The sequence below is a fragment of the Stigmatopora argus genome, chromosome 1 (assembly GCF_051989625.1).
Source record: "Stigmatopora argus isolate UIUO_Sarg chromosome 1, RoL_Sarg_1.0, whole genome shotgun sequence".
NCBI classification, from domain to species: Eukaryota; Metazoa; Chordata; class Actinopteri; order Syngnathiformes; family Syngnathidae; genus Stigmatopora; species Stigmatopora argus.
In genome coordinates, this window is record NC_135387.1 from 5,472,664 (window position 1) to 5,994,684 (window position 522,021).

General features: G+C 40.2%; 18 protein-coding genes and 2 long non-coding RNA genes across 42 annotated transcripts; 11 read left to right on the forward strand and 9 right to left on the reverse strand.

Moving 5' to 3' along the window:
* Window positions 1-17,072: 17,072 nt before the first annotated feature.
* LOC144073123 (protein Wnt-7a) lies at window positions 17,073-35,614 on the reverse strand. The gene is made up of 4 exons (XM_077598710.1): window positions 35,042-35,614; window positions 34,130-34,356; window positions 27,897-28,168; window positions 17,073-18,376 (listed from the first exon to the last, which is right to left on the reverse strand). Exons 1-4 carry the CDS (start codon window positions 35,110-35,112, stop codon window positions 17,897-17,899), a joined length of 1,050 nt encoding a protein of 349 aa, XP_077454836.1. The 5' UTR covers window positions 35,113-35,614; the 3' UTR covers window positions 17,073-17,896.
* Window positions 35,615-42,530: 6,916 nt separating this feature from the next.
* On the forward strand, window positions 42,531-47,962 carry fbxw12 (F-box and WD repeat domain containing 12). Of its 2 annotated transcripts, none has more exons than XM_077603677.1 (10): window positions 42,531-42,636; window positions 42,707-42,744; window positions 43,550-43,700; window positions 44,326-44,450; window positions 44,636-44,842; window positions 44,931-45,095; window positions 45,182-45,392; window positions 45,567-45,745; window positions 47,051-47,181; window positions 47,284-47,962. In XM_077603677.1, exons 3-10 carry the CDS (start codon window positions 43,646-43,648, stop codon window positions 47,381-47,383), a joined length of 1,173 nt encoding a protein of 390 aa, XP_077459803.1. In that variant the 5' UTR covers window positions 42,531-42,636; window positions 42,707-42,744; window positions 43,550-43,645; the 3' UTR covers window positions 47,384-47,962. The 2 variants fall into 2 exon arrangements, with proteins under 2 accessions (XP_077459803.1, XP_077459812.1); XM_077603686.1 differs by having other exon boundaries at window positions 42,532-42,636; window positions 43,534-43,700; window positions 47,284-47,961.
* On the reverse strand, window positions 47,441-52,723 carry ptpdc1b (protein tyrosine phosphatase domain containing 1b). The gene is made up of 10 exons (XM_077603666.1): window positions 51,582-52,723; window positions 51,226-51,313; window positions 50,813-50,978; window positions 50,636-50,716; window positions 50,430-50,548; window positions 50,227-50,364; window positions 49,135-50,147; window positions 48,125-48,307; window positions 47,943-48,053; window positions 47,441-47,880 (listed from the first exon to the last, which is right to left on the reverse strand). Exons 2-10 carry the CDS (start codon window positions 51,269-51,271, stop codon window positions 47,752-47,754), a joined length of 1,986 nt encoding a protein of 661 aa, XP_077459792.1. The 5' UTR covers window positions 51,272-51,313; window positions 51,582-52,723; the 3' UTR covers window positions 47,441-47,751.
* A 1,183-nt stretch (window positions 52,724-53,906) lies between these two features.
* LOC144086449 (protein bicaudal D homolog 2-like) lies at window positions 53,907-89,403 on the forward strand. Of its 2 annotated transcripts, none has more exons than XM_077616376.1 (10): window positions 53,907-54,419; window positions 67,825-68,037; window positions 75,538-75,690; window positions 76,049-76,263; window positions 76,336-76,570; window positions 77,104-77,361; window positions 77,436-77,639; window positions 77,718-78,260; window positions 79,400-79,551; window positions 85,066-89,403. In XM_077616376.1, the coding sequence occupies exons 1-10, from the start codon at window positions 54,180-54,182 to the stop codon at window positions 85,412-85,414; spliced, it is 2,562 nt and encodes an 853-aa protein (XP_077472502.1). In that variant the 5' UTR covers window positions 53,907-54,179; the 3' UTR covers window positions 85,415-89,403. The 2 variants fall into 2 exon arrangements, with proteins under 2 accessions (XP_077472502.1, XP_077472570.1); XM_077616444.1 differs by having other exon boundaries at window positions 76,339-76,570.
* A 7,849-nt stretch (window positions 89,404-97,252) lies between these two features.
* On the forward strand, window positions 97,253-152,706 carry fgd (faciogenital dysplasia). Its single transcript, XM_077603799.1, has 19 exons — window positions 97,253-97,611; window positions 133,191-133,349; window positions 135,734-135,929; window positions 136,032-136,641; window positions 141,895-141,984; window positions 143,440-143,576; window positions 143,658-143,814; window positions 144,642-144,780; window positions 145,103-145,161; window positions 145,713-145,859; window positions 145,939-146,031; window positions 146,114-146,193; window positions 146,717-146,747; window positions 147,352-147,456; window positions 147,833-147,886; window positions 147,981-148,082; window positions 148,172-148,303; window positions 148,989-149,129; window positions 151,122-152,706. The coding sequence occupies exons 1-19, from the start codon at window positions 97,590-97,592 to the stop codon at window positions 151,353-151,355; spliced, it is 2,688 nt and encodes an 895-aa protein (XP_077459925.1). The 5' UTR covers window positions 97,253-97,589; the 3' UTR covers window positions 151,356-152,706.
* On the reverse strand, window positions 105,360-110,240 carry LOC144076163 (uncharacterized). The gene is made up of 3 exons (XR_013300756.1): window positions 110,142-110,240; window positions 109,906-110,037; window positions 105,360-105,547 (listed from the first exon to the last, which is right to left on the reverse strand). It is a non-coding gene; the product is annotated as an uncharacterized LOC144076163 (long non-coding RNA).
* A 2,833-nt stretch (window positions 152,707-155,539) lies between the features above and the next one.
* On the forward strand, window positions 155,540-161,190 carry susd3 (sushi domain containing 3). The gene is made up of 5 exons (XM_077601293.1): window positions 155,540-155,646; window positions 158,368-158,562; window positions 158,671-158,818; window positions 159,395-159,499; window positions 160,968-161,190. The coding sequence occupies exons 1-5, from the start codon at window positions 155,610-155,612 to the stop codon at window positions 160,975-160,977; spliced, it is 495 nt and encodes a 164-aa protein (XP_077457419.1). The 5' UTR covers window positions 155,540-155,609; the 3' UTR covers window positions 160,978-161,190.
* Window positions 161,191-163,411: 2,221 nt separating this feature from the next.
* mul1 (mitochondrial E3 ubiquitin protein ligase 1) lies at window positions 163,412-252,768 on the reverse strand. Of its 5 annotated transcripts, XM_077608683.1 has the most exons (6): window positions 252,765-252,768; window positions 167,120-167,151; window positions 166,133-166,250; window positions 165,972-166,059; window positions 164,731-164,851; window positions 163,412-164,657 (listed from the first exon to the last, which is right to left on the reverse strand). In XM_077608683.1, the coding sequence occupies exons 3-6, from the start codon at window positions 166,244-166,246 to the stop codon at window positions 163,931-163,933; spliced, it is 1,050 nt and encodes a 349-aa protein (XP_077464809.1). In that variant the 5' UTR covers window positions 166,247-166,250; window positions 167,120-167,151; window positions 252,765-252,768; the 3' UTR covers window positions 163,412-163,930. The 5 variants fall into 5 exon arrangements, with proteins under 5 accessions (XP_077464809.1, XP_077464639.1, XP_077464899.1 ...); XM_077608513.1 differs by lacking the exons at window positions 167,120-167,151; window positions 252,765-252,768 and adding an exon at window positions 195,149-195,357; XM_077608773.1 differs by lacking the exons at window positions 167,120-167,151; window positions 252,765-252,768 and adding an exon at window positions 167,183-167,415.
* fam43b (family with sequence similarity 43 member B) lies at window positions 175,339-177,350 on the forward strand. Its single transcript, XM_077596360.1, has one exon. It carries the CDS (start codon window positions 175,667-175,669, stop codon window positions 176,642-176,644), a length of 978 nt encoding a protein of 325 aa, XP_077452486.1. The 5' UTR covers window positions 175,339-175,666; the 3' UTR covers window positions 176,645-177,350.
* On the reverse strand, window positions 216,770-222,387 carry LOC144073217 (trypsin). The gene is made up of 5 exons (XM_077598886.1): window positions 222,333-222,387; window positions 220,257-220,416; window positions 220,005-220,146; window positions 219,674-219,940; window positions 216,770-216,940 (listed from the first exon to the last, which is right to left on the reverse strand). Exons 1-5 carry the CDS (start codon window positions 222,385-222,387, stop codon window positions 216,770-216,772), a joined length of 795 nt encoding a protein of 264 aa, XP_077455012.1.
* On the forward strand, window positions 224,722-226,813 carry LOC144081750 (trypsin-3). Its single transcript, XM_077608470.1, has 5 exons — window positions 224,722-224,848; window positions 225,443-225,608; window positions 225,759-225,891; window positions 225,968-226,228; window positions 226,661-226,813. Exons 1-5 carry the CDS (start codon window positions 224,761-224,763, stop codon window positions 226,811-226,813), a joined length of 801 nt encoding a protein of 266 aa, XP_077464596.1. The 5' UTR covers window positions 224,722-224,760.
* LOC144081331 (tubulin alpha chain-like) lies at window positions 226,886-230,949 on the reverse strand. Of its 2 annotated transcripts, none has more exons than XM_077608444.1 (4): window positions 230,725-230,949; window positions 228,685-228,907; window positions 228,462-228,610; window positions 226,886-227,988 (listed from the first exon to the last, which is right to left on the reverse strand). In XM_077608444.1, the coding sequence occupies exons 2-4, from the start codon at window positions 228,803-228,805 to the stop codon at window positions 227,008-227,010; spliced, it is 1,251 nt and encodes a 416-aa protein (XP_077464570.1). In that variant the 5' UTR covers window positions 228,806-228,907; window positions 230,725-230,949; the 3' UTR covers window positions 226,886-227,007. The 2 variants fall into 2 exon arrangements, with proteins under 2 accessions (XP_077464570.1, XP_077464563.1); XM_077608437.1 differs by lacking the exon at window positions 230,725-230,949 and adding an exon at window positions 229,946-230,242 and having other exon boundaries at window positions 226,889-227,988.
* agmat (agmatinase (putative)) lies at window positions 230,101-238,425 on the forward strand. The gene is made up of 7 exons (XM_077608458.1): window positions 230,101-230,804; window positions 232,372-232,574; window positions 233,011-233,059; window positions 234,405-234,600; window positions 237,654-237,833; window positions 237,910-237,994; window positions 238,061-238,425. Exons 1-7 carry the CDS (start codon window positions 230,506-230,508, stop codon window positions 238,132-238,134), a joined length of 1,086 nt encoding a protein of 361 aa, XP_077464584.1. The 5' UTR covers window positions 230,101-230,505; the 3' UTR covers window positions 238,135-238,425.
* On the forward strand, window positions 241,639-330,901 carry hspg2 (heparan sulfate proteoglycan 2). The gene is made up of 87 exons (XM_077608986.1): window positions 241,639-242,037; window positions 266,285-266,414; window positions 266,730-266,783; window positions 277,011-277,120; window positions 277,216-277,274; window positions 277,520-277,692; window positions 278,771-278,896; window positions 279,014-279,208; window positions 279,286-279,405; window positions 280,543-280,674; window positions 280,994-281,138; window positions 282,056-282,213; window positions 282,305-282,445; window positions 282,583-282,746; window positions 283,138-283,317; window positions 283,418-283,614; window positions 283,948-284,095; window positions 284,226-284,353; window positions 284,485-284,571; window positions 285,180-285,244; window positions 285,412-285,470; window positions 285,620-285,760; window positions 285,917-286,090; window positions 286,394-286,573; window positions 286,663-286,781; window positions 286,854-286,965; window positions 287,096-287,209; window positions 287,374-287,501; window positions 288,992-289,075; window positions 294,037-294,107; window positions 294,222-294,286; window positions 294,397-294,537; window positions 295,832-296,023; window positions 296,152-296,190; window positions 296,935-297,165; window positions 297,262-297,315; window positions 297,739-297,822; window positions 298,083-298,175; window positions 298,256-298,348; window positions 300,088-300,318; window positions 300,411-300,524; window positions 300,598-300,725; window positions 301,327-301,413; window positions 301,711-301,769; window positions 302,204-302,368; window positions 302,452-302,562; window positions 302,866-302,966; window positions 303,366-303,546; window positions 305,702-305,761; window positions 308,950-309,072; window positions 309,146-309,298; window positions 309,902-310,062; window positions 310,284-310,361; window positions 311,477-311,612; window positions 311,699-311,847; window positions 312,921-313,056; window positions 313,280-313,423; window positions 313,710-313,844; window positions 314,441-314,622; window positions 314,725-314,920; window positions 315,056-315,235; window positions 315,656-315,916; window positions 316,009-316,171; window positions 316,500-316,597; window positions 316,700-316,966; window positions 319,815-319,927; window positions 320,091-320,238; window positions 320,306-320,422; window positions 320,563-320,580; window positions 321,911-321,995; window positions 322,076-322,220; window positions 322,292-322,394; window positions 322,475-322,584; window positions 322,656-322,764; window positions 322,842-322,940; window positions 323,166-323,387; window positions 324,004-324,248; window positions 324,346-324,517; window positions 325,458-325,580; window positions 325,785-325,841; window positions 326,597-326,672; window positions 326,754-326,832; window positions 327,099-327,146; window positions 327,391-327,461; window positions 327,543-327,626; window positions 328,273-328,376; window positions 328,453-330,901. Exons 1-87 carry the CDS (start codon window positions 241,963-241,965, stop codon window positions 328,623-328,625), a joined length of 11,061 nt encoding a protein of 3,686 aa, XP_077465112.1. The 5' UTR covers window positions 241,639-241,962; the 3' UTR covers window positions 328,626-330,901.
* Window positions 330,902-343,672: 12,771 nt separating this feature from the next.
* On the forward strand, window positions 343,673-351,679 carry tmem269 (transmembrane protein 269). Of its 2 annotated transcripts, XM_077597751.1 has the most exons (7): window positions 343,673-343,814; window positions 344,065-344,111; window positions 345,760-345,907; window positions 346,799-346,896; window positions 348,750-348,893; window positions 349,303-349,503; window positions 349,994-351,679. In XM_077597751.1, exons 2-7 carry the CDS (start codon window positions 344,087-344,089, stop codon window positions 350,098-350,100), a joined length of 723 nt encoding a protein of 240 aa, XP_077453877.1. In that variant the 5' UTR covers window positions 343,673-343,814; window positions 344,065-344,086; the 3' UTR covers window positions 350,101-351,679. The 2 variants fall into 2 exon arrangements, with proteins under 2 accessions (XP_077453877.1, XP_077453868.1); XM_077597742.1 differs by lacking the exons at window positions 343,673-343,814; window positions 344,065-344,111 and having other exon boundaries at window positions 345,435-345,907.
* Window positions 351,680-353,580: 1,901 nt separating this feature from the next.
* magi3a (membrane associated guanylate kinase, WW and PDZ domain containing 3a) lies at window positions 353,581-458,781 on the forward strand. Of its 5 annotated transcripts, none has more exons than XM_077609272.1 (22): window positions 353,581-354,692; window positions 418,933-419,049; window positions 421,643-421,762; window positions 430,315-430,521; window positions 431,668-431,839; window positions 432,239-432,318; window positions 433,305-433,362; window positions 435,534-435,640; window positions 438,794-438,991; window positions 442,572-443,183; window positions 444,139-444,170; window positions 444,552-444,810; window positions 444,902-444,996; window positions 447,290-447,482; window positions 448,088-448,297; window positions 449,879-450,064; window positions 450,138-450,231; window positions 453,069-453,111; window positions 453,257-453,394; window positions 453,475-453,613; window positions 453,835-453,907; window positions 455,418-455,564. In XM_077609272.1, exons 1-21 carry the CDS (start codon window positions 354,386-354,388, stop codon window positions 453,885-453,887), a joined length of 3,420 nt encoding a protein of 1,139 aa, XP_077465398.1. In that variant the 5' UTR covers window positions 353,581-354,385; the 3' UTR covers window positions 453,888-453,907; window positions 455,418-455,564. The 5 variants fall into 5 exon arrangements, with proteins under 5 accessions (XP_077465398.1, XP_077465480.1, XP_077465232.1 ...); XM_077609354.1 differs by having other exon boundaries at window positions 453,835-453,928; window positions 455,418-455,563; XM_077609106.1 differs by lacking the exon at window positions 453,835-453,907 and having other exon boundaries at window positions 455,418-458,781.
* Window positions 458,782-459,766: 985 nt separating this feature from the next.
* On the reverse strand, window positions 459,767-470,729 carry ptpn22 (protein tyrosine phosphatase non-receptor type 22). Of its 2 annotated transcripts, XM_077615806.1 has the most exons (22): window positions 470,505-470,729; window positions 469,153-469,261; window positions 468,838-468,914; window positions 468,649-468,744; window positions 468,276-468,314; window positions 468,134-468,205; window positions 467,960-468,019; window positions 466,984-467,126; window positions 466,135-466,201; window positions 465,946-466,023; window positions 465,772-465,858; window positions 465,216-465,693; window positions 464,307-464,384; window positions 464,054-464,137; window positions 463,911-463,982; window positions 462,723-462,868; window positions 462,615-462,642; window positions 461,797-461,853; window positions 461,577-461,683; window positions 460,362-460,386; window positions 460,220-460,288; window positions 459,767-460,128 (listed from the first exon to the last, which is right to left on the reverse strand). In XM_077615806.1, the coding sequence occupies exons 1-22, from the start codon at window positions 470,604-470,606 to the stop codon at window positions 460,067-460,069; spliced, it is 2,136 nt and encodes a 711-aa protein (XP_077471932.1). In that variant the 5' UTR covers window positions 470,607-470,729; the 3' UTR covers window positions 459,767-460,066. The 2 variants fall into 2 exon arrangements, with proteins under 2 accessions (XP_077471932.1, XP_077471923.1); XM_077615797.1 differs by having other exon boundaries at window positions 459,767-460,288.
* Window positions 470,730-472,353: 1,624 nt separating this feature from the next.
* On the forward strand, window positions 472,354-484,440 carry LOC144083990 (membrane cofactor protein-like). Of its 5 annotated transcripts, none has more exons than XM_077612418.1 (11): window positions 472,354-472,471; window positions 474,669-474,759; window positions 474,831-475,013; window positions 475,115-475,214; window positions 476,557-476,636; window positions 476,709-476,888; window positions 476,961-477,140; window positions 479,987-480,043; window positions 480,149-480,196; window positions 481,966-482,047; window positions 483,772-484,440. In XM_077612418.1, exons 2-11 carry the CDS (start codon window positions 474,699-474,701, stop codon window positions 483,824-483,826), a joined length of 1,026 nt encoding a protein of 341 aa, XP_077468544.1. In that variant the 5' UTR covers window positions 472,354-472,471; window positions 474,669-474,698; the 3' UTR covers window positions 483,827-484,440. The 5 variants fall into 5 exon arrangements, with proteins under 5 accessions (XP_077468544.1, XP_077468622.1, XP_077468473.1 ...); XM_077612347.1 differs by lacking the exon at window positions 472,354-472,471 and adding an exon at window positions 472,500-472,759 and having other exon boundaries at window positions 476,961-477,134; XM_077612262.1 differs by lacking the exon at window positions 472,354-472,471 and adding an exon at window positions 472,504-472,759.
* Window positions 484,441-484,685: 245 nt separating this feature from the next.
* LOC144084297 (uncharacterized) lies at window positions 484,686-493,433 on the reverse strand. 6 transcript variants are annotated; one of them, XR_013303793.1, is made up of 4 exons: window positions 493,293-493,433; window positions 491,826-491,944; window positions 491,650-491,737; window positions 484,686-487,150 (listed from the first exon to the last, which is right to left on the reverse strand). It is a non-coding gene; the product is annotated as an uncharacterized LOC144084297 (long non-coding RNA). The 6 variants fall into 6 exon arrangements; XR_013303784.1 differs by having other exon boundaries at window positions 484,686-486,777; window positions 486,960-487,074; window positions 491,826-493,417; XR_013303788.1 differs by having other exon boundaries at window positions 484,686-486,777; window positions 486,960-487,150; window positions 491,826-493,417.
* A 6,745-nt stretch (window positions 493,434-500,178) lies between these two features.
* LOC144071752 (uncharacterized) lies at window positions 500,179-515,389 on the reverse strand. The gene is made up of 8 exons (XM_077597137.1): window positions 515,273-515,389; window positions 507,928-507,993; window positions 505,993-506,216; window positions 505,829-505,906; window positions 503,635-503,743; window positions 503,484-503,533; window positions 502,988-503,140; window positions 500,179-501,334 (listed from the first exon to the last, which is right to left on the reverse strand). Exons 1-8 carry the CDS (start codon window positions 515,328-515,330, stop codon window positions 501,146-501,148), a joined length of 927 nt encoding a protein of 308 aa, XP_077453263.1. The 5' UTR covers window positions 515,331-515,389; the 3' UTR covers window positions 500,179-501,145.
* Between the last annotated feature and the right edge of the window lie 6,632 nt (window positions 515,390-522,021).

The window sequence follows — 522,021 nt, forward strand, 5'->3', positions numbered from 1 at the left end:
AAACATGTCAGGTAACAAAACGACTGAAAAAAAACACCATTGCCTGTTATAAATGAATCTGTTAAAACATGGGCTCTGTTCTTGTTTTTTAAAGAATGAGGATGGTCGAACTTGTTGATAAAGGTTGGCTTTTCCATGAAGCCAGCCAGCAGCATCCCTACACATGCGATCCGTGTGAAGCCTGGCATTTTCAGTTCGTTTTTGAATAAAAATGTCTGAAATCCTTCCCAAAAACTTGTCACTGCCTTTTCCAGGGCAGACCTCGCTCGCCGTCGGATCATCGGCCGACACCACGGGCACGGGCCGACGAAGGTCCGGCCGACATTGCGGGTAGAGGCCACTATTTTCCTAGTGGCAAGCGGAAGACAGGGGAGGGGCTACAGTTTGCAAGTTTCAGCGTGGATTTTCACATTTTTACGAACTTTTTTTTCAGAAAAAAATCTGCGATGTAAAGAAGTTGCAAAAGTTTAATCCGCAAAGTCAAAAGGATCACCGGAATATCTGTTTAATAAAATAACACACAGGCCCGGGGAAAAATGCAAACTCCACACAGGTGGGCCGACCTGGATTTGAACCCAGGATCCCAGAACTGTCAGGCCGATGCGCTAACCACTCAGTCGCCAGGCCGCCCCTCCGCTAAGAGTTAAAAAATAATAATAAATGTGTGGAACACAGCCTGAATTTTCTGCATCACTTTAATTATTCGTTCAAGCATTGGTTACTGCATAGAATATCAATTCTTCCGAGCCAGTCATTCACTATGAAATAGCTTAACAAGACAAACTTCCCCAATCTACTCCAATTCGACATGGTAGTGCATGTATAAAAGTGAGAACATCATATGAATTATTATTGGCTGTAATGTGTATTTAATACTTTGCTTTCTTTTTGGGGTAGGGAACTGTTTTAAAAGAGAAGTAAAAATTGAGTTTGTTTTCTTCAAGTACATTAAAATGTTCATCCAATCATAGTGCAGTAATTCGAGTTTGTTTAAAAATAAAACATAAAAAAAAGTTGTATAACCCTAGTGTCCAGAAGCTACTGGGCTCATTAGTGTAGCTCTAACAAAACACATAGTACACTAATCCCTCGAATATCGTGGATAATGTAGACCGATTTCCGGCACAGGGTGTCCAACACCCTGAATTGGTGGCCAACCAATCGCAGGGCACGAGGAGACAGACAACCAACCATTCATGCTCACACTCATACCTAGGGCAAATTTAGAGTGGCCAACCAGCCTAGTATGCATGTTTTTGGAATATGGGAGGAAACCGGAGTACCCGGAGAAAAAGCATGCAAACTGCACACAGGTGGACTGAGCAGGATTTCAATCCTGGACCCCAGAACTGTGAGGCCGATGCGCTAACCACTCATACACCTGTCCTGTTGCCTACATCATGGAAATATTTGCGTTTATTGGCATTTTTCTCCACCATTCATCATAAAAATGAAATTCAGATTGTTGTTTTTAAATTGCTAAATAAGATTATTTCTGCTGGAATGCAATAAATCAAAACAGATAAAAAAGTGGTAAGATTTTTCATCTGTTTCCCTAGTTTCATTATTCATTTAATCATTGTCTATACTGCTTATCCTCATGAGGGTCACAGGGGTCTGACTCATGTACTGTTAAGCATCCCAGCTAATTATGGGCAACTGGTCACTAGCCAGTTGTTTCGCTGGTAGTATAAAACATTAGATACAATATAAGGTAGAGTGGTAATATTCACAAATTGTGGTCAATGTAAACACAGTTTATTTTCACAACAGAAATGTTTTGTCACCATCGATGACACTAAATGCGCTAAAATGAGAAATCCATTTTGTCTTTAGTTTTTCGTTTGTTTGTTTAAATTTGGTCCAAGTGCTCACACTCCTTGTGTGTAACTCTCATGGTTTGAAGTCATACAACTGTTTTAAATTTTTAATCAATAGATTCATTAAATCTTGGACAAAAGAATCCCAATTTTATGTATTATTTTATCGTTTTCGTAGATGATGATTGTGGCTGGATTTTCACTCATGTTTGTGAACGTGTGCAGACACACTCATGCCTCCACGTGCAAGCATGTATTCTCATAAACTCAACAAGGGAGACAGAAGTTTCTTTTCAAAATGGAGATGGTGCTTCTATTATGAGATTTTGGAATGAAAATGTGGAATAAGATGATCTTCATCCTGCAAAGATCAAACGGGACAAAAAAAGCTTAATTCGCAACAAGAAGTAGTGGTTTCATTTTCAATATATAAGTAGGTGCAAAAATATTCGAGACATTTATTATATGCGAGAAACCAAATTAATTCATCCATTAATAATTTGTCTCTGTCATTGTAAAAATAAAAACACCCTCTTAAAGAATTGGAATTATGCCATAATAGTGTTCATAGTGAACCATCTGAACCTCACGGAGGGTTGCGTTTCTGTTCACCATTCTAAAAAACATGTTTGGTGCAGGCCAAAGCCCCACGGCGAGCTGATCGTCAATGTGCATTCCTTTCTGCCTGATTTAAAAGAGTCTAATCAAAAGGTCTCATCTTTTTTCTTCATGCATTTGGTTGATCAGAGATGAGCAGGAGGCATTTGCTGATCTATATTGTACGGCAAAATGTGCATGTGACATTTATATGTCAGATTTATTAGTATGTGGAAGTCAGGAGGCAATTCCATTTAGTTTTCAAGAATTAATTATTTTTAATTAGGACGAAAAATGTTCAACAACACAAAATAAACCCAGCTGTCTCCGGGCCAGAGGCGGGGGACATCCTGTATCGGTGACCAGCCGATCGCAGGGCACGAGGAGACGGACAACCATGCACACTCACACCCATACCTAGGGGCATTTTAGAGTGTCCAATCAGCCTACCATGCATGTTTTTGGAATGTGGGAGGAAACCAGAGTACCTGGAGAAAACCCACACAGGCCCGAGGAGAACATGCACACTCTACACAGGTGTAACAACCTGGATTTGAACCCAGCACCCCAGAGCTGTGAGGCCGACGCGCTGACCACTCATTCACTGGGACTTTATTTAAAAACATTGTATTCCAGGTTCAAAATGGTTATTTTAATATTAAACAACGATAACTCAAGTTTGATAATGAGTAGGGAAACTAAGCATACAACATTTTCAGCGCAGTATATTTTGCATGATTAATACACCACCTCGACAATCAAATGTAGTAATAAGTATCTCTTTTAAATATTGTATATTGTAGTATTCTTTCTTGAAGTGTCCTTCTTCTCTTGTTGATGACTCATTGATAGGTAGAAGGAAACAGCTCCTCCTGGTGTAAATTCCATGTTATCAGGGTTTTGTTTGTATCTAATGGTCCTTTGTTTACTCACTGCTTATCCTTGGTTGCGTGTGATTCACGTTATGTGAAAATAGGTGACCTCTCCCATCTCATTTTCTGAACCGCTTTATCCTCACAAGGGTCATGTGGGGTGCTGGAGCCTATCCCAGCTGATTTCGGGCCAGAGGTTGGGGAACACCCTGAATTGTTGGCATGCCAATCGTAGGGCACAAGCAGAAAAACAACCATTCACGCTTACACTCTCACCTAGGGGCAATTTAGAGTGTCCAATCAGCCTACCATGCATGTCTTTGGAATGTGGGAGGAAACCGGAGTACCCGGAGAAAACCAAACTCACGCAGGCCCGGGGAGAACATGCAAACTGCACACAGGTGGACCGACCTAGATTTGAACCCAGGTCCCCTACTGTGAGTCCGACGCGCTAACCTCCACCGGGCCGCCTAAAATAGGTAATGTACCGATTTTATTCTCGTAATTTTATGACTTTTTTCTCCCAACATTACTTACACGAAATGCAGTTTTGTGGGTACACAGAATTTACGTTGCCAAAAGTTGATGCCCGCGAAACCAAACAACTTAAGATTTATGTTACATTATAAATAGGCAACAAAACTACATTAATCTTGTAATATTATGATAGAAATTTTGTAATGTAATAATATGGAGTTACTTTTAGTCATATATCAATGTTAATCTCGTATTATTACAATTTTACTCAATATTACAATGTATGACTTCTAGGCAGGTCATTTTTCACGGCACAACTGACCATCATTCATGGCACACGTGCCACGGCACAGTGGTTGGGAAAAACAGATGTAAACACAGCTCTTTGGCTATTGTGATCGTGGTAATGTACTACAATGCAATTGTATTGAGTTTCTTAGGAGTATTTCTCTAAATGTTATCTCCTCAGACCATGCATTGCACATAAACTGCTTATCTCAAACTACTAACCAGGGATGTAATGCTTACTGTCTACATGAAGAAGATATTTGTAAGTTAGGTTGATAAATCTTCTGTGGGTGAGCAATGAGTTGCAGGATGAGGAGTTGGGGCTTGCTGTGGAAGAAACAATGTCATCCTAGTAATGAGTTGGCTTCAAGTGTTTGTTATTTCAAAACACATTTTTCCTCTTCACGGTGTGATCATGAAATGGTTTCGGACTCTGCTGTGGCATGTTTGGGATTTGTCTAGGGATTCCCAAAAGGCTGCCAGTCTTCCAGAAGCACAAAAATCCTAAAATACACCTGGACGTGAATCTAGCTTTATGATCAATCTATATCTGCATACAGGAGATTAATGATAAAGTGTTGCACAAGGAAATCTTGGGTTAAAGTTTCCAATGTGTCAATAAATCTCTGGGTGTGTTATTTTCGAGTTGCCAATCCAAACTGTACTTTTTAGATATATGATATATTAGATTGGATTATTGCAAAGGCGTTTTGACAAGTCATAACAAAAACATTCGGCTAATAAAGAATAATGCTGCCAGAGGCCTTACATATACTATCCAAGAAAACTGGACAATATAATATACAGGCCAGGAATTCATTACACTGACCTCCTGTGAGTCCAAGGACAGACTATCACATCTCTGTGCTGGTCTACATAACACTCAATTGCCTTGGACCAAAATACATGTTTGATTTGCTTGACACCTACAAAGCGTCTAGACCACCTAGGTCATCTGAAACCAGTTTGTCGTGTATTCGGAAAAATAAGGACCAAGCAGGGTGAGGCAGCATTCAACTATTATGCTGCTCACCTCTAGAAGAATTTACCTGAAGACATGAGGTGCGCTCAAATGCTAACTGGCATTAAATCGCAGCTAAAAGTGCTATTGGTAAAAACTGCCCTTATTTTTCACATACCCATTTGTATGACTTTTGCCTTAACTCTCTCATTTGTGTTTTTTTTTCAAATTCTTGTTTTCATAGTTTTAGTTTTTAACTGTCTCATTGATTTTAATGTGACTTTTGTGCGTCCTATTTGTGCTTTTATTTCCATTACATGCCTAGAATATACGTATAAAATTTCATTCTGATTGGTCTGCGAATAATGAAGGCATATCATTTTTCATTCATTTCTCACACCACTTAAACTCACACGTGTCGCGAGGGTTGCTGGAGCTTATCCCAGTCAACTATGGGCACCAAGCAGGGGACACCCTGAAATGATACCAGCCAATCCCAAGTTACAGAAGGAGAGGGACCAACATTCATGCTTACACTCATGCCTATGGGCAGTTTAGAGTGTCCAACCAGCTTATCATGCATGTTTTGGGGATGTCGGAGGAAACCGAAGCACCCAGAGAAAAACCACCTAAGCTCAGAGAGAACATGCAAACTCCACAAAAGAAGATTGGAACCCACCTGGGATCAAACCCTTGATCTTAGAACTCTAAGGCTGACTTGCTAACCACTTTTCCACTGGGCAGTTACAAGAAGAAGAAAGTAAGGAAAAACTGGTGACACATCAGTCCAGAAATTTGAGTTATCACTTGAAGCATAATATATACTGTAATACACATGTGTCAAAGTGGCGGCCCGTGGGCCAAATCTGGCCCGCCGCATCATTTTGTGTGGCCCGGGAAAGTAAATCATGGGTGCCGACTTTCTGTTTTAGGATCAAATTAAAATGAAGAGTATAAATGTATATTAAATTTCCTGATTTACACCCTTTTAAATAAAAAAATATTTTTTTTTTAATCAATATTTTTGTTCTTTTAATCCATTTATTAAAAAAAATCTAAATATTATATCTAAAATGGTCCGGCCCACGTGAAATCAAGTTGACGTTAAAGCGGCCCGCGAACCAACCCGAGTCTGACACCCTTGCTATGAATCCAAATTAAAAGAAGCTGTTTTAGATGACTATTTGGTTTTGTCTACTTGAAGCAATCAACACCTGTTAATCAGGTGCTTCTTTTTCATCACAATTATTATGTATTTTATACATGAATGTACAGTTGTGGTCAAAAGTTTACATACACTTGTGAAGAACATAATGTCATGGCTCTCTTGAGTTTTCCAGTTATTTCTACAACTTTGGATTGGATTGGATTGGATAACTTTATTCATCCCGTATTCGGGAAATTTTGTTGTCACTTTGATTTTTCTCTGATAGAGTGATTGGAACAGATACTTCTTTGCCACAAAAAACATTCATGAAGTTTGGTTATTTTATGACTTTATTATGGGTGAACAGAAATAAGTGATCAAATCTGCTGGGTCAGAAATATAACACCGTGCTTGACGATAGGCATGGTGTATTTGGGGTTAAAGGCCTCACCTTTTCTCCTCCAAACATATTGCTGGGCATTGTGGCCAAACAGCTCGATTTTTGTTTCGTCTGATAACAGAACTTTCCTCCAGAAGGTCTTAACTTTGTCCATGTTATCATCAGCAAACTTCAGTCGAGCCTTAAGGTGCCGCTTTTGGAGCAAGGGCTTCCTTCTTGCACGGCAGCCTCTCAGTCCATGGAGATGCAAAACACGCTTGACTGTGGACACTGACACCTGTGTTCCAGCAGCTTCTAATTCTTGGCAGATCTACTTTTTGATGATTCTTGGTTGAATCTTCACCCTCCTGACCAATTTTCTCTCCGCAGCAGGTGATAGCTTGCGTTTTCTTCCTGATCGTGGCAGTGACAAAACAGTGCTATGCACTTTATACTTACAAACAATTGTTTGCACTGTTGCTCTTGGGACCTGCAGCTGCTTTGAAATGGCTCCAAGTGACTTTCCTGACTTGTTCAAGTCAAGGATTCACTTTTTCAGATCCATGCTGAGCTCCTTTGACTTTCCCATTGTAGCGTTTGTGGGCGTTTGCATCTAATGAGCCCTATTTAAATGGCCTCAGAGAAGTCACCAGCTGTAGTCACTCATAATCACTCACAAGAAGTTAAGAGGCCATGCTATGAAGCTCATTTCACTGACACAACATTGCTAATTCGTATTGCTGTATGTATATTTTTGACCCAGCAGATTTGATCACTTTTTCTGTTCACCCATAATAAAGTCATAAAAGAACCAAACTTCATGAATGATTTTTGTGACAAAGAAGTATCTGTTCCAATCACTCTATCCGATAAAAATCAGAGTCGTAGAAATAACTGGAAACTCAAGAGAGCCATGACATTATGTTCTTCACAAGTGTATGTAAACTTTTGACCACAACTGTATCTATATGCAGCAATATAAACCCAAGGAACACGCTAAGAAATTCTGGCTGTTGTTTTTTCTTATAAGTATACATCACACAACTTGATATCTGGAATGATGACCATGTGGAATAAACTTTATTTGCACACATCACACATTAAATTGTCATAGAAAATGCAAGTGGTGGTGCTTGGATTGAGCATGATAGCAGGTACCCCTATAAAATCAATAAGGAATAGATAAACCTAGATATATAATTTGCAGGATTGGCTATTATAAAAATGTTTTGTTTAGCAAAATATGAGCGCTTGTACCCAATACAAAAGTTAACAGTCACCGTAAGACTATTTAATTAAAGAAGCTGTATTTAGGCATGAATGTCAGGCATTGTGACTGTTCACACTTGATTAGATGATTACATCATTAAATTCCCCTGACTGTTCTTGACATGTTTAATCAGAGTGAACTATTGTTTACCCAAGCCAGCCAGAGAATGCACATCTGCAGTTCTGACGAAAAATCATCACCTGCCTGGGCGTTAGCAGGTAGCGTCATGGACTGCGGCAGTCTATTTAATGCTATTTACCTTCCTCGCAAATCTTTTGTGTGCAAATACAATTACGTAGGTTGCACACACTGATAAAAGAATGTCCTGCTTGCCTTTCAATTGAGGAGACCTTGAAAAAATGTGTTCCAAAACTGCACGATTGTGAGAGTTTATAGTGGATTCCCTCACACTCATCCATGCTGGGATGATACCTCTAAATCAATGTGGCCTTCTTAGATTGAATTACTGTCACATCTTCCTTGATGACTCTTTTCAGGTGATAAAAGAGGTGTTGATATAGCCGCATTTGGCACGCTTCTGGGATCTCGACAGATTGCGCACTCACCTGAGGTTATCAAAGGCCCGACAGCATCAGCCAAGGCCTTGCTGTGCCGTTTTTGTGCATATTGCGGTATCCAATTAGTTTGTTGGATGTGCCGGGCAACCCATTGATGTTGTTGACTAAACTTGGATCTCGGGAAAAGGGATTGGTGACTATAGAACATCTGCTCTTTAGTGTGAAAATAGCAGGGTTTTTACTAAGCGTGTCGCCTTGGGCTTATTTTTGAAAGCCTTTGATTGATCAAAAGGATTTAGGGTGGAATCTCGTAAAATGTAAGACATCATAAGGTCTGTAACGTGCCGCCGCGCTGCTCAATGGTGATGGAAAAGATGCCATAGAAATAGCTGGATACTAGCTCTAATTCAGTATGTTGACACTCAAAAAATAGTTAATTATCTGGTAATTGTTAGCAGTTTCCCAATAGCACAGGAAGAATACTCATTCTCCCTTTCCTTCATTGCACACTCATAAACACAAATGTGGCTTAAACCCCTTAGCGACTGAAGCCATTTTTCAGGTAACTGTAAAAAAAAAAAAAAACCTGCCTGACTGGGTCTAAACACCATATGGAAGGAGGGGCAGGTTTTCCTATAATGTACCGTACAATTGTGACCAAGTGTGTCACTTTCAGTCACTTTTTTTCCTAGTGTGTGTCTCCATAATCTTGTGCAAAATTATTTCCATTATTAGAGCACACAAATACAAATAATGAAGGAATGACCCAACACTGACAACTAGAGCCTGTTAAGAGAGGGACATTAGTAGAAAGGAATTTCCCCGAGGACAGATCAGTACAGACTTGGTGAACCGACACTGTCTCTGGGGTGTACAGAAAGTCTGCAGCAGCTCTGAGGTAATGTTTGTCTCTTTCGCCCTTCAAGATAAACCTGTCATTAGGCTACCGACAATCCTGTCACATTCTCACACAGTTTTTCCATTTTATTTATCATTGAGCAACTCACGTAACCCATGTTAACTTTGCAGTGCAAGGGGGGATAATGAATGTCCAAAATGTGGCCTTACTTGTGGCACAAGATCCAGGAGATGTAGTAGTTTTTTTCATGCTTCTGCTCTGAATTTAAAATGTAAAATTTAATAATATGAGGTGTTTTAGAGCAGATCAAACTTTCTCTATATATATTGTGTGACATCCGTTGCAGTTTTTTATGAGTATAGAATTTTTGTAAACGGGCACCAGAGGAAGGAGTTACTTGCAAATGCTTAAAATGTAATGCACTTTTGTCGTCACATGTGTATCATTCTTTTATTAAACCTTCCTAGAGCAAGTGACTCTAATCTCATCTCATTTTCTCAACCGCTTTATCCTTATTAGGGTCGCGGGGAGAGCTGGAGCCTATCCCAGCTGACTCCGGGCCAGACAGACAACCATGCACACTCACACCCATACCTATGGACAATTTAGAATGTCCAATCAACCTACCATGCATGTTTTTGGAATGTGGGAGGAAACCGGAGTACCCAGAGGAAACCCATGCAGTCCCGGGGAAAATATGCAAACTCCACACAGGTGGACCGACCTGGACTTGAACCCAGGACCCCAGAGCTGTGAGGCCGACGTGCTAACTACTCGCTGGCCAGTTTCCATTGATTTCTACATAATACTCCGGAACTAGGTTTCTTGAGAAGTAAAGTCAGGAGAGCTTCTCAGCAAGTGCAAGACAAAATTATATGTATACAAATAGTGAAGCAAAACCTCTGAGGTTAAACATAATATGACGCACTCACTCACTCGCTCAATATATATATATATATTGGATTGGATTGGATAACTTTATTCATCCCGTATTCGGGAAATTTCGTTGTCACAGCAGCAAGAGGGTGAGGATGCAGAAATAGGAAAGGCATTTTAGACATAAATAGATAGGTAATAAGTAAGTTAATAAATAAATACTTGAATAAATATATAAATAAATAAGTGTGTTGCTGAAATATATATATATATATATATATATATATATATATATATATATATATATATATATATATACATATACACATACGTGTGTATATATATATATATATGGAGCGAGTGCATAGTATACTATTCATCATTTTGTATTATTTAAATATAATTTCATATTAGTTTGTATCTCAGTGCTATAAACGTCCAGGGTTGGCGGCACTCATCTCCCGGGCTAAATGGATTGGCATCTAGTGTCATCAATGACAGCTAATGAGTTAAATGAGCGCCCTATAGGGGGTTAACCCAGTGCTATGTTTAAAACATAAATAAAACACTCTCAGTCTTCGGTCTACACACATTACATTGACGCTATGGTATTGTGGAAGGACTGGGAGACAGCAATATAACAATAAGAAACAATAACCATAAATCAACATACTGTAGGTATAGAGGCTATGTCAAATCATGAAAGGATGAGTGAAAGTGAGCGTCTCTGGACTGTGTTGCTTTCTTTATGCCATTTCCCTTTTGTGCTATTGTTTATCTCATTACCATCACTGAGGCTGACCTCAGAGCAGAGAATCCAGCTGTGCGCCCCTGCCCTACAGACAAACCTTTGCCCTGGTGCTGAACCTCAGAATCATCTAGCACTGTCACTGCTTCATCTGCAACTGTCACCAGATGACCTGTGACTTGAGGCCATTCAGGGCACTTTACATGGCCACTTAATTCAATTCCTATGAGAAACGAATCATGACCCTAGATATTACCTGTCGGGCGTCTTCCTTTACAGACAATACTGACTGCGATTTACCAGGAGCGCAAAATTTCAGTTAGTGTAAATTTGCATCATCCACCTTCAGAACAAGCATTTGATGTCCACAAGTTCCTAGACAGAGCAATTGTTGCGCCTCAATACAGGGTCAGGAAATGAAAGGGTGATAACACGCTTGAAAAGGTTTGTAGTGGTGACTTCAAAACACTTTGGTCGCCAGCATTGAGGGATACATATCAAAAGAAGCACTTTCAGGTATCTTTTTACATATTCAGGTTGAAAGTGAGGGTGTTCCCACATCTTGGCAAGGCATGAGTGGGGAAAAGACAGAAGATTAATGATGTAATAGCTCTGACCACATGGTTTAGTCATTTAAACTGGGAGCACCAGCTCAAATTGTTTCATGGGTTTCTGCAATGATACATTTGGAGCATGTCCGAACAGGTTATAAGATACTAGAAGAGAACATTCAATGCAACTCCCTCTGAACTGCAGCCTGAAAGCTATGTGCCATCAGGAAAGTAGTACGTATACATATTCTATGTGTTTACATCCAAGCAACTTGTTTGTTTTGCTTTCCGTTATTGACTGTGGCTTCCTGGGAGTAAAAAAATGTTTGATAATTTGATAATTGTTATCCAACATCCCCTTGTGTCGTATTATGTTTAACCCCAGAAGTTCTGCTTCACTATTTGTACACATATAATTTTGATTTGCACTTACTGAGAAGCTCTTCTGACCTTACTTCTCAAAAAACCTAGTTTCATAGTAATTATGTAGAAATCAATGGAAACTGGCCAGTAAGCATAGAAATGCAGGTGGCTTAATGTTACAATGCCCGATGACGGTCAGTCATGTTGCCTAAGCATATGCAGAGGTTGACGTGAGTTTGTTGTTTTTATCCCAAACATACTGCGCCGTGACGCCGGAGACATGGGAAGATTACAGTAAGCTTAGCTCAGGTAACGTCCTGTGAAGAGGGAGGACAGGTTGGGCCGTTCTTATTCAACCTGTTCTTCTTCACCAATTGAGGGAACTGTAACCAAACCTTTGTCATTTCAGGAAAGATCATTAAATCCGGCGTTCAACACTTCAAGTTTACATCTAATTTATTCCCACTTGTTTTCAGATCCTTCAAAGGCTGCACAAGAGAAATGGTATGTTGCTTCAAATCATTATGAAAAGCTCCTGCACAATCCCCCACAGAGCTCTTTGTAGTTGCCTTAATGCCACTGACAATACCTTGAAGCTATTTGACCACTGTGTTTACATGTGAAAATCAGATAGAGCATGGGAAGTCAGATAGACCTTGCAAGGCCTTGTACATCTCTCTTGTTGGGAGTGCAGATTGTGGACTATCTCTGGTTACCATCTCCGAGCCTCAAACACCGTGCTGTTAAGAGAGTGCATGAATGAGCTCCTGCAGCTCCTCACAGTATCTTTGGAATCACATAAAGACAACGTTGTGCTCTGCAATTTTCTGCACCGTGCTCAGGTGCTTGTGCATGTCTCAACCAGAGGCAAGACAAAAGTATGACTGACATAATCATGTGTTACTGGATTTATAGCCAGAGAGAGCGAAGTGGAGAGAGGAATGGGAGCACACAGTTTCTCGCCCTGCCTTCACCTCCTTCAAATGGTTGTTTTTAATGTCCTCCGCTTGTTTAATTTGAGCACTGATGGATTGTCATTGACAGAGAGATTAATACTAAGATTTGGCCTGAAAATGAACCATTTTTACATTAACTACATAGTCAGTTTGGGATCTTACTAACAAAACCAAAACTAAAGAAACTTATCAATAACTTTCTGTCTCTTTCAACTGGTATAATGTTATGTAATGAATTAGCTCCATGGTTGGCATTTACAGTAATAGGTATCCAATCCATTTTGCCTTGGTATGAATGGATGAATATAAAACATTAATCTTCCAACACAGTTTAACCCTTTCGATAGTAGTATTCATCATTGACCATCATTAGACAATTAATATTTTTAAAACATGATCATTTTCCACAATGAAGGTCAGAATCATGTGCCCAGTTCAACACCATCTTCCAAAAGTGAATTTTATTAATCTAATTTTTAGGGTTCAGATTAAGCGTTCCTATTTTAGGCATACTACATTAATAGGAACACCCTAACTCTAATAATGTCTAATTACTACTCAATCATACCGCCACTGAGCGGAAATCGATGCCATGATTGCCCGCACCCAGGTCAGGCGAGGGAAAAACGAGACACCCAGGTCACGTCCACCTGCGTGGGTTTCCTCCGGGCACTCCAGTTTCCTCCCACATTCCAAAAACATGAATGGATAGGCTAATTGGACACTCTAAATTGCCCCAAGATATGGGTGTGAGTGTGCATGGTTGTCCGTCTCCTTGATTCAGGGTGTTCCCCAACTCTGGCCCGGAGTCAGCTGGTATAGGCTCCAGCACTCCCCGCGACCCTAATGAGGATAGAGCGGTTCAGAAAATGAGATGAGATGAATTGAATGCTTTTATTTTTATTATACAATTATAGGGAGATTTAAAGCTTTCACCACTTAGTGCACAAATATTAACAACAAACAAACAGACAAATAAATAATAAATAAATAAAGTAGTCCAAGTGAGATCAGCTGACCGGAGCGGGCTTGTTCCGTCTGAAGTGGTTCCAAGGTTTTGGGGACGTTCAAAGCCAAGTTCTTGAGAGCGCACCACTCGTTGTATCTATGGACTCAACAAACAAACAAACAAACATAGATAATCAATGTATAGTAATGATAAATAAATAATCAATAAATAGTAATAGATAAATAAGTGGTCAACATAATAAATAAGTAGTATAAGTAGTAGTCAAAATTGGTGTGTGGGACAAAGTGACAAAAGTGGTTAGCAATGGCACCCAAAAATGATTATTCAATGCCTACCTTCCTACATCTTCAGGGTGTGTTTTTAATATTGAGCAATAATGAAATAAACGCCCAGCAGGAACTTATGGCTTAATCTAGTATAACTTTCCCGACCACTTCCAAAAGCGAGCATGTTTTGACAATCATAACTCCAACGGAGAACATAACCAAATCTCACAGAGGCTTACTATTACTCCCCTGAGCAACTTGGCATGGTCCCGATCCTGTTTTGGGAAAAACAGTGTTCACAGTATAATCTGCATGTCAGTGATTGCACAGGGCATGTAATATCAAAGGAGGTGGCTTTTTTTTTTGGGGGGGGATCAAGCCACGCCGACCTTTATGTGGTTTCTTTTTGTGCTGCTGGAACACACTGCAGGAGCTAACCACAGTGGTTTCATTTTTGGACATCTATTGTAAGAGGGCTGGTCCTATTAAAGGTTTGATGTATAAAACCATTATGAAAATTAAGGATTTAAAGTATCTTTAAAAAGAGAACTCCATATAAGCACATTTAAAAATAACACTAAAAAAAACACAACAACAAGTGGTCCACTCAATGGTGCAGTGGTTCTCCTGCCTGACTTCGGTGCTGGCAGTCTGGTTTTGACTCCCACTAAGTAGCGGTGTGATTGTGAGCATGACTGGTTGTTTGTTTCACTGTGTGCCCTGTGATTGGCTGGCAACCAAAGTGTGTCCCCCGCCTGGTGTCCATAGGGTAGGCTACAGCACCCCTGCCTTTCGAGGTTAAGTGGTATGGAAGATGTGCTATAACTCGTTGATGGTGCTAGATAAACCATTTTTGCTCAACCAATGAACTGTTTTTATGTTGACCTCGTATTGTATTGTAACTATGCCAATTCGACCACAGAAACTAAGAGGTCAACAAAATGACCATTGTTCTAGCTGTTTTAATATTATTCCATAAATTAACAGCACTGCAAGTGCTAGAACAATTTGAGGGTGCCTAAGCAAGACCATTTTTTTGTATAATTAAAAAAATGTTTCTTTAGACGAGCTTCATTAGACAATGTACTAAACTTTTGGCAAATAACTACTGCACACACAACTAAAATCATGAACATTGATGTGTAATGTATTACCAAACTAAAGACCAAGTCGTATCATTTCCAAAGTAGGTATTATTACCATAATCACAATAACATTCCTCAAAGCCACTTAATCTTTGAAGTAAAAGTGATGAGAAAGTAGGAATCTGGAGAAAAATCATTCTAAATACAATATGAGGTATTGTAATGAAAACATCTCCCAAAACACACATGCTCTCATTGCACACTGCAAGTAAAAATAAGGACCCAACTACATCGTTTCATGCGATATATGCAAAACCTCAGTTTGGGTCTAACCTGACGATTTTGAGCAGCTTCCTGATATTACAATAGCCTTTTCTTTCTGAACATTATGAAAAGCTTGTTGACAAAAACTGACAATCCGCCGCTATTGTTTCAATCTTTCTTTCTCCAGGGTAGATTGGCACTGGCAACGACACGTGACATGGCTGAAAGACTGTAAATTATTCTCAGGAAATTGCTTAGAAATGCCGCCAAGGTAAGACCTTTACATGCTTCATTTATTTGTCCTAGAAGATGACCGGGAGCAGGTTTTCCATCAGGACTTCTAAGTTCGTCTATGTTCCACTCCCATGCCGATGAGAGTGGAATCTGTAACGGCCGTGGACTCCGGCATCGTTAACATTTCCCTGAAGCGTCAGCCGGCCTCTCTTGGAGACTGCCCCGCATTTTCTGAGCTCTGTTGAGGTTGTTGTAGCAACGTATTGCCCAGAAGTGAATGAAGCAGATGTGCAAGTCATCTATCACCTGACAGCTCCCACTCCCCCGACTGAGCAAGCCATCACCGTGACAGCCGGCTCAACTGGTCTCATCAATTATACTGGTACCCTGCTATTAGAGCACAAACACTTCTTCTCCTCAAACACGTTCAACCACTTCCCAGTCTGCAAGACAGGCCTTCAATTAAGACTGAATAACTTTCCCCTTTCTCAGGATGTCTCTTTCTTTGGTCACCATTGTACACATAGACCTAACGGGATACGATGATTTACCTTTATGGGGATATTTGAGTGACCGAGGAGATTAATAATTAACTTCTGCATTAAATTAATGATTATAGCACTACTGATCACTATTCAAATTAGTAATTGGTATTTTTTATGTCATGAAAGTTAAACTAGTAGACATTTAAAGACAATTGCGATTGGTGACTGTTGCCCAATTGCCAAGTATGATGCAGGATGTTTGTTTTTTAATCTTGATAAAGACGTGTGTGTGTGTGTGTGTGTGTGTGTTAATATTGTGAAGCACAATTTATACATGCACTGCTCTTAACTCAGAGAATAAAATAAGTACTTAGCTATAACATAACAAAACTGTCCTGGCTTGTCCACCAATATTAAAAACCATAAAATTCTGGGATGCCATGTAATGATAGGTGCATAACCGTATTCTTATCACCAGCAAACAGTAGGCCAAAGTAATGTTTTTTGGCAATATTATTAACATTGGTTTAAATCAGTGGATTACAAAGTGTAACTCATGTATAACCACTGGTACACACACTCTTTCCAGTGGCACTACCATAAACTAAAGTAAATGTTTCAAACACTCTTTTTTAATCTACTGCAGTTCATTTGTATTCAACTTTCTACTATAAAAACTATAAAATATTCTGAATATTTAAGGGCAACTTCTGTGGGTAATACAATCCCTAATCATTGGCTGCCACTAATGACATTAAGCATTCAATCTGTTTGAAATGGGAATGAATTCTCCACTAGCCCTTCCGGTTCAAATGGATAGGACGTCTACTAATTTTAGTTAAAGGGAGAAGTATGAAAAAAAAGTCAAATGAATGGACGTCTTGCAATGGCAGTGAAATAGTCAAGCACATTACCATTCCCTTGTGGCTAACAACTTTGTCATTTTTTTCTTATTTAACATTTGGGGTAACTGCACTACTGTACACTACTTTTGAGTTTTAAAATGTTCAAAACCACTGCTGTAAAGTAAATAATGTCAACAATCAATGTGAAACTGTATTTCAGAAGAATCAAAAATGACGTCTTGCATTGTTGGTGTTATTCTGTTCCTGTATTCCATCAGTAGTAGTCATGAAATGCAGTAAACAACAGACAAACAGAAAAAGATTCTATATCTCACATTACACAATCGTGGCAGACAACAGGGGCAAACTTAAGTAGTTTTTTTACAGACTGGTGTCTGAGCTTAATGTGGAATATGATGCAACAGATATAAATAAGACATCCATACAAAAATAGGCTCTTACAAAATATACTCTATGAAGAAATAAAAAGTGGAAAATGTGCCTGTATTTTTGAAGCTCCGACCTAGACAAATGGCATTTTCGGGACTAGCAGCAAACAGAGGGAAGATACGAGTGGGCACGAGTTAAAAAGATTGCCTGAGTGGAGGCAGATTCAAATCCAGTGTGTTAACAGTTTCCGATCCCTTTAATAAACTAAGCCTTCCCGACATTAAGTTATATTTGTGACCCACAACGGACAAAATCAGTAGTTCATACCCAATAAATTAATATTAATTATCTCCATTCTATAAAACACAGTATGTTAAATATTCCACATGGCTGAGTCATTCCATGAGTGAAGACAGCAGTGTGTACGGCACAGCCATCACGCGCACAGTTTTCCGTTTCTTGTCGGCAGTCCGTGTCCCTGTCGCTTGAAGACTAGTGTGTCCATCGCACATGATCTGTGCAATTTTTCCCTTGACAGTTTTTCATCGCATTTCATCCCAACACACCGAAAGTCCCCAGTCCGCTAGCAGCTTCTCATGCAGCAACAAGAACCAATATGTTCGTCAAAAGAAGAAGACACATTCAGGACCACATAGCACCGGCCAATAAATATTCTCATTTGCATGTGTACACCTCTGTCCTCTCACTGCATGTGTTGCACTTCACGTAGCAGCACCATAAGAACTTGCAATTGCACTGCCACACTCTGGAGTACTGGTGCGTGTTGTAACCACGGCCGCAGCACATCAGGTCACAGCTGCTTATGTGCGACATAGTCTTGTTGCATACCCGCCCTTGTGTTCCCAAGCTGCCCGTCACCTTGTCTGCCTCGCAATAGTTTGGTGACTTGTCTATGTACACCAAGTCTGTATCCATGGGCTTCCGGTAAGAATACGGCTTCTTGATCTTGAGGAATTTTGGCCGCTTGTTGCGGCTGGCTTTGACCGGTTCCACTTGAACTGCATTGCCATATTTCTCCTTGAGAATGTAGCCAAGCTCACGGAACTTGGGAAGTGTAGTCCAGCAGGTTTTGGTAGTGCAGGAGCCTGAGACTCCGTGACACTTGCATTCCAGACGCATGTTCTTTTCCAGGACCTAAAGACAAGGAAACAGTTTGAGAGTATTCACAGGAAAAGCCTTTGTAGCGATACCAATATTACTATCGTAAGGGCCCTGAATATAAACAAAAAATGGGCCTTTCCTACTCTTTGATTTTTCATTTGTAGCCGTCACAAAAATAAAAATATGAAGAAAGAGAAAACTTTTCTGACATAACTGATAGAAATCCAGACCAAATATAATAGCAAAGATTCCAGTGTATTTTTACAACTGCTTTTTTTGTTGTAAACATACATGATGTCATTAGCTGTGTTTTGGTCACACATTTTAATTTGCAAAACCGAATTTTGCAATTAAGTAAGAGTCAAAATGAAAAAACACTGAAATATCCTAACCATGTTTTTACACTTATATGAGGAAATTTTTCAGATGCTTCAATATCAAATGTATCACAAGAACTCAATGGAAACGCATCTTTTCAGTTAATGCACAACAGGATGTGACACCCAGTCACATTTTCACTTCTACCCAATTCTCTCACTCACACAGCAGCTTTGGGCTTCCATCTTTCTTCGGTAAAAAAAGAATTACGAGGGTTTTTCGAAAGACAGCCTTTAATGGAATGTCACAATTTGGCAAAATTTGGAAAATGTGGCTTTTAAAACTGTAATGAAAAGTCAGTCAGTGAGAAAGAAAAGAAGGAAGAAAGAAAGGAGGATGGATATTGTGTACAGTTAAAAATTAGTTTTGGTGAGTAAAATAATAATAATAATAATAATCGGACATAGGCTTTGCAAAACATGGCTATATTCCTAAATAATATTTAAATTGTATGAAATTCCCAGGGAAAGTCATCTTCCGGGCCCGGTTCTGATATCTAAAAAGCTACAGTGTTTGTATTTAATCAATAAATGCTGCTAGGAAGTGGATTTTACTCCATTTTAGTGCAATTTTTGCTTGTTCGCCATGGACGTCCATCGCTGTCTTTTCCCGGGAAAATCACCCTCATATATATATATATACAAGATCAAGTGCCCTATGACTGACTGGCAACCAATCTAGGGTGTAGTCTGCCTTTATATATATATATATATATATATATATATATATATATATATATATATATATATATATATATATATATATATATATATACAGACGCTCCCCTACTTACGAACGCAATTGGTTCCGAGCGATTGTTCATAAGTTGAATTTGTTTGTAAGTTGATTCAGTGCTATATTTTGTATTATAATTTATGTTTAAGGCCTATATAAGTATATTGAAGGTTTATATAAGTGCATTTGTATGTTTAAGGCTTGTATAAGTAACACACATTGGTTTGTACTGAAAAAAACTTTTAATAAAATGGAGAGAATACATACAGTACTGTATACATACATTAGAGAGAGATATTTACTAGAAACTGGCCGAAAGAAGCGATCTAACGACGATTGCAGTTTTCTTCTTTTTTTCATCATAAATGATGCAGTAGCACTGTATGGCATCATTCAATTGATTTGCAAACTTTGTGCAACGTTCAATATTTGGGTCCTGCTGCTCGATCTTTCTGTTGTATGCCCAGCGAGAATCGAGCCCGCGCCTGCCTGCACCGAAGTCAGGCAAACCTCAACACCACAAGGGAGCTTTTTATATATACATATATGGAGAGACAGAGAGAGAGATTTTGTATATTTTTACAAAAGACAACTTAAGCATCGGCCGATAAAGCAATGCTAAGGATTGCAATTGGTTTCAAGTGCCCAAAATGGTATCAGATATAGTACGCGACTACAGTCTACAAGTCTGTTGGGGATGCGGGAGCACGGAGAGGGACAGGAACAGGCTGAATAAGCTGGTCAGAAGGGCCAGCTCTGTTCTGGGCTGTCCTTTGGACTCTGTGGAGGAAGTGGGAGAGCGGAGGATGCTGACCAGGATGATGTCCATCATGGACAGCACCTCCCACCCCCTGCATGAGTCTGTGGAGTCCCTCCGAAGCTCTTTTAGCAATAGACTGCGGCACCCTCATTGCAGGAAGGAGCGCTTCCGCAGATCCTTCCTCCCATCAGCTGTAAGGCTCTTTAACAAAAAAATGGCTGAGTGTTAAGACCTACCGTATGCATGCATATACATTGTGTATGTATGTATGTATATACAGACGCTCCCCTACTTACGAACGAGTTAGGTTCCGAGCGATTGTTCATAAGTTGAATTTGTTTGTAAGTTGATTCAGTGCTATATTTTGTATTATACTTTATGTTTAAGGCCTATATAAGTATATTGAAGGTTTATATAAGTGCATTTGTATGTTTAAGGCTTGTATAAGTAACACGCATTGGTTTGTACTGAAAAAAACATTTAATAAAATGGAGAGAATATGTACAGTACTGTATAGAGAGAGAGAAAGAGATTTATGTATTTATGTATTAGAAACTGGCCGAAAGAAGCGATCTAACGACGATTGCACAGTTTTCTTCTTTTTTTCATCATAAATGATGCAGTAGCACTGTATGGCAGGCGGCAGGGAGTGGGCCAATGAACTGAATCAGTTCTTTAACAGATGCAGTCATGCCCCCACTCCCCTGACCCCCCAGACCAGAAGCAACGCTCCCCCCTCGTTCTCCTCCTCCTCCTCTTCCTCCCCCTCTTCCACTGGCCTCTGCATTACTGTCGATCAGGTGATAAAACAGCTAAAGAAGATCGAGGCAAAGAAGGCTACCGGTCCAGACGGCCTCAGCTCCAGACTACTGAGAGAGTGTGCGGATCAGCTTGGTAAAGTGATTCTGTATATTTTCAACCTCAGCCTCAGTCTACAGAAGGTCCCCACCTTGTGGAAAACTTCCTGTGTGGTCCCAGTTCCTAAGACTGCGTACCCCAGGGAGCCAAACCACTTCAGGCCGGTAGCATTAACCTCTCACCTGATCAAGACATTGGAGAGAATCATCCTCAATCACCTCAGCCCCCTGATGAATGCAGAGCTGGACCCTCTGCAGTTCGCCTATCGTCCAGGCATTGGTGTGGAAGATGCTACCACCTACCTGATGTACAGGTCTCTTTCACACCTGGAGAACACGGGAAGCACGCTGAGAATGGTGTTTTTTGACCTCTCCAGTGCGTTCAACACCATTCAGCCGGTCCTACTGAGAGGGAAACTGGAAGAGGCTGGAGTAAGGAACCACCTAGCCGCATGGATCATCGACTTCCTCACTGACAGACCACAATATGTGAGACTCCAGGACTGTATGTCTGATGTGGTAGCTTGCAGCACGGGGGCCCCACAAGGCACAGTGCTATCTCCACTCCTCTTCTCCCTCTACACATCGGACTTCAAACATAATACAGACACCTGCCACCTCCAGAAGTTCTCTGACGACACCGCTATTGTTGGACAAGTGACGGACGGGAACGACCTGGAGTACAGGGGAGTCATCACAGCCTTTGTTGACTGGTGTAGGCAAAACCACCTCTACATCAACACCAGTAAGACAAAGGAAATGGTCATCGATTTTCGGAGGAATCCTCAACAGACCACTCAGGTGAACATCCAGGGTACAGACATTGAAATCGTGGAGAATTTTAAGTACCTGGGTGTTCACCTCAACAACAAACTAGATTGGTCCACAAACATAGATGCCCTGTACAAAAGGGGCCAGAGCCGCCTCTACCTACTGAGGAGTCTACGGTCTTTTGGAGTGTGCAGAACACTGCTGAGGACTTTCTACGACACTGTGGTGGCATCTACAGTGTTTTATGCAGTGCTCTGTTGGGGATGTGGGAGCACGGAGAGGGACAGGAACAGGCTGAATAAGCTGGTCAGGAGGGCCAGCTCTGTTCTGGGCTGTCCTTTGGACTCTGTGGAGGAAGTGGGAGAGCGGAGGATGCTGACCAGGATGATGTCCATCATGGACAGCACCTCCCACCCCCTGCACGAGTCTGTGGAGTCCCTCCGAAGCTCCTTTAGCAATAGACTGTGGCACCCTCATTGCAGGAAGGAGCGCTTCCGCAGATCATTCCTCCCATCAGCTGTCAGGCTCTTTAACAAAAAAAATGGCTGAGTGTTAAGACCTACCGTATGCATGCATGTACATTTATGTGTATGTATGTATATATGTGCTAAGCAACACGCTTATTTATTTATATATTTATTCATGTATTTATTTCTTGACCTACTTATTACCTATCTATTTATGTCTAAAATGCCTTTCCTATTCCTGCATCCTCACCCTCTTGCTACTGTGACAACGAAATTTCCCGAATACGGGATGAATAAAGTTATCCAATCCAATACAATACATATACACATATATATATAAATATATATATATATATATATATATATATATATATTATATATATATATATATATATATATATATATATATATACAGACGCTTCCCTACTTACGAACGAGTTAGGTTCTGAGCGATTGTTCATAAGTTGAATTTGTTTGTAAGTTGATTCAGTGCTATATTTTGTATTATAATTTATGTTTAAGGCCTATATAAGTATATTGAAGGTTTAAATAAGTGCATTTGTATGTTTAAGGCTTGTATAAGTAACATGCATTGGTTTGTACTGAAAAAAACATTTAATAAAATGGAGAGAATATGTACAGTACTGTATAGAGAGAGAGAGAGAGAGATTTATGTATTAGAAACTGGCCGAAAGAAGCGATCTAACGACGATTGCACAGTTTTCTTCTTTTTTTCATCATAAATGATGCAGCAGCACTGTATGGCATCATTCAATTGATTTGCAAACTTTGTGCAACGTTCAATATTTGGGTCCTGCTGCTCGATCTTTCTGTTTATAAATGGTACTGACGGTCGAACGATTCAAGTTGTATGCCCGTGCAACGCTCACCACTCTCACGCGCATCAAGCTGCGTTATTATTGCCACTCGTTTCAAATGAAATGGCTTGCCTCTTCCTTGCAACTCCCTCAACAGAAGCCTTTCGCTTTTTACCAACCATATTCAATAATGGATGCACGAGATATTTAATGATACAAATGAAAAAGGTTCTTTGCGCACTGGAGATACGTTCACGCACTTCCGCATTGCAACGAAGAAGGTAGATGCTGGGTGAGCTGAGCCCTCACAGCGCCAGGCGTATTAGCGGCGGAAAGAAGCACTACTCGGAAAAAAATACAAAATCGAACTTACGAACATTTTTCGACATAAACGCAATTTGCAGACATGTTCGTACGTACCGTTGTTCGTAAAACGTATGTTCGTAAGTAGGGGAGCGTCTGTATGTGCTTATATATGTGTATTTACACGTATGTGTATATGTATTTATATATATATATATATATATATATATATATATGTATATGTGTATATATATACTTCAGCAACACACTTATTCATTTATATATTTATTCATGCATTTATTTATTAACTTACTTATTACCAATCTATTTATGTCTAAAATGCCTTTCCTATTTCTGCATCCTCACCCACTTGCTACTGTGACAACGAAATTTCCCGAATACGGGATGAATAAAGTTATCCAATCCAATCCAATCCAAATAGAGTTGATAATCATTTTTTTTAAATAATGTTTCCCTGTAATGGGAATATAATGTGATATTCAATGACAACATGACAAGCAAGCACCCCGCTGTTGGGGATTAAACGGAAGGCCATCACATTGCTGCATTATAGCGTACACACAGAAGCCAAAATAAAGTATCAAATATCAGCCCCTCTGTGTGTAGTCACCACACAACACACAAATGTCAAGAGTGAGCATTCGAGGCATAGAGTGACTGGGATTACTGCTAAAGCCCGGCCTGATGACAATGAGGCGCGTTATAGGCCGGAAAAGGAATTTTCTTGACAAGATGAAACATACAGCCCTTTGGTTGGTTGAGACCGGCCCGCCTGAGGTTAATTGGAAATTATAAAATAAACATAATTTCTAATTTTACCTCAGGCATGGACTAAACTGGCATTGCTTTTATTTTGAAGTCATTGTTATATCCACGTGCATAATGATGCAATACAAAAACTTAAGCCCTCCAAAATGCCGGGTGATGCTAAAAAAAGAAAGATAGATGCTGAATGCAGGGTTTTTAACACAAGTATTTATTTAAATCTGTGGTAAAGCCGTGTGTTTAAGGATCATAATTTGAATCTGCATTACCAGAGTTAACATGCAGAGAAATTCAAAAAATTTAGCGATGCTGAAAGAGCTCAAAAATCGGATGCTTTCAAATTGAATTCTAAAATATTGCACAGATTCTAAAATATTGCAGATTCTAAAATATTGCACAGATTCTAAAATATTGCACAGATTCTAAAATATTGCACAGGTATCTAAGATATTGCACACCCCGAAGTTATTGAGCAGAAGGGATTGTGTGTCGTGCTAGCTCAAGTTTAGAGTCCTGATGACTGTGGGAAAAAACTGTCTTTAAGTTGATTTGTCCGTGCTTTGTGAGACCTGTAGTGTCTGCCAGAGGGCAGCAGCTGGAACAGGTTGTGACCAGGGTGGTATTGGTCCCTGACAATGTTCCTGGCTCTGCTGAGGTAGTGAGGGCTGGCAATGTAATCGAGTGAGGGCAGAGAGCAGCCGATGATCTTCTGGGCAATGTTGATCACTTTCTGCATGGCCTTTTTGTCTGCTGCCGTTCTTCCAGCGTACCACACTGTAATGCAGTATGCCAGGATGCTCTCCACAGTGGCTCTATAGAAGGTTACCAGAAGCTTAGTGTCCAAGTTGTTCCTCCTGTGTACCCTGAGCAAATGGAGTCGTTTCTGGGCCTTCTTCACTACTGCCGTGGTGTTTCTAGACCAGGAGAGCTTATCCGTGACGTGGACCCCCAGGAATTTAAAGGACTGGACCCTGTCTACACATACTCCATTTATGAGGAGTGGGGCCAGATCTGTGCTGTGTTTGCGAAAGTCCAGGATTATTTCTTTAGTTTTCGTGGTGTACAGTGTGAGATTGTTCACCGCGCACCACGAAGGCAGTTTGTTGACCTCATCTCTATAGGCCGACTCATCCCCTCCTGAGATGAGTCCGACCACAGTGGTGTCATCGGCAATTTGATGATAAATTTTGATGGTGCTCGATGTGGTTGCTGCCTTAGTTTAGCAGCTAGACCCGCCCGGCATCCGCACTTTTGCTTTCTTTCCCTTCGCCGCCTCCGTCGTACTCTGAGTGGGCTGACTATCCACAGAGATCCCGGTGGTCTTGAGATGTCCTCGGGGATATCGTAGGTCCGTTGGTAATCTGTTGTGATGGATATATAGCATCTCTTCCCGAGAGTAATTAAATTCTGGCGACTGTAGAAAAAGTTTGCCTCGCAGATATTAGTAAATAACGATACGTTTGAGAAAACAAAAAACAAAACTGGAGAACATTGAGCCGCTGCACCCGTGCGCGCTGCCATCTTGGATCCCAGCCCTTTGCTAGCTCAGCTACAAAAGCGGCAAGGAATGTTTAACAAGCATTACGGATCTAGGGGTGCAGCAACCAAGACAAGGTTTGTGATAGCTCACAACATCGCTAAAAACAGTAACCCATTCTTCGAAGGGGAATTTGTTAAAGAGTGCTTAGTGGACTCTGCAGCACTAATATGCCCTGAAAAAAGAAGCATTTGAACAAGTCCCGATGTCCAGGCGAACCGTGACAAAAAGGTTTGAGGACATTGCGGGAAACCTGGAAATTCAGCTGCAATATAAAGTGGCAGGTTTTGACTTTTTCTCCTTGGGTTTGGACGAGAGCCGTGATGTCAGAGACACAGCCGAGTTACTCGTATTTGTCCGAGGGATAACGGACTTCCAGGATTACGGAGGAGCTGGCAGCAATGTGGTCAAAGCACAGGACGTTTTGACGTGTTTTGGTCCGGCCCTCCACAATATTTTCAGTTTCTCATGTTGCCCCGTAAAAAACTAATTGCCAGACCCCTTAAGTAACCGGTAATTAATCAATCATAAAAGTAGCTCATTTAAAGAAAATACTGTTATTTTCAATAGATAATAAGGGGGATAGAGCTAATCAATGTTTTAAAATCAAAAATGAAAAAACTTAAAATATTCTTTTATTGGGCGACCCGGCAGATGAGTGGGTAGCGCGTAGGCCAGTTCTGGGGTTCTTGGTTCGAGTCCAAGTCGGTCCTTCTGTGTGGAGTTTGCATGTTCAGCCCGGGCCTGTGTGGGTTTTCTCCGGATACTCCGGTTTCCTCCCACATTCTAAAGACATGCATGGTAAGCTGGTTGAACACTTTAAATTCCTACTAGATGAGTGTGAGCGTGAATGCTTGTCTGTCTCCTCATGCCTTGGCTTGCCACCGATTTAGGGTGTCTCCTGCCTCGTGCCCGAAGTCAGCTGGGAAAGGCTCCACCACCACCAACGACCCATATGAGGATAAGCGGTTCAGAAAATGAATGAATGAATGGTTCAAGCATTGGAATCGCCGAAAGTACTTCAGTGGTGATTAGTCGAAATAATAATTTGTTTCAGCCCTGATCTCAAAGTTGTTTGTGTAAAACATCACTGCCATTAAAAACTCAAGTTACTTCATAAAGTTGCTGGGTTCAACGGCCCTAATCCATCAGTTGTTGTGTGACCAACACTTGTGACAGCCTTTGTCTGGATGATTGGACCAGGGGAGCTTCTGCCCAGCATCAATGCATTTGATTAGCATAAATAGAGGCGGGGGGTTGCTATCAAAACAGAGAGCCCCTTTATTAGTGAAAAGCACAAAACCCACTGCTCGACGTTTCCTGGAAGACACATTTGCCGTCCAGAAAAGCCAATTTGGATTCAAGGCCCTGACGTGCACACAGAAAATGATCCGCTCAGGGCGATTGTGTGCAAGGTCTTTCAAGCAGCGGGGTGATGAACGTGCCGGTTGTGTGAATCAGGCTTTTCTGGCACAGGGAAAGGAAGAGTGGATATGAGTTAACTTGGACCAAGCTACTTTTTATTCTTCCCCAGGTCCTCTCCGTTTGGCACGTCACTCCACTTGGTCTTTAACCTCTTAGACCAAATGGAGTCTCATTGTCACCCTGCGGCGGCCTGCTGAAAGGAGCAGGAGAACGCTATGTTTGTCCTCTTTGTATCCTGCCGTACAATTGTTGTCTGTCTTGGGGCTTCGGTTTATTTCTTGCAGAAAATGTAAGTGTATCATTATTTTAGTCATGTCTCCGAATAAGAATGAACCAATGGCAATGAATCGAATTACACCCACGAAGCAAACGTGAATTGAAAGAGCCCATTGACTACCACTCATCACCGCAATCCTTTCATGCACAAAACAAGCACAAAGCTACCAATTTATCTTAATAGAGGGGCATTTGAAATAAAGGTAATTGTATAGTAATTCCCTACTCCTCAAGAAACAGGGATGCCTTTTTGTAATGTGCCAATGTGTTTTCTGTGCACTCATCTGGGCTGTAATCAATCCTTCTCACTTTGAAAGTTGTTTTCCTTAAAAGCAGCCATCTTTGGCCTGCTTGTTCAAACTCAGCAGATCTTTGGCAAAGTTCATCTCCACTATTACTTTGTAGAATTTGAGCCATGAACTGAGATGGGTGCATCTTACCTTGCGTCCCACCTCATTATTATGGAGGTTCATGAGCGTCCTTGCATTTTGTTTGACCTCCCGGGCATCAATAAAGACTTTGGAGAAGCCTAGGCCGTAGCTGATGTCTGCCGAGCAGCCTCCCCACTTCCAGCCTTGGTCCCGACTGTAGAAACCCTGCTTCTCTTTGTCGCAGCTGCAGTCACTCAGGTTACCCTGCGTGCAAGCGGCGGTGATGGCGTGGGCCACTCCGGCTGCAATGATTGCATACGTAAAGGCAGCTTCCTTACTCCCTAAAAACACATACAGAAAACGTATCAAAGAAAGGAATGTGTTTGTTTGTTTTGCTACAGGTGATTTGCTTCAGTAAATACTACACAGTAGGGATGAGTGATCTGGCAAAAAAGAAGTTTATTTTAGCTAGCATACAATTTTATTTTCATGATTTTTTTTCAAGCTGTTTTTTTAAACAGGTAATTTTAAAGGATATCCCAATATTATAAAGGTCAAATAAATAATCTCACCTCATCTCATCTAATTTTCTGAACCGCTTTATCCTGACTAGGGTCGCCGGGGGGTACTGGAGCCAATCCCAACTGTCTCTGGGCCAGAGGCTAGGGACACCCTGAATCGGTCACCAGCCAATTGCAGGGCACAAGGAGACGGACAACCATGCACACTAACACCCATACCTAGGGGCAATTTAGAGTGTCCAATCAGCTTACCAAGCATGTTTTTGGGAATGTGGGAGAAAACCGGAGTACCCGGGGAAATCCCACACAGGCCCAGAGAGAACATACAAACTCCACCCAGGTGGACTGACCTGGACTTGAACCCAGGACCCCAGAGCTGTGAGGCTGATGCGCTAACCACTCGTACACCGGGCCACCGCCAAACAAATCAGATAAAGCTAATTACAATGAGTGCTTAATTAGCATCTTCGATCATCTAGCACAGTGTTTCCCTACTTTTTTTAGCTGCGGTACACTTTTTGCATTGAGAAAATCTCAAGGGACACCGCCATCTGAAAATCTTTTAATTTCAATCTATGTCGCCTATATTAACAATAGTCATTCTCATCCAAGTTTAATCAGCAGGAATCACATAACCCTCCAAAATATATATAATTAAATGTTTTTAATCGCATAATTTTATGATTTTTCTCCAAATTTTACTTAAATCTTCTAATATTACGCAAAAAACTGTTGTGGTCACACAGGCTTTTCTTTGCCAAAAGTGGATGCCCTCGAAACCAAACAACTTCTGCCCGGTTCATGTTAGAGAAAAATAAGCAACAAAATGACTGTTCCACAATTTACATCTTATATAATGTATAATTTAACGTTCATCATATTTTAACCTTATAATAGTTCAATTTTAATGTTGTTATATTCATTTTATTCTCTCTGAATATTACATTGTATGACTTCTTGCCTTTTCCCGCGGCACACCTGACCATTGCTCACGGCACACCGGTGTGCTGCGGCACAGTGGTTGGGAACTGCTGTCAACACTTTAGCAGGTGTTCGAAAACAAAACATATTTTGTACTTTAATCGCAGTATTGTCATTTTCTCTTGTGTTTAATGTTACAGTTTACTACAACTGCATTTTAATAAACTGCTTAAAAACTATCAAAATAGTATTTTTTTTTTTCTTAGGTAACGGGCAACATAACTTACGACATATATTTTTTAAAATAATAATGACACCAACTGCAAAGGACATGAGTAGTATTTCTAATGCATATTAGTTTTTTCATTCATTACTAAATTCTGACTTAGACATGTTTTAAATGGAACAGCTTTATGCTAAAAGAAATGGAATTGACAAATATGACCTCATCAAAAATTGAGTATACAAGCTATAGTAAATATACATATCATTAGTATGAGCAAAATTATAAAGTTGAATGTTCATATTTGATTTGAACTGAATGCCTTTATTGTCAATATAAGAGTACAAAACAAGTACAACGAGATTCAAAGCTTCACCATGAAGTGGACACAAAATAAGTAGTCACATTAATAAGTAGTAGTTAACATAAGTAAGGAGTAGTACCAGTGTTGTGCCGTCAGGGCCTCTGGCCTAAGAAATATCTGAATCACAGACTGATGTTAATTATATTTTGTCCATGAATACTTATTAAATAATTCCAAATTGTCTGTTAGCTTCCTTTCATTGCTTTTCCCCTGGTTGCACTGCTTCCAGATGTGTGTTTTCATATTGAAGCATTTAACCATTCACATTTCAGCCATTATTTGTTGCCAGGGTTAGAAATCTGCCTCAAGGCCTTCATAATCAGTTCTGCAGGCTCTGCTGCATTAAACAAGCGTCGATAAGACTGTTGCTTTAATCAATCAGATTTCGAGTTGGCAACACCACAATGCCTTCTCGCAGGCGTAGAGATACGTCATTGCCTTCTCGCAAGCGTAGGGATACGTTATCGCTTTCACCAACTATGATTAGCTAGTGATAGAGTGGACTAGCCAGAGCTACCAAACTGTATCTGGAGCAAGCTGCACAAGCAAATATATCGTTGTGTTGACTTAAAGCCATTTTCAAGACGGACTTTCCAAGAAAAAAAAGCTGGACATCATTAAGAAAGGTCGGACAACTCCAAAGCAAGCAAGCCTGTCCCAACCGGGAACGAACATTTTCAGCACTAAATCAAATAAAAACGTAAGCCAGAAATACGACAGGACAGGCTCGACTTTCAGCATCAGCTTCGATGGCGATAGAAAAGAAGGAAGAAAGAAAGGAGGATGGATATTGTGTACAGTTAAAAAGGATTTTTGGTGAGTAAAATATGGCTATGCTCCTAAATAATATTTCAATTGTATGGGGTTATTGTTGATTTTTTTTATCTGTCGCAGCTGTAGCTGTAGTAGAGGTTTTATAGCCATAAAATAGTTTTTGCTGAAGGCGTCACTAGGAAATGCACGGACCCCCACTGAGAAGTACTGATGGTATGGAACCCCCTGCGACCCATGTGAGGATAAGCCGTTCATGAATGAAAGAATGATGGCGTTTGTAGTTATTTAATTGTGTGGTCTATATAGAATAACCAGTTTTTTATGTGGAAAAATATTCATTCAGTCATTTTTTTGTACCGCTTATCCTCACAAGGTTCGCAGGGGGTGCTGGAGTCTATCCCAGCCAACAATGGGAACCAGAACACTCTGAATTGGTGGCCAGCCAATCACAGGGCACAAAGAGACAGACAACCATTTCACGCTGACACTCATACCTCGTGGCAATTTTAGTGTTCAACCAGCTAACGCTGCATGGTTTTGGGATGTGGGAGGAAACCGGAGTAGCCGGAGCAAAGCCACACAAGCCCATGTAGAATATGCAATCTCCCCACAGAAAGGTCCAGACCTCGGATCGAACCCTCGAACGCAGAACTGTGTGGCCGGCACACTATCCACTCGACCTTCATTCATTGATTTATTTTCCGACCCGCTTATCCTCACAAGGGTCATGGGGTGTGCTGGAGCCTATCCCAGACAATTATGGGCACCAGGCGGGGGGCACACTGAATCGGTGGCCATCCAATCGCAGGGCACAAGGAGAGAGAAAACCACTCGCGCTCACACTCATAACAAGGGGCAATTTAGAATGTTCAACCAGCCTACTTTATGTTTTTGGGATGTGGGAGGAAACTGGAGGGACCTGGAGAAAATCCATGCAAGCCCGGGGAGAACATGCAAACGCACAGTAGGGGCCCACTGGGCTCGAACCTTCGATCCCAGAACTGTGAGGCCGACGTGCTAACCACTCATCGACCGGGAAACCCAAGTTTGACAACACTTTAATTTAATTCCGATTAATATAAATCAACCAATCCTTAAAGCATTATTTCTTCAAATTGCATTGTAGTGTGCATAACTAATTAACTGACCACCAAATACATGGAATTTCCAGGAAGATGACATTGAAACAGCTCACAATCTATTTATGAACCTTTTAAAAAGATGTATTTGATGACAAATTGCTACATTTTAATACTTTTAATATGACAACTAGGGATTATGAATTAACATGATGTGGATTGATCATGGTCTCAGTAACACATTACTGAAGGGTTATGGTGTTTTGAAACCTGACCTGGAAACTGTCCTGCCCGTGAACCAAAATGGCTGCTGGCAGTTTAGTCAACAAAGCTGCATGAATAAGAGAGCTGTCAGGGAGGGAACAGCTATCGATCCATTCAGAAATGACACATTCTGTGCAAACTTATAAGACATGTGCATCTCCATCCTGCCGTTATCTTCACCAAGTTTAGTGCACAAATCATTTACACAAGCGGAAGTATTGACAATTAACTAAAGGTTAAACTCTCAGACTGTGACAAATAGTTATTGAGTGAGATATAAAATGCTGTACAGCGATTGATATAGGATTCATTTTAACTAGGACGCCTAGCATTGAAGGATCATGATCGTTCGATCGCTGCCAGCTGCTCCCAATCCAAATGGATTGGACGTCTACTCCCGTCAAGGGAAGTTAATGAGTTATTTAATGATAAACATTTAAGACATGAGATTAATAAAAAGGTTGTTGACCGGTTTCCTCAGTTTCAGTGTTGTAAGTAGTAATTAAACACATTTACTGAATGGTCAATGTAAAAACTGTTCATTTTAAACCAACTCTGGATTGTCTGTCCCAGTCAATGGCAGGCAAAGACTTAAAAATATGAGATTGTATGTCTGAAATGCTTCATAGGAAGCAGCTGATTATATCCATCCTCATCTAAGAAAAAATGAGTCGTTTGTTAACATCAGTAATTTCTTTGAATCTTCCTGCCACTGAGTTTACCACTAGATACATCTGGCTGGTCTAAGAAGTATACCACCTTTCTACCTTTGAAGGAAAGACAGAGAGAGAAAAAAACTCATATCGAGGCATAAATTATGTTGACATTTTTACAGACTAAATGGGCTCCGGGCCAAAAAACAAGGTGTGCCGGTGTACTCGGTCACATCTGAGCTCAGTGCAGTTCGTTTTTTCTGGATTTTTCTTCTGCTCTGATCCTCCTACAAAGACCATAGGAGGACTTCAAAAGCATGTACTTATTGATGGAAGAGATGGGTAAAGGAAATATAGTCGTGAAAATCTCCCTTTTCTTTCATGCTCTCCCTGCACCTTACACTGCCCACACTTACAAGAACAAGTCCAAGCCACACAACTCTGCTCAGCTCTGCACCAACAATGGCATCCGTTTGCAACCACTTGGCTTCTAGGCTAATCTGATAGGTGAAACGAATCTATTCGCTACGGCTGTCCAAATCTGGGACATGGCGTGGGCTTTCAAGCACCCATGGACACTCTTGATGGGCCAAAACAACTCATTGATAAAGGACAGCTTGTCAAACGGCACCGACAGCGTGACCGGGATTAGCTTTTCTTTTCAGTGGCAGCAGCCAAGATGGTATCTCACAGCTGCTGTGTGATTCTAAACATTGCGTTAAAAATGGTTATACGTTTTAGTTTGATTTCTATAGCACTGAGTAGGGTATATATATGAAGTTTTTGCGGGGTACGAAAACTGCAAGAATCCCCAACTAGTACTTTCTCAAAGACTACCAACTGCTCAATGATGCTAACACCAAATGTCCAATCTGTGTCGGAAACGTCCATCTCCATTTGAGCTGACTAGTTTCTCCAACATGGTACTTTCCTCACTTGAAATTTATACCCGTGGTAAGCTCTGCGTCCCTTACAGTGGGAGCTGCAGCACCCATCAACGGACTGGATAAAGACCAGTGAAACTGTGTCTCATGGGACTCAGCCTGGGATGAAAAGAAAGGCTGCAACTATTCACAAGAGCTTTGTTACAGTGTTGGCTCCAGATACCTTTTATCCGTGCTTGGTAACAAGTCTGGAGTGCAGCTGACACTTCTAACAAGATATGTGGGGGAAACAGTCCAAATAGTATTAACTTTCCATTTTAAAAAAATTTAATAGGCACAAATAATTCAACAGCAATAATAACTGGATTTACAATTCACAATATGTATGGATTCGTATGATGTTTTCAAAAATTTTGTGACGTTAAATTGCATTTTCGGGGCATTTGCTTTAACTGGTTATGTTCATTCCTTTGAATGATACATTTATAATCACATACATTAAGTACAGATAAATGGGGTCTTAAAATATGCACAGAGAAAACAATTTTATGCCGAGTGTAAAAAGGAAATTGACCTTTAGTTTCTAGTTATTAACAAACATAAACAGATAGCAACATACCCACTTTCAACTCTTTTCCAAAGACAGTCCTCTCCCCCAGGGCCGAGCAGTTCCAGCGCCCGTTTTTGAACTGGAACTGACACTCGTTGATGCCCATTTGCGCTCCCTCGCCGATGACAATAATAGCATCGGGGCGACTCTGGCAAATAATCCGCTGTCTGGGTGCCAAACCGGGAATTTTATTACAGATTATGCTCGCACCCAGGGCCACCACAGATGAGAAGCCCCTACGGAAGACAAATTGTGAATTGAACTGAGTTGTGTTGTCATGAATAATTCAGTAGCAGGTGCATTTCCAAAATGTGCACAAATTCACAACATCATACATCAGAACAAACATTGGAACACACTTTAGTTGCAAATACTACAGTTTGACTAATTTATAAAGGTGAAGTGAATCTAGTGACTTTAGCAGTTTAAATACTTTATAGGGCAAGTGGTTTTTAATTTTACAAAATAAAATAAAAAAAAACATGATCGACATCATCAAAAATGTGGTGTCTACTTATGGACATAACAGTCTCAATTTTTTCTTAATTTTTATTTTCGAAGTCCAATTTTCTATTGATTTTTCACATTATTTCAAAAATATTTGTTATGAAATTAAAATTACAAGTGAATAAAATGTTTATGTGTATTTATAAAATAAATAAACCCGAAATACTTTGTCTATGGAAAAACGTTCTATTTTTTACTTTAATTTAACTCATTGCCGGCAATTGATAATAGACGTCCAAAGCTGTGAAAGCGACTCTGACAATGCCAGTGACAGCGCTAGACGTCTAATCCATTTTGACTGGGAGGTAAATGTGGGCTGTCTATTAGTTAAAACGAATGGCCTATAAAGAGGTAAAGACGGAGGTTTTTTAAATCGAAAACAGCGTGGCGCATATCAAAACAAGCGCAGCTCACCCAATTTTTAGGTAAACAATCCCCAGGCAAAGTAAAACTCTTAAAATCCAGCGTCGAGATCTCCGACTCATCGCGGCCTCTCACTGTCATGCAATGACTGCTGGAGGTGAGGAGGAACTTCGAGTCGCTTGGTCTCCGCTCAATCACAGTACAGGTAACTCCACGGGGAGGTCCACGGGCAGGAAAACCATCAAAACACACTTTTTCAGGTAAATCACGCCCAAATCCCTTTAGGTGGCCCCTTTCTCGGCGGCCCCTCTTGTCATTGCGATGATGATGTCATTGCAGGTAAGCCTCAGAGGGGTAACAAGTGCCGTGGTCTATTTCTCATAGTTCTTGTGGTACCAGCAGGTCTCTCTCCTATATATCGCGCTCATCTCCGTGGGCGTGGCCGCCGAAGACTTGGGGCCCCACGGAAGAATTATCTCACTCTCTTCCTCTCTCTCTCTCTCTTTCTCTCTCTCTCCCCCTCTCTCTTTCTCTCTCTGTCTCTCTGTCTCTCTCTCTCTCTCTCTCTCTCTTTCACTCTCTCTGTCTCTCTCTATCTTTCTCTCTCACTCTGTTTATCTCTCCCTCTCTCTCTCTCTCGCTCTCTCTCTCTCACTCTCTCTCTCTCACTCTCTCACTCTCTCTCTCTTAATATCTTTCTCTCTCTCTTACTCTCTTTCTTACTCTCTCTCACTCTCGCTCTCTCTCCCCTCTCTCTACCTCTCTCTCTCTCTCTCGCTCTCTCTCCCTCTCTCCCTCTCTCTCTCTTTCTCTTTCTCTCCCTCACTCCCTTGCTCTCCCCTCCCTCTACCTCTCCCTCTGTCACCCTCTGTCTCCCTCTCTCCCTCTCTCGCTTTCTCTCTCTTGCTCTAACGCACAAAAGAAAACTGGATACAGTCTTCCCTAGATTATCGCAACTTCACTCAGTGCAAATTATTCAAATTTCAGTTCATAAAAATGTGAAAATCCACACTGAAACTCGTAAGCGGAAGCCACTCCCCTGTCTTCCGCTTGCTACTAGGACTCAGCACTGAAGGAAAAAAAAGGTAGTTATAATAGGGGTGACCCTACTTTGCGATTTTTCGATTATCACGGCCATGTCTGGTCTACATGAACATTATATTCGAGGGATTAATGTATTCAGCTGCTTGATTAAAGTGGAAATGTACAAAATTTCAAGCACCATGGACTTCGGGCAAAGGGAGACTACATCCTAGACTGGTCACCAGTCAGTCATTGGGCACACATAGAGACAGACAACCTTTCACACACAATCACACAGCCACTGTACCATCGGGTGGCCTTCATAAAATTAATTAATACAAATTTTAATGAGTTCTAAAAAAGATTTTGTATTTTATCCTGGGTATATTTCATCTGTTTTTTTTCTTTATTCATTCATCTTCCATTACGCGTATTGTTTTGTTTTATAAATCTGGTGTGACTGCTGCCTGACCCCGTGGGAAAGAATTCATCACTTTGGGCCCCACCACTTCAAGGATGCAAATTGGAAATGCTATTTTCTAGGGCCCCTGTCGGTCAAGAGCCCTGAGAATCGCTGTCACTTTCCTCCCTCTTAAGACACCCCTCATTAAAGGGGAACTGAATGCCATAGGCACGAAAGACCACGGAAGCTCTCTTAAAACAGAATCCAGCACCAAAGGAAGGCACAGACATATCTCATTAAATTACTGAAATGTAAAATGTATATGAAAATCATTATTTTCTTCAGTGGGCTTGTGTGCTTTGTCTTTGACATGAACCAATCAGCTCTCTCTTGGGAGGATTCCCACCACTCATTGTAGTGTCAAGCCACTGTATTGTCATTGATCTGGGTGAATGTCAGTCATCTTTCAGGGCTCTGGGAAATTTGCCCGAGTTGCCCGAGAAAAGGTTCTTTCCCAATGACAATGGACTAAACCGAATTACAGTCATACCTCTACTAACGTAATTAATTGGTTCCAGAACTTTTTTCATAACTTGAAAATTTCGTAAGTAGAGCAGTACTGCATATGTAAATTCTCTAATTCGTTCCACTGTCCTCACACAACTGCCAACTAAACCCGTTAAAATTGGTCAAGGTGTCCCAATTTTGCATGAGAGCTGTGAGAAGCACAGAAAATGATTTATTAATGTCTTAAAATGAATATAATGGCAAAACAATCCCTGTGAAAATGTGCCCTGTGCTGATTAAATAGTTCCCTCCACAGCCGTTATATCGGTAGACGTAATACTCGTGTTTGTCCGCCAGGTGGCGGCAAGAGCCCATTCTACCAGGGCCGAAAGCCGTCCACTTTGTAGTACTACATACATCTTAGATGTTTACGGGTGCTCTACGTGTGTTTGTGTGAAAATATGTGCCGCATTTCATTTTTACAGTTTTTAATTGCTTAATAAGGGGAAATGCAATCATTAATTAGAGGAGCATTTAGCCGAGGTGGACAGGTATGTAAGAGAAAGTCTTGAAACATAGATAGTGGTTGTTGCTAGACAGCTAATTGAATTGAATTGAATGCTTTTATTGTCATTATATATGAGATTGAATGAGAGCGATGAAATGAGACACCAGTAGAGGGTAGCGAGGTCTCTAAAGTGAGAATCAAGGAATCCGCAACAATATTTTCAAAATAAAATAAAAGATAAGGAAATGCATTTAGTTTTTGCGCGATTTCGTAACTTGGATCTTTTTTGTATCTCGAGTCACTCATTTGCAAACCCAAAATTTCGTAACCTTAAAATTCCGTACCTAGAGGGATTCGTAAGTAGAGGTATGACTGTATCAAGACAGTATCACTGGTCAAAACACAGACAGTAAAAACTAGTTGCACTCACTGTACAGAGCAAAGAACTAAAAAAAGTAAGATTTGTCTGAAGAAAAGTCAAATAAAGCCAAACGCAAACAAATATTTGATAAGTCAGGGTAATTCACACAAATCATTGCTGTAATTGGATTTCTGCAGAAAAAAAGTTGTACACGTTTTTACACTAAAACACCATGGACACCTTCTCGAATCAGAATATAATTTAAGAGTCTCTTTATTTTGAGCGTGTATGCTTGTCCGTCTCCTTGTGCCCTGTGATTGGCTGGCCACAATTCAGGGTGTCCGCCCACCTATTGCCCACAGTTGGCTGGGATAGGCTCTCGGCACCTCCGTGACCCTCAAGCAGTTCATGAATGAATGAATCAAACGTCATATTTCAGATTTCCTTTTATACCTCTAGCAATAAGGGGTTCAGGTCAGACCTTTACTAAAACAAAAATCCATTTCAACGTAAAGAAGCAAAATGTATGATTTTCACTTGAATTATTCATGAAATGGCCCTTAATATTTCAGTAGACATTTTAAAAAAAACGTGTGTTTGGGAAATACATCTAACATCGTTCTTAATGGTATATCCGATACTTTCATATGTTAAAAGTCTGTTGTCAGCTCGTAAAAGTTACTGTTTTCATTCTGTGTTTACAAGAAATATCTCGCCCTAACCTCCACCAATCAGCCAATTACATGATATTTTTTGTCTTCAATCAGGTTGTCAGAGCACTATAAACTTTGTAAAATAAGGTTGCTAAAATAAAACAAGGATATGCATGTTTATTGATACAAGGAGAACATGTACTTAATTTTACTAATCAATGGTTACTTGTACAAAAGGTATGTGTTCTTACATTTACACATACTACATGTTTTTGCATGTACTTAAACCACGTGTGTCTACTTGAATGCACTTGACTTTAGGTGTGTGTACTTGCGTGTACATGTATTACAAGTACATGTACTTGTCCTCCAACTAAGTGTACTTGCATGTACTTGTACTAAAAATACATGTACTTACATGTACTTATGCAGATTCTGACCAGTTCTGCAATGATACTCATGCAATTTCTCCAGAAATGCCATTTTCCAGATTCTGATTGAAATGTAAAATTTGCATAATAACGCAGCTTAATAATAATTGGACATGGGCTGTGTCATCATCATTGACTCGACAAAAAGCCTAATTGTCATCATACCCAGCTGCGTATGACAAAATGGTTAGTGCTTCTCCACAAGGTGCGCTTTCCCGGCAAAAGGCCCAAATAAAGGATAATTTCAGACTCGTTGGCATTCTGCCGTGATGGATACATCGCATCACCCCTCGAGCGCAACCAAATCCTGGCGACTGCAGAAAAAGTTTGCCTCGCAGATGCCAAAAAAGAAAAAAACGGATCACTTACCTCCCAGTGTCTCCTCACTTACCTTCAGTCAGCCAGTAGGAGGCAGATCACCGCCCAACATCTTTCATGTTACCTCACCCCGAAGTTATTACACAGAAGGGATTGTGAGTCGTGCTACCTACCGCAAGTTCAGAGTCCTGATGGCTGTCGGAAAAAAAACTGTCCTAAAGCCTATTTGTCCGTACTTTGTGAGACCTGTAGCGTCTGCCAGAGGGCAGCAGCTGGAACAGGTTGTGACCAGGGTGGTATGGGTCCCCGAAAATGTTCCCGGCTCTGCTGAGGTAACAAGGGCTGGGAATGTCATCGAGTGAGGGCAGAGAGCAGCCGATTATCTTCTGGGCAGTGTTGATCACTCTTTGCATGGCCTTTTTGTCTGCTGCCGTTCTTCCAGCGTACAACACTGTAATGCAATATGCCAGGATGCTCTCCACAGTGGTTCTATAGAAGGTTACCAGAAGCTTAGTGTCCAAGTTGTTCCTCCTGAGTACCCTGAGGAAATTGAGTCGTTTCTGGGCAATGTTCCCTCTAATTTTTCGTTGGTCTGAGCAGAAAGTCAACCTCCCTGAGCGCACTGAGTACCAGTGTGAGCGACATCATCGGTACTCGGATGATTCGCCTAAAGACGTTTCGCCGACGGACGTTTGACAGACGGGCAGGTCGCCGAATGGACGTTCCGCCGAACGTTCATTCGGCCGAACGGAGGTTTCGCCGAAACGGGATTCGCGCGCTCGCCCCGCCCCCGGATCGTGTGTGTACAAGTTTTTCAACCTCGGCCCGCGGGCCATATACGGCCCGTTAGGATTTTTAATCCGGCCCGCCGCCGGTGTTGTCCAAATTATAGTAAAAATCAATGTTAGTCTACCATCAATGGCAGCCCGGGAATAAGCACTCTTGGGCGGGCAGATGTAGCAGAACCGAGCCGTAAAATGACAGCAATCGGGTCAAATCCATCCTAAAACAGCATTTAATGATTAAATACAAATACTGGAGCTCTTTGGACATTAGAACCGAGCCCAGGGAAGTGAATTCCTTGGTAAAATGTCGTGATGATATCGCGATGGAGGCAAAAAAACGTCTATATACGTCCATTCGCCAAACGGCTCAAAATGCTCTCAAATTCGGTCAAATCCAGCCAAAAACAGCGTTTAATGATTAAATACAAATACTGGAGCTCTTTGGACATTAGAACCGAGCCCAGGGAAGTGAATTCCTCGGTAAAATGTCGTGATGATATCGCGATGGAGGCAAAAAAATGTCCATATACGTCCATTCGCCAAACGGCTCAAAATGCTCTCAAATTCGGTCAAATCCAGCTGAAAACAGCGTTTAATGATTAAATACAAATACTAGTATTTGTATTTAATCATTAAACGCTGTTTGAATGAACGTTCATTCGGAGACCTGCCCGTCTGTCAAACGTCCGTCGGCGAAACGTCTTTAGGCGAATCATCCGGTCACGACATCATCATTGCTCGCTATGGGCACACCAGTATCACACCTGCCACAAGCAGGTGCATGTCAATGTTCCCTCTAATTTTTCATGTAAAACATGCTGTAAAACACGAAAAACATAAGTGGACAGAGCTACTGCCACTGGCTGCCGCTTAAACGGCTCCATCATGAAGAAAGGGGTAAAAAAAAAAAAAAAAAAAAAAAAAAAAAAAATCCGTTTTTTTTCTTCTGCGCGCCATCGGATTGCTGCTGCGCAGAGAAGACGAGAGTAGTGCGCAATTGCGCACGCGCGCAGCTTAGAGGGAACAGTGTTTCTGGGCCTTCTTCACTACTGCCGTGGCGTTTGTAGACGAGGAGAGCTTATCCGTGACGTGGACCCCCAGGAATTTAAAGGACTGGCTCCTGTCTACACTTACTCCATTTATGAGGAGTGGGGGCAGATCTGTGCTGTGTTTGCGAAAGTCCAGGATTATTTCTTTAGTTTTCGTGGTGTTCAGTGTGAGATTGTTCACCGAGCACCACAAAGACAGTTTGTTGACCTCATCTCTGTAGGCCGACTCATCCCCTCCTGAGATGAATACAACCACAGTGGTGTCATCGGCAAATTTGATGATGGAGTTAGACTGGTGCATTGGTGTACAGTCGTATGTGTACAGGGAGTACAGAAGAGGACTTGGTACACAGCCTTGAGGGGAGCCAGTGCTCAGTGTAATGGAGGAAGAGAGGTGGGGACCAAGTCTAACAGTTTGTGGTCGGTTGGTTAAGAAGTTCTTTATCCAGCAGCAGATGGAAGAGGATAGTTCAAGGTGGGAGAGTTTGTCAGCCAGAATGTCCGGTATTATAGTGTTGAAGGCTGAGCTATAGTCAATGAAAAGCATCCTCACTTAGTTTCCATGGTGCTCCAGGTGGCTCAGTGCTGTGTGTAGAGCTATGGCGATAGCGTCCTCAGTGGACCTGTTTGCTCTATAAGCAAACTGGTGAGGGTCAACTGAGGGATGGATTGTATCCCTGATATGGCGGGCGACCAACTTTTCAAAGCACTTCATGATCACAGGCGTAAGGGCAACAGGCCTATAATCATTCAGGCTGTCAATGGTTGGCTTTTTAGGGACAGGGATAATGGTGGCAGATTTCAGGCAGGATGGGATGATGGATTGTTGCAGGGAACAATTGAAAGGTTTTGTGAAAACACCAGCCAGCTGGTCAGCACAGGCTTTGAGCACCTTCCCAGGTACTCCGTCGGGGCCAGCAGCCTTCCTGGTGTTCACAGACCGCATTACCAGTCTCACTTCATGTTCCTGAAGCTTCAGTGTACTGCTACAGGGTGGTGGTGGGGGTGTTGAGACTGGGTCTGATTTGTCAGTCTCAAAGCGGGCAAAGAAACGGTTCAGTTCCTCAGCTAGTGAGGCATCTGCGTTAACAGACATAGTATTGTCATTGTAATTGGTAATATGCCCCTAGGTATGAGCGTGAGCGTGAATGGTTGTTTGTCTCCTCGTGCCCAGCGATTGGCTGGCCACTAATTCAGGGTGTCCCTCGCTTCGTGCCCGAAGGCAGCTGGGATAGGCTCCAGCATCCCCCGCGACCCTAGTGAGGACAAATCGGTTCAGAAAATGATGAAAACAATGTAATTTGCTTCATCAGTTATTTTTAATTGTAGTAATTATCATTTTGTCCACAGTATGTCCCCTCAGTTGTCCAGGACGCTAAGGCCTTCTTATGGGCTCATTGCCTTTGACAACTCTGCCATCTACTGGTCACAAAAACACAATGCAGGCTGTGCACGACTTGAGTGAATTCTTCCTGTTTTTATCATACACACGGGAAGTGAGCGTGGAACGTCAGTATGGACCCTCAGATCTTGACACATGATTGTATTATCCATATTTTTTCATTTCTGACCGAAGAAGATCTAATCAGGGCATCGAGCGTGAGTAAGGTAAGGCCCGTCAAACATGCGGAAGTATCTGTCACAAACTCAACACTCGAACTTTCTTGACTTTTTCCAGGACTGGCATGATGTTGCTGAGACTCAGTGGTTGTGGAGGTGAGTTGAACTACTCGATGCTGGAATTTACTTAGCTCATTCTCTGCCAATGACAGTGGTAGTCGTCCAAAATCTATTTTGATCTTGGGGTTGGCAGTGAGGCTCCTGTCAAAATTGGCTTGGATGTCTCTCACTGTCAATGGCGATGAATGATTCATTCATTCATTTTCTGAACATCTTATCCTCACAAGGGTCGCGGGTGATGCTGGAGCGTATCCCAGCTAACTATGGGCACCAGGCAGGGGACACCCTGAATTGGTGGCCAGCCAATCGCAGGGCACGAGTAGACGGACAACCTTTCTCACCTAAAGCCAATTTAGAGTGTTCAACCAGCCTACCATGCATGATTTGGTGATGTGGGAAGAAACCGGAGTACCAGGAGAAAACCCACGCAAGCACGGGGAGAACATGCAAACTTCACACAGTGACGTCCGACTTGGGATCGAACCGTCGGCCCCAGAACTGTGAGACCAACGTGCTAATCACTCTCATCGGGCTGCCAAATTAATTTTCAATTTTAAAAAACTATCATGGTTCACTCACTGCTGCGGCGGCCCGGCAACCGAGTGGTTAGCATGTTGGCCTCACAGTAGGCACTGAGTAAGAACTGATCCCACGCTGCCTGCATCGAAGTTAGGCGAATGAACCACTACATCATCAGTGACTCCACATATAAAATCCTCCAATGCTTTATGTACATTTATTGAATGTCAATTCAGGCGTCAAGGGGATGCATTGATGAATTCCAATAACAACAGAACAAGTGTTAAATCAATGTTTCCTAATCAGGAGGATGTGCTTGCAGCGGTGGGGCTTTTGTAGTCAGGCTGTGTTGGGCAGCCCTGTCGTCAATCACTCGTGGAAGACATACTTTCTGCGACGATCCCATTTGGAGACCAAGATGAAAGAAGGGCGAACTGGGGACTACACCTGCAGAAGTCTCCGAGGCCACACAGGTCAGATATATGTAGAACATTTCATTTGTTTTTTTAATTAGTTCTTGTTTTTATCCTTTCTCTCTCTCCCCCTCTGGCCCTCCCCCTCCCCCTGGTGCATATTTTCACACACACACACACACACACACACACACACACACACACACACACACACACACACACACATAGGGCACACGTAAAAGTCTAAAATGTACTACAAAGTGGACAGCTTTCGGCCCTAGTAGAACGGGCTATTGCCGCCATCTGGCGGATAAACATGGGTAATACATCTATAACGGCCGCGGAGGGGGAGATTTCAGCAGCGCAGGGCACATTTTCATATGCTTTATTTATTTTAAGAAATTAATAAATCATTTCCTTATAACTTTCTCTCATTTTTGTGTGTTCCTCACATCTTTCATACAAAATTGGGACACTTTGACCAATTGTAAAGGGTTTAGTTGTGTGAGGATCGCGGAACGAATTAGAGAATTTACATATAAAGTACACCCCTACTTACGAAATTTTCAAGTCACGAAAAAAGTCTTGGAACCAATTAATTTCATAAGTAGAGGTACGACTGTATAACTTAAAAAGTAAATGTATAAAGTCATCACAAAAAGAAACACTGTACTTCCTATTTTAGGGAAAATTGTGGGCTTGGTTTACCTCCAGGAGAACTCACCACTAAATCCTGATCTGTGGAACACACCAGCCACAGTTTGCAGTGCTTCTACTGATGGTACAGTCCGGGCATGGAACACTCAGAATGTTAGTGGGCTCTCCAGCAGTTTTACTCATTAATAAAATAATGATGCAAACTTGGCAGATTTTAATAGTATATGATTTTACTGCATTTTCTGACTACATCTTGAGATGTAAATTCTCAAATGTACAACAGCAGACTTTCTCAGCCTCAAAGGCCGACCTAATTTGTTTTTTTTTTTTCATCTCAGGGTCAACTCATGTGGTGCAGTGCTAAGCAGAGCCCTTTATCAAGCATCATAAGCGATGAGCAACGTGACTTTGTCATCACAGCAGACTCCACCGGCTTGATCAAGGTCTTGCAAGGTCAGACTGGTAAGGAGGTGGCATCCAATTCTGCTGCATCCACGCACTGTACGTTGCTGCAGTATAACAAGGACAATGAATGGTTTCTCTCTGTGGGTATCCTTACTTTCCTCTGCACGTTTGAAACAAAAAATCATTTTTTCAGCAGTTATTTATATTGGTGTTCATATTTTTGTCTAGGTTGGAAAGAGTCAGGGGTCATTGTGCACTCTATCTGGAACAGCTTTGACTGAAAGATCCAGTATAATGGTATGTGACAGCTTTAAAGTCAATATACTACTGGTTTCCCCTGACAGGAAATGGATCATAGCTGGCTCCAATGAGAACGTTGATTTAAGTCCAAAGGTATGTCTTTTTTTTGACAGTGACATATTTGTGTGAGAATTAGTAGTGACGAAATAAAACTTTTTTTTACATACATTTATTGGTAGGTGATTTACACGGATAGTTTGACCTGCCCGTGTGAGGACGAAGACCCACTGTGCCAGTTTGTGCCGGTCGCTGGGTGCCAGGCGGCCGTCTTTGTCCCCACGCAGTCTGCCAGACTGGCCATGGTCCACTGCAAAGAGCGCAGCAACAACAAAGCACTCACTGTCTTTGATGTCATCATTAAAAAGTCAAAGTACACGTCCCAGATCCAAGGTGAGAAAGGACACTGTTTCAAGGAAAGAATAAACAGACACCTACCTTTCAAGTCACCTTTTGTGTATCATACTTATGGTCTCAGGGGGATCTTTACAACAGTTATTATGTACAATTTGTGTTTCATCTTACAGTACAGCAACAAGTATTAAAATTTAAAACATTCCCTCAAAGTTCAACAGGTAGAGTCCTTCTCCTTGCCCATGGGGATATCTTCAAACATTCTTCTTGAGGCTAAAGACAGCAACTCCATTGTGATGGCAGTAGATCATCATCTCTGGATGTATTCTATGAAAGGTTCATTGCTCGCGAGCTTTACCGAGCATACGATGCCTATCACTTCTATGTGTGTGGTAAGATTTTTTTCTTAATTGCTTCTCAATTGACGGCCCGGTGGACGAGTGGTTAGCACGTTGGCTGGAGTCCTGGGGTTGTGGGTTTGATCCCATGCCTGTCCTCTCTTTGTGGAGTTTGCATGTTCTCCCAAGGGCTTTGTGGGTTTTTGGCATACTGGTTTCCTCACACATCCCAAAAACATGCAGGCTGAGCTGATTGTAAATGCTAAATTGCCCCTACGTATGAGTGTGCCCGTGAATAGGTGTCCATCTGCTATTGGCTGGCTACTGTTTCAGGGTGTCCCCTGCCTGGTACCCGTAGTTAGCTGAGAGAGGCTCCGGAACCCCACCCTCGACCCTTGTTAGGATAAGCAGTTCAGAAAATGAATGAATGTTTCACACTTATGACTAGTTGCACTAAAGCATGATTTTTGTATCTAGGTTGTTGTTTCCCTAATATCAGTGTTGTAAGCTGTTATGCGGTCAAGTTACTGTGATCAGTGTGAAAAGTGAAAACTACTCATTTTTTAATTTGTTTGGTTTGTCTATCACAGGGGTGGGGAACCTATTGTTCAGGAGCCATATGTGGCTCTTTTGGTGGGTGTATATGGCTCTCCACTAACCTGTTAGTTAAATATGGTTACCGCTGGTGAGAGAGCTGAGTCTCAAACGCACCAATAGGAGCATTACGCCGGCACTCTGGTGTTGAGACAACCTCTGCGCCACTTTAATCCTTATTATTTTTTTCATTAGACTCTTCTGCATGCATACCCTCATTGATACTCATTGATTATCAATAGCGTAACAATGTTGTCAAAAGAATTCAGAGACTTTTTGTACTTTAAAAGTGGTGAAATGACTAAAAATTGCATTTGTATGTATTTTTACTTTTAAACTTTAAGTATGGCTTTCAAGAAATAACATTTGAAAATTTGAATTGTTTATGGCTCTCTCTCTGTCAAAAAGGTCCCCAACCCCTGGTCTATCACCTTCAATGGCAAACACTGAGTGAATAAATTTCAAATATCAACCAGGCAGGAGGACATGGTACTCTGTATGAAAATGTGTCTTCATATCATGGAAGTAGTTAACAGAAAAAAAGAGCGCTATACCAAGGCAAAATCCTTTGGTTTTATAGTATAGTACTGAAGGGCCCACTGCAAGTAGAATATAACAGTGGCATCAAAATGCTGTGGTCTTTGTCGAGACAACATTTCTAACTAATCTCTTTCATTTTATTAGACAGGTTATGGCTGGTAACTGGATACCAGTAGTTCGCAAAGAGCAGAGTATTTAATCAATAATGAGGGTGTCATTTCACAGGATAGTTTTCGTGTGGTAACAGCATCTCAGGATCTTTCCTTGCACGTGCTTGCATGGAAGCATGACAGCGATCGTGGGCTGGTCTTGGAAAGTCGATACTACTTACTGGGAGGTTCTCACACTATGTCCAGGTGTGTTCACACATTTAGATACATATCTGGATGTTCACCATTAATTAGTTTAGATTAATTGCATCTAACTGTGTTGCCCTGACTTATCTTCTATGTTTTTAGAGGATTCAGCATCGTCGCCTGTGACTTCTCCAGCATTGTTGGTTCAGTCCAAGGGAAGGATGGCAAAGACATTTTAAAAGCATATACATTCACCTCCTGAGCCTGCAAAATGGACTTTATGTACTTTTTTCACTGCCTCCAAAAAGATAGTTCCCCCTAAATGTTGCATGTTTTTATTTTGAACTTCTTTGGTTATTCACACAAAGGCATTGATAAAGTGAAAGGGGATCTACAACAAACTTGTAAAATTAATTGACACTTGACTAGTTCTGGAACTTAAGTCAACCATTCATAAGGCAGTACATTGCATATAAATTGTTCTTCATTGAGTTACCTCTGTGTGGAATACAGAAATGCTAAGACAATATGTATCACTATTTTTAGTCATGTCACAACATTAATAATAGAATAAATATTCTCATCATAAGGCACAAAGTATCCACTCCATGCTTCTACGTGTAGAAGTATCTACGCAAAAGAAAAAGACAAAGGGTCTTCAGCTTTGGTGGCAACACATCTCATGTCCTCAAGGACACACCGTAGGACTCTTGTCATGGACTCGTACACTTGGCTTCCATTGTTCGAATTGCTTTCCATCTATTAAGTGTGAACATTATTTATTATTGTTTACAAAGAAATGAACTGACATGCACACTTACCCATGTGAAAGCCTTGATTGCACGATTCAGGAATGCATTTTCAACCTCCTCCGGTACTGTCAGTAAATGAGCCATACAGTCCAGTATGCATATCAGGGTTTCTTTGGGTGCCTGTGACATGAAGCAAATGAAATTGGCTTAAAAAAGTAGGCAGAATAGCATTTGTGTGCATAAAGTTTTACCTGGTCAAATGTGTTGAGGATAGTCTGAGCATCGTTGTTTACAGGCTTTAGGGAGATAACATCTTGGAGGCAGATGACTGGCTCCTTAAGCTGCTCTAACCATGCCCACATCAGACCTGTAAGGATGAAGGGGTCCCGCTCCATGCATAGCCTTTCCCATGCACCACCTTGATTTAGTTCAGCCTACAAGCACAAGTTAATGCATGCTTATTATATTCCGCACTCACATTTGTGAATTGATCACATGACTGTCAACTATTTAGTGGGAAATTTCTGAAAGAATACATCTGAGCTGATCTGAGGTAATAATATCTAATAAGCAGCGTGATTACTTTGAGAGTTAAACATTGTGCATAATCTGATTCACACTCAGAGTTGGTTGTAAAGTAAATTTGTTTTATTTATTCTTAGTCATCAAAAACAATTTTGATATCATGTGAGCCTTTCCATACAATTTTAAGGGATTACTGCTCAATGTTAAGACAATAATATTTTGTTAAATTGTTAAATGACTTGCCACATGGAAAAATGTCACGTGACCAAACCTGGAAAGCATGTTACGCAGACTTTTAATGCTCAGATAATACAGGGTGACCCACAGAAACAGGATTTTTTTTAAGTGCGCAGTGGCGGGAGCAAGTGAGAGCAAGACAGCGACATTCAGCAAGTAAACACTGTGGCAATTTAATAACCATTGTAAATTCAGGATGAAATTCACAGTATTTCAGCTGAGATGTTGCAGCAGTCAATCAGGAATTTCAACATCAGATTTTCGGAATGCATTGGTACCGGAAGACGCCGTCTGAATGACATTATTTTAAATGAAAAATTCCATCTTTGTTTCTTAAATGGTATATTTTAAAGGTTTTATTTTCTGGCAACAAAATATGTTACTTCCATCACTCTTGGTTTTACTGGATTGTTAAAAAAGTTTCAGTTCTTTTGCGTCACCCTGTACATGCTATTGTTGTGTGTAAATATTAGTATTTAGACTGGAGTGGGTCAATTACCTGCCATGTTAACACTTTGTTCCTATGTTCCTGCTCCCCATCTAGGAAAAGGTCTACTGCCATGGCTTGTGCCACTAGAAGCCTCCTGGCTTCCAATGACAACTCAGACTGGAGGGTAATGTACGGAACCTCCGACTGCTCTTCATCCCTACATTGAGATTTCCTCTCATTTCCTTCCAACTCTTCCCGTTGTGCTGCTTTCAATCTGGAGAGCATGCTGCCTTTTTGGAGTGGCCCATTGCTTCCTACAGACCCGCTGCGTTGGATAGGCGTCTGCTTAACTTTCTTTAACAAAATGGAGCCATCCTTCTCATCATTCTTGAATTCCCAGAGTGATCCTCTGGAGCTTTGGGAGAGGTCGGATGTGTTACTATTCCAACTCTTCCATTGGTGTGCGGGTGCTCTAGAGATCGATGGGGAATGGGGCCTGGCAATATTATCCTGTGAGAGAGAGCCCAAGGGCTGTGTGAGGAGGTTGAGTTGTGAGCCCAGACGTCTTAAATCAGACTCACTATAACTCAGACTCTTGCGATGGTAGAAGATCGGCGGTTCATGAAAATGCCTCGGTAAGGTGGGTGAACCTGGTAAGCGAGGCTCTTTCGTACAAAACTGAGGTCCGAGCTTTTCAATGATGCTGAGGGTCATCTCAATATCTTGGATGTCCGGCGCCTCCAAAATGTCCTCCTCGATCACTTGTCGATTCTGTACGATATCCAAGAGAAGCCTGGAGACAAGTTGGACAATCTTTGGCAGGTGCTTCAATTCTTTACGCTCAAGGCCATGCAGGATGTGTCTCTGGCGATTGAGGTATTGGGTCAAGGTGACAGGCTGCGATCGAGGCTCAGTACAAGAAAACACACTCCTTAAAGGGCCGAGAAACTGGACAAACTCACGGACACAGCTCAGCTGACTGCGCGTCTGAACAGAACCAGGGCGTTTGGCCCTAATGTATAGAATCGCTTGATTTGCAGTCATCCTAGTGGCATAGGCCAAAAAACATGCCAGTAACACACCTAAGAAAAGCAACAAAAGCTTAGTCGTGACGCTGTGTGCCATGATGATTATAGAAGAATTCTGGTGCAGCTTTACTACCTGTTCTTCCAAGACCTGCATGACAGTGAACAGCTATTTTTCCCTCCTGCACAGCAAAGGCCATAACCTTCACTATATCCAGAACAGTAGTAAGGTTGGCTACTCCATAGTCACTCCAGCCAAAGTTGTAGAAATAAACTGAAATTGTATGCAGCAAGAGTTGAGTAGCAAAATACACTCACTCAAATCTATAACACACTTACTGTTATTTTCCATAAAGACCTCTGGTTTGTAGGAGAAACCACTCTGTGGCTCCAAAGGGCTTCCACAGCTGGCATGCTCACCAGGTATCTGGAGATTTATCACGGTTTTAATGCCATTCCTTCGGAGATAAAAAAACAACAATCTTGAATTACCAAGTGGTGTACTCATACTGTTTACTGATACATCTTGAAATACTCACGAATACCTTCTGAATTGCTCAATAATGTTATATTTTTCAATGATTTCAGTGGAGGGTCGGGACATTGCAAGAAGGTGATCAGTCACCCTAAAAGAATATGAGAATATACAGACATTTAACAGCAATGGATGAGAAAAGCCACTTTGCAGTACATTCACAAAACTGAAAAAAAGGGTTGTGTACCATGATGAGTAGAGGCCTTTAATTGCCTGCTGGTCATCACGCCAGTAATTTGGGTTGTCGTACTTGCAGCTTTGACCTCCACAGCCAATAGAACATTGCATATGTGCTGGGATGACATAGCGAATCGCCTCTCCAATTATAGTGTACTTTGCTCTGGGAGCTCTGACTGGAAAGAAGTAAAATCAAACAAATGCTGTTTCGGTGATTGCATCAAATGATTCCCAACAGTAGCAGTAAAGTAGGAAGTTTGAAGTACGGTAAGTAGTAGTTGAATCTGAAACACTACTAAAAAAGAATTAAGTACTACATTATTATTTAATAGTGTATAATCTGTCAGGATTTAACACTAGGGAAAAACAATTCATGTCTTTCAGTAACAAGCAATCTCCCCCTGAGGAATAAGAATTACTTACTGAATTCCATCAAAGCACCCCCATGGGGCCTTTCATGGAGTGCCATATGAAACCCCCGTTAGAGTGATGTCCGCAATCATAGCAGAACCTAGACAAAAAAATCCAGTTTTCGGATCATAAGCATTTTCGGTCCTGAACACTGAAGGAGTATGAGGCTATCAAATACACAGAAATATTAACACATTGAGCACTAATTGAAATTACGGGGACACATGTTAAGGTTTTCATTTTTCAAATTCATGCAAAGTTTGTGTTGTTTTACCATTTCTTTGGTGTATGAAATCAATATACAAGAGAATTGAGTTAAACATGAAAATAATCAACAAATAAAATTCATAATACGATGTATATATTACCTGCAAGTGACTCTCAGGTGAGCACCATTTCAGGACTCAAATACCTCGTAGATGCCAAAAATCGTGACATCAATCTTCCCTACTCTGACGTTATCACTAACTCTGTGGAAAATCAATCCTTTGGCCTCGCTTGATTTGATTTGCCTTAGATTATCCCTCTGTCAAGGTGGGTCCGTCGATTCGGATAGTGTGGTCTCTCAAATCCCCTACTTCATCCGGATGACAAATCAAGGGCAGGAATAATGGAAATTAAAAAAAAAAGGTTGGGAAAAAAGACTATGATAGTCCGTCCTCTTATTCCTGAGTCTTGAGTGGCATAGTTTTGGGCTATTCCTGTCTACTGTGGGATTAGACTACTAATCGCATTACTGTACTAGTATACCCGCACCGCACCTCAGCAAAAATCAAACTATCGTCCTGTCAACTTTGTTTTTTGATGCAACGTGTGTTTTGCTGATAAATTTATATCTGAAGTTACATTATTAAATTAAATTATTCGGACATATTATGTACATAAAACTAGGTTTCTGTAATGTAAATGGTATAATCTGCAAAGAGTGGCAAATAGGTGACATAGCCATAAAGTTAAAATGGTTTACACCACGTTTTTAGTTAAAATATAAAGCGATCTCTCCACAATATCCATTGTTTGGAGAATCTTTAAAACCTAAATGCAATGCAATAAATAAATAAAAACAATGTCCATCATCTTTTAAAGACAAATTATAACTTTGAAAACGTTACAGTTCTAATAAATAATAATAACATTTAGATAATTAATATATTTTTGACAGAACTTTGAAGTCTATCATGATGAAATACATAAATCTATCTATCTAATCTAATTTTATCTAATCTATTTCACAGTCTTCGATGAATCGTGCGGCAACATCACCGCCACATTGTATGTGGCAAATTAACGGTTAAATCCCATTTCTTAGTTTTGCAATCTTCTCAGTCCTCGATCTTTGCTCCTTTATACATGTTAGCTCCTCCCGGTGGAAAGTGTCCAAGCGATCGATGAAAACAACGAAGAAACCTGCAGTGAGGACGGACAACTGTTTGGGGAAATCAGGCGTTCGCTTCTCGATACCGTCATTCCATAGAGACGTCGATTAAAGATGACGTCGTTGTTGCCGTGTGACACAGTCGTTTCCATAGTAGAGTTGTAACCCGACACCACACAAAACAAAACAGCTCTAATTAATTGCAAGTCAAAACAAGGCATCAAATGCATTCTTTAAAAAAATTATGAAGGATTCAAATGTAGAAGGACAGTTAAAGCTACTCTGCCGGAGCATCCTCATTGGTTTCAGGGGGGGGGAAAGAAAAAAAATGCAAAAAGTGAATTCCGAAATGCCCTTTCAGAATTCAGAACTCCTGTAATTTTGCTCATTAATTGTATTTTAATTTTAATGCTTAAAATTGGGGGTATCTGTCATCTGCGTATTAATTGAATGCATAATTTTCATTCGTTTAGAGCAGCTCTGCCACATCTAATATGGCGTGGGTACAGACTTATGCTCAAAAATTTTCTATCTGCATTAGAAGAAATTTCGCCTTGTAGTGAGGAGCATAGCTGACAAGAAATAAGCATATATCAACATCACATTAAATTGCTCCATTAAATTATTTTGACCTTTGCATCTAACTTGAATGAGTAATTGGATTGGATTGGATAACTTTATTCATCCCGTATTCGGGAAATTTCGTGAATTATTTGGGTCGTGGTAACGTTTAAACAGCACCTGCCCAACCCGCACAAAAGGCGTTTCCACATTGTGTCTTCAATATTTGCATATTTTTCTCCAACAGATGGCGGCAAGCAACCTTATGGCGTTTCTCGGCTGTTTAATCGCATGTTGCATGTCAATAAACGGCGCCATCAACATTTCCGGGTTCCACATAAGCAAACGCGAAAAGAGTCATGGGAAATGATGTCTATTTATTGCAATGGCAGCTTTAATTTGCCCACAAATGTACTATATTTCCCAGAATGCAACACTGCCTGCGCCACTTGACTGCATGAGGCTCTCAAATAGCGCGCTCAGCTGTTCCATTGAAGTAGCTACGCGTTGCATGACAGCACCGGAAGTTGATTGACTTTGCCTCTCAAGTATAATAAAGGTTTGTATGTGTGTTGGTTCTTTCCTGGTACAATTTTGCATATTATGTATTTAGAAAGTCTTTAAATAATTTTAATTTCATAATGACCAACATATGCTCTAAAATACAACGAATTATGACATAGTATGCGTTTGCGACTTTTCTTCTGAAAGCAACAGACAGAACTATTCTTTCCGCTAACCATCGTCATAATTAGTACACGCCCACTTCTGCGCTATAGCAGGGACAAGCCGGCGAAGGGGCGAGGAAAACCCCAGACGATGAGGCATTCCTGAGTGGTGTTTGAACGGAGTCATCTTCATGACCAAAGACGTTACAGCAGCAACGAAAAAAGCTAACATAGCCATCATGCAATTCAAATACAGACGAATTTAAGCACCCTCGCGTTCTTCAAGGACACAACCCCTGAACAGACAGCGCATCCTTCTTATCTGAGACCAGCTGGTTGAAGCATCGTCATCCGTCACGAAAATGTCCGTGGAAGATCATGGCTACACCGACGCCTTGGTGTTGCTCCAGGCCGGTCCGGACTGGATGCGGGCCGAGATTCAGCGTCTGGCTCGGGAACTGGGCGAAACCACCAACGAGAAGATCCAAGCCGCAGAGTATGGGTTGGCGGTATTGGAGGAGAAACAGCAGCTGAAACAGCAGTACGACGAGCTGGAGATTGAATTTGAAGGTGTAAGGCAAGAGCTCGACCTGCTCAAAGAGGTAACCTCATCTCATCTTATTTTCTGAACGGCTTTATCCTCACTAGGGTCGCGGGGGGTGCTGGAGCCTATCCCAGCTGACTTCAGGCCAGAGGCAGGGGACACCCTGAACTGGTGGGCAGCCAATCGCAGGGCACAAGGAGACAAACAACCATTCACGCTTACACACATACCTACGGGCAATTTAGAGTGTCCAATCAGCCTACCATGCAAGTCTTTGGAATGTGGGAGGAAACCGGAGTACCCGGAGAAAACCCACGCAGGCACATGCAAACTCCACACAGGTGGACCGACCTGGATTTGAACCCAGATCCCCCACTGTGAGGCCGACGCGCTCACCGCCGTGCCACCCAAAGAGGTAACATGCACATTAAATAATATGTAGTGTACACTTATGTTAGTGTTCTTCAAAGACAAAGATTCAATCTTGGCAGGCCAAGCTTCTGGGTTGGATTTGATTGGATTGGATAACTTTATTCATCCCGTATTTGGGAAATTTCATTGTCACAGTAGCAAGAGGGTGAGAATAGAGATACAGGAAAGGCATTTTAGACATAAATAGATAGAAAGAAACCAAGCCACGCGATGGGTGGGGCCGAGTCGCAATATCTTTTGTCAGATTAGTATTTGTTTTTAACATATAGCCAGTGTATCTGAAACCTCTTCCACTATCAAATAATTCTCACTCACGTATGCTTCAAGGTCAAGATGAGGATGGGCTGCTCTACACTAACCCCCTCTGTGCTCATGCCCCTGTTATTCTCCAGCCTTCATTAATTTATGGCTCCTCTTTTTGACGTCGCTATCCGGGTTGTACAAAAACTGTTTCCGTCTTTCTACTCTTAAATGGAAGCAGGTTAAGATGTATTTTTTTTAATACCAAACTAGTTTAAAAATCATAAAATCATTACATTTTTTAAAATGTAATAATTGTCCTAGTCGAATTCTATTCACAATGATCAAAGTTTGCATTGCCATAATGGTCTAAAAAGTTACACTGACAAGAATGGTACGTTTCTCTCATAAGGGGGCGGAGTGAATTTGAATTTTGAAAACTTCCCGCTCAGAAGAGGGGAAAGCAGATATGTTCCAATCCAAGGGGAATGGAAAGAATGTGACAGTTGAAGTTTAGTTCGAGAGGCATAAAGGAATTGCCTGTTCCCTACATTGGCTACAGTAACTCCCACCCTTCTTCACTGTGACCAATTGTTTCGTCGATTGTCGTTAGACTGTGGACAGGGAGAATTTCTACTTTACGGATATGCTAGTCATGGAGTGGGGTTGTGGAGTGATCTTTAGCCCAGACTCGATAGTTTTTTGGTTACTCATATCCTGCATATGCATACTGTGGGATCTGCAGTCACTGCACAGCAGACCAGGCCGTAAAAGAGGCAACTATTATATTGTATAGATTCAGCCTGTCACCCCCCAGTTTTTATTGTTCCTTGTTGTGAGAATCATTCGGTTAGCTTTTGAATTCTTTAGTTTTCATTTTTCTAGCAACCAAGCCTAGGTTTTTTTTAAAGAGATTTGAGCTCTACTGCCTGTTTTTTGGGGAATATTTGTGATGGTGAAATAACTGAATAACTTGACTGGTAATGGTCTTGGCAATCATATAGTTTTCCCCTTTCAATGTCCTATTGAAGCCTGTTTTGATTTGATACAGGTACAGTACAGGGGTGGGCAAATCGGTCCTTGAGGGACGCTGTGGGTGTAGGTTTTTGTTGCAAACAATCCAACAAAGACACTAACCAATGAGATTTCTGCAGAAAAAAAGAAGCACCTCACTGCAAACCATTGATTGCACTTGTAGGACACCAGATTGGTGAAAAGGTGTCCTCTTTATGGGTTGGAATGAAAACCTGCACCCACTGTGTCTCTTTGTGGAATAGTTTACCCACCGCTGATTTAGTAATTTACGTCTACAAAATCTCAGCGTCCGCTCGACTAACTACTCTCATAGCAACAGAAGGAAGTCACAACAAGCCCAAGTCTTTTAATTTTGTAAAAGCAAAAGGCCTGTGTTTCATCATCCAACCCAGGAAACTCTAAACTATTCCATATAGGGATAGGGCTACAGTAGGTGCAGGATTTCATTCCAACCATACGAGTCGACACATTTTCACCAATCTGCTGTCTTAGAAGTATAATCATTTAATTGCAATCAGGTGCTGCTTGTTTTAGTAGAAACCTAAATGGTTAAACTGTCTGTGGTGAATTGGTTGACACAAAAACCTGCACCCACAAGAGCCATTAAGAACCAGTTTGGAGACACCCAATCTAACAAAACACCTCTTGAAAGCTGCCAGAAGATAATCAAATTAGTTTACTAAAACAAACAGTGCATTATGATCACTGGTTTTATAATTTGGTCTACACGTTAACGGACAGAGTTGCTCAGAAACAGTGAGCGATCAAGAGCATCTACAGATGTATACTCAAGTTATAGTTATTATTCAAATTGATGAATAATGTGTAAAACAATGCTAGAAGTGGCTAAAGTTCAAAGGACTCCTATGGAAAAAGCTAATTTTGTGTAGGGTTAATCTATATCTAAATAGAAATTCAGCCAAAATGCAGTGTTCTCCTCATGTAATAGTATTCTTTCTCTCAAAAGTGGCCATTTTATGTGAGACTAATATAACCCATGGACAAATGGAGCCATGTTCCTTCACTGCAGTTCCACCCAACAGTGGTCTGAATAAAGAACAACGATACTGTTATCCTAAATGAAATACAAACGTGCTCCTCTTTTGTCCCTCTGGATTTACCCTATACTGGTTATTGAAGGACCAGTGACATTGATAAGGCTAAATTCAATGTTGATTTCTTTATAACTCAAGATAAATTTATAATTGTTCTTATTACTGGTAGCAGTATAATTTTCTTTGGAGTAATTTCTAAGTTTCCCCTAACAAAACAAATGAGATGCTCAGGTCTTTGGTCATATATGAAACCCGTGTTATCTGAATGTTAGAATTTCCCATTACATTGATGGTGATGGAGGTTTGATTAACTCTTGTGTATAATTCTCAATCGGACTGGAATGGATTGTTTACACATGTCTCGCTTGATGGATAGGTACAACAAAAAGGTGTTGTTCATATTGTGTACATATATTTAATGTGCAACAACTAGTTACATTTACCTCTTTTGGTCACTCTTAGACAAACCAGAAGCAATGAAAAAAATTAATTTTCCCCTTGTCAATTCTTGCATTCTTATTTACTGTTGGATGGATTGCTGATATTTCCACCCACATGTTCTCACCTCTCTCCAGGCAGTGTGATAGAGGAATTTTGTGGTCTGGCGTTGCTTAGTAACAACACAATTCTATATCTGATCGTAAGTGGCCACAGTGCTTCCACAGAAGGTGCTGTTGTGTAAATGTTTCGGTATGTTAGATGGACATAATAGTTTTCATCTATTTGTATTATTGTTAAAAAGATACAATGTTAAAAAGATAAGATGTTTTTATATTGTCAATCAATGGCATTGTGTGCCATCTGGCATCCAGTCACTCAGCTGGGTTTCCCAATCTCTCATTTGCTTTCTACCATGTCATTGCCTCTCCTATTATTTGAATCTCTCCAGGGACCGGGTGCAATCCATTATGTTTGTTTCCTGTTATGTGGACATCCTTTCAGGCTAAGGAATAAAGAAAATCTAAACAGAACCTTAACATGTGGACTGCTATTTGCACATAATTCACTGGGAGCACGACGGTGTTAGCACAATTTGGCCAAAGGACCATCTGCTCCTACTTTCTGGTGCTACCACAAACTGGCCAGTGTGGTGGAAAAACAAGGCCAGAGATACTCACTATGCTCATAGTGTTGTGAAAAACTGCATTCTGGTCAAATAACAAAGTCGAGATTGGTTTACGGTTGCAGTCAGGTGACGGAACTAATGACCTTATTCTCGTCTACGCTATATAGTTAGGTAGAAGGCTTATGTTCCCTCAGCTGTCGTTGATATTCTTATCCTTAAGCTAGTCACTGATGACATCATGTGCCACACCTTCAACTGCTAAAGCATGAGTGAGGAAAGCTGTAGCTCCTGTAACAGTTTTTAGTCAAATGGGTTGTTTCCCTGGCTTCGCTTTGGAGGCTGCCAGTTTTTCAGGTCTTTGCATACCTATTTAGTGTAGTTACAAAGGCTGTTTCAGGCCATGTGTGCCCCAAGTCAACATGGCAACAGCTCCGCACTGTGGAATATAACTAGACCTTCATACCCTAAATATTGTTCACCACTTACAGCATTAGAGCTCAACACTTTGATATCGATCTACCAGTCGATTGTCAAGATTGGTAGATCGCATGACTAAGTTTTGACCCAATCATAACCCTTTCCTCTAAAACAATCAGCGTGCCGTTTCCGTGCTTTGTTAGTTCATTCTACGTCCTTTAAGCCAAGAAAACGTGGAAACTTCTCTGGGATCAAGCTTAAACCGAATGCTCCTCGCTCTTGCGTGCAGTTTGCCTGAGCCACTACTGCAGCCAGCTAAGCTGGGGGGATTTGTCTAAAAAATATTCACCCAAATTCACAAGAGATTCACATGTTTTTAAGATCCACAAATATATGCTCGTCACGTCGGATGCGAGTCGCCGCGGCTGAAGCTGAGCGTGTACACCTGAGGTCAAATGTTTAGAGATGCTTTCTCATCCTATTGAATGATTGAACTGCACATAACGTCGTTACCATGACGTCTTTGTACTGACAGCTGTGTGAGTGGACTGGACAACAGTCTTATTTGAAATGTTGGGCTTGGTGTTGAGCTGGCTTCTTCTCCACACTTGTGGTAAAAAGTTTGCAATGGTTAATCAATACAGCAGGTTGCAAAACACACATTTTTGCACTTCAAGATGAAACAACGCATATTTTGTTTTAGTTAAAAAAAACTTTTTAAAATCCTGCAATGTATTGAATCCGCAAAATGTGGACCACAAAATAGCGAAAGGATCACAAGATTGTGAATGTCAAATAATGTTTTATTCTTCATATGGCTTAGTCTTTCAGTGCTTATGATGAGTCTGCTTACTAAAGAACACTCAAACACAACGTATCGTTTTAATTCCCAAATATCTAAATAATTGACAGCAAATCTTTAAATTTTGAGCCTTTACTGGTTCATGAGAACAAAAAAGATGTGAAAATTTCAAATATAAGTTGTCAAAAAGTTCCATCATTTTGATGTAATTGATGATACATCAGTATTCATGGTGGAAAAAAATCACGCTGTTCAAAATTCATGTATTAAATCTTAAAGTGGAAATGTATGAGGCCTTTCATGTTAAAGGGGTGCTTATGATCGATCATATTGACGTTTCTTTTACCTTGTGGCAAAAAATAAATAAAAATGAATAAAAAATTCCTTTCTGGTTTTTCAAAGCTTTCAATCCATAGACCTGGGAAGTACTAAAACTTTGAGCATTGTATAAGTTTTATGACCATCCGTTTTATCCATTTTCGACTGCAAGTCTGCAGTTGAGGCCTAATCTGTTCTAAATGGCCCTAAATAATGGCTCAAATCCTCTCCCGCCCGGAAATAAGAGGATGAATCCCCACCACTATGCAGGGTTTAGAGGAAACTGGGCATCTGCCAGGCCCACCCGTTCTGGGCAGACTCTGTCCAGTCAGGAGCAAGGAGGTACCTTGTCAAGCTTTGACTGGTACTCTATTGAAAGAGGGACTACTGGTCCCCTCCACAGCCCTACTACTTCACAAGATGTCTGACAGAATTGGAAAAATACCTTTCAAATTGCTGTTTCAGTTAAGCTTCGGACAAATGCTATCCTTGCTACATATATTGTGTGACATGAGCTTTTTTTTTTTATCTCTCACCTCATCTCATCTCATTTCTGGTGTCCCCCCGCCTCTGGCCTGAAGTCAGCTAGGATAGGCTCCAGCACCCCCTGTGACCCTAGTGAGGATAAAGCGGTTCAGAAAATGAATGAATGAATTAATATTACAATAGTTTAATTTTCTTCAGCTTAGGTCATATAATAAACAAGTTTTAACATTCAAGCTTTTGTCGAGTCAATGATGATGACAAAGCCTATGTCCGATTATTATTATTAGTATTTGTACTGGTGCAATGCCTTAACAGATAAATATGTGTGGTATGTGGGAAAACCTATTTCAAACTTTATTTTTTATGGCACTAAATCCCAATTATACGTAAAGGAAATGTTAGACATCTAAAAAAACATCCTTTTCCGTTTTATTATTCGCAGCAATAATTCTTAGAAGTTACTATACCACCACCTTTATTACATTCAGTATTGCAATATATAATTTAAAAAAAGAAATGTAAATAGGTTGGCAATCTGTTTTTTCCTGTCAAATCCTCCTTTTCAAATTATAGTCAACCTTATCTCATCCTGTTTTTAGTGAAGGGAACCTAGCTGAATTGGGAAGCAAAGGAAACTTGGCTCACAATAGTGCGGATATCTTCAAAAGGATCAGAGGAAATTACCACATGCAGTTCTGCTGTGAAGTCATCTTTGTTTATAGCCCCAGTCTGAAGCCGCTTAGATTTTTAAAAAATCATTTTTTAAATTATGAAATTAAAACTTGTTGCCACTTTACTTTGGGTGTTCTTTTTCCTCAATTTTACTGTAAAATGAGAGACCAGCAATCATTTTCCACCACTTCCACTCTAGTGCTTTCCTACTTTCTTTTCAGAGACATGGGTCTGATTCTGTGTTCTGTTTCTACGAAGTACAAAGCAGCACATTTGTAGTTCTTTCTTTTTAAGGCCCCTGGCATGGAAAACATTGAAAAAAATGTAAAATTAGTGGTTATAAATGGTGTGGTCTGTATTTTAATGGTAAAACTACTTAATTGGATTGGAGTCTATCTCTCAAGGGTTCTAACGAAATGCATGAGGTTACAGAAAAATGGAATGCGTAATTTTTCTCAATTTTTGGGGGGTTTTGAATACACCAGTGATTTGATAGGAACTTTTAATATAGCACAAACACAACAGGCTCTTTATTGTTGATGGAGTCAGTCGAAAAGCTAATCATGTGACTTTTGGTGAGAGATTCAAGATTGCTAGTCATCCTTCAACTATTCAAACTCAATTTCACATCTGAAGAAAATTGAGCCTCCAAATTACATGTTTTGAAGCATTAAAATAACCCAAGTAAACACACACCAACTGTGCAAAGAAGTTAGATTTTTCAATGGAAAAACATCCTGTAAATATTTTTTCTATTTTTAAGAATTTGCTTAAATGGTCGTTTGTAAAAAAAAAAAAAAAAAAAAACTATTTAACAAAATTTGTGTTTTATCAAGCGGCCCGGTGGATGAGTGGTTAGCGGATTGGCCTTGAGCTCTAGGGTCCTGGGTTGAAATCCAGGTCGGTCCACCTGTGTGGAGTTTTCATGTTCTCCGTGGGCCTGTGTGGGTTTCCTCCGAGTACTCCAGTTTCCTCCCACATTCCAAAGACATGCATGGTAGGCTGATTGGACACTCTAAATTGCCCCTAGGTATGAACGTGAGTGTGAATGGTTGTTTGTCTCCTTGTGCCCTTTGATCGGCTGGCCACCAATTCAAGGTGTCCCCCGCCTCTGGCCCCAAGTCAGCTGGGATAGGGTCCAGCACCCCCTGCGGCCCTAGTGAGGATAAAGCGGTTCAAAAAATGGGATGAGATAAGGTGATTCATTAAAAATTATCCTAATGTGATCCTGACTGAAATGTCACTTATTTGAAAGAATGTCCACAAACAGTCATAAACAGGATGTTAATCGCAGTAAAGGAGGTAATCACTCCACTTATCCCTTGGAGCAAGAGCAGGACATACCCAAAAGAATGCAAGCAGATAATTTAACTCAGCAACTTAGATGAAGTATGGCTTGGCCAGGTTAAATAAAACGAAGTAATTTTTTAGCAAATCTTAATTTGGAGAAGTACCAGAAATTAGCTTTGCTGGTTGACAAAGCATTATCGACAAGCACAGGCTTTGTGAGCTGAGACCTAAAGCAACCATCTGTTCTGTCACTGTAATTAGCATAGCAGCCAGGGCGACCACCATTTTGCCCGGGGTGTCGATGTGTGGACCTGGGCCTTCTAATCCAACAGTATGAACTCTGGAAGATAAGGCAGTTTTGCATTGCAAATTTGTACACCCCAAATTTGAATGGAACACTAACGCAAAGAGGACAATAGACAATAGGAGACTTCCTTCTGTCTGGAGTCTCTTGTTTTAGTTAAAATGGTGATTTATTAGAAGAAATATTGACTAGAGCACCTTCTTCATTGTGAACCCACAAGCATTAAGATTAAAAAGCTTCTATACTAAAGCTAAGTTTCATTTTGAGCTTGGACCACTTATATTGCTCTCAAAATGTACCTTCTCTTATAATGTTATATTCCAACTATTGCATTACAACCTAAATATTGTTCATAATGGCTGTACTGTGGTGTAAAACCTCTTAGTACTCATAAATTCTCTGCAGCTTCACTTTGAATTTCAGTGTAGTGTGCCATTGATGAGAACAGTTAGTCCCTAACAAAGGTGTGGCATTTCCACATTTCCAATCCTTGCCATAATTCACAGTGGCTCAGTGCCACACCGCGGCTAATACTTCAACCTTCATCCCCATTACTTCCCTCGATATTGTTTCACGAGCTTTGTATGTGAATTTTCTACTAGAGTCACCATAGACTGTGAGCAAAACCTTGAATTTCCAAACTTAAACTCGACACTGTGACCGGGGTGCGTGCATCAAGAGAGTGGGAATTTCAAACCAGTGGCTGGTTAATCTCTGCAGATGGCCCCTGAAGAGTAAACTCTAGAGCAATCATTAGCTTCTCAATTACTCATTAGAGCTGGGTCATTTGTGTTGGTATTGCATGAATAATCAATAACTGGCTGTAAATTGACATGACGTGATTGTCCATTCTTCACTGCTGTCCCCAAAATAATAGTCTGCTCCTGTGCATATTACTGGCTAGTTCTGCAGCATTAGATCATGGATGCGTTTCAGTAATAAAGCCATTCTTTTGACCAAATGTCCACAAAAGAACTGTTTTGTGAAAAGGTGATGGTCTGTAGCTTAGTCAAGAAATGCAAGACATCTTGGAGCAATGTTAATGAGTGATTAGTGACCCGTAAGGGAATATGTAGACACATGAAGCAGGAGTGAAGACGACATTCCTGTTTCTCATGGCAAACTCTAACTCCACGTGAGCTGTGATTCACGAGGCATGATGAGATTCCATTACGTCTTTTTTTCCCCCTCACTTCCTGTTCCACTGTTTTTTTCTCCACACTGCAGCCACATTCGGTGTCTTGTCAATTTCTGAAAAATCGCTATAGTACCCAGTGGCCTCTGCAGCTAAATGCGTCAATGGATTTTGCAAAATATTATATTGTTCTTCACTACCCACATGCCTTCACGTCATAGTTTAGGAATGTTTCAAGAAAGACTAAATAGCAGCGGCTCAAGTCCGATAGTCATGTCTGGTCATGTGTATCGTGATATCACAGTTCTACATCTTCAGGGCTTATTTCATTTTGCCCTTATGGCATCATCACAGCATTATCTTGCTTCAATAAGTCTGTAAGTGGTGAAATGATAAATGAAAATGAACTTTTTTTTCCAAATTCAGCCATTTTTATTACACGTTCACTCATTTCTCTGGGAAAGGGCGAGTATAAATGTAGAGTTGTTTGCAGTGGTTGCTCTCGTAAGATAACCAAAGACCACCTCCCCAATGCTCTCTACTGGCAGATTTGAAAATACAGCACGGCCATATTGACAGGAATCAGTGATTCTGAGTTCTCACTATATTACCTTGTTGCGTCCTACATTGTAATACTACATAGAAAAAAAGTCACAAAATAACAAATTAAGACTTTTACAAGAAATTAAAATGACAAGAAATAAGTGTTTATATCACAACGTTAAAGTTTTAGTATTACGATTTATTTTCCATTATGTGAACCAAATGTTTGGTTTCATGGGCTTCGACTCTTTTTTTCTCAGTATTGCCTTCCAGCCTCAACATCAGGAGCATTTTGCCTTTTAAATTATTGTATGCAGGTCGTCATGGTGTTATATATTGCAGTTTAAAACACTGGAAGGCCATCTGAAATAACAGGCACGTGCTGACCTTGTGCCAACATGTTTTCAACAATAGGCATTCTTTTTTTATTAAAAGATTCAACCATCAATGTTGTAGCAACCTTAATTGTTGCTGAGCTATCAAGTGACATGTGGCAGCTGTAGAATTTAACAAACCAAGCAAATGTATGACAGCAACCTGCCCTTTCACATTACACTTTGCTGAGCACTTATTTTCACTAAAGAATACAGTCTGGTTCTGTGATTAATATTATGTGTGGATTTTTTAGTTAAACATATCATTGTTATCCATATTAGTACAGTAGTACCTCTACTTGGAAAATTAATTGGTTCCAGAACTTGGAGTTTTTGTAAGTGGAGCAACAGCTTACATGTCATTTCTACCATTCGTTCCACTCTCTTCAACAAACAAAAAACTACCAACGAAATCCTTGAAATGAGTGCTGTTGTCCACCGCCCGAAGCTCGCATCTTTCCAAGGTGTGAAACTGCAAATTCTCGTGTGGACAAACACTCCCGCACTCCAAGGAATAAAAAAAAATGAACCAGCATTATGATGGATTTACGCCGTAGATACAGCCGTGAAGCTGGCATGGCGATAGGATGTCAACAAACTGCATGCAACCACTCGGAACCAGACTCATGATGTCGCTGCCATTGAATTTGGCAATTGTCTTGACAATGTCAAGACAACAACCACAGCAATATTTGTACAGGAAAAATGCCCCTCGAAACTGACAAATAGGACAAAAGCTCAAATAATCTGTTTTTTTATTATTTAAATCAAACAGAGAGAAACTATTTACACTGGTAGTACAGTACTTAACCTCCTAGGACCTGGTGTCCACATGTGTGGACATCACATTTTCGGTTGTCATTTTTCTCAGAAACTACATCATGTAAAAAGATCATTCTTTGTTTTTACACTCATCAGGTCCCAATTAGCCTAAATATACAAGAGAAAATAAAAAATGCATGCCTTGCAAGTCTGGGTCTTAGGAGGTTAAAGTATTAGTTTTTTAAATTACAGATTATATTTATATATTAATACATTATAGTCTTTTATATGCCTGTAACTATGATATTTAATAAATACACTTCTTGATTATTGAACTTGTATTTTTGTATAGGTGCGAAAACATGTAATATGGTATGTAGTAATAATAGGGGTGATCCTACTTCACGGTTTTTCGATTATCGCGGCCATTTCTGGTCTACATCATCCGATAAAAATAAGGATCTTTATATCAAAGACATTTAATAAAATGTCCTTCAATCCTGTTATGGGTGTTCAGAGACTAGCCTGGCAGGGTGTCTAGCCTCACCCCATGATGTATGCACTCAGCTGGAATCATACATTAGAGATTTTGCAGAGGGATCTGCCCGTATGCTCAGTTGTGCCATATTAAGTGATATTTTCTGCAGTTAAAAAAATCTGTCATGCAATCTGTACTACAGGCTGCAATAATGACTAAATACCAGCCTTTAATTAGCATCACAAGAGATTAATAATCCATGCTCTCATGTCCTTTGTAAAACTACAACATATGGCAAACTAAAGATGAATATTAAATTGGGTAGACAGTGAACTAGGAGATTAGAGGCTTGGTGGCGCGCGTCCCAAAGTTACACTCCTCTAAATCCATGCTTGGGTTTTTAGATTTAAAGGCATTCAATCAGTAGGCTCATCTGAGGGTGCAAATACCTTAGATTGGTCCTTAATTTTCTAACCCAAACAAGCGGCAAAATAAAATATTGGCATTCCCTCAGTTTGTGATTACATTAATCCTGTCAAATGGATTTTGTAATATTACAATGAAGGATATACTTGTGCCATGATTGACCCTAAAGTGTAATGATTTCAGAACTGTTCTTTGGCTGCAGGAATGGCTGATAGTTTGCTATTTTAACAAACATTTGCATAGGCCAGGTAGACCAGCATTACTTATGGAGAAAATCTCTTCCTCTCAACATCTTTCCCAGACTAATCCATTGTTTTCATTGGTGGAAGGAGGTTGTATTTGCCAACATTGGCTTGTCTATCTGTTGGAAGAATTATAGGAAAAACACAGGGTTGGAGGCGTCTCGACTTGAATGTGTATTGTGCACTTTTCATTGTCAGTCATTACATTGGGAACTAAAATGATTCTCACTTAAAATGTTCGTATTTTGCAAAAATACCTATAATGTGGTATAACGTTCTTTAGTAAAAGTATGTTCTTGATGGTTCATGGGGGAATCGAAACCGTAGTCTCACAAATGTACAAATTTACCTACAGTAAACATACTGGAGTAAACAGACTGGATATGTGGTGTCTTAATCGACCCTAACAATGGTTTATTATCACAAATATTTCTCAAAACCTGGTAAACCAGTAGCACACATTCTCACTCTTCTACTAGCTTCCCAAAAGTAGGTCAATTTAACCTGAGGCCAAAGTAAACCGTTTGAGTGGGAGAATTCTAGAGCTTAATCTAATTGTGGCAAATCTGGCAGTAACTATTCACGTGCAGGGCTGCAGTAATGGCTGCAAACAAGGTCAGACTAAGGCCGCAGGTGATTTTAGTGGAGGTTTTATTGGGACTCTGGTGGTGACAGTGTAGCGAATTAAATCTGAAAGGTGATTATGACTTGAGTGAAATGCCTAACCTACATTCCACTGTGAGCAATACATTCCCTATTCCCTCTTACCGGCTTGGCCTATCCGCTGCCTGCACTGTCCTCCACATACTCGACAATCTGGGTATCAATGACACCTTCAGATGTCAGATGGTGGCTTTTCATATAAATCTCATTTGTCACACTATCACAGACATGCTGTTTCAATGCACATCAGTTGAAAATGTGTCACAAAAATGTATACCTGCTCACAATAGCGGATTTAATCCTAACAGAAGGTACAATGTTTCTCATATGTGCCCTCTTTTCTTAATCTGTATAAAATTCAAATAATCACTGACCTTCCCTTAACTCTGTTATGATCTCCTTCTTACAGCTTTAAGAGCATTAGAATACAGGCCTCTCATGATTGCCCAGTCTTTAGACCCATTGCTCTACTTTTACTGTGTGCTTTCCCATCATGTTACTCACTCACTGCAGTGCACGTGTGGGGATGAGGATTGGGGGATGGGGAGGAATGCACGAAGCGGCCCAGATGGAGCTAAACTGATTATTTTTCCAGGGTGATGTGAGCCCCAAGCCACATCTAAGCCAAAGCAATAGATCACTCAACATATTCCTGCTTAGTTAAAATAGTTAACTTTTGGGGTTTGTCTTTGTAATAACTTTGAGGATCATTTTTTGTTCTAGGCATTTGGACAAGCCTACTCCAACCACCGTAAAGTGGCAGCGGATGGGGAGAGCCGGGAGGAATCTCTTATCCAGGAGTCGGCCTGTAAGGAGGCTTACTATGAACAGAGAGTCCTTGAACTGCAGAATGAGCTACGCCAAACCCGCAACATTCTCACAAACACCCAGTCTGAGAATGAACGTCTGAGCGCAATCTCTCAAGAGATAAGAGAGGTAACAAAATATGTCAACTTTATTTTCTTTAGCCACAAATGAAGCTTATGTACAGTAATTTCCTGTTTGCCTGCAGTTTTTATTGAAGAAAAAAAGTTGAGGCTTTTTTGATTCATGCATACACTACACACCCTGTGCAGTGCAGTTGTGCAGCATATTTCTCTGTACTGTAATGGCAGTGTTTTGTTAGAAGGTAGCTATTCAAAACTAGACGACCCTGCCTGATTCATTGTGCAGTATCATCTTGACAATCTCAAGTCGTCCGACTTGGTTTTGGCATTAGAGGGTCGAGTCAATCAGGGATAAGAGGTGGTTTGGTTGAACGCAATGGACGAGTGGAAAGGCGGTTCTTGGAAATTTTGTCAAGAATACACACAAATTTTAAAATGAGAAAACAATGTCACTAAATGCTTTTATTTTTATTTTATTTTTTTGCTGCTCTTCTCTTGACTGCCACAAATTTAATACGGCATTCTGAGGCTTAACCCTTTGGCCGCCTGATGCTCGGGAGAATTTATGCTTTCGAAAAATTGCATTTTACTTATTGTAATATTTGAAGTGTCTATTTCCTTCTTTTGAATATTTTTTGAAATTCTGGAGACCATTTCCCATCCAAGTATACCGATATTAGCTCTTTCAGATAATTCATATATTTATGAATATTTTTCTTGATGAATGAAAACTTTTTGGAATTTATTCTCGAGAACGTAGCCGAGGCTATCTCTTACGATACTGGACTTTTCGATCAATAAAACATACATTTCTGAGGCCTGGCCTAAAGAAGCTGAAGAAAACTCCTTAAGTTCTTTGGGTTCTTTGCGATATTGCCCAAAGTAAAGAAAACAACTAAGTAATACTAATAAAATAGGGATGTCTCTTCACTTGTTTTTGGACCACAATTTGAGTCACATGATTTTGACGATCTGCCGATACTGAGTCTGACTCCGATACCTCAGAAAATTGAATTACATACATTTTAAAAACTCTATTTTTTCCGTCAGATTCTGTCAGTCGAAAAATGATGTAATCGCGCCGGATTTCTGCTCGTGATTGACACCTAAAATAATTAAGTCAAATATTCATTTTCCAACACATAACTTTGTATTCATTGATATTGAGTTTCCTTTGGAAGCGCATGACTTTGGCATTCTGTCATCCCTGGTTCTTTCAATGTTGCCCAACCCTCAATCAGTTGGTGTTAGATCTCACTTTGCGTAATCTCATCTATTTTGATCTGGCAACATTATTTAAGGAGATTGATATCTTGAAGGAACATTTGCCTTTAGGTTTTTTGTGATCTATTATAAATCCAGGGTGGAGATACCATTGCATATGTAGTGAAAAACTCGAGTTTAGGAGAAATAATGTGAATACCCATGAAGCTGTAATGTAGTTCACATTCTTAGAAAAATGCAACTTTAAGAATCAATGCGTTTTTTGCTTTATCTATGGGCTTCTTGTACAAGACTACTACAGGGCCCACCAGAAATGGAAAAGAGGAAACATGATGATCATTGGCCCAGAAAATAAACTTTTAAAAGGAGATGTTGTATGGATGTCTCTTACGGCTACTTGGTACAATAGAACAATAAAATGCTAATCCTTTCCAAGAGTTTTTTGTTTTACACATTCTATCTAATACATTCTACCCCTGTCACTTCCCAAACCTTAATAATGCATACACTTGTCTGTGCCCCACTTTGGACAATGTCTGACCCCATCGCTGCATCCATTACTTGCACTCACAGCTGACCTGATTGGGGCAGATGAGAGTAAAGTGTGCCTTGCGTGTCTTTGATTTTTGCGTGTTGTGTCATGTGTGATGAGATCAGCGTTCCAGCTTAAAGAGCTGCTGTTCCACCGAAAGACCTAAAACTGTGAACAAGGGTTAACTTTAAATCTGTGATACTTAAAAATAACATGATTGTATGAGTAAATATGATTAAAAAAAGAGTAGCTACGGGGGATCTCTGCTGTTTCCTCTGAGTTATTGATTGGGACAGATGTCAGCCGTGGTTCTTAGTGCGATTAGTGAAAGCCTTAAAAATGGCATGTTGACTTAAACTCTGAAAATCTTAAGAGTCCCCCTTTTTTAATTGGGTCAACTGCCGCTGAACAATGTGTCAAAGTTGGTGCTTGTTGGGTGTCACAGAAACAGGATATCTTACAAGATTTGTTTAAATAAAGCATTGGTTCCCAAATTTGTTCGAAAATCATTTTCCCCAATTAACTTATTCACGACTGTCAACTATGTACCACTTACTATCTCAGTTATCTGATGTTATGTTATAAAATTTAAGCAATTTGAACTCAGGGAATATGTGATAAATCATTTGCCTTTGAAACAAATTACTTATTTTCTTGTACACGTGCACTTGCAAAACAGTTATAGTTCTAGAGCACAAGTTGTCCCCTGGTCTCCTACATTGCCGTATTGCCTCGACTCCACACCTAGTTGTCACCATGGACTTCAGCCAAATAAATTGGTTTTTGTAACTGTCTGATTGGTAAATAGCCTCTTCTATGACAGATAATGACCCCTGGAATGCTGATTCTATTGGTGCTTGGCATATTTTGTGTGGCTGGCAAAGGGAGGCACCGTAAGCATCAGTGTTGGCATTGTGGCCGGAACTGAAAGACTGAAAGAAGCTTTTGTCTCATCCATTTTAAATTGGCCCAGAAGCTGAAGCCGGTAGGTTAGAGGAAGAGATAAAAGTGGCATGGTGAAAAGGAAAGAAGCCTCAAGTCTTTTAGCAAAATAGACAGTCTTGTTGAGATTGAACTTGGTTTTATGGTGAAAGGTGGTCCTCTCCTGAAACAGAATATGTATGACTAATTCAAATCATGGTAGAATTAATGTGACTATTGGGCTTTGATTTTACTGAAAGGGGAAGTGTGTTCTTGGCATCAGTTGAGCTTGAATAGATTCACACTTCACGCATATCGCAGACCAATCTCGCTGGCTGTCTCTGATGCCAAAATGTTCCAATGTATTCCCGAAAAAACACACATTTCACACAAGGCACATTTCATCGCTGTCATGCAGTCTACAGGATTAAGCCTTCACAAAGCGCGTTGAAGACTGTAGGGAGGTGCATCCTAATAGGCATGACATCATAAAATGATTTTGTACTTGTCATAAGAATATGCCTTTGACACTTTCATAATTTCCACAGAATGGATTTTCTCATTGCCAACATCAAGTAATGCATCAAAGACAACTGCTTTTTTTTTATCAGGGTCACCTCAAAAGCCTGTTATAATGACAGAAAACCAGATGTTGCTTGATTAATAATATAGATGAGATGGATGAAATTTTATACAGCAAAGTGAGCTTGAGGTTGATGATTCAAAGTTCAAAGTCAAATGATAAAATGACCTATCTATTTTCATCTTATTATTCTCTAATGTATGGCAAATGTAACAGTACTCCAAGGGCTTTTGGGTTATGAAGTCATCTGCCTTATTTCTTGTAACACTGAAATCCAGACTGCTTGACTCGCCGCTGCTTTTGAGAGAATGATATCCATCATCAAAATAAGATGGCAAAGCATTTGCTTGAAAGTTACTGTAGTTTTAGGTGTGATTTAAAAGATTGCATTATAGCTAGGTTTGCCATTTTTTAATGCACCATACAGTAGAGCTACTATACTGATTTAATGTGGACCATTCTGCATTACGTACATTCAGAGCAGGACACCAGAAGGAACTGAGCGAATTGCAGAGATCTCATTGTTGACAGGTGTGTTAGCAAGAAACTACCCATTTATTGATCAAAAAGATCTATTAGTAGCAATTAAACCATTCATGACATTTGTAGAGACGTCAGGCTTGACTATTTAAGCCATCCAGATGTTATCTGGGTCAGATGGTCACAGCAACCATCATAATTTAATCCAGCGCCGCTAAATCTGTCCGCTTTGCAAGTAATGTGTCTCCTTGTAGCCTATGGAATTACGAGACCATGTGTCAGACTTGCCTTGCAATTAACCCCAAAGATGTCTGCCCTTTTGTCTGTCTGCTTTCAAGAATGCAACCAGAGTGTCATTCTTGATTTAAGACCAAGGCACAAATAACTAGGGACATTTCAGTGCTGGATCATTTGTTTTGAATACATCAACAGCACATCTACAGCACCTTCACTTACAAAAATGAGGACTTGTTTTTCCACTTAGGTCCAAATGGCCGGAGAAAAAATGCAGACTTTTAGCCTTGTCATTCACCAGGTGCACAATGGGAGGCTTCAATCAATCAAGCATATGTAATCTAACTTTCCATACCAACTCAAAATTTGGAAGTAGGTGAAATCTGAGTTGTTTGACATTGCCTGGTGTTTGTGAGACATGAACAAGGATGTCCTTTCACCCTCTCAGACAGTCGCAAAGGTTGACTGTACACCGTTATTCCCCTGTTCCTGTCATATGAAACCACTGAAGGTACGCTGATTTATGACTAAACACGATAATGTGCTCTTTCGGGCTTCCTTTGAGGTATACCAGATGATATACATACAAGACCGATCTGCAAATGTTGTAGCTGTGCCAAATGTTTGGACAGTACAAGCTTGGAAGATTCGGATAAAATATCGACTGTAGAATGGCAAGCAGGCGTTAAGAAAACCCCTTAACAAACCGCTAAAATCCTAATCTACATTTGGCATAATCCTAATACTCAAACACACTGAGCTATTTCCCATTGAAGTTTTGACTGTAGCAGCTTAAACTCATTGGGAAATAACTACAAGCTTTGTAGTAATTTAAGCAGGCTCAGCATTATCACTGCTGGAATTTGATTGGTGCACTTGACAGCCCCGTAGGACCATTGGCTGTTTTGAGCTATGAATTCAAAGACATTTTGACAGTTGTTGATGTTTTGCAGCACCATGCAGTCTAGAACAGAATAGAAGCGTCCAATCTGCTTCTTCGTGCATACATAGTCTCAGTACTCTAGATTGTTCCAATAAGAACAGTTTTTTTCTGACCACCCACTTTGAGGTGATATGGCCCATTTGTCTGTCCAGGTGTAATCCAAGAACAGCTGACAAGACATCACCTGCTATTGTGGGGGTAGGAGTGGGTGCTTTTTTATGGACCCTCTGGCAACCAAAGATCACACCTCACTATCTAATCAGCCGCACACATTTCCACACCATCCCAGGAGACATTAGTATCCCTTGCCTTATTCTCAGTGTCCCCAGTGAGTTTGCTTGCTCAAATTACAGTTTGTCAGGCATGTGACTCAGCCTCTAGTGTAGAAAGAGCACGGAATGTGTAGGTGAAAGGTCGAATTTGTGGCATGTCATATAATCAAGTTTATAGGTGGCCTGCATTCATCGCAGCAGGGGTCCTGCAGCTGAGAAAATGACATTTGACCCAGAAGATCTATAATCAAACAGCTGAGACAAACCTTCAGAATTTCTGATTCTATGATGGTGTTAGAAGGCAGACCTTGTGTTGCGCTTGCGCCACTTTCGGTTTTTAGATGGGTAATTGACTTAATCTTCAGTTAAACTGAAAATTACCAATCAGCACCTGTTTTCTTAAAATATATATATTTTTAATTTTTATGAAAGGAATCATCTCCAAATGTTTCGGAATTGTGCTGAACATTTCCATATCCACTTTTGAACCTCTGTTATAGCTGAACCTCCAATAGCCGATGTCAATTTTATTTTTAACTAAAGGTATAATTGAAGATCCCTTTTTTCACAGTTTTTACACAGTTGACAGAATTATAATTAATCAGACAATAAGATGTCTGAATAAATTTTATGTAAATGCTGAAGATCTGACCTTAGGTTTTAAGTTTAAATGGTTTGGTTCTAATAAATGTAGGAGTTTAACTCTTGTAAAAAAAAAAATATATATATATATATATATATTTGGCAATCTTATTTTATGAGATTTTAATGCGCACAATTGTTGCAAAGACATTGTTAGAGGGCTTTATATTTAAAGTGGCAAGGTAGATAATGTAAAAATCGTTTCATTTGCCAATCTTATTTTGAAAATACTGGGCCTTTTGTGAACATAATAGTTTCCAAGATATCATTGGAGGCCTATATATTTTAAAGTGGCAAAGACGGGAATATAGCGAAACCTCTTGTAATTCAGTAATTTTAGGTGTGTAGAGAAGCTTGGATTTGTGGGTTCCAATTAAAAATCAGTAATGTATACAGTTGATGAATTTTTTTTCTCGGATTTTCCTGAGCCACATTTCGAATACCCTGTGCTTACTAGCAGACATTAACATATAAAAAAACATTGATATTGTGAATGTTGATTCAATATTAACATGATGTTAATTCTGTATGTACACATTTCAATGACAATTAAAATTTGGTTAAACATTTTCTAACACAATATCCCACGTTACACAAAGATTAACTTATTAAAACAAATATGTTAATTGTGGAATGTTTTTAGCATTTACAAAATTAATCAGTTACCAGCTAGCTGTGTAGTGTATGATGTTGTACATTTTGTTAAAAGTAGCAGCACCCCCAAACAGCAAACACCCCCACTCATTATACATACGCAGCCCCTACTGAATATAAATTAGACTTTAAAGACTTGCTTCAGTTCAGCTGCACACATGGGGATGAATCATTTCATGCAGCAAACATGAAGGGCGTTGCCTTCAGAGAAAAACAATTCGAAAACGCTAGAGAGGTGGTGTCGCATAGATTGAATGTCTGTTTAGACACATAAATCATGTTATTGTCTAATAAATAAGAAGCTTCATTGGAAAGGAACTTCAGTTCTGTTTGAGTGGATTAAGTGATTGCATGGCATCAGTGGCAGTAGCCACCTGGCAAAGGGATTGTTAGGGTAATTATGCCTCTGCTATTAGGCTATCCGTGCCAACTCTGATGAGCGAATGACAGGCACACATCCTCATGCAAAGTCTCACGTGCGCCACACAGGCGATGACACCATCTTTGCTCTTGGAGTGCATGTGCTCGACTTCCTTGTTCTAATGTCATCTGATCACGTTGGTTTTTGCAACTTGGCTGTTGAGTGTTTTACTGTATTTAGTATGTACTTTGAGATGCAAGCATCAACACCGTGGTCTAGTAAAATGGATGGCATCCTCGAGGATTCAGATTTGTGGGTACATTTGGGGGAATGGTCTTTCCTGTGTGCCTTACTTTTTATAATTAACAAATGCTTTACACGCATTGCCCAAGAGCACTGCACATTTGCCGAGATGTAATCTTCCAAATGTACATTTATTCTCTGACTTTAAAATGATTTTCATTAAATGGGCTTATGTTTATTTGGATACCTGGCATCTCATGTCTTCATCAGACCAATAATCACACGTTGATTACCACCAGATGGAGATTTAGTTAGTTAATGGGTTAGCCTGCATATACAGTTAAACTGAAGTAACATCTTGTCAATTGCCATGTTATCTTTTGCCGAGTTAAAAACTTTAATTAGATGTTCACTGATAGCTCTTTGTGTTCTCTGGCGGCTTTTCTCTTGGATGCAACAGAACAGCCAGATGGTGGAGCTCCAGAGGAATCAGTTGCGTGATGACATCAAGGAGTACAAGTTCCGGGAGGCTCGTCTACTGCAGGATTACACCGAGCTAGAGGAAGAAAACATCTCTCTGCAGAAGCAGGTCTCAGGGCTCAAGCAAAGCCAGGTAAGGTACTAGTTGTTGTTCATGTCTGGAAATAGGGCATTGTTTAAGGAGGGGTTCTCCCAACTCTCCTGCTTCATCCATATTAGATTATTCTCCTGCATTATGTTTCTATTATCTAGCATTAAGAGAGCTAAACACCTACAGCACTGTTTTACCCTATTACTCTACTGTGCTGATTAGTTGGTACACTTATCAAAAATAACTATATAGAGGAGCCTTCTGAGAGTGCAAACTTCACCAAAGCTGCCAAATTCAACAAGTGAATACATAACTTCCTGTTCCAAAGGTTTGGCCTACTGATGATTTTATTGAAGTGTACGTCCAAACTTTGCGCTCTCTGCTTTTCTTCCCAACACAGGTTGAGTTTGAGGGTCTGAAGCATGAAATCCGTCGACTAGAGGAGGATATGCAGTTCCTGAACAGCCAACTGGAAGATGCCATCCGTCTAAAAGAGATTGCAGAGCGACAGCTGGGTGAAGCACTTGAGACCATCAAGACTGAGCATGAGCTGAAAGCCTCTCTGAGAAAGGAGCTGTCCCACTACATGAACATTGGGGACACAATCTACAACAGGTATGTGATGAACAGCACCAAAATTGCTGATCAGACTTTGAAGACCATCAGATGTTCTCATTTTGTCCCAAGCAGTCCTCTTAGTATCTCTCTGGACGGTCTGAAATTCTGCGATGACGGCACCACCGAGCCCAACAATGACGATGCTCTTCACAATTCTGATAATGGCTTAAGCAAGCTGCTCAACGATGCCAACCGTATATCTAAAGATGAGGAGCTGTTCCAGCCTGCTCCAAGTCTTGTGGATGATCTACTGAGTGAGCTTAACATTTCTGAGATCCAGAAGCTTAAGCAGCAACTGATACAGGTTTGTGTTTTGGTGACAACGAAGTATATTATATGCATCTACATCTACTTTTACATTTATTTTGTGTTAAATTTATATTAACACAATCTAAGACACAGATGTCAAACCCAAGGCCTAGGGGCCAGATAAAGGCCAGTACATAATTTTGTGTGGCCTCATGAATTAAATCATGTGCATTGGTTTCATCTTTTGTGCTCAACTTCCAAAATAAGATTTTATCAGATGAAATAAAAGTTTTTTAAAACCATTTGGATGACTTGGCATCCTGCTGATTGTGTGGCAATTTACTCAGACAACCTAAAATCAGTAATTGTAGAATATTGGAACATTTTTCAGATGTAGTTGAAAGAATTTAAGATGTACTAGAAATTCAATGCCTTTTAAACAGATAAGTATCTTAATGAATTTCAAAACTGAAGACTGCAGATTATGAAAATTACACATTTTAAAATGTATTATTTATCAGGCTTTTGATTTCAAAAGCAGGAAACTGTGCATATGTAATAATAAGAGGTATAAATTTCTCCCCCCAGATGGAGCGCGAGAAGGTGAACCTGCTTTCCACTCTGCAGGACTCCCAGAAACAACTCGAACAGGCAAATGGTGCCCTGTCCGAGCATCAGGAGAAGGTGAATCGTCTGACAGAGAACCTCAATGCCATCCGCAAGCTCCAGGCCAGCAAGGAGCGCCAGTCTGCCCTGGACAATGAGAAAGAACGAGATAGCAATGAAGATGGTGACTACTACGAGGTTGACATCAATGGGCCAGAGATCCTGGAGTGCAAGTACAAGGTTGGTGTCTTGGAGTTGAAGATAATAGAATGCATTGCGGGAGGGATTAGTTACCATTTCCTTTTCTTTCCCAGGTTGCCGTGTCAGAAGCTGGAGAACTAAAGGAGGAACTCAAAACTTTAAAGGCAGAGTATCAGGCGTGTCAGTCCCGCTATGAAGAGGAGCGTACCAGGCTGGAGAATGATGTCACTACACTCAGCGAGAAGCTGACCACGCTTGAAAAGACGAGAGGTTTGGAAAAATATGAGAAGGACAAGATGGAAAAGGAGCTACAAAAGGTATGTTCAATCTTACTCCTCCTTCAAAGTAAGTGATAAATTAGTTCACGGTCTTTATTTTTGTCGCTTTACCACCAGTTGAGTGATGTGGCTGGTGAATCTCAGGGCAGCTTGAATGTGGCTCAGGATGAGCTAGTTACATTCAGCGAAGAACTGGCAACGCTTTACAACCACGTGTGCATGTGCAACAATGAGACCCCCAACCGTGTCATGCTTGACTTCTACAAAGAGGGCAAGGGTGGGCGCAACAGCCCCGAAGGCCGGGGCCGCCGTTCCCCCATCCTTCTCACCAAGGGCCTCTTCCCAGAGCCTGTTAAGACCGAGGCTAACGATGGTGTATCAGTCGTAACCCTGCCTTCTCCTGTCTCTGACCAACGTCGCGAGCCCATGAACATCTACAATTTGGTGGCCATCATCAGGGACCAGATAAAGCACTTGCAGTTGGCTGTTGACCGCACCACAGAGCTGTCGCGCCAGAGGGTGGCCTCTCTGGAGCTCGGTACTGTAGCCGATAAGGATAAGGAAGCCTGCATGGAGGAGATCCTCAAACTGAAATCCCTCCTCAGCACAAAGAGAGAACAGATTGCTACTCTGAGGACTGTTCTGAAGGCTAACAAACAGGTCAGTTTGTCCTTTTCTACCGTGGATGTGTGTTACAGACAAATCAATATCACAAACATGTGCCCATTTGCCATGAAGGAGAGAAAAACGATGTCGGGGTGGTGGCTAGTTCAAGGCTTTTCAGCTGTTGTACAAATGTTCAGTAGATGTGGTTTATAAATAACACGGGTGGTGGCAGCAGTCCTTTCATGTCTTCTTAAGGAAAAGCAGTGTGTTAGGTTCATCCAATTGTAGGTTTATCCTTAGGTTTTTCCAATTCAGCTTTCAATAAAAAAGGCATCTGTAGTCACATCACATTTAATTCTTGCAAGAAGAGAATACATCCGGCAGCTCGCCCCACCCAAGATTATTCTAAAGAGCGGCATTATGTCCTGCCCATTTAAGGCTTCAAATCAAAACAATTACAAGGTTATCGATTCCATTTGCGTAAGCAAGAAACAAAACAATTCCATAATCAAGCAAACCCAAGCGTCAACCTAGCGTCACAAATTAAACAATATGCGAGTAATCGATCCAATTGCGTAAGCAAGAAACAAAACAATTCCATAATCAAGCAAACCTAGCGTCAAACTAGCGTCACAAATTAAAACAATATGCTTGATAGCCATCCGCTGACCCAACAACAATTTAAGCGTCCTTCACCGATCTTCATTGCGAACTCGCATCTTCCAGTAATCAGTCCTCGGAGCAAGAACTCAGTGGATTGTTTTATGTCCTTTCGAACTTGTATCTCTCGCTGGACCCAGCTGTCCTGGAGAGCGACCTTGGCGTAAGCGTTTGTCTTCGTTTGAAAGCGATCAACACATATAACTATATTGTTTAATATAGTTACACATTTAGGATGAGCATTACTATTCCTAATAAGCAAATATATTGATTAATATAGTAAGCATGTATATTATAAGGCTTTATATTCATTGCAAACACATTTATAATAATGATTACCCCAACACAGTGGCTCGATTGTATATTCAGTTGTTGTTGATTCTGTCTATAGCTAACATGGTTGGGGCAGCAGTCCTTTGGTTCCATTTTAAGAAAAGCACCTGGAATGTAAATTCAGTTGTCCCTTTTAAAGTTATTTCAGTTGGAAGAGACATGCCCTCACTAACAATGTTCTATCGTGTTACTGTCTACAGACAGCTGAAGTTGCTCTTGCCAACCTAAAGAGCAAGTATGAAAACGAGAAGGCAATGGTGACCGAGACCATGATGAAATTGAGGAATGAGCTCAAAACCCTAAAGGAGGATGCAGCCACCTTTTCCTCCCTCCGCGCTATGTTTGCCACACGGTAAGCCATTTCCCATAATTTTCTTGTAAATTCCCAACTGTTTAAGTGAAGTATGTTTTAGTAAATTAGGACAAATAGAAATCATGCAGAACCAAGATCCCCACACAGTACATACCGTATTTTCTCGCATATACGCCATATTTTTCGCAAAAAAATGATGATTGAATCAAGGGTACGGCTTACATGTGCACAAATTAGACTTGACATGCACGAAACTCCAAGGTGATAAGGACCAAACGCCATAACACAAGACAAATTAATTTTGACATCTATGAATGAAATTCAAGAAAAAAACCGTAAAAATCTCGCTTACTTGGTTGTGCCTGCAATTGCTTGCTCAGGGCGCTGCCATATTACCTAGGGATGACAAACCAGACCGCTACGCACACAGTTCCTGGTTGTACTGCTCACGTGACTTCCTTTTTGAATTTGTGCACCTGCAAGCAACACCCATTAGGAATGTGCAATCCAGCAATCGATTTACTGTACAGTATCTCAGAAATACCACGTGCGATGATTTTCCCTTCAAAGTAACACATTTGTACTCTTAAAACCATGAATATGGGGTTGAAAATTAGTAATCGGGGTGTCTTCTACGAGACAAATTATAAAATTCAACGATTTTAAGGCAAATTTAAGGGTATGGCTTATACGCGGAGGTGGCTAATATGCGAGAAAATACGGTAATTTGATACAAGTAAAATCAGAGATACTCTACATGTCGTAATCTAATGATCAATATTTATATTTATATACAATGACCCAATGTACGTGTTTGTGTTGTGCAAATATGTGAGAGAGTTGAGCTGCTGTTTTTGTTTGTGTGTTAAAAGAGGGGTTCAGATGGTCTTCTCGCTAATCTGTTTGTATTTCAATAAAAGAAGGCGGTCAAAGGTTCTGTGTTTAATCCCACCTCAGTTTGGTCTGGATTACACATGGACAGTGGACTTAAATCTGAGTACCCTTTCAACCATTTTTTTGCAAGGATGCATGTTTCAGCATGTTTAGTTTTGAGCCTGCTGAAAATGTTTTAGCTGTTTTCAGATGACTAGTATACATCATCTCTGTCCCAACGGCCGCGATGAGACAGCTTTCTGCTATGCATTGACTCAGGCAGAGGTCCAAAGGGAGACGGGGTGGTAATTACTGAGTGTTGGTTTCCTCACAATAAACAGAGATTCAACATTGACAATTCCCTTGTCGGCAAATTTAAGAGGTTGTCTCTAGTATGGTAAAACAAGATCTTCAGCCAGAACTTTGTAGCTCTTCAGAATGTGTTTTGCCCTCAAACAACAAACAATTCCCATAATGCCAGTATCAGCCAGGCTGGTTTAGTCAGTCTTCTTTTTCTTATGGATGAATTACACTCTGTTTATGGGATCTTGATATTGGTATGTAAATTCGGTCCTACAGCGATGGCTGGGGGAATGTCTGACAAACTGGAGTTTTCCCACACTCCTTTCCCTTTGTGTACTTGCCCCTCCATCCTTCCTCAACGCTAAGCACCCACTCCTCTCATTTCTGGAGAAGAAAGGGAGGACGTGCTGTTTTTTGTTTTTTGTTTTGTTTTGTCTTTCCAGTGGCCACCAGCGTGCTAATGTTTTTGATGGTGGAGTTCTGGAGGGGAATTTCACATAAAATTATTGATGCAGAAGCAAAAAAGATGCATTAACTTTAGGTTAAGACTTCTTTTACATTCAACGGGTTCTATGTTCCTTTATCTCAGCTGCTGTAGTTATCTTTTCAATTGTTTCTTACCATGAAGCTGTTAGCTCTTAACATTCCTAAGGCATGTTCTCAGTGAGTCTCTTTTTCCCCACACAGCCATTTGCCTCACATTTGTTCCTTAGTCATCGAACTTGCTGCTCCTTTATTTATTGTCTCAATCTTTCAATTAAACGTCTTCTCCCTCCCTTACTTCTGTCCGACGGATAGCTAATCCACTATGACCAATCAAGGTCCACACAACAGCTATGTGTTTGTTAATGCTTGTGCCTCTTAGTGATTCAAAACAATGGCATGAAAGATACTATAGTTGAAGGATTGTGTGAGAAGCAGAGTGTTGCCACATGATACTGAAAAACTATATTAAGTTTGTCAGCCTGGTCACTATTCAGCTGCCTTGCTTTTGCCATGATGCAAGCTTATCACAAGCACAGGAACACTCCTATTGTATCCAAGCAGTCCCGAGAAAAGATTCCTCAGTTTTTCCCGGGAAAACCCTCTCAGCCCCCACCCACACCCTTAAGTCGACCCAAAATCGTGGTGGGTGTAATGAAGCACGACTGATCCCTTTTGTCTGTGTCTGTGTGTTCCACTGGGAATCAAACTGCCCTCATAAAGGAGGGGCTAAAGTTATGTTTGTCCGGTGGTCAGTCGGGTTCACAATTTACAAGCATGTGTAACATGCAGGCATAAAAACATTTGCACATTTTTGAGGTTGTGACTTGAAAATGTTGTTAAAACAGTATACTTTGCACATTACAGTTTTTTTCATATCAGGATGTGACGATCCTGAACTACACGTGGAAAACATTTGGCCTTTGAATTCGTAAAAAAGAGTTCAAAAAAATAATAATACTGAACAGGGCGGCCCGGCGACTGAGGGGTTTGCACGCGTGACCGGACTTTTGGTCGCCGGACTTTTGGTCGCCGGACTTTTGGTTGCCGGACTTTTGGTCGCCGGACTTTTGGTTGCCTGACTTTTGGACGCCTGACTTTTGGTTGCCTGACTTTTGGTCGCCGGACTTTTGGTCCCCGGACTTTTGGTCCCCGGACTTTTGGTCGCCGGACGTTTGGTCGCCGGACGTTTGGTCGCCCGGACCCAAACAACACGGTCTACGCATCAATCAAAGCCAACAATGGCCCTGAGCAGTTTCACTGAGCGGACGTGTGAGTGTATGAGTGTGTATGTACATGGGTTGTCCCCTTAGGAAGGGACTCTAAATTGAGTGTGAACGTGAATGGTTGTTTGGCTCCTTGTGCCCTGCGATTGGCTGGCCACAAATTCAGGGTGTCCCCTGCCTGCAGCTGGGATAGGCTCCAGCACCCCCTGTGACCCTAGTGAGGATAAAGCAGTTCAGAAAATGAAAAAGGAATAGTAATAATAATACAGAAAAAATATTACCCAAAGCTATCTAGCCTCAGATTTCAAATGTGTTGGGAGAAAGCAACCTTAACAGTGAATACATTGCAGTGTGAGAAATAATATAAGGCTGAGGTAACTATTAGCGGATAATAATCTTCTCTCTCAATAGAGGGGAGTTGTCCTCTAAGGAATGTCACTTTGACTTCTTTGTCAGCACTGTTGCCATTTTTCCTGTTCAGCTGACATGCATCAAATTTCTCCAGGTGACCAGGGATGACATTGCCACACTGCACCATGCATTCAATCATGTGGCAGAGTTGTCGTATGGCAGTGCTTCTCAATTATTTTCTATTGCGCCGCCTGGAACACTTAAATAGTAATGCCCCTCCCAACCCCAAAATAACATTTTTCTATAAAATTCTAAGTACACCTGCATAACTCGTCGAGTGAACTCTGACAGTGAGCGTGTTGATGCTATCCACCGAGTGAATGTGCAATGACACTTTATTATAGTCTGGCAAAAAGTATGTTTCTTAAGTTACAAACACCCAGGTATCGCTTCACGGCACCTCAGGGGGGCCCGCCACAATTATTGGAGAAGCACTGTCCTATGGTATTCTGCACATGAATGATATTAAGGAGAAGCAGAGGGTTCTCCCTTCCCTTTGAAAATTTAGGGTCGAGTGTGAGGTGCTAAACTACAGAGCAGGGGTCAACAACTCTAGTCCTCGAAGGCCAGTCTTTTTTCTCCCTCCTCAAGGTCACCTAAATAAATTGATAAACCCCTCCCCAATCTCTCTGGAAGCCTGATAACGAGCCTGATTATTTAATTTAGGTGTGTTGGAAAGGGAGATAAGGAAGACAAACTGGATAGGTAGCCTCGAGGACCATACCTGTAAACCTCGGACAATTGCTCCCCTTATTAAGCAATATAAACCGTAAAAAAGCAATAGGGGACATATTTACTCACATAGGTCGCACTTAAAAGTAAAACATTTTCGCCAAAGTGGACATGGTGCCCAATCAGTCAGTGCACCTTTTGTTTGCACTAAATTCAAGATTCTGTAGATGTCACTGTATGATGCTGACAGCTTGGCTGTCTGGGTACATTGCTTGCTGATGCGCTATATTTATATATCGTGAAAAGGCGGACGTGTGAAAAGCTTAAAAGCATGACAATATTAGCAGTCGACGATGACATTTTCGTCTGCTCCCAGTGACTGAGTCGATTCGCATTTGAGCCGAAATGGGTAAAACTAAGTCGGTTTTACCCAAAAATGTACTTTTTAAGAAAAATTTGAAAAGATGGAAATAATTAAAAAAAATTATAAAATGCGGGAGAAACGTAAGTTGACAGGTTTGGTGATGTAAATAGTAGTGTAAATACCTTATTTAATGTATAGAAATTTGTGCTGATCTTGTAATATTTGTACAAACTTCTGATGTGAAAAGGAATCAATTTCTTTTTAATACAGCCCGCAGATCCCGATACAGATGTATATATTTGTATTTTTTTCATGTAAATAGACTTTAATTTTTTTCCCCCTTTGCTTTTTTAATTCTTTGTATGGGGTTGTACAAGAGCGCTTAGTTCACCATCAGAATTTTTGTTTTTTTCAGAGCCATTTTAGAGAATTACATTCTTGGAACTAGGTGGCCCGGTGGTGTGAGTGGTTAGCGCGTCGGCCTCACAGCTCTGGGGTCCTGGGTTCAAATCCAGGTAATGTCCATCTGTGTGGAGTTTACATGTTCTCTCCGGGCCGGCATGGGTTTCCTCCGGGTACTCCGGTTTCCTCCCACGTTCCAAAAACATGCATGGTAGGCTGATTGGACACTCTAAATAACCCCTAGATATGGGTGAGTGTGCATGGTTGTCCGTCTCCTTGTGCCCTGCGATCGGCTGGCCACCGATTCCGGGTGTCCCCCGCCTCTGGCCCGGAGACAGCTGGGATTGGCTCCAGCACCCCCCGCGATCCTAATGAGGATAAAGCGGCTCAGAAAATGACGTGAGATGAGGTTCTTGCAACTGTTATTGAATTAAACTGAATTGAATTTCAAATCCTTAACTTGGTATAATGGCTTCTTTGGTGTGATTCTTGATTTTTTAAGTAGGGAGTTATAAGAATGTGTGTAATATATGATAATTCATACCATTGAACTACTTAACTAACAATGCAGAAATATAACTGCGTGCTGGAAAGCTGCAATTGACTTGGTGACTAAATAGCACCACCTAGTGCAGAAGGGTTCCACAAGAAGTACAGTAGCATGAAAGAAAAATGTTTTCATGCCAGTCATAAACTAATGATTTTTTAAATGTAACTGATATTATCCAGGAATGACACATAAGCAGCTTTAATGGTAAAACGTGCATGTAAAAAACATGATAATTAATCTACATGTCCCATGTTTTTTTTCGGCTTCAGCTGTGACGAATACGTCACTCAGTTGGAGGCCATGCAGAGACAGCTGTCTGCAGCAGAGGATGAAAAGAAGACCCTCAATTCTCTGCTGAGGATGGCTATCCAGCAGAAGCTGGCTCTGACGCAACGCCTGGAGGACCTGGAGTTCCACCACGAGCAGACACGCCGGACCGGCGTGCGATCCAAGACCCGTGGCAAAGCCTCCACCAGCGCTGCCCGTATCCCCAACATAGGTCAGCCTGCCACCTGCATCAGCTCTGCCCAGATCGAGCACAGCAACGCCATGCCCAGCGGCCTTCTAGGTGCCCCCGCCGTCTTCTGCAGTGAGAAATACAAGATCTACTGCGACTGAAGCAGCATCCGAGTCTAAGGACTGCTGTGTACAGAGGGGAGGGGGGCCTAAGTTGCCAGAACCACCCCAACCCGCCATAGTGTTAAAGAGCCCCACTCGCTTGCTTAGCTCCCTAGTCGGCATGTGCTTCTCTAGGGACTGCTGTGTGACTAACCATCTGCTTGTGTGTGCTAGTCCAAAGGCAATGGTTATGCACAAGTGTACCGTGTGCACTTGATTTGGACTGTGGTAGACAAATGCAGCATGTGGATTGTTTAGTCCCGATTATGTTCAGGGGACTTTGGGTATACTGAAGCGTCTATTCTTTCCATAGTCTTTGTGCTGTACATATTAAGTATGAGGTGGTATTTGTGCTTTTGCTTGATTCTTCTGCCTCCTGAGTGTGTTGTCCTACAAGAGAAATGCCTCATGGAGACGCAATGAAGACACACTGATGTACAAAGGTGACATCTGGTGGCACGGGTGCTCCTTCTAAAACAAAAGTTCAGTGACCACTGTTAAAAGTTTACAAGATTGAACAATAATATGCAATCTCAACCGGCGCTCACAAAGGTCGATTTTTGTTCGAATCGACACGAGAAAATCCAAATCTTGTGATGATGGGCGATAAAGGAGCACCTGTGACCACGGCTGCTTGATATTTCTGGATTGATTTCGAGTTAAAGCTGTGATGCTAGCGCAGCAATAGAGGCTCGGTAGAAACGCATGACTTTGCAGTTGAATTACCTTTTTAAGTGCTTTTCTGTTGTTGACGTGCACGATCGAATCGTGTACTACTTAGTGAAGAGTTAATTGTGCGCTGAAATGTAGAAAGGTCGTTTGCCAGAGCCATATGAAGAGGGAGACAGGATATTTGACAAATTGATCTCCATACTTTAAATAAGTGCGCTTCAACATACTGTAGGTGCCTCTGGCAAAAAAAAAAAATTTTTTTGATTACTGTGAACAGAGCTATGGTATAGTTTTGAACAAGATGGTCATTTTGAATTATAAAATAGCACAATTGGACGATAATTCTCCAAACAAACAAACTACATGGCAAAAGTGCCTGACAAAGCGAACGCTTGATATCTTGGTATCTGGTGACGTTAAGCCCTGACTGTGTCCTACTCTCCGTTACTCGGTCAATGTGCTTCTCCTGTCTCCAATTCACAATGAGTATTAGATTGCCAGCATCCCCCCTGATGTCAACCTTAAAATACACATGCAGATTTATTTGAAGGTGGCATCTTTCCTCTTGTGTTTTAACCCCTTTTGAACTCACATGTATGTTACCAATGTGTGGTCAAATGGAATCTCCTGCTCCTTTTTCACTTTGTTTGGTGTACAGAGAAGCAAAGTACTGTCTTAGTAGCCACAATAGCTTTAACCCCTTCCTGAATTTATGTTACGCAAATAGTAGTTTAAAGAAAAAATAAGAGTGGGGCTTGTGTTTTTAATACGCTTCAGGATCATAGAAATATTACTCTAATGGTTCTAAAAGCAAGGTTGATGCGAGGGGTTCCTGCAAGATTGAACAAATTTTGCAATTTTTTTTATATGAAATTCTATATTCTTAACAGAATCATGTTCAGGTTCATGATCTTGCAGGTTCCTGCTGTTGTATTTTTCCCTCCTCTGTAAAGTGAAGAGTGTGAGACAATAGCATCGCGTCAACCTTGCTTGTGTGAGCGTGGGTAAAGTGACTGCTCACAACTTGGAGACCGCGGCAGCCTCCTTGGATGTCAACTCACGCTTGTGTTGATTAATAACGTAATTCACGTACGTGTAAGACAGTGACTGAGCAAAGTGGAGGACCGTTGTTATCATGATTATGAGGGGTAATGAGGCCATGGACTTTTCCTCTAGGGAGAAACTGGGTGAAAACACTAAGCATTGGTTGTTTAACCAAAAGAATTAGATTAGCTGAGTCACACGTTGATCATTTAAAAGCTCACTATTTGCTGAGCATCAACTGGACCCCATGACGTGGTCTTCACTTTAATTCATACCTGCCTAAATCTGCGTCCATTTTACACGATGTCATATGCTAATGTCACCCAGTCAGCTCCTCCTACTTCATATTTATGTTTTCTACACATGACACTACATATTTAACATCCTGCATGTCGTAAGCATTACTCATGAAATTATGTAAAAGAATGCATCATCTCCTCTGGTTTGGGCTGCTGGTTGTGTGCAGAGAGGAGATGTTTTTTGTTTTGTTTTTCTTTTGGCCATTTTTGATTTATTTGTTTTAGTTTTTAATCTGTGCACTTTCTTAATATAGGATTGACTATGATTAACCTTTAGGAAAGCGTGGTAGTACTATGGTTTGTGAGATATTCAGTATAGAATATTCTAAATAACAAGTTTTTAATGTTATGTGTGTCCAAAAACTACAAGTTTACTCCACAAACCACAGAGCTACAATTTTTGCCTAATCCTAAAGGAATGATCCATTAATTATACTCATTCTTTAAGTCGTAACGTTTCATCAAATCTTGTGATGTTTATTTATCTGTTATGTTCGTTCTACTGCCATATTCGCTACAAAAATCCAGGGTGATCCAATTCTGGGGTTTTTCGTGTATTTATTATTCCTAGGAATAGTTCAAAATAACTCAAAGAAACTTGACAACGCTCTCGCTTGAATCGGTAAGTTGTGATTTTGGGAAAATTTGACCGATAGGACTTTTCCAAGCTTCTTACTGAGGGCGTTCCACTGAAACGGATCACTGGCCTTCAGAATTCTCTACAATTGCGACCATTAAATTCCAAATTGGAATTGCTTCATTCTCTCTTCGTTTATCGTGCCAAATGTTGGTACACCATTTAAGGTCTGACAGACAAGCACCAACTGCAAAAAGGTGTCATTGGGCTTGGGATCTTTTTGCTTTGTTAGTTCTTTGTTACTGACCAGTAGTGCCTTTCATTATTTCAAGGGAGAATTATAGATTAGGTTTTTACGTTTCTTGTTACTCTCTGGGTGAGGGTTTGGGACTCAAAACAACAACGAGCAGCAATAAGCGCGAAGGGAATTGTGCCCTTTTTTGCGTGACTGAAAATATAGTTTTAGAATTAGCTCAATAGATCCAAGATTGTATTGAATTCTGCGAGTCAGTGATCCTATAATTAAATTCAGGGGTATTAACACAATGTTTTATTTTTAAATCCAACTTTGACAACCAAAAGTCCCTTTGGCCTCCTGTTGTTGTACAAATGGCTCCAAGCATCTTTATTGTGTTTGTGTAGCTAGGTGTATTGGAAACTACAAGCTTTGTGAGGTGAGGGTATCATTAGTATTATTGGGGGTGGGGGGGAAATGTGCAGAGGGCGCATTTTATCTTAAGTTTTTTTTTTCCATTTGTGTGTCTTTTTATACATTGTCTTCAAGCAATTTGTTTTCAGGAAACAGAAAACAAAAACTGCATCAACAAAGACCAAGAGCGGCATAATAGCCAATGCTTGTTTGTTGATGCCTCAAAATGAAAAATATTGAAGTGATGCTAACAAGAAAAAAAATGTGCAATTCTGATACTATTTAAAAGGAAAAAGTAAGGTTTTCTGTTTGCTGGAAGCTGCAGCATTGTAAGAATTACTCTAGCTGTGCAAACCTTATATCGTTACATTGTGTTTTTCAGTATTGATCCATAATAAGTTTGATATCTTTATATGAAATAATGACCACCTGTACGTTAATATTTATTTGACTTGTCATGCAGTACTGTATTCTTCTCAATAATGTGCATTATGATTCGGGGTCTTGATTACAAGTAAATGTCATATGCATGTTTATCAGCAAAGGGACCTTTACACAGCAATGAAAACTAACCTAGGAACTTTTTAAAGTGTTGGAAAATACGACAAAAATTAAGTGAGATGAATCTGATGTATTACTGCTGAACTAACTCGAAAGTGTTTGGTTTGTTTTCCAGCTTGAATATGGTTGAAACTGTGTAAAGGTAGTCATGCTGGCTAAATTCAATAAAAGTGACTTAAATCAGAAATTGTGTCTGTTTTTTTAAATGTATTTTCATGTGCATACAGTAGCTCCTCGACAACAGCAAATGAAGAGTTAAGAAGGGAAGTGTGTGGCGAAATGAAGCAGCTTGAGCACTCCCAGAGGAACACCACAGACTGGAGAGCTTCCCAGCTGTGGATGGCTACAAGATCACGTTTCATGCATTGCACAACAAGACTCCCACTGCCCAACTCAATCACCATCTCCCTCATATTCCTCCCGCTTCCGTCCTTCCTAGCGTCCCTCCGGGGATACACCCACACAGCTCTTTGCAGTGACCTTTTATGCCCCTTGCACTTCCTGTTCAGCTCATTTTAAGCAGCAGTTGTCGGGGTCTTAAACACAGTGCGTCCTCTGATTTTAAGTGCAAACTACACACGGATAGGTCGGTTGAGATTCTATATTGACACTTTGAAAGGAATTTAAAGCTGTAAGAATGGATCAACTAGATTTCCGTATCCTGAGAATGAGAAAAAGTATTAAAAACATGCAAAATCTATTTTTTAAAACTATAGTAGGGCCAATGACTATTTTTGGTGAACATGATAGTTTTTCAAAATTATTAATCATTATTTTATTTTTCTATTTTATGCATGAATAAATATATTTATCAGCAAAGGGACCTTTGCACAGCAACGACTACACTCTAGAGGAGACTGGTCGCCAGTCAGCTGTAGGGCACACAGAGAGACAAACAGCCATTTACACTCACAATCATACCACCACTATCGGGAATCAAACCCACGCATGCCCGCATCAAAGTCCAAGCAAGTGAACCACTACACCACAGGTGTCAAAGTGTCGGCCCAGTGGCCAAATCTAGCCCGTCGCATCATTTCGTACAGCCCGAGAAAGGATCATGAGTGCCAACTTTCTGTTTTATGATCAAATTCAAATGAAGATTTTAGATGTACCTGATTTACCCCATTTTACATCAATAGTTGCACGTTTTTTTCATCCATTTTTTTCTTTGTGTTTTTAGTTCAAAAAGCATTTTGTAAAATCTATAAATAAATAAATACACATTTTTCGGTGTTCCACTTTAATATTGAACATAAAAAATATTTTGTTTCCTTTTGAAATGAAAAACAAATGATTAAAAGACATTTAACGTGAAAAAAGCTCAAATTAACATTGTTATAGATCTATAAAAACTGAAAATTTAGGGCTTCTGATCCATTTGTTTTAATGCGATGTAAAAGAAAAAATCTAATTATATCTAAAATAGTCCGGCCCAGATGAAATCGAGTTGATGTTAATGCAGCCTGCGAACCAACCAGAGTTTGACACCCTTGCACTACACCATCAGGTGGCGTAATAAAAAATATATAAATAAAATTTAAAAGTATTATTTCACTATAATTGTCACCCATTCACACTGACAAACCTCAAATTCATTTAACCTCTTATGACCTGGCGTTCACGTGTGGACATAACATTTTTGGTTGTCAAAAACTACAATGTTAAATTTTGGACTACAAGGGCCTGGCGTCTACTTATAATGTTGACATCATTTTTCTCAGAAACTGCATCAAGTAAAATGATTATTCTTTGTTTTTACACCAATCGGGTCCCAATTAGCCTAAATATCAACGAGAAAATAAAAATGCATGCCTTTCAAGAGTCTGGGTCTTAAGAGGTTAAACTGTGAGGACTGGCTGTGAATGCCAAAATGGATTGGACGTCCAGCTCCATCAATGGCAACCAAATGGTTCTATGTAGCCTATTAAATGTCAAAGGTGATTATTTAGGACTTAAAGAAAATGCTCACTGTCCAATCAGCCTACCATGCACGTTTTTGGAATGTGGGAGGAAACTGGAGTACCCACAAAAACCCATACAGGGGGAGAACATGCAAACTCCAAACAGGTGGATGTGACCTGGATTTGGACCAAGGACCCCAAGGGTGTGAGGCCGACACACTAACCACTTGCTGTACCGGGCCACCCTGCCTTTAACAAGTCACACTAAAGATGTCAAGTCATTCCTTGGACTATGCATTAGGTCAAAATACATGACATCATATTTGTAGCTGGGGAGTCCCTGTTGGGGCCCCTGCATTATCTCTTCTCTAGGCCGCACTAGAAGACAAATGTGGGTCAGTGGGACTGCTCCCATGGCTCCATACAGTAATGTTAAGGGCGGGGCCAAGCAACAAAACAGCTGTCACTTTAAAATGGTCTAAGCATTATTAAAAGTAACCACGTGATGTCGCCATCACACAGTTTTGTGTTTTCAGTGCGCACTGACGTAGAGTTGAGATTTTGGGTTATGTGCCTACAAAGAGTCCTCTTATATGAGCATCAGCCATGTGATAAATCCATGTGGAGCCCGAAGGGGAAGAGTCACGATCAGCTGGTCTTGAGAGGACGCACTCACGTGGCTCTACTTAGTACAAATACACATTTTCAGACGCGAGCCACTGGAGCAGGAATAAGACCATTGATGGTGGCAACAAAAGCGTGACCATGCAACGAAGATGTGATCTCGGCCTCATGATGTGATTCAGGCAAACTCACTTGAGTTTTATCTCCTTTGAAACTATTCTACTGCAGAACCAAATGGCACACCTCTGGGCGTTTTTTGTTGTTGTGTTTTTTTTTTGTTTTTTGACTGGCTTTTGTAATTGTTAGTGCAAACACACGTCGCGACTTCACCTATCGCGAATTCACTTATCGCAAATTCACTTTGCGATTTTTTACTGCTATTAATTATTATTATTCTTTTTTTAAGTTCATAAAAATGTGAAAATTCACGCTGAAACTCGTGAGCGGAAGCCCCTCTTGCTACTAGGACCCAGCACTGTAGAAAACTATATATATATATATATATATATATATATATATATATATATATATATATATATATATATATATATATATATATTTATTTATTTATTTATTTATTTATTTATGTATTTATTTATTTATTTATTTATTTATTTATTTATTTATATGCGGCCCGAGTGGTTAGCGCATCGGCCTCACAGCTCTGGGGTCCCGGGTTCAAATCCAGGTCACGTCCATCTGTTTGGAGTTTGCATGTTCTCCCCGGGCCTGCGTGGGTTTCCTCTGGGTACTTCAGTGTCCGCCCACATTCCAAAGACATGCATGGTCGGCTGATTGGTCACTCTAAATTGCCCCGAGGTACGAGTGTGAGCATGCATGGTTGCCCATCTCCTTGTGCCCTGCGATCGGCTGGCCACCGATTCAGGGTGTCCCCCTAATGAAGATAAAGCGGTTCAGAAATTATATATATATATATATATATATATATATATATATATATATATATATATATATATATATATATATATATATATATATATATATATATATATATATATATACCGGTGGTGTGCCGTCGGGGCCTTCAAGGCCTTCTCTGCTGGCCTAAGAAATATCTGAATCATATATTATATTTTGTCCATCACTTTAGCTTTGGTCTGCCTACTCTATCACTAGCCAATCATAGTTGATGAAAGCAATGACGTTTCCCTACTACTGCGAGAAGGCAAAGACGTATCCCTACGCCTATATATATAATACACATATATATAATATTATATATATACACACACACACACATATATATATATATATATATATATATATATATATATATATATATATATATAATATTTTAAAGTTCATAAAATGTGAAAATTCCTGCTGAAACTCGTAAGCGGGAGCCACTTTTGCTACCTTAATCGTTGAGTCCTAACTCAGCACTGAAGAGAGAAAAAAAGGTAGTATAGTTAAAATAGTTATAATACTTGGCGATTTTTCAAATATCGCGGCCATTCTGGTCTACATTAACCGCGATACAGCTGATGGCAGGACTGTGGTTAAAACACGAATATGGCCATTGAATTACACCAGTTTCTTGCTATGATTTAGTGTTTTCAAGCATCTCATAAGGTGCTCAGCATTGTTATCAAAACAGGATGTTTCATTTGTGTAATGTAGTTCCACTGTGCCACTGTATTTATCATTCCTACCTCATGGCTTCATTCCAGACCCTCCACAGCTGACCCCCATAGTATACTGTATACTGTTGATTCAAAACAGCCAGGTGATTTGCATAACAGCAACTGTATGAACTCAGGGGTGTGTATGGTAATTAGCATCACAAATAAATTCAAATGTGCAACACAACCAGATTCCTCATAGGCACACTTTTACAGTGATGGTTTTCACACATTTAATTACGCGTCTCTCACTTTCTTGATGTGGTTCTGAGTGGAGTGGAGAATATTTTTCGCAAGAGGCTATTTTAAAGGGATTGTGAGCCTGTTGTAAAACAACAACAGCCCTGGATGGCTTGATGGGCATTCCTTTTTTTTACAACTCAGTCTTTCAGGCACAGCAGAGATCCCATTGCCATTTATTTGCAACTGTACTAATTACAGAAAAAATGACAAAAATGGGAGTCATGGCTTTCCAATTAGTAGTAGTGAAAGGCTGTTACTCTGTCTTCATGCTGTACACAGGCGAGTCAGGGAGATGCTGTCACATGATGTTCTTGCTTCGCTTTTGAAAAATGCCATTCATTCATTTGTAGATCTACTTATCCTTAAGAGAGGGTTACATCTTAAACTGGTTGCAAACCATTTCTAAGACACCAAGAGACGACCGTTCACATTCGCAATCACAAATATGGACAGTGTGAATGTGTCAATCATTCATGTTTTTTTTTATCTGGATAAACCTCAGAAAGGCACGAGAAGATGGAAAGTCCACACGGGAATCAAACCTTGAGCTCAGAAATATATGGCGAAGATGAAGACTAGTTAGAAGTATTTGATCCCTGATACTTCTACAAATTCCTGACCCGCATTTACAGATCACTGACTAGTTATCAATTGTATTTTAGAGGCGCAGTGTCATCCGGGTAGTCTGAGAGCAGGGGTAGGGAACCTTTGGCTCGCGACCCATATGTGGCTCTTTCCCTGGGTGCATATGGCTCTCCACTAACGTGTGAGGTAAAATATGGAAATCACTGGTGAGAGAGCTGAGTCCCGAACGCACTAATAAGAGCGTCACTTTGGCGTTGACACTACCTCTACCACCACTTTAATCATAATTGTGTTTTTTATTACTCTTCTACATGCATGATATATTTCATACTGATTTAGTAGCAACAGCATAACAATGTTGTAAAAAGAAGTCGGAGACTTTTTATACGTTAAAAGTTGTGAAATGACCAAAAAATCACACATTTTCATGTATTTTTACCTTTCAATTCTGAGAATGGCTCTCAAGATATAACATTAGAAAATATGAATTGTTTATGGCTAACTCTGTCAAAAAGGTTCCTGACCCCTAGAGAATGGGAACAATGAAGAATATACATAATAAAAACATACATGCATATCACATTAATGATGTAAATATCATTCATTAAGGTCACGGGTGGAGCTGGAACCCATCCTGGCCGACTTCGGGCCAGGGGCAGGGGACACCCTGAATCAGTACCCAAAGAAAACCTACGCAGGCCCGGGGAGAACATGCAAACTCCACACAGGTGGACCGACCTGGATTTGAACCCAGGACCCCAGAGATGAGAGGCCGACGTGCTAATCACTCGAGTCGCTGGGCCGCCTCATGACGTAATTATTTTAAAAAAAATTAGAGGCACCTTTAACAACACTCTAGGTCACAAAAGTAGTTGTGAAAATGTTCATCCCATGGTAAGTCTGTCTGTGAATACACTTGTCTGAAGAGGTGAGTTTAAAGGCGTAATTTCATGAAACTGAGTGCTGTTGCTACATTCCATTCATTCTATGATATGCCACTATTGCTTGTTTATGACTCATAAAAGCTTTGATTCTCATCTTATGAGAAAGCAGCACAAACGAGCAGACATGGAGCCATTTCAGTTTTTTTTCTCTAAAGTGTGCAGTCATCAAGGTGCATCACTGTGTATCAATATTTATGAGTACCTCCCAGCTGATGTGTCCTTTAATTTCTTTGTGCATGAAAAAATATTTTTCCATTTTTTAAATTCAAATTTCAGATTTCATGGCTTGTACTGTTTTTTTAATTTATTTTGGATTGGATTGGATAACTTTATTCATCCCGTATTCGGGAAATTTCGTTGTCACAGTAGCAAGAGGGTGAGGATGCAGGAATAGGAAAGGCATTTTAGACATAAATAGATAGATAATGAGTAAGTTAATAAATAAATACATGAATAAATATATAAATGAATAAGCGTGTTGCTTAGCACATATATACATACATACACATAAATGTACATGCATGCATACGGTAGGTCTTAACACTCAGCCATTTTTTTGTTAAAGAGCCTGACAGCTGATGGGAGGAAGGATCTGCGGAAGCGCTCCTTCCTGCAATGAGGGTGTCGCAGTCTATTGCTAAAGGAGCTTCGGAGGGACTCCACAGACTCATGCAGGGGGTGGGAGGTGCTGTCCATGATGGACATCATCCTGGTCAGCATCCTCCGCTCTCCCACTTCCTCCACAGAGTCCAAAGGACAGCCCAGAACAGAGCTGGCCCTCCTGACCAGCTTATTCAGCCTGTTCCTGTCCCTCTCCGTGCTCCCGCATCCCCAACAGAGCACTGCATAAAACACTGTAGATGCCACCACAGTGTCGTAGAAAGTCCTCAGCAGTGTCCTGCACACTCCAAAGGACCGTAGACTCCTCAGTAGGTAGAGGTGGCTCTGGCCCCTTTTGTACAGGGCATCTATGTTTGTAGACCAATCTAGTTTGTTGTTGAAGTGAACACCCAGGTACATAAAATTCTCCACGATTTCAATGTCTGTACCCTGGATGTTCACCTGAGTGGTCTGTTGAGGATTCCTCCGAAAGTCGATGACCATTTTTTTAGTAACACTAAAATACTTGCTTAAAGGAAAATACTACTATCTATTGAATGCATTTGTTTTAATGACAAAACTCACTGAAGAGAGTTTGTAAAAGCAAACTTGATTGTCTTGGTTTTAAGTTAGTTAGCATGACAAAAAAGAATGGAATGGACAAATAATTTGGAAGGATAAAAGGAAATTAATACGTTATATGCGATAAGTTGGTACATTATTTTTTTTAAATACTTACAATACTGTGAGGAGGCCGGCCCGGCGGCTGAGTGGTTAGCGCGTTGGCCTCACAGTGGGGGACCTGGGTTCCATTCCAGGTTGGTCCACCTGTGTGGAGTTTGCATGTTCTCCCTGGGCCTGTGTGGGTTTTCTCTGGGTACTCCTTTTTCCTCCCACATTCCAAAGACATGCCTGGTAGGCTGATTGGACACTCTAAATTGGCCCTAGGTATGAGTGTAAGCGTGAATGGTTGTTTGTCTCCTTGTGCCCTGTGATTGGCTGGCCACCAATTTAGGGTGTCCTGCGCCTCTGGCTCAAAGTCAACTCCAGCACCCCCCATGACCCTAGTGACATGCTAACCACTCGCGCCACCGAGCCGCCCCCTTATAATTATAATATATTTAAATGTAGGACATTGCATAAATACTTTGCTTACAGGGTTTGCTTGGATATCATGGTTTAGCACTGAACTAAAATATGTCTAAGAATGTCGATAATACGGTTTTCTCTTTATGCAAAAGTAATTAACGTCCTTTTCTGTGAGCAATATCCACGGACCTAGTGGAAATAATACCCAAAGTACAATGGTTTATCATTTATGAGGGTTTTATTATGATGACAACACGGACGGGACACTTGATAACAGTGAAATTTTACTTTAAAAGACAATTAGAGTTGAAGTGCGTGTGTAGTAGTATACATACTACTAAATGACACGAGACTTCAAGGCAAGGCAAAGTCAATGAATGGGGTTGGCGTGCGCGTGCTTGGCACCGGATGCGCGCATTTTCATTTTTCCAGCAGCGGGGAGGACAGGACAGAGTTCTTTATGTGGAGAGGGGGGAGAAGCAGCAACAGAGGGGCAAGGCAAGGCGCTTTTACAGAAAAAAAGGCATAATGGCCTGGTTAAAATTGATTTGTATCCACAAAGGAACAATTAAGTACTCATAGCGCGGGGAGCTTTTCTTTTTCCTTTTTAGAATTTTACATTCATTTTCAAGTGCCGTCCTGTAATCCGAGTGTGTCCGCAAAGGAGAGGAGACGCTTGCCCGAGTTGGAAGCACCATTTCTCTTCGGAAAGGTTCCGACCTGCGAGCAACTTAGTGCAAGATGCAGGGACTTTCAGCGACTGGTAAGCCCGTGAAAACTTGCGTTTTCAAAGTTTAGACTGTGACTCGTCTCGCGGCTGCTTTTCACGTCCTGGGACGTTTTTTGAGGGGGAAGGGGGAGCTTATGTTGTTGTTGTGGCCAGCTGTCAGCGGGACAGCTGCGAGCTTTTATCGACTCCACATCTCGATCCCGAGTTGTCTTTCGAGTTGACATGACAAAATTTAGGAGCGAAACGCTTGACGTCCGAGTTCTGAATTCACCGTTAACACATTAAGGCTCTATATCCGTTCTAGAACTTATGGTAACAGTGATCAAGACCATAGTCATTCACGCATCCCATTTAGTGAATATGGTGAGCTATCAGGATGCCCAAGAGGAAGAGTGTGTCACAAAGCAAAGGTCACGACTTCCGTTCCAAATGGCCTTACTTGGCATCACTTATAAATGTGAATGACTATTTGGATATGAATGGTTGCTGTATTCAGCGCGACAGTAGGTATTTCGTCTTCCTGACAATTCTCCATTTCGTTTTTTTCATGCTAACCCACAAATTCCAACGTACTTAATGTGAATAACAATGCTTGGCTTAGATCAAAGACAACAAAGAAAAAGAACAGCCAAAAGACAAGTTCTCCAAGGACCCCTTAGCTGCCAAACAAAGTGCCTGACATAAATATGTTGGGATGAGAAGGGATCAGGAAATCAATATTCTACTATACAATTATTAAAAAGAAAAACAAGCTATTTCTAAATGGGAAAATAAACAATGTTTATTTTTTTGCACTGTCAAAAAGTTCTTTATCGCAGACTAAAACAATATTTCAGTGCATCATTTCTGAAAATGAATACAGCAACATTACATTATTGTAACAGTCTTGTGAAACTAATTGTCTTTCTTAACGCAGCTTCTGCCATTAACCACAGTAGACTTCCAAATCATTTAAATTGTCAGGACAGGCTTTTAATGCTCTTGTTTGAGTGCTCCTAGATCTGGTAAAAAATAATTGGCAGCAACCTGTTGTCGCCTTCACTAAACAGTGACCTCCCTTTAAAAATATACATTGACTTTTGGCAAGAGCATAATGATAACCTATTGGGATACAATACACGCAAAAATGCCCGCTTAAAATGCAATGATTTCTGAAAATGTACAAAATTGCACGAATTGTGTGAATGTCAGGGTCAAAACAAGTTTACAAATGTTTGTCTATATATGCCCTGGCTGGCAACCAGTCCAGGATGGAGTGCACATTTTTTTTCAAATGTCAGCTGGGGTTTTCACCGTACCGCGACTAAAGAAAGCCTTCAAAAATAGATGATGTTCGCTGCGGACACTTGATGCAATCATTTCTACTTTTATGCTGTGTGATCAGGTAATTCATTGTCCTCAATCTCTACTCCATTTAGAACTGACCTTATGTTGGTCAAAAGAAACTTGCTGAGGACTAAGTACTGTTGCCCTAATTCAGTCATTTAATTGTACTTCTTGATAGAATTTTTTTTTTTTAAATCAAACTGAAACGAATTGAACAAAGTAGAGCTGGTAATAGAGGAGTAGCACCACCAATTTCATTATACGCACCTGTGTATGATGACAATAAAGGCTTTTGATTTTGATTTGATTTGCCATCAATGTTCAACAGCCTGCTCGGACCTATAACTATGTGCTGCTGCATCTTAGCTCTGCAGTATATACAAATAAATATTGTATGTAAAATATTAAGACAGCACCATCTAGTGCAAGGGTGTCAAACTCGGGTTGGTTCGCGGGCTGCATTACCCTCAACTCGATTTCATGTGGGCCGGGCCATTTTAGATATAATATTTAGCTATTTAAAAAGAAAAATGGATTAAATGAACTGGATCTAAATATTCAGTGTTTTTAGATCTAAAACAATGTTTATTTGATCTTCTTGGTAAGGGAAACGTCTTTTAATCATTTGTTTTTGTTTCAAAAGGAAACAAGATATTTTTATTATGTTCAATACTAAAGTGGAAAACAGAAAATATTTTATATATTTATTTTGGATTTTACAAAATGCTTTAAAAAAAAACTAAAAACACAAAAGAAAATATATCTATAATCTTCATTTGAATTTGATCCTAAAACAGAAAGTCAGCACTCATGATTTACTTTCTTGGGCCGCACAAAATGATGCGGCGGGCCAGATTTGGCCCCCTGGTCGCCACTTTGATACCTGTGATCTAGTGGATTAAACAGGTGCTGCCTCTTCCTGAAGACCTCCTCATTGGTCTAATTGTCTGCGCTGTTTCAGTCGGGAGGAAAACCTGCACCCACTTGGCCCTTTCTGGAATCAGTTTGACACCTGTGCTCTAGTGCTAGCTCATAGCTACATTCCAACATTAATTCATTCATCTTCCATACCGCGCATCCTCGAAAAGGTTGCGGGGGTTACTGGAACCTAACCCAGCTGACTTCGGGTGAAAGGCAGACTACACCCTAGACTGGTCGCCAGTCAGCCATAGGGCACACAAAGAGACAAACGACCATAAGCACTCACAATCATACCGGCACCAGCGGGAATCGAGCCCGCCCCTGCCCGCACCGATGTCAGTCGAGTGAACCTCTACAACACGAGGCAGCCTCACTGCAATATATATATATATATATATATATATATATATATACATCTTTAATAGAGAGAAACATACACTTCTTTGCCTCTGTTTCCTTTCTGTTTGTTGTGCACTCTGTGACATATTATCATTTTAGTTTCTGGGGGTTAAAAATGGAGTTGAAGATTTAGGTTACTGTCTGTGTATCAGTTTTACCAAATTAGAAATAATTGATTTTAGACTCAGGACTCAGGACTGTATCACCTCCTCACCCTGCTCCTACAACTCAGCGGTGTTTCTCACAAGCAGCGAGATGCTCTAGCTTTGGACGTCGTGGCTCTCTGTTTAAGTTATTTATTATTAACAAAAGCTATGCGAGCCTGTCTGTGTTTAACCAAGCCAATGTAAACATCTCCTCTCTTTGTGAGATAAACACAGAGTACGAGGAAAATGAGCAGGACGGTGAGAATATTATCTACCCTAAGCCCCTATTACTATTATAGTTTCCTTTCTTTTCTTTTTTTTACTTTGACTTGCCTCTTCCACTACCCAGCCATGCTGACTAAGTGTAAAATTTTGTGCGCTAACATTTGGATGCCGTACTACGTATTTATTCTGAATTCAGAATCATCATTACAATTCTCCCCTTAACAGTGCCTCCATTCTATGTCTTCCAAGAAAAACGGAGGCAGATAATCCAATATGTTTGCGTCCAAAGCAAGTTTTGGCTTTCATGCTGACACTAAACTACGTCTCATTAACTGACTTTTTTAGAGATGTGCTGGTTGTACTGCCTAAAATAAACATGTGTAAAAATCCTAGCTCTACAGTTGCATAAAGACATGAGCATTTTACTGAGGCGCAAATGTCAAAGAGGAAATATCTGAGAAGAGAGACATGACACGAAGCCCTGCAGATGCTGGATACTAATCTTGTGGGACAACTGGTCACACGTTCATCATTGCTCAGCAGCAAACAGATTGGTCTGTGGTTAAAAATCCACAGATAACTTTTTTTGGTTTTACTGTTGCTCCCAGCAAAGTCAGCATCTTAGGGTTGCCCTGCTGGCAACTGGTGACACCAGCAAGACCAGCACGAAAATGCATCAAAACCAGGACAGGGTAGTGAGCCTGTTTGTTAGTCTATGGTGTTTAGTTTTTATTTTTCCACTTTTCAACAGAATCTCTGCCAACAGCTAGTTGGCATTTTTACTCTTGCACACACAAACATACACACTCAATGAGCTAGAGACTTGAAGTGCTATTGCCCTTATATCTGTTGATCTGATGGACCTATAATGGAAGTAACGGACAAACTGCTATAACCTTGAAGGCTGATCTAAATTATTGAGGTAATACAATATCTCGGGAACATTGAACTCAAACTGCAGCATTGCAATTTGATTTCAAACATTATTTCACTGACGCTTGGCAGGTTAATGGAGCCTGAAATGAGTGTGGAAATAATGGCAAGCTGATCTACTTTCCTAGCTTGGCTTTGCTTTATTCTTAGCTTGACATGCATTTTCTCCTATATCATCAGTGTTGGCTATTTTCTAACGCATCTCCCAATTTCTGTATTTTCACAAGTTTGGCCCTGTAAACCGGTTAAACAGAAAAGACTGGCACTTTGTTGAGAGCATCAAGTTGTAATTTGGCCCTGTTGTCAAGTTTGTCTTTGACGTGTTATTAAATTGACCTCAAAACATAAAAAGAAGTATGAACACTGAAAAAGAAATGGAATGGAAAATGTGCAAATGGTTGGTGCCCATCTCTTTATTGTATTCCCACATCTTCATTGTTTTGCTGGTCCTGAAGTAATTTTTAATATTTAAAAAAAATCAGCTGTTTTGTCCATTTTATTAAAATTATAACATAATAATATGGGTCACATTCAATAATAGGAAAAAATGACCGATGACACCCGGACACAGCAGTAACTTCGAACAACTCATTAATATTTTCTTTGCAGGACGAGGTCATCAGTTAAGGCACATCTTGGATCCCAATATGAAGCGCGCCTTGCCAAAATAATGATAATATGGAAAACTAGCATAGGGAGAGTGGATATCTACTCACAACTTTTTTACAGCCATGTTTCCTTTTAAAAATTATTATTATTTTTTTGCTCCTGTATCAGATTTCTCTCCTGACAAAGACCGTGAAGATTTATTTCTTGCTGTCGTCGTCTTAATCGGTCAGGTACCAAACGGTTGCCTGCACTGTTCTTTTAGCGTAATTGCATTTAAATTTGTTATTTATAGTAATCTATTCAGATGTGATGTATCTGTCGCTCCATGTTACAAGAACCACAAATCATTCACTTTGGCTTTTTAACCAAGACTTGGTAAATTTGATAGCAGCAGTCACTCAGGAACACTGTTTATTCCCGCAAGTAGCAATTTTTAACATTACATCAGCCCTTAAAACACACCCACATTTATCTACGCTATCTTGCTGTCACTCACGTTACACCAGTGAGACAGAATGAGTCACTTCACGAGCCATCCAGAAGCTCAAATCTCTTTCCACGCTTGGCCGAGTGTCACATTGATTTTCCTAATGGCGGTCATGTGTGGATACTGCTACCACACAGTCAAGGCATCATCTAACTATTGCAAGTGTGTATGTGGAAAAAGTGCCCTACATCATGACGGATAACTTCTCTTGACTTTTTCTTTTCTTTTTTATCTCCCCAAATGTTCTTCTATTTGAGGCTCTTTACCCAGTTGTAAGAACCATAAAAGTTGTTGAAGTGTAATATTAGTCTACCTTTGCTCAAGGTACAAAAAGTGTGACTCCGATTTACTTGTCATAAGTCTTGTGTCCAAATATACTACAGTAGTACTGAAAGTGCTGGTTGTGAAACGGGTTGGTTTGGACATAATTTCTGCTACTTTCCATTTGAAATTTGTGCCTGTGCAATAGCTTTGAAACGCATCCCGACTTACTCAAGCAAAAAACTTTGGAGCTGTGAATGCTGTTCTGAGGAACTACACTGTGCTTGAACATTACTGCAATACAGTGGTGCCTCTACATACGAACTTAATTCATTCCGGGACTGTGCTCGTATGTCGTTCTTCTCGTAACTCGAACGAACGTTTCCCATTGAAATTAACTAAAAACAAATTATTTGTTCCAACCCTCTGAAATAACACCCAGAGTGAGAGAGGGACAGAGAAGGGGGGGGGGGACTTTTTGCACACATTCTCTAGAATGGACATCTTTCTAGGTGGACATGCTTCTCGCTAACACCGTGAAGAAGATCTTCCCCTCTACGTTCAGCCGGGCGATGCTTCTGAATTGGCCTATTTATTTGGAATTCGCTTCCTTTGGGATGAGGACCGCTACAGCCCTTTGCCACTCTGATGGAATGAACTGCTTCTTCCAGGCAGTTCTCATTAGGTACCAGAGTCGCTCTAATACCTGGGGGCAGTTTTTATATAACTTGTAGGGGACTCCATTAGGGCCAGGTGCTGATGAGGGCCTTGCCTTCTTCACTCTTTGCCTAACTTTACCTAGCTTGGGGGGCATGACGTTAAACTCAGCCGTCGGTGGTGAGGGCCAGGGTATGTACCCTGGTGTTCCTAGTGGGACGTCTCTTAGTTCATCGCTGTACTGCCTTCTGACATGGTGATTCATTATCTCCCTGGTGTTCTCGATCTTTCCGGACTTCTCCTCCAGCAGTTGTCTGGCGTGCTTGAAGGGGTCCTTGTAGAAGCTTGCTCGCTCGCTCTTTCTGCTTCAGTTTGATACGCTTGCTGATGCGTTCAGCTTTGCGAAGCCTGGATAGTCTTTGCCTAACCTCTTCCCACAGAACTTTCAGGCCCTCTCTCTCTGACTCGGTTGCCTTCCTCCAGTTGTCGGCGTCTTTGCACGAGCTGTGCGATCTCCTTTCCCCTCCTCCCCCTGGTCTTCTGCTTGAAGGTAATTTCACCGAACCTGTTTCTGCAGGTCTGGTATATTACATCCCCAAACAGGTTAAGCTTGGCTTTGACACCTCCCTGCAACCTTTCCTCCAGGGTCTTGATCAGGTCTGTGTCCAAAGAGCGCCATGTCTCTGCTTCGTTTGATTTTGGCCATTTAATCTTATTCCTTCTTGCTGGTTTCTTGGTCTCTGCTTATGGCTCTGTTCTGTGTGAGATGGCTGGGTCTCTGTGTTCGCGTGGGGGCTCAGCCTCTGCCGAGGGGTTTTCTTCCTCTGCGCCTTCCCAGCTTTCAGCAACATTGTGTCCTTTGGCACTGTGGTTTTCTACCTGGCTCCTGGTCCCTCTTGTCTGACCCGCTGCCACAGTGCAAGGTCGCTGTTGGCCTCTCTGATCGCACTTAATCTTCCCCTAATTTACCGGGCCAGCCTAATTATGAAAATTTTGCAATAAGATTAATTTATGTAACATTATGCATGGTTGAAACCAGTGACATAAAGAAAGCGAAGGGTCCATACACCAGAGGGCGTATAACAGTAATCTAGACTCTTCTTTATTGTGACCTTTATTGTTCATCTGTCATTTTTTTCAGTTTTCATAATTGCAACAGATGTTGTAATTTATGATAATGAACAAAAGCTAATAATGCACCAACAGGATTTGAAAATGGAAAGAAACATGTAGTTAGGTCCTTAAAATTTCTACTTCTCCGGGAGACATTCTTCCTTATCTTACCAAATTTTTGTCCAACTAAGAGGCATTTCTTGTCAAGCATTTACAGCAACATGATACTCCATGTATATTTTTCCTCCTATTTCACTGGGACTCAAGTGACTCTACAATGAACATAGCCGTGATGCAACTATGACATTTGAGCAGCTTTTGCTCTTTCCGCACGACTGACAACGTTTCCACAGTTTGTGTTGCTGAAGCTGCAGTATTTAAAAAGCAATCACGTGCGACAAGTGATATTCCAGCTTCGGCAGCACCCGCAGAGCTTTGACTCATGAGAAGGCTGCATAGTTTGAACACTTGAGGGAAAGAGACATGTTTGGTTTAAGGATGTTTCTGCTCAGAGTAGCACAATGTGTTTATACTAGCGGTCTTTTGGATTATTGTAGGGTCTAGCAGAAGCACATGCACTCTTATACACGCTAAAGGAGGAAGTGACCTACTTTTCCTAAATGGTACCAACTGTTCAAGACAAATGGACTGTGTCACCAACTAAAGAAATCACGTGCCATTCTTTATTTGCTCGTGTCTGAATCAGTTTCAGAAATGTTTAGTGTGATAATTGGGATGACAAAATAAAAAAGTAACTGCTTATAACAAGAGGTGGCCTGGTGGACAAGTGGTTAGCGCGTCCACCTCACAGTTCTGGGTTCTTGGTACTCACTGTGTGGAGATTGCATGTTCTGCCTGGGCTTGCATGGGTTTTCTCCGGGTATTTCGATTTCTGCCCACATCCCAAAAACACACAGGGTAGGCTGGTTGAATACTCTAAATTAGAGCTGAGCGATAAAACGATAACACTATCACAGAATAATTTTTGTCAATGATAATATTAAAAACTTTCGACAAAGATTCGGTAATTTTAAACTGCAATTACACCACCCGATCACCACAGAGAACGGGGGCGCTGGTGATGAACACTAGTTCCAGACTAACCCCAGAGGAGAAGAGAATTATGGGGAAATGTTTTAGAATGTCAGCAATATAGGCTAACACAGAGCATGAACGCAAAAGGACAATAACACGGCCAAAATAAACGATTATGAAATGCAGGACAACACCGAGCCGAACCACTAAAATAGGGGTCGGGAACCCTTTCGACGGAGAGAGAGCCATAAACAATTCATATTTTTAAAATGTTATTCCTTGAGAGCCATACTCTGAATGTAAAAGTCAACATACATGAAAATGTGTGCCTTTTTTAGTCACTTCACCAATTTGAAAGTCTCTGAATTCTCTGTTACGCTGTTGCTAATCAATGAGAGTATCCATGCAGAAGCGTGTAATGGAAAAAAAATTATAAGGCGCTAGAGGTCGTGTCAATGCCACAATGCTGACGTAACGCCCCTATTCGTGCACTCTTACCAGCAGTTTTCATAGTTCACCTCACAGGTTAGCAGAGAGCCATATGCACCCATCAAAAGAGCCACATGTGGGTCCTGAGCCATAGGTTCCCTACCGCTGCACTAAAAGATCCAAGTGAATTCTCCCTGGTGTTTTCCTTCTTTTTTATTTATTTTTTAATGCCTCGTAAATACCTGTGCGCAAAGAGCAGCCTTATTGAAAATGTCCTTAACCCACTGTCCTCGTTTGAGGACAGCCTGTAAAATTGTTCCTACTTGATATCAAGGTGTTTCCTCATTTTATAAAAATGTTTTGAAAACGTTGCAAAAATCTAAAACTTGTTATCTTAGGTTAAAATGGGTTAAGTTCATTCATTCATTCATTTTCTGAACCGCTTTCTTTTTGTGAGGCTGAAAATAGTCTGCTTTCCAATGGTAATGATGTCTTCATTTGATTATTTTATCTATTTCATATTGCACAGCAACTTTTGGTTTGAAGGTAAATTTATAAAAATAAAGAATTGCTGAAGGTTTTATTCTTTACTTTTCATAGTGTAAGGAGGGAGTTGTCATGTCTTTACTGCACAACAGAAAAACAAAAATACCTTTTAAAATCATCATATTTCATATTCTTTTTTCTCATAAACTAAGGTAACATAGTTACTATCATGTTTGAATAAGCCACCATTTTCGGGTGTTCCTCGCCTCGTGCAGAGAGTTAGCTGGGATAGGCTCCAGCACCCCCTGGACCCATGTGAGGATAAGCGGTTCAGAAAATGAATGAATGAATGCTTGCAACAATTTGTCCATATTTCACATAGTCAGAATCTGTCTTAAGTCGTATGTCTTTCAGTTTTGTCTATCTAGATCAGGGGTCTCAAACTCAATTTACCTGGGGGCCGCTAGAGGCAGAGTCTGGGTGAGACTGGGCCGCATCAGGATTTCCACAAGAAAAGCGCTGATAAAACATTCCGTTATCAAATATCTTTATTTTTTTTACAAAAAATAATGAATTAGATAAATTAACTTAAAGATGAATAAAAAATCAATCAATCAGTAATACAAAAATAAAATAATAATAATAATGAGAGATATACACTGGCTGCCTAAGTAGAGAAAATGAATTATTTTTATTCCGTTTCAAATGTCTGTATTAACAGCTCTTTAACCTTTAACTTTCTGAACTTGAATGGAACATTGAATATGAAATATTCTGAACACGGCTTCTCTTGCCTACTCCTTGCTGCTAGAGACCTGGCAGCGCTTCTTCTCACATAGCTGAGTCACATTTGGCTTGAGGGAGGAAGCAGTGGAGACCCTCAGTAAAGCTTGAAGATGCTCATCAGTAAGTCTGGACCTGTACTTGGACTTATTGAAGTTCAAGGTGGAGAAGAGCTTCTCACACAAGTATGTGCTCCCAAAAAGGCACATGGTCTGCTTGAACATTCGTGAAAGTTCAGGGAAGCTGGGGGTCAACTCTCTCAAAAATTGCCCAAGCTTGTCTGCTTCTCCACTCACCTCCTTGAACTTGGCTTTGAGTGCAGAGTTGCACTGCAGGTCAATGAGCTCCATTTGAAGCTCAGGAGGGGCATCTTGCACATCAAAGGAGAAGGGGTCCGCAAAAATTTGAAATGTGGCTTTGTGTGTCTTGAAGTCTGCAAATCTGTGATCAAATTCCTCCTGTAGCTTCGAAATGGCCTCAACATACTTCTCACCACTGAATGGTGTGCCTGCATCCACGAGAGCCTTGCATGCTGGGAAATGGCAAAGGTTTGTCTGAGAGAGCTGGGCTTTCCATAACACAAGTTTAGTGCAGAATACTCTCACGTTGTCATAGGCAGCACTGACAAGTTGCCCCTGGCCTTGTAGCTTCTTGTTCAGTACATTAAGCTCATGTGTGATATCAACAAGAAAAGCCAAGTCCATGAGCCATTTGGGATCACTTAGCACAGGAACAGCAACCCCATCTATCTCCATGAAGTCTTTTACTTCTGCTCTCAACTCAAAAAATCTCTTCAACACGTTTCCCCTGCTGAGCCAACGTACCTCAGTGAAGTAGCGCACATCCCCATATTCTGACTCCATTTCCTCTAAAAAAGCACGGAACCTTCTGTGCTTTAAGCCCCTGGATCTGATTTGGTTGACGCATTTCACAACGACAGACATCACATTGTCAAACTTCAGGCATCTGCTGCAAAGGGCCTGCTGATGTATAATGCAGTGCAGAGCTATGGCCTCCTCCACACCCTCCTCTTCCAGTTTTTTTTGAACAAGTGCTACCAGTCCATTCTTCCTCCCTGTCATTGATGGGGCTCCATCGGTTGTTATTCCAAAGCTCTTCCATGGCAAACCGGCATTCTTAATGGCATCACACAGCTGGTGAAATATTTCCTTCGCGGTGGTCTGGCCATGCATTGGAATTACTGTGAGCAACTCCTCCATTACTTTAAAATTGTCATCAACACCACGGATATATATTGCGAGCTGGGCAGTGTCTGTGATATCTGTGGTCTCATCAAGAGCCACTGAATATACACTGAAACATTGTGCTTTCTCACACAGTTGATCATAAATGTCACTTGACAGGTGAGAAATGCGCTCTGCCACAGTGTTGGCAGAAAGGCTGATGTGGTTGAACAGACTTTTCTTTTCTGGACAGACAATATGTGCAGCCTGTAATATGCACTTTTTGATAAATTCACCTTCTGTGAATGGCTTTCCTGCTTTAGCAATCAACTCACAAACGGCGTAGCTAGCTTCGACTGCTGCATTACTGTCTTTGGTAGCCTTCTTGAAGAAATCCTGTTGCCACAGAAGACATGTTTTAAGACTGGCAACCTGGTTGGCTCTCTCATCTCCCTGGTATTTTTCGTACTCCTCAGCATGTCTCGTAGTATAATGACGTTTCAAATTGTATTCCTTGTGCACCGCAACTTTTTCAGTGCAAATGAGACACGTCGGAGTTCCCCTGTGTTCAACAAAGAAATATTGCACGCCCCACTTTTCTTGAAACTGTCTGTGCTCATCAACGACCTTTCTCTTCACGCCAGGCTTTGAAAGAGACATCTCTGGGGCTCTGTAATATGTTTTTCCACTTGGAATGAGTCTAGGGTTGATCTTTCACGTTCAGTCGCGCGGGTTTGTGGAGCATGCGCACTTTCGCTCTCCGTTTCTCCGTTTCGCTCGCGAAGATGGCTACACTGACACAGGCTGGATCACGGATCATAGCGCCTCATTCAGTTGTATGCTGAGAGCAGCGGAGGAGTGTGCAAGCCGAGCGGAGTGATCGGCTTCACGGCTTCTCCTCCGCCCAGCTGATTGGAGGAATGAATGAGTGAGTGAGCGAGGCACTGGACAGCCCGGCCGATGTCCCGCCCTCCAGAGCCGTATACCTCACCGTGATTGGTTCATTCAGCTCCGAACACAACAAGTGTCATTCATATCAATCTTACGGGCCGCACGAACATTAATCTTTCATATTAAGACGGGGGCCGCAAATTATCGTCCCGAGGGCCGCAGTTGGCCCGCGGGCCGCGAGTTTGAGACCCCTGATCTAGATAGAACTTTTCCCATATGAGGGGGATTTTCCTGGGAAAGTCATATGGGGAAAAAAACTGCCCTAATAGTAAAAGCATGTTCCGTTCCTATTTCTCTAGTTTTCTGTGTGCACATTTTATGAGTGCAGATCCTTTAAACAGTGCAGGCATTGTGTTTTTCCTCTGATGATTAGAAGACCTACCTCTGTGGAAGCAGGCTTCCTGTACGCAGAAGGGACGGTCATGAGGAATTGGGAGCGTGGGGGCCGGATGTGTCCAGTTCGAGGTCACTTCTAGTGTCACATTTGAGCAGGTCCGTGAATGCGTAGTAGGACCTTAAATGTGGAGAAGCAAGCAAGGACAGTGAGTGGAGTGCGCTAACAAAAAATGACTATGGCAGGAATATCAGAAATTAACAAAGACTTGAGAAAAATCAAACCTGACGGGGAGGAGGTGGGGAAACAAGGATCACGGAACATAGGCATAACAACGCAGACGATTCGACAAGGACTAACAAACACACAGGGTTGAAATAGACAGACCTGGGTAGACGAGACAATCAGAAGCATCTGGGTCACTTAAGAAAGCCAGCAGGCAGGAGATACACCAGGGGCAGGGAGATGACAGGTGAACTCAATGGGCAATCACATGGACAGGTAACAAAGGGGAAAAAACCATCTCATCTCATTTTCTGAACTGCTTTATCCTCACTAAGGTCGTGGGGGGTGCTTGAGCCTATCCCAGCTGACTTCGGGCCAGAGGCGGGGGAAACCCTGTATTGGTGGCCAGCCAATCGCAGGGCACAAGGAGACAAACAACCATTCATGCTCACACTCATACCTAGGGCCAATTTAGAATGTCCAATCAGCCTACCATGCATGTCTTTGGAATGTGGGAGGAAACCGGAGTACCCGGAGGAAACCCACACAGGAGAACATGCAAACTCCACACAGGTGGACCGACCGAATTGGTGGCCAGCCAATCAGTACAAATCATTGGCTGCCGTTGATGGCAGGGCTAGTCCTGTTATCACGATATGGCCTTTTTTTTATTAGTCGATATCAATAATTCATTCATTCATTCATCTTCCATACCGCCCGTCCTCAAAAGGATTGTGGGGATTGCTGGAGCCTAACCAAACTGTCTTCGAGCGAAAGGCAGTCTACACTCTAGACTGGTCTCCAATCAGTCGTAGGGCAAACAGAGAGACAGACAACCACTCACACTACCACCGAGTGGGAATCGAACCCAGACCATCCGCACCAAAGTCAGGCGGAAGAACCACTGTACCATTGGGTGGCATTTTTTTAAAAGTGATGTACCAGTCTTTATTATTGGACACACAAGTGGGTGGACAAATAGATTCAGGTTGCAGAGGATGGCTTCGACCCATCAACCTCTGGGTTATGGGCCCAGGTCGCTTGTGCTGCTATATCGATAATTATCACGATAACTATCACATCTTTTGTCCTACAAATTTGAAACTTCAAACTTCTGAGAATAACTAAATATATTACTTTACTTGCTATTCAATTATGAAATTAAATAGGTTTCCTGATTACATATAAAATGAGAATGTAAAATATGATTTAAAAAAGCGTTTTCCTGGTTTTGCTGGGCGATAAGAGAAGACAACTCCCTTAACACTATGAAAAGTAATGAATAATTAAGCCTGCAGAAATTTTGACAGGCATCTTTATTTGTAAAAATGTACCTTCAAAACTGCTGTGCAATATACACACATTCATCTTCCGTACCGTGCATCATTGTAAATGTTGTGGGGGTTGCCGGAGCCTATCCCAGCTGACTTTGGCCAGTCAGCCGTAGGGCACACAGAGAGACAGAGGACCATTCGCACTCACAATCACCTGCGGTAATCAAGCCCGCACCTGCCCACACCGAAGTGAGGCGAGTGAACCTCTATACCAGGGGCCCTCAAACCGCTCCTCGAGGGCCGGTGTGGGTGCAGGTTTTTGTTCCAACCGTTCTAGCATAAACAGTTTGACCAATGAGATTTCAGCAGAAAACAAGAAGCACCTGACTGCAATCCACTGATTGCACTTGTAGGACACCAGATTGGTGAAAAGGTGTCCTCTTTATGGGTTGGAATGAAAACCCGCACCCACTGCGGCCCTTTGTAGAATAGTTTGGAGACCACTGCTCTATTTTGGCCATTAAAAAAAAAGTTGGATGAACTTAACCCATTTTAACCCAAGTTCCCTTCCGTGTCTTTGTTTAGAAGAGGATATGATGTGGAACGCTGCAGAGTTTCAGTAAATCGTGTTTGCTATCAGTGTGCCTCGCCTACGTTCATAAGTACAGATAAAGTACACGGCAGGGAGACTTCACTTGGATCGTTTAATGTGTTGGCTTGATGTTGTCCTGCATCTCGTAAGTGCTCATTTTGGCTGTGTTTTAGTCCTTACACTTTCATGCTCTGTATGTGCCGCACTATTTCTATCCCTGATAAATGATGAGCTGTTCCTCACCATCTTCTTCGTCTCCTGAATGTTGGTCATCAGTGCCCCCATTCTTTTTGGTGTTTAGGTGGTTTAATTACCGTCTTCTATATATACTTCTCTCTACATACCCTCCTTACAAGCTGGTCTGTCTGATAGTGGGATTTTTTTACAGGTCATCTTTTTGACGGAGAAAAAAAATCATTCTGCAAGAATGCTAATAGACCAGTAGAGGGCAGAAACGTTTCATTGTTACAGATTTTCCCTCCACTCTTGAATTGCTACTGGTTTAGCTTGTCAAAAGTGTCCAGATTTGTCACAGTAAAGGGTTGTGTACTTTGCACTGCCCCTCCAACCTCAGGCATGTATCATTTTGTATTAAAGAAGATGGTGCTGATATTTATTCGCATGATATCTGGACACATAGATCCTTATCCTATCGTACCGTGGACTAACTGTATTTTTAGCCGCTGGACATTATTTGACAACATATCATCCACAAAAACAATTGATAAAAAAAGACACATTTAAGGCAGGTCACACTTTGTAAGCGAATTGGTGTTTTTCCACTGCATAGTATCGCCTCTACTGACATCATATTTTATTTATTTTTTCACTATGAACTAATACCATTTTTTTAGAACAAGCACCATAGAATACATCTGTTTTCACACATAACAACAAAAGTCAGAAAATGAGTTTCTCCTGCAATAATTAGAAGGAAGGGGGCTATTGGTCACATTAAGAAAAAAACAGAATTAAAATGGGCTGCCTGCGCAAAGTGGACAACATTGAACTACTATGATCCGCAAAATTGCTACTTGCTACTCTTGCTACTGTCACAATGAAATTTCCTGAATACAGGATGAATAAAGTTATCCAATCCAATCCAATTCAATCCAAAATAAATGTGGTTCAGATGCCTTTGCTGTGTGAAGAGAAACTATTCTAGTGGACGATTTTTATCTCCATCAAATCGTTGCTCTATTCTGTGTGTATTAATTTTGGCAGCCTCCTCTACCCCCTCCACACCTTAGTGCACACGCCATAACTCTCATCACTTTACAGTCATAAGACCCTGAACCTAATGAGGAGATGAGAGCTACATCCACACAGATGGATCCTGTTCCTTTGGCTCACTGTGGATTATCTTCCGCAGTTTTTTCAAGTTTTTAGCTTTTTCCTCCCCACTCTTACTGAAGCCCTGATTCCCAAGCACTTTAAATTGTTACATGATGGTGAAAAGAGTCTGTATGCACTCATCTGCTTTAACATTTGTCACTTTTCTTTTTCCTAAATTAAAATTGTAATTTATTATTTTCTCTTTAATCACCTTGTAAAACAAAGTATAATTGTTTTTTTTCTCCACGTTCAAAATATACACAAACAATTAGACCTACTGGCTCTGATTTGCATGATGGCTAGAAGTGTTTCCAAGCTATTCTCTTAAAGGCAAAGCACTCATCACCACCAAACCTTTAAAATTGCTTGCTAGCTCACATTATGAATCACTTTGTGCATCTCTTAATCAAGTTCATTGAAGTCTCAGGTAAGAGTTCTCTGACTTCGGTGCAACTCTTTACTTTTTTAGTTTCGCTGTTGGGTTACTTACAACTTTTGTTTATTTTAGCCTCGTACAGATGGAAAGTGTTTTCCCTTTTCAATTAATAAAACGACAGTGAACTTTACTAGGTTAGCTGAGGTTACATTAGCTTGCGTTCTGTGTTCTAGCAGTTATATTTTCCAATCTATCCTTCACGTTTCAGCTATTATAACACAATTGAGGAACTTTGTCTTAGAATGGTACTCACATCCCGTTGTTTCGTTCTTTTTGCTCTTTACTTGCATAATGTAATCCTGCGTGTCTCATTTGCTAATGATGACACATTTTCTTGCCTTTCTTGCGAAAAACACTCACAAACTAGACAGTATATGGACGTTTCACAATCATGTTAGTCCTGTAACGCCCTACTAGATTTTGCCTACTAGTTTGGATGGGTGTTGCAGAATGAGGCTCAATTCATACTGAATCACCCTCCAAAAGGATTTGTCAAAATGTTTAGGTAGTTTATGGCCGCGTTTTGGACATAGGGAACATTGAACACCAGTGTTCCCATTTTAATGCCATCCCTACTTTCACCCCATCGGAACTATTTATTTCCACTCGCCACGTTTCTATTTCACTCTGCTGCACTGTAATCTCCGCTGATCCGTGCGTAATCACAAGCCATCTGGGCACTGCAGGCGGAGATGAGCCTGCAGCTCATCAGATGACCAAACCCACGGTTAGTGGACGCTTGCTCATGTGCATGCACGTGCTCTCGCTCTTTCACATACAACCATGGTCACACCTTCATTATAGGTTAGTCGTCGTAGACATGACTTTTTGTTGAGATTTTAGCTTTGATTTTAGTTGTGTTGACCGTGAGATAAAAACAAAAACATGTTAATGTGATGATCCACAGAATAGGTGTGATTTAAAACGGTGAAATATGATGATTTATGTAATGTTTGGATAAACCGGTTTTCAAATTTTCTCACTTTGCGCTACAAACTTGTGGTGTCCCGATCACGTTTGCATACCTGTCAACTTATAAGTTTTTCACGTATTTTATACATTTTTGATCATTTCAAATTGTGTATGCCGTATAACCTCTTTTGTACAGGAAAAAAAATGTTAAAAAAAAAAGTACGTTGTTTGTGAAACCGATCTCGTCTTCCCCATTTCGGCTCTAATCCGGATCGTCTCGGTCACTGGTAGCAGACGAAAACGTCATCGTCGATTGCTAATGTTTGAGCATGATATGCGAACGCGCGTCAGTCACTTCCACCTTTTCTATATATAAATATAGCAAGCAATGTGCCAAACAGTCAAGCTGTCAGCGACATACAGCAACATCTACAGAATCTTGAATTTGCTGCATACAAAATGCCACTAACTAATTGGGCACTCCGTCCACTTTAGGGAAAATTTTAGACTTTCAAGTGCGCCCTATGTGAGTAAATATGTGCCGCATTGTGTTTGTATGGTTTATTATCGCTTAATAAGGGGAATTGCAATCATTAATAAGGGCAGCGGCAATTGGCTGAGGTTGACAGGTGTGCGTTGACATACCAGGGTATTATGACCCACCTTATTTTGAGGATCTACCGATAGGGAGTCCAAGTTCCGATACATTAGCAATATTGTATTAAGGAGAAGAAAATAGACACACCCATTTTTTATAGGTGAACAAAACTATGAAGTGCAGCAGTAGTTTATACCAAGTAACAAAAACTAAATAGTGGTACTTCTACTTACGATTTTTTTGACTTATGAAAAGCCTTAATGGAAGAAAAAAAATCCAAGTTACAAAGCAGAAAACATTATCAAACATCCCCCGAAATGTAATTACCCTTCCTTTACTAAGTATTCATTCATCCATTCATTTTCTGAACCGTTTTAACCTCACTTGGGTCGCGTGTGGTGCTGGAGCCTATTCCCGCTGACTTCGGGCCAGAGGCGGGGGACACCCTGAATCGGTGGCCAGCCGATCGCGCAGGGCACGAGGAGACGGACAACCCTTCACGCGTAGACTCATACCTAGAGGAAATTTAGAGTGTCTAATCAGCCTACCACGCAAGTGGACCGACCTGGATTTGAACCCAGGACCCCAGAGCTGTGAGGCCGTCTTGCTAACCGCTTGCGTCGCCGGGCCAAATCCCAGTATTTTATTTTGGAATTTTTGTGATAGAGTTGCTTTCCCGCCGCTGACTTCGGGCCAGAGGCGGGGGACACCCTGAATCGGTGGCCAGCCGATCGCGCAGGGCACGAGGAGACGGACAACCCTTCACGCGTAGACTCATACCTAGAGGAAATTTAGAGTGTCTAATCAGCCTACCACGCAAGTGGACCGACCTGGATTTGAACCCAGGACCCCAGAGCTGTGAGGCTGTCTTGCTAACCGCTTGCGTCGCCGGGCCAAATCCCAGTATTTTATTTTGGAATTTTTGTGATAGAGTTGCTTTCCCGCCTTCCAACACTCCACTGGCCTCCCATTGGCTAGGGCAAGCTGCATCTCCGTGATGCCACAACTGAATTTAGCGTGCTTAAGGTGGGCATTAGAGCCAACCCGTGAAGGAGTAGTAAGGGATTCGACAGGAGAGAATAGCACGCTGCTTTTTCATCTTTTTCAGGGACTATGGTGGTTCACATGCGACCAGCATTGAGTTCCTGTTTTGTGTGCCCTCGACCCTCGTTCGTCACGGATTTCTTGAAGTGTAACATAATTTTAAGTTGTTAAGTTGTGTATTTAGCTGCATTGTTCGTTTGCTTACTCGGCACTTGCAATTCCACCCCATGGGAAAATATCTTTTCATTTCTTATTCATTCTAATGTCTTACTAATTTTCTCTTTTTGTTGTTATTGCATACATACAGACACACATTTGCAAACAAATTTCATACGAAATTGTCGTAATTTTATAATTGTTAAATTTTTTAGTGGGTAGTATTATAGATCCTGGGAGGTATTATTCTAATTTAATGTAAAATTTGTCCCTACTTACGGAAGATCCAAGTTAGAAAACCACTTCTGGAACTAATTACATTCGTAAGTAGAGGTACCACCGTATCCTATGTTTTTCTCTTTTCAGTTGTTCAGCAGAAAATGGTCTAATTTGCAATCATTTGATCGAATCCACTACAAAATTGACAGAAATACTATGATGTTGTATACGATGTTATTTAACTTGTGTATGTATAAGTAAAACAATGTATTAATGGAAAAATAGATGCACAAAAACGTCATATACCGGTCGGTCAGCAATACTCGTACAATAAAAAGCACACCGCAAATTATGCAATTTTTTTTTAGATAATTCCAATAACGTCAATAATCCACTGTTAGCTGTAGCTTGTCATCTTTCTCCTTTTTACCTTTATGTACGCCCACATTCAACACCTTGCCTCAGGCTTCAACATTCTTTCAACATGGGGCTACTTTGGGAATATTGTAAGCTAATTTACAAACATAGCCAGCACCATTCTTAAGTGTACAGTTCTATTTTTTTGTTCCTTTTTTTAATTACAGTAACATTTTACGGATTGATCATGCAAGGCTCCAACCTTTTTGTAATGCAGATAAGGCCCTGCTCCTTCCTGCAACACCTATTAATAATGAATTGAAGGATTCTCTTGTGGGTGAAATATTAATGGCTTCATCTATAAAGTAGAGCTTTGACTCCCCTGGGAGGCAGGGAAAGATAGTGTGCTTGTTTGTATAATCTAGACGTCCCTGTGATTTTTGGGTGCTCAATGTTTGAGGAGCTTATGTCAAGTTGGTTTTTGGCACAATGGCTAAATATGCTTCAAATTCAGGGGCAATTAGAATTGACATTTACAATCACTAATAACCCTATTCCATCCAAAAGGGAATCACATGCATTACATTTTTAAAAATCTTTAATGTGATAATAATCACCTCCTTAGGTTCTTATCAAACTGTTTACTTGAAAAGAATGTGTGTCAGTGACCATAGTAACAGCAGTTTTCTTGACCTCTTGCCTGCTCAGATGGGCTGTTTTGTCTTGCTACCGGTACGACCTTCAGAAAGATAAGAATGAAAACTAGCCCAAACACTTCTTTGCACATTAATCCATAAACCTCTGCGTACTTTTCTGTAGTAACTCTACCATCAAGTGAAATAGGCAGTGTCCTCGAAGTCCTTCAAGCATAGCAAATTGCACTTTGGCTGGGCTGATTCCCCCAAAAAACTGCCGCCACGATTTGAATACAGATAATGAGCACTTTCACGGTGGTGACAGCATTGTATTATAATAATTATAGCTTAAGGTCGGGTTTTATATAAAAAGTCTTGACGCATATCAGATACAAAAAGAAAGTAGGACTGTGATCGGAGGAACATTGTATTGGTAAATAAGAAGTGTTCAAGTGTGCACAACATGACATAATACTTGCTTGTCTAGGAGATTCTTTATTTTCACAAGAATAACAAAAAGATCCTTTGCATCAAAGAAAGTCTTTAATGTTGTTTTTTGGTTAGTCGAGTTGAAATACAGCTGTGCCCATACTTATGAAATTAATCAATTCCCTAAGTGGTTTAGTAACTTGGATTTTTGTACATAGTGTATGAAGTATGTATGTATGCAAAAAAAGAGGAAAAAACACAATTATTTACTAAGCCATTAAAATTTGTAATAAAAATGCAAAGACATTTTCCAGTGTAGTGGAATTGCGATTGTGAACTGAGCTACTTAAAATTATATAACGCACACTCAGGAAAAACTCAAGAAACAACTCCGTAACCAACAAAGCCACAAAAATTAGGAACTCACAGTTGGCGAAAGGTGCTCCACCATTTTGGCCTTTGATTGGGCGGTAGCGCTCATCCGCCGGTGGCTGCTACCCTTGTTTGGAACGGCTAAGGCACAGGTGTCAGAGTGGCGGCCCGTGAGCCAGATCTGGCCCGCCGCATCATTTTGTGCTGCCCGATAAAGTAAATGATGAGTGTCGACTTTCTGTCTTATGATCAAATTCAAATGAAAATTATAGATGTATAGGGAATATTTCCTGTTTCCTAATTATACTAATTTCAATGTCCAAAAATGATCTATCGATCAGCCCGATCGGGAAAAACTGTCAATTCATTAATCGATCAATTTTGGCAGCCTAGATGGAAGACATAACGGCCCTCTGGATGAAATCGAAACTTAGACGTGGCCCGCAACAAAAAATGAGGCATCTGCCTGGAGTGCACCATCTTTTAGTCATGCCGCTATTCCCTCCTGTCAGAAGTCATGGCCGCTAACGCTGTGTCTAACCCTCGGCACCACCGTGCTAACCTTGGTTCCAGCATCATGAGGGTGCAGCTTCCCTTAGCCAACGAAAGGCCAGTATTGGGAGTTAGGAAGGCGACTCTCAAAATTAAAATCCTGGATAAAGGAAGTTTTTTTTTTACATTTCAGAGAATATTTAATTTCGTTAAACGTTTGTTAACATGGATTTTTTTCCATATATAGGAACAAAGGGTTTCCCATCGAGGGTTTTTATAACGTGAATCTTTTGTTTGTAGAAGCATAAGTAAGTAGATGTACCATTTTATTTAATTGTTGGCACACCAAAAATGAGTTTCCTCTTGTAAATGCTAAGTGCAAAGGATTGACCTTCATGCTGGACTGATATTCTGCTTCAAATTCCTCTGTAAAGCACGGCTCACATTCCTTTCTTCAGTGTCAAGAAGGGGCATGAGCACCATGCCTCATTAGATAACCATACAGACCAGTGTTCTCGTATTTGCGCAAGCAGAAAACTAGGAAGGCTGTGGCATGGATTTACTATGACTTTCATGTGAGACTATTTCACCTCAGCAGGTGCATAAGCTTGGGAACTGATGCTGTGTCCATGGTGAGGAGCATCTATTACCCTTTCTAAAGTGATGCATAATTCACTTTGTTCACGATTGTTTAAATTAGTAATGTGTGTGAGTATCTGTCATTGCAAAAAAAACTGAGAATCAATCCAGGTCTTTGCCAAGCTCTTCTGCAGCTTTTGTTGAGTGTAACACGTGGCGCTACCTTAGTATACCATCCGTAATTTGACCTCACATCTTTTCTCACAGCCTACCAAAGACATGTTTTCATTTTGGATTGTTCAGCACAGTTACTATGGTTATAAAGCGGAATTCGCCTGCAGTTCAATATGGGTTTCAGGCAATGTCTCCCACTCTTTTCGCCTGACATTACTACCCCATTAAGTTAGAAGGGGTGGGGGTTTGAGGGGATGTGACAGGCTACTTGTCATTATATGCATAAAAAGTGGGTTGGGGCAGCTTTGGTGACGTCTGTATTTGTGGGGGGAAGCTGCACCGACACGGATATCCCCCCTAGAGATTTCTACAACGTTCAGAATCCTTTATTATTTAGCCCACTTTTAGAAATGAGAAACAAATAAACACATAAAATATGAAATTCATTAGTAATTTATTAGTAATTCATTAATGCAGCCCCATTTCAGTTTAGATGAATAGGCAAATACTGGAAAAAAAGCATAGTAGTTATGATGCGGTGCACCTTTGTGTCTTTTAATCATTGATTTGAGCATTAATTAATTTTCTGAACTGGTTTATCCTCAGTAGTGTCACGGGGGGTGCTGGAGCCTATCACAGCTGACTTTGGGCCAGAGGTGGACACCATGTATCGGTGGGCAGCCGATCGCAGGGCACAAGCAGACGGACAACCATTCACACTCACACCCATACCTGGGGGGAATTTAGAGTGTCCAATCAGCCAACCATGCATGTTTTTGCAATGTGTGAGTAAACCGGAGTACCCGGAGAAAACCCATGCAGGATAACATGCAAACTCCACACAGGTGGACCATCCTGGATTTGAACACAGGAAAAAACAACAAAACCAATTCCCAACATCTATAGGTAGTATAGGTATAGGTGACTTAATTATTTTGAAAAGGTGTCTATGGGTATTTCTGTGCATGTAAAGTAAATTGCAACACGTACATTGGAAAACTGTATAGATAAAAACTTGACCTGATAGAGTGTAAGGAAATTATTTTTTGTTTCTGCACCGAAAAATAACGTAAAAACAACTGATTTTGTTGTCTATATTGTACACCTAAATTTTTTGTTATGTTGAGTTTCTTTTTTCTACACTATTTTGTGTATAAGTCACATAACTTTTTGCTGAAATTGTGCAATGTTACTGGAATGTGTTTCTAATAAATCGTTAAAGGCTGTGCTCCCATCCTGACACCTTCCTGCAACAAATGTGCGGGCACACTCACTGATGCAGACACACACTTCCCCCATCTTTCATTCAGCCACTTCTCTCCCCTCACACGCCCCTCATCCCTCCTCCCGCCAGGCTGGGTTCGTCATTAGTTTCCATGGTGACAGTTGGGAGGCATTATTGCTGGCTGAGGACTGCTCCTGGGCTCCTTTCAGGGTGGTGGCGGCACAGGCATTGTTTAGCCCTTTGCTATGAATGCTGCTGGGGTCAGGAAGGGTAGAGAGAACAGGATTGCAATGTTTTTCCTGGGCTGACTCAGTCCGTTTGGGTGCTGTAGGAGGAGGGGAAAGAGGCGGAGGAAGAGTTGTAGGAGGAGGGAAGAGCGAGAGAGAGACAGGAAGTGTTGTGCATAGAGTGAGTCAATGAGGGCACAGGAGAAGTGGCAGTAGCGCACTGATGTTCCCTCAGTGAGAAGGCTATGCAAACATCCAGGTTCGTTTTAGCACCGCACTGGACCGGTCCGGAGTTTTTGCTTTCATCCCAGGACCAGCTCACTTCTGGAACCAAAGAATTCAGCGTCTAAGAGCAATCATCAGTCGGATTTTAAATGAAGTTTATCTGGTGAGCTTTATCTCCACTCTCGATTTTGTCTGTCATTTGCACCTGAGCCTCAAGATGTTGAGAAAATTTGTTTAAGCACAGACACTATTTCTCTTTCTCCCTGCACGAGTGTATGTGACTGGTAGGTTTACACTATGGATGTCTCTGAAGCAAACCATTATCTGTGTTTGGGTGTGCGGGTGACACTAGGTCTGCTGAATGCAGAATAATAGCCCCTGCCTTCTGAAATATACATGCTAGCGTACATGTTTTATTGACGATGTACGTTGTGGGCTATTTTCTCATTCTTCTCCACTGTTTCAGGAATTTTCATTTTGCAGGATATTCTCTTTTATCTGTACCGCACTGAGTAATTGGTTAGTTAGAGCTGAGCTCTGTAGATTCTTGGCCAAGCGAAATGGACTGAAAATTGTCAAGAAATCGGTGCGAAGCTTTTCTCTGTGTCACATTGTGTCATATCGCGACAGAACAATTTGCCTCTGACAATTAGCTAGACAACTAATGTTAAACACCTAAACAGACTTGTAAATATTATCTACTTCTGGCTCTAAAATGTTCTTTATTTTTAACTGAATCTTGTGTGTGTATGAGTGAATGTTTCCATGACGACCGGCAGCAGCTGGGCGAGCGCTTCTGAGCGCAGTGTTTGCCAAGAGATGCTATGACTCGGTCTAATCGCTGACCTTTTGACCCAAATCAATGGGCTGATGCCGAGCATCCACGGGGCCCTCTTGACATATTCTGTGCTCAGCAGCTGTGGTCTCTTACATCAGGGGTGGGCAAACTGGTCCTCAAGGGCCGCTGTGGGTGCAGGTTTTTGTTGCAACTGATCCAGCAAAGACACTTCAACCAATGAGATTTCTGCAGAAAACAAGAGGCACCTGACTGCAATCTACTGATTGCACTTGTAGGACACCAGATTGGTGAAAAGGTATCTTCTTTATGGGTTGGAATGAAAACCTTGACCCACTGCACCCCTTTATGGAATAGTTTGCTCACCCCTGTGTTACATGAACGCAAGCTACTCTGGCAAGAGAGGGATGATCCACGAGATTGGTGCTCTCATCAAAGGAACAGCAGGCCTCTACTGTATCAACATAATCATTCTCCATTAGATGAAATTATTTGTGTAATTGAAATGTGACCTCGGAATATCCAAGTTCTAGTTGGCGTCCGACTGAAGCGGGATAATTTTACATGCACTGTAAAAAGGGGGAAATCCAACAGCTTCACACGATGACGAGCATGTCATTCGAAAATTGTGTCCTCAAAGGATATTGTGCATCCAATTGGAAGGCCTTAAGCTGGAGCATCTGACCTACTAATTCAAGCGTGAGTGCATCCTTTAATCAACATAAACATGTTAAACATCATTCAAATTGTAGAAGTCAAGTGTGCCTGCAGTTCTTCACCTGAAATAAATGTTGATCTTCAGCTAATCAAGTCACTCTCTCGGGAAACACTGTAAGCATGTATTTATGCGCTTGCTGTCCTGTGGATGACGCTTGTTGTCAAGGCGATGGGCAAAGACTCATGCAGGGGCAGTGTGTGAAAAGCAAAGTCTGAGAACTGCTGGGAAGTGCAAAAAAGTATTGCGTCATGTATCACAAGCCGCTTTTCGGAGACTGGACAGGTTGACTTTTAGAGCAAGGGATGTGAGCAACCCACAACGACTTAAGTACGTTGTATGAAACAATGAAGGATGCCTCCTGTGGAAGTGTAACCACTATTTGAAATAGTTTGCCACTTCCTTAAATTTTGTTTTTTACCATTTGTAATGATCTTTATTTTTATTATGTTATCCTCTCCCTGTAATGTCAAGCTCAGGAACATCAATCCAGTGGTTCCTTTTTGCCCTCTTCATTTCTTGGCTGTACTAGGAAAAACAAGCCAATTTGGTTTGAGTTTCTAATGGTAATTTGGACAGCACACAGTGACGAATGCACTATAATACACACTTTAAGGCAACCAATAATCAAATGTGTTGCAGGTTGTACTGTTTTTATGTGAGAGGGCTGACACAGAGGCTTGTAAAGCCTGGAATTTAAATTTTGTTAATGTGGCCCCAGGAGTTGTTCCAATACCATTTTTCTTTTTTTGCATCCACCCACCAAATGAAAGCAAAAGTCCATGTGGACTTGGCGCGATATTTGCCAGTATTCGCCGATACCATACCAGCACTTCGGGCTGTTGGGTCACTTCCAATACTAACATCGGTATCGGTACAAAATTCAACTTAATGATGTGTTGAGACTAGTGGCATTGCTGTTGTTGCCGCCAACTCACTGTTCACAATTGTAAGAAAATGACGTGACTTGCCTATTTAGTTTATGAGAACATCTTTGAGCATTGATTTCCTGTGAAATAATAAATGAAATTGATTGCCTGGCTAGATTTCCATAGAAGCCAATTAGTTAATTTATAAAATAAAATTAGAGGGGTTAAGACAGTAAAATTGGAGTTTATCTACTTCCTTAGTTAAAGTCTAATAGTGGCAATATTCCAAAGTTCCTGTTTGCTCAATGTCAAAAGGATCAGTGTTAAGAGCAGATCTAGTTTGTGTAATATTTTTAAATGGCAGTCAATGAGTAATGCTTTTCTTTTACTATCTCACTCGAACAGTAGACAGACACAACTGCTGTGTTTCCCAGCATTGTGTCCTTTGCGTGCATGTGCCCACATGCATGTGCCCACATGCATGTGCCCTTTACTTTCTCATTTGTTATGGGCAGTCAGTCAGAAAGTGTTAGGAGCCCTCTTGTCTCCATTGAAGCATGTATTGTCTTTGAATGGGACTTTGCCATCTGACAGGAGTAGTTGAGAATCACACGCAAACATACGTTCTAAAAAGATGACATGTCTCCTGTCAAACTAAGTCATATTTAGCTTCTGATGAACTCTACTTCTTCACAGAGGCTTCTAATTGTGTCCTAATTCTAAAGCAGCTGCTCCCATGTCAATCTTTGTTGTGGTGTACGTACTGCTCATAAAGAAGGACAAATACTAGCTTCCAAAGGGCAGTAACTACTAGATAGTTAGAGTTTTTCGAGCAGGAAAAAGTGTGATTGCACCTCTGTTTTTACGGTCCACTACAGTATGTGTGCACGTTCTTGATCCAGATTGCTTCAAAACCTATATCCTGATTTCGGGATGTTTGACCGGAAGAGTCCGTTCCTGCTGTGTTTTCATTGGGTGGGGGGAAGTTATTACATCCTTGTAAAAAGGAATCTTACCTGTGCACACATGGAGCTGCGTGAACAAATTACCATACATGGTCGGTTACAAGATCGAAAACTGGTCCTGGTGATGTCAGTTTTGTTTTTTTATACTTTAGTAAGTTGGTGCTTTTATTCTTAACTTGCGATGTGCTTAAACTGTGCCTGACTAAAGATTTTGACTGTTGAGTTTGGGAGCCCCAGGCTAATCTTTTGTCCTCTCATTTGACAATTCATGGTTGAACATAGTCCTAATGCTATAGTTTAGCCCCAGTTAGTTATCTTTAACAAATATTATCCTTGTTTATTAGCCGTCTGAATTCATTTGTATCTGTGTCAAAGAGGGTTGCCAATAGGAAAATGTTAATCCCCCTCTCAACATTATGTAAAGTGTGCAAACTTAAACTCGATGTATTCGCACAAAGCTTTTCCAAACAAGCTTCCATGTGGGAGCACTCTTCCGCGTGTCCGAAGTCTATAGTGTGGTGATGCTGAAAGGAGAAATAATGAAGCCATTAGGGAGAAAATTGAAGCCTTTATTAGTTTGTCTCATGTACAGCTGGATTCTATAACAGGCTTCTCCTTGTCCACTAATTGCAGCACACCCTTGATCGTGTATGGTTTAGCAATTTTAGGGTGTTTTTCCAAGATTATTTTGTTGTGCTTGAATTACTTATTTAAGAAGTCTCAGCAAAGTGCTGATTCAGCCTTTAGCACCCAAGTATCATTTTTGAAAATGACTGACGGCAAAAGACCTAATTGGTACATAGTGATCTTTGGTCCTATCAGCACAGATGAACAGTACCAAGGGACCTACTCTCAGCACTCTCCGATACCTCAGCCTTACCTCCTTTTCCGTAGCTGCCCTATTGCGGTCACAATAACGCCCTTTTTCAGTCAAAAGGGCGCAACTCTTTGACCTGGGCTGGGCTTGTGCGCACTGGGACTATTTGGCTGTCAGCGGACACATAGACGCTCCCCTCTACACGCTGAAATCCATCCTGTCCTAGAACAAACGATTGATTGATATTTTAGATTTGGTTATCATTTGGTAGACCAATGTCTAGCAAATTTGCCTTAAAGATAAGCCAATGTTTTTCGTTTTGGAGAAAATGTTTTTGTGGTTACAGTGGCAGCATAATCCCAAAGGGTTTAGTACTTTTCTCTTTACTCACTCCCGAATTGTCTGTCTGTTTGTTGATCAGATTGTCACCTAAGGGACAAAAGTCACAAAACTCTGCTAAGTTTTTTTCTTGAAAGTTCATCCTCTTGTCCAAACATTTGTTTTTTGACTGACTGATTTATGAAAACCCCACCATTTGTACGGCTGGGAACCCCTGCTAGCAATACAAGGTTTATTTAGCTCACAATACAGCAATGCAAAGATTGTCGATACATGGTTCAGAAAATCTAAAATATTATACAATAAAAATATTAATGGGAAAAAAATGTCTAAATAATGAGACTATTTCAATGTAACATTTTTTTGTAAACAAGTAGTGCTTTCTTGAGAGCACTATATTATTGCAACATTCCTGTGAAAAAAAATGGGTGTTTTTCTTAACAAAGACACTTTTTGGTGGAAAGGTTGACTTTCGTAGAAGAAATGTAGCAACATATATTATCGATATCTTGATTCATCGGTGCCTTAGCAAAAATTGATCTCGAAAGAAGCAAAGTATCACAGTATATTACAACATCGAGATATTGTGACAGTCCTACCAGTTAGTGAAAGCCCCACAGTACATTGTTTATAGGCACTGGACACTCTGGACCCTTTAGTTCGAATTTAAAAAAAATCTATAACAGCACTTTTCACATTCTGCTGATTTAGTGTTGACTTTGTAGACAGATTTTACCAAAGGTGTGATTTGGTGCCAGTGAGAGGTGTTTTGGTTGTCTGGGAAGTGTTCCGACTGTGTTTTGGTTGGCTGTGCTTACGGCAGCCGCTGTGGTCATAGTGGCGCTTACAGATCACATTGAGTCGTGTAAAAGTAATTACACGCTATGCTCTGCAGCTGCTTTTTGGCCACAAAGCTTCATGATAGATACAAACATAGGCAAATTTCTGTGTGAATGCTTGCATAATGTGCAATTATGTATGTGTAAATTGCTGCCTTGTTTGAATTTATTGATTGTGCTGTCAAATGCGTGTTAAGCCGTTTGACGGGATTTGACAAATGCTGTGATAGTTAAATTCTTTCAGTCAAATACAGTCAAATATTAAATATGATGTATTGTGGCTTCAGTGACCTTAGGTAGATTACGATGCATAAGCTGCATTATAATAAAGTCTTTTTGAGACCGTGGGTGATTGTAATTGATTTTGAAAATACTATTTTAAGGTTTGTGTGCTAATGACTCATGAAGCAGACCTGTGTTTGTTAACCCTACTGGTGATGGAAATAGAGGGAGTATTTTTTTCCAGATGGGTGTGACTTGAAAGTAGGTGTTTTGTCAGACAAAATGGTCTGACAGGCAGCACAGGCTCCTGACTGCACAGCTTCAGGCCTCAATTCTGTGTTAAATGACCAGTTGGGTTTGGACATTGCAAAGTGAAAGCCTCTATTCACAGTCACTTACATTCGGCTTCAGTAGTTTCTGGGACAGTTCAGCAGTCGCCACCACAGGCAGGTCTACAAACCCCCTTGTTCTCTCTTGTCTCTGCCCTACTTGCTAATGTGTGGCTGCCTCCTAAACAGTAGTGCTCTGGGCTACTATAGTACACTAATAATTTCTTCTCCATTTTTTAATGTTCTGCTCCTGGAGGAAACTTGGAATTCAAGATGAAAGTTGCAAAATGTTGTGCAGTTGTTGATCATGTGTTGTCTACCATTGTCATTGTTACTGTAAGTCTGACTGTTCCTCGTGGCATCTGCTACGTGTGGCTGTTGAGTTGTAGGGGCCTTGAGTCATGCTGCTAGAAAAAGGTCTCAGGTCAGTGAATGTGTCACAACCGTTCGCCGTCCCTCTTCTGTGCAGGCACCGAGGACATGAGTTAAATAAAGACTACTTCTTGACCTGATTCTTAGTGGCTCTTACCACTCACTATGCTCAGAGGGTTCAAGATTGATATCTCTACTGAGAGGTTTTTCTTTCTTTCACCATGACCTACCTACAAAGGATAATTTATGTGAGAATAGCATATTCTGTTCTTAATTCAGTTCATTTTTCATTCAGTTGAAGGCTTTGTATCTATGTATGATTTTGATAATACTGTATAATGTTTTTAAAAGAAAATTAATGGAACGGTTTGTCCAAACTAAACAGCATTTCTGAGTGTAAACAATAATTCTATCATTTTAGGTTTGACAGCCTCCTTTTAACTGATTTGGGGGTACAGAATCTTAAACTGATCTCAGGTCCATTTTTTTTCTTCACAGTTGATCTGTTCGCCAGCTTATTACGTCATGCATCCAACTAACCCTATCTTTTGTAAAATATCATATCTACTTTTACACTGCATCATCCTATAGCTCAAACACTTCAAAAACTGAGGCAAGTTTAGGATTCCACACCCAATTTTTTTTAAAGAATATCCGTAAAATTTTAATGAACAAAAAATGTGTCGCCCATTGTAACATTGTACAAAACGTATTTTCCAGACTATAAGTCATACTTTTTTCATAGTTTGGCTGAGACTTTATTTCAAATGTGCCAAATTGTTTGTAGAACTGTAGTCCCTTAAGATCTTAATATATATTAACAACATTCTATGGCCAAACTTTGCATTTTACACCACCTTTATTGGAAGTGAAAGCAGACCGAACTATTGCTTCATTTACTCAAAGTTGATTTGCTGCTTCAGCACCACTTTACAATATGGTGTGATATTTCTCACAGCATCTCCGATCAACATGTACTTTATTACCCTGTATTTGTTCTGCTCCATTGTCAGCCATCTGGTGCATCTGCATCCTCTTGCAACCTCAAACATTTAGCTTATTATAGGCTGCTCAAGTTGCATGCTTGAAACCGCCCACGTACCCGCTGTGCTGACTGGCCTCAAGCCTATCAAGGTGACATTGGTTCAGATGGAAATTATACCACCCTACTGTATATTCTCATTTTCCTTGCTATTTTTAGCTAAGATTGATTTAATATTAGTTCCTGTTATTTTTGTTTCCTGTATATATCTCCTTTCTTCTACATGATTGATGTGATTCTTCTGCCTTGTCTGTGGCCCTGGCTCATTATAGGAGTCATTCGGGGTAACCAAGTAGAGCTAAAAAATCAATATGAGCATGGAAAGGCTGTAGGTCACTAGCAGAATAAACCGACAGAGCAGTTGAAATCAATGTTCCCCCTAATTTTTCATATGTCTGGGCATGCAGACAACCTCCCTGAGCACACTGAGGACCACTGTGAGCAATATCAGAAGTGTTCAGTTTGGGCACACACCAGTATCACACCTGCCGTCAGCAGGTGCAAGTCTACTACACATAAATGATCTAGTCATAATAAAATGCAATGATTAATATCCATTAATGAAAAATTGTAATAAATGTCACTAGAATATGCACAAATCTGATTTTTACCTTATTTTTCACATCTGTCCTTCTCACTTCGCATTCTCATTCAAATGACTCAAACTCGCTTTCAACTTTAGCTTTGCTGCATGTTTTGCAGAGAAGACCTTTCTCAACCAATCTCACCGCTTGTTCTTCTATTTGCACATACTCCGACAGCCATTCCATCTTAAAAGAAGTGCATTTGTTTTTTACCTTGGCTTGTTGAGCCACAGCCTGCTCGTTTCGCCATGATAATGGCTTGGCAGCAGCTCCACCAAACCGTTAGCTATATGCTAACCTGCAAATCACAGGCACGTACGCATAAAGCGCTGTTAATGACATTGATTGGCTGCGTAACTAACACACCCAATAAATGTCATTAACATTTACTCATGCAGCGTAAGTAAACACGTGACGTGAACCGCATCATATCATTGGCTGGACACAGTCTTAGACAGAGTTTTATCCATAGTTACCATTTGTTGTCGCTTGTCAGTGACAGGCTGCCACTCTGAGTTGCATAGCAAAATGGCACAGAAAAAAATTGGAATGTTATTTTTTATTTTTATTATTTTACAATTCAGGTTGGATTTTATTTTGTTCGCTGCATATGTTTGTTGTGCGCGGAGAACACGAGAGTAGTGCGCATGCGCGCAGGTTAGAGGGAACATTGACTGTAATGCATAGCACCACTGGGAAATGCGATAGTCATATGTGAATAATGCAACGTCACAAAGAAAACTATTGGTTCATTGTCATGGCCTGGTAAACCAATGGGCAGATGGTTAGGTTGTTCCGTAGGGGTTCTGTTTCGAGGTGATTGACTGTCTGTCTTTCAGTCTGCCAAAACACTGCTGAATGTCACTGATCTGTCTACCAGGCAGTGCTGTACCGATACAATGATGGGTGATGAATGACTCCAAGGGAGTCACCTCAGGGTTGACAGTGACTGACAAGCAGTGAGGTTTGTGCAATACGTTGAGCTACATGTCTCAGGGGTTTGTTCAGGAAATAAAAGCCTTTTTGATAAAAGTGAATGATGGGGCAAAAGTGAGCATTTGTAATGCTTTATGTATTTGCAAAGATATGTTTTTGGAAAGTATTATGCATACCTTGATTGTGAATAGAGGACGCCAGCAGGAAATTGCAAGTATTCTCATGCAATTATAGTATAATCAAGAAATGCACTGGGCACACAGGGGATGTGACCTGAAAATTTATGCAACAAGTTTGGTGCTGTGTGAAAAGAACTGATTGACGCATGCAGTTCAGCAGTTTCACCCCCATCTATGATGTAAGGTGTGTGTTATTGTCTGAGTTAAAGCCAAAATTGCAATTTCAGTTTATTTTTGTCCAATTATCTGCATTCATTGAATATACCCGTTAGAACAATAACATATTTCCACTCTATAACATTCTTTTAAAAAACTTAAAAGTATCTGAATGTTTGTATTGTTAAACTGCTGTCATTTACATCATACAATGTAATCTGGTCTATCAAGTCCCTGTTATAGTCGCAGAAGCATGTAATTAAAAGCCATGAGACGAAACTAGTGACATGACAGTTTCTTTGTTACCTGTTATTGTTTCACCAAATTAATATGCAGTGAGGGAATGTGGCCCAGATATTTGGAGCAGCGAATGGTTGTCATGGCGATGTGCAGTCATTACAGTTTAGACCCAATAATGGTTCCCAGAGATGTGTAATTCCTGCCTAATCATCCCATTCATCCTGCTCTAATTAATGAGCTCAGCTAAGTAAATTAATTACCTCTTATCCCTGTTTCCCCTTTTGTGTTCGATTAGAAACTCCCTCTTAAATCACACACAATACAAAACTACTTGTTCCAAGGGTTCTGACTTCACCATGACCTGACTGGTCCAAAAGGTGTCTTTGTTTTGTATGTACACTCTCAAGTGTCACTTCTTCCCTGGGAGGGGGAACATGGATCAGGTTTGGCCAGAGAATGCACAATCCAACATACACGTGCCTGAAAAAGAGCAACTACATATTTTTGTCGTTGATTTGTTTTAATGCTTTGAAGGCTACGCCCGTATGTAAAGCCATTTGTGAATGTAGTTCTGTATTTGGCTCCAGTTGAAACATTAGAAATCTTTTGGTAATGAACACTTAGAGTCTAGTGTTTGTTAAGTGTCCTGTCTCAAAACTGCTGCTTTTGGGAAAAAAAAACAATCTGCTACTTTACTACACCATGTGGTGAAATTTCCATTTATTTATTCGATATTTGAGCCTGAATTTTTTCCCTCGTCTTCCATTGGCTACACAGAGTTGCCATAGGCACCAGCCTCTATGCTGCCCCCATCGTCTTTTGCTTGTTTGTTTTTCCCAGCTATAACCCTAGAACATTCTAGGTCACAAGTTAATGGCTAGACAGTTTGGTTGTTGACTGGAGAAAGATACATATGTTGATTTAGTTAAAGGTCTTCTAATCTAACTCAATCTACTAATGCCATTTGATGGAAAGTATGCTATTAATCTTTTAGAAATATTTTTGAGGATGACATGTAGAATAATACTGTTTGAGGGTTTTTCAATCATCTTCATATTGGGAAAATGTGAAATTACACCACAGAATAAAAAGGGTAGAAAAGCCTGCAGGGTGTCACATGGGGATAAAGGCGTAATGGGACTAATTACAGAAAGAATTTTCTTAGCCTGGAGCATCTTGGAAAATAGACTAAATCAGATCTGGGAGTTTTGTGCAATTTTAGATATTTTTCCAGTTGAGAAAACTTTTGGTTAATTACTTGTTGTTACCTCATCTTTCTTCTGTATTCAGTGGTAACGTTTGCAGATATGTAGCCTACAACATCAGTACATACTCTATTTAGTAGTAGAGTTAGCCATTGTCCTACTTATAATAGCCTGTAATCAGCATTGCACATTTTTACCATCATTTATTTGCATCTCACTATTGTATTATGGGCATTTTCCACAAATTCTGTGTTTCTGGTGAGTTCTCTTTGAACGAGCAGTTGCTGATTAATTACAGGGCGCAATTCACATGTAGGATACAATGACAATTAAACATAACATGCAACGTTTTTAGAATGTTAAAGGAAGCCTAAATAGCTCACGAAATCCTAGAGAAGCTTGGGGAGAACACGCAATAGCCGAGTTGACATTCAATTGGAGAACCTCTTAAAATAACCACATGACCTACATGCTGTCAGAATAAATACTAGTAAATTACTGTTAATAGTCTAATCATGCAACTAGCCTTAGGAAAATGCTTTACACTTGATTTAATTATAGTTCTTTGGTGACACGTAGGCAAGAGCGCTCTTTTTTTAATTCTCAAGTGTAAAACTTACGATGAGCATACATCCAAGTCAACATAAATTATTAGTGCGAAAAACTCATCTAACTAATATTTTCAATGCATTCAAGCAGAGCCTGCTATTTTTATTTCTGTCTTTCTGCATTTTATCCCAACTATAATTTGACCTACATTTTTTTGCACCTCTGACAAATTCATTTTGGCAAACCCAGATGTATTACATAATGCGGGACTAAAAACATTTGTCGTTGGGTTGTCTAACCACTTTCACTACATTTAACGCCAATGTCAGTCATTGCCTGTGGTGGAAGTAGAAAATAATCTTTGAATACCTCGCCTCGTTTTAAAAAATTATGCAGTGTATCAGCTAGTCATACTAACGCGCACTCAGTTTTCTGAAAAGATTAAATATAGTCAAACAGATAACAATCTGCAGCTCAGTCCACTGCCCCAGGCCGGTAGCACCAATCAATGCAGTGACTCTGCCTCCTCGCTCAACATAATCCCGAAAACACACTGAGCTCAAGGTCACGGGCCCGACTACAGCCCCCACAAAGCCACGTTTATTCCTAGAAACTGCGTACACCTGCTAATAATCTCATAATAGCTGTCTTTCCTCATATTTCTTCTTTGTAGATCTTCCTGCCACCTCTCTTCCGTATCATTATGGATCTGCGGATTACCTGTGCTCGACCCGGCTGCTAAAACAAGGATCATGTCACGAGAAGCCCGCCATCAAGCCGCGGCCACAGCCCTCCACGATTCCCAGACCGCCACTTGCACAGAAACCTCAAGGTAAGGTACTGTCACAAGTGCAGCAACCACTTCTATTACCATCTCAATGTCATTTACACAGGACACTCATGAGAGAAGTACAATCCGTTCCATCACCATACTCGTAACGGGAATGTGCTTGTATTATGACTCTACCATCATTAATGTATTTTTTTCCCATAAGAAATAACTGAATTCCAGTTAATGCTCATCTCCCACGACACCCCAATGTTACACTACAATTATAATTCAAGGTATCATTTTCAAGGCTAAATAATCTGAAAAATAAATTTAATATAGTATTTATCTATACATTTCTATTTCTGAGAATGTGTGTGTGCGTTAGTGTTTGTCCGTTAACATCAGACAACACCGTACATCCGTTTGAATGCGGTTTTGAACAAAAAATTGCAAATTTACGGCTCTAGGATGTTACCGTGCTCGATTTTTGTATTTTGGCCCCCCAAAAAATAAATTTTTTTATAACTGGGAGTCGCATTTTTAATGTCAAAAAGTGCAACTTTAGGCTCATATTTTCGGTACATGTGAAACTTTTAGACAAAATTACTTTGTTTATTTAAAGCACCATGAAGACGCAAACATTTCAAGCCTATCTTTTTCCAGGTCAATGGCTGCATGTAGCTAAGAATCGATAAAAACCCTCGATTTTGAACACTCGAGTGGATTCTCAAAAACAACCTGTTACTAAGTTTTGCACGTTTTACGGCTGCATTTTACATCTAACAAGCAGAGGGGCCCGGCTTCCCACCTGCTTGGGCGACAAAGCCTCTCCACCTTCGATCCAAAATCGAGTGTTTTTATCGATTTTTAGCTCTGCAGTACAGATGACTTGGAATAAGACATGCATGCAATGTTTGTCTCTGAATTATTGGTCTGGCTAGTTTGCGTGTACCGGAAAAATTGACCCAAAGTTGCTACCCTCAAACTTGCCGACCATACCTGGATGAATCGTTTTTTGGAAGGAGCTGAAACGGAAACCAACACTTGATCTTCACCTGGACATATATATATATATATATAACAACATTATTTATATCCAAGCACTTGCCATGTGGGCTAAAGTCTAGCGATGTATGATCCAGCTCAGTGAGAAAGCGAGAGAGAACGAGAATTAAAAGAAACGATAGCAAAACATTAACAAAAACAATATTTTGCTGTAAGTCGGCTGGGGGACATTGTTAATGGTCACATGTAGTAAGCGCAAATGATTTGGCTGCACTTCAATACAAAATTAGACAACAAAGGATGAGCATAAAGTCGGAAGTTGGGGGATTCTGTCAATGAGAGATGCTCGCATTCCAACTAGCGGGACGCCGAGACACTTTGGAAGTAAAATTGAACGAGAGAGCTCGCATGCCACCTGGCGAGATTCTGAGGCACTCGGGCACATATAGCGTGACGTGGACGTTTGTAGATTTTGCTTGTTGCTGGTATGGCGAAAATATGCGAAGCGTCTGCTCGTTGGCATCATGCCGTGTCTCGCTGACTTTACTAGGTCACCTCTGCTCAAGCTACAGCTACAAAGCAGACCAGAGGCTCCCGTGAGATCGTGTTGTGACATGTTTGATGAATTCTAATTAGCACGTGCTATTTTGGTAGAATTTTGGGAAATCAAAGTTGAATGGTGCACTTGGCCCAATTTTAAGTGGCCAATATTACTGAAGCTTCAAAAGACAGCTTTTATGTGACGATTTATCTTAGTAACGCACCAAAGCTGCGACACATCTAAATCATTTCATTCAAAGCAAACACTTATAGATAGAAACTGTGGCAAGCTGCAGAAATATGTAAATAAAGATTGCATTTGAGCAGTTGAATTGTCACAAATTGCAAGTTAAAAAAAATTACTTTTGAATATACATGAAGAGCTTTGGATTTCTCTGCCAAGATACTATTTTTGGCATACAATATATTTTTAGGTTCTTCACTTATGTTGTTTTGACAGATGGCATTTATCTATGTAGAAATGCGTGCCGATAAATAAGAGAGACTCACATAGGAAAGCTCACTATCAACAATAATATGCCAGACATTCAAGAAAATATCTGCTCTACGCAGATGACAATAAGCTGGGATGTGTGAGCGTTGTGTGCATACTTAAGAATCCACAGTCTTTGCGCATCTTTTCTAAAGTAACAGGAACTGTGGTGGTTCATGCACACACACGTCGGTATCCTGTTTCAAATAAGGAAGTCGTCTGAAAACTGAAGTAGCAATTCAGCATTGCTATTGTTATTATTTGGAGCTGGTGCTTTTCACTGCACATAATTTATAAAAGATTGTATAGGAAAACCATGTATATTTTATCCCTTGGATTCTTACATGATACACCATTGATGCCTGCAGTTTTTCTTTTTTTTTAACCTGGACATGTTTTCCTCTAGTGCCCCCTAAACCTGCGCACCTGCTCGCTCTGGGGCAAGACAAGAAACCCAAGCGGATCCCACCGGCACCCTGCAGGCCTCTCCCTGCACCCCCGCCGAAACCCAAGCCCAGTTTTGTGTCTCCCGCCGTGGGAGGGCAGCCACATAAGGAAATCCAGAAAGTGGGGCTGCTCATCGAAAGGTTTGAAAATTCAAGGTAATTCAAACCTGCCTCTCGGAGTCATGTGGTTTAAATAAGCTTCTTTAAAACTTTGGTTCATCATTTATGTTCTTTACTTATCAAGGCTTTTATACGCAGGGTCCCCATTTTGGGGGCACTCCCCCTCTCCCAGCTACACCTGTGTCTTAGAATGGACACTGCATGTAGCAATAGTTCCTCCTGTGACCAGGACACCACGGCAAAGACTGCCGTAGACTCCTCCCCCTGTAGTAAACTCGCTCCCTGCCCGTCAGGATGTGATGTGGTCGAACTGTCCTGTCTGGCGTCCATCCACGCAGATGGTTCCGATGACACACCGCTGGACGTAGAGGTGGACATCACACACGGTGATGGTTGCCTCGAGGACGGGGAACGGGATGAAGGCTCTTCTCATGAGTTTCTAGACAATCTAAAACATCAGGACTCCTCAGAGCACATAAAGATTCCAAACAGGGACAGCGGCATCGACAGTCCATCGTGCGCAGCGGAAGGGGAAGTGTTCCCCAATGAGGATGCCATTGACGAGGAAGATCATTATGACAGTATCACGGAAACGGAGAGCGTGTCTTGTTGTGTTACCCTCAACAACAAACGAGATTCAACTCAGGACGAGGACAGTGACTTGGATGAGGGGAGCGGCGGCGAGATCAACTCTCTGTTAGACACACAAAATGGTGATCTGACAGATTCACATACTGAGGCACAAAAAGTGAGTACCACCAATCTCATTAGCACATAACACAACCAGCACCAATTGATCACTTCCAGCCCTCCCAGTCAAATTGGTTTGGATGTCTATCACTGTCAATCGCAGCAAAATAGTTACGATATGTAAAAAAGGAAATCAAAATCTCACTTCTTTATTCTCTCAACCAGTGAATAAAGCAAGGTAATTGAAATACAGTGGTACCTCTACATACTTAATTCGTTCCGGGACTGAGCTCGTATGTCGATCTTCTCGTAACTCGAGCGAACGTCTCCCATTGAAATGAACTAAAAACAAATTAATTCGTTCCAACCCTCTGAAAAAACACCAAAAACAGGATATTGGATTGGAAAAAATGTTTTATTTCTTCTAATTCGCCATATACAGTGGTACCTCGTCACACGACCGCTCGTCATACAAAATTCTCGTCTTACGACGGAAATTTCGATCGAATAATTCGCCCGTCATGCGATCAAAATTTCGTGATGCGACCAAGCTTTTTTGCATATCTTTCGTGTATAACAATATCTACGAGCACTGAACGATTAATTCAGACGAGTTTTTCCTCCTACGCATCGACCAGGAAACGCACAACGCGCATGCGCGGGCAAAAAGAGGGCTTTCTGGGTAATGAAGTATACTCGTGCACACAACGCCGATAGGCAATGGCACTCTTTCTCAGAATGAAACTTCATTACCCACAATCAATACGTGGGTAAGCTGAGCTGTTGCATTTCCTGTTATTTTTATTATCTAATACGAGGAGTATTATATTACTTCTCGTTCGCTGCTCCTAAGAACATCAGCGGCACTGGCTCGCAATTCCCTCTTTGTAATATTTCTGGTCGCAACTCTCTTTCATAGGCGCCGTTCAAAGCGGTTGCAACCAGAGCCATTTCAACGAGGGAGTTGCGAGCCGGTCTTTATGAGCAGCGGAGCGATCGCTAAAATGTACTACAAGACTATTTCTCGTTGGCAAGTGGTCGTGGATTATCCAATTGTGAGGACATTTGTGTGAATCATTTTCGGAATATTTTGAAGGGAATACGTAGTACAACAGCAAACAGCCCATCGATAGCGAACGTGAGGGTGGAGGCGTGGCAAACCGCCAACCCGGAAAACGAAGTTAACAAAAGATTACAACAAAATTAGAATTCAGTTTTGTGTAAAGTTACATTAAACGTATGTTTGAGTGTCTGTATATATTAATCCAAGTTAATTTAAATTTGTTTGTTCCGTTTACGAGTGCGTTGTCGTGGAAAAAAAAAACGAACCCCACGCCCCCAAACGTCTCTGTCTCCCGTCGGCGAAATCTGCCCAATTTTAGTTAGATTAAACACATTTTATTACTATTAAACCACTACTTATGTGTTACTTTGTTAATAGATGGCGAATTAGAAGAAATAAAACATTTTTTCCAATCCAATATCCTGTTTTTGGTGTTTTTTCAGAGAGTTGGAACGAATTAATGTGTTCCCCATTCATTTCAATGGGAAACGTCCGCTCAAGTTACGAGAATCTCGTCATAATATCTCAGTCCCGGAACGGATTAAGATCGTATGTCGAGGTACCACTGTATTAACAAAGTAACACATAACTAGTGGTTTAATATTACTAAAATGTGTTTAATAGTACTAAAATTATACGGATTTCGCGAAGGGGAGAGAGAGTCGCACAGAGAGGGCGGGGGGGGTGGTTAGTTCAGGGGGATTTCATCCACGGCAACACACTCGTAACTGAACAAACAGATTTAAATTAACTTGGATAATATATACAGACACACTCAAACATACGTTTAATGTAACTTTACACAAAACTGAATTCTAATTTTGTTTTAATTTTTTTACCTTCGTTTTGGCCTGGTTAGCTGTTTGCCACACCTCCACCCTCACGTTCGCTATCGATGGGCTGTTTTCTGTTGTATTCCCTTCAAAATATTCCGAAAATGATGCACACAAATGTCCTCACAATAGGATAACGCACGACCACTTGCCAACGAGAAGTAGTCTTGAATGAGCGATCGCGGGAGCTAACAGGCTAAGGAAGGAATAACAGGAAATGCAACAGCTCAGCCTACCCACGTATTGATTGTGGGTAATGAAGTTTTATTCTGAGAAAGGGTGCCATTGGCTATCGGTGTTGTGTGCACGAGTATACTTCATTACCCAGAAAGCCCTCTTTTTTCCCGCGCAGGCGCGTTGTGCGTTTTCTGGTCCATGTGTAGGAGAAACTCGTGTGAATGAATCGCTCAGTGCTCGTAGATATCTGTTATACACGAAAGAGATGCGGCAAAAAAAGAGTGCGCTACAATGATAAACAGCCTCTCATGTCATGGCCACCTGGCTTTCTCGCATCTTTTTCTCGTATCTAGAGCGAATTATTTGTTCGAAATGTTCCTCGTATCTCGAGCATCTCGTAGGTAGTGTTGCTCGTATGTAGAGGTACCACTGCAACGTTAAATTCAGTACAGCTGAAGCTTTCATCCATTTGCAAATGAACTCTACATGAAATAGTCTTAACATTTTGAATGAGAATGTGAATGAGGCAACATTGTAAAAATGCCTGGAGTACTTTGAAGATGTGAAGGCCTGATTTAAATGTGCACTTATAAGAATTTTTGTGGAACATTTGAATCATTCGGCCCTGTATAAACCCTTCCTCCTCGAGTGGGAAAAACAGGCAGTCGCTATTATTAACTCAGCTTGGTTGAACCTCTTCAAAGAACACTTTACTTGAAACCTTATATGCCGTGACAACCTCTATTTGGAAGCCACAAGTGATCGACTGGACTATAAAAGTGGCTCTGCAGTTACATAAAGAGATGAATACCTGCCCAAAAGCAGTAACAAGAGCCGGGGTGGATCGCTTGATGACAGACTCCCCACATTCAAGCTAGTTTTACTTTACCCTTGTCCTTCAGCTCTACTACTGATTGTTTATCACTGTCTGATGTTCATCTTTAAGTGTTTAGACTTAACATCTTAATCTGTAAATGAAAAGAATGGGCCTGGTATGCCTATGGAATATCCGACATGAGGTATCCCAGGAATATTCATTCAACATCCGTATCGCGAGGGTTGCAGGCGTTGCTGGAGCCCATCCTAGCGGACTTTGGTTGAAAGGCAGACTACACTCTAGACTGGTCGCCAGTCAGCCGTAGCGCACACAGAGAGACAGACGACCGTCCGTACAAACATTCATACCACCACCAACCGGGAATTGATCCAACGCTTGCCCACACTGAGGTCAGGCGAGTTAATCTCCCAGGAATATAAATATAAATGCAGTTCTTTCTTTTCTCAAATACAAAAAAAATCTGGATTCCAAATGGATTAAACAGTCTGGATGTACGCCCAGCTAAATGTCTCAAAAAAAAAACGAGTAGGCATAAATGTTCTCTTAAAGTAAGATTAAGCGAACACCAGCGGCTAACTAGAAAGCTATCTTGCCTAATATGTGCGTTAAGGGAAGAATATTCATAAAACTGGATACAATTGAGGTTACTGTTATCAAATATGATATCTTACCAGGATTACATCGCTATAACGTCTAAGTATAGCTGTTTCTTTAGCTAAAGTTGGTTAACTTCATATCCTGGTTTGGAGTCTGTTCTATCACTGCGCTAACATCAAAGCCATGCTTTGTATTTATGTAAACATAGCGTCCTGAACAAATATATTTGTCATTCATCATTTTGTGAACGGGCACTCTACACTAGAGTACTATTTCAACCTTGTGGACTACTGCACAAGTGGTAACCACGTGAATGGAGCAGCTTGGTGTTTGTCGAAAACCACCTAGAAAAGTCTAATCTTAACTACTGCTGTTGGAAAAGTTCGACAGAGTAGCAACGGTACCTAAGTGGGGTGAAGCTTTTGGCAAAGGTCAATTGGAGTGATCTTGTAAATATTTTCGTTTGTCTCACCGTTACTTCTCAAAGCAAGCTTATGTGTTTTTCTCTGACAATTATGTATGGACACCTTTGGGTGAGTAATTTCAAAGTGGGCCAATTTCAAGCGAAAAAAGTATTAAGAAAAATAAACTTAGAAGATGTTTTGGCTGGAAATCCTGCGAGAGAGGTGAAACTCAATGTTTGAAGATTTTATCTGTGTTCACATCCAGATCGAGTTTTATAGGAGAGAAAGATTTTCACAAATGGCCGATTGGTTGTTTTTCAGGAATCTGGCTTCCAGTATTCATCTCATTATAATGGCAATTGGTGGCAAAAGAGGTCTATTCCATTTGAACTCTGTGGTGCTCTCACCCTTTCCAGTTAAAATGCATTGGACATCTATCCAGTAAAAAATAATTTAAATTGACAATAGGAGGGTGAAAGAGGGAATACTACCATCAATAGTGCTCACTGAAATATTTCAACGCATTTTGAGGTGGTGCCACAAAAGCCCCAAAATTAGTTGTTTTAGGTATGATATTTGATTCTAATCATTTTTTTGTGTGAAATATCCCAAATTAATTTCATTTTTTCTCTGTTAGGTCAGGATTTTTGTCTAAATATTACTTCTGACAATCTGATGTTACTACATACACAGATGTTTTTTGAGAAAACAGGGGCCTATAGCTCAAAATCTTTAGATGATAGAAAAAAACAGAATTACATTTGGACTCCGCCTCCAAAAATCTTAAACTAGGGTGACCTCACAATTCAGAGATTGAGGGTTGTTCTCCCCGGTCTTGGGTGGATTTTCTCCGAGCACTCTGCTTTCCTCCCACCTCCCTAAAACATTCATGGTAGGATGGTTGAACACTCTAAATTGCCCCTAGTATGAGTGTGACCGTGAATGGTTGTCCGTCTCCTTGTGCCTCTAGCTGGCTGGGATAGGCTCCATCACCCCCTGCGGCCCTTGTGAGGATAAGCAGGACAGAAAAAAATGAATGATTGAATCTAAAACCATAAAAAAAGTTTCCTAGTGTTCTCATCTCATTTTCTCATTTTCTGAACCGCTTTATCCTCATTAGGTTCGCGGGGGGGTGCTGGAGTCTATCCCAGCGGACTCTGGGCCAGAGGCAGGGACACCCAGAATCGGTGGCCAGCCGATCGCAGGGCACAAGGGGACGGACAACCATGCACTCTAACACTCATACCTAGGGGCAATTCAGAGTGCCCAGTTTCCCAGTGTTATTGGTGCTTTTTATTTTTCATTGATATTTTGTATGAATTGTGTAGTTGAAAACTTCCTTTCATTTGATTCCTTGTTGCTTCTAACACCTTTTTGTGTGTACTGTATGTGCTGTCAGTGCTCAGAGGCGCAGAGGTTACTTAACATTGCCAAAGAACTTCTCCACACTGAAGAAGCCTACGTCAGAAGGCTCAACCTCCTTGACCAGGTAACCTATGGATGACAATTTCTTCTAACTGATAATTTCACAAGTGTGGTGGTCTGTTTGTTAGCCTCTGGTAAAAATTTCAATATCCTGAGTGTGCCGGCGGTTTTAGTGATTGAGATCAGGACAGAGCCGGATTAAATAAGTGCACTGTGATCCAAAGGATGAGAGCATTTCTCTGTGGAGAGAAGTACTAATCTGTGTAGACATGGTTGTGCAAGACATTGATTCGGTTTGTCTTGCATCCATGTGACTTATTACATAGATACCTCAAATTCAAGTCGGGGCTCCGCAAAGTGGAGCATGGATTTGTATGGCAAATGTGCAATCCAAGTATAAATATATGTGTGCAAATCCTAGGATTAATGATGGATTAAAGGTGTGTTTTTCTCAATTCCAAGCAGGGTTTTATAATTAGGAAGGTCGTTAAATCGGTCTAAGACTGTTCATACTGACAGTGCTGACGGAAGAGGGGATTTGGTTTTGATATGTGCAGAGCAGTTTATCGTTTTTATTTGGTGGTAATGTTTGACCATGTGTTTGTTTAGGAGACTGGTTTTGTTTGTGGTGTCCCAAAAAAGTCTATTTGCAGGTGCAAATAAACTCCCTACATAATGGAAAGCAAGAGTTGTCTAGTGGATTACAACATGGTCATCTACGAACAAGAATTTGAACTTAACTGTTTTCTTTTTGTTTTTTAAAACTCTTCTCACCAAACATGAGAAAGTCCAGCTCTTGATTTTGTCATGCCATGATCATGTGACATTGATTGGTTTCCATGGAAATGTTTGAGCCCATCCGTGACTTTGCCTCTGGCTACAGCTACAAAAAGCTTCTGCATGTAACTTTACCTCTGACAAATTGCAAAACTGTACCTTGTGTTAACTTTGGATTGTCCAGACACAATTTTCAAAACATTGGTGTGGCAAACGAATATTTTTTTAAATGATGGTTTCTTAATATTTAATATTTCAGATTGCCAAAACAAATAGGAGTTGAATAATTTATGCATGACAATGGCTTGTATTAAAGACAATGTTTTTAAAATGGATTTACTAAAAGTAACACTTTGAAATTAAAAAACAAAACAAAAAAACATTAGAATACATTTAAAAAAAGACATTTATTTCTGATTTAAGTCAGCCTACTTTTTTTTCAAACTCTAACAAAATCTGTTCTGTTGATAAAAGACAAACAAAATACATTTGAAATGGACATAACTTGTTAATTCTCACTATAATTATGCAGCCAGACACAAGGTTACGCAATAACCTTTAGCCTCTTTTCCTTCCTTCTTTCAGAAAAAGTGTCTTGTAATGGTTTGTAAGTAAAAGTTCACCAGATATTTTAGTTATTTACAGAACTTAGCAAACTATATTTGTATTGTTTACCTACTTCCTCTTTTATTATGACAAGGTTTTGACATTGAGTTTTGTCCACTGTATGTTTTCACCACAGGTGTTTTGCACTAAGCTCACAGAGGCCGGAATCCCTCAAGATGTCATTACAGGGATCTTTTCCAACATTTCTTCCATCTACTGCTTCCATGACAAGTTCCTGCTACCAGAGCTCAAGACTCGTATCACCGAAGAATGGTGAGTGAGAAATTATAGAATTTATGGTACTCGTGTGCTATATAGGAAAGAAGAAAGATCTTTAAATATTTTTACCCACAGGACCACCAACCCTCGTATTGGGGACATCCTTCAGAAACTGGCACCTTTCATGAAGATGTATGGAGAGTATGTAAAAAATTTTGACAGAGCAATGGACTTGGTCAACACATGGACGCAACGGTCTTCACAGTTCAAGAGCGTTGTTCAAAATGTACAGGTAAGTGTATTATTACACCTAACTATCTCACAGAAACACAGTAATTAGTGGAATTAATGCCTGCAATTACTGTATAGCAGTGTGCAACACTGTCCATTTTTTTAGTTTCAGCACAGTTTTTGCATTGCAAAAATCACAAGGCGCATACCACCATCTGAAAATCTTTTAATTTAAAACTGTCACCTACATTTGCAATATGAAGTCATTCTCATCAAAGGTTTATCAATATGAATGAAAGAAACACAAAAAACAGGATTTTAATATCTCATTTTTCACACCGATTTAACGTCGTCAAAAGTGGATTCACGTGGTTCACGTTACGCTGAAGATAAACAACAAAACGGTCGCGGGGGGCTGGAGCCTATCCCAGCCTACTATGGCACAAGGTGGGGGACTTCCTGAATTGGTGGCCAGCCAATCACAGGGCACAAGGAGACAAACAACCATTCACGCTCACACTCATACCTAAGGACAATTTAAAGTGTTCAACCCTTGTTTTTGGGATGTGGAAGGAAACCGGAGTGCCCGGAGAAAAAACAAGCAAAACATGGAAAATTCACGTAGGAAGGTCTGGCCACTCTTATTGTTTGTGATATTTCAATTTTAATAACATAATATTACATACAACTTTTCTCTCGGAATATTACAATGTATGACTTCCTGGAAAGTAATTTTCCACGGCACACCTTGACCATCACTCATGGCACACCAGTTTGCTGTATCTCATGGACTAAGTACTGTATACACTACAAGAAGAGTATATTGTACTTGCTGTGTTTATTTTGTTTTAAGTTCTGACCAATTTTGTTTTTTTAACACTTTAACAGAAACAAGAAGTGTGCGGCAACTTGACGTTGCAGCACCATATGCTAGAACCTGTCCAGAGAATTCCTCGCTATGAGCTCTTGCTTAAAGACTACCTGAGGAAGCTTCCCGATGATGCCCTTGACCGAAAAGACACAGAAAGTGAGCCCAACCTTTCATTCAATAGCTTTTGTCTGTCGTGAGTCCCTTTCACACTTTAACGTGGTGTTCTATGCAAATGGGCGTTGCACCGCGTCTGGAAAGGTCATGTCTTGATTTATATTGGGCACCCTTGCATGTCCATTTACAAAAGGCTTTTAAGTTCAACCGTTTGTTTAGTTCATAGCGTTTCACTCATGCTTTTCAAATTCTACAGTAGATCATCACATTAGTGCTACTTGTAATTGCGACATACTAAACTGTATCTAACTGTAGAGAGATTGTAGTAGTATATTTCAAGCTTGTATATTTGCTTTCTTTACAGAGGCATTGGAGTTAATATCTACTGCAGCTAATCACTCTAACGCAGCAATCAAGAAAATGGTGAGATTTCTTCGAATTTGTCCAAGATCTGTTAACTCATTGGCTGCCATTTTCAATGACAGACATAAATATTATACTGAGAGAGAGCACTGGTTGTATGCTCATGTTTTAGCGCCAATGGACGTCCAATCTATTTTGCCTGGGAGGTGAATGCGTGTCTGCCGTGACTCCCAGTCAACATGGATTGGACGTCTAGAGCAGCCAATGAGTTAACCTCTATACCGAGAACTAAGCTCGTGCTGAAATGTTGCACAAGTAGCAGTCAGAGAGAGTGAGTGGGCTGCGTCTGTTCAGACAGGAAGTCACCGTTTCCTGCCTCAGGTTTCATAGCTGGTGGATGTTTGATCGGCTTTCTCTAACAGTCATACTTTCCATCACTTATCTCAGTCTGACTTATATTTCTTACTTCCCTGACACCTTTAAATGTGGTCAAATGATCAATAAAGTCATATTAGGCTGGCAATTTTGCTGGGCAATGGGGTGTGCACGGCTAAACTAATAAAACAGTACCCTCTAGTGGTCTGTTTTTTATTCATGTTTAATTTTTCCAGGAGAAGATGCACAAACTACTTGAGGTTTATGAGAGGCTAGGAGGGGAAGAGGACATTGTGAATCCAGCCAATGAGTTTATCAAGGAAGGGCATATCAAGAAGATGTCGGCCAAAAATGGAACAGCACAAGACAGATACCTCTATTTGGTGAGTGGACGTTCCAACAGGCACATTGGATGTTCACAAATCGAGAGACCCATCATGAAACCTTTTTTGTCTCATTCAGTTTAACAACATGGTGCTCTACTGTGTACCTAAACTCAGACTAATGGGGCAGAAGTTCAGTGTCAGAGAGAGAATTGATATTGCTGGCATGGAGGTACATTTTTGTAGTTTTTATTAATTTTTCCGCATATTTACATTTGGAGAAATTATGCCATAGTGCTTCTTTATCTTTCTAGGTCCAGGAGAATGTGAAGCAGAATCTTCTGCACACATTTGCCATTATTGGCAAACAGAGGTCACTTGAACTTCAAGCCAGGTAAAAATACTTAAATTGGCACCAGAGAAGGATTCTAAGTGTTATCTCTCTCGCTGCTATTGAGGCCGACATACGTCCAATCCATATTGTGGAGTGGATTGGACTGGCTCACACAGGTGAGCTGGGACAGGATCCAGCTCACCTGTGCCATTGATCGAACTGATTTTGTAAAGGAATTAATTGAATAATTTGAATGAATATGCAATTTGAGCAAAATGTTTGACATGATATCTAATCTACATATCAGGAGTATGTATGTATTACCATGATTTTTGGACTCTAACGTGTGCCTGATTATAGGATGCAACCACCCTATCTTACAAGAAAACTGTATTTGTGCATATGTAAACTTCACTGGACAATAAACTGCAGGTGTTCATAATCTCTTATGGGGTTAAACAGGCTTCAAAATAGTGGGAAACGTATTGGCTTCTAATGCACTAATTATACTACATATAATAGCTAAATGTTTACTATATTGTACAACACTTTATTTATGTTTTTTTTTCTTTTCTTCCTGTAGGACATCTGAGGAGAAGGAAGATTGGATTCAGGTAAGGAACACATGCTTTCACGGTAGAACAACATACATTTTCTACCATATCTACCTAGGAAGACACAACAAATGCCCAAAAAAGGTTATACTGGTGCTTGAATGGTGGGGTTAGGGTAGAAAAGCTTTTTATGGGGCACTGGCTTAAGACTTTGAGAATCATTTTATATAACCAAACAAAGTAACATTATGGTGAATGGAGTTGCACAATTTCTGTGTGGGAGGAGGGTTGGAAATTGGAGGTCTGTCCATTATGGTAGTCTAGATGAATTAGAGAATGCAATTAGAACAGATTTCCTGCCCACCAACATTGTGTTGGGGAATTATATTCTTCACTAAAGCCCCCTTTTTATGGCTCATTTAGCCCATTAAAGCAAAAAAACGGATTATGAGTTTCTCAGGCTTGAAGAGAGATGTTGTTTTAGCCTAGAGACAGTTGAACAGAACTCTGAAATTCTTCCTGTTTGGATACGGCTAGCTCTTTTGGTAGATCTCATCGGATGCATTGTATACAGTATGTCTGTGTGTATTATCAGTCTGTCAGTTTACATGAATCTCCTTAACAGGCTATTATAATGTACTTGAAATCTTTGTTCACACTAAAGGTCATCCAAGCCACTATTGATCGACACAAGCAAAACAGCGAGACTTTCAATAAAGCCTTCAACAGCTCCTTCTCACGAGAGGATGACCATGCGCCCGACTCACCGGTAAGAGTCTATTGATTATTTCATTGATGTGCTCAAAGATGAATCATGGGGCGCCATTTACCATCATCTGCTCTTTGTCACTTTGACTAGTTCTCCTTTTTTGGGCGTGACTCAAACATGTATCACGATTTAAGCCAGGCTTTCCCTCGACAGTCACCCTCACAGTGTATAGTGTCGCACAACTCTTTCATGACTTTATAGGGAAGGCATAGGTTAAATTTTCTTCCTATGGATCTGTGTTGACCCACTTTTAAGTTGAAGAACTGGCACACAAATAAAGACAACTTGGGGCTATTGTGAATTCAGCCTGACACCTCGTGGAAGAGATGAATTACTGCAGAACCAAACTTGTGATACCACGATGTATTGTTTGTAGGGTCCCTGGACAAACACGTGCATAGACTCGGACAGTGAGAGGCTGCATGAAAGGGTGAGACGTTACATTATTCAGAATGTGTAATTTTTTAAGAGAGTGCTGTGCTGGGCAGAAGGATATATTTGAACTGTATTTTTTTTCATTACAGAAAAGTTCAAGGAAAAAAGACAAAGAGAAACAAACTTGTAAAGGATGTAATGAGAGTTTTAATTTCACCAAGCGCAAACACCACTGCAAGTCATGTGGAGGGGTGAGTATTGATGGAATGATTTTGCCAGTATACACTGAGCAGGATTGACTATATTTATACTGTCTCGTTTTATTTGTGTCACTCTGCAGGCCATATGTGCAAAGTGTTCAAAAACCTTGGACAATAAAACAAGTCGAGTGTGCCCGGAGTGTTTTGAGGCCAGCCTCAGTCTGGACAATCTTGGTGGTGCTGGGGAACAAAAAAAGAAAGTAGCGGCAGAGGTCAGAGACGCCGACCGTATTGCACGCACACACTTTTCCCTCCCTTTGCACATCCCAGTGAAATCTTATTAGCTTCTTTGGAAGTCTCCTAAATCCAAATTTCATAGTTTAGAAAGTAACAAGAAAAGTGTTAATGATGACTGTACAAAGTATAACACAAACTTTAATTATCACTATTTTCAATAATCAAATGGAAAACACCCAAAGTGGTAACTGAGCAGAAGCCTAGGAGATCTATGTAAAAAAATATTTATGTTGTTTTTAAAAACAGCTCTTACTATTGCCATAAAGATTGCATTTTAGTTTAAAAAAAAAAAAGGTAAACTGGAAAATTGAAGAGGGGTTTGACCCAGATTACAGGCAGCTGCTAGTGTGTAAATACACCCATACACCAACAAAACACAACTAATTTCTCTCTGTTTATATTATTTAAATTCAGTCTTGAGTCTTTCTGAGATCTAAAATGTTTGGTAGTCTACAAAGAAAGGAGAAATCATGTGGCAAAGTTGCTCCTAAAACAGTTTATAGAAGTACTTGACCTTGACCTATTGTTAAGTATTAGAGAACAAAATAAAAGAATTGTGTTCACATGCAAAATCCCATGCCTGCTGTCTCCCGGATCCTCTCGTAATAGTTTAAACTAGCGAGTCTTTTGTACTAAACCTATGTTGTGGTATCTGTTTAGAGAAAAACATCATTAACAGGAGAGAACTGCCACTTGTGCGGCCACATGCAAGTACAGGACAAAGGAAAGAGCTGGACCAAGATGTGGGTGGCTGTCACCAAGGCTGAGCCACTGGTGTTGTACCTTCAGAGTAACGGGCAGGTATGTTATGACAATAATGCTTTCTTATTTGTTATAGGGTGTCAAACTCAACTTTATGTCACGTGTCACATTGTAGTTATGCCACATCATAGCCTTTCTTAACTCACACAAATGTATACGAAGTACATTTAAAGCCTGCGATCGGCTGGCCACCGATTCGGGGTGTCCCCCGCCACTGGCCCGGAGTCAGCTGGGATAGGCTCCAGCACCCCCCACGGCCCTAATGAGGATAAAGCGGTTCAGAAAATGAGATGAGATGAGATTTAAAGCTTCAGACTGATTTTTGTGACACTAAATCGACTCACAAGTTAAGTTTTATCTTCATCTCCTCATCTTTTTTTCACTGTGTTGAATAAATTAGCAGCTTATTTGTGCTTGATTGTCAACAACTGGGCTAAGGTGAAGAGCAGTGGTTTGTCGGCAACAACAAAATAAAAAATAATCATTCATTTTTATCATTTTAAAAGCACTCAAATTAATAAGTGCAGCAGCATGAGTAGATGAATAATTTAAGTGCACTGTGTTTACAGGCAAAACACCCACCATTTAGGATCGTCTCAAGATCTGATTTTGAATTTAGAAACCAGTAAAAATGTTATGTTACAAAATTATTCGTTTTATTTTAAAGTGAGGATTAATAATAAATAATAATAATAATAAAAATGCTTGCAACATCTGAACATTTTACGTACAAATAGGTGAAATATAAGTATTTTGGTAGGAAACATGGAGTCGATACATTAGATCAGGGGTCGGGAACCTTTTTGACAGAGAGAGCCCTAAACAATTCATATTTTCTAATGTTATTTCTTGAGAGCCATTCTCAGAATTGAAAAGTAAAAATACATGCAAATGTGTGATTTTTTTTTTTGCCATTTCACCACTTTTAAAGTACAAAAAGTCTCTGAATTCTTTTGACAACATTGTTATGCTGCTGCTAATAAATCAGTATCAATTATATTATGCACGGGACTTAGCGCTCTCACCAGTGATTTCCATATTTTACTTCACAGGTTAGTGAAGAGCCATATGCACCCATAGAAAGAGCCACATATGGCTCCTGAGCCATAGGTTCCCTACCCCTGCATTAGATGTTTATGTGGGCCAAACAAGAACCTGTCCTGGGCCCGATGTGGCCCCCAGGCCTTGAGTTTGACACCTGTGAACTACAACTTAATCCTAATTTTACTCAAACTCATTTGTTTAATTGGCTTCTATTTACGTCTACGGTCGTCAATGGCACTGAAACATGAGCAATGATTGTTGAATATCATGTGGGGGGGTTAAAACGCTATCAGGTTCCATAAGTTTTTCTGGTTTAATTCATTTGAATTTTATTTGTAATATGTTTGGTTCATTCATAAACTAGTCTTTAAATAAACAATTAGTTAATTCATTCATTTTCCAAGCCGTCTCCACCATCCTCATGAGGATTGTGAGGTGTGCTGAAGTCTATCTCAGCCAACAATGGGCTTGAATTGGTTGCCAACCAATGACAGACCACATGGAGACAATCAACAATGCACAAACATCCTCATACCTAGGGACAATTTATTTTAATCAATCAGCCGACCATGCATGCTTTGGGGGTTTGGGAGGAAACCGGAGTACCTGGAGAAAACCCACGCAAGCTTGAGGAGAACATGCAAACTCGACACAGGAAGGTCGGAACGCACAGGGGATTGAACCCTCGATCTCAGAATTCTGAGGTAGATGTGCTAAACAACTCTTCCAGCGTTGGTATTCATTCATTTTCCGCATTGATTATAATTACAAGGTTTGTGGTTTCGGTTCATTTAGGCCAGGGTTGGCACCCCTAATTTAGGGCATACCAAAATGTTAAAGTTGTGGCCCACATGATGGAAAATCATGTTTGGGGGGTGTTGGGGGCATGTTTTAGAAGGTTGTTTTATTAACTTATCTAAGGGTTACTTGCCTCATAGAGAGTTAAAAGAATTAGTGATGATTAAATTGTCAAACTCTTTATTGCAGGATATGAAAGGTGCGAGAGCCCTTCCGCTGCCTGGGTTTGAGGTGACGATGCTCTCGCCATCCACAGAGATCAAGCATGCAATCCGACTGAGTCACAGCCAGCAAACTGTGCTGCTCAATCCCCAAGACGCCGAACTCCAAGCTAAGTGGGTGGAACTCCTCTCAAAAGGAGCCCGTGGGGAAGCCGCCACAGATGCTTCAACAAATCTGACTGAACACCAGAAGAGCCAGTAGTGTTTATACACCCAAATTCCATAATTCCTTCTCCCACCCTGTGCCCTGTGGATAGACCACACATTACTTGAATATGATTACCTTGGCACTTTTTTTGGTTTCTCGGAGGGGACTTCCATACGCCATTTCAGCCTCATCCTCACTCACGACTCTTCCCTGCCACAATGCCACATATTCCTCTCCAAAATCTGAGAGGATCTCATGTCCTCATGAACTCCTGTTTTATTTGTATCTATAATATTGCTAAAGATTCCCATGTGGGTTTAATCAAAAGTCTTTTAGTACATGATTGCATTATTGTTGACTGTGTTGAGAAACATTATCTTTTAGTGTCAAGTGCATGTGTGCGAGAGCCTCCACTCCTTCCTGTGTATATGAAGCATTTGAATGTTTGTGTCATAAACCTGTGCCACCTTCCTGCCGCTGCTGGGGCGCAGTGGTAGTTCAGTGAGTATTGTACAGTATGTATACAATCGTGTGAATCAAAAAGTACATTTTAAGTTAAAAGACACTGAGGTGTGTACACTTGTGGCTGGCCACCTGACGCTCCCACTGGCAGCTCCCATTGAACATAACCCCCTTACTTTTGTTCCTATTACAGTATTTAAATCATGTTATTTGTCTTCAAACGTCAAATTCTCTCATTCATATTCTTCCATTTTGTATTATTTAGACTTATTCACAAGAGAGCCAGAAATGAGTCTAACCCTTTATCTCATTCAGTGCCATTGACTGCGATATTCGTCAAATCCATTTAAACGAGGGTGGCTGGAACTTTTTTTTTACCATGTTTCAGTGCCATTAGGTTAATTTATGAAATGACATTGGAACAGTTACACCAATATAAAGGATTATCTTTTTACTTAGTTTCAGTCTTTTAAGGGATCCATGTAAAAACAGTTCATTTTTTTAGCAGAGCTAGTCTATCACTGTCAATGGCAGCCAGTGAGTTAAAAAAAAATATTTTCGCGTGTTCCCTCAATTTAGCAGCACCTGGCTTTCTCCTCACTCTTTGGTGATATGATGGAAATGAAGTACTGTAGCGTCACTTTCTTATGCCTTTCCCTCGATACCCTGCTCCTGCAAGCACCAGCCTTTATAAAACTTGCATTTCATCTAGCATGTTACGTCAAAACATATACGTAGTAGGAAAGCATATCATCAATAACAGACAAAGAAGAGGAGTTCAACCGTGGTGTCAAACAAGCTGTGCAAATGTAACAAATATCTTTGTGTCCACAGCACAAAACTAGCAAGACTTGATAACATGAAACGGACATGTTATAAATATGCATGTGTCTCAGTATGTGCCGTGTCATGTTTTCTAAATACACTCCCGTACGATTTTGCAGTTGCTTTTTCATTTGTGTCCTGTGCTTCTCTTTTGTCAGCAAGGGTTCTCACCATCTTCTGATTTGGAAACAGTGGTGCTGGACAGCAGGGCTTTAGAATGCTTTTCGATTTTTATATGATCTGTCTTTAGACTTATGTGAATACCTCTTAATGCATGTGTGCTTCTTTGATAGGTAGTGAGTGAGTATTGCCAATTATCAACAGCTTTTCTGGCAGAAACTGGTAGCCCACAGTTGCTGCAGAGCAAAACAACTAATATCCTGCCTTGTAGAGGTGAGATCTTTAGCCCGAGCCCAAAATGTCAATCATTACTTTGGGTTCGGGCCAGGCTTATCTCTCGCTGAAAAAAAAGTATACTAAAATGATGTGTGGTCTCGCTGACTTTTTAAAAAATATATATGTTTATAAAAATGTATACTAAAATAATGTGTGGAAACTAAACTAAACTTGTTATAAAATAAATAATTTGGATAATACAGAGAAGGCGCTGTAATGTAATTGCATTCTTTCATACGAGAGCAAATAGACTTGCACCTCGACGCTGGGCAGGCATTTAAACAGTTGAACTTGTCAAACATCTGTATTATCGTATATAAGATGTTATACAGTCTTGTTTAACTTAGATTTCGTTACAAAAGACAGGCTTTAATGTGTTATCATAAATCAGGCCTCCTCCTCCTCCTGACTTGGGAGTCCAGAGACCTCACAAATAAAATATAAAATTTGGGGTTTTCTTAGGGCTCGGTCCTGCAAATCAAGTTACTAATTTGCTGGGCTCAGGCCGGGCTGGATTTTTTTTCGGCCCGATCTTACCTCTACTGCCTTGCATAAAAGTCAGAGTTGATCCTCTCTCATCACAGCTGAAGGGAATGGGTGTTATGGGAAAGCTGTCAAATGTCCTTGAAAAGTAAGCATCTGACCAGATGTGGTGTACACATCTGTGAGGCCTAGAAAAATTTTCATTTCTAAATGACACCCCAGATGACGGTTGTTTTACGATAAAGTGGGATTTGGGGGATTTTTGGAGAACATTACAACCTGTAAACTAGCCCTCATTCTTGGACAACAACTGACACTCTGAAAACAACCCTGAAAGTTCCTGAACTATTTTTGATTAAAGAGGATCTATACAACTACAGAAACCCACAAAAAAATATATATATATATATACATATATATATATATGTATATATATATTTATATATTTATATATATATATATATATATATTTATATATATATATATATATATATATATATATATATATATATAAATTTAAAAATCCCCTTCTTATTCGCGCTGTATGGTGCATCCAGGTGAAGTAAATGATGATTTTAGTTTCTTCAACTGTCATATTATATAGCATAAGATAGACAAATGTACTGAACACTGGCTCGTAAGACACATTCTTTTATGTGGTTGCACCTGTTTCCTGTTTTGTTAGAATTTAGATGCGTCTATGTGTGAAGATGTAACATTTTTATCATGCGGAAAAAAGGGCTATAATGACAGAGTTCAGTGAACTATGCTTGAGATGTTGATTGATTGTAGGAAACACTAGCGAGACAGAGCAACATGAAACAACTAATAGCGGTTTCGTAAAGCAAGATATTGTCAATGCATTGCATGGTCTTGCATGTTTTTTTCTTGAAGTTAGGATGTTTATTACAGGGCCACACAAGTACATAAGTCCTGCGCATAGGACCCAATGTTGTCAAAGAGTGCCAGTCAGAATCAGTTGGTTGAAGGTAAAAAAAAAAAAATATTTTTGAGGCAATTTTTCATTTTTTTAATTTTTTTTTTTACCAAATGGTCTGTCTGTTAATCCATTGATGCCTTAAATTACATTTAACATATGGTAGATATATTTTAAAACAAGCATTAGGGATATGCATGTCAGGTGCATATGAATACAAAACAGGAAATTACATTGAAAAATATAAATTAATGGGAAAATACAAAGAATAGGTAGTTGAAAATACAGATTTAGACATTTAAGATATATATTTTTTTGAAACAATTTTTTTATAAATTCTTGGTCATTTATTTTATGAATTAAAATCTTTTTTTTATTATTTTGAATATTTTTTTTATATTTTATTACTCGTTTTTTACTTTCTTAATTTTTTTACTACTATTACTTTTCATTTAAAAATAATTTTAAGGAGTTTACAACATTTTAGCTGTTTTTTTTTCAATTGAATTTACTACTAGCATTTTTCTATTAACACTTTTTTGTACTTATAATATTCCTCCAATGCTTTATACATACATACTTGTTAAATGATTGTCAAAATTACATAAATCAGACTGCACCCCAAGCCTAAAAATATATAGGAGCAATAAGAGTATCAATGTACCAAAATAACAAAAGGTGTGGTTTTCTTTTACACATTCAAAACCTAAATAAAACAAGTACGTATATTGCAAATTGTGGACCCAGGTCGGTCCACCTGTGTGGAGTTTGCATGTTCTCCTTGGGCCTGCGTGGGTTTTCTCACGGTACTCCGGTTTCCTCACACATTCGAAAGGTAAGCACGGTAGGCTGATTGGACACACCAAATTTGCCGCTAGGTATGAATGTGAGCGTGAATGGTTGTCTGCTTGTGCCCTGCGATTGGCTGGCCACCAATTCAGGCCCATAGTCAGCTAGGATGGGCTCCAGCACCCCCTGCGACCCTAGTGAGGATGAAGCGGTTCAGAAAATGAGATGAGTCTTAAAGAAAGAAGAAACCGCTTATGGGGAGCTGCCAGAATTTAATCCCCAATGTCATACTAGTGTCACGTGACTGTCTTTCTACTCTCTTGCCTTTTAGTGAGGGTGTGCGCTCTTTGCAGGTTGTATACGCACACGGAAAGACGCATTTGAATGGACTACATTTACTACACCTAAATCAAAAAATGGATTTTACGAACAGAACTGACCAGGGCAACGAGTGTAAGTCGGTTGCGAAAGTGTGTTGAATTTTTTGCCTGTATTCTATGGCTTTCTACATTACTAATAATTTAAATAGACAATTTGCGCGGGATGTCCCTTATGGATTTACGCATTTGTGAGTTGTAATTGAACGACAGTTAAGTTTATTCAAGTCATCTAACTTTTATGCATCCTAACTTGACTCTAGGCTACAGCTAAAGTGTAAAGCAGAAGTGGCAAATGTTGAATGGTAAAAATAGTAACCTACTGTTTCAGATCTTCAAACACTAAAATTTAACGAAATTGCAAAAGTAAATAAAAAAAAATTAACATGGCACATCAAATCCTGCTGCCAACACAATTCTTTATAAAAGTAAACACGCGCACACGCATGCGCACACGCAGGCGCACACGCACGCACACACACACACAAAACAAAAATATTATTCCCAAATGGTATAAAACAGTATTAGTACAAATGGTTTCCATCTCATCTCATTTTAAGAACCGCTTTATCCTCCCTAGGACAGCGGGGGGTGCTGGAGCCTATCCCATCTGACTTTGGGCCAGAGGCGGGGGACACCCTGAATTGGTGGCCAGCCAATCGCAGGGCACAAGGAGACAAACAACCATCTCATCACACTCAATATGAAGTGTCCAATCAGTCTACAATGCATGTCTTTGGAATGTGGGAGGAAACCGAAGTACTCGGAGAAAACCCACACAGGCCCGGGGAGAACATGCAAACTCCACACAGGTGGACCAACCTGGATTTGAACCCAGGTCTCCTTCTGTGAGGCTGACGCGCTAACCACTGGGCTGACCCAAATGGTTTCCAATAGTATATGAATATAAATCATACAAGGCTCCAGCTTCCCTTCGTGACCCTTGCATGGATACGCAGTATGAAGATGAATGAATAAATCATACATAGATAAATGTATATCTTCCATAGTGACCGATAAGACAGAAAAACAATAGAAAGGAGCAAGGGCTAAAACAGTTTTGACCTTTCGATACCGATTCTTACACACAGTTTATGTGGTATTGTGGATTTTTTTCTTTGAATAATAAGTTACTGAATAGTCACTGAAAAGGAGCTTTTCAAATTGATTGACACTCACCAAGCACGTGAAATTGGATTGAATCATACTTGTCTAAGATCACAGTGCGTCAGGATACAAAACACAAAATCTACTTTGCGGATTAACAGTCTTGGTGTACCGCAGGGGTCTGTGCTAGGTCCACTGCTCTTCAGTCTTTACATAAATGACCTGCCAAGCTGTTGTCCTTCAATTGTCCCCTGCCAAATGTAAGCCAATGATGCCGTTCTTTATGTCCACGTGAAAGACAAATAAACTGCACAGGAACCCACAGATGCAATGACGACCGTGAAGCTTGAAAAATCCCAACTACTACACTTAAAAATATCTAAGACTGTCTGTATGTACTTCTCAAAAAGAGTGACAAATAACATTGATCCCAAAGTTTTTGTCCAAGGAAAACCAATCAAAGTAGTCCAAGAATTTAAATACCTAGAAATCACTCTTGACTCTCAACTTGCCTTTAAACTACAGATAAAAAAACACGCTGAATAAAATCAAATTTAATTTGTCCAATTTAATATTCATTAGAAACGATCTAAAAATCTGAACCTCTTCGCCAATCATCTTAAAGCCTGGTTGCTAGACGAACAAAATTGCGATCACAACGCTGTTGTCACAACTGCTACATGTGTGTGTCTAGTATGTGTCATCGTTTATCTGGAAATTAACCCTCAGCTACCATCTGAAATATTTCGTGACCGGACGTTTCGTCGAAAGACGTTTGGTTTCCGGACGTTTGGTCGACCGGACGATTGGTCGACCGGACGTTTGGTAGAACGGACGTTTGGTAGAACGGACGTTTGGTAGAACGGACGTTTGGTAGAACGGACGTTTGGTAGAACGGACGTTTGGTAGAACGGACGTTTGGTAGAACGGACGTTTGGTAGAACGGACGTTTGGTCGCCGGGTTCGCTCGCTGTCAAATTATGACAGTTTACTGTTGATATTTTGATATTAGATGTTTAGATATTAAACTCACTCTCTCTCTCTCTCTCTCATGATTATAATTTTGAGAGCTGGTTTCAACAGTAATAACCCGGCGAACAAACGTTCGTTCTACCAAACGTCCGTTCTACCAAACGTCCGTTCTACCAAACGTCCGTTCTACCAAACGTCCGTTCTACCAAACGTCCGGTCCACCAAATGTCCGGGGACCAAACGTCTTTCGACGAAACGTCCGAGTACCGAAATATTTACATGTATATGTTCATTAACATGAATATAAATATGTTCATTAATATGTGCTGTCCCTTATTAAATATATCAAACTCAAATTCATGGATAAAAGACTGGGACAACTGGAAAATGCGGATATATATATATATATATATATATATATATATATATATATATATATATATATATATATATATATATATATATATATATATATATATATATACCCCAATTTGGGCAAACCATTTGCTCATCGAGAGCCATTCCATTCATCATTATCTCATAGCTCTCTTAGCAGCCATTGACGGGTAAAGAACTGCAAATTCAAGTGGGATGGATGACAGGCAGTTTTCTCAAACGAGGTGGTCCTAATCCGAAACCTCATTTTTATTCAAGAAATACAGACGATCCCATGGTTTGATGCTTATTGATCTCAATGAATAAAACCTGTGTCTTACAGTGTATTACCAGGCTCAGTGCCCACCTCTCACTGCACCTCCCTTGGGTCACCACGTCATCAACACAGGCAAAGGCCGAAGTGTGGGTACAACCATTACACTGCAGTGCCCAACAAAACACTTACTAGTAGGAGATGATCTGAAGTGTGTCATGGATACCAACACCCCCCGCTGGGTGGGGGAACCTTTCTGCAAACGTACGTTTGCAAAAATCTAATGTAAACATGAAAAAAGTACAGAAAAATGGAATGGACTCACCAATTAGCACTAAACGGAAAACATAATGGTGTACTTCATCTCCACAGCATTGTCTTTGTATAAAGACGCTGGATTCCAGGTGGCTGTGCTTGCATCCATTGTAAGCGTTGGCGTAATATGCATCATGTCATTGGTGTTCATCACCAGGTGTATTTTGGGCTCTGTTCAAAAGAGCGCAAGAAAAAAACAAAAAAGGTAAGTTTTTGGAGGATTGGATGAAGTGGGTTAAAGTTTTCCCTCGAATATGGCGACTTCACTTATAGAGAAATCACATCTTTGCGATTTTTTTCTGCTGTTTTTTAAAATATATATCTTTATATATATCTATATATATATATATATATATATATATATATATATATATATATAAATATATATATATATACATATATATATATATACATAAATATATATATACATATATATATATATATATATACATAAATAAATAAATATATATATATACATAAATATATATATACATAAATATATATATATATATATATATATATATATATATACATACATACATATTTTTTAAGTTCATAAAAATGTGAAAAGCCACGCTGAAACTCCTAAGCGGAATCCACTCTTGCTACCAGGACTCAGCACTGAAGAAAAATAAAAGGTAGTTATTATAGAGGTGACCCTAATTGCGATTTTTCGATTATCATGGCCATGTCTGGTCTAAATTAACCGTGTTATTCGAGGGTTTACTGTATTCAACTTTCAGTGCTGTGTTTCTGAAGTTTGGAAACGTTTCTTCCCCAGGAATTTGTGGAAATGGCCCTTGGAGGATGGCATGCCCTACTTTGATGCCAACTTGGGAGATATTATTCTGCCATCAGTCATTCCAGATAACTTCTGTGACAACAGGTGGGAGTTAGGCCTCTTGAGTTTTGAAAATGATTGAAATTAAGGAAGTGAAAAAAATCCAACTGTCTTCAGGGATCAACACTTATTTAAAAATCTCAATTTCCACACTCCCACAGACCTCCTCAATGGTTCACCTTCAGTCTCGGCCAGACAAACTCCTCTACGCCTCCATGTCCCTCTGAATCCTTGGCTGATAAATCAAATCAAAATCAAAAGCTTTTATTGTCATCATACACAGCTCCGTATAACGAAATTGGTGGTGCTACTCCAAGCTTTTCAAAGTGTGTTTTCCCAGTAAAAAAAACATAAATAGTAGTATAAAAGGCATATTCCGGCTAGGTGAATTCTAAAATATTGCACACAATTCAAAATTATTGCACATATTCTCAAATATTGCACAGATGTCTAAGATATTGCACATTGTTATTACACACCCGGAAGTTATTGCACAGAAGGGATTGTGTGTCGTGCTAGCTCAAGTTCAGAGTCCTGATGGCGATGGGAAAAAAACTCCTCAAGTCTATTTGTCCGTGCTTTGTGAGACCGGTAGCGTCAGCCAGAGGGCAGCAGCTGGAACAGGTTGTGACCAGGGTGGTATTGGTCCCTGACAATGTTCCTGGCTCTGCTGAGGTAGCGAGGGCTGGCAATGTCATCCAGTGAGGGCAGAGAGCAGCCGATGATCTTCTAGGCAGTGTTGATCACTCTCTGCATGGCTTTTCTGTCTGCTGCCGTGCTTCCAGCGTACTACTGTAATGCAGTATGCCAGGATGCTCTCCACAGTGGCTCTATAGAAGGTTACCAGAAGCTTAGTGTCCAAGTTGTTCCTCTTGAGTACCCTCAGGAAATGTCGCTTCTGGGCCTTCTTCACCACTGCCGTGGCGTTGGTAGACCAGGAGAGCTTGTCCATGACGTGGACCCCCAGGAATTTGAAGGACTGGACCCTGTCTACGCATACTCCATTTATGAGAAGTGGGGCCAGATCTGTGCTGCGTTTGCAAAAGTCCAGGATTATTTCTTTAGTTTTCGTGGTGTTTAGAGTGAGATGGTTCACCAAACACCACGAAGACCGTTTGTTGACATCATCTCTGTAGGCCGACTCATCCCCTCCTGAGATGACCAGTTCGCTGTACACTTAACTTTAGTTTGAGTGTTTTCTTTTAAAGCAGGTTAGCCGCATAGGAAAGAGAAAAACATTTAATGTGGATGGGACCGTATTCATTAGACAAAATGACAATCACGAGTAAAATATTTACTTTTTTAAACTTGTTTTGAATCTTTTGTTGTCAAAGACAGCCATTGAACCCACGGACATCTCAAGCTTGGCTCCATAGGCTGCAGTTGACTATATAATCCTTATAAAGGATGATTTATGCGTGTGTGAGTGTGTGTGTGTGTGTGTGTTAAGATTCTCTCGCTTCGTTTGTCCAAACCGTGCAACGTAGAGTTGATTTTTTTTTATTGTGGCCAGAAACGGCTGATGGATCCTAATAGACGAGTGATTGGCTTTCTTCACCTTATCTAAGTGAGTAAACTCAATCTTTTATTTGTTAAACACCCATTTTACAAAAGAGATTTTTTTAACAGCACAACAATTGTCTTTTGGTTCTAAACAAGCAGGAGGGACCGGCGGAGGAAACAAAAGGATTTTAACTCAGCAGCACCCAGCAACATTAAAATTTTGAATTTCTGAATTCAACGACTCCTGTGTTTAACCATTTCAGGGACAGTATTCGCTATACAGTGGTACCTCAACATACAAGTGCCCCGACATACGAGCAAATTGAGATACGAGTAAAATTTCGAGCAAATATTTATCTTGAGATACGAGACAAATTTTAATATACGAGTAGACAGCGGACGCGAGAGGCTGCTCATAAGAACATCATGGCCACTGTCTCTCTCCCCGCAACTCCCTCGTATAATGTCTCTGTGGTCGCAACTCCCTCTTTGTAATGTCTCTGCGAGCACTGGGCGGAGCGTTGCATTTTTTTCAGTATTTTTTTTCCTGTTAGTCATTGCGAATGGCGAGGCGATCGCTAATACGAGAGTTATATATACTACTTCTCGTTGGCAAGTGGTCGTGCGTTATCCTATTGTGAGGACATTTGTGTGCAAATATTTTTAAGGGAATACAAAAGCAAACAGCCTTCGATAGGTTGCATTTGAAAGTCAGGGTTGAAGTGGGGCAAATAGAGCCAGAGAGAAGAAAGGTATCAAAATTTAAAACAAAATTAGAATCAAGTTTAGTGTAAGGTTAGATTAAATTTATTTTTGAGTGTCTGCATCGTAATCCAAGTTCATTTAAATTTGTTTGTTATGTTACGAGCGTGTTGCCGTGGAAAAAATCTCCCCCCTACAACCCCACTCGCTCTGTCCCTCTCTCTACCCTCTGCGAAATCCGTCTAATTTTAGTTCTATTAAACACATTTTAGTATACTATTAATCCACTAGTTATTTGTTACTTTATTAATAGATGGCAACTTAGAATAAATAAAACATTTTTTCCAATCCAATATCCTGTTTTTGGTGTTTTTTTCCAGAGGGTTGGAACAAATTAATTTGTTTTTAGTTCATTTCTTTGGGAAACGTTCGTTTGAGTTACAAGAAAATCGACATACCAGCTCGGAACGAATTAAGCTCGTATCTCGAGGTACCACTGTATTGGGCAGCTATTTAATACTTCACACTTAACCTTTAACCCTTCATAAGGCAAGTGTCTCATTTGGCCATTACTAAATATTAAATATATTTAATTCGTTTTTAACTTCTATTTATGAACCAATAGAACATTAATGAAAGCTAACCTCATTAACATTTAAAAAAAATTATAGCCCCAAGTATTTCATAGGATTCAAATGTCATTGATGGTGTTTGACATCTAGCATATTTACTTGCATATAAGCCGTATTTGTAACACACAAAAAATGACTGAATCAAGAGTACGGCTTATATGAGCACAATACTTACTATACCGTTTTTCACCAGTAGATGTCGGCAAAGTAACATTTACAGTGGTACCTCAATATTCAAGCTTAATTCGTTCCGAACTTCGTTACTGAGCTCGTATGTCGATTTTCTCGTAACTCAAATGAACGTTTCCCATTGAAATGAACCAAAAACAAATTAATTCATTCCAACCTTCTGAAAAAACACCCAAAACAGGATATTGGATTGGAAAAAAATGTTTTATTTGTTCTAATTCGCCATCTATTAACATAGTAACACAACTAGTGGTTTGATATTACTAAAATGTGTTTAATAGTACTAAAATTATATGGATTTCAAAGGGGGGGGCAGAGGGGGTGGGCTTTTTGCACGGCAATGCGCTGGTAAAATAACAAACAAATTTAAATGAACTTGGATTACGATGCAGACACTCAAAAATAAGTTTAATCGAACCTAACACAACTTAATTCTGATTTTGTTTGACATTTTGATACCTTTCTTCTTTCTTCTGTTGGCTCTTTTTGCCCCGCCTCCACACTGACTTTCAGTCAATGTCGAGGGTTGTTTGAGTTTGTATTCCCTTCAAAATATTCCCAAAATGATGCACACAAATGTCCTCACAATAGGATAATGCACGACCACTTGCCAACGAGAAGTAGTATATACGCCATTCACACTAACTACCGGGAAGAAAAAACACTGAAAAAATGCAACGCTCCGCCCAGTGCTCGCAGAGACATTACAAAGTGGGAGTTGCGGGGAGAGAGACAGTGCCCATGTTCTTATGAGCAGCATCTCGCATCCGCTGTCTGCTCGTATATCAAAATTTGTCTCGTATCTCAAGATAAATATTCGTCCGAAATTTTACTCGTATCCCGAATTGCTCGTATGTCGGGCCACTCGTATGTCGAGGTACCACTGTACTATTTGTTGGTTATTTTCTGTTTTGCAGTAAGAAAACAACCATTAATGGATGAATTAATTCCTTTTATTTCAGTATCTCAGAAATACCACGCGTGTTGATTTTTCTTAAGATTTTCCCTTTAAAGTAACACATTTGTACTCCCTATTAAAACCATGAATATGGAGGTGAAAATGGTGTATCAGGGGGGTGGCTTATACGTGAGAAATTGTAAAATTCAACGATTTTAAGGCGATTTCAAGGGTGTGGCTTATATGCAAGTAAATACGGTCATTCATTTAAACTGGAAGGACTAGCTATGAATGCTCATGCTTTCGTGCCATTGACGGCGCTAGACATCCAATCCATTTGGACTCAAAGAGGCGAAAGAACAAACTAAAATAGCAGCCAAAGACTTAAAATGAGTGCCCTCTAAGGGTTAACATAACAATCATCAGTTGTGCATGATAGAGTTCCACTAAAAACAAAATATCTGCTCAAAACTATTTAATCGATTGCCCACAGCCATAAAAACATTCAACATGAGGTTTGAAACAGAGTTCAGTTTTTTTTTCCAATTATCATTAGATATTGTATATGAGCACCATTCTATCAATAAGTGCCCTGCAAATGGGACATTTCTTTGGCTCTGGCAGAGCCTCGTAGCATCTGGTGCACGTGCACACGTGACCACACTCCAGGAAGACACAAGAGCGCTCCTTGTACAGGCACACAGTGCACCTGCTGGAAAGTGCACTGCTTTCCTCCAAATTTTGGTCCCCCTTATTCTTTTCTTGCTCCTCAAACTCTTGAATCATGCGCTTGACGCGCTTCCTTTGTCTGTGGCACGCGTACTGCTTCCACAGAATGTAGAAGACGGTGGAACAGGCAGCCACGCCAAAGAGCACGGTCAGGAGCCTCCACAGTCTGACATCTCTCTCCTGCTTTCTCAGGAGGGCGTCGTAGTCCAGCCGAGTGAGGAAATAACAGAAGCCTTGCTTGGGGGGCTGCAGCTTTATGACGTTATTATCTAGAACTAGCTCGCCCACGCCCGTGACGCTGTCGCCTACGCGTAACATCTCTTCCGTTTCGTGAATGCCTTTGGGTCGCTCGCCGCTGATGAAGTTGCCAATAGCGCTGGACAGGGACTGAACTGCGGGGTGGAAGTTTTCATATGTAGTTTCCAAGTTCAACTCCGCAGCGTCAAGCGGGCGCAGGATGCGCACGGTGGCTGCGATGTCCTCATCATGGGAGCCCAGTACAAATGGAACTGTGTTCGTGCGCTGGTGGATGACTTTTTGAGTGTTGTTCCTGTAACAGGATATGCCAGACATTAAATCATGCCAACAACACGACCTGTTTGTTTGTTTGCTTGCTTGCTTACCAAAGATGAGTAGTGCGGTTCCACACCATTTTCTCCTCATTCAATGTCAGTCTCTCAATGACACCTTTGCAGTTGTCGAGATATTGGCTGCTCAGTGTTTCCTTCACAGACCTCACAACACCTGCAAATATGGCATTGCAGTAGTAGGTCGGCCTATTAGGGGAGTGTGTCAAAACTGTAGCCCGCGATTGAATATGCATCGCACAAGATTTTTATCTTGTGTTCAGACTGGCTGTTTTGTTTTTTTCATTTAAAGTCAATGTTAGTGCGTGTGTAAGAGCGACACCTTGTCGTGCCTGACGCCATGGCACAAGGTTCACCAGATAGGCCACGTCCCCGCGATGTCATGCAATGAATTTTAGGCCCATAGAGAAGATGGCCAAGTTGATTTTTTTCTACGACGGATTTCAGCGACAAGGAATTAGCCAATCAAATGTTTTTTTGAGTCGTGTGACTACAAGTCACAAAAGTCCAATCAGAGAGAGGAAAAAAAACAGGAATATGTAGTGGTGGCAAAAATATGTCAGAATTTTGAAAACAAAATCAATCTAAATTTTCTCATCTTTTTTTCAGTTTGTCTGAAGACTCATTTACACATTACTGACAATTTTCCTCATATAAAACATTTTAAAACCCCAAAACACGCTTATTTATTTATTTATTAACTTATTTATTACTTATTTATTTATGTCTAAAATATATTTTCCTGTCTGTATTCTCACCCTCTTGCTACTGTGACAATGAAATTCCCCGAATACAGGATGAATAAAGTTATCTAATCTAATCTAAAAGAAAAAAGCACATTGGGCCAAATAAGTTTTTAGTTTTAATTTAGTGGTGCTTTGATGACAATATCAAAGTGTGCAATGAAAGTAAACAGATTAGACAATGTACTTTGATACTTTTGTAACATAAAAACTAATTTTAACTAACAGATTTTTAGCAAGAAAGACCAATTTGTCAACTTGATCTGGCTTGCGAGTAGCCCTTCCGCAGTTTGATTGGTAGCCGATCCTTAACAATCCAATGTTGCTGGCTATGAACCTTTAATTGACCCTCCACTTTGGTTTATTGACACAGTACACACAATAAAAGGAATTGTAAATATCTTACATTTACATGCAGTTTAGACCTAAAAATTGGTCATTTGTGCTCTACGAGTTAGTGAAACTTTTTTTTGGGGGGGGTCTTGTGTTATCATTCACCACTAAGCCTCCAAGAGGCTACTGGTTAACACTCACCTTCAATAACAGCATAAGGGAAACATCTTCCAGGTGTTTCAGAAAGGATCATTTTCAAATCCTGGTCTATTGAAACCTTGTTGGCTTCCTGTGCACAGGACAGATTACTGTTGTGAGACACCTGTGTTTTTAACAGTAGACTATTCATGAGCGTGGCAGACCTTTAATTTGGTTACTGTTGCTGCTCGGTTCCTGTACACATTGTAAAAGACAGCAGTCAGGGCTGAACTGGTTGCCAAGAGACCCAGTTGTATAGCTGAAGGATTCCAGTCCATGATCCTGTCATTACAAAAGAGTGCATATTTGAGTTCAACAGTTCCACTTTGCAGATTATTTTACCGCAGTTTTGAAGTTTTTACTAAAATATTTCCCCCCAAAAAATCCAGGTTGGTGCACCTGTGTGGAGTTTGCATGTTCTCCTGTGTGGGTTTTCTACGGGTACTCAGGTTTCTTCCCACATTTCAAAAACATGCATGGTAGGCTGATTGGACACTCTAAACTGGCCCTAGGTATGAGTGTGAGTGTGAATAATTGTCTGTCTCCTTGTACCCTGCGATTGCCTGGCCACCGATTCAGGGTGTCCCCCGCCTCTGGCCTGAAGTTGGCTGGGATAGGCTCCAGCACCCCCCGCGACCCTAAAGAGGATAAAGCGTTCAGCAAATGAATGAATATTTTTTTAACAATAAAAGAGAATCAAAAACAATTGTGGTGTCAATGGAGTTGATTTTCTGCAAATTTAATACCCCCTTTACATTGCGATGATTCATAACTGCAAAAAAAATCTCGCATATTTCCTGAATCAGAAAGACAAACACGCCAAAAACAAGATGCATTTGTTGTGTTTTGGCTGGTAGATAGTAGTTTCAACTTTGGTACGTCGACTCAATATAATGATGTCAACGAAGAGGCAATCCTATCCTACCTTTTATTGCCACTAGAAACAACGATGAAGTGAAATCTGTCAGCCAAAAGCTGGAATTGTGTGTAGAAATAGTCTTTATAAACGGCACAGTGTCACTGCAACGAGCTTGCTAGCATACATGCTAGCTCTTGGAATTCAATACATTTGGTAACTTCTCTTAACTAAATGAATCACGTTTCCAACCCATCTATGGAGTAATTTTGCTGAGACATTGTCGACATATTACCAGCAAGAAGCACATCTGCGTCGAAATGACTTTTGCCAGAGTCACCGAAGCTTTTCAACAAACCTTCAACGTATGACGTCTTTGTTGCCCTATTTCCGTGACGATTTTTTTTTTCGTTATAACAGCAAAAGAATGGTCACCTATGTGGAATAAAAAGTAATATACAAGTTATGCTGATATTGTTCAGGATGATAACTGTTATGATCCCTGATACGCATTTAAATCGAAAAAAAGAATAAATACATCGGATACAACTCGGCCCTTTAATCCAGCAGATGTCAGTGTAATTCCATTATTTGAACGGCATTCAGTTTTAGAAAATGGTCACCGAGCTGGAGTCCCCGACATCAGTCGAGTTAGGTTCCGAGCGATTGTTCATAAGTTGAATTTGTTTGTAAGTTGATTCAGTGCTATATTTTGTATTATAATTTATGTTTAAGGCCTATATAAGTATATTGAAGGTTTATATAAGTGCATTTGTATGTTTAAGGCTTGTATAAGTAACACACATTGGTTTGTACTGAAAAAAACATTTATTAAAATGGAGAGAATATGTACAGTACTGTATAGAGAGAGAGAGAGATTTATGTATTAGAAACTGGCCGAAAGAAGTGATCTAACGACGATTGCACAGTTTTCTTTTTTTCATCATAAATGATGCGGTAGCACTGTATGGCATCATTCAATTGATTTGCAAACTTTGTGCAACGTTCAATATTTGGGTCCTGCTGCTCGATCTTTCTGTTTATAAATGTCGAACGATTCAAGTTGTATGCCCGTGAAACGCTCACCACTCTCACGCGCATCAAGCTTCGTTATTATTGCCACTCGTTTCTAATGAAATGGCTTGCCTCTTCCTTGCAACTCCCTCAATAGAAGCCTTTCGCTTTTTACCAACCATATTCAATAATGGATGCACAAGATATTTAATGATACAAATGAAAAAGGTTCTTTGCGCACTGCAGATACGTTCACGCACTTCCGCATTGCAACGAAGAAGGTAGATGCTGGGTGAGCTGAGCTTTCACAGCGCCAGGCGTATTAGCGGCAGAAAGAAGCACTACTCGGAAAAAAATACAAAATCGAACTTACGAACATTTTTCGACATAAACGCAATTTGCAGACATGTTCGTATGTACCGTTGTTCGTAAGTAGGGGAGCGTCTGTATATATATATATATATATTATTTATATATATATATATATATATATATATATATATATATATATATATTATTTATATATATATATATATATATATATATATTATTTATATATATATATATATTATTTATATATATATATATATATAATTTTTATCGAGGGACTAGCGTGGGAGACATTGCATGTTGATTTTACCATTTTGAGCCAATATCCCAAAAGTGCGTCATGTATATTTATATATATGGATGTATATATATGTATATATATATATATATATATATATATATATATATATATATATATATATATAGTTACGATCACGCTGCGTCGCTGCGTCGTCGCAGCGCGATCGGAGGTATATGGGGGACCCAAGCGCAGGAGACGTGAGTGACTCGAGCCAGATCACTTCAAACTACATTCTTTAATGAATAAACAAAGGTCTACAAATCCACAATGTCCTGGAACAGAACGACAGCATGCTACGCGAACGCACAAACAAAAGAGACGATCCGGCAATGGTGCTCTCACTCAGTGCTCCTTAAATAATAAAGCCAGGAAGCAATCAGCAGATTGACTGCAGCTGCTTCCCTGACGGCACGTCAGGAGGGACAAAACAGGCCACTCCTGACATATATATGTATATATATACGTATATATATATATATATATATATATATATATATATATATATATATATATATATATATATATATATATATATATATATATATATATATATATATATTGGCACTTTTGGCATATTGGCTCAAAATGGTAAAATCACCATGCAATGTCTCCCACGCTAGTCCCTCGATTTCCGCATACAGTGGTACCTCGTCATACGACCGCTCGTCATACAAAATTCTCGTCATACGGCGGAAATTTCGATCGAATAATTCGCCCGTCATGGGACCCACACTCATGCCTAAAGGGCAATTTAGTGTTCAACCAGTACCCGGAGAAAACCCACGCAAGCCTGGGGAGAGCTTGCAAACTCCCGACAGGAAGGTCCGGACATCGAACACTCGATCTCAGAATTGTGGGACATCGCACTAACCACTTTACCATCGGGCCGCCCTCATTTGGCGCACTCATTTGTCAAATACAGTGGTACCTCGAGATACGAGCTTAATTCGTTCCGGAACTGAGCTCGTATGACGAGATTCTCGTAACTCGAGCGGACGTTTTCCATTGAAATGAATCGAAAACAAATTAATTCGTTCCAGCCCTCTGAAAAAACACCAAAAACAGGATATTGGATTGGAAAAAATGTTTTATTTCTTCTAATTCGCCATCTATTAACAAAGTAACACATAACTAGTGGTTTAATAGTAATAAAATGTGTTTAATCTAACTAAAATTGGGCAGATTTCGCCGACGGGAGACAGAGACGTTTGGGGGTGGGGGGTTGGGGGGGGGTCGGTTTTTTTCCACGACAACGCACTCGTAAATGGAACAAATTTAAATTAACTTGGATTAATATATACAGACACTCAAACATATGTTTAATGTAACTTTACACAAAACTGAATTCTAATTTTGTTTTAATCTTTTGTTACCTTCGTTTTCCGGGTTGGCGGTTTGCCACGCCTCCACCCTCACGTTTGCTATCGATGGACTGTTTGCTGTTGTATTGCCTTCAAAATATTCCCAAAATGATGCACACAAATGTCCTCACAATAGGATAACGCACGACCACTTGCCAACGAGAAATAGTCTTTAAAGAACGATCGCGGGAGCTTCTTTCCTTAGAAAGAATAACAGGAAATACAATAGTTGAGCTTACCCACGTATTGATTGTGGGTAATGAAGTTTTATTCTGAGAAAGGTTGCCATTGCCTATGGGTGTTGTGTGCACGAGTATACTTCATTACCCAGAAAGCCCTCTTTTTGCCCGCGCATGCGCGTTGTGCGTTTCCTGGTCTTAGGAGAAACTCGTCTGAATTAATCGTTCCATGCTCGTAAATATTGTTATACACGAAAGATATGCAAAAAAGACCTGGCTTGGTCACATCACGAAATTTTGATCGCATGACGGGCGAATTATTCGATCGAAATTTCCGCTGTAAGACGAGAATTTTGTATGACGAGTGGTTGTATGACGAGGTACCACTGTATTATTAAGGTCTTTTGTTTTGAAACAAATCCTATCATTTCTGGGGTTGTTCTAAAGGAAGTAAGCACTGGTAAGTCTTATCAATATGCCTCTTCCGAATAAGCGCAAAATGGATCGCAATTTGGCTGAAACTTTTAAGAAATCTAGACACTCGCAGAACTTTGTTGCTTCTTATTTGACAAAATATCCCATGTTGACGCCGTCTCCAAAAGGACCGACATGCATGTGCGACTTCAGTGTGAGACATGGTTGAATTACTGACTAAAACGCACATAGAAGGATCCAAACACAAAGACAAACTTATTTTCATTATGCTGTAATTTTTTAATAGCTTGCAAAAACACAATATTTCAATTAATGTAAAAACATGATAATAACAGTTTGATTAAAATTGTCGTACGTTATTCTTTTTTTTACATTTTCTATCGAGTTTACATGAATTGCATTCATCGTTGGATACGATGTGAAGCAACACAAAAAGTGTCACTTTCAAAAACATTTTGATATAAAGGAGGCTTAACGTTCTATCGGAACATTCCCATTATAACCAAAGTAAGATTGCCATGCGGATAAGGTAAATAACTACTGATTATCAATCACACTGGCAACCATGCGAAGACTGTGGTAGTAAGCTGCAATTAAATGTCCAGACTCCAATAATGGCAACATACATAGTTACAGATGTGCTTGTCAGGTCTGAGTATAGCGTTAGTTTATTCATATGGTGTCAGAGTTTTGTTTTTACTCACTGCCAGGTTCTTCCTGAGGTTCATTGCCTGTGGTAAAGGGAGGTCAGCAATTTGCTGCTGTGAGGGACAGAAGATTTGTGAGGATGGGCAAAACTTACAATATTTCAGCCACGGTCTTGGTTCTGTAAGTGCACACAAAGCTTTTTCTGGTGCTATGGGAAAGGTTTACTGTATAAGTCAGTGGTGACCTCAGTCCTTACCAAATTTGATTTCTATTTTGTATTTGATTTATTTTAAGTGATGGATTTAATATGAGATAAACTGGCAGGTGTTGAATGAGAGGAGGATGCTGCTTGTGTTACCTTTTCTTTTACAAAATACTATATAATGATTAGAATGCAGCCACCTGATAGTGTAGTGGTTCACTCACCTGACTTCTGACTTCTGTTCATTATTTTGTCCCTATGTGTGCCCTACGACTATGACTCGAGACACTTTTAACTCACTCTTCATGGGTCTACTCCCGCATTTTTAAAATCATCATCAACACCAAATTCGATACGTCAAAAATAGCAGAATCGGGTGGTGATATCGATACTGAGTATCAGACCCAGACACCACTAGCATTGACCCCCTTGGGACCCTGGCTCAGTGGTGCATTGCTGTTTGCCTGGGTCATAGTTCTGCATCCTTGCATGCTTGTGTTATACCCTGCACTTCCCCTGGAAACACAGGGGGAAATAATCACGATAGTGATTTGTTGTTGCTTCCTCAATCCAACTAGAACAAAAACCCATAATATACAATTACACTTGTTCAGTATACGGTCATAACAATGTGTTATCTTTCTTTTTGCAAATTCGAGAAGTCATTGTCAACTATTCGACAAGGCAAAGAATGAAATATCGATTACATAAATTCCTTACTTTAACCGTCATAGACACTATACAGGGCAATGACGGCCTAAGGTAGCGTAATGGACGTTGCATACACGTCAATGAACCGGGACTCGCACATTCACGCAAATTCCCGCACACACTTCAAAAGTAGATAAACATTGCATTCTCTCTCACACGCTAAACAGTGTATGTTGCAAACCAAAAACTCAACAGGCCTCTACAACAAATAGCATACCTGGAAACAGGGAGAAATAATCACGATACTGATTCGTTGTTGCTTCCTCAATCCAACTTTACTGATATTGGGAAGATCTCCCGCGCTGGTCAAGGTACGTGCATCAAGGCATCAATAATCGAATACCGATATACATCCAGTCAAAACTAGTTGCGACATCTTTAATATTCGATCGTTAACGCAGTGTAAATTAAATATTTAAATTGTTAAACCAATGCTTTTTTCTTATCTGAACATTTTAACATGTCACACTTTTATATGTGTGATTTGCTTCTTTTTCCATAAAGTCGGTAAAGTATAAATAGAACACAGTATGAATATAAATTAATTAAGTCCAATCTGATTGTCTTTTTTCTCTTTGTTAACTGTTTCCTTAAATAGTAAACACGTCATACAGAAGAACAAAGAACTGCTTTCAAAAACAATTACACAAAAACTTAGTTTTTTAAAGTCTAAATACTTAATACTCCAAATGAATACAAAATTACGTATTAATATGAAGATAGAGATGGGTACTTGTGAAAAATGATTTCTAGGCAGCTTGCAAGGAAGATGAGTAAAGTTTGACAGTGTTTTTCCTGGTCGCAACCAAATTCTTAGAAATTTTTTCATCAATGAAGAATCATTTGTACAACAGAGCCTAATGGAAACTAATCCCTAAATCATAAATAGCTACTTTGAAAAAAGCTTTACTGCAATGAAGGCAGGATTGATGTAACTTTGCATGTTTATTTTACAACTGACAGTAATTATACTCCTTCCAAAGCTAAACTGTTCAGTATTTAACCCTAATTACCATTATTTATCAATGAGAGTAGCATGTTTACTAAAATGGGGGACTTAGTTTTATACTGTCCTATTTCCAGTACTCTCTCAGGCCTCATTACTGTTGGCTGAGTGATGGATCTTCTTTTGATCATCTTTAAATCCCTGAAATGCAATACGGTCCGAGAAACCTGGTGTTTGCGAGTGTTTATTCATTCTCCTTTCATCAAATCTCTTGAAGAATCTCCCAGCATTTTTCTGTTTTGAAATGTGTTTTCTTATCCTCTTTCTTGAACGTTGGTAAGCACCCTGCTATCTCACTATCACCATTGTGCCGAACATAAATCAGCCTTTTCAAAGGTGGGGCACTCGCAAGCCCCCTTTCATTGATTACATTGCTCTGTTTTGTGATGAAGAGTCTAGCTCAACAATGCCAGCCTTGCTATAAAGTCAAAGTAACAAGCACTGTTGCAAAAGTCCTCTAAAAACTTCATGAGAAAACATAGTTTGGAAGAAGGCGTCCCGTGTCACCATTATGAAAAAGGATGACACATCCTAACTGTGCATAGGGGTGCATTCGGAAAGTAAGGAGAGAAATTTAAATGAAAATACTAGCAATATTCATTTTCTGAACCGCTTTATCCTCACTAGGGTCTCGGGGGGTGCTGGAGCCTATCCCAGCGGACTCAGGACACCCTGAATTGGTGGCCAGCCAATCGCAGGGCACAAGGAGACAAAATACCATTCAGGTTCACACTCATACCTAAGGGCAATTTAGAGTGTCCAATTAGCCTACCATGCATGTTTTTCATGTTTTTGGAATGTGGGAGGAAACCGGAGTACCCGGAGGAAACCCACGCAGGCCCAGAGAAAAGATGCAAACACCACAGAGGTGGACCAACCTGGATTTAAACCCAGGAACCCAGAGCTGTGAGGCCGACCCACTAGTTTCATGTTTCATGATTTTGATTTCTGACTATACAGATACCGCATTTTTTCAAGAAAAAAAAATCAGGTTACGAAAAGCAGCAATGAGAAAATTATGTTTCTCGATATGAAAGAAATTCCAAATTACGAAATGTGAAATCTGACAAACTGCTTTAAATCATTATTTACCATTCACAGATCCATTTGAGGGCGGCACGGTGGCGCGAGTGGTTAGCGCATCGGCCTCACAGCTATGGGGTCCTGGGTTCAAATCCACGTACATGTTTTTCAACCTCGGCCCGCGGGCCATATACGGCCCGTTAGGCTTTTTAATCCGGTCCGCCGCCGGCGGTGTCCAAATTATAGTAAAAATTACCTCATTCCTTTCCCTTTGCCCTGCAATACCGCTCATCACTCTCAATTAAAGACTGCTCTCTTTTGTTGAATAATAACATGTTCTTAATGTTGAAAGTAAATTTGGAAATACATTTTCACCTTAATTGTGTCTTTTTTCTTATATTTCAATCCCCAGCTTTGATAAATTACATTGCGTGTCCAAATGCTGTCAAATTTTAGTATCCATTCTGGCCCGCAAGTCAAAAAGTTTGCCCACCCCTGGTATAGACAAACTTGCCTCTTTTATCCTATTATTGTCCCAAATTAAACACATTATCAATAAGCTGCCATTCAAAAAGTTAGCTTACCCCTGGTATAGACAAACTTGCCTCTTTTATTAAAAAGAAGACATAGCAAATTCACAGATGGTGTTTTTATTAAAGCAGTAAAATATCCACTAGATAGAGCTCTAATAACAGAAATAGAAAAGTCCAAGGATGACCAGGAGAGAAAAACATTGTACTATTTTGAAGTGGTGTTCATTGAGCCTTATTTAACTCAGATTAATCTCTGGAAGAAACTCAAGTTTGCTCATATAAAATTGCTAAACACTGAATAAATTGAATAACTTGGTTAAAAGTCACAATGAATGACTTCCTGTATTGTTTTTTTATTTTTGTTTTCTTCTATAAAAATAAGAGAGACAATTCTGTTTCCCAGAGTTGTACCTGTAATAGAATTACAGACTACTTTTTTTGACAATTTTATTCAAAAGAAGACAAAGCAAATATATAAAAACACCATCTGTGAATTACTTTGACTACTCCGACTACTACTACTTTTACCACTACTACTTAACCCACATTTTTTTCAGTACAAGGAAAAGACAGAGAAAAAATGCTGAAGTGTTTTAACACACATGCTGACTAATGTGAAACAATTCCTCACAAGTGTTCCTCTCCCAAACAAACAATGTTTTTTTTCATGCTCTCTCAAGCACATTCCATAAGTAGTCACAGAACAGTCATTTAAGCTCCCATGAGACCTCCCGTGGGCGAAATATACTCTGCCTCAGCTTTATAGAGATCATAAATACAGTGATACCTCATTGCAGAGCTGGACAGCTCAGTAATGCTTCAGAGGGGATCCATTTGGAAGCCAAACAAAGCGGCAGGGAGGGGTGTGCATGCTCTCGACACCAGGCTCTGTGTATCATGATGCAAACGGCGAAGGAGAAAGAGGAAGGAGGAGCGAGCAGGGAGCAGACTGACAGAGCCTCTTTGCGCTCATTCCTTCTGCGCTTGGGAAAGCAGCTTCTCTTTTTCTTTTTCTCTCTCTACGCTCAAGCTCCATCTTTCTAGTTGGCGCCTAAAAGAAACAAGCAAGGGGCACAGGAGCTCCTCCTGCTGCCACACTATGCTGCCCTGGAAGAGGAATAAGTTTGTTTTGGTGGAAAATGAGAATAAAATGAAAGCCAAGAGTCTTGGGAACGGACTGACTTATCATTCCATCCTCTCCTCTTTGCTGCGCTCCTGTCCTGACCTGCTGCCTGACTGCCCCTTCGATTGGGTGGGAAGCATTTTCCATAGCAAGCGGCAGAAAGTGGAGCTAAACAGAGAAGAGCCGGTATACAACGTGCGCTATCTGGGAAGTGTGGTCACCATCACGGCCAAAGGGGAAGGATGCACCCAGGAAGCGGTGGCCAAGATATGGGCAAAAAGCAGCTACGGGGAGCAGAGCGTGAAAATGAGATTGACCGTGGGACCGCAAGGCATCCGCATGAGCGCAAATAAATCAGGGGAAAACAGTTCAGTTCATCTGTACTCTCTCAACAGGATCACCTATTGTACAGCGGACCCGTGTCGGCCCAAGATCTTGGCCTGGATTTACAGGCACCAGATTAAAAACATGGCCATCGTCCTTCGCTGTCACGCTGTCTTGGTCAGCAAGCCGGAAAAGGCCCAGGCTATCGCGCAAAGCCTCTACCGGCATGCCACCTCGGCCTTCACTGAGTTTAAACGGCTTAAGCGGCAGAGTGACTTCCGGCACTGCCAGCAGCAGCTACTGGGGGATGAAGCGGTGCCCCTTATGCCCCTGAGGAGACTGCTCAACGGCCAGTGCCACTACAGGTCAACCGTCGACACCCCTGGGAGCGTGACTCGTCTCTGTTCCATCACAGAGGAAGAGGAGGAGGACGAAAACAGCGACAGCGAAAAATCGCCCTTGGAAACAGAGCCCGAAAGGAAGCGGAGGGTTTTAATAACCAACACAGACCCAACTCACCTACTTTCCCAGTTGGACCTTGGGGATATTGCTAGATTGGAACAGTGCCAAATCAACTTCATCAGTGAACACAATAACAACACCTTCACCTTTATAACCTCGCTGGTGTAATAAGAAGGAACAAACAAGAAATCCGAATTCTTAGCCCAACCAAACCCCCGCACTTGAAATTCACCAGCATTGCTGGCTGATCTTCTGCAAGGGCACTTTGTGTTCTGGGCAGATGGGTCTGCTGCTGGTGAGCCAGATTGACTGGGAATGTTTACAAGGCAAGTTCCTGATGCACATACTTACGAGCACAGTGACGAACATCGCTTTCGGGCAGCATGAGATGACGTACGGTCCTGTTTTTAATTACCAAACAGTCCCTCGTCAGAGTGTTTCTATGTTTGTAGAATATTCTAACGTGACAATCACAATGTTGAGATTACATAAATTTGTTATTGATTCAATAATGAAAGAGGTGATGAATTATGGATGTAAGCCATTGGCGGCATTTTTGATGACTGCCATTTGTTATTGTCTTTCTCATTTATGCATGATGTGTCAACTGTAACCTTTCACGCTTCGCTTTTTTTAATCAAAGAGAACACTGTGATATATGTGGCAGGGACAAAGGCATGAGGAAAAGTTCAATATTTGTTGTGCATTTTGAAATCCAGCTCTCCTTATTGCACCCCCTCTAGATTCTTTCCACATTAGAATTTATAAAACACTCACAATTTGAAACATTGTTTGTAAGCTAATTTCTTTGGGATTAATTCCTGTGTTAAATAAAATAAAGATTTTAGAATATTTATTTTAATAAAACATGAAAAATAAAGACTGTTGTGTGATTCCTCGGGGATCAAGAACTTTTTTGAAATGAAATTCTGCATTTGCATGTTTCAGGTGTGAACATTTGTCACTCTGATACATTAGTTATACATGACAAACTCACAACTTTGTATTTTTTTAAGATATTGAACAGTAAATGCAAAGAGAAAGAGAATCACTTTTAGATGTAGGCAATTCTATTAAATGTAGTTTGATGGTTTGCCGCTGGCTTCAGAGCCACAGATGCTGAGGGGTGCATTTCATCAGCAGATTGAATTCTGTAGAAAGAGAACATAAAGAATCTGCCTAGGCAGAGTTAGGTTGTCAGGGTTTGACAGCACAAATGGCTCCAAAATCAGGACAGTGATCATCACTTTTTTTCCCACCCTGACATCAGCCTTTTTATTGATGACAAGGACTTTAAGCTGTCGTTCCGGAATAGTATTGCACAATCTGCAGGTGCACAGCGCACCTCTGGATTTGACTGTGCAAGGTTTAAGTACTGTATTTTTGGGGCTATAAGTCGCGCCCGAGTATAAAATTCATAATGAAAGGGCAAAAAACATATCATATTTTCGTGCCTTTAGAGCGCAATTAAAAGTCTAACATTTTCTCTATAATGGATGGGAGGCTCAATCATTCAATGCTCATAGTCTATCATCTCATCTCATTTTCTGAACCGCTTTATCCTCATTAGGGTCACGGGAAGTGCAGGAGCCAATCCCAGCTGTCTCCGGGTCAAAGGTGGCCAGCCGATCGCAGGACACAAGGAGACGGACAACCATGCACTCTCACACCCATACCTAGGTGCAATTTAGAGTGTCCAATCAGCCTACCATGCATGTTTTTAGAATGTGGGGGGAAACTTGAGTACCCGGAGGAAACCCACGCAGACTCCACACAGATGGACATGACCTGGATTTGGACCCAGGACCACAGAGCTGTGATGCCGACGCGCTAACCATTCATGCCAACAAGCTACCGATGCTCAGTGTATGCACTAAATTCACATTTCTGTAGATGTTGCTGTATGACCCTGACCGCTTGGCTTTCAGGGTACATTTCTTGCCGACACGCTACTATATGGAAATAAAGGACTGACATGAAAGGGGGTGCAAAAAAGAGCACATACCAATAGGAATGCATTCAAACAATATCAGTTTGAGCCCCAAAAATGGCACTTGCAAACAGGTACGCTTTCAAGGCAAAGTTCAAACTGGAAGGAATGCGGAGGAACATGGAAATCGAGCTGTTTTCGAGGCACCTCAACAAAAACGGGTCCATGGTGGCCAAGTGGAGGGAGCTGGAAAATCAGCATTGACAAGTAAAAAAAGACAATGCTGAGTTTCTGCGAATGTAAGGCCAACGCCTTGCGAGCGATAGATGTCCAATGGCAAACATAGTTATACAAAGACTGATAGGGAGCGTCGAGCAAGTTACGCAACGATTTGTGAATGGGTTGTGGATGCCTGGGATAAAGTGTCGCAAGGCAAGCATTCACGTAAGCCAGACGCCACTTTTACAAAAAACCCACTGCGACGACTCTGACATGATTTGTCTGTTTTAATTTTTTGACAGATATTAAGGTAAGTACTTTTTACTACAATAAAGCACAATCAAACTGAGGTTTGCTTCTGGTGCCTTTGTCAAAATGCACGCAACATTACGGTAGTGCTAACATGAATGCTAGTGTATGTCATGCTAGCACTAACGTAATATTGCACTCATTGGGCTGAAGTGCCTTGTGTCTGGGCAAAATATACAAAAATTGCACCCACAACTGAGCTAGTGCCCTTTAAATTGGTGAGCCCAGTAGGCATAAAAATATAATATATACGTAAGTCGCACTGGAGTATAAGACGCATTTATAATAATAATGAAAATAAGAATAGAGACAACAGCAGTCGGTAATTTCTTCCCCAAAAAGTTGTTAAAAATTAATTTCAATTTATTGGTAGGCCCTTCTCAGTTGTTTTTGTAAGTTAGAAACGGTTCTATGAGTTCGCCATGGCAATCTCCCCTAAACCATTAGGGCCTAATGGGATAAGCCAAAAGTCCACCCACTGCCAATGTTTAAATAATCAATGCAGGCCTAGTGTGCGCCCTGCGGTTCAGTACAAAAATAATATGTGAAGGGATAATAATGTGTAAATAATTTCACACATAGGGCGGCCCGGCGGATGAGTGGTTAGCGTGTCGGCCTCACAGTTCTGGGGTCCTGGGTTCGGATCCAGGTCCGTCCTCCAGTGTGGAGTTTGCATGTTCTCCCCAGGCCTGCGTGGGTTTTATCTGGGCACGTCGGTTCCCTCCCACATTCCAAAGACATGCAAGGTTGGTTGATTGAACACTCAAAATTGCCCATGTATGAGGGTGAATGGTTGTCCGTCTCGTCGTGCCCTGCAATCGGCTGTCCACTAATTCATGGTGTCCCCCACATCCAGCCCGAAGTCAGCTGGGATAGGCTCCAACACCCCCTGTGACCCTTGGGAAGATTAAGTGGTTCAGAAAATGAATGAATTTCACACAAGTCGTACCCCCGAAAAACTATGAAAACAAATATGCGACTTATAGTCCAGAAAATACAGTAACCTGAAGTGCTGTGTCGGGATGTGCAGTGATGAAATGGCTACCTCACAATCTGGCGGGAGAGGCAACCTCAAGAAAACATGCAAGAAAATAAGTCAAACGCAGCAGAGATTGATCAACCTTTGCAGGACTTGAGATGTCGGCGAATATAAATGCTTGTCGAGCCATTACTTGCTGGTTTCAAGTCTTGTTTGGGGTTACACTCACCCCCTTTTACTAAAGCCCACTATATTTGTCATCCACTGAATGCCATGGCAACTTTCTGGAAGAATTAAAAGGCAACGGGTCTGGTTTGTCCATTCCTTCCAACAGCTGCAGGGAACATCATGTTAATGTAATGCAGCATTGAGTGTCAGAAAAAAAAAACTGAGATCTGCTGTCGCAAAAGATTTGGCATGCATACTATGAGTTTTCCTCTTCACAGTGGGCCAGACGAGAGAGAACAAGTGAAAGTTGTGGCGGACCAAGTTGTAACTGATTCACCATGACAACCAGCCTGCTCACCACGCATCAGACACTTAATAGATGAAAGGACAATCTGTGGATCATTTCTTCAATTAATTATCAAGAAAAGGAAGATAACAGTAGAGTGTTATTTTGCTATTCCCAATCCAAATAAATCCCAGTTTAATCAATGCTAAACTGCTTTTGTCAACAACAAGTGTGTCAAAATTCAAAACAGATTAAATGGGGATTTATTCTAATCAAGAAAAACATGTTGATTGGCCTTAATAGCTCTGTTTTCTTCTCTCTTATGTAAATACTTGTGAGACGGAATAGAATCATAACCAAAAGCGACAAACTGTCTTAAATAGTTATCGACTGCAACAATAAAAGGCAGGGACCACATCACCTCAGGGAAATTATTAATTAAAATTTAATGATAACTTTTTAATAAGCATTAGATTGATCATTGAAAACTTGAGCAGTTTTGGAACATTTCATTCCAAATGATAAGTACTAGTATCCTTAGTTTTTTTAATGATTTGAAATGAAACATTTTAAAGAAATATTTCAATGTAATTCCTCACCTAACACAACGTTTTCACCGAAACTGGGCATGCATTTTTGCATTACACTTTCACAACACTGTTTAAAAAAAGTTTTAATTTCTTGTCACTGAAAGAAAAAGTGACACATCTAGGCCTCTCACAAACACAGAGCACAAAAAAACCCCAAAATTATTTCCCCAACATCGAGTTGAGTGCTTGTGGGAAGAACATGGCTGTATATTCTGTTTGTGTCTCACGCTCTGCTTGTATTTCACTGTGAACTCAACTGCTTTTCCGTGTGCTTATGTGAAGATCTCAACTGGGTTGTATACAGTTATCTCTCAATACTATCACTTGGCTCTGTCTGCTTCATCCTTTTCTGTCTTTATTTTTCTGAATTAGGATGCTATGGCCTTTTTTCCTTCCTTATTTTGAACTATATAGAAGAAGTGGAGTACATTATTCAGCTTTTTTTGTAACTTGTGCATTACCATCATCTGTTTGAGTCTTGGGCTGCACTACTTGGTGCAAAGCCAGAAGTGTGTTTACATGGAGCACTGGCAGAACAGCAACAGTGCTTTTATGTCAACATAACTCTCAGGCAAAAACGAGGGAACAGATGGTTGCAGCAAGGTGCATACTGGGCTTTATCACCAACAGCCTTCAGAATAAGAGGCACTTCAAGCCCACCATCTATAATATGCCACAGGCGACACAAGGTTAGAAATTGAATCCGTCCCTCCAAAAATTCTGCTCATCAGGTATTTATTTATTTTTGGGGAGAGCAATGAAAAATGCCTTCAAATATAAAAGGATGAGTGACAGCATTATGGCAAGTGGCATCTCATTTACTCAACAGGAGTGATGTTCAATCAGGGATAAAAAATAAGGCCAAACAGAGGTACTACTTAAAATGCAAATATATTAGGATGTTTTGATAGTTCATATATTAAAAGATTCAAAACATGGGTGCATTTGAGTTTGCATCTTACAGCTGGAAAATACATTTAGAAATTTTCTAGTTAGCAAAATTTTTAGTGTTATATAAAGGTCTCATACTACAAGTTCTGTTTAGAAGTGTTACACAAAAGAGGAAATAATTTATAATTAGAATTATACCAATATTTATTATAATAATTTATACCAATTATTGTGGCCTAAAGGCTCATTGAACTGTACTCATATATTGATCTTGGATTGAATCGAATTTTGCCAGACTGTAATATCTGTACATACTGTATCATTTTTCAAAGAATTGATATTGAATAATTCTGTAATTGGTTCATCACATTCCAGTTTTAACATCACACTGGATTGATACATCGATTGCTTTGAGCAACAAGCCAGGTAAATAGTTTGAAATGCACAACATCAATCACTATCGTAATTTTTTTTAGAAATGTTGTTTTGTTTAAAAAAAAGTTTTTTATTCAAATGCCTGAAACATGTTAGCAACAAAATTATCAGAAATGTCCCAATTATTTATACAATAAACATCCCGTTGTACTGGAAGAGTTTTAGACTTTTAATCAATAATATAAATTTAAATGTAAATAGAAATATTGTTGCTGCCTGATGGCATAGAGGTTCACTCGCCTGACCATGGCGCGGGCAGGCGCGAGCTCGATTCCTGGTGGTGGTGGTATGATTGGGAGTGCGGATGGGTGTTTGTCTCTCTGTGTGCCCTACGACTGACTGGTGACCAGTCTAGGGTGTAGTCCACCTTTCGTCCGAAGATAGCTGGGTTAGGCTTCAGCAACCCCGGAACCCTTTCGGGGATGGTCAGTAAGGAAGATGAATAAATAAATATTGTTTTCAAACAGTAGATAATAAGTTCATACTAGTTTGTTTTTTTCCACTTAAATTTGCTGTTAACTGGATAACTTGCAAATGAAATGTGGTTCATTTTGCTGCTTAGCAACACTTTCAAAATCTTAATAAAGTGGGTACCTGATGATATCTTTTGGCACAAATAGAACAAAGTGCCCTGCGCAATTAATATTCACATTCAGGCAGTGGCGGGCCATCAGGGCCTTCAAGGCCAACTCTGCTGGCCTAAGAAATATCTGAATCATATTATATTTTGTCCATCAATACTTATTATTCCAAATGGTCTGTTAGCTTCCTTTCATTGCTTTTCCCCCTGGGTGCACTGCTTCCAGATGTGTGTTTTCATATTGAAGCATTTAACCAATCACATTTCAGCCATTGTTTGTTGCCAGATCAGATCTGCCTCAAAGCCTTCAAAATCAGTTCTGCGGGGTCTGCTGGATTAAACAAGACTGTTGCTTTTAACCAATCAGATTTCGAGTTGGCAACCCCACAATGATTTTTCATAGGCGTTGGCATTTTGCTGGCTGGGATACGTCATTGCTTTCACCAACTATGGTTGGCTAGTAGGCGGGCCAAAGCCATAGTGAGGCAGCCAGAGATCGCAAACTCCACCCACAATGGCCGACAGATTTGGTTGCAGATTTGCTCACAAAGCTATTATCCAGACGGACTTTTCCAGAAAAAAAATGGACATCATTAAGAAAGGGCATTCAGGGTACTGAATGTACTGGTACTCAAAGTAACGCATTCAGGGGTTGTGGTTTCCATTTAGTTGCAATAGAGTTAAAAGAGAAATGATTAGATAAGCCAAAATGTTTTACCGTCAGTGCCCTTGAACAGCTAAACAAAGGACTTCCTACATCATGACTCAGAATTGTTAGTCAGAGTTATAGCCAAAGAGCAGATGAAAATATAGAAATGATCTTAGGTGAGATTAAAAATGTTTGAAAAATCGAAATATTAATCCATTTTTTCTTGGGAACTATTAATATTTCTTTCTCATCTCATCTCATTTTCTGAACCAGTTTATCCTCATTAGGGTCGCGGGGGGTTCTGGAGCCTATCCCAGCTGACTCCGGGCCAGAGCCGGGGGACACCCTATAGCAGGGCACAAGGAGACAACCATGCACTCTCACACCCATACCTAGGGGCAATTTAGGCTGTCCAATCAGCCTACCATGCATGATTTTGGGAAGTGGGAGGAAACTGGAGTACCCGGAGGAAACCCACGCAGGCCCGGGGAGATCATGCAAACTCCACACAGATGGACATGACCTGAATTTGAACCCAGAACCCCAGAGCTGTGAGGCCGACGCGCTAGCCACTCGCCACCGGGCCACCCTATTAATATTTCTTTTAACATGGAAAATATAGCACTGCATTTCTGCAGATATTAAAAAAATACAAATCACAGACAAATATTTACCCTGACCGTTTTATTTTTATTTTACTGGGAACCAGTATCAACTGAAGCATCGGGAAAGATGAATGTTCATGTTCTGGAGAGAAAAAAAACAAAAACAAAAAAAACTACTTAATGAAACCCACCTTGGTTTTTCTGACAGCAGCAAGCTTTCACCTAATAGTCGTAGAACACTTAAATATCAAGATCTGTGTTTCCATGACAACAGTATAGCTTAAATCAAAGTATTCCCTTCCATTTTTTTTACTTCACTACACTAAGATGATTCTCATACTGAGCAGAAAATAAAGATTTTTGTTGTCTTTATGCTTGGGCAGTTGTAGAGCAGGAATGCATTTACAATACAGCACATGGATGCTGACAGATGTCTAATTCATTTTGAGTGGGAGAGTTGGCAAAGATTATTCGCTGTCAATGGCAGCTAAAAACTTCATTAAAGAGGCCATGTGCATAAGAATGCTTCCATATTCTATTAAAAGCATGGCAAGTGGTGCAATGAAGTGGGTCTAGTCAAGACAATGGACAACTGTTTATTCCTTCAAACAGTCAATATTTGGATATCTTTTGTGAATGTAACACTTACAAAATACATTCAAATTGAATTTTGAGCAAGATTGAATTCATTATTGTTTAAAAAACCCACAGAATAATGAATGAATGTGTACAGCAATGTACCGTATTTTCTCGCATATTAGCCGACTGCGCATATAGGCTGTACCCTTAAAATTACCTTAAAATCATAGAATATTACAATTTCTCGAGTATAAGATGCCCCAACATACAAGGAATTTGAGATACGAGGAAAATTTATTTGCCTTGAGTTACGAGACAAATTTGAGATACGAGCATACAAGACAGCCTGGTGGCCGAGTCCGCGAGAGACTGCTTATGATAACAGTGAACTGTCTTTCTCGCTGCATCTCTCTCGCGTAAAGATATCTACAAGCACTGGGCATACAGGTTGCATTTTTTACTGGAGATAGCGAAAAAGTCCGCAGAATCTACATGGATTTGGGTACTCGGATGATTCGCCTAAGGACGTTTCGTCGACGGACATTTGACAGACGGACAGGTCGCCGAATGGATGTTCCGCTGAACGGTCGTTCGGTCGAATGAACGCTGTTTTCAGCTGGATTTGACCGAATTTGAGAGCATTTTGAGCCGTTTGGCGAATGGACGTATATAGACGTTTTTTTGCCTCCATCGCGACATCATCGTGACATTTTACCGAGGAATTCACTTCCCTGGGCTCGGTTCTAATGTCCAAAGAGCTCCAGTATTTGTATTTAATCATTAAATGCTGTTTTAGGATGGATTTGACCCGATTGCTGTCATTTTACGGCTCGGTTCTGCTAAATCTGCCCGCCCAAGAGTGCTTATTCCCGGGCTGCAATGCACGCCCAAGAGTTCTTATTCCCGGGCTGCCATTGACGGTAGACTAATAAATTGAGGGTGATAAGCGGCAAAGGGAAATGAATCATTGATTTTTACTATAATTTGTACAACGCCGGTGGCGGGCCGGATTAAAAATCCTAATGGGCCGTATATGGCCCGCAGGCCGAGGTTGAAAAACTTGCACACACACGATCCGGGGGCAGGGCGAGCGCGCGAATCCTGTTTCGGCGAAACCTTTGCTCGGCGGAACGTCCATTCGGCGACCTGTCCGTCTGTCAAATGTCCGTCTGTCAAACGTCCGTCGGCGAAAGGTCTTTAGGCGAATCATCCGGTCACATGGATTTGAAAGCAAAGCAAGCATTTGAAAAAGACACCAGCAAAATCCTTCAAAGCGAGTCATGGCTGGTTCGATCATTAAAAAACTAAAACTAACTGGATGAAACAAACACTCGGTTCTGACTCATGGAGAAGCAGGAACTTCCGCCTCAAAAACCACGGTGGAACACATTAACATCTTTGCGTTGGTTATTGCAAGTTTAGTGTAACGTAAGATTAAAAAATATTTTTAAGTGTGTGTATAGTAATCTAAATTCATTTAAGTTCAATTTAAAGTTTATGTTATGTTACGAGCGTGTCCGTCAAGTCTCTCCTGTCCTTTCTTTCTGTCTCTCGTCCGTGCAGTCTGTCTGTACTGAGTAATGTCACATTTTAGTATTGAAGATCATAACCAGGTATTTGTTGCTTTGTGAGTAGGTGGTGAATTAGAACCAATAAAAAGCCATTTTTCCATTGTAATATCTTGTTTTTTTTGGTGTTTTTTTTCAGAGGGTGGGAACAAATTAATTTGTATTTTGTTAAATTTTATATACAAGCTCAGTCCTGGAACGCATTAAGCTCGTATTTCAAGGTATTACTGTATACTGTATGAATCCAAAGGATCGTCTGCTGGATTGCACTTTCTGAAAGGGCGTTGCCTGCACGTAGACAAATTAAAAAAGGAAGTCATGTGAGCAGTACAACCAGGAAGTGTGTCGGCAGCAGTCTCGTTTTCACCAAGGTCCAATAATATCATGGACACATTACACACGTATAAAGGCTGATATTTTTTTTTCCAACTAGTACAGTAAGATGGCGGCGTCCTGAGCGAGCAATGGCGGGCACAAGTTAGTTTTTTTCACGTTTTATGTAAGATACACCATATTTTTTTCCTGAATTTCATTCATAGACATCAAAATGAATTTGTTTAGCGTTTTAACTGTTTATCTATTTTCTGGTATTTTGAAAGAAATGACCGTATCGGCCACATTGTCTTGCGTTATGGCATTTCGTCTTTGTCACTTTGCAGTTTTCTGCATGTCAAGTCTAATTTGTGTGCATATACCCTTGATTCAGTCATCATTTTTTTGCGACATACACGGCGAATATGCGAGAAAATATGGTAAATGTCATTGTTTGTAACTCAGTTTTGCGCTTGCTGTCATATTTGTTCTTATTCCTCGCTGGGTGATTTTGTTTGGTTATCTCTTGAATGCACGTGTCTGATTTACTTCCCCTCAAGATATGCTGGCACTTTATAACAACCCTTGTTAAGCATGTAGGAGAGAGGGAGCAGATGGCTGCAGCAAGGTGCATGCTGGGCTTGAGCATTTTCAGGCCTTCTGGCATGAAAACATAAAATCTTGATGTTCTCTGCCTTAAGAGAAAGAACATGCAAGTAGAGTTATTACCTAATCAAAAAAAATCACCTCATGCATTCAGGATACATACTCTCACACGTATAATGAAACACATTTTAGTACGCACTGCAGCACATTGAAGTACAAAGAGTGAAATCATTTCTGTAGTATGGATGAAGGGTTTTAAGTGCAAGAGGCATTTAGCTTTTCAAAGTAAAATAAGCTTCTTCAAAGTAGTTCACTTCACTAATGCCTGCCTAATATCATGCCAATACCACAACTGGACAAGCAGCGTTACTTCATGATATATAGTTTTACCTTGACATGCGAGTGCCCCAACATACGAGAAAATTGAGATATGGGGAAAACTCAGAGCAAATTTTTGCCTTGAGATACAAGACAAATTTGAGATACGAGCATACGAGATGGTTCCCGATCAATGTTCCCTCTAAGCTGCGTGCGTGCGCAATTGCGCACTACTCTCGTCTTCTCTGCGCACAGCAAATCATATGGAGTGCACAAAATATATATATATATATATTTTTAGCTGAGGCCGACGCGCGAACCACTCATCCGCCGGGCCGCACATTCATAGATATTAATTATTATATTTTATTATTACTAAATCATTTATGTGTAGTAGACATACACCTGCTTATGGCAGGTGTGATACTGGTGTGTGCCCATAGCGAGCAATGATGATGTTGCTCACACCGATACTCAGTGTGCTCAGGGAGGTTGTCTTTCTGCCCAGACAAACAAAAAATTAGAGGGAACATTGTTCCCGATGCGGCCGTCCAAGTGGGTATGCGAGATTGGGTCAAAATGGGGACGTGGGGTTTTATTTTCCTATATCACTACAAGTTGGCATTCAAATAGGAGTGTTGAAATGACTTATAATCACTTCGTGTTTGAACTACATATAGTCACAGTAAATAATGGCATTAGGACTTTAATGTGTACATTAATGTCCGCATTAAGTGTCAAAATGGATCAATTGATATCATTTCAATAAAGATTCTGAATGTAAACATAGTGATGTTCCTACACAACTCATTCATTCATTTTCTGAACCGCCTCATCCTCCCTCACTAGAGTGGCGCGGAGTTCTGGAGCCTATCCCAGCTGATTTCGGGCCGGAGGCAGGGGACACCCTCTCTGTAAATTTTGTATACATAACTTTGACTACTATGAGCTTTACATTTCCTTTAAAATGACAAATAAAGTGAATCTAATCAGAGAGTAAAACAGCCATATGAACTCTTTGAGTGGCATTGACAACAAAAAAAGCCTTTGAACTGTGGCTCCATAGCCACGTGTGGCTTGTTTCATCCATTCATTCATCTTCCATACCGAAAATTCTCAAAAGGTAGCGGGGGTGGCTGGAGCCTAACCCAACTGTCTTCGGGCAAAAGGCAGACTACACCCTAAACTGGTCGTCAGTTAGTTGTAGGGCACACAGAGAGACAGACAACCACTCACACTGCCACCGAGTGGGAATCAAACCCAGACGGCCCGCACCAAAGTCAGGTGGAAGAACCACTGCACCATCGGGTGGCCCGCTTGTTTCATCACTCTGTTGTGGTGCTAAAGCAACAGTAAACATAAAATGTGATTTCTTTCCATGTCAGCCAGAGTCTGGTATCATTTTATCAAACTTAAGTGAGCACACATCAAATGTGCAAAAAGCCTTGAAGTCAGATTCCATTGCTGAAATTTAGCTCGATTCCAATGAGGCGTTGTATTGTCATTCTCACTGGGAGGGAACAGGCGCATTTGTTGCTAACAAGACATTTAAAGTCAAAATATGAACGCTGCAGTGCACACAGCAAACTAAGTAAGAGCTGTGCTGTGCTTTGTAATAAAATAGAGGAACTATCTCAGCCAAGTGCGTCCTCTGCAAATGACCTGATAGGAATGCTTCATGAACTCAAAAATGTGTGCACTGTAGAAAAGGTATAACTGCAATAGACATGAGCATGTGAGCCTGCAGTCCAAGGAAATTAGGCTGCATATGAACCTCATCCAACTCAAGCATGTGCCCATGAAATCATCAGGAGACCAAATTCCTGCCACTCCACTAATAATTCATGGCATGAGGGAATCTGGGGATTCGGAGTAAGTTTTACTCTTTTGAAGGAGTTTTAAAAACATTCATTCGGCCGAACGTCCATTCGGCCGAACGGAGGTTTTGCCGAAACAGGATTCGCGCGCTCGCCCCGCCCACGGATCGTGTGTGTACAAGCTTTTCAACCTCGGCCCGCGGGCCATATACGGCCCGTTAGGATTTTTAATCCGGCCCGCCGCCGGCGTTGTCCAAATTATAGTAAAAATCAATGTTAGTCTACCATCAATGGCAGCCCGGGAATAAGCACTCTTGGGCGGGCATGGCAGCCCGGGAATAAGCACTCCTGGGCGGGCATGGCAGCCCGGGAATAAGCACTCTTGGGCAGGCAGATGTAGCAGAACCGAGCCGTAAAATGACAGCAATCGGGTCAAATCCATCCTAAAACAGCATTTAATGATTAAATACAAATACTGGAGCTATTTGGACATTAGAACCGAGCCCAGGGAAGTGAATTCCTCGGTAAAATGTCGCGATGATGTCGCGATGGAGGCAAAAAAACGTCTATATACGTCCATTCGCCAAACGGCTCAAATTGCTCTCAAATTCGGTCAAATCCAGCCGAAAACAGCGTTTAATGATTAAATACAAATACTGGAGCTCTTTGGACATTAGAACCGAGCCCAGGGAAGTGAATTCCTCGGTAAAATGTCGCGATGATGTCGCGATGGAGGCAAAAAAACGTCCATATACGTCCATTCGCCAAACGGCTCAAAATGCTCTCAAATTCGGTCAAATCAAGCTCAAAAAAGCGTTTAATGATTAAATACAAATACTAGTATTTGTATTTAATCATTAAACTAACAAATAGTAGTATTTGTATTTAATCATTAAACTAACAAATAGTAGTATTTGTATTTAATCATTAAACTAACAAATACTAGTATTTGTATTTAATCATTAAACGCTGTTTGAACGAACGTTCATTCGGCGACCTGTCCGTCTGTCAAACGTCCGTCCACAAAACGTCTTTAGGCGAATCATTCGGTCACGACATCATCATTGCTCGCTATGGGCACACCAGTATCACACCTGCCACAAGCAGGTGCATGTCAATGTTCCCTCTAATTTTTCATGTAAAACATGCTGCAAAACACGAAAAACATGAGAGTGGACAGAGCTACTGCCACTGGCTGCCGCTTAAACTGCGCCATCATGGTGAAAGGGGTAAAAAAAATGGATTTTATTTACTGCTGCGCAGAGAAGACGAAAGTAGTGCGCAATTGCGCACGCGCGCAGCTTAGAGGGAACATTGTCCAGCACCCCATGACCCTAGTGAAGATAAAGCAGTTCAGAAAATGAGTGAATGAATGAATGAACTACTAAACAGCAAAAATAATCCAGCTATGCAAGATTAATGTCAAAACCAGTAAAGAATTATATTTCATTGCAACACACTGTGGAGCATGATAGTAGAAATAGCTATGAGAAAGATGTGATTTTTCCCCCTCAATACAGAAATTCTTACGAAAACATTTACATTTTTTATTAAATTCTTAAAATGCAATATATTATCTGACATGGAGGCCACTGGACTTCCATCTTTGTCAATGGGAGCAAATTATTATCTATGAATTTTCAACTTTATTCATTTTCACATATTCATTAAAGAGGACTAAAAGAATTGCACATTATTATTTTTAATAAAGACTTTTAATTTTCCCTGGTACCATGATTGATCATTTATGTCCAGCGGTGAGTTCCTGATAAGTGTGCCTCTGACCCTCGTTTTTTCGTGTTTTTCTGTATGTGCATAACAGTATTTTAAGTTGTTTTGTGCTTACATGTGTGTGTACGTATGTTTACTCAGTTGCAACTCGCAATTCCAATGGAAAATGTCTTTTCGTTTCTTAGTAATGGCCTAATAATTAGAATTTATTTCCCTTTTTTCGCATCCATTTATGGGTTTGAATAATATTCATTAATTCATTCATTTTCTGAACCGCTTTATCCTCACTAAGGTCACATTGGTTGCTGGAGCCTATCCCAGTTGACCTCTGGCCAGAGGACACCCTGAACCGGTGGTCAGCCAATCGCAGGGCACCAGGAGACAGACAACTATTCACTCTCACAGTCGTACCTAGGGGCAATTTAGAATGTCCAATCAGCCTACCATGCATGTTTTTGTGAATTTGCGAGGAAACCAGAGTACCTGGAGAAAGCCCACGCAGGCCCGGAGAGAACATGCAAACTCTAAACAGGTAGACCGACCTGGATTTGAACACAGGACCCCAGAGCTGTGAGGCCGACGTGCTAACCACTCGAGCTGCTGAGCCGCCCTTTTGAATAATATTTCATACAAAATTGGTATATTTGTATCACACATGATTATTCTTGATAAAGATTTGGAAATATAGTAATTGCATACTTGAAACTGAAAAGGAAAATGGCAATCATTTCACTCACACCTGTGAGAGTAAGTAATGATATTCTTGGAAACTCGGCTGCAGAATAAATTACACTCGGATAATTTACACTATATATTTAACCACAGAAGCTGAGTGGTAATGAAATAGCCTGGGGGTGGAGGCATTGCCGGGAGGTGTGAAGGTTGTAACTGGATGTAACCCTCTTTGCAGCTGCAGGTTGTTTCAGTAGTTCGTGACAAGGTATTCTATGTTGCTCGGCCGCTAAAGCCTGCCGTTCCTGGCCAAAAGTTACCCTAGAGAGCCAGAGCCAACATCCATTCAGCCGGCCTGCAGTGATTTCTGCAACAGTCGTATCAGGGCATGGCAGCAGTGGAGGCTAAACTAATCTCATGAAACTTTAAACAATGTGTTATACCCCCGGCTAGAATGAGCCTTTGACGGACAGCTTTTCCCAAACCCTCGGGCCAGGAGAGCGATCTGGCTTCATTTGAAAGTAATGCATCTTTAAACGGACTGTGCCTTAAAAGAACTAGCTCTGAATTCCGTGCCTGTACCCAGAAAAACCCTTTTTTTCCTCTCATTTTTGCTTGAGTGAACATTTCTGCACATGGTAGTTAGTAATGTTGAAAGGATGCAGAATTTCTCAACCTACTCACTTCTCCAAATTTACAACATTTAAGAGCACGTTCTCTCATCAGTTGTTTACATGCTGAACTTAATTCTGCATACTAATGACTAATGAACACAAAAACAGCTACAGAAATTGTGTGTCATCCTCATGTAATCACTAATTGTGGCAGGGTAAAAAAGTAATAAAATTTCTATTGAGAGTTAAAAAAAAAGTTTACATACCATGTAAATTATAACTCAATGAGTGATTAATTGAATTCTTGATTAGTACATGGATATTATAAATAAATAAAGGCATTTCATCACAATATTTCACATTGCAGTGCAATAATTTATATGAATTGAAAATGCAAAATGTCATAACAGCTTTACAGGCCACAAAACATCATTTAAAAAGGTGAGTAGAAGATAAGACTTTGTTAAACCTACCTCTTTAAGTTCAGCACAACCAGTGGACCAACCATTACATTATTGTTTGCCGCTATGAAATAAAGTGGCCGAGTGGGTGATTGGTTAGCGAATGGCTGGCCCCCGATTCAGGGTGTGCCCCACCGGGTGCCCTTGGTTAACTGGAATAGGCTCCAGCACCCCCTGCGACCCTTGAGGATAAATGGTTCAGAAAATGAATTCATGAATCTCATTTTCTGAACCATTTTATCCTCACTAGGGTTGCGGGGGGTGCTGAAGCCTAACCCCGCTGACTTTGGGCCCGAGGCAGGGGAGATCCTGAATTGGTGGCCAGCCAATCGCTGGGCACAAGGAGACAAACAACCACTCACACTCATACTTAGGGGCAATTTGAAGTGTCCAATCAGCCTACAATTCATGTCTTTGGAATGTGGGAGGAAACTGGAGTACCCGGAGAAAACATACGCAGAAGATGCAAACTCCACACAGGCTGACTGACCTGGATTTAAATCCAGGTCCCCCACTGTGGGGCCAACACGCTAACCACTCATCCGCCGGGCCGCCCTGAATTAATGAATACGATGCCTTCAGTGCTATGTCTGAATCAATCCAACCCTCAAAAACTATTTTATGGCAATTGAACCTTTACTGCAGCTACAGCTGCGACACATAAAAAAGCATCAATAATAACCTCATAAAATAGAAATATTATTTAGGAATATAGTCCTATTTTTTCACTAAAAATCATTTTTATCTGTACACAAAATCCATCCTCCATTCTTTCCTCCTTTTCTATCGCCATTGAAGCTAATGCTGAAAGTCGAGCCTGTCCTGTCCTATTTCTGGCATAGGTTTTTATTCGATTTAGCGCTGAAAATGTTCGTTCCTGGTTGTGGCAGGCTTGCTAGCCTTGGAGTTGTCCGATCTTTCTTAATGATGTCTAGCTTTTCTTGAAAAGTCCGCCTTGAAAATGGAGTTGGTGGTAAATCTGCAAACAAATCCATTTGTTCTCCTCCTTCAGCCATTGCGGGTTGATAAAACCGCTATTAAATCAACACAACAATATGTTGGCTTGTGCACCTCACTTCAGATACAGTTTGCTAGCTCTGGCTAGTCCACTCTATCACTAGCCAATCATAGTTGGTGAAGGCTGGTAGGTTCATCCAATTGTAGGTTTATCCTTAGGTTTTTCCAATTCAGCTTTCAATAAAAAAGGCATCTGTAGTCACATCTACATTTAATTCTTGCAAGAGAGAATACATCCATCCGCGTCTCCGGCCAAGATCATTCTAACAACTCGAAGTCCGTTTCGCTAATTTATTCATAAGGTTTTAACGCCATGCCCCACAGAAGTCTAAACATTCGTAGAGTCTCACAACAATTTTGCACAGTTATCAAAACAATTGTACGTCCTGTCGAATCTTCCCGAAACAGTCCTTGGTTCCCAAGAGCGCTTGTTGTGAGACCATCTTCCGAAGCCGTAAACAGTCCTCAGTTCCCAAGAGCACCTGTCGTGAGTCCTCCGAAGCCCATGGCCATTCCCTGTCCTCTTGATGTGAACCAGTCCTTACTTTAGCAAGGCATGCATTGAAATGGCTTTTATTAATGCCAATAACTCTAACATAAAAGCACAGCTTTTCAACACATATATGTATTGTTTAATATTGTTACACATTCAGGATGAGCATTACTATTCCTAATAAGCAAATATATTGATTAATATAGTAAGCATGTTTATAATAAGGCTTTCTATTCCTAAGTAAGCATTGCAAACACATTTATAATAATGATTATTCCTACAAAGGCGATGACGTATCCCTATGCCTGTGAGAAGGCCTTGGTGTCGCTAACTCGAAATCTGATTGGTTAAAGCAACAGTTTATCGATGCATGTTTTATGCAGCAGAGCCTGCAGAACTGATTGTGAAGGCCACAAGGCAGATTTCTGACCCTGGCAACAAATAATGGCTGAAATGTAATTGTTAGATGCTTAAATATGAAAACATGTCTGGAAGCAGCGCAGCCAGGGGGAAAAGCAATGAAAGGAAGCTGGCAGACAATTTGGAATTATTTAATAAGTATTCATGGACAAAACATAATTAACATCAGTCTGCGATTCAGATATTTTTTTAGGCCAGCAGAGAAGGCCTTGCAGGCACTGACGGTCCACCACTGGAATTTAATATACGCAATGTTAGGGATGCCCATTCCATCTGGGGAAAGTGTATGGTATTCCTCAATGTTCTGATCTCATATCAGGTTGTGTGCTTCGAAGCTATCATTTGTTTTATGTATTCTGGTAACCACTCTGCTCATGGATTATAAAAAATCTCGATGTACCTCAAGGGAATGGATTAAATTACCTCATGTCATTCTGTCCATTTCAAAGATGTCATGTTTCGCTGTCGGTGGTGGCTAAATTGAACCCTGGATGCAGGAAACAGGAAGCCGAGAATTGCTGGTGCAAGAATTTAGGTTCTTTTCATAACAAAAGTTGAAGTGACAAAATAAACAGGAGGAGGACACACACCGACCAAAATATGACTTACTCGTACGAGACACACGAGTTAAAGGAAATAATACTCCCACACCAGATGTCACCAAACATTCCCATTATATACATCCCAAGGCTAATCAAATTAACACAAAACAGCTGGCTATGGGGGAGGTGAAAACACACACACACCTCCACCAGAATGTGACAAAAGATGCCTTTTCCATGATCCACATTTACACAATACAAAATGTGCTTACTCTTAAAATAAAAGCGCAGTCTATAGATTGTTACATAGTTAGCTGGGCTAGGCTCCAGCACCCCCAGGAACCCCGTGAGAATAAGCAGTATGGGAGATGAATAAAATAATTAATTTCTTTTCATTATTTGTTGAAACAAGGGAAGTCTTGTGGAAGAGTGGTGGGTCTCTACTGTGTGGAGTTTGCATGTTCTTCCCTTGCCTGTTTGGGTTTTCTGCAGGTACTTCCACATCCCAAAAACATATGCTCACACTCATACCTAGGGGAAATTTAGAGTGCTCAACCAGCCAATCATACATGTTTTTGGAATGCCCCCACCGGCCTCTCCGCTGCTGCTGATCGGGTGATAGGACATCTTAGGAGGATCTAGGCAAGGAAGAGGATCAGCTCCAGACTACTGAGGGACTGTGCGAATCATCTTGAAAGAGTGATTCTGCATATTTAACCTCAGTCTCAGTCTGCAGAAGGTCCCCACCTTTTGGACTTCCTGTGTGTGGCTCCAATTTTTTACCTAGGTCTGCAATGTCTTCGGTGTCTGTGCTTGCTACTGTGTTGCTACTGCAACCAAGGGATTTTCAAAAATACGGAATGAAATAAAATTCTAATCTAATCTAATCCTACTAAGGGTTGCCAGAGCCTATCCCAGCTGATTTAGAGCAAAAGGCAGACTAAACACTAGACTGGTTCCCATTCAGCCGTTGGGCACACAGAGAGACAAATGACCATTCGCACTCACAATCATACTGCTACCAGCGGGAATTGAGCCTGCACCAAAGTCAGGCGAGTGAACCAGTACACCATCATGCAGCTGTTCTATATTCTTTATTTAATTTTGATGATGTAACTCAGGATTCAGGGTCACCAGTGGACCAACCATTGCATTATCATATACTAATATTATATAAATGTAATAAACACAATATCACTGCAGTAAAACATAATTTAAATTATCTAAATATTCTTCTGCGCTCACAAGCATGCTCCATATTTTATAACTTTATTTAATATTGCTGGTGTAACTCTTCCTCTCTGTACCAAAAAAACCCCAACCAAATATTATCGATGTATTTTTCTTAACTTCATATTTAATTCAGCATTGTTTTGTTTCCACATACTCCCAATACTCATAATTGGCTTCTTACTCTCACTTACAAAACTGATGACAAAACAGACATATGAAAGACTATCTTTAAAATATTTGCATGTCTCTCTTTGGGATTCAGAATTTTACGGCAATCTTAATCAGTAGAATGATGACGTAAGCAGACAATCTGGCTTAATTAATTAATATACATATTAACATGGTTGACGGTAATTATAGACACATTTATTATTTAGAACCTACAAAACATTTAAAAAATTGGGCTTCCATTGCCTCAAATATTTTTTTCGACTGCACAGTGACTTACATTTGGGAATCAAATAGAAGAGATTAACTTCCTGTCCCTGAGTTTTTAGATGCAGATAGCATCGGTTAAGTAAATGCCAGGTCGACTTCTCTGAGGATTGATTTTGGCAATGCGAATAATAATGATAATGCAAATGTGAAATGTTTTCTGGCAGTTGATTTTAGAAATGGGCTTAAAAAATTGGCTTGATGAAATAGATGAAAGCATAAAGTTAACGTTAAAATTCATAATTGTGAAGATAGCAGTAAACAGTTTTGCTCTATTTCAGTTTTCCTTCTTTCATGTAAGTTCCTTCTTATTTGACCTTGAAAGAATATGGGATCCCAGGCATCATAGTTTCGTATTGTGATAAAATATCACAAAAGAGACACTATACTGTACAGGCCCCTCTGCAACAACATTGAAATATGTCCATTGAAGCTATTAGATAAAGCAGACGAGACTAATGCAAAAATTGTGCAGATCCGCTTGAATGTTCAAACATTTCCTCCCACACTTGACACGGTTCATCATGGAGCTCTCATTGACGTCCGTAAATAGCCACCCACCACTGTGTTCTGCATTAGACGAGTGGATGACACAACTCTAAAACAAAAATCAGCAGCGGTTCTGCCCACGCACATGCTGATGAGCTGTTTAATTTGTTCCATGTCTCAACGCAGTTTATTTAGAATACTGCTGAAATAGATAAATGCACCCACACTCCTTTTGTGTTTGCATGAGGTAAAAATACTTCAACATGTGTTGATTGATACAATATACATATATTTTTAGCGAAGTCTTGTATAAAGGAATTAATTTGTGTCAACATTCGTTTCATACATTGATTCATTTTTCATACTGCTTATTCTGACAGGGTGAAGCCTATTCCAGTCAACTATGGGCACCAGGCAGGGGACACCTTGAATTGGTGGCCAGCCAATCGCAGGGCACAAGGGGACGGACAACAATTCACACCAACTACGGGCACCAGGCAGGGGACACCTTGAATTGGTGGCCAGCCAATCGCAGGGCACAAGGGGACGGACAACAATTCACGCTCACACTCATATCTAGAGGCAATTTAGCGTGTTCAACCAGCCTACCATGCATATTTTTGGGATGTGGAAGCAGTGTTCCCTCTAAGCTGCGCGCGTGCGCAATTGCGCACTACTCTCGTCTTCTCTGCGCACAGCAAATCATATGGAGCGCTTTTTTTTTTAGCGGTGAGGCCGACGCGCGAACCACTCATCCGCCGGGCCTTCCATTCATAGATATTAATCATTACATTTTATTATTACTAAATCATTTATGTGTAGTAGACATACACCTGCTTATGGCAGGTGTGATACTGGTGTGTGCCCATAGCGAGCAATGATGATGTTGCTCACACCGGTACTCAGTGTGCTCGGGGAGGTTGTCTTTCTGCCCAGACAAACAAAAAATTAGAGGGAACATTGTGTGGAAGTACCTGTAGAAAACCCAGACAGGCATGGGGAACTCACCTGGGATTGAACCCTCGATTCCAGAGATGCGTGGCCAATGTGCTAACCACTCTCCACTGGGTCATCCTTGTGTCAACAAATAAAAATAAAAACATTTCAAAAAATGATTTCCTTCATTCATCTGCCATACTGCTATTCCACGAAGTCGCAGGGGTGCTGCAGCCTATCCCAGCTAACTATGTAACAATCTAGATCTTTTATTTCAAATGTTGTATCCTGTCAATGTGGATCACGCTATGAAGAAATGACATGAGCTAATTTAATCCAGCCCCATGAGGTACATCCACATGATTTTTATTCTCCATTAATATTCCACATGTCAAGTTGTTACCAGAATACATACAATAAATGACAGCTTCAAAAGACTCCATGATGAATCATATGAGAACAGAACATTGAGGAATGTTGTGTACTTTCCCCAGATGGCTGAATGGGCATGCAGATGCATCAACAATACAGAAAATATGCAGGGACAGACAGAGAAGAGTAAATTGCCACAATGTTACATAAAAAGAAAGTGGGCCAGGAAAGAAGTTGCATTTGAGTGTCACATCAGAATAACTGTGCAGCAATATAAAGAAGAATCCACTGAGAAGAATTTATTTGTTTCTCGATTATTTGAATGCACATACAGTAGTTTTCTAGTAAATATTGAGCCAACCTAGGTTACACACTGAGCCTTAGTAAGTACGATGCATCAGAGACCATATAATTTCAGTATGTGCGCTTCATAATGAATTCAAAATTCAAAATGAATTCATGAATCTCATTTTCTGAACCGCTTTATACTCATTAGGGTTGCAGGGGGTGCTGGAGCCTATCCCAGCTGACTTCGGGCCAGAGGCAGGGGCACAAGGAAACAAACAACCATTCACTCTCACTCTCATACCTAGGGGGCAATTTAGAGTATCTAGTCAGCCTACTGTGCATGTCTTTGGAATGTGGGAGGAAACCGGAGAAAACCCACGCAGCCCCGGTGAGAACATGCAAACTCCACACGACGACCTGGATTTGAATCCTGGGCCCCCACTGTGAGGCCGACGTGCTAACCACTCAGCCACCTGGTCAACCCAGTATGTGCACATGAACTGAAAATAGGTACCTGCAATTACTCTGTAACTGCAGGTACCTGTAATTATTACAGTATGTAATTCATACCTGTCAAACTCTACGAGTCGTACGGTGTTTGTAAGGTTTTTTGGGGGTTTGTAAGGGGAATCATAATCATTTATAAGGGCAGTTATCGGCAGAGGTTGACAGGTATGGTAATTTGACTTATTGTTGATGTGGCAATGGACTCCATAGAAAAGACTTCCCTGGAGAACCCATTTTACTAGAACCATGTGAGCATTAAAACCCACCCATACTGATATTCATTGGCATAATTTGGATTTTGGAATTCCTTCTAGGTAGCCTGGTTCCCTGTGATTGGCTGGCGACCAATTCTGGGTGTCCTCCGCCAGGTGCTGTTGTTGTTGTTGATACGCTCCAGCATTACCCTCGAGTCTTGTGAGGATAAACAGAAAGGAAAATGAATCAATTATTCATTCATTTATTCATCTTCCATGTCGCGCATCCTTGAAAGGGTTGTGGGGGTTGCTGGAGCCTAACCCCCTAGACTGGTCGCCACTTAGCCGTAAGGCACACAGAGAGACTAAGGACCATCCGCACTCACAATCATACCAGCGGGAATCGAGCCCGTGCCTGCCCTCACTGAAGTCAGGCGAGTGGACCTATACATATATTAGAGTACCGTAATTACTCGAATATAACGCGCACTCGAAAATAACACGCAGGTAATTTTGGGCCAAAAAAATCTGGAAAAACGCAGTACTCGAATATAGTGCGCACCTAAAATTTCCCGCTGACGAAAATCAGAAATCTGGTGGAGTTATGCGTTTGAATTTTAGGGCAATAGATGATACACAGAGTGGACAAACATATCATGTAGACATGTTATGTTGCAATACCTTTTAGACTTCCTTGAACATTGACTACATTTCAATTGACAATACCATGTTTTAATTCAAATATCTATTGTCATTCTCAAACAAGAAAAGGAACATACAAATTGAATAAATAAATGATTTGAAGATATGCACAATGGAAAAGACTATCACATGTAACAAGGGAATGTACTGCCCCCCGCTGGACATATTTCTAAATACAAGTACGTACTACACTACAATGTAGTATTCTACTTTCCAGCTTATTAATGCAGAATTGTGATGTTTGTGAGGCTTGACGATCTTTAATATGCGTGTATTTTGAATTCAAAGTTGGAAATTGCACAATGTCCGTGCGTCAAAGTGAGTTTGACAATGCTTTTTTCGATCGAAAATTTGTAATTTATTTTTGTTATTGATTATAACACGCACCCCCAACTATTGGAATTAATTATATAGCAAAAATATGCGTGTTATATTCGAGTAATTAGGTAGTTAGGTAGTTATGGTTAGCACGCCGGCTTCACAGTGGAGACCTGGGTTCAAATCCAGGTCAGTTCACCTGTGTGGTGTTTGCATGTTCTCCCTGGTTCTGCATGGGTTTTCTCCGGGTACTCCGGTTTCCTCCCAAATTCCCAAAACATGCATTGTAGGCTGATTGGACACTCTAAATTGCCCCTAGGTATGAGCGTGAGCGTGGATGGTTGTTTGTCTCCTTGTGCCCTGCGATTGGCTGGTCACCAATCCAGGGTGTCCCCCACCTCTGGGTCGAAGTCAGCTGGGATAGGCTCCAGCACCCCCCACGACCCTAGTGTGGATAAAGTGGTTCCGAAAATGAGATGAGATGACATTTTGAATGTCCCAGGATAAACATGATGCCATGATACATTTAGCGGTGGTGTAAATATTGATTTGAAGATTCAGAGTTAGTCTAAGTCACTTACTGAATTAATCAATTCCACGCGAGATAATATGCTTTAGTTGTGTGCATGTGGTGATGTAGGTGGTAGAAGAAAATTGCAAAGCGTTTCACTTCCACACCTTACACACCAATGTCTCACTTGGGCTCCCTCGCTCATGATTCCTCATTTTCCAGCAGCTGCGTTTTAATAAGACGTCCACCCAGTGAAACTGGACAAGCAGTCGATTAATAGCCTGACTGGTGGCCTATTTGGCTTTGAAATACCTTTTTATGATCCTCCTTGTGTATTTTCCAAGCAAAAAAAGTGCATTTTAGAAAAATACTGTCATGTTTTTTGAGTCAAAAGCCAAGAATGAAAACATGGCTTTACATTCCAGAAGAGAAAAAAATTAAACATCTTTTCCAGAAATACCCCACTCAAGTGATTTTTCAAGCGTCTTCAAGCTGTCATGTTGCATATGTTCGGCTGTCACATGAAGGGAGAAGATTGCAGAGATGGTCTGTTTTGATACGGAAAAAAAATCTTCTTTAGCCATGGAGTCACAAGCTACATAAGAAAAATGGTGTCATGAGTTATCAAAGGAACCACAGTCTATTTTATTAAAGACAAGATTTTCCATGAGCACAAGCTTTTTATTTCTTTTACACTCAATCCATTCTTGGTCTGTTTCAGCACATTTCTACTCAAGCAGATTAAGACAGTGCCAGGGCTTTTGTGAACATCCACCGGGGACTTCAGAGGCTGAAGCAGCAATATTGCAACCACCTTTGTAAACCAGTGCAAGAAGCAATTAAAAAGAGCTATTGCAACTCCGGCTCATCAGACGGTTCTTTCAAATTAAAAGGACAGGAAACAGAACGAAGTCACTTGCCAAGGTTAGTTAGCTCTCAGATATATATGAGGTTTCTTGCCTGTAAGTCTCAGGAAAACACAAGAGGTATGAAACATGGTCAAGTAAATAAACATGGCGACCTCTCGCTGATATGATGAAAGGATGTTTTGAATTCATGGATGCTCCCTGAGGACAACCATGCTTTCCCACTTAATGATGTTATTAGGGCAGCTGGCAGTTAAGTCTTTGCTTCAATTATATTCTCCATGGGTGTATGGTATAGTACAAAGTATGTCTGTATCACATTTCTTACAAGTTATGTTTATCGTGAGCATGCTGGCAGACAAAAAATATTATTGGAGCAGTTTTGAAAGAGTGAGAGGTCTTCTTTGTAAAGGTTGTATGTTAGTCTTCATTGTTAATTTTTTATATTTAGGGAAGAAGGTAATTAACAGTTTGGGAGACAGTCGTCTTTATAGTGTACTGCTAATTAAAAATGGACACTTAACGTCTTTAAACCTTTTTTAAGAAAGTACCTCGTTCTCGTAAATGGTAATAAAAACTAAGTTAATGACATTAAAAGAAACAAAAACAAAATGTACACTGATTACAGCTCCAAGCACAAATTTAAAGGTTTTTTTTACAGTGCATTCCATTAGTGGTGAATACCTCTGCCCCCTAATTCAGGGTTAATATTGCTGGAATTGTTATTAAACTAATCATTAAATTGGTTAACATTATGACATAACATTAAGACAGTAGTTATTTGGATATTTTCTCAGGGGTGAACAATATTTACTAGTAAAACACCAACAAGCGCTTAGAAATAGAGGGGTGATATTTAAGTATTTGATTATTCATTCATTCATTTACCATACTACCGTATTTTCTCGCATATAAGCCGTATTTGTAACTAAAATAAATGATGACTGAATCAAGGGTCCAACTTATATACGCACAAGACTTACAGCGTTGCTATACTCTATTTCACCTGTAGATGTCGGCAAATTAACATTTACTATTTGTTGGTTATTTTCTGTTTTGCAGTAAGAAAAAAAACATTACTGGATGAATTACTAACTTCCTAATGATATTGATCCTAATAATGTGCTTTTGATTCCCACAGTATCTCAGAAATACCATGTGCGATGATTTTATTTAAGATTTTCCCTTCAAAGTAACACATTTGTACTCCCTATTAAAACTAAGAATATGGAGGTGAAAATTGCGAATCAGGGACGGCTCGTACGCGAGAAATTGTAAAATTCAACGAGTTTGAGGGTGCGGCTTATACACGGGGCGGCTTATGTGCAAGAAAATTTGATACTTACACTCACAAGGGCCGTTGGGGGTGCAACTACGGGCACCAGGCGGTGGGGACACCCTGAATTGGTGGCCAGCCAATAACGCAGCACTATTTGATGGTGGCTTTGTGTATATCTTCAGTGTTAATTTAATTTAAAGTGCCCTTATCACCTGTGAGACGAGGTGGCGGTACTTTCGTGAATACGATAGATTGAACTTTGCTGAGCAACAACCCATTATCCTTTTCTTTGTAAAAAAAACAGACTGAAATTCACTTGCCTCAAACTCGTATGACTGAAATATCATACAAACAGACATGCATAAACAGACTGCAAATTTATGAGTGACACATTTGAAGCAGAATTTATGAAGCTGCAGTAACAAGGACATGTGTTTGTCTTGGGAATCCTCAAGGCTTAGCGCTTTTGTGGAGTAGCCAAGATGCTGATAAATAATATAATACAACCTTGGCAGTGAATGTGCATATGGCCAGAAAGTCACATAATTATTGAATCACACATTATTTAGGACATATTAACATGAACACAAAGTCAAACATATCAGTGCTGTAAATAATTCAAAAGTTTAATGTTGATGTGATGACCGGGATAAAAAGGTTGTGAATATCACATTTATTCGAACCATTGATTTGCGTTTATTTATCTATTTAAAAGTAAAACCCTAAAAAAATGAGTGCAAATGTGCGCAAAATGTGAATAGAAAACGTTAACACATTGCAATCAAACTTTTCCTTTCTTTACTTTCGTGCAGTTCATGTTAGGCGAAATCTGTCACATTTCAGGTTAAAGCAAGGAGAGTGAAAAGGACAAAAACGTGATTTACATGCTAAGTCGCGGCCATGCAGCTTAATATGAATATATTATCAAACATGTAAATGAATATCAGCAAACCATTGAGTAAAAATTTGGCCCCCACAGATAAAAAATTGCCACACTGAGGTAGGAAAAATGTAAAAACCCTTCTTATATTTTTGAAACAACAAAAATTCTATCTCTCTTTTTCTCTCTCAAGTAAGGTATCACAATGAGTTTTTTAATATGCTTTTGAGCAGAGACGATTGTCTGTAGTCTACTCAAATCCCAATTCAGTTAAGGCCCTGGCTGACTTGACACGACACCTTTGTATCTCAGGTTGTAATTGGCAACCGTTAAAGTGAATCCCTTCAGATGAGATCTGTGTAGTACTTTTTTTTTATAATCCAATCGCGTGCTATTGTTCCTTATTGATTGCAAACTCTCCCTCTTCTCACAACTAATCAGTGCAAGGAGAGAAAAGTGATGGCTGCAGTTCTGCATGCAGGATAAGCTATAACGTGTCTAGCTTTTCCAGCCAAAAGTGCATCTTATTCCCCCGGGTCGTGGCAGTAGAAATGACTCTGTTATGTTCAATTATGCCTCCATCTTGAAAGATATTGCTTCTAGACCTAGCAGAAAGGGTCATCCATTAGATGAGCAATGGATACCCAAGTTTAACACACAAACTCGTTCATATTCCCACCTCCAATTTGAAATATTCCCCTCTCTGGGCAAAGAATAATTTGGCCTTTTTTCAAGTGTTTATTGAAATCCGTAGCTCAAATGTGACTTGGAGATTGAGCAATTAGTTCCTCCCTTTAGCATAGACAAGATTACAAATTAAAATTCTGTCTCAATTGTGGAGGTTCTAAGAACATTAACAGCACCAGACCATTATTGTGTGACTGCGTTTTCAGAGCGTATTCACACCTGCACGGACTAAACCTGGAGTGCTCAAACTTTTTTGGAAAAAAATCTAGTACTTTTCAAGGAGCCAACTTTGCGCGATCTACCCTTTTTTTCCCAGGACCCTGACAAAGCTCAGCAGTTATTCATGCTGATGATATACCTGATGGCAGCAGGACCCAAAATAGTGCAGGGAAGGAGCAATCATGCTTGGACTTGTGATGGCGCTGTTTCCCAGCTCAAGTCACAAATAACATTTTATTACAAATCCAATCCTTTGATCAAATCTTACTTAATGCGATCTACCAATAGTACCTTAGCGATCAACTGGTAGCTCGCAATCAACGTATTGAGCACCCCTGGACTAAACCCAAAAACTCTGTAATGCACCTATTTGGGCTCATGTGACCCCGAAAAAAAAAAAAAAAAGGAAACTCTTGTGGGCAAAAGGCTGGTCCGAGACCTCGTTGGAGAGGTGGTCTTGGTTTGCGTCCACACCATGGGGCAAATCAATTCTGAAATCTCACCTTTTTGGACGGAAAATGCCTCTATCCACAGGCACTATGGGGAATGTTGTTTGGTGAGCTTCACAGCTCGTTTATTCCTACTTTGTATTTTACCCCACTAAACTGTTTTGTCCAATGACTAAATGGTGTTTACACATGCAAGGGTCTGTTGTAAAGGAATTCTAGTGAGAATTCCAATGTGAAAAGGAATCGCATTAAACTAAAAGGGGTGCACTGTATTTTGGTCCAGACCAAAGAAAGACAACTATGAACTTTCTTGGTTAGCATACGGTCTCACGTGTCACATTTCAGCTTTGGAATCGAGCCTTGTTTTGAGCTACTCCAAGTACCAGGAGAAATATTATTCTCAAACATTAATGTTTTTAATGATTTATAATTCCATCCATGCTGTCCACTCCACCTCACACAATTCAACTTGTTATACAGATGTAAGAACAATAATCCATATTTTGTCAACCAAACCTTTGGCACTCCTCCCTTAAGTGTTATGGGTGGTTAAATGGTCTTCCTGTAATAAAACATTTTACTATCTGTCTTAACACTTAACTGTGCTGCATTATTCAGTGCATCTGCATGCTTTTCGGAGTACGACGTGGCATGTGCCTTAGAGGCTGTAATTTGTAATTAGGTAATTAAAGGGTGTTTTTTCTTTTCTTTTTAATCCTAGGATGCCAAGCAACTCAACCAACTGCATATAAGCAGCACAGAATAATTTAAGTTGTGATACTGTGTAGCATATGATTTTATTATATTGTGAAGAAACGTGGATGTTGACATTAAATTTTTGCATTTCATCAACATGCAGCATTTTATTATCCCAGGATTTATATGGCACTTTGATAGCATATACTGAGTGTGGTAACAATAACATAAAAATACAGGGGGCATAATAAAGTCATTGGAAAAAGCAGCTTGGCAAAGTGCTGATGGAATGCAAATGACTGAGCATATCATGTAAATTCAAATATGTGACCTGGCATAGCCGAATGAGTCAGAAGTTACATAGAGATTGAAAGGCAAAAATCTTTTAGTGTTTGAAGATTTTTGAAATGGACTTGAACACTGCTTTTACCAATTCACAGTTTGTTATATCAAGCATTTAATATCCGAAAAATCACATTTTATAAACTGTAATCCACTAAAATGTCTACAATTCTCATCATGTAGCAAAACAATAACTCATTTCGGTACAATTTTTGTAAATATTCTCCTGCAGAATCCCCAATTTACAGGTCCCAGTATAAAGATAACCTTCTGATAATTTGTACCTATTTTAATAATTCTACGTCATTTCAACAATTCCGACATAAATGCGTATTTAATCAAATATACCAGCCCCCTATTGACTTTTTCTTTCTATTTCCAAATATTCTGGCCTTGGATTGATCTATTCATAAATACATGGTTGGAAAATACAATGTGTGAATGTTTTCGTAAAAAGACTTTTCTATAAAACGTCAAGGTAAAAGCATTGATTAAGAGAGAGACAAAAGATGCTGACAGTCTGACTCAGCTGTGGGCTAGCAATTTACTGCAAATGCAAGGCAGTGTATTGAACTGTTGCCCACACAGTGAAAAAAAGAAGTTATCTTTACTCAAGATTTTAAAGTAACGCAACTTAAATGGAGGCAGCCCGGGGGATGAGTGGTTAGTGTCGGCCTCAGAGCTATGGGATCCTGGGTTTGAATCTAGGTCGATCCACCTGTGTGGACTTTACATGTTCTCTCAGGGCCTGCGTGAGTTTTCTCCAGGTACTCTGGTTTCCTCCCACCTTCCAAAAACATGCATGGTAGGCTGATTGGACACTAAATTGCCCCTAGATATGAGTGTGAATGGTTGTCCGTCTCCTTGTGCCCTACGATTGGCTGGCCACCAATTCAGGGTGTCCCCCGCCTCTGGTCCGAAGTCATCTGGGATGGGCTCCAGCATCCCCCACAACCCTTGTGAGGATGAAGTGGTTCAGAAAATGAATGAATGTAACTAAACTGTTCAAGTTTTCTTTCTTGTTATTTTGAGTTTTTGTAACCCATCAAAGTAAGACTGTTAGCTTGATAAAGTAAGTGTGCTAACTTGACTGTGGCAAATTGACATAGGTGATGAAGTGCACTAAACCCATAAGGCAGAATTTTATTTTTATTTTTTTAATTTAAGTGGAGTATCAGACTCCAACTTCATAGGCAAGAGCCTAGAGTTCAAAATGTTTGTGACAAAATTTGAGTTCTTTTTGTTCAAAATAAGTGCAGTTTACTTCATCTTTTCAGTTCTGCTTGCATAACGATAAGCCAGTTTAAGATGACTTAAAATTTAGATTTTTTTTTTGGTCATTATTTTTATCAAAAGTTTATTTTCCTCTTCCGCTGATCCTCACAAGGGTGCTGGAGCCTATCCCAGCCAACTCTGGGCAATAGGCAGGGGACATCTTGAATTGGTTGCCAGGAGACGAAGAGCTTACACTCATACCTAGGCACAATTTAGAGTGTTCAACCAGCCGACCACGCATGTTTTCAGGATGTGGGATGAAACCAGAGTACCGGGAGAAAACCCACACAGGCACGGGGAGAACATGCATGATAACTGAGAGGAGGACATGCTAGCCACATTGGCCAGTGAAATACATTTCAATTTAACTATATATTTTTCAGTTAGTTTTTTTTTTTTAAGTGTATAATTCAAAGAATGACCATAGCTCTGTTCTGTAAAAGAATGTGACCAACTAGCCCCAACTCTGCAGATGTATTTTTTTTCTTAAGGTGACGTCTCAAATACCGTTGAGTGTTTTGAAAACGGTTCATTCTTAACACAAATGGGTTAAAAGTCAAGACATGTTGCCAAGACAACTTACATGCTAAGGTCAGCTATTGCTGCTTGCTGATTGTCTACAACCCCTAGATACAGTCTAAACTACTTTGTTATGAAGTTTTGCTCTTGTTTTTACAAGCTTCCTCTTATGCAAGAGGTATCATAGCGGTAATGCAGGGAATAAAATAGTATAAAGGTTAACGTTTTTACTCTTTGACTTGTTGAGACAAAATCCATCCGCCTTACAAAAGTAGGCTGCCAGGGGCATATCAGCAATAGCGTGTCCACAGAACAAAGCAATGGCTCCCTTTGATGGCAGCCCTACGGAGCAAAACATGATTAAAGTGTTCTACTTTCTGTCAATTCTCTCAGGGGGAAACTTGATAAATCTACCAAGTGAGAGAAAAGATGGAAAGGGGATGGAAGCATTTTTCTAAATGTATTCTGACATTCCTCTCTGTTGCATGTCAAAACAGCAAACTAAAGGTGGTTTCATCTGACTAACGTTTGATAACTTAAGAACATAGAGTTCAGGATTAATGAGCAACTATCTCTCCTTTCTCCCTTCTTTGTCATAGAAAGTGATTGGCTGTTATTTGCAATTATTGTCAGCTTTCCTACATCTCATTATTCATCACTTGCTGTCTTCTGCCTTAAACCATTTCTAACGCTCTTCCTCTTTAAGCTTTCATCATACTAATGCTAGTAGTTCCAACGCAAGTGTTTACCTCTTTGTTCCACTGGTGCTGTCAACACTTCAGAGAAGTATGACAGGATTTCTTCTGTGTTCCGCCAAGCCAGCATATTCTCCATCCAGTCCTTTAATAATTTCAAGATGCAAGTTCCAGTAGTAAAGTATTAAATTGTTTGATGTGACCAATATATTCATTTGAAGGAATAGCTGAAAATTATAAGGCTTTAAAAGTTGTCAAATGAGCTTGCAAGGACTTTTCGGATTAAAAATCACACTGGTTCCTTCTACATTAGGCTAATAATTAAAAAAAAATATTTATACTTGGGTAAGAGTTGTCCAAAATTATTCTTCCTGTTATGTTTTACGGAGTGGAGCATATAGGCCCCAAATGCAAGGAAGCAGGCAAGAGCAAAAAGTGAGGATGCTCTAACAAAACTTTAGTACTTTGACAAAGTTACCAAAATTACAAGGACTTGAAAAACAACAAACAAACCCAAATCTTACAGGAGCGATTCGGGCAAACAAGGAGCAAAGGACATGGTGAGAAACATGTGCACACAAGATGATCCAACAAGGATTGACAAATACACAAGGTTTAAATAGACAGACATGTTTTGACGAGACAATCAGAAACACCTGGGTCACACAAGAAAGAACGAGGGCGGGGAAACCACAGGTGAATTCAATGGGCAATCACAAAGACAGATCACACAGGGAAAAAACTAAACCAAGCACATCCCTAACATTTTCTTTTGAAAATCCTCATGTAGAGGTTATATTACAGTATATCAAGAAGCATAAACAAGATAAATTGTTGTATTTAATGAATTATTTAAACATTGTAAATAGCTAATAGAAATATTGTCTCTTGAGCTTTCATTTATTAAACAAACATCACGAAAATAGAAAGTAAAGCAAGTAGCATGATAAAAAGAAGCATTCCTTTGATTTTATCCAATGAAATGTGAAATATAGCCATGGCAAGCAAGACATATCTGTCCTGCCCAAGCAGGCAGACCTGCTGTCCTAGATACAAGGGAAATGGCCTCTTGGCTGAAGCCATGTTGACAAATTAAGATGAGGAGTCACTAACTAAATGAATGCATCTCCTCGGGGCCAGTGGGGAAAGAAAGGAAGCGAGGAGCATAAATGGAAAATTAAAAAAAAGCTTGTCTGGCAAGTTGAATGGCTCTTTGGTTTCGGAAGGACAAAATAATAACCTAGTCACGTTCTCCTCCCAGCGTTTGTCATTCCTCACAGTGCCTCATCTCATTTGCTCATCCTATTTTCTGAACCGCTTTATCCTCACTAGGGTCGCCAGGGGACCTCACAGTGCTGTGCCATAAAATGCCACAACTTTGCCCTTTGTCTTCTCTTCTCATTTGTATTTAATTTAAGCATTACTATGCCTGATTAATTCAATTTTAATATGGAGAAATGTGACATAATCGAACATGAACGACACTTTTGGCTTTTGTGAAAACAAGCAGGAGTTGCCATTGGCTTTCACCTCAGCTGTTTTTGTTCAAACATTATGTGTGCTCTAATGATCAAATGTCCCCTAGTGGTCTAATAGTCATCCCACTTTTGTGCCTTTTCAGTCATTAGCTTTTAGTGTTATAAATTATGGCAGAAAGGTTTCGATTCAAGATGGGTGCTAAGATTACATTTATTTCCTCACTGTTGCAGTGTCAGCCCTTAAATAGTTTTAAGATGAATATGAAAAGCAAGCAAGTTATGTTTGTAGCAGTAGACATTACAATAAGTGCATGGAAAGGGTCAATGTAACTTGGTAGTTTGATATCAAATGAATGTCGAGGACCTGTTGTTTTGATAAATAAAGCCACTGTCACAGTTTAAAAAAAGAGAAAAACAGTAAATACTTTAGCCTACTAGTACAGGCATTTCAGGGAGCAATTTCAGTATACAGTAATACCTCGCTTATTGTGGTTAATAAGTTTCTAGACCTGCCGCAAAGGGTGAATAACCCTGATGTAGGTACAGTGTTTTTATGGTGTCTATTTAATATTATTTGGACTTTTAAAACCCAGTCTGTAGATAATTTGACTCCTGAAGTTAGACCCTGCTCTCTAGTGGCTGGTAAAATACTCTCCAATTGTGGCTTGCCTTTTTCCCCATTTCGTGTATTATTGTTCCTATGCTATAAAATTACCCTAAATGTTTGGCGGATCCAAGCCCCGATTTGGTAAATCTACAAGAGTCGATCTGCGAAGTGGCAATATATTACTGTAATATTTATTGTGAGCACAAAGAAAATGCGATATGAGCGTGTGTTTGTCATATCTGCTTAACATTTCCCTGAGAAAGGAAGTTTCTCGCACTGAAAGAAAATCTATCTGCTTTTATGAGTGAAATCAGCAAATGTCAAAGGATACACAAACTACTGATAGGACATGAAGAGGGAACACAGATAAGACTGGCGTACGACAGAGCAGGGTGAGGCAACATTTTAATTCATCAGCTGGCAGCCATCCCAGTCAAAATGTATTGGATATCTATCACTGTCAATGGCAGTCATTGAGTTAAATCAATCAACAAGAAAGCACTGATATACTTACAGACTCAGTAGCCTAGCAATACAACAAGAGAAGCCTCCATACTAGGTGATCTACTCATGAAACTGTATATACCTTTTAGTTGTGTCGGATATAAATGTCACCTTTCTGAGGCACTTTTTGTTTTCTTTTTTTCTTTTTGTAATAATTAAAGTTGTCAACGGAAATCATTTGGGGGTTCAAGCAAACTCAGCCTTCAGAAAATAGAATAACCATTCATTCCCTCCATTCATTCATTTTCTGAACCATGTATCCTCACAAGAGTCACGGGGAGTGATGGAACCTATCGAAGCTAACTCCCTGATTTGGTGGCCAGACAATCACAGTAGAATATCCATTCACTCATCTTCCATACTGCCTATCCTCGAAAGGGTTGCAGGGGTTGCTGAAGCCTAACCCAGCTGTCTTCGGGCGAAAGGCAGACTACACCCTATACTGGTCTCCAGTCAGTCGTAGGGCATACAAAGAGACAGACGACCACTCACTCTCACAATCACACTGCCACCGAGTCGGAATCAAACCCAGACTGACCGCACCAAGGTCAGGCAGAAGAACCACTACACCATCGAGTGTTTAGAATTTCCATATAGGTGACAATTCTATTTCCTAGGCTACAAAAAGTCCTTCAATCACTTGCTGTTTATTTTTTATTTTTACATAACAAATGAATTAGTATTCCCACATTTTTACTGTAATTTATATGGACATCTTTTTTATTGAAGTGTACAACATATGAAAATGCAGTGGGTCATGATTCTAACCATGCGATTCACACTTTAGGATGCTTTAGGTTATTTAATAAAGTCTCTAATACACTTAGCGGTTTTGGGTTTATGTACTTTTTGTGTTTTGCACTGATTCAGTTTTGGCTTTTTCACTGTGTAATTTGTCCTGACTGTCCCTTGCATTCACCTGTGTTCACCTCCCCTATGTGTCTCAGCCTTTCTGTTCCCTTGCGTGTCACACAGCTGTTGTCAATGTCTGGTTAACTTAAGACCTCTTTGTTTCCTCATTTCTTGTTGCTTCCTTGTTAATGTCGGGTCAGTGTTAGGTATGCGTCACTGGTATGTTTGATTCTCTGGCTTTTGGTTCAGTTTTGAATTCCTTGCTTTGGTTTGCACTTTGTCTTGGTCCCTTTAATAAAACCTTTTTAGTACACCACCATTCCTGGCCTCCCTTTTTTTCCTGCGTTTGGGTCCGTTCCCTGTTTTCACGTCTGCACGCCAGCACGACGTGACAAGAGGGACATAATTGCAACTCAGGAACTATGCAGTAAGAATGTATCATATTTAATTAAGTGCCATGTGCAGAGGGACAAGACTAAAAAGTTATGTTCAACATTAGTCTATTTTACTCATTTAAAAATTATGCTTCTTTTGCAAACCTTAAAACCTGGCATTGTAAGACATAGTTGAGGGGTGGCGAATACCGCATGCAGCTCCCGGCCAAAACGAATGTGGCTCTTTGCTTCTTATCATATTTTGTATATACTGTAGCTCTTTGCCCCGTTTCGTGTTTCTCTAATTTGTATTCTCTCTCAAAACACACTCAAATTCATCAGGGCCCATTAAAAACAAATAAAAAATTATATTTAAAAAATAATTTGGCAGATTGGGTTTTTTTATGCTGCTTCCGGCGTAAGGTGTGGTTCTGTGACACAAACAGTTTAAAATGTTTGCTCTTTGTGTCTAATTTGTTCGCCACCCCTGATATAGTCGCATTGTTGCTTTCACATGTACAAAAAAACCCCAACAAAAACCGGATGGTATGTGGTTATATTTTACCGCAGTTACAGACTCATAATGTTTCAAGTAGTTTTTCAGGCATTGAGAAGTTATAATTCTGAACATTAAATTATGGCACCTCTGTTGACAGGTTCAGTATATGACTAGTATAGAGAAAACACTAAATTCAAACACGAATAAAAGTGGACTTCAAGAAATACTAAATTTGCCAAATGAAACTTGAATTCAAGCCATTAATAGATGCTCCATTAAACATTAGAGCTGCGTTTGGAGAGTGCGCAGGACTCATTGCATTTATGACACACTTCAAAAAAGGTCTAGAGCAGGGGTCTCGAACTCAATTTACCTGGGGGCCGCTAGAGGCCGAGTCTGGGTGAGACTGGGCCGCATCAGGATTTCCACAAGAAAAGCACTGATAAAACTTTCCAACGTTATCAAATATCTTTATTTTTTAACAAAAAATAATGAATTAAATAAATTAACTTAAAGATGAATAAAAAATAAATCAATCAGTAATATAAAACCAAATAATACTAATGAGCATACAGTAGATATACACTGGCTGGCTAAGTAGAGAAAACGAATTATTTTTATTCCGTTTCAAATGTCTGTATTAACAGCTCTTTAACCTTTAACTTTCTGAACTTGAATGGAACATTGAACATGAAATATTCTGAACACGGCTTCTTTTGCCTACTCCTTGCTGCTAGAGACCTGGCAGCGCTTCTTCTCACATAGTCACATTTGGCTTGAGGGAGGAAGCAGTGGAGACCCTCAGTAGAGCTTGAAGATGCTCATCAGTAAGTCTGGACCTGTACTTGGACTTATTGAAGTTCAAGGTGGAGAAGAGCTTCTCACACAAGTATGTGCTCCCAAAAAGGCACATGGTCCGCTTGAACCTTCGGGAAAGTTCAGGGAAGCTGGGGGTCAACTCTCTCAAAAATTGCCCAAGCTTGTCTGCTTCTCCACTCACCTCCCTGAACTTGGCTTTGAGTGCAGAGTTGCACTGCAGGTCAATGAGCTCCATTTGAAGCTCAGGAGGGGCATCTTGCACATCAAAGGAGAAGGGGTCCGCAAAAATTTGAAATGTGGCTTTGTGTGTCTTGAAGTCTGCAAATCTGTGATCAAATTCCTCCTGTAGCTTCGAAATGGCCTCAACATACTTCTCACCACTGAATGGTGTGCCTGCATCCACGAGAGCCTTGCATGCTGGGAAATGGCAAAGGTTTGTCTGAGAGAGCTGGGCTTTCCATAACACAAGTTTAGTGCAGAATGCTCTCACGTTGTCATAGGCAGCACTGACAAGTTGCCCCTGGCCTTGTAGCTTCTTGTTCAGTACATTAAGCTCATGTGTGATATCAACAAGAAAAGCCAAGTCCATGAGCCATTTGGGATCACTTAGCACAGGATCAATCAACTCACAAACGGCGTAGCTAGCTTTGACTGCTGCATTACTGTCTTTGGTAGCCTTCTTGAAGAGATCCTGTTGCCTCAGAAGACGTGTTTTAAGACTGGCAACCTGGTTGGCTCTCTAATCTCCCTGGTATTTTTCGTACTCCTCAGCATGTCTCATAGTACAATTACGTTTCAAATTGTATTCCTTGTGCACCGCAACTTTTTCAGTGTAAATGAGACACGTCGGGGTGCCCCTGTGTTCAACAAAGAAATATTGCACTCCCCACTTTTCTTGAAACTGTCTGTGCTCATCACCGACCTTTCTCTTCACGGCAGGCTTTGAAAGAGACATCTCTGGGGCTCTGTAATATGTTTTTCCACTTGGAATGAGTCTCGGGTTGATCTTTCACATTCAGTCGCGCGGGTTTGTGGCGCATGTGCACTTTCGCTCTCCGTTTCAATCGCGGAGATGGCTACAGACACTGACACAGGCTGGATCACGGATCATAGCGCCTCATTCAGTTCTATGCTGAGAGCAGCGGAGGAGTGTGCGCGCCGAGCGGAGTGATCGGCCTCACGGCTTCCCCTCCGCCCAGCTGATTGGAGGAATGAATGAGTGAGTGAGCGAGGCACTGGACAGCCCGGCCGATGTCCTGCCCTCCAGAGCCGTATACCTCACCGTGATTGGTTCATTCAGCTCCGAACCAAAGTTCCCTCTAATTTTTTGTTGGTCTGAGCAGAAAGACAACCTCCCTGAGTGCACTGAGTACCAGTGTGAGCGACATCATCGGTACTCGGATGATTCGCCTAAAGACGTTTCGCCGACGGACGTTTGACAGACGGGCAGTTCGCCGAATGGACGTTCCACCGAACGTTCATTCGGCCGAACGGAGGTTTCGCCGAAACGGGATTCGAACGCTCGCCCCGCCGGATCGTGTGTGTACAAGTTTTTCAACCTCGGCCCGCGGGCCATATACGGCCCGTTAGGATTTTTAATCCGGCCCGCCGCCGGTGTTGTCCAAATTATAGTAAAAATCAATGTTCGTCTACCATCAATGGCAGTCCGGGAATAAGCACTCTTGGGCAGGCAGATGTAGCAGAACCGAGCCGTAAAATGACAGCAATCGGGTCAAATCCATCCTAAAACAGCATTTAATGATTAAATACAAATACTGGATGATATCGCGATGGAGGCAAAAAAACGTCTATAGACGTCCATTCGCCAAACGGCTCAAAATGCTCTCAAATTCGGTCAAATCCAGCTGAAAACAGCGTTTAATGATTAAATACAAATACTAGTATTTGTATTTAATCATTAAACTAACAAATACTAGTACGACCTGTCCGTCTGTCAAACGTCCGTCGGCGAAACGTCTTTAGGCGAATCATCCGGTCACGACATCATCATTGCTCGCTATCGGCACACCAGTATCACACCTGCCACAAGCAGGTGCATGTCAATGTTCCCTCTAATTTTTCATGTAAAACATGCTGTAAAACAAGAAAAACATGAGTGGACAGAGCTACTGCCGCTGGCTGCCACTTAAACGGCGCCATCATGGGGAAAGGGGTTAAAAAAAAAAAAAATAAAAAAAAATAAAAAAAATATCGATCTTTCATATTAAGACGGGGGCCGCAAATTATCGTCCCGAGGGCCGCAGTTGGCCCGCGGGCCGCAAGTTTGAGACCACTGGTCTAGAGAGATTCATGGGGAAGTTTGGGATCCGTTTCTGAATGCAACTTATTATACTGGAACAAGATGTACATTTTTCAAAACATTTTTTGATTGATTGGAGGAATGTCTCGAGTCTTCTCTGGCTTTGACGTTCTTGGTTTTTTTTGTCAAATGAGAAAAATCTGAACTTACGGTGGACTCATGTCTTGTTACACCTGCTGTAATAGCTATAAATAGTATCGTCAATCCATCTGCGGTAGTTGGAAACAGCAGTGTAGACTCCAGGAAACTCGGCATCACCACACCCATTGCCCCATGATACTAAACCATGGATGAGGCCATCACATACCAGTGGCCCTCCTGAGTCTCCCTAGACAGTAGGGAAGAGGAAGCACAAAATGCAAATATTATATCAATTGGAAAGGTACTGCACAATAAAAGTGAAAATTAGCGTCTATTATTGATAACCGTATCGTAGGACTCCCTCAGTATGCGCTAATTTGAGCATTGTGTATATATTGTGTAGTTAGTAAAAGAGGGAAAATTATGTTGAAATCACCTATTGACAGCAGTGTACATCCAATCCATTTCAACTATAAGGAGATGGACACGATCATTCGATCGAAGAGTTAAGCTATGTGAGGTCGCAAGAGGTCAAATTCAATTTTTTTTCTCATCTCATCGCATCTCATCATCTTCCGCTTATCCGAAGTCAGGTTGCGGGGGCAGCAGCTTCAGCAGAGAAGCCCAGACATCCCTCTCCCCAGCCACTTCATCCAGCTCTTCCAGGAAGACCCCAAGGCGTTCCTGGGATAGCCGGGAGACATAGTCTCCCCAGCGTGTGCGAGGTCGGCCCCCCGGCCTCCTAGGGAGGCATCCAGGGGGCACCCTGATCAGATGCCTGAGACAACTCATTTGGTTCTTCTCGATCCGGAGAAGCAGCAGCTCTACTCTGAGCCCCTCCCAGATGACCGTGCTTCTCACCCTATCTCTAAGGGAGAGTCCAGACATCCTGCGGAGCAAACTCATTTCAGCCGCTTGTATCCAGGATCTCGTTCTTTCCGTCATGACCCACAGTTCGTGACCATAGATGAGGGTGGGAATGAACATCGACCGGTAAATAGAGAGCCTCACCCTTTGGCTCAGCTCCTTCTTCACCACGACAGACCAATCATTGCAGATGCCGCACTGATCCACCTGTCGATCTCTCACTCAATTCTTCCCTCACTCATGAACAAGACCACAAGATACTTAAACTCCTCTACCTGTGGAAGGACCTGATCCCTGACTCGGAGAGGGCATGCCACGTTTTTCCGACTGAGGACCATGGTCTCAGATTTGGAGGTGTTGACTCTCATCACGACTGCTTCACCCTAGGCTGCGAAACGTTCCAGCGAGAGTTGAAGATCACGGCCTGATGAAAGCAACAGAAGCACATCATCTGCAGTTAATGAGGTCTACAAAGTATTCAGCCCACCGATTCACAAAGCCGAGGTCAGCGCCATATCACCACTATACACTGTTGATGGTGCATTGCTTCCCCCTCCTGAGACGTCGGATGGTGGACCAAAATTTCCTCCTTTTGCCTCGGAGACGACCAGAGCCGCGTGCCATTGAACCACCCGAAGGGGCAATCTCCAACACCCCTGTCAAGTACTCCAAAAAGGGTGGGTACTCTGAACTGCTGTTTGGTGCATACGCACAACAACAGTCAGGTCCCGCCCCCCACCCGAAGACAGAAGGATGCTACCCTCTCGTCTACCGAGGTAAACCCCAACATACAGGTATCGAGTCGGGGGGCAATAAGTATGTCCACACCCGCTCGGACGAGTGTCCAACCCCCATCGAGAGGAGTGGTACCAGAGCCAACGGTGTGCATAGAGATGAGCCCGACTACATCAAGCTGGAAGTTCTCGACCTCAGGCACTAGCTCAGGCTCTTTCCCAACCAGAGAGGTGACATTCCACGTCCCAATAGCCAGTTTCTGTAGCTGGGGATTGGACCACCAAGGATCCCTCCTTTGGCTGCCGCCCAGCTTTCCACGCACCCGACCTCTTTGGCCCCTCTCATAGGTGGTGAGCCCATGTGAGGGGGAACCCACATCGTCTCTTCCGGCTGTGCCCGGCCGGGCCCCATGGCTTTAGGCCCGGCCACCGGGCAATCGCCATCGTGCCCCTCCTCCGGGCCTGGTTCTAGAGTGGGGCCTCGGATTGAATATAGTATAGTTGGTACGTATATGTTTTATATATATACATACACATATACATATATATATACATATATATATACATACATATACATATATATATATATATATATATATATATATATATATATACATATATATACATACATACATATACATATATATATATATATATGTATATATATATACATATATATATAAAACACATACCAACTATACTATGTTTAAAACCCATTGCAACACTGTTGCTCCAAAATTATAATGTTATATTGTTGTTTACTATTTACTACATCACCTCTTAAATAATGACAAACTGGCACTCATTAGGCTAAATAATGAAAAATAAAGGTGAATACAGAATTAACTTGCAAATAACACTTGAGTATGCTAATATTGTACTCATGTGGTAACTCAGTCTTATTTAACTATCATGTTACATTTAAATTGCAATTTGGTTTCATGAAACTATGGCTGTGGGTGGTGTGCAAATTGAGACACCTCAGTCTGGTCTGTAGTATTTCCAATTTTGGATTTACTAGCTACATAAAATGCAAATGTGTTCTCAACTGCTAATTATTCAAAGAAGCCTTCTTTTCCAATGAGTCCAAAGAATCTAATTTCCTTGTGTGACTCATTTGCAACTCGTTGCAAAAAAATAATTAAACCCTTAAGCCAGTTGGGCCAGAAGGCAGGCTAAAAGTGTGTGTATTGGGGGCACATACCCTTATTATCCCCCAGTTCGGCCACCTATGCTAACAATTATTATGTATTTATGTGAGCTATGATGATAACAGGGAAAGGTGTAATAACAGTCATTTACGGGATTTGGACTCGGCTCACTTTAGTTTGCCAATCATTTTGACAATTGCCTTCAAGATGACTCTGATTTCTGCTCACCTGACAAGCGTCCTTCCCACCAACACTGTATCCTGCACATAGCATGTTTTCTGTGATGTTTCCATTGAAAGAACCACTGCTGTTGCATTTTTTGGAGGAGATGATGGGCAGTCTGACTGTGCGCAGAACTGAGGGTATCAGGCCCCCACGTGGGTTGGTGTACCCCCACCCAGACACGCGGCACAGCCTGCCTTCGACAATGGAGGCACCCTGCCAAGCCAGCAGGGCGATAGAAACAAAGCTGTTCAGAACAACTGGGCTCCTCAGCTGTAGGGAGAAATTAAGTAAACTATTTGAAAATCTGATGTTGTCATTCTCTGCGTGGCTTTACCTTTATGAGCATGATGTCATTGTTTTCGGTGGCGCTGTTGTACTCTGGATGCGGCAACAAAACCTGGGGTAAGAGTTCTTGCTCTGTACCCTCATAAATGATCAGAGAGTAATCCCCAGCCACGATCATCATTTTATTGACTCTGTGGAAAGCATTATTACATAATACAAACAGCAGTTGCATAGGTGAGCTCGAATCTGACTTGACATGGATTAGTTTATCATTTAAAAAAAAGAACAAAATTCTACTAACCCGATATCACAATGTGCTGCTGTGATTACCCAGTATTTATTTATTAAAGATCCCCCACAGAAGTGTCGACGATCTGTTGTTTGAATCGACACAATGTACTTGATGGAGTGCGGAACTGGGGCAAAGCCTCCGACAATACGTCCCTGTATGGTGTCTTGGCCTGTGACATCATTCAAACAAATTTAAGTTGAGTCCAGACAGAACATTTACAATTCATGATGTTTTTACGGCAGCTGTCCTGGTGATGAGATACAAAAGTCAGCTCAGGGACATGAGCAGGGTGATGAAACCCAATCTCATCTTGGAGTGACACTGATTAATGCTGCCGTGCTGACTTTACCTGCCTTCTAAAGTGCCTGATCAATTTTAGTACCATTGTTCTTTTGTAAATAAGCAAGAGTGAACACTAAGAGAAGACCCTACAAATTGATCAAACAAATGAATGCTACCCAAGTGCCACGCACATAATTGCAGGAGATTTTAATCAGGCAAATCTCAAAACTGTTCTGCGAGAATTTTACCAGCACGTGAAATGTCCAACGGTAGAGGGTAAAACTCTGGATCTTGTTTACTCGAACATCAAAAGTGCATATAGAACAATACCTTGCTCAAACTTGGCACAGTCAGATCACATGTCTTTGTTCTTGGCCCCAGTTTACACTCCCTTTGACTGACAATCAAACCCACAAAGGTGAACCATTATCACATGACCTTTTGAAGCCTGAGCACCCAGTGACCCTTACAAAGAAAAGAGGAATTAAAAATGAATGTTTCTTGATCAAACTTGTCAACCAATTCTGCCCCATTCTATGTACTAATTTTGATAACTTATTGAATTTTGATGATACTTTTACATTTTCTATGCTTAACCAAATTTATCTCCATCAGTAGATAAAATTAAATCAACAAAGGACTTCTTACTGTTAACTACTTTGTCATCATCCTCATCTTCCATTCTCAAAAGGGTTGCGGGGGTTGCTGGAGCCTAAGCCAGCTGACTTTGGGTTTAAGGCAGACTACACCCTAGACTGGTAGCCAGTCAGGTGTAGCTCACACAAAGTGACAAACAACTATACGCACTCACAATCATACCGCCACCAGCGGGAATTGGGCCCACGCCTGCCCGCACCGAAGTTAGGGGAGTAAACCTTTACACCACAAGGCAGCCCCGTTAATTATTTTTCCACATCAAAATAACATTGGTACGGAGAAGTTGCAATGAGCGTGTGGTAAATGACAGGAAAGATTAAAAATAATAATGTTAAAATAAATAATTGAAAATCACCTTTTACAAAGTCATTTCACATTTGCATTGTTACATAACTGTTAGGGCGAGGAACTGTGATGCTGCTCTCTTACTGGCTTGGAAATCAGATATACTGTATTTGCCCTAAAGGCATCTTAAATTGCTCATGTAATTGCTCCATTATGGGATTTTACTGTAAACCTGCAAAGATTTCATTAAACTCATTCATTCATTAATTTTTTGAACCACTTAATCCTCATTAGGGTCGCGGGGGGTGCTGGAGCCTATCCCAGCTGACTTTGAGCCAGAGGCGGGGGACACCCTGAATCGGTGGCCAGCCAATCGCAGGGCACAAGGAGATGGACAACCATGCACACTCACACCCATACCTAAGGGAAATCTAGAGTGTCCAATAAGCCTACCATGCATGGTTATTTTTTTAATTTGGAAGGAAGCCAGAGTACTCACGCGAAACTCACGCAGGCCCAGGTCGAACATGCAAACTCACCCAGGTGGACCGACCTGGATTTGAACCCAGGATCCCAAAGCTGTAAGGCCGACGCACTGACCACTCCAGCCACCCATTTATAAACGTATTTAATTAGTTTCTTCGCAACAGTCTATCCAATATAAGCATTTAACATATGACAAAATCTGTTTTGAATACTGAACCAGTATAGCATTCAAGGAAAAAGTATGTTCCAGCCTAGCATGTTGCAAATTTCTATAACCTTATTAAGTAACATCTCATGTAAAAGGAACAATGCATTCAGACTGTCATGTAGACAGAAGTAATTTGAAGTCGGATCAAATAAAAGATGATTACTTACAGCTTGTTGGAAGACTGTCCCAAAGAATGCAGAGCAATATACACATCAGGTCCATAGTGGGACAGAGTTGGAGTATATTGTCAGCGCACTACCTATCTAAAGATAATGTGGTAGCATCTCCCCTACACTCTCAGGTTTCTTCTAGTTCCTATTTCAGTTTCCATGGTCACCTCTATATCTGGAATTTGTCTATAATTGAAGTTTCAGCAGTATGACCCCCGTGTCTTATTGTCGTTTTCATGCTCGAACTATTACGGGTATCGAATGGAGATAATTATGCCCTATATTGGTCAATCCTCTTGAAAAAGTTACTGCATGTACAAAAGACCTGAGTTGAGGGTATTTTGAAGATGTTAAAGCTGCTTAACATTTGTAATCCTGAGTAAAGTGTCAATTTCAATTGAATATTCATCTTCATTAATTCATCTTTTGCTTCATCTTCATCTTATCCACACGAGGCTCGTGGGATGCCAGAGCCTATGGCAGGTTATTACGGGGAGTAGGCGGTGTCCCGCCAGAATTGTTTGCCAGCCAATCGCAGAGGAGACACAACCACTCACAGAGAAGGACAATTTAGTGTTCAACCAGCCTACCAAGCCTATTACATACCAACACACTCATTTGGTATATATGTTGTGATTATATTTGAAACTACAATATAAGAGTAAATGATCTCTGTTGTTTTTTAAAATAAATGCTGTTGACCAGAAAATTGACAGAAAGAGGGTTGCCAATATTACACATTAGGGACGTGTTAATTTGTTAGTTAGTAGACTGGTTGATTCGATTTTTGAAAACTCCATGAGGCTGAACCTAGAAATTACCTTGGAAACAATCATTATTAGACAAATTACATGACAGAGTGAAAGCTGTGCTAATAATAGAAGTGACATTCTGTATTTCAATCCATTCTCAAACTTGGACAATGTGTTGTGTGTGGTATACAGAGAAATCAATCATTTATTCCTTTTCCATACCAGTTATCCTCACAAGGGTCGCAGAGTTGTTGAATTGTTTGCCAGAAAATTGCAGAGCCACTGGTCAACCACTCACATTCACAATCACACCTTGGGACAATTTCGAGTGTCCAACCAGCCTAACATGCAGGTGTTGTTTTTTTTAGAATGTGGGAAGAAATCGCAATACCTAGAGAAAACCCACGCAGGCCCGGGGAGAATATACAAACTCTGAAAATAACTTTTTTTCTCTGCGGCCCATGACGTTGGGTGCTGGGGCCAAATGCATTGTTTCATTGTTGTACTGGAAAGATGCAAGTTTGATTATTTCAATAAGTTTCGGCAAAACGCTGAGGTGTCGGATGCACTTCGGTAGTGTCCCAAAGCTCGGGAAAAGTCAAGAAAGTGCCTACATGGAATGTCCCCTCTTGTATACTGTACAGTGTACACAATAAATGGGTTTCCATGCAGCGAGCTGCAGTTTTATAGCTTGTCTGAAAAAGCCTTCATTCCCAGTGCATATTAGGCTCTATTGGCAATGTGCCATCCGCACAGTGTGCCGAAGGCTCCCCAGAGCCGATGGCGCTGTTTATTGCATACCAAGCACCATTGGCTTTGCTACAAAAAGAAAACGAGTAAAGTAGGTGCAGCAGAGTTGAGAGATTGAACTGGAAAAAATATATTTGCTGTGTGATTGGGCTGCAGACTATTTTACTGAGCTGGTACACTTTCATACTTGAACGTCAATTATTTATTTTTCTTACGCCACAGTGCCAAATGGCTGGTGACCTGAGGGTAGGGGACCCCTGGAGGAAATTGTTCTATGCCAATATGCAAAATATACAGTATAGTAAACAGGTTCTGATGAGATCTGCTTAGGTGTGTCAGTTTTATTCTTCCTGAACACACTACAACAAACAATGAGGGAAAAAAGGACTGTTCTTTGGTTACCTCGCCAAAGATAAAAAATCTATTTTTATGATGATTCTGCACATGAAATCTACTTGGTCGATTTTGATTTGTATTCTTTTCCTAAAAGTGTGAGAACTACGTGTTGGGGACATTGTACATAGAAAGCAGCAGGTGTCACAAAACAAGTTTTAATATGACCCATTTGCAACATTTTGTGACCTACCAAGAATCAATTCACCCAGTCCTGCTTCTATTTCTGGTTGCATTGTTGTCATCAAGAGCTGTGAACAAAGAGCAGATCAGATTCTTTGTGAAAGCAAAGATATAGTTACAATATAAGGAGCGCCCTCAATTTTTAGAGAAGCTCAGAAGCCTGTCTGGGGTTACCGGTGAGTAACATTTTTATGACAATCTTATAGTATGGGGAAAGGTTTGAAAATCATTTAAGGAAGCTCGATCAAAAATGTTGATATAATTTCTTTTAACTTCTGTGTAAATGAGTACAGGGAACAGATAGTAAGAGTACTGAGCTCTAGGAAAAATTGAGTTGCTCAAAGAAAATGTTGATTTCTGTTTTTACAGGTAAAATTAAAAGCATGTTTCGGCTGGGAATATTTGTGCTGGTCCTACTGGCTTTCTCAGTAACAGGTAACTTTAGTTTGACCTCAATGGGAGATATTTCAACAAGACCCAACACACACCCATTGTAAAATCAAACATGTCAGACAAATATATATGGACTGTCTGTATGTTTTCGTGAAGTGTAAATGAAGTTTCAATTTTTAGCTATCTTAGCCTTTTACATTGTCAGCAATATTGACATTTTTATTGGATTAGCTGTGATTCCAAAACATATTTTTACAAAACAGTTCTGTGGCTGCCGTAAGCAAAAACCCTGGAAAAACGTTGTCATTCTGAAATGTTTATATTTACCACGGTAAATCAAATTTAATGACAACATAAATAACACTGAAATTTCAGATATGGTTGATGATTCCCAGGATTCTATGAAACAAATTCACTGCAAGAATATACCCAAAATAAACAAAGTATAACATGTTTTATTGTGATTGGCTGGCCACTGATTCAGGGTGTCCCCTGCCTGGTGTACGTAGTTAGCTCGGATAGGTTCCAGCACCCCCCGCGACTCTCGTGAGGAGGTTCAGAAAAATGAATAATCTTAAAAGCTGATGCTGTCCACTATAAATGTCTGATATAGAGGTTTTTGTCCGCAATCTATAGAGACGGTCACGATGAGGATTATTGGAGGTCAGGAAGTCGTGCCATACTCCATCAAGTATCAAGCATCTATTCAGTATAAAACTGTGCTGAAGAAGTGGATGCATTACTGTGGGGGAACGCTTATTCACCCCCAGTGGGTGTTGTCTGCCGCTCACTGCTGGCGCCAGTAAGTACTGACTAATGATAGAGGTAGATTGAGAATTTTAAATTGGTCACCAGTACACAATTGACAAAAAACTGAAATCCACTGTATCCTTCTATGACTATATGATGTGAAATCGTTTCTGTTTTTTTTGTGTGTGGCCTCATGGACCAGTGAAATGAGAGTCCTGCTCAGTGAAGACAATCTTTCCAGATCAGAAGGATTTGAACAGAACCTTACGGTTTCGAAGATGTATGTCCATAAGTTTAGCTACAAGACATTTGATAATGACATAATGCTAATAAAGGTAAGTCCACCTTAGTATACTGTACAATGTAAGGCCCGTTGTGAATCATAATGGTCTAACTCTGTGAATGTTCTAGCTAAGCAAACCTGCAAAGCTGAACGTAAATGTTCAACCAGTCAAGCTGCCAGACCCAAATAGCCCTGAGCCTACCAAGGGCCACGTATGCCAAGTGAGTGGCTGGGGTGTCATGTCACCGTATAGCTTTGTCCTTTCCCAAACTTTGCGGGCTGTGGATGTGAAGATCTTGGCTTCCTGTTCGTACTACTACTATTGGCTCCAAATAACTCCAAACATGCTGTGCGCTGGATCTCAAATGGGGGGAAAAGATTCTTGCCAGGTAAAGGAAAATCTATTTTCAAATACATACAGGCTTTTAGAAATGTCATGTCCTTTCATTCCAAATCAACAAATTTACTCCAGTAAAGTTGTTCATGGAACAGTAAAAAGTATGTGGTCATTTGGATCATTTGTTTTATGGGGCAAATATTTAAAAAATGCCTCAAAGGCCTAATGGCTTGCACATATTCTTCCATAAATGAAGGGTTCCTTTGCCTACCCCATTACACAAAAAACCTTCCATTTTGGTTAAAATATATTTGTTTTGCTACTGAATTTATTCTTAGTGAATCATGTCTAAAATAAAAAATAAAATCAGACATAGGCTTGTCATCATCATTGACTAGACAAAAGCCTAATTGTCATCATACCCAGCTGCGTATGACGAAATTGGTAAAGTAATGGTGATAAAGTCCCATCTGTTCTGTCCCAGGGTGACTCAGGTGGTCCCCTAATCTGTGACGGCATCCTAGAGGGCATCGTTTCCTGGGGTATAAGCTGTGCCATCCCTTACTTTCCAGGAGTCTACACTAAAGTGAGGAATTATGTGTCTTGGATCAACAATATTATTAAAAATGATACATAAAGCCATAGTTCAAAGGCTGTTGCATTGACCAAAGTGAATTTTGTCAAATACAATGTGCACAATAAAACTTGGTGTACATTCACTCCATAAAGAGGCATGTTCCAGGATTTATAGAACTTTTATTGAAACGGAATACAACTAAGGATTGACACAAACATTTGAACTATTTAACCTTAATTCTTAGCAAAATACTTTTAATACTCCTCTCCTTCTCCCTCTTCGTCACCATCAATGGAATCAACTCCGACCTCCTCATAATCCTTTTCCAGAGCAGCCATATCTTCCCTAGCCTCAGAAAACTCACCCTCTTCCATGCCCTCACCCACATACCAGTGGACAAATGCACGCTTGGCATACATCAGATCAAACTTGTGGTCAAGTCGAGCCCAGGCCTCTGCAACAGCAGTGGTGTTACTCAACATGCACACAGCCCTCTGCACCTTGGCAAGGTCTCCACCAGGAACTACCGTAGGTGGTTGGTAGTTGATGCCGACTTTGAAACCGGTGGGGCACCAGTCCACAAACTGGATGGACCGCTTGGTTTTGATGGTAGCAATGGCGGCATTGACATCTTTGGGAACCACGTCGCCACGGTACAAAAGGCAGCACGCCATATATTTGCCGTGACGAGGGTCGCACTTTACCATCTGATTGGCTGGCTCGAAGCAGGCGTTGGTGATTTCTGACACCGACAGCTGTTCGTGATACGCTTTTTCAGCCGAAATGACTGGGGCGTAAGTAGCCAGAGGAAAATGGATGCGAGGGTATGGTACCAAGTTGGTTTGAAACTCCGTCAGATCGACGTTAAGGGCGCCATCGAAACGAAGGGAAGCCGTGATGGAGGAGACAATCTGACTGATAAGCCTGTTAAGGTTGGTGTAGGAAGGCCGCTCAATGTCAAGGTTCCTTCGACAAATATCATAAATGGCCTCATTATCAACCATGAAGGCACAGTCGGAGTGCTCCAGGGTGGTGTGGGTGGTCAGGATGGCGTTGTAGGGTTCCACCACAGCTGTAGACACCTGGGGAGCTGGGTAAATGGAGAACTCCAGCTTGGACTTCTTTCCGTAGTCAACAGAGAGGCGCTCCATAAGGAGCGAGGTGAATCCAGAGCCAGTGCCACCTCCGAAACTGTGGAACACCAGGAAACCCTGAAGACCTGTGCACTGGTCCGCCTGACCACAAAAGAGAAGATCCATTTATAAATATTCAGGTAAATAATAAGTAAATGTGAATATCCATATCCATTCAAGTAAATAGAATACACATTCATCCGCACAACCATTCAAGCTCACTTAAATCTAGGGGCAATTTAGAGTGTCCAATCAGCCTACCACACGCAAGCCTGGAGAGCCTCAAGCCTCACATAGTGAGGCCGATAAGCTAACCACGTGGCAACTGGAATAAGGCCCGTTGATGTCAAGCATGTTCTGGTGCGCCACGTAGCCACCAGGGGGCAGTATTATACATTCATAATGTACAATGCACAATTTAACCGTCAGTAAACAATAGATTTATGTTCTCTACATCTTTTACAATGAAAGTTTAAATGGTGATAGCAATCAAAACACTGTCTAAACTTGTATGGTTTGTTTTATTTCACTTATAAATAATTGAAGCAAGCATTTGGGCTACCAATAAACTTTACCAATTTGCGGATCCTATCCAGCACCAGATCAATGATCTCCTTGCCAATGGTGTAGTGTCCACGGGCATAATTGTTGGCAGCATCCTCTTTGCCTGTGATCAGCTGCTCAGGGTGGAACAACTGGCGGTACGTCCCAGTACGCACCTCATCTAAATTCGTGAAAATACAAGTTTTTTACAAAACAGGAAATAGCCATCATTTATACTATGTGTGAAGAAGTTACCGATAACGGTGGGCTCCAGGTCCACAAAAACAGCCCTTGGGACGTGTTTTCCAGCACCAGTCTCACTGAAAAAGGTGTTGAAGGAATCATCTCCACCCCCAATTGTCTTGTCACTTGGCATCTGCCCATCTGGCTGGATACCATGCTCCAAGCAGTAGAGTTCCCAGCAGGCATTACCAATCTGGACACCTGCCTGACCAACGTGGACAGAGATACACTCACGCTGTGGAATGAGAAAAGATATAGAAACAACATGAATTATTAGAACATATATTTCATTCTTGTTTCACTATATCATTATTTTGTGTAGTTTTCCTTTTGTGTTGTCCTAGAGTGGCCTGTTGGGGATTACTGCAGCTCTTAATCTAGGTAAGAGGTCATTAGAATGGTGCCCAAAAAATAATGGCCTGTTCTAAATTCAATTTCATTTGAAGTATTTCCCCCCTGGCGGAGGAGTGGATAGTGCGTCGGCCTCATATCTCTGGGGTCCTGGGTTCAAATCCAGGTTGGTCCACCAGTGTGGAGTTTGCATGGGGCCTGTGTCAGTTTCTTCCAGGTACTCTGGTTTCCTCCCACATTCCAAAAACATGGATGGTAGGCTGATTGGATTTTGACTAAATTGCCCCTAGGTATGGGTAGGAGTGTGCATGGTTGTCCGTCTCCTTGTTCCCTGCGATCGGCTGGCCACCGATTAGGGGTGTCCCCCGCCTCTGGCCCGGAGTCAGCTGGGATAAGGTCCAGCACCCCCCGCGACCCTAATGAGGATGAAGCGGTTCAGAGAAGAATTAGTATTTTTCCCCATCACATTTAATGCACATTAAATGTTGATTGGAACTGGTCAATTTCTTAGTGGTTAGTACTGAAATAATAAAAAGGTGATATGTGCAAAATGGATTTCTTATATGCGCATTTAATCGGTATCCAATAAGGGCCTTACTTGGCTAACGGTTCATTTTAATGTTGCAGTGTGCTCTTACTGCCACAAGGCCACATCCTCACTAAAGGTGACCTGAAATTCTGTTAGTGATGACAATGACATCCGAAAATTGTGTTGGTATTACTGAAAAAAAGGGCGCGCGGGTTAAGCCACCCCATTACAAAAAACATCCGAAAATGAATGAGTTTGCCGGCGCCATTATCAAATAACACTTTCCCGCCTGATGGAGACAATGCAGAAAACCTTGAATTGTTAACAAATGAAGCAAAGGCCCACATCTTCATGCAGGTGGTAATACTGTTCAAAACAACTGAATTTACTTACCATGTTGTCTCGTTGAATATATTTATAAGGAGATAAAGCAAATCTGTTGTGAGTAAAACACGCCGGCGCTTCTTAAGTCTCTGTAGAGTCCGAGTGAGCAGGATTGGCAACGTCACTAACTCCGCCTTCTGTTCCGCAGTTTTAAAATGAAAAACTTTATTGAGAGAGTACGGCCGAACAACAATAGAAGCTCGCCGAATTTACTTAAAAATCTCACTGACAAGACGATGTTCAAAAACAAAAAACAATAGGATCAAGCTGAGCCTGAGTCTTCGCCGAAAATTCAGCAAGCAGATGCAAAAAAATTATGCACGATTGTCAATAGTCAGTCACTCGTCTGCATTCGGGTTTTATATGTTTTGCACATGAAGCGTTGACTTTTAAACTCTTGTCGAAAGAGCACGAATGAAACACGTGTAGTGCTTACAACACCTTTATACAGAGTTCTCGGAAAGGCTCAGCGGTGTTAAGTTTCAGTGCCTCTATAGTTTGAGCAACAGGAAGACGTGGAGTTTGAGCCACAGTAAACGTAAAGTTCGAGGAACAGAATACGTAAAACCATGTTCAGAGCTCTGAGGAGTCGTCTTTCTCTGATTTCAACTACTTCACGCAAATTCTCGCCACCGTTTCAATGGCCTTCGGTCGTTGTTGCGTCAGATTCTCAGGTTTCCAGAAGAACCATCAAGAGAAAATACTCCGGGAAACATTTCAATGTGCCCCCCAGTGCCGAGTTTGTTGCGCGGGTTAGTGGAATCCCCACAATGGCCAAACTTCCTTACCAGGAATCAGCAGACGGACTCGATGCAGCTTTTATTGGAGTCCCGATTGATACTGGAACTTCCAACCGACCTGGAGCGAGGTAGTTGTTTATTATGTCTTCGTTCTTTACTTCTTCTTAATATTGTTTAGGTTTAGAATTATGGCGCATGCCGGTGATTACGTAATTGATTAGACATTACACGTAAGTGCGTACGAATACATCTACCTATTGGTGCACATACCTGTCAACCTCTGCCGATAACTGCCCTTATAAATGATTATGATTCCCCTTACAAACCCCCCAAAAACCTTACAAACACCGTACGACCCGTACGACTCGTACGGTGTTTGTGAGGTTTTTGGGTGTTTGTAAGGGGAATCCTAATCATTTATAAGGGCAGTTATCGGCAGAGGTTGACAGGTATGGGTGCATATCTGCACGATAAACAATGGCAACAATGTGAGCAATTGGAAGGAATATAATTTTTCAGCTTTTTTAGTTTGTTATTCTGTTTGGGATTACACAAGATTCAATGAATAATGAAACAGCGCTCCCTGGCGTTATGCATTCTATATTACATTAGCGTATTCATTAATATGGAGTATAATTACACGACTACACTACACACCACAGTTACCTGAAATAATCAAATACTGTGACATTTTTAATCCTTTTAGGGACAGCGGTCACTCCTGTGGACTAGCGATTCAAAAATTGATTTAAGACTTTTAACCATTTATAAGGTTAGAGTGACTTTTTGCTCATTAAAAAAATTTGGGCAATTATTATGTCATGCTTTTTCAATCACTGTATTTTTCATATATTGTTTTACCGGTTATTGGCTGGGATAGGCTCCAGTGACCCACGTGAGGGCAAGTGAATACCAATAAATTTATATAATTAGTACAATGTAATTAAAAGCTGCATTTTATACAATTAAATTATATAATAAAAAATGAATATACAGGGTAAAATAACCACCCTAAATAAAGTAAATATTTTTTCATAGTATTTGACTCATTGCATCCTATTGACAGCTGTGGATTTTCAATTCATTTAAACTGGAAGGATGGACATGCATGCTCATTTTCAATGCCAACAACACAATGCTATATTCTTCCAGCTCATTTTACATATAAAATGAATTGGACGTCTTGCACTGTCAATGGCAACCAAGGTTAATATCAATATACACTAATCGTCAGCGGGACATAATAGTTTGTTTTTGTTGTAGGATTGTGTGCATGATTAATTCTCTCACAAGTCTGGTGAACTGGTTGCAAATGTAGCCATTAAAATCCTCATTTCCGGTACTGTTCATCCTGTTTGGGGTCTTCACCTTAGTCTAGCTGTCAATCACTCAGTACCTAACTTGAATAACAATCACATTTGCCATCAGTAGTTACGAAAGAGAACTAACCCTATTCTGTCAGTAGTAAATTCAGACAATAATCAGGCAATCATGCATTGTGACTTGGGTATAAAAACAAGTTTGAAATTCATCCAGGTAGTAAAATGGTCAAATGTACCATTTGCCCCAGTATTTAAGGGGCCTGCATTGAAGTTTATCATAATGCTGGACTCGCAATAATAAGTGCTCTTTATGTTTGCTTAACAAGTACATTTTGGAAAAACACTAATCATAATGTTCCTGTCACCACTTTAGGTTTGGTCCGAGGCAGATCAGGGTGGAATCGGCCCTACTTAGGGCGTATAACAGCGGTACCAGAGCAGCTCCTTACGAGTCTTTAGTGGTCGCTGACATTGGGGATGTCAAGGTCAACGTATATGACCTTAAGGACACATGCAGGCGTATCAGGGAGACGTATAGAAAGGTGCTAGCTTCTGGCTGCATCCCTCTAACAATGGGTAAGTGCATTTAACTCATTGTCTGCCATTGTAGGGAAGACTTTCAATCCATTTGAAGTGCGTCGGCTGACAGTGAATGAACCGAGCCCTCCCAGTTAACGGGGATTCGATGTCTTACTAGTGACTAATTCTTTGAAATTCACAACCGGATGATAAAACTTTCATATACTGCCAAGAAACATGAAAATGTGATGACATCATTCCTGTGTATACATCACCTAAATTTTACAAATCGGTTTAGAATTGTAACTCAGAGCAGAAAAGTGACATGAATTTACTTATGGATCCCTCACCCATGCTGGGTCTTTTTTGTTGTTGATGATTACATGGGACAATATCTACTTGTTTTATCCTAAAGAAGAGTGTAAAATTGTTGACCTTTTAATGCAGAAATCAATGTATTGAGCCTGAATTTTTTATCTTCATATGTTCATAGGTGGAGATCACACAATTTCATATCCCATCCTGCAAGCTGTGAAGGAAAAGTAAGTATACTGCAGAAGGTCCATGTCAGGATGGAGTTGTAGGGCTCCACCACAGCTGTAATGACCAGCTCAACACAAATTGTAGATTAAAACCTAAAGTACTATGCTTCGATGAGCAGAAAATTAATTTTTTTTTTAATTTTTTAATTAAATTGTGCCCATTGCCCGGTTTAAAAGTCATCAAATGGTTAACATTTCGTTTTTTTCTTTTGGAACATTCATTAAGCAAGGTGTCTTCATAGAGGAATATGAGAGAAGAGTAAACATAAATATTGCATGGGTCAGAAGACTCAATTTAAAGCTTTTGAATTCTGCCAGTGTCGTCACTTACTGAGGCAGTCAGTCACTTTCAGTTTCCGTACCGTGTTCTCGTAAGGGTTGCTGCCTAGACTATGGCACCAAGAGAGACAACAATCCACACTCACAATCACACCGCCACCAGCGGGAATCAAGCCCCCATGACTGCCACTGAAGTAAGGCAAGTGAACCTCTACAACAGTGGTCCCCAACCACCGGTCGGCGGACCGGTACCGGTCACTTGTTGCCGGTCCCTCCGAGAAATAAATACAGTAATCCCTCAATTATTGCTGTTAATTAAGACCAGATATGGTCGCGATAAACAAAAAAAATGTGAAGAAGTGTCACCCCTATTTAAAAAAATAATGTATTTTTTTTAAACTTCAATGCTGTGTCCAAGTAGCAAGCGGAGGTCCGCTTGCGAATTTCAGCGTAGATTTTCACATTTTTATGAACTTACAGAAAAAATGTAATTAACAAAAAGTTTCCCCCAGAAAAAAAGCCACTATAGTGGAAGCCGCGATAATCGAGGGATTACTGTTTTACTGATATCAATCTCGCCCTCCTACTTGAAATGAGAAAAGTTGTTATAATAACAATAATAATAAATAATTGCTATTATGTTTGGGACTAGTTTTTTTGCCGTCGTGGATGTTGTTCATGCACCCTGCACAATTTTTTCTTAAGTTGTCACCCTCCCCATTAGCTGGTCCGCGAGAAAATAGAAAGATTTACCGGTCCACGGTGAGAAAACGGTTGGGGACCGCTGCTCTACACCATCAGGTGGGCGTCTTTAACTTCACTATTGAATACTTCATAGTTTATATATATAAATATTTACACAACTTTGACAAGAATGAAAATGTTATTATGAAATATATATATATATATATATATATATATATAATAGCAAGTTAACAAAGTTGGGAAAAACATTTCTCATTCCAAACTAAACTGAGGATGACCAGCATCCCAAAAAGTTTCAGTTCAAACTGAAGTTCCTCTGAACACACTAATACTAATTAATTGCTCATTGTACAAACGCCAGATATGGACCAGTGGGTCTGATCCACGTGGACGCTCATGCGGACACCAGTGATGTGGTCTTGGGGGAAAAGATTGGCCATGGGACTCCGTTCAGGCGATGTGTCGAGGAGGGCCTGTTGGACTGCAAGCGAGTGGTGCAGATCGGCCTAAGAGGTTCAGGCTACTCTGCTGACTCGTACGAGTGGAGCCGGGCACAGGTCCTCTGCTCCATTTGGTTCATCATGACATTTTGCAGTATAATGATAACTTGAGATGAGTGTAACTGGCAATTGTCATTATAAAAATTAGTGATGGTCACAGGGATTTCAATTCACATCACAAGCAGTTATTAGCTGTTGGTTAGATACACCTTATGTATTTAAATAACCAGAACATTCAATGATTAAAAAACACAGGCTTTAAGCTGTTTATTTCCAGTCTCAGAAAAAGTTTCCTGCACACACCAATAATAGCCTCAACTCTTATCCACGTAGACTCATTGATATTCATTGATTTGCATAAGTGTAAACATGTTAGAAGAATTCAGAGACTTTTTGTACTTTCAAAATGTTGAAATGACAAAATAATGCACACATTTTCATGTTTTTGCTTTTAAATTTTGAGTATGGATCTCAAGGAATAACATTTAAAAATATGAAATGTTTATGATGCTATCTGTCAATAAGGTTCTCAACCCCTGTTTGAAGTTCTTAACAAAGCAAAGACCAGAAACTGGTTGTCAAAAAGCATCAGTTGCGTGCTATGGCAATAGATCTTTAATCCACATGGGCTTTTATCATAAATGTTCACAACCCTTGTAACACTGGGTGGTACCACATAGCAGGGAGTACCGTATTTTCACGACTATAAGGCGCACTAAAAAGTTAAATTTTCTCCAAAATAGACAGGGCCTGACTGAGCACTTCTTGCCGACACGCTTCTTGTATAGAGAGAAGGCCGACGTGGGTGGGGTCAGATGCTAAAGGCACGCCCCTACAAGGTACCCGTATATAGTGTGGGCATGTGTTTATTGCAAAACAATTTCGGTTTGATTTCTAAGGCCCCCAAAAATGAATATAATACAAGACACCTTTACAAAGCTCAGTTCAAACTTCAAGCCATCAATTATGCAGGGGAACATGGGAATAGAGCCGGCGCGAGGGAATTTTAGATCGACGAATCAATGGTTAGCAAATGGAGGAAGCAGGAGAACTAGCTTCGCCAAGTCAAGAAGAAGCTGAGTTGATTTGCGACTCCCTGCGTGCCCATTGCCCATCTCACAGCAGCTGTGAAAAACCAAGTCACGAAAATGAACTCTGAGCTTGCTGTCATTCCCGGAGGCTTAAGTAGTGTATGTTTAAGTTGGTGTATGTTTTGCCATGCCTGGCTGTGCCTTTAAATGCGGTGCGTCTTGTGTGTGTGTGTCAAATACAGAAATAGCACTCGTTACTGACACTGCGCCTTTAAATGCGGTGCGCCATATAGTTGTGAAAATACGGTCTGTTGGTTATCTAAGCAACACACCAGAGAGTAACATGAACAACAGTTTAGTTTTTGAAGCAAAAAAGTCTGAATAATCGGTGACCCAGTTCACTAAAATCCAATATTCCGGTTATAAATTCTTTAAAATAATTATTTTGAATATTGCATTTATAAGTATACAGAGTTGTAAATAAGTCTGCATATTACGTTCCAAGGTCTGACGTGCAGCAACAGTATCAAGTACACAGAACATCAAAACCATGGCTCATGTAAATCTTACTAACCTTGTATTTACCATTACATTAATAAAGTCATGAGTCAGTGTTAGCCTATCACGGGTTTGGAAACCATAGGTTCCGGGGCCGCGTGCAGCTTTTTAGCGCTGCCCTAGTGACTCCCTGGAGCTTTAAAAAAAATGAATGCACTGGAGGGAAAAACATTTAATCATGAATGCTCATAATGTATTTGTAGCCAACTTAGACACTTTGATAGTAGGCTAATATACTAGATATATACAACATGTGTTGCCTTCATTACAAGGCTTTTTTAATTTTTAGTGGCTCCAGACTTGTTTTTTTCATCCAATTTGGCCCTTTCAACATTTTGGGTTGGTGACCCCTGCTCTATCATAATGAATACTGTGAACTTATAGGATGTTGTTTTTAACAAGTTGCTTTATTGTGCATTTTTTCCCTAGACAATATAAAACTCGTACATTATTGGTGTGCAATTAGCTCAGCTGGTTCCTACTATTACACTAATAATGTCCAAAGTCACCTGAGCTATCATAATGAGATGTTTTGAAATTCATCAAACATGATCTTATTAACACCTTGTTTTATTCAGCACAGCTTAATGCATAGTATAATGTATTTAATTTTTGCTGGTGCTACTATTATACACTGCATTTTTAAGATTGGCTGAGCTGACAGGAATGACATTTACAACAATGAGTGATCATGTTCACTAATCTTGGGAGATATTGTTCATTACTGAGTTTAAAAAGACCGTTTACAGTCCATGTGATTAGCTTGTGTGCAGTCCAGGGTGTATCCTGCCTTCCGTCTAAAGTCAGCTGGGATACAATTGGGTTCAGCTTACCCGTGACCCTGAAAAGTAGAGGGACAAAAGAAATGGATGGAAGGATAAAAGGAATGCTATGAATACTTTGGGGTTGAATTCAGGTAAACCATTATCATTTGGCACATATATTGGGAAATATGTCAATAAATGGACGGATAAAGGGAATGCTATGAATGCTGCTGGATTGAATAGTCTGGTAAATCATTACCAATTCCCACAGATCTTGCCCAAGATGTCAAACATGGGCTAGTTATCTTGCCTTTGTTGTATATTGTCATTTTTTTGTGTCGAGTAGACCTTGAAAATGAGGATGCATCTTAAGAAAAATAATTAAAACAAACTAATTCATGGTGCATGTTGTCTCCGGGCCTGCGTGGGTTTTCTCCGGGGAGGCTGATTGGAAACAAAATTGCCCCTAGATATGAGTGTGAGCGTGAATTGATTGTTTGTCTCCTTGTGCCCTGCGATTGGCTGGCCACCAATTCAGGGTGTCCCCCGCCTCTGGCCCGAAGTCAGCTCAAATAGGCTCCAGCACCCCCTGCGATCACAGTGAGGATAAAGCGGTTCACAAAATGAGAACTAATTCATGGTTTAAAGAGCAATTGAAATGTTTTACCCAAAAGAGGTTTTTAGGCAGTGCTTTTGAGATTCACCTGAAGCTGATGGGTGTATTCTTGGAAAATACTTCAATTGTTTCATTTTACAGGGATTTCGGGTGGTGCAAGTGGAGGAATGCTGGTTCAAATCAATGGCACCTTTAATGAATGAGGTCAGAGGTCAAATAGGCAGTGGCCCTGTTTACCTCAGTTTTGACATTGATGCTCTTGACCCGGGGTTTGCCCCTGGAACAGGGACACCAGAGATTGCTGGGCTAACTCCAATTCAGGTACGCCTGGTTTTAATCCTTCACTATTCTTAACATCAAACAACAACAAACATGTTTTCATGTAAATTCCATTAAGGGTGTTGAGATTATTCGAGGTTGCCGTGGATTAAGCCTCGTGGGATGTGATCTAGTTGAAGTGTCTCCACCTTATGACACAACAGGTATGTTATAGACTTCATTTTTCAAATCTTGAGAAAATTAACACTGCTTTTGTTTTTCCACGATAGGAAACACTTCCCTGACAGGTGCCAACCTCCTGTTTGAAATGTTGTGCGTCCTGCCAAATGTTAAGTACTACTGATTCTTTTCAACAAACTGATGTTATCCTTTTGACAAAGTAGGACTTTCGAGGCATGCAATTGTAATTTAGATTCTGGTTGTAAGCAGAATTTGCATCTGTTAATTAAATAGTTAGATCTATCTGGAATTCTTAACAAATGTTGTTGTTTTTCCCAAATAATGTAATGAGGACTAAAACTATGGGTTTGTAATATCTGTTGGGTTTATGTATACAAACAGGAAGAACGGAAATATGCCAATTCCAAATTTTGCCGATTTCTTCCAAATGTCATGAATAAAGGGGAAGCTCAGATTCGTTGTTTGTTACATTATTGTGAAGTGTATTCAACTGTAAAAGGTGTACCACAGCACAAATGTGTGTTGTCACTTCATTTATCTTCCTGCTTCCTGCAGCTTTTCCCTAGCTTCACAAATTTCATGTGATCAAAGCAGGCTACAATCAAGCTCCTTGCAAAAGATTATAAAATCCTGCTGTCAAATTGGACAATTTTTTTTAATGCACGATTATCTATAGTTGACTTAAAGACTGCATGCTCTCGTGGCCATCAGTGAAATTCTGGTTTCCAGGTTAAACCCAAACCTAATTTTGATTTTTTTTTAATGGCAATAATAGGGCATGTTTAGAACCTGCTCCCATTGTGGTCCTTTTTTTAGCAAGTTTGTATGAAAATACAGCTATTTACCTGGTGCTTTGCACAGGAAAAAAATAAACAGGCTTAAACCCCCGTTCTCAGTGAAACAACTTTGGGGTTTTAGCCCAAAATGTGGCACTCTGGGATGAATTGGGGTCACTTATAATCTATTGAGCTGCAATACAGCAAGTGCAGTCCCTGTTTCATTGTTACTCATTTTTTTGCAGTTTTATTTCCTAAATGACCTTAAACCAATGTAAATACACGTTTAGGGAAATAAATTAAATTTCAGTTATGTAATGTAAGCATATTGGTCTTAATTCAAAAGATATAATCATGTAACTAGTGATGGGATGCAATAATCATGATCCAAATTTTAATCACTTAGCAGCACTAATATAAAATCTTCAAAATTCAGTTATCATAAAGGCTTTAGATAAAGAACAAAGTTAAATTAAGTGCTGTGATTCTTATTTTTTTCCTTCATTATATATTTTTTTCAGGCCTTAAATTGGCAATTGAATGATCTGGTTAACAGGCGAGCACATCTTACTAAATGTTAGCATACACCAAGTAATTTCAACCAGCTCTTCGATAAATGCTAAACTGTGCATTCTCCATATGTTTCGTTTCCAAATTTTAGTATAGTTCCTTTAATGTGGGTAATTACAATAATTTAGGTGCCTATTTTCCATCCGCTAGAGGGCGCTGGGTATAGGAATATTGATTAATGGTAAGCGCTTCAATTTTTTAAATATTATTAGGAGCCATGCTGCCCATATTTGTTCTCTTGGTTCATTATTCTTCATGTCCATTTCATGGAGTTCAGATTTACATAGTGAATAAGCACTTTCCCTCGCTGTTATAAGCATGTATATGTTGAGAAATTATGTTATGATGATCTTTATTATTCTCCCCCAGTCTTGCTTTATTTTTTCTGCTACTGTCTAAATGCTGCTCCTTGCATTACTTTAAAAATCAACCATCAAGCCACTATCCCTGCTAAGCAATCGAGCATGTCCTCATTTCTGTATGTACCAACAATGATACTGTACAAGCGCCACAAAGTCCGCGACCACCACGTGTAAAGCATAAAAACTGCCGAGGGCCATAGAGTGCAGTCAACTGTAATTATCACACTGTACAATACACAGATAAGGGTTTTAGTGTCTTGGCCAACCAAACCTTTGTCAAAACAAATGGGACGTGTGTCTAAATTTCTCCTTGGGCAAGGGCTTGTGGCACACTATTTAATGCGTGATTTGTGATTTATTTGTTTTTAACCATCACAAGTTTCATTTCATTTCATTTTCTTTTTCTGATCCGCTTTATCGTCACTACGGGCGCGGGGGGTGCTGGAGCCTATCCTAGCTGACTTCGGGCTATAGGCCGGGAACACCCTGAATCGGTGGCATGCCGATCGTAGGGCACAAAGAGATGGACAACGATTCACGCGCAGACTCATACCTAGGGGCAATTTAGAGTGTCCAATCAGCCTACTGTGCATGTCTATGGGAATGTGGGGTTTCTCCGGGTACTCCGGTGAGTTCCTGGAGGAAACCCACAAAGGAGAACATGCAAACTCCACACAGGTGGACCGACCTGGATTTGAACCTAGGACCCCCACTGTGAGGCTGACGCGCTAACCACTCATACACCGAGCCGCCCACCATCACAAAACACTTATTTAATTCATTGGTTGTCGACTGCGCTAGATGTCCAATCCTTTTGGACTGAGCGAACAAATCTCCCAGTTGAAATGGATTGGACATCTAGCGCTGTCAATGGCAACGTCAATATGAGTATTTACCACCAGTTTTCCCAGTTTAAATAAAATGGAGTTAGTCTGTTGCCCTCAATGTGATGTAACGAGTTAGATACTCCAACTTTGGAGCATTACTTATGGTCTCATCTCATCTCATTATCTGAACCGCTTTATCCTCCCTAGGGTCGCAGGAGGTGCTGGAGCCTATCCCAGCTGACTTCGGGCCAGAGGCAGGGAACACCCTGAACTGATGGCCAGCCAATCGCAGGGCACAAGGAGACAAACAACCATTCACGCTCAGACTCATACCTAGGGGCAATTTAGAGTGTCCAATCAGACTACTGTGCATATCTTTGGAATCTGTGAGGAACCCAGAGTACCTGGAGAACACTCACGCAGGCCCGGGAAAAACATGCAAACTCCACGCAGGTGGACTGACCTGGATTTGAACCCAGGCCCTGCCGGGCCGCCCTTATTTCTGGTCATATTTATTTATTTATGCATTGGGAGCGAGTGGTTAGCGCGTCGGCCTCACAGCTATGGGGTGCTGGGTTCAAATCTAGGTCACGTCCACCTGTGTGGAGTTTGCATGTTCTCCCCCGGGCCTGCGTGGGTTTCCTTCGAGTACTCTGGTTTCCTCCCACATTCCAAAAACATGTATGGTAGGCTGATTGGACACTAAATTGCCCCTAGGTATGGGTGTGAGTGTGCATGGTTGTCCTTTGTCTCCTTGTGGCCTGCGATCGGCTGGCCAACGATTCAGGGTCTCCTGCCTCTGGCCCGGAGTCGGCTGGGCTAGGCTCCAGCACCCCCCGCGACCCTGGTGAGGATAAAGCGGTTCAGAAAATGAGATGAGAAAAGCCATTTCCTCTATGAAGGATTAATGAGTGTCAACTTTGGAAAAGCTGTGCGTGTGCTGACCACGGTCTTTAAAAGGGTAAAAAAAGAAAGGAAAGTTAACCAAAAATGTGCACGCGTGGGCGCTCCTGCAACGTGCGTGTATTTGTAGAGTCCGAGCCACTCTTGAGATTAGCCACCGGCTCCCTGGATTCCATTCCGCCTTTTACTTTCCCATTGCGCTCTTCCGTCCCACACAGGACTTCCCTGTGAGTCGACTCGCAAAGGGGGCAAACAGCCACTCACCCACCGAACCCAATCCTCAAGCTTTTCAGAATTTGGAAGCGCGCAGCTCAGCGCGCACGTTCGGAAGCTATCGTCGAATTCACAAAAGCCAAATCGGGGCGGACCTCCACTGCTCTTTTCCCCACCTGTTGATGCAGCGCCGCCGGTTTTCAGGACGCAGAGGAAAACGCGTGATTTCGTCCCGGGGATCGACGCGTTAAGAGGGGCGCAGGGGTCGGTCCAGTTCGGCGGGCAGGAGGAGAGTAGGACCTTGTTGTTTCCCCTTTGCCCCAGCCAGCCTTTGTAGTTTATGCTGGGTTGGAGGAAAATGGGTCCCAGGATCTGCGGACTTTTATCTGTCCTACTTTCATGGCAGCTTGTCACTGTAAGTAAGCTTTGTTAACTTTCTTGAACTTTCCTTTATTATTCCACCGCTCCTGCTAAAGAGGACAAAAATCCTCCTAGAAAGTTTACATATAGTAATAAAGAAGCAATGAAATGCTATTACTATTCGTGTGGGCCCTGTGCTGACATGCAAGGTGGGATGGATTACAGATTCCATTGCAGCATGTAAGGATGCTTTTTTTAAAAGGGACAAACCAGAAGAGTCCTCTGGACTGAGGCTGCTCTAAGTTTGTCCACAGAAACAAGCTATTCATAGTCAGACCTCCATGGCCTTCCTGTCTCTGCCGCACTCAAGTAGACATACGAGCAAGCTCCAAAATTCCCTGTGGTAAACATGACAAACAACAAGAAAATCTAAGCAAATGTAAGATTTTTTCTTTGGAGTGTCCAGTAATTGAGTGGTTACTATTTTTTTTATTATGTATTATTATTAAAGTATGTATGATATAAAGTATATAATAAAGGAATATCATTTTAGGCGGCCCAGTGGGGCAAGTTTTTAGCGCGTCGGCCTCACAGCTCTGGGGTCCTGGGTCCTGTGGGGAGTTTGCATGTTCTCCCCGGGCCTGCGTGGGTTTCCTCTGGGTACTCCGGTTTCCACCCACATTCCAAAAACATGCATGGTAGGCTGATTGGACACTGTAAATTGCCCCTAGGTATGGGAGTGAGTGTGCATGGTTGGGTGTCTCCTTGTGCCCTGCTATTGGATGGCCACCAATTCAGGGTGTCCCCTGCATCTGGCCTGGAGTTGGCTGGGATAGGCTCCAGCACCCCCCACGACCCTAGTGAGGATAAAGCGGTTCAGAAAATGAGTTGAGATGAGATGAGATGAATATCATTTTAAAAGCAAATATGTTAGAAACTATGAATCAGCTTAGTTGTTGAATGTCGTGTTTTATTCATTTGAATTTGAAAGAGAAGTCCAAGTTCAGAAAATATATTTAGAATTGATTGGCATATCTCAACCTGAAGAGAAAGATATTAAATGCTGAAAACAATATCTATAGGGTTCTTTAAAGTTTGTGAAAATGTGACATTTCAGCAAATAATTTCCCACATTATTGGCCTGAAAAATCTAATCAATTTTGGGCACACCCAAGCTTGTAACAGTGAGCAGTCATCGTTCTGTTAATCATACAATATATAAACTCAGACAGCCCCGTGGTTAGCATGCCGGCCTCACAGTTCTGAGACCGGGGGTTCGATCCCAGTTTAGGACCTTCCTGTCTGGAGTTTGCATGCTCTCCTCAGGCTTGCGTGGGTTTTCTCCCTGTACTTCGGCTTTGCCTCACCATCCAAAACGTGCAGGGTAGGCTGGTTGAACACTCTAAATTGCCTCTAAGTATGAGTATGAACGCGGATGGTTATCTGTCTCCTCGTGCCCTGCGATTGGCTGACCCCAAATCCAGCGTGTCCCCTGACTGGTGCTCATAGTTGGCTGGGATAAACTCCAGAACCCCCCGTGACCCTTGTGAGGTTAAGTGGTACGGAAAATGAATGCATGTAAAAACTTCATCAATAGCTGTAATTTTATTATATCTGCTAATCTTACAAAAATAGTCCTTGTTTCATAGAATAGCATCTTGCCTGAAGCCAGTAGATATCTTATGGATATCTGGAGCTGATATGGCTGCGATATCTGCTTTAGTACTGGACTGATTTGAGGCTAGGCATGTTGAACTGTGGATGTCCTGGAGGCATATACATCTTCCACATGATAGACTTAGAAGATATATAGTTGTTGGGAAAGTATTTTTACTATCTAGTAGTGACATTCAGAGGCCAGTCATGTGTACTTCAGACATTGGACCGCATCAGGTAAAGGCACTTGTACCACAACCTTGCTTGATTGAGCACCGGGTACAAACATAGCAAAATATAATTGAATTATTGTAACCTCGAGCATCTGTTTCCTCTGTGAAGGCTCTGAAATATGGCTGTATACTTGCCAGTTTAACAACCAATGCTCCCGGTTTTCGCAGGGTTCTGAGTCTGGAATGTTTGGGCCATCATTATTAGTGTAAATTCTCAGTGGGTAAGGGCTCGCGTCACAAAGCTGTCCCACTGTCCCACTGGAAGAAAGGGTACATGTTTTTCTGTGACTTTTACAATCTAGAATTATGTTGATTTGTTTAGGTTAAAACAACACTTGTTTACATAATCTCTAACAATGTGGTTGCTAACACTGGGCTCTCTGTTATCTCCAAGTTTGGAGCGACACAAGTGTCCCCTGACTTCATGGTGGTGTGGCTGGAGGGTTGCGGGGGGTGGGGTGGCCTGAATTCCTCTGACAGTAAATCCTACATATGTGCCGTTGGTGTAAATAATTCTTGTTTCCACAGTGTGTAACCCAACCACCGTATCTATGTGATACTATTTCAATGTGACAACTTAATCTCTTGATTTATTTGGTCTGCGATATCCAATGGATTGAGAATGCGGGTGCTCTCTCTTCTGTATGACTGACTGTTAATTTTTTTTGTTAATTCAAACTACCCGGTGGCCATTTCCCATTCAGAGTCGATGAGGATTGCGTGTACAGCAGTGCAAACACCAACAGCACTCCATCGTTTGAACAGGCGACCAGACCCATTCAAATAATTGCTTGAAGACTTGGTTCAGTAAACATTGTGTTGTTGAGTTATAGCCACAAGAGAGAGGCCATCTTAGTTGGTGGCCTGAGGCAGCACTGAAGCGGCTCGCCACTCCTCAAGCCGACTGGCACATGTGGTTGTTTGTTGTCTCCATGCAAGCGTGACTCAGTCCTGTGTGGAGACGTGCTTTGAGGGTCCATCAGAGGCTCAAGGTTGGCTAACAGCCGAAATATTGCGAGATTGGCAAATGGTGGATTTCTCCATCCTTCCATAGTGGCTCCAAACTAAAGCAAGAAGTGTCAAAATATGCTAAAAATGCCTTGATATTGATAAGAGTTTGTATCTGTGTATCATGGGTGCTCTCTATTTGATTGTTAAACTTTGCTTTATTGCACTCCACCGCATCCATGCAGGGCAAAGCCGCAGACGAGACATAGAGCTGCACCTCAGCTGGTGCTACAGCAACACTCTGCATGTGCTGACATGTGCGCACATATTCTCTCGTGCTTCTCAATGAAACTAGAGTCCCACTTTTTCTATTCACGTCCCTGAACACAGTTGAACAAGCCTGGGCAACACTTGGCCAATAGGCCTGTCTATAGACCTGACTGTAGTTTTCATTATTTTAGAGGGAACAAATATGGCAGTTTCATAGTGTGATATCTATCTATCTACCATTCATATCTACACAAGCCTGTGGCATCTTGTTTAAACAAGAAAACTGATATTTTAGATAAATAATGAAACTTAAACACAGCTGAGGTTTTTTATTTAAGTCAGGGGTGGGCAAACTAATCCACAAAGGGCCGCAGTGGGTGCGAGTTTTCATTCCAACCCATAAAGAGGACACCTTTTCACCAATCTGGTGTCCTACAAGTGCAATCAGTGGATTGCAGTCAGGTGCTTCTTGTTTTCTGCAGAAATCTCATTGGCTAAAGTGTCTGTGCTGGATTGGTTGGAACAAAAAACTGCACCCACAGTGGCCCTCGAGGACCATTTTGCCCACCTCTGATTTAAGTGTAGCCCTCTATAGGCGTACCAATGAATTGCCACCCCATCCATTTGGCTCCTTTCTTATATAGCTACTGGGCATACTCAAAGAGTGACGTGTGTGCCTGAGTGTGTTCTCTTCTATAAACTTAAATTTGACACAGTGGACACATGGACAACATGCAAAGTATGTTTTAAATTAGTTGCACTGTTACAAGTGTAAGAATCATGTTACCAGAGGTGGGAGGTCCCAAGTCGCATGACACAAACTCAAGTCACTAATTTTAACACTCAGAACTTGCATGGTTGAAACCTATAATTATCTGAACATGACTTTAATTTGGTATCCATCAGACATACCTTGAGTGTCAGGCGTGTTATATCACTCTCACAATAAGTAGGAGACTATCACTGTGCAACACTATAGTTTTTCACTTCACTTCTACAGCATAGTGAATCACAATATCCCATCACTGTTGATCTATATTCAGAAAAGTATCTATCGATGTGGTCCTCGATGGCTACCTGGTGACCACGTGGGTGAGCAATGGCTTATATTACACAGCCTATTCATGTGGTATATTCATGTGTAATACAACTTTAATCCCATAATATTACAACTTTTTCCTAATCTCGTATTATTAATATGCATGATTTTACACTCGTAATATTGACTTTGTTCTTATAATATTGTGACTTTTTTCTTATAATATTGTGACTTTTTTCTTATAATATTGTGACTTTTTTCTTATAATATTGTGACTTTTTTCTTATAATATTGTGAATTTTTTCTTATAATATTGTGACTTTTTTCTTATAATATTGTGACTTTTTTCTTATAATATTGTGACTTTCTCTTGTAGTATTGCAGCGTATTACTTTATTCTCGTAAAAATGCAATTTAATTCTTGTAGTATCATGACTTTATTTTTGTAGTCCTTTTTTTCTTTCTCATCTCTCATCTTATCTGCTTCTGCTTATTCAAGGTCGTTTCTTTGTTTTTTAATACTCAGTATTTGTATACATTTATTTGATAATTTTATCCGTTCATCACAGACAGTTTAGTCTAATACTAGCTTTGTTATTATTATTATTATTAACCTTAGCATGACTAACCTTCAAGTGATCTAGAAATGTAACTGTTAGCTTTGTATAAATAAAATATGTTATCTAAATTGCAGTTAATAGGAGCAGACCACATACAGTACGGTCAACCAAACTTTTAAATGCTTGCTTTTTTCATTCATGTTTTTAATGACCAACACAAAATCTATGTTATGATCGGGGATGGAGGACCCCAAAGCAGGCAAGGGCTGCGAGTCTGGTTCTCAAATATTTATTAGAATCGTCCAAGAGACGGGCAAAGGCACAAGAGGGGATAGCGTAGGCGAGTCGTTAGTCGTAGAAGGAAGGTCGGTAGCCGTGAAGTCCAGTGGAAGGTACAAAGGGCGAAGGCGAAGTCATTGTCCGTGGTGGTGGGGGTGAGCGTGGTCGGAATCCTAGGAGCAAAACAAGAGGTCATAGATCAATAAAGGCAGGCAAGGAGAAAATACGAGAGGGTACCTAACAGTGAACTGATAAGACGATCCAGCGGCGTGGTCATGTTCATGGTGGCTTTAAATACTCCTCACTGGCTAATGACTCACACCTGGAATCGCTTGAGTCATTAGGGGCTGGGCCTGTGATTGGATGGCAGGGCCTGATAATCTAGCTCTATTCTGATCGCCGTCTTCACCAGAGTTGCATCATTTACCCACATATAGTCCCTTTAGATGCACATACAGTTCTTTATCTAGAAATTGTCTTTTCTCAATCTCTTTTAACCATTCTGCACATGAACCCAACTGATAAATATAAATTACAGGATAGTAAACTAGGGAGGGACTTTTGATAAAGGCAATTATAAAGCAGGGCTTGCTCAGTGGAAGCAGACCTTGAGATACACATCTTCACATTACATTTGCAAGTCATTTGTCACAAAATAATCCAACATCAAATTGATATTTGTCGAGTAGCACCATCACAGAGAGACATCTTTTGTCCATTTGCCCTTCTGTTCTTATCTTTTGTATATACACATACATACATATATACAGTTGTGGTCAAAAGTTTACATATACTTGTGAAGAACATAATGTCATGGCTCTCTTGAGTTTCCAGTTATTTCTACAACTCTGATTTTTCTCCGATAGAGTGATTGGAACAGATACTTCTTTGTCACAAAACATTCATGAAGTTTGGTTATTTTATGACTTTATTATGGGTGAACAGAAAAAATGATCAAATCTGCTGGGTCAAAAATATACATACAGCAACACGAATTAGCAATTTTGGTGACTTAGAAAGTTGTGTCAGTGAAATGAGCTTCATAGCATGGCCTCTTAACTTCTTGTGAGTGATTATGAGTGACAACAGATGGTGACTTCTCTGAGGCCATTCAAATAGGGCTCATTGGATGCAAACGCCCACAAACGCTACAATGGGAAAGTCAAAGGAGCTCAGCATGGATCTGAAAAAGCGAATCCTTGACTTAAACAAGTCAGGAAAGTCACTTGGAGCCATTTCAAAGCAGCTGCAGGTCCCAAGAGCAACAGTGCAAACAATTGTTTGTAAGTATAAAGTGCATGGCACTGTTTTGTCACTGCCACGATCAGGAAGAAAACGCAAGCTATCACCTGCTGCTGAGAGAAAATTGGTCAGGAGGGTGAAGATTCGGACATTTCGTAGACGGGCACTTCGTCGCCGGACGGTTCGTCGAACGGACGGTTCGTCGCCGGAGAGTTAGTCGACCGGACACTTCGTCGACGGACAATTCATCGCCGGACACTTTGTCGCCAGACAGTTCGCCTAACCTTAACCACTAACCTTAACCACTATTAAAGAAGACAAAGGAAATTCACATATTCTTTATTAAAGAAAATAAAACAGCAAAAACTCGCTCGACAAGACAAACACATTAACATTTGGGCGTGTGCTTACTAAATGGGCTCGTCTCTAAAGACACTACGCATGAAACGGTTCCTACGTTAAACCGTTCCTAATCTATTAAAAAGAAGACAAAGGAAGTTCACATATTCTTCGTCATCTTCCTTCTTTTTTTTGCTTGGTATTCGCATAGGTATCGTGTATACAGACTAGATTTCCGATGCGCGTTGTGAGGCAACGGAGCTAGACGTCGTCGCTTGTCGGCCATTTTAAGAACAGGCCCATTCGCTCCTATTAATAGAGTCAATAGAATTTGTTCTTTGAAAGGACAATAGATTGCTTGAATTAAAATCAAACGTGTGCGTCTGTATCAAAGTCAGAGATGCAGTATTTTTGGCAAACTTCATAACAAATATCAGCATCCAGTCAGAATCGTAGCCACATCAATTCGCAATTAAAAACCAAACAGTTAATAGTAATTTAGTGGAGTCACTCAGTGCCGTCCGGGGACGAAACATCCTGCGACGAAGTGACCGTCGACGAAATGTCCGGGTACCGAAGATTCAACTGAGAATCACCAAAAAGCAGATCTGCCAAGAAATAGAAGCTGCTGGAACACAGGTGTCAGTGTCCACAGTCAAGCGTGTTTTGCATCTCCATGGACTGAGAGGCTGCCGTGCAAGAAGGAAGACCTTGCTCCAAAAGCGGCACCTTAAGTCTCGACTGAAGTTTGCTGCTGATCACATGGACAAAGATAAGACCTTCTGGAGGAAAGTTCTGTGGTAAGACGAAACAAAAATCGAGCTGTTTGGCCACAATACCCAGGAATATGTTTGGCGATGAATTGTCCAAGTACACCATGCCTACCGTCAAGCACGGTGGTGGTAGTATGTGGGGCTGTTTTGCTCCCAATGGAACTGGTGCTTTACAGAGAGTAAATGGGATAATGAAGAAGGAGGATTACCTTCAAATTCTTGACCTAAAGTCATCAGCCCAAAGATTGGGTCTTGGGCGCAGTTGGGTGTTCCAACAGGACAATGACCCCAAACACACATCAAAAGTGGATATGGAATGGCTAAATAAGGCTAGAATTAAGGTTTTCGAATGGCCTTCCCAAAGTCCTGACTTAAACCCCATTGAGAACTTGTGGACAATGCTGAAGAAACAAGTCCATGTCAGAAAGCCATCCAATTTAACTGAAATTCACCAATTCTGTCAAGAGGAGTGGTCAAAGATTCAACCAGAAGCTTGTGGATGGCTACCAAAAGCACCTAAATGAAGTGAAAATGGCCAAGGGACACGTTACCAAATATTAGCGCTGCTGTATGTAAATTTTTGACCCAGCCGATTTGATCACTTTTTTCTGTTCACCCATAAAAGAACCAAACTTCATGAATGTTTTTTGTGACAAAGAAGAATCTGTTCCAATCACTCTATCAGAGAAAAATCAGAGTTGTAGAAATAACTGGAAACTCAAGAGAGTCACGACATTATGTTCTTCACATGTGTATGTAAACTTTTGACCACAACTGTATATATAGTAATGGAAAAAAATACTTATTGTTTAGGTGCATCTGCCTGTGATTCTGTGCAAACTTTAACACATGCTGAGTCAACTTCCTCCACAGGAAATGAAATCTGGTGTTGTCTTCGTGCCAAAGAAGACCCTACATCCCCTCTAGCAAAGTTTATTCAGGCTTTCCTTTATGTAGTTGGAATCTGATGTTATTTTGTCTAAACCTCTGCCCCAGTTTTTCTCACTTGACTCTGTTTTGAAAACACATAAAAGATATTTTCAGATATCCTACATGAAATAAGGATAATGAGGTCATTGGTCATCATTTTTCTTTCATTTTCGGTTGCATAAGTTTTTTTTATGATTTTAAACAATTTTTTTGTTGCTCATGTCAAATCTGCCATTATTTTTGTTGTTGTCCAGTTTAGTCTTCGTTCCAGTGGTGTTTTTGATATTCTAATGATGGTGGCATTTCGTATTGATTGCTAGTTTAATATTTTAGTCCTTTGAAGGAATAATGAGTATTCCTTCCTTGACCACTTCCAACAAATGTTATATCACAGTGAGCATTGAATAAGCATGCTAAAAACTAACCTGTGCTGTGTTAGCACATACTATTCCCAGTTATATTTATTTTAAAGAAACTGCACAATCAAAGTCAATGTTGATAAATTATTTGATTAGGCGAAAAAAAAGATTATCATACCTGCCAAATTTCAGTGAATAAAAACATTGTTATTTAGATTCTTATCTTTCAAACATTCCTTCATTCATCTTCCATCGCGCTTATTCTCATAAGGGTCGCGAGGGGTCCTGGAGCCAATCCCAGCCAACCATGGGCAACAGGTGGGGATAGCCTGAATTGGTTGCCAGGCAATCACAGGGCACAATGAAACAGAAAACCTCTCATGCTCATAAGCACGCCGCCGCTGAATGGGAATCGAACCCAGAGTGCTCGCACCGAAGTCAGACGGAAGAACGCTGCACCATCGGGTGGTCTCTTTCAAACATATTTTATGTATTTAAAAAGAAATCATTCAAATGACTGCAAGGTCCTCATCTCACCTCCCATTTTATTATATTGCAACCATACAATCATCATGTCCTATCTTAAAGTTCTAAAATTGACTGAATGACAGCTCGTAATTTGAGAACTCTTAAGTTGGGTGACTCGTCTCTCACGGCGTGACTGTATAGGACACTAGTATTTGAATTTGAGAAGGAAAATGCTGCCATGCACAAGACTGGACTCTAAATTCTGTTAGTGGTGAAGCGTTTAACAAGATTAAAATCAACTTTTTTATGAGCTTCTGAAAATTATGGCCACTAAGCATTCTGATCGTGTTCAAACTCATCAACCTCTCCCTGATTGCTGTTAGTTAGAAGCCCAAAGTAGGATTTTACATTCTATCCCTGCTCATTTTCAATCATTCATTATTAGTAAAGCAGACAAATACTGTAAAGTTGTCCTACAGTTTCAACAAAACTTTCTCCGCCCAAACCACCAACATAAATGTTAATTTTTTTACCAGCAACATTTCTGCCATTGAACTATCAGTTAACTGCATCTCTTCATATCCTACAGTGGATTCTAGGGATGTCCCAATGCTGTTTTTTTTTAAACTTCTGATTTGATTTTTGTCAAGATATGTTTTGCTGATGCCGATCTGATGCCCAATATGCATAAAAAATAATGTAACGAGTAAATTATGAATCTTTATTTATTTTTATTAAAGTGGTCCCAGCTGGTAGGTCCTCAAGAAATGCTCTTTTAAAATTTTTTACATACAAATATTACAAAAACAATTATAAGTCATTGAAGCCTACAACATCTAAATACTTGTTCCTGCATTTTCTGTACTGCTTATCCTCAGAGGGTCTCCAGGGGTGTTGGATCCTATCCCAGCCAACTGTGGGCACTATTGGTTGACAGCCAATCACAGGGCAAAATAAGACGAGGAACCATTCACGCTCAAACTCTAGGTATAATTTAGTGTTTAACCAGCCTATTTTGCATGTGTATGGGTTGTGGGAGGAAACGGGAGTACCCAAAAGAACAAAGAACATGCAAACTCGACAGAGGAAAGAACTGTGAGGCAGACATGCTAACATTGACAACAGTGCCCTCTCTAAATACTCACATGAATGTAAATACTTAGTATTTTTTTATTTTACATAGGCTATCTGGGCAATTATGATACATAAATATGTCAATGTTGCTGTTTTCATTATACTTGTTTGTAGAATAATATTATAAAGAACTAAAAAAGGAGTGACTGCTACTTAACATTGAATACAAAATGAGAATGTGGGGTACCAGCTGAAGAAAAGCCCGCTTGGTCACATACGCATGTTGCCTCGGTTCCCATTACAAGGTACCAATCCCTGACTGCTGTGGGGATTTACTCAGTCTCACAGCACCCTCAATCTCTGTACAGTCCCCTACTGAAGATCAATAAGTATAATAAATAAAGTTTACTGTATATGAATTATGAGTCATACTCACCTGACCTCTAGCCGTAAAATGTTTCTCTTGAGTGGCAGGATTGTTATTACTTCAACAAAAAACACGATAGTCGTCAAAAAATGTGACAGGGTGAAAAAATAGATAAATACCCAGTTATTTGTTTGGTGTTCATGACTCAGTGTCTTTGGTGTGAAGTAATGGCTTTTATTTGTTTCCACTTTTGCCTTAGTATTGTGGTTATAAAGTGCTGTCGGCTCTGCACTAGACAACCATGTTGATGTCAGCACTATGGAGCAGCGTAGACATATTTTGTGTTGTCCCACTCCTTGTGGACATAGTTCATTTGTTGTCAAATGTCACATTACTATAAACATATATATATATATATATATATATATATATATATATATATATATATATATATATATATATATATATATATATATATATATATATATATATGTACATGACGAGAAGAGAAATGTTTGCATCGGGGTGAATATAGATGTTTAGCAGTTTTCAAAGCGCGACACTCTTTGCAGCTCTTGGCTCGGCTACCGTATATATATATATATATATATATATATATATATATATATATATATATATATATATATATATATATATATATATATGTATGTATGTATATATGTATATATACATATATATATATATATATATATATATATATATATATAGCAAGGCAACGTGCTGGTAAAATAACCTAAACAAATTTAAATGAACTTGGATTACGATGCAGACACACTCAAAAATAAGTTTAATCGAACCTAACACTAAACACTGAACTAAAAGACATTTTGATACCTTTCTTCTCCCGGGTTGGCTCTTTTTGCCCCGCCTCCACACTGACTTTCAGTCAAATTCGAGGGTTGTTTGAGTTTGTATTCCCTTCAAAATATTCCCAAAATGAGGCACACAAATGTCCTCACAATAGGATAACGCACGACCACGTGCCAACGAGAAGTAGTATATACGCCATTCGCACTGACTAACGGGAAAAAAAAAAACACTGAAAAAATGCAACGCTCCGCCCAGTGCTCGCAGAGACATTACAAAGAGGGAGTTGCAACCAGAGACATTACACGAGGGAGTTGCGGGGAGAGGGACAGTGCCTATGATGTTCTTATGAGCAGCATCTCGTGTTCGCTGTCTGCTCGCATATCGAAATTTGTCTCGTATGTCAAGATAAATATTTGCCCCAAATTTTACTCGTATCTCGAATATGTCGAGGTACCACTGTATATATATATACATACATATATATGTATGTATGTATGTATATATATATATATATATATATATATATATATATGTATATATGTATGTGTATACATACATACATATATGTATGTATATATATATATATATATATATATATATATATATATATATATATATATATATATATATAAATATATCAACTATTACCCATATGGTGTTAATCAGAATTGTTGCAACTTTGTTGTGATCAGTGGTGTCATCTGCTCTAGTTTTATAGTTGAACTTTTGTGGGAGAGTATGAGTCAGCCTGAGTCACTTGAGAAGATTTGCTTTTACATAAAGGCTCTGGTGGCAAACGGGCCCTTTGCCACACCACACATAGGATCAAATTGTGGGAAGAGCAGCTGTTTTCAACTTTTTTTCAAAGTAATTCACGACTGCTGTTTTGTTAAATGTGACACCCCCATGTGGGTATGTTGTATTCTTCTTATTTCTTTTATGCCATCCATGGAGAAATAAGTCATTGGATTTTGAAAATGCACGATTTTGGTTTAAACAATTAAGACAGCACTTTTCCATTTATCCTCACGCTGGCTACACCTCTTGCCAAGACTGTCAGTTAAGACTTTAGGACGTTTCTTTCCCTGCACTAAGCCTCAGTGAGATTTATGCTAACATGCTGCACAGAGTAGTGGAGGTATGAGTGTGAGCGTGAAAGGTTGTTTTTCTCCTTGTGCACTGCGATTGGGTCCAGCACCCCCCGCAACCCTAGTGAAGATAAAGCGGTTGAGAAAATGAGATGAGACCTGTCATTCATTCATTTTCCACACCGCATATTCTCATCATGATTGTGGGGTGCTCAAGCCTAGGCGGACTACACTCTAGTCTAGAGTCCCGGGGGGTGGGCAAACCGGTCGGTCCTCGAGGGCCGGTGAGGGTGCAGGTTTTTGTTCCAACCGATCTAGTCCAGACACTTTAGCCAATGAGATTTCTGCAGAAAACAAGAAGCACCTGACTGCAGACCACTGATTGCACTTGTAGGGCACCATATTGGTGAAAAGGTGTCCTCTTTAGTCTACCTGTGTGGAGTTTGCATGTTCTCCCCGGACCTGTGTGGGTTTCCTCCCGGTACTCCGGGTTCCTCCCACATTCCTAAAAACATGCATGGTAGGCTGATTGGACACTCTAAATTGCCCCTAGGTATGGGTATGAGTGTGCATGGCTGTCCGTCTTCTTGAGCCCTGTGATCGGCTGGCCACTGATTCGGGGTGTGTCCCCGCCTCTGGCCCGGAGTCAGCTGGGATAGGCTCCAGCACCCCCGCGTCCTTAATGAGGATAAAGCAGTTCAGAAAATGAGATGGGTTTCCTCTTTATGGGTTGAAACGAAAGCCTGCGCCCTTTATGGAATAGTTTGCCCACTCTTGCTCTAGACCAGGGGTAGGGAACCTATGGCTCGGGACCCATATGTGGCTCTTTTGATGGGTGTATATGGCTCTCCGGTAACCTGTGTGGTAAAATATGGGAACCGCTGGTGAGAGACCTAAGTCCCGAACGCACCAATGGGAGCGTCACGCCGGAACTGTGGCGCCGACAATATCTATCGCCTTTTTAATCATAATTTTTCTTCATTAGACTCTTCTGCATGCATACTCTCATTGATACTCATTGATTAATAACAGTGAAAAAATGTTCTCAAAAGAATTCAGGGACTTTTTTTAAACTTTCAAAGTGGTGAAATTATTAATAAATGCACCCATGTTCATGTATTTTTACTTTTATATGCTTAGTATATTGAAAATATGAATTGTTTATGGCTCTCTTCGTCAAAAATATTTCCGACCCCTGCTCTAGACTGTTCGCCAGTCAGTCGTAGGGCACAGATAGAGACAGACAACCAGTTGCAGTCAGAATCACACCGCCACAGAGCGGGAACTGATCCCATGCTTGCCCGCACTGAAGCCTCCTTATAATGACGAAGTAATTATAGTCCTTTGCAGAGAAAGGAACACGGTTATCCTTCTATGCTTCTTCAACTCAAATAGGATTTTTGCAAAGGTTTTACATTATGTCATAAGCAGCAGCTATTCAAAGTCCTATTCCAGGACCAAATTCCAAATAGTAAGACCTCAGGAGGGTTCAACTATAGAGCTTTTGTAATTCTTCAAAGGTGTTACGAATCGTCAGCTAAGTGGTGAAGGCTTGTTTGCTCTTTTCCTGCTGGAAGCTCTGACTATCTTGTTATGGCTTGTCTGCAATAAGCGAGAGTTCACAGCGACGTTCGCCAACTCAGTGTTTTATTCTGTGTTTTATTGATCATTTACCACATGTGTCCTTAGTGTGCTTTCACACAAGCACACCGGCTACCCGTGTCTCTAATTACATCTTATTATAGAAGGAAACCAACCCCTTACATCTGTATCCAATGAAAGGGCCTGTTGCCCTTGCAACTTTCTTGTTTGTGCGCATAAGCTCTTGGTTAACAGATGTCTTTGTTGGTGTGAACCCACCTTCAAATTAAGGCCTGTCTGAGAGTTATGAGGACAGGTGAAATGTAGTATCTGTCTACCGATGTGAATCATTTTCTGATTCGCTTTATCTTCACTAGGGTTGCAGGGGGTGCTGGAGCCTAGCCCAGCTGACTTTGGGCCAGAGGCGGGGGACACCCTGAAACGGTGGCCAGCCGATCGGAGGGCACGAGGAGATGGACAACCATTCACACTCACACTCATACCTAGGGGCAATTTAGAGTGTTTCGTTTCAAGGCACTATTTTTTGGGGGTGAGCAGTGGGCGAAAAAGCCGTCACCCTATGCAGTGCTTTGCTTCAAACATCTCTTTCTACCATAAAACAATATCAAGCAGCACTTTCAAACAGTGTTGTTGCTGGGAATCACAAATAGCTGTTATTTACCTTCAACTCATTACGTGACTTAAAAATAAATAGAAACAATTTAGTCTTGTACATTTTGAATGGCATACCATTGGGTGTCTTGTCTTTTTTCGTCCCCATATATGAAGTAGAAGTAATGTGATTTAAATGTATCCTTGTTGGCTGTTCTAACTGCTCTCTTTCTTGAGACTTTCTTGACTTTTTGATCATGCTCACTAGAAATTGTGTATACGGGTATTTTGCAAAACAGGTTAATTAAATTAGCTCATAAGGTCAATATTGGTAAAAATCAGCTTCCATAATAAAATTCCAGGCGACAAGGTTGGATGGTTAGAATCATGTCTGTCTCAAAGCTCTAAAATCAAGGCTTCAGTCCCTGTGTGTATTTTGCATGTTCTTCTTAGGCCAGGGTTTTCTCCAATTATGGTTTAATCCCGCATCCCAAAAACATGCATGGGAGGTTGTTTGTACGCTTGAAATTGTCAATAGATATGCGTGTTAGCATCAAGTGTTTGTCTCATTAGACGTGGATGGTTGTCCGTCTCCTTGTGCCCTGGGATTGGCTGGCAACCAATTCACCCTGGCTACTGCTCCTAATTAGCTAGGATAGACTCCAGCACCCCCGCCACCCTTGTGTGGAAGATCCACAATTAGGTATTAAGGTGTGAGAATTTGGCATTCATTCGCAGAGAAAGCTGGAGCCAGCTGTGGACTGGTTTCCAACCGATATCAGTGTTGTCAAAGAGCCATTCACAACCCTCGAAAATGTTGTGGCTTCTTTCACCTTACTGAAAAAAAATCGGAATGTTGGAGAATCAAAGAACAACTTAAGCAAGAAGAGACCATGTAATCTCCACAAAGCCAGAGCTACAGTGGAAGTCTTCAGGTTCAAACTCCCACTCAGAGTTCTGGGACAGATATGCAGCCAAAATGATTTTCACGTTTCAGTATAACATTTTAGCTGTAGAGGCCATTGTTTAAATAAGTAATTTGTATGGGAAGAAAGCAATATCCATCTAGATTTTTGTTGTTTTTTCTCACCTCTCCATACAAATCCGTATAATTTGATAATGTGATCTCTGTACTGAGATCACACACATCTGATTGTGTTACATATTACATTTATCAACCACAACACAGCCTTAATGTCTGTATGTCTGATTTAAATTTGGATTGCTGCAGGTTTTAAGTCTAGACAGAATGATTTACCAGGTGAGTTAACAGCCTTCTACACTTACACAATAAATAGGCTCATCTATAGGCAGGTTGCTCTGAAGCATGTTTCAACAACGATAAAAGCAAAGACTCACAATATAGATTGTAAAATGAAACATGACACTACTTCTCATCTCATTTTCTGAACCAGTTCATCCTCATTACGGTCACGGGGGGTGCTGCAACCTATCCCATCTGACTCCAGGCCAGAGGAGGGGACACCCTGAATCGGTGGCCAGCCGATTGTAGGACACAAGGAGACAACCATGCACACTCACACCCATACCTAGGGGCAATTTAGAGTGTCCAATCAGCCTACTTAGGTTAACTTCAAGCAAAAAATGCAGAAAAAGTCAGGAGTGTCTCCTGCAGAGCCCATTGGTTGACCTCTGCCAAAATTGTCAATCTCCCAATCAACAGTAATTCCCCGACTTTTAATCCATATCTCCACCCCACACTCTCACTCATTGCTTGTCCAAAGTCTCCATTAACTCCCTGGCTGTCTCGGATTTGTCCACTTATTTCCAAACATGGAGGCACTAGACACGCCAAGAACGTCTCAGGCAAGCATTCAACTGTTAAATAGCAGCTGTCTGAACTTATTAAAAGTTGAATATCATGATTTTAGTAAAAAAATCATGAACAAAGACTATTCCTGTTCCATTATTGGAATTGGAGCTAAAACAGATAATCATAAAGTAAATTTGTTGGTGTGAAAAAAGTGGGAAGTGTGAAATAAATGAAATTAAAGACTTTTGCCTATGACGACACAGACAAGGTTATCCTATTAGCCAAGAAAAGTGCTTTGCCGCTTGAGCAATCCAACCTTTGCATGACTGGGATTTCCCAGATTCCTCTTCACGAGTTAGCCGTCAGAAGATGAACTGGGTTTTTGCAAGTGTCCCGCCTCATCATCCTTTGTCATGGGGTGACAGAGGGAAACTGGACGTAAGGGGTTTTCTATTGTATAGAGGAGGTACTTGCTAATCAGAGCAAAGGCATTTAATGCCGACAAAGTGGGCACCTGATCCCGTCTTACATGCTGCAACCCAGTAATTGGGTTCAAAAATGTTCATGTTGCTCTGCTTTAGGATAAATAGTTAAAGCAGTAAAGTTCTGTGTTTTTGGGGGGGTTTGATGGCTGAGATCTGGAATTGGGGGGAATACATGACTTCCTTCACCAAACAGAGGACAAACATGCTAGGAAGTCCCCGTTTAGGCTGGAGTTTATGTCACATCTCTGTACACAAACGTATGGGTGGATTGAATTTACTGCCATGTGCCCCTAAGTTGAATCATATCTTGTATAGAATGTGTCTGTGTCACTACAGAGAGCAGCAGTTGATGGGATGAAATAAAGTTCTAACCTAACCTAACCTAATTGGCTTCTGTCCATTGGTTCTTGTCCAAACCAAAGGTTCAATTGGATGGTGGGGGGATCACAGTGACAGTGTGGTCCTCTTACTTGATAAATAGATGTGTATTCCGTTACTCACCTACTCACTCTCCAGATCATTTGATGCAATGGAGAAATACCACGGCTGAAGATAAACAGCTCCTGAGGTATTTTTATCTCCCACTTGACTTCCAGCTCGTGTCCATGTTGAGTTTTAAATACACATGGCTCTCTGAACTGAATCTGATTCACCAATTAATAGGCAGGGACTCCTCTGTGGTTTTGTTTGGTTAAGGCCAAGGCAAGCGGTCATGAGATGCCGTAGAACATAATCGTCAGTAGATCGAATTTCTTCTTTTTATTTATATATTTGTGCTTTTCACCATACCGCTACAACTATTTAACATACATGAAGACATAAAGGCAAAGTTGGAATGTCAACATGATGGGGGAAAATTGAGGAATTGGCCTTTTTGACCAAAGCAATTTTTGTGTTATCAGAGTTTTTTTTATCATAATTATTTGTCAAAAACCTCTTGAATCTCACATTAAACGTCACATTTACATACATGTTAAAGGACCAATGTTTATGTGGTTTCTGGAGTTTCCTGTTTGTACTGCAATCATTCATTCATTTTCTGCACTGCTTATCCTCCCAAAAGTTGCAGGGGGTGCTGGAGCCTATCCTGGCTAACTATGGGCACCAGGCAGGGGACAACCATAATTGGTTGTTAGCCAATCGCAGGGCACATCCAGTCACTCTCACACTCAAACCTAGGGGCAATTTAGAGTGTCCAAACAGCCCACCATGCGTGTTTGGGATGTGGGAGGAAACAGGAGTTCCTGGACAAAAAAAACATGCAAGTCCGGGAGAACATGCAAACTCCACACAGTGAGAAAGACCCACCTGGGATTGAACCCAAGAAGTGTGAGGCCAATGTGCTGACCACTTTCCACCAGGCTGCCAACTGCAATCATATTCATATAAATTACTTTGAATTTGTGGGAAAAAAAGAATGTTTTTATTTTCTAACCTTGATTGAGGTGGTTTTGGTATTTTTCTGAACAACACTAATGCTCTGTTGTCCTAAATTTGAGGTGCATCTTGGGTTAAACAGCAAAACCTCCATATGCTGGAATTACTTTGAGTTCCAAAAGTGTCACCATGGTATCGCCAAAATTCCCAGTTAATTAACTTGAAGTGTGCTTTATGTCTCGTGTTAAAACCCGAACAAGTAGAGCTTTACTTTACTTTTCATTCCTTCAGATTAAATTTGAATTCAAAAGGGAGCACATAATCTTTTAAATTTATCCAGGGCAAGGTTTTAACGTGACATGAATTTAAACTCCAATTTGATATTTTGCCATCATTAAATGTGCAATGCATTTCATTACCGTTAGTTATAAATTTATGGAAAATGGCTTTATGGGTGGCCACGTTGTTCTTATGCTCTCATTTATTTGTAGAGGTTGATGATTAAAATCTGTTGCAATCAAGTTTGTGCAAGCTGTGTACTTATGATTTTGATCAGCCAGTTTTCTCATACACTTGGGAGATAAGGTAATGGAGTGCACAAGTGGGGCACGAGCAATTTCTGGCATGCCATTTTGTTGGAAAACATAACAGAGGTCAATTTAACAGGTGCTTTCCAATTATTTGGTTCTAAGGCAGGATCATATAACATCAGGTCTCTTCAAAAGCAAAAATATGGTGTTTTTTTTAATCAATTCAAGTTTTTTCAACAAACTTTTCTTTGACCCAGTCAAATAATGTATTCATGTTTATTTGCACTCGAGTGTCACTTTGATAATGGTTTTTATTTTGAATTATGAAGGATCCAATATTCCTGGCATATAAGGAGCAAGGGATTAAAAGGCTTATCCATATTGCATCATTGTATGTTAATTTGGGCACTGTGGTGTGGGTCCTTTGCTGTCTACAGGAAAGCTAGTGTTTTATGGCCTATCTTTCTGTTATAAATATGCAGGCCTCAGATTGCCACGCTGGCACTGTTCTTCCCTGCCTAGTGGCCTCCAGTCTCTGCGCCACACCGGCCAGCTGTCATCTGGGGCAATTGAAGCTGATCCGTTTGCGCTCAATCTCCAGCATGCCAGTTGTTTAAAAATGTTACCATAAACACACAAAATAAAGGTTCAAATTACTGCCACTCTCTTTTAATTTAAATGTTTATTTCATGTCTGGTTGAAAACAAAAAGTACATTAGAATTCTCGGCATTTCTCTTGTTACTTATTTTTCCCAATGGGTCCGACCATAATTAGAATATATTTCTCTGGGCCAGAACCAAATTCCTGTTCTTAAATTTATTCTTAGCCCCAGACAACCTATTAAAACAGACCTTGCTCATTGCTGACTGCAACATACTTCTGATACGTGTGTCTCTTCTGATGGTGGTTTTAGTGTTAGTGTGTGTAAATAAAATTCTTCGCAGGGTATTGTCTTTAGCTGACTGGTGAGTGTTAGGGTAGATTGTCTGTTGACAAAAGTCCTATTTTGGCCCCTGTTGAGGTGTTGCTTAAAACACTGTGGTCTAGAGGGCCTACATGCCCCTTGACTTTTACCCTTTTGTTGCACATGTCACTATTAAAATTCTTCAAGAAGTTAGTTCTAATGCAAAGCTAGAAAGATTGTTTCTTTTAATGAAACTGACTTTAAGTCCATTATTGTCTGCAATTTCTCAGTTTTTAGCCCACCAAGTAGCATGTGTGTCAAGTCTCATATTTCTAGAACTATTTAAATATACCGTCTCTACACTCATTGTGGCTGTTTTGTTACCAGGCTAAGCCTAAATGTAAAATCTAAAACAAAAAAATGCTTCTTCATTCTGAGGGGGTTGTCTCAAAATCACAACTTAATAGTGAGCCAATTTATCTCCTGTGGCCTTGTCTTTTATTAGGGAATATCTGCATACATATAAAACTTTAAAACAAATCAATTACATCTTAAATTGTAGCTTTTTGGGAATCATTCCCTCCCATCTTTGGAAAAAAACATGTCCACACAGGGGAGATGCTTCATCGTGTCTCCCTGTGTGCTGCAGGCCCAACAGCTTGAAAATTGTTTACACAGCGTTGTCAAGGTGAAAATGTTGCTCTACATGACAAAGTTGTTCAGCTGTAATTCTGGTAGCCTGAGTAGCCACAGTTCCATGTAAGGATAGCACAGCGCTACACATCCACACTTTTCAGATAAAATGAGCCACATCTGTGGAAACGAATTCAACATGTTTTTTTTTCCCTTCGGTGTTTTCTGATTTGTTTTCTTTCCTATGAAATTGGGGTATTTGGCTGTTGACTATGTGAACTACACTACTCTTTGCGCTTTAGCCTACTGCCACCACTGTCACTCATATTTTCCTTTTTTTGGTAACTTTTATTACCTCTGTGGTATCCAAGTGAAAAAGTAATTCAGACTAAAAGTGTGAAGAATCAAATATGAAGGCTGAAGTAGACCAACCCTGACTTGAATGTTGTGTGGGAGACTGACTAAATGACCTTGGAGAATAGGACTCCAAGCATGTGTTAAGAAAAAAAAAATAACACCACTCTTGACATCTCCCCCCACCCCAACATTTTCAGGCATGTTTGCTGCGCCCATCCTGTTAGTCATGGAACCTTTCTTGAGAAGACAATACCTACACCTGTCATATGGTCTTTGTCTATTGAATGAGGGACTTCTTTCCATTTCCTCTCTGTCCAATCACTTTAGATTAAACCCTGTAGAAATGTCAAAAGAGCTGTGAGGTGCCTGAGGACCTCACTCTTCAGGCCTTTATACAGCAGGGGCCCAAGTTTGAGGGTTAGTGTGGAAGTTTGTCAGTTCGTTCACCATTCCAGGTCCACAAAGTCGTTCTGTTGTTACAATTGTCCCATCTAAAATAATCTATAATGTACAGCTATCCACAAGTAGTCAAAAATCAAATTGGTCTACATTTGTCAGTACTTTATTTATTGAATTGAATTGAAAGCGTCATTGTCATTGCACGTTGTACATAGTATATCTACAACAAGATGCCTTCCAAGTACAGCCTGACCGCACCGTTATAACATATCGACTAGCCATGGATGGCACACAATCAGTGTGAAAATGACAACAATGGGCAACATTAAACCAATATGAGGAATGGTTATTATTTGCAATCCTCCTAACAATGTCAATAATAGGAATGTGTTAGAAATTAGTGTGGTCAGGTCAACTCAAGTCTCGGTGGTGCCTGGCAGAAGGTAAAGCTCAACTCTCTCTGTGTAAAGGGTGCATGTCAGACTTGAAGTCCAGTTGTGCCCACTTCAATTCTCATCATAAAGGCTTAGTTTTAAGGAGTGAAAGTATAAAAAGAGAGGATGTGATGGATGAAAGTAGAAGAGCTGCGGAAGGGGAAAACATGCCTAAACTTTGAAGTTTGTTCTTAACTCCCATCTATGCTAACATCCTAATTTAATGTGGATGTCCAAATTTCCCACAGTTAGTCCTGCAGCTGCATCAGGTTCTTAATGAGCACCATGGGAAAGTCAAAGATCCCTGAAGAGCTTTTATGATGTTGTGTCTTGTATGCATTGGTTTTCAAGTGACGAAATGTGGAACTCTCGACTGTGGACAAATGTTTCGGCCATCTGCTGCAAAAAGAAATGCTTTGCTCAAATTTAGCTTGCACTCAGTACAATGAGTTGAAGAGATGTGTTTAATCTTATATTGAAGTAGAACATTTATTCTGTTCTGAGAGAATAACTGCTGTTGTCTTTGTTTTCATGTGGTCTGGAAGTGATGTCATAATTCTAGACTTGCTAACAGAGTCTACTTCGTGGAGCTCATTAATTCACTAGATAGTAGGCCACAACGATCAAATACTTTCCCAATATTAAAACAACTAATCGTTTAACTTTATTGTACGTACTCTTCAAGGGCGGCCCGGCCTATGAGTGGTTTGCGCGTCAGCCTCACAATGGGGGGACCTCGGTTCAAATCCAGGTTCAGACCTTTCTGTGGGGAGTTTGCATGTTCTCTGGGTGAGTTTACTCTGGTACTCCAGTTTCCTCCCACATTCCAAAGACATGCATGGTAGGGTGATTGGACACTCTAAATTGCCCCTAGGTATGAGTGTGAGCATGAATGGTCGTTTGTCTCCTTGTCCCCTGCAATTGGCTGGCCACCAATTTGTCCCCCGCCTCTCGCCCGAAGTCTGCTGGGATAGGCTTCAGCACCCCTCATGACCCTAGTGAAGATAAAGTGGTTGAGAAAATGAGATGAGTATACTCTTAAACTCAAGTCTGGTCAAAGACACTTCATATTTTGGTAGGATTAGCATTTTTGCTAATTGGCTCAATCCTATAGCTTTTTACCAGAATACTTTGTGATTATAAATTATATTATTATAAATTGTGATTATTTGCCAGCTAAACAATGAAATTTAGAAGCTAACCCTCCTTTGCTGTCCTATGAGCAAAATCATTCCCGAAGAAAATAGGTAATTAATGCACTAGATATGTGCGCCACACATTCACAAATAGAAATCTGTTTTGGAAGTCGAACTGCAGCCTTTAGTCGCCAGTAAGTCAGCATGATCAACTGCCATACCAGTGGCTGTAATTAATCCTTTAATCCTTCCAATAATGCAATCATGGGCAAAACGGTGACACATTCAACGGATTAATTTATATTTAGTTATTTTCTATAGGAAAATTTGATTTCAGATACAAGTAACTTGACATACAAGCTTGGTCCCGGAATGCATTAAGCTCGTATCTCAAAGTTTATTGCAGTTACATAGTTGCAAAATATTCACTTGTATTACTTAATGGTCACCATGAGTTCTTCAAAAAATAGGAACTCTTTACACTGTTGGGGAAAAGTACAACATTACAGGTAAATGTTTTTTTTTTTAGCTTTTTTAGCTGACTGCAGAGGTGTGGTGACAGCACAACATCTCAATCAGACATCTGCTTTTATCCTGCATACATATTTGGAGCTCCACATTAAGCCAGAATCACTGGCTCTTTTGTACATTTGTATAGATTTTCACCCAGGTGTCACAGCTCGTAACCAGATGATACACCAGCCCAAGGCAGTGGAATGTAAGCGAAGATCATACTAATGGTTGACTGGTTGGCACTAGTGACAGGAATTTGCTTAGTCAGGGGTTTCCTTTTGAAAATGGCCCGTGATTGTTATTATAAGGGTGTTCAGTCTGGGTAGAGAGGATTTAGAGGGGATAGATCTAGTTATTTATTAGCTGGAGCCTTTTAAAGGGAAGAGGGGGCTTGACTCATACTAGAGATGGGTTGGAAATAGGAACTGGCGGGCCATACCAGCTGTAGATGCCACTGGTGTCATTCCGCCAGCGTTGTATCTACAGTAGACATCCAACCTGTATCTGAACAGTTCGGGAAACGCAAAAGCACCCAATGGTGAGCTCCATCTAGATAATCAGATATCAGAATGTATGGCTCACTCTGAATCTTCTCACTGAAATTGTGTAGGTACAATCTGATAGGTATAAGACAATCTCTTTTCCATTGATCTTGGGAAGGATTAGTGTAATGTCCATGCTCAGCCGTAGAGAAACAAGTCTTCTTCAAACTCTCAGAAGCTGGTGTTCATGTGAAAACAAAAAGTATTGTTTTAAAAGGAAATTTAATCCAAGTTGAACTTGATATTGTTGTTTGTGAATAAAGAATGTTAAAGTTATGCTGTTTGCCTGGGGTGCCAGAGCACTCTAGAACTTAGTCACACTGTCGTTTTCTTTCTCTTTCCATTCCTTCTTTGCAAGTAGTGTGGGTCATGAACTTTATTTTGCATGTGAACTCTTTAAAAGCCCTCAAAGAGATAATAAATGTTGAAGGTAAACATGTCACAATGTTTTGTTTCCTGCGGCAGTCTTTGTTTTCCCTCCTCCCTTCCAGGGTCCATGCATATCACTGGGTGTAACCTTGCTTTGTGAAGACTTCAACCTCTATAAATCTTTCGGTGTTTTCTTCAGGTAACACAGGCCTCCAAGGTGTGGGGAGAAGTCCCTTGGCCAGATGACTTAGTGGATCAAAAGGAAGCTCTGGCGGCGCCGAGTTTACTCGGCGACGACGAGGACTTTGTGGCTGATGAAGCGTCTGGAGGTGTGCAACACCACAAACAACCATTGTGAACAATGACTATGTTTTTCAGTCAAAATCTCATATTGCATTATTTATTCAAGTAATACAGAATATTCCATTCGTGCTCTCTGCTATAAATCATTATACTTATTCAATTATTGATTTACTGCACCCACATTATCTTACCTGTGTTTTAAGTTTCTAATGTTTTGGATTGATTGATGAAATGCTTGGAAATTGTTAAAGTGTAATTTAATTTTTGGTGGTCCTCACAAAAGTATGTTTAACGCAGTATATTGCATTTCATAATATGATGGAGTTCTTTTATGTCCATAGATTTACCCAGTGGCGATGGAAGCACATCATGGCCTGAAGTATCTGAGAGCACAAGTAAGATGCCAGAAATGACATGTTTTGGTAATGTTGTAGGTGAGGGGGGTTACTCCCATTAAGTTCCCGCATCTGTGCGTATGTTTGCCATGACTTGCTCACATCCTGCTTCAAGCCGCCAGTCGGGTCATAACAAGACGTTTTAGCTTTGTTCTGAAGACAAACATTTCCACTTTCATCCTCTAAACGAGCGGTTAGAGTACAGAATATTCCACAAAAACAGGCAAACAAAGAAATGCTGATGTCTGGAGCTTTTTTGTCATATTCCATTCGCTATATTGCCCTTTGCAGCACCATTGTGTTTTTCTTTGATTTTTTTAACGTAGTGGATCCTTGGAAGTGAGATACAAATATTATTCCAGTTCAATCCATTAACAAATCACGTCTTACCATTTTGATTTTTTTGTGAAAGAACAACTTGTTAGACAAGGAGACTCTGCTGGCCATTATGTTAGGATTTGGATGAGGCAGGCAAATACCATATAAAGATCTGAGGACATTGGTAGGAAGGAAATTTGGTTTCCTGTGTTGAATGCGGAGTGTCTCTCTGCTGTTGGCAACTCAATCTCAAGTCTTCTTATCCTTTCTACCGCTTTCATATAAGAGTATTGTGGCACCATTGTTCACATTATACCGTATATCCTGTTGTTCTCTTCAATTGTATGATTTGGAATTCCCAATTCCATGTATATCAGAGAGACGCAGTGACCATCTGTAAGGCACATTGCTACAATTTTTATTTGTTTTGCCATGGTTATCCTTTTTTACACACAATCTTATTTGCAAAGATCCAGAGGTGGAGTTCCATGTCCTTAAAAAAATCTCATTTTGACCAATGAAGTGTTCCCTGGAGGGATTTCTTATTGCCAAAATTCAAATTAAGAGATTTTTTTAGATCTTCACAGCAATTCTATTTCATTAGATACTAAAGAAACAAAGGTTCCAATTTATCACAAGTTGTGAGGTTCTTCCCAATGAGGATTACATCATCATGCTAATAGGATAAAGTTACCTATTTTACTATTATCACTGCTGTCAAGTGATTAAAAATTGATATCGCTTGCAGTCCGTAGTTAACTGCGATTAGTCCCACACTTTTTTTAAATTTAATGATTACATATTTTAACTTTTAAATACACCTGGTTACACAGGAGTGTTTTCTCCAGGGGTTTCGGTTTCCTCTCATATTCTAAAAATATGCATGGTAGGCTGGTTGAACACTCAAAATTCTCCTTAGGTATGAGTGTGTCCATGAACAGAGGTGATTATTATATTATTATGTATAGTGACTATAAAACATAGAAAAGATGATATCCAAGAGCGTTTATTTGATCATCAATGAAATATGAGGTCAAGAAATAAATTGAATGAATTAATTAAACGTGGTTATTGAAATAGTAAACATTAAATACACTGTAAAATAATGTTAGGAAGTTATGTTTTTTTTAAGTTGTTGAGGTAAAAATATAATTTAGTTTGCCTTTCTTACCATTTTTTTTATCTGCTGGCATATCATCTGGTTGCTGCTCTTGTCATTTTAAATATATATATATATATATATATATATATATATATATATATATATATATTCAAAATGTCAATACATTAATAAAGTTTAAAGTAGTACTTTTAATTAGTATATAATTTTACCCAGGCTGTCACATTAGGGGCACAACAGCCAATACATGTGCGTGGGTGTGGGGGGTCTGCTTTAGAGGCTAAATATTCTATGTTGCTAACTTCCCACTGTCAAGACCCATAGTCTTGCAGCTATAGCTGGTGAAATATGAGTTTGCTCTCTGCCTGTTAGCTTATTATGGGATGAGCACTGGCAGCTGGGGTTATTTTAGAGCTCTTTGTTTGTCCGCTGTGGGACCTCATGGGATTTATGAGCGCAAAAGACAAAAAGAGGGAATTAATGGTAAACCTTAGGATCATAATCCCATAATTTCTTTTGTTAATGGCAGTATTAGCCTTATGCTACTGCTAAAATGTCACACCACTCATCGTCCGGCAGTTGTTTGATTTTGTAACTCAGGGTGAACATTAAGGTTGATGACTCCTGTAGAACACCACATTATGGCACTAAACCCTATGATGAAACACTATTGTTCTAAACACAAATGTGTTGCCTTGGAGAACTGACCTGCACCACTCCCCCCAAGGACAGAGATTAAGTGTTTCGTTGAAAGAGACAGTGTCTCTGCCGCTGTGGCACAAAGTAGATTAGGTTTTATTGTTTATCTTTACCTTCAGAATCATCTGAAGGCTTTGGAGTGGAAACAGAATGAATGGATTGGGTAAGAAAATAAAGAAAACCCTTTGTGTGAATTAGAAGTGTTACAGTTTCACAATTTTAGAAAGGATATTGATATACAGTAAATGTCACTGGTAAACAGTAGTTTCCTAGCCAGGAATGGTGTGGGACGTATTTACCCTCTTTGGGTTTATGCATCAAGTGGTAGAAGCATAATGTAAAATGTCTCATCTCATTTTCTGAACCGCTTTATCCTCATTAGGGTTATGGAGGGTGCTGGAACCTATCCCAGCTGACATCGGGCTAGAGGCAGGGGAGACCCTGAATCGGTCGGCAGCCGATCGCAGGCCACAAGGATGGACAACCATACACACTCACACCCATACCTAGAGGCAATTTAGAGTGTCCAATCAGCCTACCATGCATGTTTTTGGAATGTGGGAGGAAACCAGAGTACCCAGAGTACCTGGAGGAAACACAGGCAGACCCGGGGAGAACATGCAAACTCCACACAGGTGGTCGTGACCCAGGACCCAAGAGCTATAAGGCCGACGCGCTAACCACTCGGGCCACTGGGCTGCCCAAGTGAAATGTTGATTCTTTCGTTGATAGGAACGTTGTTCATTCATTTTTTGAACCACTTTGTCCTCATTAGGGTCGCGGGGGGTGCTGGAGCCTATCCCAGCTGACCTCGGGCCAGAGGCAGGGGACACCCTGAATCGGTGGCCAGCCGATCGCAGGGCACGAGGAGAAAGACAACCACGCACACACTCATACCGAGGGGCAATTTAGTGTGTCCAATCAGCCTACCATGCATGTTTTTGGAATGTGGGAGGAAACCGGAGTGCTTGGAGAAAACCCACACAGGCCCGGGGAGAACATGCAAACTCCACACTGGTGGACCGACTTGGATTTGAACCCCAGAGCTGTGAGGCCGACGCGCTAGCCACTCGCGCCACTGGGCCGCCTGATAGGAACGTGTTAAATGAATTTCGTTGAAATTCAAGTTGCCCTGAATAGTTGGTAATCAAAAGTCAAGATCACACTGACCTCTAAGCACTCTGTACTCCCTATATTTTCAAAAATACATTTAAAGGAGTAGTGTTATATTCTTGCTCTCATGGCATCATTAATAATAGCCAGCTCCTGCTGGAACTAAAGGCATTATATATATATGTATGTATGTATATATATATATATATATATATACATATATATATATATATATATATATATATATATATATATATATATATATATATATATATATATATATATATATATATATATATATATATATATATATATATATATATATATAAACACACAGTGGTACCTCGAGATACGAGCTTAATCCGTTCCGGGACTGAGCTCGTATGACAAGATTCTCGTAACTCGAGCGGAAGTTTCCCATTGAAATGAATGGGAAACAAATTAATTCGTTCCAACTCTCTGAAAAAAACACCAAAAATAGGATATTGGATTGAAAAAAATGTTTTATTTCTTATAATTCGCCATATATTGACAAAGTAATAAATAACGAGTGGTTTGATAGTAATAATGTGTTTAATAGGAGTAAAATTAGACACATTTCGCGGAGGGTAGACAGCGGCATACACGGATGCGGGGGGGGGGGCTGTTCGGGGGGCTTTATCCACGGCAACAATGCACTCGTAAACGAACAAAAAAATTTAAATTTACTTGGATAACTATATACAGACACTATGGGTGTTGTGTGCACGAGTATACTTCATTACCCAGAAAGCCCTCTTTTTGCCCGCGCGTTGTGCGTTTCCTGGTCCTAGGAGGAACTCGTCTGAATTAATCGTTCCGTGCTCGTAGATATTGTTATACACGAAAGATATGCAAAAAAAAAATGCCATGGCCACCTGGCTTGGTCGCATCACGGGCGAATTATTCGATCGAAATTTCCCCCATAAGACGAGCATTTTGTATGACGAGCGGTCGTATGACGAGGTACCACTGTGTATGTGTATATATATATATATATATATATATATATATATATATATATATATATATATATATATATATATATATATATATATATATATATATATTTATATTTGTTTTCCTGATTGCTGTAACAGAAGCCACATTTGACTTTAAAACAGCTGCATCCACAAAAATGACTTCATTGTGAATTTAGGAACAGTTTTTGTCAGTTTATTGAGTGGATTCCTACAATGTTTAGGTTGGTCTTGAAGAGTAAACTTTTAGACAAAGGACCCTTTCACAAAGTTGTCTTCTGCAGCGGCTGCATCGACGGACATTTCTTGCCATAAGGTATAGCTCCTTCCAAAGTACTGGAAAATGACTCTCCATAAATCAAAGATGACATGGCCATTGGTTCCAGTACAAGTAGAGCTTCAGTTTTTTCAAGGTGATGATTGTAGTGGGTTCGGTTATTTCCATTTAGAAAAACAGGAAACAGCTCCTCCCGGCATCAGTGTGGGTGCTTTTCGGTCAACAAAGACGCGAAGGGCAGTGGATGTTTTGTTTGTCTGCTTTGGTGGATATCCTCTTTATTCAGTTAGACCAAAGAGTTGTCTCCTCTAAGGGGAAGTCTGCTAGCCCATAAGTCTTTGACTTCATGATGTCAGCAGACTTCCTCACTCATTAACTCATACTAAACTTCAGGCGTCTTTTGTCATACATTAGCGTAGCCATTACTGTGTTAATTTCATTGATCCACAAACAAGTAATCTGATTCATATAATTGAGTTTTGACCTGCAAGTTTCTTTGAAAACAGTTAAAATTTCCATCCTAAGGTGCAGTAGAGGTTTATTGCCTTTCCACCAGATACAGTTTTCAGACACAAGCAGTTCATATACTGTATATTGTTCGCAGTATGGATAACACTAAAAACATTTTAAAAAATTTGTATCTCATTGGGAAATCCAAAAATCTCATGTTATTTCTTAATGTTTTTCAAACAATGCATGTTTGATGCACTTAATTAATGAAACCTTTCTGCGTTTTCCTACTACCTCAAATGATAACTTTCTATTTTTTTCTCTTACCTTGAATCATTTTCTCTCCATCTTTCTTAATGTCTTAACTTCTCTGCCCCTGCTTGGCTCACACCATCCTTCATTATGTCACTTTTGTTCTATTATCCTTTTTCATTCACTCTTTGTGTACTACACTTTGTCCTTGTGTTTTTTGCTCCTTTGCTTCCTGCCCCACATTGCTTACCATAGAGAACTGGTTGGACTCTTCCTATGTGGTGAACATAAAGAGTGCAGCCGAGCCAGCCTCCAGTAAGTTCTTCAGGTGTAATTTCCTCCTTTATGTGTAGTAATTCCTCACATACTCTCATCTTCAACCTGCTCTTCTTAAAAATCCACTTCTCTCAAACAACCACAAACACCCACCACCCTTTTCATCCAGTCTTATAGTTTTTTCATGTTGGTGGAAAAATGCTAAACTTTTAGACTCCACATGTCATCACAGTAATCCCTCGAATATCGCGGTTAATGTAGACCAGATATGGCCATGACAATCGAAAAATCGCGAAGTAGGGTCACCCCTATTATAACTACCTTTTTTTTCTTCAGTGCTGAGTCCTAGTAGCAAGCGGAAGACTGGAGGGTGGCTTCCGTTTACGATTTACAGCATGGATTTTCACATTTTTATGAACTTTAAAAATAAATAAATAATTAACGTTTAAAAAAAAAACTTCAGTGCTGAGTTCTAGTAGCAAGCGGAAGACTGGGGAGTGGCTTCCGCTTGCAAGTTCCAGTGTGGAGTTTCACATTATTATGAACTATATATATTTTTTCTTCATAATTAATAGCAGAAAAAATCGCGAAGAAGTAAATTCACGATAAGTGAAGTTGCGATAATTGAGGGAAGACTGAATAATCTTACTTTACAGTAAAGTGGTTGATTTCAAGTGGGCAACGTGAAGCTTGCATTGGACTGTCAACACCAAAACCATATTTAGAATTTATTTCTGATTATGCGTGAAAGCCGTTTTTAGATTGTAAAATGACATTTGTCATATAAATTCATTTAATTTATATTATATTGTATTGTATATATTGTATAAATTTAATTTGCCTCTATAATTCTCGAAATGAGAGGTCTCACTCACATAATCAAATATGGTAATTAAAACAACCTTTCACATGCCTCACCCTAGTAAACTTGTATAATCATTTTTCTTTTTTTTTTAACTTGGTAGTTCGGGCGGCCCAGTGGAGCGAGTGGTTAGCGCATCGGCCTCAAAGCTCTGCGGTCCTGGGTTGAAATCCAGGTCATGTCCACTTGTGTGGAGTTTGCATGTTCTCCTCGGGCCTGCGTGGGTTTCCTGCGGGTACTCTGGTTTCCTCCCACATTACAAAAACATGCATGGTAGGCTAATTGGACACTGTAAATTGCCCCTAGGTATGGGTGTGAGTGTGCATGGTTGTCCATCTCCTTGTGTCTCCCGGAGTCAGCTGGGATAGACTCCAGCACCCCCCATGACCCTAATGAGGATAAAGCGGTTCAGAAAATGTTTATTTTCATTTATTCATGTTATAGATTTTTTACTTAAGTCTTAGTAAAATTACATTATTTATGAATCTGATTTTTGTTTTTGTGCAATGCAAGGAAACTAACAACAGCAACCATTCTTAAAGGTTCTATATTTAATATGAAAATATTAATTCCGTAACATATAAGATGTCAATTTAAACTGGGAAATACAAAAAATCCCTTGGAATGATATAAATTTCACATTACATTAGATTATTTTGGTGGTAGAAGGTCAAACCCAATGAGACTAGGCTTTTAAGGCCAGGCTAGCATCATCACTCAATCAAGTCTTTGTTTTTGGTGTAGGCTTGTCTGTGCTGGTGGGGGCCCAAGGCACAATGCAGCCACAGTTCTACTGAGTAGGTTTAATAGCCAAATACATATTTGAATCAAGCGTGCAAAATGTATTTTTCCGGACTCGTTTTCATCCACGTCTGCACTAAAACTCCCTGTTTCGCCACCTTTGATAGTCATCCTGCTTTTCAGGATAATGTTCTCTGGAACTAGTGAGTGACATAAAGGGGAATCGGACTTGCTTGTTAGCAGCACTGTCATCAAAAGATCTCAGGCGGCAGCATACTCGCTCGGTCAATGCATTAAAGAAGCAACATCAGAGTGTGCAGGGAACTGACCTGGCGGCGAGCGCCCACTCAATTGATGCGATTAGTTGCGGGTCAAATGAAGCACTTTGATGAGAAACTTTGATGTTGCCCCTCTTCTGTTTACACATTTAGGCAATTCAACAGTTATTCACTTTCAGTTCAACAGTAACAGTGTTCACATCAAGCGCTCTAGCACCCCGCAGGGCTGCACTCAAGCTCATAGCTATTAGAGTTATGGAGTACTTAAGCAAAAAACAAACTTGATTTGACCAAAATATACATACAGTACATATAAAAAAGTGCAGAGATTGAAACACATTAATAAATATAATCTACTAATAATAATTGTTTATGAGTGCAATGGTCTGAATGAAATACACTTCCCAGCCTCAAAAAAAATCACCACATTGGAAAATATATCTAATATTTTGTTGGAGCGACTGAAGCTTTGATTGCAGCATACATCGCTGTGGCATTTTTTGGATTAATTTCTGCAATGTCACAAGATTTCTTACCATCCAATGTTGACTTATTTTTTCACCATTTTTTTCCAGTTTGATCGCTGTACAGACCTTCCCCTGCACATCCCAAAGATTCTCAATGAGGTTACAGATTCAAAGAAAGCCATGTGGTCTGATGAGTCCAGCTTTCGCCTGTCCCATAGTGATGTGTGCATTAGCATATGAAGAGGGACAGATGAAGTGATACACTCAGCATGCCTAATGCCTACTGTGTACAAAGTGTTATGATCTGGGGCAGCTGTATTTTGTCAGGGATAGGTTCAGCAACGGTACGTGGTCAAAGAATGAGGTCAGCTGATTGATTACCTGAATATACTGAATGACCAGGGTCATCAATGGATTTGCCTAATGGCATGGGCATACTCCAAGATGACAGTGGTAGGATTCATCAGGCTCAAATTGTTCTCAAAGACTGGTTAAGGGAGCATGGGATGTCATTTCCACACATGGATTGGCTACCACAGAGTCTAGACCTTAACCCCATTGAGAATCTTTGGCATATACTGGAGAAGGCTTTGCGCAGCGGTTTGACGCGACCGTCAACAATACAGGTTTGGTAAAAATAATAATGCAACAAACGCAGTTTATACCTGTCTTACATGTCTACAGCGTGCCCCAAAGAACATATTTTTTTGTTTTATATGAAACCTAAAAATAAATCAAAACACAGTCACCGCAGTTTTGTTAATGCTTAGAACACAATGTTGTGTTTTCTGATTATCCATGTGATGCATTCAAGGGACTTCATGAGAATCTCAAACTGAGAAGCCTGTGGTCATTCAGTCTCCAAATTAAGAGGTTCTTAGAAACTGAAATGATGACGTACTTCAATTGTCATCTTCATTTTCTCTCTGCTTTTGTGCTTTTGCTTTTACTTGAACAAGTCTTTGTCCCCATTTAGCTAAAGCTCAGGCATTGTCTACAGCCCTTAAAAGGGTAACCATTACCCTTTGTTTTGTGAATGGCTAGTAACATGGGGCTGCAAAAAGCAGTTCAAATATTGAGTTCCTTCTTCAACCCCATTAATAATAATAATAATAAAGGTTCCCCTGCGATTGTTTGGGATAGGCTCCAGCAGCCCCCGTGACCCTTGTGAGGATAAACGATTCAGAAAATTAATGAATGAATACTAAAGGTGTTAGAATCTTTCAAACTAAGAATTGTCAGTAATTTAGAGTATCCAACCAGCCTACCATGCATGTCTTTGGAATGTAGGAGGAAACCGAAGTACCGAAGTAAACCCACGCAGGCCCGAGGAAAACATGCAAACTCCACCACGCTAACCACTCAGCCGCTGGGCCGCTGAAATGTTTTCAGTTAATGAAAATATTTCTTGCCATGACTGTTTCGGGTGCGCAGCGAAGTATGCAGAAAGCAGGAAAAAGGGCAATGGAAGTGCTGGTGCACAAATCAGGATTTTAATGAAAAATAGTTATACGAAACCTGGGACAAAAGTTACAAAAGTAAACAAACAAATGGAGAAGGCGCACCCAGAACGAAGAGGCAGACTGTATTCACAAAATCCCAAACAGGGAAACACGAAACAAACGACAATTTGCAATACTCCCACACCCTGCCACAAAGGACTCACGTTTAAATAGACAGGCAGGGGCTGATTACAAAGTATGCGCAGCTAGTTATAAGAGGAAGGGAAGCTCGGAGAGACACAAGAGGCGAAAAGCACACGCACACACACATCCATCCAAAACCCTAACAAGATATGGCAACCACACGAACACACCTCATAAACGCAACATGAAAAATTCAAACAACAACATCAATCAACAACAAACTTTACCCTTTTATGATTGTTATTATTTGTGACGTGACATTTCTGAGGCAAGAAATCATAATCTTTATTTTCCAAAATGATTTAAATCGATATTAGTCTTACTTTATGTTCTAAACTTCTAGCTATAAATGGAAAATTGCCTAAAAACCTAATTCCCGTCTTTACGGGAAGGACGGAATGTTGTAATTTCACGGTTATATTTGAGACTGTCGGTTATGGACACTGCTGTCAAAGCACAAGCCTACGTAGAGCTAGAGAAGAGCTTGCTTGAAGTGAAACCTAACCACAATTGAGATATGGAAATAGAGCTCATAATTGGATTGTGGTTGTTTTCTAACCAGAATTGATCCATGGGAAATATCTGGTGTCATAGCAATTGAGAGGAATTTGGCACTTACAGTAGCATGGAACGAGGAACACATGCAAATGTTGCCAAAGAATCCAGCTGTTATCATAGGCTTACTGTAGTGATTTTATCATAGATTCTAATTCATATTCTCTGAATCTAGTTTATTACAGAGCACTTGTCAACTTTACCGACTCGATCATTTACACACCAGAGCTGGATGATATCTTTTCATCAGCTTTCAATGAGATCTCACAAGCTGTGGTTGACACGGTAAATCTTTATTATTTTTTACTTTGAGTCAAATTTTGCACCTTAAAAGTGTAGTTAAAACTATGCTTGTTATATTTATTTTTTCCCCTTCACAGTTGGAGTCCGAGTACAACAGGATTCCAGGTGTACAGACAGTCAGCGTGGTCCTCATTAAGTATGCATTTAAATGCTTTAAATCAAGTTTAGTGAAACATTTAGTAGAGTCCCCTCAGCTGTATGGAGGAGAGTGGTGATTCATTTCATATTTTCACACCGCCAAAAGGAATGTGTGCCTGCCATTCATAAATCTTCATAACTGTAAAGATTCATCCTTCTGGGCAATCATTTAAAGCACTTGTGTCAGCATCAGTAGCGCACCACCTATTCTGTAGTCTCACTCAGCGTTTCTTACTTTTACAGGAAAATTATTAGAGTGGATGGTACTGACATTTTTGTGGAACTGGACGTCGGCTCCGACTACAACAGCAACAGTGAACAGATCCGAACTGTGTTATACAATGTGGTGCGGAATGGAGCAATTGCTTCGTATGTCACATCAGTGGAGGGCTTTCAGTTCAGAGAACTTGGGGAAGGTAAGCATGACATGTTAGTTCTTCTTGATACAGGGTCTTTGATGCAAAGGGTAAGTTGCAGTCTGTTCTAAGGTCCACCAGAGCTGTAAGGCAGGGCTGCTAATGTTTTCCTTTGGTTTCTGGTTCAACCTCAGCCCTCTGTGGAGCCAATAGCAGCAATAGTTTGTAGGACTGTGCCAAGTAGTGTTGCATGGTGAATGAGCAACTGTGATGTAGAAGCAGTAGGATGGCTTTGTGTAGTAGCAGTAGGAAAAAAACGAAGAGGTGCAAGAATGTTTTGCATGGAGCACTATTGTAAAATTTCAATGCACCGTAAAAGAAAAAACGGCGTCAGCCCGCATGGCATGACTTTGGTGTTATCTTTCTTTTAATTGATTCTGTGTTTAGATCCACACAGCTCACAAAAAGTTAGCATTTTTCAGCTTGGTGGGGAAATTTCGGACTCAGAAATGCAATATCTGGTAAACCTTACAGCTATTTTAGTGGTGACTCAACCGTTACTTTTCTTGGTTTTAAGTGAAATTGTCATTTAAAAAGTCCTTGGAATGTACCTCTCTGGAAAGGTATTGGTTTATTTATGTGTCAAATGTCTCCCGTGAATCAAACTACTGAGCCAAAGTATACAAACATTGAACTATTGAACATGTGTATTCAGAGATTTAATAAAAGGTACATTAAATTTGCCTGTAAACATTCTAGGGGCATACATTTTATCATAAAATTTCACCCCAAGGCTGAATATCTTTTAGTCTTTTTGAGTGTATCTGTCTTTTTATCGTAAAGTGTAGTTCTCCAGCTACAGTACCCCACTTGGTTACTGTAATTACCTAAACTAAGACATTTGATATGACCAACTTTACTTCAAAAATATCATAACCAACATGTAAACATACCCAATAGGTGTGTCTGCATGTTATTCTGAAGAATTATTGCTGAAATTAATTGTGTACATTTTTTAATTAACTTCTTTGAGCTGCTTATTTGTTTTGTGATGCAGTGCACTGATTGTTCTGAAAGTGTTGACTTGCATTTTGATCCTTCAGCATGTCCCCCCCCCCCAAATTCTCCATTTTTTTAGTAATCCCTAGCCTCAGACAGTGCATGACGGATGAGCACAGGTGTGGTGATGGGACTTGTATACTGTTGGAATACCTGTGTGATAATCGACCAGATTGCCGTGATATGAGTGATGAGAACAATTGTGGTGAGTTCCATCCGCTGTTCCTAACATGCTTGGACAAATCATGTACAATGGAGGTGTAAAGTTTGATGTACAGAGAACCCTCCCCAGTTTCTTAGTTAAAATAAAGATCTGTCTCAGATACAAGAAAGCCTGTAGGAACTACACGTGCACCTACCACCACAACTGCCATCGTGAGACCTCCGCAGCCACCCGTCATTCCAGGACTATGTCGAGCGGATCAGGCAAAATGCCAGAGCGGAGAGTGTATCCCCCGAGACTACATCTGCGACGGGGAGTCAGACTGCTTGGACGGAAGTGACGAATTCCGATGTGGTAAGTCATACATTACAAAGTCATACATGCATGCATGCCTAACAGTAGCATTGGCACGTATCCACTTGTCTTTACAGGAACTCCGTCGCCATGTGAACCAAATGAGTTTAAGTGTAAAAATGGCCGTTGCGCCCTCAAGCTATGGCGTTGTGATGGAGACAATGACTGTGAGGATAACTCAGATGAGTTGGACTGCCGTAAGTCTCCTTCTAGCCTCTGTTCAGACATGTATCCAGCGGGTGGTGATTATGAGTGGAAAACGTCATTGATGTGCACCTTCAGATGCAACTTGTTTCCGAATGTCACATACCAAATACTTTTTGAAAGGGGAGTTAGCAAAAAATTATGAAACTGTATAGTTTTTGCACTGTTTCTTCATATCTGAAACGTTGTAAGCATCGACCTTCCAGTCTCATATTGAGTAAGTCTTCTGAGCCAGAATTCTACTGCTTGCAACAGTCAGATACAGCTTTTGGTGTCATGGTTTGTGTTGGGTTTATTCACATTTGTGCTGTAGTGTGTCTGTGATCAGATAGCAGTTGTTGTTTTTTTCAGTATAATTTTAATTGTTAATTCAATGTTGTTAAGACTGGAGTTAGTTTTGCATTCAAATATGTCATGGTTTTTATTGGGTTTAGTTGCATTTGTGCCCTCGTGTGTCTTGTCCTTGTGGTCACCTTTTGCAGGGGTGTTAAACTCAGTTTGGTTCGCGGACCGCATTCATGCCAACTACATCTTATGTGGTCCGTGAAAAGGGAAAGATGCAAGTGTAGGGAACGGAGGGGTTAGCCAGGGTGTCAGCAAATCAAAAGGTTCAATATTCAAAAGTCCACAAAACAAAGTGGAATCAAAAGACACGGGATCCAAAAAGAAAAAAACCAAAAGCTATAGTAACAAACAACACACACACATCTAACATCGACAAAATGCAACAAGAAATAAACATACAGGTTGCTTAAATACACAGACATGAGGTAATGAGACACACGAGGAGCGAGCCACACACTAGGTGAAAACAATAGGCGATCACAAGGACAAGACACAGTTAAGCACAAGTGTGAATAAACCCAACACAAATCATGACATTTGGTGATTTTCTTTGGATATAAAATTAATTCTAAACTCTTAACTACATCCAATACAAAATTCACGCTATATTTGAATAAACAAACAATCAACTAACTACATCTTTAGTTCCCCTGATTTCACACCATTCACTAGTGATTGATTACTTTCCATTTACGTGATCATCTAATCTGAAATGATGCAACTGCGATTATTCAATGACTGTAATTAATAATGGCAGTTGAATTGTCCAACTTGATATCACACAGCCACGAAGAGTCCAGGTGACAGGTGTGCTCCTGAGCAGTTTGAGTGCTTAAGTGACCGCACTTGCATCCCGGCTAGTTACCAATGCGATGAAGAGCCAGACTGCCCTGACCGCTCAGATGAATACGGCTGCAGTAAGTCCCCTCCACACTTCACTCCATTTGTGTATTTCTCTGTATCGTTCTACATTCAGCACTTCTGCTTTGCTTCAATTTCCTCTATAACCCTGCTATGAGGTCCTTTGTACACTATGACTAATTCTCTGTGAAACCACATGCTCTTCACACATGGGTCATTAGAGACACAGAACTTTTTGTGAAACATCTTCTCCAACAAAATAAAAGTGAACTGTTTTCCCTTTCGAGTCCCATTGCATCATCGAATTCTAAGCAGCCTTTGTGGGTAAATTAACTATTGAGTTACAGCAGTCCTTTTTTATTTTACACTAAACAGCCCCTCCCTCCGTGACAAGCCCACCAGAAGAATCCATTCAAGTTGCCCGGGGGGCTACTGTGACATTTACCTGTCAGGCTGTTGGCGTGCCAACACCCATTATCACTTGGAGGCTCAACTGGGGACATATCCCTACCAGTGGCAGGTGGGTTTGTTGAAAATCATCCATCAGAGTAATATTTTAGATTATTTGTGGTTATATAGTCTAGTTAAGATTTAGCACCATTCCCTTTCAAATCTAGTCATTATTAAAAAAATCCCTTTCTTCATCAAAGTAATAATTATTGTCTGTGAATTTCAAACTGGAAGGATGAATACCGTATTTTCACACCAATAAGACGTTAGCCTGCATGCTGGGGTATTTTGTAAAAAAAAAGGCAACAGGACTAAAACTGAGTTTGAAAATCTGTCAAAGTCCTCATCTTCTGTATCTGACATAAAGTGTTCAGCCAAGTGAGCGAGTTTGCCAACATTGCTGGGTTCCATCTCATTGTCAGAGTCAGAGTTGTCGCCTTGGGGTTTTGTATTAGTGATTCCAGCTTTGACGAAAGCTCAAACTACAGTGCTCGCCGGCACATTGGCCGAGGCATTGACAATCCGTTCCAAATTGTCACGTAACTCGTGCGACGCTGCCTGCCAGCCTTTGTGTGGAACTACTATGTTTGCCATCCGACATTCATCACTCCCAAGCCATTCGCAATGCTGTTTCTCCTAACTGTTATATCGTGTTCGATCCATGGCTTCAGTCATGAGCACATGAGTACATGAGCACAACAAATAAAATACAATTTTATCTTTTTAGTAGTGAACCATCTCATCTCATTTTCTGAACCGCTTTATCCTCATTCGGGTCACGGGGGGTGCTGGAGCCTATCCCAGCTTACTCCGGTCCAGAGGCGGGAGAGTAGTGAACCAACTTTTTTCATATAAAAAATAAGACCCAATATATTTGAACAGTGCCCTTACCATTGCAGTTGTTCCCAAAACAAGTGTTTTGAATATCTGTATGGTTTAACTTTATATATTATGTATCAATAATTTGTTGTTTCCATATATTCTTAGAATCTCCATGACAAGTGAGAACGGGCGTGGCACCCTTACCATCCGTGATGTGAAAGAGGCAGATCAGGGTGCCTACACTTGCGAGGCCATCAATGCCAAAGGTCTAGTGTTTGGTATTCCAGATGGCGTGCTAACTCTTGCATCCAATCCCAACCCAGGTACATTCAAGCACAAGTATTATGCTTTTTCTAGCAAGCCATGGATGAAATTTAATTCAGCCGAGGAAATAAATTGTCCTGACCTTGCCAGGCAACTGCCCGGACAATCACTTTAGTGTAGAAGGCCGTTGTGTTCCTTGCTTCTGTGCTGGAATCACCAAGAATTGCAAAGCGACTGGACGTTACCGCAATCAGATCAGTCTGCGTTTCACAGAGGAGGAAGATTTTAAAGGTACTGCTTAAAATGATTCAAAGAATGTTTCCTTCCAACTAACTTAGAACAGAAATAAGGAGGTGTTAATACTCCTCACCTTACATATTTAGAAAAGTGAACTATAACTGTTAATATGCCTGTTTTCTAACACTAAGGAGTGAATGTCAGCTACCCATCCCGGCCAGGCACTCCTCCGCTTTCTTCAACTCAGCTCCTTATCAACCCTGAGATGGAAGAGTTTCAGCTCGTAGATTTGTCACGTCGCTTTCTCAACCTGGACTCTTTCTGGACCTTGCCCCGAATGTTCCTTGGCAACAAGGTGTGTCATCTTTTCACATCTTCATTTTTTTTACATCAAGACATTTGTCTAATATTGATAACACAGGACAGCAATTTGATAATTTTGGTCGAATGTTTGGGTGATGGATGCAAAACTAATCTTTAATCTGAAACAAGTTTTTTTTTCTTTTTATCCACAAATTACCTACCTACTATGCCATATCCGTTGTAAAAACATTATGCTGTTATATAAACACCAGTTATGCTTGATTCTCTCATTCCTCTTTGTATGTCAATTTTTTAAAATAAAATTAACACATTTGATAACTTCGTGTGAATATATGTATATCATTCACATTATGCATGTTGTGTTATTTAGTGAAGAGAGAAAGGGTATTCTTGTTTCTTTGACATGTATCCATCTGTTTTAGATCGATTCCTATGGAGGATCCCTGAAGTACAAAGTGCGTTACATATTGGCTCGTGGTCTGAGTGAGCCTGTGGAGAAGCCAGATGTAACGCTCGTCGGAAATGGGCGCAGGCTTATATATCGCAGAGGGAGTGCCACACCTGCTGGAGTGGTCAACCAGCGAGAAATAAAATTCACCGAAGTATGTGCTTTAAGGAACGTTGTCTAAAGTGTCCACAAAAAATGATCCACCAAATCTGTAAATACGGTCTCTTGAATGAATAAACCTTGTGATTGTGAAGGAAAACTGGCAGCACTCCAATGGACGTCAAGTAAGTCGAGAGGAACTGATGATGACTCTGGCTAACTTGGACAGCCTTAGCATTCGCACCATTTATGACAACCATATGGTCAGCGTGGCACTCAGTGATATTGTCATGGACATCACTACTGTGGAATTCAGTACTCGGGGGCATGCTAAGGATATTGAAGAGTGCAGGTAAGCGAGACAAACTAGTCTGTCAGCAAAACAAGTGTGAAAATGTTTTTCTTGGGAAAGTCATCACAAAGGTCAATGACTTTTCAAATATCACAGCTTTGTACCAGACAACAAACCGCCTGGCATGATCAATCAGACTATCATTCCCAAAGATCTTAAACTGTCCGATTTATATATTTTGTTTAATTTCCAGTTTTCAAAACCGCTAATAATTTAGAGACCGAAGACAAATAACATGATTTTCTTGCTGTTATTTCAGCTGTTTCCTTTTAATCCCAACTTGTTGGGACAACTGGTTAAAGCTTTGATGATGATCAAATTTATGGTTTCCAGATGTCCCCCTGGATATTCAGGGCTGTCTTGCGAAATGTGCTCCTCTGGGTTTGAGCGTGTCCCTGGTGGTTCCTATCTGGGCACCTGCGCCGGTTGTAACTGTAACGGACATGCAAGCGCCTGCGATCCAGTCAGTGGACACTGCCTGGTAAACACACAAAACTCTCCAGATGATGACTTTTAACATAATTTAAAGGGATAAACCACTAAACTATTTTGCCATCCTTCCTGCTGTTAAGTACAACATGGAAACAAATAACTTGATTTTCAATGTGCAGAGCTGCCAGCACAACACAGAAGGCTCTCAGTGTGACAAGTGTCGGCTTGGCTACTTTGGTGACCCAAGACGAGGCCGAGTCGATGACTGCAAGCCTTGCCCTTGTCCATATTATGAAACCTCTCGCCGGTAAGGTCTTTTGAAAACACCCCCCTAAAGAAAGAACTGCTAATTCCGATATCCGGACAATGGTTAATTTATTCCCCATTCTACTTATTAGCCCACCACAGTAAATGTTTACCTACTCTTTGTTACTGCAGGTTTTCAGATACTTGCTTCCTTGACTCTGACCAACAGCCAACATGTGATGCCTGCAAGCCCGGCTACACGGGAAGACGCTGTGAAAAGTGAGAGAATGAAATACTCTGTACTTCTTTTGAAGTTATAATAGCACAATGGTTCTCAAAGTTTGGCGTGAGTACACAGGCTCCTTGCAGTGGTATGCGGAATATTGACTGAATGATGTTTTCAAACAAATAGGGTACTTAAATAATAGGCGGTCATTGAGGGCTCTCGACGTCCAATGGAAGGGCTGGCAGTGCCTGCAATGGAACTGAAATGTTAGCTTTACCAGCTAGTCTGCCCAGTTGCAATTATTTGGATGTCTATTGTTGTCAGTGGCGGGCCATGAGTTGAATGCAATGAAATTAAATGAAACAAACATTTTTAATGAAATTAGAATATATAACATTTTTGCCCCCAAATATTACTGCAGGGTTATTTTTTCGAAATGTGGCTAATGAAAAAAAAGGAAACCTATGCCTTTTTGGCCCTCAGAAAAGGTTCCTACTACTCAACACATTTTAATTTTGGGTTTGATTATTACACTTGGAAAACCAAGTATTCTTTGATTTGGTATTTGCTTTAAAATGTTTGTTATTCACTGCAACAGAATATAAGATCGCAACATCAAATGTTGCCACACCAACCTAGATTTTGGTTTTATTCTTTTCAGATGTGCTCCTGGTTACCAAGGTAACCCCCTTCTGCCAAATGGAAAATGTGTTCCTGACCGTGAGCGTGAGTGCCTTTTAGTAAAATTCTACTAGTTTTTACTCGTTTTTTGCCCTTGTACTCGAATTGGCAGTACAATGTTCTCATGGCACAGGTATGCAGTGCTGTTGGAACATTGCCAGGTGAACTTTCCACCCATTTGTCTTCATCTTTCCATTGCTCCCCCCCTGCAGAAACCCAGTGCGATAACAGAGGAAGCATCACCTCAACCAGCAGGCCATGCAGCTGCAAGGTACACATTACACGATTCTTAGTGTTGAGTGATACTTCACTCTCCTTCAGTTTTTTAACCTTATTTCCTTTGACTCATCCAATTTTATTCATTAAACGATTCTGAACCTGCCATGTGGGCCTGTTTTCTTTAAAAAATATATGTTGCAGAACAACGTCGCAGGCACTCTATGTGATGAATGCAAGCCAGGCTTCTTCCACCTGTCAGGGAATAACCCTGAGGGTTGTCTTCGTTGTTTCTGCATGGGTGTCACCAAACAGTGTGCCAGCTCTACTTGGAGCCGTGATCAGGTATAGGAGATATGAATAGTAAATGGAGGGGTTCAGTTATTTTACAGTGGTGTGCTATTCAGAAAATCTCATGGGTGCAAGGACAAACATTAAACATGGTATTGTGATTGTGATGACTTTTGAACAATTAACATCTCAGTCCTTGTCTGCTCCTAGATTCGAGGAGGAGTGGATGGGCAGCTCTTTGCACTCACCAACAGCGGCAACACTAGAACTATCAATGAGGGTATCTCTCAGAAGGGCCCCTCAGAAGTTGTCTACCGCTCCTTTTCCAGGGTCCCGAGCGACATCTACTACTGGGTCTTGCCTGATAGTTTCAGAGGAGATAAGGTGAGATAAAGCAAGAAAGCATGCAAAAGAGAGAAAAGATCAGTCAAGTGCATCTCTGCCTTGTGTCACACTCGGCCGTGTCTCAGCATGTAAAGGGAAAATGACTGGACCTGCTCGTAAAGAAAAAAATCCTTTGAACCTTCAATTTACAGTGAAGCACAACAAAAATGTCCCATGACTACTTTTCCATTACCCCCCGGGAAATTAGGACCATGTTAAATTTTGCATAGCTCAACAATTTACTATGAGAGAATGAATTGTATACTTTCATACTTTTTATTCATTTTATTATGTCGCTACCAGGTGACAGCCTATGGTGGGGAGCTACGCTACTCCATACATTTTGAGCCATTTCAGCGTTCCCTGATGATTGATGGTCAGCCAGATGTGGTTCTCCAAGGCAATGGCATATCTCTAGAGCATTTTTCCAAAACCAAACCCCAACCACGTGTGCCACAAACGGTCACTGTGACATTCCGAGAGGTCAGTGTTGTTTTTGGAGCTACAGTATTTTGTAAATTCTACACTGACTAATTTAACAAAGACTAAGTATTCCATTTTTGTGCTGGCAGTCTGCATGGCGTCGCAACGACGGGCAACCGTGCACACGGGAACACCTTCTTATGGCTCTGTCTGATATTAGCCACTTGCTCATTAGGGCCACCTATACTGACAACATGGCAGAAAGCAGGTATATTTCTTTAAACTCATAGAAAAAAGCTACAAAAAACATTCGCATAACACTGGATTATCTTCTTTATAGTATTTCGGACATCAAAATGGACATTGCTATTCCGCAATCAACTGGTAATGAACTTGCCCTTGAGGTCGAAGAGTGTGCATGCCCTCAGGGATACAGAGGACCATCTTGCCAGGTACACAGGATTAATTTCGATCAATCACAGTTGTGTGGAATCAGTCACTATTTTTCCTTTTTTTTTAAACAGGAATTCACAACTTTAAAAAAAAATGTTATTGTTAATGTATAACAAACTGTTATTTCAGGAATGTGAAGAGGGCTACACACGGACCAGCTCTGGGCTTTACCTTGGAACTTGTGAAAGGTGTGACTGCAATGGCTATGCCAGCGGATGTGACCCGGAGACCGGCAGGTGTCTTGTAGGTTTAATGTTACTATTTCATGCCTAATTATTTTTTACTAGTGTTTCTTCTTTCATCTCTGCACTGGAATACAATATTGTTTTTTGGGCAAATCCTAATAGGAGAAAACAACCTGACTGTATCAACGTTGTATATCTCACCTTTTCTTTCTGTCTTAACAGCAATGTCAACATAATACAGATGGGCCAAGGTGTGAAAGGTGTCAGACTGGTTACTATGGAAACCCAGCAGTGGGTGTCGCCCAAGCATGCCAACCATGCCCATGTCCTGGAACAACATCCAACAACCAGTGAGTTAAAGTTTCTAACAAATTTTTGCAGGGATTAAAGTAGGTTGTGAGTCCAAGTCCCCTAATTTTGATGATCTGCCAACATCGAGTCTCCTTCAGATACCTCGGACATTTAGTGAGGAGGGAAAAAAAGTCCAAAACTCCTATCTATCCAATTTGAATAAAGCTATCCTACCATTATCGGCATTAAAAGTGGTATTAGTGCAGAGGTGCTTTTAACAAAGTAAATACAATTACAAATCTTTTTTTTAAGTTGTGCAGCACAAAATAAGGGGGAAAACAAATGTTTAAATATTTTTCTTGACAAAAAAAAAAATCAGTATGATCAATTGAGATAATTTGGTTGAGAGTTTCTTGGCTTTTTGCATTCATTGAACATTTATTCTCTGTTCTGCAATGGTTGTTTAAGTAGTGTAAAAATAAATCTGTTCAATCCAATTTGACTAGAGTCAAAATAAATTGGATGTCTATTTCTGTCAACGACCAGCCGATGAATTGATATTTAAAAATAAATAAATACATGGCATAAAGCCAATATTTTTACGTAAGGCCGCCTTGTGGTGTAGAGGTTCACTCGCCTGACTTCGGTACAGGCAAGTACGGGCTTGATTCCCGCTGGTGGTGGTATGATTGTGAGTGTGGATGGTCATTTGTCTCTCTGTGTGTCCTACGACTGACTGGCGTCCAGTCTAGGTTGAAGTCTCCCTTTTGCCCGAAGACAGTTGGGTTAGGCTCCAGCAACCCCCACAACCCTTTCAAGGATTGGCGGTGTGGAAGATTGGATTGGATTGGATAACTTTATTCATCCCGTATTCGGGAAATTTCATTGTGACAGTAGCAAGAGGGTGAGAATGCAGATACAGGAAAAGGCAGGTTATAAGTTAGACAGTACAGTCGCAAAGGCCGCAGAACAACAGAGCAAAAGCACAAAGTACAAAGCAAATCAAAGTAAGTGGGATCATTCAGAATCACCAAATCAAATCATTAAGACAGAAAAGCAGCAAAAACACAAAACGAGCAAAAGTGGACGGAGCTACCGCCACCGGCTGGAATGAATGAATGAATTTTTACGTGATTGTGATCACTTGAAAATGTAAAACGTTATCTTGCCCAAATTCCGATCACGTGATCAGATTAGGGACATCACTAATTTTTAGTAAAAATCAATATAGGCGGTTGTCCTTCTCATTGTGCCTTGCAATTGGCACAATTCAGGGTTTCCTCCACCTGGTCCCCATAGTCGCCTGGGATATGCTCCAGCAACCCCTGCAACCCATGTGAGAATAACCGGAATGGAAAATGAAAGAATGAATAAAGGAAGTACTTTTGCAAAACCAATAGCACGCTGCCCATTACCTTGATGTGCTTAATGCCAACATTCTTTGGTTGAAGCTTTCACCTTTAAATTTTAAGGAATTATTATACTGGGATCTGCCAGGTACATTTCATGACATGGCATAAAATGCTTATTCCAAACACGGTCTTGACAGATTCTCCTCGACCTGCTATCTGGACTCTGATGGTCAGCCAACATGTCGTTGTCCTCCTGGGTACACTGGCCGGCGCTGTGAAAGGTACAACGCATCCTACCTCAATGTTCTGAATTTTCCCCTTGCAACTTCTTCTGAGGGTTATTGGGACACTGCTCTGGTTTTACTTAGAGTTACTGGTCAATCCTGACAGTAAAATAATCAAGTGCAGGCATTATCGGTCTTTGCGTTTAGTTGGAGGAAAAGGGATGATGCATGTTGGTGGATTTAATGGAGCCATCTCAATGTTCTTTAGCTATGAATTGAAATTCTCTATCCCAGTGATTCCCAACCACGGTGCCTTGGCACACTAGTATTCTCTAAGAGAACATTTACTTTTAATTTACAAATATACGCTCATGTAATTAATTGCTCTTTGGTAGATAGTGCAATAAGCTGTTCATCCACCTGGTTCACACAACATACCAAGGCATGGCTTATTTCATATATTTATATAGTATCTATATAAAACAGCTGTGTATTCAGTTAAACCAGGTTGAGAGTTTACACTGAGTAATTCAATGTGTGGGAGGAAAAACCACCATTTCAGTATTCCTACTTTTTTGCTTTTTTGTAGTGGTACGTTGTGATGTTTTTCTCATGTAAATTCGGGGTACGCCTCTTCCTTGCGGTTGAGGGGTCCCAATGATGATCATGGGGCTTGGTCGGGTGCATTGAAAGAGTTATTATGGGTTCCAAGACGAAGGACTCACCACCAGCAAGAGGGGCCAAGTGGAAATTTGTTTTTTGAATTTGGATAACATGCCTTTAGCGATGAATATTAGTGTGCATAATTATTAGACAACTTAACAAAAAACAAATATATACCCTTTTTAGTTATTTATTTTCACCAGGAGAACCAATATAACATAACCCAACAAACCCTTGTGAGGATAAACGGTTCAGAAAATGAATGAATGAATGAAAATTGATAGATGCCATTGCTCACTAAAGGTTGGGAAACACTGCTCTTATCCTTGGGCTAATGGATGTTTAGAATTTAAGCAGTGATCTAAACAATATTGCTCAAGAATAGATTTTTGAAAATGTTTATGATGCTCATCAGTAGTTTATGTGGTAGGGGGAAAAGTACAAACTATGCTGGATGCCTTCAAGAAACCTTTAGTTCCGTTTGTGGACCTACACTTTTTTCTTTTGCTTCAACTTTCATGCTTGCTGGTTGCAGACTATGTTTAGTGGCTTTGTTGGCTGTTTGGATTTTCTATCTGCACACGTGCGTTTCTGGGTCTTTACAACATAAATGTTGTTGAGGCATTTATGAGGACAGCTGCCTTCTGCTTGAAAAGAAAATCTCTTCTGGTCTGATGGCAAAGATGGCAAGAAAACCTGGGTGGATAGTGAAAATAATTGAATATTTGATGATCTATCTGAGCACCAATCTTCATTATACTGTTTTGACATGAAGAGAAGAGATCCCATCTGCAGACAGTTGTGGGGACCCTTTCCAAGAGAAGCTGCTAGATGGCTACGCACCTTTGGGATGCGGTGCTGAAGCTGTGCTAAATTTCAGTGTAGATAAAGTGATAACACCCTTTGGCAGTGGAGATAGTAAGGATGATGATGACTACTATTGGCATGGCGCCACTGAGCAAACAACCGTCCTCTCAACTAAAAAGGTACTTTCTACGGTTTCACCCCAACACTCAACACTTTTGCCTTCAAAAATTGGCAAAGAAATTGTTACAGTTGCTCTCAATAAGTCCGCAACAAGAATCCCACCACGCTTCACACCAGACCCAGATAGTAGACGCTCCAGCTTTCAGCACTTGCTCCGGAACTATCTCAACACATTTAATCAGCGTCTCAGCATGCTTGAGAGCAATACCCTTGATATGAGGGAGAGTATTCATAGGATGGAGAATGAGCAGACTACTCGCAGCTCCCAGATAAAGCAACTTATTGCTGTTGAGTCAACAGCTGAAAAGACCAAGAAGGTCAATGAGCTCGACAACAGCTACACTGACATGGAAGCCCGTTTGAGCCGACTCGAGGGAAGGCTGGAAATACTGATTGATGGCTTCACAGCACTGGCTCAGGAAATGAACAAAATGAAACGTGCAAGACACACTTCCCGTTCACTACAGGAAAGAATACCTCTGCCTTCGATTAGCACTGTACTTGTGCCCCCAAAGTACTCAACAGCACAGCCCGTAGGCAAAAGCACACCAACAAAGAGACCACTCATTCATCGAGCTAAAGTACTTAAAAGCACACCTAAGCCAAGTCTCATTAATAAACCCACCACTGCAAAAGGGAAAGAGGGGAAGAACAAATCGACAAAACATGTGGCTTCAACCAAACATAAAGACTCTAATGCCGAACCAAAGTTGAAAGGAAAAGTCAAAAGTGTTGCTCGATCTCAGCCTCCATTGAACCCTAAAGTTACAGGACAGCCAGAAACAAAAAGACAAATGAACAAAGCCCGTAATGGAAAAGCTAAGCATATTTCACTAACAACTCAAACAAAACCAAATCAAGTTAACGATGAAGTAACAGTCATTAAATTTCAGCTGGAACCTCCATCATATAGAGAAATCTCTGCAAAAAAATCTAATAATACATTTAGATCTGATGAACCACTTCGCAAAAATATCCAAAGGGGTAGAAAAAACACTGGTAAAATCACAAATTCTACCAAAGTTGTGACAGCAAACATCAGGCTCAACTCAACAAAAACTACCAGGCCTTTTCTTCAGGCTAAAGAAAATAATAAAATTTTAGTTTCACCAACAACAACAACATTGACTCCTGCTAGGTCAGTGGTAACTAATGTGAATAATATAAAAACAAGAACAAAAGGAGTATTGTCCTCCCGTAGAACAAAGGTAAGAACCACAAAAAAGTCAAACATAACAACAAAATCTGCATTGAATTATGGTCAAACAAAACCTACTGCTGTGAAGTCAGTGAAAAAAACATCAAAAGAGAAATCCAAAACTAATGTAGGGAAGGGAAAACAGCAAAAAGACAAGAAATATCCAAGATCTGGAATTTTGGACCTACTCAGTTTATTGAAAGGAGATCATAAAAAACATCAAGATGGTTCTCTCCATGTAGTCCTGGGAAGGCTGGCCATCCCTATACGTATTATCCCTGACAACTAGTGTTTTTTTTCTTGCCATCTCTTTATTTAATAGCACTATATGTATGAACCTGATGAAGGGCTTTATTTTATCATAAGATACTGTATGATATTTGCTTATGTTTGTGAGTGCGTGCGTGTGTGTGTGAAAATAGTATTGTTATAGTAATAGTATTGTTACGAATGCCTTTTTCTTTTAAGGTAGTTGTCTGCTATGAAGAGATAAAGTAGTGTGGCATTAGTACTTATTTTTACACTGTGTACTGTATGTTTCAGCTTTGTGATAACTGGACTACCTCAAACTTTGCACCTGTTTCCGATCTCTTTTGATTAAATTTTGAAAAAGGCACCAAATGGCCTTTTATCAAGTGGTGTCTTCATCTTTAAAATGTGTTGTACAAACACTAGTGATTCGGAAAATGAATGAAAAAAAGATGGTAATTTCAGAAGTGGCCCCAATACGCACTAAAATAGTCACATCAGTATCGGCGATTATGAACAAATAACATGCCGATGTCATATGTACTCTTCAGAATTATAATTTTCATCGCCATTAAACCAGAGAAGAAGAATACTTCTGCTGACATGTGGAGTTAGGTGCTAAAACACCATGCCAAATGTGCATTGTTTTCAATTTAACCTGTGGCACTCTGCCGAATCAAAAGTATTTGTATAAATGTTCTAATGGCGTGGCATTTGTAGGATAACTGCATTGACCGGTCCTGCACATGTATATTGTAATTGCTATTTTTTGGGGGGTGGGGGATCTTTTCATATTTGCAGTTTAATACTTAGATTAATAGTACAAATAAGATAACTACATTTTTCCGTCATGTTAAAAAAAGAAAAGAATGAAAATGGGTCCTTGGGGATATTTTACTGGTGGTTGGCAAGTTACTTATTCGTGCATCAATGCCACCACTGTTGAGCAGCGTGGATTTTAAATTTGCTCACTAACTGTCATGACTAATTTACCACTGCCCACTTTGAAATAATACTAGCGATATTCCCTAATCTGTGATATTTTAAGAAGCAAGAAGTATCTGTTTAACTGCGACAGAGGTGTACTCTTCCCCAACATTGGAATGTATAATAGATATTTTAAGCCCAGAATAATTGTTTATTTATTCAAATTAGCTAGAGTTTTTCAAGATTGCTGCAATGGTGGGGGATTCTAGATTCCTTTAGAAAATATAAATAGAAATTGGAATTTTTTGTTACATTTTTTAAATTATTCTGATGTACTGTTGGATTGCTCATAAAAGAAGTAATAGCATTTGGTGTACTGAAAATCACAAGACTAGACTACATGCCATCAAACAACACATACAGTTTGTTGACTGTTGACCTTCGGGGCTGCCATAGGAGAGGTCAGGTAAGACTAATAGCCTCAAAGCTAACTGCACAGTCTGCACTTAATTCAAGCTTTTCTTTGGTGGTAGTGTTTCGCAACTGGCTGGGGTCACATTGTCTTGCTGAGTGCCATACTTAAAGCAGAAAACCTCTTTATATGCTTAGAATCTTGTTCTCCACCAAATACGTTAACCACTTGATGTTTCTATTTATTTCTTACTCGGTGTGTGAAGAATATCTCATACTGTATGGGAGAGATTCACCTTCCGGTATGATTTTGAATGACAATGATGCATCTTGGGCTCTGCTTTATGGATTTCTGAGGTATACCAACAAAAAAAGCTTTTTGGTGTAAGCTTTTTTGTACCAGATAGAATTGGGTGGTTGTGTTTTCTAATAGGAGCCATGCTGACGGCGTCACAGTTATCATTACTGAGTGATCTACTTTTTATATTTGCTATAAGATACCCTATCTGCATACACTTACATATTGTATATCCCAGATTGTGCAATCTATGTGTTGACTCACCTTTTCCCCTCGAAAATGCAGGTGTGCTCAAGGATACTCCGGCAACCCATTGCTTGGACAGAAGTGTGTTTCTGGCAACAATGAACTCAACGGTACATGTTGTGCTTTGACACAGATCAGTATTATCCCAGCCAAATAAGGCCTTGACTTTGGTGAAAAAGGCAAATGACTCATTCTTCAACTATCTGCTTTACTTGCACTTGTAGGTAATTGCTACAACTGTGACCAAAGTGGAACTGAAAGCTGCAGTGGTGGATATTGTCGCTGCAAGGTAATTAGAATCATTTATATCATAATTTTCTGGTATTTTGTCTTAAGTAGAACGCCCGGCATTAAATTGCCCATTGCAACATAAATCATCACAATTTCACTATCTTATAGATGAATGTTGAAGAACCCTCCTGCTCTACATGTAAGCCTGGTACCTTCCATCTTAGCCAGCAAAACAAAGATGGCTGCCTGTCCTGCTTTTGTATGGGTGTAACCCAGCAGTGTTCCAGCTCTAATTACTACAGAGATCTGGTAAGCAATGCAGCCTTAAAATGGTCCGAGACTAGGACATGATCCTGACTTTAATGTACAGTAACACCTCGACATACGAGTGCCCCGGCATACGAGCAATTTGAGATACGAGTACAATTGCGAGCAAATATTTATCTTGAGATACGAGACACATTTTGATATACGAGCATACAGCGGACGCGAGAGGCTGCCCATAAGAACATCATGGGCACTGTCTTTCTCCCCGCAACTCCCTCGTGTAATGTTTTTTTTTCCCGTTAGTCAGTGCAGAATGGCGGAGCTTGCTCGCTAATATGAAAGGAGTATCCTACTTCTCTGCATTATCCTATTGTGAGGACATTTATGTGCATTATTTTCGGAATATTTTGAAGGGAAGACAAAAGCAAACAACCCTCGATAGGTTCCTTTTAGCTGCAGCTGAAAGTCAGGGTGGAGGCGGGGCAAACAGAGCGAACCCGGAAGAAGAAAGGTATAAAAATGTAAAACCAAATTAGAAATAAGTTTAGTGTTCGGTTAGATTACATTTATTTTTGAGTGTGTCTGCATCGTAATCCAAGTTCATTTAAATTGGTTTGTTATGCTACGAGTGCGTTGCCGTGCAAAAAGTCTCTCTCGCTCTCTCTCTGTCCCTCTCTCTCTCCCCCCTCCGCAAAATCCGTTTAATTTTAGTGCTATTAAACACCATAGCCAATATCCTGTGTTTGGTGTTTTTTCAGAGGGTTGGAACAAATTAATATGTTTTTAGTTCATTTCTATGGGAAACGTTGATTTGAGATACGAGTAAATCAACATATGAGCTCAGTCCCGGAACGCATTAAGTTCGTATCTCAAGGTACCACTATACATGAGCGTAAAATGAGGATGTTACAGAACAGGAAATGTTAACTGTTAATCATGCAACGTTTAGTACTTCCAAGAGGAATAAGGCACAGGTTAGTGTCATAGCAGAATCAGGGGACCACACCACAATCAAAATAGCCTATTGACCATTTCTCTGGGAATTTGTCAGTGCAAAAAGTATGTCTGTGGAAAGAGAAATTTTCCCCATGGGAGAGGCTTTATAGCGGAAGAATCCTTGTGGTTTTGTTGGTTTCACCCTTTTGAACTGCAAATTGTGCCTGTTTCCTATGTCCGTGCTGCAGCAATTTTCCATTTGGTTTCATAAGAATAAGAAAGCAGTTTCCAGATTGAAGTTTTGTTTTGACTTTTAGTTACTGTTTCCAATGTTTCCTTTCTACAATATTTACAAGATCGCTATTTTGCCTAAAACCCTTTGTGTTTCGTATTCCTTCAGGTGTCATCAACATTTTCGCCTGGGAACTTCCAAGGTTATGCACTGGTGAACCGTCAACGTACGAACCGCATCACCACTGGTTTTACAGTTGAAGTTTCCACTGAGGGAACTCAACTATCTTATAGCAACTTTGACTACCTTGGACAGGAGCCCCACTACTGGCAGCTACCTGAGGTCTTCCAGGGAGACAAGGTTAGTACCGAAAGACATCAGTAGGCAGTGAACCGTACGGTGCATCTGAAACCTGTGGACCATTCTTTCTCTTGCTTTTCTTTTCTTTCCACGTCTTTTCTCTACTGTTTCCCATGTACCACTGATAGAAAGATTCATCCTTTACACGTATGAAACGAGCAGAACAGGTATGAAAGAGACTACTGTGTGTCTTGGTAGTATAATGTATATATTCTTCTGTTTTTTGTAACAGAATTGTGTGTCAAACTACTGCTTGGTCGTGTTTATTTATTTAGGTCTCTTTACAAAACAGTTCTTGTCTTAATTTATATTGAGCAGCATGGTGTTCTCATAGCAGGGTTTATTAAAGTTGATCTCCGTTTTTGAAGGCTTGCATCACATACCTCGCAAGAAGTGAAAGCCAAGTAAATTAATGAGCCAGTAAAAATCTTCTTATGGTTTAACTGCTTGAATAACACTAGAAAAGCAATCCCAAATTGTATCAGTTCAATGGGAAGGAAAGTGATCAAAGCATGTGCTCAAAATGAGTGGGAATTGCCAGAGAGGCAACTCAGGATGCTTCCATTTGGAACCGGTTTACTTTTGAGAGTGAAGAAACAAAGCTAAGAGAGATAGTGAGGTATTTGGTACAACCTTCATTGTATCAACTTGTAGTGCAGATAATTTTAACACATGATGACGCAGATACTTGCAGCTGCACTGCTAAAAGCTGAAGATTTATGGAGACCATAGTGAAACAAACAAACCAAAAAACATTTGCATATAATTTGTTGTTATCTTTGGGTGTACTTGATGATTAGCATGATGAGTACAGGCAGTCATGTTGCATGCATGGTCTGATAAATTGAAACCACCTGGAGTGTTAGCATGGTTATGTATCCAAGGGATATCACTACTTCATGCCTCCTCAGGGTCATGTCAGACAGCTGGACGATGAGGTCTGGGCCCTCCTTTCAAACCTTTCCAATCATCGATCTTCACTCCTCTCTCATATTCCGTCATCTTCCTCTTCTTCATCCTCCTCTTCCTCTCAATGGCGTTTGCGTAACCTGGGCCCACCTGCTGGTCCATTGGGCATATCCTCATCAGTTCGACCAACCCGACCCCATTCGTACTCTCCAGGCCGTGCTCCTTATTTGCAGGTACCCTCTCTTAGAGATTGCGGTAGTGATGCTGGTTCCTTAGCTTCTCGGTCACCTTTTTTCCTTTTGGGTTGTGATTTTGCTGTGAATCAACAGACCGAGAACACAGTTAGCAGGACAAGCGCGCATTCATCTGGAGTGGGCACCAAGGTACAGGACGGCAGCTCAGCTTCATTGACTGAAGTAAAACTTTAGGAAAATAAATCATGTAAATGATTTATAGAAGAAAACAATAAAGATTAGATCAAATAGTCTAATTGGCCATGTGGTATCATCAGGAAGTGTAATTCTCTATTTAAAACAGCTTTAAGTCTCCTAAGTCCTGACATCTGATTAAAGCCACTCTCAATTGTCTTAAGCTGTCATTTTTACGTTAGTGTGAGTTGACATTGTCAGTGTAGGGCAGTCTGTAGTACAAATGGTGAATTTTTTTAGTAGTTCTGGAGCTTGTACTTAGAAAAGTTCCTTTTTTTGCTCCATATTCATCCTACTAGGGTTCCACTTTGCTTGCTATCCTCTCTCTCCATTTCTGTGATTCATTTTCCTTTTGTTCCCTTCCCCCTTGCCTCCCAGTACTCTCTGGTCTACAAAGGTTTCAGTTTTCACCAGGACGATCTGCTCTACTGGCAGCTCCCTGCACAATTCACAGGGGATAAGGTACTGTGGCTGAAAACTTGGGTTTGGGTCAAATCCCCTAGCTCCACGCTTCCCAGCACCCTTTAACCACCATCCCACAATCCCTATGCCCTTTCCTTTAATCCAGTCATCTCTTTTCCTCATATACTCTTGGGAAAGTCCTATTATAACAGGGCTTTCTGTGTGTACTTAACACATGTCATACTTATTTTTGAGGTTTTAAAGTTTTTTTAAGATGCCTATTATTATTTTAATTGCAATTTTATTTGAACATTTTCAAGGTGGGCTCATATGGTGGAAAGCTGAAATACACAATATCCTATGTAGCTGGTCCGAGAGGAACTCTACTTGAAGATGCTGATGTACAGATTATCGTGAGTTTGCCTTCCCTAACTCATATACAAACTTTGATTATGTGTAGCTTTTCTTACATGGTCACTTGTTGTTCATATAGGGAAATGACATCACTCTGGTAGCTGGACAACCCTGGCAGAGAAGGCAACAAGGCAGCAGAGAGACTCAACAATTTGAGGTTGTCTTCACTGAGGTAAGAATAGCAGCCAATAGACGACAAAGCTGAATTGAAGAAAAGTGGAGAAAGTTGCCAGTACAATGTTCATTTATGTACATTCATTCATTTATTTCATTTTCATTCAAACAAAAGTTAAAATGTACATATAGTATGTATACATTCATACTAATACAACACAAAAGTGAATCCTCTGTCTTAATATAACATTAAATCTAGAGCAGTGGTTCTTAACCTGGGTTCCATCGAACCCTTGGGGTTTGGTGGAGCCTGTCCATGTCTATACACAATAACATCCCCCGTTTGACCATCGCTGGCTGCAGATGACCACGTGACATTGCTCAGCCGATCAGTGCTGCGAGGAAATTATATATCTTGAATTTGAAAAAAATCATATTTTATTTTTACACTAAAGTAGGGTTTGGCGAATGTGCATGTGAAAATGTTGGGGTTTGGTAGCTCCAACCACCAAACTGGTAATAATACTGATTAAATCTACTAATGCTGCTACAAATCAGATGGTTTTTGCCACACAGCACTTCCTACTCAACGTGACGGTGGTGGTTCTCCGTATTACAAGGAAACCAGTGGAAAGTGCACATTTGACCCTTTTCAGACCAAATATGAAGTTTCACTTGCGTTGCTTGCACTATTATTTCAACCTTGGGTGTTGGGTGCAAAACAGTTTTATAGTTTTTTTGTAACCTTTTTTATGTTCAGCTGCTTAAAAAGAAAATGGGAAATTTGCCTGTCTTCATAGGCTAGAACAGATTTAATCTCCCACTTTGAGTTTGATGTACTCCCATGGCGCTCAGATATGATGTTTATTCAGAGAAAGAAACTCGAAATAAAAGAGGTTTGGGGACCGAGAGAAAGAAAGAGAGAAAGAGAGAAAGAGGGAGAGGGAGAGGGAGAGGGAGAGGGAGAGAGAGAGAGAGAGAGAGAGAGAGAGAGAGAGAGAGAGAGAGAGAGACAGAGAGAGAGAGAGAGAGAGAGAGAGAGAGAGAGAGGGAGAGAGACAGAGAGAGAGAGAGAGAGAGAGAGAGAGAGAGAGAGAGAGAGAGAAAGAAAGAAAGAAAGAAAGAAAGAGAGAAAGAGGGAGAGAGAGAGAGAGAGAGAAAGAAAGAGAGAGAGAGGGAGAGAGAGAGAGAGAGAGAGAGAGAGAGAAAGAAAGAGAGAGGGAGAGAGAGAGAGAGAGAGAGAGAGAGAAAGGGAGAAAGAGAGAGAGAGAGAGAGAGAGAGAGAGAGAGAGAGAGAGAGAGAGAGAGAGAGAGAGAGAGAGAGAGAGAGAGAGAGAGAGAGAGAGAGAGAGAGAGAGAGAGAGAGAGAGAGAGAGAGGGGGAATAGTGATTTGGCTAATATGATGTACTTACTGTAAGAAGCATTCCTACCTCGTTATAACTTCTTCAACCAGGGGGGCACACTATGGTAAGGGGATACCGAAGGATAAGAAGAAAGGTCATATAGGAGTGAGATGGAGTATGATGAGTGCGCAATGTTAGTAATCTGTCATGGGTCAACCAGTATTGGGACAATTCACCCGTGAGCATTAATGAGTCAGCATTTTACTTCAGCTATGTGCTTGCTAATGCTGGTCCAACAGTTTTATATTGCAGGTATGTGTTTAGTGGGACCTAATCATGCATGTACCCACTGTAATTCACCATACAAAAAAATAAACCATAGGTAACCATTAAAATGACTACTCCAACCTCTATAACAAAATCATGTTAGTACTTTCTTATTGTAATTTCTAGAATCACTGGCGACGTCCTGATGGCATGCCCGCTACACGAGAACACTTATTGATGGTTCTTGCTGACCTGGATGACATCCTGATCCGTGCGTCCTACTACACGGAGATGCGCTCATCTAGTATATCTGACATCAGCATGCAAGTGGCTGTGCCCAACTACAGTGGCTTGGCGCAGGCCTTGGAGGTTGAACAGTGCCGCTGCCCACCTGGATACCAGGGTCTTTCCTGCCAGGTTAACGATTCCTTTATTTCTCACTTAAGGTTTTATGGCAATGGCACTGACTTTGTTGAAAAAACGTGTGTAAACATTCAAATCTTTTTCAGGACTGTGCACCAGGATATACTCGCACTGGTGGAGGGTTATACCTGGGCCATTGTGAACTCTGTGAGTGCAACGGCCACTCAGACTCCTGCCACCCTGAAACCGGCGTCTGCACTGTAGGAGATAAATACCCGAACGTGTCTTTGGATGGTTTCATGGACCAGTCTCAAAAATGATTTTCATTTCCAGAACTGCCAGCACAACACTCAAGGTGAGCTCTGTGAGCAGTGCGCTTCCGGCTTCTTCGGTGACCCAACTGTTGGCACACCAGAGGACTGCCAGCCCTGCGCCTGCCCTCACACTGACCCGGACAACCAGTGAGTTCTGGCATCGATGCCTGTACTGTACATTCTTCCTCTATTTATAGATTTACTCTTGTACTGCTCACATGCGTATGTTGACACCAAATTCAGCCTTCCTGTGAAATCTGGAGGCTTTGGAGCTACTGTGTTTGCTGCCAAATCAAACATTTCTGACTCTTATCTTTGAGTGTGCCTATTTTAAGAAATACTTTTTTTTACTTGGGCCACAACACATTTTTGGCCTATGTGGTATGAGCAGGGTGAATGCACTAATCAAGAAAGGGGAAAAACTGTACTCGAGATAATCTTCTGTTACAATGGGTTATTTTTGAAGAATAAATAAAGAATTAAAATCATAGGTTATACAATCTTGACGGCTTCTATCGTAACCTAAGGTATTATTTATGATCTCACCTTATACTTTTACGTATTCTATCTGCATTACCAGTGTCAAGATTTCTACTGTGAAAGGCACATTAAAACAACAAATCAAAACATCAAATTCAAATTGAATAGTTCCAGCAAGTGAAAAAGAATCATATTAGTATGTTAACATTATGTCAAATCCATCATGTTCTTTTTGTATGCAGTCCATTCAGTTTCTTGTTTGTTTTAGGTTCTCTCCTACCTGTGAGAGCCTAGGAAATGGAGGCTACCAATGTACTGCCTGTCAACCCGGTTACACGGGCCAGTACTGTGAGCGGTAAGTATTTTTACATTCCATTTACCAATTGCACCAACACTTAATTTAAAACATTAGTCTGTGTAGATTCTAAGTCATCTAATTCACAGAAACCAGCAAAAGTTACATTGAGGCAACTAAACCCAGCTGGGTTGTTAAAGATGTCTTGAAACAAGTCCAGGCTGGAATGTCAGCATTTCAAATCTTCAAAGTGCATTTTTTGTTCTCCTGTGAAATAATAAATTATCAGTCATTAAGTACTTGTTGTTAGATTTATGGGCGTTTCGTTTTTCACGTTGGTTGTTTTACCATCGACAGATGTGCTCCTGGTTATGCTGGTAACCCACAGCTGAGACAGAAGTGTCATCCATCTGATGGTAAGAGGGCGAGAAAAGAAAGATGAAAAATAGATACTCACCAGGAAAATTATATTCTGTTGTGATTTAAGAGACAAAAAGCCCTGACATGCCACAATGTTTAGCTTTAATTCGACATTTTGGTTGTAGTTTACATTACACTGCACTTGTGAGACGCTTCAAATGTTTTGTTCGTCAGACTTCTATTTCAATTTATATTTAGCTGCATTTATCCAAGATTTAAGACCATTTGTTCTGCATGGATGTGTTTAGCAATGATATTTAGGTTGGTTTTTATTGTTGATTTTGTATTCTGTCAGATATATTTTTCACTTCCAGTTAGTCTAAAATACCCCTACAACTCTACATTTCTGTTTTTTTTAATGTTGTGATTTACAATTAATGATGTGATCTTCACCAAATATATTCTAAATTTTGTTTTGTCCTCTCTGCAGCTGCAGCATCGTTGGTGGTCAAGGTGTATCCAGAGAGGGTGCTGACAACCCAAGGTGCCCACGTCACCCTAAGGTGTCAGGTTTCCGTTTCTCCTCCACACTACTTCTACTGGTCCAGAGAGGATGGGCGACCCATCTCAAGAAATGCTGAACAACACAGAAATGGTACTAAATAACATTGATTGAACTTCTATGATATTGAGATATCATTGATTAACATTCTGTTCATCTAACCTGTATGTATGCAGGAGCCGAGCTCCACTTCTCCAATCTCCAGCCAAGTGATGCTGGCGTTTACATTTGTACCTGCCGGGACCAGCACACTACTAACAGGAGCCGTGCTGAAATTGTTTTAACAAGTGTGTATTTGTATAAATCTCATTGCCATGGATGCTGCGTGGTTCAACATGCGCAGATCATCAGTCATATCAGGGATTATTTATATACCTTTATGTAATGAGATCAAGCTACCTCAGATGAGATAGGCTCTGGCAACCCCTGCGATCCTTATGAAAATGTGCAGACGGAAACTGAATGAATGAATGAAACAAAATCAAAATTTCCACCAGACCTCATTTGTTTTCTAGTGCGCTTCTCTGTCACTGAAAAGGTTTGAGCATCATCATCCTATGATCCGCTTAACATTTTTCTCCTTTAACCAGGTGTCCCAATCAAAGATATCGAGGTGACAGTTGAGGAACCCAAAGCTCAAACCATCAGGGTGGGATCCACTGTAAACTTCATCTGTACTGCAAAAAGCAAGGTAATAATGATTAAGTTGTTAAATGTCAAGCATGTAAGCTTCTTTCACCATCATTTTTAGTGTAGCCCCTTTTCGTGAAGAGGAAAGGCCTCAAAAGACTTGATTAGAGACATGCATAAATAAAAATAAAAAATAAGTTTGGCTTTCACATACATATCCACATCCACAATGGTTTTACTTTTTGCATTAGTCCCCTAGGCAATGATAATATTCTCAGTTTAGTGTTAGTCTATGCATCTCCAACTGAACAGGCCCGTTAGCATATTTGTATTACTACTTGGATTGATTGTATTGATGCGCCATCTGAGTGAAGCCTGATCCATGTTAAAGCTGCTTAAGGTGAAAATTGCAACCATTCTTTTGTAATTGCAAATACATGGAAACTTTGTTTATTTGTAGTCACCAGCCTACACGCTAGTCTGGACCCGACTAGGTAACGGGAAGCTTCCCAACCGGGCGATGGACTTCAACGGTATCCTGACTATTCAGAACGTCCAGCCCGAAGACGCCGGCGTGTATGTCTGCACGGGCTCCAACATGTTCGCGATGGATGAGGGCAATGCCGTCCTCTATGTGCCAGGTTTGTGACTCTTGGCACTGTTAGCATTCCCTACCACTCAAGCAGCTCCCTCACTCCCTTCTTCTTGCCCTCTTTTAAAACGGTGCATGTCTCTTTTCTTGCTGTGCTCTGTGGACACTTGGCTGGCTCCTGGCTATCATCATCTTAAGCTTAGCCCGAACTCTCAATAGGTTTTGCCTTCTGCTCTCAATGTTAAACACTTCTCATAAATACATTTTGGTCAAGGCCTACTCTTCCAACTGCATTTTTAATTCTTCCCATTTCGACTTTGTCTGCAGATATACAGCTTGTGGGCTTTTCAAATTAAAACTTGACTAGGCATACGATGGGATAATTTTAACAGTTTGACAGAAAACTAATGGGCGCGCAGCCTTGATTAAGCGTTCTATTACTGTACTTCCTAAGCTTTCAATTTTTTTCTACATGGGTTGAGTAAATTGGTGGTGGTTAATTTGCTTGTTGATCATTTGATGCTGATTCCTGATTCTTCTAGCAGGGTGTTGTTTCCTTTACTTTGGGTTCAATGGTGTTCTCCCTAACTGAGCTCGAGAGTGTAGTAGGGAAGGGGAATGTACGTAAAGGTGCTTAGCGACTCAGATGATCAAAAAGGACTTCTTTAAGGAGAAAGGAAGTTAGATGCTCAGTATTGTTTCATGGATTTGCTGACAAGATCTCAAACAATCCAGGTCACAGATGTCCGTGACCCAAATGGTGCTGTCTGCCATGCTTTTGGCAAATTGGTGTTTTCCTTTTTAATATATATTTTTGGTGACAGCAAGTAGTCTGCTGGCACAATGACCAATTAAAAATGCAGAAGAACCATTAAAACATCTGATATTGTGATGATCTTTATTGCTGTTGACACATCTTTGACTGAAAAGTTGTAGTGAAATGTTTCCCCGTGGCAAATGTAACGAGGGTTACGAGTTTTACGAGATTGTTTTACAAACTAAATAATTATGTATAATTTTAGCCCATAAATTTGTGTTTGCGTCGCTTTTTCCTTGTTAGGTGCTGTTTTGTCAATGTTATGTTATTTGCAGATATACCCACACATTATTGTAAGAGCAACATTTAAATATTTGGGGGGGAAAAAAGAAAAAAATTAACGTCCAGATTGTCTTTGTATAAATTTTGATCATGACCGCACATTTGGTGTAAATATGATATGAAGTAATCTAAAGATTCTTCTTCTACTAAAAATGACCACAAGCTGTGTCTTTTAAAAGCTTTAAGTAACAAACATTTTTATTTTGTGTACCAGAAATGGTTTGTTGCCACTAACCTGCATGTCTAGCCATGCTACATATCTGCATACCAGTCTCATTGTCATGCTCTGTGAGTGTATTTTTTTTGTATGTCTTGAATCATTGTGTGAAATGTTTGCATTCTTCAATCATGCCGCTTTTACTCTTAATCCATTATTTTGTTTCATTTTACAATTGTCTTTGTCCATTCCGGCATGACATATGGCTGATGGAACTGGTATTCACGCGCGATTACTTACATTTTCAATAAAGGATGATAAGGTAAGTCTGTAATTTGATTGCTCTTGACTATTAATATAATTACACTGTAGTATAGATAACTAAATCTACACAAAATTATAAGGTAACCTTTATTTTAATCCTCTTCGCTTTTAACATTTAAACGTGTACTGTGTCACTGGTTAATGAATAAACAGAAAACTTGGCATATCCATTTTTAAATGTCCAACACACTTAATTAGATGAAAATATTCTCAGTTGGTAGTAGAGATCTTGAACTATAGCCTTTCCTTAAATTTTTATAGCGTTGTCCTTACTACGAAATAAATGTCATTCAAAATAAAAGTAAACAACAATGTAAAATTGTATTGTTGTTAAAAACCTATGTGGCGCATAAAAGAGTAGCTTAAACCACTTTTGGATCATCAAACAAAAGCATGCATTTCTATTTAAATGATTTTCTTTGGAATAGACTTTTCCTATTTCCATAGTGTACCTTTAGAAAAACGAGAGCTTTCTTACTCAGTTCAATCGTTTTATAGCACTTTTACATTGATATCTTTAAACTGTGGCAAATGTCTCAAGGAGAGACGGGAGGTAAATGATGCTGAGGACTGACCTATCAGTATACCTGTCCCCCTTCCTTCCTTTCCCTCATCCATCTCTAGAGGCCTCACAGACACAGATGTTTTACACGGCTTATGAAATGTTTGAAGGACACAGAAAGCGTAAGTTAGCATGATCATGGTTTTTCACTCCCCGGAAGAACATTTGCTTCTCGCATTTCTCTGCATTTGCATGTGCTCATTTACAGGAGGATTTAGTTTTGGCCCATGTACAATCAATTGAGCTATTTGCTTGAGTGGAGAACATGTTCTAGATTGTACATGAGCGTTACTGGTTCCCTCCTTTCAGTTTATAGGGGTCTATTACTGCAGAGGAAATTCTGCATTCAGCCTTATGGAAAACTCCTCCTGAATGTAGAGTACGTACACTCTTAATGACTGAGTAAGACTGCAATGATATGTCTCAACTATATTTGGAAGTAAAGCATACATAGCAACACAGAACATGAACTGTAGAGAATCCAATCTTAGATAATTAAAATGGAAACACAAGTGTCACACGGTGGACCCTCAGAACGAACAAAAAAAATCCAGGGTTTTTAATTCAAAATAGAATACATTCCTCACATTAACTGGTTCACTGCGATTGACAACGATATACGTGAAATCAATATGAAATGTTTTTAATTTGAACTGATTTTAATGTTATTTTTAGATTTACAAAAATAAAAGCAACACTTATAAAATGTATATAATTACGATAGATTACCTCGTTCGCAGAATATGTGTTGTAGTTGGTAGTTATAGAAGAACAGAAATATGCAAGTACTTATTGATGGCGATAAATGTCCAAACCGTTCTGACTGGGAGTCAAAATGGATTTGACGTCTCTCGCCGTCAATGAGTTAAATTTTGAAATAGCATTAGGACAGTAGGATAGTTGTTAACCTGCTTTCTTAGTTTGTTCTAAGTGGAAATGTTCCTTTTTACAGCTGATATGGTCTATCTGGATCTAGTATATAGAGTTATAGTTATAATGGGAAAATACAAAGGTAGGGAACCGATGCCAACATAGCACTTTTAATTACGACACAAGTAGTGATTTTTGAGAAACATTTTGTCATTGTTTATTATGTATGTACAGTACACTAAAACCCAGTATTCTTGATGCCCGTAGTTTTTGCATATCCATCACACATAAAGGTTTCAGTTCTTAAAACCATTTTTAATAATACACAAAGCCAACCAGGCCGCTTCGTGGTATAGAGGTTCACTTGGCTGAGTTCGGTGCGGGCATGCTCAGGCTCGATTCCTGCTGGTGGAGGTATGATTATGAGTGTAGATGGTTGTTTGTCTCTCTGTGTGTCCTACGGTTGACTAGCGACCAATCTAGGATGTAGTCTGCCTTTTGCTCAAAGTCAGCTGGGATAGGCCCCAGCCACCCCCACAAGCCTTTCGAGGATGAGCAGTATGGAAGATGAATGAATGAATAAACAAAGCCAAGCAAATGAAATATAAAATGCCCTAACCCTATCCAAATTATCATTTATTTACCTAAGGGGGTTAAAAACTATATGGCCCTGAGTACGTTTTGTATTTGCCAATTCAAAATCCAAATTTAAAAATATTTGGTAGACACTGTGGTGTGAAAGGGCAGGCCGGTGGAGCGAGTGGTTAGAGCGTCGGCCTCACAGCTCTGGGGTCCTGGGTTCAAATCCAGGTCACGTCCACCTGTGCGGAGTTTGCATGTTCTCCCTGGGCCTGCGGGGGTTTTCTCCGAGCACTCTGGTTTCCTCCCACATTCCAAAAACATGCATGGTAGGCTGATTGGACACTCTAAATTGCCACTAGGTATGAGTGTGAGCATGAATGGTTGTCTGTCTCCTTATGCCCTGAGATTGGCTGGCCACCGATTCAAGGTGTCCCCCGCCTCTGGCGCGGAGTCAGCTGGGATAGGCACCAGCACCACCCGCGACCCTAATGAGGATAAAGTGGTTCAGAAAATGTGATGAGGGAGATGAAACTGTGGAGTGACTTTATGCTGGAAAACCTTTCTGAAATATTTGAGAAAGAAGAATGGGCTAATATTCTTCAACAGCGTGAAAGACTCCACCTGTTATCGCAAATTTCACTTCATTTTTGAAATTAGTTATTGCTGTGGCACAACATGTTATTGGTTTCAAAGGGTTAATTGAGTTTGGATTTTACTTGTGTCTTAATTTATTCTTAGAATAAATTCAACTTCAATTTTGGGGGTTTTTATGTGTGATGTAAATTCGCTTTGATGAACTACATAACCTTTGTGTGTGATACATGTGCAAAAATTACAAAAATCACATAATGAACATATACTTTTTCAATGAACAGTAAATACTAATACCAAAGGTGCAGATGACCTTTGTACACATAAGATGAGCAAATATCTATTTGCTTTACTTGGGTACCCTTCTTTACTACGTTTGATTTTAGCTGCCTTTTCAGATGTATTTTACTTTTTTATAAATTAGATTCCAAGTTTTTCTATGTTTGCTCCAAGGGTCCACTGTACAGTGAATCATGATTAAACCAATGTAGTGTCTCCACATTCAGACTTTGGGGGTGTTCCTACTTATTTCCTCTTTTTCCTCCTCGTTTCAAGAAACATGCTTGATTGGGGAACTCATTTCATCTGGGCTTCAAACATCATACTGTGTCTAATATATTCTGCTGTAACCTCTGCTCATAAAAGTGGGAGCCTCTATATGCATAAGCCAAGATTCTTTTTTTTTATAATGAATAGTATTACTGTTGTTGACGGCCCGACGGATGAGTGGTTAGCGCGTCCGCCTCACAGTACTGGGATCAAAGGTTCGATACCAGCTCGGTCCTCACTGTGTGGAGTTTGCTTGTTCTCCCTAGATGTGGCTGGGTTTTTCTCCAGGTACTCCGGTTTCAAATAATGATGAAAAAAATATAGTTTGTGGTGAATTTTAATACTTACGATAAAATCTAGCCCTAAGCAACATGTTGGTTTCTCCTTTCCATCAATACGATGGAGTCTCTCTGGACCGTCAACATCTTTAAGGTCAAAGTGTCACAGTTTCAGCAGTCTCTGAGGTTTTCAGCTCGGCTGCATATTCCTGCTCCCGTCCAGCTGAAAGACGCCTTTCTTTTGCTTTGGCAGCCTACTGGATTGCATGCTGCCAAACTCTTAAAAGCAGCAATATGCTCAGTGGTCACACCAATGGCTCTGTTCCACTTTTTCCTTCTCCTCCATCGACTCTGCAGAGCAAGACTACTAAAAAGCGTCTATCCTGTACTACAGCACAGATTCAATCGAGTGGCTTTCTGACCATTTTTTTCTTCTGTAGCTGCAGAAGGGGCCCAGCCTGTGGCTACCATCAGCCCTTCTACACTGACAGTCCATCAGGGCCAGAGGGCTGAGTTTCGCTGTACAGTGACCGGCAACCCGAGTCCTGCCATCGAATGGATCGGTAGGAGTGCTAAAACAGGCGAATTTTGTCTTCTGACTGTTGTCGTAACAGAACGGCATTGTGATTTTTACAGGTGGTCCTGGGAAAAGAATGAGTCCCCGGGCAGTGATAAGAGGCAACGTGTTGACCTTTCCAGCGGTCGACCAGGCAGATGAGGGGGAGTACGCCTGCAAAGCTCTGAACATCCACGGCGAGCACACAGCACGAGTTTCCCTCTTTGTTCGAAGTACTTCACTTTGTATTGCGATTTTTCACAAAGATTTAGAGATAGCTGAAGCTAAAGTTGGGAATGTCAGATGTGAAACTTCAGCCCAAATGCGACCATTTTGGTGCTCTCACTTCACTACTCTAACTGGAACTCACAACACCCCCGCTTCAAATACAATGGACCGCCGAGTCACGGTGTCTCTAATTCATGTTACGAAGTGGAATATCACATTTTAAATGTTTCTTTTATGGCATTTTCCCGCTAAGATGCTGGTCTGCTATTGGTCAGCATTACTAAGATGGATGAAGATTGGCTGAAATCCTTCCCACAATGCTTAAGAGAGATTCTGCCTCTTTGTTTATCGCTCGCTCAGTTCAAAATCTTGCATGCTTAATTCAAACTTTAATTCTATAGCTATAACAATAATTTCTATTCCCCACACAATGATTTCGCCTCACCATCCCAACTCTGGATCAGATTGTAGAAACTCAGGGGTCCACTGTACCAGATTGCGCATCTGTCACTGTGTTAATGGCTGATAGTTTATATTATGAAGAGAAATAACTACCAAAGATATATTTGTATATATATTAGGAATGATTGTCTGTTGTTATTTTTAAGAATCGAACCCCAATGGTCCTGGCACACAACCCCAAGTCCAAGTTAGTCCCCAAAACATTGATGGTCATGAGGGCGACACCTTGAGGTTGTACTGTCGCGCAACCGGATCTCCAGCCCCGAAGCTCACCTGGCTTAAGAATGGAGGACAAATCCCACCACAGGTGAGACACCACCAGGATGCTAATGACACTAAAATGATTGAGAGTGAGTTCACAATTGTATCCCTAACTTGCACAGGTGATCCCAGAAGCCAATCATACTGTGACTGTTTCTGCATTTTGACCTCTTACCTCTTTTTTTTTTCTTTCCTTGTGTTTTTCCCCTTCCACATCCCCTGCCCTTTTGTTTTTGGTACCTCGTCCTCGTTCTGACGTTTACTCAGGCCATTCCCTCACATGGTTTCCATCAGTTTAAAAGCAACAGTGTCGATGTGTTACACAGACGTATTGAGGAGCTTCAGGTCTGTCCATTTGTCCACTGTCTGTCTTCACTAGTTCACAGCCATTGTCCTCTACTGACACTGTCTTCATGCATAGTGTAGTTAACTAAGTGCATGATCCAATACGTCCTTGATTCACGCTTTTTAGGAACCATTAATTTCTCAAAGCGATTGGCAGTCCTTTTAGGGATGGTGCCAAACACATTAAAACCAACTTGCTGGATCCAATTGGCTTCTTGATGTACTTGCATGTAATTCTCCCTTTTATCCTGTCTCCTCCTGATGAAATATTGTATTTTGTTTAGTTCTTTTCACATGATATCATCTCTCATCTCGTCTATTAACTGAAGGAAGTGTACTATAGAGTCTCCTGAGTTGACGCTGGAAGCATCTTCCACATTCTTTTTTGAAGATACTGCCCCTTTGCCCTGTTTGTACCACTCCTTTGCCTCAGCCATTCCCAGCCAAAGCCAGACCCAGCCGTGCAACCGACCAGAAATTCTGTATATTCTGGCAAACGATTCGCTTTGTAAACCCATCAACATGTTGAGACACACGCTGAGCCGTGGCCCGCCTCAGCTGCTGCTCACTTTAGCCAGGCTTACATTTGAACAGGCTGCAGCTAAGCAAGTTTGTCCATGCCCCAATAACCCCCAGATGCGGAAATGCCTTCCTTGACCCGACACCCCCTTCATTCCTTTACCTTTCGAAGTATTTTAATCAAATATATTTTTCAGCCTTGAAGGTACTGTCTAGTTATGGTTTGTATGTGTTTAAAATGTGCAATAAGTTTTCAGGGTTGATTCTTCAACTGTATTTGTAAGGCTTAAGTACAAAATTATCGTGGGTCTTTGGTCTATATGTATTCATCTTTTAATCCAATCATCCTTGTGGCAAAATTATGCTGTCGAAATCAAGCACAAACCTCTGTAGAAATAAAACTTGCTGTAGTGTAGTGCTTTTTGTGTTACATTAGTGGTGTCATGTTTTCATTTTATGTGTTTGTTCTTAAATTCTTAATCCAGGTAAGTAGTATTATTATTATGACGAACATAACGGTTTTCTTAAATGTCAAATGATTGAAAATAAAATTATGGGAATTATAATCATCTGCCTTCCTGGTTTTTTCTTTCTAGGCCACCACGGACCGAACCGATATCGGAACACTGCTCATCCCAAATGTAAAGGTATCGGATTCAGGGACATACATGTGTGTTGGCAGCAACAGTGTAGGCTCAAATAGTGCACCCATTAAAGTTTCAGTGCGCAAAGGTGGGATGTTTTGTCCATTCTATATTGAAGTTGATAGGCAGTCAAGTTCACTTTTGACTGTCAGTGGGTATTTTTCTGTTATCCAGGGGAACAAACTTCATTTGTCCGAATCCAGCCATCAGAAGCAGACGTCCAAGAGGGTCACAGCCTCTACCTCAATTGTATTGTGTCTGGAAATCCTCCTCCCCGAGTCACTTGGTCTAGAGCCAGTGGAAGCCTATCGTCCAATCACCAGGTAGATTAAAACATGACTCTTTGTCCATATATTTTTCAGAATTAACACTTTCATCCTCTAATTATGTTTTTTTTTACCCTTACAGAGCACTCATTTAACTCATTGACTGCCATTAACGGCACCAGATGTTCCATCCAGTCAAAATGGATTGGACATCTAGCGCCCTCAATGCCAATTAAATCTGAGCATTCACAGCCTTCCAGGTTGAATTGAATGAATGAATTGGAGGTTTTTCTGGCATCAATGGCATGCAATGAGCTGGATGTTATGAAAAAATATATTTTAGAGTTAATTGGGGCTGTGACTGATGTGTAATTCTGTTTTTATTCATTTTAATTTTATGAGTTTTGTTTTTATTAATATTGTATTGAATTTATTCATTATTTGTACCATTTATCTTCACGTGGGTTGTAGTGGTGCTGGAGCCTATTCCAGCCAACTTTGGGCAATAAGCAGGGGACAACCTTACCTGGTCGGCAGCCAATCGCGGAGCACAATGCGACAAATTGTAACCATGCATGCACACGATTTTTGAGTGATCTATCAGCCTTATGTTTTTGGGATGTGGAGTACCCAGGGAAAATCAATGCAAGCACATGGAAAACATGCAAACTCCATACAGAAAGGTTGGAATCCAATGGGGATTGAATGTTTCATCATTGAGACAGTTATGCTAACCACTCGTCAACCGTGCCGCCTTTTTTTTAAAGTTATACATTTATTTATTAAAAAAAAACAATATTAAAATTACAATCATGATCAATAATGCGTATATACCATTTTTTATGTGACCAAAATTAGTCACTTGTCATTCAAGGGGATAAACGTCCTAAGTGTAAAATAAAAAAAATAAAAAAAAACTTAAACGTGTTTTGAAATGACCAAAAATAGTGAGTTGCTCTTTAAAGGGTTAAAGGTCTTAAGGGTCAACTTTTGAACAGCTGTGTACTGTAGTGACCACTGTCAGTGAAAGGGCCATTTGGGTTACTTTTTTCTGTTGTTATACTATGTGGATAAATGTACAATTTACAAATGCCATGACAGTAATCGCTGTGTTTAATTGTTGTACGTAGGTTGTTGGCAGTCAGCTTCGTATCATGTCAGCGACTCCAGAGGACTCAGGAGAGTATATTTGTCAAGTGCAGAGCACTCAGGGATATCAAGTCCACCGCTCCACCGTCTCAGTGTCTGTCACGTCGTCTTCCTCACGTAAGCTCCGCTGCGGTCATCCAGATTTGTACCTTCATAGAGTGATGAATTACATCTCTCTAAGTTAAGAAAATGACGTTATCTTTTAGCAGTTGGCAGACAGACTCCGTTTTTATTTCTGGAATGCATTTCATAGTAGCAATATACAGTTTATAATTGACTTTCATTCAGTCTGCATTAACTCTATAAAAGAAAATCTTTAATTAAAAAACTATATTAATAGGTCTTCAAAGTCCAATCATTGCCATCGAGCCTCACAGTGCTGCTGTGCGTGCTGGCGAGACGGCCAGCTTCAGGTGCAAGGTGTACAGTGGAGCTCAACCTGTAAGATTGGAGTGGAAATTATCAAGCAACCAACCTCTACCAGGTGCGAAATAAACTCTCACTTCTCTGTTTAAAATACGCAACCACACACGTGCACAATAGTTGTCTGCCCCTCACCAAATTTATATGGAACAATATGTCATTATTCTTAAACATTTGAATCTCCCTTGTCTCTCATTATTGGTCTTAATGCATACTTTTTTAATAAAGAAAAGAGTGTGAAAATGTCAATTTTTCCGACGTTCTTTATTGTGACATCATTCAATTGAGTATCACTCAAATTTGCAAAATATAGAGTCGATGTCATTTGTAAAATATCTTCCCTGCAGACAATGTCAAGGTTGGCCCAGATGGTTCTGTGATTACCATTGTGAATGCTCAACCCATGAATCATGGTGCTTACCGCTGTGTGGCCAGCAACCCATTTGGTATTACCCACACTATTGTTTCACTGATTGTGAAAGGTAAGATGATTACATACTGAGCATGATGTTTTCTCCACATTTTTTTCTGCAAAGAGCATCCTCATTATGTCTTATTTGTCAGAAAATTGAAGAATTCTAATGCCCATTTCCATATAACATAATAAAGAAAAAAATACATTTAAAAGCATTTAGCTCCATACTTATCCATAAAGAATTTCTTTCAAGTGTACTATAGCTGATTAGGCTTGTTGATAATTTTGTGTCAATGGCATGCACTTTCCTCCAGTTGAAATTTATTATATAACTAAGTTGATCCACCTACCTTGTGGTGTAGAGATTCACTCGCCTGACTTCGGTGCGGGCAGGCGTGGACTCGATTCCCACTGGTGGCGGTATGATTGGGAGTGTGGAGCGTCTTTTGTCTCTTTGTGTGCTCTGTGACTGACTGGTGACCAGTCTAGGGTGTAATCTTCCTTTTGTCTGACGACAGCTGGGTTAGGGCTACACAAAATGACATGCACCCTTTTGAGGATGGGTGGTATGGAAGATGAATGCTAATCATTGTGTCACATTTTCATTTCAGCATTTTGCAGTTTTGTGGTAAATTAGTCAAATTTGTATGTTTGTTCAATCAGGGGGTCCTGTGGCCACTGTCACTCCTGTTGGACCAGTGCAAATCCGTGTTGGTGAACCTCTTAACCTGGAGTGCCAGGCTTCAGGAGAGCCCCACCCTTCTGTCTCGTGGCACAGATTGGATAGCAACAGCAGGATCCAGCTGAGCAGCCCAGTTCTCATGGAGTCCAATGCTGTCATGCAGGTACTGTCGAAGGGCTACATATACTTTCCTTACACTGGAGAAACATCCTTGAACACCACATGATCCATGAAGATTATAGCATGTGCTTTTCCTACTGTTCAGATACTTGCAGCTCGCCCAGAAGATAGCGGTACATATGTGTGCGTAGCACGCAGCAACGAAGGTCAGACCGAGACCAAGGTGGAAGTCATTGTGCGGGGAGACACTCAACTGCCCTCGGTGCCTCGAGTCATAGTTCCTGAGCCACTGATGATTGTGGTGGAAGGACAGACTGCAACCTTACGTTGCTCTACCCACGGTATTCAAACAGTCTAGTCGAAAGTGTCCCCACTAAAGCAGTCACTAAGAATAAAAATAAATCAGAAATAAAAATAAAGCTACAACTGTTGACTATAGGCGCATACAACTTTTTGCATCCATTTTTCTGCTCAAGGTTTCCCCACCCCAACTATTACATGGTCCAAACTGCGGTCACCTCTGCCTTGGAGACATAAAGTGGTGGACAACAACCTGGTACTTGCCAATGTGGGACGCCAAGACTCTGGGGAATACGTGTGCATTGCCACCAACAACATGGGCACAACTGAAGTTACGATTTCACTGGATGTGGAAAGTAAGTAGTGATGTTTTGATTTCTAATGACTTGTTAAAATAATAAAATATGTGCGGTTGAAGTGTTCTGTTCTCTGGATCAGGGTTGAAAAACAAACTGTTAAAAATTGGAAGACTTGACTGTCAATAAATTATGCATTCATAATAAATGTATTTAGCTTTTCGATACTTATTTGTTCCAAATGCATAGCTGTGTTTGCAAATTGGAACAAGAATACATGCAAATATTAGTTATTTTATTTATTGTTGTCATCTTAATACTAGTGGTTGTAAAGCCTTGTTGCGAATGTCTCGTTTGGGTGCAGATGTATTATGTCTGGGCCCAAAAAAGATTATATACTGCTTTGCCCTACATTCAGTGAGTTTACTGCTGTCTAAACAGTGTGATGATCATGATAAACCTGGTTAAACTTTTCCCCAGCCCCCCCATATGCCACTTGTGTACCCGATGATGTGGCAGTGCGTGTTGGGGAGGTGATTAGGTTGCAGTGCCTGGCTCATGGCACTTCTCCAATGACCTACATTTGGTCTAAACTGGATAGTGCACTGCCCTCTCGGGCCCAGGTCAGCGACGGTGATCTCCAGATCAATTTGGCTACTGAAGAGGATGCAGGGAGCTACAAGTGTGTAGCTACCAACAAGGTTGGCCAAAGTGAAGTAATGGCTAAAGTTACAGTCAGATGTAAGTCGTCTGTCTAAACGTATTGGATCGGTAAACCTCATGACCACAACTAATAACATAATCCATACTAATTCTTGATTTTCCTTTTGTAGCCCCATTGGCAGTCCGTGTGTCCCCACAAGTTGAGGTGAAGGCTCAGGGTAGTGCGGTGGAGTTCACATGCTCGGCAGCTGGTGGAGTAGAAACTAAAATTGAGTGGCTGAAGGAAGGAAGTATCCTTCCTCCAAACCACCATGTGAAGGACGGTGTGCTCAGGTGATATATAAAAGTGCCAAATAATTTGTATAAAGAAATCCTAATTTGGCCATTTTATCTACTCTAGAGAAATATGTACTTGGCAATTTATTCAATCCCACCTTCAAGCCCATTTGTTCCCAAATGTTTTTAAACATTTTAAAAACTGTTGTTAAAACCAAAATTTGAGTTCATTCCTTCCATAATGTGCCACCCTAATCAAGTTTATGCTCACAGTTTCTGTTAATAATAAATAACAGTCTTAAAACACAAGTTTCTCTGATTTATTTTTGTATATATTGTTCTGTAATGCTCAAAAGTAGCCATTCCTTTTCTTTATGCTCTTCAGGATTGAAAACCTTGAGCAGAGCAATGAAGGTGTTTACATCTGCAGAGCAAGCAGCGTGTATGGTCAGGCTCAGGATGCAGCCCGTCTCACCATCCAAGGTCTCGTTCATTTATCATACAGCCAGTCTATGGACTGCGCTCTTTATATAAATAATAATATCCTTATCTAAAACAAATGTGTCATTTTTTTCATTTGCACAGCACTCCCCAAGGTGATGATCAACGTGCGGACCTCAGTGCAGACCGTCATGATTGGGAACTCGGTGGAGTTTGAATGTCAAGCCGTCGGTGACCCCGAGCCCACTGTTAGGTGGAGCAAAGTGGGGGGGCCTCTTCCAACTCACATTGTGGTGATGGGTGGCATGCTGAAGATTGAGCGGGTGACGGAGGCAGACGCGGGACAGTATCGTTGCACGGCCACCAATGACGTAGGGTCGGTGCAGTCCCAGGTGGTCCTTAATGTCCAGTGTGAGTACTTTGTACTTTGTACATCATCTTACCGTATTTCTCGGACTATGAGTCGCACCTGAGTATATAAGTCGCCCCAGCCAAATTATGCACAATGGAGATGAAAAAAAGTATTTGTAGAAGTCACACTTCAGTTTAAGTCGCATTTTAGGGAGGGCATTTTTTTATTTAATCAGAAACCAAGAACAAATATACTTAAAAGTGAAAAAGATCTCCATAGGTATGAGTGTGAGCACGATTGGGTGACTGTATCCTTGTGCCGTGCGATTGGCTGGCCACCAATTCGGGGTGTACCCTTTCTTGTCCCCATGGTTGGTTGGGATAGCTTCTGCACCTCCCACGCCTCTTGTGAGGATAAGGGGTTCAGAAAATGAATTAATGAATGAATGAATAATTCAAAATGAATTAATTCATTGAGTTTTTGGTGTAATTGTATTTTGCCGGCACATTTGGACCGGCCCTCTGAACAATACCAGAGACGCTATCGGATTTATTTTCCTATTTGGCCTTGAAGACTGGGACGTTTTAATCTTGTGTTTGGTTCATTGCACCCCTGCTGAGCCCACAAATCATCCCAGTGAAGCGGGCCTTCGCATTGCTCCTTTGGTGACACGCGCGGGGAGAGTGTTTGCCTTTGATGCATGCGGGCATTCCACCGTTGCATGCGTGAGCAGAGTGTTAGCGAGACATCTGGACGATCGCAGGTGAGGGCGGAGCCCTGGGGCCATCACTATTGCGATGCTATTCAAGCATATAAAAACTGTGCAACCGGAACCTGTTTGAGAACGGAATAATGGCGAAAAGGTTAGTTAAGAGAAAAATTGATTCAGAATGCAGGGTATTTAACCTGCAGTGGACAAACGATTATTTTTTTGTTAAATGCAAAGAAAAGGCTGTTTTTCTCATCTGTCAAGAGACGGTGGCAGTATTCAAAGAATACAATCTTCGCCGGCACTATGAATCCCGTCACAAAGACAAGTACGATAGCGTGCAAGGCCAAATACGAGCAGACAAACTCTCAAAGCTAAAAGTTGGAATATTATCTCAGCAGACTACATTTCTACGCCAAGCTCAGCTGAACCAGGCATCCGTTCGGGCCAGCTTTCGGGTTGCTAAACTGATAGCAAGCAACGGTAAGCCTTTCACTGACGGAGAGTTTTTTAAGAAACGTATTGATGTTGTCGTGGAGGAAGTGTGTCCCGAGAAGAAAGATGCATTTAATGCCGTAAGTCTGTCGGCGAGTACAATCGCCAGACGCGTTGAAGAAATCGGGAGTAATGTATATGCCCAGCTGCAGCAGAAGACGAAAGAATTTGACTTTTTTTCATTAGCACTGGATGAAAGCACGGACGTGCAAGACACAGCGCAACTGCTCATTTTTATTCGTGGAGTTAGCGCAAACTTTGAGATTTGCGAGGATCTGGCAGCCCTCCAAAGTCTCAAATGGACTACAACAGGAGAGGATATTTTTGACAAAGTGTGCCAAACCATGGAGAAGTTGGACCTGGACTGGTTAAAGCTAGCTAGCATCACGACTGACGGGGCTCCTAGCATGGTGGCTGAAACTCGCGGTCTAATAATGGGACGCATGAACCGGGAGTTGGAAAAAAGGGGTCTCATCGCCCCGCTACGAGTCCACTGCCAAATTCACCAGCAAGCACTGTGCTGCAAAATGTTGACGTGGGATTCTGTAATGACGGTTGTGGTGTCGTGCATAAACTTCAGAGCAAAGGGAGAAGATTGTGCATGGCACAACAGAAAGTTAATGTTCCATGGCTTTTTTTTTCTATGAAGAACCCAGAGAGAGTTATTTAGTTATTATTTATTTCATAAATAGTGTTATTTATTTCCTGTTTTTTTCTGTGAAGAACTCAGAGAGGGTTATTTAGTTATTATTTATTTCATTAATAGTGTTATTATTTGTTTCCTGACTTTTTTTCTGTAAAGAACCTGGAAAGGGTTATTTGGTTGTGTGGCTTTCTGGAAAACAATAAATTTTTTGAGCTCCCCTACGATCGTCACACTTTTTCTGTTACAAACTGACACCGGCCCCCCATCAGAGAAGGGAAAGGTTATGTGGCCCTCACAGGAAAAAGTTTGGGGACCCCTGCTATAAGTTAAAAAAGCATAAAAGAAAAGTGAGATAAAAATCAAGCGCCCCTCACGACCTTTGTGAGGTTAAGCGGTTCTGAAAATGAACGAATGAATAAGTCACACTTGAATATTAGTCGCGGGCCCAGACAAACTGTAAAAAAAGTGCCACTTAAAGTCTGAAAAATACGTTACTTGGTTTTTAGGCACTTATAAGGTATTCTGTCTAAACACCAAAGAAAAGTGATTGCAACATTGGTCACGTTACAGCCTAGTCACATTTCAAAAGAGGTTAGAACTCCATAGGAGCTCAGTTTAAAATCATGTTAAGTTTGCTCACTGCTTTGTAGTTTCTTTGTGCGTTTTATTTATTTATTTTAAACTTTTGTGGTTAATGGTGTGATTTGTCTGCTATAGCAATTTCTTTAGTACGTACCTACATAATAATTGGTTAGAGCCAAACAGGGCTTCAGGGTGAATTTAAATGACACATCATGGTGAGGATTAAGGGGTGAGACTAGATGACTTGATAAATTGCTGGACTTCTTTCTGCACACAATTTTGTTTGGCTATATTGCTGGTAGTCAGGTACGGATACAGTGAAAGTGAAATGGATTCGCTTTTGTGTTGTATACGTATGAATGTATGTTTACCTTTTGTTCAAATAAAATGAGTCACGTAGTAAAAATATGATTCTTATTCTTGCTTGTGATTGTCCCATAATTTAATTTTGTTTGTTTGTTTCTTTGTTTCATAGCACTTCCTCAAATTTCTGCACTTCCTGAAACCAAGGAGGTGACTGTTGGGTCTGACGCTGTCTTGCCTTGCATGGCATCAGGATATCCTATACCAGAAATCAAATGGGCCAAGGTAACCAAGATGAGATTGCCTTGATTGTATGTTTATGCATTTCAATCTTAATCTGGCTCATTAAAAGGGAAAAAGTAATCCTCATGAACTGCTCTATTTAGAGAAAATGTTGAGAGTGGGTGGCCATCCTTATACTCTGTATGTCAATGCTTTCCACTTTTAGCTTGGAGGTGAACTACCTCCCAAGTGCTTCCAAAAAGTTAATGTGCTGACGGTGCCTCGCATCTCGCATAGCGATTCAGGGACGTACGTGTGCACCGCATCAAACAAGCAAGGCAAAGTAGAAGCATTCACCAGACTGGATGTCCACGGTTGGTCTGCAATGTTTTCATAACACAACGTGTGTTTTTCTAACTATCATTTGATGTCTTTTTTTAGAAAGAGTGATGCCTTACTTTGCCCAAGAGCCACTGTCCTATCTAACCTTACCCACCATCAAAAACGCCTACAAGGCTTTTAGCATCAAAATCAATTTTCGGCCTGACAATGTTGATGGTGAGTTGTGTTTTCTTCCCCAAGAATATTCTGGCCTCTGCATTGTATTGTTGTCAACATGTTTTTGTATTGTCTCATATATAATGTCATTCCATCTTCGTCTCTTTCTCCTACTTGCCCACCTCCCCTGCGGTGGGAAGGTCTCATATTGTATGCTGGTGAGTGTCAGTGCTTGAATCTTCAGGAATTGAAGCACAAAGCTGCATCCAGCTTTCACATCTTGCTCTTAAGCTCAGAGCTGCTTTTGTTGCCATGAGATTGATGCCTATATGCTGCATGGTGCTTTGTTCTCGTGATTTCTTTATGGCAATATTATCAAACTGGGGTGTCACGGTCTGGTGTTTAGGGAAAAAGCTGAAAACTGATTAGAAATATAAATGTAGAAATAAAATTGTAGGTGGATGTGAATCTACTTTTGTAATGTATCAGTAATATTCCAAACAGACACTTACAGTTAGATTCTCGCATGAGTGCATGTGTTCCCGGCATGTCAAAACGCACGTCGAACTTATAACATGAAAGTGTCTGCCCTAGAAATGCGGCCAGTTATGTCATAAGATACTTTGATATTGGTTTGCCTGCCACTTGCTTGATCATGGCATGATGCTTTTTGCCATCCAGCCACAGAAAAGTTACAATCACTCTCATTAATTAATTGATACACAAAACACTTCAACAAACAACTGAATGACTTCATTCAATTAAAAGCAATTTAGATCACTTTATTCGGTCAATTGGTAAAACACAGTAGAGGTTAGTTTGGACAAATTGAATCCTTAATCCCTAATAATTAATGAAATTCAACATTTCACTACTACAGTGTCAGATATAATAGCATGTCGGCCTCACAGCTCTGGGGTCATGGGTTCAAATCCAGGTCATGTCCACCTGTGTGGAATTTGCAGGTTCTCCTGCGTGGGTTTTCTCCGGGTACTGCGATTTCCTTCCATACTCCAAAAACATGCATGGTAGGCTGACTGGACATTCTAAATTGCCCCTAGGTATGAGTGTGAGCGCGAATGGTTGTCTGTCTCCTTGTGCCCTGCAATCGGCTGGCCACTGATTCAGGGTGTCCCCTGCCTCTGGCCCGAACTCAGCTGAGATAGGCTCCAGCACCCCCTGCAACCCTAGTGAGGATAAGCGGTTCAGAAAATGAATGAATGAATGAATACGTTATACTCCTGACTGTATGTTTATGCTGCTGCAATACAATATTTCTTAACCTTACACTCAATTAAAATTAATTAGTTAATGAATGTTATGATTTTAGTTTAATTATTTTCCCATGAATAAATTATAGAATACATTGTTCAAATAAATAGTTTATAATTTAACTTTAGATTAGTGTTACCAAGCCTGTAGTAAACAATGTAGCTTTAAGTATATCACACCATCTTGTGTTCTTTATTGTTTATAATTTGTTAATGAATTACATATTTACCCAGGTTGTGTTATTCACATTATCTGATTTTTTTTTTTCACACACAGGTATGATCATTTACAATGGTCAGAAGAGAACTACAGGAGCAGACTTTATTTCTTTAGGCCTTGTAGGTGGCCGTTTAGAGTTCAGGTCAGTTTTTAGAATTGCTTTAATGTGATTATTAAAGATTAACTGAACATTAACAGCTCCAACATTTACTGTTTTCATAGGTTTGACGTGGGTTCGGGAATGGCCACCATTCGTGATCCCAACCCTGTCAAATTAGGAGAATTTCACACAGTAGAGTTGTATCGCAACCTCACCCTGGGTTACATCAGAGTGGATGAAGGGGAGCCTATCAATGGCAGCTCACAGGTACTTCAATTGACATAAATGCTATTCCAGCATGTAGTTTATACTTAGCGCTTCTTTTTTTATCTTCTCAGGGCAAGTTCAAAGGCTTGGATTTGAATGAGGAGCTACATGTTGGTGGTTACCCCAACTTCACTGATGTGGCCAAAACAGCCGGGATCAAGACTGGCTTTGTCGGTAGGAATTCAAAGTAAACTCTGACAAACATGTGACAGAGACAACATGTTTTTCACCTTACATAACTCGTACATGTGCAGGTTGCCTTCGCCAGCTGGTCATTCAAGGCGAGGAAGTCATCTTCAAGGATCTAGATCGCACCTCCACCGGTGTAACGAACTGTCCCACCTGCAAAGATCATCCATGCCAGGTCAGCCTCTCATTTGCATTTGGAATTTTTTCACTACTCTTAAATCATATATATATATTTTTTTTAACCAGAACGGAGGGAAGTGCGAGGACTCGGATACCAGTTTGTATACATGCAGCTGTCCCAGAAGATTCACTGGAAGCAACTGCCAGCACCACTCATCTCTTCACTGCCACTCAGGTACATGTTAACTACATACCAAACTCTATAATTGAGTATGCGACATCCTTGACCTTTTGTGACTTGTCTTGCCGCAGAGGCCTGCGGACCAGACGCTACTTGTATTAATCGGCAAAATGGTCTGGGGTATGATTGTCGCTGCCACCTGGGCAAATTTGGAAACAAATGCATGGATGGTAAGGAAATGAAGGCATCTTCTTATTTATATAAATCCTACCAGTGTATGCTTTAATGCTTTCTTTTTTAAGGATTAATTTGTTTTGGGGGGTGGGTGGGTTGTTGGATCATCTGAACAATGAGTTTCACTGATAATGTAGTAGACTTGATTGAGGGTAGGAATTTTGCTTATGTTTTAAAATAGACTTATAGGCTGATGTTCCTATCGCTCTCTTCTTCCTAAGGGGAATTGATTACCACTCCGCTTTTCACTGGGGATGAGTCATACATCTCCTATCCTCCGTTGACCAACGTGCATGATGACCTGCGGGTTGAAATGGAGTTCAAACCCATCGAGAGAGATGGTCTGATGTTTTTCTGCGGAGGGAAGAAAATGAAAGTGGAGGACTTTGTGGCTATCTACTTGGCAGATGGGCATGTTGAGTTCAAATATGAACTGGGCACAGGTAAAGTGGACTGTGGTAGATTTTTTACCAATTTCATTATACGCAGCTGGGTATGATGACAATTAGGCTTCTGTTGAGTCAATGAGGTTGACAAAGCCTATGTCCGATTATTATTATTATTATTTTGTGGTAGGCATGTGCAAGTTGTCAATGCACAATATGGCCTTTTGGGTTTGGAACCATGAACCTTTCCATAGCTTAAAAAAAACATGAGCCAGCTCAATAGAATACATTTTTTTGCAAATATAATGATGCAAATTTAGTTATTAATATTGTTTCTTAACCTGCTTTCGATTTTAGTCACCAAAAAACGTATTCCATCTATTCTGTTTAAAGCAATGCACAACAGCAAGTATACATAACCTTTATGTGAAAGACAGTTTCACAGAGCAAAAAGTCTTTTAACCCCATGGGGAACTCGGACAAAGCCTGCTTCAATTCCTGGGTCCAAAAGAGTGTAGATCCTGTGCATGCCGAGTAGGCGGGGAAATCTAAAATATTTGAATTTCATTACCTAAAATAGTACTGACATTTAAAAAGATCTTACACCGGTTATTTTTCTCTACATGCGAAAAATATTGGCATTTACTGATGTTTTTCTCTTCTTGATTTTCAGGCCAGGCGATCCTTCGTAGTCCAGAACCAGTTTCACTGGGCCAGTGGCACAAAGTTGTGGCTGAACGGAACATGCGGGATGGTCACCTCAGAGTTGACCATGGCTCATTGGAAAGGAAGACTTCCCCTGGGAAAGCCCAGGGACTCAACATCCACACCCCAATGTTCCTTGGAGGTGTCCCCAACATGGAGATCCTGCCAAAGCCTGCAAATGTCAGCAAGACATTCGAGGGGTGCATTGGAGAGGTGAGATATCTTTATGCCAAATCAAAGAGAGCAGCCACTACATTGTGGGATTTTTATGGATTTTCTGGTTTGAAATGTTCTGGACTTCCCTACTTAGGTTTTGATCAACAACAAGAAGGTGGATCTATCCTACAGTTTTACAGCGAGTAGAGCAATCCGCAAGTGTGTTGACACTGGCCCTTGTGACCGACGGCCCTGCTTGAATGGAGGTCACTGCATGCCCAACGCTGAGTATGAGTACCAGTGCCTTTGTAAGGATGGATTTGAAGGTTTGTAAGAATTTAAAAATATATATTGTCCGTCTTTAAATATCTGTCTTCACTTGACTTTGATGTGAAAGATGGTTGCTCAAAGTATTTATGTATGCAAATCGCAAATAGACGTCTGATAATGAGAATTGTATTGTTAAAAACTATTGCTCTCAATTTATCGTGTCAATAACAGTGTCAAATCAATCACATTGAGATTGCTAAGTATGAACCCGCATAGCACTACCCGCTATGGTTGGTTCAAGCATGTTTGGACCTCAACATACTTCGCCTTGCTCTCATGGCTGCCCAAGGAACTAATTTTTGGGGTACAGCCGCACAGAGGATTGGGGATGAAGTCTTCGTTCTCGGGCAAAAACTATCTTTAGCAATGTAGAGCGAAATTTCAAGCGTGGCCCATTTGTGATATTTGTTGTGATTTTATAAGATGGAATGCACAAATAAACTGTAAAATCCGTCTTTGAAAATAGAAGAATGGATGTTGTGGTGAAAGGCGGCCCGGCGGATGAGTGGTTAGTGTGTCGGCCTCACAGGTTCTGGGTTCGACTCCAGGTCGGTCCTCCTGTGTGGAGTTTGCATGTTTTTCCCGGGCTTGCATGGGTTTTCTCCGGGTACTCCTGTTTCCTCCCACATTCCAGAAACATGCATTGTAGGGCACTCTAAATTGCCCCTAGGTATGAGTGTGTGTGTGAATGGTTTTCCATTTCCCCGTGCCCTGCAATCGGCTGGTCACCACTTCAGGGTGTTCCCCGCCTCCAGCCCGAAGTCGGCTGGGGTAGGCTCCAGCACCCCCGCGATCTTTGTGAGGATTCACGGTACGGAAGATGAATGAATGAATGAAGATTTTTTCTTCGACAATGCATGTGATAATGTTTTGTCTGTTCCTGTAAAGTCTTTTCAAGAATTATCTTCTCGTATTTAAAATTCTTTTCGGCTGCAGGTGAGCGCTGCGAGATTGTGAAAGATGTGTGCCAGACGGACAATGATTGTCAAAATGGTGGCAGCTGTGTGAGCGGTCGCTGTTTATGCCACTCGGGATACACGGGCCTCAACTGTGAAGAAAGTGAGTATTAAATGGATTGATAATCTTGCATGTTTACATGGTGGAGTCAGAAAAAGAGCATGTTAATGATCCAAATTTACCAGTCGAAACCACAAGCGGCTCTCATAGGTATTATTGCACAGAATACTGACATATATCCCTATCAGTGATTCACTCTGTCCTATTCTCGGATTCATCTCATGGCTATATATCCTACACTCACAGGCCAGCTGTTCAGCCTCACTCAGGCCGCGTGGAATTCAGAATCTAGCGAGGCTAATGGTACAGTATATGAATATTGAGTCTGACTGACCTGACCGTGACTAACAGGAACGCATCTGAGGTCGAGGGGCCCCATAACCTCCTCACACATACCCAACATATGCCTGCATTCCAACTCGTACATAATTTGGAAAGCTGGGAAGGGGCAATCTGCACTAAAAGCAAAAGGAACTGTTTTTTTTTTTTTTTTTAATTCCTTCAAATTCTTTTTCATCATGTCATTTTATAAGATAACCACTCTGATCATTATTCTGCCTATGGATGACAACTAAAGATCGAATATTGTTTGTCCCCCTGAAACACTAAATCTAAAAAATGAATGTCTTTCACGTATGCACTTCTATTAACAAATTATAGCTCTGATTGTGGTCTGTGGTGGGTGATTTATTTTCTGCATGGAGTCACAGTTTCTGGTGGTTGCAGATGTGATTTGGTAGCAGAACTTTTTTATCTGATTTGTAAGTTGACTTTGGTCATAAAGGTGGTTAATTCTGCCTGACAGGTTTGGTACTTTTTAGAGATTTAAAAAAATTGTCACAAACTCTTGAGTCCTGAAATTAATGAATGTCATCATATTTTCTGGTTGTAAGGCAACAAATATTCTTGATCACATCAAGTATGCAATTTTCCATGTCTCTCTCAGTCTCAAAATATTTTTTACCACTGGAGAGCGCCATAACAGAGAAGATGAAAAGCTTGGCTTTTATTTAAATGCTGTAGTATTGATTTGTGCATTTTGTTCCTTTCGCATATAGACTCTCCCTATCAGTATGCAGCTCATTTTCAAAGTGATGGATACATTGCCTTGCCTAAATCCATTTTGCAAAGAAGGTAATTTATTTGCTTTCAGATTTCTTCAAAGTATCCTAGTCTTATGATTACATAAAAATTATACCTTTTCTTATGCTTTAGGGGACATGACTCACTGGAGACTATTGAATTGGAGATCAATACTCTCTCTTCTGAGGGTCTGATCCTATGGCAAGGAGTTGTAAGTCCTTATCTTAGTTTTCAATTACTCTTCATTCTAAACTCACCGTTGTCCATTACTTTTGACTGACCTATTGAAGAATTGCCTCTAACGAGGCTGATGTTAATATCAATGTTCATGCCTGTAATGTCACTTCCGTGTCAATGCACTGCTGTTTTCGTTCATCTGACTGTTTCCCAAGCATTTTCCTAGGCTGGACCTTCTGTGGGCATGTTCTGTCTATTTAATGCATGCTGCTTCTCTAATTTACCATCCATTTCCTTCAGGAAACCAATGGCACACTCAATTTGCGAATGCTGCATGCTAGTATAAAGGTATCCACTCCAACATGATACACTCTTATTTGGCATGAGCCGACACAACCTTTTGCATACTAATTTGTACTCATCGCCACTTTGTTTGTAATATCACACTTCCATGTTAATGATTATAGTTGTAATACGTTTTTATTTATTTTTTTGACATATTTAAAAAAACATTCTTCTAGGAACAGTTGCTCAAATGATTAAATGAGTTTTTTTCAGTCTCATTTAAAACACTAAACATGCTAACTTCCAGGAACTAGGAGAAGACAGCAAAGGCAAGGACTTTATTAGTCTCGGAATTCACAATGGATACCTCATTTTCAGGTTTGGCTTGGCAGTTTTGTAAATATATATAATTCTATTGCTTTGTCTGGCAGTCATGATGATTTTTTTCGATTTTTTCAGTTACCAGTTGGGAAGTGGCGAGGCAAAGATCATGTCCAGGGTGAAAATCAACGAGGGAAAATGGCATAAAGTTAAAGCAGTCAGGTATATATATCTCATTTTCTGAACTACTTTATCCTCCTTAGGTTTGCGGGGGGTGCTGGAGCCTATCCCAGCTGAATCCGGGCCACAGGCGGGGGACACCCTGAATCGGTGGCCAGCCGATCGCAGGGCACAAGGAGACAAAGAACAACCATGCACACTCACACCCATACCTAGGGGCAATTTAGAGTATCCAATCAGCCTAGCATGCATGTTTTCGGAATGTGGGAGGAAACCAGAGTACCCGGAGGAAACCCACGCAGGCACATGCAAACTACACACAGGTGGACGTGATCTGGATTTTAACCCAGGACCCCAGAGCTGTGAGGCCGATGTGCTAACCTCTCGCGCCACCCGGCCGCCTCAGTCTGGAATTTAAAAATGCATAAAAGAAAAGTGGGGTAAAAATCAAGCCCAAGGAGCTAATAAATTTGCAACAGGAAAATAGTTAAGATATTACATCCACCCAACCACCAAAGTCTTTTGATCATCTACTAAACACTTGCGACACCTACATACTCCAATTCCTCAGCAGAAAAAGGAGGTGTAACGCAGTAACTCCGTGGTAAAAATGGGTACCAAAACCTTGTAGTTCCTTTGCCTAAAATGTATAGACAAGACAAGTTGTGTCTTTTTCCCTGATTTTCAGGACTGGAAAAGATGGCTACATCCAAATTGATGGAGGAGCCGCCCAACATGGTCAGTCAAAAGGAAAAAGCATCATTGTCAACACAAAAGGCCATCTTTATCTTGGTGAGTGAACCCCGTGGGGTTACACAAGCTGACATTCATTGGCTATTAGTAAATGAGTCTTTTGAATGTGTAACAGGTGGAGCTCCAAACATGGCAGCCATGACTGGTGGGAAGTTTTCTTCTGGAATAAAGGGGTGTGTGAGGAACCTATCAATTAGGAACGCCCGCCCAGATGATCAGCGGGTCCAGATCGTCGATCTGCAAGCCCATGCAGCTGACAGCGTTAATGTGCAGCCATGCACGTCGTAGAACATACACACTGAACACGTAAAAAAGACAAAACTCCAAAATACACTACATTTATGCAGTACGCAGAGATAAACACAAGACTCTGGAGTGATTTTATACATCCTCTGTACAGAGAGACTGAGACAAATTTGGTGCTTAGCTGCTACCAAAAAATCCAATGTTAGTACAAGATCTCTGTATGTTAAAACCAAAACAAAACCGAAAAGCATTAACATTTCTTCTCTCCCTCTTCTTCCTTTTTTTTGATTCTGGAAGGATTACGGTGCCGTTTACACACTTTGAGCAGTAGTTTTAGCCATGAAAAATCAAACACCATGGCATCGGAGAGGTTTTACAGCACTGAACTTTTATTTATATGCATATGAATATATATTTGAGCGGGGGCTCTTGTAAACTAACCCGAACTGCACTTCCTAGAAATTGTTCTGGCATTTAACATTGCTTATCCAGAGGTTTTCACAGTTCACTCATCTAGTGGACAAAATTCACACTACCATTAATTGCTCAAGACTTTAATTGTATTTTCTGTGTCAGTCATCCTCCCAAATTAATCCATGAAGCTCCCGTTTACCACTCACGTTCCTTCTGGTTACCCTGACAGTAACGCCGACTTGATAACGTCGACAATTTTCTGTTGTCATATTTCTTTTCGCTACGGATGAGGAGCACATAAACCCGCATGCAGCTTGAGTTCACACCTCGGGTCATCAACAACGAAAAAATGATCACAGGTTTTGACACGACCTTTGGAAGAAGTTGTTTTTTTATTTTTAACATGAGAAATATTTGGTGCTAAACAAAATGTCAGACTAAGTTACAGCACATAGTCATGTGGTTACAGTGTTTTTTTCTCTAATAATTGGATTGCCAGTTTTTTTTAAGGATACAAAATTATTTAGTAATATCCACCAAATATATAGGAATAGGAAAGGCAATACATGAATGAATAAATATATAAATAAATAAGCATGTTGCTGAAATATATATATATATATATATATATATATATATATATATATATATATATATATATATATATATATATATATATACATATATATATACATATATATACATATATAGATATAATTACCTATTAATACTTATCGATTTATGTCTAAAATGCCTTTCCTATTTCTGCATCCTCACCCTTGCTACTGCGACAACGAAATTTGCCGAATACGGGATGAATAAATTTATCCAATCAAATCCAATAAATATGGACACAATAAGCGTTGCAGAAGTCTTCAATTTACGTATACATTTTCCAGCGTTTAATTCATTGAAATTTGTTCATGCAACAAACCAAGTAATTTTGACTGAGATGAAATGGTATAATGAGAGGGGCTGCATTATGTTGTCTGCAAAGGTTATTTTGTTTGAAAAGAGTTCTGAATGTTTTAGCTTACATTTACTCACGTGTGTGTTCTTTAATTCCACAATGAAATGATTGTATGTTTTTAACACCACAGCCTTGTTGGATGGAGTTTCATATTTTATTTGTAGCTTTTGAAAGCCACTTGGGTACGTCTTATTGCGTCAACCGAGATTGCATTGTAGCCCAGAGGTGCCTTGAGATATTTTAGTGATGCTTTATAGTGAAATGTGTGCTTTTGAGTTGAACCAATGAGCAACAATTGGTATCTTATTGCTGTGACATGTATGGCTCCGATCAGGAATGGCCCTCCTCCACATCCTTTATTCCCTCTAATGTTTGTGAGCTTAAAATGTTAACTATTCATCATGTTGCTAGTTAGTGCCGCTTCAATCTTATTTATACTTCACATTTTTACCTCTTTCATAATTCTGCTTTATAGCATTTGTATTTCCCCCTCTGGGTATCATGTGTTGCATCTTGCACCACCCTCAAGGTTAAGACCTCCCAGAATGTTTTTTTCCTAACATCAGGCTGCAAATTTTGATCCTCAAGTTGAAAATATGGCTATTGGAATGTTGATATGTAATTTAGAGATCAAGCATAGGCTTTGATCCAGTTAAGAATCCTCAAAAATACATTTCTGAAACTGGATTTGCATATATACACGGTTGCTAAACAGAAATGTTGTCACGCAAGATGTGTTTGATTTTAAAATTCTGGTTATTAGTTTGACCTCTTATCAAAAGGTGCACTTTTCATCTAAAATTATTTTTTTTTATATTTCATGTTTTAATTCTGAAAAGTGATGGAAGATGGAAAAGTTTGCCAACAGTATACTTTGAACTGACATGCCCCTATCCTTTCTGTTTCTTAAATAAAAATCAAAATTTGTCTGCTATTTGTAACATTGTGGTTTTTATTTAGGTTTCTGAATATCACTACTATTTTCCTTGATGGATTTTGTTGCCATCCAATCAGCACTCCTAAAATATGCCGTAGGTCAGGTGAAAATGATACTGGGAAAGTGCAAACCTTGTCCTGAAGCCTTTAAGGAAGTGTCAGTCAGTGTTGCGTTGCAGGTTACACCCAATTCAGTTTACTCTTTCATACACCTTATTGTCTTGCATTGTAATAGTCCTTGGTACGCGTTGAACAGCGCCAGGTTCTCCTCCCAAAAAAGTTGGTGATAGTGCCATAGGATCCGTAAATGATACAATTAGAAATAAAAACTCCACTTACAAAATAAAAAGCACTTTCGTAACAATGTCATGACAAAGGGACAATTATATGAGAATGGAGTTGACCACATCTTAGTGTCCACAGGTGGCAACCTGCAAAATAAACAGAACAGCAACAAACAAGAGTGAAGCTTTGTTTTCCAACCCATTGAGTCATCCCTAGAGTGATCATTTTTACATTTATCCTCCAATAAATGCAGTTGTGCTTACTGATTATGGCAGTTTGTCCTGATTGAGTGTCAGACATGTAAGTTGACATGTTCAAAACAATGGAGATGATAGTAGCTTTCAAAAGACATTAACTTTTAAAGGCAATGAAATCATATGTGCTTTTATTTCTGTGCGATAGCTAAACCGTGTAACTATAATTTCATGATGCCTCTTTTATGTTTCTGAATACTGAATACACCAAGCTTTTCTGGCGTGATGTATGCAGACAGTGAGCTACTTTATAGTTAATAATTGGGTCATTCAAATCAGTTACCAACATTTTTTAACTGTGTGCCACACCTGGCTACAAGTACTGACAATATTTTACAAGAAAATTATTTATTTATTTATAGATCACGCTGTACTAGACTGCACTATTAAACATTTGCATGAAAAAAGAGCAGCATATCAGCCTGTAAAATCCATACATTAGCTTTATGGACATAAGCCACAGGGTTCAAAGTGGGGCGGTGGGGTGTCTAGCTGATATTGTGATAGTATTAAAGCTATTGCTGTAAGATCGCTGATATATTTAGGACATTAGGTTTCATTTCTTTGTACCACATCCCTCCCTAGGTCTATTGTTGCATATTAGACTGCACAAATCAGATTACAGGGGGTCCTCGAGGTCCGTTCCTATGGTAATGGGGTAACATGGATTTCCGCATAAGATTTTACGGTTAAAGTCGGTACACTTTCATTCATCTGACTTCGGTGCAGGCAGGCGCAGCCTGGTGGCAGTGTGATTGTGAGTGCGGATGGTCATTTGTCTCTCTGTGTGCCTGAGGGCTGATTGGGTGGGATAGGCTCCAGAAAGCAGCAGATATTTTTTACACTGACTTTTTGTATTTTTAAAAATATATAATTGACTAATGGGGCAGCCTAGCGGAATAGTGGTTAGTCCGTCGGCCTCACAGTTTTGGGTTCGAGGGTTCAAACCCAGGTCGGTCCTCACTGTGTTGAGTTAGCATGTTCTCCCCGGGCCTGTGTGGGTTTTCTCCAGGTACTCCGGTTTCCTCCCAAATCCCCAGAACATGTATGATAGGCTAATTGAACAGTATAAATTTCCCCTAGGAATGGGTGTGAGCGGAAATGGTTGTCTGTCTCCTTGTGCCCTGCCTGCCATTGGCTGGCCACCTAGAATCAGTGGGTCGACTTGGATTCGAAGCCAGAACCCCAGAGCTGTGAGGCCGAGGCGCTAACCACTCATCCGCCGGTCCGCCTGAATGAAAAATTCAATTTGAAAATAAGAATGGATACTTGGTTTTCTTGTCATAGTAATCGACTCTGAAAAAGTCAGCTTCAACCATTGTGTGACACACAGAAACACAAAACGCAGCACACACCCTCCACAAAACCCCACGGGAGAAGTCTATGGGACAGAGGATGAATCTAGAGGGCATGATCATCTACAATGAATCTTACGTCCCATCTCTCCGGCGCAGAAGCTTGTGAGCAAACCCTAAGAGACTTATTCATTCCTTCGTCATCTTCAGTGAAAACAGAGTCATGATTCTTATTCAGGTAACGTGATTTAATTTCCCTCCTCTGGAATTTGTGTTTACTTACAAATGAAAGTTTGTGTGTTATTTATTCCCCAGACTATTGCGTTCTGTTTCTTTGTCTCAGGTAACAAAATCATAGATTCACTAAAGCTGTGTAATATGTAGTACATATATAAACCTGACCAAAGATTAAAAATTGACATAAAACAATGATCTTCCTACAGACCTGCATTTATCTACCATTCATGCAACTGAAAGTAGGTCCTGTGTGAGTGTTCAGACATTAATACTAAAAGAATAGAAAAGATTCAATTATTTCTTTTCCACAGTATGCCAGACTACCTGGTTTGATGACAGAGATGCTTCAGGGGAAGGTGACTCTGAGCTCTTGATTGACTTGAGAAAGAAACATGAGCTCAGGATCTGCTCTGATCCAGTGGACATGGAGGTTCAAATTGTTGCCAGCAACAACTCTCAGCATGGAAAGAACATCTTCCACATGTATGTAAGTGTATATATATATATATATATATATTTATTTATATATGTATACATATATATATATATATATATATATATATATATATATATATATATATATATATATATATATATATATATATATATATATATATATATATATATATATATTTTTTTTTTTTCCATTTCCCTTTTAACATAGTTTGGCTAGGCACACATTTACTCAGGTGCAGCAAATGGCCCGAAGCCAATTTCAAAAATATTTTTGCGTAGGAAAACTGGTACTTAGTTTAAAATCTTGGTTTATTTTCATGCTATACATTTTTCTTTGACACTTTTCTTTTAGGTTTTCACGTGTTAGTTTTGTGATCAGATTCCATGTTAAATGTACTCGGACGTTTGGTTGCCGGACGTTTGGTTGCCGGACGTTTGGTCGCCGGACGTTTGGTCGCCGGACGTTTGGTCGCCGGACGTTTGGTCGCCCGGACGTCTGGTCGCCCGGACGTTTGGTAGAACGGACATTTGGTCCCCGGGTTCGCTCCCTCTTATGAGAGGGAGAGAGACAGAGTTTACTGTTGAAAGCGAGCAACCAGGTAATCTCTCACTCTCAAAATTATAATCATGAGCGAGAGAGAGTGAGTTTGTAATTGCATTGACAATGTAAAAGAGCATTAATATCAAAATATCGCTCGCTCCCGGCAGATCTGTTGGCGTGTGTGTACATGCTATTCAGCGCCGGATTCGCTCGCTCGCTCTCTCCCGGCAGAGCAGAGAGTTTACTGTTGAAAGCGATCAACCAGGTAATCTCTCGCTCTCAAAATTATCATCATGAGAGAAAGAGTGAGTTTGTAATTGCATTGACAATGTAAATAAGCATTAATAACAAAATATCGCTCGCTCCCAGCAGATCTATTGGCGTGTGTGTACATGCTATTCAGCGCCGGATTCGCACGCTCGCCCCGCCCCCGGATTTGCTCGTATTGGCGTGTGTACTGTTTTTCAAACTACGGCCCGCGGGCCATATGGCCCGTTAGGCTTTTTAATCCGGCCCGCCGACGTTGTCCAAATTATAGTAAAAATCAATGACCTCATTCATTTCCCTTTACCCTCCAATACCGCTCATCACTCTCAATTTAAAGACTGCTTTCTTTCGTTGAAAAATAATAGGTTCTTAATGTTGAAAGTAAATTTGAAAATAAATTTTTCACCTTCAATTGTGTCTTTTTTCTTATATTTCAAACCCCAGGTTTGATAAATTACATTGCGTGACCAAATGCTGTCCAATTTTAGTTTCCATTCTGGCCCGCATGTCATGTTTGCCCACCCCTGGTATAGACAAACTTGCCTCTTTTATACTATTATTGTCCCAAATTAAACACATTATCAATAAGCTACCATTGACGGCGGTGGACGTCCGGCTGCCATTGACAGCGATGGACGTCCGGCTGCCATTGACGGCGATGGACGTCCACCAATCCGGGGGCGGGGCGAGCGTGCGAATCTGGCGCTGAATAGCATGTACACACACGCCAATAGATCTGCCGGGAGCGAGCGATATTTTGATATTATTCCTTTTTGACATTGTCAATGCAATTACAAAATCAGTCTTTCTCTCATGATGATAATTTTGAGAGCGAGAGATTACCTGGTTGATCGCTTTCAACAGTAAACTCTCTGCTCTGCCGGGAGCGAGCGAGCGAGCGAATACGGCGCTGAATAGCATGTACACACACGCCAATAGATCTGCCGGGAGCGAGCGATATTTTGATATTAATGGGTATTTACATTGTCAATGCAATTACAAACTCACTCTTTCTCTCATGATGATAATTTTGAGAGCGAGAGATTACCTGGTTGATCGATTTCAACAGTAAACTCTCTGCTCTGCCGGGAGCGAGCGAGCGAATCCGGCGCTGAATAGCATGTACACACACGCCAATAGATCTGCCAGGAGCGAGCGATATTTTGATATTAATGCTCCTTTACATTGTCAATGCAATTACAAATTCACTCTCTCTCTCATGATTATCATTTTGAGAGCGAGAGATTACCTGGTTGCTTGCTTTAACAGTAAACTCTGTCTCTCTCCCTCTCATAAGAGGGAGCGAACCCGGCGACCAAACGTCCGTTCTACCAAACGTCTGGGCGACCAAACGTCCGGGCGACCAAACGTCCGGCGACCAAACGTCCGGCGACGAAACGTCCGGCGACCAAACGTCTTTCGACGAAACGTCTGGTCACGCATGTGGAAACATTTGCATATTCAAAATATTTTTTGAATGAATACATTTGAAAGCAAAACATTATATACCATATTTTCCAGTCTTTAAGTCACAGTTTTTAAAGATTAGCCAGTTCTCTGACTTATTCTCAGGTGCGACTATCAGTCTGAAAGATCCGATGCATATATTTGCATTTATTTCAACTGAGGTGGTTATGATGGTTTTGACTTTCTATTTGTACACATTTCTAAACTATTTTTTGCCAAAGAACTTTGGTACTTATTAAAATATCAATTCAGTTATGTGAATCGACATTACTATAACACATTTTTATTTGACTCTTAGGTATTATTTATTGTATTTGTGAGCAGAAGCTATGTTAAAACCTTTATATAGTCAGACAGATATTGTTTCATTTTTTTTAATAAAGACACAAATCTTTTTACACGATTGAGATCTTTAAAATGTATTGGGCTGTATCTTTGGAAAGGATAAAACATTAAAAGATTGAATTATTGAATTAAATATAGTCTATGAAAACAAAGTAAATCTGCAACTCTCATATCTGGTTGGGGATGACCAAGGAGAAGAAATGACTTTTAACATTGGATTTAATATGTTTTCAGACTCAGTCCATCAGAGGGCCTTCTGTGCCTCAACAGAGAGCAAACAGGGAGTCCCTGTGAAGATTATAAAGTCAAGTTCACTTGTTACGGACAGTTCTGTTCAGGTACCATCTGTAAATAAAACAACACACCATATTATTTTGACGTTATTATTTTGTTCTTATTCCTGCAGCATGCCAAACTGACTGGTTTGACATGGATGACCCAGAAGGGAATGGGGATTCTGAGCTTCTCAGTGACCTCCTCCGAATGCACCCAGGAAAGATCTGCCCTCAGCCAATAGCCATCCAAGTCCAACCTGTTTCTGAAGACTCTGATTCCGGGATGGAGAAATTTATAACGTGTGATGATTATTACAACATCCAGTGTGAACATGAAAAGCAACACTTTGTTTTGTAATATTTTCTTTTTTTTCAGCCTAGACGCGGCATACGGCTTTGTTTGTATGAATGCAGAACAGTTTGATAAGAGGTGTAAAGACTATAAGGTCAGATTCACATGTCCCAAAGAGTTCTGTGAAGGTATGTCATTACAATTTTTCATCCATTCATTCTTTCATCCGTTCGTCCGTTCGTTCCTTCGTTCCTTCGTTCCTTCGTTCCTTCGTTCCTTCGTTCCTTCGTTCCTTCGTTCCTTCGTTCCTTCGTTCCTTCGTTCCTTCGTTCCTTCGTTCCTTCGTTCCTTCGTTCCTTCGTTCCTTCGTTCCTTCGTTCCTTCGTTCCTTCGTTCCTTCGTTTCTTCGTTCCTTCGTTCGTTTGTTTCTTTCATTCATACATTGAACCATTTACTGAACTGGTTTATCATCATTAGGGTAGCGGGAGGTACTGGAGCCTATCCCAGCTGACTCCAGGCCAGAAGCGGGGGACACCCTGAATCGGTGGCCAGCCGATTGCAGGGCACAAGGAGACGGGCAACCATGCAAACTCACATCCATAACAAGGGGCAATTTAGAGTGTCCAATCAGCCTACCATGCATGTTTTTGGAATGTGGGAGGAAACTGGAGTACCCAGTGGAAACCCACGCAGGCCCGGGGAGAACATGCAAACTCCACAAAGGTGGCCCGACGTGGATTTGAACCCAGGACCCCAGAGCTGTGAGGCCGACACGCTTACCACTCAGCCGCTCACCGACAGCCTGCCCTGTCACAACAAATTTCCACAAGAAAATGTACACTATACGTTCTTTACAGAAAGTGAAAACACAACCTGATTTTGTTCTGCCAATCAGTGAAGATATCCGGACCAATGATAATGATAATGTAACAAAGTTAAAAATGTGTAAAACACATTTACTTTGAGAGCACTGTGAAGTTCTGCTGGAAATTTTTCCTAGTCACGATACCTATTTTCTTGACTGTTTATGTACAAACTCCCATGACCACTTAGGGAAATGTGTTGCTTTGTGTTTCAGTGTCACACGAGTGTCACACAAGATGGCTAAATAGTAATAATGACACACTTGACGAGGGTGATGTTGAATCCTTGTATGGGCTCATGAAGACTTACCCTGGTCAGGTCTGCAGGAATCCAATCCAAATAGTGGCGAGGACTGTGGAACCTGGATTATCTCCCCAATTTATTGAGGATGTCGTATTGTGAGTCCTCAAATAAAAATAAAAGGCTCTGGTTTGACGCATACTTTTTTCCCCTCTTATCATATATTCTACAACAGGCATAATGACGTCACTTTTGGGTTCGCATGCTTCAATAAAGAACAGACCAATAATAAACAATGCATGGATTATGAAGTGAAGCTGATATGTCCATCGGATTTCTGTCACTGTAAGTTTTTTTTATGATGGTCACTGGTCAATCTCTATAACATATATAAACAAACATGCGTGCACATAGGCAGAGATATACTACATAGATAGATAATTGTGTTTGTGACAGGTTGCAGGACTGGCTGGTTCAACCTAGATGATCCTACCAGTGGTGATGGCGATTATGAGACTCTTATTGAGCTGCAGAGTTTGAATCCTTATGAGGTCTGTTTTCAGCCTGTGGCAGTTGAGGCTATGACAGTATCTGGTGTCCCAGCAAATGAGACTGGAGAGGTTTTTCTAATGTAAGATGCCCAGACAAAAATCGCAAAATGTGTTGTTCTTCTGCAAACTATTACTGCACCAAAATATTCAACATTTAAATTTCAGCTTTAATTTGATTATTCAAATTCACCCAACATTTTTTCTTTATCATTAAGTTTTTGGACAGATAGGTTAAAATAAACTATAACAAATGCCAATAACTTAAAACTTGCAATCCAACTTGTTCTTAATGAGAATGTGTTTTTCAGGTATGATGCCACCCAGGGCTTTGTGTGTTTGAATGACCAACAGCCTGACAATAAATGTCACAACTACAAGGTCCGATTCACCTGCCCACCTGACTTTTGCTCTTTCTGAACTAGTGGTCTTGTATCTTATGTATCAGTCAAAGAGCTTGCAAAATCAGCTCTTAATGATTGTTCTTATTGGATTCTCATACAGTGGGATTATGATGAAGATTCATTCTTTATACAAATGCTTTTGAAATGAAAATGAATGCACAAAATATAACCACATCAATAAAAAACTATATCCATAATAAACATTTTTACAATATATTTTTTTATTGTAAGGTGTGCATTGTAAGTGCATCCAAACCAAAGTAATTTGTGATGTTTGACCTTTGAGGGGTGCTTCTGGTGAAGTCTCAGAAGCATGCAAGACTGGTAGGTAAGTCGATGAGTTAGTTAGGTTTGACAGGTGATGCCAAACTTTCAAGGAGCTCCACACAGGATGTGCATCTTGAATAACAATGCATAATTGATAACTTTACTTATTGAAAAAATCCAACATGCCAAATTATTTTTTAAATAAAATTTATCATTTGTTTTTAATGGGCCCTGATGAATTTGAGTGTGTTTTAAGAGAATAAAAATAAGAGAAACATGAAACTAGGCAAAGAGACACAGTATGTACAAAATATGATAAGAAGCAAAGAGCCGCATTTGTTTTGGCTGGAAGCCGCATGCGTCTCGAGAGCCACGTGCTCACCAACCCCGCTCTACCCCATTTCACGGCGATTTGGAGCAAGTGGAGACTTTCAAATTCCTAGAAGTCTACATCTTTACTGATCTCACTTGGGCGGCAAACACCACAACACTCGTCAAAAAGGCGCAGCAGAGGCTACATTTCCCGAGAGTACTCAGGAAGGAGCAACTGAACACTAACCTGCAGAGGGTGATCAACACAGCCCAAAAGATCATCAACTGCCCCCTACATATCCTGTCCAATGATTCCCAGTGCCTTAGAAGTGCAGTGGGCATTATAAAAGACTGTGCGCATCTCAGCTTTCACTACTTCAACCTGCTGTCCTCTGGAAGGTGCTAAAGTGCCATAACAGCTAAGACAAGCAGTCTCAAGGACAGTTCTTCCAAGGAGCTGTCACCATTCTCAACTCAAGTTCTGCGCCTATGACCTGATCAAGACTTATGACTAAAAAACTCCAATCAGACCAAACTCTTCTCGCTTCCTGCCTGAGGTCATAGCCAGTATATAAACTCAGTAGTCCAGCCCAAAAAAGTACAAGACAAGACAGGCAACCAAGGAACCAAAGACACCCTTCAGTTCCCGATCATACGCAACTAGTAGGATCAAACTTGAGTACTACTTGGACTCTACCTGATTGATGCTCAGTTTGTTTCCCACAACCATAAGTTGTATAAGTTGCATTCTTTGTGTTTTCCTTTAACTTGGATTACTTTTACGACCAATCTCTGTAAAGTGAATATTCGTGTTTGATTTACTCAATCAGTTAATGTACCCATTCACTTCCACTCTTTCATTTGAACGCTCTTCTGCATTTCTGTAGTAAATTCAAGATGTGACTAGTAAACTCAAGAGCAACACTTTGATCAACATAGTAACTTGAAACTTGAATGATTTCACATGCTTCCTTCTTTCCCCCTTCTTTAAGGTTTTCAACCTAATCACTTCCTATCACAATAAACTTCAATAAAATTGTAAAATGGAGGAAGAATTTGAGTTATTCATGTGTTGAGAAGATCGGGGCCTTTTTCAAGTTCGGGCAAAAATTGAGGGAATTACACAAGAACTTGACATTATCAAGTCTTCTGGCCAATCCAGTTGCACGGGTTTAGTGCTAGTCAAGTCAACTAAGCGGAAGATACATCTGCCCCCTCCAAACCAAGAGAGGGCAAAAAAAAAAACAATCAAACCAAACTCTCCTCACTTCCTGCCAGGTCATAGCCAGTATATAAACTCAGTAGTCCAACCCAAAAAAGTACAAGACAAGACAGGCAACCAAGGAACAAAAGATACCCTTCAGTTCCCGATCATACGCAACTGGTAGGATCAAACTTGATTACTACTTGGACTCTACCTGATTGAGGCTCAGTTTGTTTCTCACAACCATAAGTTGTATAAGTTACATTCTTTGTGTTTTCCTTTAACTTGGATTACTCTTACTACCAATCTCTGTATAGTGAATATTCGTGTTTGATTTACTCAATCAGTTAATGTACCCATTCACTTCCACTCTATCATTTGAACACTCTTCTGCATTTCTGTAGTAAATTCAAGATGTGACTATTAAACTCAAGAGCAACATTTTGATCAACATAGTAACTTGAAACTTGAATTATGTCACATGCTTCCTTCTTTCCTCCTTTAAGGTTTACAACCTAATCACTTCCTATAACCATAAAATAAAATTGTAAAATGGAGGAAAAATTTGAGTTGTTCATGCGTTGAGAAGATTGGGGCCTTTTTCAAATTCGGGCAAAGATTGAGGGAATTACACAAGAACTTGACATCCTCAAGTCTTCTGGCCAAACCAGTTGCACGGGTTTAGTGCTTGGTCAAGTCAAGTTGAGAAGATCGGGGCCTTTTTTCAAGTTGGGGCAAAAATTGAGGGAACTACATAACAACTTGACAGTTGAAAACCACTGAGGCATCAAATACAAAGGATTAAAGGCCTTGAGTCAAAGCCAACGCAGTCATCACAAAGAACAACTGCAAGCATGGCGGAAGGAACCACTGGTAAAACAATTGAGCTGCTGAGGCAGGAGTGGGCCTCAGCAAAGAGTGCCTTTGCCAATGAAGCCATTTACCTAGGCGAAGATGCTAGAAACCTGGTAAAGTCAAGAGTTGCTGAAGGAATACGAGATACTCCATTCACTTGCACGAGGGGTAGATTGCGCTAAAAACAATTACAAACTTGGCCTCATAGTTGAACTAGGAAGTAATAAGGAAGAAACAGAAAATACATTGGCTAAGCAGCAACTGCTGGACTTAGAGAAGACCAGAGTGGACTGCAAAGCCGAGTTGACAGAGGTAAGGGGAACAGTACAATCAAATCTCTGGGATAGATATGGTAAAGCCGAGCTGTTGATCGCATTCAAAGAAGCAGAATCAGACAGCAAAAGGGCTCTTGAGACCCCAGTGTCTGCGGAAAATAAGGATGCCTACGAACTCCGAGTAAGCAATGCAAAAAAGACGCATAAATGAGTTCACGGTAGGACTCAAGGAATGGGAAAAATGGATCCCAGGAGAAGTAAAACCTCGACGAAAGAAGGGCAGAACACCTAGAGGTGCTAAGGTCCGAGAAGGAGGGAATGAGAGAAAGAACCCTCCAAACACAGCCTGCAGCACAGCCAGCCCTGCAACCTATTCTCAAAATTAGGGCCACCAGCCTTTCCTAAATTATATGGCTCCAAAAGAGATTTCCATCCATGGAAAAGGAAGGACCTGAGAAAGTCTTCAGAAACAAGGTGAGCCCAAAAACTCCAACTCCTTGAGAGCGTAGATGAGAAGATCTGCAAAGACCTCAGACTGTCTACCTATCAGACCACTGAAGACATACTCAGGATACTGGAAAATAGATTTGGAAACAAAACAACAATAGCCATGGAGATCGTTAGAGACCTGGATAAAGTCCCCATCCTGACATCAGACCAACCCGGGAAAGTGATTGGCATGATCCAAACAATCAAAAAGGCCCTCAACGACCTCATAGAACTCGACAACACCTCAACCAAGTCCACGAGTAAAGGGGGATGTGTCGTCTGTGGGGATGAGGGGCACAGAGAATAGCTTTTCTTCTGCAAGACGTTCAAAAACCTGAAACCAAAAGACAAGTTGAGTGCCATTGAAAGGCTGGAAGCTTGCAAAAAGTGCCTAGAGTGTCACGAAGATGAAAGCGAATGCAAGGACACTTACTTGTGCAAAAAACAGAGCTGCACGAGAGACCATCACCTTTTCCTGTGTCCAAAAAGAGACACGACACCAAAACTAAACGCGGGGAGGCACAAATTGACATGTTTCGGCAAGTTCGCTCTGCACCGACAAGTCTGTAGCAATGGAGCATAGCGCAGAAAAGGAACTCCCAGTGATGCTTATGCTCCTCGAAGTCACAACCAATGCAGGACAGAAGATCGGAACACTGATTGACTTTGCGTCTGACACAAACTACATTACCCACAGCGCTGCCAAGAGGCTCAACCTCAGAAGTGAGAAGATCACTCTATTGGTCCATGGTGTTGGGGGGATGGTTCTGAAAGTAAAGACTAAAAAGTATCAGCTCCGAGTGAAAATCAAGACACCCACAGGGAAGAGCCCATGAACTCACCTGTTATGGCTTGAAAGAAATAGCCAAAGTACATAGGAAAATTGCATGTTTGTTATTGAGTCCATAGACTCAGAAAGTGGTGCACTCTAAACAACTTGGCGCGCAATGTCTCCAAAACCATGGAACTCATCCTGGACTTCAGACAGAACAAGCACGCTCCGCTCTGCTTACCTCACTTGGACTACTTATTTATTTCTTATTAATTGATTATTTATTTGACTGTTTAATGTTGTTATTTGTGCACTATGGGGTGAAAGCTTTAAATCGCATTATACTTGTGTAATGACAATAAAATCATTCAATTCAATTCAATTAAAACATCAAGATATTAACATCATTAATATCTTTTGGCCAGTTAATTTCAGACACCTTTTACAAAAAAAATGCAGCTATTACAGAGACAACCGTCCAGACATTCATTACATTTCTATGCAAAAATATGAATCCTAGCCCACAAAAGCACAGTGCATTCGTTCCAGTTGCATATGCAGTATTTCTGAATGTGATGCTTAAAGTTCCATAGTCACTGCCGTATTGTTTTTTAAGCCTGCTGCGCGATGTCAAAAATGTCATGAATGTTCAGTATTGCAGTTGTCCAACGCGGGCACACACATTCTAGCCGGCGGCACGCTTTGTCGGGGAGGAGAGAGGCGAGCGCTCGCCATCCGTCTATGGAACCTCGTGGAAGCATTAGACGCGTCACTTCCGGTGGAATATTCCATCGCATATCGCTTTGCTCTTTAAAAGGCCGCATCACCACGGCGTTCACAGGTAAACGTGCTGCTGATGCTTGGGAAAAGGCGGGGGCGGGAAAGAGAGCGCAATAGAGCTGCTATTTAAAAAAAAACATTTCATTGCTCGATTTCTGTTTTCTTAACCTCGTGGAGCTCCCTTCAGGTAAGAGTGAGAAGATGAGAAAAAAATACATTTTTATTTTATTTTTTTGGTTTTTATTTTTGTGAGAAAAAAAACGCTTTTAATATGATTGTGACGCTAGTGTGCCACTTGGAAAAGTGCAAGACTTTAATTGGTGCCTGCTCAAAAGATGCTGCAACTATTGATTGATTTCAATTCACTGTGTATTTGTTATGATTATAATTTTTGGAGATTTTGCACATATAACTTCCCATTTATGATTGTCTTACAGCTGGTGTGATCCAGAGGCAGTCATGATTCTGTTGACAGCATCCTCCGGTATGGCCAGTGATTAGTCATTGATCTAATCTAAATCAAATGGGATCGAGTACTTTTTAAAACAACATGTGCTCGTGCGGCATGCGTATAGTTTCTTGTTTTATTTTTATTTTTTATAATTTGGCTTTTCTTTGTGTTTTAGTTGTAATTTTCATTAGTTTTCTCTATATCCTTTATGGTCTGCATTCTATTATTCTGTTATTTGCAACATGGGATCACCTAAATCATTTTTTTTCAGTCAATGGCCAGTGGTCTATGGTGACCAGCTTGAAATTAACTAAATCCCTGTTGGTTTAGAGTTATAATTTTATTTCCCGATAGTCTTAACGACCCTAAAAAATGAGCTGCTTGTTGCCCTCTTGTCTTCCTCCCAAGTCAGGGTGCTTAAAATAATTTTCAGGTGTAATGCTGAATGGAAAATATTTTCTCAGATATTTAACTGAGGGGAATAAAAGCATGCGTTGATTTAAAAAGTTTTTTTTGGCTGTGTGCTCTTGTCTCATCCGTTGTTTTCTTTCAGATGAAGAGACTCTTGAACTGCCCTGCCTTTGGAATCAGAGGAAGTTCAGGGTGAAACTTGACAGGGTGCAAAAATGCAATATTTAAATCTCTATTGTAACTCATTTAACCTCACTGTCTTGGATGGTACTATGACATGAGACAAAGCACTAAAAATTGATTAAAAAACATTTATTTCTATTTAATAGTAGTTTTTTGGCAAGTGCAAGCTAATGTCAGCTTTCGTTACATCTTGCTGACTTAATGTCTTAATGTAGCTTTTACTTTAATAATTACTCTATTGGAAAACTTAGTGTCAGGGTAAATACATAAATGAGCTTATAGCAAATATTGTCTTTTGAAACTAATATGTCAGTATGTTTCCCCTCAGCAGTAAAAGATACAGAGGAAATCGTCAATTGATTGGCTCCATTAGTTGCTGCTACATTTTCTAGGTCACCACTGTCAATTGAGGCAGGCAGAAAAATTGATCTCACGTCTGGTATGCGTCAATGCAGTTGTCACAATTCAAATGTCACTGTGCCAATGGTGTCTGCACCACTGTAGATTGTAATGGTTGGCTGTACCAGTTACCGAAATGTCCATTGTTTGTTCCCTCCTAAATGAGCAAATATGTGTTTGTAGATGTGTGTTTGTGTTTGAAAGACATATCTGCCAAATACTAATCATGCATGTAATAATTTTAAGAAGCTTCGATTATGTGGGAGTAGTTGGGAGGGGGAAACTGTATACCTAAATGAACCTATTAAAAGCCATTCCAGTAAATGATGCAATATGAATGATATATAAATGGAACCGGACAAATTTCAAACAAAATCTTTGGCTGGGAAACCAATTGCTGCGAGCCCTTCCCAGTCAAAATGAATTTTATGTCTATTGCTGTGAATGGAGTTTTTATATCAATTTCCTTCTTTTACTAACTACCACAACACATATTGTGTGACTTGGGCTGGCAGAGAATGGGTCTTTTTGTCTCTCTACTATTTAAAGTTGACTTGGTCTAGACTGGAACAAACGGTTCACATATAGACACATCATGATTGGTGTTATTGTGTTATGGGGTTTTTATCTTCACTTTGGCGGAGTGTCTCCCAAATGTCTATTAACTGCTACTGTCCCATGGTCTTAGGTCTCTTCCAGTGCACCGATAAGTTCTTTCATAGTGCAAAGGGCACCGGACTCCATATCAAGGAGTTTGCTCGAAGAAATGCTGCAAATGCATTATCAGTTGCCAACTTGATCATGGGCTTGGCGTCCATCCTCAGCAGTCTTGATGGGTGAGTCAAAAAATGTTTGTTGACAGGGTGAAATCAAATGGTACACAGAGGCTCAGTCACTCTTAAAGCTAAAGCACACAAGATTATTTTTTACAGTAATAAAGCATGAGCATTCATAATTGAGATTTCTCTAGATGATGGGCTAAATTTGGGTCAACGTGCCCATTTGGACTCAATCAAGCAATTGTGGAAATGCATGCTGATGCTATAATAAGATCTGCAAAAGACATCAATTAATTTTCAGCAATATCTCACAAATGCACTACTTACTGAGCACATATGGTATTACACTTAACTTCAGTCCATTTTCTAGTGTAGTTGGTAAAAAAGATGGTGTATCAACGACCATCCTAGCTGGTTTTAAAATAAAGTAAAAGACGAGTTAAACTAAATTATTTGGACACACAAACTAGGATGTAGCCGTGTACGGAATGAAGGAATCAAATTCAAACTCATGTTAAATGGCATTAGTCAGCACCTGCACGCATGCCATCTATAAAATGTCTTGGATTAACTCTATGTGAAATTGAGTTTCTCTCGTGGGGATTTACTAACTTTTTATGTCTTCAGGTAGAAATCTGAAATTGTTGTGAGGTTTCATCTTGCCCATAAATTCTCTCAAGCTCCTGCTGCAAAATAAAAAAAATATGGCTGAAAGCAGCTACATCCTACTTATTAGAGGGTATACACACCGAGGTGAAATTATTTCACTTCAGTTTTCATCAAAATGTTATTATCTTAACCTAACCTCATTTTCTCATGTTTGAACAGAGGTCACCCGAACATTAAATTAAATGTAAATTTAGGTTTCTTCAAAAGAGGTCAAGATAGTTTGGCATTCATATATACTCTTTCACGTGGCTCCCATTAAATCACTGTGTTTTTGTTTAGGCATCATCACCCAGCCTGTTGGCTACTTCTGATTGGTTACCTTCTGGATTTAGCAGATGGAGCTGTTGCCAGGCGACTTGATGCCTGCTCTGCCCTTGGTAAGTGGAGTGTTGTGATCCAAATCAATATATAAAATAGTGTTTGCTAAAAATCAAACGGAAATGGTGACTATGCTAGGCTTACTGCTCATTGCTTTATTTGACATTCTGGTTTAGCAAAAAGGCAAACCCCCTTAATATAGGAGACTCAAGTTGTTTAATCATCTGTATTCTTTTGCAAAATATGTCTATTGCTTTTGAATCAGTGGTTCTTAACCTTGTTGGAGCTACTGAACCCCACCAGTTCCATATGTACATTCACCGAACCCACCTTTAGTGTAAAATAAAATTAGATTTTTTTGTCAAATTCAAGATATATAAATTCGTCTCCGCATTGATTGGCCAAGCAATGGCACGTGATATCATCTGCAGCCAGTGATGGTCAAGCAGGGCATGTTATCGTGAATAGAAAGGATGAGTCGATGTGTATTGACCTCCCCGGAAGAGGCTCCACTGTACCCCTGAGTCCGACTCACTTAGTGGGAGTGTATGCACAGAGAAGCGTGTTATTGATTGCATATTCTTTATTCATTCAGTCATTCATCATCTGTACTGCACATCCTCTTAAGTGTTGCAGGGGTTGCCGCAGCCTATCCCAGTTGACTGTGAAAGGCAGACTACACCCTAGACTGGTCGCCATTCAGCCATAGTGCACGTAGAGAGACAAACTGCAATACGTACTCACAATCATACTGGCAACCGCGGGAATCGAGCCCACTGGAGATTGAGAGAGGAACAAAATGACAGACAATAACTGATATTGCGACAAAATTATTATACTTAACCAGAGCAAATTCATAGTGTAAATTACAATTAGTTAGAATGCCACTTTTTAAACTCTCCATGATTGGTGCTGCTCACATTATAACCATTAAATGGCCAACTGGAGCTTGCCCAGAAGAAGTAAGAGGCCATGTACTTGCATAACAAGATGCGGTGTAACATCACATTGCGGTTGATTTCAATACCTATCATTTGTAAAAGAAATTCGCTTGCAATCCCCACTGCAATCAAATTTTTAAAAAATGCACCAATAATACACTTCATTCAGGGCAAACTCTCATTTCCACCAATCTTTTATGATTGGAAAATGAAAGTGCCTCTTTAATGGTTGGTTATGGTGTAAGATGGTTTTAGTTAAGGGGACAATACATAGCAGGTCAGATTTGAAATGGGATGCTCATATATCAGGGTTCTCCAAACCAGAACGTGGAATTGGTAGGAAAATTTCGGTGAATTGATCAACAATTCAAGAATCTCTGGCATCAGAAAATCTGCATGCCTTCCTCCTCTTGCACATCTGATTCCCGGCAATCCTTTGCTATCTTCTGTATTTTTAAAGATCAGCACTTCAAGCTCTCTTGACACAATAGCTTTACTTTTTTTTCAGAAGCCCAAAATAGCTCTGAGGTGTATCATCCTTTGTTGACTTGACATGTCAGGGGCCTTTGTGTCACGGCTGCATTTTCTGCATGACTTTGCAGGTCAATGTTGTTTTGCCCCTCACATATAATGTCAAAGGAACTTTGTGATTAGTCAGACTAATTCCACTGGATCACTTCACAATTGTCCATGTTATCCCATTGCTTTGAGTTCTCTGCATATCTGAAATGGCTAAAATGCTTGACCTTTGGCTGTGGAATGCCAACACATTTATTCCAGCTGTGCCCGACTCACCTCTTCTGGTAGAACGCACACTCGGCTTTCCAGAAGGATAAGAGGCAAACTAGTGAAGAATGTTAGCCATTGACACTGAAATCCAAACATCGCCGATGAGCTTGCTGAACATATTGTTCACGAAACATCAAGCATTTCTCAAAATGTTCTCTTTTTCCATTCTCCCTTTCTTCAAGGAGCAAAGTTGGACGACTTTGCCGATTTTACAACATTTGGGATTGCCACATCCCTGCTCCTGAGGACACCTGAAATGCTTGATAACATCCTCTGCATATGTTACGCCCTCTCGGTTTTTGTTCGCCTTTGCTTCTTCTCAAGTGGTAAGTCACTAACCCTGTGCTCGGCTTCTTAAAGGAGAAGACAATACGCAAAAAATATACAATTTTATTTTTCCGATGTGTCATACTGTGGAAAAAGATGAACTGATGTTTCCCTGAAAAGATCATTGGTAATGGGGAGTATTGTTTTAGCCAATCAAATGCGAGTACTGTATCCCTGATTGTTCGTCTTAAACGTATTGTCAATAATACCCAGTGTTCTATATAGACATAGAGAATTCCCACTATTGACATGAGTTATCACTTTAAAAGTCATTTTATGCAGATTCTTTACAAAAAAAAGAAATTGACAATTCAGTGCCAGATTAAATTAGTAGAGTAATTACAAAGGGTGCCTCTATTTTAGCTATAATCTTTATGCTTGATTTTAAGAAATGCTGTTGTTCTGCAGGAATCCCGTTTATTTATCGTGGCCTACCCTGCATCTATTCCTCGGCCATCCTAGCCAGTGCCTCGCTACTGTCAGGTGGTAATACAGCCGTGCTGCGAGTCATCGCTGTAGCCATGATCCTTTTCATGATCAGTCACGGTGTCTACCCCCATGACCGAGTGCTGGAGTCCCAAGCTTGGAAAAAAGCTGTCTATGCTGGGGGTAAAGCCATTCCTTTTTTAAAATTCCGATTTGACTCGTTGCCTTGTGAAGTGGCGCGGTGGGAGTGGTTAACACGTCCTTCTCACAGTTCCAAGATCACGGGTCAAATCCTAAATTTTTGCCTGCCTGAGTGGAGTTTGCATATCCTCTCCCTGTGCTTGCGTGGGTTTTCTCTGGGTACTACAGTTTCCTGCCATATCCTAAAAATGTGTCATAGGCTGATTGAACACTCCAAATTGCCCCGAAGTGTGTGTATGGGCATGGTTGTGCCCCGTGATTGGCTGGCAACCACTTTAGGGTGTCTCCTGCCTACTGCCCATTGTTAGCTGGGAAAAGCGTCTAGCTCCTCTGTGAATCTCGTGAGGATAAGCAGGATGGAAAAGAATGAATGATGATGAATGAATGATACGGATGGCTGATTTCATCAATGATATTATATGTCAGGAATCATTATCCTTGTCCCACCACTTTCTTTCTTTCTTTTTTTTAGGTGTGGTCGTGTTGTTCTGCTCATTCTTCCCCTCTGCTTGTGTGTACTACCTATTGTGGTCTGTCTCCTTTCTTTTGTTCCCCTCCCTTTGGAGCAGTGAGGTTTAACAGCGGCAAAGTGGGCTTCCAGAATGCTGCAATGGAGGATCCAAGCTCATTAACCACAAAACAATCCTTATTTACATTACGACTATTTTTGCATGTGACACCTTGGAGGGAGGGGCCAAGGGGAAAAGACAGTCCATCCTACCCCAAACAACAACAATAACAAAAAATCTGAAAAAAATGATTTGTCTCTGATGTAATCTCCCAACTATGGTAGCCGGGAGTGTTAAGTAAATAGTGTATATAAATACATTTCTCTTATTTTTGTACATTTAATACTAATTATCATTTTAATTTTGTCTATTCTAAAGTTGGTGTTTTAAAGTTGGTGTTGGTTGTAGTTTTCATTTTACACAGTAAACTGTAAAACCTAAAACTAAAAAATTTTTTTCGATAGATATTTAGAGTTAAAACCCCAATATTTTAGTCATGTATTTTATGATGCCTTAATCCAATTGCAATTCACCATAAAATATTAAACCCTATTCAATTAAAGTGGCAGAGCTCTGAACTTTAAAGCTCAGTCAACTACATAATAATATTTGACTGTTATGACCTTAAAAGTTATGAACTAATTCAACTGTTTGGGATTACAGTGTCTGCAGTGTAATCTTGTTAAAATGTGTTTCTTGAAGGGAAATTGAGAAAAGAAGTGGATCATGATGAACAAGATTTGTTAAAATATATATACTATATTTTTTAAGTCTGTGGCACCATCTTGTGCCTCAAATGTGACTGGAACAAAACCACTGCGCCTGAGGGAAAACCATGTACTACTACAACTGTTACTTTTAAGAGGTCAGAACAATTTAGTTTGCACTCACAGGCAAGGCAAAATGGTAGAGACAATTTTAAATAGACAGACGGAGAGAGACGGACAGAGAGAGCGAGGGAGAGGGGGGCTCATACGACATAACATAACATAAACAAATTTAAATGAACTTGGATTACGATGCAGACACACTCAAAACTAAGTTTAATCGAACCTAACACTAAACTTAATTCTAATTTTGTTTGACATTTTGATACCTTTCTTCTCCCGGGTTGGCTCTTTTTACCCTGCCTCCACACTGACTTTCAGTCAATTTTGAGGGATGTTTGATTTTATATTCCCTTCAAAATATTCCCAAAATGATGCACACAAATGTCCTCATAATAGGATAACACACGACCACTTGCCAACGAGAAGTAGTCTTGTATTAGCGATCGCTCCGCCAACGGAAGCTAACTGGCTAACGGGAAAAACACCGATAAAATGCAACGCTCCGCCCAGTGCTCGCAGAGACGTTACAAAGAGAGAGTTGCGACCAGAGAGACATTAACGAGGGAGTTGCGGGGAGACAGTCAGTGTCCATGATGTTCTTATGAGCAGCATCTCACGTCCGCTGTCTGCTCGTATATCAAATTTGTCTCGTATCTCAAGATAAATATTTGCCCGAAATTTTACTCGTATCTCGAATTACTCGTATGTCGGGCTACTCGTATGTCGAGGTACCACTGTATACAACATGTTGTCCTTGATGTAATAAGATTGTATTGTCTTGACCTGCTTTGAAATAAAGACATTTACTGAGCAAGCAAACTTTAAGACTCTAAATTTCCCCTGGGTATGAGTGTGAGCATGAATGGTTGCCCTCGTGCCCTGCGATTGGTTGACCATCAATTCAAGTGGTGTCTCCCGCCTAGTGCCCATAGTTAGCTGGGATAAGCTCCAGCACCCCCCACGAACTTGATGAGGATGAAGCGGTTCAGAAAATGAGATGAGATGATGGTATGGGTTGGAGAGGTGTCTTTATGCAGCTAATGACCTCAACCAGGTGCATCTGATTCAGGAGCATACCTGGTGGACTTTTAAAGGCTAACAGATCTTTGAAGGTCAGAATTCTTGCTGATAGAGACCATTGTTCAAATACTTGCAGCTGCATCACACAAATTGCTAAAAAATCATACATTGTTATTTCTGGATTTTTCTACTTAGATTATATCTGTCACAATGGACATGCACCTGTGATTAAAATGTCAGACCCTTCCATTATTTCTAAGTGGGGGAATTTACAATGAAACAGGGTGTTCCGCAGATCCTTCCTCCCATCAGCTGTCAGGCTCTTTAACAAAAAAATGGCTGAGTATTAAGACCTACCGTATGCATGCATGTACATTTATGTGTATGTATGTATATTCAATGGCAATTGTTTAAATCAGATTACCTTTGAATGTTTTGGTTATGTGCCGCTAAATGTACCGAAGAGTATGCCGCTCGTCAGAATGCACTGGGGGCTAAGACGGTGTCACATTGCATCTCCTTGCAAGTTGTAAGCAGAGTTTGTTGAAAGATGTTTTTCCTTTTTTAATTAAATATTACTAATAATGATTTAAAAGGTTTGAATCATTATTCCAACAATGTGCTAAGCAACACACTTATTTATTTATATATTTATTCATGTATTTATTTATTAACTTACTTATTACCTATCTATTTATGTCTAAAATGCCTTTCCTATTCCTTCATCCTCACCCTCTTGCTACTGTGACAACGAAATTTCCCGAATACGGGATGAATATAGTTATCCAAATACTTAAACTGACTGTATATACAATATTTAGCTTTGTATAAATGTTGTCGCACATTCTGCCTTTGAATAGAGATAAAATCTGCACATATGGCTCTTTGTCACCCAGCAAAAAAAAAGTTATTTTCTTTTGCTGTCGGTCATTATATTGTTTAAAACGACAACAGATTAGGGCTAGGTACAATTAGATACCAATTTAACCACAATTAACAACGGTTTGAATTGTTATTCAATCAAACGATATTATATTTCCTTAAATATTAATGGGGATGGGCCTGTGGCGAGTGGTTAGTGCGTTGGGCCCAGAATGTTGAGATGAAGGGTTTAATCCCAGGTACGACCTTCTTGTGGGGAGTTTGCATGTTCTCTCTAGGCACGTGTGGTTTTTCTCAGGGTACAATTTCATTTTACCATGAGTTGTCATCCGCATAGGCTGAAAAAAGAACTATTTTGACAAAGGACTTTAATTCAAAGGTCAAGACTGTCAGTCTTTTCAAATCATGTGCATGGACTATGTATTTTTTACTCCGTTACTTTCATAAATTAAATCTCAAAATGTGATTGAAGTTCTAGTTTGTGACCACAAGAGTGCAGACTTGTTCAGCAAAGCAACTCTGAAATTTAAACTGTAATGAAAGCGTCAGCCAGCTACCTATTAAAAAATAGCGGTTAGGTCAACACTCAGTCGTCAATTTCACCACACGTTTTTTAACTTGATCAGAACACAATTTATGACGCAAAAACACGTTTCTTCACGGCAACTTGGCCTCTCTGACATGCGGGAGAACATATTGACCACCTGTCACTCACAAAAGTCCCGCCTCCTCTTGCTTTGCTTTGTTTGAATTGGTTGGTTATAATCCCTCCTCTAACTACTGATTGGACGAAAGACCCTTTCATCAACAAAGCAACGCGGAACAAACTGGGGGCGAAAAGTTGTGGAATGAAGTCTAATCGGATCATGGTTCGTGCGGGTTACCACAATTGTTTTGTTCGGTGCTCAACATTGTGCGTGTGACTGAAGTCGCGCGATAATAATAAGAGCCGAAAGCGGAACACAAGGGAGAGAAAAGACCGGAATTCTTCCTTTACCCGAGGGGAGGGACAGGTATGTTTTCCCGTTTCCAAGGACCGTGTTGCTGATGTCACCGCGGAGGAGGGTACCACACAAGGACAGGTGCGCGGCGGAAAGTTGCCCATCCAGTCTGTTTGGATTCAGCTCGGAAACAAACAGCTGATACTCGGCGCAGTACGCAGAGAATGTTTTGACTGGAATTTAATCGACTTCGCTGCCAAATTCGGGAGTGTTTTTCGGGATATAAGCATCGACTAGGAAACGAGGAAGTCCCGGTGGACGTGTGTTTTTCGATTGGAGGGCAGGGAAGAGGGAGGCCCAGTCAAGTCTTGCGCGCGCTGTTGCAAAGAGGGGCGTGGGGTCGCCCCAGTACCAGAACCGACGTGTTTTTCCCGCATGCGACACGAACTGACGCATCCGTTTTGGCTCTCATCCCATTGGGCTGAGCCCTGATGCGCGAGTGATCCAGGGGAGAAGACTGACCTCCTTCCATGTGGAAAAGACCACTTCTCTTCGAAGTGGAATATGACACTTGACTTGGACAATTGGCAATGATTTCCCAGTGCGTCACTGCGTCTTAGCACCAGCAGCCGCTCTCGCTTCAAGGACGATCGTGTTCGGACTGCCTTAAGAGCGTCCAACCATGTCCAAGACCCTTAAGAAGAAGAAGCACTGGTCCTCTAAAGTCCAAGAATGTGCCGTGTCGTGGGGGGGATCCGGTGAACTGATTGCGGTGGCGGAGCTGCGAGGCGGCGCTGAGCATGGGGAGTTCCCCTACCTCGGTCACATAGTAGCCGAGGGGGTTGTGTGTCATGCCGGAAGACTGCCAGGCATCGGGGACGTTCTGCTGGAGGTCAACGGCACTCCGGTGAGCGGACTCACCCATCGGGACACTTTGGCTGTCATCCGCCACTTTCGAGAGCCCATCCGCCTGAAAACAGTCAAACCAGGTGGGTGACAACCGACCCCCAACCCCACTACCATCCAAACACACACCTCCTACGCATTCTTTTCATGCATTGAAGCTGATTACACTTGTGTGTGTGTGTGTGTGTGTGTGTGTGTGTGTGTGTGTGTGTGTGTGTGTGCGCTTGGATTCCAAAGGTCACTTCCATGTTTTCAGTATTCTGTTTTAGTTGCAGCACGCGCCAGCCAAACTCAAACGTGGTTGGCAGTGTGCGTGTGTGCTGAAGTAGCATCTGGATACTCTGCAACATCAGCTCGCCGTCCTTTGTCTGAACTCATTTTGTAATCTTCTTAGCATCTGTACACGAACATTATTATTGAGATTATTCAAGGCAACCGAGAGCCCTACCCAATATGTGACCATAGATGAAGTTTTGTTGTTGTTGTTATTTTCAGCCTTTTTTCATTCATTTTTCAAACCGCTTATCCTCACAAGGGTAGCAGGGGGGCAACTATGGGCATCAGGCAGGGGACACCCTGAATTGGTGGCCAGCCAATTTGCAGGGCACAAGGAGACGGACAACCATTAAAGCTCACATTCATACCTAGGGACAATTTAGAGTGTTCAACCAGCCTACCATGCATGCTTTTGGAAATTGAGAGGAAACCAGAGTACCCAGAGAAAACTCACGCAAGCCCAGGGGCGAACATGCAAATGCCACATAGTGAGGAGCACCCACCTGAGATCGAATCCTCGATCCCTGAACTGTGAAGCCGATATTTGAAACACTTACACTTCGAGGCTGCGATGTTCATCCAATTTAAAAAAAAATGATATAAAAATAGAAAATAAAATATTTTAATAATAAACACAATTAAAATGTCAAAACATGAAACATAATGACACATAGCATGTGCTCTTCCAAAACCCTCATATCATATCCAAGATCAGGCTTTAGAACTTTGGGGTAATAATAATTTGAATGCTCATTTCATCTTTTGCCCATGTTACAATATCCCTGATTTCCAAAATGTATTTGAAATGACATTGACATTTTTACACATAGCATCAGGCTGTTTGAGATTAGGTAAAACCAAGAGATCTTGGCCAGATTTCTGAGCATTTTTAATTCTGTATGTGGCTTTTCATGGTGGAAATTCAAAACTAAAATATATCTGCACAAACAAAACAAAAACAAAAAATATTCACTAACGTTTTTTAGCATTTCATGAGTTAGCTTGTCTTCAAAGTGCTATATTCATCGATATTGGTTGAAAAAGATTTCAAAATAATAAAAAAAAAATTTGACATCAGGCATTACCCAGACATAGTTTTTAGCTGCCTTAAATTCTTTGTATTAGTAAATGCAGAGATCTGCTGCATCAAATACGACAGCACTGACATTGCACAGCAATGATACACAGTAATACCTTGAGATACGAGCTTAATGCGTTCCGGGACCGAGCTCGTATGTCTATTTACGCGTATGTCAAATCAATTTTTCCCACAGAAATGAACTAAATACAAATTAATTTATTCCCACCCTCTGAAAAAACACCACAAAACAGTGTATTACAATGGAAAAACATATTTTCTTTGGTTCAAATTCACCACCTACTCACAAATTAACAAATACCGTAATTACTCGAATATAACACGCAGATTTTTGCTATATAATTAATTCCAATAGTTGGGGGTGCGTGTTGTAATCAATAACTAAAATAAATTACAAATGTTCGATCGAAAAAAGCATTGTCAAACTCACTTTGACGCACGGATTTTACGTCATCTCGTAAAGACGACGCACGGATTTTACGTCATCTCGTAAAGACGACGCACGGATTTTACGTCATCTCGTAAAGACGACGCACGGATTTTACGTCATCTCGTAATTTCGATCGAAAATCGGAAAGCCGAGACCACCACTGCCCCCCTCTAGCCTCGTACTCGTCTCAGTTCACCCTCTCTCAGTTCAGTGTTGTAATCAATAACTAAAATAAATTACAAATTTTCGATCGAAAAAAGCATTGTCAAACTCACTTTGACGCACGGATTTTACGTCATCTCGTAAAGACGACGCACGGATTTTACGTCATCTCGTAAAGACGACGCACGGATTTTACGTCATCTCGTAAAGACGACGCACGGATTTTACGTCATCTCGTAATTTCGATCGAAAATCGGAAAGCCGAGACCACCACTGCCCCCCTCTAGCCTCGTACTCGTCTCAGTTCACCCTCTCTCAGTTCAGTGTTGTAATCAATAACTAAAATAAATTACAAATTTTCGATCGAAAAAAGCATTGTCAAACTCACTTTGACGCACGGATTTTACGTCATCTCGTAAAGACGACGCACGGATTTTACGTCATCTCGTAATTTCGATCGAAAATCGGAAAGCCGAGACCACCACTCCCCCCCTCTAGCCTCCTACTCGTCTCAGTTCACCCTCTCTCAGTTCAGTGTTATAATCAATAACTAAAATAAATTACAAATTTTCGATCGAAAAAAGCATTGTCAAACTCACTTTGACGCACGGATTTTACGTCATCTCGTAAAGCCAATCGGATGATGTGTTGTGGGAGGAAGAGGAAGTGGATGAAGGAAGCGTGTACGTTGATAGGATTCTCAACGAAGAGATGTATGAGAGGACAGACAAAGAGAGAGAGGAACTCTTCATTTGAAGGATTCTAATGAATAAATTTGTTTGAACAAAACAATCGTGAAACGAAGAAAAAAAGGTAAGATTTCTGATTTTCGTCAGCGGGAAATTTTAGGTGCGCACTATATTCGATTACCGCGTTTTTCCAGATTTTTTTGGCCCAAAATTACCTGCGTGTTATTTTCGAGTGCGCGTTATATTCGAGTAATTACGGTACCTATCTAGTGGTTATGATTGTCAATACTAAAATGTGACATTACTCAGTACAGACAGACAGATCGAGAGAGAAAGGACAAGAGAGAGACTTGACGGATGTGCTCCTAACATAATGTAAACTTTAATTTTAACTCAAATTAACTTGGATTACAATACAGACGCTCCCCTACTTACGAACGAGTTAGGTTCCGAGCGATTGTTCATAAGTTGAATTTGTTTGTAAGTTGATTCAGTGCTATATTTTGTATTATAATTTATGTTTAAGGCCTATATAAGTATATTGAAGGTTTATATAAGTGCATTTGTATGTTTAAGGCTTGTATAAGTAACACGCACTGGTTTGTAATGAAAAAAACATTTAATAAAATGGAGAGAATATGTACAGTACTGTATAGAGAGAGAGAGAGAGAGAGAGAGAGAGAGAGAGAGAGATTTATGTATTAGAAACTGGCCGAAAGAAGCGATCTAACGACGATTGCACAGTTTTCTTCTTTTTTCATCATAAATGATGTGGTAACGTTCACGCACTTCCGCATTGCAACGAATTGGACAGAAGAAGGTAGATGCTGGGTGAGCTGAGCTCTCACAGCGCCAGGCGTCGGTTTTAGCGGCGGAAAGAAGCACTACAGGGAAAAAATACAAAATCAAACTTACGAACATTTTTCTCCATCTTAAAAGAAGGCTCTCCATCTCGTTATGAATGTCACTGCGCAGCTTGGAAATTATGGTTAGTCCTTTGGAAGAAGGTTTGTCAGCAGTCTCTCACCGAGTCGGTCACCAGGCTATCTCATATTCTCGTATCTCAAATTTGTCTCTTATCGTAAGGGAAATATTTGCTCAGAATTTTCCTCCGATCTCAAATGTCTCGTATTTTGGGGCACTCGTATGTCAAGCTATTACTGTATATTCATGGTAAATGGGTTTATCTAAATCAGGGGTTTCCACCATTGCCGTTTTGTATGGACTGCTGAGACATTTTTTTAATTAAATGAACAAAGAAAAAGCTTTCTTACTGAAATGAATGTGTCCTGGGGCAGCTATATATGTGTTAAATGTGCTGGAGAGCCAGCCAGCCCAGATAGGTGGGCTTCTGAGGTGTTTTACTGTTGTGCTGTCTTTTTCATGGTACATTGACAACTTGACTGAATTATGGCGTCGTTGTGAATGACTGTGTTGCAAGCATGTCTTAATAGTTTTTTTGCGCTTGTTAAAAGTACCAACATCAAGCATTGTTAAAAAACAAGGCATGAAACACTGGGCACAAATTACTTGTCGGAATCATTGAGAAAGCGGAAAATAAGAAAAAAGAAAAGACAATATGAGTGAGTAACACAAGTAATAATGTGTTTCGTGACAACTAGTTTACGAGAGCTCACTGCAACTCGTATGTGCGGTCGATTTTGAGTAAATGCAAAAAGACTTTAGTATTGCCAGAAAGGTTTTGGCGGAGGGAGTTTGCAGCCAGTTGCACTTTTCATGTGAAACACAGTAAGGTGTTAAAACATGTGTAAGAGCATATATAATTCATTTTCAAGCTTATTCCGTTTTCTTTCTGGCGGTGGATTAATGTACCTACTCTATTAAGTTGCAATTATTTATTTTGGAAGTGAAATGTGAATATTAGGACAAAACAAACGAAAACTGAACTGGGCCAATGTTCAGCAAAGTCAAAGACTTCTGATAATTGTATCACTAAAATTATATCCAGGTGTTTTCCATTGAGAGAAAAAACAATTTCTTTTTTTCAAATATATAATTATTTTAACCCTTTCCCATGTTTGTACCTTGGGCCCCTTCACCGATTGAGCTACTGGTCCTCTGGCCAATTTAGTTAGTGAACCCAGTTCTATATACTTCCAATGTCATGTTCTGAACCACTTATCCTCACAAGGGTCATAGGGAGGGTGGCGCCTATCCCAGCTAACTACGGGCCCCATGCTGGGGACACCCTGAATAGCTGGCCAGCCAATTGCAGGGCACAAAGAGAAGGACAACCATTCACGCTCATACTCATACCAAGAGGCAATTTAGAGTGTTCAACCAGCCTACCCTGCATGTTTTTGGTCGGAAACTGGAGTATCGGCGAAAACCCACACAAGCAACATGCAAACTCCACACAGCGAGGGGTCGAACCCTTGATCCCAGAACTGTGAGGCCGAGGCGTTAACCATTCGACTGCCGCATTGCCATTTACAATAATATATGTTTAATTTGCATAATTGCCAGTTTCAGCCTATTCCTGCCTTATCAATTCAGTGCATAACCAGCGTCAGGCTTGGTTAATGTTTGACCAGCTAACTACAAACATAACTTTAAATCAACTGTGCATCTGTAGTTACATGGTGACAAATGAAATGACAGGCTGTTAGGTTCTTGGCATCCATCACTTAAAAAATACCAATTACTTTTCTTTCAATAACAAAAGTCACACTCTGTTGAAAACCACTTGAATTTTGTCATTTGTTTTTAGCCTAAAATGAAGTTTTCTTTATATCTGAACATAAGATAAACCTTTATTAGTCACACAATGGAAAATTAGCATCTTATCGGCAACAATAGTTGACACAGGAAATGAAAAAAACCTCAGACAAGACACTCGTAGATGAAGCACAGATTAGAATCATAAATCACCAAGACATAAGATAACCATTTAATCCAATCAAATCTTTTCAAATATCCAAACCTCTAGGTGTATACCCTGACAGCTGCAGGCAGAAAGGAGCAGAGGAAACTGTCATTTACGCAGCCCGTTTGTAAAAGTCTGCCGCTATGGGAGCTGTGCAGTGCTGTCACTGTCCTTGAGGGGTAGGATAAGGTTGTCCAGCATGTTTGACATCTTAGCCATCATCCTCATATGTCAGTTAATTCCAGAGAGTACCCCAAGATAGAGCTGTCTCTTTTACCTTTTTTTTCAACCTCCATTTCCCCTAGCAGTGACAGTTTGCCGCCTGCCCAGCAGATACTGCTATAGAAACGCTTATTTAATTATATATTTATTCATGTATTTATTTCTTGACCTACTTATTACCTATCTATTCATGTCTAAAATGCCTTTGCTATTCCTGCATCCTCACCCTCTTGCCACTGGAACAACGAAATTTCCCGAATACGGGATGAATAAAGTTATCCAATCCAATCCAAAAGGCCTCTGTGGCCACAGTCAGAAGTTATTCAGGAGTATCCACTCAACCATGGAAGCACTGAGCCTCCTTAGCAGGAAATGTCTGCTCTGAACTTTCCTGAAAAGTATATCTGCGTTGTTTTTCCAGTCTATGTAGTTTGTTGTTTGTTAATTAGAAGCTCTCTGAATGTTCATTCCGGGATCTGTCGGAGTGAGACTGAGAATGGCAGATTTGTCACAAAATAAAGAAGGATTTACCCGTTCATCTACCTTTCAAGTTTCAAACCTCAAAACCTACAGCTCATAGCCAAAAGAAAAATATAGCTAATACAATCTTAAGTGATTTCCCTTTGTAGGGTATGTGGACTCTCTTCAAATACTGCGAGAAAATAGCTAATGCACAAGAGGCTCAAACTAAAGCCAGTAGACTTCTGCATTAAGGGGTTTTAAGATGAGGTGGCTTGGGCATGTATAATTCAGTTGCATTTTGATGCCTCCCTTGTGAGATCTTGGAGACTCTCCTGGGTGGCCTTTGGGCATCTCAGGGGCTGAAGTGTGGACTTTTGTCTAGAACAGTGGTTCTTAACCTTGTTGGAGCTACCAAATCCCACCAGTTTCATATGCGCATTCACCGAACTCTACTTTAGTGTAAAATAAAATATGATTTTTTTTTTCAAATTCAAGATATAAATTCCTTGCAGCACGGATTGGCCAAGCAATGACACGTGATCATCTGCAGCCAGTGATGGTCAAGCGGGGCATGTTATCATAAATAGAAATAATGAGCCAATGTGTCTTGACTTCCGTGGTAGAGGCTCCACCGAACCCCTGAGACCGACTCTCCAAACCCAAGTTAAGAACCACTGGTCTAGAAGTTGCTCTTCTCATTACATATAGTAGAAAATTGAAAGAGAATAGTGAGAAAGATGGATAAAAAAAAGAATGTAATGAAATAAGAAGTGTGGACTTGAAGTTATCTTGTATCTCACATCATGGCTATGTAATTGTGATTTACAAGTTAAACATATAGTTTAGTCACCCAATGACAGATTGACTGCCACGTGGCTCCCCTGCACCACAACACAATGAACAGACAAGATCTGGCAGGAAGACAGTTGTAGACAGACACACTGATGCAATTGCTTCATGCATTGATTATCAGGCAGTTTTATTTATATGGATTGTTATTGTTAAATCAATACTGTCTGCAAAAGGTATCAAGCCTTTTTCACTAAAGCACCATCTGCTGCCATGCTTTTCCCAAACGCAAAATGGCCTTTGGTGCTGTGTCTCTCTACTGACACGCTGCTGGAATGTGTAAATAGCTGATTCCTCTGCTCAATGTTGTGCAACTGAGTAGTAGCATCATGGCAAATCTAAATCTAAACCAACCTGTCAGGCCGACATTCCATCATGCCTCGGGGCGCCACCATGGACACATGCTGGGTGTATTCATGTCCATGTGTACCTGTTGATAGTGGTTGTTTAACTCATCCAAGAACATCATTTCTTCTCAACGTGATATTCATTTTCATGTACAACTGTCTCACAGAACAATTTCAACCAAGTTATTTGGGGAAAACAGATTTCAACATGACCTTCATCACACTGGCAATCAATCACATTTTTGGAATTTTGAGGTTTTTGAAGTGGAGCTGCTTTATTTATGAAAAGTCTAAACAAAACACTTAAATACTGAGTTGTCTACAATGATGTGAGAAGCATCTTAGTTCAAACACAGTCATATAATGTGCAATATTTAATAAGGGAGAACGCTTAAGTCATTTTGTATTCGTACAATGTGTTCACAAGGGATGGTTAATCAGCGCTGTAACTCCACTTTGACATTTTCATATGGGCTTCTCTGTTCCCCCGTGGGGGCCCACTGTGTGTTTATATCTCAGTTTCTTTTCTCATGATTAATTCAAGCTTCATCTATTATTTATGGCTCCCCGGTGCTGAGACGAGGTGACTGTTGGGAGGATCAAATGATACCACACTCGTGAAAAAGGAAACCGTGTAAGAAAGTATAACTTGCATATGCTTTGGTTATGTACAGAAGAGGGCCCCAAAATGTGAAAATCATCTCCGGTTGTTTCTTCGTCCCCTGGTTTATGCCAATGTGCTATTCTTTAAAGTTGTATTGAATAGAAATTCAGACTTCATCGGAGTTATTTGTTAATTATACCTCATTAGCTTTTTTATTAGAGCCATTTATAATAGCATAATAACCCACTGTTATTCACCCCCCCTAAATAGTTATAGAAAAACGTAGGGCTGGGCAATAAAATGATAACGGTAATTATCGTAAAATGATTTTTGTCAATAATGATAAAAATATTTCGATAAAAATTCAATTATTTAGAACTGCAATTACACCACCCGACCACGACAGAGAACGGTGCGACGTTGCAACATGAATGTTAGTTCCAGACCAACACTCAGGAGAAGAAGAGGATGATAAGGAACTGTGTCTTTAGCTTCGTTAGCAATAAAAGCTAATACGGCACATGAACGCAAAAGGACAATGACATGGCCAAAATGAGCGATTATGAGATGCAGGACGGGACACAGCCGATCCACTAAACGATCCAAGTGAATTCTTCCTGGCGTTTTCTTTCGTTTTTTTTAAATGCCTCATAAATACCTGTGGACAAAGAGCAGCCTTATTGAAAAATTCCGTCCTCATTTGAGGACATCCTGTATTATTTTTCTTACCGTTTTTTTACACACTATAAGGCACACCCTTAATGAATGACACATTTTATTTTTTCCATATATAAGGCGCACCGCATTGTAAGGCGCACCACTCCGCATTATACTGGTCAACCGCACCGCATTATACGGGTCTACAGTAGAGGCTGGGGTTACGTTATGCATCCACTAGATGGTGCTGTGCTAAAGGGAATGTCAACACTTTTTATTTTTTAGGTGTGTTATTGAATATTTTTAGAATTACTTTCTAGACTATTGCATAAAATAATTGATGTACAAATATGTATTTTGCATTCAAATGGAAAATATATATTTTTCAATTACTGTTAGCTAGGGCGGGCCTGCGATTGAGTGGTTAGCCCGTCGGCCTAACAGTTCCCAGGTAGGGGGTTCGAATCCTGGTCACTCCACCTGTGTGGAGTTTGCATGTTCTCCGGGAACTCCGGTTTCCTCCCACATTCCAAAAACATGCATGGTAGGCTTGTTGGACAATCTAAATTGGACCTAGGTATGAGTGTGCGCATGAATCTTTGTCTGTCTACTAGTGCCCTGCGATTGGCTGGGCACCAATTCAGGGTGTCCCCCGCCTCGTGCCCAAAGTCAGCTGGGAGAAAATCCATGCAAATATGTTACCTTACTTTATAAGAAAATAGAACATGAAATATAATAATTTTACACTACGAAAAGTAAAGAAATTTTGACGGGCGTCTATTTTTAAAAATGTGCCTTCAAACCAAAAGTTACTGTGCAATATGAAATAAAAAACATAATCAATTGAAGACATCACCATTGGCACGCAGACTATTTTCAGCCTCAAAAAGAGAAAAATAATTACAAAAATATAAAATAAAAAAGTTGGATAAACTTGGATTTAACCCATATTAACTCAAGAGAAGGTTTAGATATGGCAACGTTTTCAGAACATTTACATAAAATGGGAAAACATCTTGATATCAAGTAAGAAAAATATTACAGGCTGTTTCAATAAGGCTGCTCTTTGCACAGGTACAAGGCATTAAAAAAACCGCTAGGGAAAATTCATTTGGATTTTTTTTAATGGGTCGGGTGCATCTCATAATCGCTGATTTTGGCCGTGTTATTGTTCTTTTGCGTTCATGCTCTGTGTTAGCCTTGTTTGCTAACATGCTAAAAACATGTTTCCTCGTCATCATCTTCTACTCCTGAGCATTGGTCTGGATCTAGCATTCATCTCGCAACAGCAAATCGTTCTCTGTGGCGGTCGGGTGGTGTAATTACAGTTTAAAATTATTGAATTTTTATTGAAAGTTTTTAATATCGTTGACAAAAATTACTTCACGACAATTATTGTTATCGTTTTATCGCCCAGCCCTAGGATGAATGTTTATTTGCTGGTAATTGCTGCTTAATTGATAGATGTCCAATTAATTTAAACTTGCGGGGAGCCCAGCAGACGAATGGTTAGCGCGTCTGCCTCACTGTTCTGGTGTTCTGGTGGTTCGAATCCAGGTCAGTCCACACATGCATGGTAGGCTGATTTGACACTCCAAATTGCCCCTAGGTATGAGTGTGAGTGTGAATGGTTGTCCGTCTCCATGTGCCCTGCGATCGTCTGGCCACTGATTCAGGGTGTCCCCCTCCTTCAGTCTGAAGTCAGCTGGGATAGGCTCCAGCACCTCCCGTGCCTCCTTGTAAGGATAAATGGTTCAGAAAATGAATTAATGAATGGATAGACTTGCTGTGATTGCTCATCTTTCAGTGCCATCGACGACACTTTTTGTCCAATCTATTTTGACTGGGTGGCCTGGAACGCAATCATTCTCTTAGGGCCTCTCCCAGTTAAAATGGATTGGACCTCTCTAGCTTAGTCAAAGTCAGCTATTGAGTTAAACAAACCAAATTTTGATAAATACATGTATTTGCGATTCAGCAGCTCTTTAGACAGTCACAATGATCAAAAAGTGTGTTGGTTGGTGCGACTCAAAATCTTCCCCGCTGTTTTTTAAAACACTTTGGAGGCTTTCAAATTAAGTTGTGTGACACTTTTCATTAAATGAGAATCTCGAGCCAGCTGTTCAGAGGCAGTTATGAGGCAGTAACGTACGTTCGGTAAGGAAAAGAATGTCACCCAACCCCGCTCCACCTCTTTCCCATTCTTCTCTGCCTTTGAGTGGCAGTTTGGTGACAGTTTGGGTGCTTAAAAGACGTAAAACAGAGATTTAGAGAAGTAAAGGAAAGTAAGATGGTTATCGATGTGAATGAAGGCCTGGAGAATGGACATCTCATTGAAGAAAACTTCAACCTAATGCACAGTCATAGCACTCTGAAGTTCACCAGCCTTTTGATTTGCCACATTGAATTTCCAACTGAGATAATAATCAAAACACTGATCCTTGGTTCTCCTGAAAGATATATAATACTGGGTAAAGTGCAGAGAGGCGCATTGCAGACTGCAGAGCTGCGAAAAGCCCATGTTAGATGACAGAGAGCATTACTAATCCCAGAACTGGGGGCTATTATGCCATCATTAATCATGATAAAAGGACTAATGATCTGGTGTGGTTGTCTGAAAGGATTGTACCAAAATGTAAGGTTGCAGCAGTTGTCTGGTTTTATGGGTTTTTGGCACAATCTGGATTGCAATGCTAACAAAAGGTAGTGTGCACGCTGCAGTCCAAGTCGAAAACAATTTAAGCATTTTGCCTTTGGGAGCAGTGATAAAACTTAAAATTCCTTTATAAACCTTAATTTGTCTACTGCATGGTGTTAATCCTCATCTCCGCGCTGGGCTGGCCCAAAATTAATAGTGCATCTTAATTAACAAATATTACGATAGTTAAAAGACTATGTACATTGAGGCACCCCGGTGGATGAGTGGTTAGCTTGTCGGCCTCAAAGTTCTGGGGTTGAGGGTTTGACCCCCGGTGGGTCCTCACTGTGTGGAGTTTGCATGTTCTCCTGAGTTTTCACTGGGCGTGCATGGGTTTCCTCCGGGCACTCCGGTTTCCTCCCTCATTCCAAAAACATGCATGGTAGGCTGATTGGACACTCTAAATTGACCCTTGTTATTGATGTGAGTGTGCATGGTTGTCCGTCTCCTTGTGCCCTGCAATATATGCGATACAGGGTGTACCCCGCCTCAGGCCCGGGGTCAGCTGGGATAGGCCCCAGCCCCTAATGAGGATAATGCAGTTCAGAAAATGAGATGAGAGATTAGATGTGTCCATGTGTTCGTTTGCTCTGTCTCTGTTGCCAAATGTTAGCTTCCTGACACACAAATAGATTTTGCATGTTGATTCATTTTAATGGCTTCTTAAATAGTTTTATGATCTCTCATTTTTGTGTCTTCACAATTTTCCTACAAAATCGGTTTGCTGAATTTTTTAGGGTCTAGTTGATAGTTTTGTGGGGACCGTGGAACAAATTAGAGCATTTCATATAAAGTACTGCTCTACTTATGAAATGTTCATGTTACGAAAGAAGTTCTGGAACCAATTACTAATTTCGTAAGTTGAGGTACAACTGTATTGTTACCAATAATCTCAGTTGTGCTGGTGAAACAAGCAGGCCACCACTGTGCATATTACAAATGCAAAGTATATACTCCTCCAATGGTGAGATGTCATGCTTGCTGGAAATGAGGTCTTTGAGTGCCTTCATTGGAATTCATGAGTGTGCAGCCAATTTGGCTGGATTTGCTTCTGAGTCTTCCTAACAGCGTATTGATCATGTCCAATCTTTTCCTTTTCCAACATAATGTCTGTAATTCTTTCCATGTGGCCAGCAGCCTATGAGCTTGCTCGATAGTGAATGGTAATAATGAGGTTAGAGGGAGCAACAAACAAATTGTCTTTCAACTCATGAGCTCTTCCTTTCATTTGGTGTTAATCAAGGAACCTTCTGGCCTGCATTGGTTTTTGTCACACTCTGGTGAGTGTGAGGCTTGTATCATTTTATTTTCTAAGTAGACAGGTACAGTATCCCCATGCTTTGGCGAGACACAGCCCCTTGCCAACTGTTAAGAGATTTGAGTAGATTGACAAAAGAGATCAAGTTTATTAGTTATCATACAACCCTGACGTCACTGTGATGAAACTTTATAGTACTACTGTTCGTGTTGACAAGGTTTAAAACATTCCTTGTGTTGTGTTGCAAGGCTTTTACAACCCTGACGTCACTGTGATACAACCTTATAGTACTACTGTTCGTGTTGACAAGGTTTAAAACATTCCTTGTGTTGTGTTGCAAGGCTTTTAAAAATGACCCAATTGGCTGATTGACCCTGCATGTGGGAATGGGAATCATGTGTGGAATGCAGTTATTTTGAATTCATTGAACACAATGAGACTATACAGAATTCCACCAGTGTATTGTTACCAACAGGTGCAGCTTTTGGCAACTATTTGTCATTAGGTTCCCAAGAAGCCAATTGTTCAGTGCTCAGGAGAAGCAGTAACCTCAAACATTCCAACAAATTGCACTGCCAATGTGTGTTATTTTCAACAAAGCTGTGTTATCTTGTCAAAATGGAGTCCATTATTAAATAGACTGCAAACACTACCCATTGACATACTGTAATGTTGGTTTAAGTAATAAGTAAGCCTAAATTCCCACTATCAAGTTTTTACACACAAATACTGTATAGTGTTCAAAAACAGATGATCAAGACACACACATTCCAAACCATTTAAATTGTCAATACAAATAACTTTTATAACAGTTTGCCTCTGCATAGTTGAGATCAATGGTGTTTTCAGAGGTAAGGATTCCAGCAGGGGGCATTTGACTCAAAGTAAAAAATTAGTCGAGACTCATATTTTCTGTGAAACGAGGGGGAATATGAAATTGGGTCAGAGGTAGAACAAAGATAATAGACTACTAGTTGTGAAGTCCAATCTATCAAATTCAGTAAAATACCCTCTGGGGGTACTTGCATAGGTGTAACAACTACAGATGATCAAAATTCTCCAATTAAAATAAAATAAAAAAATTAAATAAAAAAAGATGAATAAATTGCTCTTTCATTTGATAATTACAGTTGGAGAAATAATTCCAATGTTGTTATAGAAGGAAGCAATTTAAAAGGTGTGTGAGTAAAAAGGTGGCTAGGTTGAATTGAATTGAATCCTTTTATTGTCATTATACAAGTATAATGAGATTTAAAGCCTTTTTTTATATATTTATATTGAAGGAAAACAAAAATAAAAGAAGCATTTTGAAGTCAAGAGTATGATTAGTTATTCATGACCAATAATGTGATGCTCATTATTCATGTGAATTCATTGAATTTATTTTCTAAACACGTTTTGATCTTGCGCCTTAGTTCATATAGCAGAAAATACTTTATTTACAAAAATATATATTTTCCATAGTTTTTCACGTTTTTAGTGATAAATTCATATCAATCCCAGGCTGCAGAGAAAAAAACTCAAGAATGAACAACTCTACATCATTTAATTATACCTATCATTAACATGACCATAGAAACGCTCATCTCGGTTTCAAGCCAACGGCCCTTGACAGGGCGTAGAAGAGGTGGACTGAAACAGGGTCTTCTGCATGCCCAGGCAGCCTCAAAACTGATGCCAGGGGAGCCTTTAGAACAGGGGTCTCAAACTCGCGGCCCGCGGGCCAACTGCGGCCCTCGGGACGATAATTTGCGGCCCCCGTCTTAATATGAAAGATTAATGTTTGTGCGGCCCGCAAGATTGATATGAATGACACTTGTTGTGTTCGGAGCTGAATGAACCAATCACGGTGAGGTATACGGCTCTGGAGGACGGGACATCGGCCGGGCTGTCCAGTGCCTCGCTCACTCACTCATTCATTCCTCCAATCAGCTGGGCGAAGGAGAAGCCGTGAAGCCGATCACTCCGCTCGGTGCGCACACTCCTCCGCTGCTCTCAGCATAGAACTGAATGAGGCGCTATAATCCGTGATCAGCCTGTCAGTGTAGCCATCTCCGCGAGTGAAACGGAGAAACGGAGAGCGAAAGTGCGCATGCGCCACAAACCCGCGCGACTGAAAGTGAAAGATCAACCCGAGACTCATTCCAAGTGGAAAAACATATTACACTGTAATAATAACAGAGCCCCAGAGATGTCTCTTTCAAAGCCTGCCGTGAAGAGAAAGGTCGGTGATGAGCACAGACAGTTTCAAGAAAAGTGGGGAGTGCAATATTTCTTTGTTGAACACAGGGGCAGCCCAACGTGTCTCATTTGCACTGAAAAAGTTGCGGTGCACAAGGAATACAATTTGAAACGTCATTATACTACGAGACATGCTGAGGAGTACGAAAAATACCAGGGAGATGAGAGAGCCAACCAGGTTGCCAGTCTTAAAACATGTCTTCTGAGGCAACAGGATTTCTTCAAGAAGGCTACCAAAGACAGTAATGCAGCAGTCGAAGCTAGCTACGCCGTTTGTGAGTTGATTGCTAAAGCAGGAAAGCCATTTACAGAAGGTGAATTTATCAAAAAGTGCATATTACAGGCTGCACATATTGTCTGTCCAGAAAAGAAAAGTCTGTTCAACCACATCAGCCTTTCTGCCAACACCGTGGCAGAGCGCATTTCTCACCTGTCAAGTGACATTTATGATCAACTGTGTGAGAAAGCACAATGTTTCAGTGTATATTCAGTGCCTCTTGATGAGACCACAGACAATGCCCAGCTCGCAATATATGTCCGTGGTGTTGATGACAATTTTAAAGTAATGGAGGAGTTGCTCACAGTAATTCCAATGCATGGCCAGACCACCGCTAAGGAAATATTTCACCAGCTGTGTGATGCCATTAAGAATGCCGGTTTGCCATGGAAGAGCTTTGTTGGAATAACAACCGATGGAGCCCCATCGATGACAGGGAGGAAGAATGGACTGGTAGCACTTGTTAAAAAAAAACTGGAAGAGGAGGGTGTGGAGGAGGCCATAGCTCTGCACTGCATTATACATCAGCAGGCCCTTTGCAGCAGATGCCTGAAGTTTGACAATGTGATGTCTGTCGTTGTGAAATGCATCAACCAAATCAGATCCAGGGGCTTAAAGCACAGAAGGTTCCGTGCTATTTTAGAGGAAATGGAGTCAGAATATGGGGATGTGCTCTACTTCACTGAGGTACGTTGGCTCAGCAGGGGAAACGTGTTGAAGAGATGTTTTGAGTTGAGAGCAGAAGTAAAAGACTTCATGGAGATAGACGGGGTTGCTGTTCCTGTGCTAAGTGATCCCAAATGGCTCATGGACTTGGCTTTTCTTGTTGATATCACACATGAGCTTAATGTACTGAACAAGAAGCTACAAGGCCAGGGGCAACTTGTCAGTGCTGCCTATGCCTATATTCTGCACTAAACTTGTGTTATGGAAAGCCCAGCTCTCTCAGACAAACCTTTGCCATTTCCCAGCATGCAAGGCTCTCGTGGATGCAGGCACACCATTCAGTGGTGAGAAGTATGTTGAGGCCTTTTCGAAGCTACAGGAGGAATTTGATCACATATTTGCAGACTTCAAGACACACAAAGCCACATTTCAAATTTTTGCGGACCCCTTCTCCTTTGATGTGCAAGATGCCCCTCCTGAGCTTCAAATGGAGCTCATTGACCTGCAGTGCAACTCTGCACTCAAAAATAAGTTCAGGGTGGTGAGTGGAGAAGCAGACAAGCTTGGGCAAATTTTGAGAGAGTTGACCCCCAGCTTCCCTGAACTTTCCCAAATGTTCAAGCGGACCATGAGCCTTTTTGGGAGCACATACTTGTGTGAGAAGCTCTTCTCCACCTCGAACTTCAATAAGTCCAAGTACAGGTCCAGACTTACTGATGAGCATCTTCAAGCTCTACTGAGGGTTTCCACTGCTTCCTCCCTCAAGCCAAATGTGACTCAGCTATGTGAGAAGAAGCGCTGCCAGGTCTCTAGCAGCAAGGAGTAGGCAAGAGAAGCCGTGTTCAGAATATTTCATGTTCAATGTTCCATTCAAGTTCAGAAAGTTAAAGGTTAAAGAGCTGTTAATACAGACATTTGAAACGGAATAAAAATAATTCATTTTCTCTACTTAGGCAGCCAGTGTATATCTCTCATTATTATTATTTAATTTTTGTATTACTGATTGATTGATTTTTTTATTCATCTTTAAGTTAATTTATTTAATTCATTATTTTTTGTTAAAAAATAAAGATATTTGATAACGTTGGAATGTTTTATTAGTGCTTTTCTTGTGGAAATCCTGATGCGGCCCAGTCTCACCCAGACTCGGCCTCTAGCGGCCCCCAGGTAAATTGAGTTTGAGACCCCTGCTTTAGAACCTGGTTGAATTGTGCAACTCACACCAATTTAACAGTATGGCATACAAGTGCCAAGTGAACACAAAAATACACGCGCGCACGCCAAGCACGAGAGGGCTCAAAAAGTAGATAGATGCGAGCTGTGAAAAAAAAAATCTCATGAACTGCCACGTCGTCGCTCACAAGTGTGTTTCTTTTTTGTGTTGTGGCGTATTATGATTATCACAACATGTCATTTTGATATAGCAGTAAATCTGTGGTAGTCACAATTGAGTTTTTTTCTGGGTCAAACAACTCAATGCATGGTCCAGAGATCATGGTAATTGTAATTTTAATTGCATTGTGCTGAACAGTTATCAAAATCGTTAAGGGTACCAAGGTTTCGTCAGCAAGACATATTTAAGGCTGGCTAGTAATTGGATACCTTAGAATTCTTTTTACAGGATGATGAATAAATTGTTTACTTATCCAAACTAAACATTTGCATGAATAAAACAAATGCACCTCACAGAGCAGTCTTAATGGTGGTATACTGGATATACTCCTCTACTTAAATGTTGAAATTTTCATAACTAGGTTAATATTTTTTGTCTGTTTTTCCTCTCTCCTAAAACTATCAACTGTAATTGTAATGGCGATAATAGAAAGGAATCATAAGATATCTCTGCCCCCTGACTTCTTGTATTAACAAGATTACAAAGGAGACACTTTCAGTATGATAAACACGCACACTACGGAATGTTGCTCCCTCTTAAAAGTTACTGTGGCTTTTGAGTAATGCATTGAATGACTTATTAACCTCGGCTGTGAGTCACATATAAATGAATGTTTGTCCTTTGTAGCGACTGGCTGGCATTCTGATGCTGTGGCACTTCCAGTTTGCAGCTTGTAATGCTCCATCACATTATTGAAACCAGAACCACTCAAACACATGAACAAACAGCAACGACTTATTTTCAACTATTTGTACATTAGACAGTCTATGCCTTTCCTCTTGCGCTTTGACAATGGTTAAAACATCAGAATTGACTAAATAGACTATTAAATGCACATGTTGTTTTGCTTATCTGGGTGTGAGTCAAATACAGTATGCTGACTGCGGCATTACTGTATGTGCAAAGAAGATGAAGGGTAAAAAAAAAATACTTGAAAGTGTTGGTGATTCAGCGCAAAAATGTTGCTAGCAGGTTTTACTGTATTCTGATCCTTGATGTGAGAGGATGATAGTCGAAATTCGCAACTGATCCGAGTGCTGCCATAAAACCGTTATCAGGAGTGCCACTCAAACCTAATTTAAACTAAAGTAAAATATTTAGTTTTTGCCTAGGCTTTTTCATTCAACAAGTGTGTGTGTGTGTGTGTTTGTGTAGGGGGGTGGGGGGTTGGGGTGTTCCAATTTACCCTGCTTGCAGCATTTATTTCAATTGGAAAACGTTTTATGTATGCAGTGAACTCTTCAGACTTTGCACGTCGTCCTTGCTCTATTTCTTCCTGCAATGTGTTTGTTAAACGCACTTTATTGTCCATTTTATCACGTTGGTGCACCCAGCACTGTTGCTACAGCATGAAAATTTATGACCGACTTTCTCTCAAGCAAATGGCAGCACAAGCCTAACATCAGGAGTCGTGACACAACCGGGAAGTCAGCATTGCAGTCTCTGCTCGACTCTTCATCAGCTTGTTTGAGTCAGTAGAGGTAGATTCTCACTTTTATGTTCACGCTTCATTCACTATGTTTCGTGGTTTTCGGATTGTAAACTGCACTAGTGGAAAACTGCACAATAGAAAGAGGAAAGCACTGTATAAGTCTCACATTAGTATGACACTCACACAGTAGGTCTTTATGCCCCAATTCACTGTTCATATTGCAAAAACATATGAGACCTGCAGTGTGTACGGAATGCGGATGCAAAGTGACACACATGCAGACTACGAGATGTGATATTTATAAAAGTAAATGTGGTCCCTTCGGGAGGTCTTTGCCGCCACGGTTATGTGGCAATTTTGCAGATTTTATGGCATAGGATCCAACATTTTCTTATCCGGATAGCTTCACATGTAGTATCAAGAAGGAAAAGGTATTCCCTGCACTTTTGTTCAAGGCTGGTGTTTTATTTTGTTGAACAGCGTAGACGTAATTCATTTGTTGATGATGTGTATATTGTATTCATTATACAACAGAGGGATTGGACAAATATATAGGTCTTATTTTCATCTACATATATAAGAGCCCACTTCAAATAATCTGGATCGAAAAGTTCAGAATGCATAAAAAAGCGGCAACATTTGGCATTTAGATAAAGAAATTGTAATTGACCTGTAGTTTGAATGTAATTGAAACCACATTTCTGGGAGAGTTTCAACATCCAAGACCAAACGTTATGTACATGGTATTCATAACAATAAAATGTAGAACAGCAAGCTAAATGGTTCTCTGTTAGCATGCTAAGTTGTTTAGATAATTACAGCCTAAACAACACGGCATGACAAGTTGTTTACCAAACCATTGACCACACTCCAAATAACTACCCAAGCCATTGGTTTTCTGTTCTTTAACTGATGCGGAATGATTGGACTTCACTGAGCAACATCCCTGTCCTTTTCTCTGTAAAATCCATCAATACATTTTTTTTAATCCCATTTTTTTGGCGATAATACTACAGTTCTATAGTACCGAGTGACGTAACGAACGGACGAGCTACTCGCGCACGTCCTGTTCCATTCAGTTTCATTACTGCCATCATTTTAGTTGTTGTTAATGCATCCATAACAGGACTTTCCTGAGTCAGGGGGGCCATGTTAAGGTGCTTCAGCCTCCCATTTGAATTTGTATGGTCTTATCTCCTATTTTTGGGACTTATGACCAACATTCAATTTGGTATTCCATTATAAAACCAATGAAAACCTCCCTACATACTGTTTCAATGGAGGGATGCACCCTCTTGAATGGAATTGAATTGAAATGGCAAAGTTCGATAAATGATTTTTTTGGGTTACAATTTCAATACTTGTGCATCTGTTTGAGGCTTGATTAATTTAGAATTCTCTGACAGGATTCTATCACTTAATTGGTGTGTAAAAAAAATAAGTGGGCTTTTAATGGGCACTTCTGAACAACTATTTAGGGCGTAAGCCTAGAGCACCCTTTTTGGAGGTGTGTGTGGCGCAAAAAAATGTTCTACTTGAGTATATAAATTGCAGGCCCAGCCATACGATGGAAAAAGGTGATTTATATTCCATAAACTACGGTGCATACAATAATTTCAGACCATATTTAAGATAAAGATTCCATATAAATCTTTTGAGATGCTTCCAATGGTGTGGCTTGAATATAAATGTGCACAATGGGTACTTGTTTTATTGTTGTTATATTTATCCCTCGAATATCGCTGATAATGTAAACCAGACATGGCCGCGATAATTGAAAAACCGCGAAGTAGGATCACCACATTATTATTACCATACTCCGAGCAACCAAATACTAAGAATCGTCCGTAGTTTACTACGCCAGTTTATAGCAAATTACGAAATCCGCATTTTCTATTAAAACTACGAAAATAAAACAAATCAAGCAATGTCTGACGCGATCGGTGTTTCGAAACGTTACCTTTGCTTTTAACAACTTTTTCAGTTAAAATTCACCGATTGAGTATGTCACAAATCGAAACTACATCCACGTTACCTCAACGGATGTGACATCCGTTGAGGTCATGTGGATGTAGTTTCGATAGATTTTTTTAGGCAGCATAGACTTACCGTAGCCATGGCTTCCAAGCGAAGATGAGAGAACTGTGATATTGATATTTTGCCATCGAAAAAAAAATACAACGAACTGCAGCCTGCAAAAGTTCAAGACGGAATACAGTATTATATATCCGTGTTTGGCGCCATCAACCGAAGGAGAATTCTTTGCGTACTGTAAGTATTGCAACATGAAAACAATTGCTTTGCGTGACAAAGTCTTGTTGGAAGTGAAAGTAGATTATGAGAAGATTAGTATTCCATTTGAGAAAAAATATGAAGGACTTTGTGTTAGTGAGAACGTTTGTCAGTACATGAAAGAGCAAGAAATGCTTGGAGAAAAAGTGACTGCCATCTGCACAAGTGTGTGAAAGATTTATAAAACTGCAGTGAAATATGTAAAAGAAAAATTTCCAATGACGGACGAATTGCTCAAACATGCTGAGGTAGCTGATCTCAGCATCATCAAAAAAAGTTCCTTCACAAGTATAAGGTACTTCATCAACAGATTCCCATCCATGAAGCCTGACTGTGAGGTTGATGCCTTGGAAGAAGAATTCAGCTGCCTGCAAGTTGAGGAGCTCGGAGACATTACAGTATAGGAGAGAGCAGATGTGCAATGGGGACTTGTAGGAGAAATAAAAGACAGCTCTAACATAAAGATTGCATTGGGGCATACTTTTGATTCCCCACAGCAATGCCACATGTGAGTGTGTTTTCAGTGCTGTGAGGAAGATCAGGACAGACATCAGGATGTCATTTGGACCAATCACACTTGAGGCCATGTGCTTGGTAAAGATGGACATGCAACTTGGAGGAGCAGCTTGCTATGAACAGAAATATTCAAGGGAGGAGTTAAAAGAGGCCAAGCGTGCAATTGAGAAATTTAATAGAACTGAGAAAATTGATTAAATTTTCATGTGGTATAAAATTTGTAGGTCTTTCATTATTCATGTTTTTAATTGAAAATGTTGGTTACCACAAATATTTTGACATGATTGCATTCACGCAAATGTCGTGTAATAAAGTTCTCAATAATCATGTGTTGTTTGCAGCTCTTTTTTTTTAACAAGTGATAAAATTATCAAAAAAACAACTTTAAAATTAGATCTTGTGCTCTTAAACGCCACTAGGAAAAATCTCCCAAAATCTGAAAATTCTCTTTTCTGAAATACGATTTTCGGTGTTTTGCAGCTCTGCATACTGCATGTTTTCGCTCCTCTAAAAAAAGTACACAAGCACAATTATCATGAAGTGTATCAAATACTACAGTGATAAGAATATGAAAAGACTAATGTATTATCTAAATATAACCTATATATTAACACATTGTAAATACTTTAAATACTGTAATCACAGCAAAAATCTCTGTGCTTGCTATAAATCCACAAAAACAGCGTAATGGTCTGGGATGTTTTGAATGGATTTTGATTTTGATTTACTGAACCCGCGAAGTGTTGAAGGATCACCGTACTGATAACACGCTATACTTGTAAAGCCTGTCACTCTTGTTTGTTGGTTTCGGGTGAGTTTCTTGTTAGGATTGTATTTCCACAATCAGATATGTTGGCTCTGTACGTACCTCCAGCTGTCTAAACGATGTGTATCTTTTTGCCCCCCTGCTGCTGTTTTCACACCATAATGGATGACAATACGGCGCTGTGGTGCCCAGCTACTGGTGCTATCGATTTACACCCGCTCAATGGATATTTCTGCCATTTAAACTTTCAAGAGCCTGGTGTGTGGAGGATTTTAAAAAAATGCACAGGGAAAAAACATGTTAAACTGCAGGTATATGCAGACTGAGTATTCTCAGCAAGTGCAGTTGAGGGTTTTGGGGCAATACTTTGAACAAAAAGATGAGACACTGAGGGTGTGTGCAAGTGTGTGCACACTTGTGTTGAAGAATAGAGAAGGAAGACGCTGCAGTGAGACCAATTAGCCGATTCCTTGATCCCTTGCCCGACAGGAGATCTCTTTGCAAGTGAGCCCTGGCGATGCAGTACTGCGGCATTGTGCACACCAGCTGGCTGAAGTAGCAAAATCAATGTGTTGAATGAAACTATACTCTTATTTATTTTTTATTTATATTTACTATTTGTCAGCTTTCAGGCCTTTTTAAAACTCTCTTTGAGCACTTTAAAGTCAGTCATTATGGCATAGTTTATTTCATTCCAATAATAACCATTTGCCCAATTTCTGGGCTTGTGTCTATAGAGCAAGTGGGTCTCGACTTAAATGTCAAACCTATCAGAAGCTGCCAACTACATCATCTGACATCATCCTCTTGATTTTTCCCAATTTTTTAAAAGCACAGTAGTCTTACTTTATACGAACCACTGACTAACATTTGATAATGTCATTTTTATGTTGTATCGTGAATCCAAATTTGCCTAAATAAACAGGAATTGTATTAAAACAATTAAAATTTTACTGGATTTTTTAGTTCACATTGGCAGGTGGAGTTTCTCTGCATGAAATAGTTAAAATTCCTAGTTGGTATTTTTCTGTATGTATAATCTCACACTAATTTTGTGTGTTTAGTCAGTGCTTGTTATTATCAGATCATTGGTCGCTTTTCATTCATCTAAGTCATTTCATTCTCTGGGCATTCAGCCTGCTCAGATGATCGGTATAATGTCTTCTTAGACAACCAGAACACTCCAGTTGTGATCGATTCAATGCTTTGAGTGTGTTCATAAAATGAAAAAAAAATCCAAATCTCAAAGAACTTGTTTCTACTCGCAGTTTTTGCAATAGCACTAGAGGAGCATTTTTGAAAAGTTGCATATTAATGTGAGGTCAGAATGCTCTGCAGTGAGGATGCTAATGCTGTCCTTTGGTGATATGAGGAGGGTGAGACTGGAGTTGGAAGAGTAAAAGATGGAGATTAGGTAAAGAAGCAATGCAAGGTAAACACCATGTCTCGCAGGAAAACAACTACTCTTTTAGGTAAACAGAAGTTGATTAAGTCATCAATGATGCTAGTAAATTATGGCCAAATGAAGATAGTAGATGTCAGAAATGTCAAAATAGACCTGGGTGATAAAACGATAACGATAATTATCGTCACAATGTTTGTCAACAATAATAACAATAACTTTCTATGAAAGTTGAAAACTAACCCACCCGAACACCACAAAGAACGGGGGCGCTGATGCAAGGTGAATGCTAATTCCAGACCAATGTTCAGTGGACGAAGAAGATGGTGAGGATCAGCTAATTATCTAACATTGTTATTAATAGAGCGGCTAACACATAACATGAAAGCAAACTATAATTCAGTCAAAAAGAGCGTCTATGAGATGCCGAGAACATCGAGCCCACACACTTAAAAGATCTTCAGTTGATTATTTGATTCATATTGCACAGCAACTTTTAGTTTGAAGCCACATTTATAAAATAAAAACGCCTGTCAAAATTTCTCCAGGTTTTATTATTCATTACATTTCTGTGTAAAGTTTTTATTTCACTACAGAACAATAAAAACACTTTTTAAAGTCATCATATTTTATATTCCCTTTTCTTTTAAAGTAAGATACCGTAGTTACATTCATAATTGAACTACAAAGAAAATAATATTCACAGAGGTTTGAAGTTTCAAATTTGAAGGGCAAAGGTTGTGCTAATTATCAACTGTTTTTTTTTATCGTGACATTTTTTGTCGTATTGCTCAGACCTAGTCACAACAATATGTATGTTGTTAAACGTCTGACTTTGCAGTCCATTCTCTACACACTCCTGATGGAGTGCAGTTGTGTGTTGAGCCCCTCAAGTATAATACAGACAACGGACTATCCATTTAATGCGTTCCGGGACTGAGCTCGTATGTCGATTTACTCGTAACTCAAATGAACGTTTCCCATTGAAATGAACTAAAACAAATTAATTCATTACAACCCTCTGAAGAAACACCCAAAACAGGATATTGGATTGGAAAAACATTTTTATTTGCTCTAATTTGCCATATATTAACAAATTAACAAATAACTAGTGGTTTAATAGTACTAAAATTAGATGGATTTCGCAGAGAGAGGGACAGAGAGAAGGGGGAGATACTATTTGCACGGCAACACGCCCGTAACATAACATAAAAAATTTTACATGAACAGAGCTGGTGCCTACTGGTTGCCAAGACATCACGCTGCATTATAGCGCTATTCATTTAGTCTTTTCTTTGAACAGACACACAATCGTGTAGATTCAATTACACTATGTTTGAAATTCACATATTTGTTGACAATTTTTTTTTACCGAACAACAATGAGTACAATTGCATAATTGTCATTCATACGGTTCGGTTTTTGTTTTTATTGCATTTGGAATAATGAGTTTAAACGCGTTAGCATGAGGTTTTACTCCTACGGTTTAAATGTAATCAATCTAAATGTTCCGAACTAACTATGATCCCTGACAAATTTGGACCATTTCCTTATACAAGGAAAGATATTTGTAAACTTGGACAATAGCCTCTCATCATAACACACTGCTGCTGAAATCCTTGCCTCTATTCAATGGATTTACAACTTCTCTGACCAAGTCAGAAAGTTACTTTCTTCCGGCAACCATTCAGTCTCAAGCGTGCGAAACGTGGTGGCTCTGAGGCTTCCCAGCATTAGCAATTATTCTCTGTGCTTGAATTGATATGGCAACTACTTCTGCTTATGTCTGTGTAATGGAGCAGCCAATCAGTCACTTGACTGACTTCACCTTATGTATTTGATGGACAGAGTAATTGTGCTGAAAAATGACATGATGAAATTAAAAAAGCTATTATGGAAAAATACATTTAATTAAAAAATACTTTGTGGGGAAAAAAGAATGCTTTTTATCTTGTAAAATCTTGGAAAATAAATTAAGGTAGTATTTTGAAAAATCTGATACTTTTAAAACTTATTAAATATTTGCCCTGCGACCATTGTGAGGATTGGTGGTTCAGAAAATGTATGAATATTAAACATTTAATCATAACAAAATATCAATTAGATATTAAATAATAGCAGGAATATATTGCATGATAATTTTACCTTATTTTGCTATTGTTCAGAATGTTGTTTTAAATGATTTAATTATGACTCAGGCAGTCCGGTGGCCAAGTAGTTAGCATCTCACAATTTAGATTGAGATCGGTTCTATCCCCAATGGCATTCGAGTTTGCATGTTCTTCCAGTCTTGCATGGGTTTTGTCTGGGTACTCCGGTTTCCTCCCACATCTGCAACATATGCATGATAGGCTAGTTGAAAACTGCTCATAGGTATGATTGGCTGGTCACCAATCCAAGGTGTCCCTCACCTGGTGCCCGTAATTGGCTGGGATATATTCCAGCACCTTACGCAACCCTCGTGAGGATAAGCGACTTGGAAGATGAATCTGAGGATAAAAAATATTGTTATAATTTTAAAGGTAATATGCTATGTTTTCCAACCAAAGATGCCATTGCTGGCCTCCGTGCAAGATACCTTCCCAGAGGAGAGGCATGCTATACCTATATGCTAGGCAGTCTTATCACTCATGGAGGTCTCACTCAAGTGCAAGAAATGTGTCTCAGGAGATAGAGCGGGAACTGAGAGGTGGGCTAATAGAGCCGTTGTTCTTGGGGTGTATTTAGGAGGTTTAGCTTGATGGGTTTATTTGTGTGTGTGTTCCTTCTGTAGTCAAGAGGACAGCTTGGGGTTGAGTCAGGTGCTGGCGTGCCTGGCTGAGGCTCATCTTGGGTCAAGAGAAAAAAACAAGAGAATGTTTTTCTAAACACTGCTGGAACCCAGCTGAGGCATTATGAGACACACACGCACTTTTTGCAGTTCACTGATCATAGCGCCAACAAAGGCTTTGTTAAGTGAACTATGGATTGCTGTGCAAAAGTGTGTGTACGTGTGTGTGTGTGTGTGTGTGTGTGTGTGTGTGAGGAAAGATTGCAAACATGCATTTGATGGGATTCCCCGCTCCTGCAACCAAGCCTTATCTGCAGACGTTTTGAGGTGGACACTCATGTAAAGAGAGAGTACTGTTCTTGTTGAGTCTACGGTCTCTATTTCCCATCTCATATGTCACTGCTTTGTTTGCCTCCTGTCTTTTAGCCATTGAAGTCCAATGAGAGACAGGAGAGATTTTCTCTTTATCACTCCATAATAAGCTCAAATTTCCAAGTGTTTCATATCCTCCTAAATTTTGTTTTTTTTCTATGCAGGCTGCCATGAATCCAATTTTTCATTCACTCCCGTGCATGCCTGTGTGCTGCGTCATTCCCTATTGCCTGCTTGCTGAATTTCTGCAGGCATACAATGATGGTGTTTCTTGCCTATATTTACCAGTTACTGGAGCTCTTGTTCAAATTCCCATTTCAGATTTTTTTTTAAATTTATTTTGTAGATACACACTGTCAGTACTCCACTGGACATATGTTAGGTTCACCAATAGGCATTCCCAAATGCACACACAAATAAAGAGGAAAAGACAGTCTTCTAGAATTTTAACTTTCAAGGAGAACGGCCGTTGAGGAAACCTCCCAACTCCGTTCTGACCTTACAAGTCTTTTCTGTTGTTTTGGCCCCAATAACAATGTACGTCTCAACTCTGAGGGAGTGGGGTGGAAACACGTGAGAACATCAATAGTCAAAATTCAAAACAGATAAAGGTCTGAAAGTGTTCTGGAGTCGGTGGTGGATGAAGGTGTAGTTCCCAGATCAGATTCACAGTACTGCAAGGTGTTCTGGATCATCTTTGTTTCGACTTCCAGGAGTAAAGTTTATTAGAAAAAGGCAAACATCAGTCCAGTCCGTTCTGGCTCCTTCCTCTTTATTTAGACTAACTAAGGTTATCAGGAGCAAAGAATTTACTTCGTTCCAAGCAAGTATGATACTAATAATGATGAGCAAAGCATAGTCTTCATTGCAAGCAAATGTATAATAATATGAAATAAAATCCTGACAACATAGCTTTTAAAAGACAATTTTTTGCTCATTGTTATTGCAATAGTTCTATTGATTCGAAATGTGCAATTTCAAAGAGAAGGGCTGTGTTTGGAGAGTGGTTACCACGTCTCACAGGTCTGAGATCAAGAGTTAAATGTTGGGCTTTAGCCATCCTGGATGGGGTTCCCCTTAGTTGTTTTTTTTCAGGGTATTCTTGCTTCCTCCCTCATCTTCAAAACATGCATGTTTGCCTGATTGACTACTTCAAATTGTGCTTATGTATGAGTGTGCACAATTGGTGTTTGAGCCCTGCAATTGTCTGGCAAACAGTCCAGGATGTACCCTGCCTACTGCCCATAGTTAGCTGGGATAGGCTCCAGCACTCCCACAATCCCCACCCCGTGAAGAAAGGGGGTAAAGAAAATTTATTAATTTCTAATATATGGCATTAGACTGACTGCATTAGATACATGTGAAATTGGGAAAAAAGACCTCTCTAAACAATATGCTCTTTTTAATCATATTTTTTCAGCTAAACCCATGCCACACCTTCTTCCACATGTTTGGTGTGTCTCCAAGGGGACTTGGGGAAAACTTTAAATGCACCTTTTATGGGTATCTTTGAAAAATGGCTTTCTTACCACTTTTCCATAAAGGCCGCCATATTTGTGCAGTGTACAACTGATTGTTGTCCTTCGGACAGACTCTCTCACCTCAGCTGTATATCTCTGTAGTTCATCCAGTGTGATCATGGGCCTCTTGGCTGCATCTCTTATCACTCTTCTAGGTATGTTTGCAGTGGTCTGATACTCCTATCTTTTCAATATGATTGCTTGGACAGTGCTCCTTGAGATGTTTAAAGGTTGGGAAATCTGCACAAGGGACTAAAGATTGAAATTAGCCCTCGGCTATAATCTTACATATTTACATATACTATACGCATGTTGATTAACATTAACTTTTCAGGTTTTTGTTAAAAAAGTTAAAAATATGAAATTAATTTTGTTCCACTTCACAATTGTGTTCCACATGTTGTTGATTCCTGACAAAAAAAATTCTATCTTCATGTTTGAAGCCAGAAATGTGGCAAAAGGACAAAAAGCTCAAGGGGCTCAATATTTTCACAAGGCACTGTATATCTGTATATGTATCCAGACATTTGTTTCTTTTCCTCTCACCATCTGCGCTTTCCCTTTTCCCTCTGTCTATCGGCACATTTGTTTCTCCTTGGAAGCTCACAGTAAATGTACGCAGGCACTGATGGCTCATAGAATTACATATTGCATTCTCTCTTTATGACTAAGGCAGCTTCAGTGTTTTTGAGGTGCCAGATGCTCGCTCTCTGAGGTAATCAGAACAAAGTCGCTCTGTAAACTATATTTGAAATTTGGTGACTGCAAAACATCTAGAAAAATGATCATACATCCACTTGTATTTATTCGTCTCTTACAGTTGAAAGGTAGCATGTAAAGCCTGATGCAGAGCTGTATTTTAAAATCATTTTTCTGTGAATTACAATAGGTCTCGGTGCTTCACTTGCATTCAGCTTTGTCAAAATTATTGATGTCCGATAAAGATATTGAACAGGCAAATCTCATATATAATGCTATGATGTACTGTGCTTCACCTTAAATACACCATTACTCCTTAAACCTTTCTCATGCTCAGTTGCTACCCAATTGCTTTTTGTACTGTAATTTTCGGACAATAAAACTCATCGGACTACTATAAGCCGCATTGACCAAATTTGTTCATATTCAAAATAGACACACTGGACAATAAACTGTAGGTGCCCACATTTTACTATGGATTATTTAAACCATGGCGGCCCGGCGGCTGAGTGATTAGCGCGTCAGCCTCACAGGTCTGCGGTCCTGGGTTAGATCCTATGTCTGTCCTCACAAGGGTGGAGCCTATCCCAGCTGACTTTGGGCACCAGGCAGGGCACGAGGAGACAGACAACCATTCATGCTCACACTCATACCTAGGGGCCAATTAAAAGGGTTCAACCAGCCTACCATGCGTGTTTTTGAAATGTGGGAGTACCCGGAGAAAACCCACGCAAGCCTGGGTAAAACATGCAAACTCCACACAGGAGGACTGACCTGAGATTGAACCCAGGACCCCAGAACTGTGAGGCCGACGTGTTAACCACTCATCAGCCCATTGTAAAATTCCTTGAGAAAAACTAATATTATAAAATTCTAATTGAAACATGACGTACAATATAATAAGTCTACATGGTAAATTATAAGATTTTTCGCCTTTTCCTGTTTTGTTTGGATTGAATTTTGCATCCTGCACATCACCTCGTGGAGGAAGGCGACGTCTTGACATGAACTGTTTTGTTCGGATTGGATTTCACATTGCGCACATTACCTCGTGGAGGAAGACTAAACCGAGACTATTCCTTCTTTGTTTGGATTTGAAAATGCTTCTTAAGCGTCCTTCCCAAATGAGCCCAAGAAAAAAATGAAACATGATGACAGTGACCGAAAAAGTGAAGTTGCTAGATATGCTGAAGGCGGTCAATATGTTTTCCCATGTAGCATGCCATTACGATATAAATGCATCTACCGTGCGTTACATCAAGACAGAAGAAGCGAACATTCAGAAAACGGCAACAATATCATTTTTCAAGGACATCAAGCGAGTGGTAACCATTAAGAATAAAAACATATTTAAGATTCAGAAGAGGAAAAAGAGGCAGCTAAAGCAAAAGCTCCTCCTGCTGCCCCTACGGCACCTCCTGAAGATTCCATCAATTATCCAATGCCTCACGAATCTGACGAAGAGGACTTGGACTAAAGCTCCCAATAACCTTTTTTTTTTAAATTGAAATTAAGCCGAGAGAAACAGTTTTTACATTTTTTATATATATTTTATATTTAGATATTAATACATTACAGTTTTTTCATATGCCTATAACTGTAACATTTAATATATACACTTCTAGATAATTGGACTTGTGTACTTTTCTGTATAGGCGTGCAAACAGTAGTTTGGTAGTTATAATAGGGGTGATCTTACTTTGGGGTTTTTATTGCGGCCATGTCTGGTCTGTTCTATCCCCCAAATTCGAAGCATTACTTACTCACTTACTTTTTGATGAACTTCAAAAGCCTCACCTAAACAATACAATCTAATTATTAATTGTAAAAAGCTTATTTTGTGGCCATCAATGGAAATGTTTTTTTTTGGATGGCAACAAAGCCACTATTGATTTTTAATGCATTTCAAATGTATTTTAATGAGCGGAATCTAATTTACAAGCCACCCTTTGATGGCAGTAAGATGCAAATATGGTTACTGGGTAATTCAAGGACCACATGCATTTGTTGACTATTTAAGGATTTAAAAAATTATGTAGATCAGCCTATTTGCAAAGAATACTATACTTGCGTATCAGACAATCCCTTTAATATAGGTTTGTGTTCTGTCTCACTGTACTGTCGTTTCACATTTCCTAATCAGCCTTTTTTTTTTTTACATCTTGTAACCACCCCACACCTTTATTTCGACTCCCATTAGGTATACGTATAGCCATACTCTCATTACCACCATTGTAATAATAATAATAATAATAATAATCGGACATAGGCCCTGTTGTCATCATCAACAACAAAAACCTACTTGTCATCACACCCAGAAACTGTGTATGGCGAAATTGGTAGTGCTTCTCCATAAGGTGCGTTTACTTGGCAAAAGACCTAAATAAGTGATAGTTACGGACTTGTAATTTGGCATTCTGCAGTTATGGATACAGGTCACTTACTTACACTTACTTATGCAAAATGTTGCGATATGTAGGTGGTTTGCAATGTGCTATTTCCAGTAATGGTTTAGGAAATACGCCGGTGATTTAAGAAAAAAAGAAAACACCAAGACTGTGAGCTGACATGATCCAAAAACAAACAATTCAAATGCTGTAAAATGCATTTTTTTCAACAACTTCATGGCTCATTATTATACTCAATATATACAGTCCCAATTGTGATAAGACCACAGACAGTAACGTGTGTGGTTTTAGCCAAGACATATGCTCTATAATGCTCTATAGCCAATATCTAGTCATTCAAAGCGTGCTAAAATTAATAGCTGGCAAATTATATCTGACACTCTAGGGCAGGGGTGGCCAACTCCGGTCCTCGAGAGCCGCTATCCTGTGTGTTTTCCATATCTCCCTCTTCTAGCACACCTGAATCAAATGACCAACTCGTCAGCAAGCCGTCCAGAAGATTGATACCGATCCTGATTATTTGATTCAGGTGTGTTGGTGGAGGGAGACATGGAAAACAGACCGGATAGCGGCTCTCGAGGACCGGAGTTGGCCACCCCTGCTCTAGGGGCTCATGTAGTTCATTAATACGTTCATTCATACATAACCCGCTTCAGAGAATTTATATCAACATTTATATATACCTGACTGGGTGAAAAGGCTGACATCCTTCATCAGCTGAGTAAGAGATAAGTTATTGTTGCTATCTGCATTGAACGAAGGTCAGCGTTCTTTACCTCAAGGTAGCAGGATATCAACACTGCCATAGTATCACAGCTCCTTTCGGTTGTTTACTTTTTAACTGAAGCTTTCCCCTAAATGGCAGTATTTAAACAGAGCACAGAAATGAAGCTGAATCAGAAATATTTTGGATAGAGCTGTCATTGGATACAATGTGCCTCTAAAATCCAACATTTAAGACTATTACTCTTATTTGTAATGACAATGATTCTTTGTTTACAAATGTGGCATCTGTATCTTTCGACTGAGACGATAACATTTGTGATTTAGGATTCAGAAAAACAGTAATCAATTTGTGAGTTTATGTGACAGTAACAGGAAGGTGAAGATGGTGAGAGACAGTCCTAGAAGAATCACAGTTACTGAATTTGAGAGAAGATAAAGGAAAGTAGGAAGAAGTTATGGATTTTGAAAGTGAAAAGAAAAAAGTTACCTGTTATTCTGTGCAACTGCCTTTTTGTATCTCTGCTCTGGCGATGAAAGAGGAATGATGGCAGACATGTTTTTTTAATCTTATGAACAGGAAAGTTTCAGCAGCTGAAATACGGGATGACCATTTAGAGTGGGGTATTGTTAAAATTAAAAGTACTGAGCATTTATCTTGAAGTTTTTTTGTCTGTTAGTGTTTTGAAAACAGATTTGTGCTTTAAGCATTGTGCTTCTAGTTTGATGCTATGTCATGTCCAATATTCTGTATCTTATTAGAGTGAATATTTGTTGGCTGAGGTATTCTAAAGTCCCACTAGCACTCAGTTTTTACACAGTAACTAATGATAGGATCAGGCCAAGAAGTTTTAAAAAATAAATTACAATCACACAGATCCAAAACTATTTAAACCGTGCAATAAGATAATTTTTGTAACAGTACACCCCTGCATAGTTGAAACTGATGACGTGTTCAGTGGTAAGGATTCCAGCAGAGAGCATATGCCTTGATGAAAAACAGTATTCGAAACCTTGTGGTGCAATAAGTTGGCATATAATATTAAAAGTGGCTAAAAGGAGGAAAAATAAGTCCAGAAGAACATGATTCCGAGCGGATTTTACCATGTGACTTCAAACAAAAAAAATTGCACAACAAGAGAGCGCCTGTCACGGAACCATCTCGGGTTCCATTAACATCGGATCTCCAGTTCCTATCGAATGGTAAATATCTTACATTTAGGCCTCCGACTCTACATAGCGATTGGAGAGACAGTCTCGGTTGGCATGGGCGCAACTTAGGATGCATTTAAGTAGGATCTACTGAATAGTAAATATCTTACATTTACGACCTTATGAGCAAACATGGCAATAAAAAACATAAAAAAAATATCGTCCAATAATATTAAAACTTGGAGGATCAACAACACTGTTAAAGTTAGTTTTTTCATTTCCCATGTCATTGCTTTTCATTGGCAACACTTTATTTGTCACCTGATCAAAGCAGTCTTCAGTAAATTGTTTGGATCAAAACAAAAGTATATAGGCTATTTACCGGCCAATCCACTCAGCTCACCGCTCAGTCAGTTGGGAAAAAAAGTATATATTGGCAGTGTTTGTGTTGGAACAATTTCCTACACAACTATTTACCATTTTTCCGTACCCATCACGTATTTACCATTTTTTCTGATTCATTTCTTGTAAAAAGAACAACTACGTAAAACAATCGCTGCAACGGAACTAAACAGTTGAGGGTTAAGAGCTCAAAAAAGCCTACTATCACTTACGTCATGTCCGGTAACTGACTCTGGCACCCTGGCCAATGGTGTAATGCGATTATAACTGTGTTTCCGCTTCATTGGTTTATTTTACAAAGAAAAGGCCCAAGGGTGTGACTCAGTGAAGTCCAATCTGTGGAATTCAATAAAGTACCTCATGCGATTTTAAGAAAATCATATGCCCAATTAAATATATTTATTTACAGTGAGTATTTTGACAAGTATGAAAAAAAATATTGTACTGCTGTAACCAGAGAATGCTGATAAAAGGGTTCATCATTTCATCTCATTCCTAGGAATGAAAGCATCAGCTGGGAGGCAGGGGAGATCATTAGTATGATTGATCTCTGGTGCAAGACAAAAAAACTAAAACAAATAAAAAACACTATCGTGGATAAAAGAGCAAGGAAGCACAGCAGCCCAAGATTATGTGGACTTTTTACCTATACCCTTTTCAGCAAACAAAGCTTAAAATAAGCGTCTCCTTTTCGCCTTTTTTCTGGTCAAAGCCAGTGGCGGTTTGTGAGAATAATCATTACAGATGATGGATGGGTGGATTTTTGAGTGGATGAAAGTGTGGACCTATCATTGGTCTCTGGCCACTAAGAGGTCTTTGTCTATTATCTCTTATGCAACACATGGTTAGGGGTAATGATCATTCCGTATATATGTTCCTTGATGTTCTTGCAGATATTTTGGGATAGAGGGCACTCTCCAATACACAGCAGATGTATTAGTGATTCCACACCTCTTGCATTGGCTCTCACTGGATTTTTATGTAACATGTAGTAGCTTCCAGCATGTAGACTATATAGAGCCACAGATGTGAAATGATGTTGACCAGATTGCAGCCTCTAAACGGCTTAAAACCAGCGTCCGTCCTTCAGGAATTGGTGACATTTTGTCTGAAATTGGCCTCATCCAGAGCAAATTCATTCCGATAAATTCTTGTAAATTAATCACTTATGACACGTTGTCCTTTTGACCACAAGCAGACACATTGGACAAAGATTTTGTTCTCACACTGCACTGAGCTTGGTTGTGATACCATCTAGAAGACGTCATCAGGCATCCAGGACTCCTATTCAAGGGGTGAATTGAGCATGAAAGATGAGCAATTCTTTGCTGAAAGATCCATAGAAAATAATTTTAAAAAAGACATAAATTGAGTGATTGATTAAAGCTTGAAATGATTGTTTCTTATCCTCTCAATGGGTGGCAAAGGGAGTATATTTCAATTGAGTATCTGTCAGAAACATTGTTAGGGGTGGAAACCTCAGGGTACGATTTGCGATGCAAGACTCACTTTAACATTATTAGTAAAAAGTAATGCTGACCAGCTTTGGCAAAAGCTCGCCTTGCTAGCCGGCATTTAAACCCAGGCATCCACAACCCATTCACAAATTAGCGCGTAACTGCTCAATGCCGCGTGTCAGTCTTTGTTTAACTATGTTTGCCATTGCACATCTATCGCTCCCAAGCCGTTGGCCTTACATCAGCAGAAACTCGCCGTTGTCTTTTTTATTTGTCGAAGGGGATTTTCCAGCTCCCTCCACTTGTGAGCTATGGACTCGTTTTTGTTGAGGTGCCTCAATGCAACTCAATTTCCATGTTTCTCCGCATTCTTCCTAGTTTGAACTGTGCCTCGTAAGCGAATCTCTTTAAAAAAAGTTTGACTTATAGTCTGCCAAAAATACGGTACTTATTATGTCCGTATATGAAGGCAGGTACCTATTATCTTTTAACATTATGCATATCCAGGTCACCTCCATCTGTGTGAAGTTTCCACGTTCTCCCCGGACCTACGTGGGTTTCCTCCGGGTACTCTGGTTTCCTCCCACATTACAAAAGCATGCATGGTAGGCTGATTGGACACTCTAAATTGCCCTTCGGTATGGGTGTGAGTGTACATGGTTGTCCGCCTCCTTGTGCCCTGCGATCGGCTGGCCACCAATTCAGGGCGTCCCCTGCCTCTTGCCTGAAGTCACCTGGGATAGGCTCCAGCACTCCCGCGACTCGTAAGGATAAGTGGTAGAGAATGTGTTATGCAAATGCGACTAGAAGCAGCTTCTTTTTCAGCCCTTTCTGAATGAAAGTTTAAACTAATTTATCCATCCTTTAGAAAAGAATATTTCAAATATGATTCAAAATTGTTGGTAAAACTGATTTACAAGTAGATTTTCTTTCTTCGGAAAAGTAGCACTCATTGATGTATTATGTCATCTGATGCTTGAATATTCTCAAGGCGCCTGCCGGTCATAGTAATATAAGCTCATATTGTCATCTATAGTTTTCTGGTGTACTAGTTTTGTGACCTACTGGTTGGCAAAAAGTCTTCAAGAGTAAAATTTTGATATACGAGCAGACAGCGGACGTGAGATGCTGCTCATGAGAACATCATGGGCACTGTCTCTCTCCCCGCAACTCCCTCGTGTAATGTTTCTCTTTGGTCGCAACTCCCTCGTGTAATGTCTCTGCGAGCAATGGGCCGAGCGTTGCATTTTTTCAGTGTTTTTCCCCCCGTTAGTCAGAGCGAATGGCGTATATACTACTTCTCGTTGGCAAGTGGTCGTGTGTTATCCTATTGTGAGGACATTTGTGTGCATAATTTTGGGAATACTTTGAAGGGAATACAAAAGCAAACAAATCTCGATAGGTTGCATCTGAAAGTCACGGTGGAGGCGGGGCAAATAGAGCCAACCCGGCCGGGAGAATAAAGGTATCAAAATGTAAAACAAAATTAGAATTAAGTTTAGTGTAAGGTTGGATTAAACTTATTTTTTGAGTGTCTGCATCGTAATCCAAGTTCATTTAAATTTGTTTATGTTATGTTACGAGCGCGTTCCCGTTCAAAAAGTCTCCCCCCCTCACTGTCCGTCTCTCTCTCCTCCGCGAAATCCGTCTAATTTTAATAATATTAACCACAGACGCTATAGGTCCCACAAAGTACGGACAAATAGGCTTAAGGACAGTTTTTCCCACATCCATCAGGACTCTAAACTTGCGGTAACACGACACACAATCCTTTCTGCGTAATAACTTCGGGGTGAGGTAATATGAATAGACGTTGGGCGGTGATCTGCCTCCTACTGGCTGACTGAAGGTAAGTGAAAGACAGTGAGAGGTAAGTGATCCGCTCGGGGGTGATGCGATGTATCCATCACGGCAGAATGCCAAATTACGAGTCCGAAATTATCACTTATTTGGGAATTTTGCCGTGAAAACGCACCTTATGGAGAAGCATTACCAATTTCGTCATATGCAGTTTCTGGGTATTATGACAATTAGGCTTATTGTCGAGTCAATGATGATGACAAAGCCTATGTCCGATTATTATTAACATCACATTTTAGTAGTATTAAACCACTAGTGTTTGTTACATTGTTAATAGATGGCGATTTGGAACAAATAAAAATGTTTTTCCAATCCAATATCCTGTTTTGGGTGTTTTTTTCAGAGTTGGAACAAATTAATTTGTTTTTAGTTCATTTCTATGGTAAACGTTCGTTTGAGTTATGAGAAAATCGACATACGAGCTTGTATTAAGCTCGTATCTCGAGGTACCACTGTATTATTAAATAGTTGCTTAGCAAATATTTATGAGTGATGGTATCCCCCTCCATCCATGTGGAAATGGTTTTAAATGTATAATTCTGTCATGTTACGCTTTGTTCATTATATTTAGTATGGTGTTTCTGCCTTTTCTGGCCTCCCACCACTTCTACTCATTCCGTCCAAACCTCCATTTTAATACTTTTAGACCAATTGTATTTTGAATTCAGTCAGTGCAATTGATGGTGATAGATATCAAGAGGGAGGAAATGAAAGACTAGGTTATGACCTGACATGGTGAGCGTGACATTTTTAATCAAGGCTGTCCAGGCTGCTAAATCAATCCAAGGTATGGAAAAGAAGCAAATGGCATGTCACATGAAAACAAATGAGTAGGACAGAAGTTGAACGCAGGAGTATATATCATCCCTCTCAAGTGTACGGGGCAGAGCTGTTGCCATGGGGTTTTACATAAATAACCTGGCTCGTGGAGAAGGAACGAAAGACTGCAAGGAGGTTTGTTGCTCTCTACGAAAGCTGACACACCAACCCTGAGCCTTTTTGATTGTTCCCATCTGAGTCAGCAATGCAGCATACTGCAGAAAGGCCCTGTGGTAACATCCTTGCTGCTTCTGCTACTCATTTGTTTTTCCTTAAACATGACGCAGGGAGGGAGGGCACCTGATCCGTAGTGTTCTGTTGCAGAGAAGTAAACACTGTAGATTTGATATGAACAACCATGGGTTCGGATTTGACATCTGAGCAGTTAGAATTCCTTCCATTACAGTTACCTACCATAACTCTTGTATCTTACTTTGCACTTTTCAATTTCTGCCTCTGTGTTTCAAATTGTTCTCTTTACCCGCCAGCAATGCTAACAAGTCCTGCCCTTTGTATTGACTAAAAATTCTCCACACATCTCCGCTGCAGAAATAATTACTGCATTGTTGTCTTATCTCATGCTGGCACATGGGCTCATCAGACACTTGTGGCATTTTCAGCGAAGGTCATTCATCAAGAGTCAAAACAAAGGCGAGTAACAACCGGTGAAAGGCCAAGCTGTGTCATGTGAGGCTGAGCCTTTGCAAACCAATTAAACTTACCTGGACTGGCTCTGGGTGCGTACTAGTCGTTTAGGTTGGACATCTTTCTGCTGTCAATATGGTCAAGTGAATGATTGAATTGTTGATTTCTCTTGCTTGTGAACACACTTTAGGATTTTTATACTCGCGTTAACTACGTGGGCAAATGTGGGATGATAAGCAATGAAAATGGCATTTATTTTCAAATCTAGAGTAGAGAAGATTGATGTGTGTAGTGGTGGAATGCTTTTGACAATTTTAAGGTTGCTTATCTGAGGACTGCTTGTGTAACAACGAGTAATCATGAAAGCAGCACGTGTGGCAATTCCCAGGGTCCTTATATAGCCTTCTTTGCTGTGATTTTTTTCCCTTCTCACTTCCAATTCATTCTATTTCTTTTAGCGTATTACAAAGGCCGATACACAAGAATAGGGAGCTTCTGACTTTAAAGAAAGAAACCTTGTGGTTTACATTTACTTCCAAACCCCGCACAACTGTCTCTGAGATATCCTCAAAATTAGTGTTCATGTAAAGGCCTTTACAACTATGGTATATGTTTTCCTTTTATTATGAAGCACAGAAAAAGACCAGAGCAGCATTTGATTACTTTCAAGCTTTGTGGACCCGCCTTTGACGTCTTCTCCTGGTATTTTTTTGTTTGTTTGTTTATACGTGACCGGATGGTCTGTTAGTCAACTACACCCACTTATTAACCAGTCAATGAACAACCACAACATCGTCGAGAATATTGGAGCACTACAACAAATCTCTTCGACCGCATCTCACTGTGACCATATATTCAGCAAGACAGATTTTAAGTGACTTGTACAATTTTACCTGAACAGAATCTAGCTTTGGTCTACATGATGCCTTTTATTTATCAGGCTGATTGTGAGGATAAGCGGTTCTGAAGATGAATGAGTGAAACTATTTAATATTGAGCGAACATCAGCTGACTTCATAACTACCTTTTGCAGCCTCAGCAGTTTTGTGAATGGATTGAAGTGTACCATTGTTACCACTCAATCATTTTTAGGAGACATGATGGGCTTCTCTTGGAGTTCTCATCTCACCTCATTTTCTGAACCGCTTTGTTCTTATTAGGGTTGAGGGGGGTGCTGGAGCCAATCCCAGCTTTCTCCGGGCCAAAGACAGAGAACACCCTGAATCGGTGGTAAGCCGATTGCAGGGCACAAGAAGACCTTCTCTTGGAGTTCCCCTTACTATTTGAATGCGACCACTTCACAGCATTCAAAAATGTTCATGTGATGCCATATAAGGCTAAGTAACACCATAGACTACAATCTGTTTTAGTAGAAGCAACAGTTTGATGCAATCTTGCCTCATATTACTGCTATGTTCTTGTCAGCACTCTCCAAGTTACAATCCCTAGCCCAACATTTTGTTTTTACACAGACAGTTTCTTTGCTCTGTCTACCATCGCTACGAATGGAATGTTGCTGGAATTTCCATTGCCATTGCCAGCTACCTCAGCATGTAAACTTCCACAGCGAAGAGACTGTCTACCATGATAAATATTCCACCGTTATTTGAAATTGCAACCGAGTGTGAGGTTTGATATTCTGAGGAAAGGAAGTGCCTTTGCTGAATTAGTGGTTTAGAAATGTGGTTTTGTGGAAAAGTGAGACAATTTAGATGGCACTCAGAAGTTGAGGAGTTCTTTTTGGTAACATTTGTGTACAGTGTTTTTTGTATGGTTACATGAGCTGAGGAAAGGCAGTATTAGGAATATTATTTCAGTAAACCGCAGTGTTTTTCTGTTCCGTTCAAACATAAGAAGAAACATCTTGAGCCATTCAGCATCTCAAGGTCAATAACTCATTTCAAGGAAAATCACTGATTATCAAGCAGCCACTATTTTATACGGCAGCAGTGCTCTTCAAATCCAACTGGGCAATTAGAAATGTATTGAACTGGTCATCGACTTCAGCACATTTTCAGTTAATTTGATTCACTTTTTTTTAACCTCTGCCACATAGAGCAACATATTAGCTGCTACATGAGCCAATGTCAGGCATGCTGACTACATCATTTATACATTTGTTTAGAGCAAATTGTCGCATTTATATGTTTGCAAGTCACAGAGGACAGTGAGTAGCTACGGAGGCTTTGTTATCTGAACTGATTTTTGGTTCCTGTTGACCACCATTAGCCGAATAGATTGTTTGGGTAAAAAAATAAAATTTACATTGGTGTGATGGTGATGATATCATTGGGCATTTGTATCTTTTAGCCCCCCACTCCCCATGTGGAGACCATGGTTGGCTTCACTCGGCGATTAGGTACCATTAAACATTTAAGACAGCCGATCAAAATACCCAACTTTATAAATATGTTTATTTTGAAGGATATTTTATAATTTACTCAGAAAAAAGTCTTTCAGACAGAGATGGCCTGCAGTGATTACAAAAAATATTTGTCTCTGAAACGTTTTTTGTCCCAATTAAAATAATTGAAGATGCCATGAATCAATTTCTACCCAACATTCTACTACTTTGACATGTGACTGTCGCTAGCGGGCAGTATAACACAAACATTTAGACATACACGAAAGGTTTCAAAAGTAATAAGTGCTTTACACCGGATAATTATATGTCTGGTAGTTTTGTTGTTCTTCTGTTACTACAATTTTTGTTTAAGTATCTGTCGATGAAAGGGGTAATACTTTCACATCAGACTCTAGATCAGGGGTGGCCTAGTCCGTTCCTCGAGAGCCCCTATCCAGTCAGTTTTCCATGTCTCCCTCCACCAACACACCTGAATCAAATAATCGGGATCGGTATGAAGCTTCTGGTCAGCTTGCTGATGATTTGATCATTTGATTCAGGTGTGATAGAGGACTGAGATATGGAAAACAGACTGGATAGGGACTCTCGAGGACCGGACTTGGCCACCCCTGCTCTAGATGCTATTTTTTTTAACCTGTCTAGATAATAGAATAACCTCCATAGTCTGGTTAAATAACAAATTTGGCTTATTTGGCAGACCTTCAATGCAATTATTCTTTCTCATATCATTTTCTGAACCGCTTTATCCTCAGGGTCGTGGGGGGTGCTGGAGCCTATCCCAGCTGACCTCAGACCAGAGGCCGGGGACATCTTGAATTGGTAGTCAGCCAATTGCAGGGCACACGGAGGGTACGCGGTCGATTGGTTGCCGGTCTTTTGGTCACCGGTCTTTTGGTCGCGGTCTTTAGGTCGCCCGGAAGTTTGGTCGTCGTCTTTTGGGTCGCCGGTCTTTTTTGTCGCTGGTCTTTTTTGTCGCCTGTCTTTGGTCGCCTGATCGGCTACTGCCATCTAGTGTCAATTTATTAAATAGCAGATGGTGTTTTTGTTGAAGCAGTCCAATGAACCTACCTTCATTCTCTCTGGGGAACTTGCAATGTTGAAATACTTTAGATTAGATGGTCATTTTTATCAAACAAATAAAAGTATTAGTATACTTTTAGTTAGACAGTATTTAGATCGTTTCAACAGTATTTAGACTCTAAATACTGTTAAACGATCTAAATACTGTTGAAACGACCGGCGACCAATCGACCACACACGCACACGGAGACAAACAACCATTCACGCTCACGCTCACACTCACACCTAGGGGCATTTTAGAGTGCCCAATCAGGCTACCATGCATGTCTTTGAAATGTGGGAGGAAACCGGCGTACCTGGAGAAAACGCACCCAGGCTCGGGGAGAACATGCAAACTCCACACAGGATTTGAACCCAGGTCCTCCCACTGTGAGACCGACACGCTAACCACTCATCCGCCGGGGCCACTGCAATTATTCTTTTTTGAGCAAAATACAAACATTCACAGTGGCCTTAAAACCATGTTGATATCAACAACCAAGTAGAGCAAAGTTTTTAAAAATGTAAATCTTTTCATTTTGTTCATTAACTAGAAACTTAATGTCTTGCCTTTGTGCTGTTCCTTCCAAGAAAATGTGTACAGGACTATAAGACACATTTTCAGGAGAGATTCTTGTCCCTAATTACTTTTCTTGATACTGTAAAGATACGCCCCCTCCTGCTTATTTAAATATGTGCACTTGTCTCCACATCAATGTCATTTCATGCATTATTATTGTTAAACTCGAATAAAGTTTAATTCCAAAACTATATATATATATATATATATATATATATATATATATATATATATATATATATATATATGCACTATTTTTAAGCTCTATTTGGCTACTTTTTTGTGCTACAAACCTTACTCAGTTGGATGATCGTTCTTTTGTGTCTATTGAGTCCATAACAGACTGTTGGGTTCCATCAGTGCAGAAAAAGAGATGTGATTAATGAGGTGAGATAATTACTGGTATTCATCAACACCTAGTTAGCATGCTGTTTAAGTAAAGAGGCTATCGGCATCAGCACTGGGTTGAAGTGTTATTAACATGCCAGCCTCGTGGAGGCAAGCAAACAAACAATAAATATGGAAATGTCATACAGTGCCGTGGGAAAGTATTCGGCCCCCTTGAACTTTTCACCCTCTCGCCACATTTCAGGCTTCAAACATGAAGATATGAAATTAAATCTTTTTTTCAAGAATCAACAAGTGGGACGCAATCGTGAAGTACAACAAAATTTATTGGTTATTTTAAACTTTTTTTAAACAAATAAAAGCCCCGTAAGTGGGGTGTGCCATATTATTTGGTCCCGTTGCTTTAATATTTTGTAGCACCACCCTTTGTTGCAATTACAATTGAAAGTCAATTGTGCTATGTCTGAGTTTTTCACATCGAAAGACTGAAACTCTTGCCCGTTCTTCCTTGCAAAACAGCTCGAGCTCAGTGAGTTTGGATGGAAAGCATTTGTGAACAGCAGAGTTAATCTCTGCCCACAGATTGTCAATTGGATTCAGTCTAGATTTAGAATTGGCCATTATAACACCTAAATATGTTTATTTGTGAACCATTCCATTGTAGATTTGGTGTCATGCTTTGGATCATTGTGCTATGTGAAGATAAATCTCCGTCCCAGTCTCAGGTCTTTTGCAGACTTCAACAGCTTTTCTTCCAGAATGGTCCTGTATTTGACTCCATTCATCTCCCATCACTTTCAACCATATTCTTTGTCCTTGCTGAATAAACAGACAGAAACCATGGGGTTGTCACCGCCATGTTTGACAATGGGGATGGTGTATTCAGGGTGATGAACTGTGTTGGTTTTACATTGTGCATTGTGGCCCAAAAGTTTGGTTTTGGTTTCATCTGATCAAAGCACCTTCTTGCACATGTTTGGTGTGTCTCAAAGGTGGCTTCTGGAAAACTTTAAGTGAGACTTTTTGAGAAATGGGTTTCTTCTTCCCACTCTTCCACAAAGGCCAGATTTGTGCTGTGTATGACTAATTGTTCTCCTATGGATGAACTCTGCCACCTCAGCTGTAAATCTCTGCAGTTCATCCAGAGTGATCATGGGTCTCTTGGCTGCATCTCTTATCAGTCTTCTCCTCGTTCGAGGTGAAAGTTTAGAGTGACGGCCGAGTCTTGGTACATTTGCGGTGGTCTGATACTCCTTCCATTTTAATATATGATTGCTTGCACAGTGCTCCTTGACATGTTTAAAACTTGGGAAATCTTTTTGTATCCGAATCCGGCTTTAAACTTCTCCACAACAGTATCTCGGACTCGCTTGGTGTGTTCTCTGCATTTTAAATGGAACCCTTATAAGAGCATTTCTTTGTAGACATGATTGCACACAGGTGGATGCTATTTATCATCATCGGTGAACATTGGATCATGGAGTTTGCTGCATTGAAAGTAAAGGGGGCGAATAATATTGCACACTCCTTTTCAGTTTTTTTATTTGATAACAAAAAAAAGTTTCAAATACCCAATGATTTTCGTTCTACGTCACGGTTCTTGAATCTCAAAGTATGGGGGTGGGGCAGCCAGGATACTCCCATTTTTTTTGGACAGGCCATATCTTGTTTACAGTTATTTTGGTCTCGTTTGCCAGCACAGCGACATTGCTTGCTCATTTTTTGCTTCTTGCTGACATGGACTGTTTATATGGAGCTATTAGAAATATGTTTTAGGCAAACAAAATGACACCAACTAAATCCAACAAACAGAAGAGAGGGGACTTTTTTGCAATTGGCAACAGTCCATAGTAAAACCCCTTTGAGAAATACCTTTGCTAGTGCATCCTTAGGATTTTTTTAGTCAACAGAACAGTTGGTCAGTCTTGACAACATTTACATCATGTGTGCAGTTTGTGCTTACCCATTGGCCCTTGCGGACTGCTTATCTGCGTCACTAGAAAGAACATTTGACGGGTTTTTGAACGTCGCGCAGCCTCCGGTGGGAAAATAACAACAATTGTAGTGGGCCTCACTTGCAAAGAGCAATTTCCCAGTAAAACTGGATGCAACAGATTTTCTCCCATCATTTAGGAAAAGCAGGTTTGCCCAAAAGTCAGTTCAGAGTATTTTTTATATTCTTTCTGACAAATTCAATAGTTACTACTTTGCATTTCTCATTGGGTTGAAAATACAGGTCTGTAAAATATTCCCTTTCATTTATCCTTCATTCTCCAGTCTTATTCAATTCCTCTCTCTGCAATCAATCAAAGTATAACATTTCATTCACCCAAATTTTTTTATCTGTCAGCATTTTTCTGTCTTAACTTCTTCCAGGCATTTTAAATTTTTCAGCGAGGTTCACGATTCCATTTCTTCGTGTTGGTTCATTTGAGCGTAATCCCATTTCTAAAACTATCCAACACCTGGGGACCACAGAATTAATGGATGTGAGAGATGCCCAGGCAGATTATTGGCTCTAAGCACGGTCTCTGTGACAAGTGTGTGGACTGAGAACTCCTGCATGGTTGAAACTATAAACCTCAGAGAAAATAATTGCAAGGAAAGGCTTTCTGTTTCCAGAGTCAAGGGTCTTCTCAAATGTGATAGTTATCCGGCACAGATGGCCTCTTATATCTCTAAAAGTAATAGAACTTGATCGAAAGCAAATTACTAGAAAGGACAAATTTGTGGATTAAAAATGCCTGGTAGAGACACGTATTTGCGGGCCAAATGCTCTTGCAAGTACAATATGGGAAGTAGCAGTCCACATTGTGTTTTCAAATAATGGCACTGTCTTTAAATTGAGGCAATTTTGTGTAATGGTATTTTGGTCTACATTTTTTGTTGTTGTTGAGATTTTTTTTGTCTTTTTGTTACTTTGTTTTGAGCTCATATTAGAGTTGCTAGCCAACTTCTTTCGTACTGCTCCTCTAGTGAAGTAAGAAAAAGTAGCACAATTTCAAACAGTTACTAAATATTTCAATTTTACAAAACTAGAATGATCAATTTTACGCAAGCAGCCAAATCAAAGCTTCACCATATTTGCAACAGGGCAATTAAACATATAATATTAAACAGCAAGATACAGTACTGAATTATTGGCTGTCAAATAATACTATAAACAAAAGAATGCTACAAATTTGTTATGAGTCGTGTCAACTTCCTTGAAGAAAATGCTATATTTTTACCCAGTCAGCACAAGTTTATCAGTATTAACTGCCAGTGTCATATTATGTTCCTGTCAGCTCTTTTAATTTGGCATGTCTAGTAGTTGCTTGGAACATCACTTAGAAAGTTGGCTACATTTCTCTGGATACTATAGGGCATAAAATAGATGCCTACTGAAATGCAATTTGTAGTTTTAGTATAATAAAGTCATTTCTGACCATTGACAACAATATGGACCCATTTCAATTAAACTGATAGAACTGACTGTGAATGCTGATGTTCAGTAGCACCCGCTGAGTTAATCAATTACATTGACAACAGGAAAATGAATTACCTAAATCATTTTTTTCCTTTCTTTTTCTCTCTATGTGGATCATTTTTCCGTCCTCCCTTCATCAATCAAAAAAAACAGGTAAGCCTTTTCTTTATTACATTTCTTAATGGTGAAATGACAAATGTTTTCAAGTTTGTTCTCTTTGTCAACAACATATTATAACTGTACATTTTGTTAGAGCTGTCCCACAGTTGACTTTATGTGGATATCATACACATTTTTCCCCACTACTCCAGAGACCGTCATGCTTTGTTTGCAGCTGCTCTACACTAAGCCAGCTGTTGAGATAGCATAGAGTTGGCTTTCAAGGACAGTAGAGGTCACCTCTCACACTATGGTCTCATGAGAACTAACAGTGGCTTTTAATTTCTTTTAAATACGCACATCTGCCGTCCGCTCCATATTATATTTCAGGTTTATTCTTGATGTCTGAACATATCAGTTTAAAAAGACAATGAACAAAATAGATTAAACCCTTTTGACAGACAAACACAATTCTTAAGGATGTGCATCTGCATCACTGACATTTCATTCATTGACTTCTCCAAATACAGTGGTACCTCGAGATACGAGCTTAATCCGTTCCGGGACTGAGCTCGTATGACAAGATTCTCGTAACTCGAGGGGAAGTTTCCCATTGAAATGAATGGGAAACAAATTAATTTGTTCCAACTCTCTGAAAAAAACACCAAAAACAGGATATTGGATTGAAAAAAATGTTTTATTTCTTATAATTCGCCATATATTGACAAAGTAATAAATAACGAGTGGTTTAATAGAAATAAAGTGTTTAATCTAACTAAAATTGGGCGGATTTCGCCGAGGGGAGAGGGGCACAAAAGGGGCGGGGGGCTTCGGTTTTTTTTTCTTCCATACAACGCACTCGTAAACAGAACAAACACTCCACCCTCACGTTCGCTATCGATGGGCTGTTTGCTGTCGTACTATTCCCTTCAAAATATTCCGAAAATGATGCACACAAATGTCCTCACAATCGGAGAACGCACGACCACTTGCCAACGAGCAGCAGTCTTATCAGCGATCGCACCGCTGCTCATGGGAGCTTCGGGGGTGCTGGCTCGCGGCTCCTTTTAGCTTGTAGCATCTGTGTTCGCATTCCCTCGAACGGCGCCTATGATAGAGTTGCTACCGGGGATGCTGTTGCGAGCCAGTGCCCCCGATTTTCTTATGAGCAGCCAACGAGAAGTAATATAATACTCCTCATATTAGATAAAAATAACAGGAAATGCAGCAGCTGAGCTGTGCACGAGTATACTTCATTACCCAGAAAGCCCTCTTTTCCCCGCGCATGCGCGTTGTGCGTTTCCTGGTCTGAATAACTCATCCGGTGCTCGTAAATATTGTTATACACGAAAGATATGCAAAAAAAATGCCATGGCCACCTGGCTTGGTCGCATCACGAAATTTTGACCGCATCACGGGCGAATTATTCGATTGAAATTTCCCCCGTAAGACGAGCATTTTGTATGATGAGTGGTCGTATGATGAGGTACCACTGTATTACTTAAATCTCCTAATATTACAATAAAAAAAATGTTGTGGTGGCACAGTTTGAGAAGTGGTTAGCGCATCAGCCTCACAGCTTTGGGGTCTTGGGTTCAAGTCCAGGTCGGTCCACCTGTGTGGAGTTTGCTTGTTCTCCCCGGCGGGTTTCCTCCAGATACTCCAGTTTCCTCCCACATTCCAAAAACATGTGTGGTAGGCTGATTGGACACTCTAAATTGCCCCTAGGTATGGGTGTGAGAGTGCATGGTTGTCCGTCTCCTTTTGCCCTGCGATCGGCTGGCCACCGATTCAGGGTGTCCCCCACCCAAACACAGACTTTACGTCGCCAAAAACTGATTCCCTAGAAACCAAACAACTTCCAGTTCGTGATAGAGAAAAATTAGCAACAAAATGACCGTTTCCCAATTTGAATCTTGTAATAGTATAATCTATAATTTAACATTCATCATATTTTGATTTTAACTTTGTAATAGTTCAATTTCAATCTCATTATATTCATTTTTTTTCTCTGAATGTTACATTGTATGACTTCTTGGAATTTCCCGCGGCAGACCTGACCATTGCTCACGGCACACCAGTGTGTCGCAACACAGTGGTTGGGAAACACTGATTTAGACTGTTGGCATTGACATCTGTGTAAAGTCTCTGGCTTTGACATCTGTGTAAAGTCTCTGCGTCTCATATATCTTCTCCTGACTGGAGTAATACAGTAATCCCTCGAATATTGCGGCTTCAACTTTCGTGGCTTCACTACATCGTGGATTTTTTTCTGTGGGAATTTTTTTTGATACATTTTTTTAAAGTTCATAAAAATGTGGAAATCCACGCTGAAACTCGCAAGCGGAAGCCACTCCTCTGTCCTCCGCTTGCTACTATAACTCTGTTTGAGGGGGAAAAAAATTAAATAGGGCTGACCCTACTTCGCGTTTTTTTGTTTATCGCAGCCATGTCTGGTCTACATTAACCGCGATAATCGAGGGATCACTGTTTCTGACTCGAAACAACATTATAGCATATTCCAGTACTCTACTTGTGTTTCCGTCCATTCTTCAAACTTTGGTTGAATATGCTGGATGAATATGGTGTCTGGTTTTGATTCATTACACAATTGTGGCTGTCCACATAAAACCATGGATTTCCTTCTACCTGCATAGCCAGCCCAATTGAGTTTTCATTTTTCTTCATTGTTATTCTCATTTAGAAAAAAAAAACACTTTAAGGTCTCTTCAGTACAGGCCTCTGTACCAACATTTATCTTTCAAATAGTTTTTCTTGTTTCTATTTTATATTCTATCTCTTGCTCTCTCTCTCTCTCTCTCTCTCTCTCTCTCTCTCTCTCTCTCTCTCTCTCTCTCTCTCCTCCCTCTCTCTCCTCTCTCTCTCCTCCCTCTCTCTCCACCCCTCTCTCTCTCCTCCCTCTCTTCCATCAAATTCATTGAAAAACCCAGAATTGGCTCTTGATCATTTTTCATAATGGCATCCGAAAATCATAAATCTGAGGCTGTGTTCATTTCACACCGCATTCTGAGATGGTGCCAAGGGGAGCAGGGGGTGTGCAGATATGAGGCATCAATCACCAGCTGCTTCATCCTTTTCTGCTTCTTCGAGTGAACAACATTTAGCTAAACAATGTTGCTGCTCTTTATGTTGGAGGTCTTCACAAACCCTTTTTTTTAAAACGTGCTATTTTCAGGTCAATTTAGAAGCGTTTTTAAAGAATATGACATTCATTGTAGTGTTGCTCTGCTTCTGTTGATCTATGCTTTTATTTGATCAATCTCTTTCTATTCTCGTAGAGAAACGAAAATGCAGTACGTATATTTATTATTATAATAATAATCCAGCCATTTATTTCAGATTTTGAAGTACTCAGGCTGTTAATTCAACAGAGTTTCCTCCCTGCCAAGCCATACTTAATAGCATCGAGGAAAATCCTATGAATCTTTTAAACAGCAGAGCTCAGACAGCCCATGTTTTAAAACATAAAAGCACTCTGTAGAACACAGTGGAAATCATGTTATGGCTTGAGGTTTCACTTTTTTTTGACTGGCTCACTAATCATAACAACAACAACATGATGGCCACAGCAAAATGAATTCAAGTGAAGCACTCATATTTTTTCTGCCCCAAAAAATAAACAAGAGGTTAATTCATATAGAGTTCAAACTCTCCGAGATGATCCCTTGCAACTGATCTATCTGGCAAATGACGACACCAGAGACAGCAGCAGTAGCAGCTACAATATCTGTTATCTTGGGTTAAATGGGTTAAGTTCATCCAACTTTTTAATTATATTTTTTTGGAAATGGCTATATGTGAGGTAAATTTACACTGTTTCTTTTTGTGAGGCAAATTTACAGTTCCTTTTTGTCAGGCTGAAAACAGTCTGCTTGCGAAAGGTGATGATGTCTTCAGTTGATTATTTTGTTTATTTCATATTGCATTGCAACTTTTGGTTTGAAGTTAAGTTTATAAAAACAAAGACACATCAATATTTCTGCAGGTTTTATTCTTTACTTTTCCTAGTGTAAGGAGGGAGTTGTCTTATCTTAATTGCACAACAGAACAACGAAAAATATTCCTTTGTTATAAAAGTCAGGTAACATAATTACTTTCATATGTGAATGAGGAAAGTATTTTATTTACTTATTCACAGAAGTTTGAAATTTCACATTTGAAACAAAAAAGATGTGATACTTATCGTGATAATTACCGATATTGGCTGATAATTATTATTTTTAGCGTAATAACATTTTTTTTCATATCGCCCAGCTCTAGATGTGGACAATCAGAAACATAAATGTTACAGCATTCACTGCAGTGTATATCTGCAGAAACCCGGGCACTGTGATTGATGTTTCTTTGTCTTCGGTGGCACTATTTAATCTCTGTTCAACAGAAATGATCAGCATTTACATGGAGGCGCATCTCCAAGCAACATAAATGTGTAGTGTGACTGTAGGCAGACTCGCCTCCACACTTGATGATGAGCGAATTTAAAGGGTGTCATCTAACCAGTGTTTCAAAAATTCGTTGTGATGTTGATGTTGCAATCCTTTTTGTATTTAAGGTAAAATCAGAACGTAAAGTAAACGTAAATGATTCTGCCACTACTAGTGAAAGGCACACCCTTCAGGGCTCACACGCCAATTGTTAATCCCCTTTGAAATATTCGGGGGAAAAGTGGATTTTGGAGCAGAGTCACATGAATTACTTTACAGTTTAATCTAGCAGTTAATTAGATTTGCTATTGTCAATGGAATGGCCAAAACCCCTATACTTTCTTGCTGGGAAGTGTGGACTGATAAAACACTGTTATTTGAATAATTCATTTGAATTCCTTTTACCGGGGGATTTCTAATCTTTTCATCTGCAGTACAAGATTGTATAAAGTCAAAATATGGATATTCAGATACTCCTTAATCCAACTCCTGTAACTTTGAAACAGTTATTACAATAGGATTCTTCCAAACCCTGCCTATTGACCGTGTACAGTGGTGCGCTTGTACATACATACCTATTGTTCCAAGATACAAAAAACAATCCCAATTTGTGAAATGTCAAATGCAATCAAACATCCTTGAAACGTAAATACACTCGTTTTTTTTAATTGTCATATTAGAGGTGCTTTTCCATTGGCATTGCCTCGCATCTCCTGCGTACTCATGATGCTGAAACAAAAGTTAGCGCACTGTAGGCGGACTTTAGAGACAGCATAGTGGCCACCGAATGCGACAGGGGAGCACAGTGCGAGCATGACGTGAAAGTGGGACGCTCTAGGCAGATGTCAGAGCCCTCCCGGTCAAGGTAGTAGCCACCAGCGGAATGTGTGACCTTTGGGCCCCTTTTTGGGGACATTTCCATCTTTTTTCCAGCTGATCAGCTCCGACTGGCAGTAAATCCCTTATTCGTGTCCCTTTGACCCTTGTTTGGCGGAGGTGTTTTTTGTGTTTTTCTGAGTGTGCGTAACATAATTTTATTTTGGCTGTTCACGTGCCTGTTTACTCTTTGCATCTGTTAATCATTTATTTGGCTATATATATATATATATATATATATATATATATATATATATATATATATATATATATTAATAATTACTAAAAAAAAAAGATCAGGTTGGAGTATTAAAATCGTGGAAAGAATTGTGATGATTAATGTAATATATGGTTCTATTTACGAAAAATCCAAGTTACAAAACCACTTCTGAAACCATTTGATATAATGTGACGAGAGGTACCAAGTATTGAATGTAGTTTTTATTGTGTGCATCAATAACAGTTCACTTTAGTGACAGCCAGTTGTTCTTTGTATATTTTGCAATATGTATTTCATTTTTTTTAAATATGCCTGAATAAGGGATTTTAGAGAAAATAAGCACTGGAAGTTGCCTAACGTTTCACATGAAGTCTGCACACGTGGAGAGGAAACAACATGAAAAGAAAAATATAAGGCAATTTTATGTAGTTTTTTTTAACAACAATGAATATCCAACCTATGCACACAACCGGAAATTAATCCATTCCAAGCACCCACAACCTTTTTTGTGCTGCTACTCACACTCACAAAATGCCAAACTCCTTGTGGAGCTCGAGCGAGTCATCTCTTTGAAATTGTGGTGATAAAGACACACTGCTCATCAGTCAGACAACTCTGCACTGCCTGCCTACATCAGTATCTACGCAACACCATGACTCACCTTAGCAGGCTAGGTGTTGTTGCTACATCCACACTTTTTTGATCACCTCCTGTGCTGCATTGCAACTTGAAAAGACCCATTATACATATCTGCAGTGTTACTTTTGTACATAAATACAATTTCATTGATACCATGCCAAACACAACAAAAGCTATTTATGCATGAAATGGATTTTGCACCTGGTGAAGTAACCCCAATCCCCACCGCACCCCACCCCCCTTACCTCCCAACATGAGCCAGGAGGAAAAACATGAAGAAACCTAGAACACAACCCCACTTTCATACCAAATGTGGGGCAGCTATCTGCTTTCATGACAACCTATACTTGTGTTTTGTCATTTTAGTCTCTCAATATTATTGTTTTATTGCCCAGCTTTAGTTGGAGGAGTGGTGGATACTAGAGCCAACTGTGGGCAGTAGGTGCGGGGCACCCTGAATTTGGTTGCCATTTTATTTCAGGGGAAACGGATATTAACAAACAATCACAATTTTAATTACAATTTAGAGTGTTCAACAAGCATGTTTTTTGAGATGTGGGCGAAAAGCATAGTACCCAGAGAAAACCCATGCAGGCCCAGAGAGAATATGCAAATGACACCCAGTAGTGATCGAACTCTGGATCTCAGAACTGTGAGGCGCACATTCTAACCACTCTCAACCGCTCCACCTCCGGAACAAGATATTGGAACCTTCTAGTGGTGTCCCGTGAATGACACCCCCGGGAGACCTTCCAATCCGTATCGACACATCCAGAATTGTGCCATGGGAGGCGCTTTATTTCTCTCTGTTTCCCTCAGTTTTGGCTCTTTTTTTAAGTTTCTTTTATCTCTCAGTCTGCCCAATACTGACGGCAGCTGGGTCTCTCCTTCGGCGAACTTGCCAGCCTTCCAATAGCGAGTCTAGCGCTTCTGAGGCGCTTTGGGTGAATCCACAACAACAACAACCACTCCACCTTGGGTAAAATATTTTTTTTTAAAAAGAACTAAAGGATGACAGATATCGGAACGGCTGGCTCTACCAACAAGGTGTCACTTTTTTTCTTCAGGGAGTTGGCAACCCTAACTAGAACAGTCCGATGACAATATATTCACTTCACAAAAGTTTTGATTTTTAACCCACAGTAAGGTTAGCATTCTTTCTTTTCATGATGTTTGGTAGCCAAACTGAATTGTTTGGCAAATGACTGCTTTGGTGGTTTTGACATTCATAATTCCCACTGGGAACTAAGCAAAGCCACCTGTACGCCCAAGCAGTGTTGTCGTCACGTTGTGTTTTGTGGTTTTTGTGTTGTGTATTTTCGAAGAGAATTTTTATCAAAGTATTCTACTCATTGCTGTGTTTCTAAAAATGACTCTGCATTTTTTGACAGATAAAGGCATTGCAAAATTATTTTGTTTTGCATCATCTGCTCCGTTGGCTTGTGAACTAGGCAACTGCATTTGCCTCTGCCTCTTCTTCGGACATCTGTCCGCTTTATTTATTGTGTGGTCTCTTTCACCACCTAAGCTTTCATCAGATAATAAATATGACTCTTCTTTAGTTCCCAATGGCACTGTTCATGTGAAAATAAGGTGGCACATTAATACACACCATTTTTGCAAATGCTTTTGGCAGGAGATGATTGAATGCCATCTGAAGAATATGACCAGCTTTACAGAGGAGCACAAGATGGTTGGGTGTGATGAAAGATTGGAGCGTCTCTTGCACGGGCTGAACATTGTTAGTCATTTCATGTCTCTGGTTGTAATAAAAAGTTTATATTTTTGTTTATATCAATAATTGTGACTTGTACAATTTTAACCAATTCAAATTGAAAATAATTCTTGATTCAAGTAAATATAAGGAATTTTGATATTTTTTGCTCCACTTTTCTTCAAATTACGGGCAAAATGTTCAGATATCACTCTTATATGAAGCATTTTTTTCCAGGAAACAGATTCACGGTTTAGTTTTTGTTCCTTTAGTCGTCAACTCACTGATAAATGAATGTCGCTGTAATGCAAGATAATACTTGGATGAAATTTAAGGATGGAAGAGCAAGAGCAAAATGCAGCGTATGGGTAATCACATAAATAAGTCGAATCACTACCCTTAAATCCTTCTTCTTTCTAATCTTTCTTCCAAGCCATTCTGCTCAGCTGTGCATATTATCAGGATGCATCCTTAAATGATCATGACTGCTCGATTGTTGTTTGGCGTGTAGAGCCAAACATCAACTAGGAAAAATAGAGGTAATGAGGGAGATCACTATTACAACCTTAACTGATATCTTGTTGGTGTTGGTATTAGCAATCATTAGTTGATGAAATGTGCAGCAATAACAGATTTCTTCCATTTCATGTCTTGTAAATTTCTCAAAAATACTAGTTGTTGTGAGATGATTAATGCGACGAGTACTCAATGTTTCCTTACTTATCTTAGTTTTACATGCATTGTATTGTCCTCCCTCAGTTATGCTCTAAAAACACCCTGCCACCCCAACCAACTGTGCCATAATTTTCTCTTATCTTCCCATGTCAACGGATGTGAAGATCCCTTTCTATCACATACTACTTACCTATGATAGAAAGGGTTGTTCTTCTCTTTGATCCGTTTCTCCTTTAATCTTGTTCCATATCTAGTCGGTGATGTGATGGTGCACACTGCACAGGTTGGTAAGAAATGCTCTCTGTTTTAAGCACTGGCAGTGACTGTTCAGCACGTTGAATTTTTACTGTTGGAGGAGGATGGCTCTGCTCTCATGTTCTGAAAACAGTGTTTACATTTCTTCAGAAGAGTGAAAACAACTGAATTGAAGGCTTTTATTGTCAAGTATAATGAGATTTAAAGCTTTCACCACAAAGTGCACAAATAACAACAAAAAACAAACAGATAAAGAATCAATAATTAATAATAAATAAAGAATCAATAAATAATAATAAATAAAGAATCAATAAATAAGTAACACGTAAATAAATAGTCAACATAATAAATAAGTAGTAGTCAACATAAAAACTAGTTAACATTGAATAAGTGATCTGAAGTGTATAGCAGTAAGACTTGATTAGGTCCTCTTAGGTGCAGAACTGGAGTTGAGTATGGGGATGGCTCTTGGGAAGAAACTGTCCTTGTGTGTGTTTGTCTTGGCTGTTACGGCTCTGTAGCGCCTGCCAGAGGGCAGCAGGTTGAAGAGGTGGAAGCCGGGATGTGTATTGTCTTTTATGATGCTCCTTGCCCTTCCTAAGCACTGGAATTCATAGATGGTATGCATTGAATAGCGCAGGATATAAGTATGTGCTAATTAGGGAAGGGTTGGTAACATCTGATTCTTTGTTAGAATGGGACATAGCTGAGATGAATATTACATTTCTCTTTAATTAAAGAGTGGATCAAGAAATATATAAATTTGGAAATGACTACAATGTCAAGTAATTCTGTTGTCCTTTCACTCTACATACAAATGCAAGTCTCGAGAAATTAAAATGGAGTGACATCATGCAGCCATCAGCAACAACCTTGGCCATTCACCATGCAGATAAAATGGATTGAAATATTTTACAATAAGTTATGAAATGACAAGCCTGGAGTTGTGTTCAAATCTGAATGACAAGCCAGATGGAGCTTTCTCAATGCATAGCTATTGCAAACAACAGAAGGGTTTGAACGTTGCAGAGTATTGCAAGTCCAAGTCACCCAACAATGAATAATGGAGAAGAAACTGGTGGCAATGAACAAACAGAAATAATCAAACAGCTTCTTCTCTTATTTTGCTCTTTACTTCTTATTTGTGTGCCTCACCAAGGCTATGTGTATTTTTATAGCTGGTTTTTCAATTAATGTGTTTAGGGTTGTGGGGGTGGCAGCACTTTAGTGGTATGGGCTGTCAGTCTTTACAGATTTTGCCCTGCTCCTGCATTCCATAATGAAGAATAAACTATACAATTAATCAGGGCATGAGTAAGCAAAATGTTCCAGGTAAAGAGTGAAATCCAGGCTCAATTTGACATGATATATTGTGGACATGACAGTAAACTTCCTTTTGCCATCAGGTCCTTGCATGTCTTGTTTTGTTGGGGTTTGGTGGTTTGGGTTTTCCCTTGTCTGTCCTGTCCTGTGTCCTACATTTAAACTATTGACTTGTCAAACCCCTGTCTATATATTTTGAACCCATGTTTTTCTCAGTTGGCGTGGGAGTATTGTCTTGTCTGGAGGTTATGTCACGTTATGTTGGCGTGCATCTTCTCTCTGTGTCTTGGGTCCAACTCCTTCTGCCACCGAGCGATTCATAAGATCGCATTATTTCTATTGGTCTATCTATCTAAACCTAAATCAAACAAACATTCATTCCCAATAATCCATTACATTTTTCCTAAATTTTAAAACCAGTCTTATGTGAGGATTTTTTACAGTCGGATGAGCTGCATGTCTTAAGGTCTAAATACACTTGGGATTAATACTGCAAATAATTTTGTCAAATTTGGTGGACATGGTTTGTAGTCAAGTGTGCCTTATAGTTCAGAATTAGAGTAATTTTAAAGTCAGTGAACAAAAAGAAATTTGCTATATTAGTGCATGCTAGCTAGGGTTTCCATCATTAATTTTGGCATCAGCAATCTCTCTCCTTGTTGATGCAAAGAGATTTCTCTAGCAGGCACAATTAATGAAAGCTGAGACACTTTGCCATAAGAGGTTTTGCATGTTTAGTACATTTGAAAAGCAGACCCAAATTAGAACACAAAGCATCGCCGGCAGAATGAAGAAAATAAATGGAAGGGTGGCGGGAAGAACATTTCAACTCCAATAAACATGTTTTAAATACCGCAAACAGAAATAACCACTATATATAATTCAATCAGCAATAAAGCTTAAGAGCTTATGAATGATAGAAGGACTGATTAACGTCACAAAAGTTAATGCCATATCACCGGCAATGCTCGAGATATTTTATATTGTGGGGGGATTTGGGGAATCCAATTGTTCAGCTAATAGTCATTATGGCGGTCAGTTAACAGCTGAATTAGGACTGGATACAAAGCACAGAAAGCCCAGTGTGCTCAATTATGTCAGCTGAGCTAAGGAAACAGGGATAAATGTTATTGTAATGACTTTTTTTCACAACTTGTTCAACTTAAATGTGTGTTTCTTGGAACACTTCATTTACAAAATCAATGTCAAAATAATTGCTTGGTATAATAGCAACTTGACCAATCAAGATATCTAGAAATATGACATACAATCAGAACATTCCTTTGAATGTTGCAATGAATTTATTACTGTATTTTTGGACTATAAGTTGCACTGGCCAAATAATTCAGAATGAAAAGAAAAAAAGTATATCGCACTGGAGGAAAAGTCGCACTTTAGGGAGGGCAATTCTTACTAAATTCTTGACTAAACAGGCTCCTATTAATGTAAAATTAAGTTTTTCAAAGAAAAAATCAATATAGCAGGAACACTTTTGGTGGTCAGAGAGGGGAAAAACTCATATATAAGCCTCACTAGAGTTTTAGTCACAGGCCTAGACAACCTATGAAAAAAGGGCCACTTATAGTCCGGAAAATACGATAATTGTTCATTTACTACTTTAACTGAACAAGGAAATCCAAATCCCTGTCCCTAAAAATCACAGTTTAAAGGGATGAAATTGACCTGTTGTCATTAATGCAGTCATTTTCTTATTCATGCAGAATAAGACTCCACAGATAAGGATAATGTTTAACGCATTCACTTTAAGTTTCGATTAAGCTTACACATCATTATAACTAACACAATTGCAGTATTCCCAAGATGTGTCTCTTTGAAATTAAACAATGGGTGCCCTGTAAAAATATTCAGGGTTAGGGTTACTATATTGGTCACTTCGCAAGCACCTTTCCTCTGTTTGCCACAGTCGATCGCATCCACTGGCTTGCGTTTTTGATCGCACATGCGGTTGAATCTTGGGGTTTACCTCCTCGCTTTCCACGTGAAAGGAATCTTTTCACCGTCAACTGAATCTTTACCTGTGTACTCCAGAGATGAGTTTTTACAACGTTCGTTGCCAATTGTGCCTAATAATGTGGTAATTAGCAGATGGCAGAGACATTCTTGTTACCACAGGTGCCACCGTGAAAGGAAATACTGATTAAACCCCCACCGCTGTCGTCTTTGCTGCCTCTGTCATTGAGGCATAGACTGCATTTTTTTTTTGCATTACATATTGTAGTTCTTGCATATGAATCATTCAGTTTATGTATTCACATTAAACTTAGATCTTATACATTATGGGTCTTCTTGTGGAGCAATGCTCTTTTTATAGCATTGATCAGCTCAGCTGCTCTTCATCTCATGATTCTTCAGGAAAAACAAAATCTGAACAATTCTGGATAAAAATCACCACCATGGCCACGCATGGCCCACTGCTGCATACCCTATGGTGAAAGTTTAGATTTCCATCAAAATCTGATCTCAGATTAGGTCTCTTTTTTGTGTTAGCGTGATATTATCTACCTTTCTAGAATACTGTCACACTCCGAAACTAACATTACAGGTTTACATTAATTCGTCGCATGCCAGTTTATTTATTTATTTTTTCCCTGAAGGCATATTTTCAATATCAAATCTTGGGTTGCAGATTGTCAGCAAATCAAGCCCATTTACGCTTTGTAATCATGGCCATAAGCATATGCCAATAAATTTTGCTTTACTGTGCCACATGTTAGTGTACCTTTTTACACAAAAAATGTTTGAACTAAAAATTTAATTAAAAAAATACATTAATTATTGCTCATTGCAAATCTCTTTTTATTGATATCTAATTTGAGATTCTGAAACTACTTTCGGTTATTAAACAGTATGTTATCAGTTAGTATCTAACTTGTCTGCTATTTTTGCAGACCTTACATAAGACTTAGTCCATACACCCTTAACCTCATGGGGGCAGCAATAGCTTGAATAACCATTAAAATAAATTACTGTTTCATTCATATATGCTTATATATTCTGACTATCTATGACTGAATTTCATTTATTAATTCATTTTCTATACTGCTTATCCTCACAAGGGTATATACAGGGCACTCATTTAACTCATTGGCTTCGATTGACAGCACTAGACACCCAATAATTTTTTTACCTTTGGTCATTTTTCCATTCAGGTCAAAATGGTTTGGGCGTCTATTGCCATCGGTGGCATTCAATAAGTTAAACACTGTTTAAAATAAACCCATAGTACTCAGTTTTATTCATTTTACTTGTATAGATTTAGGTTAATTTATGACATATATTTACTGTATAACATACAGTCAATCCAATAAGTATTTGAACACCATGCTATGTTGTAAGTTCCTCCACTTAGAAATCATTGGGTTTGAAATTGGTTTACCTAGCCTAGCAAGTCTCACGACCTTAAACCCAATACAGAATCCTTGGAGGGAGCTCAATCTCTCTGTTTCTCAGTGACAGCCCAGAAACCCGACTGATCTATATCTCCTCCATGTCTGTGTGGAGGAGTGGAATTCCCCTAGAATGTGCAAACCTGGCGAAAGATTACAGCAAACATTTGATGACTGTAATTTCAAACAAAGGCCACTGTACCAAATATTAAGTGTTTTTCATCGTTAAAAAATCATACTACATTGTGATTTCTGGATTGTTTATTTTAGATAATATCTATCCCAGTGGACATGCACCTACAATGAAAATTTCAGATCCCTCCATGATTTTTATGTGGAAGAACTTGCAATATAGTAGGGTGTTTAAATACTTGAACACTGACTTTTAAGTAATACAATAATGGCTGGTAGTTAAAAGTTTTTCATTCAAAAATTTTTGTTCCGGTTATGCTCTCGCGGGGGATGCTAGAGCCTATCCTATGACACACTGAATTTGTTGTCAGCCAATCACAGGGCACAAGGAGATGGACAACCATTCACGTACCTACGGGCAATTTAAAGTTTTCAACCACCCGACCCTTCATGTTTTTGGGATGTGGGAAGAAACCAGACAAAACCCATGTAGACCCCACGGAGAATATGTAAATTCCACACAGGGAAGGTCAGAACCCACCAGGGATTGAACCATCGATCCCAAAACTGTGAGGCATATGTGATAATCGGGAAATGACAACTGCTCGTTTTAATTCGAGTTGCACAGCTTTTAGGGCTCACTGATGGTGTGAAAAAAATTAAATGATCATTCTTCTTGTCATTTATTATTTTACAAGACTGCATTTTAACAGGGTTATGTAGTCTTTTTGTGTTGCGGTGTAGTTACAGATATGACATGCTATTTTCATTATATAGGGTACACACTATCAAATGTCTCATCTCATCTTCTCCCGCTTAACCAAAGTCGGGTCGCGGAGCCAGCAACTTCAGCAGGGAGGCCCAGACTTCCCTCTGCCCAGCCACTTCATTAAGCTCTTCCGGGAGTAACCCAAGGCGTTCCCGGGCCAGCCGGGAGACATAGTCTCCCCAGCGTGTGCGAGGTCGGCCCCCTGGCATCCTCCCGGTGGGACGTGCCCGGAACACCTCCCGAGGAAGGCGTCCAGGGGGCATCCTGATGAGATGCCCCAGCCAACTCATCTGGCTTCTCTCGATCCGGAGGAGCAGCAGCTCTAATCCAAGCCCCTCCCGGATGACCAAGCTTCTCACTTTTTCTCTAAGAGAGAGTCTGGACGTCCTGCGGAGGAAACTCATTTCAGCCGCTTGTATCCTGGATCTCGTTCTTTTGGTCACGACCCACAGCTCGTGACCATAGATGAGGGTAGGAACGTAGATTGACCAATCAATAGAGGCTCAGCTTTTTCTTCACCACGACAGACCGGTCGGTGTAGAATCTCCATCGCTGCAGACGCTGCACCGATCCACCTGTCGATCTCCCGCTCCATTCTTCCCTCACTTGTGAACAAGACGTGCTAAAATAATTGATTGCAGTATTTTGAAACAAAAAGTCGTGTAAGTCATGTACTAACTACAATTGTAGACTTTGAATATCATTTTTTTTAATCGGAAAGTAGTGTAGTGACTTAAGGAGATCTGGGTTTTAGTTGACAGGTATTTCTGGACGTTGATCCCAAAGGTAGTCTCACTTGAAACCACGATGAATGATAAATATCGGCAACAACAAAGGCCTTGCCTTGAGATAGAATTCTAGAGTAACGATGAGAGAGGTGGGACAAGCTTCGTTTCCACTGTTTGCTCCCATGCATCATCATTACACTGGTTCTATCTACCAGAAAACCCCCCTGATTCCTACCCTTCCTTTGTGTTTAATGATTCTCCAGCCATAAAGAGCACCCCTCTCACCCACTGGTAGGGGTCTAATAGCCACATGACAAGGCACAAAGACTTGTATTGTTTCTCACTATGACCAAGCCTTGCGCTACCCTCTAAGTTAGCGAGAAGCTTCAAGGTACTGCTCCCTCCCTTTTTCTCGGCCTCTCTGTCTATGGAGATATGATGTAGCACACTAACACAACCTGACAGGCGGGCCACAAAGACTGCCCTGATCTGTGCACTGGAGTTGGCTTTTAAATAGGGGAGGTGATTTGCATGTGTTTACAAATGAGAAATTGATTTTTTTTTTACCCTATGGGAAATTCCTTGCAATTATTAACCTCTATTGACATGCCTGAAACCAGTTAATACATTTCTAGGTATTTTTCCTGGGCATTCCTAAGCAACATAACATGGGAACCACATTGTATTGTTTTGTTTTCATATTTTTAGTCATAATTTCCTTCAACATTTGAGCTACTGGGGAATACAGACCGTGCAGGCTTGTATTTTATAATTTACATGGATTGAGACCAAGCTTATATTCCCTTGACCCAAATTCCTCTCTCTCATTCTTCTGGTAAAAAGTTGCGTAACAGTGAGCTGTGTGTCTATTGGCATAGTTATAACAGACTTACTAAACTATTTCAGTAAAGAAACAAGCTTGTGTGAATTGTTAAAAGCAATAATGAAATATTAGTTCCTTTTCGGCTGCAACGTTGCCAACGTTTTTGAGCAACCAAATGTTGAGTGAGAAACGTGTTCATAAATGTTACCCTAGCATCACTGTCATTGTAATGGAGTTTTATAATTAATTTTTTTAATGTTCATATCAAAATTCAGTTAGAAATGTAGTCCTTTCTTTTTTTGTCAGTTCACTTACTAATTTTAACTGCACACAAAAAGGTGCGAAACTGCAAATTCTCCTGTGGACGAACACACCCGCACTCCAAGGAATACAAATATATGAACCGGCATTATGATGGATTTACACCGTAGATACGCCCGTGAAGCTGGCATGACGATAGGACGTCAACACACTGCATGGAGCAACTCGGAAGGAGACTGATGACGTCGCTGCCATTGAATTTGGCAATCGTCTTAACAGTCTCAAGACAACAACAGCAATATTTGTACAAGAAAAATGCCTCTCGAATCTGACGAAGAAGACTAAAGATCCAATTACCTGTTTTATTATTTAAATCGAGCAGAGAGGAACTAAATTCACTGTGTGTACAGTACTTAAAGCAGGGGTAGCCAACTCCGGTCCTCGAGAGCCCCTATCCAGTCTGTTTTCCATATTTCCCTCCTCTATCACACCTGAATAAAATGATCAAGTCATCAGAAAGCTGTCCAGAAGATTCATACCTATCCCGATTATTTGATTCAGGTGTGTTGGTGAAGGGAGACATGGAAAACAGACTGGGGACTCTCGAGGACCGGAAGTTTGCCACCCCTGACTTAAAGTATTTAAATAGTATTAAATAGTTTATATTTCGATATTAATACATTATAATCTTTTCATATGCATGTAACTTTGATATTTAATAAATACACTTCTTGATTATCCGGGCGGCCTGGTGGAGCGAGTGGTTAGCGCGTCGGCCTCACAGCTCTGGGGTCCTGGATTCAAATCCAAGTCATGTCCATCTGTGGAGTTTGCATGTTCTCCCCGGGCCTGCGTGGGTTTCCTCGAGATACACCAGTTTCCTCCCACATTCCAAAAACATGCATGGTAGGCTGATTGGACACTCTAAATTGCCCCTAGGTATGGGTGTGAGAGTGCATGGTTGCCCGTCGTCGGCCCTGCGACCGGCTGGCCACCGATTCAGGGTGTCCCCCACATGTGGCCCGGAGACAGCTGGGATAGGCTCCAGCACCCCCTGCAACCCTAATGAGGATAAAGCAGTTCAGAAAATGAGATGAGATGAGACTTCTTGATAATTGTATTTGTGTATTTGTATTTTCGTATAGGCGCGAAAACATGTAGTATGCTATGTAGTATTAATAAGGGTGATCCTACTTCGTCTACTACGTCTACATTTAAATGAGGGATTAGTGTACAACTGTACAGCCTTGTGATTAAAATGTGGCTAATTAATTTACCTCAATTACTTAATGTACATGACTCAACACTGTGGAATTTATCTGAGTTTAATGTATGAACATTTTTTTCTAGTATTTTAAGCATCTAACAGAATTTGTTGCAGTATCCGTCCATTTTCAAAAATGCTTATCCTTGTCAAGGTCGCAAGGTGATGGATCCGCAAAAGGCGGAATGCACTCTGAACTGATCACCACATAGTTATGGGAAACACAGACAGACAACCATTTACATTCACATTTGCACCACCACTGAGTGGGAATTGATCCTACACTGCCTACACCAAAGGCAGGCTAATATACCACTCCACCATCAGTGATTTTAGACTTTCAAGTTTTGAGGATATTTTTTCATGATATACATAATTGCCATGTATTTGTTGTAATGAAATATGGTATTTCTCATCTAGGGAAGGTCCTTAATGCGGATTTGCATCACTACCTCAGTCTACAGTTCCAGAAGGGATCTCTGGATCACAAGCTTCAGCAGGTGATCAGGGACAACTTGTACCTGCGCACTATTCCCTGTGAGTTATAGAGAAATACATTTATTTGCAACATTGATGATGATGACGATGATGGACATTGGCTATCAATCGTGCAGTATACTCTCTATTGTTTCTATTGTTAGTTATAATATAACTAACCAAATTACTATAATATAACTCAAGTTCACAGACGTCATTGCTCCTCAAAAATGTCAATATCCTGAAAAGGTTGTTGTATTTCTGCAATGCAATTTACAAGGTAAATTTGACACATTGAACGAATAAAATTAAAATCAATATTTTGCTGGCTCAATAAAATTGCTTGTTTTTATCTTTTATGTTAAATTGAAAAAAAATATCAGATAGCCAGTAAATTGATATTCAACATTTTCTGGTAGTACTGTATTTGTAGACGAACCGAGATGACTCTTCAGTTGTTAATCACACGGCAATAGTTTACAATTGACATATTTTCCTTATTCTATGTGATTTATTTGGCAGTTGGGAATTCAACATTCTAATACTTATACTAGCAACAAAGATCTGTTCTGTCCTAGACGATAAATTTAGTTGGCTAATGTAGTTTTCCTTTTGTGTATAAAATTCAGCTGTGTAACTGCTCATGTTAGTTGAAATTAGAATGAGTCTTTGAAGCATAGTAAAAGCTGCTGGAACATCTATCCAGCAGCTATGACTCCTATCTACAAACACACTGAAACATGTATACTTGTCTCTTATAAAGACGGCAGGAGCTCAACAGTGCCAGTGGTCCGAGGCCACAGCATGGCTGAACCCAAAACTCAATCAATAGCCCTAACGGATATATCAGTCGTGGCTGGGGAATCATTACTGTATGTCGTACTGGCATATAGGAAACAAAAAAAAATGGTGTGAATGAAAAAACATCTTTTGAAGGTCATATTTCTAGACAGAAGTTTTCAAACGGATTTAGTATTGTCTTTTGGCTGACCTTTACCATCACATGCACCCAATGGATCAGATAATAAAATGATTGCGAAATGACAGGATCTTCCTTTATAGGGCATTTATTTAACTCATTGGCTGCCATTGACGGGGTTAAATGTCCAATTCATTTTGACTGGGAGGACTAGCAGTGATGAGGCCAGCCTCTCGTAGAATAAATGGTTTGAACATTCATGACCTTCAATGGCACTGAAATAAACTTAAATACTATCGAAATGAGTGTTAAGTACCACAGAGTATATTTCTGTTTTTATTTTTTGTAATTAGCTTTTTCTGAATTTACAATGTTATATAATAAAAATATATACAAATCACACAAAAAATACATAAAATGTTTAAGTCTCGTATACCAAATTTTAATATTGTGGCCTTCTTTACCCAAAAGGTGATGTATCATTGAGAAGTTCACTTTTTTTAAGGTTATGACAAAAAAAACTTTATTTTGAGTTGATGAATAATCTCTTTTACTTTGCTATCAGCCAAATTAAGCCATTCTCCCTTTAGTGGACTGAGCTGTTTTAGAAGTGATGGCCCACAGCGGCATCTGGGTGGATGTTGACGCAGAAAGAAAGTGATGAATGGGGACATTAAATGCAAAGTTAAATTCCCTCGTGCGCGCGCAATGGCCAGATAGCAGAGCGACTCGACTGAGGCTCTGTTAAAGCCCTGATTACAGCTAAGATGATGCTGAACGGAGTTGGCGAGTTAAGAAGCGTGAAGTATTTTCCATAACAATGTGTTTCCAGCATTTCGCAAATGAGAGCACCATCAGGGCAATACATGGCACGTTCTTAATGAGAAGCAGCAGTTTGGGAGAATTGTTATTTTATGAAAGTAACTGTGGGTATGTTTAGTCACAGAACCAAAAACACTTGTATTGCTGTAGGTTTAAGATGTTATTTGTGAAAAAAAAACTTTGTTTTTAGCTTTTAACACAAGGAACTGCAGCATTGTTTCATCTTGATAGCCACTAGCATTTACTGTTATGGATTATTTTATTCCCTGCAGAACTGTATGAAAAATGGGAGAAAATCTTTGAAGTGTTTTGGATTTTGATTTCTCCAAAGACCGGAAAACGAAAAGCCGAATGGTTTCTGAAATAGTCAAAACACTTGGAATACCTCATCTCATTTTCTGAACCGCTTCATGCTCACTAGGGTCGCAGGGGGTGCTGGAGCTTATCCCCGCTGAATCCCCTCAATTGGTGTTCAGCCAATCGCAGGGCACAAGGAGACAGACAATAATTCATACTCACACTTACACCTAGGGGTAATTTAGAGTGTCCAATCAGCCTACCATGCATGTCTTTGGAATGTGGGAGGAAACCAGAGTACCCGGAGAAAACCCACGCAGGCCTTGGAAAATATGCAAACTCAACCCAGGTCCCCCACTGTGAAGCCGACTCAGCCGCCGGGCCATCCAGTTGGAATACCTTCTTTAAAAATAATTAAATTTTCGTTTCTTAATACTGAGATAAATAGAATTTTGTAAACTATTTTAAGACAGAGGGATCCACTAATGCTCCAGATTATTTCTGCCCATCAAATATTTAATGTACTCATCCCTGGATGTCACATCAACGTATCCAAGTGAAAAACAGTGTATCCACTATATTTTCGGCTGGTTCACCCATTTCCCTTGTTGGCAGGTACCACTCGGCAGCCCAGAGAGGGAGAAGTTCCTGGAGTGGACTACAACTTCATTAATGTGGATGAGTTTCGGAACCTGGAAGAATGTGGACTGCTGCTGGAGAGTGGAACCTATGATGGTATTTAGCAAACAATACACAATTAAAGTGTAAGGTGGTGTACTATGTTGGATGTACAGTGGTACCTCGAGATACGAGCTTAATTCGTTCCGGGACTGAGCTCGTATGACGAGATTCTCGTAACTCGAGTGGAAGTTTCCCATTGAAATGAATGGGAAACAAATCAATTCGTTCCAACTCTCTGAAAAAAACACCAAAAACAGGATATTGGATTGGAAAAAATGTTTTATTTCTTATAATTCGCCATATATTGACAAAGTAATAAATAACGAGTGGTTTGATAGTAATAATGTGTTTAATAGGAGTAAAATTGGACACATTTCGCAGAGGGTAGAGACAGCGGCATACACGGAGGCGGGGGGGGGGGTGACTTTTCGGGGGGACTTTATCCACGGCAACGCCGCACTCGTGTAAAACATGTTTTATTTATTCTAATTCGCCATGTATTGACAAAGTAATAAATAATGGGTGGTTTAATAGTAATAAAATGTGTTTAATAGAAGTAAAATTAGACGCATTTCACGGAGGGGAGAGACAATGACACACACGGAGGGGGGGGGGGGTCTTTTCGGGGGGACTTTATCCACGGCAATGCCGCACTCGTGTAAAACATGTTTTATTTCTTCTAATTCGCCATGTATTGACAAAGTAATAAATAACGAGTGGTTTAATAGTAATAAAATGTGTTTAATAGAAGTAAAATTAGACGCATTTCGCGGAGGGGAAGGGAACGTCACACACGGAGGCGGGGGGGGGGGGGGGGCTGTTCGGAGGGACTTTATCCACGGCACTCGTAAACGAACAAACAAATTTAAATTGACATGGATTAATATATACAGACACTCAACATTTAATGTAACTTCACACAAAACTGAATTCTAATTTAGTTGTAATCTCTTTTACCTTTGTAACGGGTTGGCCCCACCCCGACGTTCCGCCGGAGCCTTCAAAACGAACGCATCAAGAGTTGTTTGGAACTTGCCGCTTCCCCGTGTCTGATTACTGAGTGTACATATATTCCAGATCTTTTCTTTGCAAAACTCTGCCGATCCATTGTTGTTTACCTGGTATGTAAATGTAGACCAAAGTGGGGGGAAAAACGGGTATGGAAATGCAAAGTCCGCCCGGTGCTCGTAGAAAGATTGTATACAAGAAAGAGATGCAAAAAAAGACAGTGCCATGGCCACCTGGCTTGGTCGCATCACGAAATTTTGACCGCACACGGGCGATGATGAGTTCTCTGCATGTATACTGCATACCTGGAACTTGGGTGGGCACTCTATAAATCAACTGAAATGCCTGTTCTGGTATTAATTTGCCCTTTAGTGGTTGTTAGAATTTTTTTTCTCTCTTCTGTTGCATTTCCATCAGAATAAGATTTTCTTTTGACTCATCAGGTGGATGTAATGATCTGCTTGCATTTTTCCATTGTTGTTTTATCATCTCCATAAATGAAAATTATCCCATGGTAACATTATATTTTGACGTGTAAAATTTTCATTCATTAATGTCATCATGGTAAAACAAATACAGTTGTGGTCAAAAGTTTACATACACTTGTGAAGCACATATTGTCATGGCTCTCTTGAGTTTCCAGTTATTTCTACAACTCTGATTTTTCTCTGATAGAGTGATTGGAACAGATACTTCTTGGTCATAAAAAAACATTCATGAAGTTTGGTTCTTTTATGACTTTATTATGGGTGAACAGAAAAAAAGTGATCAAATCTGCTGGGTCAAAAATATACATACAGCAGTGCTAATATTTGGTAACATCTCCTTTGGCAATTTTCACTTCAATTAGGGGCTTTTGGTAGCCATCCACAAGCTTCCGGCAAGCTTCTGGTTGAATCTTTGACCACTCCTCTTGATAGAATTGGTGCAGTTCAGTTAAATTTGATGGCTTTCTGACATGGACTTGTTTCTTCAGCATTGTCCACAAGTTCTCAATGGGGTTTAAGTCAGGACTTTGGGAAAACTATTCGAAAATATTAATTCTAGCCTTATTTAGCCATTCCATTACCAGTTTTGATGGGTGTTTGGGGTCATTATCCTGTTGGAACACCCAACTGCACCCAATACCCAATCTTCAGGCTGATGACTTTAGGCTATCTTGAAGAATTTGAAGGTAATCATCCTTCTTCATTATCCCATTTACTCTCTGTAAAGCACCAGTTCCATTGGCAGCAAAACAGCCCCACAGCATAATACTACTACCACCGTGCTTGACGATAGGCATGGTGTACTTGGGGTTAAAGGCCTCACCTTTTCTCCTCCAAACATATTGCTGGACCTTGTGGCCAAACAGCTCGATTTTTGTTTCGTCTGACCACAGAACTTTCCTCCAGAAGGTCTTATCTTTGTCCATGTGATCAGCAGCAAACTTCAGTCAAGCCTTAAGGTGCCGCCTTTGGAGCAAGGGCTTCCTTCTTGCACGGCAGCCTCGCTGTCCATGGAGATGCAAAACACGCTTGACTGTGGATACTGACACCTATGTTCCAGCAGCTTCTAATTCTTGGCAGATCTGCTTTTTGGTAATTCTCGGTTGAATCTTCACCCTCCTGACCAATTTTCTCTCAGCAGCAGGTGATAGCTTGTGTTTTCTTCCTGATCGTGGCAGTGACAAAACAGTGCCATGCACTTTATACTTACAAACAATTGTTTGCACTGTTGCTCTTGGGACCTGCAGCTGCTTTGAAATGGCTCCAAGTGACTTTCCTGACTTGTTCAAGTCAAGGATTCGCTTTTTCAGATCCATGCTGAGCTCCTTTGACGTTTGCATCTGATGAGCCTTATTTAAATGGCCTCAGAGAAGTCACCTGCTGTTGTCACTTATAATCACTCACAAGATTTTACGAGGCCATGCTATGAAGCTCATTTCACTGACACAACTTTCTAAGTCACCAAAATTGCTAATTTGTGTTGCTGTATGTATATTTTTGACCCAGCAGATTTGATCACTTTTTCTGTTAACCCAAACAAAACAAAACCGGAGCAGGGAGAACTGTACCTTTGCGGTGATGTATGCAGTGTCACACATGACGATCCGACAATGACTAACCACTTCCGTGGAGCTTAAATACACACATCAGGAAGTAATCAAGGATCACTTGCAGCTGCTCTAACCTAACGGCAAGCGAGCCGCTCCTGACACACTCTGAATTAGTGGCCAGCCAATCGCAGGCCACGAGGAGACGGATAACCATTCACGCTCACGCTTACCCAGGGGTAATTTAGAGTGTTCAATCAGCCTACCACGCATATTTTTGGAATGTGGGAGGAAACTGGGGTAGCCGGAGAAAACCCACACATTGAATGACCAACCTGGGATCGAACCCAGGATCCCAGAACTGTGAGGCTGCTGCGCGAACCACTCAGCTGCTGGGCCAGGCGAGATCAACACTACAGTATTATAAATGTGAGACAAGCCAAGTTAATATGTTCCCAGGTGATTTGCTCGGGGTGTGGGTGCTGTTATGTTTAAAAGGCCGTTGTTTGCTCTCTCTCTCTCTCGCAAATGGGCCCAGGTGACCAGGCCTTCAACCCTGAAGCCATAAAACAGCCGGATGAGTAATGGAGTAGCTCTATACTTCCTCTCATAATGCAGCTACAGCATCTTTACTCTATACTGTTACTCAACATTACAAGCGCTAGTAGTATATATACGCGCCACAATAATTTGACTAAGAGTTGACATCTACAACAGCAACAAATAAAAATTAGGGATGAGTGTACGATAAAGCACTTTCGGGAACTCAGTCAACTTTTATGTTCATTGTTTTTGTGTTTGGACAGAAAAGTTATGAAACTACTTCATATCTAGAAATGTGTTCTCCTGTGGGTCATTGTCTGGAGATTTTCCTTTTAATTTGGGGGCATTTCTTGTTGTCCATTGTAGTCCAAATGGATTCGTAACCTCGCCATTTCAATAGTGCTGAGCGACGGGCATTCACAAACAATCTTCACAGTCATAAATGACAAGCAACAAGTTAATTATAGGTCTCCTCTTTGTTCATCCTTCTGTATTTACAGGTCATGCACTTAATTCAGGGTTATTTCTTGTACATTTTGGGGCATTCTGGGATCACCTCTTATACATCATTCTAGTCAACCACTTCCATTCAAAAATAATCTTTTCAGTAACAGAGTTTCTAACTCTATAAGCATAAAATATGTCAGATTCATTTAAATGCCAGGGTCACCATTACAACATACATTTTTGCATAATATTTAACCTGTGTCAATTATCAATAAAAGATGCCATACAAATTCTGTGGAGAAAAAAAACATCAGAATAGTAACCTACTAAACAATAACTGTAGTGCCTCGTACTATAATGTAAAGAAATATCTAAAAGGACCCGAGAAACCTAATGATAATAGTTTAAATATCCTTGCTGGACTTCTTGGATACAAGAATAGCCAGTGGGCTACTATAATCATATAGCGGAGCTATTGCAATTATAAATTGTCATAGGCAGCAGTGATTTATAGTTTACTCGTCTGGTATCGTCCATGCCTTTGTGTCAGCAAAAGACGGTGATAAAATCCTCGTTAAAACAAATACTTCATCCTCCCCCTGACAATCATGGATGCCACAGGAAATTTAATTTTCCACCTCACTGTTTCGCTGCACCACAAAGCTCAGTGATTGTGTTGCATACTTTGTAAAGTCATGAGGCTAAGCTGCATTGCTGTTTATTATGAAGATACAAGTGGGGCAGCAAGCCAAAAGTCACAGAGATGGAAGAGTACAGAGGTTCTCTGCTGCCAACTGCTAAAGGTTTAGAAGTAATAAAATGGGTTCTCATTATAGTGTGGAGGTTTTGTTAAAGAGATGTCCCCAATCGCACCCTGAAAGGCGACAGAGGAATGCAGGGCTGGAATAGGTACCTGACGCCAAGGCGCTCTTTCCAGACCAAGTAAAATTGCCTTCACATGCCTGAGGCCGTGGCACTCGCAAACACAGCCTGGAGCATACTGGGCACTGCCCCAGAGTTTGCAGGTCTATCTTCAATAATTAATGAGGGATTGTGACAGAGGCTGGCAAGGAGATAAAGGCTAATTCATTTGCTAAGGTTAATTGGCAAGACCAATGACAAATTTTTGCAGTGAACGCCATTTTATTTGTTTGAAACGGTGCCATTCATTAATCTATAGTGATTCATCCTTTCACTGTTCGTTTTTGTGTTTTACAGTTTTTTTGCTGTGTGCAGTATGCTGCTGGCATTCAATCACCTCCAATTGTGTTCCAATTTACGATATACTCTCTACAAGTGCCCTGTGGATATGCTCTATGTTCTTTTGTAGATAAACATATTCCATGCATCTGGGTCTCCAGTCCACCTGTTTAAGACGTAGTCTATATTTTTCAGAGACACAAGAGAGCGACCCCTTATATCCTAACCTTCCTGGCGTGACAATTTAATTGCATCTAGGACTGACCAACTGTTAATTATTGGAGTCCAAATACTTTTAGTAAGACTGGGCAACATGATGAAATGTAAAGGAATGGTTTTAAATAGTTGCAGTCTTTTCCAAACAAAGACTATATTTATATTAAATAATAATCAGCATAGCAAAATGTGGAAATTCACAGTTGCCCTCGCGGTAGAGCAATGTCACAGATTCTTAGTATTATGATCATCTTAAGTTGCTGACATTTGGGGCAGCTACAACTACCATATTTTCTCGCGTACATGCCGTGTATGTAGCTAAAGAAAATTCTGAATCGAGGGTACGGCTTATTTGCGAACAAATTAGACTTGACATGCACGAAACTGCAAGGTAACAAAGACGAAACGCCATAACGCAAGACAATGCAGCTGGTACGATCATTTATTTCAAAATAGAGTAAAGATAAACAGATGAAATGCTAAACAGAATTTATTTTGACATCTATGAATGAATTTCAAGAAAAAAAAACGTATGTTGTGCTTACCATTGCTCGCTCAGGGCGCCGCCATATTACCTAGGGACGACAAACTAGAGGGCTTCGGACACATTTCCTGGTTGTACTGCTCACATGACTTCCTTTTTGAATTGGTCCACGTGCAGGCAACACCCCTTCGGAAAGTGCAATCCAGCAGACGATCCTTTCGATTCATACAGTATCTCAGAAATACCACGTGTGAGGATTTTTCTTAGGATTTTCCCTTCAAAGTAACACATTTGTACTCCCTATTAAAAACATGAATATGAAGGTGAAACTTGTGAATCAGGGGCGTCTTATACGAGAGAAATGGTAAAATTCAATGATTTTAAGGCAATTGTAAGGGTGCGGCTTATACATGGAGGCGGCTAATATGCGATCATATGTATCATGATAATAGGCATATTATACTTTTATTATCAAGGATTTATCTAATTTTGGCTGTTTCTGATGAACTAAAAACGGACAGATTCAAGCATTCATGAAGAAACAATCAATACAGTGTCTACATAAATTTGACAATTTGGGCCTCTTTATGTACACATTACATCACAGACATGAACACATGGAAAAACACTCATCCACAAAGTGAAAAAAATGGTGGTGATTATTGTGATATAAGGTTAATGTTGACTTGAGTAGATATGTCCTCATAACATTTTGAACAATATGATGAGACTGCCCCATACTCAACTTAAGTTCTGCACCTAGGAGGACCTAATCTAGACTTTTTTTTTAATTACTTATTGAGTATTTATGTGTGCACTTCACGGTGAAGCTTTAAATCTCATTATACATGTCTAATGACAATAAAGCTATTCAATTCAATTCAACGTCTTTATTTAATATGGCATCCATAATTTCTGCTTCCTTGTGGGTGCACCCCACTCATTGCGTCAGTATTCCCCTACAGCGCACACTTCTGAAGTTACTTGATTAACTATTCATAATTACTGTAAATTAACAAGGAGGCAAAGTAAACAAGGAGTCTTTTGGGGTTTTAGCTGATTGCACAAAGCTTTTTAAAAAACACTGACTCTCAAAGACACAGTACACTCATTAAATCAGTAAGAAAAACAACTAGCCTCCAGATGCTTTAGTTTCCCTTTTTAAGATTGTATGGTTTTGGCCATCTCTCCAAGATCTCCTCAAGCTACCACTTGCATTGTGACTAATAATCTTACCGCAATCACAGCCACATGTCTCCTTGGGGTCCCCAAACACCTACTATTGATGAGAATGAGTAAAAGTATGTCATGAGGAGTACAATGTTAACACATCATATTCCAATAACGAAGATAGAGGCATACAAAAAGAAAAGCGGGGTGTGCGTACCTGTGTGTGAATGCCCCTTCTGGCCTCATTTACAGTGTGTTAATTAGCTCATTTAACATAGCAAAGCTACGTCCCTCGATATGTCCCTCGATATTCCCCTCATATCTTTCTGTGTCCTCATCTTAACGGGTCAAACCCTCCAATGGTGTATTTGAGGAAGGATGAAAATGATTGGAGTTCTTGCTGCACTGTGGGCACTCGCTCTGTGTAGTTAGCTCTGCACTGCCTTGGGCACCAACATGACAGGAAAGGATGATGGACTTTAAGATGAGATCACGTTTTCACGAGTTTCTTTTTAACTCTCTGGCTCTCATTGTGGAGGATGGACATCCGATCCATTTAAATTGGGATACTTCTAGCCCTCCTAGTTAGGATAAATTTCACATCTACCACTGTCAGTGGGAGCACACGAGTTAACAAGCGTACTCCTTTCTATGTTTTAGGGACTCAAGTCATTACATAACAGATTAACAATAATTTAAGATGACCACTGAAATTATACATTATAAAACATGGCTTTACAAAGACAGAAATGCACATGGCCTCAACTTTACTTTGCCATTAATTTTTTTTAGAAAGTAATGTGCGCATAATATGATATGATAATATTTTCACTATATTAAAATTTGACGATGAAAAAATTCGCACAGCGTCGTCAAATAGAATGTTTTGGTAAAAAAAAAAATTCATTAGCATCCAGAGGTTGCAATTCTGAATGAATGAAATATTTGTGTCACCTATGATGAAAAATGTAACGTCAGAATAACAACCTTAAGAACAATTCAAAATGAACAAGTTTAGTTATACAACAAAATAAATATCATAAGCTCAGACTTGTTCGAGAAGGAGTAAGAAGAAGGAAAACTTATTTACTGCTAGCTCTTCCTAATAAGCTTTTGTACTCCAACGATTTATTTATATGAGCACTAATACAGTGGTGTTATAATATAAAAGATAATAGGGAAAAAACTGAATGAAAATATCAAACAACTACCCTGTAATACGAAAATATACACCTACCTTATCATATTTACACCTTAATCTAAACTGCAAATTGTTGAGTGTGTTGTACTGGCCATATAGAGCTGCAAAACATTTTTTTGTCAAATACAGTAAATTAATAAAAATCCTAGGTCATAATATATCTAATAAGATTGTAAAAAAAAAAATAATGCTAAAAATCCAAGATGAGTGATTTGGTGTGGACAGGCAGTCTTACTTTTTGAAGCAGTATAATTTAGTAAGTGATCATTTTGTGAATTACGTTTCAAATTTGACCTCCTCAGGTAACTACTATGGCACACCTAAACCGCCTGCCGAGCCGAGCCCTGTACAGCCAGACTTGGTTGACCAAGTATTGTTTGATGAGGAATTTGACAATGAAGTCCAACGAAAGCGCACAACCTCAGTCAGCAAAATGGACAGGAAGGACAGCGCAGCCCCAGAGGAGGAGGACGAAGACGAGAGACCTCCAATGGTCAATGGACAAACTGGTGAGATGAACACCAATTTAGACATTTTCATTCATACTCACCATAATAGAGAGCAAAATATTACAAGTTTGTGTTAGTGGGTGAGTTGGAGGCTGTGTTACCGTGGGAAAATATGCATTTGAATATTTATTCAATTCATTCCCTACTGACTATCCACACAAGGACCCTGGGTGCAGCAGCCTATCCCACCCAACTATGGGAAGGAGGATAGGGACACCCCAAATTGGTTGCCACCAAATCACAGGGCACAAAGAGATGAGCAACCATTCACACTCACACATCAATACAAAATGAAAGCAAGGATGACACAGATTTGGACATCCAATGAAAATATCTAGAAAACAGCCTTTCATTTACTGCCCTTTCGAGATTGTGCATTTCTAGATGATGGATGGCTTTCTATACTGAGAGACATGCTAGCAAAAGCAGGCAAGGGTCAAGTGTGTAAAGGTAATTGAGCATGCAGCAAGATACACATCATCAATAGACCTGCGGGTGGTAAAGGAATTTTTCAGCCTAACAAAAAAAATGAAAGTAGAGTGACATTCTACAGAGCCATTGACTATACCTGTGCTGTACATCAATTAAAACCATTTTGGAAGCAGAAGTGTTTGGTCGTAATAACGAGGCCACAATTTCAGAAAGACACATTTTATAGCTATGCCAATGAGTCCCAGTGGATATGCAAACAGCACAATCAATGACCTGATGAAAATCTCCAGAATTTTCAGATAAGAGCCACACTCGAACTCGATAGTAGCAGAGATGTGGCTGATGTGGCCCGGCTGTAACATCGGTCAGCTCTGCCATTGCCCGGGAGGCAGTTCCCAGTATACCGCTGCTGACATGCAAATTCAATGGCAATTGCTATTCTTCTATGTGTACTCTCTCTTTCTCTCCCTTCCCTCTCTCTCACTCTCTTTACCCTTTCCTCATTTGGTGGGATGCAACCATCCACCCAGTGTGCAGAGGAAGAGCAAGTTGAGCAGCGGCAGGGCACCATGCAAGGAGCCCAGAGGAGACCCTATGGTTCCACATTCTCACCTCCCGTCTCCTTCTCTTTATACCACCTCCCATACCCCTATTCCCATCCACTTCCCCTTTCTGTCTCTGTGCCGGTTTCGCTGGCGGCATGTCGGGCTGCAGCAGACCCCAAGGACAAGGTGGATTGGAGGAAGACTGTGCCCAGCTACAATCAGTCAGCTGGTGCCATGGACCTGCGAGCCTGGAGTGCAATGGCGCAGGACGATAGTCAGGAGCCCCTGCCAAAGAACTGGGAGATGGCCTACACAGAAACCGGCATGGTCTATTTTATAGAGTGAGTAGCCTTAACACTGCCTGGCTTTGCTCTAATGTCGCATGAACTCTCAGCAGTGCTCTGACTCCACTTTTCCCAATTTCCTGATCACCCAGATCATCTTTATTTACAGAAAAATAAACAAAAAAAATGGTCATATTTCCTTACGTCTTTAGTCAAATTATCTGGGGGCTCAGCAAAGCAAAAACAATGCATTCTCAGATTTTATATTAAAACACTATACATTGTGTGAACTGAAAATGTAGCTATAGTATCTCATTTCAATGAGCTTTGAAATCTTTCAGCTTCACAGAGCTCGTGAAATAGCTCTTGGGTATTGTGGCGCTGCTAATTGCTTAAATGTCTTATCTTTTTTGATGATCTTAAATAAGCCTTTAGATGAATTTTGCCTTTGCGCAGCCATAACAGCAAAACTACCACGTGGCTGGACCCGCGGCTCGCTAGGAAGGCCAAGGCTCCAGAAAAATGCGAAGAAGGAGGTAGGATATTTGCCAGATTTCTTTGACTACCGTATTTTTTTGAGTATTTCTTTGCTCTCGCCAAAAAAATGCACAATGAAGTGATTAAAGAAAAAAAAAACAATAGTCCACTACAAAAGTCCTGCTAGAAGACTAGTTGCATTTCTGGTGGTATTTTTTATTTGATCAAAGACAAGAGCAAATATTAGACATATTAATGACATGGAGAACAACAGGATAAATAAGCATCAGACGGTTATTCTGATAATTATGGCCTAAACAACACGCGCTAACTGGTTTACTAAACTCTGGATCTCACACAAAATCACTACCGAATCCATTAAATTCTTCTCCTAAAATCACCTCTGAACAACTGCACCAACACTAAGTGGAAGGCACGCCTAGAGCGCCCTTCTTGCAGCTATCAGTGTGGAGGACTACGTCATATGGTCAAAACTATGGGAAAGAAGTGTGTTTTGTAGTCCAGTATCTTATTTCTTTATAGAAAAGGCTTTCTTGCTTACTGAAGATCTATTGGCAACTTAACAAGTACTGTTTATGAGTATTTAGAATGAGCATACCATTGTTAGCATAATGAACGATTTCAAAGTTTCTAAGGGCTTTTAGGGTTTCCTTACTGAAAAATTGGCAACTGCTGTGGCAGCAAATGAAGAACAGTATGTTCATAAGTATAGGTTATCTCACTAAAATCGTAGTATACATCCAGAGAACTCATCATTCCAAGGACTTGCTCTTATTTGTTTGTAACACAATGTCAGGAACTTGAGATAACATTTATCTGCACATCTTCTAAAACAAAGGATACTTGCTGTATTTTCTAGCTCTTAACAATTCAACATTTTACTCTCATATCACTTCAACACATTTTCTATCATTTGAAAGCGATGCAAATCCAATTTTCCCCAGAAGAAATATTGTTGATAATTTTTTTAAAACATATTTAGTCCTAGAAGTCTTAATGTGTGTTTTACTCTTCTTGACCTTAGAGTTGCCTTATGGCTGGGAGAAGATCGAGGACCCCCAGTATGGTACCTACTATGTGGAGTAAGTTCACATCTCCAGGTTTTTTTGGGGGGGGGAGGGTGTAGATGGTGTTTGAGGCTTAATAAACAATGAACACTTTTTATGGTACTGAGTAGTAAGCAACATTGTGTTTATCTGTACAACCAAGGCAAAAGTACAGATGAGTTTGATGTGGATGATGCAATATGATGATATGATACTCATATATGCCCTGCGCTTTTGGTTCACACAGCCTTTTTCAAAGCAGCAAAAATAATAGTGTTGGGGCCCTGTGTGAGAAACAAAGGGATATTTCTTTGTGAACAAGAGTACAAATAGAGCTTAATGTTTCATTTTGCTCCCATTACTCTAGACAAAAAGGCGTAGGGGGAGGATCAGTGCCTCTGTTTATAAAAGAGGGTCAATGAGAGGCCGCATCTCCCAATGTCTTTGCTACTTTGTCTGGCCAAATATGTGATGTCTCATGATTTGCAGTGATGAGGGAGTAAGGATAGGTAGCAACGTGAGACAGGGTTACCAGATTGGAAACACTGCCTCCAGCCCAAGTTCGATTAAAAAGCAGCCTGAATTGCAACCTTTCACTCAAGTTATTCAACTCCACAAGCAGGTTAGGCGAACTTTAAATGTTTAAACTGCTTCCTTCCGGAACCGCCACATTTTTTCAAGAGAAACCCAAATTTTTGGTCATCTGTAGTGAACACAAAGAGACAGATGACCATTCGCACTGATCATTTTTCATTTTGTTACACAATTGTGCTATAATGTTTTCTAACCAGGTTGCTACTTTATAGTGCAGTTTCATAGTTTCCATTTTCACCTGCTTTTATTCAGGTGATAGTGGTTCTGGGAGATTTTTTTTCAAGATAAACAGTTGATTTTGAGGGAGACCTATGCAAGGATTCAGTTCAAGGTATTACATTAGTTGGTGTCACAAATAACATCAGTCCTCTCAAAAAGCAATGTAAAAGTCAGCCCCCTTCCTTTATTTTCCTCGTGTTTTTTTTTCATCACAATATTAACTGTTATGTAGTGTTCCCCTCAGGCAACACCATTATTAGTAACTAAAAACACCTACCGTATTTTCTCGCTTATTAGCCGCCTCCGTGTATAAGCCGCAAACTTAAAATTGCCTTTAAATCGTTGAATTTTACAATTTCTGTCGTATAAGGCGCCCCCTGATTCACAATTTTCACCTCCATATTCATGTTTTTAATAGTGATTTCGAATGTTACTTTGAAGGGAACATTTTAAGAAAAATCATCACACGTGATATTTCTGAGATACTGTATGAATCTAAAGGATTGTCTGCTGGGTTGCACATTCCTAAAGGGTGTTGCCTGCACGTAGACAAATTCTAAAAGAAAGTCACGTGACCAGTACAACCAGGAAGTGTATCCGTAGCATTCTAGTTTGCAAATCCCTAGGTAAGATGGTGGTGCCCTGAGTGAGCAATGGCAGGCACAAGTGAGTTTTTTCACATTTTATGGAAGATACGGTTTATTTTTTTAATGACGCGTTTCGTCTTAGTCACCTTTCAGTTTAGTGCATGTCAAGTCTTAATTTGTGCGCATAAAAGCCGTACCCTAATTTCAGGTTTCTTTGCGAAAAATACGGCGTATATGCGAGAAAATACGGTAATTTGTAATAATAATGAGAAAAGGTATGTGTAGAATAAATATATCTGGCTGCCACATATTGTAAAATTTATTCTGCATCTGCAGCAACAGTGTGGAGAAATACTGCACTATTTCTCTTGGTTTTTGAACCAGTAAGTTAAGGCGCTCTGAAAGAAAAAAAATGTTAATGCTCCAATTAAATTATAATGTTACTTTTCTAATATCAAAGGAATACAAGAAAACCTGTAAAAATGCATTATGTCAGCATAGTGTTTTACTTGCCTTCCTGAAAAGAAAAGGTACTTGTATGCATAATTGCAGTTTTCTAAAATAAAATTAAAAAAGGAATTAGGTTTAAAATTCCTCTTTCCTCCCTAAAATTCCTCAAGATGAAGAATTCATAGGGAAGAAATACATTATTACATGTTCATAATCCTAATTCATTTACCGGTGAGCACAGTAAAATACATACTTTGCAATTTCGACCAAACAAACCATTTTGAAATAATGCAAAGTACACAAACCTCCAAAAAGCATTTGTCTCCTATTTAGTATTCTCTGTGTACCCACTTGCAGCCACATCAACCAGAAGACTCAGTTTGAGAATCCAGTGCTTGAAGCAAAGAAGAAGGTTAGTGTGGAGATGCCTTCTGCAGTATCCTCAACAACGGCCACATTTTCAGGTGAGTCTCCAAAAAACAAGGGAGAGAAATAATGTTTATTGTCAAGTGCATATGGATGAGTTTTTCCTGGCATCTTGTACTTTTTCATAATCAAAATGTGCCCTATCCAAATCTTATGCCTCGTGCTGAGGTCTTTCATGACTTGACAAGTAGCCTATGAACAGCAACCATGTAATATAATAATAGTGCATTTGAATAATAGAGCTAAGCTGCATTGGGCCAAGAAACTCATTTTGGCAGGCATATATGAAATTCTGCCAGTTCGAAGGTCCTTTTGAACCAGGTTCTCAGTAGTAAAAAAGTAACTCATGATAACATAATTCCAGTTATTACATCTTTTTTTGTTATTTTTTTGTGTCTTAACAGTCCTGTGGCAAACTTTTTTTTAATTTCAATAAATTAAAACTAAATAAATAATAATTTAGTAATGCCCAGGTTGCACTTTTTTCAAGTTACTATTCTACTTGTCAAATAGCTACTTCTACAGTAGCTGGAGTTACTACAATGACTCTTATTGTTAGGGTTATCCAAATGTGCCAGTCATGTGAACAAGTGAAATATTACTCCTAAAAAATGAACAATGTTGGCCTCTAAAAAGAGTATAGTAGGTTACCTTAGTGATGTTAATAAGTAATCATCCCCCTAATGTTCCAAAACGCAGAACAAATGTTGTTTCAAAATGAGATTTTTTTCAAAAGTATCAGTTTGGCTGGTGATGCAAACGACAAATGTTGGCATGGGACCTTTTAAGTGACACTTTTTTTCTTGTTATCACACAGGCAGGTGGTATTTGTTGTTGTCTACACACATAAAACACAAGGTCATTCATGTTCCACTTTCCACTGATTTCGACCTACCACACTGTAGTCCATGGATGAAACAGGCTTTATTTGTATGTTGCCCACCTCTGCTTCAACACACCATTTCCACCTTTCTGCCCTTGTTAATGAGACTGAATAACAAGTAGTGTGCTTGTGGACGTGCGTGAAGTGGCTTCTAAACAGTGCCCTGGCAAGACAGTCAACCTGATCTATCAGACAAAACAGAAAGAGCAAGAGACAGAGAGAAGCCGAGCAATGCACTATAATTATAGAGCTTACAATCCAGTCTGACATTTTATATAATTACTTCACCCCCGAGACATCGGACTGTCCCTGAGCGTCGGACGGTCTTGGTGAATGGCACACAGCTTAATTACCATCATGTAAACATGACGAGAGTGTATCATTTACGCCACAGTGTGGTGTTTGGCGTTGTTTTGTTGAAAAACGATTCACACAAATGATTGGATATTTTAAATGGGCGTACAAAAGTCAGTACCAGTACATAAACTGATTAATTCCATTATCACAAGTTCAGTTTAGTCAGCCGTGAGAGTCCCATCTGAGGATGAAACTGCAGAATGCTGTTACTCATTCAGGAATCTTTGACAAATGATGGAGCTAGAATGTGGAGGAGGGAAGGCAGAACATGTCTTCTATTTACAGTGATACCTCGACATACGAGCACCTCGACATGCGATCATTTCGAGATACGAGTAAAATTTCGAGCAAATAATTATCTCTAGATACGAGAAAGCCAGGTGGCCAAGACATGAGAGGTTGTTTATCATTGTAGCGTCTTTTTTGCTGCATCTCTTTCGTGTATAACAGATATCTACGAGCACTGGGTGGAGTGTTGCATTTTTTTCAGTGTTTTTTTTCCGTCAATCAGCGCAGCGATCGCTAGTACGCGTATATTTTACTTCTTGTTGGCAAGTGGTCGTGCGTTATCCTATTGTGAGGACATTTGTGTGCATCATTTTCGGAATATTTTGAAGGTAATACAAAAGCAAACAGCACATCGATACAGAAAGTCAGGGTGGAGGAGGGGCAGATACATCCAACCCGGACGGTATCAAACTTAAATACAAAATTTGAATTAAGTTTAGTGTAAGGTTAGATTAAATTTATTTTTGAGTGTGTCTGCATCGTACAAGTTCATTTAAATGTGTTTATGTTATTAAACGAGCGTATTGCCGTGCAAAAAGCGCCCCCCCCTCTTTGTCCGTCTCTCTCTCTTTCCCCCTTTCGAAAATTAGAATTAAGTTTAGTGTATGGTTAGATTAAATTTATTTTTGAGTGTGTCTGCATCGTAATCCAAGTTCATTTAAATTTGTTTATGTTATTAAACGAGCGTGTTGCCGTGCAAAAAGCGCCCCCACTCTCCGCCCCCCTCTGTCCTGTCTTTCTTTCCCCCTTTCGAAATCTGTATATTTTTAGTACTATTAAACACATTTTAGTAATATTAAATCACTAGTTATGTGTTACTTTGTTAATAGATGGCGAATTAGAAGAAATAAAACATTTTTTCCAATCCAATATCCTGTTTTTGGTGTTTTTTTCAGAGGGTTGGAACAAATTAATTTGTTTTTAGTTCATTTCAATGGGAAACGTTCGTTCGAGTTATCGACATACGAGCTCAGTCCCAGAACGAAATAAGCTCATATCTCAAGGTACCACTGTATTGTGCACGAATCTCTCAGAGGATGATTTTTTAACCACTGATTTATCCCAGCCAAATACGGGCAGTTTGCGGAATATACCCTAAATTGATTGCCAGCCAATCACAGTAACCCACACATAAGATGAATAATTTCCATTACCACAGTAAAACTATCTTTTGACTACCATATTTTTGGGGGGCATATAAGTCACACATTTTTTTCATTGTTTAACTGACCAACACTCAATATTGACTCATGTTTTTCTTCTCTCTGACCATGACAGCCTGTTTGTTTTTAGGTGATAGCTATCTGAAAAACTTATGTTAACAGACGCCTATTTTACCTTTTTCTGTCTTGCTTTGTTTTGTTTTTTGGACTTTTTAATTTCCTCATTCTGTTAGGTTTAACTTTTTTACATCTAAGTGTACAAAAATAAACTTTACACCCAACTTCGGACAGTTAAGTGCATTATCTCTATAAATAACACATTGTGAGTTATAATATTGTTGGATGACTACAAACAGATGGCAGTTTATTACTTTGTTCACATCACGCGACCAGTACTACATTATTTGCTTATAGGATATTTTGAGATATCCGAACTTGCAAGAATCAGATCTTCAATTACATTTTCTCCATATTTCTTCTTCTCTTTCTCTTTGTGACAGAGGAGACTGGTCATGGAGTACATCGCTTCACACGAGACCCATCTCAGCTACAAGGCACCATTTATCAGACTGCGCTTCGAAAAAGCCCACAGGGCTTCGGCTTCACCATTATTGGAGGAGACCGTCCAGACGAGTTTCTTCAGGTCAAAAATGTTCTAACTGATGGGCCTGCTGCACTCGACAAGAAAATTGCCTCTGGTGAGTTTCCTACTTTGACACTTCTGTATCGCGATGGACAAGTCAAAGAGGCTAGGTGACGAAAGGGACAACATTTTTCAAAGTACTGCATTCTAGCATACTTGTCTTCAAACTTTCAAGGATTATATTTCTTTAGAAATGTACAAGATATCTCTGAGTAACTTTGCATAATCTGACACAAAACTGAGGAAAGTCAGACCAGCAGGTTCCTTCTTTAATGTCTGCTAACGTTCATCCCATTTATAACGAGGTATAAAGATTTCTTCTTCTGAGCAAAAGTCTGATTAGTTACTAATGGTTTAGATTGGTCTATGGTACCTACTGTCATTTAGAAAATCTGTGTCACTTTGACACTCAGCTTCAAATCATTTGCATGCATAATGCGGCTTTATTTACTCAGAGTACACAAACAAATATGGGTGCAGGCTGCAGAACTGTGCCTTTGCTGTAAAAAAATACATTGCATGATCAAACAAAGACAATTTTGAGAAGCGAATCTAAACACAAGACACATCTGTTAATGAATCTCAAGCATGCTTTATGATTAACTATGCCATTTTCTCCAACTTTATCTGTATAAAAAGTATCAGCACTTACAAAACTTAACTCTTTTTTGTACCAAAAAGGCTACAAAATGGCAAGCCTTTTTTGTGTCTTAATATTATTATCATTTTTACACCAACCCTTTTTTATGATAAATGTTTTAATTTTCATGCTATTGTGAAGATTCATTTCCTTACTTTATCTTGACTATGGACTACTGGAGCTATGTAACGTTCTTCAATCTGATCTTTAGTTGTCAGTGAAGAGGATTAATTGGGTGGGCTTGTTGAGGCAAGTTTGTCGAACAGCTATGGTAACATAACTGTCAACCTCGGCCAATTGGTCCCCTTATTAATGATTGCAATTCCTCTTATTGAGTGATAAAAAAAAACGTGCAAATGCAACGCGGCACATATTTACTCACATAGGGCGCACTTCAAAGTCCAAAATGTTTGGGGTCCCGAATCAGTATGCACTAAATTCAAGATTCTGTAGATGTCGCTGTATGACGTACATGTATGGGTACATTGCTTCCTGACAAGGCGGACGTGTGAAAGGGGAATGCTCATATCCTGCTTAAAGCATGACAATATTAGCAGTCGAGGATGACATTTGCGTCTGTTGCCAATGACCGAGACGATCCGGATTAGAGCCAAAATGGGTAAAACGCAGTGGCGGGCCGTTAGGGCCTTCAAGGCCTTCTCTGCTGGCCTAAGAAATATCTGAATCATATTATATTTTGTCCATCAATACGTACTTATTATTCCAAATGGTCTGTTAGCTTCCTTTCATTGCTTTCCCCCCTGGTTGCACTGCTGTGTGTTTTCATATTGAAGCATTTAACCAATCACATTTCAGCCATTATTTGTTGCCAGATCAGATCTGCCTCAAAGCCTGCACAATCAGTTCTTGCGGGCTCTGCTGCATTAAACTAGACTGTTGCTTTTAACCAATCAGATTTCGAGTTGGCAACCCCACAATGATTTTTCATAGGCGTTAGCATTTTGCTGGCTGGGACATGTCATTGCTTTCACAAACTATGATTGGCTAGTAGGCGGGCCAAAGCAGTACCGAGGCAGCCGAGATCGCAAACTCCACCCACTATGGCCGACAGAAGCAAAAACAAATAGATTCTGTTTGCTCACAAAGCTATTTTGCAGACGGACCTTTTCAGGAAAAAAATGGACATCTTTAAGAAAGGGCGGTCAACTCCGAAGCTAGCAAGCCTGTTACAGCCGGGAAAATGGTGTGTGGGGCACTTTCAGCGCGCTAACTTAGCTCTACAAGCAAATAGTATATTGTTGTTTTGATTTAAAGCCATTTTCAAAACGGACTATGCCAGAAATATGACAGGACAGGCTCGACTTTCATCATTAGCTTCGATGGCGATAGGAAAGAAGGAAGAAAGAAAGGAGGATGGATATTGTGTAAAAAGGATTTTGGGTGAGTAAAATATGGCTATATTCCTAAATAATATTTCAATTGTGGGCCAAGTTCTGATATCTGAAAAGCTCCAGTGTTTGTATTTAATCACAAAATGCTGCTAGGAAGTGAATTTTACCCCAGTTTAATTTTTGGCATTTCACCATTGACGTCCATCGCTGTCTTTTCCCGGGAAAAATCACCCCCCTGGCCTGGTTGTAATGTCTCAAAAGCTCCAGTATTTGTATTCAATCAATAAATGATGCTAGGAAGTGGATTTTACCTAATTTTAGTGCATTTTTTGTCATTTCACGTATGGACGTATCGACGTTCATCGCTGTCTTTTTACCGGGGAAATTATACTCCGGGCCCGGTTCTGATGTCTAAAAAGCTCCAGTATTTGTATTTAATCAATAAATGCTGTTTTTGGCTGGATTTTACCCCATTTTCGGGCAATGTTTGCCCGTACGCCATTGACGTTCATCGCTGTCTTTTCCCGGGAAAATCACCCCCTGGCCTAGTTTTAATGTCTGAAAAGCTCCAGTATTTGTATTTAATCATGAAATGCTGCTAGGAAGTGGATTTTACCCCATTTTTGTGCATTAATTTATTGATTATTTTTTATGTGTCGCAGCTGTAGCTGCAGTAGAGGTTTTATAGCCATAAAATAGTTTTTGAGGGTTGGATTGATACGTTGATGGCGCTACCAGAAAATACACCGCCCGCCACTGGTAAAACGAGATCGGTTTTACAAAAAACCTACTATAAAAAAAATCCTGTCCGAAAGTTGTTATACGGTACTTCGAAATGATCCAAAAACGTATAAAATACGGGAAAAATGTGTAAGTTGACAGGTACTATGTGGTAACCAAGTGCCCTGGGAGGAAAGTGTAGTGAGCAACCCCCAAAAACGACAGTATAGCTAGTATATATTGTAAAATAAATTATGTTTATTTATTGTTTACATCCCTAAGCGTTTATGGTTCACCTGAAATGAGTGATTAAAGGGGCTGCCGGTGCATTAAGTTCCTCCACGTCCTATCGTCACTTTCTTAGCGCAGCACCTGGGGGCTTGGATGTTTTCACATAAAAATTCTTCGATGTTGTATTGACAGCAATCGAAGTGGGACATTCGTTTTACAATATCACTGGGGGCGAACGCAGTGAGATGATACGCAACCCCTCTACCACAATTCACTGTCAACAAGGAGTGATTTAGGGCACCATAATCCGAATCACAGTCACAGATTCAAACCAGAACTCATTTTGGGGAGAACATGCAAACTCTACAGAGGTGGACCGACCTGGATGTGAACCCAGGACCCCAGAGCTGTGAGGCCGACGTGCTAACCACTCAATCCCCCGCCTAAATTTTTTTTTTCCTTGAATATTTTCCCCCAAAGCAATTTAGCACCCGCTCCACTAGACTGCCCCCCAGGCCATCTCCTAGTTCGCCTATACAAACAGCGATTTAGTTGGCACTTCAGATCTGTTTGTAAACCTATTCGTCAGGCTGTTCCTTCAAACCTGCGATTTTATATATTCATGAAGGAGTGCTGGGATCTGTTTTAGAGCTCACTCGCCGAATGCATTATTTTTTGTTTTTTGTTTTCAGGTGATGTAATTGTTGACATCAATAGGGCATGTGTGTTGGGAAAAACACATGCTGATGTGGTGCAGATGTTTCAATCCATCCCCATCAACCAGTATGTCGACATGGTCCTCTGCCGGGGATACCCGCTACCTGAGGATTCTGGCAGCAGTGAGGACGCCTCCAAGGATATTTGCTCGTCTCCTACCACATCCACGCCTCAAGACTCCCAACACAAAATCCCGGAAGGAGGAACCCTCCTCAGGCAAAGTTCTGTAGTACCACCAATGGCTAACGGGGGACGCCATCACCACCCCCACCACTCACACCACCACCACCACCAACCGCATGCCCACAACCAGGAGGGTCCAGATGCCACACTGCTTCAACCTGAACTCATAAGTGTCCCTTTATTGAAAGGCCCTGGAGGTTTTGGCTTTGCGATTGCTGATTGTCCACTGGGTCAAAAGGTGAAGATGATTCTAGATGCACAATGGTGCCGTGGTCTGCTGAAAGGTGATGTCATCAAAGAGATCAACAGACAGAATGTCCAGACATTGAGTCACTCGCAGGTGGTGGACATACTCAAAGACTTGCCTGTGGGTAGTGAGGTTAATGTCCTGATTCTTCGTGGAGGTGAGTCACTGGGTTGGGATTTTTGGGAGGGATGTTGGGGTTATTCACATTCATGGTGGACAACTCATCTAGTTGACCTAGTTAAAAGTGCTCTGACTGGCCAGACGCGAGTAGGTTTGATTTAGAAAAAAATGAAAAATTCCACTTAGATTTTTTTCCGTTTTATTTCTTGTTCGAAAATGACAACAATTGCAGTAATATGAACCATTGAAAGAATTGAGATATTTTGACATTAGAAGCAATATGGTTCAAACTTCTGGTAAGAAAATTGTAATTTTCGTCATTAGAAGGCATCAGGTTCTCACATTTCTTTTTTCAAATTGAATAATTTGATATTTTGAATTTACAAAGCCAGGCATATTAACTTCCTTATGATATTGACCCTAATAATGTGCTTTTGACTCAGACAGTATCTCAGAAATACCACTTGATGATTTTTCTTAAGATTTTCCCTTCAAAGTAACACATTTGTACTCCCTATTAAAACCTGAATATGAATCATGGGGTGGGTTATACGGAAGAAATTGCAAAATTCAACAATTTTAAGCATATGCACAGGCGGCTTATATGCGAGTAGATACGGTAATTAAAGAAAAAATACAGAAAATACTCTCTGATTTCTCTTGCTCTTGAGCTTTCATTAAAGATGTTTTGTGATTGTAGAATACTAATTGATTCAAAGCCCAATTTTCTCCATAACGGTCATCAAGATTTCAGACAGACCACTTTAAAAAATCTGGTAGCTGTCTATCAATATCATATAATTAGAGGGTATATATTCCATTCCAGTCATGTATATTCAGTTAGCAATTAACCACTACTACTTCTCCTGTTGAAAGAGTTTGGTTAATTCACTGTGGGTCAATTAACGATTTAGCAATTTAATATCTCAATTGCTTACTACATTAAACGGAAACATAATTATTAAATGTTTTCACCTATTTCTTTTTTCTAGGTCAGACATCACCTGTGAAATCATTGAAACCAGTAAGTTGAAACACACGTGTCTCATTGGTCAGAAACTGATGATAATGTACATACTACTATAGTCGATGATCAATCAAATCCCAGATAATAATACATTATTATATTAACTGCATGCATCAGCCAATGTGTGTGTGACTATTTTGGTCAGGTATTTGCCCAAAAAGTATTTTTCTGGAAAACAATGTTTCACCGCTCAGCTTTTTAAGGTATTGTGAGTAATTACTCTTACATTGCTCTTGAATGCTGCACTATTACAGCAGTGACAAGCTGAAACAGCAACAGTTTTTCTATCAATCCCCAGCAGAATGCAGAGCAGCAAGCACTTGGCACATAGTTATCTGTGTTTCGAATTTATGTCCTTATGTGATCCCTCTCTTTCAGCGCACAGCTCCAACATCTCAGCTTGTTCCCCAGCACACACCCCAACCTACATTTCAGCCAGGCGCTCAACAGACCGCTCACCACACCCACCCTACTCCTGTTAATCAGTTGCAGAGATCGGAGCTAAACAACAGCCCCGAGACTCTTGGTCATACAGAGATGCTTCCTAATCCGCTCGCCAACGTCATTCGCTCTTCTTCCCCCAAACCAGATGCTTCAGATCTGTACATCAAATCCAAGGCTATGTTGGATAACCAACGTATGTGGATACTAATTATTTTATAATACCTAATAAATTACCTTTTGCATCTTTGTCTTCTCCATTTTCATTGTATCTCATTTCTCTGCAGCTGCAAACTCCAAGGATCTCGATGTGTTCATTAAGAGAAACCATGAGTCTGGCTTCGGATTTCGGGTCCTCGGAGGTGAAGGCCCGGAGCAACCAGTAAGTAGGGAGCTCATTCAGCCTTCACTTAAAACCTTTTTTGGACTATAAGTTTTCTATGAATATAAGTGGCCCTAGCCAAAAAATGTGGAATGAAAAAGGAAAAAAACATATTTTTTGGACCTCATCTGAAATGTCATGTTGGTTTTATATTTGTTACTTTAATGTTAGAAATGATTTTATAGAAATATTTATCTAAATTTATCTACACAGGGGACTAATAATGGAAATTAGCCCTCAGCTACAATCTTACATATTTACATATATGTTCATTAACATGAATATAAATAAGTTCATTAATATATGCTGTCCCTTATTAAATAAATCAAACTCTAACTCATAATATACATCCTTTTAAATATAATTCACAATTCAATGTCATATTTAAACTTTATTTCAACATAAGTTGCCATTGGCGGCCTATGGTGTAGAGCAGGGTTGGCCAAGTCCGGTCCTCGAGAGCCCCTATCCAGTCTGTTTTCCATGTCTCCCTCCACCAACACACCTGAATCAAATAATCGGGATCGGTATGAAGCTTGTGGACAGCTTGCTGATCAGTTGATCATTTGATTCAGGTGTGGCTGACCCAACCCTAACCCTGTTTCACTCCGTTGACTTGGGTGCAGGCCAGCGCGGGCTATGATTGTGGGTGCGAATGGTTGTCTGTCTCCCTGTGTGCCCTATGGCTGACTGGCGACCAGTCTAGAGTGTAGTCTGCCTTTTGCCCGAAGTCATTTGGGATAAACTCCGGCAACTCTTTTGAGGATGCGCGGGACGGAAGATGAATGAAAGTTGCCATTGTTGTTTAAGTTACACTGTGATTTGGCTAGTTTGTAAAATGATGCAGCTATCTGTAATGATGGGCACATCTGCTCACCCTTTCCAGTTTGAGCTAATCCAAAATGAGAATTATAAAGACTAAACTAGAACTGAAAAAGTACACAACATGAGAAATCTTTAGTTGGTCACGTCTGCACGTGTGTTTCTAGGACATGTTTACGCATGCCAACGCAGATGGAGAGGTCAGCTGAAAATAGCTCCATTTCCCACTTCTGTCTGTGTTAATAGTATTCATAACAGCTAATGCTCTTTTTCCGAGTATGAGTGCAACACGAATAGAAACGACAACTATCCATGCCCATGTTGAGAATCCTGCTCACTTTGAAGTAGGAAGCTCAGCGTTTGCTCATTGCTCTCATCTTCCTACTCCTTCTTTGCTGGGAAGTGGAGACATTTCACTGCTGCTACTGAGCGCCGTAGGTACCACATTTGACATTCATTTTCCGTATTGCTTATCATCACACGGGTCGCAGGGTGGGCTCGATCCTATTGCAGCCAGCAGGGGACACCCTGAATTGGTGGCCATCCAGGGCATAAGGTGATGGACAACCATTCACGCTTACACTCTTACTTAGGGGTAATTTAGAGTGTTCAACCAGCCTACCTTTGGGATGTGGAGGAAAATCAAAGTATCTGGAGAAAACCCACGCAAGCCTGGGGAGAACATGCAAACTGAACCTGGGATTATACCCTCAATCTCAGAATTTTGAGGCCTACGCGCTAACCAATTTTTCTATCGCTACAATACATGTTTATAAAATTCTAACACCCTATATTGATAGTAGAGGCCAGATTATTTTGTTAGTTTTGGGGTTTATGCGTCATGTGACATTAGCTGGTTGTGGATTTTAGAGTAGAGCTGGAGCACCTTTCCTGCGACTGTCAGTGTGATGAAAAAAGAAAGAAAGAAAGAAAACATATTAGTTAGGGTGGCCCGGTGAATGAGTGGTTAGTACGTCGGCCTCACAGCTCTGCGGTCCCGGGTTCAAATCCAGGTTACGTCCACATGTGAAGTTTGCATGTTCTCCCTGGGCCTGCATGAGTTTCCCCCAGGCAGTCCGGTTTCCTCCCACATTCTAAAAACATGCATGGTAGGCTGATTGGACACACTAAATTGCCCCTAGGTATGGGTGTGGGTGTGCATGTTTGTCCGCCTCCTTGTGTCCCCCGCCTCTGGCCCGGAGTCAGATAGGCTCCTACACAACCTGCGACCTGAATGAGGATTAAGTGGTTCAGAAAATGAGTGAACATGTTAGTTGCACCTAGCTATGAGATGCAGCCATACTAGCAAAACAATGAAAAAGTTCTACTTTTAATCCAGATAATACAGTGCATAATATATATCAAATTGATACTATTCAGGGGAAAAGAAAGTCATTTCTCCTGGAGAAAATCAGATTTGCTTTTTGTGTCAGCACATTAATGCACTGCATTATCATTTTTGTGTCTCCAGGTGTACATAGGCGCCATTGTCCCGCTGGGTGCTGCTGAGAAGGACGGCCGCCTGCGGGCGGGTGATGAGCTACTTTGTATAGATGGCGTGCCAGTGAAAGCCAAATCGCACAAACAAGTACTAGATTTGATGACTAACGCTGCCCGCAATGGACAGGTCATGCTAACGATTCGTAGGAAATTTACACATTTAGGTGAGTCGATGGTGTAACCTCCTTAAGAAGTATAAAAGTAATAAATTGTTTGTTGAGGTAGCTCTCTCAGCTATTATAAAATGATTTTTGGGTGCAGAATCCAAAACCAGTCTGAATGTTTCTCCATTATATCAGGCTGTTATTAAAAAAATAAATTTGTTTTTATGATATGATCCCTGTTCTTCCAAAAAATATATCTATGTAAAATGCTGTCCTGTGTTCAAAATGAAATATGCAAGCAAAAGGCATGTCAACAATAATTATTCAAAGATTTGGTGTTTTTCGACTGATAGTGCTACAGTAACTATAATTGTGTGAAAGTATGAACAAAATAGTTTATAAGATTTGAAGAAAAATCTTGATATACTGTAGGAGAACTGACTATAATTTTTCAGTCAGTCAGCATTCCAGCTGTAACTTCAATGGGGATAAAAAATGTAATTCAACAGTATTTTTTTCACATTAGTCCTTGGTGTGATTTTACGTCAAAATAAGAGTTTTTATTCTTAATAATGCTAATAGTACACTGAGACCCCCAACTTTTGTAGTCTTAGATATTGCTGAAATAGCCCAAGCAGCTCTTATCGGACCATTTTTTTTTTCAGATGGTGGTGGCTGGGAAGAGGATGTTGGGCAGCAGCCCATGCAGATGACACCTGTTCGGGTCGGTAGCTCTCCTACAATCACGGGAATGGAGCCTCCGAAGGCTGCCTATCTGTCTCGACAAGAGTCCTTTGATGTCACTCTACATCGTAAAGACAACGAAGGCTTTGGCTTTGTCATCCTCACCTCAAAGAACAAACCACCTCCTGGAGGTCAGTCATGGACGTCATTATAAATGTTGTATTTCCAAACTCAGAGCTGCCAAATGTCAGAAATCATATTTCATAGTTGGTAAAGAGAATTTTCAGGTTTGTGACCCTTTTTCCTATTAGCATTTACCAGCTACGCATACAAAAATAAAGATTCATTAATTTTCTGTACTGCTTATCCTCAACAAGGGTCACTCGCGGGGGGTGCTGAAGCCCATGCCAGCTGACTTCGGTCACAAGGAGATGGACAGCCATTCATGCTCACACTTATACCTAGGGACAATTGACCATACAGTAGCTCAGCATTTTACTACTTACAACACTGAAACTAAGGAAATTGATTAACTACCTTCCTGCTGTTGTAATTGTTTCGTTGTTATTTCATAAAATTAATTGCATTATCTATTGCTATCATTGAGACTGAATGTTATCATTCAGTGCCAGGGATCCCAGTTTAAATTTGATGTCTATCGCTCTAAATGGCAGTGAATGAGTCAAAAACACCATTGTGATTGACAGAAGGAAGATTAATTAAATTGCTCTGTCGTTATTTAGGCTGGGTATTGCGTCTTGAAGCATATCATGTTATGATCCGAAACGGCAAAGCCTAATTGCAGTTTGCATTACAATAGTGGGCAAAGCTTATCAAACATTTTTTGGGGAGATAGATAGATCTATCTGATCATGTGATTGGGAATCGGGCCCAAGCACGTCATTTCCAGAGGATCGAAATTGAATAAAAAAAGATCATGGTTTTAAAATGTATTAAGGGTTACACGAAACAAAATAATCCTGATGTATATTGCAAAAAGTACATACACAGTACTATACTACATATTTATATTTACATGAGTCAAACTAACTTTGCAGAACAAAGAGCATAAAATTTAAGAAAATCACAGTCAAGAGTGCCCAACTTATCTTGTTGGAATATATCTTTATTAGTTTTTTTTATGACAGCCAAATATTTAAACAATTTGTTCACAACTCTATTTTGTGCTGCACAACTGATTCACAAAAAAAAAATCACTACTAACGCTCATATATAGCTTTAATGTTGGATGGCAAATTGGGGGGAAAATGCATTTGGGTGTGATATTTTCGCTCCTTAATTCATTTCCGGAGTATTGAAACAGGAGGGAGTATTGGCAGATAAACAAAACCAGCTCACTCAGACTCAACTCACATGCAAAAATAGGCAATCGAGGCATCCCTAATCTTTGTGGGCCTGACAGAGGAATAAAAAACAGTAAACAGTGTTTAACTAGTAATTCCGTATTTTACATATCACTGCAAACATTTTTCAGGAATTATAGCAAACCAGCTTTTGCCATATGTTTATAAAGAACCACATGAAAAGCATTTTTTAAAATAGTGAGCCATATGAGCACTTGAGTTGTGTCTGTCTTGCTCAATACCATGAGGGGTCTAGAATCCATTGTCTATGTGCGTGACTGGTTTCAAACGAGAATGACTTGGTCCTCTGACATCACATGTAAATATGGTGTCTATGAGAAAAATGGCATCCATAGTCAAGTCAAAAATTGTAAATATGCTTACATGACTGATGTCTGTGTGTTTTAGTAATACCTCACAAGATTGGACGCATAATTGACGGCAGCCCGACTGATCGGATCGGTCAGATGAAAGTGGGTGACCGAATCTCTGCTGTAAACGGTCAGTCCATCATAGAGCTGTCACACAACGACATTGTCCAGCTAATCAAGGATGCTGGCACTTCAGTGACACTCACTGTTGTACCTGAAGACGGTGGGTTGGCATGTTTTTTTCATTAAGGAGACCATTTTTAAACATGGTTGATAGTTTTAAACCACTTTTACAGACAGCATGCCTCCGTCCACCACAAACTCAGCCATGCAGAGTCCTTCAGGGCATCACAGAGCTGTTGGCCAGCAGCCTCCAAACTATGTGGACAGGTACATGCTCATAGACTCTCAACTGGGGGTTGTGGACAAATTAAAAATATGTCCAACCATTTATCTGCACCTTGCGGTTTTTGCTCCACTGTGGCTCACACAAAAAGACAGAAAATCCCTTGCATCTCGGCTTGAATAGTGGAGCTAAGGGAAAAAGAAAAAAAAGATTACAGAGCAGTCAGGCTTCTTTTTATGCTGCACATTTAATCCTGCTGCAGCAGATCCTCACCTGCTCAGCATTTCAATTCGACTCATCAAACGGTATTGTAGTTTGTATGGAAAAAAATGTTTAAGCAGGCAAGCTGTACAAAGCCATTTTTCTGGTGACATGGCAGAGAAATGTGTTGCCAATACAACAGTTTGAAGCATTAGGTTGAACTGTGTCATCACATTGCTCAGCAGTAGCTCATAACATGACTTCGAGGTTATATTGTCCTGACATTGGAACTGATTTTCCCATTCATACCACATGACATAACCATGTTGGCAGGGATTGTTGGTTCAGTCAGAAATCCTAAAACGGTTTAATGGGGCGCCCTAATGACCGTTTTCGGTATTGCATTTCACACTTAAAAGACTGTAAACTCATTTTGATGATTGCTTCTAAATCAGTGGTTCTTAACCTTGTCGGAGCTGCCGAACCCCACCAGTGTCATATGCACATTCACCAAACCCCACTTTAATGTAAAATACAATATGATTTTTTTTAAATTTCAAGATATATAAATTTCTCGCAGCACTGATCGGCCAAGCAATGTCATGTGATCATTTGCAGCCAGTGATGGTCAAACAGGGCATGTTATCGTGTATAGACATGATGAGTCGATGTGTCATGACCTCCGCGGCAGAGGATCCACCGAACCCCTGAGACCGACTCACCGAACCCTTAGGGTTCAATCGAACCCAGGTTAAGAACCACTGTTCTAAATGAATGAAATATTTTGTAAGTTAAGTGCGGAAAGCATGAGCATAAGCTTAGAATAATTGTGTGCTGAATCGCTGAGTTATAGCAGAAACAATTTTTTGTCAGATTTTTTTTTCTGCCAGGATTGTGTAGACTGGTTTAAAATTTGCTCGTCTATTATATAAGGCTTCCTGGTTAATTAGTCTGTTTTTCATTTTAGCCATGACCATTACCACAGCGGCTTGAATATACATATTCTCTGGGTCCCTTAATGCCCTAAACAACAACCACGGTTAGGTTCTTTGAAGGGTTTTTTTTCTATATATTTGGACTTTTCCCTTTTTCTGTAACTTGTCCGTGTTATTACCCAATGTTTTCACTTGTTGTTGCCCAGACCTTGTGTTGTTACCTATTTGTTGCCTCTCGTGTCAACCACCTGTAGCTCATTGTCTCGTCAACCCCTGTCTAGTTAAAAAATGCAACGCTCCGCTCAGTGCTTATAGAGACATTACACGAGGGAGTTGTGACCAGAAAGACAGTGACCATGATGTTCTTATGAGCAGCCTCTCGCATCAGCTGTATGCTCGTATATCAAAATTTGCCTCATATCTCAAGATAAAAATTAGCTCGAAATTTTACCCGTATCTCAAATTACTCGTATTTTGGGGCACTCGTATGTCGAGGTATTACTGTACTTTAGTGCACCCAATCCCTCTGTCCGCCTGCTTCCCTGCACTTGGGTCCATCCTCTTGCTCACCCTGCACTACTGACAAATACATTTTAAAACATTGAAACAACTAAGAATATTTTGCTCTCTGAATTTTATTTATTCATTTGCTTTGTTTTGGTTTGGTTTATAAATCTTGTGGCCTCACTTTGCATAACGCTACGAATGATCCCTTAGTCCAAATGGAATGAAGGTCTATTGCTCTCAATAGGTGTTCTCAATATCATTTGACTCTTTTCATAACTACCACAACAAATGCACTTTGACCTAGACTGGCAACAATAAGTTAAGCCAGGGGTCAACAACCCAAATTGTTAAAAGAGCCATATTAGATGAAAAAAAACAAATATGTCTTGAACCGCAAAAAATTAAAAGCCTTATAATGAAGGCAACACATTCTGTATGTATCAACATTAGCCTATTATCAAAATGACTTAGTTGGCTACAAATATATCATGAGTGTTCATTATTAAATGTTTATTTTCCCTGCAGTGCATTCTGTAGATAACGAAGCACCACGTGAATGCCCCCTCAAGTTTAACTTCATTACAATAATAATGAATTATGCTTCATTGCTTTGACGAAATTAAAGAATTGCAATAATTAAATCTGAGTTTTTTATCTCATTTTTATTTTGACGATTCGACAAAACCACAACAAAAAGGAACGTGCTTTACGGGCCCCTTCGCCAGTTGTGTACGGTTTTCCATGCTTTTTTTTATCTTCTGGGTTGGAACAAAATTTGCAAAAACGTTGAATCCTCTGTTTTCCTCAATTATCTTTTCTCATTTCCCCTTGGGATCCATGCCCCATCACACACTCACCAGTTTGGTTACAACAAGCACCTGCCTAGCATCCCGCCCTGCTGATAAAACTTGTGTCGTAGGCCAATCTTTGTTGACAGAAATGTTGATTTTTAATATTTATTCTACACATTCTTACAGCATTAAAAAAACGTTAAGAATGTGTCATGTTTGTTCTACAGAAATCACATTAAAACAAAAAATATATTTCCCCTATTTTCAAACATTTTTGAAAAAGCTACAGGGAGCCACGAAGGCAGCACTAAAGAGCCCCATGCGGCTCCAGAGCCTATAGTTGCCAACCCCAGAGTTAAGATAATGATGGCTATAGGAAAGATGTTGACTGAAGTGACGCCTGCCAATGCAAGGGTTAATTTCTGATTATTGTTTTTGCTGGAGCAGGAATGGTGACGTGGTAGCACTCAACCCATCATTCTTCAAGCAGGTGAGCTTGCATTTGTTCAATAGAACAGTTTTTCACCTTATTAATCTGTTTGGCATCTCAGCTGTTACGATGCCGTTTCAGCTCAAGAGGATAAAGAAATTTCAAATGCCTTATGCACCGTTAAATTGATCTTTTTTACAAAAAGGACTGTTTTGTGGTGGAGCTGGATCGTAGCCAGAGGGGTTTCGGCTTCAGTCTAAGGGGAGGTAAAGAGTACAACATGGGTCTGTTTATCCTGCGCCTGGCTGAAGACGGGCCTGCACTTAAAGATGGGAGGATCCATGTGAGATTTTGCCATTTGGCTAGCCAAAGTCAAAAAGTGACCATGAATTAAAAAAAATGGCGTGTAAATCTGTTTCACAGGTTGGCGATCAGATTGTGGAGATCAACGGTGAGGCCACTCAGGGCATCACTCACACACGGGCTATTGAGCTGATCCAAGCAGGAGGCAATAAAGTTCATCTGTTGCTTCGACCTGGCCAGGGTTTAGTTCCCGATCACAGTGAGTGACCCTCGACAATCCCGTGGTCGAGCCTGGCCGTGCGAGTAGAGCTATCATTTTCAATATCGGCCATATGCTTCTTCTTATCATGCTCGTTTTTCGCCAGCTTTCTCTATCGCTTCTTGTTTCTCAAGCTTTCTCATGCTCCTTTATCTGACTTGCCTTCTCTGTGTTTTCCATTGGCACGGCAGTCTGTTACTATTTATCTCTTCCTCCTATAGGTCTGAGCTCTTCTTCCACCCTGTGCTTCTACATGAAACCAGAGCATCACTAAAGGCCTCACTGCTTTTCTTGGTCTGTCCCTAAATAACCGCGGTAAAACCTTGTGCTCCTCTCCTTCTTTCCCAACTGATCTATCTGCTGCCAGATTTAAGTGTTGTTCTCTGCTTCTTCCTCTCATGCACCATCAAATTAATAGGCAAGTTGCTTGTGACAGCCCATGTAATTATGGCTAAACCAAAGCAGTGAGTCCTAGAAGAACAAACAGACCTGCAGGGGGTAGGAAGTCATTTTGAATGCCACTGAAAACTTGCCTTTTCATAGGAGGGGTGGGGGTGGCGGTCTGATTTTTAATATTAAGTCGATTCAATATTTAATAGCAAAATATATTAGGGAAATTCCAGAAGTGGGGGACATTTTACATAGCAACCTTCAAATTGAAAACGGCGGTGGGCCTTGAAGATCAATTTGGGGTTTTTTTGTCAGTTTTTTTTAATTCAGGATTCTTTTGTGTACTCGTTCATGTTGTGCGACTCGCAGTGTGGAGGGAACGCTTCAGTGACTGCACACAGTGTTTAAAGAAGTAAACATTGTGAGGTTTCAGCCGTCCCGCTTTTATGGCAATTTTTGAATGCTATTGTAGCAACACTTTTTTAGCTACTCATGTGGTATCTAGAAGCAAAACTTATTTTTTGCACGTTTATTCCCCTTTGCTCGTCAGTTTTTTTGTTTCGTTGTTGTTTACCTACCGTTTCATTATGTCCTGATTGAGCATTCATAGCGCAGCGGTATTAGATACATATCTGATTTATATTTATAGACGAAAGAGGCCCAGGTTGTATATGAAAAGACTGACATCAGATGGTTCATCATGCAGGAAAATTGATTATAATGCTTGTGGCATATGGCCTAAGAAATTTTACAAGATTTTACTTGTGGTGTGAATGTAGCTTAAAGGAATGCTTCAAAATAATTGGGAAAACAGCAAATGTGTCTGAAGTACAATGTCCTACTTTTTCAGTGAACATCGAATAAAACAGTGATTTTTTTTCTTTTTAATATTATTTGTTTTATTGCTGTCTCAAAATGGGGGTATAGTGATTTGATAAAAATATATTTTCAATATTTACTCGTTCAGTGCCATCGTCAGTGATTGACAGCAAGTCCATCAGTGTGAGCGTGAATGGTTGTCCATCTCCTTGTGTCCTGCAATTGGCTGGCCACCGATTCATGGTGTCCCCCACCTGGTGCCCTTAGTTAGCTGGGATAGGCTCCAGCACCCCTCTGCGAACCTTATGAGGATAAGCGGTTCAGAAAATTGATTGAGTTTTGCCCCTGAAGAATGGGCAGGTTAGCATCAATAGCTCTTCCGTCTGCTCTGTGCACAGCTATGGTTGATCGCTACCTTGCTAAATATTGGAAAAATACAGAATTTGAAGAAAGTCGTATTTTCTGGAGTTTATTTTAATTTGATCATGCCTCTAATGCATGGCATTATTTTCCCTTCTATGTGCAAAATACCCTAGTAAAGTAAAGTTAGGGTTTTTGCTCACAAATGATCCAACTTTTTCACTGTGTTTTCCAGGTGTAGAGGACAACATAACCATTCCAACCTCAAACTTGTCCAAATGCTCTCTAAATGAAGGCCAGTTATCATCTCCAGCATCTCCAGCCTCTGTCTCCATCTCTACCTCAGAAGTGTCTCCATCCTCACCCCCAGTAACAGGCCCCGAAGAGTTCCCCAGAACGGAATTACGGTCAGTGGGATCGCCTGCCGCCGGGAGAGAACGCGCACGTCAAGCTAACCACTCAAGAGGACAGCAGGTTTACAACAAGCGCACCACCAGCCCTGGGACCCAAACCAGGAAAGCAAGCAACAGCGACATTAAGGCGAGTAGTCCCAAGAGAAAAAGCGGATTAGATCATGTGGAGAGTTCTCAGAGCCCCACAAAACCAGAGCGTTCTTCCTCCGAGAATACTGGCAGGCATCGAAAGCAGGAAACGCAGCGAGGTCCTCGCTCCTCCAGCCCCAAGAAAAGCTCCAAAGGGGAACAGGAAGCTCCTGTGCCATGGAAGAATCAGGAAGGCCACCAAAGCCCGCGACGCCCGGCTGGCCAGCAGCCACCTGGAGAAGGGCGAAGATACAATGAGGAGGCTCGGTGGCAGGATATTCACACTTCAGAAAGTGATCGCAACAGGAGGGGCAAAAAGGCGGAACAAGAGACAGGGTCACAAAAGTCGCACGGGCACAGGGAGAGGTCGGGGTCAGGCGCTGATACGCTAAACCGCAGGAGTGGAAAGGAGATAGAGAGCTGGTCCCACGGTTTGCCTGGAGATGTCAATCAAAGGGACCTGAGAGGGTCCAGCAGTAGCCTCCAAGATCCTGGGTGCAATGAGACCTCCACCAAGAAGCCTCCCATTACTCCAGGTCCATGGAAGGTCCCAAGTCCGAGCAAGATGCAGTCCCAGGTGGACACGACATAGAATGTGTACAGTCCGAACACATTTCGGTTTTATCATGGGCTGTGGTTTTGTTTCCTCCGCTTTGCAATGCTCGGTTTTCCAAGGCTATCGTTTGTTCCGCCAGGCAAAGAAGCTTCTTTTTTTTCCAGACTCTGGTTTGAAGGAACTCTTGCATTCCCCATTCACTGTGAGACTTGGATAATGGATCTGATTTTGTCACTGTGAAGGTTTGAGGGCACATTGTTTGTATTGGCTGGCTCGTACTTGTGTTTGTAGTATTGGATAAGTCATGAGGAGCTCTTTGACAGCAGCACTGTTGATGAGCCGACTCCTTTTCTACACTCTCATGATCATGTCCACATTTGGCGACCTTTTGCGGCAATTTTTACACACAACCCAAAAGACCAGATACTTGTGCTTATCGTTCTTGTGTTTGTTTAATCTGTAACTTATATCTAAAGTATAACTGTCAGTCGATGTGCTAACTCATTGCACTTGGTCTTGAAAGCAGAAATAGAATGCGTAGATGAACATTATGCTTTAAAACTACCAAAAAAGGCTTAGGCAATGAAAGGAAAATCTATACTTACTAAATCTGCCTGTTTTCTTTAAAAAAAAAAATTAAAAACTGTATAATACAGTATCTTAAGAGAAGGAAAAATATAACGTTAAAATTCCTGTTCAACAAGTTTTACATCTCTAAATACTACACAATCTATACATTCTATTTCTATTTCACCATCCGTGATGGGTCAACTTTGCAGTTCTGTGTTTTAGGTCTTGTGGCTATTGTGCATTTGAAAGCGTTTCCATGTCGCTGTAGCATTTTCTTAATATGCTGGTTCTGAGCATTATTTATCCAAGTCTTTACTGCATACTGTTTAAGGCTGCCACAATAGTATTTTGATACTTGATTAATCACTTAACACATTTTTTAATGTACGGTACTAAAATTCATTCGACACCATCTCTCCAGCTTCAAACCGATTGGACGTCTATTGCTGTCAAAAGCAGGAAATGAGTTAAGCAGTGTCTGACCAGGCCATGGTGGCAATTACTTTGCATTCAATTACTTTCAATTCAAATTTGGTATCGATACAGCCACAAGTTGGAATCAGTGCAACATGTTTTTTTTGTTCCCAAAAATTACATGGTTCCATAGTTAAATAGTATTCATAATCTTTTTTTTTCACCACAGGATTTGGTTCCAATGTGCATTTACAGTTCAAATGTTAAGCCCGGAGTAATATGACTAAATATTGTGGTTTACACAAGACTGGATTCTTCGACCAATCATAAATATTATAGGTAATTAGAATAATCATACGCAATCATTCGTTGCCGTCAACAGATTTTGGATGGATGAAAGTAACAGAATTTGTGAGAAGAGCTCTGACTTCAGAAGTCTTTAATAGTTCTTGTACAGTATATCAGCAAAACATTATCTTTTCACCTGACATTATTTTAGTCACTAAATTATTCATTCATTCCTCTTCCGTTCCTCGCATCCTGTTAAGAGTTGCGGGGGTTGCTGGAGCCCTGATTTAAGAGAAAAGCCAGACTACACCCTGGCTAGACTGGTCGACAGTTAGCCGTAGGGCACACAGAGAGACAGACAACCATTCGCAGTCACAATCATTCCGCCACCAGTAGGAATCAAGCCCACGCCTGCCCGCATCGAAGTCAGGCGAGTGAACCACTACACCATCAGGCAGTCATGTCACTAAATTACTATACAAGTTATGGAGACAAAAAAGGCATCTCTTAATTAAACTGTACAATTTAAAGCACTTCCGTCATAATACAGCGCATTTTTTTCGTACGAATTTTTCATTTCGTTTCACACACACGTGTATTATAGACATATTTATTTTAATTGAATCAGGGACATTATACTTTGCAGTTTAATGCATTGGGGTCCTCATATACTCGCCATTGACCTTTTCTTCAATGACTCGACTGCATGTAGAAAATTCCACAAAGTTCATCAAAGGTAGTCTAAGTGTGACCTATATTTTTAAAATGACGACTACGAACTTTATCGGGTTGAATTCAAACATGCACTGATCTTGCTAATCTTGAGCACTGTATTTTTTTATGCTTGTTGCTATGTGAAGCATCAGACTGCCTTTTGAAAGGTGTACAGAAGAAATAGTCTGGCATTCCTTTTTTTTTTGCTTTATCGTTGATATGATGGATCCCTGTACTGTTAACTGTGCATTCCATTACCATGTACGAGACTGTGGCCTTGTATTGCTTAATTATAAGAAAGATATAGTTTTACCATAACAGTTAGTTGTAAATGTTTCTAAATTGTACAGCACCTGTATAAATCCTTGCTCTCTTGCAGGGGAAAAATATCATCTGTAAATTGTTTCATTATTTTTATAAGGGAACTGACAGGAATATATATCAAATTGGTGAAAAGACATTGTCTTGCATTCTGATCATGCACTGATAAATAAAGGTTTACTGAATAAATTGAACCCTGCATTGGTATATTCAATATATGCTGGTCTACAAAATACTTGTGAAATGTGAAATTCTTCAAAACATTTCTTCCGATCCACTATTTTCCACTATTGTCAATCAAAAATGTGCTGTCAATGCTTATGAATTTAGTTTTATAAAGTGATGTTCCTTATTTTATGCAAGTCATTCATGCAATTTTTATCTCTACTGCTTACATCCAAGGGTTACAGGGTTGCTGGAGCATCTCAGTTAACAAATTGATGCCATCTTATGTTTGGCATTTTTTCAAAACACCCCTACATGGAAAACTGCATCCTGGTTGACTGAATATTTCAATCGTTTGTACTTATTGAACCATCTATAGTGAAATGCTTGCTTTTGTGCACCAAGACTATTTTAACGTAGCACTGTCTAAGGCACTGTTTCTTTACCACCTAACTATGAGTTGGAGTTAGGTAATAAACACCAGAAGTGATGAATACTTACTTTTCCAAATAACCTTCATATTCATCCATTATTGGGGCGGCCCTCTGGGGTCCTGGGTTCAAATCCAGGTCGGTCCACCTGTGTGGAGTTTGCTTGTTCTTCCTGGGCCTGCATGGGTTTTCTCCGGGTGCTCCGGTTTACTCCCACATTCCAAAGACATGCATGGTAGGCTGACTGGACACTCTAAATCAGGGGTGGCAAAGTCTGGTCCTCGAGAGCCCCTATCCAGTCTGTTTTCCATGTCTCCCTCCACGAACACACCTGAATCAAATAATGGGAATCGGTATGAAGCTTCTGGACAGGTTGCTGATGAGTTGATCATTTGATTCAGGTGTGGTAGAGAAGGGTGATATGGAAAATAGACTGGATAGGGGCTCTTGAGGACTGGACTTGGCCACCCCTGTTCTAGAAAATATTCATAAAATTGCTCCCTTTTTTTTAAATGCACCTGGAACTCATTTGTTTCTCCTTTTAATCGTTACAAAAAGAATCTCACACATAGAACCTAGTAAATGTGCTTAAAATGTGTTTTAATCCAACTCGTGAATTGATAGCAACAGTCGCAGAAGTTTATAACTTTAAGACATTTGGTGGCCAAAACTTGGACACAAGTTAAGGAGACAAAAAAAAAAGTTTCCCAATGAATTTCTAGAAAAGCATTGACAAGAAAAAAACAAATTTCAGTGAAAGACAAACAGTGCATTCACATCAAGTGATCAAGCATATTATTCATATTATAACCAGTAAGTGACTCGAGTTTACCATTAACTCAGACAGAACACATACTAGATTGAGTAGCAGAGGAACATATTTTTAGAACCAGCTTGGTGGATAATTCCTGGGTCCGTTTGGCTTTCTTAACCTACTTCCAAATCCTGTGGAAAGGAGAAGAAAGCAGTAGAGGTTTTGGTCGCAAATGTACATGTATAATAGGTATGATGATTAAATGAATGGGGTGGGTGTTACCAAATTTAAACATTGACGTCATAACCTCCTTTGCAGATGATGTCAGTAGATTTGGAGTAACTGACTTTACTGAAAACATATTTCGTGTGTTTAATTATCTTTGATGCTTTAATTTTGATCAAATAAATACACGATTACTCACATTTTTGCTTGTCTTTGAACAATTTCTAGAAGAAACAAAAGCAGCAAGTGAGTCAGAATTACAGATAAGATCTTGAGCCTGAACCCAAACCTGGGCCTAAAATGTCAATCATTATTTCAGGTTCAGGTCGGGTTACTAAAACGATCAGTATACTAAAACGATGTGTGGTCTCTTTTGCTGACTTAAAAAAAAAAAAAAATGTTAATAAAAATGTACACTGAAACAATGTGTGGATATTAAACTAAGGAAAATAAATAATTTGGAATTTTGGATAAAAAGAGAAGGCGCTGTAATGTAATTGCAATTGGAGGCGGAGCCGCAGAGCCCGAGCATGCTCTGCGCACGTCACGTGAACGCCGCAAAAAGTTAAGGATAAGCTAAAGACAGGAGAACTGAAAAGAGACACACGCACCGGCAAGAGTGAATTTTGGAAAAGCTTCAAATTGATTGTTGAATATGCTAGAGAAACTTGCGTTGGCTTCGTTGAATGTAGTCAATGTGGTGCTTTGCTCTCTTACAGGTTTTCTTGCAGCCATTTAAACAGTCGAAAACGTCAAACATCTATATTATCATATAAAAGATGTAAATGTTTATACAGTCTTGTTTAACTTAGATTTCGTTACAAAACACAGGGCTTTCATCTGTTATCATAAATCACCACTCCTCAACCTGAACCGGGTCGGGAGTCCTGAGTCCTCACAAATAAAATATGAAATTTCAGGTTTGCTTCAGGCTCGGGCCGGCGGGTGCCAAAAATTAATACCCGCGGCCCAGGCCAGATTTTTTTCGGCCCGATCTTACCTCTAGTCAGAAGGTACTCAGACGTTTGGTCGAAAGACGTTCGGTCCCCGGACGTTTGGTCGACCGGACGTTTCGTAGAACAGACAGGCCGTCGACTGGACGTTTGGTCGCCGGGTTCGCTCCCTCTTATGAGAGGGAGAGAGACAGAGAGTTTACTGTTGAAAGTGAGCAACCAGGTTATCTCTCGCTCTCAAAATTATAATCAGTAAACTCTCTGTCTCTCTCCCTCTCATAAGAGGGAGCGAACCCGGCGACCAAACGTCCGGTCGACAGCCCGTCCGTTCTACCAAACGTCCGGTCGACAGCCCGTCCGTTCTACCAAACGTCCGGTCGACCAAACGTCTTTCGACGAAACGTCCGGTCACGTAGTCAGAATACATGTTATGCAAAGGCTTTTTTTCTGTATGTTAGTACCTTTTTGCAGGGGAAACTCTTATCATTTCTTTTTCCAAATGCGTCTCCTGATGCAACAGCCTCGTGGAGAGAGGCCTTTTGGATGACATCACAATCTCCATCTTGTGCTGATAAGTGCGAAACAGAGCTGATACAGTGGATGCTGTCATGTTGAGCTTTTCAAAGTGTGTGAATGACAATGCTCTGGTGTGCAGCCTCTTTGGATTTGGAGGTTACTCACCACTTCCTCCCTCTGCAACAGCAGTTGTGTGTGACAACCACACTGTAGATAATGGCTCTAGAAAAACAGTTAACAGATATACATACTGCTGAGCATTTCTAAATCGGATGTAATGCTATGAATAAAAGTACGTATACTTCTGTGGAAAAAATCTAGTCAGTGATCTGACAAGAATGCTACAAATGAAGGTCACACTAACAAGGAATTAGTTTGCCTTTCGAAATCAATAGGTTTTGACTATTTTCTTCATTGCTAATGACTGAGGGCCTCATGAAGACAATTTGTGTTTATCCTTTGGTTACAACCGTCTGTCAAGTTTGTATTTAGATGATCTCTGTAGGCCACCTGGTGGAAGAGTGGTTTAATGAAATCGAGGGTTCAATCTCTGGTGGGGAGTTTGTATGTTCTCTGGGTACTCCGGTTTCCTCCCACTTCCCCAAGCTTGGTAAGCTGGTTGAACAGTCTAAATTTCTTCTAGGTATGCATGGTTATTTGTCTCCTTTTGCCCTGTGATTGGCATTCAACCGATTCCCGGGTGTCCCCCGCCTGCTGCCAATAGTTGGCTGGCATATGCTTCAGCACCCCCCACGATCCTTGTGAGGATGAGGGGTACAGAAAATCAATGAATCATCTCAGATGATTACAAACAAAGCCCAACTGCATATAATTTGTTCACCAGTCAGTCGCAAGGCACACCGAGATTAAAACCCATTGACTATTAGGTGTTGTTTGGTGAGTGAACAACTACACTACTACTAACAATTTGCTCATTTCATCATGTAGTTTCTAGTTTTACAAACCTTTACAAAAAAGCCTACCTGTGAAAGGCATTTTTGCTTTCAAACTCTGCAAGAAATAAAGTGAAATAGATGTAACGTGTGCGACACGAAGATACAAATAGAAAGGCAAGGATGCATTTCACTCACTTTACTCCTCGCCCATGGCTTTGTTTCTCGCTCATTTCTGTCTCCAACCAACTTTGAAGTACCTGACCATTCTGAGGACGTGCCAATTATTTTAAGGTTCACTGAAGATTTGACATTTTGCTGACCCAAAACAGCAACGTCCTTGTCTACAAAAAAAAATGTATATATTATGACCACTTGTACAAAAATTGAAACTACAAGAGCTGAACAATTCTAAATAAAACAATCACATTGTCATCTTTGTAAAGGAACATTTTACACAAATTCTCTTGCAGTGAATATCATTCAATTGCATAAGCAGAGCTGCCAACCACTCCGGAATTTCAGGAGTTTCTGCAGAAATGCAACGCAAACTCCGGGACTCTGGACAACCTCCCTAAACTCCGGAAATCCTCAAAAATGTTCATTTAAATTTTTTGGGAAGCAACCATTTCGGAAGAGTACCAAATTTCCAATTTAAATCCCTCGAAAATTCACACTATCAATACGGCTTCCGCCATCTTGATTCAAGTGCACTTTAAACCGGAAGAATTCGGTAACGCGAGTGCATTGTTAATCATCCGAGTTACAAGTTCTGACGAATGATTCGTCTTGTGCGACTTCAGCGTGGCAATCGATTCGGATCGATTGCACAGGTGGATACGTATACCTATAGCTTTAACATTTTCATTTTCATTTTTTTTACAAGGGAAGTAAGTCTTATTAAGGCTGACTAAACCACCAGTCTTTTGTTTTGAAACAAATCCTATCATTTCAGGGATTGTTCCAAAGGAAGTAAAAGTACCACACAGCACTGGTAAGTCTTATCAATACGCAGTCTCCAAAAGGACCGACATTTGCACATTGCACAACATGCAAGTGCGACTTCAGCGTGACAAATGTTGGAATTACTGACTGTAAAATGCACGTAGAAGGACCCAAACACAAAGATGAACTTATTTTCATTATGCTGTACTTTTACAATAGTTTGTAAAGGCACAATATTTCAATTAATGTAAAAACACGATAATAAAAGTTTGATTTAAATTGTCGTCCTACGCTTGTTTTTTTTTTTTTTTAACATTTTATATGGATTTTGCATGAATCGCATTCACTCTGGAAATACTCCGGAAATGGGACATGGGTACCCCTGAGGTAGGCAGCTCTGCATAAGTATATATAATTTGATGAAACAATTATTAAAGACACCTTGATTAAACGCCAACTCGTATGATTCTGGGGTTCTCTCTGGTAGAGATGGTACAGGTGTAACCGGGCTGTCTGGGTATGAAGAGAATTGTGTTTATTGGGATTCTCTTATGTTATGTAACTTTCCTGAGATAAACCCATACCATTTTCTTGAGCAGCATCAGCAATCCCGATTTGTGGAATGTTGACAGTTAGCCTTTCTGATCCAGCCGACAGTTCTGAAGGAACTACCAAAACCCATCACAAAACTAGCTACGATTTAAAGGCACATATCCATGTACACAATGCTGATTTTCTTATATTACACTGAAAAGGGAATGTAAAAAGGGTTCTAGATTTAAGTGTTCCTACTTATTTTTCATTAACTTTGATGGATAGGTCATAGGTAATACCAACCTGTGTCAACAGCTAGTTGGTAGGATTCAGGGGTTCGTTCAGGCAGAGGAGGAGGTACGTCTACATTGGTATGATCTCCTACGTGAGTGGAAAAAAAAAAAAACTTCCCTTACATCAGTGGTTCTCAAATGGAGGAGCGTGCAAGCAAGCCCAGGGGGGTGTGAAGCAATGCCCGGGAGCATCTGCCTTTTGCTGTTCTAAAAGTCAGCGACACCGACTGACTGACTTTCGGCTTTTTCCCTCTGTGATCGCCACAGCAAAACACCATGGGAAAGTTTTTGACAGGCAGGGTTGGAAAGAATGGTGGATTTCAACCAAAATAGTTCTCAAACATACAAGTCACCTGAAAGCTTGGCTTTACTGTTATTTTGGTGAGAGATGTGGAAAGAACAGTATGTTTTCTGTACCAGGCAGCAATCCATATAAGATTGATGATTGAAATAGGCATTCTTGAGTTTAAAAACTGAATCTGTGAGGATTTAATCTGTCATTCAAAATAAATTACTCTATTTTCCATAGAAATAGTTACACTTAATAAATAGTTTGACTGGCCCTGTGATTATATTCAGATGTGAAATATATATGTTTTTTTTCCTCTCTTTGTGCCTTTTTGCCCAGTGAGACGGATGTGACGGCAGATATGTTTTTTTTATTTTTTTTATTCATTCATCTTCCATACCGCCCATCCTTGAAAGAGTTGGGGGGTTCCTGGAGCCTAACCCAGCTGTCTTCGGGCAAAAGGCAGACTACACCATAGACTGGTCGCCTGTCAGTCATAAGGCATGTTTTTATTAATTTTATTTTTTTATTAAGTGGTAAAAACATTCAGAAAAAAATTGAAGCCAAGTTGAGCCAAGTCATTAAAAAGCTAACGAGAGATATTCAATAGAAGAAAAAAAAATCACCCACCTGTGACCAGATTTGAGTCAGGTGCCTGTCTATGGTAATTCAAAGGTGAAGGGGGCCCACTTAAGTATGGACCAACTGTCCATCGCTTTTTCACAGGTGCTTGATTGTCAAAGTATGAGGTGTCGAAGTAGGGGTCCTCCACCATTAGACAGACAGTAGACGCTGCGGGGGGTAACTTTGTAGGGTTCATTGGTGGAAGGTCATCACCATGCTGTGCTTTCTCCACAGTGGTCACTTCTTGACCAATTGGGAGTTCTTGTCTTGATGTTATTTGTCCTCCCTGGCTGATAAGGAGGGCTTCAACAACTGGTTGAGCTTCATTCTGGTGATTGTTTTGGGTTATCAAGGGTCCTTCCGGAGTAGAGGGTGACATTGCCTGTTTCAGCTGCGTGCTGTTAATTTCCCCATTATAGATGCTCTGGAGTTGTGGCTCCTCCTTTTCAGCATATTGTTCACATGGAGATGTTTCCATTGTTACCTTCATTATTAGATAAAGGAATGAGTCAGAATACTTAACCGAGTAAATTTTGGTTCGGTTGTGTTGTTTGTTGATCACCTTGGTTGTGCTTCTTTGTTCACTCACTGACTGCAAGTATCTTCCAAATAACAACCTGATGATGCTGTAGACCAATTCATACTGTTCCTATTGGCAATAAACAACAAAAATATGAATGTATTAAAAGGCTTGACAGATGCCTAATTGCTGATGAAAGAATTCTATGGAAGCTACCTTGGTTTGAACCACAGATGGCCTTTGGGTTCTCATTGTATGAACTAAGTCACATATATTAAAATCTGGAGTGATCATCTAAAACAAATATAAAATAAAATAAGAATAAGAATCCAGGAAACAAGCAGCTAGTTGTAATTCTTGAGGGTAATGATACAATTTAAAAAAGGACTAGGAGACAATTATTACCCCTTTCTTGAGGAGGTTCCAAGTATAATCAATGGCACAAAGAACCCCGGTTCTACCACACCCAGCACTGAAACCACAACCGTGACAGGATTTAAGAACATGGTGACATTAAATCCGTCTCAAAATAGTGTTGAGATATGAAATGATACCAATATTGACTAAATAGTAAATGATAATATTTTTTCTGTCTTGTTTTTCTGTAGTTTGTCAGTCGAGCAAGGCCTGCCAATTTGTTTCATGTCTGTTTTGGGAAGGTGAAATTCTATAAAATGAAAAGAAACACCTCAGTAAAATAACGGATTGTATTTATAATCTTTTGGCATGAATATCATGTAATGTAATTTCATTTTTGTAGACATGAAACTGAACTTGAACTTTAATCTGCAGTAGTGTGTGTATGTGCGTGGATGTGTGTGTGTGGGGGGGGGGGGGATGTTGCGGCTGCGATGTAAAACAGGTGGGGTAGTTGGCTTCCTGTCTGTTAGGAATAGGAGGGTCTTTACATCTAAGGCAGACATCATAAGAAATACACTGAACAAAACAGCACATTGTGAAAAATTGATTGATTTTGTTGCAATTTATTTCATATTGACATCAACCTCCAGCAAACGTATAAAACAGTGTTTGATTGCTTCAAATCGCTTACTATTTGATCTCCACTTAAGATCTAAACTGGATCAACACAACAAAATGTTATAAACCATATATGCACCATTTCATTTGTAGCACACTGTGTTAACTGTGTCAAAATACCTGAAGTTGAAAATTACATTTCCGGGACATACACTTGCCTAATGTTTTAACAGAAAACTGGATTACTATGTTATTGTACGAATATGCAAATCTGACCTGCAGTGGATGCACAAAGGGATGTCATCATTGGACTGATAGGTACGCATTTCTTCCAACATGTCCAAGATGGAAGGAATAAAATCTGGGACTCCATGGTCCGGCCAATGGACATAATGCAGCTGTATCAATTTTTTTTCACACTAGAGAAAGTGAGACCCCAGACACAAAGGCATGAAAAAATAGTAATATTATTATCTCATTGAAAAATTTGAAAAAGTGAAAAAACATGCATCATGAGAAAGAGAAGATCCAATTTCTGGAGAATTTGTGTGGGCATCATTTGCTCTCTCCCGCGCAGGTAATTTCTTGTAGCTTTACAATCAGTTCTGATTAATGTTGAGGCATTTTTGGGTAACTTTTTTGTTGATATATTTGATGTCACTTTCATTGTCCAATTCATTTTGACTGGAAAGGACAAATAAACAATGGTTAATTTCTCCCTCCAAGCCAAAATAATTGGATACTATATAGAACGATCAATCTCACTGAAAGCTATGCATTTACGGACAGACTTCCCAGTTTAAATTGAGCTGAGTTTTAATTGGTCTATTGTATGTCTATTGTTTTCTTTGAAGGGCAATGACTTCATTTTGTGTCACATGTTTTTTTTAATTTTAGGGTACTTTCTTGTCCCTTCCAGTAAAATGCAGGTCCCTTCCTGTACAATTTGTGTCATTCTGGGGCCGTTTACCGTTTATTTTGTAGCTTTGGGAGCTTTTTCAGGTCACTTCCTTTTGTTCATTTCTTCATTTTCTGAACCACCTATCCTGACAGGTGCTGGAGCCTAGCCAGCTAACTACGGGCACCAGGGAAGGGACACCCTGAATCGGTGGCCAACCAATCGCAGGGCGCAAAGAGATTGACAACCGCGCTACCTAGAGAAAACCCACACAACCGCAGGCAGAACATGCAAACTCCTCACAGTGAGGACTGATCTGGGATCGAACCCATGACGCTGATAATCATCACTTACATTATCATATGTCAATCTTAATGTCCTTGTCAGATAGGCTCCTTTGTCTTCCTCGCCATCCTGTACAAAAGTTTTTTCACTTATTTTTACTCCTTGGCCTTTTTATTTCGTAAATAAAATATTATACATATAGTATACAGGATTGGCCGTAGTCATCCAGGTGATAATACTCACACAGTAGATGATGAAAGGCCCACATAAAAGTGATGTCTCATCCTTGAGCGGCCAATAACGCTCACATTTTTTCTGAAAACAGGAAATGTAATGATGACCATAAAAAAGGGCCAATGTTGATATCAATGTGATAATTTCTCACCTTCCCCAATTCAAATTCCCGACAGGCCATAACAATGACCTAGTGGAAGTAGAAACAAAGTGAGTGCATCAGTTTGTCTCTGTTGCAGTATTTAGCTTGTCAGTTTAGTCACGTAATTAGCAAAAACTACAAAACTGATTTCCACGAAACTTTCTAGAAGGCCATAACAGGACCTATTTTATATTGCTGGGGCACCAGATTGAAGTGCAATTGAATAATCATCACTTGAATTGAGATGAAGTGCGACAATGGTCAATGGTGTGCTGCAGCGGTGGCAAAAAAGCTGTGTATAGGCGTCAATTTGTGTGCAGCATTATATATGGCCACCTATAATATGGGGATCTACAAGTGAATATCAATAATCAGCTTGTACTTTTATGTCATACTCCCACAGCATCCTCCAAAAGTCTTGCACTGTGTGAGGTAATGGACCCTGAGTAGCAATGTAAGCTTTGGCACCTGTCACTCCCTGCAAATAAATATTAGTTATAAGGTACATAAGGTTATCTACAATGTAAATGCAACAGGAACGCATTTTTCATACTGTAAATGATCTGTTTACCTTTATGAAATTGGCATTAATGTAGTCAGAGTCGTCTTTCGACGTAGTAAACGTGAGCTTCACTCTGCTGTGGTCAACTATGAAGGATGTTATTGAACAATAAAAGGTCAAATAGACAAATAGGGGGATACAATCATTTTTTCTTTCCCATTAGATGCAGTTATGTTTTAGCTTTGGTGGCTTTGGTCTCATACGTTCAATTTTTCTCTAGGATATTTAAGCAAAGTTTCAACTTTCGTTTTAATGTGAGGTTAAAACAATAAAAATGTCATCAGGTCCATCCATATTTACACATATGGTTTGAATGAAGCTTACATGAAAGTATGTCTTTGTATCTGTTCTTCCTGATGTTTTCCTGAATTTCTGCTGATTTACTGGTGTAGGTCTTGTCATTGCGATATTTAATTGACTGATTTCTCAATCTCTGTAAATAGAGAAAAACAAAAAATATGAATACGTATTTATAGGTTAATAACCAAATGGTGGCATGTCACACTTCGTATTCCTACAACCTATTTTTAATGCTAAGAACATGGCAACAGCCATAACTCCCACAGTCGGATATGAATCATTTGCACATGTTCAGAATCAGTGACTCATTTTACTACAAAACAGACACAGATAAACTGAAAGGACTTCTGTTGGTCATCTACATTATCAACTAAAAGGGTGATTGATTAAATGGAGTCAAAGAGATTTTTGTAGAGAACATCTCTCAGTTCCGCTGAGTTTGTCAGTCAACAGTTTCACCATGCCCACAACAGTTAGTTTATAGACAACAAGTTTCACAATGACCAGTTTTTCGTATCAAAACGCATCTGTAGCAAACAGGTTTGACAGTTTAACATCTTGACAAACATCCCTGACATTCATGATCCTCCCGACCGTTAGCCTTTGTCTGATAGGTCTGATATAAAGGTGTCATCTCATTTTCTGAACTGCTTTATCCTTACTAGGGTCGCGGGGGGTGCTGGAACCTGACTTCGGGCCAGAGCCGGGGGACACCCTGAATTAGGTCTGCACTAAAAACTGAGCCAATTATACATCCATTCATTTTCCGAACCGCTTATCCTCACGAGGGTCGTGGAGGGTGCTGGAGCCTATCCCAGCTAACTACGTACGGGTTTTAGGCGGAAGGCACCCTGAATCGCTGGCCAGCCAACTGCAGGTCGCAAATTATACAATTAAGGCCTTTTGTTCTTCAAACATAAAACATGTTGACTTTAATGCTGAATGAGGTTCCTGAAATAAATTGATAAAAATGTACTTTTATGTACTTTTTTTTTCAAAAGCGATATTCAAAAATCATAATAGTAATTGTCTTGAAGTGTAGTGTCAGGATTAATCGGGAACAGATCAAAATACAACACACGTGAATTGTTATATGAATCGTATCGCCAGATATGAGGCATTAGTCTGAAATAGAGCCAGGAAGATAATGTAAATGTAGCACTATCAAACAATTACAGTTCACATTGTGAATTTGTGTGAGTTGAAGTTCAAATCTTGGTGATGTTCATTCTGTTCATGGCCCTTCATTGAACAGGATGAAGTAGTACCATAATAGGGTTTTTATTACAAAAGTTAGTTTTTTTCCCTGAAGTAATTTATTTAATCCCAGTTTCAGAAAACTTGGATATTTGTTGTACGTTGAATCAACAGCTTACCATAAACTCCTTGTCCTCGTTGTCTTGCCTCTCCAATTGTGTCAGCATGTTTCTCACCACGCAGGCCTGCTGCGAATCCATTACTGCATCTTCTCTGTCCATGACAGTTCACCTTTCATGTCAGGACACAGCGCCACAGGTCTGAGGTTAGAATGACAACAGGGCGTTGACAAAGCCTCCTGCCACCGCTACACTTCTATATATGACATTTTTTAAATCAAGGAAGTAAGGTGAAAGAAAGAAATAGGAAGTTTGTGTTTCCGTATATTTCTTACTGGGTCCTAAAGTCACTCGAATCAGTATTAAAGTGTATGTTTTCAGGTAACTCACTATTGCAAATGCACGGTAAATACATACTGATAGGTGAACCAAGAAAAATTATCATATGAAAGTAATTTGGGAGATTTTCACTTTGTACTTAGTATTAATTTATACTAATAACATTTGTACTAATAACATTTGGGGACTAGGTGGAGGAATATGAACCATCAACAATTTACAGTATGAACAGGTAGACACCGTTTGAAACATATTTTGTTCGTTTTCCAATTTAATTTTCAAAATCTATTTTTATATTTTGGTCATTCATAAACTAATCTACCAACATGCTTTAGATGTTCTTCAATGACTCCTTAAATACTTCTCTTTTTGTGTTTGTTTTATTCTTTTTTACGAGTACTTTTTTAACCTACCCATTTATTATTAATTGGGAAAATTACGTGCACAAAATCTGCTCTACTCAAAACCAATGGATTTCAGTAGATGTAATGTAGCAGGCCTGCGCTGACAAGGGTCTCCCAACATTCTATCAAGGTCCTTTATTAATTAATAAATTAAAACATTTTTTCAAACTAGGTTAACGGTTATTCAAGTCTAAAATTTGACTCTTGCAACAGCATATTTTTGTAAGTGTTGCTTCATTTCTAGCTGACTTCCATTCATAATTCTTATAAGCCTCTATGACAATGACTTGATTATTTTATAGATTCAGAAGGTTTATATAGAAATATTATACATAGTACATATTTTATACCATGAGGGGATTTCTCAGAAAGCCATTGTCATAATTCATTCATCCATTTTTCATTCATTTTCTGAACAACTTTATCCTCAATAGCGTCGCGGGGGGTGCTGGGACCTATCCCAGCTGACTTCGGGCCAGAGGCAGGGGATACCCCGAATCGGGGGCCAGTTGATCGCAGGGCACGAGGAGACGGACAACCATTCACTCTCACACTCATACCTAGGGGCAATTTAGAGTCTTCAATCAGCCTACCATTCATGTTTTGGGAATTTGGGAGGAAGCCGGAGTACCGGGAGAAAACCGCAGGCCCGGGGAGAACATGCAAACTCCACACAGGTGCACAGACCTGGATCTGAACCCAGGACCCAGAGTTGTGAGGCCGATGTGCTAACCACTGTAGCAAGGGTTTCTTGAGGTGGGAAATGTTTGAGAACCATGGCTTTAAAGACCAGAGTCAGTGAATATCATTCGCCCCTCCCAGTCAAAATGGAGTGGACATCTAGCACTGTCAATGTAAATGTATAATAAATATAATTAGACATCTGTTGGCGTCGATGCCAATTAGTATTTTGTATCTATGAGGAAATATATCCACTTTAGAATGTTATTATTCCGTGTATTTTTTATAAATGTAGTATTTATTAACATATTGATTTAGAAAATGTATTCTTCATTAGAAAAACATGTATCAAAATACAAAAAAATAAGACGAGTTTTTTTTAATTATCAAAAATTGTCAAATCTTTTAAGAGTTCAAATGTCAATTTTTAAATCGGTCTACTACAGTAAACACTGTCCCCGAAAGAGTTAAATATGAGACTGTTTACTATTGGGTTGGGTGAGTCACGTGACGTACATGGCGCCCACGCCTTTTCCTGTCAAACAGCTTTGTGATACAATTTCACCACTCTTGTAAAAAGAAGTATTTCTTACCGACATTCAGGTGAGTTATTTAACCACCAGATCCTATTGTTTGTTTTGAGCAAATACGTATTCTACTATATTGCACACCGACACTTAGCATACAACACTAATATGGCGAGCGCAAACCTATTTTTTTCGTCAGTATTTTACAGCTACTATGTTAGCAGTTCCAAAGAAAATATGCTTTACGACAGTGTGATGTTTATTAAATAGATGTGCTAAACGTGTTTTTTTTTTCGTATATATACTTCATCGCGTCTTTTACATGCAGTTTACAAGTCTGCGTCATGGAAGTCTTAATTCGCTGGTTAGTATGGTTGATTAGATTAGATTAGATAACTTTATTCACCCCATTTTCGGGAAATTCATGGCTTGTATCGTATGTATTAGTATACAGTTTTTCATTTCTCAGATCGGAATTGACATTCTCAAAACTGCTCGTTCAGTCATCAGAACACAACCATTTCTGCTCATACAAAAAACTTTATTTTTTTTGTGAACAAATTGCAAATGCATTCGTATTTCCATGTAAATAATTCTGAAAAAAATGGCTTATGTCCCATTGTCTTTCCACGCAAAATGACTGTTGTCGTAATATGCCAAGCCTATTTCTTGACATTTTAATTTTTTCTAAATGAAAATTGACTGGAAACCACTTGAGGATGTAGTCCACCGAGGATAAGTGGTGTTGAAGATAAAAGAGTAAATTTCCAAAATATTCCACTCAAGTAAGGGGTAATTTCTCCCAGTTATGAATCTTGACTTCCTCTCCTGAGGAGGAGCGTTCATTCATTCATCTTCCATCTCGCATATTCTTGAATCCTAGACTGGTCGCTAGTCAGCCGTAGGGCACACAGAGACAAACAACTATCTGCACTCACAGTCATACCACCACCAGCGGGAATTGAGCCCGTACCTGCCTGCACCGAAGTCAGGCGTGTGAACCTCTACACCACAAGCTGGCAGGAGGAGGAGCGTTAGATCAACCAATAACTAACCAGTCCTCTGAAACAGCTCAATAGTGATATTGACCAGGGTCAATAGCTAGAGGAGCGGTGGGCAAACTATTCCACAATGGGCCGCAGTGAGTGCGGGTTTTTGTTAAAACCTATAAGAGAAAACTTTTCCACCAATCTGATATTTTTGAAGTGCAGTAAGTGGACTGCAGTCAGGTGCTTTTTGTTTCAGCACAAACCTCTTTGGTTAAACTGTCTGTGTTGGATTGGTTGGAACAAAAACCTGCAGTCACAGCGGCCCTCGAGGACCGGTTTGCCCACCCCTGAGCTAGAGAGAAGAGGAGTGAGGGTCTGTGGCGAAGGCAGAAGTAGCAGTGGACATATACGCACTCCCGATGAGATTGGAGCAGGCTATTTTCTCAATCTTGGGTTTACAAGGACTGAGGCTTGTAGTAGGGTGAACCCAAATGTTGGGAAAACAATTTCAATTTCATTTCAAATTTCGTATTTTTCCTTTGCACTACACAGTGCAGTCTTTTCATTTCTGAAAAATGTCAACTAAATCTCCAGTCGCTTGCAATCAATCTTATCCTCAAGCACACTAAGGTTTAGCTTGATTAACACTAATTGTCATCAAAGAGATCTCATACCTGTCAACCTCTGCCGATAACTGCCCTTATAAATAATTATGATTCCCCTTACAAACCCCCAAAAAACCTTACAAACACCGTACGACTCGTACGGTGTTTGTAAGGTTTTTGGGGGTTTGTAAGGGGAATCATAATCATTTATAAGGGCAGTTATCGGCAGAGGTTGACAGGTATGCTTTTGCGTTAGCGCAGACTTCGCTGTTATATCATCGAACACAAGGACTATCATTTTGATAGCAATGATTTGTTCATTAACACAGGAATTCAATGTTCAATGTCGAATTTAGGATTTTGAGCCATGAACTGGGTTTTGCAGGTAATCCGTATTGTTTTTTTCACTTGTTTTATTCTATATAGTTTAGCAAATGGCGAGGATGCTTCAAGAAATGCACCAAAACGTCAGAGGAAAAAAATAAATAATAGCAGTATTGTTTTTGTGGTTACCTGGTTATCTTTGAGTTTTACATTTACAGTATTCCACTTGTCTTTTAATCCTACCTCACAATTCTCTAGCGAATAATATTTTTTGTGCCAATGTTTTTTAAACCAACATTTCAAAAGACTTGAATTTAGTACTCTATTATTCATTCCCTTTCTTTTCTTTCACCAGATAGGGGTCCTTCCTTTACCTGATTCAGCCATGGACGTTGCTTCCTTGTTTCTGCTACTATTCTATCTTGACGTTTCCATGGTTGCTCAAGGTGCGGGCCACAGCTTTGGAAGATGAATGTTGGCATTTGCGCTCATCTTTTTTCTTTTTACGCAAGTACAGCTCAAGATTGTTCCGCACCTGCCGTCGGTAGCAACATGCACTTGAAGGAAATACTTAAAGATACATTTGCAGATGGAAGCATAGCTCCCCTTACATGTGATGTGGGTTACTCCAGAGTAAGTGGGTCTGACTCCATCATTTGTACAGCTGGTGCCTGGAGTCAAGTGACATTGGAATGCGAGCGTGAGTTTTTTCCATTTGAATTAACAGGAATCTGCTAATTTCATTTGCTCTCTGATTAAAAATCCTTTATAATTAATGAGCATTCTAATGTTAATTTCCAGGGATCAACTGTGGCTCTGCAGGTAATGTTCCAAATGGACAATATGATTATTCAGAAGGCACTCAATTTGGTGACAAAATATACATCAACTGTAATCCTGGGTAAGAAATATGACTCTTTGTTGCCAACACTGTGGCTTGTTTTGAGTTTAACCATGTTTAACCATAAAAATGTCAGATTGGACATTCAGTGCACGTGTGGTCAAAGGAAAGGTGAACAAGTCTTGAAAGTTGGAAAAAAAATCATTTCCTTACCTTTATTTTACCACCTGTGTATTTAAGTAATGGTTCATTTCATATGCCAGGATTGAGGAACTATACTTTGGTTGTTTGAATACTCATAAGGGTAAGTGTCAAGTGTTTAGGATGGTATTAATTTTTAATTCTAATAATTCAGAAAGAGTTGCAACCCCCACCCCAGGCAGAGCTTCTCTCATGTCCGGGAAGAGGTCGGGACATTGAGTCCGAGTGGACCATGTTCCGCCCCTCTATTGCTGAGGCAGCAGACCGGAGCTGCGGCCGCAAGGTGGTCGGTGCCTGTGGCGGCAACCCCAGATCCTCAGAACCCGATGCAGTCAGGCTGAAGGAGTGGTTCTGGTGGTCTCTAAATCAAAAACCCGGACATGGGAGTTCGGTGGGGCCATGGAGAACAACTTCCGGGTGGCTTCAGGGAAATTTTGGTCCACCATCCGACATCTCACGAGGTGAAAGTGGCTCACCATCAACACTGTTTAGTGGGAATGTGTCACTGCTGTCCTCGACCCGGGATGTTGTGAATAGTTGAGCTGAATAGTTTGAAAACCTCCTCGACTCCACCCACACGCTTTCCCATGAGGAAGCTGAGCCTGGGTACTCTGAGGAGGAGTCTCCGATCTCTGGGGTTCAAGTCACTGAAGTGGTTAAAAAGCTTCTCGGTGATGGCGCCCCGGGGGGCGCGTGAGATCCGCCCGGAGTTTTTAAAGGCTCTGGATGTTGTGGGGTTGTCTTGGTTGACACACCTCTTCAACATTGCGTGGACATAGGGGACAGTGACTCTGGATTGGCAGAACGGGATGGTGGCCCCCCTTTTTAAAAGGGGGAATCACACTCTTCAGCCTTCCCAGGAAGGTCTATTCGGAAGTACTGGAAAGGAGGTTCCGCATGGAAGTCGAATCTCGTATTGAGGAGGAGCAGTGTGGTTTTCGTCCTGGCCGTGGAACAGCGCTATACCCCAGCGGGGTTCTCAGGCAGTCATGGGAGTTCGCTCAATAAGTCTACATGTGCTTTGTGGATTTGGAGAAGGCGTTTGACCGTGTTCCCTCAGGAGTTTTCTGGGGAGTACTCTGGGAGTTCCACTAGCTCCGTTCTATTTACAATCTTGAGTTTTCCAATTGTTCTAAACAGCACACACCTGGAAACCTAATGAAGAAATCTAATTCCAATCAATGTTTTCTTCCATCTTTAGTTACATCTTAGTTGGTGTTGCCAGTGATCGCACTTGCTTAGCCAATATGCAATGGAGTAATCACCCACCATCATGTCAAGGTCATTGACGTCAGTTGCCTGCCTGATTTTGGCATTGCTGATGACTTTACTATTTGACTTTTTTATTTTCAGTGGTGACCTGTGACCCTCCAGAGGCCTTGGATAAAGGCTCTTTTAGCCCTATAACGGACATCTATCACTATGATAATGTCATACAGTACACATGTATGGATGATTATGTCCTCAATGGCTCCAGTACAGCAGTATGCTCTGCTGATAAAACATTCAAACCCAACCCTCCTGTTTGTATCAGTAAGTTCTTCGTTAGCACCTACTCGCTCCTTTTTCCGAAATAATATAAATAGCATTATTTCTCTCTTCCAGAGGTCAGATGTGTGGATCTTCAAATTCCAAATGCTGAGATTGTTTCTGGCGCAGGTCCGCCTTACACACACAAGGCATCTGTGACATTTCAATGCTTGCCTGAGTACAAAATGGTTGGGTCTGCTTCCCCGACATGTGACATCAACAGCCATTGGTCACCAAACCCTCCGACTTGTAAGCGTAAGTCCTATCCATGCCATGCAGCATAAATTGAATCTTACATTGAAGTTCCTATTCTAAATACAAAGTCTCTGAGTCCACCAGCGTTTTTAGTTGTAAGTCTAGTGGTCGTTGATGGATAGTTTTAGTATAAAAAGTGTTAAATAGTCATTTCTCACTAAAAATAGATTTTTCACCTCATGAACTCCGAGTACTGCTTGCACATTTCAACAAATTATCTTAAAACATCTTTGATCCAAGATAGATGAGATATAGTCACTGTTTAAGCTTAAAAGTTGCTTATGCGGAACCACAATTTTTCAAAAAACAACTTGAAAAGTAAAGACAAAAACATACATTCTTTGAGCCATTTACCTTACATTAATGATATTTTACATCATATCTAACCCTAAGTATTACTTTATTATTCAAATGTTAATTTAAAAAAATAATGAAATTTAAATTTATACAAATCTATGGTGGTTACAGCCCCAAGTAACACTAAAGTTAACATTTTTCATAGTATTTGGCTCATTGCATGTCATTGATAGATAGTGTCAGACAGCCAAATCATTTAAACCTGGAAGACTCATGGTGAATGCATATGTTTTTACCCATTCACGCCGCTAGACGTCCAATCCATTTTGACTGGGAGGGGCAAATGAACAAACATTCACTTGCCCTTCCCAGTTGAAATGGATTTGGAGTTCTGGCACTGTCAATGGCAGCCAGTGATTTCATTAATCCACTATAAAGGTTAAAAAAGGACATAATCCCTGCATGAAAGGGTTTTAATGACTTTCTAAATCTATTTGTCACCTTTTTGCAATTACCTTCACAATTTAACAATGGTAATAAACAAAGTTGTTTGAACAAAAAATAAGACAAATTGAATGACTGCTTGCTTCAAAAATATTTAATTTCAACTGCATTGTTCTAAGAACATAAAACTTCAAATGTTTAGTTAAATAAAGGTTCTGAATAAGAAACAAAAAAATCTGTACAAAAATCAGGCAAAATTATGTTAATTCCAATTTTAAAAAAACACTGCTCGTTGACATTTTTCTCTGTGAGCAAAGTGTTGATGATATAGATTTTCAATTACTCATACATTCTTCAAACAAAACTTCACTTTAGTTCACCTTGGAACCAGTGCTTCTCATTTATTTGCTATTGCGCCTCCTTCCCCAGGAAAAATTAAATGTTCAGCCCCCTAACCCCCTTCGCACCCTCCCTGACAGCACTTCAAGTTGTTGTCTAATTCCCTCAACTTTTGCCCCAACTTGAAAAAGACCCCGATCTTCTCAACGCATGAACAACTCAAATTCAGCCTCCATTTTTTACAATTTTATTGAAGTTTATGGTGATAGAAAGTGATTAGGTTGAAAACCTTAAAGAAGGGGGAAAGAAGGAACTATGTGACATCATTCAAATTTCAAGTTACTATGTTGATCAAAGTGTTGCTCTTGAGTTTACTAGTCACATCTTGAATTTACTACAGAAATGCAGAAGTGTTCAAATGATAGAGTAGAAGTGAATGGATACATTAGCTGATTGAGTAAATCAAACACGAATATTCACTTTACAAAGATTGATAGTAAGAGTAATCCAAGTTAAAGGAAAACACAAAGAATGCAACTTAAGGTTGTGAGAAACAAACTGAGCATCAATCAGGTGGAATCCAAGTAGTACTCAAATTTGATCCTACCAGTTGCGTATGATCGCGACCTGAAGGGTGTCTTTGGTTCCTTGGTTGACTGTCTTGTCTTGTACTTTTTTGGGCTGGACTACTGAGCGTATATACTGGCTATGACCTCAGGCAGGAAGCGAGGAGAGTTTGGTCTGATTTGGGTTTTTTCTGCCCCCTGTTGGTCTGGAGCGGGGCAGACGTATCTTCCGCTTAGTTGACTTGACAGGCATCATTAGGCAAAATGATGACAAATTCAAAGTTCATTAAAATTGAAAAAAAGTTAGCATCTCCACATTTTGATTAATGGCAGATTGGAACCAACAATTATGTGCATATTGCCTCCTACTGTACACGTTTAATTGGATGCCCGCCATCTTCTGTACCAGCTTTTACACCATGGGTGACCAAGTCCGGTCCTTGAGACCCCCTAGCCAGTCTGTTCTCCATGTCTCCCTCCACCAACACACCTAATTCAAATAATCTGGATCGTTATCAAGATTCTGGACAGTTCACTGATGAGTTGATTATTTGATTCAGGTGTGTTAGAGGAGGGAGATATGGTAAAACAGACTGGATAGGGGCTCTCGAGGACCAGACTTGGCCACCCCTGGTGTATACCAACCATTCCTAAACCTTGATTTCCTCCCATGCGCTTGAGTACACTGAGCACACTTGCAAATAGTTGCCGAGAGTAATCGATAATCAATTTTATTGGCAACATTTTTTTCATTCATACATCTTCCATACTGGCCGTGGCTGGATCCTAACGTAGCTAACTTTGGGTGAAAGGCAGACTACACCCTAGATTGGTCGCCAGTCAGGCTTAGGGCACACAGGGAGACAAACCACCATTCGCACTGACAATCATACCGCCACCAGCGGGATTCGAGCCCACGCCTGCCCGCACCAAAGTCAGGCTTGTGAACTCTACCCCACAAGGCAGCTTGGCAACAAATTTAGTTATCGATTCGTTGTTGCAGCCTTTTCAAAATCGTTACATTTTGGCATGTTGTCTAATTTAAAGGACAGATTGTTTTTCCATTTTAAGAACTATTTTTTTTTTAAACTGAAGTGTGTCTTTGACATATGTACATATTTCACTATTATAATTCAGTATGATACTAGAAGAGGAATGTTGTTCTGGCTTTAAAATGTATCTATCGCTTTGTTGGGATAGGTATAGAAACTACAAGTACTACAACTGAAACACCTGACGTCACAGACACACCAACAGGTATATTTATCAAAAACAAAAAACAATTTAAATGGCACAGAAGGACTTTTTTTCTGTTAAACTATTGTTTTTCACCTCTCTAACACAGAGCATTATATATTTCAGGAAATAGTAGCCATCATTGGGGGAAGTCAGTGGGTATTGCCGTTGGAGGTGAGTGTCAACTTAATGCAGTAATAACAAATATTTCCATCTATAATGTTGATGAGTGCCCTTTTAGATGTATTGGAAACATTTTCCCCCATTTATGTCACTTTTGTCCATGTGTTATCTGACTGCAACATATATTTAAGCTAATAATATACATGTTGGATTGTAAATTGGGTCATCATTAGAAATATCTTTTTGGCTTTAGTCACCACCACAATGCATTCGGAATTAAACGAGGTGTGCTTTTACTATAGGGTGTCCAACTGCAACCACCTACCCAGTTTTTATCCACCCACAGCAAATGATCATTAAGTATGGCCTGCAGTAGAAGTTTGGGTTCAGCCTACGTCCTGTTTCATTTTGAACCCTGAACATTAGATGGAGCTAGTCCCTTTAACAGTGCCTCGTCATTAATTCACGAGTCAAAATCTGACGTTTGAAACCAATGTAGCCCTGAACTCATTCACTGCCATGTACAGATACATCCAATACTTTAACAGGGAAGGTTGGCATTGAGCGATCATGTTTCAATGCCTTTGACGGCGATAGGCGTCTATTCCAATCTGACTGGGGGGCTGGCGTCAATCATTCGATCCTCCTCTGAATCGGCTGTATTTCCAGCACCATGAATGGCAGCCAATGAGTTCATACTGAAAAATAAATACATTTTTAAATCCAACCTTTTTTATTATATTTCATTTTAATGCTTATTTCAAAATTTAAAAAATCCCGTAATAGCGTCCGATTTTAAGTTTTCTAAAAGCAGCTCTGAGAGGAAAAGATTTGGACACCCTTGCTATGTTGTATAAGGTCTGATAGTTGAACAGTATAGGAATTTCAATAGTTTGCATAAAATTCTTGGACGTTATATGTTGCTCCAAACTTTTATGAATCTTACCGTATGTGCGTATCCTTGGTAAGTTGCAATAAATCAATTTCATTGCATTACATGCAAAACAAAGAGATGTGTACAGTTACACAGTTATCAGCTTTTCTTCACAGCGACAAAAAGCAAAGTTGCTATAACAAGACCGATGCATACACACTTTTTGAATGTTAATGGGAAGATCGGATGTTGGTTGATTCCCTGCTCTCTCCTCAGTGCAGTAATCATACTAGCTTTGGTGACTTACCAAAAGTGAAACAATGACCATTTCACTCATGTTTTCCTGCTTGTTCTCAAGCTCTTCTATATGAATTTACAATATCACACAATGTCAATATTTTTCGCACCCACTAACGCAAGGGCATTTGCAAAATATACTCTTCAAAATACTATGGATTTTGAGTCCCTTAAATGAACATGTCGTTCTCAGCAATTGGAGCAACACTGGTTAAATAGGCATTAAATGATTAACAAACAATGTATTTTAAGCTCATACAATATTAAATGTTAAGAGTGCAAGGAATATCAACATTATTGTTGAACTGTCAAAAATTCTTCTCCAAAGTTGTGCATGTCTGATCTACAACTACAAAACATGTTTGGTCAAGTGTGTTTGTGTTATTAAGTAAAAATGTTAATCCAGTAACATTTTATTCCAGGTACAGTAATTGTACAGATTCAAATTATTTTTCTTGCAGTACTGTTTAATTAGCGAGTACACTTCAGATTTAACTCAAACGGAATGCAGTTCTAATCACTTAACACAGTTGACCTTTGTCTTAATAATTATATAATGTGGATATTCTTTTATCTTCAAATTATGAATATAATTTTTTGTGTTTATCACTTAGTCAAATCTTTTTGTTTTCTCCCTGGCTCTTCAAAGTCATCATTGGAATAGTTATCATTTGCGCTGGATGCTATTACTTTGGAGGCCTTGATTTCATCACCAAAAAGAACAAAAAAGGGTAAATTGTTCTTTTGTATAACTCTGACTAACCCTCAGTTTTTTCTACTACTATTCACAGTCTTGTTTCCTGCTAATTAACATTATTTTACCCGTTCTCGTCTGGTTTACACTTTTCAAGTTGGTGTTTTGTTACTCTCCGTTTGTAAAAGTGGAAAATGCGGGAGCACTAAACTTTGGAGTTCTGGTGTTTTAGTGTAGAATTTTGTCTTTCTGTGTAAATGTAGCTGCATATTTTATTTTTTGTGGGGATGGCAACTTACTGTATTTGCAATCTGCCTGCTCTGCCTAAATCTCCTGATTTTTACTTTGAAGCATCATAATGACCCATATTTTTGTTCCTTTAATCAAGGCTAATTTCTTATTCTTCAGCTAAAAATCCCCCTTTTTTATTTTTTATCAAGCCTTTGCATTAAAGTGGTGAGCAGAAATTAGTGCATTTTCATCACTTGTACAGAAATAAGCTTGATATATACAGTGGTACCTCGAGATACGAGCTTAATGCGTTCCGGGACTGAGCTCGTATGTCAATTTACTCGTAACTCAAATGAACGTTTCCCATAGAAATGAACTAAAAACAAATTAATTCGTTACAACCCTCTGAAGAAACACCAAAAACAGGCTATTGGATTGGAAAAACATTTTTATTTGTTCTAATTCGCCATCTATTAACAAAGTAACAAATAACTAGTGGTTTAATAGTACTAAAATGTGTTTAATAGTAATAAAATTAGACGGATTTCGTGGGAGGGAGAGAGAGGGGAGGGGGGGACTTTTTGCACGGCAATGCGCTCGTAACATAACATAAACAAATTTAAATGAACTTGGATTACGATGCAGACAAACTCAAAAACAAGTTTAATCTAACTTTGCACTAAACTTAATTCTAATTTTGTTTTAAATTTTTATACCTTTCTTCTCCTTCTGGGTTGGCTCTATTTGCCCCGCCTCCACCCTGACTTTCAGATGGAACCTATCGAGGGTTGTTTGCTTTTGTCTTCTCTTCAAAATATTCCCAAAATGATGCACACAAATGTCCTCACAATAGGGTAACGCATGACCACTTGCCAACGAGAAGTAGTATATACTCCGCTCGTATTATCAAGCAAGCTGCTCCGCCATTGCTCCTCCCCCATTCTGCACTGACTAACGGGAAAAAAACACAGAAAAAGTGCTCCGCCCAGTGCTCGTAGAGACATTACACGAGGGAGTTGCGACCAGAAAGACTGTGCCCATGATGTTCTTATGAGCAGCCTCTCGCGGCCGCTGTATGCTCGTATATCAAAATTTGTATCGTATCTCAAGATAAATAATTGCTCAAAATTTTACTTGTATCTCAAATTGCTCGTATGTCGGGGCACTCGTATGTCGAGGTATTACTATACTGTATGTCCCATGGAAAAAGAGACTTATGAGGACTAGGTATTACTGGTCTTATTCGCTGAATGAAATTCATTTTCCTACTTTGATTTCAACATGTAAAGTTTTGAACCCGCACCTAATAAGGAGACATCTAGTTGAACCTAACAAGTATAACAGAATCTAGGATGAACTCAAGGTTTGTGTGTGGTCCATATTCAATGCTACTTGCATAATACATATATATTGCGTCCCAATGAAAACTGGCCTATTAGCATGAATGCTACTGATATAAAACATTATGGCCTATTCTTTCACCAGATAAATTTTTCACTTTTGAATCTGTTTTTTTTGTCTTTTTCACAGTAAGCTCAGTCATCCTGCTGGCACAACTTTGCTAGAAATGGGGGGAGAAGTCTGACGTCCATTTCGAGTGAACACCATGTCCAAGGGCTCTCATGGCAAATCAGCAACATTTTTTAGTTGGCACTTTGCTATTTTTTTGTCACCACTGTTTTGTTTGCAACCGCACTGGTTACCTTTACTTGCAATGCAATAATTAATTTTGAGCTTACAATTTTTTACTGGTACTTTTGTTGCAGGCAGTAGACAACAAGTATGCCAAAATAATAACATATGAACCCTCAACAATAAATAGAATCTGACTAGAAGGGATCTGAAGAAAATTTGCTCTTCTGATATGTCAGATTTTCCCCAATTGTCCCAATGGGATCTCGGAGGAGGAATAGCAGAAGAATTATTTATGCTTTCTTGCACTTGTGTTGTTACTTGTGGCAAGTATGTGTGTTTTATGAAATCCCAAAGACTCATTATGAAAATACTTGTTTTGGGCACCCAGAATTGACTTTGCTCTGGCCTTTCGTTTAATTGATGTATTATTCACTGGCATTGTACAAAAGAAAAGGTTGAATGTATTCAAATGGTCATGAATCAGATTTGAGACCACTTGGCAGTTTTCCTACAAAATGTGCTTTTAGATTGTTTTAGCTAAATAAAATGACAGAATTCCCAGCATGGTTTAGTCATTTTAGTTTTGTGGGGAACTCAAAGGATCTTCTATGCATTCCAAAAAGGACTAAAGAAATCAGGGCCATTAAAAATGAAATATAATGCATTTAAAATATTTGAATTACAAAGTTCCATTCCAGGTACAACATTACATTCCCTTTCATTCAGTCATGCATTCACTTATTCTTGTGAGGGTCGCATGTTGCTGGTACAGGGATGGGCAAACTATTACACAGAGGGCAGTAGTGGATGCAGGTTTTTGTTCCAACCCATTAGGAGGACACCTTTTCAACACGGGTGTCCTACACATGCAATCAGCGGATTGCAGTAAGGGGCTTCTTGTTTTCTGAAGAAATCTTATTGGGTAAACTATCTGTGCTGGATCGGTTGGAACAAAAACCTGCACACAAAGCAACCCGTTGACCGGTTAGCCCACCCCTGTGCTGTAAGCTACCCCAGCTCACTTCGGACGAAAGGTGGACTATCTAAATTGGTCTCCAGTTGGTCGCTTTGCACACTTAATGAATGAAAAATAGGAAAGACACTGGAAGGTGATGTGACCAAACGCCGGCGACGAAGTGTCCGGTCGACGAAGTGTCTGGCGACGAAGTCTCCGGCAACGAATTGTCCGTCGACGAAACGTCCGGCCACGGTCCCAACAGCCCCTGCTGTTATTTACGATCCGTCTGTCACAGCTGCTTGTTAAGGCTCCCCTTTGATGTTGAAGTCAAGTCAAAAGCCTTTATTGTCATTATACACAGCTGCATATAACGAAATTGGTGATGCTACTCCACAAAGAGCATTTTCCCAGTAAGAACATAAATATAAGGATGAATATAAAACATAAATAATTTCGGTGCCCTTTGATGGTAGTCACTCGTTTTAGCTGCCCCCCGAGTGACCTCGGTGTTGTTGTGCTTCTTTATAAAATACCACAGCACCATCTTGTGGGTAACATCAACTGGTTAGTCAGGAATCACTGTTCAGTGCAGGTATACTTAAGAGAAAAAAACGCATACATTATAAACAGTGGTACCTCTACATACGAATTCCTCAAAATATGACATTTCAAGTTATGAACGTTTTTTTGTTCGTGAAATTTTCCTGCGTCCTGCTTGACATTCCGCTGACTTCCTAATTGGTGCCCAAGAAAGGTTTATGACACGCGAGACAATAGCTCTGTCACGCAGATGGACTTTGATGACGACAAGTACAGAAGACAACCGACTTTGAGCTGGCACGGAGTTCATTTAAAATTATTGGTGCGAATGAAATAAGCAGGCCCTATTATCCATTGAGGAAAAACAGAAGATAGGAAAGTGGCGTGCGGTTGACTAATATTGCAAGGCACTACAGTAACAGTAACCCATTTACTAGCATCGCAGCGCAATTGAAGCAGAAGGAAGCATTAAAAGCGACGACTCTTTGATAAGACTGTTACTCCTTTTTCTATAGTTCCATTTATGGTTGAGTTGTTTTGATAATTTGAACTTGTTTAGGTGTTTTTATGTGAATGTGATCGTGTGTTAACATTGCTCCAGCATGAATAGTATGTTTAGTTTTTGTTTTTTTCCATTCTTGTTATTAATTTTAGTACATTAATATATAATTTTCTGTTTTGTGTTTCTTACATCTTTCATACAAAATTCACACTTTGATCATTTTTAAAGGGTTTATTGTAGTTTTTTTGTTGTGGAACGAATGCGAGAGTTTACATATAAAGTACTGCTCTGCTTACAAAAAAACAAGTTACGAAACAAGTTCTGCAACCAATTAATTTTGTAAGTAGAGGTATAACTGTATTTTGATCACGTTAGTTCAAAGATAGGACTAGTATTGGTAGGAGACATCGGGGCATTCTTGAGTGTCCACTTTTTGTCGATTGTGATTTGAGGTCAGTTTCTGATGTTGACTTTCCTCATTGTTAAAGGTGAGACGAGATCCGTCCTTCACTGTAACCGATTTCAAATGGTGCTAGAAACAGAAGCAGACTCTGAGCGCCAGAAGAAATCGGTCAACCTTGGAACAAGGACAAAGGGCTTCAGCTGCCACAACACTGGCAACTTGAGGAACTTTTCCGGGCACAGATGATTTTGAATGACAGGTGACCCTCACTGCCCACCCCAAAAACACTGATTTCAAATGGTGCTAGATAGATGACAGTACTCTAAGCCACCATCTGAAGCCAGCTTCCAAGGGGGGCATTTCTGATAGGAAAGATTCTATGGTGTAAAGCCTTAGAGAGTGATGGGAAAATGACAACAAATGAAAACCTAGGTAAACCGGCACATTTTGATGACAAGAGATGAGCCATTTTCTTCTTTGAAAACCTTCCAGGAATCCCTTAAAAGATTGGGATAGAACAAAAATAAGACAAAAACAAAAAGATACAAACACACAACACACTGTAGTAGATCAGCAACATTATCAATGTAGATTTTCATGAAGGATTTGAGAGGAAGTTTCTGCATAATCTCAGTATTTTCCTTAATTGGTGACGTTGGCAAGATTTTTCCAGTACTTACATGGTTTTCCTTCTGGTCATCCAGTTTCCTTCAACTTCAAAAAATGCTTTGCTGAAGACTAGTGCGCTCTCTGATTTGACCGGGATTTGTTCCAGGAGCAGCGCACTCCAACAACCTAAACCAGGGGTCACCAAGGTGGTCTTGAAGGCACCTATCCAGTCTGTTTTCCATGCCTCCCTCCTCAAACTCACCTGAATTAAATGATCAACTCCTCAGCAATCTCCCCAGAGGTCTAATAACGATGCTAGTCATTTGATTCAGGTGTGTCAGAGAATGGAGATATGGAAAACAAACTGGGTAGGACCAGAGTTGGTGGACATGACCTAAACCCAACAGGAACACTATTCAAAATACTTTAATGGGCAAGTGACTATTTTTGGTTTAATTGGGGGAAAACATTAAATATTAGCAATTTAAAAAAAATAATGTATGAATTAACATTATGTTAAAGCTAAATGAATGAAATTAGAATGTATAAAACCAGAAATTCACTCTGGTTATGGCCTAAGTAACACTAAAATAGATTTATTTATCATGGTATTTATCTCATTGCATTCCATTCATAGAGATAGATGTCCAAATCATTTTAACTAAGGTCGTGAATCAGTGGTCCCCAAACTATTACAGAAAGGGCCGCAGTGGGTGTGGATTTTCTGGTATTCTAGAAGTAAACTCAGAGGATTGCTGTCTGGTGCTTCTTTTTTTAGCAAAAACCTCATTGGTTAAACTGTTTGTGTTGGATCGGTTGGAACAAAAACCTGCACCCATAGCGACCCTCAAGGATTGGTTTAGGAGGCCGCTATGACGTGAATGCTGACCTTTTCAGTGCCACTGGCAGCGTCCAATTTACCCATTAGTTGACATTCCTAGAACAAATACAATACCTTGTTTATCGCAATTAATAGGTTGGAAGACCTGCCGCAATTGGTAAATAACTGAGATGTGTTTTTATGGTGATTATTTAACATAATCTGGACTTTTAAAACACTCCTTACTGTTATTTAACTCCAGGTAGACACTGCCTCCTAGTGGCCGGTGAAATACTCTCCAATTGTGACCGCCCTCCACCCCATTTCATGTTTGTATTATTGTTCATACAATACAATCATTTCATATACTATATTTGGCGGATCCAAGTTGCTATGTGGTGAATTCACAATAGTCGATCTGAGAAAAAGCGAGATATTACTGTATTGTGATAGTTCATTGCCCCTTCCATTTAGAATGGGAGGGGCGAATTAACAGTCAACAGTGTCAGTGGCAGCCAATTATTTAAAAGGATCCCTTGTAAATGTAAATTTTTTTAAAAAGGCATGTCAGGGTTATGATACCGTGAATCAACATTCTGAAAGACACACATCTTAACTTCTGGCACTGAATCCACTGAGTCAAAAGCCACCCCTCCAAAAAAATAAAAATAATTTTAAAAAAATACACCAGATACCACCGTGCATATTGCCTCATTGGACACACACCCTCCCTGCTATCGCTCATCTTCATTACTTTACTGAGTGACAAAGAAGGAGGAAAGCTTTCCGATCCCAAAAGAGGTAAAAATCAATGGATGGGAACAAGAGCCGTGACGCACATATACAGGCTCAGGTAGTGTCATCGCAAAGCAACTCACCTCTTGCTAAAATAACCACTGACAATCCTTCTAGAAAACACATGCCCACAAACAGTCCGACTATTTTGTCTGTGTTTAAAGCGACAACTCCCACATATAGCACTGATTTTAACAATGATCAAAGCCAAATGCAGGGAGTAAATCAAGTCTGTCCATAACACCATATATCTTTTTTCACAATAAGATTTTTTTGGGAAAAAAAAGAAGTACTCATCACATATCAGATGGAGCAGAACCATTTTCTATGTTTGAATTGTTAACACAATTATCACAAAGATTAGGAGAGCCTCGTGTAGGTAAAGTGTCCAGTCTCCATCGCCTGGGTGACTTTGCATTACCACATGTTCCCATCTGCCCGCTTAACGTTTATGTGCCAGTGGACCTCTTGTGTAACACTTATAAAACATTTAAAGAGACAGCAGGCCTTCATAGCGTGGTTAATCCAGATGGGACTGTAACTAAGGTAGGGATCTATAATCCATTATTAGTAAATCAGAGTTCAGATTTACTCAAAAATGATCCGAAAATTTACTACAAAATATAACCTGTCTGGATTAACGTAATCCAAGTGGGCTCACAACTCAGTCTATTGCGCACAAAACACCTGCTTGATTCCTGTCACGTTGCACTGAATCTGCTCTGATATCAAGAATTTATGCAGTTTTTACCCCCCTCAAAACGTTGTTTCCAATGTCCCCCCACTAAAGATATCATAATTTTACTGGCAATTTGATCTATGGAGGTTAAAAAAATGAAGGAGTTCTAGCCTTCTTAAATCACATCTTAAGCGTATGTGGGTAATCACCTTTTCACTGACTGTGCTCAAGCCTCATTACCTCCAGATCTGTTCAATGAGGCAACCACTTAAATAGAACCTGCCTGACAAAATGAGAGCCGGCCAAAAATCTCCACAAGCACCAACAAAATGTCACCATTGCCCAAATATTTAGCCTATCAGTATAATATGAATAAAAACATTAAGGACCAATCGTGAACCTTTCCAGGGGGTGAACTTGACATCCCATCAAGGATGTCAAAAAGGCAGCTACAGAAAAGCAGAACGGAATATTGTGCCATCCCTGATATAAACCTATATGTTAAAAATGATTCTGGACCAATCAGCTGAAATCCAACTTCCAATTAATTGTGCTGTGTAATGGCCATTAGAAAGCTAGCATAGTGACCCATAGGCAATAAGAATACTGGAATGAAGCCAAGCGAGGGTCACCAAGAGAGAAGGGGAAAATACTTTCTCCCACAATTTCCTGAGCATACCCTCTCTCTCTGTGTTGCTCTCGTTCTCTCCCTCATCCTGAGCTCTGACATTTAGCCCCTCCCACTGTTCCTTCTCTCCACGACAGAGCTACAGAGCAAGGAAGTGGGTGCGATCCAAACGAGGTGACGAGAAGTCCGGCCCAGAAAGGACTGCGTCACCATCGCTGCCTCTTTTAACTACGCAGGACTCAGTGTTCTGGGAAGAATTCGACCCAATCCCAACAAGCACGCGGGGTTAAAACACATCACACGACCGCATACGGCAATCTGTTCTTTAATTGTAAAGCCGGACCCTGACCGGCCTTCGTTGTCTCCCTTGCTCGACTCCCACTACGTTTCCACCAGCAACTTTTGCCTCCTAGTCTGACACGGTCACGTTTGACGAAAGGCCGCGGGAGATCATACGTGACTGTCGCAACAACAAAAAACAATTCTGCCTCCGAACCCTGACAACTGTGGACCAAACGTCCCCACCCATGCTTCGCAAACATTGAAGAAGCTTCCAGAACGGTACACCATTAACCCTTGGGTGGGTCCGCTTTCTGCTGAAACCGCACCTCGATCACCATCCTATCACAACAACTGTGGTCCATCTTCAGCATCCATGTTGAAACTCGTTCGGCCCCTTAGTTGAAGCTACACAGCGTACAACCACAAGCAAACACACACACATACGCAGCCACGTTAGTAGGTAGTGACAGAAGAACATATCACAACTACCAAGGAAGAAGAAGACGAGGAAGCCTCGGCTGTCCAAAAACCACAATGTCCACTTCAGGTGGAAAACTCCATGACTGTGGGCTCCTGTTATCACAGCTTTTTGTTTTGTCCGGACATGAAAAAGTGACGTAGCAACTAATCTCCCCACCACCATAAAAAAAACATCCTCTCCTGTGTCTGTTCGCTTGTCCAACCGCCCTCCCTCCCTCACTGCATCTTGCTGGCTTTATTTTCATCCACCCGCAACAGCCTGACTGCTATTAGCCTGCTACTTTCAGCACAAATACACACAAAGTGATCAGACCCCACACAGATGCGTGTACGCCTTGCGCAAGCTCGTGCAGTTCCTCTTTCTGAGTGTGACGCAGCATTTAATTCTCACTGCTTCTGTATCACTGTTAGCCTCTCCATCACACTCGGACACAATCGTTAGCTGAGTGTGAGCACAGAACCTTTAAAGGGACCAAAACAGCTTGCTTCTTTGCACACTACAAGCGACTTTAGGACTTTGCCACCCTTGTTTTATGCCGTCTTGCTCATTGCAAGAGATACAATCCTGACTCTTTTCTTAAGTAAGGCCAAACCTCTTCCATCACCTGACAGCATGCTGCTTTTAAAGAGACATCACTATCTTGAATAAAACAATGGTTGTGGCCCTTTAAATGTGGGCTGACGATAATCTATCGCAAAAATGAGAATCCTAACAATAGTTCCTGTGTGATGCTTGACTAATACATTTCCTACAGTTATTCCAGACATGAACTGTTAAATTGGTCTAATTGAACAAGAGAAAAAAATGTTTCCTGAACATTCTATTCAGAAACTTTCTATTTTTATCATGTATATTTTATATACAGCATAAATTGACATCATATTTTAAGCAAATTTCTTATTCTGGATTCATGGATACCCTCTTAAGACAGCATGTTAGCCTTTGTGTTGGAAGAAAATAGTTTTAAAAGATTAATTGAGGGAATGATTTTTCTTTTAATTAAAAAAAAAGATTTCATTGTTGATGCAAAACAAAGGAATCTGATTTAAAGGTCTTTATTTTAAGTCTGCGTTTACCTTTCGTAGGGACTTTGACGTCCTGTTCCCAATGGCAACTGTGATAGCCAAAAGCCAACACCAACAAGACACTGCCACAGATCAAACCCTACATGAAATGACACCATATATACAATCATTAGTTTCAAATCAAATGGATGTAAAATCCTGTAAAAAAATAAAAAAGGCTTCCCCACTGGAGTTCAACCATTGTGCAGTGTCGTGCTGCTCATCCAATCAATGGATGCTGCTCTAGTTGTATATTCCACTTTCCATAAAATAAATACCTCCTTGAAAAGGTACCTTGTCCTCCTCACTGATACCCACAAAGAAACAAAAGAGGATTCAATAAAGATAAACCAACAAAAATGCTTCTTTAACTGTTCACTTACCTGGTGTCAACTACTCATGTTCCAAATGTGAAAATAAGTATCAGAGATCTCCCCGCACACATATCTTCAGCAGATTCCAGAGGTAAAATCTTATTATACCAAGATATGTCAAACAGCGAGATGTGGATTTCAATATTTCCTGAGTTCAGTACACTAAAGCCTCAAAACCTTTTGGACAGGCAAAATGATAGCTTCAAATTTCTGGTATTTGCACTGAAATACTACTTCTAAACTATGTATACTGTTATGAAATTCATTCTGTTATTATTCTACATATTATTATTTATTAAAAGCTTTCTTATAGTATTTTGACTTTTCTCTATGACGTCACACACGTTTTTTTAATGATGCCGTCTTAAATGTCAGGATGCTGCACCGACAATGTGCTCAGTGGGCAGTGGGGAAAGTCGTGCAAACAGCGCTACTTGGTGTTCATCAAGCATATTGCACCAAGGAGTCATTGTTTACATCAGGAATAAAAAGTGCGTACATTAGAAACCTCTGGATGGATGGTGTTGATTTGGGGCCTGTGCACTGCATTATCTATGCAAACTATTTCAGACCAGTGGAATGAAAATAAAAATGATAATAATAAACTTTGAGGGACTTCAATTGAAATGGGGGGAAAAAACAAGTGTTACTTACGTTGATCTAAAGCCTATTTAGTAGAGGTAAAAATAACGTCATTTCTTTTGGGGTATATTCATATAAGCTTTGATAGCGTCACCCAGATATGATTCAATTGAATTTAAATGAATTTTGGTAGGCTTTTTAACCTTAGAAAACATAGTATACTAACGTGAATATGGAGATAAATCGTGTCAAGCATCATCAGTTTAATCGTTACGCAGTGCAGCGGTTCACCAACCTCTTACTCGCGAAGTAAAATAGAAGTGCGCAACATCCTCTCGCAGCAAGCATCCAAACAGCACCTCCTCATGTCAACCTGGAGCATTAATCTCCCCAAGGGAACAAATGAGCGCCGATTTGATGTCTTATTTACTAGGTACAGGGGAAAAAAACACGCAACTGCGCACTTCGTAATATAGGCCACGCGAAATGTTGGTTCTGTTGCTTTCATAACACATTCTTAAGTACATCCGACAAGTGAACGTAACATGACGTCATTACAAGAGCGCACTGTATGTATTGGAGAATTGACATTGTTATCATTTATTTCTGCCCGCCGACAAGTTGACAAGTAGAAATTTAGGTTGTAATTAGGGCATTGTATGTAAAAACAACTTCCTCATTTAGAAGGAGGCCACTTACCAAGAGCGCATCTTTCGCAACTGGATCTCAAGAATTACGAGACCACTTCCAGAAGGTCCCATCCGGCTCAAGGCTGCCAACGGGTCTACCGTGCCTAAACGAAAAACTCAACGCAACGACATTTTCACGGCAACATCAACTAGCCACGCCCAGGGGAACACACCTCCGCTTTCCGATTGGACGTTGCGCCGTGATGCGTCGCGGGGATCACGTGCTTTTGACGTAAATGTTTACAAACAGGCAAAGAGCAGGCTGGCTTTCACAAAGATGAAATGACTGGCTCAAGTCATTCAGTCACATATGCTTCCGCTTTTGCTATGATTTTATTTCTGGCTTTTAATTTCGCCCAACCAAAGGCCATAATCTTAATCTTCTCTAAAATTCATTTCCAGAAGGCAGAACAAAAAGGAGAGAGAATTTATATAATCGTGTTCTTTCGTTTAATCACAAATTGGGACATTTAATTCACTTTGACGTCATTCTGTTTTATCACCTTTATGTAACAGTGTTTTACACTTGTATTTTGGGACACACACGCACACACACGCACACACATTACATATCGCTTGCTTAGTTATCTGGGATAGGCTCTTGAATTTGAGTTTGATTTATTTAACAAGGGACAGCACACATTAATGAACATATTCATATTCATGTTGATGAACATACATATGTAAATATGTAAGATTGTAGCCGAGGGTTAATTTTATTATTCATTAATTATTTAATTTCCATCTTTAGTCCCTTATCTCCAGCACCCCCAGCGGCCCTTGTGAGGATAAGCGGTTCTCAAAATGAAACGAATGTCTTAAATATAATAACTTTAATTAATTAATTGGAGGATTAAAATCATTTATTGATAAAAGTCAAAATAAAAATGCCAAGTGTCTGTCTATCTATACGACAATTGGATGTCAAAACGGGGAAGCAAAATAATGTCCTTTAGGCTGCAAATTTGAGAGCACTCCTAATTCGTGCACGAAAGGGCTCGTTTTCAATTGATTCTTATTCAAATAATTGTGTTTATTCCATTACCTTGTTCATTTCTGAACACAAGGGGGAGCTCTAACTCAAATTAAGGATTACGTTTAATTTCGTGCTCGACGTCAATTTTGACTCCATCCATTCATTCACAATGCATCATTAGAAAACAAGCATTGGCATGAATTTACAAAATGAGATGAGATGTCTAAGAAGTCGTTTACCCAGAAATAAACCAATTCTAGCACAAAGGCAACATGTAAAGTGAAGTCACGCGGAAGCCAGTGGCAGTAACTCTGTCCACTCTTATTTGTTTTTCGTGTTTTACAGCCCTACTATCTTTTTTTAATTACATTTTATTTCCTAATACATTTCTTTTTACTTTACTTTGTATTTTATACTTTTTACTTTAATGTTTTTACGACTTTCTTTGTTCTGTTAGCCTGGCTTCTTTCTGCTTTCTGCCACTTCTTTTTTTGGAACCATTAAGCCATGCCTACGCTGTCATACACATGGGACTTGCTGTTACAATACGCAGCAGAATTCGGAGCTGAACAAAAGTGCTGGGAGAAGAAGCGACGCTTCAGACCAACCATTCCATCATGGGATAAGATGGAAGAGCTGTCGACGCTTGCCAGGCCGGAAACGGAGTCAAGGGCCTCTACTCTACTACTGTTGTCTACAGCTCCAGACTACTGAGGAACTGTCCGGATAAGCTTGGAAGAGTGACTCTGCATATTTTCAACCTCGGTCCCAGTCTGCAGAAGTTCTCCATCTTGTGGAAGACTTCCTGTGTGGTTCCAGTTTTATCCAACTTTACAACGTCTTTTTCTTGAGTCTGTATCCGTTTTTGCTACCGCAACCAAGATGGCGCCGTTCAAGTGGCAGCCGGTGGCGGTAGCTCCGTCCACTCTTGCTCATTTTGTGTTTTTGCTGCTTTTCTGTCTTAATGATTTGATTTGGTGATTCTTAATGATCCCATTTACTTTGCTTTGCTTTGTACTTTGTGCTTTTGCTTTGTTGTCCTGCGGCCTTTGCGACTGTATTGTCTAACTTGTAACTATGTGTTTTTTTTCTGTATCTGCATTCCCCCTTCTTGCTACTGTCACGATAAAATTTCCTGAATACGGGATGAATAAAGTTATCCAATCCAATCCAATCCAAAACCTTGAACCAGCCACCTTAATTGCTTGTTTGTGGTTAGACTTTTTTCCATTTATATTAGTTATGAGTTGCAGACGATGCTGTTTATTCAAAATTGTTGCTCTCTGAAGCACATTTATTAAAAAAAAATATTCACTCGGGTTTTCAAAGATTTATTGACTGGTGGATTTAGTTGTACTCATACCACTCAGAAAGCACTTTCTCTCAACTGTTCAAAAAGTTTTAATTACATTTTTGCAGCGTGAGCAGAAACAAAAATTTGTAAATAATCATGGGTGTGAATCAAGATTGAGTCCAGGTTGTGCTGTGTGTTGGAACGTTATTGATTGCTGGAAAAAAACACAATACTTTCCAGATTGTTTTCCCCCCACAGATGTTTGGAAATGTGCAATGGCAGCATGCAGAAATGTGCAGGAAACAGATGTAATATCAACCAGAGTTTCTGTTGTTTTTCAATATTTTGGTGTCCATGGATACAAAGTCGCAGTTGTAAAATTTTAGGACTCAAATGAAAAAATGCAATATTCAAATAATACAACATTACACTTAATTGGAGTGCAATAACATTTGATATAGAATATTTTTTAATGTAAATGTTTTTCCTTCTGAATTTTCAAGATGAACAATTTCTGAATATTGTAAATGCACCCTTGCGTTAAAAGATTCCTATTGATTCATTTTCTGAACGGCTTATCCTCACAATGGTCGCGAGGGGTGCTGGAGCCTATCCCAGCTGACTGCGGGCACGAAGCGGGGTACACCCTGAATTGGTGGCCGACCAACCACAGGGCATGAGAAGACGGACAACCATTCACGCTGACACTCATACCGAGGGGCAATTTAGAGTGTCCAATCAGCCTACCATGCATGTTTTTGGAATGTGGGAGAAACCATAGGGAGAACCGACCTGGGTTTGAACCCAGGATGCCAAAACTGTAAGGCCGTTGCGCCAATCACTCGTCCGCTGGTCATCCGATCCTCATTCAGCAACATGTAATCACATTTTGTTCCGCAATAGGAAAGGATGGGAAGAAACAAAAGCCAGCAACTGGTTTTTGTCAATTATCTCCTGTTATTTATCCAAGAGCACTGGTTCTTAATTTTGTTGGAGCTACCAAACCCCACGAGTTTCATATGCGCATTCACTGAACCCTACTTTAGTGTAAAATATAATGTGATTTTTCTTCAAATTCAAGATATATAAGCACCCCCCTAATGAGGATAAAGCGGTTCAGAAAATGAGATGAATTTGGAGAATTGTTTCATACCTTTATATTTTTTAGTAGAAACACATTTTACATGCAAAAGCTTTTTTCCCCTAAAATGTGGATGGCATATGTCATTAAGCTGGGTGATAGCAAGGCTTGAAAACACTTTGACATGATATATATTCTTTTTATATCATTTTAAAATAATTTGTAAATTAATAAAATGTTGATTAAAACCGAAATGGACACTGGTTATGGCCCCAAATAACACTCTTGATCTGGGATGGGCAAACTTTCATTCTCTCAGTCAAAATGGATTGGACGTCTTGCGCCGTCAATGAGTTAAAGGAAGACAAGGAGTTAAATTAAAAATAAAAGAAATAAAATCATGCAAGAAAGGCTTAAACAGACAGACCACACCTTTGAACTTGGGAACATGCTCCAACCCCAGAGTTCCCGAATGGTATCTTCACATAGATGACTTAAGAAGGGGCGTTGTTTTGGCCGACACCGATATAACATGACGTATTTGGCAACTGATACTACGCTGAGGGGAGGGGCAGGACACACCAAAAAATAAAAGACAAAAAAAAAAACAGCTGAGTTTTCTTGATAACCACACATTCCACTCCACATGTGTTATGCCTGAGGAATGGAGAGGTGGAGTCTGGGACTTTTGTGACATTGCTGGAAAACTGTAGTAGAGGTCATATTTGTATGTTTTTTGTGTTATTTGTCTTTTATTTATACAACTTTTGTCTGAAATATGATGAACCCAAAATGCAAGTGAACTTAATCTAACCCTCTACAAGTTTTTTATGCCACCCCATGATGCAGTGTTTCTTTTCCCTGACTTCAGTAAGTGCAGTGTGGGTTCGATTCCGACTCGGTGGCGGTGTGATTGTGAGTGTGAATGGTCTGTCTCAATGTGTACCCTACAAGTGGCTGGCCACCCTTTTGGCTTTTGTCCGCCTTTTGCCCGGAGTAAGCTGGGATTGGTTCCAGTACCCCCCACAACCATTGAGAATAAGTGGTACGAAAAGGAATGAATGAATGAACAAAGTTTTTTTTGTACATATCATGAAACTAAGACAAGATTACCTAATTGATCAACAGTATCTTCTTTTCCAAGGGTATACAAACAGAAGGAGAATTGAGCTAGTTTCAACAGAAAGCTTGGAAGAGTCACAGATAGCCAATGAATCCTCGGTATTCATCGATCTAAAACTGAGAATGTTACAATTCTGCCTATTTTTATAAGAGTGCAGTTCTAGAGGCTTCAAATCAAAACATGAAGTCACCATGCTTGTTGGGTTCCTCTGATAGTTTTAATCAATTATTTTTATCTTTCAAATGTAAGTGCATCTTTTCTACACTCTGGTTCATCTGCAGCATTCAAATGCAGCCAATATGTTTTTCATAGTAGTGGTCAGATGGGACCACTGAAAATTCTGGAACGGCACTCCAAAACTAAAAGCCATAATGTACCGGCTGTGATGACAGGTGTCAAACTTAATTGTCCGAAGGGGGAAGGCCAGTGAAATTTTGTCATTGTGCATAGAGGGTGAAAAGCAGCGGCTTGCCTGGCTCTGTGGTTGGCAAAATTATACTACAGGGGGCGTCTTCAGTTTTTTACACCTGTGTAATCAACTGCAACCTGTTGGCATCGCAGTTGCCCAAAGTGATAAATAAGTGAAATCCTTAGAATTCATTAATTTGCTCATTTTTTGACACTTGTTAATGGTAGTCTTGAGTTTTGCGTGGCTCCACTTATAGGAAAATATTCTTCTTCCATTGGACTGACAAAGAGGTTCCATTAGAGAGTAATGTCTCAAATATGAGCAGTCGAGCCAGTGGGATGAGACACGATCACTGACATGGGTGGAGTTAGCATAAGATGATCTCATCTTGCACAGCTCAAGGTCACATACGATCGCCCGACATTCATTCATGGTTACATGGATTTGCAGTTTTTAAAGTTAACCCATGTAAAAACAGATGCAAACTGGAGACACATATTGCATTCATGTGAACGTGCTTCTCGTTCTGGTGCTTGAAGCGGTCCATGCTAAAATGGGCTGACTTGAAAGCCGCTAAGGACATGCGGTAAACAGGTTAGCTGTGAGAGGAGGCAGCAAACATGCCCGCGAACAAGTTGAAAAAGAGGGAAATTAAGGACTGAGGTGTATGGAAGAAAATACAGCTGGTGTCCCGCCTAAACAAATATCTGTCGAGCGACGTCATCACTTATACAAGCTTGCTGGTAAGGCTACAGGCTTTGGGACTGTAAATTGCAAGCATGTTAAAGAACTGATGTAAGAATGTGCCTGACACATGTTTGTGTTAATGGTTAAGTTGTTAAGAAATGGTCATTTAATTCACTCCAAGTGGTCAACGTAGTGTTACCTCAACTAATGAATGCATCTACATACAAAATGTTATGAATAGCTATGATGGGAAAACTTTTGTTCCAAGATACAAAAAACAGTTAAGAAATATCAAACGAAATATGAAATACCTATATCATTTCTTTTGTCGTGGTAGAGTTGCTTAGTGTGTCTTCAACCCTCTTTCGTCACAGCGTTGATTCTTGACTTTCTTGACTGAGTGTGTAGCATAATTTTAAGTTGTTAACTTGCGTGACCGGCCGTTTGGTCGCCGGACTTTTGGTCGCTGGACGTTTGGTCACGGACGTTTGGTCGCCCGGACCCAAACAACTGGCAACCAAACATCCGGCGACCAAACGTCCGGCGACCAAAAGTCCGGCAACCAAACGTCCGGCGACCAAACGTCCGGCGACCAAAAGTCCAGCGACCAAATGTCCGGCGACAAAACAAGGTAAAACAACACGTTCTACGCATCAATAAAAGCCAACAATGGCCCTGAGCAGTTTCACTGAGCGGACGTGTGAGTGTATAAGAGTTTGTATGTACATGAGTTGTCCCCTTAGGAAGGAACGTCAGTCAGGGTCTTAACAAGTTCTCCAACAAAACACAATAAAAGTACGGGGAATTTGGAGCTTTTCTTTAGCCTAATAATTAATAGGGCATTAATTATGACTAAATAATAATTCACAGTTTGTATTTAGGGAATTTGAGCAACAATTTTAAATGGTAATTATCAATACCTTCCGGGCGACCAAACGTCCGGCGACCAAAAGTCCGGCCACCAAAAGTTCGCCGAGTACCGTTAACTTGTGTGTGTGTATACGTGCATGTGTACGTATGTTTACTGAGCTGCCAATCGTTTGAAAGCGATGAACTCATTGGCATTTGGTTAAAATGGACTGGCTATCTAATTGTCACAAAATAATTTCAATTCCCAGGTCAAGGACTAATGGGTCAAATGCTGATTAAGAGCCACAACTTGCAGGCATGTATCATTGTCAACAGCACTGACAGTTAACAACTTTTCATCACGGTATCAGCTAGATTTGTTCAAATCTCAACAGCCATTGAAGCTGAAACATAAAACAAGGGAGAAGCTTCAATTAGCAACGCGGCTTCACACATAAACAAAACAAATCAAGGAGATCGTAAAAAAGAATTTTATTTGAATCTTTTGATCTTATAAGGCAATTCAGAATGGCTGGCTGCGAGTAAAACAAAACAGTCACAGTGGAATGTGAGTAATAACATGATACAAAATTGAATCCGGATTCCAGTTTAACATTTAAACAGTAGTTTTCTTCTGTGTTGAATCTCTTGCAACTAAAATTAAAAAAATGCATCACCATGTACTTTGTTTGCTTTGTAAATGTGCCCCAGAGTTCATGTTGTCCAAAAATCTTTCAAGTGGAAAAACCCAGGCACATCATAGCAAAAGAACAGATGTGATAATAATACACAAAACAAGACAACAAGGACACCACACTGTTCAATAGAATACTGATATAAAATAGCATACATAGTACAGTATATAATGAAGAGGAAATAACACTGATGGTTAGCTTTGCCGAGATAGATGTCGATTGCTGTTATCTGCGACTTTACCTTCTCAAGGCACGTGAATATGATCATCTTGAACTTTAGCTTCCTTGTAATGGCAAAAACTTTTGTACACATTTACATTAGAGTAGGGGAAAAAAAGATAGCATGAAGTCATGCATATATTCAGTTATCAGAAAAAGCTTGATGACACGCAGGCTGATGGGTATCAGCTGAAAAAAAGCCACTACAGCTCTCGTGGGACTCGGTCATGGGTGAGTCATGCTACAATACATTTTCACCCCACCCAAAAGCACACAACTCCCATCTCAGAATCGAGTTCCGTCAATAAGTCAGAAACTGAGTCATCGTTAACATCCGCCATTCCCATTTTATTCATTATCCGACTACTTTTGCTGACGCTTATTGCGGAACAAGGAAGAGAAGGGAATGAGGGCGGCCATAGCTGTGCCGTTGTTCCTGATGACTATGTAAGTGGGTCTGAGGTGAGATGGTGGGTTTGTCGGTTTGTGTGAGTGTGTGGATGGGTGTGCTTGGGTGGGTCTAAGGGGGTTCACAGCTCAGTGTCTGCAGTCTTAGTGGCGGAGTGGCCGTTAGTGGGAGGAGACTCAGTCTTGGCAGCTTCAGGAGATTCCCCGTTCACAGTAGGTTTCTCTTCGGTTTCTGTCTGGGGGATAAGTGGAGCTACGGACACAAGGGTGTTTCCCTGGTTCTGCTGATCCACTGGATAACCTTCCTCTGCCTGAAAGTGAAGAGTAAACATGTCAGAAACATCCGATGGAAAATACAGAAGTGTGAATGATGCTTATGTTTTGTACTGACTAGTTCAGACAAAGAGCATTATTATCACTTAGGAACATGCCATGAAACATCAAATTAGTACTGGTAAGAAAGAAAGCTGTTGTTGTTTTGATGGACATTCCGCATGAAATGCACGTGACATGAAGTACTGTCAACAGCATTTTTTTAAATGTTATGTTTAATAAATGGTTCATCTTCAAATAAATCTTTTCCCCCCAGGAAGATATGACAGAATGTTCAGCCTCAAACCAATTGGACCACAGATGGAATTATCTTAATGAATAAACTTATATTAATATTATATGTATGCTCACTCTATGAAAATAGTTTTTTTTTTGCCTTCAGGAATGAAAAATAATTAGATAATTGACAATCCAAAAATATTATGAACAAATGTTTTTAATATCAACTCTCATCAAACTGACTGGTCACATAAACACAGACCATTTGTCACTGTTTGTATTGCGTCATTGTCATTTTTATGTTTCTTGGGTGGGTGCAAAATGAATCTCTCATCCTTCTATCATACTTTTCCAATGAAGATATTTTTTATTCCTGCATTAAAATCAAGGACAGGCGTTTTTTAAATGAACCCGCAATTGAAATAAGCAACATTTTTAAAATATTTTGGAATGTTTGAAATGAAATTTGAAAGCCCAACTGTGTTCACTTCAATATCCTGAGAATAAAAAAATCCTGAAAGAATGAGAATATTTATAGGCAAAATTTTAAAAAAATGGAAGAGTAATGAACCTCTAGTTTTGTCATTTTATTTCTTCCTTTGCCTTCAATTTGACATGTCACCTAAGTTAGTGATTGGGCATTAAGATGACAAAACAATTCCTAATGACTTTGTTCATAACTCACATTGAACTACAACGCAAGGTTCAAAAGGTTTTCAATAACCTGATGATTCTGTTTTATTTTCATTTAAATACTTCTTTTAGTCAGTCTTTTTGGATCATCTGGTTACACCCTGAACACTAACTCAACAGGTGACAGTACACTAAAATGAATTACAGTGGACCTGGAAAGTATTCAGGGTCTTTCACTTTTACCACATGTTAAAGTGGAACACATAGATTTTTTTACCCGCCAAATTCTACTCACAACACTCCATGATGACAATGAGCGGGAAAAAAGCCATACATTTTTGGGGGGTCAATTAAACATTTTTAAAAACTGAGAAATCACATGAACATAAATGTTCACAGCCTTGTACATCTAATGTCTGAGGTTTGAGTTCTTTTGGGGTTTTAGATCTCCTCGTGCCCTCTTGTTTCCCCAAGAAAGTTTAGTTTTCAACTTTTAGTTGTTATGTACTTTGTTAATTTTCCCTCGTTTTTGGGTAAAAGTTTTTTTTTAAATAAGTATATGTTTAAAAAAGAACACCAAGTCCAACTGTTTCCCTGTGCTTGGATCCACCTCTCTCCACTCGCTCTGCACCACAACCACTATTCAAAACGTGACATATTGTCTTATTTTTTTAAAATGAATTTTACAAGAATTTCCCAAACATCATGGGATTTCTTGTAGATTTGAAAAAAAACAAAACAATCTTGTCTGGCAAACTAGAAAATGGCAAACTTCTCACCAGTTTCACTCCTTTACTGTGAGGTCGGCGCTGGCATTTGCAGTATGCAGCAACAATGGCGGCTGCAACTAGCAGACCGGAGATCAGGATCCCCACAAAGACAGAGCGGCCCGATGACGAAGACGACGGCTCCTCCACTTTGGTCACTCCCAACTGCAAATGCAGAAGTGAATATTGCTAAGCAGACATTTTCAGTAGTCATAGTCAAAGAAAATCAGTTCAAAACTGCAAGCGTGACAACACTGCCTACTACAACGCACACAAATGCCATTGTAACTTAATTGTATTGTTTTTCGACTGAACTGATCTTATCGCTGCATTTTTAGTTTTTGGGAAAATGCAAAAAAAAAAAAGATTTAGCAACTAATACAGCCTAAAATCAAACTGATTTTGAAAAGTTAAGAAAATGTCCAAAAAGTTAAACCAATTGGATCTCATAAATATGTTATATAAGGACTTGGATTTTAATGTCATTCATCATCTTGCATTCGCTTACCTTCTCTTTCAATTCCCCCTTGAGAGCTTCAAGCACAACATTTGGTTTAACTGCACATGAGGAGGGAAACATATTTTACTTGTTAGATTGACAAAAAATAATAAAAATAAATATAGGAAATTGTTTATATAGGTAGGCATCTCATTAATACCATCTTTCGAGATCATCTGCAGGCTTTGTCCCTCCTGAAAGACTTTGATATCGCAGTTCTCAGTAAAACAGCGTATGCCGCTCTCTTCAATAATTTTTTTGATGGTCTCCTGAAAATGAATGAATACAGTTACATTCATTTCTGCCTTACATATTGATTAAAGATCAACAGGTATTCATTCAATGATTGAGTCTAACATTCCATTGTTTGACAGTGAACATTTTATTACTTCACCCCTTGAGTCACCCAAATCATATTTTAAAAATATTTGCAGTTGCTGCTCAGGGTAGGGTTTTTCCGTCAAAAAACAAATGTGATTTCCGGAATGTACCCGGAGCACGAAGGCTTTATGTGCGTCATAGGAGCAGACCACAGCTGTATGGAATACTTTGCTCCTCCAAATACCGAATGATGATATCACCTCATTGCACAGACAACTTTCTGACTTGGGATCACTCTTGATTTTCAATAATGTGAACCAGGCGTCTCTCTTCAGTCCCGTGAGACGCTTTTGAGCAAACCTCGAATAACGATGAATTGGCGTGCAGCTGCACGATCCAGATTTTTCAAGGCGGTGAGGGAAAATACGCAGGAGGGATGAATTTTTGATACACAATCACTCCCATGGACACCATTCTTTTCTCCATCTGTCTGTGTTACATGTGGCGCGTCTCATGCAGTGAGCTGGACTCACGACTAATGAAGAATTTGCAGTTCAACAAGCTCCACTAGTGACTGATGTAATACATTATGGACATAGATGATGGCTTACCAGAGTCAGAGCATCATTGCTGAAATAAAGTCATTCTTATGCTCTTGTTTTATTGCAAGCTACAGAAGCAAAACATTTTTAGCAGCTGATGTTTAGCTTTCAATTGAGTGTAGCAGATGACTTCTTCAGATGGTCCTCGTAAATGTTACAGTAAAACAACCAAATGGAGGTTGAGAGTTCAAGTCTATGCACCTGGACCGAAATATCACATTACAAAACTGCCATTCGTTCTGGATAGCTCTGTATTGTGCAGTCTTTTATGACTCAACATCACATGAGCCAAAATAATGACTCTAGTCAAAATTGGTTGTCACCATTATCCTTACACACTTTAACAAGACTTGGGATTTTTCTTTCACGCAAAAGCAATACAGTGTCGAGATTGAATTGTGCCAAGTGCACCCTAGTCAAGTGTTTCCCAGCCATTTTAGAGTTGCAGCACAGTTTTTGCATTGCAAAAATCTGAAGGCACACAACCTGGTGAAAATCTTTTTTTGTGAACTGTTTTATCCCCACTTGGGTGACAGGGTGTGTTGGGGTACTCGGACGTTTGGTCGCCGGACATTTGGTCGCCGGACGTTTGGTCGCCGGACGTTTGGTCGCCGGACGTTTGGTCGCCGGACGTTTGACAACATGACAGAGAGTTTACTGTTGAAACCAGCTCTCAAAATTATATTCATGAGAGAGAGAGAGTTTAATATCTAAATTTCTACTGTTGAAACCAGTTCTCAAAATTATATTCACCCAGGCGACCAAACGTCCGGGCGGCCAAACGTCCGGGCGGCCAAACGTCCGGCGACCAAACGTCCAGCCACCAAACGTCCGGTCATGGTGTGCTGGAGCCTATCCCAGCTGACTTCAGGCCAGAGGAGGGGGTCACCCTTAATCGGTGGCCAGCCGTGGAGTTTGCATGTTCTTCCCGGGCCTGCGTGGGTTTCCTCCGGGTACTCCGGTTTCCTCCCACATTCCAAAAACATGCATGGTAGGCTGATTGGACACTCTAAATTGCCCCTAGGTATGGGTGTGAGTGTCAATGGTTGTCCGTCTCCTTGTACCCTGTGATCGGCTGGCCACCGATTCAAGGTGTGCCCCGCCTCTGCCCGAAGTCAGCTGGGATAGGCTCCAGCACCCCCCGTGAACCTAATGAGGATAAAATCAGATGAGATGAGATGTATTTTCTATAATCTCACATCTCTGTGGGTATATTTTTCCTCTCTAGGTCTGCTCCAGTGTTGGATATCGTGGATATCCGGGAATTAATGGGCAGCACTTTTTAATTCATGCGTTTGGGATATGAATAATTTCAGTTCTTGACAACAATGTTGGACTATTTAACAAGACGTCAAAACATTATCTTTTGATTATACTAATTGCAAGCGTCATAAAGACACTTTGTAAAAATGATGAGTGTCGGGTACCCACACAGTCATTTGTAGTGACCACAGCCTTGACAGCTTTGCTCTCTTCAATCTCCTCCTTCCCGACACACTGCACTACGGGCTGTGAAGACAGAAAATGACATCAATTGCAGTGCTTTTACGTAGTCTCCAAAAATAACAAACACACCTTTTGCGAAATTTTCTCACCTTTTTCTCAAGGACGTCGATAAAATCTAACGTATTAACAATCACATCAATGGAAGAACTGGGGCCAGCTGTGGTACCCGAGGCCCCGCCTTCCTGGTTGTCAGGACTGGGGGAACTGTAAACTAAGAGAGTGGTGTTTACAGCAGGTGGGTTCTGTGAAAAGACAGCGAAATCCGGAGCAATTGTGATTCCTGGCTGGGCTGAGTCCATTACAGGAGGGGTGACTGAGAGAGACATGGATGAAAAAGATTAACTCAGTTACTGTCATTGAAAGCAACAAATGTCTAATTCATTTCAACTATGATGCTAGCAATGAATGATCATGTTTCAGAGATGGACGTCAAATCAATTTTGATTGGACCGACTGACAGCAATCATTACAGCAACGTCTTTTTGAATGGCAGCCAATAAATTATTTTATTTAATAACATTCATGCAGTTACAACAATGTGAATGTTGTTGATGAATTTTTTTTAGATAGTTAGTACTATGTACTAGTGATAGTACGTCACAGTTACTGTGTGGTCAATGAAAAAACTCATTTTTCAGCTCCTATTTAGAAGAGATTGTTCGTCAATCACCATCAAAGGCAGCCAAAGAGTTAAGCCAAGCAAAAGCCCCTTTCCATTTATGTTATGCTGCTTATATACCGTTCACCTCAAGTAATTTTCTGGCTCTTTTAGGCACTTCTGCACTGTTAGAGAATTCACATCCGCAACAAACTGCTATTGACGGTGAAGGTTCAATGGCACTGAAACATGATCAGTTGAATACCAACAGAAAAAAATACGGAATTTTCAGGTTATGGAAGACTTTGATATGCAAATGACTGTTTCAATTTACAAAAATAAGATCCAAGTTAATAAAATACATTTCGTGTATCCATCGCGATACCATTGCACTTTTGGTTGACACTTCCCGTTGGAGCCCCACAACAACAACAACAACTCTGCTGACCGCCGTTTGTCATCACAGAGTTCTTTATTTAAGATTATTGTGGCAAATGAAATCAATTAGCTGGCCCTGTTATCCATCGGTAAACAACGTAAGATAAGAAAGTGGTATGCATTTGACTATTGCGAGGGAATACAGGCTGGCCGTAATCCACTTACTAGCATCGCTACACAATTGAAGCAGAAGGAAGCATTAAAAGCGATGACTCCTTGGCATGGCCTCCCTGTACTAAGCGACGAGATGGGGAGACTGTTATTTCTTAGGAGTTCATTTTAATACAAAGTTGTTGTGAATTCATAATTTTAAGTTGTTTAGATGTGCATTTATGTGAATGTGTTCCTGTGCTATGTGTATATTTCGGCCCTCACAGTCCTCGGTTCAAATCCAGGTCAGTCCACCTGTGTCGAGTTTGCATGTTCTCCCCAGGCTTGCTTGGGTTTTCTCCGGGTACTCCGGTTTCCTCCCACATTCCAAAGACATGCATGGTAGGCTGATTGGACACTCTAAATTGCCCCTAGGTATCGGTGTAAGTGTGAATGGTTGTTTGTCTCCTTGTGCCCTGCGATTGGCTAGCCACCAGTTCAGGGTGTCTCCCGCCTCTGGCCCGAAGTCAGCTGGGATAGGCTCCAGGACCCCCCACGACCCTAATGAGGATAAAGCGGTTCAGAAAATGAGACGAGCTGTTTGTTATTTTTATACATTAATCATTACATCTCTCATTTTTGTGTGTTTCTCACATCTTTCATACAAAATTGACACTTTGATAATTTTTAAAGGGTTTAGTTTCTTTTTTAGGACCGTGGAAAGAATGAGAGAATTTACATATAAAGTACTGCTCTACTAAACGTAAGGTTCGAAACCAAACGAAAGTTGTGGAAGCTTGTAAGTGGAGGTACCACTGTATTATGAAATGGTTTGACTTGACACACGTCATCATTGTTCTTAACCCAGATTTTATGATCATCACATCCGGACACATACCGTTACTGTCATTTGTTTCCGGATCGCTTGCTCCTGCATCTGCATCCTCTTGGCCCACCACATCATCTGCAAATTTAGATGAAAATAAGCAGCTTTAAAAATCTATTTTACTAATAGTATATAATACTTGCAAACCACAAGCGCAGAGACAATGCCATGTCAGTAAACACTGGAATGTTTGCTGGGTGATAGTTTAAACAGCTTTGCTGGGTAAACTAAAACTGAAGACCTGTGTGTTTTCCAACTAATTAGAAGACATACAACAAAGGAGACCAATTGTTTCTGAACATGTGCAAATAAACCATGGTCACAAATTCAAAAGGTCACTGTCTCTGACTACCAGTTCCTTGTTTGGGCAATGTAAAAATAGGAACTTGTGTGGGTAAAATGTCTTACCTCGCAGGTTCCATCCATCCATTTTTAATGCCAATCTTAATGAGCAGAGCGGTTTAATAGACCAATAATATGAGGAAATTAGATGTTTATTCACAACAACCACTCAATGGAGTCATCACCTTCATTAAATCGTTTGATTTAAAGCACTTTACTGAATATGTAACAAATTAATACCAGTGGCCATCCCTACCCTAATAAAAATGAGTTTGTCTGCTATTGAAGGTGATAGACGAGCCAGAGTTGCTGTATTTATGAACTGTTTTTAGGTTGACTACACTAAGTTTGGCATATTATCCATTACAACACAAAAACTAAGACGTAAAAATGGTCAATAATCTTACTACTGTTGTACCTGCTTTAAAGTTATTGAATGAAATAACTCAATGACTGCAATAAACTGGGATAGGCTGGCTGCAAATTGTTGCTAACCTTATAGTAAAAATAAAATGGACGTCTGTCGCTTTTATTGGCAGTAAATGGGTTCAACGGGACTAAGACTATGTGAGGCAGATTAAACATACTTTTCTCACTAGTGGCTCGTGGAGCGGATTTCCTGTCTGTACTTCTTGAAGTTTCCGAGCCTGGTATTTCTTTTTTTTTTTTTTTTGATGTGGCATGCCACTGTCCGAAAGTAGAAGAAAGCAATATATGGTATATGCATTATGTCGACTCATGATGGCATGTGGAATTTTCCATGCTGATGCCTTTTTTTGTCTAGCCTATAAAGCCAACCTTTCTCCTAAAACAATCAATTGAGTGATGGTACATTTGTTGTAGTACCGATGTTTGACACAGTAACTAATCCAAATGGTGTGTGGCAGTGGGATAAACTCTATAGGGTTCAGTGAAACAGGACTAAACAATGCTGGCTTGTGTGTGGGCTCTGAGTCAGTCATGAAACTGTCAAGTTTCTCGATACCCTTTGGTCCCATATGAGCACTTAAAATCCCATATTTCTGACTAGTAATTAAAAATCTCTTTAAAGAAAATAGGGATGCTGTTTTTAACTCACAACAGTGTACTGTATAGCAATGCGAAACTATATATAAACGGATTGCATCCTTCACAGCATTAGGCGAGTAACACCTGAATTCCTATTATTTTTTCGATATAAATCGTGGAAATTCCACCCAAAACAATTGCTGCCACAACTTCTTTAGATTTAAACAGCATCAGTGAGACACTCTTGGACACTTGAAGAGGAGAAAAAAGGCAACAATGAGTTGAAAGCTAATGCACAAATGGAAAGCATCAGCAGCCTTCAAGAGGATTTTTTTTTAATTTGACCTCCACCCAGACAATATAGAGACAACGCCCTGGCTCTCTTTTTGGAGCCACACCCGTGTTGCTTCCAGATGTCCAGAGAAGACCCAAAAGTGAGGGATCAATTACACATAACCGTCCGTCAAGGTTGAGTTGGTCAGCTTTTTATATTGTTTACTTGGAGTATCCAATCATCAAAAAGTGCAAAACAAGTGCCTAAAATGACATCTCCACAAACTCTTTTAAAGGATCAGTAAGTCAGAAAACAAAGTGGCTAAATCAGAAAGAAGCCTGTTATTGAAGTTGCAGCCACAACATGTTTTTTTTTTTAACTTCCCTTTCAAATAAAGCTGCTGGTTTTCTAACTGGTTGAAAGTCAGAAGGACAGTATGTTAGACCACAACATGAGAATCCTGAGACCCTAACAATTTTTTTTGCAAGTGGTTTTGGTTGCCTGATGTGCAAGTGAACACTAAAAATCAATGGGAATGGACAGTTCCACTATTTCTGCCAAAGCCTTTTTGGGTCATCGTAATAAGTAAGGAAAACAAAAAACTGTCACTTTCCTAGAGATGAAATGAGGGTTGAACACTTGTCATCAAAATCAATTATTATTATTATTATTATTATATGTACTGATGAAAGAAATTACTGACTACTTGGAAACTAAGACTCTTCTATTTCGAGGTTTTAAAAGTCCTTGAATGCACCATTTGAGTATATGTATTGACAACTGTTTTTGTTCCCACAAAGAAGGGTGGTACAATTTGACATTTCCACCCATTCCACACCCCTGGTGTTTTAAGAGTAAACATAAGACTGTTCGGAGGGGGTGGTGTTGGTGGGGGTATGAAAGGAATTAACAACAACACGTTTTGGAATGTATCAATGCACATCCTTGGACAGGATGTGTCTGTCACAGCACCCCGGGTTGACCTGTAGAGGGGTACAAAATGTGGACCGCAGATAACGCTCACTCAAACAAGTGATTGTAATGAGATGTGTCAAAAAATTGGGGAAGCTAGATTTCCAATGTATTTTGACTGTGAGGGTCAAATAATGAAAATGAAATTGGATGTCTAATGCCAGTAACAGTTTAAAGGATTTGGATGTTTATTGTTACTTATATTTAGATATAGGTGGCCCGGCAGCCAAGTGGTTAGTGTGTTCCAGGTCGGTCCTCACCGTGTAAAGTTTTCATGTTCTCTCCGGGCTTGCTTGGGTTTTCTCCGGGTACTCTGGTTTCCTTCCACATCCCAACATCATACATTGTAGACTGTTTGATCTCTAAATTGCCCCTAGGTATGAGTGTGAGTGTGAATGGTTGTCCGTCTTTTTGTACCCCGCGATTGGTTGGCCACCGATTCAGGGTGTCCCTTGCCTGGTGCCTGTAGTTAGCTGGGATAGGCTCCAGCACCCCCCGCGACCCTTGTGAGGATAAGCGGTTCACATACACACACACGTCGCACCTGAGTATGTGAGTATACGTTGCAGGCCCAGCCAAACTATTAAAAAAGTGTTACTTATAGTCCAGGAAATACAGTAAAGCATGTATGTGTCATCCATTCAAAGAGCACTGCATGTACTGTATTGTTTTCTTGGAATGTGGCCTAGTGAAGTGGTTCTCTTTCCCTTCATATGAGAATACCACAACAGACACTCTTTATGATAATCATAACCATACATTTTTTGTATTTTTCTTCATGTCGCTACAAAATACGCATTATAAAATCTAAAACCAGAGAGAACCCCCAAGAAGGATGAAAGTAGAGCGACCCGTGATTTTATTCAACCCCTAATTCGCTCATTAAAAATCCCATAGCATGTGAAATCCAAAACCAGTGTTTCCAAAATAGTCTGTCCACTTTGTCAGCGGCCGAGAAAGTGGAAACGCCAGCTGTGTCAGAGGGAGCAGATGCATGTCGACGGCGCCTCTCCAGCTTTTGCTCATACATGAAATTGAGTGGGTTGGTGGGCTAAAGGTTGTTAAAAGACTAACAGACTCAAAACCCTGAGCGATCAGGTCGGGGTTACAATGATCACCGACCCCCAGAGGTAATACAAAGAAAACTCTCTAAATCAAATCTGACGCTCATACAGTGAGCATTTATACAGCAGTTATTAATCTCAGTAATTTAGCTGTAATTTGACCAAACAATTCTGCGCAGTTAATAAGCACTAAGTGTGCTTTCGCAGGATTATGCAGAGCAGTTTTTGCCCCTGATGTAACCATCTTTGCTCTGAAAAGATGACTATGGCAGGTTGTAAAACATGGATTAAACAATGTGAAGCGGGAATAACAGCCTTCCATGTTTTGGATTAACTGTGGATGATGGTGAACTTTATTTGCTTGGGTGTTGCCCTTCCAATCAAATGTTACCCTCTCAAAGTTGAGCAGAAAAAAAGAGCAGAGAATTTTGTTTTGGTTTCTATTCTTCTTTACGCTGCTTAAATCATGTGGTTGTGCTGCAGGGTGCGTGGGGAACAAAGAACAATAAGGCTCAACAGAATAGTCATCGGAACAGGAAAGTTTCACTGGTATCACAGTCTGCTATTCATTAGGCCTTTCTCACAGGGTTGTCACTGGATGATTTACTTATACGGGTCAGCCTCCTTTTCCAAATAATCGTTGAGTTGGCTGTGATAGCAAGTTTTTTTCAATTGTAAATATGTTTTCTTTGGATCAACACTGGCGTCACATGAACATAACGCAGAAGTTCATCACTAGGTTGGCAGATGAGGTAACGGTGTGGACACTGATGGCGGCCGCTATTTGGTTTATTGGCTTTGGCTTTTTATGAGTTCAGCTCGCAAGCAACGACTGTGGATAATTGGCACATTGACGATATGCAGGCTCCATGTTTAATTACTTTGAATATCACGCTATAACTTGGGGCCCGAGTGAATCCACACCCTGTCCTGACCTAAGACTTCTATCTGCCAAGGGTTATGTAACAGAACCACACCCTTCAGCATCTGACATGAATACAAGTAAATGGGAAAACATTGAAGGCCTCAGAAATATATTTGGTAATATTCTGCCCATACTCAAGTTTACAGATTTAACTGGGCGAGAAACAAAACTGGATTTGTGATATAACCCTTAAATCGAATGTGCAGCCCAAAGGCAAATGGAAGTACTTTGCGGTCGCATACTTGACAACTAAGTGGCCAGCACATAATTGGCGTATTTGTAATCATTTTCAGTGACTTTTGTCAAAACGTTAGCCAAAGTAAATTGACGACAATCACTTTGATTTAAATATAATTTCCAAGAGACACCAGGTGGACCCAATTATCCTTCTCAAAATCTGCCGTGAAAGCTTTGCTATCAGTCGAAGCTAAACCTGTTTATTTGAAATAATATACTGTATTATCCTTCTTTTTTGTTTTACAGACATGAAAATGTAACTTTGACTGCTGCAATTTTTCAATGAAATATAAATAATTTCAGTCTATATTTTTGGGTGTCATTTGAGTCTTCATGTTTTGCACTAACTTGCAAGGTCACATGATATACATTGATATACACAAAGGCTATACTTATCGCTGACAAGAGTATGCTGATTGAATCAAATCCACTGCACATTTTGGAAACTCCCAAACCACGTGCCAATAAATTATTTTAGTATGTTTGATTTTAACTCTGACTATCACAGCTGACTCTGGCCTTGACTTCATCATTGAGAAAGCCATTGAAGATGACAAGCAAATGGGAGATATAACAGTCCGACCCCTTCAATTTTGAACACATTGGGTTTTCCCCCCAAAGAAAATGAAGCAGGAAAGGAGGGGGTAGAATGACATCATCTAATAAGTCTGTCATTTCCGTTGTAGTGCTACCAAACCTGTATGGATGCAAAAGTACAAAGAATTGTATGTTCATTGTGTGTTCATCTGTTACAGTCATGGTTGTGCTTGTAAATCGTCAAGTGAAGTCATCAGGTTTCTCTCATGTTTGCCTGTCACAGTCGTTATTTACAATAGGAACAGATGCGGTACTACTACTCTGTTGCGTTTTCTTATAGTTCCACTTTCAGTCGCATAACTATGCCAATTGAATGCCTTTGGGTTTTATTCACTCTGAGCGATGTGAGTGAGTACAACAAAGTGGTGTTCAAAATGGGCCGGTCAGCTGCCTTGCCCTTGAGGAGTAGATGACATCACTGCTTCTAAATTTTTTTGGGATTCAATAAAACCTCCTGATCCGCAGCAGTTCCATGCCAAGAGCAAAAACAACAAGTCACTCCATTTTATGCTGGCCCCTGACCTCAAGCACTAACTGGTCTTTATTCTTGACTGTTATCACTTTTGCTGGCACGAGAAGTTTTACTTGTGTTTTCGAATCAATTCTGCATATTCACACAGCACTGCTAGGTGAACCAAGTGTCGACAATGTTTCAAGTCTGTGTGATCATCACACCATTGCCGAATTGAAGCTGGCCCCTGAAATTTGCGTCACCAACAACAAGCAGATGCAGTATGAATAACGATATGCAAAGACAGAATGCTGGTGAAACTTAACGTGAACTGGAATGTTGATGAAAATAAGGTAGCAGACATGTTTGAGGATCTAATGTTCTAATGTCTTGTTGAGGAGCTATTCTATATACAATAAGCAGCATGTTCAATCATTTCCTGATCTTTTCTTTTGTCAAAGTTGAAATCGAGCGATTTCTATTCTCTCCGCTGTACTGTTTAAGGTCACACCATATGTTTCCACATAAGTCAATAAACCTGGACTTAACAAGGACACGTTTGAATTTGGGGGTGATAAAGAAGCGAAAGCCGTGTGTTGCCATCACCATGCAATTAACATGGAGGTCTCTCATACACATGCCACATGCATGCACACATACCCAGAGGCAGTGCAGGGTACACAGCCTAATTATTCTCAACTGTGACTTTCTGCTTTTGAGCAGACTCTTTGTGTCTGGAGCCACTATTTTAACATGTTGTCAAACCTCTTAAACCTATGCTATAAGTCATTAACTGCCACAATTTTTTCAAACAGGTTACTATTTCCAGCTTTCCAACATTATACATCCCCTGGGGATTCTCAACACTTGACTGAGAAATGTCTGCGTGAATGGGCTTAAGTGTGTTACAAAGCACAACATTTTAAGGGTCCATGCATTCATTCATTCCTTTTCTGAACTGCTTTTCCTCACAAGGATTGCAGGGGGTGCTGGACCCTATCCTAGCCAACTACGGGGACCAGGCGGGGGGACACCCTAAATCGGTGGCCAACCAATCACAACCACTGGACGCTCACATTCATACCTAGGGGCAATTTAGTGTTCACCCTGTATGTTTTTGGGATGTGGGAGGAAACCAGGGTACCCAAAGAAAACCCACGCAAGCCCAGGGGGAACATGGAAACTCCAAACAGTGAGGATCAACCTGGGATTGAACCTTTGACCTCAGAACTGTGAGGCTGAAGCACAAAGCACTAGTACACCGGACCGCAAGGTCCATACAGTTCCTACCATTTACAAATACAGGATCCAGTTTGTATTATTTGTGACCCTAAATTATGTGCAAATGGATCAACTTATCTCCCTCTAAACAACAAAGATTAAGATGAACACCACATAAATAAACAGACAAAAAATAAATGAATGTTTTTTTTTAAATACAATCAGAAAAAAAAAAATTCAACATGTTATAATAATAAGTAACTTACTGGATAATAGCAATGTGCAGAGCACCAGGAATATAGCAATGCTGTTCATCCTCCACATGGTGAGAGAGGGATGGGAGCGCGTGCTGGATGTGGTGAGTGAGTGAAGGGGTAGGGAGATGGGCGTTAGCTGTGAGGATCTGTCTTTTGCAGTCCTTCCTTTATATGCCCTCCCCTCTCTCTCTTTCTACAAGTGTCCACTCTTTCCACACCCCTTTTCAGATGTTTTCCCTTGGTTTAACCGTTCATACTTTCTCTCCTATCAAGCCAGCAGGCTTGAGACATATAGTGAATGTGTCCAAGTTTAGAACCCACTGTGGAGAACATTTCCTAAAGCTATAAATCAAGTCAAGTCATAACCTTGAAATGTTTCATCAGAAACACATAATCTCTACTTGTCCGTTTAGGGAACAATAGGTATGACAAAAAAAAATCACACATGGTGGGGTCTGGTGATTTTGCACGTGTAGCACTAACACTACAGTGTCCCATGTGGCAGATATTCGAAATTGAGAAAAGTGTCCTTTCAAATGGTCACTGACTCATTAAATGGCATTGCTTGACATACTAAGCTATGTGTCATGAATTTTGTTCATTCTTTTGGAATAACCTTTAAAAAATAGGGTAAACGTTTGCAAATGGGAGTTTCAGCGTGAAATTTGAAATTTTGATGAACATTTTTTCATTTTGGATATTAAATATCACAATAGACTGAAGTCACAAAGTTTTTTTTGTTTAACTGACCATCCAAAAACATTTGTTTTGAAGTGACTTTAGCTCCAATGCCTTCAAGTTCAATTTGCTTATTGTGTTTTTATTTATTCATTCATTTTTGTCACCGTTTATCCTCACAAGGGTGCCGGAGCCTATCCCAGCTGACTTCGGGCTGGAGGCAGGGGACACCTTGAATCGGTGGCCAACCAAACGGACAACCATTCACACTCACACTCATACCTAGGAGCAATTTAGAGTGTCCAACCAGCCAACCATGCATGTTTGTGGAATGTGGTAGGAAACTAGAGTACCCAGAGAAAACCCACGCAAGCCCAGGAGAACATGCAAACTCCACACAGAAGGACCGACCTGGATTTGAAGAACTCTTTTTCATTCATTAACGCATTCATTTTCTGAACGATTACTGTTTTTCTTTACAGCAAATTTTGACTTCTTACTTCAAAATCTCTTAGCTTTACTCCATTTAAAGTGCCACTATTAGCCGAGGGTACTTTACTCAATTTGATAGATTGGACTTCAACCACAACAACAACAAAACCCATTTTTGTTTTCGTTACAACAAACGAATCATGTTTTTTGGGACTTACTTCCTCCTCTGACCTATACTTTCCATTTTGTATTCCAACTCATCACACGATAAAGTCAACGAGGGTCATTTGACTTTTTCATTGAATCCCAAGCCCTCTGCCGGAATCTTTGAGTCTGGGTACGTCATCAGTCCCCAACCGTGAGCCACCCAGTGCCGCTCCATCAGAGAAATAAATACTATTAACGTTTTAATGCACTCGAGGGCCCATCGACGCTCAAGTATGGAGATCATAAGCCACTAGCGTGCTGCACCCAAGGGTTACCAGATCAAAGAGACACCAAACCAATCACACCATAAATATAACCAACTCAGTTCGGCAGGAATTTTTCCCAATCTGTCAACACTGCCCCACGCACGCAAAACACACTAACTCATGTGCCGAAACAAGAACAGCATTTTCAATCTCGCCCCACTGCTTGAAATGAAAAACAATTGTGATCAAAATAATTAATAAATGCTATTGTGCTTGGGACTTGTTTCTAACCACATCATGTTGCGTGTCTTCTGCCGTCGTCCGTCCCCCAGCCCCCGCTTTTGCGACAACTCTTCTATAACCAAATAACACCGTTTAATGTGGGTGGCAGTCTAACATAACCTGGCTATTCACACATCTTGGTCACGCAACAGGCATGCAGACACATCATACAAAGGATCGAGGCCAATGAAAATCTCAGCAAATTCTGTCATTGGACAATGATGCATTATGAGGCTCCCAATGAGAGTAATGTTTGAACACACCCAAAGTCTCTTCTGTTTCAAGGCTTTAGTTCAAATGTGGTCACTTCGGAAATACAGTTAAGAAAAAGGTTTAGCACTAGTGCAAAAAAGCTCACTATGCTTATATATTCGTAAACAGGAAGCATTCCTGTGAAGCATATTGTACATGGCTGAGTGGCCTGTAAAAGCTAATGGCGTCTCATACAACACTTGGTTAGATGAGTAACATCCGTCGGCGAGTCACCCAGTGAGAGTTACTGTACTTAACAGCTTATATACAAACACTATATTCCAATGTATGGGCACATACAAAGCATCAGGTCTGCTGCGTGATTGCGCTACATAGGTAGGAAGTAACAAAAGTTTACGTGAGTACGCAGACATACGGTGCAGGGTGTTCACCGTTCATGTTCTTGCAGCTGTTTTTTCCCCAATGTTCTGGCAGACCACATCTGGAAGCACTGCAAGCCTGTTTTTTTGAATTGCCTAGAGTCTAACAAAGAAACCATATGAGTCACATCATGCTGATGTCTGGGAACCGAACCCTGTTTTGACTGTTATTCTGTATATGTATAGTGTCAAAACTTTACCTAAAATTTATACAATATGGCTTGTTGTAATAATGATCACTCTTCACCTATACTTTGCTAAGAATGTGTGTGTATGTGTGTAACAACTAGAGCTGGGACTTCAATGTGTTATGATGAAATAATCATGAAATTAATACCATACTAAGAGAAAGTGTGCTTCTCATGAGTCTCTTAACTGGTTAAATGTCCCTGTAGCAAGTACTGTTTTCAAATAGTAGTTAATAAGTAAAACATAATGGAGAAAACATGGTAAAGCCTCTTAAGGAGGCGTGCCTACAAAAAATGACCCTAAGAGCAGAGCGACGATTAGTCTGGTACAGCGGTGTCCATGCTTTTTTCTCAGCAGGCCGCTTTAAAAAAATGAAAGGATGCAAGGACTAACTTTATTTTTCAAACATAGGATTGAAATGTGTTATTTAACTTTTGTAACTCATTGGCTGCCATTGATGGCATGAGACGTCCAATTCAATTTGACTGGGAGGTTGACAGTGATCGAATGATCATCCATCAATCAATCAAACTATCCTTCATCCATTTTCTCTTGCTTTAATGAGGTTGGGTTGCTGGGGCAACAGCTTCAGAAGGGAAGCCTAAACTTCCCTCTATCCAGGCACTTTATCCAACTCATCCAGGAGGTCCCAAGGCGTTCCCAGACCAGCCAGAGGCAGTCTCACAATCGTGTCCTGGGTTGGCCTCCTCCCATTGAGACGAGCCTGGAACACTTCCCCAGACAGGCATCCACAGGAGACATCCTAATCAGATGTCCGAACCACCTCATCTAAATCCTGTCGATGCGGAGGGGCTGGGTTAGGCTCAACTTTGAGCCCCTCCTGGATGACTGAGCTTGTCGCTCTATCACTAAGGGATAGCCCAAATTCATTTCGGCCACTTGCATCCAGGATTTTCTTCTTTCAGTCATGACATACAGCTGAGGTGAGGACCATAATGTTAATTGGTCAGTCTCATCTCATTTTCTTAACCGCTTTCTCCTCACTAGGGTTGTGGAGGGTGCTGGAGCCTATCCCAGCTGACTTCGGCCAGAGGCGGGGGACGCCCTGAATTGGTGGCTAGCCAATCGCAGGGCACAAGGAGGCCCCCAAACAAGACACTCATACCTAGGGGCAATTTAGAGTGTCCAAACAGCCTACCATGCAATACTTTGGAATGTAGGAGGAAACCGGAGTACCCGGAGAAAACCCACGCAGGCCAGGGGAGAACATGGAAACTCCACACAGGTGGACCGACCTGGATTTGAACCCATGTCTCCCAGTGTGAGGCCAACGCGCTAACCACTCAGCCGCCGGGCCGCCCTTGATTGGTCAGTAAATAGCAAAATTGTTGGAAATTGAAAAAAAGTTGCAACTATTAACTAATCTTAGGCCATGTATAGGTTAGTTTTATGTTCTTTTGGAGTTTTGTGTGGATTTAGTCTTGGCATTTTCCCTCTGTGTAACTTGTTGTGATTCTCCACTGCTTTTACCTGTTGTTGGCTCCCCGTGTGTGTCTCAGCCTATCTGCTGCCTCGCGTGTCACCCACCTATTTTCCCTGTCTTATTAACCCACGTACCCTTTGTTTGTTCATTTCTTTTTGTGTCCCTGTCAATGTCAGGGATGTGCGTCCAAGCCCTGCCCTGGTATGTTTGCTTATGTAGCTTTTTTATTTTTGGATTCCCTGCCTTTTACGACCACCATTAATGGCCTCCCTGTTACCCTGTGATTGTGTGAATCCCCCCATTTAGACGCCCGCTCGCCTGCACTACGTGATAGTTTATATGGCAACGATCTTAAGCAAAGATGCAAAAGTGCCATGTTCCTGTTATTTTTAATTCCCCATTTACATGGCCATTTTGTTTGGGGAAATTTGCGTGCGTACAGACACAAAAAATCCATAAAAATTCCAAAAATGGAGACCTTCCATGTCTTGTTCACGTCTTTCTCCACACTCCGTCTCCAGGCGCACCAAAAATTTTGTGGATGCACTGAATTTCTATTTTTGGGTAAAAGTGAGCCTAGTCAACAGTTGGTTCAACTCATGTATGCCATTGACTGAGGTTGGGCCACAAGTTTGTTACCTGGAGACGTGTTTTAATGCACTGATGTGATCACCCTCTTCACTGGCAAACATATATTTTAGCATTTTCGCCACCTACTGTTCCGGAGTATGGAAATTAGATGTCACCCAAAACCAGTGGTTCTCAAATAGTGGGGCGGGCCCCCCTATGGGGGGACAGAGCGATGCCAAGGGGGCCGCGAAGCGATACCTGGGACCTTGTGACTTTTTTTGTTTCAGACAAAAACGTTAAATGTTGAATATGTTAATAAACTGAATATGTATTGCTGTTCTATACTCTTATTTCTCTTTAATTTTAACAAAGATACAATAATAAGCAGAGGTGTACATAGAATTTTAGAAATACAATTTTTCAGTTTTTGGGCACAAACGTTTCAACAGAAAATAAGAAGCACTGCCCAAAACTCACTTTGGCGTTGACGATGGTTTGATGGCGACGGAGGTTAAAGCATTGTCAAGATTTACATTCTGGAATGGTTCTTCAAATTTCAAGTGCCGTGGAAATGATAGGCCTCTCGAGAAAAGTTTGTGTTTTCACCCCTGTTCCCGTTTTCATGGAAAAAGACCCCTTAAACTTATCAGAAACTTTGTACAATGGAGGTTTTGTGAAAGTGTCACAGTGAAAACTGCATTTGGGAGATTATCATTATGCATTTCATTCACCTTTATGTATGTAGTGAAAGTCGAGTGTTACGAGGTTGGGCATCAGTAACCATTTGCCTGGAGAAAGCCAGACAAATAATTTGAATGCAGTTCTACATGAGACCCCCTCCCGCATCCTCATCATCCTGTTGACTTACTCATCGATCGCTACTCCCGCATCCAGTTCCTTTTCTGTTTCCTGCTTTTTTTCCTCCAGCATGACATATCTACGAAGACACACCCTTCAATGACCTCCAAAATCTTGGGAGTCAAGCGTGGAAATCTATATTTACATTCTTAATTGACCCATGACCCTATAGCATTGAGCATTTGTCATACGAAAACATGAGAATAAGACAAACCTGTCAGAATGGCACACCGTGGCCACACTTTGCTTCTGACAGAGCTGTGTGAAAAGAGTTTGTGTTCAATAAAAGAGGGATTACATGAGGAATCCAGTTTTTTTCTTAATTGATTTAACTCAGATATTCACTGCCAGTACTAATATTTAGAGTGTGTTGTAGTTGTCAGTAATAAAAGACAATTCTTGTAAAAACATTACTTGTAATAGACATCCACTCCAGATGAATTGGATTGGATGTCTATCATTGTCAATGGCAGTCAAAGACATAATGAAAAAAATGCACGCTAATTTGAAAAACTACAACAAAAACAACTGAAATAATTCATTTTGAACACTACTTTATCTTGCTGGGGGCGTGGGAGCCTATCATAGCCGATTTCGGGCAAAAGGCTGACTAAACCCTCGACTATTCAACAGTCAGTTTTACAGCAGCGGGTGAATTTCTAATGACAATTTGATTGGTAGCTTTTGACTATCTAATTTCATACTTTGATTAAAAAATATATTTCACCTATATACTGTTTATCTTCTTTTTAACCATGGCAAAACAGACTTTTCCTCTGCCAAAAAGCAAAAATTAAGGACAAAAAAGGATAACCTTCACATCCTGTAACTCACATTAGACAATCCATATTACAATCAACAGCATTACAAATAATTGAATCTTTATCAACATAAAAAGTATTGTCCTTCTGTCTCTCCCTGTATAGTATCTACTCAACAGAAAAACAAATTTGTCCAATTCCTTCCTTGCACACTTCGGTCTCTAAACACTGAGCATTTTTTATTAATAAAGTAACAACTGCAGCTGATTTTTCTCCAAAACAATGTATTTTACTAAATCAATTCAGAAGATTTCAGGGAAAACTCTCAATTACAAGTGGGTGTAATCAATGTTCCCTCTAAGCTGCGCACGTGCGCAATTGCGCACTACTCTCGTCTTCAATGCGCACAGCAAATCATATGGAGCGCAAAAAATAAAATCCTTTTTTTTTAGCTGTGAGACCGAAGCGCGAACCACTCATCCGCCAGGCCGCCCACTCA

Coding starts and splice junctions, on each gene's coding strand:
- LOC144073123 (XM_077598710.1), bottom strand. CDS start 35,112: ATGAGTCGGAGATCTCGACGCTGGATTTTAAGAGTTTTACTTTGCCTG. Junction 34,357..35,041: donor ATTGTTTACCTAAAAATTGG/GTGAGCTGCGCT, acceptor TGTCTTCCGTAG/GGGCTTCTCATCTGTGGTGG. Junction 28,169..34,129: donor TGGAAAAGAGTTGAAAGTGG/GTATGTTGCTAT, acceptor ATGTGTTTTTAG/GGAGTAAGGAAGCTGCCTTT.
- fbxw12 (XM_077603686.1), top strand. CDS start 42,544: ATGGACCCTCAGATCTTGACACATGATTGTATTATCCATATTTTTTCA. Junction 44,451..44,635: donor GGGCATGGAACACTCAGAAT/GTTAGTGGGCTC, acceptor TTTTCATCTCAG/GGTCAACTCATGTGGTGCAG. Junction 45,393..45,566: donor GTACACGTCCCAGATCCAAG/GTGAGAAAGGAC, acceptor ATTCCCTCAAAG/TTCAACAGGTAGAGTCCTTC.
- ptpdc1b (XM_077603666.1), bottom strand. CDS start 51,271: ATGGCACTCCATGAAAGGCCCCATGGGGGTGCTTTGATGGAATTCA. Junction 50,979..51,225: donor GGGTGCTTTGATGGAATTCA/GTAAGTAATTCT, acceptor ACTTCTTTCCAG/TCAGAGCTCCCAGAGCAAAG. Junction 47,881..47,942: donor CAATCAAGGCTTTCACATGG/GTAAGTGTGCAT, acceptor CACACTTAATAG/ATGGAAAGCAATTCGAACAA.
- LOC144086449 (XM_077616376.1), top strand. CDS start 54,180: ATGTCCGTGGAAGATCATGGCTACACCGACGCCTTGGTGTTGCTCCAG. Junction 68,038..75,537: donor TCTCTCAAGAGATAAGAGAG/GTAACAAAATAT, acceptor TGGATGCAACAG/AACAGCCAGATGGTGGAGCT. Junction 75,691..76,048: donor CAGGGCTCAAGCAAAGCCAG/GTAAGGTACTAG, acceptor TTCCCAACACAG/GTTGAGTTTGAGGGTCTGAA.
- fgd (XM_077603799.1), top strand. CDS start 97,590: ATGCAGGGACTTTCAGCGACTG. Junction 135,930..136,031: donor GAAAGGTTTGAAAATTCAAG/GTAATTCAAACC, acceptor TTTTATACGCAG/GGTCCCCATTTTGGGGGCAC. Junction 141,985..143,439: donor GGCTCAACCTCCTTGACCAG/GTAACCTATGGA, acceptor TTTTCACCACAG/GTGTTTTGCACTAAGCTCAC.
- susd3 (XM_077601293.1), top strand. CDS start 155,610: ATGGATTTTACGAACAGAACTGACCAGGGCAACGAGT. Junction 158,563..158,670: donor GGGGGAACCTTTCTGCAAAC/GTACGTTTGCAA, acceptor TCATCTCCACAG/CATTGTCTTTGTATAAAGAC. Junction 158,819..159,394: donor GCAAGAAAAAAACAAAAAAG/GTAAGTTTTTGG, acceptor TTTCTTCCCCAG/GAATTTGTGGAAATGGCCCT.
- fam43b (XM_077596360.1), top strand. CDS start 175,667: ATGCTGCCCTGGAAGAGGAATAAGTTTGTTTTGGTGGAAAATGAGAAT.
- mul1 (XM_077608513.1), bottom strand. Junction 166,060..166,132: donor CAACAGTAACCAAATTAAAG/GTCTGCCACGCT, acceptor TCCTGTGCACAG/GAAGCCAACAAGGTTTCAAT. Junction 164,852..165,971: donor CCCTTATGCTGTTATTGAAG/GTGAGTGTTAAC, acceptor CCATATTTGCAG/GTGTTGTGAGGTCTGTGAAG.
- LOC144073217 (XM_077598886.1), bottom strand. CDS start 222,387: ATGGACCTGATGTGTATATTGCTCTGCATTCTTTGGGACAGTCTTCCA. Junction 220,417..222,332: donor GGACAGTCTTCCAACAAGCT/GTAAGTAATCAT, acceptor ATGATGTCACAG/GCCAAGACACCATACAGGGA. Junction 216,941..219,673: donor GTGGGAAGGACGCTTGTCAG/GTGAGCAGAAAT, acceptor CCTACTGTCTAG/GGAGACTCAGGAGGGCCACT.
- LOC144081750 (XM_077608470.1), top strand. CDS start 224,761: ATGTTGATTTCTGTTTTTACAGGTAAAATTAAAAGCATGTTTCGGCTG. Junction 225,609..225,758: donor GCCGCTCACTGCTGGCGCCA/GTAAGTACTGAC, acceptor CTCATGGACCAG/TGAAATGAGAGTCCTGCTCA. Junction 226,229..226,660: donor GGGGAAAAGATTCTTGCCAG/GTAAAGGAAAAT, acceptor GTTCTGTCCCAG/GGTGACTCAGGTGGTCCCCT.
- LOC144081331 (XM_077608437.1), bottom strand. Junction 228,611..228,684: donor CCTGGAGCCCACCGTTATCG/GTAACTTCTTCA, acceptor TCACGAATTTAG/ATGAGGTGCGTACTGGGACG. Junction 227,989..228,461: donor TGGATAGGATCCGCAAATTG/GTAAAGTTTATT, acceptor TTTTGTGGTCAG/GCGGACCAGTGCACAGGTCT.
- agmat (XM_077608458.1), top strand. CDS start 230,506: ATGTTCAGAGCTCTGAGGAGTCGTCTTTCTCTGATTTCAACTACTTCA. Junction 237,834..237,909: donor CTGGGCTAACTCCAATTCAG/GTACGCCTGGTT, acceptor AATTCCATTAAG/GGTGTTGAGATTATTCGAGG. Junction 237,995..238,060: donor TCCACCTTATGACACAACAG/GTATGTTATAGA, acceptor TTTCCACGATAG/GAAACACTTCCCTGACAGGT.
- hspg2 (XM_077608986.1), top strand. CDS start 241,963: ATGCTGGGTTGGAGGAAAATGGGTCCCAGGATCTGCGGACTTTTATCT. Junction 282,747..283,137: donor GAATGTTCCTTGGCAACAAG/GTGTGTCATCTT, acceptor CATCTGTTTTAG/ATCGATTCCTATGGAGGATC. Junction 301,414..301,710: donor ACGGGCCAGTACTGTGAGCG/GTAAGTATTTTT, acceptor TACCATCGACAG/ATGTGCTCCTGGTTATGCTG.
- tmem269 (XM_077597742.1), top strand. CDS start 345,687: ATGGGGTTTTTATCTTCACTTTGGCGGAGTGTCTCCCAAATGTCTATT. Junction 348,894..349,302: donor CCTTTGCTTCTTCTCAAGTG/GTAAGTCACTAA, acceptor GTTGTTCTGCAG/GAATCCCGTTTATTTATCGT. Junction 349,504..349,993: donor AAAAGCTGTCTATGCTGGGG/GTAAAGCCATTC, acceptor TCTTTTTTTTAG/GTGTGGTCGTGTTGTTCTGC.
- magi3a (XM_077609106.1), top strand. CDS start 354,386: ATGTCCAAGACCCTTAAGAAGAAGAAGCACTGGTCCTCTAAAGTCCAA. Junction 430,522..431,667: donor AATGGTCAATGGACAAACTG/GTGAGATGAACA, acceptor GTCGGGCTGCAG/CAGACCCCAAGGACAAGGTG. Junction 444,997..447,289: donor GTGAAGGCCCGGAGCAACCA/GTAAGTAGGGAG, acceptor TTGTGTCTCCAG/GTGTACATAGGCGCCATTGT.
- ptpn22 (XM_077615797.1), bottom strand. CDS start 470,606: ATGGACAGAGAAGATGCAGTAATGGATTCGCAGCAGGCCTGCGTGGTG. Junction 464,138..464,306: donor CCAACTAGCTGTTGACACAG/GTTGGTATTACC, acceptor GGGTTTTGGTAG/TTCCTTCAGAACTGTCGGCT. Junction 460,387..461,576: donor AGAGTTTCCCCTGCAAAAAG/GTACTAACATAC, acceptor TGTTTCTTCTAG/AAATTGTTCAAAGACAAGCA.
- LOC144083990 (XM_077612262.1), top strand. CDS start 472,718: ATGCAGTTTACAAGTCTGCGTCATGGAAGTCTTAATTCGCTG. Junction 476,889..476,960: donor CAACCCTCCTGTTTGTATCA/GTAAGTTCTTCG, acceptor TCTCTCTTCCAG/AGGTCAGATGTGTGGATCTT. Junction 480,197..481,965: donor AGTGGGTATTGCCGTTGGAG/GTGAGTGTCAAC, acceptor GGCTCTTCAAAG/TCATCATTGGAATAGTTATC.
- LOC144071752 (XM_077597137.1), bottom strand. CDS start 515,330: ATGTGGAGGATGAACAGCATTGCTATATTCCTGGTGCTCTGCACATTG. Junction 507,994..515,272: donor CTGCACATTGCTATTATCCA/GTAAGTTACTTA, acceptor CTAAATTTGCAG/ATGATGTGGTGGGCCAAGAG. Junction 501,335..502,987: donor ACAGTAAAGGAGTGAAACTG/GTGAGAAGTTTG, acceptor CTTCACTTTCAG/GCAGAGGAAGGTTATCCAGT.